Source organism: Lynx rufus, unplaced genomic scaffold (genome assembly GCF_022079265.1).
Source record: "Lynx rufus isolate CCGP_SWC_20201006 ecotype Redwood Valley unplaced genomic scaffold, mLynRuf1.p SCAF_12, whole genome shotgun sequence".
In the NCBI taxonomy this organism is placed as follows: Eukaryota; Metazoa; Chordata; class Mammalia; order Carnivora; family Felidae; genus Lynx; species Lynx rufus.
Genome location: NW_025814826.1, coordinates 47195909 through 47772624, shown reverse-complemented (window position 1 = coordinate 47772624; position 576716 = coordinate 47195909). Strand labels below are relative to the sequence as shown.

Genomic DNA, 576716 nt, shown 5'->3' with positions numbered 1-576716 from the left:
CACTGGTTAATTGGGCTGGGTTAATGGTTCTTTTCATTACGGTGACTTTTGACCATCTTTCTGGCAGAAGGGGCCTGATTAAATCATGAGTTACTGTGGGTGAAAGATATCACTTCTATGGCATTTAGCCTCCCCAGAGACGACAGAGCGGGAATTACACGGAGTGACTCTGGAACGTGGTGGGAACTTAGCTGTGTTTTGTTTACATTCACAACAAAGAGCAGCAGTCAGTGGTTCTGAGTGCCTTTTCTAAGGAGATGATTACACAGAATCTCTGGCAGTTTCTTGAGTCCAATGTGTCTACAGTGGGAGCAAACAGGAAGGGTATGAGAGGAGCTCAGCCAAGGCAGGGCTCAGGATTAGTACCCTATCAGGAAATGAGGGTGAAGGGGCTGCTTAGACAAAGTTGGGGCAGTGCAGTTGGTAAATTATGGGTTGAATTCTTGCAATCTGTTCGAGTCCAAAATATCCTTAAAAACTCCTTGAACAATGATTCTGTAGCTCAAAAGAGATACAGAGATGTTACGGAGGTCCTGATGCCAAGTTTGTAATTATTTATTGAGTCCTTGGTAGGTGGTCGCCATTTTCATATATGCGATTTAAGAGAATTTTTACAAGCCTTTGAGATGTGAATTATTCTCTTTATTTTGAAGATGGAGGAATGGGGGCTTTGCCCCTATTTGTCTTACATACTTTGGCTGAAACTTGACCTGTAGTGGGGCTTTGTTTGGGAATGGTAGAACTAAAATTGGAAAAGTGGATTTCTGATTCTGTTTTGTCCATTTTTTAGTAGATAAAGTTCTTCTTATGCTTCATAGGTTACATTAATTTTTGAGTTCTAGCTCAGGAAACTAAATACCAGGAATAGTACTGTTTCAATGAGAAAAAAAAATCTTCTCATAGTAAATGTAAAAAGAAGTTGTGAAAACATAGCCCATTTGTAACTGGTAGGCTAATCACATATGTTTATGCTATTTATAAAGAATAAGTTCTGTATATATTAAGTAAATACATGTATACGTGCATATGTATATGATTACCTATTTATTTACGTACCCTGTATCCACTATACCCAGAAAAATTCCCAAAGAATAGATATTAAAATGTTACCAATACCTGTCTCCAGAAAATAGGATTTAGGATCATTTCATTTTGTTTATTTATGTGTTTATTTGCTTATTCCCAATCTAAACTTTTTTCCTATAACGGGAATGGACCACAAAGTTTATTTCTTAGAGACAAGATATAAAGAAGGCCCACACCTGGCTTGTTTTAGATTCAGTTGTATTTGATGTTCCTTCCAGTTGTCTGTTCCTCCATAAGTATTGGTTTCATCACAAGGATACAGCTTAAGTGATGTAAATTTGAAGGTGATTCTTTGAGTTTATTACAGTATGAACAGGTACCAAGATTACAAAAGCATCAACTCTATAAAAAGGAGGCCCATTGTGATAATTAGGATGGGGAGAACATTTGGGCAAGTCCCTGGGGAGGAATTAGGACAAACCCAAGGGAAGGAATAGAAATACCTGATCTAGGGGTAACTGGGTGGCTCAGCCAGTTAAGCATCTGACTTCGGATCAGGACATAATCTCACAGTTCATGAGTTCGAGCCCTGTGTCAGGCTCGTGCTGACAGTGTGGAGCCTGCTTGGAACTCTCTCTTTCTCTCTCTGTCTCTCAAAATAAATAAACTAAAAAAAAGGAAAAAAAAGAAAGAAAGAAATATGTGATCTATAAGACCATCACCAGGAGACATCGTTTTGGGGAAGGGGATAAGCAAGGGGAAACATACACCAGAATTGTCAGTCACAGCGTCTGAAATCAGTCTGGGAGAGGAACAAAGGGCAAATCTCAGGGGCCCTAGAAAGATAGAAAAACATAGGCTAAGGAGACTAAGTAAAGACAAGTCCCGAGCTGCGTGGTGGAAAGTTTGAGGGAACAGCACCTACCTGCACTGGGCACTGGTGTGTTTGAAAGGCTCCTCATGTGGTGTGATCATGTAGGAAGCAGAGGGACTCTCATGACTCATCTGTCATAGGAAGAAGAGGGGTGGGGGCAGGGGCTGTGTAGGAAGAAGGGGCAAGGCCCCCAGGACAGAGGGAATGGAAACAATTTAGATACATGTTATTAATTATTGTCTCCAAGAGCCTGGTGTGGCAAGACAGATGATGACATAGGGGGTATTACTTAAATCCCTTCCAACATAGCTCACTGTCTCTTTCCATGTGGCATGAATCATAATCTCTGGAACTTTCTTGTTTCCAGCAAGGAGGCCGCAGCACTGATAAAGGCTATTGGGGAGATTGAGTGTTACATCACTGCCATTTTTGCAGCTGTCTGTCACCTTCTTGTCAACCCCAGCCTGCGAGACCCCAGGGTGGAAACATTCACTGCAACCTAATGCTTGATATATAGGGGATTGGCTTGAATGATTTTTCAAAACACTTAAGTTATATTCTAAAATGAGTGGTTTCTGGCCCCTATTCCCAGCCATCCTCCTCTGCATCTTTTATCTTTTGCCCACAACAGATGTGGCCAATTTTCGCATAGATGGAATCTATTTTGCTTGCGGGAGACTATGGCTTAAACATCATTATTGTTGTGGTGGTGGTTGTCATTGTCATTTCAACTTCACCTATTTCTAGAAAGCATTTGAGACCATTTTCTTGGATACAATAGAACCTTTCAACAAGATTGAAATATAAGAACTTTTTATTAGAAGGGATAGTTATAAACTACAAGTCCAAGTGTTATATTACCCATTCTGGGCATTTTCTTCTTGGTGTATAGCAGGTACTCGATTAATATTTTAGAATTAAGAATTGTGGGCTTTGATTTCATGTAATACACCTCTCTTTTGCCCATTAGTGTCATATCCATTGCTCAGATTATTTTCCTCTTCTGAGACCTGACTTAGTTGGCCAAGTCATTTGTTAATTCAACTAACAACACATGCTAAACATCAGAGGTGACATGAGGCATGGAGGATGAGTCACTACCCTGTGCCCACATCTGAGCAGCAGCAACATCATCAGGAACATAAACATCCCCAAGTTCCTGCTGTCACCAGCCACGATTCCCAAGACAAATTGGGAACCTACCATTTTCAAGACAACTCACTAGGTCATGAGATACAAAGACTATGTAGGATATCCTCATAAGTACAAGAAGAATGTGGGACATTTTATTTTAAAATAATACATAGCAAAACACACTATTATATCCTACTATAGGTAGTTTATTTCACCATTTGTACGAAAATGGTACAAAATGGGTCTTGTCACTATTCGCAGTTTGGCACAGAGAAAACCGAGTTCTATAACTCAGAACTTCAAAACGTGATGTATTAGTCTGGGTTCTCCAGAGAAATAGAACCAATAGGAGCAGGGGGTAAAGGGTTGATTTACTATAAGAAATCCACTCACACAATTACGGAAGTTGAGAAGTCCAGAATCTGCAGTTGGCAGGCTGGAAACCCAGGAGAGCTAATGGCATAAGTTTTGGTCCAAGTCGGAGTCTAAAGGCAGGAGGGGACTGATGGCCAGCTCAAAGACAGTCAGGAAGAGAGACTCTTTCCTTACTCAGCCTTTTATTCTACTTGGGTTTTGAATGGATTGGACGAGGCCCACGCACACTGGGGAGGGCAATACCTTTATTCAGCCTACTGATTCAAATATTAATCTCATCTGGGAACACCCTCACTGACATGCCAGGAAATAGTGTCAAACCAAACATCTGGGCACCCTGCGGCCCAGTGAAGTTGACCTGTAAAATTAGACATCCTCTGTGACTTCCCCAAGATTACACACCCATGAAGAGGGAGCGCCAGTAACACACAGCCTCCCACAAGCCTTCTCATTGAAATACCAGCCACTCCCAACTTTGCTTAGTTTAGGTGAACGCAAAAGATTGGTTATGTTTGGATGTGTATTATCTATGTTTGGCTCACAAAGAAATATGCAGCCGTTGTCCCATCTCTCACCCTACCAGCTACATTGGCCAAAAGGCTCTCCACCTCCTTGATGGGACCTTCCAGCTCTCCCCCCGTAGAGCTGTCCATGACATGCCTGTGCTCAGCTCAGCTTCTCATTACATGGAGCCCTTCTTCCTTTCTCTATGCTACCCCAAGCTCTCTGCTTACCCCATGGCCATGTTCCTAGCAATTCCCACAGACAGGGGCCTGCTGCAGGGACTGGCAGAGCAGCTGGGTCCCACAGAGGACAAAGGGTGGGCCTTGCCTTATCTCTGAAGGCTTTGCACAGCCTCCAGCTCCTTGTGGGGATGTGGTAGGTTGGACCGCCTGTGTGTTCCCAGTGCTTGTTACCAACGCCGGCCCTTACTAGGCAGTCAATCAATATTTGCTAGATGAAGGGATGGCGTGGGAAAGGATAGTAGGTGGAAGAGGAAGGAAGACAAAGAAAAAGAAGTCGAAAAAGTGAAGGAAAAGAGAATGTGTAAGAGAAAGGAGAGGGAAGAAGAAAGAGAAATAAGAAAAGTCAGAGAGGAGAAAGAAGAAGGAGCCCAAAAAGCAAGCAAAGCAGCAGAAAGGGTGCTGGAGCTGGACAGGGCGGGTGCATGACCCCTAATCCAAATAGAGACTGCCTGCACCCAGAGGTAATGACTTCCAACAAGTCATCAGCCTTTGTGGACGATGGAGGAAGGCCTTATGTGTGACAGGAGAGGATCAGGCCAGGTCCCCTGAGCCCCTGTCTACATGAGCACCCCTACCCCCTCTGGTTCTCCAAGGATCAGCAAACGTCGTCTGACCCAGACCCATTCTTTGTTCATCTTCCCCAGTCTTTATTTATTACTAGGTGCACAAGTGCCCTAAATGAATGATGTAGGGGAGAAAACACGATGACCATTGCCATAGGAGCTAAATTGCAGAACAGGGAGAGAATTTGAGGACACATCTTATTTTGTTCAACCTCTTCTTGAAGCCAAGATACACACAAACACAAAGAGCCTGGGTGTTCTGTGGTACCCAGGCAGAGCCGGATTCAGAAGCTCCAGAAAGGAGAATGTAAAATGAAATATAGATATTTATAATTGAAGTATCTCTCCCCCTGGGTATCTCTCCGCCTCTCTCTCTCTCTCTCTCTCTCTCTCTCTCTCTCTCTTTTTTAATGAAAATTCAGTCAACTGAATATTTAGTTCCCCAAGGAAGACTCAGCTGTCGATTACACTGTGCGCATGGGGAGACACTCTAACAGAAAATGACGCCCGCTCTTGGCTAATGATCACCTTGCTCAGGATCAGTACAAGACAAGGTCTTTGAGGTCGGCCCCTTTGGAGCTTCGAATTAGGTATTAGGTACAGAATATAGCTAAAAGCATTTTGTGTGAGCCCTGTAAGCCAAATGGACGCTGGATCCAATTTTATACATGTACAGGTATATCAAATAAATTTAATTTCCCCATTGAAGGTGCTTGCTTTTAATTCTGAGGCCAGCAGTGCAGAACAGTTTTGAAGATTAAATTTCCATTCCAAGAAAGAAGTAGTTGGGGACAGAACTTCTAAAGCAGGAGTAACCAAAAAGCAAAAGGTTTTCAGTGCTCACAGAGAAGGTGGGGGTGTAGAAAGATCCAGTGAGTCCTAGGCAGACAAGAAACCTTCAGGTAGAAGATTACCCCTGCCATCTCCTTTCAAACCAGATAATTGCCTTATTTATAACCAAAGCAGCGCTGGCTTTGGTAACCCGATTGCAGCAGGGGGACCCTGCTGTCATCTGAGACATCTGGTGCCCCTCTGTGTTGTAGGTGGCTGCCCAGAGTCCTTAAGGTATAATTTTAAGACCAAACTCAAAGGTTTTAAAGAATAATCTTATATCACTTTCCCCACAAAAGCTTTCCTAGTTTCTGGCAGTCACCCACCGCCAGTTGACCACTCTGTCTTATAAGTCACTGAATCAGACCCTATGCTCATTTCAGTGACAGCAACTGAAATGGTGAGGTAGGGTTACCTTGGGGTTGAGCCCTGGAACCATAGGCAAGTTACTTAACCTCTGTGTGTCTTAAGCTTTATGCACTTTCTTTTTTTTTTTTTTTTAATTTTTTAACATTTTATTTATTTTTGAGAGAGAGCGCAAATGAGGCAGGAGTAGAGAGAGAGACACACACACACAGAATCTGAAGCAGGCTGCAGGCTCTGAGCTGTCAGCACAGAGCCCGAAGCGGGGCTTGAACCCATGAACCATGAGATCATGACCTGAGCCCAAGTGGGACACTTAACCGACTGAGCCACCCAGGCACCCCTATTTTATTTCTTTTTTAATGTTTATTTTTGAGAGAGAAAGAGCACAAGTGAAGGAGAGGCAGACAAAGAGGGAGACACAGAATCTGAAGCAGGCTCTAAGCTCCAAGCTGTCAGCACAGAGCCCACATGGAGCTTGAACTCACAAACTGTGAGATCATGACCTGAGCTGAAGTAGGACACTTAACCAACTGAGCCACCCAGGCACCCCAAGTTTTATGCATTTTGTTTTTTAATTTTTTTTAATTTTTAAATGTTTATTTTTGAGAGAAACAGAAAGACAAAACATGAGCAGGGGAGGGGCAGTGAGAGAGGGAGACACAGAATCCAAAGCAGGTTCCAAACTCTGAGCTGTCAGTGCAGAGCCTGATGTGGGGCTCGAACCCACGAACCGAGAGATCATGATCTAAGCTGAAGTCGGAGGCTTAACTGACTGAACCACCTAGGTGCCCCATGTTTTATGCATTTGAAATGGCAGTAATAATCATAGAGTCGGGGGGATTGAGTGAGAAGTACTTAAGCCAGTACTTGGCACACATATTAAATATTGTAGGTAAATACCATAGGGATGTGGAGGACAGACCCTGTCTTTGACTCTAGAACTTAGCCCAGCTGAGCAGGAAAAACAGTTTATTGACTGACGTTTGATCTCAGTGTTTTACCTTCCCAGCGTTCTACACTTCAAGCCTTGCGGCATTGAGAGGCCTTCAGCAAACTGAGCAAGTTTAGGTTCCCATTTGTTGTATGTGCCGACTGCATGGCAAGTGCTGTTTGTGGGTCCTTGATATAAAATATTCTAGGGACGCCTGGGTGGCTGAGTCGGTTGAGCGTCCGACTTCGGCTCAAATCATGATTTCGCGGTTCGTGGGTTCGAGCCCCGAGTCGGGCTCTGTGCTGACAGCTCAGAGCCTGGAGTCTGTTTTGGATTCTGTGTCTCCCTCTCTCTCTGCTCCTCTGCCGCTCGCTCGCTCTCTCTCTCAAAAATAAATAAACATTAAAAGATAAGTAAATAGATAAAATATTCTATTTCATCCTTATGTAACCCTCTTATTTTGTCCAATCTAAATATTGGCAAAGTGAGACTCAAGAGTTTAAACAGGCTGCTTACGGTGATAAGCGGGTATTTAATGAGCTGGGATTCTAACAAGGGGCTCCAACTCCATGCTATTCCCACCTCCCCCAGCCTCCTGCACGTACCAGGGATTGGCACTCTGGCATGCTCTACCTGCCCACACAGATCCCTCTCCTGTGTGATCGAGGAAACTCCTAGTCAGCCTAACTGGCTGTGCCTCCTGTCCCAAAGGCCGGACACTCAGTTTAAATTAAGACACAGGGGAGATGTGCTCAGCTTATCTATCCTGCAGCCTCCCATCAGGCCTCCCACCCCAAAACCTGGAGCGTGGCATCGCCCGTGTGTGCTAAGAGGCTCCGGGTCACCCAATTAGTATGAGGCCAACAGCACACTAGGCCCCTAACGCCTTCCGCCCGCGACTCCATCGGAAGTTCATAGTGTAGTTGAAAAATAATCCTATTTAAAGTTTACGTTTCATCTCTGATCACTGTCAGGGACTGTAGCTGCTGCTTAAAGCAAGAGCAAAAGGAGCCTGCTATTGTGGAGTCAGTACACAGAAGTCCTGCATGTCTTTTATTAGTGAGAAGCTAGCTGCCATTAGAATGATCTTTCTTGCTTTCTAAAATACAGAATCTTTTAGGAGGTGCTGTTGTATAGGATTTCTAAAATGACTTATGAGAATAGAAGACTGGTCAAAAATATATATGTATGGATGGATGCATGGATATATACGTGTGTGTGTGTGTGTATGTATATATTCCTTTTTAATAAAATGAAATAATTGTCAGTTCAAGTAGTATTTTGACAATAAGAGCAGTTCCATTCAACGGATGGTCCTTGAGCATGAACAGATTCTCATGAATAAAGAGGTGCTCATAACTGTATTTATCTGAAAATGGATTTGTTTTAGTGTCTTGAGTATTTTAAGGAGAAGCGTATGTTAAGAACTTAAAAGAGTGTTTTAATAAGAAAGCTTTCTGGGGCTTTTTGTCAGTACTGATCATATTTTAATTGGCTTCCATTTGTTACACTGATGTTTCAGAAGAAGGTGTACATCTTCTGATGTTTAAAAAAACAAAGTCGCCTACTCACTAATCGTTTTATCAGAGAGTGGGCTAAGACCAGGTTAGCCAGTATGCGGTGTGATTGCCACCAGATCCTGTCCCCGCCCATGGCAGACATCAAAACTCAATCTGAGCAGCCTTATTCTTCTCCACGGCACTCCTCATGCAGCCACCGCCAGTCCATTCCGCCAGTCTGAACCAGGCAACAGCCCTTTCGTCTTTCCACAGCTGAAGCCAATGTTCATACAAGAGTAGCCAAGAGTAAGAAGAGGATTCCATATGAAAAAACAAAGGGTGAAATATTCACTGTGGAGACTATCCCACGTGATCCTGTATTATCAGCAGAAGTGGAATAGTATCATTCAGTGGAGGAAAACAACTGATGGTATGGAGTCAGGCTCTATTTTAGGGTAAGGAAAGCATGGTTCCTACCATACATAAATTTCACGTGTTGCGCTGCTGAGACGTCTTTACCCATCTGTCTGCAGAGACGCTGTCCCAGTCTGCCACTTACCATCTCTTACCTTAACTTCTGTAATCATCTCAGCCAACCGTACGCTTGTCAAGGGCAGGGACTGTTTTCCTTACCGTTCGTTGTCGTGAGTGTCTAGTACCATTTGGCACCATGAGCGCGTGTGAGTGATTTCATCCCCCGTAACTGAGCTCCCGACTCCCCTAATTTTATCCTCCACCTTACAGCTATATGTAAACCTAGATACATCACTCCACTGCCTAAAACTTTATCTCATTTTCACCCACTGAGTAAAGCTCAAACTGCTCTCCAGCCACATTGCTTGTCAGCCAAGCATTATGCTTTATCATCTAGTAATTTCCCCACAAATATCATCTAGTAATTTCCCCAAAAATATCATCTAGTGAATTTCCCCACAAATATCATATAGTTCATGCTTTTGTGTCTTTACTCCTGTGGTTTCCTCTGCCTGAAACTCCTTCCCCACCTAATTCTAGTTCACCCTTCAAAGCTCAGTTAAATCATCATTTCCTTAGAAATGCTTGCCTCTATCCCAGAGCTGTGGTCAGTGTCTCCTCTAAAATCTTCTGATACTCTGTTCATATTTTTATTATAGTACTCACCTTATGATATTGGAATGATCTATTTTTATATTTCCTTTAAATGATGGTGTTTTTGCTGCCTGATACAGAAAATCCAACTCAAACTGGAATATATTGGTTCACATAAATGAAAAGAGGAATCAGGCTTCAGGTATAGTTTAATCCAGAGATTCATTTAGATATGGGGCTTCATTTTTATGTATTTCTTTTGGCCTTATCTTCCTGGGTTTACCTTCAGATTAGTTCCTCCTGGTATCAAAGTGATTACCAAGTTTTGTCACTGAGAGCCAGATGAGAAGAATTTCTTTTCTCCTCACTAGCTAATGAAAGCTCTAAGATTTCACTAGTTGAGTCGGTGAAAAGACTGGTATCCATCTCTACACCAGTCGTGAGTACAAAAGAGATGGGAGTCTGTTCATTGGCCAGGACTCCATGACTGGAAAGTTCAGGTCCTTGTGGGAAGTGGTAAGAGGTAAAGCATACTTTGGAGACCATCAACATGATTCAGTATACTTTCCAATTAGACCATGCTCCTAATGGTCATGCATACCTTGCCACAGTCATCTTTGGGTTCCCAGTGCTTGATACATGCAGAGTAGATAATCAGAACATATTTGCTTAGCTGAAGCAATTGAGCCTTTGGAACTGAAAAACACATCTGTACCCTTGCCCATCTTTATCGATGCAGATTCCATCTCCATGCTGGCTACTGTCTACAACTACTTTTCACCCGTCCACTCTACGATTTCTGCTTACAACTCATTTCCCTTATCCTGGGTTATCTTTACTCAAATTCATCTTTATCCTCACCCATCCCCACCCTAATTCCAAAAAGATCTTCCTGTTTAGAGGTTCTCTAAAGTTTCCCTTACAAGTTGAAGGTTCTGTGATAAATGCACAAACATATTATCCCAAATGATAGAAATATGAAAAGAGAATGATTTGTCAGCCAGTCCTTTTTTATTTAATATTCCCCAAAGGTAGCTGCTGTATATCTTTTGATTGTTTCTTCAAAAGAAAGAGTATAACAGTACAAAGAGACTAGACTTTGCAAACAGGCCTGGGTCAAATCCACTTCTTAACTCTGTGAAATGTTGGGTGACTAATTTAATCTTTCTGAGCTCAGCCCCCTCCTGTGTAAAGTGGGGATAATAATACTCACCTTCCAGGATTATAATAAAGGCTAAGTAAGTTGAGCTATGTAATGTGGCTGGGACGGTACATGGTCAATTGATGTCACTTCTCTCCCTGTGCCATCCAGAATACATTATTGGCATGCCTAATTTCAGTTCCATAATTCTTTCCAATTTTCATGTGACCCAGGCTGTTGAAGAAGCTCCTAGTTACTGAAGTTAGTCTGTCCTCCCAGTGTTTAAGCCTGGGAACTCGAGACTCCTTAGCAATTTTTGAGAATTTGTCCAGTTCCCCCAAAAGCCTGGTATCTACCTACTTTGGCATGCCCTGGTTTTATTTTCCTGGTGAGGCAGAAAATAGACAGTGCCGGCTGTGGTCACACTGAAGAAATAGATAGGATGGTGTGAAAGTCAGGACCACCTATGGAGCTTTAAATGTCCTCGGGGCTCCTCTGTCTCAAGGCTCTAGCTTCTGTACGTGCTGTGTCCCTGATGTAAAACTCAGCGTCGTCTCCTCGCTCCAAAAATAAACCTTGCTTAAAATTGTGGCAGGGAGGAGAAGTTCTTTCTCGACCTCACACAACATCAGATTTATCATTAGAGATCCTGTTTATAGAACCTCTCTCAGGGCTGTTACCTGGTTGTTACTTCAGACCTTCTTACCTGCTCTTGGTTCCTCTCTACATCATCTCTTCTCAGCGTTTCCTCTACTGTCCTTCTGGGAACAAAACAAAATCTCATTCAGGGTATTTTATCATCAACTTTTGTGGTTTTCACTACTAACCTCATATGCTGTAGAGTTCATCAAAAAATTTTATCAAACAAAGATAGTTCCCTTCCTCAGAAGAATTCTAATGTCAGTTGTTAATAGTTATTATTAATAACACATTCACCTCATATATAAATGTGAGTGGGTTTTTTTTCCCTGCAAAATGAACACAAAGGGCCACCCCATGGACTGCAAATGCTCTAAAATGCCAGGGACTGAAAAACAGAAGTCAGTGGCTTTATTTGACACCCAAATGGGAGAAGGGCACGTATTTTAAGTGTTCCTTTCCAATGGACTCCTAGCAGGGATAAAAGACATGGCAGGTCTTAGACTGAGACAACAGTTTTTAACACTTGGATTTCTTGGGGGACTCAGTGAAAAACACTCGTTGCCCAAGTGTGCCATTTTCTCTCTCTTCATGCAGAATTCATTCTTGTGGTAAATACAATTGCCAGAGGCTCAACTCTTTAAAGTTTTGCACCTCTCCATTTTCATGAGAAGGACAACCAGAAAGAAAAACTTCTGGTCATCTTTCAGGGACACAAGTCTTCAAAGCCCCACACCATGGGCAGATATACAGGTTAATAAGATAGAAAAATATGGCACCTATCTTTAGGATTTCTTTTTTAAAGATTTTACTTTTGGGCACCTGGGGGGCTCAGTCTGCTGAGCATCTGACTTTTGATTTTGGCTGAGGTCATGATCTCATGGATTGTGGGATTGAGCCCTGCATCGGGCTCTGCACTCATAGCACAGAGTCTGCCTGGGATTCTCTCTCTACCTCTCTCTCTGCCCCTCTCTCCTGCTTGTGTGCAGTCTCTCTCCCAAAATAAATAAATAAATATTTTTTAAAAAGACTTTATTTTTAAGTAATCTCTACACCCAGCATGGGGCTCAAACTCAGAACCCCGAGATTGAGACTCACATGCTCCACCGACTGAGCCAGCCAGACACCCCATCTGTCTGTGGGATTCTTGAGTAAAGTTGTTTGCCTTTGTGCAAACTTTGTTCATCCTCAAAAAGCTATAAATAGAACTACCCTGATGTTTATAGCAACGTTATCTATGATAGCCAAATTACACACATACACATACACACAATGGAATATTACTCAGCCAAAAAACAGAATGAAATCTTGCCATTTGCAAGGACATAGATGGAGCTGGAGAATATAATGCTAAGCAAAATAAGTCAGAGAAAGACAAATACCATATGATTTCACTCATATGTGGAATTTAAGAAACAAAAAAAAATGAGTATAAGGAAAAAGAGAGAGAGAGAGAGAGAGAGAGAGAGAGAGGCAAACCAAGAAACAGACTCTTAACTATAGAGAACAAACTGATAGTTACCAGCGGGGAGGTGGGTGGGGCAATGGGTTAAATAGGTGATGGGGATTAAGGAGGGCACATGTTATGATGAGTATCAGGTGTTGTATGGAAGTATTGAATCACTAAATTGTACACCTGAAACTAATATTATACTGTATATTAACCGGAATTCAAATAAAAACTTTAAAAAAAGGAATGTATGTCCATTGTGGGAAGTCCAAAATATGAAGATATACAAAAGAAGAAAGTAAGAGTTGAATCCCATTCCAGAAGTATACAGAAACAGCCACAGTTAATATTTCATTGCAAATATTTTTTACCTTTTCAGGTATATATGTTCACCTGGGTACATAGTTGTTATAAAAATGAATCATAGTTTTTGCATGCAGGTTTTCTTTTTAGACTTCAGGTACACAGAGTTGGGTTAACTGTACTACCTGATTTGGCATACAATTTTTTCCGGTCTTTCAAGGGACCCCTGTGGGTTTTGCCTCTCCTTTTCTTTTCCCGAATGTCATTTCCAGTCCTCCTCTCCTCACACTTAAGCAAAAACTCCAGTGTGTTTGATGTACCGTTAATATATACTGTTGTTTTGTGTGAATGTTTATAATCCATGCAAATGATATTGTGTTATAGACCTCCTAGTTTCTTTTTTTTTTTTCCATTTAACACTTTTTGAAATCTCTCCATGTTGCTGTATCTATATCTAGTCCGTAGTCCTAAATGCTGCCTAGCAGGTCATCACATTTTACTTAGCTAAAACCCTACATATGCTTAGTTGCCTCATACAAAGACCTGGGAAGAATTTGCTTGCTCTAGACCAAGGATGGAGCTTCCAGGGTCCCGAGGTAACTTTGTGTCTGATTTCACTAAGTCTTGTCAGATTACAGTTCATAAGGGTGAACCAGTGTGTATTTCTGCTGGAGTGGTTGTCATTACCCACATTTCTAATTTTGGCCAGTCTGATGGGTGTGAAGTGCCATGTGGCTGTTTTAACTTACGTGTTCTGATAATAAAGGAATTTGAGCATAGCCTTACATACCTCTTAGCCAATTAGATTTCCCATTCTAAGATTAGCCTGTGGGAAGCCTTCGATTATTTAGAATGGGATGTTTCCTGCCTCTTGCTCTGTTTATTTGTCTTACTTTCTTGCGGATTAAAGAGAATACCTACTTCGACGTTTTTGACAGTGCCTATATTTTGACCATCTGTCACCTTGTGTTAACTTTCTTTCAATAGTGTTTTTTGCCAAACATAAATTCTTCATTTTTTTGGTCTATACAGCTTGATTTACACATATGGCACATATCTTTCATATGTCATTGTTTTGTGTTGGGTGTGGGGGGGAATGCTGGTTAAACCTGGTTTATTTATTGGAAAGTTTCTCGTTGCAACGGGAATGGTTATATGAATTGAAGGTACTTAAACTATTATTTTTCAGTGTACTTCTGTTGATATCATCTCATTTGATCTTTCTAAAAACCCTGAAAACTAGGCAAAACAGGTATTATTCTCCCCACTTCATGAATGAGGAAATTTATTTTACTCAGAGACATGTAGTTCACATAACTGATTGGTGACCAAGCCAAGATCAACAGTTAAACCTCTTTTCCCTGAGCAATATCCCCATGCAGCTTATTAAGAGTTAGAGTTGTTTCCTTGTTTCCGATTCTGTGTCTCCCTCTCTCTCTGCCCCTCCCCCGTTCATGCTCTGTCTCTCTCTGTCCCAAAAAAAATAAAATAAACGTTGAAAAAAAAGAGTTAGAGTTGTTTCCAACAGAGTACAATCATCTTAATCTTCTCCATGAGAAAGTCATTCACTGCCTGATGAGATGGACTTATCAAAACAGATATTTTAATAAACCTGGCTTGACCTCTCATTTTGGTCTAAAAGGTGAGCCAAGTGGTCTTCTTCTCAAAAAAAGGCAGAGGTGTCCGTGTGGGAAGGGATCAGTCATCTCTTTGAACACTGTTGTAGGAGATAAGTTACTTTGAGTCCTGTTCTGAATGTGGTGACTGCAGATAAATTATGGTTTTCAAGGGAAACCATCTTCCAGACCTGCCCTCAGCTTAGGGATGGAATGAATCATAGGGCCAAGCAGAGCATAAATGTGGATATGCAGATGGGAAGCAGGAAGAGTTTCCACCCACTGTCACATCAGAAAATGTCCTCCCAGAAAATGAGTATGTCGTTCATTGTGACCTCAGTGTAGGCCATTAAAAGACAGATTCAAGAGAAATGTTGGACGCTGGCCCCTAAAATCAATGAATACTGTCCCAGGGATGGGACTAATGAGCTGGAGGTCAGATGATTATCTGTAGGGGAAAGTGAAGTCCAGCTCTCAGCTCCTGCTGGCGAAGGAAAAGGTGATTGAATGATGGGGTGATGGAGAACTCATTCTTCAGTGTGATCTTAATTACATTACAAAATGCTGTTCATCAGCATTTTGTGGCCAAGGAGAGGGAAGCTCAGTTGGCTGCTGGTTGGTTAGGGCTTTTCAATCTTGGCATGTCCTTCTGCACCACGGGCAACAGCAGGGCAACACCTGTGTTCTCTGACTGAGCATGTCTCCCTCATAAAAACATTCCTTCTGTATAATCCAACTAAGCAAGGCTTATAGTTGGTACTTTAAGAATGAGTATTTCAAAGACTTGCCAAGTGGACCTCATAAAATTGTAGTAACAATAATAATTATAACTTCTAAATACTGACTGCTTACTGTGTGCCAAGCACTGTTTAACAAGCATCATTTTATTTACTCTGGTGGGAGGGGGGAACTTGGGCATAAATACTGTTATTATCTCCATTTTTCAGGTGAGGAAATTGAGGCTTAGAGAGAGATGGAATGAGTTGCCCAATAACTGGCAAAACTGGAATGCAAATCCAGAACTGCCTGACTCCGAAGGTGAATGTCTGTGCTCCCAAAATTAGTATTCGTTATCTATTTCTGCATAACAAATTGCCCTAATGTTTAGCTGTAAAAACAAAAAATGTTACCTCTTATGAGGGTTACAAATTTAAGAGTGGCCTGGTTGGGTGTTTCTGGCTCAGAATTGCTCATGAAGTTGTACTAAAGGTGTCCACCAGCTCTTTGCCATGTGAGCCTTACTAGAGAGCCACCAGAATTTCATCCATAAAATAAAGACATCCTCCAGGTTTTTACAAGGATCCACTGAAAACCTATGGGAGAGTGCTATGTAAGCTGAAATAGCAATAACATTATATGAATTTACTGCCATCTTGCATAGGGTATTCAGGGAAGTGGAGATATCCCTGACTCCTGCAGAATGACCAAGATCATGCCTAATACACTCCATGCCCTAGAAGAAGCCCAGCCACTGTGAGGTGATGCTGTAGAGTGAAGCGTCTGCACACAGTCCCCATGAGACAGTTTATAGTCAGTGGTCTGGCTGGGATTCCCTGCTTTCCCTTATAATGGAAAGAAGAGGGGGAAAACGTTCTCATCTACAGAGACCTGGTCGCTTCTAGAAAGTAAACACCCAACCCCTTTTGCTTTCTAGCCCAAGATGTTGGGATCTAAACCTAGGATGGAAGTAACAAATGGTCTCAATAGAAAATGAAGCCTGGATGGCTTGGTCAGTTAAGCATCCAACTCTTGATTTGGACTCAGGTCATGGTCTCACGGTTCGTGAGTTTGAGCCCCACGTCAGGCTCTGCACTGGTGGTGCTTGGTCAGTTAAGCATCCAACTCTTGATTTGGACTCAGGTCATGGTCTCACGGTTTGTGAGTTTGAGCCCCACGTCAGGCTCTGCACTGTTGGTGCTTGGAATTCTCTCTCCCTTTCTCTCTGCCCCTCCCCCACTCACTCTCAAAAATAAATAAACATTAAAAAAAAGAAAAGAAAAGAAAATGAAGCCAGAGCTTAGCCTAAGAGAGGAGAATATGGTAGAAAGTCTTTGGTGTCAGACCCATATATGCCCATTTTTGTTATGACGAAACTAATGCTCACGGAAGTTCTATAATCTGAAGAATGACATACTTTGTGTGTAAAGCACCTAGGGGACTGTCTGGCACATAGTAAGTTCTCTAAAGAGAAGTTTGGTGGTAGTTTCTGTTATGACTGTCATCTTTCTAATCTCATATGGTTGTTTTCAGGATCACGGTGACGTGTCCTATTGCTTATTAGATTATAAGCTCCAGGAGAATGGGAATCTTGTGTATCCTATGTATCTGTCTTCCTACTGTATTCCCAGCAGCTATGAATGTGCCTAACACAAACCCAGTATGTAGGAGACACTCCATGGTTGATAGTTTATGAGCATTTTCATCATCAACAACCCCATCATCATCATCATCACTGTCAGCGTTTCCATCCCAAGGCGTGACAATACCCTGCTGTGATATTTCAATAATGCTCCCGGTCTGTGAACATGAGACGTAATTCCTTTTTGCTCCAGGTACCCTTCATTCACAGAAGAGCCTGTTTCTTTTTCCCATGGTAACAAAAATGTACTCTGCATATTGGTATTATGTTGTTATGGCTTAAGGCAAAAAAAAAAAAAAAAAAAAAAAAAAAAACTCCTAGAAAGCCTTAATAAACCCTGTCACCAGATTCATTATATGTTGGACCTCTGTCCATCTGGTATTGGACTGCATCTCCACTATTTACTATGCGCCTTTGAAGAAGTTACCAACCTTCTCTGGCCCTGAATGGACTCATTTATAAAGTGAAAAACAAACAAACAAACAAAAAACTAAATAACACTAGCCAAATACCAATATGGCTGTTGTAAAGAATAACTGAGATTCTCTTTGCCAGTTCTCTTGCATGCATCCTTCCATGGCAGGTAGATACCCAAGAAGTATCTATGGAAATAAATGTGTTAACTAAATGAACACGGTAATTTATCCCTGACTTCATTACTCATTCCAAAACTTGAGTCTGTGTGAAAGGAAGGAGAGATCCTTCCAAAGTCTGGGGAATTCTGAAGGAGTAGAAGACACAGGTTCCAGGATTCAGTGTAACTTTGGGCAAGTCACAAGGTCTGATTCAGAGTCTCATGGGACTTACCCACAAAATAAGAGGAAATGATGGTTGCACCAAATGTGAATGTTCTTAATGGCCCTGAACTCTCCATTTAAAAATAGTTAAAATGGTAAATGTTATGTATATTTTATAACAATGAAAATGGGGGTGGGGGGAAGGAAAATCCTAGCTGGCTGGAGTAGTAACTTTCTGATACTGGAATCCCAAAGCTTGAGACAAGTAACGTTGGCTAATATACGATCCTGTACTTTGTGCCAGACACTGCTCAAATGTCAGGAGCATGAACTCATGCAACCTTCCGAGTGGTCCTGTGAGCAAGGTAGAATTATTACCCCCATTTTACACATGGGTGAAAACAGAAGCTCAAGCTAGCGTTTCCAGAGGTGGGGATTGAACCAATCACAGAGGCAGGCACCCCAAATCCCGATCAAGGAGAACTTTGATGGAGAAGGTACTAGGGAGCCCTGTCAGAGTTTGGGAAGGGTCTTGGCTACTTCTCTTCTTTGAAGCTCCTGATATATTGGAGCAGACGGAGAGAGGGAATGAGGAAAAGGAAGAAGAATCAGGTGGGGGAGCAGGGAATGAAGGCACACAGTTACTATTTTTCTGGGTTTTTTAAAATTTTGTTTTAATGTTTATTTATGAGAGAGAGAGAGAGAGAGAGAGAGACAGAGTGCAAGCAGGGGAGGGGCAGAGAGAGAGGAAGACACAGAATCTGAAGCAGGCTCCAGGCTCTGAGCTGTCAGCACAGAACCCAATGAGGGACTCAAACTCACGGACCGCAAGATCATGACCTGAGCCAAAGTCGGATGCTTAACTGACTGAGCCACCCAGGCACCCCTCCGTTTTGTTTTGTTTTGTTTTGTTTTGTTTTGTTTTGTTTTATTTTGTTTTAATATTAACATTTAATTGTTATATTGGGGTGATCCTAATAATAAAAAAATTTATTAAGCCATGACATCAAAAGCCCCAAAATTTGGGAGGGCTGAGCAGTTTCCAAGCCTCTCCCACCCTCCAGTTCTTCCTGTGGAGAGAGGCTCAAAGTGGTATTGTGATGTAGCCTCAGGTGGCTCATCTTGCCATATCCATAGATTATAGAGGTGGCTTCTAGGACCCCACAGCCGGAGAGCAACAACAAGCCCAAGTCTTCCATCATATCATTAGTTTGACAAGATAGAGCTGTCAGGACCACATCCTGAGAGGCGTCACTCCCCCTACTCACCTGTCATGGACTTGATTGATTCTTAAAATAGCTGTAGCAGTAAAATGAATGAATGAATGAATGAATAAGTTGTAGTAGTCATAATAATAATAATAATAATAATAATAATAGCAGCTAACACATAGAAGGCTTATATGTCTGATAAGCATGTTATACACAGCTCATTCATCCCTCCCCAACAATTTGGTCTGGTAGGTACGGTACAATCATCAATCATTATCTTCTTAAATATGAGGAAACAGCTGTACGTAGAAATTACATAATTTGCCCGAGGTCACAAAGGTTTTAAGTTGCAGAAGCAGAATGGAATTATGGAGAGTGGCTACCATTTATGGAACATTTACAATGGAGTTGAATGGAACAATTCATATAAACATTTAACCCAGAGCCTTACACCATCCCTGTGAAGAAGGTCCTATGACTATCATCCTAAATTTACCAATGGGGAAAGCATGGCTTACGGAAGGCAAGAGACACAGCTCAAAAGTGGGGAGTCTGCCTTATGTCAAAGCACAAATGGTAATTCTGCCCTTTGGGCTGCTTGGAAACTGATTAGAAACCAAAAAGGTAGATTTTTAATGATGTTGTGACATCACTTTGTCTACTTTTTGGGCTTTGAACCAATGTTGTTTTTTTGTTTTGTTTTTTCATCCACATGAAGCATAAGAGAGGGTTCCAGTCTCCCAAAACATGTCTTTTCATCTTAAGGGTCAAATGTGATAATGAAATAAACTGTTCCATTCAGTCCCTCTATCAAATTTCTCATAGAAGATGGATAATGTTTGTGTGCCTTTCTTGGACACGAGTTGTGATCACTTTTCCATAATCTTTCCATGTAGCAATGCAGAGTCACTCTAGGCAGCCCAGGCAGGGTTTTTCCCATAATTGTGCCCATAATAATCCATCATTTTATATTTACTTCATCATTTTCCACAGTTGACAAGAACACCCATAATCGTAGATGCAGTAATCAACTGTTTCACAATTGCCCCATCCTAAATTTAGGCCCTGAACTTGGTTATTTAGCTAGAGTGCTTCATTCTTGAGTGCCACTCTTTCACGATGAGGGAAAGTGCTACTGTTTGGACTGTATTTAATTCTTATTATTTCTCAAGTTGAACTGGATACCATGGAGTTTAATAACGCAGGGGATAATTGCTTTAATGCTGTTAAGGCACAACGCTGCCCACTTCCCTAGTCTTTGCTAGGACTGTCTCACAAGTGGGAGGCTGCTGCTCACTGAGGCTTTTCTGCTTCAATATTTTAATAAAACAAACATCGTTGCAGAGCACAATTCATGGATGGTTCAGGGAAGTGTATGAAGTAGTTACCAAACAGCTTTTCATAGCTGCTAACACTCACTGGTTGAGGACTTACTAAGTGCTTAGCACAGTACCATCAGCTTATTCAAACCACAACAAGCCTAGAAGGTAATTGTTATTACTATTTTGCTGACACTGGCTTGAAGGGATTCGATTATAGCAGGTCACATGGTCTGCAGCAAGAGGGTGGGGGGGACAGCTCCAGAGTCAAAGTGTACAATTCCTGCTACATTGTCTTCCAGAACAGGCTACTTTGTTGTTTTTGCAGAGTGAAGGAGGGAATCAGAGTCCAGACAGAAAACTCAACACAAAATAACCTTAGGAAGAATAGAGAGTCCCTTGTGAGTTGTGAATTCTGGGTGCCCATTTGCCTGTTCTCTCAGTGGACTGTCACAGTACTAACTGACAATCAGCGTTGTCCTTACTTCTGTGTGTCCCCTCCTATCTACTTTTTAATGTTTATTTATTTTTGACAGAGAGAGACAGAGCATGAGTGGGGGAGGGGCAGAGAGAGAGAGGGAGACACAGAATCTGAAAAGGCTCCAGGCTCTGAGCTGTCAGCACAGAGCCCGACGCAGGGCTCGAACTCACAGACCACGACATCATGACCTGAGCCGATGTCGGATGCTCAACCGACTGAGCCACCCAGGCGCCCCTCTTATCTACCTTTTAATATGACCCCAACATCCAAGAGCCGAATGAAATTTTCCCTGAAGTATAAAGTATCTTATGAAGTATCCATTCCAGCTGCTAAGATCCCGTTCACATTGTAGTGAGACTCTCACATTCGATTGCCTGCTGAAAAGCCATTTTCCCTTTATCAAAATGATAAAACCCTGTGGACACCAGTACACATGTGAAAAAATACATTTACGGTAATTGTGTTCATTTAAAATGTTTATAATATGTACGTTTTCCGCTAACAAATTGATAGTGACATCATACTGACCCTAAAATATAAGACTTATACATTTGAGATAATGGAGCTGATTTTAGGATAAATGATGGTACAAATGGCCGCTTACTGGGATAATACCTTCTGATTACCAAGAAATGGGATGAAATTCTAAAATGTAAGCATATTTATCTAAACGTAACTTGGAATTCATCGGTCAAACATTGAACTTTTTGATGATACTTCTGTAAGGAAAAGTGGATAAAAATCAATTCTGCTTCTGAAAGTACTTATAAATCAAGAAAAAATAGCTGTGTTTTGTGGAGAATTATCTATTTGTAATGTCTTATTTTATAGCAATAATTTTACTTTTTCTTAATCATCCCCCAACCTCTAAAAATAAAAGCAGCAGTCACTATAAACAACATATATATTTTGTTCATCGCTTCATCCAAGAAATATTTCTGTATCGGGCATTATGCCCTAGGGATACGGTAAGCAAGCGAGGTGCAGAAACTACCATCACAGGTGCATTCCACTGGGGAAGACAAATTATGAACACGAAGCCAAATCAATATGTGTCATTTGGGATGATGACAAATATTGCGATGAACATAAAGCGAGGTAAGGAGGTACCTTCTTTGGGGAGAGGGGTAGTCAGGGAAGGCCTTTTATAGAGATAACATTCCAGCAGAGACTAATGAATGAGAAAGAATGTTCCAACCCCTTTTGTGCACAGACTTCTCACCAAAAGCAATTGGAGAGCCACCAGTCCTACTGAAAGGAGAATGATTCCCTCCTACCTTCTTCCCTGTCATTTCTTTTTCCTAGTTCTGTTTTCCTCAGAAAATATTCATCTAAGATGAAAAGATCTTCGTTCATCTTCCCCTACATTATTCCCCAAAATGAAACCAGAGCATTCCATGGAGCTGAGCCAAATGTGAGCCTCCCTGCCAAGGGACCCAGTTCTAATACCTAGCTTGCAGCCTGTTTTAAGGCCCTTATGTGCTTGGGACTTCAAGGACTCTTCAGATACCTTGCTCCCTGTGGGAAGCACCTTAACATGTCACCAGCCCACATCACCCCCCGATCTGCCTATTTTGCCAGGACGGAGGGGGACATCTGGACCTTTCCCATTCACAGAGCTGGGTGTAAGGAGTCTACATGCCAATGTGGAAACAGTCTATGTGCTGCTTCACAACCCTTCTCTCTGCCTTAGGGAAGAGGAGGAAGAGGAAGGGAAATGCCATTTGATAGGATTCTCCTAAAAGGCAGGCACTACCACAGACATTTGATGCACCTTACCTTATCTTCCCACCTTACCTGGGAACTCAAGGACCCCAGAATGCTTAAACCATGTCTGTCTTCAAAGTCACCCAGTTCATAAGTGGTTGGTCTGGGATTGGTCCCATTTCAGTTTCCAGAACCATCTCATGTTCTTTCTACTATATGGATCCAGAAAGCTGTCAACTTCCTTGTCTCAGAGGGAAGTGAGATACGGAACTCTCCCGCTACTCGGCCTATTCAAAACCCTTCTAATTCTCACAGGCCCTGCCTGGCAACTGGTATATCAAAGCTACAAATTAAGGTTTCAACTAAGTAAAGTTCCAGTTTCCAGAATACAATTTCCAATAAGAAGATATTTCAGGCAGTGAACCAACTACCTTAACAGTGGGTGCCAGAACCCTATGGGCGATTTATAGCGAAGCTGAAATAAGGAATGAAACAAATACATTTAGACTTTACTGAATTTCTCTCCGTTTGGGAGGAAGAAAAAATATTATTCTCTGCAAATGGAAAAAAATAGATTCATTTCTCTCTGCTATTACATGGGTCCAGCTAAGCAATAATGCACGGCGAAGCCAAATGCTCTGATCGGTTTCTCTGAGCTGTTATTAAAGTTTGCAAAATATTGCTCAGATTCTTCCTGGCAGGGTTTCAATATTGTCTGTTTAAACCAGAATCGGGCTAGCACTCTTCATTTCTGTTAAGCTTGCCAGAGCTGGTGACCCCACCTCACAAATCTGGTGCCATGGCCTCCATCCAGCACACCCTGAGAACCAACACCCTCTGTTGCCTCTGATATGACTCAGTTCAGAATGACTGAATCAACTTTGTCTTCCCCTTCACTTTGCCTCCCTTTTTCACCCTCAACATATGTGCACATGCACATGCACGCGCACACACACACACACACACACACACACACACACACACACATTGGACTTTCACGCTGGTATTCCTGCAATGATGTTGGGGCTCTGAGCCCAGTAATCTAAAAGGGACATGAGACTCTTAATTCCCTCTGCTGATCTGCAGATGATCTTAACCCTACAGCAGCACCCCTCACCACTACCCAACTTTGCCCCTGACCTCACTCTGGCCCTACTCAACCTGTTCCATTTCCTCAGATACCCCATGTACTTTGTTGCCCCTGGCTATGCTCTGAAGGGATCGCCCTTCCTCCCTCCCATTCTGATGAATTCCAGTTTACCCTCCAGTCTCAAGTTGGCTGGCATTTCTGCGATCCCCTAGGATGATGGTTTACATGCTCCTGTTTTGCGCTACTGCGGGGAGTTTATATTGTCACAACCTTGGTTGTAATTTGTGTCTTCAGTGCAGCTGGGAGCTCTGAGATACAGAACAAGTTCTGTCTTTTTTTTTAATTTTTCTTTTTTCATATATTTTTTAATGTTTATTTATTTTTGACAGAGAGAGAAAGAGAGAGTGTAATTGGGGGAGGGGCAGAGAGAGAGGGAGACACAGAATCGGAAGCACCTCCAGGCTCTGAGCTGTCAGCACAGAGCCTGATGCAAGGCTCGAATTTACAAACTGCAACATCATGACCTGAGCTGAAGTCGGATGCTTAACCGACTGAGCCACCCAGGCGCCCCAGGATAAGGTCTTTCTTGTTCATAGACCTATATGAAGGTAGGCTGACTGCTATAACATGCAAAGTCATGTATAAAATTTCCAATGTGATAGACTCGTTTTTGCATGGATAACAGTCCTAGGCAAGTTTGACAGGTGGACAGGATGGCCCTCATGCATGCAATCAGTGACCCAGGCCAACAGAGGCTCTGCCATCATCAATGAGTGGCTTTCAAAGTCTCCCTAGAGGTTTCCTCCTTTCAATCCAGCCCAAAAGAAAAAGAGTGCTAAGGAATGCCTCAGGAGAGGCTTTCACAGACCAGGTCTAGAGGTGTATACATCACTGTTCACATCCTGTTGGCAAGAATTCAGTCACGTGGCCACACCTCATTGTGAGGGGTTCTAGGACATATGGTCCCTAGCTGGACAGCTCTTTCTACTGAAAGGTATATGGAAGGGAGAACACAAATTTTGGTAGATAGGTAGCCTTCTAACACACAATACCCAATCAACAAATGTTTGCTAAATAAATAAATGAATCAGTGAGTGAAAAAACTTAGGGTCAAAGACACCCCTAACATATTATGAGCTGTGGTACAGGATCCCCTTCTCATAGCTACTTCAAATGAAAAAACTACACACAACCACTGGTTGTGTGTAGGTGGAAACTGCAATGGCCTTAGCCATGTTCCGTGATCACTGGGAGAATAAAGGTGCCTGGCACAGTACCCAGCATATAGTTTGTGCCCAATGAATACCAGCTAAATGAATTAATGAATGGAACTCATAGACTGTTGAGGTTAGAAGTGACTTAAACATCACTATGTCTGTATTGTGCTGGCTTCCAGTCCCTACACACAGGAAGCCTGCTTGCTCCCAGAGCAGCACCTGCCTCCTCGGGTCATCCCTAACCGTCCTTCACTGAGCTGAAACCTGTCTCCCCACACTGTCCCCACATTGGTACTGGATCTGTCCCTTGAGATCATATAAAGTACATGTCCTCCAGAGGTACTCAAACCTGGGTGGACATCAAAACCACCAGGGAAGCTTTTAGGAAACGACACAGTCCCAGATGGCATCCCTAGATACTGACTTACTATATCCCCTGTGTTGTTCAGGAATCAACAGTGTGATCAGCTCCCCCAAATGATCCTCACATATAGCCTGTCTAGGAGACCATGTGTCTGAGATTTCTCCCGATGATAGAGTCCTGCTTCCATCTCTTACTAGTCGTAGTCCCTTGGGCAAGTCATTTAGCCTCTTTATCTGTCATCTCTAAAACTGTGACGGGAATAGTATCTATGTCCTAAGCTTTAACAAACAAAAAAATAAGGGTGGGGCGGGTGCCTGAATTGCTCCGTCGGTTGAGCGTTCGACTCGATTTTGGCTGAGGTCATGATCTCACAGTTTGTAAGTTCAAGCCCCACATTGGGGCACTGTTAGTGCAGAATCTGCTTGGGATTCTCTCTCTCTCCTTCTCTCTATGCCCCACCCCTGCGCGCGCGCTCTCTCTCTCTCTCTGTCTCTCTCTCTCTCTCAAAATAAATGAACTTAAAAAAAATAGTATCTGTGTCACAGGGTTGTTGTGAGGTCCAGATGAGAATTCCAAATAAAGCCCTTAGCATGGTGCCTGCACTATAGTAGGCCCTCATTAAACATAGGTGACCGTTTTCATTGTCACCTTCCTGCTCCTTTTTCTGGTTCCTGCTCAGCCTCCTTAGCAGGTCTTCAGGTATGCCAAAGTGACCATTACAGAACACTTCTTTTCCAGGCCACTGACCCTCAGATTTCTTTTCTTAAAATCCCTTTCCCCGCATGGCAGATTCATATTTCCTCTCTCATAGGTAGATCACATCCCAGGAGGAAGTGTGTTGTTGGTGCAGCTCAGAATTAGCAGGGACTGAAGCATCTGATGCGATAAATGCGATCATTGGGCTTCAGCTCTGAACTTCAGATGGCAGTCACTACTGGTCATAGTAAGACAGCTGTACATTCTCTCTTTTTCCAGGAAAATCCTCCCAGAGGGGAACCCAAGAGGTGCAAGCATCTGTAACGAAGGGGGAAAACAGAGAGAGGAAAGGGGAGCTCATCATCTGAATGCTTTCATCTTGGTATGCTTAGTTGTGAGTCTGAGCCTAGACCTAGTTAGCTCATGAAGTTCCCAGAGCTTGTTACGGATTTTCAGCCTTTAGTCCTTATACGTGACACCATGGGAACCAAAATAATGAAAATGGTGCCTGGGGAGGTGGAAAGGGCAGGCCTAAAAGTTCAGTGTGAAGTTACAAAGGAGGGGGGAGAACAGGCCAAATGTGCAAAGCAAGGTGTGGTGTGGACTTTGGGAGGGCCAAAAGAAGTCAGGGAGAAAAAAGCCTGCACAGTACAGGAGACACAATTTTCCTAAGTCCTATTTGTCAGCCATGGGTTGCTTTCCTTTCCCTTGTGGCTAAAGCCTGTCCTTACACAGTTGGGGAATGGAGAGGATAAATTCACTTTTAATCATAATAATTTGTATTAATAAAATGTTCTTCTTAAAGCTGCAGAAATGTTCAGTCCCATCCCTGTGAGTGAGAGGTCAACTAAATATCAATATTCTTGTCTAATAAATAATGAAAGCAAGTCTCAGAAAGGCAAGTGACTAAGCCAGTGTCATACTTCCTTGTTGTGCTAGACCCAGGAGGAAAACACATTGTCTTCTAATTCCAACTGCAGTGTCCTTCACTCCAAATGCTGCCAGTGGTTTCTGAAATGTTCCACTCATTCACCCTCTCACTGTTCCTCAGTCTTTCCACACACACACACACACACACACACACACACACAGCTGCCCAGTTTTTCTCAACAGCTATCATCCTCGGCTTACGTGTCAACCCCTCTGGAAGTTCTTGATTTCCACAAGCTGACCTACTTCCTTCTTCCTCCGTGCACCCATAAAACTTTGCTTCTTCCTAAGATAGAACAGGGGTATCATTAGATTCTAATGTTTTTTGCAAGGCCCCCTCCCCACTGCCGCACCGTGCACCACGATGACTTAATTGAGGGCAGGGACTGTGTAAATTTTTATCTTTGTATCCCCAGCACCTCACACAGCGCATAGCATGTAGTGGGTCCACCACAAATGTTTGCTGAATGGTTGATGGATAGATGGACAGATGGATGGATAGAAGGACTTTCAAGGTTGAAATTTAAAGAAATATATGAGAAGTCAGCCTGCTGTCAACAGAGGGCTTTCTTGACCTTCGATAGAATTCTTTTATATCCTATATATCCATATTCTGCCAGAATTCCCATTGCTGAAATGTTTATTTGATATCAATCTTCAATATGCCCAAAAGGGAAAGAGCTTGTCCCAGGCAGCAGGGTAACAGGAACAGCAGTCTCCAGATAACCAGAATTTGAATCCTGATTCATCAAGTTACTGGGTATATGGATTTTTGCTAGTAACTTAGCCTCCTTATACCTCAGTTTCTTCTTGTGTTAAATGGAGATGGTCATGCCCCTCCCCACCTGTTCAGATGGTTTGTGAGGATTAAATGAGATAATAAATATAAAATACTTATTATGCACCAGCACTTTGGACAGCGCCTGACACAGAGTAAGCACTCAGTGTGTGTGAACTCTTCTATTTTCCTGCTGCATACACACAAATCCTGTGACCCAGACAGTTGTCTGAGTCAAGTCTGTATCTGGATACCCAGTTTGTAGAACACCTGAAGGGGTGACTCAAGCTACTCTGGGGACTGAACCAGCTGTAATTCACGGCAGCCTTAGGTACTAGGTACTTTCCTGCCCCTCTCGGAGCCTCGGCCCCATCATCTGTTCTTGCGGGGCTGCTTCAGTGTTGTCTCGAGCTCCAGATCAAGCTTCCTCCTGCCCTTAGCACATCGAGAGGTATGACTAGGACTGTAAGCTCTTTGAAGGCAGAAACTGCTCAATCCACATCCTTGCATATACAGGCCCAACTTGCTCCTCTGAAGTCCCTTCGTAAAGTTTTGCTGAGTTGAAATAAACTTACCTAAATTGCTTAACATGCTCTTTTGGGGACTTAGTCAAACTCCTGAGTACTAAGCTCCAGAAAGGTTCTGGCCCATTAACCCTATTCCCCTGCAAGCAGTTAGTGAACTTAATGATCCTACTGCCCCCAGCATGGCACCAAGCCCACTCCCTCCCAGATTACTCCCGGATCTTCTCTGGGAGCCGGCAGCCTCCGAAAGCCCTGGCAACACAGCCTTCCCAGCAGCATTTGGGAAGCAAGGTCAAGTTCTCTGTAAAGTCAAAGGAATGACCTTCTTTTAGGTTCCGGGTAATCCAGCCTCATGTTCATAGACAGAATGCTCTCCCTGGAGTTGTGAGCTCTTAGTTTTTATGTCTGTGCCTACCTAGCACAGCACCCAGAACATAACCAACATTCAACATAGAATGAATGAATGAATGAATGAATGAATGAATGAATGAATGAATGAAGGCATAGTTTTTTTAAAAAATAATATTAGCCTCAAAATGTGTGGCATTTACCTAATACAGGAAGGAGACCAGCCTCAGCTGCTTTTACCGTTTTCTAATAAAAAAAGTCCTCTCCCATGAGTGATTTTATGACCTCTATAAGCAAAGGGCAGGGCAGGGGGAGGGGGGAGCAACAAAATCTTTTGGTCATTTCAATACATACTCTCTCCAACCCTCTGCCCTTTTGAGAAGTCTCAGTTGAGAAATCTCTGTAATAGGTGAGCAATGATAATGTCATTGAATAAAGATTGATGGAAACAGACATAAACCCAAAATGTTTTTAGTGCCAGAAATACTGTTTGCTCAACAATAAGTTACATCAAAGGACTTAAACATTTCCCACAGAGGTCAGCACTTCTGTAAGTGATGCACTGAAATTCATACCTCTTCCAGACACGCTCTGTGTCTGGCACGAAAAAGAAAAAGTCAAATCTGTTAACGTCAATTCCCAGAGGAGGCAGTTTTGCCTTTTCTGATTATTGTTCAGGTGTGTTGTTCTCCACACAGCTAGCCTCTGGAGGCTGGTTAGACCTGTTATAAAATTAAAGAGCCTTGTTTTATAATTTACAAATCTATTTTTTTTTTTTTACTCCTGGAACTAAAAATATAGCCTGCAGATGTCTGTCCAGTGTGTGAATCTTAGAGGCACTCCACTTCAGCAAGCATCGCTGTTCCCGTAATCGGCCAGGTCTTGAGGCAAACCACCTGGGCTAAATTATATCCTTGGTTTCCTTTGTGATTTTTAAATATTGCCCTTTGTTATTATGACACCTGTTATCTGAGAATCATGATTTTGGGGTCAAAGTATTTGAGATTAGAAAGCATAATTACAATACAAATAATAAATTTAAAAAGGGGGGCACCTGGCTGGCTCACTTGGAAGAGCATGCAACTCTTGATCTCAGGGTCATGAGTTGGAGCCCCACATTGGGTATAGAGATTACTAAAAAAATAAAACTTAAAAAAAGAAAATATAATAATTATTAGAAATTATAAATTGGAAAATAAAATAGTAACATTTGAGTGCTAGGGGCTTTTTCTTCTACTTTGTTGCGTTACTACAACAACCTATGATCTGAGTACATTATCATTTATCTGGTATGGATGAGGGGAGTCATCACTCATCAACTTCTGAAATACAAAATAACGTACTTATGTATGTTTTTTATCGTGTCTTCCCTCACTAAAATAGGAGTTTTATGAACGGAAGAAATCTTCTGTTCGTTGACTTACGCCAAGGTCAAGAACAGAGCCTAGCACATAGTAAGTCTTCACTGTGTCATTATTCATAGTTGTCATTATTATCTCTTTACCTACTGAACCATGCCACTTCTGCCCATGGCAGGAAAACTGAGGTCCAGAGCCGCCCAGTGACTTCCTGAAGATGGACACAATGCACGCACTGGCAAGGAAAACCAGGTCTCCTTCCCGCTTGCCCGGTGCTTTGTCTAAACCCCAATTCAATCTTGCCATACGTTTATTATGGTGTAAAATGAATAACTGTTTATGACTTCATTCCCAGGCCCATTATTGCTTTTATATCACATCAAGGAACTTGAGACAGGCGAAAGATATAGCCCTATCGATTTTTCTCAGAAACTCAACTTTGCCTTCTTACGTGGAATCCGTGCTCAAGTCCCATTTTGAGAACAGGAGCCAGTTTCTAATAGAAAACTGTCCCCAATGACTATCTCCATGTCAGGGCAGGGTTGTGGTAGTGTTCTGCTTTAGGAATCTTAAAATCAGTCATCTGAATTGAGGGCCCTTTTCTGTTCCTATCTGCCAGACTCCCACAGAACCTTAGGACCGACCTAAAGTCAAAATGCTGAGATGTTTTCAGCTCTTGGATTCTAAGACTAATATCTTCTAGAGAAAATCCAGATCCTAGAAGAAGTAACATGGGAGTGACTCACCCCTGCCTGAATAAGGCATTGAGTTCCATGGGTCTGGTGGATACGGAGGAGGTTCTGGATGTTGGCTGAAGAAGGAAGTGACAACTTTAGAAGTAAGGGTGCATTAAAACAAAGGGACTTGTTGGGGCGCCTGGGTGGCGCAGTCGGTTAAGCGTCCGACTTCAGCCAGGTCACGATCTCGCGGTCCGTGAGTTCGAGCCCCGCGTCAGGCTCTGGGCTGATGGCTCAGAGCCTGGAGCCTGTTTCCGATTCTGTGTCTCCCTCTCTCTCTGCCCCTCCCCAATTCATGCTCTGTCTCTCTCTGTCCCAAAAATAAATAAAAACGTTGAAAAAAAAATTAAAAAAAAAAAAAAAAACAAAGGGACTTGTATTTGGCTTTCTGAAAAAAAGAAAGGCTCCAGAACCTGTCAAGAGGATACATTTGTTTGAGCATGAGTTGTTTTCTCATTACCTGCAATACCGTATCTCCTTTTCCTGGTATTAATATCTCCTTGTTCTGTTAAAACTGGAATATGTCACTCTCAGTACAAGACATATGTAGAGAATTTTTCTACTTCTGATGATGTGCCCAGACTATTCTGCCATCATACCATTTACAAGGCTGCTGACTGGAAGGGGGGAGGGACTTACCTGTACTTTTACCAAGTTAGATGGCGCACATTCATTAAATCCATGACCTTTAACTGACTAGTACCATGCTCTGTTAAGGGATGCATTGCAGTCTTTTAGGGTAATGATAAGTATGAGTCCTCATAAAGTTCTGTATACTTTAAAAATCACTTTCTCATATGTTTTTAAAGTTTACGTTATTGGGATGCCTGAGTGGCTCAGTCAGTTGAGCGACCAACTTTTGGTCTCGTCTCAGGTCATGATCTCGAGGTCGTGGGATCAGGCCCTGCATCGGGCTGCATGCTGGGTGTGAAGCCTGTTTGGGATTCTCTCTCTCCTTCCTCTCTCTCTCTCTCTCTCTCAGAATAAGTAAATAAAACATTAAAAAATAAAGTTTACATTATTATCAAATCATCCTGGGGTACTTGGGTGGCTCAGTTGGTTAAGCGTCCAACTTCGGCTCAGGTCACGATCTTGTGAGTTCAAGCCCTGCATCAGGCTCTGTGCTACCGGCTCAGAGCCTGGGGCCTGCTTTGGATTCTGTGTCTCCCTCTCTCTCTGCCCCTCCGCCACTGATGCTCGCTCGCTCTCTCTCTCTCTCTCTCTCTCTCTCTCAAAAATAAATAAACATCAAAAAATTTTTTTAAATCATCCTAAATTAGTTATGGCAGAGATTCTTATCTCCATTTTACAAGTTAGAAACCCAAGTTGAGGGAAGCTCATGACATGCCCTCGGTCACATAGCTGGTAAATTACAAAGCCCAAACCCAATGTCCACTTCTCAGTTCTTTCTACCAAGACATTCTCCCTGCTGCCCATACGATATCTCTACCTCGATGTCCTGGAGGCTTCTCAAATACATGTTGAAACCAAATGCTTCCCCTCTCAAGAACACCCACTTCTCTTCCTTCTGGTTCTTAAACAACTGCACTTCCCCCTAGAAACTTTGGAGTACTCTTCTAATATCCATCCTTTCTCCTAACCTCTTAGAGTTAACCCAGGATTTTCATTTTAAAGGTGTTAACCAGTTATTCTTTCTTACCTGTTGTCACTGGCATTGCCTTGATGTAGGCCTTCATCATGTCTTGGTTGGCCTATGCTAATATCGAATAGTTTGATTCATTCAATGACTCATCGAACCCCTGCTATGTGCCAGGCACCATGCTTGGTACTGGGAAGACTCTTCTGAGCAAAAACAAACATGGATCTTGTTTGCATGGTGTTCTGTTCTCTAATTAGTAGTAATCAAATAATCACACCAACAAATGTAAAACGACCACTGTGACAATTGCTACAAAAGCAAATATATGATCATCCTAAGGGCAGTGCCAGTACAAAGTGATATTTCTAAACCATAAATATGATCATGGCACACACCCTCTGCTTTAAAAGTTTCCTAATTGCCCATTGTCTACATGATAAAATCCAAACACATTAGCCAGGTGTACATGTCTCTTCATGATCTGGCTCCAAACTCTAGGTTAGGTTGCAAGCCACTGCGCCCTCATTTTTCCCCCCACTCCTCACTCAATTAACTCATCCTGTGACTAAGCCATATCTGATATTTGTTCACATCCTAACCTTCTGGAAACAACTCTGTTCCTTCATTCTTCCACATCGTGGCTTAAGCAAAACTCTCTTCTGGAAATGCTATTCCTCTAGCTATACACAGAGGGCTCCTACTCACCCTTCAGACTCTGCTTAAATTCCCCTTCCCACTCCCTGGATGTAGTTAACAATTACGTATGTTTCCAGCACGTTTTCCACACTACTCCTGCAGCACTTATCCACTGGAATATAGTCTGTTACTTTCTCTTTCTACCTTCCACCTTACCAGATGGTGAACCACTTGTGGGCAGAGATTGTTTTAATTAATGTACATTTGAATTTATGCATATGTGATTTCATGAATCAGACCATAAACACATAATAGGGGAGACTACAGTATTTTGTTCATTTGCTATCTGTCTTCACTATGGGTCTTTAACTTCCCATGAGCACTCCTTTGTCTCCAATTTAGTTCTGAGAAGTTTTCTCTTCTGTTATTTATGAATAATGTTGTTAATATTATTGTTATTTAGAAATGATGTACAAATAATTCCAGAGGTTTCACTTCACCATATTCGCCTATGCGTTTGTTATCTCTTCTCTATGCAGAGTGAGTCCCCTACCCCTCCTGCTTTTTAAACCTCTGGCCCAAGACACCTTTTGCATTCAAAGGACAGGATTTGCATAATCATCAGTTAAATGATTACAAAGTGGCCATATCAAGAAAATAGAACAGGTGTTCTTTGGGAAGGCTTTCATCTGTTTGTTTAATGGGGTTAAATTATCAGAAATGGATGAAGTAACTGTCAACTGTTTCCATTACCTTTCCAACCTTAGCCAAGTCTGGATCTTGTCTCCGTGCTTGAAGCATGATTGTTGCCAATTAGTTCCCAGGAAATTGAGAAACACATGAAAATAGTTGAGAAGAGATCTTTAATAAACTGATTTTACAGTGTGTTATGAATGGTAGAAGAAAAACGTAGTGATTAACTAAAAACAGATTCTTGGGAAGGAGGTAAGCTTTTGTTAAAAATGTACACTTCTTTTAAAAACCTACAGATTTCTAAGATCTGTCAACTGAAATGAAACCTTTCTTAAAGACTATAAAATTTCATATTCCACAACCTGACAGTCACAGAAACAAAGTCATAAAATACAGAATCACGGCCAGATTATTTATGTAGATCAGAATAATGGATAGATATCTTTGTAAGATTAAAAAAAATTAATAGCCCAGCAGATTTGCTGTGGAGAACAAGATATTACTTACCGTTCCATTACTGAAGGATGTGACCGTGGAAGTGTGCATAAGCAAGTGCTTGCTAACACCGACCTGCACGCCAAGAGACACGAGTTCTCTCGGCAACAGAGTTCCCAGGTCAGCCCTTCCACCCGCCAGCAGCCTCAACCATTTACCTAGAACACCAGATAGGCGTTATTACTTTCATTGTATGCCATAACTTTAAAACGGCAAGTAAGGACCTTAATGTTAGTAATAAGGATGTCATTCCAGTAAACAGTGGAAACTCGGGATAAATTCTGTTTTATTCATTTATCACTGTTTAGTAACAAACTGCATCCACAACTTAGTAGCTTAAGACAACAAGCATTTTATTATATGTCACAGTTTTGAGGGTTGGGGATTGGCTCCGGCCTCAGCTGGACAGCTGTTCAGCTTCACATGGCAGTGAATGTGGTTCCTGTGTGGTATTCAGCTGGTGGCCGCGCTGACCATGACACCTTTACTTGCTTTCCTGGTGCCTTGGCTGAGATGGCTTGAAAACTTGGCTCAGCTGGGCCCTCCCCCTCTCCAGAGATTAGGAAGGTTTCTCCACATGGTCTTTCCTGCAGAGTAAGTCAGATTTCTCAAGAGACCAAGTAGCCCCCTGTCCTCGTACAGGCCAGCTCTAGAACTAGCAGTCAGAGGGGAGGGGAAACAAACCCCCAGCTGTCACTAGGAGTGTCAGAGAATTTGTAGCTGCCTTTAATCCACCAGAGAGTATTAACAAAATTACCTCGTATATTTGACTTAGGATTTGTACTTTAGATTTACAGCCTAAACAACATCGATCATTTGTTCATTGAGCTATTTAAAAAGTACTAAGCACTTGTTCGCGTGCATAGCGTTGTCGTATCTACTGAGAGACGTTGAGAAAAAATACAAAGCACAGTCTCTCCCCTCTAGGACTTTGCATCTTGATGTGAACTCAAAACAAACAACACAGCAAGCAATTAGAGTATGTGATAATATAATTAAAGTGGCAGAATGCACATCATAGAATGCACAGTGTGGCTGACACAAATGCCTACAAGGCTCAGGCAAACACACAAAGAGAGATGAGCTGTCCTGAGAATACCAGGCGGTGTCATGGTGACTGCAGGGTACTGGAGAGTGCGTGCCACATCTAAAGAAGTGGGTCTGGGGCGCCCTGCTGGCTTAGTCAGTGGAGCATGTGACTCTTGATCTCAGGGTTGTGAGTTCAAGTCCCACGTTGGGTGTAGAGGTTAATTAAAAATATATTTTAAAAATAAATAAATTGGCAGGCCTGCTCAGCTCTAGCCGGTGACTGTCATTTGAGAATATGCAGCGATGAGGCCCCAACTGACAATTTTTGCAGGAAGTATATACGTCTCCCAATTTTTACATGTTGGCAGTTAATTCAAATTCGGCCTGTGTGCCGCCAGTTTTTACCCCCCTGAAATGGACAATATGTGCTTTGCAGACTCAGGAGAAGAAATGAGGTTAGACTAGAGCAGTGCTATACTGTAGGATGCAGAACCATGCCAGACTGTGGGCTGTTTGTTACCGATTTGCAGTGGAATCAGTAAATGACTTGAGAATAAGCGTTTAGATTCTCAGAGCAATTTAACATCCAAGGCTGTAATTGGTGTACTTGTCCTATTGGGCACTGGCCAGCTCTGGTGTTGCAGAACTTGGGCTTCAAGCCGTGTTTGGTGTGAGCTGCATGGTAGGCGTGCACAGCAGGAGTGGACAGGACCATGCCCCCGGATGGGGCCCCATGCAGAGGCCCCAAGAAGTTAGTCCTCAAATAATAGGTCAAGTTGGGATAAGCTCGAGGGGACAGAAAGCTTTTCTGGGCATTAGGACTAGCACGCTCAAAAATCAGAGTCCAGAAAACACTGAGGTCATCAGGGGAGAGTTTATCTGTGAGAGATGCTGGGGATGGTGTGATGGTTGGGTAGTGACTACAGGGAGCCTCAGATGAGGAATGTGGGAACCCTGGGTGGCTTTGAATGGAGCTGGGCATCACCAACGTCCTCGAATGCCCTTCCTCTCAATTCCACCCTCTCCAGGACCAATCCATGAAGCAGTAATCACTTGCTTACATGAAATCCAATAAACCTTTTTTTTTTATGTATCATCTTATACCTTATACTATTAATTACCTTTCTCTAAGTATATTATGTTTCCTTCCTTTTCACCTTTTAAGCCCTTTGGGAACAAAAACTCCCTTACGCCAGCTCTGAGTCTCCTTCAGAATCTAGTACAATCTCTTGCCCATAGTGGATATTCATTTGGTATGTGCTGATGAACAAGACCGGTAGTTTTTCAGGGGAGACCCAAGGGATAGGAGTCTTTGGGATAGATTTGCACAGAAGAATAAAGAGCTAGAGACCAGATAGGAAAGTGCTGCAGGGGCCTGAGAGGAATGCTGAAGCCAGGACTAGAAAGGACAAACTAATGTAGGGATGTAGATAGTGAAGGGATATTTACATATGCACACCAAGCCATAGCATTGATTTCCTGAGGTCTCATGCACACTCATGTATGGCTGATACTTTAGTGAGAAAGATTTAAATAAGCTCCAATACTTAAAAATTTTCCAAATGACCAAAATGTACTCTTTCAAGCACATAAATGTAAACATTTTTTAAATCTCTCATTGTGCACATCAGCTTATTTATTTTATGCCATTGTCCACGTGCCCCTATACTAAATGGCCCCAGATTGCTGCTTTTCAGTTACTTCAACCCTCTTCCAACTACTAATCGATACTATCTACAGGTCCCTACTACTTCTATCCTGCTGTCTTACTCCACCAAGCTTGTTCTGAGAATGAAAGAACTTCATGCATATCCATGGAGTAGAGAGTACTTGGTAACACGTTTTCCTTACACTATGTAAACTTCTTAAAGCCTTTTTGCTAACACTTAGATTTATTTTGATATTTTACATCAGGAGTCCACAAACTTTTTTTTTGTACAAAGAATCACATACTAAATATTTTAGGCTTTTTGAGTCCTATGATCTCAGTAGCAAGCACTCAACCCTTCCACTGCAATTGCAAAAGCAGCCATAGACAATACATACGTGACAGGTGTGGCTGGGTTTCAATAAAACTTTATTTACAAAAACAGGTAGTGGGCTGGATATGCCTCATAGGTGCTATAATTTTCCAGCTCCTATTCTAGATTATTAAAATTGCCAGAGCTTGACTTTTGAACTAGAGGAGTTTGACTATAACCTGGTTTATTTTTTTAAAAAAAGACACAAATAGAATTTTTCATGTGTAGAGAAGTTATATTCCTCTAGCTTGATCATTTTTCTTCAGAATTTTTTAAATGCTTCCAATAAATTCTTCTTACGTCTCACAACTGCAATAACAGCCAGACCCCTTTGTTTAACTTCTCATCTGAATAGTGATCCTGTACAGCCTCGACCTCCACCTCCAGCCATTGCTCTCCTGCATTCTCAACTCTTCTCTATTATGTCCGTGTGCCACGAGGCATCGTCTCCTATTCCACTGGTTTCATTCAGAAATGGGAGCTTTGCTCCCAGCAAGTCATGGGAAAGAATTACAATTTCCTAAGCGCTACAGCTTTAAAGCAAAAATAGACAACAGCTATTTGTATTGAATTCAACACTAAAGTTTATGTTCCCTCCCCACCTTGATTTCCAAAATAAATTACACACCAAGTTTCTAACATTCATACCCATGGTAGATAGCATCCTGCATATATGCCTAATAAAGGGCTTCCTGCTTCAGTGATATTTGGAGTTTGTCTGACACGAAGAAGATCTGTCTCCCTAAGCGTCTTTAGCTGATTGCATAGTAAGATGACATAGTTGACAGTGTGGCCTGTGTAGACCTAGATGTCTCCACCAGGGGCCTACGCTCTTACCATTAGCTCTGTCATGCTGCAGAAGCCATAGCCTCAACACACAGACCGCTAGATGTGGAAACAAAAGATCTTGACATCCTGGCCTAGAACGTGAACAACAATGTGACATATACTTGCTTGCTGTCTGAAGTGACATTGTGGTCAACCAGACTTCTACCCCTACATGGAGCCTTCATGTCACAAGGACATGACTGACTCCACTCCCTGTGTTTTAGTCTGTCAACAAGGTAATCTTTGTCTACTTGGGATTCCATTCTGAATAATCTGTGACTGATATGGATGAATTCCCTGAGATTCTTGCTTGTTTCTACTACGATATTATTCCTTGAGACCACCACCACAGGTATGTTAAAAAGCTTGGGAGTTCAGGGTGCCTGGTTGGTTCAGCATAATCATCTGACTCTTGATTTTGGCTCAGGTCGTGATCTTGCAGTTCATGAGTTTGAGCCCCACGTCGGGCTCCATGCTGACAGTACAGAGCCTGCATGAGATTCTCTCTCTCTCTCCCTCCCCCACTCACTCACTCTCTCTCAAAATAAATAAATAAACTTAAAAAAAAAAAAGCTTGGAAATATCACAAGCACATTTGCATCTAATTCATAAAGTCTACTCTCAAATTCCAAGTAAGCCTTAAGAGGGCGGGGGAGGCGGGGGGGAAAGAGAGAGAGAGAGAGAGAGAGATTGAAAAATTGAAACTTTTCCACTCTTGAGTGTTTGTTATTCTTATTTCTTTCCTGAACCCACAGATTGGCCTAGACCAGTTGGCTCTCATCATATAATTAGATGAGAACTAAGGCATAAGACAGTAGGACATGCCCTGATTAGCTTCTGATAACTGCAGTGCACAGAATAATTATGCAAGGGCCTCAGTGCAGGAATCAGAAGATCTAGGTTCACTTCTGTGTTCTACTCCTTGAAGTTCTAGAACAGGTCTTGCTGAGCATCTGTGAAAATAACAAGGTAATGAATTTCAGTTATCTATCGCTGTATAACAAGCTGCTCCATATTTTAGAGGGTCAAAACTCAACAGTCATCATTTGGCTATGATTTGCAATTTGGGCAAGGTTCAGCAGGGACCTCCTGTTTTCTCCCACATGCTATCAGCTGGGACTGAGAGACCCACATCCAAGATGGTGCACTCAAATGGCTGGCAAGTTAGTCCAAACAGTTGGCTGGTTGTGCAGCTAGAGTGTCAGCTGAGAGCCTTAATTCTCCACATGGGTCTCTTCATGTAGTTTCCTTGACTTATATATAGCATGGTGACAGGTTCTAGAGAAGAGCAAACAAGTTTCCAGTCCTCCTAAATATTAGACCCAGGATTGGCCCAATGCTATTTCTGCTATATTCTATTAGACAAAGCAGTCACAGACCTGCCCCAGAGTCAAAGGAGTAGGAAACAAGACCCTACCTCTCAATGGGAGGTAGGGAAATGGGCTCCAACAAAGAACTTATAGCCATCACTCACGTAGTGTTTGGAAAAGTACTTTGATCTCTCTGGAGATTATTCATGGCTTTGTACTTTCTGAAATGTAAACTGTATCTAACAGGAATCAGATTTAAATTCAGTATCTTATTGTTTTGGGGGAAAAAAATGAGGTCCAGACTCCATGCATCTTTGAGAGTCACCACATTCTCCTTCTTTATTTAAAAGAGAAGGAAAAAACAAAAACAATAGCAATAAAAAATTTTAAAAATAATAAAATAAAAGAGAAGGGATTTGAGATTTGTTGGGCATCTCCTGGGTGCAAGACCCATAATATATGCTCATCACTTACCGTGTTTCACTGCAACTGGAATGCCCTTTTTTTCATACTTAACATTTCTGAATTGTACATTTTACAATCTAGGGATTCTTATAATCATCGAAGGCCAAATGGCAGTCTTGCATGCATGAATTTGGCTCTGATCACATTTTCATCTCTTCACTCAAGTTATATATACTGTTAGTACTTCACCTGTTGAGTTTAATTGCTATTTAAAAACGTCTTTAGAAATAGTGCACTACAATTTGGCACTGAAGCGAAAATTTATCTCGTATGCCCAAAGCCACGGAAACAGGGCACCATTAGTGAGGCAAATGTCTGACATCGGAGGAACGGCCTCAATTTCATCTATTTCTGCAAAGCAGCAATTGTGAACTTTACACGACCACCTCAGATAGGAGGTTATCACAAGCAGGTGAAGGCGTCTTGTGTTTTATTACGGGAGTGCATGCAGGATTGCCTACAGTACAGAAAGCTTATACCTGACAGCAGAGAAATGACCAGGTTCTTCAGAATAAATGAAAGAAATTCCAAAGGAGCAAAAGGCTAATATTATTCCTTGTCCAGGACTATCAAATATCATTATGTCATAGTTCAACTGGCAGGGTTTTTGTGTTGTTGTTTTTTGTCCTTTCTTCGTGGTACATTAAAAATTGCATCTTGTGGGGCACCTGGCTGGCTCAGTCAGCAGAGCATGTAACTCTTGATCTCAGGGTTGTGAGTCTGAACCCTGAGTTGGGTGTAGAGATTACTAAAAAAAAATTAAACAAACTGTGGGGCACCTGGGTGTCTCCATCAGTTAAGCATCTGACTCTTGACTACAGCTCAGATCATGATCTCACAGTGAGATCAAGCCCCATTTCGGGCTGTGTGCTGACAGCACAGAGCCTGCTTGGGATTCTCTCTCTCTCTCCCTCTCACTCCCTGTCCCTCCCCTTCACATTCTCTCTCAAAATTAAAAAAAAAAAAAACAAATAAATAAATAAACTTTAAAAATAAATTACATCTTGGATTCAGGGGAAAGTAGTGCTAATAAAAACATCTGCATAGCTCCTTTAGTAGGTGACGAACACATGAATTCCCTCCTTTTGCAGATGAAACAGCTGTGGCTTGAAGAGGTTCAGTAACATGACCGGTCTCAAAACTAGCAAGATGCGAGAGACTGTTATTTTTATTATTTTACACTGATTCCCTAAAATTTGGGGGCAACGCAGGTTGGCGGTTCAGAGCAGATAGGCATGTTGTACAGTGATAGCCATCCCACCTCCTGTCTCCAACAAACTTCAAAACTGAATGAAATGCTGCTGCAGTTTCCCAAAACCAAACTCGAACTTTCTAGAGAAAGAGCTTTACTCTTTCAGGGGCTGGGCCACTGACCAGGGTTCCCTCACAATCCTGTTGAGAAGAGTAATAAGAATAGCTTATCTGCACGGAGCACTTATAAGGGGCCAAATAATGCTAAATAATGAGAGGAATCATTCTTAAATGGGAATAACTTAAAACAAGAAATATTTCCCAGCCTTTGAAGGCAGGAGTAGGTTTGGGGAAGGCTGGCCCAAACTGTGGATGTGAAGGCAGTACATGAAACATCCCTTGACCCCTTACTCAGGAGTGCTAAGGTTTGGGCCACTGTTGGTCACTGACCCTCTCCCCCTCCCTCTGGGCTAACACCATTGGGAAGGCACTGTGGGCGTCTGCAAAGGCCTGCCTCCCTCTTGTGCACAGAAGCGGCAAGGCTGTGCCCCTACCATAGTGACAGAGACCCCATCACTTCTACTACAACCCTTCATTGTTTATCATATATTTGCTCAGGTCAGAGATGATGCCGAATCTCAGCACTGTACATAGATACATCAAATACAAGCCCCCTGAACACGAAGTCTCCCTAACTAGGAGGGGAGATGAGGCTTGGGCAGATTTTCCAGCCATATCTGCAAACAGCAATGAGCAACCCCCTTCTCTCTGCTCCCCTGGCATCTTGCCCTTCTATAATAGCGTACAGGACATTATGTGGTCATGGTTTGCCTGTGTGCACATATCCCCAATGTTTCATATAGCGCCAGGTACAGCGGTCAAAAAGTGATGTTATTTTTTCCATTTGTTCATCCATTCATTCAACAAAATCATACAGAGGTTCAGAACACGGAAAGATGGGCTTTGTGAGGCTATGTGAAGCCTTTGTAAAGCGGCCTGTGAGCTGGCCTTATAGGAAAGGGAGAAGTTGAGCAGGGGGATGAGGAAGGAAGGAGGGGCCATATAATCAAAGAACAGGCAGAGTGGGGCAAATTCCATCAATTCCTCTGTCTGGAATGCAGAATGGATAAGGCTGGAAGGATAGGCTGAAGTGTCATCTAAAGGACCTAGAATATTAGGCCAAGTATTTTTTTCAAATGGGATGCCATTCAACAGAATCTCCCTCCTCCCTCAGAGCATTCAGGAGGCAGCATTGCTCTGGAAGAAAGCAGGGAATAGGAATACAGAGGGCTTCTCCTTAGAAAAATGTGCCTGGGATCTGTCTTGTCTTGCAAATGATGTAAAATGAATGCTGCGTTAGCAACAACAGACTCTGAGGTCTTGTCTGTGATGCCACCGATACTCCTTAAGGAGGTAACTGAGAGCAAGAGTACCAGCTTTCAGCCTGGCTCCCTCAGTAATTAGCAGGGTGACCCAAACTCTGCATGCCTTTGTTTTCTGGGTTTCAAAGTGTAGCTGATAATCATATCTGTCTCAAAGCTGTTGTTAGGCTTAAAGGAAATGCTGCACAAGAAACTCCCATGGGAACAGTACTTCTTGGCACACAGGGTCCACAAATGTTAGCTATTATTATTCCTTCTCTTCTGCGCACCTTGGTTTCCTCATCCAAATGGAGATAATAATACCTGTCCCGGCCCATTTCTTCTAGACCCTGACAGAATAAGATGCAATTAAATGTGTGAAAGCAGTTTGGAAGTGAAGTGCTGTATAGTAGCAAGGTGGTAGAAGGGCTGTTAATTACCATATTTTTGGCTGAAAGATAATCCCAAGAGCCAGGGCAGGAAGGTAGGGAGCTCGTGTATCTCCAGGCTGTTGGCTACAGGTGCATGTTTGTGAATGGCTTCTGTAGATGCCGTATGCCAAAATGAAGACCTTAGCATTTGACTGGTCCAAGGTGACATAAAGATGGGAACAGGAAAATTTACTAAGCAAGAAATAAATAAGGTTTAAGCCCCGAAGCCTTGCAAGCAGTGTAATTTCAAACATCATAGTCTTGGACATCTGGGCTCTATTACCTGAAATCCCATTAAACCTCCAGTTTCATAATTCTGTGTAGAACCCGGCAAAATGCAAGATCCTGCTGATGGCCACCAGCCAGTTCAAGCAATTAATCACAAGGGTCCCCAAGCAGGTTTGCAACTCATGCCAAGTGAATTCTTTAAGTGGAAACTGTGTACACAGAAGAAATAGCCCGATCTATGCAGTTTCATAGCAACGTGCTTTGTAGCTGTGCCAACACAGAGAAATTATCTGTTATCATTAAGACATCCAAGCCTCATAACTTTTTCCTCAATGGAAATTAGTACTCACCAGCCCAGGGCAGAGCCCCCAACCTCGTTAGCTGTAATATAGACTGTAACCTGCTGAGAGCTGATAAATCCAGTTTAGACAAAACTAAACCCTACCGTTTCCCCACCCTCAGCATTTTCTCATTTGGGGGAACTCAACTTGAACTGAGCTCTTTTTCCTTTTGAACTTTTCTTGACTATCTGAACGGTTTGCATGTGTTCCTGCGTTCCAGGCCAAAGGGCCAAAACCCACAGGGAAGAAATAACCTTGGAGCCTGTCTTCAGAGTCCTGCTCCATGTACCCAAGGTGAAAGTGCCTGTAACAAAAGAATTACTTCTTATGAGCCTTCTGACTTGGTTTTTGCCAACTCAAAAGGGTTTATGTAAACGAGATAATCTTCTGCACTTCAGAATGTTTATAAAGCCTTTCCTAATTACACTATTTTGTTTATAGAATGATTCTGGAGAACAGAGGGGAAACCTTGAGCCCTTGCTACAGAAAGCAGGAAGGGGAGGGTGGGAATCAGTATAAATTTACAATAGGATTGAGGGGAATCTGTGGTTTCCCCTGGTTTTTAGGGTTTTTTTTTTCTTTCTTTCAGAAACCTTTTTCCTAAATTTTTCAGTCTGTTTTCTACTCTACAAAGCTGTTTTCCAATATGGTGGCCACTAGGCACAGGTGACCATTTAAATCTAAAAGAATTACAATTAAATAAAATTTGGGGTACCTGGGTGGCTCAGTCGGTTAAGTGCCTGACTTCAGCTCAGGTCATGATCTCACAGTCCATGAATTCAAGCCCCACATTGGGGTCTGTGCTGACAGCTCAGAGCCTGGAGTCTGCTTCAGATTCTGTCTGTCTGTCTACCTCTCTCTCTCTCTCTCTCTCTCTCTCTCTCTCTCTCTCTCTCTCCCTGCCCCTCCCCCACTTGCACTCTGTCTCTCTCTCTCTCAAAAATAAATAAACATGAAAACATTTTAATTAAATAAAATTTAAAGTTAGTTTCCTCCAGGCACTAGCCACATGTCAAGTGCTCAATGGCCACATGTGGCTAATGGCTGCCATATTGGACAAAGGAGATATAGAACATCTGTATCACTGCAGAAGCCTCCACTGGGCAGTGCTGCTCTGCATTAAGAACTCTGTGGCCTTGCTACTCGAAATGTGGTCCACGGACCAGCAGCACCAGTATCACCTGAGAGTTTGTTAGACCCGCATGATCAGCATTTTAACAAGATACCCAGGTGACTCATATGCACATTAAAATTTGAGAAGTACTGCTGTCAAATACCCTTCCACTCTAAGCTTCTGTTTGGTGAAATCCATCATTGTTATCAGCTTTATATGTTCATATTTATTTAGCTTGTGTGGCATGAATTCAAAAAGACACATGCAAAAAGAGGAAAAATAAGTATACTTTGTATACTCCTTTAACGTTTATTTATTTTTGAGACAGAGAGACAGAGCACGAACGGGGGAGGGTCAGAGAGAGGGAGACACAGAATCTGAAAGCAGGCTCCAGGCTCTGAGCTGTCAGCACAGAGCCCGACGCGGGGCTCGAACTCACAGACCGCGAGATCATGACCTGAGCCGAAGTCAGCCACTCAACCGACTGAGCCACCCAGGCGCCCCTGTATACTCCTTTAAAAGCATGCTTTTCTTGGGGCTCCTGGGTGGCTCAGTCAATTAAGCACCCAACTTCAGCCCGGGTCGTGATCTTGCAGTTCATGGGTTCGAGCCCCACCTCAGGCTCTGTGCTGACAGCTCAGAGCCTGGAGCCTGCTTCGGACTCTGTGTGTTTTCCTTCCCTGTGCCCCTCCCCCACTCACACTCTTTCTCTCAAAAATAAGCGTTTTTAAAAAAGTGTGCTTTCTTCTTTCTCTTGGAAAAGCTGCAGGATCTGAAGAGTTTTTTTGGACATGTTTTTCTGAAGATGTGAATCTAATAGAATATTTTTCCAATGAAGAAGCTATTGCACTGGTCCAAAGAGAGGCCTTTGAGATTAAAGAAGGGTTAACTAGACAAAGAAGGAAATAGATAAACTTCAAAAAAAAAAAAAAAAAACAGAAAAAAGGAAAAGGAACTTGACTTACTCATTTGGCAAACACAAAGGGCACCCTGCTCTGTGAGTGAGTGAGGTGGGAAGCAGAAGCAATGGGAGAAATTAGGAAACAGTCCTTCAGAATATAATCTGCCAGCCCATCTGACATTGTGGAGATGGGAGGGAATTTTAAAGGCAACCTGGATCAAACTTCAAGGCATATTTTTATGATCTCCCATGAGATTCGTTGTTGTTTGTGCCAGTAGACACAGTTTTCTTCTGGAAGGCTCTGTGGGCTTTTAGAGTGGCTGTTGGAATTTAATGACTTGAAATGCTTACCTATGTCCAGTGCTGAGAATGGAATCACTGGATTGCCTCCTCCTAATTGGCTGTCCAAACGCATCCCTGCAGGGAGCATCTAGCCTGATGATACTTTCTCCCAGAAAGACATCAAATCATATTCATGTGGTGCAAGGTGGCAGCCACTGTGGTCAGCAGTTCTAGTTCAGAATGGCCATAAAGCTGGGTGAGGTGTTGCCATTTTCCTGGGGAAACCATGCCCTGAGACTGATCTTGATAGGCGTCCTGGTTTTTCAGAGAGTCTTTACGGAGTTCAGATGCTTGTATACGTTGAAATTTCTCAACCAGTTCTCATTAGAGAACAATATTATGTTGCCCAAATAAATTCTGCCTCTACTTTAAGTAAGTGCTAATGTTACTCAGGTAGCTTGTCCATTGTATTTATTCAACAAACATTTCAAGAGCACTTTTGATATTCTAGACATTCTTCTACACCCTACAGAAGGAGAAGATGACATATTCTTTGCCTGAAGAAGCCTGGGGTTGGGAGCGAATGGTTCTTAAAGAGTGCTCCTCAGACTAGCAACATTGGGGTCCCCTGCAAGCTTGTGAGAAATGCACATTTACAGACCTACTCCAGACCTACTAAATCAGATTCTTTCCATTCAGGGCTCAAAATCTATGCCCTACCAATCTCCCCAGGGGATTTCTAAACACAGTAAAGTGTGAGAAGCATTTTTATAGACAAAGACTGTAAAATTGTCTATATTTATAGACAAAGACATCATCAAGTGGTTCTAATACAGTATGATAAGTACAATGATACAGATATGAAACTCCTCCAGCCCTGAAGGCCCAAAGGCAATGTTGGGCATTTAGTAAGTACTCAATGGAATAAATGTTGCTTGCTTGATTAATTGATGCATGCATCAGCCTGTAAGTAATACTGGAATGATAGAGCATGCCTAAGTTTCCAGGACTGTGAGTGGGTTGAATGGCTTGCTTAGGCTTCACTGCTCTTTTCTTGTCCCATTCTAAAAGCCAGTATTTGGATCACTGCATTGTATTATATCCAAGATTCTTGGTATTTTTATTATGTGAACTGAACAAGACTAAACCAAATTTCCCCACAGTCTACACACTTTTCTCTGTCTGAAGGACAAGTAACTACTATTTAAGTACTGGGGAAAAGGCATAGATGCTTCCATGGACTTAGGCCATGCTGATCTCGTGAGAATCACTGTACCGTTTGTAAACAGAGAGCTTTGCAGACCTCCCCCTGGACATTTGCAATCAGTGGAAATGGAGAGAGTCTGGACAAAAATAAAATTTTAAGACGCTCTTTAAGATGAATCCAATGCAGTCAAGTTTGAGAACCTCTGGCTGAAATGTCAGAGTTCTCAAATCTTGAAGTGCAGAAACTAAATTTTACCCATAGGACCTAGAGTTAGGAGAGGGACAGCTTACACACAAGTGCATTCCTTCTCTCATTCACTGTGTGTGTGTGCAGTGATCCAGCTTCATCTCATGGACCCTCTAAAACCCCAGAGAGAGGTGACAATCCAAGCCAATGAGGACTGCAAAGCCAACTGCAGAAAGACTCTTAAAGTATTGGGAGCCAATCACATTTTAATTGAACCAATAAAACTGAGGGCTGAGAGGATGGGGAATGGAGGCCAAAGCCTTCCTATCCCAACTAGGTAGAAATGCTTGCCTGAATATGTTCCCATGGGGCTTTGGGCTGCACATTTCCTGCTTAGCATTTCCATAATCAATAGGCCCCTGACACATTATAACCAGATCAAGGGTCATAGGCTGGCCTAAAGTATAGCCCGTGTTAGTTCATTTATCCCTCCAAGCCTAACTTCCTTCATCTGTGGATTGAAGTCACAATATCTACCTCCTCAAGTTGCTTCACAGTGGACACAGGTTCTTAGCATGATGCTAGGGCATGTAGTAAGTACTTGGTTAACAATAGTGCTTACTATTATGGTCATTGTCATCTACAGACTCTGTGTTAGTGTTCTCCAGAGAAACAGTAAGAGACCAGTAAGAGACCTTGCTTCTTAAACAGGAGATATATCAACGTATCTATATCTACCCATCTCTAGTTATTGAAAGACAGACAAATCTATCTATCTAGAGAGAGAAAGTGCACACGGGTCAGAGAGATGTCAGGGAGAGAGATAAAGGAATTATCTCACATAATTATGGAGGCTAAGAAGGCCCAAGGTCTGCAAGCTGGACACCTGGGAAAGCTGATGGTGTATGTTTCAGTCCAAGTCTGACTCCAAGTCCAAAGACAGAAGACCAGTGTCCTAACTCAAAGACAGACATAGAAGAGTGAATTCTCCCTTACTTGGCTGTTTTTTTGTTTTTTGGTTTTTTTTTTTTTTTTAGAAAAGCATTTCTTTCTTTCTTTCTTTCTTTCTTTCTTTCTTTCTTTCTTTCTTTCTTTCTTTCTTTTCATTTTTTTAAATTCCAGTATAGTTAACATACAGTGTTATATTAGTCTCAGGTGCACAGTATAGTGATTCAACAATTCTGTACATGACTCAGTGCTCATCATGATAAATGTACTCCTCATCCCCTTCACCTAGTTCACCCATCCCCCACCCACCACCCCTCTGGCAACCACCAATTTGTTCTCTGTAGTGAAGAGTCTGGTTTTTGGTTTGTCTCTTTTTGTTCATTTGTTTAGTTTCTTAAATTCCACATATAAGTGAAATCATATGATATTTGTCTTTCTCTGACTGATGTATGTCACTTAGCATCATACTCTCTAGCTCCATCTGTGTTGTTGCAGATGGCAAGATTTCATTCTTTCTCCTGGCTGAGGCTTACTCAGCCTTTTGTTCAACTCAGGCCTTCAGTTGATTGGATGGGGACCACCCACATTAGAGACAGCAATGTACGGTACTCACTCTACTGATTCAGATGTTCATCTCATTCAGAAACACCCTCATGGACATACTCAGGATAATGTTTAACCAAATATCAGGGTACTCTGTGGCCCGGTCCGGTGGACACAAAAGTTACCCATAACAGCACCATTGTCATTTCCGGTTTACTAGGGTTTATGAGAAGCTGCAAGCTAGTTTGTATGCATCATCTGTTCTATTGCCCTTCACCCAGGTCCTCTGCCAGCCTGATACTCATTTTGTCCAAGATTCAGACCTTGATTTTCATGCAGTCAGGGGGTATAGTTAATTTCTTAATCATACTCTCAGGGGCCAAAGACCCCCCAAACAATAGGGGAGCAGGCAGTGGCAGAAAGGAACCTCATGAAATGGAGAAGGCATATGAGCTCTCCCACCAAAGGACTTGTGGTAGAGTTTAGCTTTATCGCCACATAAATCCTCTTCTGTCCTTCTTTTATCTCCTGACTTCTCCCCTACGTGCTAACTAATTAAGTGTGCATACCTGTTTAAATCATCCACTCTTGATTCTTATGACGGTATGCCTGTGAGGGTTCTAAAAGTTAGAAATAATTTAGTATTAGAGGTTTTGATTACATTGAATATAAAATAAAACAAGCAAATGATGAATAGAAGGAGTGAGGTTTGAGCTCAGCCTTATTTCCTGTACACACAACGGGCACACTTAAGTTGGTTTTTATCTTGGCCTATTTCGGGAGTGATATATTTGGCTCACAACGAGGAAGAGAAGATAAACAAGGACCTGTATCCTCTAAACCAACCTCAGTAGCTGGATAATTCTTTGATGGGGGATGGGGCGTCTGTCCTAGGCAATTCTAGGATGCTTAGTAGGGTCTCTGGCCTCTACCCCCCAGTTGCAGTAATACTCTCCTAGTTGTGACAATCAAAAATGTCTTTTGACAGTGCAGATATCTCTTTGGGGAGGCTGGGGGTGGGGGAACTGTACACAGTTGAAGACTACTGCTCTAAACATAGGAAGGATTTCAGACTGTTAAATGGAAATGTACTAACTTTCTCTATTTATGGTACTTTATGTATAGGGTGATGAGCATTCTTTTATACAAACACAGCTACTTGCTTTCCTGCATTCCTGTTGGGAGTTAAAGAATTTGCTTTCCTAACATGTTTTTTTTTTTTTTTTTGAGAGAGAGAGAGAGAGAGAGCGAGTGAGCACAAGTGGGGGAGAGGGGCAGAGGGAGAAAGAGGGAGAGAGAAAATCTTAAGCAGTTTCCACACTAAGCATGGGCTCAATCTCACGACTATGAGATCATGGCCTGAGTGGAAATCAAGAGTCAGACACTTAACCAACTGAGTCACCCAAGCTCCCCCTTATGTTTCTTATTGAGTCAGGAAAGCATTGTGGTAAGAACAGATCCAGGTTCTAGTCTTGGCCCTAGACCTTCTAGTGTTATGACTGTGAGGAGTTAATGAACCTGGCCTCATTTTTTCCAGGTCTATTTTAAGAAGATCATACAATTCAGGCCTCAGAGATGGTGGTAAGGATCCAATGAGTAACTGCCTATAAAACTTTCGTTGGCCCATTGTAGCTGCTCAACAAATGTTAGTTTTGCTTATTATTTCCATAATGGAGGGGCAACTGTGGACTTCACTCCTTTGGAGTGTGCATCTCACATCTGACATAAATAGCCCCACCTCAAAATGCAAAGTCCTCAAATTTGAGTCACATAAAAGACACTTTCACATAGAGGATATGGCCCCTTTATTTATTTATTTATTATGGCTCTCCCTTTTGAATGGAAAACCCTAAACACCTTCTAAGAAACTATCGTATTTCCTTCCCTCAGCCCATGAGAGGTAAGGCTGCCTATACACAGTATCTTTTCTCCTTCCCTAAAGACACGAATCCCATCAGCCCCTTGCTGCTGGAGTAGGGAAAGGTGGAGCTGGACACACTCAGTCCCAGATCTGTTCTTTGATTCCTGTGCCAAGCTGACCATTGCCTCCCGGGCCCCTTCCTGCCTTTGAAGTGAAATCTCCTTATCATGGAGCCGTCTGTCATTGTCTGCACTAATCTGGGGGAGAGTAGAAGCCAGAGTGTGTTGACTGTGGCCTTGGCAGGCAAGAAGAGTGTTATCTTTCTCCCAGAGGGTGCAAAGGCTTGACCCCTGGGCATGGTGTTTCTTTTAACTGCCCCCAGCTGTGGCATTAGAACCTTGCCTTGCCCTATTTGTATTTCTTGTTTCTCTAAGGAATTTTGGGAATTTGTGGTAATAATATTAATAAATAGTAGCCATCACTCAGCAGATATTTACTATTTGCCAAACACCATGCAAGGTGCTTTTTCTATGAGCCCATTTTATCATTCCAGCAACCTATTTTAAAATGATCACCATTTTAAAAGTAAAGAAATTGAAGGTTGGGGAAATCAATGTTTTCAACATCATATAGCTGGTAAGTGGCAAGCCTGGGATGTCAGCCCAGATCTGCCTGATTCCAGAGCCCATGCCCTTAATCACTGGACTTAAATGCTTCTCTACTTTTCCCAAACTCTGGAGGCATGGGACTTAAGAGGTGGTTAGTTCCCAGAATACTTGAATAGTAATGTTGACCCTCAAACAGAGATCTGAGGAAGAACCCTTCACTATATGTTAGTTGCAAATCCATACATAGCCAGCACATACATAAAGCACATGTGGCTTTAGCTCTTATATGGCAAGAAAAGAATTAGAACAATCGCCCTCTCCATATGCAGACTTGAGCTACAGGACTAAATCTCCTATAAAATTAAGCATTCAATTAAATTGAAAAGAAGAGAAGAGAAGAGAAAAGAACTCTTTTTCTCCAACATCATTCATTTCTTCATTAATTTTACTATTCATTAAGCACTTTCTATACACAGGGCACTGCACTTTGCACTAGGAAGACACACACTAAAAAGCCATGATATCAGCCTCAAGAAATTTAGGAGAGATGGATACATTAAAATAAAGTGTTCATGGTGGGTTTGGTGGTAAAGGTTTCAGATGCCATGCTGGCTGATAGGGGGCAGTTGTCAGCTGTATCAAGGGGAAAGGAGACTTTGTAAAGAATGTGACACAAGACCACAAGGTGGTTTTGGAAGATGGAGGGGTAGGTGTTCACTAGTGTCAGAGGGCATGCAAAGAAGGCATCCTAGGCAGGAGGAAAGGCTGAGCAAAGGCTCGAACGCTCAGTGTGTATGAGGAGCTGGAAGGAATCTGTGATGGCTGAAGCCTGGGGGATGGCACCCAAAAAGAGCACCATCTGGAAGATCACGAACTGCCACTTTACATTTTGACCTCAGGTAGCTCTTCCGTACCTGAAGACATGATTCCAGCTGCAGATAACAAAACTCTAGGGCAAAGGGATGACAGCAGAGTCCATCACTGTACATCTGTGATAGAAAACCAGTGGTTCAAGCCTGACCCGAGGCCAATACCTTTCACATGCAACCTGAGTAAACAGAGGCCTCTTGCTCCCACATAAAGCCCAACTCAATGTGGTGACACAGTCAAGTGAAAGACAACTCACTGTGAAAGCATCAAGGAGCAATGAATTCCTTACTCTTCCGTGGAAAGATGGTCAAGGGGGCATTACGCCATAGCATGCGCTTCTCATTGGCCATCCGTTTGCCAAAGGCCCAGTTCCCACTGCTGCCATCTAAGTTTTCTGTCTCACTTCCTAAACCCTCACTTGGTGTCTCTGTGAACTCTACATCTGCCTCTGTCAGTGTCTTACAAGAGTATCTCTCTGCTCTTCCTATCATCTGTCTGTGTAACATAAATTAAGTCTTCAATTTTCTTCCATGCCCAGCAGGGCCCTTTATAGTGCTGACTGGGCCGATGGATAAACACAGAATCCTACTTAGGAGAGAGGAGAATGAGAAAGGCTACGAATATTTACACTTTGTATATGTGTCCCTGTCACTCCTGCATGTCGCTAGACTGGGACATACCTAAGTCTGAGCACAGGTTCAATCCTCACAAACTGTGTGGCTTTGGTTCTGGGCCTCAATTTCCTTATCCATAAAATGGGGATATTCCTACCTAAGAAGTGAACTGAGGAACCACAGGTGAAAGAGCTGTGAAGTACAGTGGGCTCAGCTTATGTTAGTGTTTATAAGGTTATTACAGATCTTGACACATCTGCTTTCCGTATTCTGTTAGAAGTTCATGTGGAAAACATGGTTATTTGGAAGAATAGCAACTGTGATAAGCCTAGTTCTCAACTCTTGATTCAGGGTTCAATGTATAGTGATTAATTGGAATTCACTATTATCTTTATTCACTTTTAAATTTTATTTTATGGTCATTCATAGGAATACTTTTCCAAGGTCACACGTTTTTCCAGAGCGGATTTCAGAAGTCTCAAAAGGCTGATGTACTGTGTCAGGTTCCCAGAAATTCCCTAGGCCGCCCTCTTCCCTTGCAGGTTGACCTGGGTAGAAGATTTTTATTCATGTTGGTTTCTGTTCCCCCCCTTCCATATTACTAGAGTGTTATCTCTCTTTTTTTAAGGTTTATTTATTAATTTTGAGACAGAGCATGTGTGAGTGGGGGAGGGGCAGAGACAGAAGGAGAGAATCCCACAGGGCTTGAACCCACAAATCGTGAGCCAAAATCAAGAACCAGACACGTAACCAACTGAACCATCCAGGTTCCCCTAGAGTGTTATCTCTTAATGAAACTGCAAAGTAGTTATTTTTGAGGTAGTATTAGTATGAGTATGGATGCTTTCATTAGTCACTGCTCATGGGTCACATCTGCATTCTTGTGAACCTAATTTTTGGTGTTTTGCAAAATACTTAAGGTAACAATAATAAAAATTCTAGCATTTTCTTCCTTTCACTTAGAGTTCTTTTCTATGCATATGTGTAACTTTTATAGTGTAGTATATCATAACTGTTTACCATGTAGCTACATAATCATCATAATTATTACTTTAATAGCCATATAAGCATCTATCCTGCTAATGCACCATCATTTACTTAACCTGCATTTTCAACAATGGAAGACTCATTTCCCAATTTTTCTACTATTATAAATAATCTCTGGGTTGTATATGTGTGCATATAGTTTCTATCGTTTTTTGGAGATTGTTTCCTTAGGATACACTCCTTGAATGGGAACAGTGAGTCAAAGAATGTGAATTTTTAATAGTTTTTAAATAAATTGACATTATTTTTCCAGTTTACAATGCCATCAGCAATTTATTAGTATTCTACTTTCATTGCAACCTTATCAGTAGTGTGTATTATTTTATATTTAGTATGCTTAAATAGTACCTTACTTTTGTTTTTGCATTTTCTCAAAAACAGTAAGTTGTAATCAAACGTGCTTATAAATTTTGTGTTCTCTCATTATTTTGAAAAGCCAGTTTTAAAAACTAGGTCAGTTTTTTCCTTTTTTTTTTAACATCAAGAATTCTTGCTATCTTTCTCTTCCATTGCCCAATAGTTTTGTGTATTAAATAAAGCTAATGTTGATATTTTTCTGAACAAGACATTCCATGGCACTCTCATATTAACTAATAAATGAGGACCTCCATATAAGGAACTATAGGGAGGACTCAGATAAAATAAAAGGAACATTATAAAATAAAAAATTACAAAACCCAGGGAGAGATCTGCACCAGCATTCCCAAAGTCAAAAGCAAGATTGCAGTGCAGGTAGTTCAATCTCTGGTCAGACTTTGACAACTTTCTCTGTCTCTTCTCTGATCTGTTCAGCTAGTCTCACTTTTCAACTAGCAAGCTCAGGAGCTCCAGCCATATTGCTTCCTTTTGGGTTTTATCCCAGGAAATCTCCCTGATAAATAAAACCACCATTATCACCCCCCCCCCAACACACACACACACACACAAATGCCTTCACACCACTCCCAGTCTTATCCTGTTCCAGATCAGGTAACTTCATGAAGCTCTATAATGTATGAAATGGTTTCTCAAACCACAGACTAGCGAGGGATGAATGCCAGCTCCAGAGATCTGATTTTGCCCTGCCTTCCAGGCAACTTCGCCTATCCCCGAGATGGATGTTTTCCATACTCTGCCAAATGGTAGAAGGACCATTCCAAGAGCCATCATAAATTTGTCCTGCAGTTGAGTAACTATGAGATCTGTTAGAGCTTTCTCTTTGACCTAAAGGATGTTAGAGTTTGTTTTGAGTAGGATAATTGCTTCATACCAGTATCTGGGAACATAAAGAAATGACTCACCGCGTTTTTCCCCTTTTTCCTCTTGCAGCCTCAACCGAGGGTTCTCCATAAACGTGGTTAGCCTTCCAAGCTGCTGTCCTGCCAGTTGATATGAACATGGCCTGTTCCTCACAGAGAGACTAACTCATGGCACCTGCCAGAAGATATCCATGGAGCATTGACAGATTAACCAGATTAACTGACAAAAAACACCCATTCAGTCAAGATTATGGGCTTTGGAAAATCTTAGTTTGCTGTGGATTTTTAAATGAGGTGCATAATATACAGTGCCAACTTGTTCCAAGTGGTCATTGGCAGACCATTAGCTGGAAAATTGCTTCCAGTTTTCATCACTGTGCATAACTCAAGCTCCCTTTGGGGGCTGTCTGTGCCCTTCACTAGAAGTCCTATTTTAGCATGGCAACTACTGGATTATTTTATTATGTGTGCAGATGGCATGATATGTTAGAAAAAAATCACAGCAGTTCTGCAATGTCAGTGGAAGTGTTCACGATACTCTGCCCTGGTAGGAATGTAAACGCGTCTTGGTTATGTTAGTTATGACGTCTAAAGGTATTCTGTCCAACTCTTAAGCACTTTATATGAGAAAACTACGCCAAAACGAATCAGCACGTTCTGTACCTATGGGAAAACAAGTATCCTCTCTCTCTCTTTTTTTTTTTTTTTATAAATCTTGTCCTCTTTCTGGCTCAGACTGTCCAAGACAAACTCCACCCCTAGCATATGGCAGTCATTTGTGGTAGATTGGTGTATATAGGGCCACAATACTGTTAGGCTTAACCTGTTGACACTTTAGTGAACCAATTGGATTTCTTGTAGCTCTAGAGGGAAGGAGAAGGGGGATGGTGGTTGAAACATCTTAGTTCTTGGTTCCTGGTACCCAGGCACAACTTAGCACATGCACATACAGATAAACACAGGGGCTTGTATGTGGCCAGTGTATATATTCTGTCCTATAGAAGAATGTTTGCAAGAACAAAAGGAGACGGCCATTTAATCAAAGACCATGGTGGGTTTGAGGGTAAGGGTGGCAGAATGCCGTTTTCCTGTGTGGTCTGACTTTACAACTTGAGAAGACTTTCTAGGTCAAGTTTAAATCACAGCTCTCTGAAGAGGAAAAACAGCAAGTGTCCCCCTGTGTGCCTAAAGAAGGAAAAGGGCCCAGTCCACACTAGGTTCCTACCTCAGTAGAGAACCTACTAGTCCCTTTTTAATCCTTTCTGGGATTATATCCACAATTAATTCTTTTTTTTTACGATGTCTTACAACAAAGCACACTATTGCTTGTCTTTGGGCATTAGAGAAATGTCCACATTGACTGACCTTACGTAATGCTTTTGCTTTCTTTCCCCTGAAAATATAAACTTGGCTGAATCAAAAATTCAGCAAATATGTTCTGTGTACCCACAATCCCAATCTGGGACTGATAGGCACTGGAGGCTTTTCTTTAAATATATATAACAACTCTGGGACCCTGCCAGCACAAGGAAGTTTGGCATCTTAGGGGGTCTCCATACATGGTCTGCTCTCCCCCGGGGGCCTCAGGAAATGCACAGCACTTTGGAAAACGCTCCCCCTCCCCACTGAGATTTGGAAAGCTGACAGGGGAAGGGAAAGAGAGCCAAATGTGATTTGGGTGAGTCACCTCATAGGATGACTCACCCCAACCTGTCAGGCTGTATTGCCAAAGAAGGGGGCTTCCAAGAGGGAACTCAGAGGGATTTCAGTCACCAACAAGTTCTGGCCTCTCGATGGGTCAGCCCAGGACCACCAGGCCCTCACAGACCCTAATTCTTCACAAATCCAGAATTACGAGGCCAAACCCTGTTGCCAATGCCCCTGGGGAGAACATTCCAATCTCTACTGCCCACCTCTTGAATTTCACTTCCAACAGCAGGGCTTCCTTCTTCTTTCCTTTATCCAGCACACGTTTGTTGAGCACCTACTGTGTGCCAAACATTGTGTTGGGGTAACAACAGGGTACAAGGCCGGCTCCCCATGTCCTTCTGAGACAATATCTCCTCCTCCCAAACCCTGTCCCTGTCCCAGCTTTTCCACAATGAAAACAGTATTCAAGCAGCATTCACCTCCTGCCAGAGAGACCTCAGAAAATGCACATGGCAGCAGGCAGTTCCCTTGCCTGAGGAAGTAGACAGTGGAAGAAGAGGTAGTGGACAGCATCGGGACACATATTTGGATCCTTGTGCACAGCCTGCCCTTCCAGGGCCCGGACTTTGCTGGTTAGGGCTTCCCCCAAACAGCTTTTAATTCCTTTCCTTGATAGTCACCCTGGTCATCTGTATTCCCATCCTTTACGTAGGCACATCCTTACCGTTCATCGTTATGCTGGATTCTCTAAAGCTCCAATTCTAAACTTAGTCTTGGGGACACAGAAGAGGACCTGCTGAATCCAAAAGAACTACCAGCTGCTGAAATAGTGTAGCTGGGAATTTGTTGGTTCACTAATTGAGGGTCGTTCGGAGTCGACCCTTTAGTTGTTACAGGTAACAACCTTGGAAAACTGGACATACTTTATGGTGCAGGTGGTCATCCAGTGATGCTGGTTCATCCTTGCTTTGGCTTTTGCAAAATGTGTTCTGAACAATTAAATAAGTAGAGTTTCCTAGCTTTTTTTTTTTTTGTCAGAAGTGTGCTGACAAATTTTTAAAAGGTGATGGCTAAGGGTGGAGATGGGAAAAGGCAAAGCTGAAGTCAATGAAAGAACCCAGTTGAAAATGGCTTCTCTATAAATGCCTTAATTCCTGGTGTATCACATATTTGCGTAGTAACTGTGACTGTTTACCAAACTGTCAGCCTCATTTTGCAGTCTTTGGTGGGGATAGTTTTGGAAACATGGAGGCATAAAATCTGAGCAGTCACTTGCTAAACCAGCAAAATGGAGAACCGACTTCATTCACAGCCTTTAGGTTCTTTGTTCCGTGTTAAGCCACGATTTCTGGTTGTTACTTCCTCCTGTGCTGTACCTTATTCCCAAGATGTATGTTGGAGATTTTACCTCCCAGAAGTTCAGGAATGGCTGTGGGGAGTTTTGTTTAGTAGGCAGCGGGAGACCAGGAGGTAAGGGATAAATATTTTGATGTCTAAGGGCTATAAACTGTTGATGCTTAACTTTTCCTTTTACTTAAACCTGTGCGACACCTTTTATTGAAAGGCTGACACCCACACTTGAGCAGGAAAGACACTCTTGGGAAGGAACAGAAATGAATAATTATCAGACTCTCTGGGGTGCCAAGGGGATTAGCTTGTACCAGCTTGAGAACTGAATTTGAGATGCAGAGCATCGGTGGTTCTGCTAGGGTGAAAAGCAAATCACTTCTGTAGTTGAAGACATACCTAGGGGACAGAGATCCTGCAAACTTCCCTATGGATGATGGCCACCTGCAGACCCCTGCACGGGCTCTGTGAGCTGTGTCGCTGCACATGGGGCTTCTACCTCCAGAATGGGGGAAACAGCCCTGAGTTCTCTCCAAAGTCACTTCTCGGCTGCTCAGAGGTTAACGGTCCTTAGTTCTGAGGGAATTCTGCCATTTTTAACACTCAAGGGGAAAAGGAGTATCAACCTTACTGAAAATATAACCTAAGGATACAAACCTCCAATGGATTTACCCCAGTGTTACTTGCAAATGCTTTCTTTGTCTGCAAATGTCACCTGATTGATTTTGAATGGGAACTACAAAAGTCTCTCTGAAGAAAAGTTTAGAAGACCCCCTTTACCCAAACCTCCTCTCCCCGGTGCATTAGCAGCTTTATTCTTGGTGATGTTTTCCTCTACATTCTGTAGAGTAATTTTGTTGCTTGACAACTAGACTTAAGACTGCCGTAGACTCTTTTTAAAAATCTAATCTTTGAAAATGACATAAATTCTTTTATGCCTTAAAGGCTGTTTTTATTCACCTCTCCCACAACCCCCTCCACCTCACTTTCTTGCTTTGTTTTTTTTTTTTTCTTTTAATCTCTTAACAAAATTTCTTGGGTAGATTTTGAGTATTCTCTAAAGAACACAAACAGAAAACCTTAGCCGTCCCCCTTTTCCCCAGTACTGACTAATAATTCCTTCTTATGCTTGATCTTGGTGAAGGCTTGCTGCCCAAACAGCAGTGGATGTGAATTCACATCTCCAGGGAGTGACTGGTCAAAGCTGCTAATCAAAACTGAACCCGTGAGATTATGAGCAAGGACAGACCAGGAGATGCTTCTGCTCGGGGCACAGCTGGGGACTCTATTTCAAAGACAAACAGGTCCTGCTCCTTTGTTTTTTTAGATCTGCATCTAATCCTGTGGCCAAAGAACTCTCTTATGAATTCTGCTTTGTCAATGTGCACGATTTCTGGCACCACTGCATAGCTTCCAGGCCAAACAGGACCACATTTCCATTCTTTTGCTCTGGTGACTTACTCTAGTGGGGAGACAAGGAACATTCTTTTGAAAGCTGACCACCTGTGGGAAGCTTGAGGAAGAGTTGGCCATGTGCACAGGGAGGTTCCGCTGCACCTTAATAAAAAGAACAAAATAGATCCTCCCCTGGAGATTCTCATGTGGGAACGTGGCCGGAGGGATGATATCAAAACTGGTTTTCTTCTGGCCATTATCTTGGCCCTGCAGGGAAAATTCTGGGCTGGAGTGCGGGTGGGAGGGGCACCATTTCTAAGATCTAAAAATTTTAGGATGAAATTCACCTCTAAGATAAATGTAAAGGAGGAAGTGCCAGTGAGTATGGGACCAGTTTTAGACCTCTTGCCCAACAGCACCAAGACGGACAGATGACTTCCACAGAGCAGCAGAAAATGGGTGTAGAAGGCTTTGTAAGATGGGAGTTTCATGCACCATGTAGGGCTATTTTACAATCTTGAAGAGCCCCAAGCACTCTTACTTCAGTCTCCCTTCTCCAGTTACATCAAACACCAAAAAGCACCAACAACATGCACCTAATAAAATTTCAAAGTCACCATATGACTTGCACAGAATTGCAGTTGACTGGTTGACATAACATTAAGTGTTGTAGATACATTCTTTGTAATTATACGATATTCTTTTCATATTTTGGAGCCAATGGTTGAGGGGTTTCATTTATTTAACAGCTTGTTTTGTTGCTGTTGTTATTTCCAAACCTCAAACATTTACGGAAGCCTTAGGCTCTTAAAACCAGGCCTTTTAGCCTCAAGTGCAGAGTGATAGAAACAGCCCTGCTGACGTGAATGATAAGAAGAATGTTACATTAATCCAGTTGGAGATACTAATACGTAAAACAATGAAGACACTGAAGACGCTGCTGGTTGCTTTCTGCATTGTTATAATCTTTTAAATTTCAATAATTTGGATCAAAGGAAACAAACAGGGTGTTTACGCATGGCTTTGCCCTATGAGCACACACACAGCTATCAAATGTGCAATTCTAAGCTGAGTTGATAAGAGCACACAGCTCTGTTTTATGTGACTCTATTTAAATACAACCCTCCCCAAATTCGATAACAATGTATTCAAGAGTTCTCTTTAAAAAAAAAATCTGAAACAAGAGATTCTCATTAGATCATTATTTCTCCTGCGGTTGGGGGAGTGATTTTGTGACCTGACTTTGAAGAAATACTTACGCTTGCCATTAAATACAAGTGTCTGGTCGTTGCTCTGCTCCACAAGCTGATGGTGGCCACCTCCCATTCCGCAGAGGAAGTTGGCTGGCCTCCCCCTAAAATAGCACAAGTATCATGACGATACCTTTTAAAGCTCTGGTTAGTCCCCCTATTCATGCATAATTCCAAGAATATGATTTGGATTGAGCAGCGTCCTGGTCTTTGATTATGTCACCCCTAAATCAATTTGAATTATATATTCAATTATATATTATATGTATTATAATACATAATATATATAATTTCCAAGATTTTTTATTGACCACCATCAACTGCGTTTAGTGTGTGTTTGCATTGAGATCTGCCAGTTGACTCTGTGGCAGCTTTGAACAGTTCCTGTTTCCCATACAGCAGAAGACCCTCACACCAGCTGCAGAAGTTTTGTAGTGTGTGACCAGGTTCTTTTTCACATCAACAGGCCCCTGTTTATAGGAGGGAAGCTTAAAGAGAATTGGGGCGAGGGGTGGGGATGGGGGATGCATTCGCGTTTGAACACTAGAACCTTTATCTTTTCCATTGTAATGCAACTCTCATCTCCAGGCACCACGAAGAGAAGCATTTGCCTCTCCAGTGCCCACTGGAGGTAGTTGGGCTTTTACTGGCTTAAACTCACATGTAGGCAATTTGAAGGCTCTCTGGGGCTCTGAATGGTTTGTCCACCACTACCTTTCCTCCACCAATAGAAAAATGCTATCCTTACAAGGCCATGTTTGAGAAGACCATGGCTTGGCTAGTGAAAGAAGTTCACATCGCAGAGAGTTGAATAATGTTAGGCTCTTGACTGCACCGTAAGTCTCAGTCATGCTTGGCACAGAAGCAGCTAGTCTGCTGAAAAGCCAAGCCAGCACAAATATTTTGAAACTAATTCCACTAAAACTCTTGTGTCATTAAACCATACTACTGTAGTTCCAATTAATCCAACTCTTTAATATCATTAGCCACTAAATTAAATAGCTGTACCCAAAACTTTAGAAAAGATCAATATTGTAACAAAATGACATATTAGCAGTAAAAAGTACCTGGGAAAAGAAAATATTGATCTATTGTGGTTTATATACTGGAGTTATTTTTAGGACTTTGTGGATCTGGCACTGCTCTGAGAAAGGGGAAGAAGATGTTTTGAATTCACGAATACTTGGATTCAAGAGAAATTGCCCATTTCTCTGGGCTTCTGCTCATGTGTCCCACCTTAGCAGACAGTGTTGTCTGCAGGCTAAAATGAGCTAAGGGGAGAAGGTGTCCCATGCCACTAATATATATGCAATTATCATAGTGACCTGGGCTTTAATTGTGAGCCTTTCTCTTTATGCTTTCTCCTTGTAGCTGGTATTACTGAGAGTCCATTCTGGGATTAGAAAAGAAAAGAAAGAATGATAAGAAAGTAACAATCAGCATTTTGCAGGCACACACAAGCTTTTTCTAATATGTAGGGACCGATCTGCAGAGCCCATGGCCAAATATCTCCACTTCTCTGCCTCCAGAAGACAGAGTTAACCTAGCCGAGGGAGAGAGCCTCAGCTTTGGCTTAGTGCGGGGGGGATATCACCAGTCCCCGGGTCGGAGAAGACTAACGAAAGTGTGAAGTTGACAAATTAAGGGTCACAGGAAGTAGAGAGCCCTATTGAACTTCATTGATGAGCTACTGTCTACTAGCATTTGTCCTAGGGAAAAAAGAAGAAAAATCACACAATGTAAACTGAACGGACGACTAGTAGGGTCTTCCATTCCCTCCCCTCAGTAGGGTATGACGGGGAAATCTCATGAAAAAAACTGGTTCACAGTTTTACAAACACTAACAAACATGGACTATAAAAAGCACATTTCATAACACAAAAGCCTACATAGAGGGTAGAAATTTTTATAGCTTCCTTGAGTGAGCAGTTAAACCAGCAGTCTGAATTCTCTTAGTCCCCTAAGAGTGGTTAATTAAATAAGTATTTTCCTTATCCATTGCCCACAACTGTGGTTTTTTTTTTTCTTCTCTATGCACCCTAAAAAAACTCCCAGGATGAGACTTAGGAGGACTCAAGCAAGTTACATGGTAAAATCAGAGTGCCTTTTCTGTTGGATGTTCACTTTGGTTTCCTGCTTTCCCAGGACATACGATGTTTAGAAACTTTTTTCTCTAAACATAAGAATTATTGTGCACCACAATCTTGAACCAACGATTTCCATATCTTACGCAGCTATCAACTTGCCAATTCCCTCTGGGTCTCCTTTATATTTTCTTATAGTGTTTCTTTCTGTTTTGGGTTGTCGTCAAAAAGAGTTGGGGGGCATGATTCTTTTTAAATCAATAGAAATGGAACTGTACAGATTTTTGCCCCCTTGTATCTGTGAGCATGATCTCTATCAGGCCTGAAAATCTGCTTTATCATTTTGTATATTTGACTATTTTGTATTCAGCATTACTTGATTCCTTATGTGCATGGCAATGTATTAAAATGTGGGATTTCTATTACCGTGTAAAAGTGTTTTGATTCTGATTTTCAACATATATCCTTAGAAAAAAAAATTGCATTAAACTTTTTATTTCTGTTTTCTTCAGCTCATCAGCTTTGCAGAAGGAAAAGAAAAGTTAACAGCATTTCACTTTCCCTGTGTTAGCTAATGATGCAATTCATGGTGGAAAATTGTCCTCAATTATGCTGTGTTTCCTGGAGAAATAATGTATGTGAAATGGATTGGTGGCCTCCCTCCAGCTCCCAGCACACAGAATTCCCCCAGCAACAAATCCCACCAGCATGATTGCTATTACTGGTGAAGGCTTTAGTGTTGAGCACAGCCGGGCAAAAGATGCAATTCTCTTCATCTCCAGATCCTGGAAAGAGATGGAAGGAGATGGGACAACAGATCTTGCCCACCAATTTGCTTTCACCCCACAGAGTCTTAAGTGCTTATAATAGCATGATTGATGGCATTCCCCAGCACCTCCAGTTCCGTCTGTCACAGGTAGTGGCCAACGGTAAGCTACCTGTATTTTATCAGTAGAGATACTGACCTTCAAATAACACCTGCCCAGGAGATCTGGGGTTAGAAACTAGTTCTCCCAAACATGTGGCACAGCCAGTTGTGCATTTCAGAAAACATCTAGATACACTCCACTCTCAACCACGTATTTAAAAGATGCCAAACATTTTTTTTCTCAAATTAAAAAAAATTTCACTGAATAATACAATGCACCAAATATAAACAACAGACCATTTGACCTGCTCTAAACTACCATTTTCACCCTTTCTTTTCTCAAGGAGACATCCTAATGAGTACTTATAGCCACTATGACATTACTGAATATGATGAATTGCTTCAACTTATACTAGAGAAACACTTCTTTCCCAGAAAGGAAAAAACACTTATAAATTGCATGAAAAAGAAAGGAAACACCCATTGCCTTTTTTATTATATGTTTACTGTGAATATAGTTTTGGGTTCCGCCCCGCCTAGAAAAGTCTTCCAAAAGCAAAACCCGTGATAATCTTTTAAGTTAGCTTACTGACTCAATGTGTAAACCTTCTAAATCTGCCTACGCACCTTATAACTCTAAAAGCACAATTTTCTCCCACTCTTAATTCACACAGATTAAGAACATGGAAAATGGGGCAACATTTTGCCATTCTTGAGAAGATGTAAAACTAGAGCCCCCAACATTTTCTTCATATTGACCTTTCTTGGATAATTTCTGACCATTCCCCCTCTTTTATTTGTCTCTCCTATCATTTTCTAACTTTTTCTCTGTCATTCCTCTGCCTTTAACTTACTGCCCCCTTTCCATGTAGTTGTCTTCTTTTCTCTGCCTTACCTTCCTCTCCATCTTATCTCCTTCTCTTTCCCTTTTCAGTCTCATCTCAGTCTCTCTCTTCCAACCCATTTTACCCTTCTCCTTCTTTCTTTTTCTCTTATAAGGTAGGGTATTCATCTTCTTGGTATTTGTATCCCCATATCATGGTGCTTAATAGTTGCTCAACAGAGGTTAGGGTTAAGTGAATTAAACTTGGTGTCATGTTCTTCTCAGCTTATTTTCCTTCTTCCTGCTGAGCCCAGCAAGCCCTGCTCCAATAAGCATGTTAACTCAAAGTAATAAAGACTAAATAAAGTCAGATGTCTTTTCTGAGGTAGGTGAAATCTTTAGGTAGCAGATCACCTAGGCAGCTTTAGGTAGTCCCAGCCAGGCACAGACAGATTCCCCTACCATTCTGCCAGGCAAAGAAAAGTTTCCCTGCTATCTCAGTGTTTTGGGAACTCATACTTGCCTGGGCAAACATGGTAGCCGTACTGGGATCAAGTACAGTCATGTCATGAGCAGCTCAGTTGAGACCACCAAAATTATTTATTGACCCAAGATTATTCAGAATCTAGTAAGACCTAGTGAGACCTAGTAAATGTATACTGCAGTGCTAGGTATTTTGTACCAGAGAAAGCTGTCCCCGGCTGATGCGGTTTCTTATGGTGATTATGAAATCACAAGGGTTATTAATACATTCCCCTTCACATATCTGTTTTTATGGCATCTGGGAAAATGTACACTGAAAAACAGCTTTCCGTTACCTTTCCTGATTTTGTACGTATATTGAAAAATCAACTAAAAATAAACTTTAAGAAAGACAACCACATTCTTGTTTTGGTATAGCACTGGGGAGGTGTAAGGTGGGAGTGGATAATGAGAATTGCATGCAGTTTTTTCACAAATGAGCATGCCCCCATTCTCATGAGAAATGGAAAACTTGCTGGGGTCCTGTTTCTCACTTGTATCTGTCCTTTGGTAGAAGAATCTGAATATTATTAGGCACCCCCTGTTGCCCAGTTTCTGCTGGCAATTCCAGGAGGGAACACTGATATATCTAATAAAATTTTCCAGATTTTACTTGGTCCTTAATGAAACGTCCAAAATGGAATGTGTGGGTGTTGATATGGGTATGTGTTACACAGGAAATACCCCAAAAGTCCTTCTTCCCATGCATGCCGCCCTCATTATCCATCCAAAGGCAGCCACTTCTGTTCCTCACCCCAAATCCTTCTCCCTCTGTCACTCTCAACTCCCAATCAAGAACTGTCCCTGCCACCAGACTTTTCTGGTTCTGTCACTCCCTCTACACCCTCTTTACTTCTATTCGATACTTCTCTTCTAAATCTCGGCCCTTGCCTATGCAATTTCCCCACTTTTGCCTCTCTAGCTCTGCTTTTCTCTACCAAAGTCACTGATTCTGCCTCACAAAAGCTAGTAAGTATTAGATTATTTTTTTTAGTGAGCAAGGGAGGAAAAAATGTGACAATATGTTTTCTTAATAATTTTCTTTATCATTTTTTTACAAATAAGTCTTGCTCCAGAACTGTAGACTAGATTTTTAAAAAAATTAAGGGTAATGAAAGGTTAATGCAGTTGCCTTTGATGGCTCAAATTCTACTTCCAGAAAGTAAGTCTGTGTATTCATTTAACAAATATAGAGGCTATTCAACCTATGTGCCAGGAACTGTGCATGGTATGGGGCTAATTGTTGATGACTCAGAGATAAATGACTTTTTTTTTCCTGCCCTTAAAGATTGTACCTCCTAAAAGAAATAAGGAGCTCAACATATAATTTCTTCTTTAAGAATCTCTTATTAAAATGCAAATATCTCTGGAAGGATAACTGAAATCCCTACTCATTCTCAGATGCTGGGATTGCAGAAAGATGGAAAGTTACACAGTCAAGTAAGCTCTGAAAACATGATTTATGTTATTTACCCCACTCCTAGAGACACATGCAACACATTAGCATATTAAAGGCTCTGAGAAGTCTTGCAGGAAATAATCATATGCTTTGTTCAGTGCAGTACTTTCCAAATGCATTCAAGCACCAACAGTTTCCCCCAGAGAATACTAACAACCCACAGAACAAGCACTTTTGGAAATGTGGGTCCATGCCAATCATTAGCTTGACAGCAATATGTTATTTCAACCAGGTGAGTGCAAAGGCCCTCAGAAATAAATGGTGCAAAAGATGAGCTCTCCAGCGAGTGATGGAGCAGCCAGAAAGTGGGCTAAAAACGAACTTGCTAATGTGTATTAATAAAAATAATTATAGAGCAACACTGTGAGCCTGTCATACTCTAGCCCTGCCATCATCCATGGCTGCCAGAGGGGAAAACAGTAGCCTTACTTGGACCAAGGCTCATATACCACTGGATTTTAATATTGTTTTTTGGACTATTAGGGGTTTGGAATAGGTGGACTCCAATATCTTACACCACAGAATTTTAAGCTCAACTACAACTTTGCCCCATCTTACCTCCGATTTTGCTTTTAAAAAGAAGTAAGCATCCATTTAAAAATCTAGACACTTCAGTCCACTGTAGCTTACCTTCCTTCTTAAGATTGAAAAATATTTTTTAGTGGGGCGCCTGGCTGGCTCAGTCAGCGGAGCTTGCTACTCTTGATCTCAGGGTTGTGAGTTCCAGCCCCACGATGGGCATAGGGATTACTTAAAAAGAAAATTAAAAAAAAAAACAAAACTATTTTGGGGGCGCCTGGGTGGCTCAGTCAGTTAAGCATCTGACTTTGGCTCAGGTCATGGTCTCTCGGCTGGTGAGTTCGAGCTCCAAGGCTGACTCTGACAGCTCAGAGCCCAGAGCCCGCTTCAGACTCTGAGTCTCCCTCTGCCCCTCCCCCACTTGTGCATTTTCTCTCTCAATATAAATAAACATTAAAAAAAAAGCCTACTTTTAAAAAAGACTTTTAATTTTACATAGCTTTGTCTCACAGAATTATGCGACATTTTCAAAAGGAAACAAGTTTGGAATACAAGTTGAGCAACTGCGCCAAACACACAAGCCCACAGTCGGCAACCTCACCAACACGAAAAGGTATTGATTTTGATTGGTTAAGCAAAAAAAAAAAAACCTTTAAAATTATTTTTGCACATATGGAACCAGGAGAAAAAGAAGTCAAAGAATAAGCGGTATCAAATTTGACACCTTTGTTACTCTTCCTTTCATGACACCCTATGAGAAATTAAGTTAGGGCAGTTCGCGACTGAGTTCAGAACTACATCTTAAAGACGGGTTCCGAAAGATTGCCACTAGCCTTCAGGAGAGATTTCCGAAAGTTTGTGCACGTGCGCGTGCGCGTGCACATGTATGCGTGCGCGTGCGTGCTTATGCGTGCGTTGGCAAGTGCCTGCGTGCGTGTGCACGTAGTCGTTTTGGAGGCAGGAAGCGAGAAGGAAGCGGGAAGGTGGAAGAGATCGGAAGAGTTTCAAACAAGGCCCGATTCTCCTGAGGTCAGCTCGATTTGCTCTCTAATCCTGGGCGACGCAGGTAAATTCCTGCGTTGGTTTTTACTTTGTATTTGTCTCTGTTACATTCCAAAATCATCCGAATAACTGTTTAGGTTTTTAGTTATTTTATTTTATTTTGAACAACAAAAATTGTTATGATGAGAATCGGCCCTGACAGGTATGTGATAATTCTGCCTGAAATGCAGTTTAACTGACAAGAGCAAAAACAATAGCTGCCTTGACTGAGTGCCCACTGTAGGTCAGGCATTCTTTATTCTACCTCATGTAATTCTTACTGTATTCTGTTAGGTATTATTACTCCCTTTTAATTGAGCAGTGAAGAGATCAAAATTTAAAGGGATTAAATTCTCAGACGTGGTCCTACAGCTCACTTAGCTATTTATGACCGGGAAGCACAGAATCTCAGCTTCACATACGTATTTATTGAGCCCATACTACCCACAAGGCACTGTGCAAGATAATCCACTAGCCTTGACATCATCACTGGTCCTTGACCTCTCCAGATCACAAGTATTTTCAAAAATCTGCTGAGAGCTGTGGATGCTCTCTCATCAAAAAAAAAAAAAAAAAAAGTACACAACACAAATCTTTGCATTCATTTTCAAAGGGTTCAAGGATCTTCCGAATCTCATCCCATTGTAGGAACTCCTGCTGTACTCAGAGAATGTTGTTCAGAAGGGGAGACAGGTAAGTAAATGGGCCTTAGATCCATAGCCCTCATCTTGCATTTTCAAGCTTCTCAGTGCTTCCAAGCATGTCCAAAAGACCAGCTAACTCAGTTCTGGATATACGTAGTAAAGGTATTGCTATTGCCCAGTTTCTGTCCCAATGTGTGAAGTTGAAAGTGTAACGAGTACTTCTGTTAGCAAAAATATTTTTCATTATTGCCCTTGGTAAAAAAAAGAAGCAAATAGACCCACTCATGCCAATGCCTATTCCAACATCTGTCTTCCAAAATCAGTATTAATGTATTCTCTTCAAATTAGGACTTTTGATTTTCTGTGGATAACAAGAATATTAGCCGTGCCTTTTTCATGCTGTTTCTGTTAAAATTTTAAACACTTCTTTTGGTTCAATGTGTTGTTCAATTCAGCTGAGGTTGGGGGGTAAGATGTCTATTAGTAGGAAACCAAGTACACATCCTGTGTCCTCATATGGTATCATTTCAAGCTTGTCAATTCTTTTTTTTATGTTTATATGAATGCTTTTATTTATTCATAACCCATTTGCTTCCACAAAGTAGTTGAAGCAATTCACAAGAAAATATACCATAAAATAGAAAGTTATAAATAAACTACAATCAGGATCAGAGAAATTGTAGAGCAATTAGGATATCGAGACAAGGATGTAGGTTGCAGTCTATATACTCTGGCCATCATTATTGAAGAGAAATTAGAAATTTCATGTCAACCTTGAGGCAATCAAAGATCTGATGCAGGATTTACAACATCCATAAAAATAAACATGGATGTCTAGTGGAGAATACAAAAGTCACATGAATTTTTAACATAAACAGAAGAAATCGTACTCCCCGTGCTGAGGGCTATGCCTCCTGGAAGTATGAGTTCAGTCTTTTCTGATGATGAGGGTGAAAAAGTTGGAGAAGTACCACTTTGGGGGAAGTCAAATTTTCCTTCCCACATAAGTCTGAGAAAAATTTCTTAATGTATATTTCTAGATGGGACCCTGAGTAAAGCTGTAGACAATATCCCTATAGCATATGCAATAAAGGTTTTCAAGTAGCTGCTTCTTAGGATGTCCCTCAAAGGCAACAAAGGACACAGCAAGGACGTATACAGCCGAGTGGAAAAAATCCTGTGAGCGCAGAATCATGTGGTTTCAGTTTATGAACTCCTTCCTAAAGGATTGAGGATAAGGAATAAGCTAGAACCCCTAGCAACCAACCTCAGTCATAATAGCATCAGCTTGTAATGTGTCAGGCACTTTAATAAATTATTTTGTTTAATTTTTACAATAACTCTCCAAGGTTGGTGCATTGGTCAAGACTTTTTGTTGCAGGTGTCTGAACCCCAACTCAAACTGCCTTAAGGAGAGAAAGAGAGAGAGAGAGAGAGATTTATGAGTAGGTATATCAAAAAGTCCAGGGCTAGGTGGAGCTTGTGGCTCTCCCAGTATCCACAGGTGCTGCTTTTTTGTCTGAGTGGGAAAAAATGGCATCTCACAGCTCCAGGTTTACATGGAAAGAGACTTGGTCTTACAACATCCATGCCAGCCTAGAAAATAGACTCCAATTAACCATTTTGGGGTCTCTTGACCATCCCTTGGTCCAGTCAGTATGTCCATGAGGATGTGGCTCTCTGATTGGCTGGCCCATGGGAGGGAAGGTGAGTCCCTACATTGACAAGAATCACCACCACAAGAATCCCATGGTGTTAGAGGAGAAGGAGAATTTACCCGCCCCCCCCCCCCCCGCCCCGCCACAATGGATGCAGGACAGACAAAATGACCAGACAGACACTGCAGGAGGTATTATTATCCCCACTTTACAGATGAGAACATGGGGGCCAACAATATCAAATGGCAGAGACTAGATGAGGTTGTAAATCCTGCCTTAGGCATAATTGGTTAGGTTACGCTGTGGTAACCAGAAATGAAACCCCGAATTTAATGGTTTAGTACCCTCAAAACTCACCTTACTCACCTTACATGCCTCACTCAGGTTGAGGTTTAGGGGAGGCTCTGCTCTCACAGTACTCAAGGACCCAGGCCAACAGGGAAGATTCTAGCATCTGGAAGACCTAGATTCCAGGCCCATAAAGCAGAGGAAAAAAAGAAGCATGAAACACTCACACCATTGGTCACAGCAGGATGGTTAGGGAATCACTGGGGGGATGGAAAGGCTGGTGGGATGTACATAGGTATTTATGAGTATTAAATATCTCTGCCATTTAGGTCTCTATGACTCCGAACCTTTGTCTCTTACCTGTCGTACCTCAGTCACGTGTTCCTCGAGTGCCACAGAAGCAAATGTGAGCAGTCAGAATTTCTGGGCAGCCGAGTCCCCTAAGAGTCATGAATGAGAAACAGATGGATATACTAGACCCTCAAGTGATCCTAGGAGAAAGGATTTAGAACACAGCAGGCTTATAATGGCTGTTCAGCCTTCTGCCTTCCCCTCAGGAGCCACAGAGAAGGGGCGTGGTGGGGTGCCTGATTGGTCTGTCGGACTGCCTAGAGCTGGTGCAGCTTCCTTCAGGCTGCCAGACACGGGCTAAACCTCCAAAGCCTTGTGCTTTGAAGCTGCGATTGTGTTTCTGAATTTAGCTCTTCACATGATTTGAATTCCTGTCTTTAGTGACAACAACAGGCTGTGATGGTGGATGCAGGAATCCAAGGGCATCTGGACTAATCAGGAATAATCTAGATAAATCCTTGCCTCGTTAATGCCCACTGTTTTGATCCCAAACACCTACCAAGTCCCATATCTGCAAGAGCCAGACTGTGGACCTTGAGCACCCTCTCTGCCTCTCTGGGCTAAACCAGAATTTGACTGGAGAGGTAACATCAGGCCTCTTTCACCTGGGGCCCAGGTCTTCAAAAGTTTCAAGAGGAAACCTGAGGCCAAGAAGAAAGAGAAAAGGAAGCTTTCCAGATGAGAGTGCTAAGAGAAGACAACGCATCTAACTTCTTTGCTTCTCCTACTGTAAACTCTACCCCTAGTGCCACGGCCACCCCCTCAGATGGCCCTGAAGACGCCATTATTGAGAGTTTCCTACTTTCACATGTAATATCTGGGGAGAGAACACTGACCCTCTCCAGCTACTCCAAGTACTCCCTTACATGGCCCAGTGGTGAGACCAGCTGGCACCTTTGAAGTGTCAGCAGAAGTGATGACACTCCCTGACCCCCTGGGGAAAAGCAAGGAACAGCCAGTGTCTTCTTCCACCCTTCTCCTCCGGGCATCCAAGGCCACTTGGGAGGTTACATATACCAGATGGTGAGGCTATAAGGAGAGATGCCCCATCTTACCAGATTTTACACGTGCAAGAAATAAAATTTTATTGTGTAAGCTGAGATTTCAGGATTTGCCTGCTATGGCAGTTAGCATTAATTATCCTAATCCAATATGAGAAACGTGTAAAAAAATCTTAATGTTTAAAAAAATCATATAGAGGGTGCCTGGGTGGCTCTGTCAGTTAAGTGTCCAAATCTTGGTTTCAGCTGCGGTTATGATCTCATGGGTTCGTGAGTTTGAGCCCCATGTCAGGCTTTGTGCTGACAGTGCAGAGCTTGCATGGGATTCTCTCTCTCTCTCCCTCTCCCTTGCTCATGCATGCTCTCTCTTTCTCTATATAAATAAATAAACATTTTTTTTAAGTTTTTTTTTTTTTTTTTTTTTTTTTTTTTTTTTTTTTTTTTTGGGAGAGAGAGAGCACAAACAGGGGAGGGACAGAGAGACTGTCAGCACAGAGCCTGATGTGGGGCTCAAACTCACAAACTGACATTATGACCTGAGCCAAAATAGAGCCAGACACTTAGCCAACTGAGGCACTCAGGTGCCCTATATTATTAATTTTTGAGTCATAATGGCACTGTGGTTTGTACAGGTGAATGTCTTATTCTTGGGAGGTATTTGTTGGACTATTTAGAGGTAAAGTTTCATGCTATCTGTAACTTACTTTAAAGGTTTCAACAACAACAAACACATGTGTATGCAAACATATAAAGACCTGCACACCTAGAAGAGGGAGAGAAGACAAATGTGGCATAATAATGTGGATTTAGGCAATGGAAAAATGAGTGTTCATTGCATATTCTTATTTCAACTTCTCCGTAGATCTGAAATTGTTCAAAAAAAAAAAAAAGGGTCTCCACTCCTACTTTCTATCCTTTGTTTTGCTGTATTTTCTGCACCTCGAGTTCTTTGAAATTATGTATTTATTTATGTCATTGATTATTGGATCTTTTTCTTTCACTAGAATGTAAGCCTCTGGGACCAGATGTTTGTCAGTCTGATAAACCAGTTTATCCCAAGTACCTAGACCAGAGTAGCACTCAATTAATAATTGTTAAATGAGTGAATGAATGGCCCATCCAGATACCTTGACCCATGCTGGACCCTGGCCTCCTTAAGGATGAGTCAGGGGAGAGTATCTTGAATACCTCCAACTCCCCAACAACCCAAGGACTCCCAAAACAACCAGCAAATCAGCAAATCTGATCTGAGTGTGCACACTCAGCCTCATGGAGCTACATGAACAGGGAGATTTAGGTCCCCTGAAACATCACACAGGTCCACATACAACAAAGATGGCTGTGAGGGCCCTTTTGGCTTTACAAAGGCACATTAGCAATGTTGCCCCATTGAACACTCAGGTATAGCCTACAAGATAGGTAAAATTATTAGCCTGTTGACAGAGAGAACCAAAACACAGAAGGGCACACATGATTTGCCCAAGGTGCAACACTTTTATTATTTTTTTATTTTTTATTTTAAAAAAATGAACACTTTTAGTTGGCTAAGATGCGAACCCTGCTCTTCTGACTCAGAACATTTGTGCTTTTCACTATATATCAGACCATCTAAAAATATTACAGTTACTAACAGGCAGCATTTCTAATTGCCAAATGAGTTCCATATATATATATATATATATATATATATATATATATATATATACACACACATCCCCAAATAGTTCATTACATGAAAGAAAACAGGGATCACTTGTCTAAAAGGTAGACCCTTGTGATGTACAATGACAAGTACTTATTTTGTCATTGAGATGGAGGTTCTAAGGGCACTGGTTTCGAGCTAAGCCTGGGTCCTCGAAGGCAAGTGCTTTAGTTCCTTAATCCACTAGCTTGCCCTTTTGTACTTCACCTCCATAAAGACAGTCAACCCATTACAATAGTGGCCTCAGAGCTCTAACATCACACCGTGACAACACCTGACACCTTGTAAGCTACACAGAGCCCTGTCTCAATCAATACTCGAATGGAAAGCAGAAACTGAAAAGAAATTTCAAGCATTGCAAGGAATAGTGCTGCTCGCTGAGAAGGTTGCCCTCTTAACCATAAGTCAATCCATACCACTTGCCTGATAGGAAAGGGGGGGCGGTTAAAAGCATTATTCTATCTTATTCCGGAAGCAGAAAGCCTGACTCCTAGGAGCCGGCACTTATTAAAAATCCAGTAGTGCCTTCTGGTTAGACTGGAATGCCTTTTGATCATGGGTCAACTCAGGTAATTACATTCCCATCCAAATTTCCATTGGTCTCCAATTAGCTCAAACAGGCTTGCAGAATTTGCTATAAAATACAGTGTTAAGCTTAATCAGTGCAATGATCAAATATGTATTTTATATGTTAGAAACCTATGTGGAGGTAACTGACTATAAAGGCTATATTTAAGATCTGTTTGGGGACTTTTTCCTTTCTTTTCTAAAGCAACCTTATTGACATATAATTAATATATACCATAATTCACCCATTGTAAGTACACAATTCAATATTTTTAAGTATATTCACAAAGCTGTTCAACCATCTACAATCTAATTTTAGAACATTTTTTTATCGGCCAAGAAAAGAGCTCTGTCCCCATTAGCAGTCACTCCCCATTCTCTCCAGCCCTCCCCTTCCTCAGTCCCCAGCAACCGCTAGTCTACTTTCTAAGTCTACAGATTCGCCTATTCTAGACACTTCGTATGTATGAAATTATACGATGTGTGATCTTTTGTAACTGGCTTCTTTCGCTTAGCATAATGTTTCAAAGGTTCATCCGTATTGTAGCATTATCAGTACTTCATTCCTTTTTATTCTCAACTAACATTCCATTGTATGAATATGCAACATTTTGCTTGTCCCTTCATCAGTTGATAGGTATTTGGGTTGTTTCCACTTTTGACTAATAAGAATAACACTGTCAGAAGAATTCATCTGCAAGTTTTTGTGCGGACATAGGCTTTCATTTCTCTTGGGTATATCCCAAGGACTGAAATTGCTAAATTGTAGGTAACTATATGTTTAACTTTTTCAGGATCTGCCAGGCTATTTTCCAAAGTGGCTGAAACTTTTTACATTCCCCTTTGCAATGTGTGAGAGTTGCAATCTCCCCACATCCTTGTCAATACTCGTTATTGTGATTTTTTGATGATAGCCACCCTAATCAATATGAAGTGATATCTTAACGTGGTTTTGACTTGCATTTCCATAATTAACGATGTTAAGCATCTTTTCCTGTGTCTGTCAGTCATATGGTATATCTTCTTTGGGGAAATGTCTATTCATATCCTCTAATCACTTCTTAAATTTGGTTGTCTTTTCATTGAGTTGTAAGCATCTCTATATCTTAGATATAAGTCCTTTATCAGAGATATGATTTGCAGATATTTACTATCATTCTATCTATCTGTTGCCTTTGTACTTTCTCGATGGTGTCATTTGCCACACAGAAGTTTTAAATTTTGGTGTAGTCTAACTTATCTTTTTTTTTTTTTTGGTCACTTGTGCTTTTGTTGTTCAGTTGGAAAAACTTACTTTTTCTCCTGTGTTTTTCTCCTTTACCTTCATACGACTACCAGACTCAGTACTTCTGACACCAGACGTGTTGGGGCGGGGGGGGGGGGGGCGGGTTTCCACATGAAACAATTCTCTGATGCCAGCCAGGTGTCCTGTGGTTCAACTCGATTCTGACACTGTTTACCTGGAGATAGCATCCCATAAGCTAAGGGCTCAGTCCCACAAGACTGCTCTCTCTTCAGATACCAGTTACAAGTTCCCATTGTTACCTGTGCTTCTGACTGACTGACCATAAATTGGAGATTACCATGACCCCCTCCTTGGGTTCAATTAATTTGCTAGAGATACAGAACTCAAAGAAATATGTCCTTACATTTGCCACTTTATTATAAAAGAACATGATAAAGGATACAGGTGAATAGCCAGATGAAGAGATGCATAAAGAGAGGTCTGGGAGAACCCCAAGTGCAGGGGCTTCTGTCCTGTGGAGCTAGAGAGTCACCCTCCTGGTGTATGGATGTGTCCACCAACTGGCAGCTTTCCAAACCCTGTTTGGGATTTTTATAGAGGCTTCATTACGCTGGCATGTTGATCATTAATTGAATTCCCAGCCTCCTCTCCGCTTCCCAGAGGATAGGGGATGGGGTTGGAAGTTACAGTCTTGTAATCGTGGTTTGGTTTTTCCGCTGACCAGTCCTCATCCAGGAGCCCCCCAAATATTGTCTCATTAGAACAAAAGAGACTCCTGTCACCCAGGAGATTCCAAGGGATTTGAGAGCTCTGTGTGAGGAACCAGGGTCAAAGATCAAACATTTGAACAAAAGATGCTCCTTCTGCTCTTATCACTTAGGAAGTTACAAGAGTTTTAGAAGCTCTGTGCCAGGAATAGGAGGCAGAGACCAATATATATATTTTTTTTTCTATTATTTGATAGCTGTCCTATCCAAGTAACTGTTGCCTAACCAAAGGTCATGAAGATTTACTCCTATGTTATTTTTAAAGACTTTCATAGTTTTAGCACTTACATCTAGGTCTATGGTCTGTTTTTACTTCATCTTTGTATACGGTGTGAGTTAGGAGTCCAGCTTCATTGTCTTGCATGTGGATGTTTAGTCGTCTCAGAACCATTTGCTGAAAAGATTACTTTCTCCCATTGAATTGTCTTGACATCTGTGTCGAAATCAATTAACCAGAAATGTAGAGGTTGGGTTTATTTTTTTTTCATCAGCATGCTGTACATATTCCCCTAAAAGTTAGAGTTAACTAAATTGGTTTGTTTTATTGTTTGGGAAATACCTGATATGTTCCTAGAAAAGAGGATTTGCAAAGTACACATTGGCCCATGGAATATGACATGTTAAAGATGACCTTAAGCCCCTTCCATATTTTATAAGGGATAATTTTCAAGTCCAAACACTAAACTACTATGTCTGCAATAATTATAAGAATAGTAATAGCTAGCATATATTGGACCTGGGACTGTGCAGAGCTCTTTGAGTATCTATGGCACTTAATCTTCCCAAGAAGATTCAGTGCATACGTGTTTCCCCAGATAAGGAAATTGAGGCTTAGAGGGGTTTTGTGGGCTTTTTGCCTCACACAGCTAGGGAGTCACTTCTGTATTTCCAAATCTCACATGAGCTGATCACTCTCTGTATAATGGGTATAACTTGTAGGTATTGCCTAATGGTAGAAATAAACATCTCAATGCTCCCCCAGGGTCTGAGAGCAAAGTCCCAAAAGAGCTAATTACAACCCGGAAGTGTCCTTGAAGGTACCATGTTTAATCTTTAAATTCATGCAAAATTTTCCATCACCATGATATGTGTGTTTATTGAAACTACATAACATATGTGTTTATTTAAAATAAATCTGGGTCCTGAAGGTAATCTATAGAAGTAGGGAATTCCTATATTGACACCCCGTCCTTCTTCTTCTTTTTTTTTTTAATTACAACCAAAGTGTTTCAGGAACAGTACATATTCCCTCCTCTAAAAACTCTCTAGAACTATCCTTAGGCCTCCCTGAAAGAGCCCCTAGGGTCACAGGATTCTGCTGTGACTGATGGACTCCACATGCTCCTGAAGCATGGCTATAAAACAATTTCCTTTAAGCAAATCTTATTTTCTTACTGACTTACATTATACCAGTGAAGATGTATTCCCAGAGGAACAAAGAAATGTAGCCCCAACATGTAATTTTGAAACAATTGCATCTACAGGAAAGCTTTCCAAAATCACATCGTTTTTTAAAAAGTATATCATTTTTGAAAAATAATAATAAAGCCAAACTGAGTCACAAGGAGAATGAATAGTGTGCTAAAACTTAAAATACTTTGCCAACATCTGCATTTCCTTGTGGAGTAGTTTCCCCAAAAGGAAATTTGTCCACTGTGTTCTCTGGGCTTTTCAGCAATCAGTAACTAGTTTTAAAAGAAAAAAAAAAAAGAGTGTTAAAATGCTTAACATTTTCAATGTATTAATTAAGGATGATCTCTTAAGTAATCCATGGCTAGAGCCATTAATGTGTTTGCTTAATATTCTGTGTATTTTCTTTAGAGTGAAAATGGGTTTATTCTGCATACATATACCTGCATAGTCCTAATTCTTTTTCTTCTGGGCTTTGATTTCCACAACGGGTGTGTAGTTTTCTGACACAGAAGAGGAAAGGAAATACTTGCTAGTCAGCTGATCTTGAAATTTCATAATTTCTGAAGGTCTTTCCTAAGCCTATTAATTAAGCTTGGTAGGGCAACAAAAGGGAAAACTTATGGAAGCATGATTCTGCCCTACTGGGGATGTGCCTGGCAAGCTGGTCAAGCAAACAAGCCAGAAGTCTGTTTGCAAGAGGACTGAAATGTGTCTTAGGAGGACACAGATCCTAGAGAAAAAAGAGTGTAATATGGAGAATCCAGTAAGAAAGTTTGGTCCCAACAATAAATTGACAGCACTCTTAAGCTGGAGAGTGAAAGAGCCTTTAATAGACTATACAAATGTGTAGTCAGAAGTTACAGAAACAACCAGACCTGGTGTAATGTCTCAGGGAGCCTGTGTGGTCACTGGAATGTAGGAAGAGAAGACATGGGTCGTGCAAGGGAGAATGAGGGGAATAAATACCCGGACCTCATTCTCCTCTTACCCCTGTCTTCTGCTGGTTCTTTCCATTGGTCAAGCACAACAAAACCCCAGAGCCCATTGTTGTGTCCACTTGGATGTCAGTACTTTCCAGCCAAAGCCCTCCAGGAACACATCTGTAGTTGAATAATTGGGTTTATTGCTCATTAAATGAATAGGAATGCACACCATGGAGAACACTGGGGAGTCTTAATAAGGGGATGTTAGAGAGGATTTGTTTCTAGGGTTCGGCCTGCTGGTAAGTAGTTTTGGACAAGGCTGAAGAAGAAAGAGGCTTTGCTCTGGGCTGAATGCTAAGTAAGGCAAAAGCAACTTATTGACCAATTACAGCTTTAGCATCCCCTCATTGCTCCCTAATTCTAGGTAAGATTTATTCAGGTACCCAATCATAGAATTGTTCCCACTTCCTGACAGCATTCCCCCCCCCCAACTAAAATGGTGGACCATTTTTATGGCTTAGACAATAATCAGTTTTTGTCTGTTTTCCCATGTAGTTACAGAGTGGACTTGCTGTCTTGATTCATCCCGATCACAGAGTGTCCTTGTCTGATGTTGGGGCTCTATGCTAGATTCCATGCTCTGCCTCTCCACATTCACCCAGTGTGTACTCTGGGAGGCTGACTGATGAGCAAGGAAAGCAGCCCCTATCCTCTAGGACTGGCCTAATCCAGTTGGCTTGGCCTTGGGTTTCAGTTATTGAACACAAATTTGCACAGAACCTCAGCATCAGTTAAGATCACTGAAGATGCCAATTCTGAGTCCACCGTGATACTTGTCATCAGCATACACCTCTGAGCCCAGCTCTCCGTGGGGAAAAGTAAAAAGTGAGAGAACTTTTGAAAAGAAAAGCCACTTACAAAACACTAGAGCTTAAGACAGAAGACTGTCTCTATCAGAACATGACCCAAAGGGAAGAGGACCTTCTCCCACACCACTACAGGTCACTGGGCAGTGTGCATTGGGCACTTTTTGTGAGGATGTCTCCAGGACAATGGGGGATGAGTGCACATGATTGGAAACAGCATATGATTGGAAACTGATGCTCAGTGAAGCAGAGGAGGTCCAGCAGGGATGGATGATCCATGAGCATAGAAGGAATGCCCCCTGGGGACACCCAGATACAAACAGGGGACTTTGCAGGGAGACAAGGTCTTGAATTTTGTAGGAGGGAAGAACCAGAGGAATTTGGGCTTACCATTATCATTACTTTGTTAGTATCCATGGGCTGTTGAAGCCTAGAGGAACTTAGTATACATATTTTTAAACACCAAGCAAACTAATTTTATATGCATTTAATTAAAATGAGCTTTTTCTTGAGTTTGGCAATGATGCACAATGCGCTTTTAACAGCTTTGTGCATCATTCCCAACCTGTAAATGTGAATAATCATGCTTACTTATTTATAAAGTTCTTTGAGGTTTTTGGATGAAAGGCTCTTTTAAAGTACAAAGCATTAATTTTTTGTGACAGAGCACTATACCAGAAGTGAACATGAAGCAATATAAAAATTTTGTGTTCTTTCTTCCTTTAAGTTTTTAGTTGCTTTCTTCACAAAGACACAAAAGCCAGTCTCCAACAGGAGATCTGGTGTTTGAGATAACAGAACTAATAAAGTACTGTAAGTATAAAATCCTAGATAGGCTTGAATTGGCTACTCCTTTTGAGAATGTGAGAAATGAATTGATAGACAAAGTATTTCGTACAAATGAACTCATTTCAGTAAGTCGCACTGATAATCTTAAGAGTATGTAAATGGACCTCTATTTATAGACTCGTTATATCCATTTTTGACCAGGACGAGCAAGTGAAGCAGTAGCAATAGTCAATCATTACAAGTAACTAGACCACAAGAGAAAAATGTGCCAGTTGCTAGGTGATGACTTTCAATCTATCATTTTAGGCAATAAATATAAGATGAAGTTATGAGGAGAGAAGCTATTCATAGCTAAAACTCTAGCTAAAATGGCTATTATTTATTGCACGGAACTGAAATCGGATGAAGTCGAGAAACCCAACGTACAAACCCAGAAGCTGAGATACTACACAAGCGGACGTATTTCAAGGACAAATCCAAAGGTAAACAGAAAACAAGGATTTAGGGGAGGGTGGAGAGGATAAAAGGTTTAAGATAAAAATGGACTTGACTGCGTCACTTATTACCATGTTTCAAACCATAAAATAAAATGGAAAAAACATTTTTCCGAACTTTACCATTCTGAGAAAGAAGACAAGTCTTTCAGCCCCTATCAGTTACTTCGCAGGTGGCAATAATACATTTGGCACAATGGCATATGCAAATGCTGTGTGAGACCCTGTGTTTCCGCCCTCTGAGAGCACAGAAATTGGCTTGGAAGTATAGGTAACGCAAATGAAATGATCAGAGAAGAGCAGGGGCACTAAAAACATTCGGTTAAAACCTATGCCTGGCATAAAACAAGCACTCAATCAGTGCTTGCTAAATAATAAAGAATTGTATGTGCCGTAAGGGTGCCTGTTGCTGGTTCTATAAGGGGAAAACCATAGCTGCCTCAAACACAGCTGAGAATTACAAAGCATACGAAATAGCCTCCCTCATTACCCATTTACTTTAGCAAGCCCGATAATCTAGAACAGTGGTTCTCATACTCTAGTGTGCATCAGAATTACCTGGAGAACTTGGTAAAACACAAATCACTGGGTCCCACCCACAGAGTTTCTGACCCAGTAGGTCTGAGCAGGATAATTTTCATTCTTAACATACTCCCAGGTGATATGGGTACTTCTGATCTGGGGAGCACATTTTGAGAATTCCTGGTCTAAAAGATTGTAAGTAAATTTAAAAGCATGAAAGAGGATACTCATAACAGCTAACATTTACTGTGTACCCACAATACCACTATGCTTCAAATCCTCCTAGGTGATAGATGATAGATATAGGTAGATAGATAGGTAGGTAGGTAGGTATGTAGGTAGGTGATAGATATAGATAGATAGATAGATAGATAGATAGATAGATAGATAGATAGATAGATATAGGTGGAAGGAAGGAAGGAAGGAAGGAAGGAAGGAAGGAAGGAAGGAAGGGAAGAAGGAAGGGAGATGAGACAAAGACCAAAGGAAAGTCTCTAATTTTAATGCATATGCAAACATAAAGAATAGGCATTTTTATTTGTATCTTATAGCTGAAGAACTAGAAGTAGGCTCTGAGAAGTTAAAACATTTGCCTACAGCATGTAAGAGGTAGAGCACAGACTTGAACCCTGATCTGTCTCCTTCAAAGCCCATGCTGTTTCTGCCATATCCTTCTGGATCTCTCTGCAGTCACATGCTAACAGAAAAAAAACAAAAAACAAAACCAGCTTATGGTGTTAGAGGAGCCTGAAAATCAACCAAAACCAGATGGAAGATCACAAAATGCACAGCAGCCTGGGGTTTTTAAGACAAGACAAGACAGCTTGACCTTCTTCAGGCTGGAGACAAGGGACCAGTGCTGAGCTACACAGTTTTATTGCTTAGGGTGACCCTTGACAGTAGTGTGGGTGGCTGGGCCTCCCTTATGGCTCTGTGTTACAGCCAAAGCAGAAGCTGGCTGGCGTGACCTTCCAAATCCAGAGAAGGGATAAGAGGACATGCTTCAAAATTACATTTTCTCTTTGAAGGGTTCACATTGCCCCCATTGACCTCTACCTCAAATAATAATTATAAGTGGAAACGGAGGGGGTAAAAGCCATAGAAGTGTCTCCTGACCATAACAGACACCAAAGAATGGGGGGAGGGGTTCCTCCTCTCCTTCCTCCTCCCCCTCCTCTTCACGTGAAGAAAAGCCCTTGTTTCCTAGGCCGATCTGTTTCTCCTCTCTCCTCTTTTTGCAGAACCAACATGTTCATCAATCACCCAAAGTTGAAATTCATCTTTGATTTCTTTCTTTCCTGATGTAAGAGCACATTTCCTATAACCATGCTAACACCTTTGTTGGGGTACAGTTGAGAAACTAAATGCACCTTAAAAAATGCACCTCAAGTGTATACTTTGATAGATTTTAACATATGTATATATCCATGAAACACACTAGATAGTGAAAATCAGCATAATATAACCCTTAGAAGTTGCCTGTGGCTTACCTTTCCAACTGTGAGCATCCTTCTCACCCCAGGTGACCACTGTCTGCTTTCTACCCTCCCCCCCCCCCCCCGCGGAAATAACCTAAAGGTTATTTTGCCCTTTTCAGAGTGACATTAACCTTTTCCTGTGATTATTTGCCATTTATGTTCTTTTGTGAAATGTCTGTTTAAATCTTTTCCTAAAGTACTAATTTATTAAACAAATTAATAAATAATACTCATTTATTGTTACTGAATTTTAAGTGTCCTTCATATGCATCCTGGATGCAAGCCCTTGGCCAGATACATCTGCAAATATTTCCTCCCAGTCTGTGCCTTGTCTTTTCATTCTCATCACAGTGTCTTTTGAAGAGAAGCTTAAAATTTGGTGAAGTCCAATTTACTTTTTTAATAGATCCTGCTTTTGGTGTATCTGAAAAATGTTTCGCCTTACCTAAAGTGAAAAAAATGTTCTCCTGTGTTTCCTTCTGGAAGTTGTACAGTTACAGGCTTTACATTTAAGTCTATGATTCATTTTCAGTCAGTTTTGTATGTGGCTCAAGGTATAGATTGAAATTCCTTTTTTTTCCGCTTTTGCATGTGGATAGCAAATTGTTCCACACCATTTATTGGAAAACTAATCAAAATCTTTCTCCACTTTTTTGCTGTCAGTGGGCCATGTATGTGTGTGTCTGTTTTGGTTTTCTGGACTCTGTTTTGTACCATTGACCAGTTTGTCTACAACGATATCATTATGCCATGGTCTTGATGACTGTAACGTTATGGTGAGCCTTGAGATCGAGAAGTGTGATGTTTGTTCTTCGTTTTGAAAGTTTTATTGGTGTGCTCTCTTTAGCAGCACATACACCGAAGGTCATATCGGCTATTCTAGGTCCCTTGTATTTCCACACAGCTTTTATGGTTTTTGCCTGGGACTGCTTTAAATATATAGATCAACTTGAAGAAAATTGGTGCATTAAAATACCAAGCCTTCAGATCGTTGGGCATAGAATATCTCTCCATTTTTCAGGTCTGCTTAAATTGACTTCAACATTGTGTGGTTTTCAGTGTACAGGTATTACTCATCTTTTTTAGATCAATCATTAAATATTGTAAGTCTTACCTTGTTGGGTTCTATGTATTTTTATATTCCTATAAATATTTGTGACCTTTGTTCTGGAATAGAGTTAAGTTACTCAGAGATTGGAAATGGTTTGATTCTTTTGGAGTTTGCTGTAAAGCTTTGTTAGAACCAGAACAGCACTCAGTCCAAGATTAATTTTTTCCCTGCTAGCGAAGTAAAACCCTTCTGAGTACTCTCCTTTATGCCTTATGAATTATGACATTTTCTATTCTTGCTGGTGTGAGCACACAATCTTCCTGGCCCCATGGGAGGAGATCTTAAGGACTGTTTCCTCTAATCCTTCCAGATGGTTCTTTTCCAGGCCTCAGGGTGCTTCCTTACATGTAGGCACTGCCATTGCTTAGCAGAATACACACGGGTACCTTCTGCAGACCCAGAATCCTCTCTCTGGAGCCCTCTCTTCTTATCTGTTGTCCCATGCAAGCTCTGCATGCTTGGGAGACTGGCCCCCTGGTAGCCCCGTCTTTGTCTCCGCAAGTCAGAGAAACCACTAGGGTCCACCTGAGTTCCCTTTCCTACTCCAAGGCCTGGAAGCCCTTTCCGAGCAGTAAGCTGGGGCCATCACGGAGAATCATTTGTCTCCCAACTTTCTGAGAATACTGCCCTTCCTTCGTTGTCTGATGTCCACCGTCTTGAAAAACTTTGTTTCATAAATTTGTCTATTTTTTCAGTTGTTTTAAGTGGGAAGGCAAAACTAGTCCCTGTTATTCCGTCTTGGCACAGTGGAAGTCCTGCGTGCCCTATGATTTTATTCTGTTTCTCTTTTATCACATGTTTTCTATTCTACCACCCCCATTGCTACATTGTAAAAACAACAGTGAAACAGCTTTCCTCTATGAAAACCTGCTCTGTGCCAGGGCCTCTATCACACGCTTGATAAACATCATATCCACCAACCATGGCTGTAAGTTGGGCTTATTTTTTTATTTACAAAATATTTCAGACATTCGGAAAAGTTGAAAGTGATGTGAATACTCTCAACACCTAGAAGTGACGATGCTAGCGTTTGTGGCATTTGCTTCAGCAAAAGCAAAGTTTCTTTGTGACCTGTTCCCTAGTGCCGCTCCCACCCTCTCTCACGTGAGCACTTCAAGTAGCTACTTCAAGTAGCTATTATGCTGGAGTTGGAATCGGTAAGGTGGGTTTATTACCTCCACTTACTGATGAGAATTCTGAGGCTCAGAGAGATTAAGTAGCACGCAGAGGGCCGTTCAGTTTATAACAGGACGGACTAATACTGGAGTTCTGGTCTCTCTGGCCCAAAGCCATGTGCTGCACCACAAGTATACATTCATCTTCCTGAAGCCCCATCTGAATCATAGAGTTTCCCAATTTTGAATCCTATCCCCGAATTAAATATGTTTCTCATCTTGGCTTTATAGTCCTGACAAGGCATGACTTGCGTGTACGTTAGACACTCCTATTTTCTGTAAACCTCTTCAGATCATACAAAACCATCCTATTCTATGTAAACCTCTTCAGATCATACAAAACCATTTGGTTGCCCCCAGTAGTACAGTGAATTTTCTTGCTGTTGCATCCTTGCCTGTATTTTTTCCTCCATCTGGAATGTTCTCCTCTCCCCATTTCCGCAGTTCAAAAACCATGCTGATTCTTCATAGTTTATCTGACAAAAAAACATTGATTGAGTCATTTATTCATACCCCATATCAATGACTGCACAGAGCAGATGACCAGTGGCTGTTCGAGTCTTTGCTCCTTCCCTTCACCCGGGCACTTTGTCACTCAGAACCCTATCGCAAAGCATTTTTCATGTCTTCCCCCAGCATTTTGTCATATTTGATAGTATTTTGTATATGTGCCTTCCCTCTTGTATGTTGTAACTTTATCTTTGTATTACCATGAATGTCTAGCATAGAGCCTTTGTACATAACAAGGGCCCAATCAATGCTTATTAAATTGAATTACACATTCAAAATCTGGATATGCTGGGAAATATAGGAATTGGTAAATGTAGTAGTATTTGTTTTTAATTTACTTTTACCTTAAAAAAAATACCAAGCATGAGAGTTTTCTTATGCTGGTGTATACACAGAGCCCTTTCTGAATGTCCAGTGCTTGGGCCCACGTGGAGCCTTTTTTGTGCCTCCAACAAACCTCTGAAACACAAAAAGAAATCTCAACTCTGTCCTTGCACCCATAGAAAATGGCATTAACATCTTAAAGCAAGTTGGCTGAAAGACATTTGGATCCAAGCAAGTGATATTCGGCCAAATTTTCACACTGATACGATCTTACGCTATCTTCTACCGCAGGTGTTTTGTTCTGTGTTGGCCCGAACGACTGCATGTTGTTGTCATCATTGCCATGGAAAGTGCCACTGGAATGAAAGGGGTTGCCATCAATGGGTCTTTTTATGGTTACTGAGCTGCGGAGCGAACCTGTTTGAGCTGGAATAATGGATACAGTGGATTCCCCAGCTAATTCCATGCAAGTTTAGTCCCATTTTATGGTTCCAGTTGCCTTCAACTAAAACAAGATGGTAACTCTGAGATTATTCATTACATAAGGCAGAAAATAAATCTTGTATTAATGCTATCTATAGTGAAAAAAAAAAGTATGCTTTCTGATACAAAGAGAATTTGGTGCTGGAAAGAAATGCTTGGATTTACTTCTATTCTTGTGCCACATAAATTTACTAAGCGAGGCAGATTAACTAAAGGTCGAGAAGGGAAAAAAATACCTAAAACCAGAATAAAAATTCCAGGTCGCTTCCCCTTATTCAACTCTGTGTGCATGGACACTGCTGATTCGGGCATGTACCATTTCCTTTTCATTATTCATCCTCCTAGAAGCTGGGCAGACTACCAATGTGTTAAGGCGTGTTGTGAGAAAGTAATGACCTCTCGGCCAAAGGCACCCTCCCCATCGCATGCTCTATCTACTGGGTGTAGCCACACAGGAACACCTTGAGGTCCCCGTTCAAGGAGGAGCCTAGCATCCCCCTCCTGAAAGCACGTCCACCGCCAGTCCAGCCCATGGTGCATCAGTGGCATCCTCGCGATCCCAGTGGGGTTCGGATCAGTGAGCACTGGCTGAGGACCTCCTGTGTGCCAGAACCTACTGTGCCGTGTTCCACGGTGAATACAATATAGTGTCTGGTTTAGGAGCCCTCACAACTGAATAGAACCATAAAGAACTTTAAGATACTCTTGTTAGGAAGTCTCATTATGGGTGGCCCACCCTAAAAGGAAACACATTGTTCAGCCGCCCTGTTCTGAAATGATGCGTCTGGTCTGGTCTGTGCGCTCTGACCATTAGATTGTTAATTTTAATTTAGAGTTGGGTCCATGCTGACTTCGGTAAAATTCAACAGAGTTTTCTACCCAGGACTTAATGAAAAGCAATGAAAAGGATCAAATAGCCTGATTGAATCCATACCTTAAAAATAGCTTAGCTATAATACACTACATAGATATTAATAAGTAAATATATGCATGTTGATATACATGTATATACAGTATTAAAGTTTAATAACTGAGCCGTAACTAATACACAGAGCTAACTAAAATTTAAGTGTAGTGTGAGCAGTCCTGCTAACAGTGTCACCCAAAGGAATTGCGCCATCATGGTGGGGTCTAGCCTTTTCAGCTTATCTCCAGCTTCTAGGTCTGCTTTTCAGTCCTTTTGGTGACCCAGACTGATCCCATGCTAGGCCATTTGCTTACCTTTTTTATTCTAAGGTTGATATGTTATTACAGAGAATTTCATTCTCTTTTTCTGTCAGTGCTCAAGGTTTTAAGTCTTCACTAGGTATCTCACTCTTCCCCAAGCTGTTACTGTTCCTAATGTACTATTGCACATATGGGCGCAGTGCTGGACCATAGCATACTCACTAACCTTTGATGCCTGCTCTGCCCTGCTCTCTGTTACATCCATGCAGATTCCTTGCCTCTACTGAAATTTAGTGGTGGAAGGGATTCTCTAGAACACCCTGGACCTCAGGAAGGGAAGGAACAGCTTCCAGGCTAAGTGCTTTCTGAAGAGTTTTCTGCATTGTGAAGGAGTTATTGATGCTCTTCTTTCTTCCCAGGGTTTCTGTGAGCAATCAATACATGCACACTTAATGTGAGGCCTGCACTACGATAACATGATGAACAAGGGCCCATGGAAGCATGGAGGAGGGAATGATTAATTCTGAAAGGACAGTGATGTTTGAAGATAATGATTAGAAATTTTGGTCTGGTAGAGGACACATGAAAGAACATTCTAAGTGTATGGAACAGCAGGGGAAAATGCATTAATTTATTGAAGTGAGTGGACTGTATATAAAATGTGAGGCCCAGTGTGACTGGCATACCAGGGGTTTGAGATGAGGTGAATCTGGAAAGGGAGCAAGATTTCAGAGATCCTTAAATGTCATGATAAAGATTTTGAGATTTGTCTCTCAAAACAAAACAAAACAAAACAAAAACTCTCCTTTGACTTCTGTTTAAGCAGGTTGTGACATAATCTAATTTGCTTTTTCCAAAGGAAATTGACTGCAATGTAGTGGATGGACTGGGGAGGTGAGGGACAGTGGCAGGCAGACCAGTTAGGGTTACTGTAGTAATCCATGTGAGAAGCAAGATAGATCTCAAAGAAAGGTAGCAGAGAGAGTGGGACAGTATGTCATTTCAGTTGTAGATCAAAGAGACTTAAATGAGATGAAGGGATAAAGAAAATGGAATCAAGGGTGAAGTTCAGGTTTCTGAACTGGATAACTGTGTAGGTTGTTGTATCATTAATTCACATTAAAAATATAGGGTGTGGATAGAGTTTTGCTTTGGGGGGTTATGGAGGAACAGGAAAGGTAGAGATGCCACTCTTGCCTAGAAGAATCCTTAGCTCATGGCTGGCCTTTGGTCATTGCCCTTCTAAAGCAGTATCAAGGGGCAAAGTCATTTCTATGGCCCACATGGGAAATCAAGCATAGTTCAGCCAAAGCAAGCAAGAATACACCTGCATGAACCATTCTGGTACCAACCCGCACCTTAGTACTGGGTCTTTCAGGTCTAAGCTACTTGAGTGATTGACCTTTCCTCTCTCTGCAGGAAGGAGGTACTGGCCCCCAATTCTTCACTCGTTTCTGTATCCATACCCTTTGCCTTGGATCTTTGCAGTGCCTCCTACAAAAGACCTTATGTACTTTCCAGTCTCGTGACATTGAGTTTGATGAATGAGATATTAGTAGACCTGATACAAGCAAAGACCTTAGATGTGCTTGTGCAGTGGGGCTTTCTTCCTCTTTTGCGTTTTACTTTTCACCAGTAGAAATAGTTTCCCCTGGGTAGATGTTTCCCCTTCACCCAGGTTCTACAACAAATACTCAAGAAGCAGAGCCAATCCAGCATCAGCAACTTGAAGCCAAACCACCTCAGCCCACAGGAAGAAATAGTTACATTGTGCCACTGAGTTTGGGCATGTTTTGTTACGCAGTGAAAACTCACTGATAAAGCCATTAGGTGAAATACATGGTTATGGATAGTAATCTTCTCAGCTCCCATACTGACGCTTCAGCCAGCTGTGTTGAGTCTGGCACAGCCCCCAGCATATCAAATGCTGGTCTGAACAGCAGCTGCAGTGGTGACAACTGAAGTTAGATCTGTTCACATTGATTATGTGACCTTTCATGGATTTTCAGCCACCATTAAAAAAAAATCCACTTCTGCTAATGATTGGCATTGTGCTTGTATTTTACAGATTACTGGGAATAAAGCTTCTGCTACCAGGAGTAGACTTTTGCATACCTTACTTACCCCTGAATCAAGAAATTCTTCCTCATTTAAATCTCAGTTTCTTATTCTATTCTAAGTCTTAATTCGCTAATTTTGGGGGTGGGGAGTCGGGGAGGTGGAGCATGGGCTTAGTTAGTTTTGTTTTCTGGAGATGTAGAATATCTGATCAGATGCCAACTTTAAATTCTTGAAGAAAAGTATTAACTAAACTTTTGGCCTTTCTTTCTCTGGGTAAACAACCCAAATTCATTTAACCTTTCCTCAGAGCTTCAATTTGCCAATTATTTGACTGTTTCTCTGCTCTTTTCTGAACCCATTCTACTTTGTTATATCTCTTCTAAGTTATAAAGACCAAGATTGGACATGGTCTTTACATCTGAACTGGTGCTTAGTGTAATTCTTTTACTCCTGGGTCTTTAAGACAGTGCCAGCTCAGAAACATCAGGAATTAGCTTTCATTGCATTATAATAGAGAATATGTGCTGTCTGTGAATTTCCCAGCTATCCCTGGGGTCCCCCAACTTATACTTTGGTGATGATTTTTAAAAATATTTTATTATTTTATTTTATTTTAGAGAGAGAAAGAGTAATGGCAGGGGAGAGGGGCAGAGGGAGAGGGAGACAGAGAGAGAGAGAGAGAGAGAGAGAGAGAGAGAGAGAGAGAGAGAGAGAATCCCAAGCAGTCTCCTTGCCCAGCACAGAGCCCAAAACGGGGCTCGATCCTATGACCCTGGGATCACAACCTGAGCTGAAATCAAGAGTCAAACACTCAGCTGACTGAGCCACCAAGGTGTCCTTGGCAATGATTTTTGATATCTCAAAGTCTTAATCTGCATTTGGTCCTGGACATGATCACTCCAGGTTGTTGATGATTGCTCTGTTTTATTTTTTATTTCTTCGGCTGAGACTGATCTGTGTCATCCAGATTTGGCGTTTCCACAGTTAAAAAAAGAGAGCCACATTAAATAATTAGAATGAACACACACCATTCTTGTAATACCAGTCAAAGGTAATTTATATTTAGGTAAGTACTAAGTATAAATAATTTACTAAGATACATAAGAATAAATATTAAGCTAGGTACTAAGGAGAAATACTAAGATAGTTAAATACTACCATAATTTTGTAGCCTGCCCAAAGGAATATTGCAAACGTAATTTGTCACTTTTGTAAAGGGAGCCCCTCAAAAAATGAGGTGAGGAAAATTAACAGCAGCAATAGTAGTAATAGTAACAGCTAACATTTATTGATTACTAATAATGTTCCAGGCACTGTACTGTTTTCACATCTTAGGTTCCACACAAGAAGACTCCTAGATAAGGAATTAGTGTGAATGGTTAATTCAGTTGTGTTCCCAGGACAAACCAGGAAGGGGGAGGAGAAAGCAAGACAGGGAAGAAAAAAGAAATCATGCTAGTGTGCAATTTCAGCCAAAATCCCGCTGTGGAGCAAAGTCACTTCCAGTTGAGAATTACTGGTACAAAGTCCTCGAGATAGTGTGGTATTGGTGGCAAAAAGGACAATTAGATCAGTGGGAAAGAGTAAAGAATCCAGGGGTGCCTGGGTGGCTCAGTTAGTTAAGCATCCGACTTTGGCTCAGGTCATGATCTCACCATTCGTGGGTTTGAGCCCCACGTTGGGTTCTGTGCTGACAGCTCAGAGCCTGGAGCCTGCTTCGGATTCTGTGCCTCCCTCTGTCTGTGCCCCTCCCCCTGCTCATGCTCTGTCTCTCACTCTCTCTCAAAAATAAATAAATATTAAAAAAAAATTTTTTAAAGAATAAAGAATCCAGAAATAGATCTGTACACATGTGGCCAATTGATTTTCAACAAAGGTGCAAAGGTGATTCTTTTGAGAATGATGGTCTTTTTAACAAATTATGCTGAAATAATTGGCTGTCAATATAAAAAATAAAAATAAAGTAAAGAAAAATAAGCCACGTCAGTACATGCTTGACATGACACACAAAAATCACTAAAAATGTATCATGGGCTTAAAAAACTGAAAACTATTAAATTTCTTAAGGAAAACAGGAGAAACTCTTTGGTACCATGGATTGGTCAGGACTTTCTTGGACAAGCACCAAAAGCACATTCCATAGAAGAAAAAATTACTGTACTTCATCGAAATTAAGAACTTCTGCTCTTTGAAAGGCTCTGCGAAAAGAAGGAAAAACCAAGCCACAAACTGAAAAAGAAAATATTCGTAAATCTTTTATCTGGTAAGCGGCTTGCACTCACAAGATATAAAGAACTCTCAACTTTCAATTATAAGAAAGGAAACAACCCAGTAAAAATCAACAAAAGATTTGAAGATATATGAATGGCAAGTGAGTGTTCAGCATCATTAGTCTTCAGGTAAATGCAGATTAAAACCACAAGGAACTCTCACTTCACACCTACTAGAACGGCTATAAAAAATATACACAGAATTGTAAGTGTCAGTGAGGATGTGGAGAAACTGTAGTTCTCATGAATTTCTGGGGGCGATGGGATACCCATTTTGAAAGCCATTCTGTCATTTCTTGAAAAGTTAAACATATATTTACCACATTACCTAGCAATTTCACACTGGGATATCTAAGAAAGAAAGGGGGTGGGAGGGAAAGGGAGGAAGGAAGGAAGGGGAAAGAAAGAGAAAGAAAAAAAGAAACAAAAGAAAGAAAAGAAGGAAGAAAAGAAGAAAACATATGTCCACACAAAGATTTGCACGCGAATATTCATAGCAGCGTTTTTCATAATAGCCAAAGAGTAGAAACAGTCCAATTGTCCATCAGCTGGTGAATGGGTAAAAAAGATGTGTAACAACCATGTAATGGAATGCTTTTTAGCACGTGAAAGCAACAAACTATGGTATATGCTACAACATGGATAAACTTTAAAAACATTATCTAATGCTAATTGAAAGAAGCCATATGCAAATTGTCACATGATTCCATCTATATAAAATGTAGAAAAAAGACAAATCTGTAGAGAAAAAAATCTGTTTGGGTCAACTCTGGCTGGGGGTAGGAATAGGGATTAACCACAAACAGGCATGAGAGATTTTTTTGGTGGGAGGGGAATGATGGAAATACTCTAAAACTGGGTTGTGGTAATACTTGCACAACTGTAGATTTTCCAAAAATCGTTGAATTGTATGCTTAAAATCGTTAAGTTTTATGGTATGTAAATTATACCTCAGCGAAGCTGGGTTTTTTTTTTTTTTTAAAGAAGGTCATGTTGTATGTGTAATTTTGCATTCCATACTTTTCACTAAACACCATACCATAATGGCATTGTTAATGTCATTAAAGACAATTCAAAAACATCTTTTTAATAATTACTATTTCTTTTAATACACATACCCAAAATTTGTATAAGACTTTCCCTTTAAATTGTTTCTGATTTTTTCAAAGTAATGTTTTGTTTATTTTCCTTGTGCACTTAACTATGTGACCTAGAATATGTTAACCTCTCCCAGCTTTACTTTTCTGATAGAAAAATGGGCATAATTAATACCATTCGTCCTTCTGAGGTACAATGTGGTCGTTCTGAGCATTGTATAAAATCAGGTGTGAAGCACTTAGCTATGGCAATGGCAAACACCAACCTTTAGAAGTTAGCCATCGTTACTGTCATCAGCAATCATTATAAAACCTTAAATTTATGATTTTTCTTCAGAACAGAATCATAGAAGTGAAATCTCAGGGGTCGTTTTTAAAAACACGGCTCTCTAAATCAGAAGTAGGCAAAACACATTCTTGTCTGTGCCCCTTTTTCCTGGGATACTGGAAACTCAGAATAGTTCCTCAGATTCTGATTCTTCTGAGAGTTCCATAATGCTAACCTTCTCAATCTTGCCAACCAGTCCTGTGATTTCTCTCCTAGTTGGGGTAGACTGGTGGCCTTGGATACAAATATTGGACAAAATGACAATGGGTGATAATTATATTCTTCCTCAGAGGTAACACAGTTGCCTTTTCATAGGATCACTAGGGGGCGCCTGGGTGGCTCGGTGGGTTAAGCATAAGGATCACTAGTGTCTCAGTAAGTACAGAGAATTGGGACACGGGGTCTTCAGGATTCTCTACTGACTGGGAGAAAAATGTGGGTAATTGTATGTTCCAATCACAGACCATTTTGCATGTGGTTATGCTGCCCGAATTCCTTAGCCCAGTGTCCAAGACTGTTCATTATTTACCCCTTACTTACTTCTCCAGCCTTATCTCTTGCTATTACCTCCCCACAATGTAATACTAAAATCAAACTGTAGGTCCTGCCATTCCCCGAAATGTGCTATGCTTTCTCTCCCACAAGGCTTTGTACACAACGTTTCCTTGCCCTGAACCATATCTAGTTAGCCCTGCCCCCTTCGTTTGACTAACTTCTACTTGTAATCCTGGCTCCATCTTAAATGCTACGTCTTCTTGGAAGGGTTCCTGTCCCCAAGTCTGAGTGTGGTGCTCCACCTTTAAGCTCCGGTGGCACCCTGTCATTACCCTCACTGGATTTAAATCGCCTGTTTACTTGCCTTCTTCCTGATCGCACCATGTGGCAGCCAGGGGGTTGCGTCACTTTGATCTCCCTTCAAGAAAGAACTTGCTATTTAACTGCAAGGAGTGCAGTTAGCTGACGGCCTCCAGCTGTTAATGCCTCAGAGATCTACCTCCCTTTCAAGTTGAGGCCTTGGTCTTTGGGGGCAGCCCCAGCCAGTGAGCATAAGAGTGGTGCTGGGGCTAATGCAGGACTTGTAGTGGGAAATCTTTGGGTTGGCAGAGACTTCGTCAGCTCTGCATTGTGGTCTGAGGCTTGTTCTGCCTCAGCCTGTGCTCAGAGACATTGACTGTATGAGTCTCTCTGAACTTTCTTCATCCCATTCATGGGGCAGAAAAACCCTGAATTTGAGTCTTGTCTTCTGTTCTCTTTACTCCCCATACAGCAAGCCCAGGTTTTTCACTGGCTAGAGAGGATTTGCCTGAGCCTACCTCTCTGTCTTTCCTTTCTCAGATGTCTTATCTGCTTTGGGGGAGAAAGGGTTCCCTCACCCTTTCACTTCCGTGGGTCATTCTCTAATAACCCTCTTGCATTCCTAAATTTGTCACTGCATCCGCTCTCTGGTTAACCCAATTAACACAGACTGCAATTCTTTGAAGGTAAGGGCTATATTCTTATTCAAATTGTATCTTCAGCTCCCAGAACAACACACATTAGGATCTCAATAAACAACCATGTTAATGACTGAATGAACGAATGAATGAACGAATGAATGCTCAAGACAGTGTTCAACACTAAATAATGTCTTGATCCTGTACAGTTCACAGATGTTGGTCAAAATTCAAGAATATTCGGATTTGAAGTCTCAGATTCATACATGGAATGCATTTCAGGAATGACATAATTGTGCATTTTCAAGTGGGTATTTTCCAGTGGTTGGATTTAGGCCAAGTATGTAATTTACCCTTTAGGATAATCCCATGGGCTAATGTGAGTATGAGTCATAATAGATATTTGTACTTAAAATTACACAATAGCTACAAAATTGTTATTTACTATCAAAATAGCAAATTTTGAATATTACTGCTTATGCCTGGAAATCTCATCTAAATATTGCTTTATAGAATAAAATCCAAAGGCATTAAAATCTTTCAGAATCCAGGCCCTGTTTATTTGGTACTTGTCACACTACCATCTGTATAAAGAGAGTAGCTAGCTGGCTCCCCCAGGAGACTGTGAACTCCTTGAGGGCAAGCATTCCATGTACTTCTCTGTACACCAATCCTCCCACCCTAACCTAACCCCCAGCATCTGCCAGGGCTGCTTGTACTGGATAGCAATGGATTTCAAATACAAGCTTCATCACTTACTAATTGTGACCTTCAACTTATAAAACCCATCCTTGTTCCTCCCACCTTTGCCCCTCTGATAAGAACTAGTAGTGAGATGTGGAGATTTCCTCTCCTCTCCTTTCTCTGTCTTTGCTCCCACTCTCCGTCCCCCCCACCCCCAACGTTCCTTCTTCCCCACCTTCCTCCTTGCTCACCCCTTCCTCTTATGTTTTTTTTTCTCCTCCCTCCCTTTCTCCCTTCTTCCTTCCTTCCCTCCTTACTTTTAATCCCCATGCATTTATTAAATATCTGCTATGTCCCAGATACTATTGCTTAGGTGCTTTGGAAGCAGCAGTGAATAAAGCAGACAAGACTTATGTCCTTCTGGACCCTCACATTAAGGGTGGAGGCTATCAAAAGTAATTATCCAGATAATGAATATGTGCAATAAAGCTATAAGTGAAGGGGTGTGATGGGCAAAAAAATGCCCCCTTCCACAAGAGATCCTAGATCCTAGATCCTGTGAATATGACCATATTTAGAAAAAGGGATTTTTGCAAATGTGATTGAGTTAAAGATCTTGAGATGAAGAGATAACACTGGGTTACCTGGGTAAGCCTTAAATGGGCCCTGCTGACATTTTGATTTTGGATTTCTGGCCTCCGGAACTGTGAACAAACACACTGCTATTGTTTTAAGCCAGTAAGTTGGTCACAAGCTGTTATGGCAGCCACAGGAAACAAACACAAGGGGTTATATAAACAAGCTGCTGTAACCTAGGCTGGGGACCCAGGAAAAGACTGTACATAGACCTTGTCCTCCTCAGGTCTTCCCACCTTCTGTTTTCCATAACACTTGAGAATATTGTCTCACTTTCTGGAATCTACATTCTTTCCTTTCTATTTGGAACACTCCCACCTTTCCCTTGCCCAGAAAATTGGAGATTAATAAAATTGGAGACTAATTCTTTTTTTTTTTAATTTTAGAGGAGTGGGGGGTGCACAGAGAGAGAGACAGAGAATTTTAAGTAGGCCCCACACTCAGCATGGATCCCGACATTGGGCTCGATCCCCCAACACCGGGATCGTGACCTGAGCTGTAATAAATAAGTCACTCAACTGACTGAGCCACTGAGTCACCCCTGGAGATTAATTCTTGTAAGTTTGACTTGATCCCCCTTTGCTGTAGATTCTCTGAGGTCTATACTCCACATTTCTAAAAAATTACCGCTGATAATTACTATTTATCAGCCTGGGTGTGTATAACACAGATAGAAGGAAATTGCTACGGTGCACTTTGCCAGCAGGTGCCGTTCCCTAACTCCATCACCATGATGTGGTGTAAAAGGCACAGGTAAGCGTCATGAGTTCCACATTTTAATTCAGCTTCTTTTTTTTAATTTTTTTATTTAAAAAAGTTTTTTTTTAATGTTTATTTCTGAGACAGAGACAGAGAATGAGTGAGGAAGGGGCAGAGAGAGAGGGAGACACAGAATCCGAAGCAAGCTCTAGGCTCCGAGCTGTCAGCACAGAGCCCAACGTGGGGCTCGGACTCACAAACCATGAGATCGTGACCTGAGCCGAAATCTGTCGCTCAATCGACTGAGCCACCCAGGCGCCCCTTTAATTCAGCTTCTGATCCCAATTGATTATATGATCTATGGTGAGTCATTTAGGTTATTTATGCTTCAGTTTCCTCATGTGTGAAATGGAGGGTTTCAGACAGGTTTAACCCTAAAGTTTTCTTCTGGCTTTAAAAATAATCATAATGCCATAGTCAAATCTTTTTACAATTGTGAAAAAATTATGTAAATTGACTTGGGGATCCTATAACATTAATACTATAAATAAGAAGTCTGCAAAACACATTATCTAAAAGGAAGAGGACTTGAACTCATAGGTACTGTGCATCTGTTGGTTTCACCCAGCCCCAATGATTCCCAGTATCAGATGGACAGGTAATCACAGGTCCTTGACTATCCCCCCCAAAACACACAACTCAAAGTTCACCTTAGGGAATTCACTGGGGTTTTTTTCCCCAGTGTCATGAATTTCCTGGTGTAGTATCTATTGGTAAGCTAAAACAAGTAGTATGAGCTGAGTTATTCAACCAGAAGAAGTTCCATATCAAACTTCCTAAAGCAGATTGGAAATAAACAGGTCCTAGTCCATGCCTGCTATGGATTGTTCATCATTCTAACAAATCTCTGTGTCTGTGCTCTAGGCAAACCAAGTCTAAACATGCCTCCTGTTCCCTCACTCTCCTCTCTCTATGCACCCCCACAAAGTATATGACACAGGATAATATTAGTCACTTGTATATATCAATAGATGTTCCTCAATCAGCCCACTTTTGCCTGACACTGCTGGGACCAGAAATGTACAAGACATGTATGATCCATACCATCAAAGAGCTTACTTGTACAAAGGTAGCCAAGCATTCATGCCAGCATTGTGTTCTAAGGGCCAATGTAGGAGTGCTTGAATTTGTTGTAGAAGCAGAAAGCAGGAAACAAATACTCTGGTCTGTTAACACTGGAATTTAGCCCATAGATCTGAGCTGCCCAACTTACCATTGTGTCTCCAGTGCCTAACACAGTTTGCCCAATAAAGTTAGCATTCAAAATATATGAATTGAATAGATAAATGTACAGTCCGAAGTGGGTAGGGATGGTCAGGGGAAGGTTCCAGAATGAGAGAGACTTGATTTAGGGTTTGAAGCATTGAAAGATATTAGATGATATAAGGCAAGAGGGAACTTATAGAAGAATATAAGGGAAGTTGCAGAAGTAGACTCTGCACAGAGATAAAAGTAGGATTTGGATGTAGAGTTCATGCTGAGATGGATTCTTAAAAGGTTAGTATCATTTCAGTTCGTGACTTATACATTGTCAAGTAGCAGAGTCTGCGTCTAACATTTGTTAATTTTGGCAGTGGCAACAAGAGGTTCAAAGACCCAGGAGAGATGCATGGTCTTTCTTTGGGGCTGACTTGCAAAAACTTTCCTAATTAAGTGCCAGTGTTTTTATGTGTCTCTACAATCTCCAGATATGTAGTGAAAATATTTAGTTAAGGCTACAAGATTTGTGTGGCTACCCACTGCTAAGCCTAAGAAGGTCTTGTTTCATGGTACAGTGAGCTGAGGTTGTTATCCTAGAACATAGACCGTTGAGAACTGTCCCAAAGAGGCTCTTTTCCGAAATTTGCCAGAAACGGTCATAACGGATGACCAGGACCATGTTCAGGACCATGACTCTTCCTAGCCCCCCTTTATTCTTCTCCTTGGATGTGGTTGTCTAGATTTGAATGCCCAGATATTGTCTTTCTTCTTTGCTCACCTCCTAGTAATTTTCATGGAGTCAGGTGGAATCACAAAGATAAATTAAGTATGATGATATTCCATTTAAGATCCATATGGCTTCTGTTACTCACTGAATTGGAGCTAACATTCTTGCTCTTTATGCCAAAACTACTGGAGTTCTTTCCTGTCTCATTCGTGTCCTCTTAACCTACATCTCAGCTTCTGTGCTTGTATTTTTGCATCATGGAAAGTTAAACATCAGACTGTTTGTTGGAAAGCAGCTTGGTGCATAGGCTCTCTGCTGCCTAGACTTCATTTTCCACTATGGTAATGGGAATAATACCTAACTTGTCATCCTCATAGGGTTATGAAGAAGAATCTAGTAAGATCATGCACATGACAGCCTTTGCAAAATGTAAGACATGTAAGATGTAAGGATGTTTTCATTTTTTGAGTGTTCTCTAAGCATATGGCAGTCTCAATTTACTAAGTATTTCTGTTCTATTATACAAATAGCTACATAAATCCCAAGGCTTTCCTAAACCTGAGTCAGGAAAATATTGTCAACCTCTTACAATTTCCATAGCTTCATATCTTTTATGCCAGTCTCTTGTCCCCTGTGACCAACACTGTGGAGAACTCAATACATGTCTGCTGAATTAATGTATGAATGGCTCAGCATCTATCAGTCAGGATAGTCTAGGCCATGCTGCCATAACATAAAAACCCTGAAATCTCAGGTAGCCCAACAAAACTCATGTAAAATCTGATGCAGATCAGTGAGGCAAGGGGAGGCATCCAGTGACTCAGAGGTCCAGAGTTCTGTATTTTGAGTCAAGACATGGTTTCCAAGGTTCCTGCAGGGAAGGAAGAGAAAGGTGGGGAAAGCTCAGAGCTTTTAACTACCCTTTCCTAGAGGTGACACATGCCATCTCCCCTCATAGCCTGTTGGCCAGAACTAATAATCATACAGACCAACTGAACTGCAAAAGAGGCTACAGAATGTCAGGGAACAAATGCTGAGTGCTGACTTCTCCATGGTACAGTGCTCTCCATCTCAGTGAGGCATTGCCTGCTACACCCTCGATCCTGTTCCAGGCACAGGAAAACAGCAATATGTAAGACAGAGAGACTCCCGGATTTCGTGGAGGGTATGCTGAGGTGGGAGTGTGAAAGCATTTTGGCTGTGCTCTAGTGTTCTACTGTGTGCTAGCTATTCTTCCACTCCACTTGTTTATTCTTCTACCTCAATTGTGCCATTTTCTAGAGTGTCCACGTTTTTAAAAGGCTAGGACTTGCTACCATTCTGCTAGATCTGTGCTCCTCCCTGGGAAGTGGGACTTGCTTCTCTTGCTTTATCTCATGTCTGCTTGTCAGAAGGTTCAGAAGCCCCTGTGGTTTCAGTGGGGAGGAGGGGAAAGGGAAGGAAGGCTGGGAGGCAGCGACTTCCAGCTGGACATGTTTGAGTTGGCACAGTCTCTGTAAGCAGCCTTGACTCCAGAGCTGCTGGAAAATGTGCTTATCACCCTAGGGGGTTGAGCAGGAAGGGGAAGGTCCCAGCTCATAGAGTCTGAATGAGAGCTAATGGTAAAGGGGTCTCAGCCTTCTGGTGGATAAGCAGGAGGAAGACGTAGGGGTCCGGCTTCAGGGGATGAGCAAGCTGTGATAGTGTCTTCTCTACCCTAGCCAGACAGAATGGAAGCTATTGTTAGTTTCCATTGGACGAATGGGAGAAGCATGCACTTATGTTTCCTTCTCTGCCAGTTTCTTATGACAGTCCTTTCCTTCTATCATTGGACTTCCCTTCAGCTTGAAGGAAATATTTTTTTTAATTTATTATTTGCCAAAACCCTGACACCAGTCTTTGAGCTGACTTCACCCAACATGACTTATTCCTCTAATGCAAACCAGTGTTTCTTGCTTCTCTGCACTGTACTTGATACTTATACCACATATCATTAGCATCCATTTTCACACCTCTGTCTCCAGTTTTCCTCATACCTTACAGCCCAGAAAGCGGAAAACTTCATTCCCCAGTCTGTCCTTGCTGTTAGGCACAGATGCAATTTAGGATTTACCAATGAGTTGGACTCTCATGAGATTGGTCAGTGGAAAGGAGGAGGACCATTCATCTTCAGTGTTGGTGTTGGCTGATTCACAGTCTCATCAAATGGGAGCATTGGCGGTGACCAGGAAGGCTGGTCTAGGAACCACATTTGGGGCTGTGGAGCACTGGTAATGGTGAAAGTGGTTTTCCTGTAGCTTCCTGAAATGGGGGTGGTAACTGCAGGAGAAGCCTGGAAGCCTAGTGGTGGCCTCTGTTTTCAGTCCCTGCCATCCTTCCCACAATTTTGTAACCACTTATTTCCCTATTTTAAATCCTCTTCTGCTTGAAATACCTAGAGTAGTTTCTATTTCCTTCACTTATTTCCTAACCCGTGCAGTGCTTTTATGCACTCACTTGGATATCCACTGACTACAGCCACTCACTAACAGGTGATCAGAACACATACTCTAAGCCTTATTCTCTTATCACTACTCCATGCCACCTCCTTCCTTATTTTTTACATTCCAAATCAAGTTTTCCTCCATCGCTCTGTCCCTGATTCCTGCATTCCAAGCAGATGTCCTTCCCATACCTCTTCTTGTTGGCTCATTCTGCCTAATATTGATACCTACATTTCCCCTCTAAACTTACCTCCACGGGAAGAGAAGAAAGAAGTTAGCTTTTATGGCCAAGAGAAGTGCTTTCTATACGTGTGCAACCACTGCTCATGTGCATTCTTAATATTTGTTGGGTGACACTGTGTTAACCTATAGAGTATAAGAACACCGCAAAGAAGGAAAACCTCTGTTCCTAAATTTAAGTTGATACTTCTCCCAATCTCATAAGTCAAGAAGACTATAGGGCAATTATAAGACTATAGGGATGTACATTCTGGTGGAAGAAAAACCACCAAAGAAGAAATGGTGGAGGAGGGTGGAAGAGTCAGGAGGAAACCAGTAGGAATTTACCCATACAGCAAAGCCCTGGGTTTTCTTCCTTGCTGACAGATCACCCCTTTGCTTTATTTTTCATTTCTCTAAAACTCTCTTGCTGTTGTTCCACAGCAGATATCAAAGTGGCCCCTTCCACCAATTCACACACCTGCAGCTAGGCTAGGGGAGCCAGACCTGGGGGTAAAGAGATCAGCTGTGCACACCACCAGCTTTCCTCAAAGGGAAACTTGGAAGTAATTCTCAAAGGTTAAAGGAAATCTGCCAATCTGGAAGCTGCTGGAAAAATCCAACATAACACTTAATTTCTTTCCAGTCTAAAGGGAGAGATTGAAACGATGGAGAAGCTATACAGCTCATTGGATGGAGAACACCAGGGAAATCAGAACTCAGTAGTGAACAACTGGATTTGCAACTGGAAAAGCTTCTCTAGGTGGTAAAGTTAGGTCTTCTCCTTAAATTCCACCTTCTGGTTTTCCCACCAGATCCGTGTGCAAGTGTTGGCCCTGGTTCTAGCTTTTCGGTTCATGAGAACTGGTGTGAGGATCGACAAAGAACCCAGCTTCGGTCTGAAAGGAGCAGGCAGGTGAACAAAGTGTGAGTGGGGGTGGAGTGGCGGAAGGAAAGCGAGGGGGGTGTTGTGTGGGAGGAGGGAGGGAAGGGAGAGGGAGGGTCTCAGGGAGCACAGGGAGGAAGAAAGCAGACATAACATTTCTGCAATGGACAGATCTCGTCCAAGCCTCTTCAAGTCCTGACCTGATAAACTCTTCTATTTCTTAGATTTCTCATTTGTACTGACAAAGGTTTTTAGGACGGTTTGTAGTTTTTCCCGTGCCTACTTGGTTTCACAATTAGATGCCACCTCCTCCAGTCTCTGCGTGATGTCTGGACCAGCAGCAGCCCCTTGGAACTTGTTAGAAAGGCAGGGGGTCGGAACCCCACTTTGGCCGTGCTAAATCAGAACCTGCATTTTAACGAGATTGCCGTACGATTCGTTTGTACATTACAGACTGCGGCTGTGCCCTGCAACTCCAGAAACAAATGAGGAAAAGAGAGTGTCAATGAGTGAGTGAGTTTGCTCTGAGGAGGCTGGTGTAAAGGAGTATGAACCTTACACGTATGTAAAAGTGCCATACGCTCTGTTTTGTGAGAGACTAACGGCGGTAGGCAGTAGATAGGCTGGCAGTAGGCCATCACAAACCAGGAAAACCTGGTGAGACCCTAAACCAGTGGGTCTGAAAAATGCAGTATGCATCAGAATCACGCGGAGAGCTTGTTAAAACAGACTGCTAGTTCCTGCCTCTTCCAGACTTTCTGATTCAATAGTTCCAGGGTGGCCCTGAGAATCTGAATGTCTAGTCAGTTCCTAGGTGATGCTGTTGGTGCTGATCCAGGGATGACACTTTGAGAACAACTGCCCTAAGCCATAAAGATATTCAGATAAAAGAACCTCCTTTCTACAGCTGATTTGGGATAATTATGGTCTCAAATCCCCTATTGAATTTGCCATTGGAGACCAGACCACTTTACAATGACTTCCAGAAAGAGGCCCTCGTGGGAAAGCCCTGGTACATTTCGACCAGCTGTGTTGGGTTGAGAGCTAATTAGGAGGGAAGCTAGCTAGAATGGTCTTGCTTTCCCAGCCGTGTCATGCAGCAAACCAGGAGACAGTGGGTTGGTAAAGAAAATTACACAGATGAGACCCGGAAGCTGCCATTTCATTGGAAAAGGTTTTGCCTTTTCATTACAAGAGAAAGCTAACATTTCCCATCCTTCCTTCTACCAAAAGTAGGCAAGCATAAAGCCAAAGTCAATTTCTTACAATTTAGTAACCTCAGTACCAACCAATTATATTCTGGGACATGAGAAACAGCTGTTGTAACATTAGAGCCTGAACAGTTCCATCTCAGCTATTTAAAGGGATAAAAGAGCCAATATTTTCATTCCCTTGTGATATTATCAAGACATGATAAACAACCAAGACTATAGTATTAATTACATTAATTTGGAGAGGAGAGAGACCACTTTAATTGCTCCAAGCTGGAGAATAATTTTTTATGGGCAGACAATCATTCCATAAATTCACATTAGAAAGGGTACTTTGTCTCTTTCTATCAGCAGCAAAACTTCTGGAGGCAAAAAACAGCTACAACCCCCATTTAAGATGGATTTCAATAGAAAAAAAATTCTCACTGTTGCCATGTATTATTTATTGAACTCTGACATGTTGAACTATCTGGTAGAAACAAACATAGGGAAGGCATTTGTCTTGAAATAATTCATAATCTGAAACAGGAAGTAGGATTAACACAGCTAGATTTAAATACCTTCTCGTACATAGAATGGACATAGATGTGCCACCCTGTCAGGGTTTACAAGACCAAATGAATGATGGGCATCAAAGTGCTTTGTAAGCTGTAACCCCTTATAAGAGCAGAAAAGGAAAGAGATATCGTGTATTGTGTGCCTTATACATGAGGCACCGAGCCAGGTGCTTGACTTGTATAATCATATTTTCACACTCATAAGAAATCTTAGAAAAATAAAAACATAAAAAAAGAGAATGTAATAAATAGGTAACGAAAATGCCAATTTTTGTCAGATAACTCGTATGGCTCAGGTTAATTAATGGGATATGTGCTATAGGTATCCTCTCTTACCCCCAAATACACAATAACTATCTGTTGATCAATAAGTGGTCACATTCTGAAGTCACCCAAGCATATGCTATAGTTTTGGTAATGAAAATATACCAAAGTAAATCTATCTGCTGAAATTCCTCGGATTAAAACCCACATTTGGCTTCCGTAGTTGCGATGGAAGGGGAGGATTTAAGGTGGCTCCAGGAAGTAGCTCCTCAGAGGTGTTGAATGCAGCAGGCATTACTGTGGCTTTGGACTAGCCATTTGTAACTTCACGCCCAGGGGACTCTGTCCAGGTTTCTAGAAGTATTGTTCTAGAGACTCTCAATAAGCACTGCTAACAGCGTTGTACTTTGCCAGGTTCCCCTGCCTGTGCTTCCAGAGGTACTATGAACAGTCATAAGGAATAGGTCTTCCAGTCCTCTGAATGCTCTGGAAACTTACTTGAGGATAAGAGCAATTCAACACTCCTCTAGTAATACTCACACAAAAGAAGGGCTTGGAAGCAATTGAGAGAACATGCTAAGATCGTGCATTCCTCAGTTGCTGGACCAAGGGACATGCTGTAAAGGGGAGCACTTACTGGAGTATAAAAAACTGAATATTGCGAAGTTCTGCACCATCCAATTCCTTTTTATGTAGAAATATTTTCATAACTTAAATGTCCAATAGGGGATTGCCTGAGCAAAATGTGGAGCAACTCTATGAACACAAAAAATCATGCAGCGAAACTGTATATCAATATGAAATAATGTGTGAAATGCATCGTAAGAGAGGCTTTCAGTTGCAAAGCAGCATTGTTCAATATTGTCTCACCTTTAGTCAAAAATGTATAAACGTGAATGGAAAGATGTTTGAAGTACATATATATATATAATCACTTGATAATGGAATTACAGGTTATTTTTATCCTTTCTTTGCTTATCTACGTTTTCTGAATTTTCTACAAGAACATGACTGGTAAAAATAAAATTTTTCTGAACAAGTGTTATTTTTCTTAGCATCAGGATAATAATACATAACATTTATCGGAAGCTTACTACTGTACACAGTGCTTTACCCTTGTTAGGTCGTTTTCTCCTCACAATGGCATTATGAAGTCATTCTTTCGTGAGAAGAAGTGTTCCCCAGCAAGCAAATGAATCAACATTAATTGTAGAATCACATTTCTTTCTACTATTCCTCAGTCATCTGGAAATTCGACTCTTCCTAACTTCCACCTATAGCCTCCATTTTGAAAACAGGCAATAAAATTAGGAAGATTTGTGGAGGAGATTACTGGTATAGAAAAGGTGACGACTATGGATCTAGATACAGCTATATGCTTATGCCTGTCACAGAGTCCGGGTTATCTTAGCAAAATAGCTTTTCCTAAGTGAAGGCAAAGGGAAAATACACAGATAATACTAAAATTGCTTTCAAAGAAACACCTCGGGGCGCCTGGGTGGCTCAGTTGGTTAAGCGGTTAAGCGTCTGACTCTTGTTTTTGGCTCAGGTCATAATCTCACAGTGTTGAGATCAAGCCCCACATGGGGCTCCACTGTGAACACACTTAAGATTCTCTCTCTCCCTCTCTGTCTTCCCCTTCCTCCCCTCTTAAAAAAAAATAAATAAGGAATACCTTTACTGTAGTTTCAGTACACAAATGGGATGGAATAGGGTATACTCAAAAAGCTAAACACCTTGTAGCCCTGAAAAGCAACTAGACCCCAAACTAGTAGATCTCCCAAGAGACCTCAAGCATGTCCATACCCAAATGATCCCCCCAAAATACCACTTATTCTCATGTTTTGATGCCCCAGGGAAATGGCGGTATGAACCAAATTTCTTTTGGGTTTGTTGTTAACCCGCTTTTAAAACCTTAATTTCCGTAAACACATAAATAACTGCAGAAGACACTATCTGTGGCCTATCCATTATCCATTTTTCTTCTCTGCTAACACAATCAAAATTTTGTTTCGGTATTGAGCAGTAACATGCTAGGGAAAGCAGGCTCGGCTCTGATGGACTATTCTCAGTCTGAGTCACTGTGCTGCTTAAGTTGTGTCAACTTGACTGGGCCATGGCGTGCCCAGATACTTGGCTCAACTGGGAGTGTCTGTAAATGACATTAACATTTGAACCAGTTGGCTTAGTAGAACAGATTGGTCTTCCCACTGTGGGTGAGCCTCATCCAGTCGATTGGAGGCCTGACTAGAACAGGCAGAGTAAAAGAAAATTCTCTGTGACTGTCTTCTCTTGTCTTCAGAATCAAACTTGGTCTGTGACTAGAATGTACACCATCGTCTCTCCTGAGTCTCCAGCTTGCTGACTGCAGATCTTGGGACTTGCCAGCCTTAATAATCACGTAAGCCAATTCCTTATAACATCTCTTTGTAAGCAAAAATATAACATGTATATATAAATATAAATATACGTATATCTTCTATCGGTTCTGTTTCTCTGCAGAGCCCAGATGAATACAGACAACCATGGTTATTGTATTCTCTTTTGCTGGTGATTGGCAACCATGTAACTTGTTTCTGGTCAATGAGATGTAAGGGGAATGTTGGGGTGGGGTGGGATGTTCTGGGACAAGTTTCCTCTTTAGTAAGAACGAGAGTGACACAGCCAGAGCTGCTGTGGTTCCCCTTGCTTCCAGCTTTTGGTTGGGGTTATGTGAAGACAAAATGCCTGGAACTGGGGTAGACATATTGTATCATTATTGCAGATCTCACTGACACATTAAAAATGGCAAAATGCCAGGGGTGAGGGTACCTGGCTGGCTCAGTCAGTGGAACATGTGACTTTTGATGTTGGGGTTGTGAGTTTAAGCCCCATGTGGAGTGTAGAGTTTACTTTAAAAACATTTTTCGGAAAAAAGAAAAATAAATGGTAAAATGGGAAGCCGGAAAACCCCTGGATTCTTCCTGGCATTGCTGACCTTCTCTTCCGACCAATGCCAACTTCTAGACCACCTGTTAAGTGAGAAGCTAGCAATAAGGTAAGTTGTGTAAGCCCATTTGAGTTTGAGTGTACTGTTACTTGAATCAGAAACTAGCCAGAGAATGGAAAAGTGTAATTCTCTATCTACTACTATCGTATTTTGTCAATCTGTTTTTTAAAGTTTACTCTTTATGATCATTTCAGAATCAAAATTAGAAACTTTAAAAAATGTATCAGTTATTGTTTGTAAGACATGGAAAGGAGTCTCTGCAGGAGGACAAGGAATGTATAGAAATGTAGATCCCTCCCACCGGTGAAATTGTGTTCACGTGGTTGACTAGACGCACACCTGTAGTTGGAGATGGGGTGGGGGAAAGGGAGAAGCCTCCCTCTCTTCTCTTGACCATGGGGCCATCAAGAGCCAAATCACTCTCAGACTTTAGAGTTATTGTAGGAAAAAATCATTCCAGCTTCTAAGGGGTAAAACTGGTTTTCTCTGGCGGTATAGTTTCATAGTAAATTTCCTCTTTTCTTGTCCAACAAGAGAAGCCTTTATTTTAAAAGGTTTAAAGTGGGAAGCAGTTTATTGATGATACTGGCCACGAAGCCAGAGGAGACACGCACACACGCACACACAGCCTTGGACCTTGTTGGCAGCTCGCCTCCAAGCCCAGCCACCTCAGGAGACCTGGAGCAGGGCCAGGAAGATGTCTGGGATGCAGAACTTGGTGGCCAGGGGGCCACTCCATTACTGTGGGCACACTCATTCTGGGACAGTTAATGACCGCTCCTTAGAGCCAAATAAATTGAACACTTGGGTGAAGGATTTAGTCTTAAAAATAAGCCCTAGCTAGTAGCAAACCTAGTGAGAATGAGGCGAATGGGCTTACGGAAAAATAGCAATTCTAAATGTGTGCCACCTCCTACTGATTCTAAAATGAGTGAAAATCAACTTACTATAAAGAAAATCCCATTCCCTATCAGCCTGGGTCATTTCAAAGATGATTTATCAGGCTAATTAATTTTCAGGTGGTATTTGTTTCCAACCCTTTAAAAACTGTCTTTTCTCAGGGCTCAGTATGTGGAATGTGAGACTCTTGATCGCGGGGCTGTGGGTTTGAGCCCCACTTCGGGTGTAGAGATTACTCAGAAATCTTTTAAAAAATTCTTTTCTCTTCTGAAACTCTTAGTAAATTTGCATTACATTAAATTAGGGATTCACTTGGGGCGCCTGGGTGGCTCAGTCGGTTAAGCGTCCGACTTCGGCTCAGGTCATGATCTCACGGTCCGTGGGTTCGAGCCCCGCGTCAGGCTCTGTGCTGACAGCTTGGAGCCTGGAGCCTGCTTCAGATTCTGTGTCTCCCTCTCTCTCTGCCCCTCCCCCGTTCAGCTCTGTCTCTCTCTGTCTCAAAAATAAATAAACATTAAAAAAAAAAGATAAAAAAATTAGGGATTCACTCCATTCATTCATCCAACACAAATTTAAGGAGCACTTCACAGGGTGTCAGGGTGCCGTGCTAGGTGTCCAGGAAACGGGTGAAAAGTAGATCATCCTCGTTCTTATGAAGTTAACAGCCTTCTGAGGCTTCTGATGTGTAAACCAGCAATTGAGATAAGGTGGGAGCAGCATTACTACAGAATCTTGGGCAAGGAATGAACAGAGTAACTTAGTTTCCTGATAGAAACATCCCAGACAACATCATGTTAATGATCTGATTTAAGGTCATACTTCTGCACACACACAAATGTCATACGCATATAATACATGTAATCTTTTTGTAGTGTTCTGGAAATTGATTTATGGTTTAGGCAGGAATGACGGAAGGCACTAACTTGGGGGTAACTTGCTTGCATCTTAAAGAGCCTCCCTCCCTGGCAATCTCAAGCGCGTTACCCTGAGTGCCTCCCTGAGAAAGGCTGGTGTTGAAAACAAGCCTGAAAGGCTAAGAGACTCTGAGACCAAGCCGTGGATGTGGTGGGAGTGGTAGAATGCACCAGAAGCTGTCAGAATGTGACAAGAGGGCATTTATTTTAAGGGTGTGGGGAGAAAAATAAATTAGACTGCAATTGGATTCTTCAGTCAGGGGCAGGAGTTGAGAGGTGCACTGTGCTTGTGTGAAGAATTTTTTTTAAAGAACACCCAAGTGGAGAACAAGGAGATATAATTTTTCTTGACGTGCCAGTATACAGTAAGAACATATATTTAGTAACATTCGCTTCCCTGCACCCTGAGCAGCTGTTCGGCACCAGCACACCCTCCGCTCCATCCAGGCAGGGAAGGGGGAGTGTGCCGCGCACGAAGTTTCTGGAGTTGCAGGAGCTGAGGCCCTGCTCCTGGAGCTGATTTCTCCTGCCTCTTCCCGGCAGCAGGGGGCCCAAACGGGGCCTGGGTTGGGAAGTGAGAGAAGTTGCTCCAGGGCAAGACCGACTGGAGAGCCCAGTTTAACTTGGGTAGGAAGAGTAAGTCTCCTTGGATTTGTCCATCACTGTTTGGTCAGGCTCTTAAAGACCCTAGTGGAGTTAAAGGGTCCTCCTTGCACTGTATTTTTTTTAAACGCAGGGAGCAGGAAAGAGAAACTCTAAAAATCATCCCTCTTTGCTCTATGAGACTGTAATTCACTAGGCAAGGTTTTTGGCTGTCGGGGAATGTTTTATATCCCTTAACATAGGACTGTAGGAGGTGGAAAACAGGATGAATCCACTTCAGCTCAGGCTGTCCTCATCCAAGGAGTGACACTGTGGACATCTGTTTTTCTAAGTTCACAGTCAACTTCTTGGCACTTTTTCGTAGAGCCTAGGGGGTATAGGTGACAGTGAGGACTGACCAAGGTGGAGGGGGGCTCTAGGTAAATAGGTAGGTATTCATTGGTTTGCCCATTTCCTCCCTCCCTCCCAGCCTCTCTCTTCCTCCCTCCCAGGGTAGCACACTGGTGCTACTCAAAGTGTGGTCCTCTACTGGCGGCATCACCATATCTTGAGAGCTTGGTAGAAATACCAATTCTTGGGTCCCACACCATACTACTGTGGTAGGCAATGTCTGAGACAAGGCAGAAGTGATAGGATGTCACTTCCCAGAGGAGGTTACAAAAAGATTTGGCTATAGTCCTGGATGCGGTCTCTCTCTCATTCACTTTGAGAGAAGCCTGCTGTCAGGCTGTGAACAGTGTTTTGGGGAGGCCCATGTGGCAAAGAACTGATGTCTCAGGTCAACAGCCAGTGAAAACCTGAGGTCCGCCAACAGCCATGTGAGTGAGCGTGGGATTGGAGCTTCCCTAGTCAAGCCTTGAAACGACAGCGGCCTCTGACCTCCTGATGGAAGCCTTGTGAAAGACTCAGTGCCAGAGAACCCAACTCAGCTGTGCCCGGATTACTGACTCACAGAAGGTAGGAGATAATAAACATTTGCTGTTTTAAGCCTCTACTTTGGGTTAATTTGTTATGCAGCAACAGACCCTAACACGAGTACTGAATCAGAAATCTGTGTAAGGGGGGCCCTGGAATGTGTATTTTAACATGTTCTTCGGTTGATTTTCATGCCTAGTAGTTTGAGAAGCTCTGCCGTGACTAAGTGAACAGCTAGGGCGGAGGGGAGGGGCTTTGGCACCCGGGCGGGCTGGGTTCAAATCCTAGCTCAACTCCTTCTAGTTCTAAGAGCTATGTGAGTTACGTAACCTCTCTGTGCCTCCATTTCTTCTGTGAGGTATTGCTAACAATAGTACATGTCTTTAGGCAATATAAAGAGGATTAGTTGAGTTAATATACTTAAAGCACTTAGCATATTGCCTGGCAACAGTGAGTACAATAAATTTAGTGAAGAGTCATTCATTCAACAAACATGTAAAGGGTCAGGCATAATTCTAGATGCTGGTTACAAAGATAATAAGACATGGTCCGCTTCTTCTGGGACTATTCTCCTATAGGGGAGATAGGCATATAGAAGGATACACACAATAATGGCTTAAAGATGCTGGGATTGACTTCTGGAGCCCAGAAATGTCAGTTCTATCGAGGATGAAAGCATTAAGGAGAGGCTTAATAAGTGGGGTGGTTGGAGGGTTGGAAAAGAATAGAGGATATGGGCTTGATTCTCCCCCAGTGCCTCGCCTCAGTTTTTCTGAGCTTCCTTTGTTATGTGGAAAACGAACAAACCTATCGTCACAAACAGGTTCCTTTGGCAGAAGCTGCTTGAATGCAGGACCTGGGTGTCTTATTCACAAAATGCCAGCCACTTGGTCCCGTTTCCTATGCCTAGATCAGGCAGCCTAGTTTATCTGACCTTCAGATGTTGGCATCTGCTCTTTTGTCCCTCTGAAGGCTTCTCTTCCCACTCCCTCCCTCTGCTCCCCTCAGTCCTTGCAAGTCGTTCCTGTATGGGCTTAAATGCCTCCTCAAGGAAGTCTTCCTGAGTACTCTGTTTAAATAACGCCTCCATGTCAGGGCACTGTTTGTTTCCTGAGTAGCACAAGAGTTTGGCATTAACTTAATTAATTTTCCTGCTCACCATCCTCTCCCTGAGTAGACGTTACTCTAAGGGCTAACATGTGGTCCATTTACCTCACATGGTGCATGCCCAGTGCCCAGTGCCCTCCCTGGGACATAGTAGGCATTCAATAAATATTTATTGAGTGGGTAAATGAATGAATGAACATGTCCTTTCCCAGCCACTGGAACACTTCAGCATGATTTGCTGAAATGTCAATCTTAATCATGAAGGACATTAATTCAAATTCTGGGAGACAAAACTGCTGAAAAAACAGAATGTGAAACCGAGTCACTTTTACTCTAAGGGGCTGCTGGGGAAGTGGTAAGGGATGGGTGGGGGGAGGCCATTATGCCATTTAACATTTACTAAGTCCCTCCTCCTAGGTGCTGGGTACTGAATTAAGTGTTTTATATACATTATTTCATGTACATCTGAAGTAGGTATTATCATTGTGTATGTGTGTTGGGGGGATGATGGGGAAACTGACGCTTACACCCCTTAATGAATTTGCCTAACGTCACAGCCAGTCCGGGGTAGAACTGTAACTGGATCCAGGTGGTCAGGCTCCAAAGTTCTTTTGTTCGACAACTCTACTCCCCTGCCTCCAACGGAATGCAGCTCATTAAGTAAATATCCTGCACAAATAGAAGTGTATACAGTTGGACGGCTATAAGACTGACACTGTAACACCCGACCAGACAGGGAAATATCAGAAAGGTTCTCCAGGTCACAGCCAGGAGGCAGTATCCACGATTACGGGAACTGGACTGTGGGCCAAGCGGGAGCTCATTCTCAGGGGCCCCTTCCCCCCATCCAGGGCTCCTCCATGTGGTCAGGACTACAGTAGAGTCCCACGCCCTCCAGGTGATGTAAGTGGTCTTCCCCTAAAGCAGATCTGGTGGGCTCTTAAACTCGAAAGGATTAGCATTCTCCTTGTCAAAGCAGCATGGAATTTATAGCAATCGGCAGTTCCTGTTGCAAAGAGTTCCAAGATCAGACAAGCCAAGGCGGGGGTGGGGGGGGGGGTGGGAGGTAACAGGTCAGATGTGAGTTTAGATGGAGAGGTGGTCAGGGGTGGGGTCGGGACAAGAACTAGTGGGGAGGAGACATTTTACAAAGCAGTGAGGCCTGTCTGCATTGTGCCTGGAGAAGTCTTTGACTGGGGTTTCCCATTAGCAACAAGTCCCCACAGGCCTAAAAGAACAAGAAAGGAACCAGGCTTCTCCAGGCTTAAATAAGACTAAAGTCTGCATTTTTTCCCCGCATGGTAAGGAATTATTGGGCCAGCAGCTAAGGTAGGCTAACTCAGGCTAAAATCCCCAGTAGGAGAGAACAATTAGAGAAATCATGAATTATGGTTCTGTGGGCAATTCCCTTCTCAAGGCTTACTTAAAGTCAGAAGGTATATTTTTAGTCTGCTTTTGTGACACTTAAATATTCAGATTTTGAGAGAGACAAAGCTTATACTGAAATTTACATATAAATGTACCAAAATATGTTTAAATACTAGTCTTCTTCATAACTTTCTCTTATAGTTCCCGAGCTATTTGCACTTCCACAATGTGATCAGTCTCTAGGAAATGAAGACTATAGGAGTGTAAGGAGACAGAAATTGAGCTAGAATTACTGGGAGGTTGATGTCCTAGGGTGGACCTAAAGTTAGGCACAGTTTATAATTAGAGGAATGGTTTTGTTTGTTTAGATTGTAAGTTTTCAGAATGAGTCTCCAGACATGCAGAATTTTGTAGACATATATGTGCGTTTTTACTTCTTTAGAAAGGCTAGTCTCCGTGAAATTGACCTGAAGACTTCCCCTTAAGACTTCAAGAATCTAGGGTTCATAGGAATAGAAGAAATTTGATCAGACAAGCTTGGAGCATCCAAGGGAGCATTCAATGTTTGTTTGTTTGTTTGTTTGAGAGAGAGAGAGAGAGAGAGAGCACACGCACACAAGTGCAATTAGGGAAAGGACAGAGAATCAGGGGGAGAGAGAATCCCAAGCAGGTTCTGCACTGTCAGTGCAGAGCCTAACACAGGGCTTGAACCCACAGACTGTCAGATCTAGGCCCGAGCTGAAATCAAGAGTCAGATGCTCAACAAACTAAGCCACCTAGGCGCCCTCTACAATGCACCATTCAAATAACTACCTCTAGAGTCCATCTTATATACTGTGCTAATAACAAGTTACCCCATGGGGTGCCTGGGTGACTGACGTTTGCAGAGCCTGCTTGGGATTCTCTCTCTCTCCCTCTCCCTCTGCCCCTTCCCCACTTGCATACTCTCGCTCTCTCTCTGAAAATAGAATATACTATACATGGTTCACTAACTTTTAATTTTTGACAATCATGAAGTGCACTTAAATCATTGAAATAGGACTAGACATGATATAACTTCCCTCCAGCAAGTTGGCAGTTATGATCCTACGGGGTCTCACAGTTACCATTGTGAGCATCAGTAATTATTGTTCCATAGTAACCTAGAACGGTCAGGTGATTAAAAAAATTTTGCTGACAGAAGATAAGACAAACTTGGTTCTATTGGGTATCAGAAGTTATAAAAAGAAAAAAAGGGGGGCGGTCAAGGGAGCAGTGACAGACCACTGCATAATAAAATGTGTTACAGTCTAATGGGAAACATTGGCTCGAATAGTGGGTGACTTCCTGATTTCATCACCTTCCATAGTTGATGTTTCCATCTCTTATTTTCTCTCTCTCACCCATCTATTAAACAGATCTACACACGTTAATAGGGACCCACACAAATTTAGCCACTTCTTCCTCTAGTAAATTATACCATAGAGCCAGATTTATTGTGATCATTTCTTCCCATGTCTTGTTTTACACCTGAGGTTTTACGCCTGAGGTTTGAGTCTGTAGAAGGCCATGCATTGCTAAAGGGATGAAAGTCTTTGGAGAAAACAGAAGTTACCAAGACAAGCTAGCAGGGCAGAATGTTTGTGTCTTCCACCAGGGGTCAGTAAAACTTTTATAAGACTCCTAGGATGGCATCCAGACTTCCATAAGGGCAACATCTTGGTCACTCTTTGTCCCTCAGAAAGCATTCATCAACAAGGAGATGTCCTGTCACTGGGAATAGCAGTTCCAAGTTGTTAAACATGTACAACAAGCACAGTTAAATATAAAAATATATGGCTTGGACTGTATCAACTCTATGTTAACATCATAGAGAGAACATCAGCATATCAAGCACTGGAGTTTTATTCTCATAAAAAGAATTCTCAATTTAAACATGCAGTTTTGATATATACTAAGGCAAGCTATCTTGCCTAATTAGGAATCACAGGCTGAATGTCCAGTGACTAGACCTTATGGCTCAACTCTGATTGTCATCATTTCTGGGTCATGAACACAAGACTTGAAGTTCTCCTTCCCTTCCTGGTTTGCTATCCTGGTTTGCTATCCTGGTTTGCAATAGTTGTTATGCTAAGGAATAAAGACTTTCGAAAATATGTACTAGATACACCAACTTGCCTTCCTGCTTCCACTTTTGCCATACTGTCGGCTAGAGGGAGCTGTGAAAAACGGAAGTCACATCCTATTACTCCCCTGCTGAAAGTCTCCAAGGCCTACCCACCCCACAGAAAATAAAATGCCAACACTTCACCCACCTGCGGTGCCAGGGCATGCTCAATTTCCTGCAACTTCTCTGATGTTATCTCGTGACCCTCTTCCCTGCACTCAGCACACTCCCCAAACAGTAGCCTCTCTGCTGATGCTCTCAGTGGTTCTCAAAGTGTGGTCCCTGGATCTGCAGCATCAGCATCACCTGTGAAGCTGTTGGAAAGGCACATTCTTGGGTCATACCCCCAGATCTACTGGATCAGAAAACTCTGGGGGCAGGCCCCATCCATCTATGTTTTCACCAACCCATCTGGTGATTCTGGTGACTGCTGAAGTTTGAAAACCACCTCTAATTTTTCAAACGCACTTCTGCCTCCGGACCTTTGTACCAGCCAGACACTTTCTCTGGTACACTCTTCCCAGGGCTCTTTCCTCATCAACGAGATGTCAGCTGAAATGCTAGCTCCTCAGAGAGATTTTCACCAGCCACCTACTTAAAGTGAGTTTCCCTGCTCTCCTTCATCCTACTCTATGCCATAATCCTTTAATTAGAACTATTTGAAATTATCTGGCCTATTTATTTATTTGCTCTCTTACTATCTCCCCCGTCAGAATGAGAGGAGACACCTTATCTACTTTTTATACCCTGGATCCCAAGTATCTAGAAGCGTGCCTTGTATGTACATAAGAAGTTCATGATAAAAGTTTCTTAAATTAACGTCTGTGAGATTTTTTCAATCAGGCTGACTTATAGAAAGGAGATAAATTAGACTCTCTACAGGGAGCTGCAGTATTGTGGCAGAGCCCAGGGATGGAGTCAGACGATGAATGTCAAATTCTAAATTCTCTACTTGAAAATCACCTGACCTTGGGTAAGTCATCTAACTAGATTAGGTGATTTTGCCTCCTACGGGCATTTAGCCATGTCTAGAGGTGTTTTTGGTGTCAACCAGAGATCCAGGTGGGGCTGGGACTGCTATTGGCACCTGTTTGGTAGAGGATAGGATGTGGCTAAACATTGTGCAGTGCACAGGCCAGCCCCCTGCAACAGAGAATTCTGCCTGTGTCTGGCACCATGCCTTATATAGAATAGATGCTCAAAAATATTTGTTCAGTGAAGGAAGGAAGGGAGGGAGGAAAAGAGGAAGGAAGGAAGGAAGGAAGGAAGGAAGGAAGGAAGGAAGGAAGGAAAGAAGGAAGGAAGGAAAGGGAGAGAGGAAGGGAGGGAGGGAGGGAGAGAGGGAGGGAGGGCCAGGAGTCCCTTCCCAAGATTGAGTTTTTGTTTTCTCATTTGTGACAGAGAATAAGGATAGTACTCGTGCCCTGGAAACCTTGTGAGATTACAGAGACCACGTATATAAAGCAGCTGGTTCAGGATTTAACACACCCGTGGGAGAATTGCCCTTGTTTGGCCTTTGGTCAGTTTTCCTGCTTGGCTGCCCTGCCCTACAGAGTCCTGATGGGGCCTCTCGCTTCCGCTTCAGTTTTCCTTCCCTTTTCAGCCGGGTTGCCACTTCCTCCCTCCCCAGTCCATCCCTTCTCCACCCCCTTGGTCTAAACAGGGCTTGTTTGTTTCAGGTGGAAAGGTATCACCAAGTCCTACTCTGTGCTTTCCAGGTGGAACCCTCAAGGCCTGATATTCAGAAACAGTATGCTCCAGGTTTCCCTGAGTTTCCTGGCTCCTGGTTCCTGGTTGGGAATCTTTCCACTCCTTAACAATGTCCCAACTCTTTTCAGCCATTTTGGTCTTTTCTGTCTTCTGCAACCAGTCAGTCAGCATGTACCCAGGAGGGGCTCCAGCCTGCCAGGTATACTTACTGTCAGAGACCCCATCACACGTCACCAAAACATGATATGTTTTGGTGCCCACATCAAATTAAAAAAAAAAAGTATATAACTATATGAAGATTGGATTGCCTTACCCCTCAACCTTACAGTTACATTTTACAGAATATAAATATTTGTTAAATTCAGTATTTTAGTTTGTTTTCCCATTTTGGAGTCAATTATTTTCTCTTATGGCAAATATAATTATAGACCCTTTAAAAGCATTTATGCCTTTGGTGCTTTATACATTTAAAAAATCTTCTTTTGGGGGCGCCTGGGTGGCGCAGTCGGTTAAGCGTCTGACTTCAGCCAGGTCACGATCTCGCGGTCCGTGAGTTCGAGCCCCGCGTCAGGCTCTGGGCTGATGGCTCGGAGCCTGGAGCCTGTTTCTGATTCTGTGTCTCCCTCTCTCTCTGCCCCTCCCCTGTTCATGCTCTGTCTCTCTCTGTCCCAAAAATAAATAAACGTTGAAAAAAAAAATCTTCTTTTTGTCCATTGGTGAGTTTTCCTTCTTCCCTTTTCCTCTTTGCTTACAACAGTCAGTGACCATTCCAGAGTCTATAAAGCATCTGGAAATTGTTGTGTTTGGTAGGTGATATTTCATGTATTTAATGCTGTCAGCATGGAAACATGATCTCATGCACTTGTGTCCATATCTGTCCAAGAGTGTGATGACCAGACCTTGCATTTGCTATGTGCATTGTGGGCTGCAGAGAGCTTTCTCATACATTATCCATTTGTTCTCATTTGATTCTCACAGTGGTCCACTGAGCTGAGCATGATATATATATATATATATATACAAACATACAGTTACTCCTGATTTCACCAATGAGAATCCAAAGCTTAAAGAAGTGAAGGGACTCATTCAAGGTTATAGAGTAAGTGACAGAACCAAGATGAGAATCCCCATCTTCTGGGTGTCATGTGTACCATGCTGTTTTCACCTGTGGGAAAGAATTATTCCTGGAAGAGGAAATTAAGCAAGACTTGAACAGTGGGATAGCTGTAGGGATGTGTGTGTGTGTGTGTGTGTGTGTGTGTGTGTGTGTGTTTTGTAATAGAACTCTAGCCTTGAACATTCTCTGTTTGCTCTATAGACAATGGGTTCAAATTCGTTACTTCAACAAATACTTAGTGATAAGCATTGTTGTAGGTCCTGGGGATATGAAAGAGAAAAGACCACATCCTTGCCTCATGGAGCTCATATTCTAGATACAACGGATAAATGATAAATTAACAATCAACATATAGTATGGTAGATGTGGATTACCATTAAGGAAAAAAAATAAAGTGGGGTGACAGGGTAGGAAAATGAGGGAGGGATTGCTGTTTTACTTAGGGAGGTCAGAGGTGGCCTCAACAGTAAAGTGGCATTTGAAAAGAGACTGAAAAGAAGTGATGGAGTGTGTCATGTGATACTGGGGGCAGACTGGCAGAGGTGAAGATGTGCAAAGGCCTTGAGGCAGGACCATGTTGCGTACATATGAGAAACAGCAAGGAAACCAATCTGGCTGGAGAAGAAAGGGAAGATTGGGATGGGGGGAATGTTACTGGAAGGAAAATGAGGTGAGAGGCATCTGGGGAGGAGATGAAAGACAGAGAAGATCCTAAAGGAGCTTACAGGTCATTGTGAGGGCTTAGGCTCTTATTCAGAGACAGAGATGCCTTAAGGGCTTTGACCAGAGAGGCATTACACCATCTGACATACAATGTTGGAGGATTTATGATGCACGGATTTGCCCTCTCTTAAGATACTCCTGGTTAGTAATATTTCTGTTGTGAACAAGAGACTTAGTCCTGCTGAGGCGGGGTGGGGTGGGCTTTCCTTTCAAGCATGTTCAAGTGGTGAGGTTGAATTTTAGTAATTCATTCATCATTCACATCGGTGATTGAGCTGCACCTACGTGCCAGGAACTACCCCGAGCCTTTAGGGATTCAGGAGTAAGACAGACAGGGCCCCTGCTCTCAGGCAGCTTCTCTTACAGTGAAGAAACACAGACAGTAAACAAATGAACAAATAAAAGATTTCAGCTGATGAAAGGGGCTAGGGAGAAAATAAAACAGGGAGATGTAATGATGATGCCATTTTCAGGGGCTACTTTAGATTTCAGTTGGATTTTGAATTTTTTTTTTTTTCAACGTTTATTTATTTTTGGGACAGAGAGAGACAGAGCATGAACGGGGGAGGGGCAGAGAGAGAGGGAGACACAGAATCGGAAACAGGCTCCAGGCTCTGAGCCATCAGCCCAGAGCCCGACGCGGGGCTCGAACTCACGGACCGTGAGATCGTGACCTGGCTGAAGTCGGACGCTTAACCGACTGCGCCACCCAGGCGCCCCTCAGTTGGATTTTGAAATGTGGAACTTAGGCAAAAAATGTTACATGCGTGGAACAATTTACAGTTTACAAATTCAAAGAGGCTGGCAAAAAAAAATGTTAATTATTCTGACTTTTTAAATGAGAAACTGAGGTTCAGTGAGATTAGGCCACATGCCCAAGGCACTAGTAAATGGCAGATTTGGGATCTGAATCCAAGTTTTCTTCAATTTTCAGTACCCGAACATTTCTCACAACATACGCCACTGTGAAACAGACAGTGGGGCTGGGTAACCCTGGAACATGGGATGAGGGGATCGGCAATGGTCAGGCAAGACTAGAAACGTGTGCCAAAGCAGGAAGAGAATGCGAAAGAATAAGAATGGTAGCTGGCTCCTCCTAAGGTCACATAGGACGACTGGTAGGATATAGAGGAGCTAAAATCCCCACATGCCAACTTCTCTTAGGGCCCAGATAATCCGCATCCTGATCTCAACAGAAGGATCCCTGCCTTGGATGGCTGCTCTCAGGCTCCCAACTCTAGGCTGGAGAGAACCGAGGGTCACATGTGGTTTCAATCACTGCATTTATCTGCATCGTTGTCATCATATTTGGAAGATGACTGGACCCTCATTTCTGTCCCAGGCCTCTCCGAATTGTGCAGGGGGTACAGATCAAATCTGGAAAAGCTAGCTCATCAGAAATAGGGAGAGGCTTTGGGAATGTACAGTAATGTCCCACCCATGCCCCCTTCCCCCCTTTATTAAAACAAATCTAAAACAACAAATGTCTAAAATTTTCCACTGGATCATTTCACCCTGCCTTGTTATAACCATGCCCTTCGTCCACGCCCTGCTGGAGTTTTTTTGCAGCCTGAGGGAAGCTGGGAAGTGTCTGTCCCTAGCTCTCAGTCACTCCCATAATAAACAATCACTAAACAGCTTGCTGCCCTAGGCAACTGTTTGTCCTGCTTGGCCAGACCCTGCAGACTTCAGCGAGGGAAGAAGGTGGGTGGGAGATGTACTCTGTAAAGCAGAAATCGGGCTCTGAGGCCCGGAAGCCTTGTTTGGGACCTAGCGCATCTTTGTGGGCCTGGAGGACACCTTCCAGAGGCTGCAGGTCTTTATCTGAGCTAATGAAGTTCCCTGGGGGCAGCTGGAGCTTGGGGCTGCAGTGTGGGAGGGCAGTCCAAAGAAGGACCAACCATCTTGCACTAACTGGAAATAAGGTCATTTCCTGCCTCAAGTTCCCCTTGTACAGCTGGGACAGTTGGCAGTTCTACTAGTCATCCATTCCTAAGAGACATCTCCTTAGAAACCACCACCCCACCGCTACAAAGAGAGGAGAACATCACGTTAGGGACTGGAACCAGCTTAAATTTACCAGTTCCTCTTTAACCATTAGAAAATCTTTTTTTCACTGTGATTGGATCTCTTGGAAGCTCTCTACAGAATAGACTAGGGGCTTCAGGAAGCAAGGAAAGGATGTGCATGTAATGAGAATTTAGAATAGATGTCCTTTCTCAGCACAGAAACAGACATGAATTGCAACGACTCCTCTTGATTATAAGATTTCCTCTTTATTTTTTTCGGGGGGGGGGATTGGGGTGTGTCTCTGGGGACAGAAAAAGCAAAGATGGGCTATGTAGGGAATAAGGGACCTGTTTAAACGCTTGGTAAGAAATTAAAATACTGGTCCTCAGAGGGTCGAAGGTGGGCGGGGAGAGACTTCCTTCTGGTCAGCGGTCGCGTTCTTTGAAGTCTTTCTTTCCTCCCCCATCCCTCGGGCTCGCCTCACCGCTCCATTTTCGAGCATCCTTCCCCAGGAACCCGCACACTCCCTGCCGCCTGCCCGAGGAGGCGTTCCCGGCAGGCAGCCGAGAAGACGGGATTCACGGGGGCGCCCGGGGAGAGCCGGCCGGTCCCTGCCTCGCCGGCGGCCGCGCGCCCTCGGGCGCCTCTGGGCGGCGCTGGCTCCCGGCGTGGCGGCTGCAGGCGGTGCGGCCCAGGCCCGCGTACCGGCCCGGGCGCCCTCTGGGCCGCGGGGCTCGCACCGGGCCGCCCCGCGCTCCGCCCGCCGACCGCGGCCGAGGCGCCCCAGGCTCCCCGCGCCCCCGCGCCGCGCCGGCGCCTCTGCCGGCGGCCGGGGGTTATGAATGGGCGCAGCGGAAGCACCGCCCCCCCCGGACGTGACGCTCGGCCAATGGAAGCGCGGGCTGCGTGGATGGATGAGGTCAGCGCTGTCGTGTCGGGAATGGAATGTGTAAGTGTAACATTCAGAACCGGGTAACATTCGGCGACCGAACGCGGCGGTCGGCGGCGATCGCGCGGGGGCCTGCGAAGCGCCGCTCGGGGCCGGCACTGCCCGCGGGGAGGACGCGCCGCCGCCGTCACCCAGCGCCGCCGCCGCCGCCTCCAGCCGGGCCGCCGCGCGTCCCGGGGGCCGGCCCCGCGAGCGCAGGAGTAAACACCGCCGGAGTCTTGGAGCCGCTGCAGAAGGGAATAAAGAGAGATGCAGGGATTTGTGAGGTTACGGCGCCCCAGCTGCAAGATGCACTAGCCGGCTGAACCCGGGGATCGGCTGACTTGTTGGAACCGGAGTGCTCTGCACGGGAGTGTGGATGAGTTGAAGTTGCTTTCCCGGGGCTCGTTTTCCACGCTGCCGAGAGGAATCCGAGAGGCAAGGAAATCACTTCGTCTTGCCATTGATTGGGCATCGGGAGCTTTTTTTTCCCCCCTCTCTTTCTTTTCCTCCGTCTTGTTGCATGCAAGAAAATTACAGTCCGCTGCTCGCCCGCCCGGGGTGAGAAATATTCAGCCCCGCTTTCTCCCGTCCATTGTGCAACCCAAAGATGAAAGACCGAAGGGGAGAAAGTTAAAGAAATCGCCCACATGCGCTGGATCAGTCCACGGCTTGGGGAAAGGCATCCAGAGAAGGTGGGAGCGGAGAGTTTGAAGTCTTTACAGGCGGGAAGATGGCGGACTGGAGCTGAAAGTGTTGATTGGGAAACTTGGGTGATTCTTGTGTTTATTTACAATCCTCTTGACCCAGGCAGGACACATGCAGGCCAAAAAACGCTATTTCATCCTGCTCTCAGCTGGCTCTTGTCTCGCCCTTTTGTTTTATTTCGGAGGCTTGCAGTTTAGGGCATCAAGGAGCCACAGCCGGAGAGAAGAGCACAGCGGTCGGAATGGCTTGCACCACCCGAGTCCGGATCATTTCTGGCCCCGCTTCCCGGACGCTCTGCGCCCCTTCGTTCCTTGGGATCAATTGGAAAACGAGGATTCCAGCGTGCACATATCCCCCCGGCAGAAGCGAGACGCCAACTCGAGCATCTACAAAGGCAAGAAGTGCCGCATGGAGTCCTGCTTCGATTTCACCCTTTGCAAGAAAAACGGCTTCAAAGTCTACGTGTACCCGCAGCAAAAAGGGGAGAAAATCGCCGAAAGTTACCAAAACATTCTAGCGGCCATCGAGGGCTCCAGGTTCTACACCTCGGACCCCAGCCAGGCGTGCCTCTTTGTCCTGAGTCTGGATACTTTAGACAGAGACCAGCTGTCACCTCAGTATGTGCACAATTTGAGATCCAAAGTGCAGAGTCTCCACTTGTGGAACAATGGTAGGAATCATTTAATTTTTAATTTATATTCCGGCACTTGGCCTGACTACACCGAGGACGTGGGGTTTGACATCGGCCAGGCGATGCTGGCCAAAGCCAGCATCAGTACTGAAAACTTCCGACCCAACTTTGATGTTTCCATCCCCCTCTTTTCTAAGGATCATCCCAGGACAGGAGGGGAGAGGGGGTTTTTGAAGTTTAACACCATCCCTCCTCTCAGGAAGTATATGCTGGTATTCAAGGGGAAGAGGTACCTGACAGGGATAGGGTCAGACACCAGGAATGCCTTATATCACGTCCATAACGGGGAGGACGTGGTGCTCCTCACCACCTGCAAGCATGGCAAAGACTGGCAAAAGCACAAGGATTCTCGCTGTGACCGAGACAACACGGAGTATGAGAAGTAAGTGGCTCGGCTGGCGGGCCTCTGCCGGTCACCCTGGGCCCTGCCCACCTGGGCCAGGTGTGAGGTTGGGGGATGGGGCGCGGCCGAGGGGCCCTCTCTCAGCCTGGGACTGAGCAGCCTGGTTCTGGCGTGTGGCTAGGAGCTGGGGACCCAGAGTTGGATCTCCTCGGGCCAACGGAAAAGCCCGGAGCACTTTCGTGGGCCAAGTAGGCGCCCGTGTCTCCCTCTTGCTTGGAAACCCTTCAGGGCCATGTGTCTCCTATGAAAGGTGTGGGTTTGCTCCAAGTTTGGAGACCGCTTCTTTAGTGGGTGCGGGAGGGTGTTTGTGAGGAGGTCTAGGGCCCCCGGAGAGGCTGTAAATCCACCCATAGTCTGGAGACCTTCCATCCCAAGATTGATGCTTTATTTGTTTTTCTCACGAGCGGGGGCCGGGGGGGGGGGGGGGACTGTTTTCCCCGGGGATTTCCCAGCCTCCAGTTGTCAAATTTCTGTAAGCCTTAAATTTGTGTTAGCGCTGCAAGTGTTTTAATTTTAGCTACTAAACTTTCAGTGCCTGTCTCTCCCCTACCCTCCGGGGCATTGGCCTCTGTGAAGGGATACCTCAAGCTGATCTAGGCCTGTGATCTTTCTTTCTTTCATTCATTCACTCATTCACTCATTCATTCATTCATGTGTATGTTTGTATCCTGTCTCCTTCCTAGGGAGAAGCTGTTTTTAGAATCTGGGCCTCAGCCCCACTGCTGTAAACTCCAGTTGCTAATTTAGATTTTCCTTTCCCTTTTGTCTTTATCATTTGCATGTAAATCGGAGACTTACTCTTTGAATGGGCATGAGATGCCTCCTTACCCTCAGTAGTGAGGCAAGTTTTGTCTAGTTGCTAAGTAACTGAGTTGGATACTTTGTAGCCCTTCTTTCTCTTCCTTTTCCTTCCAGGAACAGTAACTGACACAGGGATTTGGGGGTCAAAGCTAGTTTCCACAAATCTGCTTTAACTGGAGCTTTGGCAGGCCAGTTCCCAAGTCGGTGGGGTCGGAGCCCCAGACTCTCACTTGCATCTGGCTGTGAAAGAGTTAGTGAGCTCCTACAGTGCATTTCCACGTTACGCCAGTTAAAAACCCGAGCAGCCTTGTGCTACCCAGGGAAGGAAGGGGAACCTCTCAGCTGAGTACAAGAGGAACTGGCAGAGGTTGGCAGATTTTGCAATTGATTCATGAAATGCAGAATAGGGGAAACGCTTCGCAGACCTGATTGGCACAGGAAGGGCTACGGTGGGAAGCAGCCCCGAAAATGAAAGGTTTGATTGTTGTCTGTGGATTTCCTCAGACACTCAGGCCTCGGTAGGAGTGATTGGAAGGGAAATTAAAGTCCTCCTATCCTCGATCATAGACAGTGAGAAAGAAAGTATCAAACACTCGAATTCCCCAACCCCCAACACCTCTTGCTTTCCAAGCATAAGAGAAAGCCCGAGGCTAGGGTCAATTGTGAAATCTGTATTTCCCCCTTCTTCAGGGGCAGTTGTGTGTGGATGTTGGGTGCAATTGCAATGGATTAAAATTTTCTCACAAGGGAAACAAACTATGGTTAGTAATAAACTGCTTTGTTTCCACGACATTTACATTGACCTGTTCCTTTGGGTGCTTGTAAGAAAAAAATGCTTGTAGCCTTTCAGGAATTTCTTTGTCTGGCTTATGGTGGAGTAACTCGCAATGAAGTCTAACCCTTCAGTGTCTTCTAAAGCATTCTCACTGAATTTTGTGCAGGGGTCTCGGTGGTCCTCATTCTTCCAGAGCGGCTGGAGCTGAGTTCTCAGTTTAGGAAATCTGAATTGCACATTTCTTTGGGAAACACCCTCAATCCAATAGAACAATCATCTTCTTTACCTTCTTATTCCTCCAAATAAGTATTAAGTCTCTACATTCTCCACTGAAGCTTTTTCTAGAGCTTGGCAGTGAAGGAAGGAAGGGTTGGTTTCCTAGAACCTCTAATTTTTGCCAATTAAATGTAACTAATTTTTGACCTCTTTGGGATCGGGCCAGGAAATCTGACACCCACACTCTTGTTTTGGTTTATGTTTAGAGACCACAAGGGGTCAGGCCCTCAGGATTGGGTCTCATCTGAAAATTGGCATTTAGTTAGGAAACCAAGTTTTTTGCTCTTTCTCCCGAGCAGGGATTTCTTTAGCAGAGGCACTTCTGGGTGTTTTTCATGTTCCCCTTTTGCCTACTTTCCAGCTCTAACCTTGCTCAGTAGGACGGGATGCTGCTGTGGAACGTTTATGTTCATTAGCCTGGTCTACCTGGAGTTTTAACTCCTTCCTCTCCCCGGATTGTCAGAACTCTTGATCACTGAGTAACAGTGCTTGCAAACATCATCGCCTTTTAGTGTTGCCTTTGAAACACATGCAGATAAAGACTGAGCCCTGAAACACCGTGAGAAATGCGCAGCCAGCAACTGCGTGTTGGGCTCAGAACGAAGAGCCGCTCCTTTGCTCTCTGTTGCTTTCTCTAAGTCTGTCTTGTATACCTGAGATGCAGAACTCAAATCCAATGCTAGTGTCCCTTCAGGGTTTTAGAGAAGGAAGTGGTAGTGAAGTTCGGTTGTCCAAGTCATGTAAGTCTGACTTCTTACTTACGACTTTTGATTTGTCACCTTGAACATCAGTTTATCCTTCTGTGGAATGGGCTTTTGACTGCTCCGGGAGAGCTGTACTCATTCATTTGGTGATGGCTTGTGAAAACAGGATCAGTTTTCATCCACTTCTCTTCTTTATTAGCAAGTGCCTCTGAAAAGTCTTCAGTTTAATTTGCTCCCCAAGCAACTGACATAGAAGTTTGCTTTGGTCTTACGGGGTCAGATAATTAGATTGAAAATATATGGTATCATGGCCTAGCTAGGGTATGACAGAATATATATAAGCGTATCAACTAAAAAAAGAAAAAAAATTGCTTTTAGTGAAATTGAGCCTCATTGTGATGATAAAGGTTTAGTGCTAAGGGGTTGAGGACTTCCATCTCACCTGCACTTTTGTGAAAATCAGACATTTATTATTCAAAGTACAAAAGAAAGACACAGAATGAGGGGAAGTACTTTTTCTCCTGTAATAGCAATATTTTTGAGCGCCAGACTTCTAGGATTACATTAAAACATCCATCTTCACGACACCCATAATTAATTGTCATCAGTTACATACATTAACAGATGTCGATGATACTGGCTAAAACAAGTGGCTGCAGCGATTACATGATTCGTAGTGAAGCTTTAGAGAAATTCTGTTTCACTCCTTTGAGCTTCTCATGCATCCTTACAGGGCTCCTATATTTCTTGCATGAACTTCGTAGTTCAAATCCCTTGAAAGGGCATTATTGTGAAGCTTCAAATTTGGCTTTCTGAAATAGAAGAAAGAGAAGGAAATGAGAGGTGGCTTCTATCTTTGACCCCTCCGAGGAAAGCAGTGGCGAATATTTTAAGCAGCTCTTCTGGGAACAGGCAGGATTTTGTGCAGGCCTTTTTGATATCTTTCCCTGTGTCTGCTGAAGCTGTACCTCACAATCTTGGCATTTTTAAGAGTCTTGAAGCTAAGTGATCATTCAGCTTCTAGGATCCTCCTTTCACAGATGTGGAAACTGAGGGATGGAATGTTTCGGGGATTTGCTGCAGGTTAAGAAACTGGTTAGTGGCAGGGGTGGGTGAATTTTCCCCCTTGACATACAGTGCTCCGTCTTCAATTACAGATATACTTGAAAGCCCTCCAGCCACTAGGAGAGCCTTACTGATGCTGTTCTTACGGGATTTCTCTTGGAATCCTCGGGGAAGCTGATGAAGACCTTGGACAAACTTTGAAAAAAGCCCTAGGAACTACATACATGCACAGCCTGTCACAGAATTTTCTGGGTGGATGCACAGCCGCTGGTCAGGGCATCCTCAGACTTCCAAATTCTTGCTGTAGGGCTCACCTTCTGTTTTTCATTGCTGCCTAAGGTGTAGGTGCCTGCAGCTGTTTCGCCTAAGTAGGAGGTTCTTGGACCTTGCATTTTGGACCTAAGGGATTTGGGGACTGGACTGTGACTTAACCTAACAGAGAAGCAGAATACAGATGCAGTTATAGAAAAAGAAAATGTGCACAACAAGTAGTCTTTGTAAATGATTTATTTGTTTACTCCCCATCATCCCAAAGCATATTAACAGACCCCTTGAGCAAGTTCATGAGCCAGCAGTGAACCTTAGGTGAATGCTTTCCTCCTCTGAAATGAAAGGTAGAAATTGTGCTTCTTGGGTTTTAAATGTAAAATATGAGTGCCTTCCCCCCTACTCACCACAGTTGTATGAGAGCACAAAAGCATTTCTAAAATAAACCATACAAGCACAGTTTAAAAATAAAGATAGGGAACATTATGCAAAATTATGAAATTGGCAAATGTGTCTTCTGGTGCCATGGTTCTAGTTCTCTCTGCTCCCCTTTTCTTCCCTCCATCTGAACTTGCTTTCTGGAGAGGACCCAGGAGTCTCATTTACAAGGAATCCCCCAAACAAAGGTAGGGGTGCTGTGTGCTACATCTGGGGACGTTTGCATATTGATTGAGTCCCCTTCAACAAAGGACTTGGTTTAGAGTAGAATCTGACCTAAACTGGGATTCTGCAGGATTTTGTTATACAGCGAATGGCTTGCTCCTGAGGCTTGGACAGGCCAGACCAATGGGAGGCCACCTTTGGTGCTGCTGACTGAGCCAGCAGCTTTAGATGGCACAGACTTGGCAGAGGCGGAAGCTGTCACACCTTCCGCTGGTGATTGTTCTCTTTGCCTACAGACCTGTAGCTCTGCCTCCCCAGAAGACAGTGCTAGAAAGTCACCTTGAGTATGCTAATATCACTTCAAAGATTGCACTGGATGCGGCCTGGCTGCTTTGCTCACAACCATCTTGCAAGGTGTCTTGTGAGGCCATTTTACAGATGTGTAAACTGAGACCACAGGTGGCACAGCTCATAAGTGGCTGAACTGAGACCACAAAGCCAGGTGTTCTGGCCCCGGTTATCCGGTTCTCACTGAGGCCTGCTGCTGCCTCTGCACAGCTGCTCAGGGTGAACCAGGTCAGGCTAAGTGGTCACTGGATTCTGCAGTCTCCTGAGTGTGTTCCATGTGCAAACGTGAACACCGGGCTCATGTGTCCGTGAGCCTAGTGACTAATTGCTTTCCCTTGGAGGCTCTTTCACTTGTGACCACATTCTTTTAATAAACAGGGACTCCCTCAAAACTGCGAGATTTGTTGAATGCCTGTTATTTGAGCCTTTCAACAACGGTGTGAGGTGGGTTAAATCCCCATTTTACAGATTAGAATGCAGGCCGGAGAGGGGAGAGTAAGGTGCCCAGAGTCACATGTGGTGAGTCAATGGTGGCGTTCTAACGGGGGGTCGTGGATTCCCGAGTCCGTTCTTTTTTCCTCTACAAAATGATACCACCTTAAAGGATCTAATGAAATTTCTACCTTATGCTATTTATTATGTTTCTTATGTTATTTATTAGTGAGTGTAGTGTGATCCAGGTATTGGTGGATCTTATCTTTGTTTCCACTGCTTTTTAAAAACACATGTTTCCCAAGGAGAAAATTTGGCTCAGGGATGTGATCAAGGGCCCCTAATTTTGACATTTAAGCATTGAACTCCTTAAACCCTTCCCATAAAAGCAGATTCTGCTTTTAGTTCTCTCCTAGAGATCTTCCAAAAAAGAAAAAAAAAAGCGAGGAAAAGGGACAATGGGTGACCTTTGCCCTCACCGATAAAGTTCAGGGTTTCCCTTTCTAGTTGTAAGTGAACTGTGAGATGGCACAGCACTGACTGTCGCCCTAGGTAAACAGCATGTTCCAGTGGAAATGGGAGACCCAACGGAAGTTTCCATTTGTGAAAGAAATGCACCACACCACTGCTTCTGGGTCCTCAGGCTCTGTGAAGAGGAGCAGTGCTTAAGATATTGTAAAAGTCAGGGGTGCCTGGGTGGCTCAGTCAGTTAAGCATCCAACTCCGGCTCAGGTCATGATCTCGTGGCCCAGTCCGTGGGTTCGAGCCCCGCGTCGGCCTCTGTGCTGACAGCTCAGAGCCTGGAGCCTGCTTCAAATTCCGTCTCCTTCTCTCTCTGTCCCTCCCCTATTCTCGCTCTGTCTCTCTCTCTCAAAAATAAATAAACATTAAAAAAAAATTATAAAAAAATATTATAAAAGTTACCGAGTGCCTTTGTGGAAAATTGGGAAAATAGAGAAGATATAAACCTGCAAACAAATTCCTTCTCTAATCCCCTTGACAAGAGCTCCCTGTTAGGGAAAGTAACCACTATGATCAAGCTTCAGTGTAGCTGGCCTGTGAGCATACACGCCTTTATGAGGGTATCATTGTACCTCTCGGGTCCAAGTGCTTCATATGGATATGTTAGTTACTATTAATTAATAGGAAGCAAATCATGAATTCCACACATTTTCCTTAAGTGCCTTGTTTGTGCCAGACGCACAGGGGTTGGAGCTAGGGCTGCAGCCGCGAACAAACCACTCGACTCTCCTTCTCATTCCGGTCCGTCGGTCTTGAAGTCAGACGTCAGATGTTTTTTTGCATGTTGCTTTTCTCTTTACATTATCCAAGAACATTTTCCACTTCTACTAAGTAGGAAAATCCTATTAAAATATTAAAATCGGGTGTTAATGGCTGCGTGAGGTTTTTCACTAACCCGTAGCTGGTGCCATTTACATTTTCTTAAGAGATTGGTTGTTGATTATTTCTCATTTTTATTATTACAAATAAGAGTTTTTTTAGTGTTGGTTTTTTTATTATTATAATTGTTATTGTTTATTATAAGTAAGTCTGTGGTGAATTTCACTGTCGTATTCGTCTCCTCACCCCCCCCCCCCCCCGTGAGGTCTCTCAGAAAACATGGCAGAACTTCCTCTCCCCACCCACCCCCCAACCCAGTCTTTTTGAGAGGAACAGCTATTTTTGAGGGGAGGCTGTGCACCCATTTAGTGAAGTAGCCATCATTAAATGGCTGCCTAGATAAACATTTGTAGGTGTTAATTGGTCCTGCAGGGGGTCTTTGAAGCTCCCACAGCTTCTGCTCCCTTTGAAGTTTTGTTTTTGCTGGAGCCAGAAACCTGGGGGAGCCTCTCACTGAGCAGGCGCCCTCAGACTGCCTTCTCCTCACAGCCTTCCCTCAGGCCTGACCTGAGTAGATGTCATTCTCTCAGCGAACAGTATCACTTCGTCAGAGCCCTGTTTGTATTTCCTCCTTATTATTTGTATATTATTGTTGACTCCACGGTGCCTTGGAGGTGGATTGGGGCATCCACTTAAGGTCTGGACTCCTCAGTGCAAACGAGGCCCTCGTCCAAGTGATTTAAAAACCAAGACTGAAAACAAAGCCGGCCACCAGTTTACGACTAGTTCCGTTCAGGGCCTTCTCTGCATCGTAACTGCTTTGAACAGCAGTGGGATTTGTGGGGATACAGGGCCTCATTTTGTGTGCCTTCTAGTCTTCTTGGAGAACCTTTAGAAGACAGCCTGTGACCCCAGACCGAGGAAGGAAGTGACCCCCACAGATTCATGGATGAGGTGCTCACCCTCTGCCTCAGTTTCCATATCTGTGAGTGGAGACCCTAACACTTGCCTCACAGGGTCGTTAAGGGGTTCAGATGAGGCGGTGTGTATGAACCTCCCTTGTAAATGCTAGTGTGTTCTGCAGGGTGGTGTTATTACTAAAAACCATCTTCCTGCCATTTTCTAATCAACTGTAGTGGTTTGCTTAGTTTCATCACTTGGCTTTTCTTTTTTTCTTTTTTAGTTTTTTTAAGTTTATTTATTTTTGAGAGAGTGAGAGATGGAGCAAATGGGGGAGGGGCGTGGGGGGGGGGAGAGAGAGAGAGAGAGAGAGAATGAATATCCCAGTCTGCTGACTGTCAGCACAGAGCCCAGTGCAGGGCTTGAACTCATGAACCATGAGGTCATGACCTGAGCCAAAACCAGGAGTTGGACGCTTCACTGACTGAGCCACCCAGGTGCCCCATCACTTGGCTTTCCTTAACTTAAGTTTCCTTAACTCTTAAGTCCCAGAAATAACTCTGCTCCTCTTTTCCTTGGCACCTAATCCCCAAGAAATGGTGGTAGGCACCCGGGAAACATAGCTGCTGTGTCTGTGGGCTGTGGAAAGACCTACACAGGGCCTTCAAGCTGCAGCCTACAGGTGGCATGGGGCAGGGACAGGGTGGTCTCTGGGGCCATCAGGCCCTTCCTTGACTCCACCTTCCCCAAGTTCCCTGGTGGGCTGTTCCAAGAATACAGGTTACCTTTCTGCAGTTGACTTGTGCGCCCTCACCGGCCGAGGGTGACATTTGTGAAGGACCCGTCGTAAGAATGGAGCTGAGCTACGCAGTAACCTCCCTGGGCTGGTTCGGCAGGCCCTTAGGTTGCCAAAAGCAGAAAATTACTCAGGTCACTTTAAGCCACAGGATTTATTTGAGGGGACGTGGAACAGACACTCGTCTGGAACTGCTCCAGGAGGTTCTCAGAACTCAGCAGAATACCCTTCTTCCCACTCTGCACCTTGATATCTCCCTTGGCTAGCACCCCTGTTCCTGTGTGTGTCTGCCAGCTACTGCCCTGTCTTTCCTGAAAACTCTTGTCCAGGACCGGGAGGAAACCAGGCTGGTTGACTTTACTGGCCATTGTTACTCCTTCTGGGGAGAGCCGTTCACAGTTGGCCACACCTCGGGTATGATGGTGATCTCATCAGTTAAAAGACTGCCCCGCCACTTTGCCGCTCTAGATTTAAGTGGCCATCCTTTTGCAAAGAACAGCCTAAAGTTGCTTCCTGGAACAGGGGACTGTGGTTAGGGGAAGTTGGCGGTGGCAGGCACTGTTGAAGCCATATCCTGTTGGCATGACATATTTGAGCCCAGATGAGACGGCGATAATGGCAATAGCAACTAATCCTTCTTGAGAGTGTACTGTGTGCCTGGTGATGGGCCGTATCTCCTTCAGTCTTTATGCCCACCCAGCAGGAAGATACGCATTTTGGATGCCTAACCGAGACAGAGGGTCTCTGTGAGTCACTTACCTGAGAGCGCACACCTGGGATGTGACCCCGGCCCGCCCGGCTGCTGAACCCGCCTTCTTTCCCACGGCTCCTTACTGCTTCTGCACAGCTGGACTTGATGTCAGAAAGACCACATCCTCACCCACAACAGTGTGATCGATTATCCCTTGGACTTGCCCCCTAGTATTTATTTAATCTTACTTTAGAGAGACAATTCTAAGCAGTTTGGCAGTCTGGTTTCTCAGCCCACAGTAGATTAGAAGCAGTAAAATGGAAAAAGGGGGGGATTCTTGCGGACAGATCTAGGAGGACGGGACAGCCGGCGATGTGAACGTGAGGAAGCAGGCCAGGGAGTTATAAACCGTAATGCCCAGAAGAAGGAAAGAAGCACTACAGTTGGAGAACAGCTGGCTCAGTGCCCGAGACAGTGTCCTAGAGACTCTGCGGGAGTGTCCCTGTAAGCCCCACCGCCTAGTGCCGCGCCTGTCACAGGCATGGCTGCTTTAAATATCCGATGAACGACACTGTGGGCCATCGTTTATGTACGCCGTCCTTTGTTAAAGAAAGTAGAGGAACAAGTAGTGCGTTTTATAACTTTTTCTTTTAACCCTGACGGTTAAAAGCAAAGTGTTTTGCTGCTCCTAAGAGTAAGTTCTCCATTTGAAAATGTGTCTGCCAAGCCTAGGAAGTTCCCCAAGGGCTCTAGATACATGGGGTGCCCTCGGAATTAGCATTGAATTTCTGGGTGTTTGTTGCTAACTCAGATTTCTTGGGGTTTATGACACATATCAGTACTTTAAAGTTATGAGAAATGAAAAGTTTCCTGGTATTGCGGTGTGGGCCTGTGACGCTAGCTACTCTTGATTGACTAATACCCAGAGTGACTTGGGCCGTGGGCTCAGGTGAGAGAGTGGCCCCGGGCCAGTGCTGGCCGGCTTGCCCCAGGTGTGGCACACAGAGGTTGGAGATTGGAGAAGGGAGGTGCCCATGAGAGGAGAGGAGGCATGAAGTGTGTGGCTGAGGGGTCGTCCTGGCGGGCGTGTCAGAGCACGTGACGTCAGCTTGCTTTGCCTTTCCCCCCCCCCCCCCGCACCCAGGGGTGCCCGGGATGGGCACTGATGGGTGGGGGTATAACATGGATTTCACGCTTCCTGCATGTGGTCTGGCACCTGACAGGTTGGTGGAAATCACCACAGCCCCTGACGGAAACTACGACCTGCCACCACCCTGGCTGGACTTGCCTTGGAGGCTTCTCCTAGTTTGACGTGATATCAAGGTGGGGTTGGTCCAGCTCTGCCTGCCTGTCCTGCAGCCAGCCCATGGCAGAGCCCCTTTCCTCCTCCTCCCTCTCCCCACATGCCCTTTTCTGTCCTTCTTGGAAAGCTCTCCCCGTGCTCCATTTTTTCTTCTTCTACAGTTACTTCCTGATGCCTCAGATTTGGTCAGATTCTCCTGGTATGTGCTCTAACAGAACGTGTAATACTTGGCTGCAGCTACTGTTTTATGCTCATTTAACTATTTGTTTTTCTCTTTTCTTAGTAGATTGTACAGGCCCTGAGGGGAGGATTCGTGTTGGTTTTTCAGTAATGTACTCAACAGATATTCATTAAGCACCTACTGCAGGCACAAGGATTCAACAGTGCGCCAAACATCCCCGCCCTCTCGGCGCTCCCCCTCTAGTGGCTGGAGGCTGGCAGCTGCCGGCGATGGCACGTGTTAGAAGGTGCCAGACGGCTGCAGAGAGAAGCAGCACATGGCAGGGAGTAAGGCAGTGGATCTCAGCCTGGGTAGTTTCTGGAAATGGGGCCTGGGCTCTACTTGTGGCCAGACTGTAGGGACGAAGTTCTAGGTTTTTAAAAAGCTCTCACCAGGTGATTTGGGGGCACCATGCAAATGGGGGTGAGGGAAGGTTTTGCAGTGTTAAGTACGGAGGGGAAGGAAAGCCTCGTTAGGAAGGGCCATTGAGCTCAGTGGCCCTTACATTTCCACATCCTAGCACTGTGCCTGACCCACCCATACCAGGCACTTAGTTCTGGCTGGGTAAGTGAAAACAACTTACATTTATTTAACTGATGGAAACGTTACCACCGCTGACTGTGTATTCAAAGTACGGATTCTCTAGACGCCACGATCTGGTTTACGGGACAGACCTTCCCATGTGCCCTCCGGGTTCATTGAATCACTTGTTGATTCACCCAGAATTTCTTTTCATTTTCGTTTTTTTTTTTTTTTTAACTAAAAGAAATATGTTTTATATATATTTTTAAGTAACTTCTACACCCAATGTGGGACTCAAACTCACAACCCTGAGATCAAGAGTCACACGCTCTACCGACTGAGCCAGCCAGACGCCTGTTTCATTTTCATTTTCAAGGGGATGTTTCTATCAATAGACTTTTTAACCCTAAGGTAGTTTCTCTCTCTTTTTTCTTTTTTTCTTTCTTTCTTTCTTTCTTTCTTTCTTTCTTTCTTTCTTTCTTTCTTCTCTTTCTCTTTCTCTTTCTCTTTCTCTTTCTCTTTCTCTTTCTCTTTCTACCGTTCTGTTGGGTAAGTGTGTTAGTGAAACCAAATTAAAATGAATTGAGCAGGTTTGCTGCATAATATGAATCTAAATAATTTATTGTTATACGAGAAGCCGTTATGGTCTTTTTATTATTTAATTTTAACAGTCTGTAGATATTGAGACTTTTTGTTCCTCCTTAACTGCAATTTTTCTCCGAAATGGTTGGTCAGGTATAACTTTTGGCTTGTGTTTTTCGCTCAGGTTACTTCCAAATTCTGTTAACTGATATTGAAGCATTGCCCCAGAGTATATAATAACATAGTGCTTAATTGAGCCATCAGGCTTCTAATGAATTCATACTGAGATTTATCATTTAATTAAAGAGCAAAGGGGAGAAAAAGCAAAGGGAAAGGTGTATGATTGTTTCTCCCACTGGCCTCCATTTCCTGCGTTTACAGTCTCCTGGTTTGTGTTAGCTTGTGTGTGCAGTATCGTGTACAAGTGCTGCAGGTGTAGAGAGAAATAAAATGGAGGACGCACTGTATCACAGTTACTTCTAATGGGTCTCAAAAATTGATTCAGCCTTGGTGGCAATCATATGGCCCTTGATTACATATGAATTATGTTTCATGTTTTTACAAAGCTTGGTGAGGTCACTCACCAAAATTATTGCTAGATCTGAATATCTAAGCCAATCTGAAGACCTAATCACAGGGAATCTCATACTGAAATGCTTTTGCTTTACTGAGAGGTGGAGAATAAATTTTTCTTGAAAACACCATTTCTTATATGCTACATGGCTCCTTTAAAATTCACACTGCATTAAAAAAGCTACCTGTAAGCAACACCTTTCATGATAACTGCACTTTTAAGTATGCAAGTGTAATATTGCCAACCTGTAAATGTAGGGCAGTCTTTTATTGATTCAAAGAGTGGAAATGTATAATATTTTCCGTATTTAGGTTGGAGAGTTATATTACTTTTTTTTTTTTTTTTTTTTTAAAGTGAACAGTATTTTGTGTTAAGATAAAATTTAGGTACCTCTCTGTTTGGTATAGTATAGTTTAAAGGCTTGGAATGATATTTCCTTGTGCTTCGTTTAGATTTAGCCGTGTCTAAGAAGTAACCCAAGTAGGACAAAAGAGGCCAAAAAGATTAAATATCAAAATAAATCCTTCTTTAAACCAATATATAATTGACATTTAACATTGTATTGGTTTTAGGTGTACAGCATAATGATTTGATACATAACAGTTTTTTTCTTGTGATGAGAGTTTTTAAGATCTTTCTTAGCAGCTTTCCAGTATATGATACATTCTTATTAACCATAGTCAACATGCTGTATATTGCATCCTCGGGACTTATTTATCTTACAACTGGAAGTTTATACCTTTAGACCCCTTTTACCCATTTGCCTATCTCCCACCTCTTGTCTGTGGCAACCATCAATCTGTTCTCCATATCTATGTTTGGTTTGTTTTAGATTCTGCATAGAAGTGAGACCATACAGTATTTGTCTTTCTCTGACTTATTTCAGTTAACGTAATGCTCTCGAGGTCCTTTTGTATTGTTACAAATTGCAGGATTTTCTTCTTTTTTTAGGACTGAATAATATTCCATTGTGTATCTATCCCACGTTTTCTTTATCCATTCATACGTGAATGGGCACGTAGGTTGTTTCCATGTCTTGACTGTTGTAAATAATGCTATCAGAATAAATCTTCAGTTTTTATAAAAATAAGTCAAGAAATGAACATTCTTAAATTCAAAATACAAAGTAGATATTCTCTGGGAGTACTGGTGACTGTTGAGCCTCCTTGGGCCTCAGTCTCCCTCATCCGGTTTTCTTGCACGGAGACTTATGAGCTCATGGCTGATTGCAACTTCTGTACACATACATTTGTGTCCGTAGGTCTCTCATATGTTTGTCTGAGGATGGTGTTCAGTCATGGTACCAGATAGTTTTGTCTGGAAGACAGAGCCATAAGATCATGGAAATAACCTTAAAGATTCAGTGTAACTCTTGCATTATACAGATAAGGAAATAGAGACCCAGGGAAGTTGGGCAACTTGCCCAAGGTCACGTAGCCAGTGGTGACAGAATCGGAAATGGAACATGCATCTCTTGACTTCCAGCCAAGTGTTACATGGAGATTATATACGTGGGCTCTGGAGAGTAGTGGCTCGATTTCCAGTGGCGGCTCTGCCACTGTGAAACCTTGGGCAACTTTCTTCTCTGCGTCTGTTTTTTCACTGGTAAAATGGGGAAAATAATAGTCCCCACCTCATAGTGTTACTATGAGGATTAAATGAGTAACGTTACGCGTTGTGCTTCCAATGGTATTTGGTACATAGTAAGGGCTCAGTCAATAACCACTCTTAACCATTGCCTTTAATCTGATCCGTTAAAACATGTTACACTGTGTATCATTTCAGACTTAGCGTTTGTGTGTGTTTATCATTGCTTTCATTTCATTTCTTTTATTTGACCTATCTGTTTACAGCTCATTATAATTGTAGTGCGCAATATGATACAGCAGCTTGCCAGTCATATAGGTGCTCAAGGTGGTTTGGCAGGTGCCCAGAATTCCAACCACCTGTTCTAACTGTTGCCAACATACGATAGATTTTCATCTCCAGGAAGGTGTTCAACCAAGAGTCCGAATCATTAGTATGACTCTGTGTCTTTAAAAAAATTCTTTCTCCTTTTACAGAAGTGTTATGTTTCCTACTGGTTCTGTGCAGCTGAGCAATCACATGGGTCTTCCTGTCCCTGCCTCTTGGAAATGCATTAAAACAGTGGCAGATGTACCAGTGGGATCACCTGAAATGACTTTCCGGGATAAACCTGGGCGAGATGGAGAAGATAAAACTAGTTTTTCTTCGCCAGCAATTCTGTGATCCCATCACTGTGCAGTACATAGCAAGTCAGGAAGCGTTAACAAGGAATACCTCTCTACTCTCCACAATCTGCATGGCTATTAACAATCAATGGCTTTTCCTTTAGGATGGCCTTACCAGCAGTAACAGTGCCTGTCCTCTAACTGTAGTCGGGGTGAACGTTAGGGAGGAAATTTTAGCCGGTGTTTGGAAGATCTAGGTGGCGGGGGGTGTTCAGGCACAGCATAAGTTACATTTCCATCCTTTCTGCAAGGGGACCCAGCTGCAGTAATGCACAAACATATCGTAAGAGCTTTTCCAAAATACCAGTTTTGCCACCAAACCCAGATGTGATCTGCTTCCTACTGGATTCCACACGGTAGCAGCCCTCGCTGTGATTGGGATATACCACCAGTGAAATCCTGTCTCTCGGAGCTTCATCATATCAGAACAAATGAACAAACATGTTAGAACGGCATTATATCCTTGTGGTAAATCACAGAATCACAGAGGGTTCTCTAATGTCAGCTCTTGGAAAAGGGACTCTGCATATGTTTCACTAAGGGTAAGTGAAGTAAGGGTATATACACAGGAAGCAGTGTATATATTTTATTCACAAGGTTGACTATAGGTATTTGTATTTGTCTGTGGAATAAATATTCAAACTCTAAAAGTTTTTTTTTTCTGGAAACATTCCTGAGTCAGGTGTTGGATATTATTTTCTGCCAAGAGTCAAGGTGCTATTTTTTTAAAAATACTACTTTTTTCATCCCACCCCTTCCCTTTCTTTGTCCCAAAATCTTCTTATCTCTTCTCCACAAAGTAAAAATGGCCTTTCTTTCTCCTGGTAAGCTGACTTGTAGATTCAGGTAGCAGATTGATAAGAATACCGTATTGTATTTTCAGTGAACTCATTTCATTAGATGAGGTGAATTAATTGGATTTTTTTGACATGTCTCTGAAAGTAAAATTCTCGCTTTTGAAACTCCGGGGTATCATGGCTTGGACGTTTTCTCAGTTTGCTCCTATTCAGGACCTGGTACAAGACCTGTCATTTGAGGCTGTCATTTGAGTTCCCCTTGGGGGTATAGAAATGGTCTAGCGAATTTTCAGAGAGCAGAACATAAATCAGCCCGCTACTTGGCCTGCCCTTCAGTCCCGGGCATTGTCTGGTCATCACCAACCTCATCAGCAGAAGCCTGGATGAAGCATTTCTCTGTCCACACAGGGCAGGTGAGATGGTAATCTAAGGGACTCTGGAGTTTTTCTACCCGCCACCCCCATCCTCTCACCCTGTGTAATTTTAGGGATCTGGGCATGCAGGCTTTGAGGGTCCTTCTTCTGTCCTGTCATGACAGGGCCCAGAGAAACTCTAGAAGTTAGGCTGAGGCAGGTTTAAACCTCAGATCATTCTGCCTTGCCTTGCAATTACTTAGTTCTTGTCTCTCTAGCTTTCTGTGCCTTCCTGGGGAAAGCTGGCCCCTCTTCTTTCCCTAGGGTTTACCCACCCCTGCAGTAGTTGCTCGACGGTGCCTCCTATATCTGATTAGCTCGCCGTCCGTCCTCCTTTCTTTAGTCTAGAAATTCCTGAACCAAAACAGATGGAGGAAAGGCTATGGTACATTCTAGAATTCTTCATCTTTTAAAGTTTTTTTTAGTGTATGTCTTTTTCAAGTACAGATCAAGAGGGCCAGACCAATATATGTACGTATATTTTGGGATCAAAGTATACAGCACCTCCTTTCACGGTGGAAAAATGTAGCCAATAGGCTCTTTCTTTCCACCATTTGTCTCCAAATACCTTTTAATCACAAAGTTACTGGGACATTTCACACTTTATATTCTACTTGCATTCAAAGTCCATTGTAAGTTATGAGTCTGTAGAAGTCAGATTTAAGTCAGGTCATAGTCTTGAATGTCAGTCAGCTGAGAGAGAACAGAGATGGTGTGTATTTCTTTAGAATCTGTTTCCCTGGCATCAGCACAGTGCTGAGCATGCAGTAGGTCCTCGAGAAATACTTGCCAATCGATTGTCTTTTGGTCATGGTGGCCTGTGGTACAGAACAGAAGACTTTGGAACTGAATTATCAGGATCCTTTAATTTTGTTTGGAATCAGCAACCCAGAGGGGATGTTGAATAGGGAAATGTGGTTAGAAGAATTCCTCCTTCCTGCTCTCCCCCTTGAGGTGTGAAATTAGAGATTCACCGACATCACACGATGATTTGCAGCTTTGGAATAAGCTGTGTCTTTGTCATTTTAGCTGTGAGTGGGTTCCCGATCATAACTCTGTAATATCCCTAAATGCCCGCTTTATGGAGCCTGAACTGCACTGTATGGCGTGGGACAGGCCTCGGTTCTTGGCTAGCTATGGTTTCTGTCGCTCCGAAGCTTGCTTCCTTTTGAGGAGCAGGCTGACATTGCAGAGATCCATTGCAGAGAATTGTGGTGGATCCAGGCTACCCCACGGCGGAAGGGCCCTCTCTGTCTGTCCCTTGGTGCTCTGACTGCCCCCCTCCAAGGAAGGCAGCCACCGTGCTGTTGGGAACCGCGGCTCACTCCCCGCCGGCGGCTGCCGAATGGTACAACAGCCTGCCCCGCCCGGCCAGCCGCCAGCCGCTGGGGGGGGGGGGGGGAGCGTCTCTCCTGGGCTCTCACCCTGTAGCTCCGGCCTTCCTGCGGAGGCACAGGGGTACAGTTCTGTGGCCCCCTCCGCCAGGGACATGGTTTCCTACAAGCTGGCTTTGGCTTCCAAGGCTCGTCCCCAGGCCACTTCATTCTTCTTTACAGGATTTCAGTTGACCCTTCTCTGCGGAGCAGCACCTGGCACCTCCCACTCCCACCCACGAGGATGGATTTTTTACCACTCCTCTTTTTCCTTAGGTCCTCTCCAGCTGTACCAGGGAGCCACCAGAGGCATTTGCGGCCTTTCTGAAAGCTCCCCTCTCAGCCGGAGTCACCCCACTTACTTTGTGCCTCTTCCTTCTCATTCCTTTTTTTCCTTCGTAAAAATTTTATTATTTTTTATTATTTATCTTTTAAAATTTATGTATTTTGAGAGAGAGAGAGAGCGAGAGCATGAGCATGTATGTGGATAAGAGGCAGAGAGAGAGAGAGGGAGAGAGAGAATCCCAAGCAGACTCTGCACTGTCAGTGCAGAGCCCTGCACCAGGCTCGAACCCACAGGGAGATCATGACCTGAGCCAACATCGAGAGTCAGATGCTTAACCAGCTGAGCCACCCAGGCTCCCCTCATTACTTTGCCTTTCAATAACTGACTCTCCCTCCCTCCTGGGAAGGTTTGTGCTTGCATGCACACCCAAGGGCAGGTGCACACACACTCACTCTTCTTGACCCCTTGCTGTCCCTCATCCTACGTCAGGCCTCCTCGGGCCATTCAAGTCAAGCTGTTCTCACTTCTAACAATTCTCATCTTGGAGACGCAATTTTACATTTAACCTTGAAGATACAGCCACCCAAGAGTTACAGCACAAACCGCAATCTGGTGATGTTTTGGGGAAAAAAATTCTTTTAAAACTCAGATTGCAGATGGCAGCAATAATACTTGAGCATTGTTCAAAGTTCAAATATTACAGAAAGTGAAAGTTACCTACACTATGTCTCCCATTCACTACCTATTTACTAGAACATATATATATATGTTCTCTTTTCTAATTTCTTTTTTTAATCACTTCCTTATATATCAAGCATCATTCCATGTTCATACATATAGATGTCTCACTTTATTTTAACAGCTGAAACTATTCTGTTGTGAAAATAATCCTTTGGTTAGATTATAATAGAATGTAAAATGGCATTTGACTCCTGATCACAGTCTGTCTTCCTGTATATTCACCCCCAGTTTCTTAGTCAGAATGAGGAGTAGCCCCAAGCTGTTTTTTTTGTTTATTTGTTTGCTTTTAGCAAAATGAGTTTTTTGGAGGGATCACTAGTTTAAATGCTTTGTTTTCTCAGTTTCCCACAACTGTTTAAAAATCTATTTTAAAGGCTAAAAAAAACCTTAGGATTTTAATCGCTTTTTTTAAATATAAAAATCATAAACAGGTTAGGGCGCCTGGGTGGCTCAGTCAGTTAAGCGTCTGACTTTAGCTCAGGTCATGATCTCATGGTTCAGGGGTTCGAGCCCCACATCGAGCTCTGTGCTGGCAGCTCAGAGCCTGGAGCCTGCTTTGGATTCTGTGACTCCCTCTCTCTGCCCCTCTCCTGCTTGCATTCTCTGTCTCTCAAAAATGAATAAATGTTAAAAAAATTTTTTTTCAAATCATAAACAGTTTATTTTTTCCATTTAAGCAAGAGACCACGGTCCACTAATTGAAAAGACTTAGTCTCCTGTGGAGGGAAAATTGAGTGAAAGCTTTGCCTCAGTCAGGACAACCCGGAGGTTCAGAATCACAGGTCTTAGAAGTTGAGGGGTGCCTGGGTGGCTCAGTCGGTTGAGCGGCCGACTTCGGCTCAGGTCACGATCTCGCAGTCCGTGAGTTCGAGCCTCGCGTCGGGCTCTGTGCTGACAGCTCGGAGCCTGGGGCCTGTTTCGGATTCTGTGTCTCCCTCTCTCTGACCCTCCCCCATTCATGCTCTGTCTCTTTCTGTCTCAAAAATAAATAAACATTAAAAAAAAAATTTAAAAAAAAGAAAAAAGAAGTTGGGGTGTAACCCCTGTCAGTAAGCATGACCAGGAAAAGGTTTGTTGATATTCTTTGTGGAAAGTTGGTTGCCAGGTACAACTACAAACTCTTCCACCTTTCTTCACACGGTGCAGTCAAACTGTTTCTTGTCTGCTTGGCACCGGTGTCTGCAAACCAGGACTGGCGGGATGGTACGGCTCTGGGCCCGAGGCAGCGAGTAGGGCTCACTCGGACTTTATCAAAAGCGAAGAAGGAAACAGAAGCAAAGGGGGAGAAAAGTAACAGAAGAATACCACATTTCCTCATCTGGGGACTAACATGCTGGGTGCTGGATTTTCACTTTCCGATTAGAACTGACAGTTGAATAGATATGATTTGTTTCTGAGGTTGTGTGTCCATTGCTGCAAGAATAATATAGACAGGAAGAAACTGTCAGATTGTAGTGTGACTGTTCTTTTCTCTGTCCCTGCCCCCCCGAGCTTTTTTTTTCTCTTCCCTTTCCTTCTCTTCCCTTCCCTTTTCTTTCTTTCTTTCTTTTTCTTTCTTTCTTTCTTTCTTTCTTTCTTTCTTTCTTTCTTTCTTTCTTTCTCTTTCTTTCTTTCTTTCTGTCTCTCTCTCTCTCTTTCTTTCTCTCCTTTTTTTTCGTTTTTAAGCATGGCTGTATTAATCAGACAGCTACTGTTTGACATGTCCTTCTGTGGTAAGTGTTTGCAGATCAAGTCTGCCAGAAATCACCATGTCAGAAAGAACCATGCCAGAAATCACTTTGCATTTTTCTGATGTAGCAGAAATGAACCTGGTTCATTCCATCTCAACAGCTTTACCCAAAGGGCTCAGAATGGACCAGACTGATTTCATAAAGGAAGGCTAACGTGGGGTCTGGTTCAAATGGGTGCCATTAAAACAGGTAGTTTTTTTTTTTCTTCTCACCTCCAGGTTTTATATTTCCATGAACATTGGCCTTAATTTTCCCCAAACGAGTCTGTGAATAACCTTGTTTGAGTATCCCTTGCTGGTTTTAGCTCCCAAGTAATAAGCCTGGGAATGTCCGCTTTCTCAGCTCAGCAGGAAAAGAAGGGGTATTCCACTATTGTGTTCGATACATTTACTTTCTACCTGCTGGCTTCAAACAGTATTAATTTTTATGTGCTCATTGTGCATTGTGTTTAATTAAAAGCAGTTCTATTCGCAGAGGTACTTGTAGGATTTTTTTTCCCCCTGAAATGAATAAAACAAATAGGCATCTGGTATTTGTTTTGTATAACACAATCCCCATAAAATGAAGAGTAATAAAACATAATTATCTGTAAAGGCTTGTTTTATAAGCCTGAGAATGGGCTTGTTTCTACCAGGTTTTTAAATTCTACTTACACGATAAAGAATCTCTTTGTACATGAATCCGTAAGAGCAGTAACAACAAAAGCTTCCCAATTACACGTGTGAATTCAGCTTACCTTTTATTAAACAAATGGGTTTTTTTTTCTGTTATAGTGTGTACGATAAAAGTTTGTCATCACATTTCTTTTACACAAACACATTAGATTGAAGGCAGTTTCTATATTCTGTTCAGCCGGTATAGCTTTATTTCTGATTGTTCCCTTTAATTTTGTAGTCACTTGTTGCATTTTTTTTGGTCTCAGACCACTCTGTGGATTCTGAACCCTTGCGGAAAAGTACACATCAAACTTTTGCATATGTTTTTATGAGATTTGGAGACATTCTGATCCTTGGTTAAAGACCCCTGGTAATGTCTGCTGATGATTTTGAAAAGTGTGCTGATAATCTGAAGCTAGGGTTTTAGCTTTCGTGCATGGATATCTGATGGAATAAATTTGGTTTTGGAGCATTGGATTTAATTTCAGGGTTGGGCACCTTTCTAGGAATGGAGGAATCCTCTCATCTGAGGAAAAAAAAAACATTCAGAATGTGGGAAGTATAAAAATTATTAATTCAGAGGTGGATTTGCTGTCAGATTAGATGGCAGTGCCTACCTCCCTGGGGGCTCCTGTTCCCGAGACTGTTTTTATTGTTTCTATCCAGCGCTGGGCACGAGCCTTGAAGTGGCAAATCCATCCTCTGAGGGTGTGTGTCCGTTGCGGCAAGAATAAAAGGGGCAGTAACAAAATCATGCAGCGCGGTATTTCACGATGACAGTTTTATGTGGTTGTGTGATGTCGCGGAGTCTCGTATGTGGTATCGACCCTTTTCTTTAGAATCAAAGCACAGAGTTTTACTGGAGAAAGGAGGCTCTAGAAATAACAGAGTCTAACACAAAATTAAGCCCCTAAATAGTTCTCCCATTCTGTCTACTATTATACTTAATTGCTTACAGGAAGTGAAAGTACATGTATGTAATATTTATATCCAGTTTGAGTAGTCATTTCTAATTTTAGAGTTCTAGCCCTTCTTTACACTATCCTATTGCGTTGAAATCGCACTGAAACATTCGTGTTATTATGAATGTGCGCTGAATTAAATAGACATAGCTACTTGATTTCTCCCTTCGTGTTGTCATCTGTTGGAGAATGAATAGCTTAAAATAAGAGCATCAGTTCCTCATCCAAAGGGAGGCTGAATATTCCAATTCTAGATCAGCAGTCACTTTGTGTGCTTTATTCGAAATACCATTTTTGAACGTACTTGGCAACTTAAAGTGCCCAATTAAAAAGAACTGTAGAGAGAGGAAGTCTGTGGATGTGCAATTAGTCCTTAGGACTCGGGGCATTTCCTTAATGTATGGAAGTCACTGGACACAATAGCTTTATGTCAGGTACTTAGAATAGAAGACATTTTCAGGATTATTTCTGTACCCTTGCTCCTAAACCGGTTTACCTAAAGAGACTCCCAAGTCCGTCAAAATACTGGTCGTGGTGGTGGTGTGAAAAATATTTGGTGGTATGCTCTCGTACAATTTTAGGCAGTTGATAACTACAGCTAGCCACGTAAGTGACAATCTTCATTACACAAGAGTGCCTACGTTCTCGGACTCTATTCTATTGCGTTGGCCACCTCCTCCCAGCTCTTATTTTCTTTTATTTAATTTTATGTTTTTCAAGAGGTGAGGGTTAGCTGCCAGAGAATTTGCCAGATACTGTGCTACCCCTTACTACAAAATGAAGCCCTCGTGAGGAGAGCCCAGTGAGCTGTATATGCTGAGACTATTTTTAGTATTTATGGTAGAAAGACCAAAAACACTAAGCACTTAATGGCTTTCCTTATTTACAAGTCAGCTTCATCTAAGGGGCATTGCTCTTGTATTTTTCTGGTGCTTGAAATATTCCTTTAAAATAGATGATTGGGGAGGAAACGCAGGGCCACAAGATTTGTTGGTGGTGAAAATGCAGAATGGATAAAGCTTTCCGTTTTTAGTGCTGTGCACCAAAAAGAAAAAAAAATGTTCATTTTATTTAAGTGAAAGCACTGCTTTTTGTCTGAGCAAATTCATACACATGTAACATAGGTGAGTGTGTGTGAGCATTGGGTAATCCCAATTCTATAACAGAAGCATCCCGTTAAAGTTGGCAGTAGAGTGAGGGTCTACTTAAGTGAATTATTTTTCCCTAGTGACTTCTGTAGAAATAGTGTTGTCTTCCGCCGGGCTGTGAATGTAATATGTTTTCATGTAAGACTACCAAGAAAAAAGAAGAGAAAGGAGAAATCCTTTCAATACCGTAAATCTAAAGGAAGCAGTTTCTGACGAAGCTTCTAATGACACTCAAAATATGGCCTGTCACAGTTAAGCGAGAGTATATGGCATTAATAACAGAATGGCAGTACACAGTCGGGTCACAGCTCTGAGAATGGTACTTCTTCCCATCATCCCCTCGGGAGAGAGGAGTCCCCAAGGTTTTAGCACGTAGGTTATTTTAACAGTCTCAGCAGCCTTGTCTCCCTACCTGTATACACTTGACGTCCAAGTTTTGTTTTGATAACTTAAATATAGAAGTTGAAAATACCTCTTTCTAAACATTGTGTCCTCCCTCTTCACCAATTTGCGACAGCATCTGTGCACAGGGGAGTGTTAGCCATGATAGTTAATGCTTAACCATCGAAACATCCACACCTCTGAAGCAACAAAGTCTTACGCACCCCAGTTCCTTTGAGTTATCAGCTATTGGGAGGCAGCATGGACTGTCGACGGAGCTGTGCTTTGGGCCCCCTCCCCAGATGCCTGACACGTATTAAGCACCATCTGTATCAGGAAGGCGCGGTGCTTCACACGCACTCTTTCTTCTCATCCTTGCAAAAGCCCCACGTCCTCATTTTACAGATGAGGACAGTGAGGCACAGACTTGTTAAATGACTTGCCTGGAGTCACTCAAAGAGTAAGAGGCAGAGCTGGCATCTGCCCTCAGCTGAGCTGGAACTTTGGAACCTGGACACTTACCTCCTGCCGTGCCCTGGGTATCTGCCCGGGCTGTGCTTGCAGAATCACCCAGGGACTCACCAAAACACTGATGACTGTGGACTCAGCATCTTGAGGAGCCTGGCCCCGGGCATTGTGTCTTGAAGGTTCACAAGTGACTCTGATGCTGTCACGCAAACCTGACAGCAACTGAATCCTGTCACCTCCGTGGCTCGGTTTCTCGCTTGGTTGTTGAGCTGCTGACCGATCTCATCCTCACAGTCTTCAAGCCTGCATTCCAGTGAGGGAAATGCGTGTGCGCACAACCAGACCTGAGCAAGATGCATTCCGACGAGTGCCGCGGCGGTGTCTTAGTCTGTTCTGGCTGCTATGACAAAATGCCGCAGACTGGTGGCTTCTAAACACCAGACGTGAATTTCTCACGGTTCTGGAGAGTGGACGTCCAAGATCAGGGTGCCAGCATGATCCAGGAGGGGCTGCAGTCTCCTGACTTCTCCCTGTGTCCTCACAGAGTGGAGGGGGAGAGCCTCTTTTATAAAGACACTGATCCCATTCATTAAGTTCTCCCCTCATGATTTAATCACCCAAAGGTCCCACCTCCTAATTCCATCATCTTGGATGTTAGATTTTAACATACGAATTTTGGTGGGTGGGAGCACACAAACATTCAGATCATGGCGGGAGATAGAGGCGTTGTGCTCTGTAGTAATGCTCATGAGGGGCGTTACAGTGGAAGAGGTAGCATCTAGAACATAGTCACTTCTGCAAGTCCTGTTTATTCTAGCTCAGAAGAGTTGTTGCGTCTTTACCGTGCAAACCCTACAATTAAATACCGGAGAGCCTTGGTCTCGGTTCTCCTGAAAGTCCCAGTCAGGGATCTTGAATCTTCTCCATTCAGTTTGTCTGGGAGAGCTTGGGTGGTAAGACCAGTCGTTTGTCTATTGCTTCAATTTTCTCCCCAAACTAATGAGTGTATTCCTCAGGGTCCACCTTAATGGGATTATTAGATCAAGGATAAAGCATCAGCTAGGACTAAGAAGGAAGACAGGCTTTGCTGGCTTTTCTTATTGAGACCCATTGAGCAAAAGCTAATGCTTGATTCCTGAGTTTAGAAAACCTCTTTTGCGCTGCTTGCTTCCGTTCTGGGCAGTGATGACATCAGCATGACAGTGGTTCTTTAGAAGCCATTAAACTTGTCTAGGTTAGGAAGGCAGGTGTTGAGGTGTCAGCTAAGGCATAGGCAGAAGACCCATCTCTCTAATGATCCTGGGATTTAGTTCTTGAATTCCTTATATTCAAAATATGGATTAAGGCCAGGCTGGCTTTGACCACCAGGATCATTAAACACTTATGGTGACCGTTGGGGGATTGGCCACATCATAAGGAGATGTGTTCATAACAGCGAATAGGAGCAGTGGGGACCTGATGGAGGGTATTGAATAGTAAGGTGTTCTCCATAATTGTTCTTTAATTGTGGAGAGGACCGTTCTGTGGATTTATTCATTCACGCATTGAAGACGTATTTATTAAGTGCTTTTTGTATGTCAGACTCCTTGAAAAGTCTAAATTTCAAAGTTGGCTCTTTGATCCCTTAAGTCTAAAGCTTAGCTAAAAAGCATTTTTATATCTCAAAAAGGAATTTTGTCAAATTATGCTTAAAATAAGGGAGAAACTGTCTCTCCATCCTCCAAGCCCCATCAGTTCTGCTATTGATTGGTCTTGTCCAACAGTTTTAGGAGGTATAAAAATTTCTTGAGCCATAAGTACCACACTCCACAGCATATCCTGGTAACACAGATTGAGAATCTGATTAGAAGAGAAGTGTAATCATTACCGGTGGCCTCGGGGTTCTGAGATTTCAGGTTTCTTTCCCTCACCACAAATTTAATTCTTTCATCTCTGTTTTCAATTGCAGAAGAACTTTAGAATGAGTGAGGGAAATCAAAAGGAAGTTGGGAAGACCAGCAAAGATGTCATTGGTAGTGTGGAGAGGGGTGACTTGTGACAAACTTATCTGAAGTTGGATTTTAAAACGTGGTCGGCTCCATATGTAATTACTTTTAGCCCAAAATAGTGTTCTGGGTCACATTATCTGTGTTTGGAACTTTTTTTGTTGTAGAGGCGCCTGGGTGGCTCAGTGGGTTAAGCGTCTGACTTCAGCTCGGGTCATGATCTCACAGCTCGTGAGTTTGAGCCCCTAATCGGGCTCTCTGCTGTCAATGTAGAGCCTGCTTCAGATCCCCTGTCTCCCTCTCTCTGCCCCTCTCCCTGTGCTTTCTCTCTCCCTCTCTCTCTCTCTCTCTCTCTCTCAAAAATAAATTTTTAAAATTAAAAAAATAAAACCCTTTTTTAAAAAAAAAACAAACTCTTTTTGTTATAGGGGATATTGACACACTACATTTTCTTAAATTAGCTCATCCTTTTCTTGCTTAAAAAAAAACTGTGGGCATCTGATAAAATATCTTTGTTTTAGTACATAGTGATCTTACTATGACTTTGTAACGGTTTCATTTCTGGAGAGCTTTATTCACATTGGTATGATTGAGACAGAGCAGGCAGATCTTATAGGAAAATAAATGTAGAACTTTCCAAATAATAAAATGAGGTTTCCAGTTGTAATCTTAAGATGCCCTCTCTTGGTGTCCACTTTTAGAAACCCATTTTCCCCCAGGTGTGAGTAACAATGCTCTTTAGGACAATGGCGAGAGTGCTTGAGAATTGTCCTTCTTGCATTGTGTTATGGTGCATGAGGTTGAGGTTTAGAAATAAACACACCCCTGGACACAACAGGCCTTAGTTAAGACATCTACTATTTTTAATACATTTTGCTATTTTTGGCCTGGTGTGTTATCTTAGGGTGAGAAAAAGCATCCACTTGCCTTGTTCTGAGGTCATACGTAGCCGTCAGTTCTCTGTAATGGATTAGATGATGTTATGGGTTTAAAATAACTGAAAATTAACATTTCTTGCCCCCATGATCGTGGTTGCAGCCCTCTATCATTTTTATGCTATTAACGACACTCCTCTTTTACGAGAATTCCACTTCCCCTCCCCCTCCCCCAGAAGTGAAATGCCATAATTTAATACACCTAAGTAATGCTTGGCTCAAGTCCTGTAATGTTTTGTTTTGTTCTCAGCTTTTGTGATGGTGTTAAGAGGAAGGCAAGTGGTGTAGGGATTGGGTTGAAAGAGGAGAAAATGGAGCAGTTGTATCCCCCAGGGACAGGGTAGGAGATTGTTAATACATTAATGGCAGGAGGGCTTCTCCAGAACATATGATGGTACAATTAAATGGGGGCTATTAAAAGCATGTCGGGGTCAATTCATTAAATGACAATGGCAATTTCTTTGTCAGCCCCTTTGGTCTTTCTCCTCTTGCAAGTCTGTATTTTCCGGGAGGAGAGCAGAAGCCCAGAGAGCAAGGAGGCTGCCAGGGAAGTGGCTACAGTTACTTACATGCCCCCCATCTGTCTCCCTCTCTTCAGAGGCTGGTCCTCTGATGCAGAGATTTTATACAAGAACCCCCCCCCCAACAAATACCCCTTTGCAGCTGTAGACATTGGGAACGAAAATGGGGCATTGTGGGGGGACGATCTGGGACTGCATTCCAAAGCACTCTGGACTTCATCATCAGGTCCTGGGTAGGAGAAATCTGCTTGAGGGTACAACAGAATGAGTCTTGTGGAAAATTTTGGATTAGAATCTTTTTATTCCTCAAGAATACTGAATTCACATTTGGCAGTCTTGTGTAAAAAAACTGCAAAAATGTTTCCACTTAGGGAAACAATGTGTTTTAAGAATCAGTTGGAATCTGATTGCCTGCATGGTTTAGCGAGACCTTCAAGGCTTGAGTTGAGTGGTTAAGCATGTTCGATGTCAAACAGTGTAGTGGGGAATCTTTCCTAGCACCTGAAGCCCCCACTTACTCGTCAGGAAAGTGGGGATTCTGTCTTACTCTAGTTGCCCTGTGAGATTAAACAAGATGCTGAATGAAAAGCATTTAGCATAGTTCCTGGCACAAGGTACGTGCTCCCTGAGTATTTACTGGTTTTATTATCAATTTAAATTTAGAATTAAAAGAACTGCCACAAAACCTGAAAAACATAGCGATTCTATCTGCCTATTGAAAGGTAAGCTACGAGGAAGCTGAGACCCAGAGAGATTACGTGTTAATTTTTGGTAGAGCCAGAATTAGGATCCAGATCTTAGGACTTTTCATGGGACCATGGTGCTGCCCGTAGGTAGGGGGTTTTTCTGCATTCTGTAGAGGAGAGTGCGCCCTTAAGAATTCTTCTGTTTTCCCAGGCATCACACAGCCCGTAGGGATTGTATGAACTTTTCCATTTGGCCTCTATACTTTCTCATTATTGTATACCCCATTACATACATTATTACATACATACATATGTGTATTACATACATACATACCCCTATTACATACATACAATACCCCATTGTATATTTGAGGCATGGTATTTATTCCTTTAAGAATAAATTTTTATATATTTAAGAACCTCCGTTGCCTTGATTTTTTTGGTGGCAAAAATCTCTGCACTTTGGAAGGCATTATCATTGTCCAAGTTTTAAAAGAACTACCTTCAGGGGCGCCTGAGTGGCTCAGTCGGTTGAGCGTCTGACTTCGGCTCAAGTCATGATCTCATGGTTTGTGAGTTCGAGCCCCGCGTCGGGCTCTGTGCTGACAGCTCGGAGCCTGGAGCCTCCTTCAGATTTTGTGCCTCCCTCTCCCTCTCTCTGCCCCTCCCCAGCTCACATTCTGTCTCCTTCTCTCTCTCAGAAATAAATAAGACGTTTAAAAAAATAAAATTAGGGGCGCCTGGGTGGCTTGGTCGGTTAAGCGTCTGACTTCGGCTCAGGTCATGATCTCACGGTCCGTGAGTTCGAGCCCCGCGTCAGGCTCTGTGCTGACAGCTCAGAGCCTGGAGCCTGTTTCCGAGTCTGTGTCTCCCTCTCTCTCTGCCCCTCCCCTGTTCATGCTCTGTCTCTCTCTGTCTCAAAAATAAATAAACGTTAAAAAAAAAAATTAAAAAAAAAATAAAATAAAATTAAAAAAAAAATAAAAGAACTACCTTCAGAGAAACATTCACAGTTTTCGATTGTGCATGAAGATGGCAGAACACCATTTGAACCGCAAGTGATAGAAAAAGGCAAAGTATTTGATTAAAACCAACGTCCCTTAAAGACTAATGTCTCAATCTCCATCCGATCTTCTCCAAGGGAGCTTCGATGTTTGCTGATGGTGGGGTCCCATTTCTCGGGAGTTAAAAGAAAAGGCAATCACTTCCTTAACTCGTTTATTAACTTCCAGACTTGATCTATTGAGTCTAAAAAATGGTGTTAGATAATAGAAGAAGTCCAGTGCTTACAAAATGTGTGACATGTCTTGTACTTTCAGGAAGCAGCTATTTGATAAGATTTCAGCGTGGTATGAAGTTCTCATTGATAACAGGCAAGTGGCATTTATCATCTGAGCGACTCAGGCCGCACAGATGATTTGAACGAGTGCAGACATCCTCCGTCCAATTTTCTGCATTGCTTTTGTGACTGTCGTGACTGTCTGAGTTCTCTCCCAAGCAGACACGGACATTCATAGCTCCAGTCCACACTCCAGCATGTGCTTTTCCCCAGCCTGGTGCACCGGCTACCGTGAGCCTCACCTCGCCTGACTTTTTGGCTTGGGTTTGTCTCTTTCAAGACTCCGCTACAGCACCTCCTCTGAGAAAGTTGCTTCTTGCCTTCCTCTGGCCATCCTGGGCCAGGGGCCCCTCTCATTTGGATTCCATAGCACCCTACTTTTGCTTCTTCTCCTGGCCCTTGTGGCGCAGTGTTACAGTTGTATTACAATCATCTGTGTAGTGGTCTCTCTTTTGCAGTTATTCTGTGAGCTCTGCGGGGACGAGAACCACTTTTATCTTTTCATGCAGTGCCCAGCAGGGTGCCTGGACAGAGAAGTGAATGTTCATTGAATGAATGAATGAATGAATGAATGAATCACTTTCTGCCCAAACCTGGCTTCCCTGACTTTATATGCCCTGTAACCTTTTGTAAGTGAAACCATTTCTATATAATTAGCCATTTCTATTCTTTTTTTCTATTTTCCATGTTAAATCTTGATGTGTACACCCCATGTGGCTCGTGCTTTTTCCTTTTCTTAAAAAAATTTTTTTTGGAGAAGTGTGGAGTACAATATAGAATATAATGTGGGCTAAATCCAGGGCTATTCAACTTGACTAGACTCTTAGCCTTCCAGAATGTTGAGAAAGTAATTAGTGGGAAGGAAAGTGTTAGAAGAGATGGCTGCAAGTCTTTGTATCGGAAAGAATGTTTCTCCTTGGTGATGAGGTAGGCATTGTCACCCTTCTGAATAAATCTTAAGCAAAGTACAAAAACACCAGCAGGCGAAACAACGGCCGGCTGCTCTCCCTTTGGGGTTGCAGTACCTTGTATGGGTAAGTTTAGAATTGGGTTTCCTGTTCAGATTTTTGAGGAGTCGTAATGTTGAGTGGCAGGCTAACCTTTGAACTTTCTGTGTATTTGACATCAAAAGGAATTCTGTGCTGTACCAAAAATGTTTAAGCAAGGAATTAATACTCTCAGGGTACAGAGGGAAGTTAGCATCAGACGTGTGGACTGATGGTGGAAAAACTAGTAACTTTCATTTGCTTAGTTTATTTGGACTATAGTTGTTGTTGTTGTTTTTTAAGACGGGAAGGTCTCATTTCTCTAATGTTTCCACGTGTTGCTTTTAATACCCTTAAAATTGTTTTCCTTATGCAAGATTGAATTTGATGAAAGGTTGTTTTATTTTGTTTTTGGTGACTTAAATATTCCCCTGATTCTCCAGTACATCTAACTGTGTTAACCTTACTCATGAAAAATCTTGTCCATGGGGGGCATGTTCTTAGTAACATTTTTATAGCATCTAACACCTTTTATAGGAAAAACATGAGTCAGGAAGGGTGTGCTTCTCACAGAACTTCTCTTTTAATGGAATTTAAAATCTTAACTCGTTTTGGCAGCAAAGTTTTGCCACATGGTAAGTTCTTAATATTGAATTGAATCCCCTATTCCTTGTATTCTCAAAGTTTGGTATTTGTTGCATTTTGTCCTTCACAGAGAGGTGTTTTTGTTTTTTGTTTTTTTCTCCAGTGCACATGGAGATATCATGTTTGGTTTTTCTAGTCTTAATTTTTTTTTTTTTTTTTTAACTAAATACGTCCTTTACTCACTGTTTCCCTGTTTTTGAATAAGAGCGATTTAAACCTTTCCGACATGGTGTTCTGCGAGGTGTATCCTCGCTGGAGGCCACCCCTTGTTTGCCTTTATTTCTTCGCTCACCTTTCAGTTTTAGAAAGATGACTTACATATTTATTACCTAAAATGTCTCTCCCCATGACCTTGAGGTTTTTTTTTCTAAAATGGTCTTCACCTAGGAAGACTGATTATTAAAATTTTAAAATTAAAGATCTAGGCAAATGCCCCTCATTTTTTAACAGATGAATAGTAAGTTATGTGAGGAAAGGGTTAGAAGGGCAACCTGTGGATATAACAAATAACATAAAGGATATAACAAATTCTGTTTTAAAAAACGGGCAAGTCTAAATCATAGTGTCTAGGGAGGCACAGTTGGATGATAAAACTGTATGGAAATGCAACATATGACTATTAAAAGCAGTCTATGTTGCTAGTAGTACACAGAATGATCACTTAATTTATGACAGAAGCATTTTGGTATTTATAAGTGTTCTCTCTAATTTTTTAAGAAAGTACAAATGAAATCAGATTATAGGCTCTAGGCACAGGTGTTAATTGTACCTAATATGAAAGTACTGAGTTATTAGTAAAAATATAAGGAATATTTTTTGAAGTACAGACCTAGCAGGAATACTAAGTAGAAAGGTGGCTCTGTTTTTTTTTTTTTTTAAACTGTGAAGTAAATTTATCATCATTGTATTTGATATTTATTACTAGAGTCCCTATGTTAATTCTGGTTTTATTGCTTTTTAGAATAATTAAGACCTAAATCTTCTGCTGAATTCTGCTTGATTTTCTGACTTCTTTTGCTTCGTTCATGCATCTTACAAATATTTTTGGTCACTTTCACTATGCTGGGCCTTGCGCTGAGGCTACTGTGATTAAATACCATAGGGTAACCCTGCTTTTAAGGATTGCCCAGAATAGGGTCTTGAATAGTCGTAAGGACTCAAATTGTTTTTGCTGTAAAAGTGTATTCAAGATACATCCTACAATGCCATTCCTGGGGTATATGGCTTTTCTTTTTTGGTTAAATACACATTTTGCCCTGTTTTGTGGGAATTTGCTCAGGGTGGTCTCCGTTGAATCTTCATTAGGGAGGCTTCTGAGCTGGATCCTAGGGGATTGTCCAAAGCCTAGTGGTGGTCTGAAAGGCTTGTGAATGTGTGCAGCCAGAAGCCCACTGCCCACTGATGATCCCTTCGATGTACAGCAGGAGCCTTGGGGTTCTGAGTCTGCTCCTTTGAAAGACGGTTCATTGCCTCCTAGGAATTCTGGACCTTGTGGGAATCATTTGTGTCCATTATTTTTCACTACACTTGATCTTAGCCAAAAGGCCGAGAAGCGATGTGTCCATTATTTTTCAAAATAAAATCTAAAATGCACTCTTTGGGGAGAAAAATGAACCTGTTAATTTCACTGCAACCACTTAGACTTTTCCATATGTGTTGGTTCCTTAACTGAAAATTCTTTCTGGAAACTGATTTTCAGCCTCCTTCCCTTCTCTCTGTTGTTAAAAGGAGGAATATGGGAACATTGCTTTCTAAACATTTTAACAGAGGGGCGCCTGGGTGGCGCAGTCGGTTAAGCGTCCGACTTCAGCCAGGTCACGATCTTGCGGTCCGTGAGTTCGAGCCCCGCGTCGGGCTCTGGGCTGATGGCTGGGAGCCTGGAGCCTGTTTCCGATTCTGTGTCTCCCTCTCTCTCTGCCCCTCCCCCGTTCATGCTCTGTCTCTCTCTGTCCCAAAAATAAATAAAAACGTTGAAAAAAGAGAAAAAAAAATAAAAATAAAAAAAATAAACATTTTAACAGAAACAACCCCTCCACAAGTAAAATCCATGTAAGGTCTGTGATTATTTACATTACTATTCCATTTTAATTTTCCTATTAATAATTTTTCTTTATGTCTTACCTATGTGAAGTCAACCAAAAATTACGATGTCATTTCCTTGCAGTTACACGGTCTTACAGTCTGAATACACGATAAAAATAATTTCAGTAAATAATTGATTTTTCTAAAAGAAGCGTCTCTGTCTCCAAAAGTTCTATCAAATGTTCATTCAACAGACACTTTTTTATAATAGTAGCTCATGTTTATGGAACATTTACTCTGTGCCATGCATTCGGTCTCCTGAGGAGTCTATGCAGTACCCAAACTGGTCTTGGGGAGGATGGTGATGTAAAGCCATTGATTGGCCTCCAACAGCTCAAAGATGGAGGGTGTGCTGTGGGGAGAGGGACCAAGGTGGACGCCTGCAAGGGGGGAGTACTTAGCCCTAATGGAAAAGAGTACAAGGATGTTGAGAGCAGCAGAGATGAAGACATTCTGAAAACATTTGTTGTTGAAACTCATCGGAAAGCAGCCAGCGATATCTACACCCTCAGGAATGAAAGTACACAAGGATTATCATGGACAGTGTTCAAAACTCCACAGCTGAAACCATCCCCTTTCCCTTGTAGAATGGGAATGTAAAGGGGAAAATGAAATTTGTTCTGGAAACCTTAGCAGAGAGGATAGCGTTTACATTAAAAAGCAGCCAATTTTGTGTCTTATGGCCTTTGAGATCATATAATCCTTGTATTATCGACTGGTGACTAATCTGTGAAGATATTTTTGGAATTATTTTATGTTTGGTTTCAGGGATATGCTTTCCTCTCCCCTAAATTATAATGATGGGAACATATAAATCTACCCCCAACCGAAAGCATAACCTTGGTTGTATTTATTTTCTCTTTTCAGCATATAAAATATAAAAGAAAACAGATTAAGTCCCCCCTGCAGTACAGATAACAACTTCTTCTTCCAAAGGAACTTATTTCTTTGTTTAAATAATGAGAAATGTGTGTCCTTAGTACCATTATTTATTATACATTGTCCCCTTACTACAAACATTTCCGTGCCTCCTAGTGTTTTCCTGACCCTTCCTTAAGATGAATAGATTAGCTTCTCTTCCATTTGTACAGCTGGAGTGAGATGTAGAGACCCCACACAACCAAGATTCCCGAAAGCACAGAGGCGTGGGTCAAGCCAAGCCTAGATGTTAGGATTCCCTGACCCTGTCCTCTGTCACATGCAAACACTCTACACAGCATGGTCTCTCAGAACCCAAGACTTTGGGTGTTTTCTGAAAGACCTTCTTGCAGATACCGCTGGAAAGATGTCTCAGATCCAAGTTTATTGCATCTCTCATTTTCTTGGTCAAGAGAGATTGTCTGTGTCAAGAATTTGGACCTGTGTTTAAGCATGGCTTAAAGCAGTTAACGTCTGTCAAATGTTGACCATGTTGTAATATTTGAGGGGAAACATTTTTATGGGAAAAATGCCCTTGAGGAGAGTGGGGGTAATTGAAAACCCATTTTCTGAGTAGTGTTTTATTGTAGTCATTGGAAAGGAATAGGATTGGGATCCACTCTAGTGGAATGGGTCTAAATGGAACCTGCAGCCAGCCCTGCTCTCCTGGATCCCAACCTCCTGCAGTCCAGATTTTCATATTCTTCCCAGTTTGCCCCAGAGCGTGCTGTGACCCTCATCCATCTTTTTTGCATTTAACAAAGTTGTAAAGGGATTTATATGCTTTCCATTAGCCTTAGCAAAGCTGCTGTCATGAATATTTAATGGTGAGCACGGTTTGTTTTCTTTTTCTTTCTTTCCCAGCCTCGTCCCCCTCCCCCGCTTAGGCAGCTAGGAGAAATGTAAATATCTCAGCCCCGCACCCCTGGCTGGGTCCCAAAGCGGTCCTGGGCTCCCTCAATTCAAAGCCTTGACCCCGTAAGGCAAGGGCTTTTTTCTTTTTTCCTTTCTCTGCACTTTTTTCCCCTCCTCCCTTTCTTTCAGTTCCTCTTCCTGCAGGATTTGTGAGCCCCTGGCGCGGTGGCCCTCGGTGGCGCTGGGACAGTCGCGCGTGGGGCTCTGCCTCCCCCCCCCCCCCCCCCCCGGTCTCCTGAGCCCTGCGCTGCAGCCCATCCGCACGCCCCCCCCCCCCAAGCAGTCCCGGACGGTCCTTTCCTTTGAACTTCACTGAAGCACAATAGCTGCCCTGCAACTTTGCTGGGGCTCCCTCAGATGCATTCCTGACACTTCACGGGTCGCTGGTCCCTTTCTCTTTGCAACAGCAAAAAGGGTGAATGTCTGGGACAGAAAATGACTTTTGAAGACACTAAAAGATTTACCGTGTCTAGAGCAACCTCTGAACTCTGGTGGTTGTTATCTCAGAAAAATGCACTTTTCCCATTGGTAGCTTGGATCACCCCCTTCCTGCCTCCCTTCATGCCTCCCTTGCTTCCCTCATCCCAGACTTTACTGTGGAATTTCTCCATCTCTTTCCCGCCTCTCCCCACCTCCCATCCTGGCTCTCCCTTTTTCCTGTTTGCCTTGTCTGCTCCTGGAGACAGGGGAGTGTGAAGATTCTAAAGGTGAGGATGGGAGGGGACCGATGAGCTAAATCTTTAACTGAAGGGGAAGGTTAAAGGCAGTAAAGTCTCCCTTCCCCATTGAAGTTGAAGCTGTTTAAATGTGCGATCTCCAGTACCAATCCTCTAGATACCCGGAAGGATTCTTTGAAAGAGTAGGCAAGGAAATCCAAATGAAATGTTGAACACGGTATTTGACTACAGTAATTGCTCAATAAATGTTATCTGTATGTTATAATTAATATTATACACATTTCCTCCTTTCAGAAACTCCTCAGTGTAGTCGCAAAAATTCCTATGTGTTCTAAATCTTTTTCCATTTAATTAATTGTAGAGTGGGAATAAACGTTAGGGCAACTGAGCTGGATTCTGTTTATTTTTTATGTGTCCAAATATAGCTTTCTTTTTGCACGGTTAAATACAAAGCTAAGGAGCATGAACTTGGATTTTTCTTTATTGGCTTCAGACTTTCCCCTTTTCCATGTACCCCGGGCCTCTCTTCTACCTTTTTCTATCTCTTGGATCAGACTTTAATCTTAGTTCCTTTTGGTGTGATTTTAGCCACTAAGCACATTTTATAAACCCTCAAAAGTAATGTCTCTTCCGGATCCCGAATGCAGGGCATTGTGTTGGCACTTCAGCTGGTCTCCATACCTCTCCCACTTCCTCTGTTTATAACAGTAAAAATTCTCTGTGTCTCCCCCTACCTTTAATTGCAGACACTATTAAAAGATGTTGTAACATCACAGCAAACACCGTGTCCCAAGTGATATCTAATCCTTTTAGACTTCCCAGTGAAACTTATTGTAAAGCTAGTAGTGAACCTGGCCTGTGCGTAAGTCAGATTTATTTGGGGATATTAAGTGGTTATTTCTTAAATTTTTTTTTTCAATGTTTATTTATTTTTGGGACAGAGAGAGACAGAGCATGAACGGGGGAGGGGCAGAGAGAGAGGGAGACACAGAATCGGAAACAGGCTCCAGGCTCTGAGCCATCAGCCCAGAGCCTGACGCGGGGCTCGAACTCACGGACCGCGAGATCGTGACCTGGCTGAAGTCGGACGCTTAACCGACTGCGCCACCCAGGCGCCCCTTAAGTGGTTATTTCTTATAGGAAAGAGTGGGAAAAAATTGCCGCAGCTTCAGGAAAGTCACCAAACAAATTTTATAGGAGACTCTGTTAGCCTGCCCTTGGGCTCCAGTAGAATCATCCTGTTTGCCTGCCAGTGAGTAGTAATCGTTATTTGGTGAGCTCAGTGCACTAGCCATAGGAATGCACATAGCTATTGAAGGAACTGAATGGGAACGTGAGTAAGCTTTATCTTCTGGGAGCCTGTTCATTTGCAAATCCATAAAAACATATGACAGTGAGTGGGTCCCTCTCTCAGAACAAATTATTTTTACTAGATCCTTAAGTGCTTATCTATCTCTAATGAACACCTACCGCTGTGTGCTTAATTGATGGGAGTGTTGTTTCATTTCTCTTTGGGTAACCTAAAATTAATTAGTTAGCGTGTGGGTAACCTTATCTCACTAATTCATAGTGTAGTTACAATCAATGAAAATCTCTCAAAGATTTCTACCTGGGCTACTAATTAAACATCTCCTTCGCTCTCCTGTTCGGTGGGCTTGACTACAACTTTTATAGATTTCTATATTAAATTTCTTGTTAATAGATTTGGCCCCTAATTCCAGCTGATGAGATAGTTTTGGATTCTGTCCCTGAAGTCTGTCAGATCACCCTTTCTCAGCTTCAGGCTTTCTTCCGATTTGGTCAGCATGCCCCTGGTGTCTGCGATGGCTTTGTTGACAGACTAGTAAGTGGGAAGGAGCTCTTTGGTGCATCTCTATAGACCTACTTGCCTTGAGTTGACTCAGACCCATTAGTAGGTCCCTTTGGGTCAGAGTTCCCACTGGCAGTATTTTCCTCTCCATTTCTTTATCATGTTTTGAGGCTGACTGGAAAGATCTTGTCAGATGTCTTGCAAAAATTCCAACATACTTGTGAACAGATGTTGGTATGATTAGGCTGGATGAACAGAAAACACATATAGCCAGATCCGTTTCTTGAATAAACCAATTTCTACATTGCTTTTGATCTCATCCCATTATGTTTCCTGTAAGTAATACTTTCGGTGCAAATATTAATTGATGTTAAGTCAACAAGCGCGGAGGGTCTGGTCACAGGGGACTAGGAAAGAGGGAGAGAAACAAAAGGGGTCTCTCCTCTGGAAGTAAGCTAGAGCCTTGCTGGGTCAGACAATTAGGTAACAGTGTAAGGTAATATGTAATTAAGTGCTAAATTACCTGGAGGAGATGATAGGAATTCTGAAATGGGAAAAATGACTCTTACATCTCTTACATCTCTTACATCTGGAACGGATTTCAAAATTGTTTCATGCAAGTCTCTCTTCTTTATTCTGAGGCTCTTCACTGTCATTGACACTTACCTTTCTTGAAGCAATGACAATTGTTAGTATTTTCTGAGCACTTCCTGTGTATCAGGGGATAGGTCTAGGAACTGTACCGATACCAACTGATTTGACCCTCACCACATACTTCTAAGGTGGATATGCTTCTTTTCTCCATTTTACAGATGAGGAAACCGAGGTGGGGTGGCTATTACTCACTCAGCATGAGCTTTGATTAATTCCTTCCTCTTGCTGTGGGAGGCCTGTAGTGAAGGGAGCCAAGGAGAGGCAGTGTTGCCTTCTGTGAAGAGAGCCTAGATTTTAGTCCTGGCTTCTTTTTACCTACTTCTACCTCTGTAGGTAGGACCTTGGGGCAAGTTGCTTAACCTGGTCAGAGCTTCTCAGTTGTAAAATGAATCCTTATTTTAAGGATTTAAGTGCTTCCCATATAATAGGTGCTCAGTGAATGGGAACTGTTGTTTATTAAAAATAATGATAAGAATATCATTATCACATTCTCCACCCAAAGAGACCTGTTGGAATTGTGCAGAAAAGGAACATGTCAGCCTTGACAAGTTTTTAAACTCCAGTACCAAGTACAGTATCAGTCCTTTGTGGGAAATTTGTGGAATGGATGGGTAAACAGACAGAACAGGACAGGGGCCAGGAGAGCTCTTGTAGCGAGCAGAAGCATCATCCTTTTCCAATGGAGTTATTCTGTTCCTTACTCATCATTTATTAATTTTATTAGCCTTAGCTGCCACCATTTGTGATGGAAACGGTCACCGCCTGACTTACTTATTTCCTTTGGAAAACACAAACAAAGGTGTCTCTTTCTCTCATGGAGATTTTAATAGTAAAAACCCACTGCATCGTTACTCCTGTCTTGTATTCCAGACAATAGTAAAGGACGTTGTACCATCACAGTGTCAACACAAACGAAGAACTATGTAATTTCACCCCATATTAATACATTGTCGCACAGAAGGTCCTATCATTAGCAATCTATAAAAATGGCTCCTGAGACCAGGCGTGGGCACGATTATTTATTCTTCAATTATTTATTCAGTCCGAAGGAAGGGAATGCTGACAGATGCTGCAAAATGCACTACCTACCAATTTGCAATAATTGAATGACGGAATCATTTGCAGACTGAAGTAGCTTTTTATTGACACTATTTTTATTTACTTAAATTCTTACTTTCACGGCCTAACTATGTTTACTACACCCACTTAGACGACCCAAATGAGAGGCTGTTTTGTTGGTAAAAGCTACTTCAAAACAAATAAATTAGCATTTAGTCTGAAAGGGTCAGATCATAAATGGAGGCTTTAAAACAGTCTCGGGAACGTTCAAATCAGTCTTAATATTTTACATGGTTTTGTGTTTAGATTAGATATTTTATGGAAAGCCTTTTTTTCTAAAGCACTAAAAACTGCTTGTACCACCTGAGATCCCTTTTCTAGCTGGGTTGGGGAGAAAGTTACATGAAGCTCCATTTGCAGTAAGTAATTTCAATTCAGTGTATGTCAGGGGAGATCACCAGAAAGTTCCTGCCCTTGTCTCTTTTTTCTCCACTTAACTGTATCGATAGGTGCTGTTCTGGTGATTCCAGTGTGTTATTTGTGTGTGATAAAGTAGGATTCGTAAGACTTTGCACACAGCTGTCATGAAGACATTAGTTTGGACTTAACTCCTGAAGTTTCAGAGCTTATTTGTATTTGTATTGATACGCAAGTCCAAAAATCGAATCTTTTCCCAAATGGTATGGCTTTCTTCAGAGATCAGTTTCAATTTTCATTAAATCAGTTATTTTCAGTTTTGATTTTACAAACTCTTGGGTGATTCCCAGTTAATCCTGCCTTCTGAGACTTCTGAAAGGAAAGTAACTTTAATTTACATTAATTTCCAAAATCCTTATGCCAAACACTAATTGATTTGAGAGGATTGACTATGTAAACAAAAATCCTAAGAAAGAACTTCCAGTGTTTTAGAGGTATTTTTTGAAATAGCCATAATGCTTATATTAGGTCTATGTGTGTGTGTGTATTCGTTTATGATGCACACAAACACATATATGGAAATTTATGACGTGTTTTTAGAATCCTGGATCTGTCAGAAAAAGTAAAGTAAAATAAAAATTTTTGAAAATATATGTCCTGGAATAAAAATATACCATCAGTGTTACATTTCTGTATGAATTAAATTTACTGAAATTTAAAAACAATCCACATTTTTATAGTTACTTTAAGCTTGGACATAACCAGATATATCTAATGTTGACATCAGTTACAGTATAAAAATGATCACTTTTTTTGCTCAAAGCCTCATTCCCATGGCTAAAACAGGTAAGCAAGGATATCATCCTGTTCATGAGGTTCTTGTCAGAATTAAATTAGCTAATACAGTGCAGATCTTTGTAGTGTGCCTAGATGACAGGTAACCTATACAGAAATATCATTGCATTATTACATTCCTAGAGGTAGGCTTTCATGCTGGGCCTTACCATGAATCATTTGGTAGTAAAGTACATGATACAGAGTAGCAGATTAAAAAATCCCTCCCAAACACCCATGACATTGCTACAAAGTATCTTTCAACTTTTCCTGGGAAGCTATTTCCTGGAGGTAAAGTTGGCCATCCAGATGACCTGTCTTGGTGTTCACTTGATTTCTGCAACACCTCTCAGCCTGTCCATCTCCACTAACTCTAAATATGTACTCCTGCCAAATACACATTTGGCCCCATGCCTTTTGCTTTCTTTTCAGCTAAATGGGAGAATTTTATGATTTGCAAGTCGGAGAGAATATTAGGTTTGCAAGATTAGCCTCCAGCAGGAGTTCTGAGACAACTAGTCTAGAGAGGAGGAAATGGAATCAGAATAACAGAATGGGAGAGGACAGGGCACCAGCTGAAGATCACGTGGGCAGGCAGCCTTTTGGGAATGACACTGCCAGAGTGACAGGTAGGAGACTGTCCTTTGGTTCTATGTGAAGAAACCTTAAGCTAAAAATGACAGGTTGTTGCCTCTCTTTCTGTAAAGTTATTACAGGTGGGAAGTTAACCTTTGCTACATAATACTGACAAAGACAAGTCATGGGCAAGTAGAAAAATCTAAGTGGCTTATCCTCAGCCTCCTGTAGTCTTTTTCATTGTCTTGGGTTACTTCATACTACTTGCTTCTTCTAGCTGGTCCAAGCTGTGTTTATCCAAGTAGGACCTGCCATTTAATGAGCACTTGCTATGAGCCAGGCACTGTGCTGTTGGTGGAGGGTAGGTATTCAGGGGGAAGGCCTCCCCAACAGGTTAGCTTGGCCTTGTTCACATGGCCCAGTGTTCCAGGATGGCAGGAGTGGAAGCCAAAGGGCTTCTCGCAGTGTAGACCTGGACTGAGAGAATAACAACAGTGGCAAAACAACAACAGGAACAGTAATAATATAAACCGCTCTTCTAGGAAATCTGAGACAGATCTCTTTGTTCATTGAATATCAGAAATATTTAACATTAAAGATTATTTTAAAAATCGTTCTGAGTGTTGTGTATCAGGCATGTGCACTTGGAATAATGTGTTTTTGTAACATGTTCTGCCACCTCAAAAGAGCCAGTATTTATTCAGACACAGGCGCTGTGCAAGTTTATCACTTTTAGTTTCTGTTCATCTTTCATGTTATTGCATTTAGCCAGTCCTGTTACCACATTAGCCATGTGGATTAAAAAAAAATGTGCTTTTTCTTCAAGATAAGATTTTAGAAGTATATCTACGTTTTTGAGTTCTCTTTCAAGATGCCAAGACGAGGCTGACCACTGTGTTTTAGGAATTGTTAAGAACTCAGGCTTTGGAGTCTGCCAGACTCCAGCGGTCCTTGCCCAGCTCTGGAGTAGGTAAGTTCTGTGGCCATAGCTTGCTGAACCAATTTGCTGAACTATAAAATGAGAATAATAATATCTTTGTATAAAGATGAAATGAGAATGTAGTTCTAAAGATCTGAGTACACTGGTGGGGGGTCTTCAGAAATTGTAGTTGTTACTGCTATAGCAAATGCTCAGAAAGCAGGCATCAGTGGCTATTTCTTTTTTTAAATATATATATTTTTATGTTTATTTATTTTTGAGAAAGAGACAGAGACAGAGCACGAGTTGGGAGGGCAGAGGGAGAGGAAGACACAGGCTCCAGGCTCTGAGCTGTCAGCACAGAACCCGTCGCGGGGCTCCAATTCACAAACAGCAAGATCACGACCTGAGCCAAAGTGGGACACTTAGCTGGCTGAGCCACCCAGGCGCCCCTCAGTGGCTGCTTCTTATAGATGGTGACAGCAGCTCACCCTCCCCACCGGAGGAATAAGTGACTACTTCCCTTCCATAGCTGTCACCGGGTTGCTCTGGCCTCGCAGTGCATACAGCATGGGGCCTATGAATCATGGATCAACACAAATGTTAACCAGCTGGGAGAGAGTTTAGCAGAAGTAGGCCTGTCTCCAGATAAGGTCTCTGACTTAATGTGCAATTTCTAAAAACCAGCCAGCATTTAACTGGCCTTATCCCTGCTGAGATAAGATCTCTCTGGATAGTTGCTTTGCAATTTTAGTAATTGGGGGAGGATAATTCCCATAATTCCCAATTAGTATTGATCTGACTGCTGCTTTGGGGACGAAATCCCTTTGTCTCGGTCTGATTTCCTCAGCTGTGGCATGCATTGTCCACACCTAAAACTGGGCTCAGTTTTGTCCCCTGTTCAAACTGGAGAAAACTGAGCAAGGAACAGAGAAGAGCGGGTCTCCTAAGCAGAAAAGGCGTCAGCCAGTGCATGCTGTAGAGCTTACTTCCATCTCGCTAGTGCGTCCTTTCTCGTTTTTGTTGTGTTACTTCACGCTACTTGCTTCTTCCAGATGGTGCATGGCAAGCTATGCTTGTCCAGGTAAGAACAGCCACTTAATGAGCACTGGCTATGGGCCCGATCCTCTGCGGGGGGCCTGGAGGGGGGCGGTCTAGGTGCCCCCAGGGGGAAGGCTTCTCCAGCGGGTTAGCTCAGACTTGTTTTTGTGACAGCAGTGTCCCAAGAAGGCAGTAAGTGGAAACAGTAAGATTTCTCACAGGTTAGGCCTGAAAGCCTTGTGTTGTCATTTCCACTACATTGTTTTGGGCACAGGTCCGTGAGGGAGGGGACTGGTCTGTGTCATGCATGTAGGGAGAGGGACTATGATGGCCATGTTGCAGACAATCTACCAGAGACTTAGAGATGGCATCTGTCTTTTTTCCCATTTGGCTTCATCATTTATGAGCAAACATTTGTCAAACAAATATTGGATGGCAGAGTGTCATGCTATTAGGTTTTAAGTTTTCCCTTTTTAACATTTTTTTCAGAGTTTAACTTCATCTGCAAATCATTGATTGGCACTTCTATAAAGCCTACATTTCAAACAGGGGTGGTGGCTAAGCAAGAACTTTTAAGACTGTTCAGGACAGGGGCGCCTGGGTGGCGCAGTCGGTTAAGCGTCCGACTTCAGCCAGGTCACGATCTCGCGGTCCGTGAGTTTGAGCCCCGCGTCGGGCTCTGGGCTGATGGCTCAGAGCCTGGAGCCTGTTTCCGATTCTGTGTCTCCCTCTCTCTCTGCCCCTCCCCCGTTCATGCTCTGTCTCTCTCTGTCCCAAAAATAAATAAATGTTGAAAAAAAAAAAAAAAAGACTGTTCAGGACAGTAACCTTATTAGAACTAGAATGGTCTTGGGGCACCTAGTGGCTTAGTCAGTTAAGCGGCCAGCTCTTGATTTTGGCTTAGGTCATGATCTCGTGGTTCGTGAGTTTGAACCCTGTATAGGCCCTGTGCTGACAGTGCATCCTCTGTCTCCCTCTCTCTGCCCCTACCCCGCGCTTTCTCTATTTCTCTTTCTCTCTCTCTGAAAAATAAATGTTTAAAAAAAAAAAAAAAGAAATAGAATTGTCTTTAAACTCTTGAGTTCAGTTTCTTTTCATCTCCTTTCCATGAGCTTTTTCTCCCAATGTAGCAGCTGGGACCAAGGGCAATTTCAGACCCATGGCCTAGGTCAGGCAGGTATTTAGTGACAGAGCAGACTCTGGCCCGTTTTTGCAGCCCCCCTGATCTGTTGCAAAACCTGGACGAGAGGAAATTTAAAACATGCTCACCCACTGAATTTTATCTTCCTAATTCCGCTCCCCTGCCCCCACAGGTACGCTCGAATTGGTAAAAAACTTATCTTTGATTGGGGTGCGCCTAGGTGGCTCAGTAGGTTAAGCTTTTTTTTTTTTTTTAATTAAATTTTAACGTTTATTTATGTTTGAGACAGAGAGAGACAGAGCATGAATGGGGGAGGGTCAGAGAGAGGGAGACACAGAATCTGAAACAGGCTCCAGGCTCTGAGTGGTCAGCACAGAGCCCGACGCGGGGCTCGAACTCATGGACCGTGAGATCATGACCTGAGCCGAAGTCGGATGCTTAACCGACCAAGCCACCCAGGCGCCCCAGGTTAAGCTTTTGACTTAGGCTCAGGTCATGATCTCGCGGTTCTTGAGTTTGAGCCCCGTGTTGGGCTCTGTGCTGGCAGCTCGGAGCCTGGAGCCTGCTTCGGATTCTGTCTCTGTCTCTCTACCCCTCCCCTGATTATGCGCTCTCTCTCCCTCTCTCTCTCAAAAATAATTAAACATTAAAACATTTTTTTAAAAACTTACCTTTGATTGTGCTTGGTTTACGGAATGTGTGATTGGAACCACCCTTTCTTTAGCAAATTCCCAAGAAGTATGTTAAAATGCAGAAGGTTTTTTTTTTCCCCCTGAATGCTTTAACAGTATGCAGTTTTACAACACGTACTAGATTCTTAGATTCATTTGGTGAAGACTCTGATTTAAAACCTTTAACATTTTTCTGATTTGAAGCTAGAGAAGAAATAGAGAATGGACCTTTTTTTTTTTTTTTCTTTCTGACACAACTTTGTGAAATCACGGTGTTCCTGGTCTTTCTGGTCTGTTTGTTGCTACCGTTTTGTTCCTCACTTGATCTGTCCTAGTGTTTACTTTAGAGAGCTTCTGGAATGTAATCCATTGGCTCCTGGGGAATTGATTCTTTTCAAAGACTCCATCTGGAGGCATATTTAAAGGCATGTTTAAAAGCGTGTAGCTCCAGTCTTAACTAAAGTGTATGATGTTTGTCTCCGTGTAAATAATAGTAATGTAAGGACTGAGAAGTTCATACTTTAAGTAAAACCTTCGGTCTTCTGAATTAGGCTGGTGATCTCCCAGTCCCGTTGTAAACTCAAGGTCAGAACTTACAACGAGTGCTGCAGTGTTATTTGTAAGAGGGTATTTAGTCCATCACAGTTAAACAGACTCCTCCGTATCCCCACAGAGAAATAAGGCAATTTGTTTTCAAGACTCCAAAGAGCAAAACATCTGCATGTGGTAGGAATATCAGCAAATGCAGTGAACCTGGTTGTCACATCAGTTGCCATGTTTCAACTCTGTCCAAACCGATTGTGTGATTAGGGCTTCAGTGAAGCTTAGGAAAATGCCTCAGCCACTTTTGTGAGAGGGAGAAAAATAAGTGGTTGCTCTCAGTGAACACTGCCAGCCTTGTCGAAGTGTACACCTTTCATACAAAGACCGCTAGATGAACTGCAGTGGAAAATACGGGTTTGTGATAATTTTGAATGATGTGTGATTGCCTTGATTAGCACTATAGTTACTAAGCAGATATGCGCTTCTTTGTTTTAAAAGGGAACTTGAATTTTTTTTTTTTACTGTAACTGTCAGTTGCTTCATCTCTACCATCTTAAAAAAATTTATTTTGGCCCCACTAATCTGTGCTCGTCAGTGATGTCAAGTTTTAGAAGTAACTCCAGTTAAAAAAACAAACAAACTGGGGCACCTGGGTGGCTCAGTCGGTTGGGCATCCGACTTCGGCTCAGGTCATGATCTCACGGTTCGTGAGTTCGAGCCCTGCGTCGGGCTCTGTGCTGACAGCTCAGAGCCTGGAGCCTGCTTCACATTCTGTGTCTCCCTCTCTCTCTGCCCCTTCCCTGCTCATGCTGTGTCTCTCTCTGTCTCAAAAATAAATAAACATTAAAAAAAAATGAAAAAAAAACGAATAAAAAACAAACAAACTAACAAACGTACCAACTCTGCAGAAGCCATCGTCTGTCAAAAAGTTTGCATTTGATTTTTCCTTTCAGGTAGAGGTGAGACATTTTCTGCTTTTTTTTTTTTTTCCTTCCAGATTTGCACCTTTGAGGTTCCAGAAAGGTTGGCGTCCATATTATTTTGAGTTTATAGGTTTATAATGACCTAATAATAGTTATGACGTGGTTGGGGGTGGAGGAAGTGGGTAAGTCACAGAAAAATGTTAAGCGGAATAAATTGTACATTCTTATCTTTGACACATAGTCTAACATGCAGCTCCTTGCTTTCTTTAATCCACATACAGAACTTCTCTTTCTGAAGCACTGATCCAAGTAGGCCAGTTTCTTGTTTAAAAGCTTTTTGTATCTGCCCCTTTCCTGTGGGCAAAACACTCAAGCCTGGAGACAAAGTTCTTCCAAAATTGGCCTTAAGCATTCTTCTTAGCTCATCTTTACTTCTGTTACTCATGAATGTCTCACATCCTTAGACTGCTAACGTGCTATTCCTTCTGCTTTGGATGTCCTGAAAATCCCCTCCTTCTGCCAGCTGGTAACTTTGGAGACTTAGATCAAATGTCCTCACTTTGTTGAGTCTTGGGATAATGCCCTGGGTAAAGCTGGCCAGGTTGGTTCCTCTTCTGCTTTCCAAACCCTTGAGTGATCTTTTGTAAAGCACAGACTGCCCTGCATTGTGAAATCTTTGTCTACAATTCTGTCTCCCCCACTGGGATGTGGCTTATTCATCTTTGGACTTCGAGGCTAACCAGGACTTGACATGTCACAGGCCTCTGCCTAAATATTGAGAAAGTCAATGAATGAGCCTTCGTTGTAGCTTACCAGGCACCAGATGATCTTTTCATAGAATACGTGTTAACTGGAGAAGGATTATTGCGACGCAGAACTCATAATGATCAAGAAGCTAGAAAAAGGTCATTGAATGTACGATGTCCCTTTAGTTCACCTCTAAAGATGAATGAATGCTACCTGACTACAGTTGTCTTTGTTTCGTTAATGAAGCGCTACCATTACAAACCATTTCCTCTCTCCGAGTTTCCTGTGGAATTTCTTTCCTTGTCAAGATAGTAATGTTTTGGCGTTTTGAAATTTATAAATCCAATCAAGGCAGTTTTTTTCATTTTGCCTCGTTACTCAGGTCTTGTCCTGTAAAATGGGGATAGTGTCCTTGCTATTAATTTATCTTGAGGGAGATAGAATGGAAATATTATCCGATCTGCAAATCTTTGGAGATGAACAACTCTGTTGACTGGTCTCCATACCCAAAACCAGCCTGTGATTTTAAAATCTTGGAATATTACTTTGCTGACCGACTAAACGTAGAAGTATTTTCCTTCTAGCTTTCCCCCTTTCACATGACTTGTGGTTGAATTTTGAGTTTCAGGTTGAACAAAGTGCTTTTCAAACTTCCCCAGAGATCTAGCCAATCCTACCCCTCACCCAAGGGTGTGCTGAGCCAGTCATGGGGGCAATTTGCCTTATTTTTCATTTGAACATTCGGGTAGAAAGTTTAGGGTATTAAACCTTGTGGGTTATGAAATGGTTTTAGGTACCTAATGAGCCACACCATGTTTCTACACAGATGAACAGTTTTATTACCACATTTTCTAGCAAATGTATTTGCTGGTTACTCCTGAAGCAAACCAAACACCGTCTCCAAACTGCATCCCAAACAGCCTCAACTTAAAGACTCTTGACTTACAAATGTCTTGATTTACAGCCACTGGAGTGGCTGCCAAAGGCGTCCCCTTCCCTGTCTTGGTTGAATGTGCTTTTAATTTTGGCGTGAATGGTCTTTGTTGATAGTAATAAAACAATAACAGTCATTGGAGCCTTTATTGAATGTGTATCCCAGCCCCTCTGCCAAGCACTTTGCATGCAGTGTTTACTTCTTCCTCACTACAGTGCTCTTCTGATGACCCATTTCAGATCGGAAAACCAGGGCAGCAAGGAGGAAAGTAGCTTACCCCAGGTGCCTGGCCAGTTTGCAGAAACGGACTTTCTGTGGAGTTTTTGCATATCTTTCTGACACTCCTGCTTTCTTCTCTCAGGCTTGGGCATCTGGGCTGCAAAGCATTTTCACCTGAGAGCATCCCTTGTGCAGCGACTTCTGCTTTTCCTTTCGCTGTCTTCTGATGTAAAGAAAGAGAAAACAACACTAGCCAGTGTTTTTAATAATAGAAAGCAGATACATATATATCTTCCTTAAACTGCTCTCCTTGGGGGAGAGTAACAGACGTGCTCCACAGGCTCTGACGGCGTGATTTTTATCTGGAGCTGCCGAGCGGGGTGGTGTTACAGCTTGCTCCTGGACATGTTGATACAGCCCCTTAATTGCTTCAGGTATGTACCTCTTCTTAATCACCTCTGCTTTAATGTGAGAGCTGTGCTACACTGTGACCTGGAAAATGTAGGCATTTCTAGCAACCCCAAATGTAAATGGCCCTCCCTGGCAGAGACTCCTCAAAACTACAAGTCACCAGCCGAGAAACACCCTAGGACAAAACAGTTGAGGGAAACTCAGACGGCACGCAAAGGCTACGTCTTCGAGCCTTGGAGGCCCCCGAGTACTGGCTTCCCAAGAATGAACACCAGTTGGCGGTTGCAGCCTCGCATGTTCTCAGGGTCTAAGCAGGTAGTGAGTGGAGTGCAAAGTGGAAACCGAGATGGTGGCCATGTAGGAAAGTGGGGCTGGGGCGGGAAGGGGGTAAAATTGTCTGGTCTTTCCGGAGAAGTTGGAAATGTGAAATTTGGGGAGGAATCTCCCAATTTCTCAAGATCTGGAACCAATTCAACCATTTGGAAAAGCCTGAAGGCCAAACCGAACATGCCTGTGGGCCGGAATCATTCAGGAACCCAGCTGGCGACCACTGTTGGTACGTGAATTTATCGGTACTTGACTAACAGGGTCTGGGAAAGATTTATTTTATCTTTCGGGTAAGAACATAACTCACAGGAAGGAAGTCACTTATTCATCATTACTCAAGAGTTAATTGTTCGACTAGCAAAATATTGGAAACTTAGCTGTTTGGGGTACTTGGTGCGCTGTAGAGGGCTGTCTGCCAGGTAGTCAGCTTTGGCCTGCAGATCTGCAGGGGTGCCGCGTGGCTCTAGTGTGTGGGCAGGTCATATGTGTGGGACTGTAGAAGCGTGTTCCTTACTGAGCTGTGTTTTGGTCCCTGGGTCTTGTTGCTGGTCGCAAGTGGGTCAGTAGTATGCGTTATTATCCTTTTATCAGCTAGGTTTCAGTCTAAGAGGCAGAGCCATGGTGAGTGCTATAGGATTAAGGGATTTATAGAAATTGACCCTTCCTGAAATATGGGAGGAGCTGGGAAATGAAAGTCTGAGGAGGGGGTGGGAGTGTCAGGGAGTTAGAGGAAGTTCCACCGGGAGGCCACCCAATGGGGACCACGAAAGGAAGCACACGAGAGGAGTCTAAAGGCCATTGCCACTGTGTCTGTGTAGTTCCTACCTCTGCCAGGTATGGCCAAGCATCTCCTAGTAGGCTAGGGCCGCTGCTGGGTGGCAGGGCCATTTTGGGGAAGACAAGGGAGTGAGAGCAGAGGGAGACAGGGACAAGCTGGGACCCACCAGCAACCTTCCATCTGTTTACCAGCTGTTTGAGAGTAATGGACTGGACTTAACCTGTGCTTTCAAATCTCACACAAGCCCCTCATGTGGCTAGCTGGAGCTGGATCACAGCGGGAAGTGCATTCTGTTTAATGGAGTTCCCAGCTAAGCAAGTTGACAGTGGTAGTGTCCGTGTACTCTGTGAATAAGAACGACTGCCTCCTTAGAACTGGGTTCAGAGAACTGCTGGATTCTCCCCTCTGCTCCTGAAGGGCTTCTTCCCACTCTGAAGCAGAGGACTTAAGTAATGGGGTTTGGGGCTCCTGCCATGGTCAAGCCAACGTAGGTGTTTTTCTGTTTAAGATCCTCTCCACGTTTAATCAACCGTTTACATGCATTTTCAGGTTAATTATTGTATCTCATCTTTCTTCCTGGAAAATTTTGGTCTGGCAGGTTGGAGGAAAGAGGGATGTTGGGGACCAACATGCCAAGAAGCAACGCGGGCAAGACAGAAACTTTGGAGGTTGGGTTGAGGGAAGCTGAGTTCAGTTTTTGCCTTGGGTCCAACCCGTGTAAATCTCCTACATTATAGTTTTGTCCATCTGCTTATCCCTCTGTCTGTCAGTCAGTCCATTCATCCATCAATCATATAGATATATATATTTATTTATTTACAGTATATCTAATCTATATCATACTATATGCACATACATGAGAAGCTTTATAATGGGAGATTTTATGGGTTTTTGACCCTCCTATGTTAAAAGTGTTCTGTATCAGGTAAACACTTTTATTTATTATTTACTTATTTAGTACATTTATTTATTTATTTAATTGTAGAGAGACCACGTGTGTGCACGTGCACGTGAACGGGGGGGGGGGGCAGAGGGAGTGAAAGAGAGAATCTTAAACGGGCTCCACGCTCAGCACGGAGCCCAATGCAGGGCTTGATTCCATAACCCTGGGATCATGACCTGGGCTGAAATCAAGAGTCGGATGCTCTATTGACTGAGCCACCCAGGTGCCCCTCGTAAGAAATTTCAATTTTAGAAATTCTCATGCAAAATAAAACCATCTTAGGTGTCTGCTCTTTTTGACCATGTAGTGAGATCATTGGTTTCTTTCCATATGAGGGGATGCTAAGGTGGATAAGAACTCCCGAGTTTGTCCACCCTCTGCCTGACTCCAGAGTTGTTCTTAAAGAGTTAAGTCTTGGTGGTGAAGGGAAACATCTTTGTATTTTTATGGCTGAAGTTTGGCAATTTTTGCCAAAGTATGAGCTGCTTTTAGGTGATACTTCAGCTTTTTATTGAAATATTGGCTACTTGCACTTCTTGACTGGTGGGTAGTATGACTGCTGAATAAGAGAAGGTAAATTACTTTCAAACCTCAGAACATTGATTTGGAAATTCTAGAGCACAGGATCAGGTTTCCCCCTTATTTCCTCTTGCAGCAACTAAACTCTTTCTTATCACCTACTCCCAATTTGATAGATGTTTCTTAGTAAGTTTTGCTTGCCCCCAAAATGATCAAGCCCCATTTTTCCTTCTCATGTTGTATGTTTCTGGTGTATATTTATGTCTGTGTGTGTGTGTGTGTGTGTGTGTGTGTGTGAGAGAGAGAGAGAGAGAGAGAGAGAGTGGGAGAGTCACGTGGTGTCGAAGTTTTGAGAGATATATTGTCATCAAGGAATATTCTCACGAAGCAGCTAAACATTCTGGGTAGAGATAGCCTTTGGCTCAGGTGCAGATCATTTTAGATTTTTTTAACGGGGCAGACATTTATTAAAGTCTTCCATGGGCCAGTCACTGCCCTGGGTACTTGGCCATCCTATGTGCTCAATAGGAAGATTGCCTACTGGTCATGCCCATGCCCAGGTGCAGAACAAAAGAATGGAAATTGAACGTTCGTGAATTCAACCCATTACATTCATTAATTTCGTACCTATTTATTGAGCACATAGTATATGCCTCAGGCATTGGGCTGAGTGCCAAGGATATAAATGGTGAGCAAAAAGACAGCCCTGTTAGAGCTTACAGTGTAGCTGGGGAGTGGACAATAATCAAAGGATTATGCGAGTAAGCATATACATTCATTACTATGGTAAATGTCTGAGGGGACCTAACAGGTGTGACAGGAGCATGAACTGGGGATCTCACTAGGGGAGTCGGGGAAGGCTGTTGAGAGAACGCAGGGATTTGAACAGCTGAGGCTGTGAGAAGAGAGACTGGCCTTTCTGCTGTGTCTGCCTCACGCTATCCTGCTGCCCTCTGCAAATGGTACTCGGAAAGGAGAGCATCCTTAAGCGTGTTCCTGTTCTGCATCCTTAGTTTTGGGAAACTAAGTTCCACCCCCAGGGCTGTTGGTTAACAAGGCATAGCTGCCTCTTACTCCGAAGAACTGTTGTCCAGGCTGACTGAGTCGCCTCCTGAGTTCTCCGGCTACACCTGCCAAGCCCACTGGGCACTTCATCGCCAGCCAGGGTCGGAAACTCACACAAAGTTCCCCCCCCACCCCCAGCCTCTTTCTCTGGGAGCAGTCCCTGACACTCTGCCCTGTCCTGCCGTTCGTCCCATTACATCAGTGTCTAGTTAGTGTGCCCATCATCTTTGTGGGAAGCTTACTGTTTGTCTAGGCCAGACTGCCCCGTGCAGGATCCCTTCCTGGCCTTCCTCACAGATGGTCACCCAGGCTCAAATTACAGAGCATATTTCTTCTCCACCCAGGGCCAATTACTTCCCTTCCGAACACTCCCTTGTCAGACTTGCCTGCACATGTGCAGGTAGGTACAAGGGGTGGGTGTTAGGGGCCAGGTTGATGGGGGGTGGGGGGAGGTGGCGTAAGTAAGCCAGTGTTCAAGAATTATTTATCACCGTCTTCCTGGAAACTAGTTGGGTTTCATTGAATCCATTCATTTCCTTCTCTCTGATGAATGAATAATCAGGTGACTCACAGTGAGCTACTGGTTAGAAGGTTGCAACATGTCCTCACAAGCTCTGTCCTAGGAGACTGGAGGAAAAGCTTATGTTTGATATGTTTTTAGGCACAATGTGTCAGTTCTTCTGAGATTTTTTATTAAGAGCTTTTTTCTTTTTTTTTTAATTTCCACACAGGAGGCAGAGTTTAAAAAATGTTTAAGAAGTACTGTGTTAGATCATCTTTTGTTTGTTCTCTGATTTCGAACTGGTACTGTGATTATCTTAAGGTAAAATCAGTATAAAGGAATTTGGTAGAAATAATAGGAATTTGTTTGAAGGCATAATGAAGCTTAGTCATTTTTCACAATAGATATTCACGTTAACAGTAATCATATCCCATAGTTAGCAATACTCACCATCCATTGGGCGCAGGGTTATGATCGTGTATGGATTATCATCATCATTTAATCTTTACAAAAGCCCTGTTCAGGAGCTTCTGTTATCTTGATTTTATACATAAGGAAAGTGAAACAAGGTTAAAGTATTACTAAGGGATGAATCCAAACGACGGGACAAGCCATCTGTCCCGGAAGAACACGCTCCTCGCCATTTCTGCAGCATGCGCTCAGTAAGAGGGCGTGCTTGATGCTGGAAAAAGGGTTGGAATTTAACACAGTTTGATGATCTGGCAAAATTTTTCTTTGGATGCGGCCGAATTTAAAAGAGAGCGGTGACTTGTACACGAATGCTCGTAGCAACTTGTAATGTCCCTCAGCATTTGGATAGATAGACTGTGCATATCCATACGATGGCATGATACCCAGCAGTAGGAGGGGATCACCTATTGACACACCCTAACGTGGACGAGTCTCAAAATGTTACACTAGAGGAAAAAAAAGAGTATTTGTGTTATATGATGCCATTTATGTACAATTCTGAGAACTGCAAATTAATTTACACTGACAAAAAAGCAGGTTGGTGGTTGGCTGGGTAGAGTTGGGGGTAGGTGGGGGTGGGGTGGTGGTTAAGGAGGGGACCGTGAAGAAACCTTTTGGGGTGATGAATATATCATTAACTTGATTTTGGAAATGGTTTCATGATCATGTGTCTATGTCAGACTTCCGAAGTGCACATTTTAAAAATGTGTGAGGTTTATTGTATATCAATTTTACTTTCATAAAGCTGTTAAAAATATATATATGCAATCGGAAAAAGCAAGGAGAATGGTGTGTTTATGTGTGGGGGTAAGAAAAAAGAAATTTGTACAGTGGGAACCTCATTCACAGCGTGACCTCTGAACCCCAGAGAGGTTGTTATTGTGAGATCAGACTATCAGTGGGTGTTTATTGAAGAAGGCACTTTGGGAGAATCTGAGGTTTGTGTGAGGCATGAGTTTTGCTGTGTGCGGCAGTGGGACCCATTCAGAAAGAGCCTGAGCATTACAGTCAGCTGGATGGATATAGACTTGAATCCTGGCTCTCTCACTTTTCAGGCTGAAGCCTTTGAATTCCCTTAACTTCTCTGAGCTTCAGATTTGTGATGGGGAGAATGGAGATAACAGTATCTTTATTTGAGGTTGTCTTAAGGATATAAATATATATCAAATTCTTGGCCAAAGTCTGGAGCACATGGTAGGAACGTAGTGGCAGTGATCATTCTTGTCAAACCTGTGAGCTGGGGGTGCATTGTAACTGGTGAACTGGAGACACACATTATAGGGGGAGGAAATACTGGCCGTAGGCTGGCCGTCTCAGGCAAAACTTCACTTGAAATAGCTTTTGAAGCCTGTGCAGGAGTTAGATGAAGTAGAATGAACTGAAATGTACAAGTGCAGAAATGGCACTACATAAATCAGGGTATTTGGGGGGGTGGGTAGCAAGGAAGAGGTCAAATAGGGGAGGAGCGAGAAAGCCAACTTTAGGAAAGTTGGTTTCCTAAATAGTTTTGGGTGCAAATAGTCAATAGATTTGAAGGCAGTGGTTGAGGAAAGGAATGGAAGGAAGATCTTTGTCAAGAGAGGACTTACCTGATTATTCATCATTATTGACATTTTGTTCTGGACAGTTCTTTAGTGTGGGGGCTGCCGTGTACATTGTAGGATGTTTAGCAGCATCCCTAGCATCTACCCATTAGACGCCAGCTGCACCTGCTTTCCCGTTCAAGTCAACCAGAACTGTCTCCAGACTGCCAAGTGTGTCCTGGGGCGGGCGGGGGGGGGGGGGCACTGAGGACCACTGCTCCAGTGGTTAGACCAGGCTTCATTGAAGAGGATAGTTCCTTTTCCACATGGGAAGGGAGAAAGGATTGGAGCTTGTATAATAATGCAGTAAGCTGTTCTCTTGTAGAGGTTTAGCAGAAGGAGAGTGGTTTCCAGCATTGATCAGGAGTCAGAACTGATTCAGATCCTGGTACCGCCAATTACAAACATGGCCTTTGGCAAATGACCTCTTTGTATTTGAGTTCACTTATCTGTAAAATGGGGGCAATTATGGTACTTACTGATAGGGCTGTTGTGAGAATAAATAAATTGTAACTGAAACCATTAATTATTTGCTTAAAGAAAACAGCCTGCCGTTTCTTCCTGTATTCACAAGACTTTGAAAGCCACATATGGGAAGACAAGCAAGTCTTTCCGTCTCTAGCAATCTTCAGTTGATTTTTCAAGCGCCCATGTCTTGAAAAGACCTGTTAAAAAAATTAGCCTGAAAGGAAGGTATTGAAAGATAAATGTAGAAAATGGTACTTTGTCCCCAAGCTCATTCTTCTTCCTCCGTGGACCCACTGAGAGAGCCTTGTGTTATTATGTAAGAGCCAGGTATCCTTGAGCAGAGCAGAAAATGACATGGAGGGCATGAGTGGCTGTGTGCTGTAAAGGAACTTGTGAGAGCAGCACTGGCCCCAGGCAAATCTCCATCTTCTCGCCACTGAAGGAAGACCATCCCAGACACAAAAGCAGACCGTGAAAGGGCCTTCATTCCAACGGGACTTTTCAGTGACACTGGAGACCTCGTGTGGTAGCCAGATTGTCTTCTGTGACCATTTCCAACTGAAGCCTTCTGTTGCTTTTACAACACACTCGTTTTAGAGGCTGCTTAGGAAATGCTATTAGGGATGTGTCAGGCTTCAACAAATGAGAATTTCCTCCCCGCCACCCCAGCGAGGGCGGGAGCAGCGTAGAGCCTGGCAGAATGACTGATGCAGTGGCTTATCAAGGTCAGGAGTGGCAGCTGGCCCCATTGTCCCACATTCAAAGAAGGATTCCCCAACACTGCAACACTCCAGGATTCTCACCCAAATTCCTCAGATTCCACACACACAAAGGCAGTGCCGTAGTGCTGGAGCGATCCTCCCTCCTGGGGAAGGCAGATTATTTTAAGCCCCTGTGTTGCTTTTACTACAGAAAGATGGGCCTCATCTATTCTAAATAAAGAATATTTAATAACATTTGCTTCTTATCACGAACTTTCTTTAATCACCTAATTTCATGAATCTAAACTGCTTTGGAACATCATTTGAAATGTTGCAAAACAAAATGAGAATCATTTGGCCCCACACTTCCTTTGCAGAAGGTGACTGTTAAAAAGGGTTTAAGGACTTTTTTTTTTTTTTTTTAACCTTACAAGAGTTGAAGCTTGTTCTGTGGCCTAACATATGTTATTCTGTGAGTACAATGTTTAAATTAGCCTAGTTGTCTTAAGAGTATATACAATCCAGGGCACCTGGGTAGTTTAGTAGGTTAAGTGTTCAACTCTTGGTTTCGACTCAGGTCACGATCTCATGGTTTGTGAGAGGGAGCCTTGCGCTAGGCTCTGTGCTGACAGCACGGAGCCTGCTTGGAATTCTCTGCCTCTGCCCCTCCCCTTCTCTCTCTCTCTCTCTCTCAAAATAAATAAATTTTAAAAAAAGTATGTAAAATCCTCCCGATAATTTAGATTCATGTGACATTCTTGGCTAAACTTATTATGGTTAGGGCTGATTCAAATGTGAAAACAACAGAAATACAAGTAACCCAAAACAAAAGAAAAGAGCTAGTAAAGCAGACAGTGAAATAAAAGCAAAATGTCTGTCCACGTGTTGTCATTCAGACCTGTTGATTGAGAAAACCAAAGTGCACAGATGTTAAAACTTCAAATGCCACTATCAGGAGGAAATGTTCTAAAGATTTTCTTGGACAGTCTTTCCTAAACATTTCAAGCTGACTGACAACGGATAAAAACCTATCCTGTTACCCACTGGCTAGTGTTTTGTGGTACGTTAGTCTCTGAATTTTAGGCAGTAGTGTTTCTGTTGCTCACTTGTAAGTCTCTTTCCTATTGCTCAAGGTGGGACAATTGTAAGGGTCAGTTGACGTGATTCACGGATGACTTTAATGCATAAAGACCTTGAAGGCAAAGTCTCCCAGTGTCTACGTGTGTAAGCTTCTTCCCCTCAGAGGTGCTTCTGACACTTAGCAGCGCTCCCACCCATTAGCATACATTTACTTTGCGGGTAGCATGTGGTATGGTATCCCCCTTTCCAAAGGCGAATGGTAAGGCCATTGCTGATTTCAAAACGTGGTTACACTTTATGTTGGGAATGCATAACAGAAAATAGCCGGCCAGCCATGTGGAGAAACAGAACCAGAAGAGACAGTATATTTTCAGGAGCAATTTAGTGCATGATTGATCTTACTGATACTGCTAGTGTAGTGGTTATCGTTGACTGGCTTTACCCAACTGGCCAGCACTCTGTGCTCGGGGGAAATCCTGGGAGGAAACACATTGATTAGATGGTAAGTTAACTCCACACTAACGTTAGGAAATCAGCCTGTCATTGCTATCTTGGAAAGACGTTCAAAGTATTGTATGCCTTACTAATCTCTGGCCGTGGTTGCTTCTCTCTATTTTCCTTGCCGAGTCAAGTCGTCTCCAGTTTTATGATTTTCAACTGATTTTATTTATGATTTTATTTTATTTTTCACAGTTTGTTTATTTATTTATTTTGAGAGGGGGTAGGGGCAGGGAAAGAGGGAGAGACAGAATCCCATGCAGGCTCCACGCTGTCCGCGCAGAGCCAGATGCGGGGCTCCAACTCATGAACCGTGAGGTCATGACCTGCGCTGAAATCATCAGTTGGCACTTAACTGACTGAGCCACCCAGGCACCCCTCAACTGGTTTAATTTAATCTCCTTTTCCTTCTAGAATACCTGAGGGGCAGTTGTACCCAGGAAGCAAACTGATGCTTCAGAGATTTTTTTAAATAGAGCAAATTTCAAAATTGTATGCTAGTGTGTGAGCTGAGTTCATTTGAATGAAACATCGCTATATCTGTATGTGTGGATTATTCTTTCTCTGCTAGTATCAATGGCAGCAATTTATTTTTTATTTTTTATTTTTTATTCCACTGGTGTGATGGAGAAGATACCTGGCCTGCCATGAAATGGAAATGAGGTTTTAGATTAAACAACACAGGACACCTTCCCCCAATTCTCCCATCTAATTCTTAGGACAGTATAATCTCCCTCCCTCTCCCCTACCCACAGCTTAATCAAGATGTTCAGTTCATTGAGTGTCCGACTTCGGCTCAGGTCACGTTCTCGTGGTTCATGAGTCAAGCCCCACATTGGGCTCACTTCAGAGCCCGTTTCAGACCCACTATCCCTTTCTTTCTGCCCCTTTCCCACTTGTATTTTTTCTCTCTCTCTCTCTCAAAAAAAAAAAAATGTTATCTATGAATGTCGTAGAGCAAGGCTGACTGACAAACTATGTATGGCCTATGGCCTACGGGCTAAGGATGGCTTTCACATTTTTAAATGGTTAAAATAATCAAGAGAAGAAAAACATTTTGTGATGTGAAAACTACATGAAATTCAAATGCTAGCATCCATAAATAAAGCTTTATTAAAACCCAGTCATGCTCATTCCTTTACTTACTGTCTCGGGTTGATCTCTCCCAGTAGTGGAAGAGGTGAGTCACTGCAACGGAGACCTTATAGTCAGCAAAGCCTAGAGTGTTTACTCTCTCTGGCTGTTCACAGAAAAGTTGCCCACCCCTTCTGTGGAAGCCGACTGAAAAAGCCATCAGCAAGAAAAGGAGCACAGGCTTAGAGTCAGGTGGTATGGAGTCCATTCCTTGGTTTCCTCAAAGGTAAAATGATTCCAGATTGTTCTACTTCTGAAGGTTTTGGTGAGGATGAAATGAGATAGTGAATGTAACATAAATAGATATGTTTATAGACACGTGTGTGCACACATATATATGTATACACACATGTATACGTGTATACATATACATATATATACACATACATATATATATATATATATATACACACACACACACACACACACACACACACACACACACACATTTGGCCCTTGAACAACACAGGTTTGAAGTTTGCGGATGCACTTACAAGGATTTTTTTTTTTTTTTTTATAAATACAGTCCGGTACTGTAAATATATTTTCCCTTCCTTATGATTTTCTTAATGATGTTTTCTTTTCTCTAGCTTACTTAATTCTAAGAATTCAATATGTAATACATATACAAAATGTGTCTGACTTGACAAATGACGCTATGGGTAAGGCATCCAGTTAACAGTAGGCTGTAAGTAGGTAAGTTTTGGGGAGTCAAACGTTATAGGTGGATTTTAAACTGAGCCAAGGCCCCTAACCCCCTAATGTTCGAGGGTCAGTTGTACACGTGCATTTATACACGTGCAGACTTTACACAGATGTATTATATATGTGTATGTATATATGACGTGGAATAATCTGTAATTGTATCTGTAAAATACATATTTATATACACACCTCATGGGCACTCATCGTGTCTTTCCTTTTCAGTGTTACCGATATCTCAAGTTCATTTCCTCACGAATTCAAATAGAACTATAGCAGAAAATACCTTTCCCAAGTAGCCGAAGAGTTTAGAAGGAAACTCCTCCTTCACTCCCACCGTCTTTTTTCCTTTATTCAGTGTCTTTCTTTCCTCCACGAAACTTGCCGGCATTCAGCCCTTGAGAGGGCAGTGAAATGTCATTTTACCTTGAGGTGAATGGGTATATAGAATTGGTCTTAACCTTGAATGAGAGCAAAGCACGTCAGGCAGCATCCAGTCAGTGGAACTTAAGAGGAGCCGCTGGCTGAGCGTAACGTGGTGCATTGACCTCTGGTGGAGACTTTCACACGTGACATTCTGAGCCCGGTGCAGAATGTCTCCGCGGACAGAAGGGGGAGGGGCGGAGGGAGGGACCCCCGCAGTCACGTGGCCACCTCCACCTACAGAGCTGTGTTCTTTCCGTTATCACGCTTCTTGTTCAGCCCCTGTGGTTGCTTTCTAAACTGCATATCCACAGGCCAAAAAGAAATAAAAAGCTTCTCCGCGTGAGGATGAAGGTTCTTTGGCACTATTTTCCTCCGTCTCTTAGTGAGCACAGCAAACAGAGAACTCCTTTCTGACTTAAGTTACACATATTTTTTCCCTCTTTTTTACTTTCAAAGCTGGCAGCCTCATAAGAGCAGCATTCAAGTAGACTGAGCCAAGGATGCGGGGCGTCATGAAAGGAGCATTTCTTGTCCTCCTGGCCCCCCTTCCCTTTGTGCTGTCTCTACCACGTATTATTAGCCACCTTGTGAAGTCGGAACTTTGCCAACGCCTGGCTTCTGGATCCCGTGGGTCGCTGCCTAAATCTGCCGCTTGTCTAGCAGAATGAGTTCGTTTCTACAGTTCGTAGAAAAAAGCTAATCAGATTTTATCAAACCTATTTAGGTTATTAGTACATGCGGTAGCTCATCTAAGTACACTGGGGGTAAGGCTGATGCTATGCACTCTTTACAGTTTGTTTTTTAATGTGAATTTTGCACAAGTTGATGAATGGTTGTGCCCATTTGGCCTTTTAGTTCTCTTGCTGGTTAAAAAAAAAAAAAAAAAAGACAAATTTCTACCTTCCTATCTTTCTCCTCTTTTAAAAGTATTTTCATGTGACCTATCAGCCCCAGTTAGCTGGCCATAAAGCAAGGCAGGAGAATGTCATTTCAGATCTTTTATAACTTGGGAGTTTTTTTGGTGGGGGGAGGTGAATAACAGAGCTACTTTAGTTCTTGTTATTGGCTTATGATGATAGTCTGGAATTATTTTATAGATTGTGTTTGGCTGCCAGCATGGTGCTTGGGTGTGATTAATTTGTGCAGCTTGCCATTGGATAAATAATATTCATTCCTTGGATCCTTGTACAGAAGGGATTAGCCAAGTGAACTGGAAAACATGCCTTTGCAGGAGAGCTTTTGGTGTTTGTGATAATCAATGAACAATCTAGTGGCTGATTTAATTCAATTCTTACAGAACTAGCTGACTCATTGGCTCTTAATGCTTCTTAACTTCTTGTGCAGTGTTTTAATCTTCAGTTTCTTACACATATACCAATATTACAGTGGACACAGTTCAGAACTTAACATTTCCCCAGGGACCTTGCTCTGAGAATTCAAAATAAATACCTTGTGAAATGGGTTTCAAGAAAATTGTTTTTCTGATGGGTCTGTTTTTTCTGCCTTTCTTTTAATGGGAAAAACATTGCTTTGAAAAAGTAAAATAAACTTAGCTTTTTTTTTTTTGTAAAGGGAGGATTAAAACAAAATAAAACATAAAGCACGTGACCCCTTAGAGACCTGTGTGGCTTAGAACTCTCAAAGCCTATACCATGGCTTTGGGTTTTGGTCTTGCATCATTTATAGGGCTAAATAATTTATAGTTAAGCTTTTGCCCTGTGGGATGGTTGCAACATGTTCCACCAAGAGGCGAGGGTTTCTGTTCAAATTTACAGTTTGCTTGATTTATGTATCAGATAAATGACTGCAAAATAGAGGGGCCAGCTCAGGAAAGCTTTCTTCTTTCTGCTCTCCTTTGCCTTTGAATAGTTTCCCAGTGCGTTTTGTTCATCTGAACAATGCATTGACTTGCCCTACAGGGGAGCTGGCTAGTTGCTTATCATTATAGTAACATGTCTTTTGGCTACCAGGGAGCGAAGCGGTAAAGGTCCCAGGTACTGATTTGTTTTACCTTTCTTCATTTGGTTTTTGTTTTTGTTTTTGTTTTTTGGTTCATCCATGGACTGGATTCTGCCTCCTCACCTCAATTTCAGCCTACGTTTAGATGACAGGTGAATGTAGGGTTGTGAGATCTAACTAACAAAGATACAGGGTGACCAGGTAAGTTTGAATTTCAGATACACAGCAAATAATTTGTAAATATTGAATATGTCCCTGTATTTTATCTGGCAACTCTAAGGGAGTGTTAAGGAGCTAGGTTTTTCTATCCTGAGGGCCCTCAAATTAGATCAGGAACACAGAGATAATTGTGGGTGGGATATAAGAACGGGAAAAGAGGGACGCCTGGCTGGCTGAGTGGGAGGAGTATGCGATTCTGGATCTCGGGGTCCTGAGTTCGAGCCCCACGTTGGGTGTACAGATTACTTAAAGTAAAACTTTAAAAAAGTGGGAAAAGAGAGCGCCATTTATTAAGCATTTTTAATATCAAATCCTGCGTAGTTAGTCCTCAGCTTGTGAGATAGGCATTACAAACCCCTTATTCCTTTAGGGATAACAAGAGCTAACGTTTATTGAGTGCCTTCAACATGCTGGGCACTGTTCTAAGAACTTCCTTGTAACCTCTTCATTCAGTGCTGAAAATAACCTCTGTGAGGGGTAAGTACTGTTAGGATTCCCGCTGGACAAAGAGGAAACTGAGCTGAGGTCTTGTAGCTAGTAAAGGATTGTTTGGGGTTGAAGAAAAAGGATGCATGAGCAGTCTCTTGCTCAAGGTCACATAATTAGTGGTAATTAGTGGAGCCAGGATTCCAATGCAGGACCTTCATTCCAGCAGTTTTTACTTTGGCTGCATATTGGGATCCCCTCAGGGTGGTGGCGGGGGTGGGGGGGAGGAGCCATTAAAAGCCACAGATACCCAGGCCCACCCCCAGAGAGCTGGATTTACTTGGTCTGAGATTGGCCTGGCTCTCAGGATTTTTAAAACTTCCCCAGGCGATTTTCATGTGCAGCCAGGGTTGAGACCGGCTGCTTTACCCCATTTTTGGCGTAAAATGAATTACTCTCCTTAGGAAATCGAGTCGCTCTATGTGGCCATTCCCTTAGTTCCAACCCCTCCTCCACAGAAACTCACCATTCCAAATCTGGCAGCTAATTTTTCATGGTCTTTGTTTCCTCAAAATTATTTTCAGGAAGTCCTGGTGAATATATGTTGGGGTATAAACAAACCACAAAGAAAGACCTCTTGGGGGCATTCTGTTGATGGATTTTCAGAGCGATCTTTTCTTTCTCATTCCTGTTCTACTTCCTGGAGGAGGGAATAGCCCTTTGTTCTTCATTTAGCCCCAGCTGGGTACCAGGCTGGGTATTTGAGGAGGTTTACAGATTAATAAAACTAGACCACTACCCTCCAGGGGTTTTCAATTTTGGAAGGGAAGTATATAAATGTAATTCTAGGTTTAATTTTCTCAAAGTCACTTCGGAGGAGTACAGAGCAGGAGGGAATCCGGGGACGGCAGAGGCCGGGGGCGAAGCGGTGTGGAGAGTGGCCTCTGCCGGCCGCAGCCCTGGGATGAGTTCCCCCTCTGCCACTTCTCCTCAGCCCCGCCGGTCTCCGTGCCCTCCTTGGCACAGTGGACGTGCCAGGCCTTTGATGGGGAGCGGGAGCCGGTCGGTGCCCGTGGAGGGCAGACCGCCGACGCGGCCGGGGTGACGGCGCTGTTCCAGCAGGCCGCGGAGCCAGGGCGTGAATAGTAGGTTACTAAGCTCTAGCTATTGTTGCTTGAATTCACGGGGCCAAGGACTGTCCTTTGTTTGGTAGCTGGTGAGCAGTCAGGAAGGGGCAGGAGTGGGAAACTAGATGTATTTCCAGAAGATAACCTGTGGCTGGCCCAGTAGGAACTGGAGTGGGATGGGAAGGGACCCCCAAGAGCCTGAGTTGGCTAAAAAAGAAAAAGGAGAAAGGATTTCTAAGCCAGAGTGAATCGGGGCCTTAACAAGCTTGAACGCAGCAGAAATAGAAAGGGGGAAGGCTTTGGGTGCAAGGACTCAGATACCTATGACATATGGTGAGTGAAGGAAAGAGGGTGACAGCTTCCAGCCTTGATGGTGACGTTCACAGATGGACAACACAGGAGGAGAGTCTGAGTGTTAAAGGGAAGAGGATGATGAAATAGGTTCTGGGCAAAGTTGCATTGCAACCTTCATCACAAGCCAAGCAGGGCCACATTCCACATTATTATGTACACGCTGTGGCTGCACATTGGGGCTGATGTAGCGTCTCCCTTTAACTTACACTGGCTGTAGCACCTGCGTGAAGAAAGGTCCATACCACTACTACCCATCCCACCTGTCCTTTATGTTGAACTTGGGCTTTCCTGGCCTGGTTTGGTGAGGTCTGAGTGTAATACTTTGAAAAGGAAATCGATAAATCTTCTATTGCTATTGGCCAATGGGGCCGTTTCTTTATTATCAGACAGTTCTGCGAGCAATAAATACTTCCGGGATCCTGAGTGTACTTATTTCTAAAGGGGAGTGAGAGTAATGAGACATTTACTAATGCCAGGCTCAACTTATAATTCACAAACAGAAGGCAGATGACTCGGAAAGACTGTTCCCACTCAAGATTTTTAAGGTCATTGGAAAGCTTCCATTTTTGTTGCAAGCGCTGTACTTTGTGTATGATATGTTGAGCCTTTTAGAAGACTGCTAACACTTAAACATTCTATCTTTGCCAGTATAGCCTGGACCAGGGGTTGGCAAACTTTTTCTGTGAAGTGCCAGACAGTAAATATTTTAGGCTTTGTGGGCCACACAGTCTCTGTGGAAACTCTTCAGCTCTGCTGTTCTAACATGAACACAGCCATAGACGACATGCAAAGAAATGAGCTGTGCAGCATTTCAATAAAGCTTTGTTTACACAAATACGTGGTAGGCTGGACTTGGCCCTCAGGCCTCAGTTTTCTGACTCCTGGGGTAGTAGATGGGCCGCGGAGGAAGAGCGTCTGGTATCACCTACCAGTTCTCAGCTGTGTGCCTTACTCTCCATTTTGTCCGCTGTAAAATGGGATCAGTAGAAGAGCCACCCTCATAGGGGTTATTTTGGCATGAAATGAGATGACAGGACTAGTTTTACATAGTGACCAGAACATAGGAAGGGCACAGGAAAGTTAGTGAAAGTGAAAAAGCAAAACAAAAACAAGACCGATGTCCCATTTCAGTCTGTATCATACACAACCGTGATGTTTGATTACAGTCATTTTTTTAAAAGTTTATTTATCTTGAGAGAGAGAGAGCGCTCACGAGCACGAGTGGGGAGGGGCAGAGAGCGAGGGAAAGAGAGAATCCCTAGCAGGTTCTGTCCTGGTAGTGATGTGGGGCTCGATCCCTGGAACCGTGAGATCATGACCTGAACCGAGATCAAGAGTCGGATGCTACCAACCTATCTGAGCCACCCAGTTGCCCCTGACTACAGTCATTTTTAAGGTAAGACAGAGAGAATGTGAAGCAACATTTTTGCAGGATGATGTAAGATCCCAGCCCTGCACAGTGAACCGATATTATAAACTAGTTATGTATTGGCTTTCACAGACTAGAAGTTGATGACATCATGGACACTCCACATGGCCAGCACTGTTTATTCTTTTGGATGGTTTTCTTCTTGGAAATTCTGTGTCATTCCCTTTCTGGGAGTGAATTCGACTTTGACCTAATTTTTGGCATTGATTTGGGCTCCCCTCCAGCCCCCCGCCCAGCAGAGGTGTAGGGAATAATTTCTGCAAGTGAGATGTAACAAGCACTTATTGAGCGCCTGCTGTATGTTCATATTGAGTGTTGTGTTTTCCGTTATCCTAGAGCTTGCGGTGGAGTTAGAAAAGAAATATGGATGTATGTGAAACAGCCAGGCACGATGCTAATGTATATAATCGGATATAAAAAAAGTGAGGGCTCATATGACACAGGGGGCCATATAAAGGTGCTGAGGAGATTGAGCCCGAGGAGAAAAGTCAAATCAGGTGGCGTTAACCCCAGTGGATACTTCCTGGAGAAAATCCGGATGGAGCCTTGTGAGTACAGTTTATCTTGGCTGCATAGATATCTTTCCTAGGAAATAATTCAGTCCTGTTCCCCACAGGCATCAAGGTCGATTTTTGGTGGATAAAGTGTCTCCTCATTTTAAAAACGGCACCGAGTCACCAATGCAGTGACATAGAGGGTAGAATTTTGTGGTGATAGCCCATGGGGACAGTAATGGCTTTAGGCATTTAGTTTTCCTTCACACTTCAAAGAACCTAAAAGTGAGGTGATTTATTTATTCATGAAAACATGCTGCACACAACTGCTCGTTGCACCTGGAATTCTTGTTGTGGGTGGTCAGGCTGATCTGGTGAGAAGGGCTGGAAGAGGGATGAGGAGTAGTCCCTCGCCAGGATGGCAGCCGCCTGGAGCAGGCATTGGGGGCTGTTGGGTTCACTGCCATAAACCCAGCGGCTTGAAACAGAGTGTGCCATAGAGTCAGAGCTCGATGTTTTCTCAATAAGTGAGCAAAAGAAGTACGTGAGGTGCACCCAGTGCCCTCAATCTGGTGTTGGGCGTACAAGCAGAGTGGTCTGATGGCAGAATGGGTATGAAACAAGTGAGAATTATTCCACAGATGGGGGCTGTGATAAGTGTTCAGGTGGGCAGAGATGAGAGTGCCAGCTGTCCACCCCGGAGTTCAGGAAGGCTTCGGGTGTGGTATTGTATGAACTTGATCTTTAAAGGGTGGGCGGAACGATACCAGGCGTACCAAGGTAAGGAGAACAGGGAAGGGCACGCCTAGCAGGCGAGTGAATAGCTGGGCAAAGACATGGTGAGATTAAAGAACAAGATGGATTCGGGGAGTCACAGGCCCTCCTTGATGGGAGCCAAAGGCTTAAGGGTCATGGGCACATATCCCTGGAGCCCCATTGAAGCTGACTTCTTCTTTTTCTTTTTTTTAATGTTTGCTTATCTGTTTTGAAAGAGAGAGTATGTGCACTTGCACAAGTGGGGGAGGGGCAGAGAGAGAAGGAGACAGAATCCCAAGCAGGCTCCACATTGTCAGCACAGAGCCCAACTCGGGGCTCATACTCATGAACCATAAGATCATGACCTGAGCCAAAATCAAGAGTCAGACGCTTAACCAACTGAGCCACCCAGGCACCCCGAAACTGACTTCTTGACATTCTTTGATGCAGGGACCACAGTTAGATTTCTTGGGGTCCCTTCTTGTGTTCTAAGCATCAAAGAAAGACCCTATGGATGTTCCCACCCTTAACGGGAGAAGTGTCTTCTTCAGCAGGGCAAACAGTGGGGTGAGAGTAGAGAGCAGGGGTCTCATCCATGCAGTTGGCCAGATCACCTCACCCAACCCTGGGTTCCGTGGGGTGACAAATGTGATACTCAGCCAACATAACCTGCCTTGAAAAAAAAAAAAAGTATACCCAGCATACTTCTTCCTCCATCTTGTAGGAAGACATTTCCTGCTCTAAATAATAGTTACTGTTTATTGAGGAGCATGTTCATGCACCAGATACTGTTCTAACGGCTTTACCTCTAATCCTTGGTGTGGAATTACATGATATCCCTATGACATGGGTACTGTTATTATCCCTGTTGCTACTGCTTTCAGGCAGACCTCATCTGTTCTCTGCTGTATGCCCCATGCATAGAAAGACGCCTGGCACATAGTAGGTGCTGGACTTTGAAAGGATTAGTGAAATGCAGACATAATCTATCCAAGTCATACTGGTTCCATGTGGGAATCGGAGACCAGAAACATGATTTCAAAGTGTGGATCCTTCACTCTGTACGATATCACTTCCCTGATGCCTACGGAGGAGATCCCCATGTTTTTTCGGTCTTGAGGACTCCTTTTTAATGTTCCAGTTGTGAAACACCCTGCACAGATACTTCTGGTCATTCTCGTATTTGTTATGGATAAAAAGTTTACAATAAACCAGGTGATGTTTAGAAATGGCTTTGTATGTCATATATTAGCAACAACGTGTGTGTGTACTTCTGGTTCCATCTCCTGACAGTGCTTGCTCTGTACAAGAATTGGGTCTGCTGCAGGAACCCAACTCCCAAATGGACAGATTGGGGGAGATGTGGCTTAGCACGTGAAGCCTGCTCCTTGGGTGTGGGTCAGGCCTGAGTCTGGACTTACCCTAGAGCTAGAGATTTAGTGGCTCAGCTGACAGAGGCCCTGTGAGCACTTGCTGCCAGTCCTTATCAGACAAGGAGTTCGTTCCTTGTCTTCTCAGGCCATGTCTTCTGTACTGGGAGAAGTAAGAACGTTCTTTGCCCCAGGGAGCTTGTCTTCCTCGGGAGGAGATAAAGATGGAAATGGGACAGACCACGGTAAGTGCATTAGTAGAGGCTGCAGGAGAAAAGAGGAGAGAAGAGATGAACGTTGGAGGCCGTCTCACAGATTTCTCTGTGGTCCTTGGATCTGGACGAACACCACGATTTTCTGTCTCGTTCCAGTTGTAGCATGGGCGTTCTTGAAGGAAGCATAAAGGAAACTTCCATTAATAGAGCTGAACATGGCACTGGTTCAGGAGGCTTGCTATCCAGCTTATGGAGTCAAAGCAAAAACAGAGACGATGGGAAGGAGGAAATGAAGAGAAAGGTGTCTAAGCAATTCAGGAACCCAAACAACTCTGTCTAGCGGCTCCTCCTACCCTCATCTCCCAAGGTGACCAAGAGAGAGTTCCATAAAGATAGTTCCCTGCAGCCTTCCATCACTTTGACAACACTTGGGATTCCCATCTCTGGGGAACAAAGACACTCTCGAAGGGAGTTGCTACCGGGGTTAGCATGAATCTGTAGTCTGAGGACTGGGAGTGAGGCCAGCAGATTTTGTGTTTTATTTTGTGTATTTTTTTTTCTTTTTTAGTGATAGAGCAATTTGTTAAAGATAATGTTTTAAAAAATACATCAAAATCTTGTTTCTCACCATAATGAGAAGGAAGGTACGAGAGGTCAAACATTGGCTCTTTCTACTTCTCATTTGAAATTTTTATGAACCAGAATAGCTTGTTCATGAAACAGCAGTTTCGACATTGCAGGACTCTCTGTTTTGGGGAGCTGTTGTGCTTTTCACACAATTTTTGAAATGTAGCCACACTTTGGGAGGAAAATGCCAAGTGCAGATGCTAACATGGACAGAGTGGATGTGCTTTTATCTGCCTTCCTCCCATAGTGGGTTTGTTTTGTGTGTATGTTCATTTATTTTTGGAAAAAAGCATCGAGCCTGCTCAGTCCTTGACCTCACCAGCCCAATGAAGGCAGACCATTTCAGATCCTGTCACCTTCTCCCATAATTTATGTGAATTTTTGGTGCTGGCTTGGGTGTTCAAGGAAAATAATTCATTAGTATTTTCTTCACAAAAATTCTCATTTTTCTGTCATTTTGCCTTGATATTACCAGATGGCGTCTTTTCCATTGCACTTCCTGGTTCTTCATGTTGAAACAGAATGTAGACCTGAACCTTGGAGTGAAAGAAAGAATTAGCAAATAGATTATCTGGGCCCATCTAGCCCAACATACTTTCTTTTTTTTTTTTTTAAATGAACTTGTGGGGCGTCTTGGGTGGCTCTGTCGTTTGAGTGTCCAACTCTCGGTTTCTGCTCAGGTCACGATCTCATGGCTTTATGGGTATGAGCCCCGCATCAGGCTCTGCGCTGGCAGCGTGGAGCCTGCTTGGGATTCTCTCTCTCCCTCTCTTCATCTGCCCCTCCCCCACTAGCACTGTCTCTGTCTCTCTCAAAATAATAAATCAATTTAAAAAATAATAAAAAATGAACTTCTGTCATTTGGAATTAGATGATGCCACAAAAGCTGTTGAGTTATTCATCCATCCCTACAAATATTTATTGATCTCAGTCTTCCAGATGGCTAGCGACAGGGGACTGAACTAGAAATTCAAAATCGCTGCCCTGAAGGGGCCTCCATTCTTCTTGTCGGAGTGTGTGTAGAGAGAAGATAGATAATCTAATAAATTGACAAGATTGTTTCAGAATACAGTAAGTTCTGTGAAAGAAATAAATGGTCCATGTGAAAGGGAAGATGATAAGAAGGAAGCATCTATGGTCAGTGTTCAAAGGATCCTTCTCTGAAATGGATGGAGGCACTGAGTGGACAAATTTATTAGGATCTTTCTGGTATCATTTAATGAGGAATGCTTATAAACTGAATGTTTGTGTTATGCACCACCCCCCCAACTCCTTCATGTTGAAACCTAATCATCAGTATGACAATATTTGGAGGTGGGGTTTTTGCAAGGTGATTAGGTCATGAGAGTGAGCCCTTATAAAAGAGACTCCAGAGATACCTACCCCTTGTCCCTTTCTACCATGTGAGAAGACAGAGTCTGTGAACCGCAAAGTGAACCGGACATTGAACCCTGCCTGAACTTTGATTTTGGACTCTCCAGGCTCCAGAACTGTGGGAAGTAAATTTCAGCTCTGAGCCACCCAGTCTGTGGCATTCTGTTAGAGCAGCCGAGTGGACTAAGTCAGAATAATGGCTTAAAATGAGAGAGTGCTAACTTTAAATCTCAACTTTATTCTTGGATTTCCTCTTAGCAAGTAGGAGAAGTAGTTATCTGCAGGGTTGTTAAAAGGACCAAAGACAAAACACAGCGTCCCAGGGCACAGTCCGTGCTCAGTAAACAGGAAGGGCTGTTATTAGTGTTGGGTGTCCTATACAGGTCCTCAAAGTGAATTACAACTTTGGAAGAAGGGGACGTGGCTGATCTGAACCGTTTTTAAATTAAAATTAAAACCACCTGATATAATTTGGCAAAGGCAAGCCTGGAGGCTGTGTTGAAACAGAGTCCAACACAGGGAGGGTAGCTGAACTTGGTGGCCCTCGAAAGGTCCACCCCTCCTGCCTGATATGCAGGTTCGACCCCTGCCGGGGCATCGTGCAGTGTCCCTGGCACAGAGCGAGCACAACAGTCTGCAGTATGAAGTAGCCGTTGACTTCCTCAGAATTTATATTTAATCCATTAAGGGAGCCAGTAAGCCTCCAACGTTAAGTTGTTCTTTTTAGAACTTGTCCTTATTCAACATTTTCTTTTTTCACGTGTTGCATGTTTTAAATACCATTAGGATGTCTCTCCCTCTCCCACTAAAAACAGAATACTTTTGGGGCCCGGCGCTCACATTCTTCTTTTCCAGCTGATTTTTCCTTCCTTTGAAATCTCTTCCTGATACAAGGAGGATCTAGAATGTTTCATAGGAGGAATATTGAAAGACTGGTCAGAGAGAAAAGAAGAGGTTTTGCAGTTTTCAGTTTGCAGTGGAGAACCCATATTTGGCTTTAACTGTGTGTAACTGGTAGAACACGCTCAATAATGTACGTGCGCAATGCTTAGAGGCAGTCAGGTCATGAAGCATGTGTGTGCGTAAGAGAGAATAAACACGAATTTCTCTTTTAGGGCATGTCATAAGAGGGGAATGCTTACAAGAATGTTCTCATGGTGGGGGTGGGCCGGCGCCTGGGTGGCCCAGTCGGTTGAGCTTGAGCGTCTGACTCTTAGATTTCAGCTCAGGTCATGATCTCACAGTTCATGGGATCTAGTCCTCGTCGGGCTCTGTGCTGACAGCATAGAACCTGCTTGGGATTCTCTCTCTCTCCCTTGCTCTCTACCCTCTCCCTCTTTCTTAAAATAAGTAAGCTTAAAAAAAATGTTCTCATTGGAATATCGTAAGGTCCGTGGGGGCAGACATCAGTGTCTTTAGATCTATGTGTGTTTAGGTGTGCAAGCCTGTGCGAGCTCACGTCCCACATCTCCTGCCTTTACATACTGCACAGCTGTAACTTTCCAAGGTCAGTTGGGGCTAGCTTATTTCGCACAGACATTTTATTCAGGTTATCCTGGAGAAAATTCTGAAGAGTCATATGCATTGATCATGAAATTAGAAAATGTGACTTCTAAAAGGACACCAAAATAGGAATTTAACTTCCCTTTCCCTTTTTCCCTCAAGCATTTTCGAGGTCAGTGTTTCCCACTCTTGCTCGGATACAAGCAGCACCTGGGGAGCAAAATCTGGTTTATGAGGTTTTTTCCCCGCCTAGGGATTCTGATTGCCTTGGTCTGGTGTGTGCCACTGACCTCTGGTGATTCTCACGATAAGGCAGATTTGGAACACACAGGGAGATGAGAAAAGGGACATAAGACACAAGTTCACTAGGAGGTGACACTAGGAACAGAGTTGGCAAAGTCTTGCAGGTTCTAAGAGTATTGAAGAAAGGGGCGTGGTCCTGGGTGGGGGGTTAGGGCGGTGGGAAGAGAAAGTCTGTAAATTCTTTGACAGGCACTTGAGGAAGGCCTTGTGTTCAAGGCTAAAGAGTTTTAACTTCATTGCTGGCCCGGTGCTGTGACCTTATTCACCATGTACATTTTTTGTTCTTACTGATGATCACAAAAGTGATGTTTGTTTATTAAATTGAAACATTATAGAGTTAAGTTGACCCCCAAAGAGAAATTTTCCCATAATTCTACCCCACCCCACTCAAATGAAATTACCACTGTGAAGTGTTCAGCATGTCAGATGAGTGATTTAGAATTCTAGCTCTGGCAGTGGGTGCGAGGAAATGTAGTGGGAAAAGAGAGAGATTACGCAATTTCACTGTCATAGGCAGGGGCTGAAAGAGGCTCCGAACTAAGGCACCAGAGAATACAGACCAGGGGAGGCAGCCTGGAGGTGCTGGGACGGGGGGGGGGGGGAGCGGGAAATGTGGGGAGAATCCCAGGGAACGCTGAGGTTTCTGGCTCTGAGTTAACTGGCTGGGTAGTGGTATCATTAAGCATGCTTAGGAATCTAGTGGAAGATGTATGTTGGGGACCTGTCAACACTGAAGTGTCCAGGGGTGTGTGTGTGTGTGTGTGTGTGTGTGTGTGTGTGTGAGAGAGAGAGAGAGAGAGAGAGAGAGAAATCATTTGTCTTCTGGGGTAAATTTTGTTCATGAACTACATTTTTTTCCTATTTCTCTAAATATTCTAGATTAGGAAGAATTGACCAGGATTGTATCTTAGTTTAAAAAGTTTGAACTTTAAATAAAGAGGGCACAAAAATAATTTTATTTTTCAAATTTAAAACAGGGTGTTATGTGTACGTGGGTTTGTGGCAGATTCGAACAGCGTGGGTTTGGAAAGCCCGCTGACCTCCTGCGGCTTCAGCCCCGTCGGCTTCCCAGGGCTTCCGAGCATGGCTCTGGAGGTGACCCAGTGCCTCTGAGCTTCAGCCCTCCTGTTTGCACGTGAGGATAGCAATCAGCATTGCTCAGGATGGTTTGAGGATTAAGTTACATTCTAGATGAAAAGCCCAAGAACAGTTGGAACCTGCCCAGGGTTGGTATTCAAAAAATGTCCATTGCCTTTCCGTTCTGTCCTTTCTGGAAAAAAAAATCAGGCTCTGTTTCTGTTAAGACTCTTTTGTAACATTCTGTTTTAACAGGATACTTAATACACTGTCAGAAACCATGTTTCCCAATGCATTTAGTGCACTTTATAATTTTTCATTAAAAATTTAAAGCTTTTTAGTTTCATAAACTCATCTTTTACTGCTGACACCCAGCAGGGTGGGGATTTCTATTTCTGCTTTGCTGGTAACAACGGAGTCCCTGCTCTCCCAGTAGTAAGTTGAACCCCTGCGTCCAAATAGAACGTGATGAATGCCATGTTTTGGCCATCGGTGGAATTACTGCTCCTACTCTGCAGCCTGTGGCAAAGGTAGAATCAGAGAGGCCCCTATGTCAACTGGTAGTCATTCTGAATATCACAGCGGCCCAGAAATGTAGACCACGTCAGGAAAGTAGCAAGCAAGGATCCTCTCCAGTGCCACCCCATTCAGACATGCTGCCAGTCATCAGGACCGCTGTGACTTCGCATGTGTGCATGAGGCCGAGCCACTGTCACATTAATATCTGTGTGATCTAAATGCCATTTTGGTTTTCCATCATTGTCAGGGCTGCTGTTGTTTCTGTGTCTAAAAAATGTCGCCTCAAATAAACAGCCCACGGCCCACAACTCTGAGAGATGTTATCGGCCTTTATCACTTTTCTCTTTGAGAAGAAGGTAGACTCGGGTTTCAGAAATGTTGTCTTAAGATAGCTGGAAGGAAGTGTTTGAAATGGCACATGGGCTTGTGATTCTGGTAACCAAGGAAACATGTCCCTGATCCAATGCTTCCTTTAAAAAAATGCTAGTGTCTTTTGGAGATTGTCTCAGAAGCACCCACAGGATTCCAGAGGGATTTGAAATTAAACTAGGTCACTTCCAGAAACTGTATCAAGAATTAGCAAAGTGCACAAGGAACCACCTCGTTTAAAACACACTGTTTACAAGAGCAACTCAGTGCATTGTGGGTATAATATCCTCCCACCTGCATAATCTGAATCTTGCATCCACTGAAATGGATGTTGAATAAATCTTACCTGGGATGAACTTCCCTCTGCTCTTGCCCCATTATTTGTATTCTAATTCTTATTCTTAGTTTGCCTCCTATTCCCAGTTGATTTTCAGATTCTTCCCACCCCTTTGTAACAGTCAGTGATTAAAATTATATAGTGGCAGTGCAGCTCAACAGCTACCCAGCCTGCATATGGATTTTGCCAGTACAGGCATCTTGTCTAGAATCCTAGAAATTGGAGTTGATTTGGGAGATAATAATATACAAACTTTTCTTTCAATAAATGAGAAGCTGAATCTTTAGGGAGAGTTCCTTAGAGGCAGAGGCCGTGCCTTGAATCTGAATATACACATTTTGGTAATGTTCTTCACACAGAGACCGAGCGTCGTACAGATCATGTGGAATGATTACCGACACCATCTCAACATTTCTTTGTGTTAACAAAAGATTTCCGAGCACCGGACAGCAGGAAAGAAATACAGAATTCACAAACAGTAAAAGGATGAGGACAATCCTTCTGAATGCAAGGGTCTCAGTCTCATGGGCCACAGCGGCCAGGCAGGCTTTACAATGTTGCAGACTGGTCTGGCGTAAGAGAACAGGGGGTGGGCAGGTATTTGGTGAAGTGCAGGGGGGCACAAACTTAAAGTTACCTAACCTTTGGTGGGACTCTTGATAGCCAGACTCCCGATAGCCAGCTGGGTAGCCACCTCAGCCTTAGGCTGTCTCGAAGTAAGCTGTAAATTGAAATCATGCTGCATTTTTCTAAGGGATATGTTTCACAGTTTAGGAGTTTGAAGTGGAAAGAAGTAGAATTTTCACTTGAGAGCACATTTTACTTATTCAGTATTAATTTTTGTTTTGTTATTTTATTTATTTCCAAGTTAGTTCACATACAGCATAATCTTGGCTTCAGGAGTAGAGCCCCGTGATTCATCTCCTACAAATGACGTGCGTACTCCTCCCCGCATGTGCTCTCCTTAATGCCTGTCACCCATTTAACCCACCCCCCCCCCAGCCACCCCCACCCTCCAGCAATCCTGTGTTCCCGGTATTTGGTTTGTCTCCCTCTCTGTGTTTATCTTATTTTTCCTTCCCTTCCCCTATGTTCATCTGTTGAGTTTCTCAGATTCCACATATGAGTGAAATCATGTATCTTTCTCTGACTTATTTTGTATAGCGTAATACCCTCCAGTCCGTCCACGTTGTTGCAAATGGCAAGATTTCATTCTTTTTCATTGCCGAGTGGTATTCCATCACACATATACACCACATGTCCATAATCCATATGAATGTCCATTCATCAGATGATGGACATTTGGGCTCTTTCCATAATTGGACTGTTGTCGGTAGTGCTGGAGAGCACATTTTAAGCCTAATGCCTGGGTATTAATTAAATTATATTTTTGAGATTAGAATTTCAGCTTAGTTTGAAAGTTATATTCTCCCTCTCTGTGAAAGACATGGTAGGGTTTTGATGGGATTTTCGATTCCAGATGATTAGAGTCATGAGAATTTCCACAGACCTTGAAGCAAATCTCTTGTCCTAAAGCACTATTTTGCGACTGTGGTCTGTACCAGAATGACCTGGAAGGCTTCTTCCTGCAAGTTTCTGGGCCTCATCACCCTCAAATTTCTGACTCACTAAGTCGAGGGTGGGGCCTGAGAATTTGCATGTCTAACCAGTTCCCAGGAGATGTTGCTATTCTGCACTTTGAAGACCTCTGAATTATAGAAAACCCAACTATTTACTTACTCTAATAGAAGTATTTTGTTTATTTATTATTTTTCATATTAGCTAACATTTATTGAATACTTGTTACATATCAGCAACTGTGCCAGAAGTATTCCATTGACTTTGGCACTTTTTACTCTCAGCCTGGTTGCTCAGCCCATCACCCAAAGGCCTTGGCACCTTCTCTAGAACATCATAAGCAGCAGTGTGCTGGTAAACAGCTCACAGTTGGCTTTATGTTTCAGGAGGAGACCTAATTTTAGTGTTGCTGGTTTCTGTGGCATAAATACTTCCATCATGACCAATTTATTCTTTTTTTTTTTCAATATATGAAATTTATTGTCAAATTGGTTTCCATACAGCACCCAGTGCTCATCCCAAAAGGTGCCCTCCTCAATACCCATCACCCACCCTCCCCTCCCTCCCACATCATGACCAGTTTAAAAGCTACCTATCAACCAGTTTGTGTAAAATTCCCGAAATTTACCAATCATCTGTCTTCAGCACACCTCTGAATCCTAAGGAAGTATCAAAGGTCACGCTGACATTTAACTTTAAGAAAAGGGAAACTGTGCACTGTTGGTAGGAATGTGTACTGTTGGGAACGTAAGTTGGTGCATCCTTACGGAAAAACAGCATGAACGTTCCTAAAAAAAAATTAAAAATGGAACTACCACATGATCCAATGATCATCTCTATTTCTGGGTATATATCCAAAGTAAATGAAGTCAATTTCCCAAAGAGATATCTGCACTCCCATGTTTGCTGGATCATTATTCACAGTAGCCCAGATATGGAAATGACCTGACTGTCTGTCAGTGGACGAGAAGATAAAGGAAATGTGTGTATATACAGTGGAGTATTATCCAGTCATAAAAAAGAAGGAATCCTGTCATATGCAGCAGCATGGATGAAACTTGAGGGCATGTTGCTAAAGTGAAATAAGCCAGCCAGAGAAAGGCAAATACTGGATGCTATCACTTGTGTGCGGAATCTTAAAAACTCATACTCCTAGAAACAGAAAGTAGGACTGGTTGTCATGGGCTGGGGGATGGGAAAAGGGAAGATGTAGGTCAAAAGGTATAAGCTTTCAGTTATAAGATGAACAAGTTCTGGGGATCTAACGTGTACCGTGGTGACTTGTAGTTAATAATACTGGGTTGCATACTTGGAATTTGCTACAAGAGTAGACCTCAGGTGTTTCCTCCACGCCACCACCATCAAAAAAAAAAAAAAAAAAGTATAGGAAGTAAGAAGGAAAACTAATTTAATCTTGAGAGACGGAGACTTACCTTCTCTTTGAGAGTCAGGTATGGAGCGGGATGAAAAATAAACCCTTGTTTATCCCTGGGGGGTCAGATGGAGATGGCTGTGCTCAAAGCACAGTGGACACTAAGATTCAAAACTCAAAGGCTGGCTGCCCACGGAAGCGTTTTTACTGGCTCTGAAGCCTTTTAATCTTGAATTCGTTGCTGACTTGGAGATTCTTTGCATGAAAAAAAAAAAAGAAATAGACAAACCCTAAATTTCTATCTTTTATTGAATGAAACATTAGAAGTTGTGGCAACTCAAGGCCCAGATTCTTTCTCAACAGCCAGGGACTGGAGCTGAGTAGCAGCGGTTTCCTCTTCCTCCATGAGCATTTGGTTCAGAGGGGACAGACTTTCCAGGCTTTCCAGGCTTTCCCCAGGCCCTCAGCTCTGCCTCATGAGGGACCTACTTTCATTTAGCTAGCTCTAGCTTGCCCTTGTGCCCTCTGCACCATTTGAGGATGCAAATCCGGGAGAATGAATATGCATCCTCCTTTCTGAGTGCAAATTTCCAGTGGGGGAAGGAGAAGCATTTGATCACCTTGGAGAACCTTTAAGAATTTAACAGTGGAAGTGAGTTGGGCGTTTCTTTGTGTTCCTTCTCCAGTGTTCTCACCACGCGGCCTCCCCCCCCCCCCCCCCCCCGCTTTACTTTGGGAACTGTAAAGGAGGAAAGAGGAATTACCCTTTCTAGAAACAGAAGTCAAAACACAGAGAACCCTCTTATTTTGCTTTCTAAACTATAGACCTGAGGTCTAGGTGAGGGGATTCCAGATAAGAAAACACACGCTCCTAGGTGCTTTAATTATTGTTTATATGGTATAAACACTTTACAGGATCCTGTTATTTATTTGTCACTCCACTGTTTCTTTTCCCATTTTTCTCTCAGCGTCTTGAATCTGCCCTGGCCAGGTTGGCTTTTATATCCTTAGCTTTTGTTAGTATGGGAAAACCCAGGTCAGAAGAAAATTCTTCTGGCAAAATCTTCCACCTGCCCGAGCTGCTCTGTGGTTATTATATTTGAGGGTGGGGTGTGGTGAGGGAGACAGAAGATTCTCAGAGAGAAAAGCCGTGGATTTAAATCTGATCATTATCAGATTGAGAGCTAAATATTTTGGCAACTTTCATGAGGAAGTATCCCTGGGAATTTTCTGGATAAATACCATTCTTAACTTTTAGCAGCCTGCGGAATTCAGGCCCCCCACATCGTGTGGGGCATAGACCTGTTCAGAGAAGTTTAAATGATGCGTTTCAAGAGTTTGGGTGAACTTGTAACTTAACCTGGGGGAGAGCAAACAAATACTTGTGGGAAAATATTTGTACTCGGAATCGGTAAGGAAAGTGCAAGTAAGTTGCCTGCACTCTGGGAGCGCTGGTTCTCAGCTGAGATTAGTGCCGGATGGCATTTGTCCACAGCAAGCAGAGAAGAGCAAAGATGTTGACTCTCGGTGGGGTACATTGACTTGCTAAGGAACATTACTACCGGCTGCTTGGCTTATCACGCGCAGGTCAAGTTTTTTCACAGATGAATGATCGGTAAGATTTGTTAAGCGTTTTCTTTGTGCCACATGGTACAACACAGGAGTTTAAGCGCTGTCACACTGTCAGCATGCTCACTTGTCAGATGGGGAAGCTGACTTCTGGAGATCCGTTACTCTGTGATGGTCTCACACTTGTGTGTGAAGGAGCCAGGATTTGGGCCCAGCTCTACTTGACTCCACACTTTGAATCACATATTATGTGAGCAGGTCATGGTCCTTAAAGAGGATTGCTTGCAAATCTTAGGGTTTTATATTCATAAATGTTGAATCTACAAAGACATCTCTATAAATGTTTCTTATTTTAAACTGGGTACATATAGCTCTTTGTATATTGCCTAGCATACATACACTGTCTATCCAACTAGGCATGAACATATTTTTTAAACCCTTTTTAAAAATATTTATTTTTGAGAGAGAGAGAGAGAGAGTGCGTGCACGCGCTCATGTGTGAGTAGGGGAGAGGCAGACAGAGAAACCCAAGCAGGCTCCTCACTGTCAGCACAGAGCCTGACACAGGGCTCGAATCCACAAAACTGAGATCATGACCTGAGCCGCAATCAAGAGTCAGATGCTTAACCCCCTGAGCCACCCAGGTACCCTGGCACGAACATATTTTTATTTTTTAAACTTTAAAGTTATTGAAGTGTAGTTGATTTACAATGTTATATTAGTTTCAGGTGTGCGACGTAGTGCTTTGACAAATCTATACGTTACTCACTGCTCACTCACCCTTGTAAGTGTAGTCACCACGTGTCACCATACATTATTACAGTATTAGTGATTATATTGCCTATGCTCTATTTTTCATCTCCATGATTTATTTTGTAACTGGAAGTTTATCTCTCTCTCTCTCTCTCTCTTTTATTTTGAGAGAGACAGAGAGAGCTTGAGGGGGGTGGGGGTGGGGCACAGCGAGAGAGAGAGAGAGAGAGAGAGAGAGAGAGGAAGAGAAAGAGAATAAGAGAGAATGAATCCCAAGCAGGCCCCACGATGTCAGCGCAGAGCCCGACTCAGGGCTCCAACTCACAAAACTGTGAGATCATGACCTGAGCCAAAATCAAGGGTTGGATGCTTAACCAACTGAGCCACCCAGATGCCCCTGGAAGTTTGTATCTCTTGATGTCCTTTCCCTATTTTGTCCATCCCCCCACTTACCTCCCCTCTTTCAACCGCCAGCTTTCTGTATTTGTTTATTCATTTTGTTTTTTGGATTCCATATATAAGTGAAATCATACGGTGTTTATTTTTCTCTGCCTGACTTATTTCACTTAGTGTATTACCCTTGAATTCCATCCACACTGTTGCAAATAAATGGCAAGGTCACATTCTTTTTTATGGCCAAGTAATATTCCATTGTATGTATAGCACATCTTTTTTTATCCATTCATCTGTGGATGGATACTTTGGTTGCTTCCATATCTTAGTTATTATGAATAATGCTGCAATAAACATAGAGGTGTGTATATCTTTTTTGAATTAGCGTTTTTCTTTTATTTGGGTCAGTGGCCAGTAGTGGGATTACTGGACCATTTGGTATTTCTATTTTTATTTTTTGAGCAACATCCATACTGTTTTCCACAGTGGTTGCACCAATTTACATTCCCACCAACAGTGCACAAGGGTCCTCTTTTCTCCACATTCTCTCTGGGACTTGTTATTTCTTGTCTCTTTGATCCTAGCCACTTTGTTTTTATTTTTGGTTTTTGGTATGAAGATATCATTTATTTACTTTTCTGTTGGTGGGCATTTGGGTTGTTTGCAGCGTTTTACTCTTCCAAACAGTGCTGCTAAGAACTTTCACATGTCAGCTTGCACCCATCTTCTCAAGTACATGGCACAAGACTTCTAGCTTATCACTGGGAGCGATTTAATGATCATTAAGGTGTTAGGATCTTCAACATTTATAGGTCATATTCCTTGAAAAGCTTTTAGAGGGATGAAAGGCTTGTGTTTAGGGTGCTTCAGGAAGCTCGACATCACAGAAGTGTGAAGTATAGAATGGAAGAGACAGACCTGGAGGAGGCTGGGCGATGAGGAAATGCTTAAAACCAGTCCACTGTTGAGACAGAGTACAGCACAGAACTGAACAGTACAGAACTGAACACGAGTACAGCACTGGGCAGTGTCGGTGAAAATGGAAAGGAAGAGGTGGATGTAAGAGACCTTCTAATGGATTTCCTGGGACTTAATAATTAACCATATTATGAAGCGGAAGACTTTAAGGCACTGTTCATTCATCCAGAAGTCTGCTTTGGGCCATATGTCCTGCTGGGCCTTGGTGAAAAGTACACAAAACAGAGACAGACAAGCTGTCTCTACCTTCATGAAGCTGGCAGACACGAAGAGATCAGGAGACAGAGGGGAATATAGATCAATAAAGAGGCAATTAGGTCACAGGATTATATATTGGCTAGGAGATGTACAAGATGTTACAGAGCATCCCCAGAGGGACGTCTGGCCAGAGGAGTAACACAAAAGAAAAGTATCCCAGGGGCTAAAACACTTGGTACCCTAGAAGTAAAAGTAGTTCATGGTGGCCAGACCACAGTTTTGAAGGATACTAGCCAGTTTGACTCTCTGAAGTGATATCTCATTGTGGGTTTGATTTGCATTTCCCCTGATGATTAGAGACGTTGGGCATCTTTTCATGTGTCTGAACATATTTTGATTTTTAATGAGTATTTATTTACACATGTGTATCTATTATGATGAGTACATCTTACCATATAACACATTGCTTTATGCCTTACCTTTGTTTTTTTTCCTTCTTGTAGTCAATTTCGCCACCAACCAGCCATGTATATATATAAAGAAATTCATGTTTTAATCTCCTTTCTTTCATTTAGTTAAGTTGGAAACCACTTAACTTTCATTTAGTTAAGGTTTTCACACACCCACCTAAATAAAGTAGGCAGATTCTAATATTGTTAAAAAAAAAAAAAAAAGAGCAGTGTCTGGTGAATGGAGCACGTTGGAATTTCCATCGAAGATTCTTTCATGTGTCAATTATCTGGTGATGCGTGGTGCTCTCCCAGTTGACCCGGAAGTGTGCTTTTCTAAAGAGTTCCTGTTTCCTCAAGGCCAGATGTGTCCTTGCCCTTTCTCTGACGTGGCTGTGGGCCGCTAGTGGAGTGTTGGTATCTCTAGAAGAGAGTGACTGCTTCTGGGGCCCGAGCAGTGGACTCTTCCCCGTCTGTCCAGTGTTGTAGGCTCTCATGGCTTCAAATGTTGTCTTCACCACAAGGGCCTTTGAGGGTCGGGGCCACAACTCTCCCTCTGATTCTTCCCTTACAGCTGCATAATTGGATGTAAAACTTTCACTGTAGGTGAAAACTCATTTTGGCAACCATTAATTTCCACCGTAATTCAGGTAGAAACTGCAGCATTTCTATTAATGGAAAAGTGAGCTCACGCATCAAACAGCCTGGCTAATATGTGTTGATAATTGCATATTGTTGATAACCATAAACTCCTGGATTCCGCTAATAAAAGGTCATAATTTCCAGGACAACCAGGAAGGGGACTGGGGAGTGGTTGTAAAGTCAGCCCTTGCCATTTTGCCATTTCGCTATGTTTAAGTTAGTGGGAAATGATCAGAGTGCCAGTAATGCATTGGGATGCTGGGGGCGGGGGGGGGGGGGCGTGCTAAATAAGGGTGACTGGAGAGTGAAGACTTTGTGTCCAGGTGGGGACATGAGATGTGACCGCTGACGAGGCAGGTGGTTACTCTGATAATTGCTCAGAGCGCGTGGGCAAGTGCTTCCCAGAAGATTGCAGCTCAGCACAAACCTTGTATGGTCAAAAAGGAATCTGCTCGCCTTTTGGATCCACATTCCATGTAAGCTGATAGCCTGAGCAATCCCTTGTAGAGACCAGGTGATGAGGACAATCAGAAGGTGGGGGCTGGAGTCTGGCTCTGTCCCTTAGCCAAATGTCCCTGAGCCACAGCCCTTCAATTCAGTGACCTCAGTTTCTTCTGCACATGCGAATGTAGCTGTTGCTTTGTGGCTATTGTGAACATTAACTGAGATAATGTATATATGGGACGTTCCTCTGCAAACCGGAAAGCACTCTAAACATGAGGAACCTGGATACCTACTTTTCTTAATTTTCTGATGAGACAGATGGACCCAAGGGAAACATCCCTGTAAAACTGTTTCTTGTACTGCAGGTTCTTTCAAAACACCAACCCTGAGTACTCAGTGCTTGTAGTTTGTCTCTTTGAAAAAAAAAAAAAAATTTTTTTTTTTTTGTTAAAAAAGTCAGCCCATGACTCATTGCCTGGGGCTGGAAGTGCCATTTTTGGTAATCCCGATCCCTGCGGCTGCACATTGAGTCATTAGTTTGGACAATCTGATGCCTGAGAAGATCCTGTTCCCTGTGTTCCAAATGAACCCTCTTGGGTTTGAAGACAACACTGCCCAGAATGTGTGACTAATGGATCATTGAAGGTGTTAGATGTGGTCCCAACAATCCAGTGAATCAGTGACTGACTGTGGGCTTCAGTAGCCAGCACCAGGTTTATCTCCAAAGATAAAAGACCCAAGAGATAATTAAGTTGACTGTAACAGCATTTGTGGCAGAGCTGGAAGTCAAATGAAAATCAACTTTGCTTCTCGTCTTCAGGGGATTTTTCCCAGTGGCTTAACGTCGGTCATACTCAAGATGAGGATGATGATGAATATATTGATTATCTCACGGAGAGAGCTAGAAGTCATGTTTGTTATGGTTAGTTAAAATTTAAAAAAAAGATTAGAGGAATTGAAAGAGAAAAGAGTATAGAGATTGTTACCTTTTTAAATTGTTATCAAGATTATGCCACAGACTCTGAGTAAATAAAAAATAACAACCCAAGCTTTTCATCTTGGGATCCTAATGAGATCAATGCTACAGCTGTGCTATTTTCTCTCCGAGTCATCATTTCAACTGGGTACCAGGGGTGTCGTGGACAGAGGGGTTAGTGTTTTCTGTGAGCTAGGTGCTAGAATGCTCTTAGAGCCAGCGTAAATCCCATGAAGACGGTAGGGCTTGGCATTGGCCCCTGGGTCTCTTGTTGTGCAGGTGGAGACCTATGTATTTTCACTATGGTGACAGAGGTGGGTGTTATCTCTTTCCATAATCTCTGCATAGCTGACCCCAACCTCTGTAACTCAAGGGGCAGTCCTGACAACAGAGAGCCATCCTTTGCCACCGGCGTGGGGCACCCCTTTTCTGCATGAGCCTTTGTCTCACGTTTTTGCTGTCTGCAGAGCCTTCTCCAGCCAAAGATTGATGTGCCTGGATGATTTATGGCAGTGATTGTCAGGGACTTTTGAAGCCCATCCAATTTCAAGATTCAGGTTCTCATTTCTTGTCATTTATGGCACATTTGATGAATTTGCACTATCAGCTGACATGTTTCATAATTGTCAAAACTTTGATTGAAATGGTAGTTCTGGAAAAAAAAAATATGGGGGGAAAAACAACAACAAAGCTCCTTGACCACATTTTTTCCCCTGTGCCCAAAACTGCTTTGCCTGAGGTTCGCAGCCCATCATTTAGCCACTCAGCGACTTGCTGACCTTGCAGACGACTCCCCACTCACTCTCCTTTTACAATCTTGTGCCTACATTTGCTGGGCCTCGTATTTTGCTTGATGGGGCCTTTTCTAGTCCAGATGGTAAAAACCGTTGAAAGTGGCACTTTGGAGAAAGTTTCTCGGTTTTTCTTCAAGTCTTTCAAGATACATCAGAGTGGGGCCTGCATAGATGGTGTCAAGCTCTTTCCGTTATCTTAAACCTGGTGTGGTTTGTTTTGTTTTTATTCCATAAGCCAACATTCTTTGGCTGGAACACAGGCTCTCCAGGTCTTTGGCTGCTTTCACAACCTAGAAAACTGCTCTTGCACTTTGGAGTTCTCCCCACACTTCAGCCAGCGAAAACCCGTCAGGAATGGATCTGGTTCTTTACTGTGTAGAGTGATTCTGTTGTTGTTGTTCTTGTTGCTTTTTTTCTACTTTTGCTCACCTCAATCCTTCCTAATTCAGTGACGGTTTTTTTCTGTTTTTAAAAACATTTCTTTTTAATGTTTATTCTTGAGAGAGACAGAGAGGCAGAGCATGAACAGGGGAGGGGCAGAGAGAGAGGGAGACACAGAATCCGAAGCAGGCTCCAGGCTCTGAGCTGTCAGCACAGAGCTCGACGTGGAGCTCAAACCCATGAACCCACAAACAGCGAGATCATGACCTGAGCCGAAGTCAGACGCTGAAACGACTGACCCACCCAGGCTCCTCCATGACAGTTTTTTTCTATAGCAACAGACTCCTTTCCCTTCCCTCTCTATCCCCAGGGTATGGTGACAATGAAGTCTCTCTTCTACTTCTCGCTTGTAGTCTCTTGGTCTTTTCCCCCAGATGCAACCAATAATATCAGTTCTTTTTATATCCTTCTAGAAATATTTCATGAGCTATAAGGATTCACTCACACGCATATGTAGAAGCACATACGTATACAACAACATCCCTGATAGGATCTGAACTCATAAATCTGGATTTCTGACTCTGTTTAAAACACGTCGATATCTGGCGTCTCCTTCTTGCTCTTTTGGTGGAAGACAATCTTATTAAAGTCCTGCAGTGCTGACGGGCCTCGTGTGGTCTGGTTCCTTCCTGACTCTCCAGCCTCATCTAGCATCATTTTCCCTCTCTTTCTGAGTTCCTTTGCCTATGTCTTGTTCTTCTGTTAGTTTCTCAAACAGAAGTCTTCCTTGCTTCCTTGTATCAGACCAGTTACCCCGCTATGTGCTGCATAGTGTCCTGGACTGTTTGTTTATAGTATTTATCACAGTTTGTAAATTCTATATTTGTGTGACTATTCAGATAGCACTTCTTCCCTCGTATTTAAACTACAAGTCCCAGGGTGCCTGGGTGGCTTAGTCAGTTAAGCATCTGACTTTGGCTCAGGTCATGATCTCGTGGTGTGTGGGTTTGAGCCCCGCATTGGGCTCCACACTGACCATGCAGAGCCTGATTGGGATTCTCTCTCTCTCTCTCTCTCTTTCTGCCCCTCCCCCACTTGTGCTCTCTTTCTCAAAATAAGTAAACTGAAAACTAAGAGTTCTATGGAAATAAACTTTTTCCTTTCCTTTCCTTTCCTTTCCTTTCCTTTCCTTTCCTTTCCTTTCCTTTCCTTTCCTTTCCTTTCCTCCCCTTTCCTCCCCTTTCCTCCCCTTTTATCCCTAGAGCTTGTGCATTGCCTGGAATATAGTAGGGTCTCCATAGAAAATAGTTGAATGAATGGATGAGTGAACGAAACACAAACGGGTGGCTGGCTAGATGAATGAATACATGATATAGAAGCTTCCTTTGGGTAGGGAGGAAATGCTGCCTTTTGGAAAATAGTTGCACTTCAGTATCCAAACACATTTTTTATCTTTAGATTCTAGACATTTCTTGTTGTTGTTTTTAACCAATTCCTAAGAAGTCAGCCATCCTGGAAAGGTTGATCATAAAGCACTGTCAAGAAAAACCTTGGCGGTTATATTGGGTATTAACTCACAGTGCTTACACTTCCTCACCTTTCTTGATCTATTTTGTTTCAGCTGTGGTTTATTTTTTCAAACACGAATACCCCCTATTTTTATTTTGAAATTTCTCCCACATTGTCATCTACCGGTGAGGCATCTAGCATGTGAGAAGGGGAAGATCAGAGATAAGAAGAAGGGGAAAGTGAGTGACTGCCAGCTAAACTTACAGTCCGCTGAGGGCAAGATCCACATCAGATCTCTGTTTCCAGCATCTGGCACAAGTGATGTGCTTAATGCGAGGTGTGGAGCAGAAGCGTGACGGTGAGCGAATGTGCAGGAAGAAAAGAAGAGACAGCACTGCTAATTCTGGAACTGACATTATCATTAATGAGCAGTTCTGTTTCTTTGCTCAAGCCCTGGTCCTGATAAGCTTCTAGAGATGTGCGTTGCTCACTGCTGTGGTCACTTTTTCTTCCAAACTGACCATCGCTTCTTTCCTGTTTATTTTTTTCATCTTAACTCCTCAGTTCCATCTTTTGTCTCCAAAAAAGAAAGAAAAGATAGGGAGAGTTTGGGGTCAGGGCAGGATGCTGAATATTCGGGAACTGCTCTGTGTCTGGACTTGGTGCTCATTCATTTCTGAAGGCTGAGGGTTAGCTGATGACACCACACTTTCTTTGTAGCCCAGGACTCAGTTTTCCTTTCCATCAGTCCACTTCTTGCATCTAAAGTGGCAAAGGGTGGGGCGCCTGGGTGGCTCAGTCGGTTGAGCATCCGACTTCAGCTCAGGTCATGATCTCACAGTTTGTGGGTTCAAGCCCCGCATCAGGCTCTGTGCTGACTGCTTGCTCAGAGCCTGGAGCCTGCTTCAGGTTCTGTCTCCTTCTCTCTCTGCCCCTCACCTGCTCACGCTTTGTCTCACTCTGTTTCTCAAAAATAAATAAAATGTAAAAAAAAAAAAAAAATTTAAAGTGGCCAAGGGAGTTGAGCCATTCCTGTTTTGAGACTCCCTCTCTGCTGACTGAGCTTTCTTATTCTTCTTTATTTTTTTTTTATACTGTTTACTTATTTTTGAAAGAGAGAGAGCACACACACATGAGTGGGGGGAAGAGCAGAGAAAGGGGGACAGAGGATCTGAAGCAGGCTCCCTGCTATTGACAGCAAGCCTGTTGCGGGGCTCAGACTCAGGAACCATGAGATCCTGACCCGAGCTGAAGTCGGATGCTTAACCGACTGGGCCACCCAGGTGCCCCTGACGGAGCTTTCTTCTAAGCAAAGCCAGGGCAGGAGAATTTGTTGCCCGCTACCTTTGTGTTGAGTGGGGTAATGCCATACTTAATTGGCAGTGGTCAGGGTCATTCCTTCTTAATAGGAATTTTTGATGTTTTTATAATTAGCCCGTAGTATACCAGTCGTGTTACCGTATTTGAAGTGTTTGAAAATAGTTTAATCTCCCGTAAGTCAAGGATATCTCCTTGTTTACCTGATTCTCTGCAAACTTCCTTTTTCCTCAGCTAATTGGAAAGTCAACTTTCCTCTAGTTCATCCTAAGTAATGAAACCATTTTGCCCTTTTATGGAACATTTTGAATACTTATGTAACATTCAGTTATTTTCCAGGAAATAATGGGACCTTGTCTTGAAACGTTGTGTGCTTTATGACTGGGTTTATGACACCAGACGGAAGCGACGGACTTAAATCCTCTAGCCACCTGGCCTTCCTTGCTACCCTTCATTCGTTTGGCTTTTGACTTTTGATGAAGTTCTCACATCCGAAAATATGCCTGGGTGCCGAGCCTTATGCAGTGAATGTTCTAGGGTTTCAAATATTTGACCCTCACCGGTTTCCCCAGGCTTTTTACCTCCATCAGTGATAGGACACACTTTCTTTTTGTCATAAAAAGTAATTGGTTGTTTCTTTTAATCTGCTCAGCCGCATTCCAGAAAGTAATAAATCTTTGAAATTATTGAAATAATGAGCAACAATTATAGATGTTGTTGGGTTAACCTTGGGAACTAATCCTAAGGGAAATGAAGAATTTATCCTATTTCAACATCCCTCCCATTCTTCTGTGTATTTTTTTGTTTGTTTCCATTATTACATATTCATTTATATTAACTTTACAGATAACCAAACAAGTTATTGCTCTTGGGTACCATAATCTGCACCTACTATGAAAGCTGTGTCCAGGTTTCTCTGATGGGGTCAGTTTACCCGGAGTTTTATCAGTTGGGAGACTTACTGGAATTCTTGGTTTTCAGCCAAGTTTCTATTTCATTACAGGTGGAAAACCTGGATCTCGCTCTACATTCACTAAAATAGGTTGATGGGGGCAAGTAAAATGATCAAGAGGGTAGCGTGGGTTCCAGAAAGCAAAGAGCAAAAAAATTAGGACTCTAGAGTTACAGGATGAAGGGAGAGTGTAGGGGAAGGGCAGGTAGGCCGTGGGCCTGCTCTGGCACAAAAGGGCATGTCTCTGAGCTAGAGGGAGGTAGTTTCAGTTCAAATCAAGGGAACTGGAATGTCTTAGAGGCTAGCAGGCACATCGAGCTCATTATCCCAGGCCCCTGTGCCCTCTGGCAGGCCAGGGCTGTGGATTCAAGAATGATTTAGGCAAAACCCGCTGATGTCCTTTCGACATCCAGGCAACGTGCAGACGACACCTGAAACCTTTGAGTGTGCCGTCACACAGGCGAGTGATTCTGTTGCACAGACTAGGTTTTGATGCCCTTGTCAGACATAATGTCTGGTGAGACGTGGACTTCTGGTCCTACCCAGGGTGGCAGTTTTTATGTTCTTCAAATTGGCCATCTTCCAGAAGTCTCCATTTTACCGTGCTTATCCCTGAGTACCTGAACTTCTGTAGAGAATTTTTATTTGAGTCATAAATTTTTAATGTCAAAACCTTCCTGACAATTATTAGCAAAATGTTTAGTCCAAGAAGAGAGATTAAATACATATATCTTATAACTTAGCTACCAAATGACTTCACCCAGTGAGGGTTTTCGGTTTAGAAGTAGTTTCCTCAGACTTTGGGGACAGACACCTAAAGATCTCCTAGTTTAGTGGTCATAGCACAACCTGTGTAATATATTGTCAGCTGCCTGCCATGTAAAACATATGTTCACAGAAGCAACCCAAAATATATAGTTAGGCAGTTCTTGCCAATTAAAGCCTCCTTCTTTAAAAAAAATTTTTTTTAATAAAAGTTCATATTTGCACAATAAATGATTTATAGAGAAATTTTAATGTGTAAGCTTTCCACCGAGTCTAACTGAAATTAGAAAGCTTTGAAATGAACTCATAAATATTGTTGTAACATACAAAATATACTGGAAGCTGTAAAATGTACAGCAGTTTATCACTGGAAAGTTAAGCTACATTAAAGGATGTAGATTTGGTTTAACTCTGTCTTCCCCTCGTGGCTCAGCGATAACTTTGTACAATGCTGAACAGTTTGCAAAGTACCTTTTATGTATATCGTTTAATTTGATCTGTGTAACCAACCCTGTAAGTCAGGAGGGTAGGTCTTAACATCCTGGTTTTATAGCCAATGGAGCTGTGGTCACAAGAGGCTCGTGGAGGGTCACCGAGTAGCTGAGTGAGGACTGAAGAACACACAGACTCTGTGACTCACAAATCCGGGCCTCTCTCCCTTCAGCCGTGCTAACCCATAATATAATACCATTCGGTCAGGCACAGTCCTGGAATAACCTCAGACAGTGCTTAACGCTGAAGGGCATATGCTGCGTTTTAATCAAAGAAGACTATGGCAGCAAGGATTAGCATCGCTGTCCCTGTGTCTAATGCTGGATAGCTGCATGTTTGAAAAAGCTCTGTATTTGCATCTTCGATCAGATAATACACTAAGCATTGTTTTATAGAGGATTACCATAGCATCTGTAGTGTGTTTTAGATAACACAATTAAAATAGCTCCTATTTTGTGTGATGCCTTTAAAGCCACCTCTGACCTTGGACACATACATCAATAACTAGATCTGGATTGAAATGTAGCACTGACATTACAAGCAAAGGTGTGTAGAGGACAGACCATGAGCTGTCTCTAATTCTAGCAAGGGGGGGGGGTGAGATTTGTAAATAGAATCTCTAATAATGTCAGAGTGAACTCTAAGAGTGTCACAGTGAACTGTGTTTACATTTTATGTTGCTGTAGGAACTGAGACCAGATGGGTCGATTGCATCTGTCGATCATTTCCAAATGAAATTTTATTAAAATTCTCTCCAGACAAGTGTCTTTGTAAGGATTATTAATAAAGCCTAAAATACAAATTTTAGGTTCCTTTCTTTTATGAAAACAAAGCCAAGGGTTTTTTTCGAAGCTGTTGGAGGAACATTAAAATGATAACTGCCAATAAAGGTGGAGGGGAAGCAGAGACTAAATAATCCCCCAAGTTGGTAACCAGGGCTGACTGAGTGGCCCATGTTGCTGGAATCACTCTTTCACGTTGGAATCACCGGGGTTCTGGACGTGAGACTAAAGACGCATTTCCTCATGCACTGGATATATTGCTTCTGGTTACTTAACTGTTGTTTTTTAGACAGCAGCATTGGTGGTGGTTAAAAGACCAGAATCTGGAACCTGGATTCTAGATTCCAGGTGAGTTCAAATCCTGGCTCTGCCATTTACCAACCGAGTAAGTACCTTTGGGCAGTTGTTTAACCTTTGCGACTATAAAAAGCGATGCTGACAGTAATCCATTTCAAGTATTCAAAGTAGTTTGTGGCCAACAGGATCCTCATTCTGTTCAGATCACCAGGTTAGAATGGTTGGGGATGGTGGGAAAAGAAAGATAAAGAATCTGGGGACTTCACGGCATGGTAGAAGATCATTCCAACAAAGATTTAAGGATTGCTTTCCTGGGTCCGGATGAGGTGGGATGAATAGCCACGGGAAATGAATCTTTCCACGGTAGAACCGGAACCTACCATTTCCCTGAGGCTCTGCTAACAATTTAATGCTGGGTTATTCATTATTCATCATTATTCCTGTTCTGACAGGCAGGTGTCCGATTCTCTCTCTCTCTCACACACACACACACACACTCTCTCTCTCTCTCTCTCTCTCTCTCTCTCTCTGTCTCTTTCTTTCTCCTCATGTGCATGCACATGCACACATATGCATGCACACACTTTTTTCAAGTGCAACAGTTCAGAGGACTACTTAGGGTTGGTTATGTGCGCTCAAGACTTGAGTCTTCCTCTGTATGAGAGTTTGAGTCTGTTTCTCCATGTCTCCCTCCTGTTTTGGACTGCCCCACCTTACTATTTCCTAAGTGAAGGGGGAAGGAATCATTTAAAGGGAGGGAAATAAAAGGTTTCAGAAATGAAGAACCATGGATTTCTAAAGCCACTCACATTGTACCGGGTTATTTTGTGTATATTTCTTTAAGGTTCCCCCCCCCCCCCCGCCCCGTCTCTGCCTCTGAAGCTACCGAAAGCACATTGATCACTTTTTACAGCTTTTCCATGATAGGTGCAGTAGTTGCTTTTTTATTGAACCATAGATTGCAGCATTATAAAACACACTCATTGAGAGGAGTAATGAAGGCCATTTTTAATTGCACTTGGGAAGCAGGGCGCTATTATTAAATTATACCTGCATCTGTATTGGAGGAAGAGAGAGAAAACCAGATCATGTTTCTCTTTGGGATTTGAGGTTTCCCAGAGCTGAAGTGAATTCAGGGCTGCGTGACAAAATTTGGAACTTTAGCCTTTTGGGATTATGAGTCAGAATTTCCCCAGTCCTGTGATTAACCTCACACACCCACAACTATTGCAGATCTAACAGCCGAGAGGTTAGTAATCTAAGGTTATTCACTGGTGGGTGACTGCCTATATACAAATAGGACACATTGGCACACAAGGTTTTTAGTTAAAATTTTTGTGTAGATACATGTATTTGTTTGCGAGGGCTGCCATAGCAACGTCTGTAAACTTGATGGTTAAACACAAACCTCATAGTTCTGGAGGCTAGAGGTGCAAGATCAAGGTGTCGGCAGGCTTCCTTCTGTAGGGCTGTTAGAGACAGTTCCATGCCTCTCCCCTAGCGGCTGGTGGTTTCTGGCAGTCTTCGGTGTATTTTGGCTTATAGAAAGAAGGTTCCTAACTCTGCCTTCATCCTCGCATGGTCCTCCTTCTCTCCTTCACTTTTTCTATCTCCCTCCCTTCCTCCCTTTTCCTCTCTCTCTGGGTGTGTATGTGTATGTCTGCGTCCCTCCAAATTTCCCCCTTTTATAAGGATGCTAGTCATTGGATTAGGGGCCCATCCTAATCCAGAATGACCTCATTTTAACTAATTATATCTGCAATGATATATCTTATCATTATCTTATCTCCAAACAAGGAACTTCAAAATATAAATGTGGGGGTGGGGGAGGGCACAATTCAACCCATAACATACAGCTATAGATTTCTCTCTATTGGTATATGTATATATATCACAATGTTCATGCTATAGGTTGTTGAGAATTTCTAAGAAGTGTAGGAATTAGTTGCAAGAAAAAGAATTTTGTGCAACGAACGGTACTAATTTCCTTCTTGACATTTCTGGAAAGTGAAATTGCTCTGAGCCAATGCATCAATGCATGGAAAATCCTGTGCGAGAGCTCATTCCTTTTGTTGCATTCTTCCAAGGATTCTTTTGGCAGCCTTGTGTTCAGTCCAGATGCCTTCCACGTCCGGTGGTTATGCATGTGTGTACACGATTGTGTGCAGGGTTGTGCGAAGCCAATTACGGTTGGAAGCAGTTGCTTAGCTGGCAATTAGGTTCCTCGCAGGCTCGAATTACGCTGCTTTGAATTAAGATTGTGCAGATTTGAGTTGCTTTGGTAATTTGCAAAAGCCATCGCGGGGTTATAACTAGAAATATAATCTTCCAATTAGGTTTTCTATCCAATACCTGTTTTGTTCGTTAGACTGCAGGCCCATTTTAAGTATTTTTCGAAACCAAGGGTAAGAGTGTTTGCATGCCAACCAGGGGAGTCCCCAACCGCAGATTTTTTGAGGACCCAATTCTGGCATTATTATTGTTTAGCAACTCAGGTACAAACAAACATCAAATAACTCTTCCATTGCATATAAAACATGAGGTTTTGCCGTCGACAAAACCTTTCAAAAGTGAGATCTGTTGTTTAAATATGAAGTAGTAGTCTATTATTAACCTAGGCCAGCCAAGACCCACTCTTTAATTAGCATGCAAAAGAGAGGATAATACAGGAAGAGAATGAGGTTGATTTTACTTAGTAATGTTTTGGGGTTTTAAAATCCACCCTAAAGTGATCAGATTAGGGTCCAGGGAGACAAACGGATAGAAGTATCTTAAATTCAAGATGATGGACGTCTTCTCCTTAGAAATATGCTTGGACCAGTCCATCTGGGGTAACAACATGCTAAATGTTACATGCCTTGCCTCTTTCGCTGGACATTTTATAAACGCCGCACGCAGACAGAGAAAGAAGTTCACGAGTCGCACACTGAGCTGGATGATTTTTCACAAAGCGGACCCCTTCCTGTGTAACCAGCGTGCAGGTCAGGACGCAGAGCCCCCAGAGGCTGCTCGTTTCTCTCTTCCGGTCGCTAACTCAGACTTCCGATTGTGCTGAAAAGGTGCTTTGTTTTCCACCGGCAGTAAATACTGGTAAATTTTTTGAGAACATGCTTCCATCGCGGTGTTTCTTTAGCCGTAGTTTAATTTTGACTGGGGGTGTTTTCGTGTGTCTTGTTCACCCTGCTGGAGGCTGGGTTTCACCCCTTAGAGTTGAGGCTTCTGGCTGACATGACACCGAGCTGACGATGGCCTTGACTGTGGAGGGAAGTGTCTTCTTCACTGATTGCGCACGCATGTCCGGGTCTCATCCCCTTTACCTCCCTGCTGCTGTGTTAGTTCCCAGGGCTGCTGTGACCAAGTACCACCGACTAGGTGGCTTTAGATGACAGAAATTTGTTCTCTGACAGATCTGGAGGCCAGATTAAGGTACTGCTGGGGCTGCATTCTCTCTCAAGACCCCACATGTTTTTCCACACCTCTTCCAGCATCCAGTAGCCCCCAACATTCCTTGATTTGTGGCAGGACAGTTCCAGTCTCTGCTTCTGTCTTCACATGGCCGCCCTCCCTGTGTCTGTGTGTGTCTCTCTCTTGGTGAGGCATTCTCCTCACTGTCCCTTTCCAGTTCTTATAAGGATTCCAGTCATATTGGATGATCTCATCTTAATGAACTCTATTTCCAACCAGCCTATTTCGAAATAAGATCGCATTCGGAAGTGCTGGGGTTATGACGTCAGCATAGCTTTTGGGGACACAGGTCAAGCCATAGTATCTAGTTTTCCCTCATTCTTGGTCTAGATGTCACCTTCTCCGGGAAGTCTTACGTGATACTGCTTTCTCCAACATCTGGCTGTCAAGGATGTCAAGCATCCCTTTTGACGCCAGAACTTCCTCACTGGAATGCCTCTTAGCCTATCTCACAACTGATTCTGTGTTTTTAGCCCTCTGCTAGGCTCTAAGAACCCTGATGTCAGAGATAATTCAGGATATTTTAGAAATATTTTTTCAAATTCTTGGAAGTGTTACGTTATAGAAATGTGGATACCTTTATGCATTTTGATGTAACTTGAAATATTGGTATCATTCCTCTTTTGGGGGAAGAAATGATACTTAAACACTTACCTAAAAGCAAAACCTTGGATGAAACGTTAACCCCTCTCTTGAGTTTTTGTCATTGTGGACAAATGCAGTTTCTAAATCCTTGGCTTGAGATCACACAATTGTGGAACAGATGTGGGATCCAGTGCTCTCGAGGACCTTAAGCAGCTTACCGATCCAGCCGTTTAAAGACTGTTTACTGGCCGTGGCAACATTACTTCTGGTTGCCTGTCTTAATTCATTTTAGATTAATCTGTCTTGTAGTTCGAAGGAAAATGAATTGAGTCAGTAACTTCAAGAGTTATGTAAAATCTGTACAGTGCTAAATAATTGAATGGGGTTTTATGTACGGTCTTGAAATTGGAATGTCAATTTGACACAAATGCTCCAAAACAGAGTGTTAGATGAGCTGATCTGTTCCTCATATAAAAGCTCTGAAGCTTCCATTCCTGTATCACTCTAGAACTTTCCATGCCCTTCTGTCACAGCATAGTTAGGACCCATTTCTTTTCCTTGAGGATGTTAACTTTGGGAGAGGCAAATCTGCCACTGTGGCTGCTGGGTCTGGAGTTGAGGGTTTGGGTGTCCAGACTTCTCTGTACTGATGAGTCATCCAGGGGGTTAAGTTAGGAAGGATGCTTTCTGCGCCCCACCCCCGAAACTTTGATTCAGCAGGACTGTGGTTGGGTCCAGGAAAGTCCTTTGGAACCACTGGTGGTTCCAGTACTGACATCCTCAGACCACATGTTAAAGAAATAACAAGTTTAGGGGCTGTGAGGGAAAGAGTATGTGGACTCTTGAGGGGAGGCTTAAGATGATTTCCCATTAAATATATTTATCACAACTAGGTGGACCAAAAATTATTTGAGTGGGAGAAGGAGTTTTTGCCAACCCAAAGAAAAGAAATGCTGGAGATTTTTCCTAGACATCTGTGGGAGGAAGGCTAAAGTATCATTCTTACCAGGGAATATATTAGAATTCCATTGCCATTCCCTTTAATCCCATTTTTCAGATGGGAAATATTTGAGGCTCAAAGAGCAATGAAAACTAACATTTGTTGATCACTTAAGAAATGAAGCAGCAACAATACTCATAGGTATTGTCATTATTTTTATTTCATTTAGCCTGTAGAACAGCCCTGTGAGATGTCATCACCGTTTATAGTTATAGAAAGTGAGAGGTCGTTCGCCTAACTTGCAAGGATTACACATTTAGCATGTGGTTAAGTTGGGATTCACACACAGCTGTATTTGAATTCAAAATCCATTGTGTTGTTACTACATCAGGTAGATTTTTAAGATTGTCAAAGCACAGGATGCCCAGTTTAATTGGAATTTCAGGTGAACAATGTGTATTTTTAGTATGGCTCATGATGTATTTGGGACATATACTAAATTTACTAAAACTTTAGTGGGAAAACCTATACTTTCCAAAATTAGTGGGTATACTTATACTAAAAAAATTCATTGTGTATCTGAAATTCACATCTGACTGGGCATCTCTATTTTTATTTGCTAAATCTGGTCACCCTGTATATGGCTAGGGGGTTTCACATCATAGGGTCATCTCCTCCTGACTTCTGACTCCAAGTCCATTCCCTCTTTCTTTCTAAGTGCCACATTCTTCTGTACTCCTATCTGGGGTTCTTCCCTCTTCTCTTTGGGGCCAAAATGAATGGCCTATCTACTCTGTCCTTTATTCTTAGGTAGGTAGATCATAGCTCAGGTAAGAATAGGGTCTGTCTGAAGTCAGTGAACACCTGGACATAGCTCGCACTTTCTTCACCCATAGCGTAGATATTTTCATTTGTTGAATTTTAGAGATAAGAGCAAGGGCCAGGGTCAAGTACCTTCTTAGTGGTGATAGAATCAGGCCACTACTCAGCCACAACAAATTTAGGGAAAAGGCTTTTATTTTGGGTATCAGTGATTAGAGTCAGAGCGGTAAGGGTGAGTTAAGAAAAATATTCCCTGGAGTAAAATTTTTGTGAGAAAAATAATAATTATATTTTGGTTAATGTTAGATCCAGTGCCGATAACAATTATATTCCAGTTAATGTTAGATTGAATGCCTATTACGTGCCAGGCAATTTACATACATCATCATTCTTACAGGCTGCCCTGTGAGGCAGTCATTATTATCAGCCCCATTTTAAAGATGTGGAAGCTGATAGAGAAGTGACGCGCGGCCCCAGTCCCAGGTCTAATGGTAGTGACGCACAGGACTGGAGTCTCTCCCCACAGCACTGTTCTTCTGTGCCCTATGCTGCCCTTAGTGCTATAAATCCTGTTAGTTGGGCGCAGTCCTCCCCCCTCTGCTGCTGTAAACTGCCCTGTCAGGTGGCCCTTGTAGTAATCTGTGCTGTGGCGTCAGAGGCCCACAGTCCCCGAGGGTTTTGTGAGCTCGGCCCGAGTGTGCTGGTGAGGAAATCGGGACTGTACATGGGGACACGAGCACCTCACTCCCTGTAGTTTTAGACATAGTAGCTTCCCAGGAACGGGGCCATGCCAGCAGTGCCTTTTAATACCTGTGGCAAACTGGGAAAGCCACTGCGACTTCTTGAGGACTTAGCTGTTGTCCCAGGGGAAATACTGTCAGATGTGCCCTGTGTGCGGCAGAAGCTTCCAGCAAGCTGCTTAACTCTCGATGACTGCAGAATTGCTTTGGACTTAAAACTGGCTCTGGCATGCACTTAAACCAAGATTCCCTGCTTTTGGAGAGAGCTTGTGAAAGCCTGCATCTATGGGTTTTCCTTTATTAGTAAATGATAACGAAGACTTTAAAGAAAAGAAACACATCCACAGTAGTATTCCATGCTGTTGTGAAGACGGAGCGTGAAGACTGAGGGCAGGACTTTGGACGTGCCCTTGCCTCGTGCCCCTGCAGCTACATGTGTGAGCGTCTCTGTTCGCCCCAGGGCCAGCTGCTTCTGTTTCTCTCTGGGCCTCGCCGGTACTCTGGCTGCAGCAGACGTTCTCCCTTCTAGAACCGTTGATAAATACAGACTCTCCCCATTTCTAAGCAATTAAAAGGGTTCCTTGAAATAGTGAGATCCAAGCTAGGGATTTGTCTTTAAGTGAATCTCAACTACGTGTCAGAGGCGTGGCAGAGCCATACCTGATCCTTGAAAACTCAACCAAAAGCCTTCTAAGCCAGAAAAGGGGGGAAAGTGGGAGGCAAAAGGTGGGGAATTTTGGAGTTCGAGAAACCAGAAAAAATCACTTTTCACATCTATGATTTTGGATAAATTGTCTTAGTTTCTCAGGACCACATTTTTCCTAATCTTCTCCATATCATAAGGTGGTAGTGGGAAATGGATTTTGATTTATAGAAATCTCATTTTATAGGAGTTTTTAAATTAAAAAACAGCTATTGCATAATTCCAGGTATTCATTTATTGATGTTCATAATAGAAATACTTTGTCAACACCTATGGCAGGTATGCTTTGAGGCACTCGGGGATAGAGTATTCACGGGGCAGGTTTCCATTCTAGGCAGGGAGATGGCTAATAGACAAATCAGTAGATGGAGTGTACTTTTTTCTTTTTAAAGTTTCTTTATTTATTTTGAGAGAGTGAGAGGAGAGGAGGGGGCAGAGAAAGAGGGAGCGAGAGAATCCTAAGCAGGCTCCGCACTGTCAGCTTGGAGCCCAGTGCGGGGCTCGAACTCACAAACGGTGAGATCATGACCTCAGCTGAAATCAAGAGTCAGACGCTTAACCGACTGAGCCACCCAAGTGCCCCTGGAGTCTACTTTTTTTTTCTTTTTAATTTTTTTAACACTTATTTTCGAGAGATAGAGGGAGAGAGAGAATGCAAACTGGGGAGGGGCAGAGAGAGAGGGAGACACAGAATCCAAAGCAGGCTCCAGGCTCCGAGCTGTCAGCACAGAGCCCGACGTGGGGCTCGAACTCATGAACCGTGAGATCATGACCTGAGCCGAGGTCGGGTGCTGAACTGACTGAGCCACCCAGGCGCCCCTGGAGTGTACTTTTAATGGCAGGTATGATGGTGAGGACAAGAGACACAGGGGATTTAGCTGTGGGGGCAGGGAGTGCTTGCCTCCCTGAGGAGATGGCTGCTTTGCTAGAGATGACAAGTAGCCATGGCGGGCAGGCGCACCTTCCCCTCATGGAGACCCCATTTTCTTTTGTGCGTCTTTCTGGCCCTCACTTTTCTTTCCCCTCTTCTCTCCTTCACCGTTGCGCTCCCAGCGTCACATTACCGGACAGAATAGAATTACCCACAGAAAGCTTTCGTTGATGTTGCTCTCCTGTTGGAGTGTTACCGGAAACCTTGGCACCATGAGAGCCTACCGCCGAAGGAGCTTCTAGCGAAAGGAGAGACTGAAGCCTGAGATGGGCTAGAGTGAGAAAAAGGGAGACGTGAGCCGACAGAGTTCTTAAAACTTTCATGAGGTTCGGTAGACCCACGACACTTGGGGGCCGCTCTGCCGCTCGAGAGAATTGATGCCTTCAGCCACGCTAATGGAAGGCTCCCCGCAAACTGAGGTGCTCTGTAAATACACTTCTGATGGTCCTGAAAGCTAATATCAGCACTAACTGCTCTAAAGCTTCTCCTTTTAAATAGGTGAGATGGATTTCAGGAGGTCAGCGTAACACATGCAAGTGAAATTTGTGTTGGTTTTCTTTGTAAACAGCCACAGCTGGAAGTCTCCCCAGCTGGTGGTCAAAGTGCTGTTTTCTTCTTGTTATTTTGCTGAGATTTGGGGAGAGTTGAAGTAGAGGTGGGGGTGAATAAGCTGCCAAGTGTGAAAATATACATGGATCCTGCCAACTCTGAATCTCAACATCCATCTTTTTAAAAAATATTTTTAATGTTTATTTTTGAGAGAGACAGACAGACAGACAGAGAGACAAAGCACCAGCCAGGGAGGAGAGAGAGAGAGAGAGGGAGACACAGAATCCAAAGCAGGCTCCAGGCTCTGAGATGTCAGCACGGAGCCCGACGTGGGGATCAAACCCATGAACCGTGAGATCATGACCTGAGCCAAAGTCGGACACTTAACTGACTGAGCCACCCAGGCGCCCCTCAACATCCATCTTTTTATAGACAAATAAAGACACTGTGGGGCAAGGGCTGCTCTAACTTCCCGTCTCTCTTACACGTGGTACAGTGCCCTGTTGGCGGATTTGCCCTCCCTGGTTCTTAAGTCTGCCCCTAACTCTTGACCACCTCCTACACCTCCATACCCTCAACGGCCTCTTCCCCTCTTTGTACTAGATTCATTTCTGGTGCAGGCAGATGTAGACCGGGTGTCAGCGTGTGTGATACCCCTGCCATTACAGAGCCCGCAAACGTTGGCCAGTATCTGGTCACTGCTTGCTTCGACCGGTCCTTTTTCTCCACACGCTTTTCTCAAATTGCCCCTCTGTGGACCAGCGCCATGACTCACCTAAGGGCTCATTTTGTAGTGCTGAAAATAGGGATGTGAGATCTTGGCCAAGTTTTTGATGTTTCTTCCAGGATCGAGAGGTAATCTGGGAAATGCAGTTTGGCTGCCAAAAATTCGGCATTTCCAGGATACTTCGGTGGTTCCTTAGAACAGAGAAGGGTATTAGAGTCTGAGAGGTGTGGTTATTTTCCCGAAAGCAGCTCAAAAGCCACTTTCACCAGAAAGGACTAGCAAACTTCTGAAGTCCCTATTGTGCTGTGTGGCCTCTGGAGCACCCGGGGCCTCCGTCCGATCCCCCTTCGCTGAAGCCCACAGCCGTCTCATTTCACATACTGATTTCCCCAGTCTTCTGGGGTTTCCACCACTAAAACCCCCTTCCCATTTCCTCTTAAATGTCCTGGAAGTTCTACTACTAGGAATTTAGCCTCCAGATAGACTTAAATAGGCATGAGATGACCTGTGTAATTAATAATAACCACACCTGACACTTGCTGAGCACTTACCCTGTTTCAGGAACTAAGGATTTAACAACTCTGTGAGATAAGGCTAATCACATCTTTATTTCTAGATAAGGTCATTGAAGCAGGAAGAAGTTAAGTAACTTGACTGACCTTTTTTTTTCCTTCTTTTTTTTTTTTTTACTACACTTTTGTTTTTAATAACAGGAGATTGGAAACAACCTATTCAATGTATGTCTAATTAAATATAACATGTTTCATTTGTCCCGTGGGCTTGCTGTGCATGCGATGGGGGTAGGGACAGAGAGAGTTGTGGGGTTGGGGGGTGATACAGAGGACCCGAAGTGGTCTCCGTGCTGTCAGCACAGAACCCGATGTGGGGTTCGAACTCATGAACCATGAGATCATGACCCGAGCCAAAGTTGGATGTTTAACCGATTGAGCCACCCAAGCACCCGGTGTGTGGTGACTCTTATGTGACCTGTCTGCAGACGTGTTTTCTTTGACCATCAAACAGTTAAAAAAAATTGAATTTATTACCATCTCCAATGATTGGGAAGTTTCACATAAATGTCGGGATCCAGTGCTTAGGTAGGAAAATTGGAAGGAAGACAGTAGGAATCTGACAGTACTAGACTTGTATCACTCCGTGGCGGCTCTCTTCCAGAGCCACGTGGGGGGTCGTTTTCTCAAGTTTGCATCCGATCACACTCAGTATGAGCCAAAGCCTGCTCTAGTCTAAATGGCATTGGCTTGGTCTGAGGAGAAGCGGATTCTAGTTTCTTTTATCCCTAAAGCAACTCATGACAATGATGTGCATCGTTGTCTGCTGAGGATGGAAAGGAGACTCTGAGACATGAAATGACAGCAGCCCATGTTGCACAGTGCAGTGGGTTAGGATAACATGAAACTTGAACTCAGATCATCCGACTGTAATGGTTTCTCTGCCAAACCACAGTTGTCTCTCATGATTTTATTGGACCTTTATAACATTACTAGAGATGGGTAAAGTATTACGTCCATTTTTCGGATGGCCAAACCAAAACGTGGTACTGCTGTGAAAAAGGAAGGTGACATAACAACAGGGCAGAGCTGGCATCTGTTCCCAGGTTTTCTGAATCCAGACACTATACCCTTTTAGTTGTATCCATAAACTACATGGACCTATATGAATTCCAAGACTCTTTGCAGTGGAAACATTAATGATTCTAACATATTTGATTCTGAACAGAAGCAGGAAAGGTGGAGGGAGCCTCATTGTTGATGTTGTTTTAGAACAAGTGGAAAGTTCATGGGGGTCAAACAACAACTTGTAGGAGACTCACTCCTTGCAAGGCACTAACTGGTCTGGGAGCTGTAGAACATGAAAGCAGGAGAGATGTGAACAGGGATAACAGATTGCTTTCCAGAGCTCTATAAACTCTGATGGGGACCTAGCTGTATACAGCTGGAAGGATTTAAGCACTTTTATAAAGACTACACCTCAATAAGTACATGTTAACATTATTTCAACTGTGTTCTTATAGAGTAAAAGGGTTGTCGTGCTGTATGATATCAGTTAGAGATGGCTGCTTGATGCTTGATGGAGAGTTCTTTTAAGACATTGTATAGTGCTATTTGGACCATATTAATTAATGCTGGGTATCAGCCACTACATTTCTAAGGTGGAGGTTCTCTGCCATGAATGAAGAAAGATGGGGTGTGCTATTCACCCTGATGAGGTTGCCCGTTGAAGAGTTGGCAGTCAGCCTACAATCTTCACTTCCAGTAATGTGGAAGAAAAGGTGCCAAGCGGGCCCAGGATCACAAAGACAGTCGGTATCGTGGTGGAGATCCTGGACCCAGAACCAGCCTGCCAGGTTTAAAATCCTGGCTTTGACACTTACCAGTTGTGTGACCTCAGATCATTAATTTATTGGACTGTTTGTCGCTTCATATTTCTCCTCTGTAGAACTAAGAAAATAAATTCATAGGTCATAGTATTGTTGGGAAGCTCAGTGAGTAACTTGTGAAAAATTTGGAGGACGGAGCCTGGCACATGCTAAATAGTGCATAGGTATTAGCTGCTGCTGCTGGTTTTTGTTTTTGTTTTTGTTCTTGCTTTTGTTTTGTTGTTTGTTTTCTTTTTTTTTTTAAATCATTGTTGAGATGCCTGTCTCTGAATTGCTGTGTTGTAGCAGACAGAGCTTGGGATCCAGAGCCAAGAAAGTGGTGGGCACAGACACCGTAAATGGGTATCGTCTCGGGCTTCATTCCCTAAACCTTAATGCGAAGACACTGACTAATTCCCTGTAGTGAGGCTGGGACAGCCCCTTGCATACAAACCCCTGGCTGTCAAAAGACCCGTGACCTTGGGGAGGAACATGAGACTTGACCTTGAGTTCTGACTCCACCCGTCCCCAGCTCTAAGATCTCATGCAACTCACCTTTATTCAGGGTTTTGTCTCCCTCACCCCCATGTAATAGTGGGATAAAAATAACATCTTTCAGGATCTGTGCAGGGAATAAGTAATGTTTGGTAAATACCCAGAGAGTGTGGTGTGTGGTGGGCTTGTAGATGCTCAGTAAGTGCCAGCGTCTCTCAGTATTATTATCAATGAAAAATTCTGGTCTCGGATCCCGGAAATCAAAATACTTTACCCTAACTCCATAGGCTATATATATATATATATATATGCAAAAAATATATATATATACAAAATATATATATGCAAAATATATATGCAATATATATATATAATATATATATATATTATATATATATATTGTGTGCGTGTGTGCCTGAAATCATACAGATTGCATGTTACTTGGAGAACATGGGTAAATGAATTGCAGCCTGTTAGGGAGTGACTTGCTTGAGATGAAATTAAAAAGAATTTCCTGGATTTGTGATGCAGGGAAGTTCACAGTTGGCAGTGGTTAGAATAGAGGGTAACTGAAACACCCCATGTGCAGGACCCAGGATAATGATTGCAAGTGGTTGCAAAAGTAATAGAAGGATTGAGCCATGGACTGAGTTTAGTTGGACATCTACACTCTGCTCCGGGTCCAGTTTCTCCCCTCCAATGGCTTAAAGATTTAGAGTGTTAGCGCTCTTCCTTCCCAGCCAAATCAATCTCATTTTTTTTTTTCCAGTATTTTGTCCACACTCTCTTCCTTGCATTTGCTGATTCATTCAATAAATATTTAGCTTCAGGGGTACCTGGCTGGCTCAGTCAGTAGAGTGGGCGACTCTTAATCTCGGGGTTATAGGTTTGAGCCCCACATTGGGTGTAGAGATAACTTAAAAATAAATTCTTTAAAAATATAAATAAATGAATGAATGAATGAATGAATGAATGAATATTTAGCTTCTCTTATGCGCTAGGTTGTGCAGGTGCAGCAGTAAAACACACACACACATGCATGTGCATATATGTAAACACACACATGTGCACGTGAATCCCTCCCTTTATAGAGTTTACATTCTAGCTGAGGAGGACAGAAAATTTATTTCAAAATTTCAGTGATATATGTAGTTTATTTTCCTTAGGATTGTTGAGGGTTTCTCCATATTTTTTTTTCCCCTCTGCTATTTGGGAGGTTGTGCGTTCTGCTTCTCTTCTTTGAAGGACTTCTAGTCTATTTAAAGTTCACAAAACCTGTTCTTTGTAGAGCCTCACAGGATTTCAGGGAGCATGGTTTGATCTGCAATTCATTCAAATGTTTGTTAACATATTAGAATGTGGTGGTGATCTTGCTTTTCTGTTGTGCTAAAAGCAAAAGTATAGATAAGTACACAAAATGTGAAAATGTACCTGTTTGGAGTCAATAAATATGAAAATGAAGTATATTATTAAGCTCTGCTGGAGGTCAGTTTCAAATGTATTCTGTTTTTCTGTGGGATTTTTCTTCAAAAAGTTAGTAACTACTGGGTTGGTATGTTGAGCAATATTTAAATTGAAATCAAAGTAGAATAAATCTATATTTTGACCAGAACATGTATGCCTGATTATGGGGAAATGGAACTTGCTGACAATAAAATTAAGCTTCAATTTGAGCTTGTAGATACATTTGGCAAAATCTCTGAGCTTATGGTGCAGCTGGCTGGCCCGTGAGAAAACTGATGGTTTTCTTTTCCATTTCTTTGTTTCTATCTTTTTGACTCTTGACTTGAGGAGTCCAGATTCCCATAAACATTGCGTAAATAGGTATATTAGGGCCTCAGAACTAGAAAAATCTCATTGCCTAGTGGCTGGTTGGAACTTTAGAAAACATACAAACACATTTTTTATTTAAATCTCTCTAATGTGAAGATAACAGTTAACAGTGTGTCAAAATGACATCTTTTTTAAGTGGAATTCATACTAAGGAAAAATGACTTTGAAAATAGTGTATGGATGTATTTCCATTGTTAGATTTTGTTGCTATAAAGAATATAGCACCCCCCCCCCCCACTTTCCTATCTTCTCATTTTGAACATTAGACAATGACTATTTACTCTGTCTAAAAATCTCCCAACAGGAATCTCAGTGGTATTCTTTTGAAATTGACTTGTTAAAGGGGCACCTGAGTGGCTCAGTTGGTTAAGTGTCCAACTTGTGGTTTCGGCTCAGATCATGGTCTCATGGTTCATGGGTTCCAGCCCCACATCAAGCTGTGTGGAGCCTGCTTGGGATTCTGTCTCTCTCTCTCTCTCTCTCTGCCTCTATCCTGCTCATTCTTTCCCTCAAAATAAATAAACCTAAAAGATAAAATTTGTTAAAAACACAAAGATCCAATTTTTTCTGATAAGTTTTAGAGAACATTAGTAAAGTAACAATATATTAGTGAGTTTCAGTAGACTCTTTCCTATGAACTTGCTGGGTAGGATTTATCATCTCGGTCATGGTTATTTAAGTATATCCCCAAATGTACTTACATTTAGATTTACTTTTCTTTGGTAGCTCTCTTATTGCAGTGGTAACCCTCATTAATCCCAGGCGTTGGGGGAGAAACTTTGAATTTCAAACCCGGCCTTTGAATGATTTGCCTATAAAATAAAAAGTATAAAAATAATGAAGTGTGTTCTTTTTCTTTTTAAATTTTCTTATAATATTTACTTTTGAAAGAGACAGACACAGAGTATGAGTGGGGGAGGGGCAGAGAGAGAGGGAGACACAGAGTCCAAAGCAGGCTCCAGGCTCTGAGCTGTCAGCACAGAGCCCGACGTGGGGCTCGAACTCACAAACCACGAGATCATGACCTGAGCTGAAATTGGGCGCTTAACTGACTGAGCCACTCAGGTGCCCCTAATGAAGCATGTTCTGTCGCTTGTAGTTTTCACTAAATTTTTTCTTACTATTAAAAAATAAGATAAAATTTATTTAAAAATATTATTGCATCTTAAGTTTGTTCTTTTTATTGTATATTCCATAATATATATTTTTATTCGTAGAGTAGAACATGTATATTACATGCTCAATTAAAAAAATTTTTTTTAATTACTAGGGTGGGTACGCAGTAGGGAATTTAGAAAACTGGTGTATGAGATGATATCCTATTAGTGCCAAAGGGTTAATAATACTTAACTGTCTGGTGTGTTACTCTCCTGGCAGGGGCCTCCCAGGAACGGGCTCCTTGTACATTTTACTGTAGGTGTTTTATGAATGACATGCATTTTTATTATTGAATGATGAAAACATACAGGATTATGGGGAATGATTTTTCCCTTCTTAATCCATCTTTTTTCAGATCCCTTTCTCTAGGATATGCTGAACTCCTAGTTTCAATTATGTGGACTATCAGATTTTGCTATATATGGGTCAGATCCCCTTCTTCTTAGAGCATGTAGAATCTGTCTCCCTCCCTCCCTTCTTTCCCCCTCCCTTGGTCACCCCCCTCTCTCCCTCCTTATCTTTCTTTCATGGAAATAATAGCGTAACTCCCATATCCATGATATGATTTGCCCAGCGCTCTATTTCTAGTTACAGTTACCAAGGAATCATAAGAAGGCACTGGAAGTGGCACTCGGCCTCTGCTTACCTTTGTTCAGATTGGCTCTTTTCCAAAGACCCATAAGATCAACGACGCATGTAGTGCTAAAGGGCAGCCGCAGGGTCAGGGTGTATTTATTGCTTGCTGGGGCATGTTATTGACCAATAAGAAGTTAAACAGAGCCTTCCAACACTGGCTAAGACATTGCTTCCGAGCCAGGAAGACAAGAGATCACCTCCGGCCACTTCCGTTTACGTGAAGAGGTGTGCAAACGGAAACAAGGCTTGCAGCTCTAGGCATCCCACGTGTCTGTCAGAATTTTGGCCTATTTGGTCACGGTGGAAAGGTTTTGAGACAGGTCCATGATGCTGTTTTGTTTTTTCTTTGTTTTGTTTTTGTTTTTGTTTTTTGGTTTTTGGCTTTTTTTTGACTTAGCCTTCCTCAAGGTTGACATGGAGTATTCATTTTGAAACCTCTATTAGGTACACACAAGTTCACTGCAAGGTTTTGGTTTGGTGAGGTGTTTTGGTTCATGTTTCCTAATGCTGATCTGTCTACTTATTTGTGTGTATCTTTACCTGTGTATCTATCTATTAATCATCTTTATGCACACAAACCTATTTATAATTTTTTTTCCTTTGAAAGTCATAAATTAGCATTAAAATGAGAGAGGGGCAGGAGAGATTTTGATAACATTTGATGAAATACAAGCACACTTTACATGTGCTTCAATGAATAAAGAATTTCAGAGGTGCACTAATCAGGAAAAAAATCAAGCCATAATAATATAACATATAATAAATATGATATTACATAATAATATATTACATTATAACATATAACATATGTGTGTGTTTAAATTTTTTTATTTCATTTTTTTACGTTTATTTATTTTTGATAGAGACAGAGCACAAGTGGGGGGGAGGGGCAGAGAGAGAAGGAGACATAGAATCCGAAGCAGGCTCCGAGCTGTCAGTACAGAGCCTGACGTGGGGCTCGAACTCACAAACTGCGAGATCATGACCTGAGCCGAAGTCGGACGCTTAACCGACTGAGCCACCCAGGAGCCCCTATATGTGTGTGTGTTTAAAAGAAATATGTAGTGAAAAATCTCCTTTTAGCTTTAGGTTGTGTTCTGAAGCTCAGCTCTTCAGGTTTATATTCTGGCTGTGAAGAAATAAAAGAAAAATTATGAAGTTGTCAAAGAATGTTTCTTCTCTCTTTTTTTCTTAAATGAAAAATGTGCTGTTTTTGTCAATTATCCAAGGAGGAAGGACAGGCTAGAGCAGGGAAAACACTAGGAATCTAGACTCCAGGGCCCCAAGGAGTAAATACTAGTGTTTGTCACCCACCCCCACCACCAAGTAAGGTAATTTCATTTGGTTCCTCTAATTGAAAGAGCATTGAGGACTAGGTTTCTGTGTGAGCCACGCAGAGTTTGTGTTCCGTGTGTTTTTCTAACCACTTGCTTATAGTGAAAAGTTTTGTTCTGTTAGGGGCAGTGTGTTAGGGGTGAGGAGGATCAATGAGAGTGGCGTTAGGAGTTAAAAAAGAGCATCTGGGGGCGTCTGGGTGGCTCAGTCGGTTGAGCGGCCTGCTCTTGGTTTCCGCTCAAGTCGTGATCTTGCAGTTTGTGAGTTCAAGCCCCACATCAGGCTCTGTGCTGACAGTGCAGAGCTTGCTTGGGATTCTCTGTCTCTCTGTCTCTCTGTCTCTGTCTCTGTCTCTCTCAAGGGTAGGTAAATAAACTTTTAAAAAAAGAGCATCTAAAACTAAAGCACAGGTATATTTTGTATTGTTGTTTAATTACATTTAATGAATCTACAAAGATGATAAACCGTGTATGCCTGAGTTAGGAAGGGGGGTCAGGCTGGGGACACAAATCTTTGGGACCACCCTGTATTTTCTGCAATCCTAGTCTCTAATACAATCGAAGTATAGGAGTTAAGTTGTGGGGCGTTTTGTATCAATTTAATCAGACTGTTCTCCTTTAAAATTGGAATCAAATATTGACTTGTTTGTTACTTGGGCATTCTTTGTTCAGATTTTCACCGTTTCAGGTAATGGGGGGATGTTTTATGCAGAATTTGGTTGTTTTTAAACCCTAAAGTTATGCATTCTATTGTTTATAAATAATTTGGTCAGACACTAAATTAGAACAGCCAACTTTATAATTGATGGTACTGTTGGTTTTTCACATTCTCTTTTAAAATCTAGCTGGTGTGTTGGGGCGCCTGGGTGGCGCAGTCGGTTAAGCGTCCGACTTCAGCCAGGTCACGATCTCGCGGTCCATGAGTTCGAGCCCCGCGTCAGGCTCTGGGCTGATGGCTCAGAGCCTGGAGCCTGTTTCCGATTCTGTGTCTCCCTCTCTCTCTGCCCCTCCCCCGTTCGTGCTCTGTCTCTCTCTGTCCCCCAAAAAATAAATAAACGTTGAAAAAAAAAATTAAAAAAAAAAATCTAGCTGGTGTGCTATATGCCAGCCTCTCATTCCAGAATTTCTGAGAGGATGAAGAGAAGGTGAATTAGCATTTCCCAGGGCCTGCTGGGTCCAGGGCATTGTGCTCTGTAAGACATACGTCTTCTCCTTTCTCAGGAGAAAGGAGAACATCCTGGGATGTTAGCCATATCACCATCTTTCCCCAGTGCAGAAGGGTTAGTTTACCTGGGTGGGGCCACCTAGTTAGGGAGTGGTCAAGCTGGGATTCTGATTTCAGTGCCTGGAATCATCCTGCTTTGCTTTCGTGAAAATGGGCTCATTTGGACTCATCTGGGGTTTTCCCAGTTGGCGTTTGGTTTCAAGGGCCTAGGAGCCTTCACCCATGTTCAGCTCTCTTGTATCTGTGTGATAGGCACAGAGCACTTTCTTATTTATACTTTCTTGTTTGCAGACCAGCATGATCCTACCAACAGAAACAAATTCCCTGCCTCAAAATGCAGAATTTACCTATACGTGTGAATGAATAAGAGTGGGTTCCCTTTTTCAAAGAAGATGCTTTGCAAAAACATACAACTGCCAGTCACAGAGGATACTGTAGGGAAGGACTATGCAGTCAGCATGGCTTTCCTGGGGCCAAGGAGCTGTGGGAGCTCCTTGGGGAGCAGAGGTGACCCCAGATGAAGCAGCTTTGCATGAAACCATAGGGCAAGGAGATGAGATATGGGGAGGGAGTGAAAAGCAAACATCCTGCTTAAATAAGATGCTTATTAGCTTGTTAAGAGATGAGCTTATTGTCTCTGACTAAGAGACATTTGAGGAGACCAGTCTCCGTAAAATAAAGGGTGTGCTTTACCAAGGAGAGCATCTCTGGACTGCGCGTGTGTGTATCATTTTAACAGCCCTCTGGAAAAGCTCTCCCTTGGCAGCGTGCGGATGGCCAGTGGAAGGCTTGGTAGGGAAAACCAGCGTGGGAGGTGAGATTCTGTGCCACCTGGGAATAGTCACTGATGACAGCCTACATTTTGTGGAGTTTCTTAGGAGGAGGGAGAACCACTGGTACTGAATTTTCTTTTAAAGTGTAAGTTTTGGATCTTGAGACCAGAGTCATCTGTGGAGGGCATGAGCTTTACTGTAGGAAAGAACTGGAAAAGTGTATGAGCCATGTGGTGCTTCCTGCACATTTGCTTTGTGACTTTAGATCCTGGGTGATCACACAGGTCACTATGATGTCATGGAAACAGTCAGGCTGGGATGGCTCTATTCACAGATTGGCCAGGATGTGCCTTGGGGTAACAACCATGTGCTCATGATTTTGTCATCTGTAAAGTGAGGATGTAAATTGTCAAAATGCTTACCTAACCCTGAGGTTGTATGATCTGTTGCCTTCATCTCCAATAAGAAAAGAGCAATCCAGACACTTGATTAATCCAGTAACCATCCAAGCAAACTATTTTCCTTTTTACATTCTTGCCAAATGAGGGGAAAAGGTTTTGTAGTTTTGTGACTTCAAGTGCCCTGGGATATTAATGGAACAGACGTTGTGCCTATTAACTTATAAAAAATAATCAGAATAAGCTGAATCTGAGCCCATGCTTTCAGACAAAGGCCAGAGTTGGCTGTTTACTATTCCATGCCCCTACTGAATGATGGAAAATGTGCATGTCAGTTCAGCTAGTTCAAGTTTTAATTTCTCTTGATCTCTTTCCCAAAGCAATTCCTATTTGAGTTCATGGCATTAACCCTTTATCTTTCAGTCTGTATATGGGTTTGGCAAACTATGGCCCAGGCACTTTACAGAAAAACTGTGTCAGTCTTGACCTATATTAATGATTTTGGCTTGATTGTATCTGTGCATTTATTGTAAACAACTTCAAATTCTTCCTGAACATAGGTGGGTAGAAGTCTAAATATATATCTGTCGCTGTATTCCAGTTGATCATACTGAAAGTTGGGAATTATCCCTTCCCAGTGTGCTATGGCAATTTGGAAAAAACAAACACAAAACAACCACCAAAACACAGAGAAGGGCCAATGCCTAACTTCCAGGATCGCCTCTCAACTTGACAAATGGAAGGGAACTCTCCCTCTCTCCTAACTACTGACTTGCATTGTAATAGAGGATTTTGAGAGTGGCACCATGTTTTTCAGATGGCCTTCCCAGTTTCAAGACTGCCACTGCAAAGGGGTAGGAACATGGAGAGAGAGCTGACCGCTCCCTGAGATTTTGGCATCTCATCTCTCAGTGAGATGTCCAAGGGCAGGATAAGACCATAGAGTAGTGTTCCAGAACGAAGGTGGGTATTCCACTGGCCTGCACTCAGAAAAGAAGCTGGTAGAAATTGTTGCTGCTTCTCCTCCAAAATGTTGACCATCAGCCCGTTCTGGGTAGAGCAGTTAGTGATAGATACTGAGTGTTCAGGTGTTGTAGTAAAAGCCATCTCAACAATGACTGCCCTCTGCCTGTTGCTTTTCTCTTCCCCTTTTCCAATCCTGCTTTAAGGAATGTAGGAATAAGGTAGTTTTACAAAGAAATATGTAGAAATTGTAATGCAAAATACTGTTTTTCCAGTTACTAGGACTGTATCACAAATTACTCCAAAATTTACTGGCATAAACAGCTGTTTATTATGTTGATGGATTCTGTGGGTCAAGCATTAAGACAGGGCAGAGCAGAGATGCCTTGTCTTTGCTCTGTGATATATGGGCCTGCAGCTGAAAAGCTCGGAGGCTAGGGTTGGAATCATCTGAAACTGTGTTGTCTAATGAAGCTTTCTGTGATGATGAAAATATTCTATATCTATGCTGTCCAATATGGCAGCCACTGACCACACACAGCTACTAAGCAATTCAAGTATGGCTTGTATAGTTATGGAACTGAATTTTTATTTTAATTCAGATTTAAGTAATCACTAGTGATTATTGGGCAGCACAATTCTGAAGACTTGTTCACTGAGCTAAATGTAGATTTGCACTATCTAGTATGGCAGCCAATAGCTACTAGTTGAGAATTTAGTTTGGGCTGTCTCCACTGGAACACCCCTGTTTGACCTCATGACGTGGCCTGCTCTTCCTCAGCATACAGTGGCTGGGTTCCAAGGGTGAGCTTCTTGAGAGAAGGAGATGAGGGACCCAGCATTGGAATAGATAGTACTGTTTCTGCCATATTATATTCATCAAAGCAATCACAAAATCCCACCCAGGTTCAAGAGGAGGGGCAGTAGACTCCATTTCTTGATGACAAGTGGCAAGGTTCTGGAAGAGCATTTGGACTAAAAATACCACTCTAGTCATTTCTGGAAAATACAGTCTGCCCCAGTTGTTCTAGTAGCCAGTTCATCGATTCATTTATTCATTCAGCAGACACTTAGTGCCCCCTCCAAGGCTGGCATCCAGTTATTTAGGGGATGGCAGTTGAGAGTAATGAAGCATAGGGTGGAAAGGGTGGGTGCAGAGGGTACACATAGGTATTTCCAAGGTAGTGTGGTCTGTGCCACAATAATATGTAGGAAGAGATGAGTAGCTCAGATGCACAGGAATCTCTTTGAAGAAGCAACATGAAAACTGGATCTTTTTTTTTTAAATATAATTTATTGCCAAATTGGCTTACGTACAACACCCAGTGCTCATCCCAACAAGTGCCCTCCTCAGTGCCCATCACCCATTTTCCCTCTCCCCCCACCCCCCATCTACCCTCAGTTTCTTCTCTGTATTTAAGAGTCTTTTGTGGTTTGCCTCCTTCCCTCTCTGTTTGTAGCTGTTTTTTCCCCTTCCCTTCCCCCATGGTCTTCTGTTAAGTTTCTCAAGATCCACATATGAGTGAAAACATACATCTTTCTATGACTGACTTATTTCACCCAGCATGATACCTTCCAGTTCCATCCACGTTGCTGCAAATGGCATGATTTCATTCTTTCTCATTGCCAAGTAGTATTCCATTGCATATATAAACCACATCTTCTTTATCCATTCATCAGTTGATGGACATTTAGGTTCTTTCCATAGTTTGGCTATTGTTGAAAGTGCTGCTATAAACGTTGGGGTACATGTGCCCCTATGCATCAGCACTCCTGTATTCCTTGGATAAATTCCTAGTAGTGCTATTGCTAGGTCATAGGGTAGTTCTATTTTTAATTTTTTGAGGAACCTCCATACTGGAAAACTGGATCTTAAAGACAGACTAGACTGACCGAGGAGTTTGCCAGAGAGAGATGAGTAATTTAGGGAAAAGGTTGAACATATTACAAAGGAGGAAAGTGCAAAGCTAAGCTTTTCCTGGGGATGCCTCAATTCTACAGTGCTTGTTCAAGAAATAAGACTGTACAGTTAACCCTGCCAACCACGTCCTTCATTTTGAGTGTGTGTGCCCACCCATACCATGCATATTGAGAACCAGCCGCATACCTAGCAGGTTGCCAATCCAGAAAAATCCATAGCCCAAGGGGATATCATTGATGAATTACAGACAAGTTGCCTGTCAGCAGGAAACATGGATTGGATTAGAGAATCCTCATACCATGCTGGCTTTTCTAAAGAAGGTCTGGCTCTGAGAGAGGAACAAAGATGCCTGAACACACATGGTCAGCATTGAAAACAAATATTGATTGGCCCCTGCTAGGAAGCTGAGCTAGAGTGGGTTAGAGTCTGATGTCAAAAAGTGCTGGGGTGTGGAAAACCATTAGCTGTGCTGATTGACCAGAATAAAAGCTCCGTCTATTTTTAAGATCTCAAAAATGAAGGTGAAATATTTAAACGGGTGGAAGGGCAGAAGTGACAGTGAGAACCCACAGCTGGGCAAAGGTCCTCTCTCCCAGTTGGCCTCTGTTGCTCTGGCCACAGGTCTTGGACCACACTTCTCTATCTCCTATTCGGCGTAGTGTTTTTCCGGATCTGTGACTATTTCTTAATGTTGTGCTAAATCCCCTTAACTAAACGAGAATGTCCAAACGGCTAATGTTCAATGGTGTTCAGATTTAGAATTCAGACCGTCTGCTGGTTTCTTCATAAACTGGTAGAAAATGCTGTGGCTCTAACTGATTGCATCTGACTGTCAACTGAGTTAGAAATATCTCCTTCACTGCCAGATGTACAAGATACTGTAAAAGGAGCATTTCTCCAGCAAATTAGACTTGCTAGCTCCGTGGATCTAGATTGAGTGAAACAGCTTGTTATTTGAGGGATAAGTCTGGATTTAGTTCAGTCATTTCTTTTAAATACAGGACGTTAGAAGCCTGATCTAGAGTCCTTTCAATGAAGATTTTCAAATTCTGTTCCTTTACTTTGAAACCTGTAATTTGTTTGTCCTTCCAGAGCTGTATTCTCAATAGAACTTCCTGCAGTGATGAAAAATTCTAAATGTGCACGTTAATCATTAACCACATGTGGATACTGAGTACTTGAAGTGTGGCTAGCACAACTGAGGAGTTCAGTCTTAAAATTTTATTTAATTTAAACTTAGCGACACGGTGCTAGAGAGTATCCCATTGGGCAAGACAGTTCTAGGATCTGTTTTTAGAAATGGTATTTACTGAGGTGAGTATAAGAACTTTGCTAACTCTCTAACTTTTTTTGTTTTTTGTTTTTTGTTTTGTTTGTTTGTTTGTTTTTTGAGAGGGAGCATGAGCAGGGAAGAGGGGCAGAGAGAGAGAGGAGGGGAGAGAGAATCTCAAGTAGGCTTCATGCTCAGTGTGGAGCCTAATGGGGGGCTTGATCCCACGACCATGAGTTTTTAAGTTTATTTTTTATTTTTTTAATAACCTCTATACCCAACATGGGGCTTGAACATAGGACCCAGAGATCAAGAGTCACATGCTCTTCTGGTTGGCTAACTCTCTAACTTGTTAGCAGTGCCTTAACTCGGGAGTCACCTCTTTTCTGTAGCAGCCATCTCTAGAAGCATGGCTGGGGTGGCATTGGTACACTAAGGCCTGGGGGGAGGAGGGGAATGGGACAGGATTATGAAAGGACCACCAGGCCAGCCATGACTCATTTTTCCTATAGCATTCTCTATAAGATGACCAGGATATTGCTAGTGGGTTAGATAGCCGAAACAGTTTGGAGAAGGCCTGGCTAAATGCAATCATGTAGGTTTCCTTTCTGAACCTTTTCTCAGCCTTAAATATGCTCATATGGGTGGTGAATCTCCAAAGGGGACTGAATATATCAGTACCAAATATATTTGATCTCAACAGACCCCTTTTCTCTTTCTGATGCTATTCTATGAGGCGTGCTTTGGGAAGTATGGATTTAAGCAATGACATATTCTCTGCCAAAAGAGATGATAAACTTCAGGTGTGTTATAGGCAACGCATCTATCCTCTTCTGGATTTTTGTAGAGTTTAAAAATCTGCTTTTGTGTTTAGAGTCTAATCATTCCTTCACTGTGTTTGCATTGCAGTTAACTCCTGCAGTCCATAAATACCCAGGCTGGCCTGGCCCGACTGCATACCCTGCAAAGCCAAGGACACAGGTGTATTCTTTTTACAGCCTTATCCCTTTAACCCAGGGCCGAAATACCCAGCGTTGGCACAAAATGTAGGTGTCGGGGAGCTAGGCTATCCTGTTCCCTTGACACGAGGCAGATTAACAGGAGAAAATTCAAATTTAATTTCATATGTACAGGGAATCCACACAGACGTGGACATTCCAATGATAGTGAGGTAAAACCAATGATAGTGAGGTATATATGTCATTCTGAACTAAGGAGAAGGGGTTAGGGATTTGGGAATGTCATTCTCAGGAAGATGAAAAAGAGTAAATGTTTAGTAAACAGATGTTTGCTCGGTAAACATTCCCATCAGAAACAATGGGATATAGAGGACTTTGATCCATCAGGCCTTGCTAAGTTCCTCCCTGTCTGCCAGACCTAGTCCATAGGATGATGTGATTATCTATGGTAATAGCTCTTTTCCTGGTGCAGATCTTCTATCTAAATTCATTTTAGGCAATTGGGTGTGTATGGGGGGGGTGATAAAGAGCTTTTTCTGAATCTGCTGGGTTTTGATTGTTTATTAACTCAAAATCATCTTCATGCCAAAGGGGCCCATCTTGGGGACAGCCTGCTTTCGGCCTCTGCATAGGAAAAGGTGGGACTTACTATCCCCACTACTTTTGTGCCTCTGCTGTTGACTTTCTGAATGGCCGAGTTTGGTTCTTGTACTGGAGAGATGCTGGCCTTTCCTCCATCCATAATTATTCACTCTCTCTCTTTTTTCTCTTTTTTCCCTTGATCTCCATATAGACATGTATATGAATGCATGCTTGCTTCTCCAACTTTTTTTTTTTTTATAACTTGATGAGCCAGCAAGAGACCAATACAGCAGAGCACATCACCCTGTTCATTTAATCAAGTGAGTCACAAAAGGTGGGCAAAAGAAAGAAATGGAAAACTGGAAGAAAGAAGTGTTTCCCTACTGTCCTGCTCTTTCTTCTCTCTCTCTCCAAAAATTGTTCAACAAGTTATCTGCAGAAAACATCTGTCTCCCAAAGAATAAATGTAATTTGGTTTCTGAACTCGGCATGTCCCCCTCTGGTTGGAAGGGAGAGTTTCTGTCACAAGACAGAAGTGAAATCAGCCAGATGCTGTCTGTGAAGCTGAAATACTGAGCTTGATGAGATGACAAGAAAGTAGCAAAAAGTGGTGTTTTTCTGCTTGACGGTGTCACCATCGCGGGGGTAAGAAAGCATTCCGAGAAGAAGACAGGCTTAGAGTCTACAGCTGTCCCTCCCTGTGTCCTTCTCCATCTTGCAGGCCTGCTGCTGTGGAGTGAGAGCCCTCGCCACTCCCTCCCTCCCTCCACCTCTGTGCTTATCAGGCTTGTGCTGATTATCTTGTCAGGAGACAAAGGGTCTGCCAAGTAGGTGCCTGTGAGGAGTGTCAACAGCATCTCTGTGGGGAGCAGGACCTGGAAGACCTGGGGAGAAAATGCTGGCCTAATGTATGAGGCCTGGAAGCTTCTTCTTTGTTAGGGAGATTCATGGGTCTCCAAGGAGTGGAGTAATCAGGGCTAGGGGAAGATTTGGGGCCAAGTCTTTGTATCCTATATCCATCCGCTTAAAAAAAAAATTTTTTTTTTTAGCTAGTCAAAAAGAAGAGGTCCCATTGAGGCTTATTTGAACAAATATTTGCTCTCCCTAATTATGTACCCAGAGCAGCTCTCCTGAATGTTTAATGCAAACCTTAATATTTACAATAGCACAAGGAAGAGTTTATTACGTGTTTGGGAGGCTTCTGAAGTTGGGGCAATAATTCTTCTTTGCACTTATATAAGATCTTTCTTCCTAAGAGATCTCAGCCATATTTACTTTAGCCACTGTTCACAGAATGAAGCAGGGAGATGAAACCCCAAGGAAAGGAGGAACCCCTCCGGGCAGCTGCCAGCATGTTCTGTAAGGTAGTGAAACACTTGTCTTTGCCAGAAGTTTTGTGCCAGCCACAAACTTGTATTTCTGAGCACGGAGAACAGGCAAGCTAGGGATGACGAGTACCTCCTGACACGAATGGCGAGAGTCCCTAGCAAGGGTTGGGCAGGGCTGTTGACCTTGTGATGGTGGTGGTCTTCTGGCCCTTTCCCTCCTCTGTGATAGGCCTCGCCCATCTCTTTTTTATTCTCAAGATTTGGTGAGTTTGAATAAGATAATATTTGAAGACCTACATTGAAGACATTTGGGTCTAGAAGAACTGAATTGCAACCTTCCATCCCGTGTATGGACCTTCCATCCCGTGTATGGACCTTGGGAAGGTTGTTTAACTTCTTGGTGCCTCGGTTTTCCCATCTGTGAAGTAGGCACAATAGACACCATTTGCACATGTTTGGTATGAAGATTACAGAGTTTGAGCCCATTTCAAGCCCAGCACTCGGCCCCGGGGATGGACCTTTGTGCTGGAGCGGTGGTTATTATTTCTGTCATCAACCTAAAACGCCTTTTGACAGCTGAGGGCCACCTTCATTTTGCAGGTTGAGTGAAAAGGGCTTCTGAAGTGATTTCCAGAGTTTTTCTTCCATGCAATTCATGGTGCCCAGCACAACACAAACTGGGCAAAAACTGCCCGTAAAAGAGATGAAAACAGGACAGTTGTGCTTAAGGCAAGTAAGGGGATGAAGCACATGGCCACGTCCCCATCTTTGGAAATCTGTAGGAAATCAGGTTGTGGGCAGCGAGGATACAAATGGAAGGTCTGACTTCCGGCCGTGGGTCAGCACACCTAACTCCTGTTTGTCAGTCTCAGTACTGAGGCACTAACCACCCAAATAGGTACAAACGGCTCCTGAGCATTTTGTTGTCAGGAAAAGCATATATTTAGGTGAATATGTACAAATACTCACTTTCTAGGAGGCTGGAATGTGTCAAGATGCCTCCTCAGCTACTTTTCGTTCAATCCGGTTCATTGGATGCTGTGCCCGGCTGCTGGGTGGTTCAGTTCTCTGGAAAAGGAAGCCAGTTGTTTCCGGTCTACAGTCTTGAAACAGAATCACTGTGCTTATTACTGTCTTCCGGGGCAGGAGGAGAGGGAGACCCCCACCTGGCTTCCAAGGGGTCATTATATTTTTTTTCCATTTTGCACACAAGCAAATGCATTTGATTTGTGGCGTCGTTGGTGTCACATGTGCTGGTGTGGGCACCTTCTGGTGGGGCAGGGCTTCCGGAGTTCCTCAGCACTGACAGCACCTGTCAGTAGATGACCTCTCACCCCGACTGATGACTGCCAATCCTGAAATCTGACTTCCTGTCCTGGACTTTTCTCTTTGGAGCGGTCCGAGTGGGTGACTTGGCAGTTTGTAAATGATGCCTAACAGACTTCTCCAAGCGGTACTTCCAAAGGAGAGGAATAGTTAACAAATGGTGGGCTTTGAAGTCGGTCAGTTCAGAAGAACTACTGAGTGTACTCACTGGGCTCCATTATGAGGTCTGGGGCCACAGGAATGAAAGGCACAGTTAACGGTCCTTTTTCTCTAGGAGAACGTAGTCTAGTGGGGGCTGATGGACAAGAAACATGGCAGCAAAAGGAAATAAACCTACAGAAGAGCGGGAGAGGGGAGCGGAAGCAGGAGAGCCCTCAGGAGGCACTTGATATACTCCAGACCTTAGTAATTCAGCTTAGAGCTAGGTGGGAGCCAGGGCAGACGGGATATTCTTCCCTCCCCGTTGGAGGGAAAGCCAGTGGAATTTGCTGGGTCTTGCCTCTGCTGTGGCCTCTTGTCTTTAAAACCTTCATTTTTTTTTCCTCCATAAAAGGGAGATAGTAGTGAACTTACTCCACAGAGTTTCAAATGCGCCTATGTTTTAGTTGTTATTTAAGTTGTTGTCAGAGAACAGGCACCTCACGCTGGTTTTCAGGGGACAGCCCCTCCCCTGTCTTCTCTCTGTGTGGCCGCTTGCCTGGCTCTGAGTCGGGCCAGCCGGAACTTGTGCTGCTGCGTCCACAGGGACCTGGTTGGCGTTTGGCATTAGGAGGCAGCGGCCCCTTCCATTGCCGGGTCTGCCGCAGGGAAGAGGCAGCTGCGGCCGCTCCCACTGCCACCTCTGCAGGGCTGCTTCTGACACCGTGGGGGGCTGGAGGCGGGGCAGTTGGGGGTCGGGAGGAGGGCAGCCGCACACCTGCCTTGCCCTTCCTCTTCGCCGTCCTATGGTCTCTCGGTTCCTAGCAGCTGCGCCTTCTTCCCTGATAACGCAGCGCTCAGCCCTTCCAGCACTGGTTCTTACCATGTGGTTTGCGGGTTGCAGCAGAACCACCTGAGATCGTTGTTAAATAAACCTGCAAACTCTTGGCCTCACCCCTGACCTCCTGAATCGGCATCATTGAGGCCGGGCCCAAGAATCTGCATTTTCCGACGAGCTATTTTGCGAGCCCTGTGCACCCTAAATTTGGGGAAGCTCTCCATTCAGAAAATCTGATTTTGTTTTTGGACTAATAATAGTCACTAATATTTGTTGTAGACTTATTGTATGACGCTGCTCAATGTTTTGCATGCCTGAGAGATAGATCCTAATAACAATGTTGTCTTATCGGTGGGTAAATTGAGGCATAAGGGATTTAAACAAGTTGTTCAAATACGGATTAAAGGGTCAGTGTTTAAATCCAGATTTCCAGCCCTTGTCCTTCTCTTCTCTTTGGCCTCTCTTATGTAGTGATATTCCATGAATGAATCTTCTAAGTTTGTTTTTTTTTAATGTTTTATTTATTTTTGAGAGAGAGAGAGAGACAGAGTGCCAGCGGGAGAGAGACAGAGAGAAAGAGAGGGACATCCATAATCCAAAGCAGGCTCCAGGCTCCAAGCTGTCAGCACAGAGCCTGACGCGGGGCTTGAACACACAAACCGCGAGATCATGACCTAACCCGAAGTCAGATGCCCAACCAACTGAGCCACCCAGACACCCCTGAATCTTCTAAGTTTAAACCGAGTACAGGGTGACTTCATGTTGTATAAAAGCTAACAAATTAAACATAGAATATTTTAAAATTGAGCTTTAACTTCCATTAAGGCCTGAGGTTTGACTGGGATTTTGACTTAAGTCTCCATCCTGAGTACATCATTTTTAAGGAATATTCTTTTTTGTCCACTTCGGTCCATCAGACCCCATTGTGTGGCTCTGCTTCTCTCGTAAACTTTATCTCCTGTGCTACTTACTCTGTGTGCATGAGATGCTCTCAACTGCCCTGGGCCAGCACCTGGAAGGTTCTCTGCTAAGGGGCCAGCACCCATGCAAGTGTCAAAGGCCATGCTTCTCCCCCCTCCCCCCACACCCCTCACCATTATTCTGCTTCTTGGGAGGCTGTGTGAAGAGACGGAGAATCTGGGGTTTTCCCGATGTCTGGAGGTCGCTAAACGTATTTATTTTCTTCTTCGTGGTTCCAGATTAGTGTCTGAGAAAAGTTGGCCATCAAAATAGGACCAGCCCAAGCAGGTCTGAAGATAAAAATCAATCATTCCATTCGTAGTACTTTCTTCAGATTACCGTTGCTTCCAACTCCAGGGAGGAATTTGCTAAATAGACGACCTCACACGTAAGGTAAGGTGGAGAGAGGTTTTCAGTATGCATGGACCTGAGGGTCGTTAGAGAATATCTTACAGGATCAGATGGGTGGGGAGAGGTTTCTGCCAACACGCTCTGCTTGCATCTCAGATTCTGAACCCTGCACAAAATTTCGACTTGTGCCTCAACCTGGGTCACAATTGCACTTCTGAAAGGAGTTTTGTTGGCTTTAACTTCACTAGAGCTGTGACCGCATTGAAGATCCAAAGGCGAGTCTTTATTAAAAAGTAATTTTGAAACATAATGATCTTTCACCTTAAACATTTGCAAGTGTGGTTTGTTTGTGGCAATGTGAAGATTTAAGACTAAGTGTCCCATTAACCACTTGCCAGATGTTTCCATGTCTTGGTATGCATTTTACAAGTTGTTTGTGATAAGAACTCTTCATATTTTCTGGCATGGTTTTTTGGAAAATGAATGTATGATCCATGTACCAATTTTCTCTAGAGCTTGTATCTCATTGTTAGTTTGAGATTCTTCCCTCTGTTGAAGGGCTGGGTATAGAACACACATACTGCAGAGATGTGCCATGTAGAGACTTTATTTCCATAATGTTCTGGATTAATCGGCTTTGGTCTTCTTTTCAGTCTTAAAGTTATTCTCTATGAAAAAAAGAGGTAAATAGGAGCATTTTTGAGATGAGACAGGGACACCAGAGTGTTGGAACTTCGTAGAAGAGAGGAGTATAGGTCCAAGAAAAAGACCAGTTTCTAGCTTTCTATCAAGAGCAGAAAGAGGAGGCTTTGAGCGAAGTGTGTGTGTGTGTGTGTGTGTGTGTGTGTGTGTGAGAGAGAGAGAGAGAGAGAGCGCGCGCAAGCACGCGTACATGTAGATACATACATACCTAATGGTAGGATTCGCCTTAAACATCACAGAAAGACCTTGATACCCTTTTATTCCTGAAGTGGATGTGGGCTATCGATTGTGAATTGGTTCCTTTTTATTTTAACCCAGAATATGTAGGGTCACAAACAGTAACAGATATTTGGTACCTCTATGAAAGGAATAGCCTAATATCCAGGAACCACCACTTTCCTTTTTCAAAAAGGCAAGAGTACAGTAGGTTTCTGTTAAGGAAGAAATGTACAGTCCAAATCCCTGAAATAGGGACACAACATCACATTATATTGTTCAAGGTGAGGAAGACTCTGCGGGAAACTGTCCCTTATTCCAATATTCGAAAAAAGTGATTTGTGAGTCGACCGTAACGTTTTTAGGCCTGTGTAAATCACAAAATTGATAAATTAGCCAAGGAGCCAGCAATTGATGTCATCTCATGTTCGCATATGTTTTGATTTCAAGAATACAAATGCAATCACGGTGTCTGTACTCCCCCCCACCTCCGCCCCCCGTCACTTCGTCCCTATACAGTTTATAAAGTTAGAAACAGTAGCTGAAAATGAAGAGTTTATTTCTTTACATTTTCAGTGAAAGTTTTTCTAACATTTTTCTTCAAATGACCTCTTAATTTATTTCGCATTTCCTCTCTTCCTCGAAGGCATAGGATCACTTTATACTCAGAGCACCCTGTACATGCAGACTCAAAGGCATCTTTTCTTTTGGCTGTTTTGCCAAACCAGGAACACTTTCTACTCCCGGGGGTCCCATTCTAAAGATCGCCATGAATAGAGAAATCTGCAAACATTGGGCTGTGCCTGGTGCCATGTGCTGGGAAGTCTCCCTAATTGAGGGACTGAGTTACAAGGTGTTAACAGGCAAGATCAGCGCTGACTCACAACTTTCTCCCTGGTATCATGGCCAGGAGAGCCTTGGTACTGAAAGGGCAACCGTGTGCAAAGCTGCAAAGCAAAAGGGAAGTTAGGGAGAGAGATACGTGGCTTGTGCCTTCGAGAGCTGGCAGGATGAGCGAGCAGAGACTTGGTGAGTGGCCAGGCCACTCCTCTGTCCTCCAGAGGTTTAATTTGGTACGCATGGGTTCTTTTTGTTAATTCCTTCATTCAGTGGTTCAGCGTTCCAGAGTTCCATAGAACTGTTAACAGAGTTTCTTCCTGATTCTTGGGGAGCCTGGCAAGCGGACACCGCTTTCTCATAAGCAACCATTTTGAGGAACTTTCCTTGAGATCACAAGTGGGGAGCCAGAGCTCCACGGACTCATTTGGCCATTTCTGAGGTGGTAGAAGGAGTTAAACTGTTTTGTTTGTTTGTTTGTTTGCAGAGGAGGGTCCCTCTCACTCAGCCAGTTTGTGATCAGCTCCGTATCTTCAGATTCTTACCAGTACCCTCTTTCAAATCCTTTCTGGTCTCCTCTCTGCACTCTGTGGGAATGCTCTTTTTTGTGTGTTAAGCCAGATCATGGCATTCATCTGCTCAAAACCTGTCGATGGCTTCTCATCAAAAGATGTGGTTCGGGCGCTCAGGCCTCCCTCCTCACCACACTGGCCGCTCAGTTCACTCTGCCTCAGCCACCCAGGGTTTCCAGCTCCCTGCAGACACTCTTGCAAGGCTCCAGCCTCTGGGTTTCTACCTGGACCACTCTTCCTCAAGACTTCTATATCCTTTTTCACGCCTTCACCTTGTGCTCAATCGTCCAAGAAGCGTTCCTTATTTGCCACATCTAGAAGTGTCTCCAGCCCCTGCGGCCACCACCCTGCCTTATTTTTCCTAATTACCACTTGTTACATTTCTTCCCCTGCCCTGGAATAAAGTAGGGTGCCACAAAAGTAGGAGAGTTCTCTATTTTGTTAATCAGTCTCTCCAATAGCACCTAGAATAGTGCCTGGCATATTGTAGGGACTTAAGAAGTCTTTATTGCTGAAGTATGTTGAATAGTGGATTTTTGTTTTCCATTTCTTTATGATGTAATCTCATTTTCTGAAAATTACAGTAGGAGGGGGAGCCGAGAAGACAGATACCATCAACAAAATAAGGCAAGATAGATAAATTTAGAGTATGGAGGACCAGGCAAGATGCATCATCATGACTAAGAAAAATACCTCTGCTTCAATACTATGGTTAGGTCTGAAAACAATAATGCGTCTATTTGTGTAGCCCTATGCAATAAACACACACATATATTAAATTGTTAGATTTCCCCTAAAAGGCCCTATTAAAACGGTATTCCATTTTTTTTAATGTCTGTGATGTTGACCTTGTTTGAAGTAGGATTGCCTTTATTGTTTTGAGGGGAAGGAAGGGTATTAGAACTACTGGTAGGTATTTAGAACATGCCTGAGAAGGGGGGGGCTGCTATTACTGAGTCTTGCATGTTGATGTTTGGAGTTTTCTGATAGTCTTTATTGTGATATTTAAGGCTGATATTCGTTACTCCTTCTTCCCTGCCCTGACTGGTGTTACTTATGTGGAGGAAAAGAAGAGAAAGGCCTTAATAGCTGCCTTCAAGGAAACTACAAATCTTGTTGGCGGGGGGAGGGTCTTAAAGTAACACTGTTTTATGTTGGCCTTGATGAGGTATCAAGAACACTTAAATCCAGAGCAGAAGACTGGTGCTGGCTGGGCAGCAAATTTAAAGTTATATTTTGTCTCTTGAAAACATCATTAATTTTTTTATAATGGGGGAGTAGGCAGAAAACAAAAATGACCCCCAAGATTTCCACACCCTGGTCTATACACATCTTATCCTAGCTATCTAATTGAACGTTAACATGGGTGCCACTTTGAAAAGATGATCACAGATGTAATTAAGGCTCTAAATAGTTGACCTTAAGATAGGGAAATTATCTTATGTGGATCTGACCTAATCAGATGAGCCTTTAAAAAGGGACTCGATACTTCCCTTAAGATGCAATTCAAGCCATGAGAGGGATGCTACCTGAGGGAGATTCTCCATTGCTGGCTTTGAAGATTGGGGGTCCGAGGTGTGGGGGATATGGCAAGACATGAAGGTGGCCTCTCCTGGCTGTGAGTGGCCCCTGACAGATGTCCAGGAAAGAGACGGACCTCAGTCCTACAACCACAAGGATCTGAATTTTGCCACAGCCCTATGTGCTTGGAAGAAGCAGAGAGAAATTCATCATGCTGTGCCAGGACTTTTGACCTACAGAACTATGCACTAATAAATTGGTGGTATTTTAAGTCCCCATGTTTATGGTAATTTATTACAATAGCAATAGAATACTAGTGTAGAAGGAGATGTCATCCATATTAAATTTAAAAAAAAAAAACCCTCCTAAAACTTTAAACACAAAATACAGTTTGCTTTCTGAAGGAAAGTACCTCTCTCAGGTACAAATAGCCAGCACACAGCCAGTGGGATCAAGCTCACATCAATTGCCTATTCCTTTGGGTCCCGGTTGAATGAATAGATAAAACATTTTTGTAATTAGTAGATCAACTGTTTATAAATTAATGAGTAGCTCCAAATTACTAGGGAAGACCTAAAATAGTTTCTGCCAAGTGTTTTATCCATTCTTGGAACCAGCCTTATTCGTGCATTATAATTTAACAGTTCTTTCTTGGTAGACAGTAAAAGATTGGTTTCAGCTCTCCTCTTGTCTGAATACTGTAGTTTCTGAATTAGCAGGGATGGAATTGATTGTCTTAAAAAAATAAAGTAAATAAAGCACTTAAGATTCCCAGTGTTGCTGGTTTCATGCAGAGAGATAGCCCTCTTTGATGAATATCATGATGTTCATAGATGCTTTGCTACAGAGGCAGATTTTAAAATGGGTTTGAGGGGCGCCTGGGTGGCTCAGTCGGTTGGGCGGCCGACTTCGGCTCAGGTCATGATCTCACGGTCCGTGAGTTTGAGCCCCGCGTCGGGCTCTGTGCTGACAGCTCAGAGCCTGGAGCCTGTTTCAGATTCTGTGTCTCCCTCTCTCTCTGCCCCTCCCCTGTTCATGCTCTGTCTCTCTCTGTCTCAAAAATAAATAAACGTTAAAAAAATTTTTTTTTAAATAAAAAAAAAATAAAATGGGTTTGAGTAAATGAGGTCCCTTTCCTTAGACTTGAGCAAGGCATTCTTACACAAGATGCTGTCTACATGCAGTCAGAAAACTCACGCAAACAGTCCTTTGTGCAAGGAAGCCACGGATGTAATTGCAGGCTGGCTTTTCATGAATGACGGTGCAGTAACGGGAGAGGGAGAGCAGACAGCCGCTCCCTGCTTGTCCCCTGCCATGGCTCGCACACCGCATGGGGCTGCCCTCCCAGCGGGAGTGTGTGTTTGTCCTGCCGACTGGGGACTGTGGTTTGGCCTCTGTGTTTACAAGAGGGAGGACGGCAGCCTCTGTCCTCCAGCTGCTGTGAAAACAGGGTTGGAAAACCAGAGCGAAGTTTCCACTCATGAACTTATTAGCCTGGAAAAACCCTGCCCAAACAAACAAACCTTTCTTAATGAAAGACCATCTGGGTTAAAACACAGCCGTCTGGGTTAGAACCCAGATGACAGGAAAAATGTAATGAGAATAGTTGTTCTTTAGCAAACTTTCCGGGCGGGATTTCCATATATTAAGTTGGCAAATGGCCCAGCGGTGAGAAACCAGAAACTGGCTCACATGCGGTTTGTACTGTTTGTAATGAAGATTTTTAGCAGTGGGATTAATTGTGCATGTTGGTCAAAGACTCCCCATCTCTGAAGGTCTCCCCAAAGTGAAGTATGTGCTGGGGATCTGGCTTCATATGGCCTGCAATTTGGGGGGGATTTACTGTGTCCCAGGAGCCAGGCTTAGGTTCTCAGCACAGGATTGGTAAAAATATACCACGATCTCTCCTTTCTTGGAGCCAATGCTCTCCTGGGGGAGATAGAAAATACCAATTATTTTAAATTGGAATTTAAATATAATAATTGGACAGGGTAGCCTTATCGTTAGAAATTTTGCTGTGAAATGGAAGACAGTCACAGAATGTAGTGATACACAGTGTGCTGGGGTGGGCCGTGGGGAGGGCACAGTGACAATAAGACACAGCCATCAGAGGAGGCCGCTTTAAGGAGGTGGCATTTAAGCAGAGACAGGAATTCAGGATGAATCAGCCCCTGAAGAGTAGGGAAGAATCCTCCAGATGGAGGAAAACACATTCAAAGCCTGACTTGGGAAGGAGTTTGATATAGTCTGAGAACTCCAAGATGGCCGGTGTGGCTGGCACAGTGATCACTAGGAAGATGTCACCAGACAAGGATGGAGAGGTAAGCTGGGGTTCCTCGCATGTGGTCTTCAAGGAGGTTTTGCTTTATAGTGTCAGAGTGTTGGGGAGCCATTGAAGGTTATACAGCAGGGGAGTGCCATGCTCTGCTGTGCATTTCAGACCTCTCTGCCTACTTTTATGAAGAAGGGACTGTAGAGGGGAAGGGGAGCAGCAAAAGGCGAGGTGACAGTGGAGGCAGATAGGGATGGATTGGAACAATCCTTTGGCAGAAGCAGGACTTGATGATGGGTGGCATGTGGAAGGTGGAGAATGGAGGAGGGGGGGAAAGGCCAGGATGATACCCAGACCATTTTTTCAACCCTTTGCCTTGCCCCTCTTCTTATCTATTAGCATCTCAGGAAAAATAAGAATGGGCTTCTGAGATCATTGCTTTGATCAGTCAGTGCCAGAACCCAGTCATCTAGAATTCTGTGCAGAGCATCTTAAGCCCTCTGGACATTGATATAGAGCGCCGACCTGCTGAATTAATAACATACCCATGCTATTGTAGACAGGCAGCCACAGTCACTTACACCACCGGGCCCTCTTCATTACAGCTTTGCTACCTTGTCCATCGTGTCTACAAGCTTCACATTAAAGACTTTGGTCCCAAGGTATCACTGAGAACACCTGCACTAACCCGTGGGACTCTGGGGGAAATATTGGGATGCAGGCATATAATGAAACAATTTAGTTACATGGGAATTTATTTTTTCTAGCTTTTGTATGTCACTCACTAAAGGTGCAGTGGTCCAAATAAAGGCTGTTTTGTATGTGTGTTTCCCCATGGCACTCTGTTTTACTACAGAGCTTTGGAAAGATGAAAAGAGTCACTTAACTCATTCAGAGGTAGAAGTTAGGGGTGGAAAGATGGAACATTTCATTGCAGAGATGATGCATTTACTGTTAACTATGTGTTGCCTGGTCTGGTTATTAAACTGTGGAGGGGAGCTGTCTTTGTAATGTTCTTGTTACCCCCCTTTTCCAGTGTCTTTGTACCATGATAGTCTGGTGTCTTCCATTGTCTAGAGTACATTTTTCTCTTCTTTGATATTTTTCAGGCATCACACTCAGTTTTAGAACTTTCGTTACCTGCTTTACCATGACTATCCAACCCCCGCCCCCCCCCCCCAAATTATAAAAATATGCCCTGGTAATCGGTAATGAAGGCAAAAATAAATGGTAGATGGGGATTGCAGACTAAATGATTCCATTTGGTTTTCAACCCGTCATAGTAATGATATCTTCCTCTTGGGACCAGGGCCTGGGGGACTTAGCCTGAGATGGTGGGAGAAGCCTGTGTCTCGGAATCATTTGCACAGGGTCCAAAGCTGAGCTGTGCCGGTAACTCACAGTGGGACCTCGCTCTGCTCTGCTACCTCATGTGTAATGTGGTAACAGCACCTGCCCTGCCTCCACCACAGGGTTGGAGTGAAAAATCAACTGGGAGAGAAAAGTCCGGCATGAAGCGGCTTTTGTCAGTTGTACAGACCGTGTTAGCATCCGTGGCTGTTGATGTCGTTTCTCCACCAGTCACGGGAATGTTAGGTGTAGCCCCCAACCAAACCTAGCCTTCCTAGTTGCTTTCATCTGGTGGTAACCATTACTTTCAAACAAGCACCCAAAGGTCCAAACTGAAAGTATGAATAATATAGCTGCAGCACATTTGAAAAAGGATAAACCTTCCTGGACTGTCTTGGGAATGTTTGGTTAATTATTCCTATATATGTCATCTAGAGGAGATCGCTCCCCGCTCTACCCTCCCACAGACTCATATGGAAACACAACCCAGTCTTGGTTCCCCCCCACCTTCACTAGTTTAGATAAATTGTGAGTTTTAGGGAGAACATTTCAGATAAGAAGTACTTTTACATGGTTGAATGTGACCTCTAGATTCTTTTATGTCTCCTAGCATTTGCATTAAAATTCCAAAGGGGTGATATACTGGCTGAGGAAGATGGGAAAAAGTCATTAGCTCATTACTCGGTTTTTATTTTGTAACCACTTAGAATAAGGCTCTGTATAAAATAGGAGTGTAATGATGTGGTTTTAGTTGGAGCCAGATGTGGTTGTTCAGAAATAAGTAAGCAAAGGGTTGCCAGACATTCACATTTCACTGGGCATCCTGTATCGTTGTTGTTTACTAAATCTTTGCAATCCTTGAAGCAAAGTATGATATCTCCATTTATTGCACAGCACCTACGCCCTTCCTCAGCAGAGAGGCTCCTTCACATCATGGGACAGAGTGGGTATTGAGAGGGCATGCATTCCACACCACCTTTGTGCAAACAGATAAGGTCCTAGGCGCTGAGTTAAAGTAACTTCACTGTTAATTATTGTGCTCTGGAGTTATTTTCCTTGAAATGAAACTCCTATCACTCTCCCTATTTCCACACTCACTCTTTTGTTAAATGGCTGGGTTATGTGTAGCCCCTCTCGACTAACTTCAGGGTTTGGTGTTATAGATTTGTGTCCTTTATTGTGTACCTATCAGGCCACCGATCTTGGATACCGAGTGCAGAGATGTTTACGTGGATCCCATCCCTCGCACCGAATCCTTCCTATGACCAAGGCCAGGCTGTGATTGAGAGGACCCCAAAACCTGTTGAGGGACCACCCTGTGCTTCATTTCGTACAAGGATTTCTCTACCTCTTCTGCCATCTGTGTTCCTTGCTCTTTTTATATGTGTTCTTTGTGTTAGGTTTACAGATTTAAAATGGCTTTTGGTCTGCTGTGAGCCCCACATCATCTTTGCCTTTCGAATTTATCAACTCATTCTAAGTTCATCCTAGCCTCAGGCAGTTTCTTTTCCAGCTAGCAGTTTCTTTTACTACTTTGTCATACTAGCTGGTGTCCCTACTAAAGAAGCACTTGGATATATGAAAGATCTTAGGATTAAGGGTCCTTATAAACCCTAATGCACTGTATAACAATGGGTTTCCTGAGAGATCAGTCCCAAAAGATTCTGCTCACTCTATCCAGGGATGCAAACACTAGAACATTAATATCCAGGGCCACTCCTCCCTTCAGGGGGTCACGCCTGGGGTACCAATTTCCTGACATCTTTTTTGCTATCACTACTCCGCTCATCCAAGAAAGTCCCTATCCCTCTCTCCCCCAGGATCATCTCCCTCTCCACCACCAGCCCTTCTCCTACTGTACTGTTTTAGGATTAAATCTTCCATTTGAATTGTTAAACAAATGTATACTTATTTAAACTTCCATTGAAGTGTAAACCTTATAAAATGTTATGCATGTATGCACCCATGTAATTATCACCAGATTCAAGATATAGAACATTCCCAGTGCACTGTAATATCCCCCATGCAATTCGTTGATATTTTCTTTGCATGATTTTAGACTTCATACAAATGGAACCATACTGCATGTACCTTTTTTGTTCCCACCTTCCTTAATTCAGCATTATGTCTGTGAGATTCCTCCAGGAGCTTGTATTCATCTTGGTTCGTTCTTTGTTCTTGCTGAGCAGTATTCCATCGTACAAATGTGCCACAGTGTGTTTACCCATTAATGTTATGGATGAACATTCTGGTTGTTTCCAGTTTGAGGCTCGTTATGAATGTAGCTTGTATAAACATTTTTATACATTATCTTTTGATGGAAACACTTTTTTTTTCCCCTGCCGGCTATATAGCCACAAGTGGAATTGCTAAGTGATAGGTTATTCAGATGAGACTTTTAATGGGAGAAATTGAATTTGATTTTGAGAATTATGCTTCACAGTAAGCTTTGTGGGGTATATTTTTCCATAAGTTGGGAAATAGCTCTAATGGAGGTCTGAATACTTTTTGCTTGCTACTCTTGGAGAAACTATTCCTCCAAGTTTCCAGTGTTATTTTGAACATGAATTGGGGTTTGTTTGTTTTCTTTATGTCTTAGCCCACTTTTTGTAGCTCATGTGACTATTTTCTATATTAGCCTCCTTTCTCCTCCAGCATTCAGGTTCTTTTTGAAAAATAGTAACATATGGATCCAGGGTCAACGCTGTCAGAGTCTTTCTTGTGAGATTACTCCTGGGTTGACACTGAACTACAGATGACAAGTTTGCCAAATTATATGAAGCAAAACTAAAACTCAAGTGAGGAGGTTAATTTTTCAAATGGATTTATTTGGGCAACTAGCATTGTATGAACCCATCACTCTGTCAGGTACCGTAAAACATAGCCATTATTTGTAAGGAGCTGACAGTTTGGTACTGGCAGGGGGCGGGGGCCTGCAGAAAAGGAAACCAATGTTTTTAATGTCCTTTATATATTGTCCTGCATGTTAGAGGGGAGGACAGGGGTGTGGGGGCATGTATGTCAGACCCGGGGACTCAGAGAAGGCTTCCTAGAGGAGGAGATTTTGAAGGAAGAGAAAAATTGACGTATTATGAGAAGGTAGGGTCGGGATAAGGGACTTGTACTATAGGCAAGGGGTCCAGACAGCATATTTAAAGGAAGGGAGGCATGAAATAGTATTATGCATCTAGTAGCCATTTTTAGGGAACAACAACAATTTTAGGGGACAACAACAAACACCTAAAAAAAAGTTTTTATTCCATTAATGGTGCTGTCGCTGTATACATTTCTGAAATGCCTCTTTTGGAATGACTTTCAGAGCTAATTTTCAAGCCACACCAGAAAATCACCCTTGATACTTTATAGCTTTGACCCAAATGGTACACCCCAGCTGGATACTCAGCCAGAGCTGTCTCCTGAACACTTTTGGCTCATTTCAAAGAAATACAATCTGTCTTCAGAAGGCTTTAAGACTTAACCACTATTAAGAACATTCAAAAGCTTGTGTGTCTCAGGCATCAATTCCAAAACGGTACTTGTGTGCAAAAAGCACTTCTCATTGGAATAAGTCTGTAACCTTCTCCGGTTGAGGCTCAGTTTCCCAAAGACTTGTCTTTCAACCAAATTTCTATTTTAGAAACTTTTTTGGTCAAAATTGGATCATTTTATGTGGCGAGAGATAGTGGATGTGCTTCATCGTGAACCCAGGTCTTTTTGAGGAAGAACTTTATTATGTAGCATTATAATTAGCCTAGGCTTGGTGAAACTGGCTTGTAACCCATGGAAACAAGGGTCCTCTGGGAGACAGCCCTGAGAAGCAAAAGCAAAATCCAGGTGATGGTCATCAGTGGTATCAGCCTGATTTCGGCCAACAGGAGGATCCATGAAGCCATGGGGCAGCAGGGGAAGGATGAGGGAGGGTAATAGAGTAGAGAAGAGGGCCGGGGAAGTAGGAGGCAGAGCCTGGAGAGTCATGGAAGCTGGCCCCACAGAGCAATGCTCAGTTAAATGCCTAGCCTCTGGCTGTATATTTTGAGTTGGCCTTTTCTTAGTTCTTTGGCTCATATGACATGTAAACAAAAATAAACCAAATGATAGGTCTTATCTGTTATTTCCCATGTTTTTAATCAATCTGAGTTATTTTTGAAGATGGGAATAGTTTTATGACCCAGTGAGGTGAAAGGGGATGGGAAAAATGATAAAATTTTTCACATCATGTAAAGACTTTATTTAACGAGGGACTAAACTTTGGAGCTGGCCTACACTGGTCTACAAGCTTACGCAGAGTCCTGTCTGTCATTTATTTGTTTCCACTGCCTCAACAGTTTACTTGAGTTGTTATCGTGAACTTGGCTTCAACAAAAACACATACACCATGTAATTCCGAGTAATTAGGTTCCCAGCTCAGTTTTGCCAGCATCTTTCAGGTGTATTTGCAGACTTTTTCTATAAGGTGTAAAGACCCCATATTACACTAGCATCACTGTTAATATGCAAATACCCAACAGCATACTTGGGGATGGAGATCCTGAAGACTGCTAGAGTCGTCATGTATTTCTTCACACACGTTATAAATTCTCATGCAGTTTTGGTTAGGATGCCCCCGAGGATGTACCTGCGCATCCGAGCCAAGACTGTTTCCAGTCGAGCGGTTGTAGTGGAAGAGGAGGGACTTACTGGTGATCCCCACTCTCCTGTCATTTTGTCTCCTGCCCTTGCATCACGTGTGGCCGTCAGTTCATTGTTGGCACTGTGGGAGTGTCCACATCAGATCAAGGAGGAGAACCAGCACTGAATTTATTGTAAAAATAAAACATTTCCACTGGATCTATGAGTTCTCCCACCACCACCACCACCACCACCACCACCACCACCACCACCACCACATAGTGTGTGTCTGCAAACAGCATTGAGCCTCACACCAGGGCTTTTCTTGGGTTTCAGGATCTTTCTTTGACTTCTGGTGAAACTTATGAAAACTAGTGAAGAAAAGTTACTGGTATTAGACTTTGCATTTGGCACTGTAATATGTGTGCACGCATGTGTTGTGTGAGCACATGCCCTTTTTTCTCCCCTGGAATAGACAAAAGGTGCTTGGAGTATAATGAAGTTGCTCCCCTCACAGCTCTTCACCTCTTCCTGCCATCTGAACGAGGATGGTTTCATATATTCTCTGCCAGCAATTGACCTTTCCCGTGTCTACCTATTACTTACTAATTTTATTTGTGCCCAGCGCCCTTGCCACAAATTTGCTTTTCAAGTAGAAAACGATAAATATTCCTCTACAATGTTCTACTGCTCTGCAAAATAAATGGGCAGAGGTTATAAAATATGGCACATCGCACAATGGATTCTTCAACTGCTCTCCGGAAAGCCAGGAACCTCTTCTAGTGCCAAACTTGATTTAATTTTTCTGTTGTTCAGGTTGTCTTGTGTTATGAATGGCCCTCTTGGTGATCCCAAACACATTGGCAGAGACCTCAAGAATGTCTTTTCGGAAAAAATCAAGATGGGGGGTAGCATTTGCAGAAGGACTCAACCCAGATGACCATCAGGCATCTATAATTTACACTAACCATTCATTCAGTAGGTTTGAGGGCAGAGGAAGGATGCTGAGCATTCTTTGGCTCTTCATCACTGATGTTGGTTTCAATGGCTTCTTTATTTCCTTGCAGTTAAGTCATTAATAATCATGAGGAGTCTATAAACTTTGGATTTAATCTTCACCAGTAAGTGAAACCCAAGGAGTAATATCCTTTGACTATAGACCGTTTCTCTAATTTATCCTCAAAACTGACTTTGTCCCTTCAGGTTTCTGTGGTCCCCTTCACTACAAGAAGTAAATCCCGTGGAATGATTTTGATCAGGAAACAGGTGTCAGTACCTATTTTGTGCCTTTTAGCTCCAGCTGTGCTTTGTGTGGGTTGGCCAGAGTTTATCACATCATTTCCACTCCAGGAGTTTGCCCATTACTCAGGCTCTGGGGGCAGGGGAAATGTAGTAGCGTTGTGGAAAGAGGTACGAGATGCATTTTCCTTTGACTTTCTATAGCAAGTGAAATGGTTTGGTTGGAAATAAGTTCAGGTGGTTACAGGCCCCTCCCTTTCCAAACAAGACAAATTAAGGTCATTTTGCTCTTTCAGGGAGCCAAAGGCAAGCCTACACAGGGGAGGACACCTGGGGGCTGGGACTGGAGCCAGGAAAGGATGTCACAGGGCTTGAAGACCTTCTCTGTAGGACAGACCATGCTAGGTAATCCCTCAAGGTCCCTCGTCCTTCCTAGAATCCTGTGAGGTAATTCTTACTGGCTTTATTTTTCCACATGGAAAAACTGAGATAACCTGTGATTACACTGTCTAGAAGTAACAGAAAATGGCAGATTTAAAACCCTTGTTTTTCAGGTATAACCCACCATGTGCGTTCTCCCACATATGTGTTCTCAGTTCATTTAAATCAGATTTGCAGGGAATTTTGGCTCTATCTCAGCCAAGTTCATAATTGCTAAATCATGATGTGAGCATCCAGATCACTAAGAATTTCCGCTGACCCATTTTCTCAAGTGTGGTCGTAGACCACTTACCTTGAAATCACTTGGGAGGACTGGGCGCAGGGAAGGAGTTGTTGACTATGCCGATTCCTGGGCCCTGCCTCCGACTAACTAGATCAGAAGTTCTGAGGGGTGAGGCCCAGTTATAAGCACTCTGGGTGATTCGTTCGTGCACTAAAATGTCAGAGCCATGCAATACAACTTTTTTTTTTTTTATAGATTCCCCGTCTCCCCCTCCCCCTGCAAAGGCCTTGGGGACAGAGTATGTCTACAAACTGCCAGTTTGTGAATTCTGCTCGAAGATCACCTGGTTTCATCTCCTCCTCTTACACAAAAGGAAGCTGTGGTTTACAGGGTTTAAGTAACTTGTTAAAATTCTCATGGCTTATTTGTGGTAGAGTGGAGTAGACTAGAACCAGTTTTCCTTTCTCTACGCTGAAGCTTGCTGCCTCCAGCCTTTTAAAAATCAGCTAATCAAGGAAACTTGGATCCATTTCAATCCTGTCAGTGACCCTACACTCCACATAAAAGATGAATCCTGTGAGAACCACCGTTCCGATTCACACTCATTTGAATGTTGAAAAAAAAAAAAAACAGTGCATTTTCCTGCGTTCTCTGTAGGAGGTGGAAAGATTCAATAAGCTAGCTAAAAAGGGTTCTGTCTAACACAGGCACGTGCACACGTGCACACACACACACACCCTGCAGGTGGATCCATCACAACATGAGGCACACATGCAGGATTTATGCAAGACTTCCATGGATTTTTTCAGTATTTGGAGATGATTGCTTTTTTTTTTTTTAATAAAAGAAATGTTTTTAACATTTATTTATTTTTGAGCGAGAGAGAGCGAGCATGAGTGGGGGAGGGTCAGAGAGAGATGGAGACAGAATCCAAGGTAGGTTCCGGGCTCTGAGCTGTCAGCAAAGAGCCCCACACGGGGCTCGAACTCACGGACCGTGAGATCGTGACCTGAGCTGAAGTCAGACCCTTAACCGACTGAGCCACCCAGGCACCCTGGAGATGATTTCTTAAACTGTACATTGAAATAGTTCCATAAAGATTAAGCTAGAATTTCACCGTGGCCTCAGAAGTAAGAGAATTTGCATCTCTGGGATCCACGTGTATATTTTAACAGGGGCGTTTCACTTTTTGTTACACAGGGAGCCTCACACTGTGGTTGACATTTTAGTTTACAGGGCTGGATGCATCGATTGCGGTACAGTCCTGGAAAAACAAAATGTGGAGGAGATTGCTTTGGAAAACTGTCCAATTCAGTTAAGAAACAAATTCCTGAGTACAGTTTGTTTATTTTTTTATGAGTGCTCATAGACCGAATAGCGTGAAAGATACTTTTTGGATGGGGGTCCGTGGGGGAAGACACTGAATCCTGCTTGTTTGCATTTTCACTTGGGATCCCAAATAATGAGTCTTCTCACAGAAGGCTTGGACCCTGCCCGCAGGCCTTCAGTAATAATGAAACTGCTTTGTTTTGCTCCCTAATTGTTTCATTTGTAAGTCTTCCCTTTCCATTGGAGGTGGTAAACTCCTTTGCACGAGATCTGCTTTTTGCATTTTTTGGTTTGTTTATATACCATCATAGGTATAGAACCTATTTTTGCTTAATAAATACTTTGGGGCACAAAAGGAGGTACGTATTTGTTTTTTCTTTCAACACGGTGTTTTTGCATGCCTTCTCTGCTAAATGTTATACTTCATCCAGATTACTGAACACAGCTGCATGCAGTAGGTAGTTTGTAGTCAAATATTGATTGCTTTGCATAAGGCAGGATGGGTAGGGTTTAATGCAGAACATGCGCTTTGGGAGGAGGCAGGCTTTCTGATCCCCAGCGGTGATCCTTACTGCCCCTTGTGTGATCTTGGACAAGTTGCTGAATACCACTTACCCTTTGTTTTCTGTGAGTTAGAAATAACTCGGCAATGTTGTGAAGATTAAGTAGCAGAATGCATGAGTAAGCAAATGACAAGTGTGATGGCTAGTATTATTGTTTTTAGCAGGAACAGTAACAGCAGTAGGTCCATTTTTGTTCTGTTGTTTAAATGTAATTTTTAAAGTTTTATTTATGTAAGTGATCTCTACGCCTGACATGGGGCTCAAACTCACAACCCCGAGATCAAGAGTCACACACTGTACTGACTGAGCCAGCCAGATGCCCCAATCGGTCCATTTTTGAAGGGGGTGGCTGTGCCGGATTATTTAGGTAGGTGCCAATTTCATTTGACTTTTGACCTTTGGAAGGAACAGATAGGCTTAATTTTGGGGTTTTTCCCCCCACAGTATGGTGTGTTCAGTTCACATCCATATTTTATGATGCTTCCATTTTAAACATACTCTCCCAAGTTAACCAAGCTGAAATTCTAAGCATGGCAGCCTGAAGATATCTCCTGTTCGGGAAGAATTTGGTGTTGTTGTTCGATGACTGTTTCTTCTCAAGTTTTTGGTCTGAGGAAAGGGCAGCATTTCCTTGGCTGTGGGCCCAAACAAAGACATAAAAATAAGAACAAGAAACTGAATAGAAATGGGGGGTTTTTGAGTGAAGAGTTGGTCATCTCAATAGCTCCCCTCCCATCAGACATTCAGGTGCATTCTGGGAGAGTTAACTGAATTCAAAACACTCACCTTGACAGGGTCACCTTTAAGTGCCAGGCGCAAAACTGTAATGAGCTTTCTCTTCTCATAATTCTTCTTTTCATGATTTTCTCAGCTGGATTCTTCAAAGGATTATTTGTAAAGACCTTTATGGTGTGTTATGATTTAATCAGATGTAGCTTGAATTTCCCAAGATGTGTTAATTATCATCGCCACACAAGTGCAACCGAGGAAGCAAAATGTTTTTCATTTGGGCAGGTTGAGGGTTTGTTTAAAATGTACTTAGGGCCATTAGGATCAAATCAAAATATAGTGCATGGTAATTATGCATGAAATAAAAGATTACCTGCTGTTTAAGTAGCCAGTTTCCCGATAATATTGCAATAAGTCTCGAGAGAAAATTGGTTTCCCAATAGCAGTAAAACACCTTATTTAAGGGACAAAGTGAACTGTATTAGATTGAAAAATGAAGAAGAGATCAAGAAAAAAAATTTTTTTTACCTAAATTATCAGCGGATCTTATCATCAGTGTTAAGGAAAAATTACTGTGTTAATCTTTCCCTTGATCAAAATGGAGAATGATTTGTTTGCATTTAGATGGCAGTGAAGTTGGTGTATTTCAGATTTGATTAAATACAGGAAAGAATAAATGTCTCATGTAAGGAAGGAAATGCATATGCGAATGCCTTACTATGAGAGCAGTATGAAGCCTGACTTCAGACAGTTCCCAAAATTGAAGCCCAGTTCCCATGCTTGCCAGCTGTGTGACCTCTTCTTCCTTCCATGTTACTTAGCCTCCGTCCCTCATTTTCTTTATTGGCAGAGTGGGGATGTTTTAGTCCACCAGACCTTGCTGTAGAGATTAAGTAAGATAATGTATATAAAGCACTCAGACACATTTATCATATAGTAGTGATAAATTAATATTAGATGTGGTTATCATGTCAGCCAGGGGTGTGGCTGATTAAAAATAGTCTGGAGAGCAAGGGGGAACCCTAAACAGTCATATGATACACGTAAGGTAGACATCTCATTCTGTGTTGGAATTGGACGCTGCTTTGTGGACCTGTCATAATGAGGACGATACAAAGTTTACAAGTGTGCTGATGTGAGGAATTTCCCGTGTCACCCATTGGATCATTTTTTACCTTTTAAGGAGAATTAAATGTTGAAATAGACCTGTTTGTGGTAATTTGGCTAGCGGAATAGGTGGTTTCTATGGAGTTGTTTTATTTGTTTGTGGATTGTTTTTGTGTTTTATTTTTTGGGTTGTTTGTTTGTTTGTCATACACTTGGCCCTCGATGAAGAAGAAATACTTCTCTTGGTTATTCCTCTAGTGGGAAATTTGGACATTGCCCCTCTCCTCTGTTCATGGTGAGAGGAGTTGCTATTTACTCCACAGGTCTGAACCATCACACATATGGTTAAACGTTGACTAGTTTATAGAAAGTCTTTTTTTTTTTTTCCTTCTAATTCTAAAAATGTAGCTTCTTTTTGAGTATTAGGAAAGAAGTTCAAGAGATTGATTAATATTTATTGAGCCTATTACATAGCTGATGATGTACTTAGTGCTTTCACAGTTTCTACCTTAAGCATAACTGGAAGGAGGGGAGCTTGGGCAGCTCAGTCGGTTGAGCATCAGACTCTTGATTTCAACTCAGGTCATGATCCCAGGGTCATGGGATCCGGCCCTGCGCTGGGCTCTGCTGAGCATGGAGCTGCTTGGGATTTTCTCTTCCTCTGCCCCTTTCCCCCGCTCCCCTGCTCACACACTCGCTCTCTCGCTCTCTCTCTCTCTCTCTCTGAAAATAATTTAAAAAAATAATAACTGGAAGGGAAGAGGAAGAAAGAGATTCTTTGTCTCTGTGTATTAGAGAACTACCCTTTAAGTGTCAAGGTTTGTATATGGTCTTCTCAATTGCACCATATCTATTGAAACTATGTAATCAGCGGCTTCTGACCCCAAAATGCCAGCATCATCTTTGGTGGACTTTGAAGCTAATTTCCCCTTGTTTTCCATGTAACCATTGAAAAACTAAATGGAGACATCTAGTGCTCTGCTGCGGGGGGAGCCCCCCGAATTGGCAGCACTGATTTGGCTCCAGGTTGGTAATTGAACGGTAGCAATCAGCCTGTGTGATCTTTAATATTCTAATATTGCCGACTGACGCCCAGGACACCAGACGTCTTGTAATTGAACACGAAATCATCCTGTGCACAAGACTGAAGAAAAACAACACATAATTTAGACCATATTTTATCTTCACCCTCAAGTTCCAGTGGAAATGCTGGTTGTATCTTTCCACTCTCAAGTCCTCCCTTATCTCAAGTACAAGGTGAGGGAATACTGAGAGTAAATTAGGGTGAATTCATTTCTTTCTGACTCTCCTTTTTGCTTCGTTTGTTTAGCCAACAAATCCTTATTGAACGCCCACCGTGTACTAGGGGATACATGTCTAGGCACCTGGAATGTAACAGTGAGGAAAACAAAAATTTTTATTTGTGTGAAATTCACTCTCCTCCTGAAGGGAGGTTGTTAGGATTCTTCAAGGTGTCCTTTGCCTCCTGTGGTTGTATTTGGAATGAAGAATTAAACCAGAAGGCAAAATGCACCGCACATCCTGTTTTGGTAAGCAAACCTCTATTCCCACACCCCCCACAATTTCCACACTTCTACCCACACACCTTGGTGGGAGGAGGAGGGGAAGATAAGATAAAATACACTGTACATGGCAGTGTTTGCTGTGATCATACCAAAGTCTGTATAACTCAGTCTCTAGTCTCAATAATTGGTATTTTATGGAATCGGCATTGACTCTTTCCTTGTTGCCCCAGTGGACAATTCTTCATTTTCCTGGTACCAAAAGTTCTACCTTCTCCATAAATTTATGATTATGGCAGTTTTTATTTCTTTCTCTTTCATGTGCAGTAAGGACTCTGCAAGCCAGTGTGATAGCTGACCTCAGGGGATCCTTATAAAAACTTAGCAGACAAAAATTGTAAGCACTTCATTGGAATTCTACTAATTCTGGAGTTTGGATCAACTGGGAGGGTTGTCTAGACTGAAGCTTATCTTTGTTTTACATTGCTATCTTCAAAGATCATGCAAATTAAGAGGATAGAGAGGGAAATATTTAAAGTATATAAGTAAACAAATGATAAAAAGCATTGTAATTCCCCAAAGCAGGTTCTTTGAGAATGCACAATGGTTTGTGCTTAAAATTAATATTCCATATTTTATAGCTTTCACCAGCTTTAATCAGCATAACCACTTAGTCAAAATTATTAAGACTTTCTTCAAATGAACCTGACTCCCCAGTGATGGGGAGAGGAGGTGGGTTGCATGTAATAAAATCAATTTATATTTGGGGTAAACAACCGTACACATTACGCTCTTGGGAATAAAATAGTTAGCAGTGGCTAAATTTGATCTGCCACATTTCCAGCAGCAACATTAGCAGGTTTTGCTTTTCATAGCACAGATTCCTAGAAAGAAGAGTATTCCAAATGGATAATGGCTTCCTATAGCCGCGGTATAGCCCACAGTACATTCCTCTACCAGGAGGTGGCGACTCTTTCAATTCAGGAGGCTGATCCCCTGACCAAGATTGAGATTACCTGGTAACTAAGGGAGAAACCAGTGACCAAAACTGACACATGAGCACTTTGAGGTGGCTCTATATAAATGGACAAAATCTGAAGCAACTGAAAGACTGAATTGAGTGTCTTGTGAGCTTTTTGCCCGTGTGTTGATCATTAGTTATAACCCGAGGTCTTGCTTACAAAACAGATATTGAATCACTAATTTATGAAGGCTACTAAGTGAAGAATTCATAGTTCACTCAGAGAGTTGGGGGGATCTCTAAGACTCCCCCTTTTTTAAAGTAGGTTCGAAGCCCAGCATGGGGCTCGAACACACGACCTTGAGATCAAGCATTGCATGTTCTACCAACTGAGCCAGCCTGGCACCCCTCTATGACCCCTTTTCGACTGTGGTTCTGTGCAAGGCAACCACAAGGGAAAGAGTTGTTTAGACACCATATTTCAAGGCTCCAGCTGCTCTTCTGCCTGTAAAAGTACTGTTCTAGCTGCATCTTGTTGTAGGGACCTGCAGCTGGAAACTTTCTTGAGAAAGACCTATCTTTCAGGTGCAAGACCTATGCTTATTTTCTGTGAGAATATTTGTTCCGAACAGAACACAGCTGCGTCTCACTCTATGTGAATTCTGAAAATAAGTGTGTGTAAGTTGCATGTTTGCAAATAGCATCCCATTTGAAAACTTAAAAGCTTTTAGGAATCCACATAAATGTCAGCTCACTTCATAATGATTCTTTGGGTACATCCAGATTTCTGTACGTTGGGTTTGCTTGAATTCACTATAAATTTTAATTGCAGAGCATGTTCAAGTCAGTGATTAATGTCAAAGATATCTATTTATCCTCAGGCCTGTGCACTAGGATCCCCCCCCCCGCCACCTCAATTCCATATGCTCTTTCCTCGACATCTGCTTCAAACTCAAGAAATTCTTTGGACAAGCAAATGGCCTGAAATTTCATCAGGCTTAGAGTCTCCTCAATACCAAAGCAAATGGTACTGAGATTATTTCCCAATAATGTTTTCTTGCTGGGAGAATCACCGGGGCAAGGAGGGCGTAGCATAGAACATCTTGGGCATATCTCACCACTGTGGAATTCTACCTCGTTATTATTTGAAAAACAAAGGATTCCTTGTAGCCCTTCAATGCACTAACACTCGCATAGTTTGCCCCAGGCTTCTCATAAGTAGCAGTATCCAAAATTAAATGTCTAATTTCACTGCTTAAACATCCTTTGTCGGCACAGTATCCAGGATGCTTATTATCACTTCCCCAAGATGGCTGCCTAAGGCAGTCGACTCCGTCAAAACCAAATTGTAATTAAACTATTTTCGTTTTTCACGCACATGCCTTCACATTTTTCTGCGTTTATTATGCGTGGTGAAAATTCCTCATTGCCCAGATCCAGGTACTTCTAATTATGTACAAAAGAAATTGTTTCCTAAGATTCATTCACTCCTTAATTTCCTTTTCTATGTAATCTCAGTGGAGTACCTCTAAGACGAGGTGATGGTGGTGGTGGTGGTGGTGAATAATTTCCTTTTGGTGTAGGTGAATGAAAACTGGAAGAGTCCATTAGGTTTGGAACTTTTTGTAAGTTTTTGAAGAAAGCAAAGGCATAGTGGGGATAAAATATGGGGGGAATACATTTAGATTACTCTTACAAAATAGTTTTGAGGTTAGCCATAGAAAATGCAAATCTTATTCAATTTGCAGGTAAATCCATAACTTAGGTTTTATATTGGGTATCTATTATGTGTACTCACTGTGCTAAATCTAATGTTCTAATCAGTGTCATCATAACCCTATGAAGTCATATTGAAGCTTTGAGATTCTAGGTATCTTAACCCATGGTTATGGAGAAAGTAAATGGCAAAAATTGGGCATCCAGGGAAGAGGTGGGATGTGAACTTACACATCCAGCCTCCTTCAGTGTGGGTTCCTCACCTCTAATACCAGTCTTCAATGCTCGGTTCAGTGTAGCTTGGACAACTGTATCATGAGGAAACATTGCAATGTGCTCTTATGAGTCTGGGCTCTGGAATCAGACAAACTTGGGCTTTCTCTCCATCTTTTCTCCTCTCTATGACCTCGAGTGTTCCCACCCCGTGAAATGGGGACAATGACTAGTTACCACAGAGGGTGACCAGGAGGTTAAGTAAGATAGTCGAAGGTATTTATCTTGCACCTGCATCGAGCAGGTGGTGACAATAGTGACGACCATGAGGATGGTGTAGTTACATGTTCCCCTCCCGAGGAAGCACCCCCATCCCCGTGCTTGTAGCATGAGGTCACTGCTGGCTTGGAAGGATGGAACATCTTTGGTGTATGGGGATCCTGAAGCAGAGCAGGATGATGGAAGTGCCAGTAACAAAGCAGGGCTGGTCAGCAGCAAGGCTGGGGAGGGAGACAGGAGGTCAGCAGGCGGGCCCTGTGTGCCAGGCGTGAGAGTTCTGTGTCTCCTCCAGGAAAATGGGCTGCCCCCAGCCAGCTTTCCCCAGTGAGTGCAGCTTTGCCACACACTAACCATTCTCAAGCTGTGCTCATTTCCCTCACTCCAACCGACGTGTTGCGATTTTCCCAGGTGTAAAGTGATGCTTGTTGGAGCAGGTGTTGAACATTAGACCCCAGAGTTCATCCGTGGGGCCCCCAGCTGATAGGCGCCCATTGATTTTATCAAAAACTAGACGCTTTGATAAAGGGCAGTAATGGGAACTCAGTGCAGATAAGCCCATCCTACTGCTGGTTTTCTGTGGCTTCAGTGGCAAGACTTACACATGGAATACAATGGGAATGCTTTAATAGAGAAGCCAGAAAGGAAGTGCAGGACTTGTAGGTGGAAATGGTGTGTTGGAGGTGAGGGGAGAAGATCTTTGAATCTATTTTTTTTTTTTAATGCTTATTTGGTTATTTTGAGAGGGAGAGAGAGAGAATCCCAAGAAGGTTCCATGCCATCAGCGCAGAGCCCAATGCGGGACTCAATCCCATGATCCGCGAGATCATGACCTGACCCGAAATCAGGACTCAGACACTTGACCCACTGAGCCATGGAGGCGCCCCATATTTTTAGCCAAACAATTTAAATTTTAGAAAATCACTTACTTTTGACTGGGTGAACTGAAGAAAGGGTCTGGTTCTACAGGCAGGGATTAAAACTGGTGCCTTTGGGTCATAGTTAAATACCCAATAAACATTTGCTAAGCAGTGGATCAAGATTATTGTGTTTCTCTGAGTTTAGTTTATTATTGTTGTTGTTTTAATTTGGAAAGCAAATAAGCAGCCAAAGAATTATGTTAGAAGTAGCAATTTCAGTAGAAGGAAAGATGAGTTTTTAGACTAGATTTGATTCAGAGAATAGTTTGATGACCCAAGTTTTGTCTTGGTTTATGAGTGGATTCAGCATCCCTGTTTTTCCTTTACCAACAGTGGTTTATGTTTGACTCAAGTGTGGGACACACACTTTGGACACAGGTCTGGTTCGTTTTGGAATTCAGGTCCTTTTTGGAAGGTTTAGGCGTGTGATGGGTCATCATGGCGTGTCTCTGTGGGTTTCATCTTCTGGGCCCTGTCCACACTCTGGCACTTCTCATTTTCCCTCAACTTTTGTTCTCTTGTGTACTTCAGTACTTGGAGGCTTTCCTGTGGGATTGGAATATTGTTCACAAAGAACTCTGCCCTTGAGAAAAGTCTTGCAGGATTCCCCTTCTGCTTTAACTTTGTCCCCATTTCAGTGAGTCTCTAAACCTTTGAAAATAAAGGGCACCCAAGTCGGGACACTTGTTAGCAGAAACTCTCGAGGTGGTGTTTGGTTTTGTTAGAGGCATTAGAAGCTGTCTCGTTCCTTCCCTTTCCAAAGAAGCCAGAGTTCTGTTGTCTCAGTTTTAGAATGAGCCGATTGTAATAGCCCTGAAGATAAGATCGTTTTGATACCTACTGGTGATATTCTACGGAAGCCCATTTCAGCAGAAACATAGTTAAGTATCTTGACCTGCATAGATACACTTCCAACTTAAAGCTGGAAATGAGCATTTTAATCTTCCTTTAGAAACTGGTCAAAGAGAGAAAGAAAAGAATGGACTTTTTGCACTCCTTCTACCCCAAACCATCCATTAAAAAATAAAGAGCGAATACAAATATGCTCACATTCTTTGAAAGCCTGTGGGGCGCCATTAAAATGTCTCACACGTTTGTTCTGAGTGTATAACATGCAGGACAGGGTGTAGCTGTCTTGAAAACTTACATGTACAGGGACCTGGAGGAGTTTGCATTTCTATAACCACCCTCCCCACACACATACACAGATGTACGTAGAACCGTCTCAGTCAAATCCCTAATACTTTTCAGATCAGATTGGGACTCTGCAGACGCAATTTCACAGTGAGACACAGTCCTGATTAAAACATTACATGGTACCTAGTAAGCACTTGCCTCCTTTATTGTTTCGATAAAAGTTTGGATTTTCTACTCTACAGCCGTGGTTATATCCCATTCCAGAGTCATGGACTGGTAGAAGTGTGTTGGGTTTCTGATCTTCTGGGCGAGGAAACTGAGGCCCAGTGAGCGGAAGTCACTTCTCTGGGGCAGGGCCAGGCCTATGCCAGGGCTTTCTCATTTCCTATTTCAGGGTCTGTCTACCGTTCAAGGCCCCGTAGGTAAGATCTGCAGCCGATGAAGAGCAGTCTTTCTGTTCTGAGCACGGGCAGCACAAACTCATCGGCATTCAAGGAATTATTGGCTGTTTATCAGAGGCCCTGGCATCCCTTTAGACAATTTAATTTAGTGGCACTGTTTTGCTGGTTGAATAGGTTGCAACTTTGTCAAAAGTAATGGATTTAACCAATTCCCTGCTTTTATCTTGGTGTCTCAGCAGTCTTCAAAGAACATCCGCTATAATGAGGCGATGACGAATACTCTTGAAACACTTACACGTGGGATTTTCTGCTTTTCGTGTTTGCTACTGTTTCTCTGCACTTGCAGGCCTCTAACCCCCGGCCTGGGTATAACTCTTTGTGACTGCTAACACACTGTTGTCACCAAGACACAAAGCTGGGAGGACCACTTTTCCCAAGCTGTCAGATGGGTCAAGTTACAAACGAGATTATGACTGTGTTGTTACAGCCTGGCAAAAGTGAAACGGCGGGTTTCAAATTTGCCACCTCATTTATCAGGCTGGAGATTGCCTCGGTCCTAGGATTCAGTTCAGCAGAACTGAAGGCAGTGCCTTCCGCATGGAGGCAGGTATCTTGAGCCGGCTCTCCAGTGTATTGATACCCCCCAGACTCTCCTCTACCCGTGGGGAATATTTACCCATTGGGAAGGAACCCTAGGTCAGTATGTCTATTGCCTCGCACCGGAGACTCTTAAGCTGAGAAAGCAAATTAGCTGTTTTCTGTGATTTAAAATACTTTCTCGGAATCATTTGTGCCTGTTCATAGGATAGAAGTTGGGGTCTTCCAACAGTAGTAAGGAAATACTGTTTTTACTTTTCCATTTGGCTGTTTGTTTTTTTAATGTTTATTTAGTTTTGAGAGAGAGAAAGAGAGAGTGTGTGGATGAGCAGGGGAGGGGCAGAGAGAGAAAGGGAGGCAGAGAATCTGAAGCAGGTTCCGTGGACTTGGGGCTCAAACTCATGAACCGTGAGATCATGACCTGAGCCGAAGTTGGATGCTTAACCAACTGAGCCACCTAGTTCCCCCTGCCCCCTGCCATTTTGCTATTTGGAAAAAAAAAATCCATACTTACAACTTTGGGACCTTTTGCTATCGTGTCATGATTTATTAATAACCACACTTTGCAGAGGTACAGGAGGTTCGGGTTATCTGTAAACAGCAGATATTCTAAAATCATTTTGATGTAACTTTTAAATTGACTGCTTTTGCTGTTACCTCTATGATTCCATCTTCTTTGAGTCTGTTGTTATAATGAGAGAACTAGTCATACCCATACGCTTGGGGTGGGACGTTGTCCTAGGGAGGCTGGGGTTAGGTGGTGCTTTGCTCTTGGTAGCACATTTGTCTTAAATAATTCACAGATGCAGACAGTTTGCAGAATGGAGTTTTAAATTATAACCCTGCTGGGCACTGGTGGGGTTTAAAGCAAGGCTCGCGATTCAGGCCAGGGTTTGAAGCTCCAGTCCATTCATTGTTTGTATCATTTAGCAAAAGGACGTAGGTTAATCTGCCCGCAAGGAGTACGGTGGTGGGTGGGGAGCTCCGGAGTTGGTTTATTCCGTGGCTCAGGCACACCTGTGGCTTTCCAGGCACTTTGCACCCTCCCGCTTTTGCGCTCCAGCTTTGGTCACAAGCTGATTCTTTTCCTCACCTCAGGGCATGGTGACTTTTAGAAGCAGTCTCCTCCTTGGTCTTCTCTTAGGAGTAAGGAGACCTTTCCGGGAACCCCTTGGCAGACCCCCTGCCCACATCATCCCTGGAGAGCAGAAGGGCAGCGCTGTGACAAGCTGACCCAGTCTTGATCAGCTGGAGCTAGGGTTAGTCTTCCCTCAGGCTAATAGCCCTGGAAGGGAGTAGATATGCGATGGAGATTCTTCTAGAAAGGAGGGCCCAGTACAGAAATGGATAATCAGGATGCTTACCACAGCCGCAGTTTCCTCAGAGGTAGAGGCAAGGATAATAATGGTACTTAATAGGGTTATGGTGAGAATCCAGTGGATTAATACATATAAAGCACCTGGAAGAGTCTCAGGCACATTAGAAACACTTAATAAACAGTAGCTATGATTATTACAGTGTTGAAAGTCTTATCATTCATTGGTCTCATAATAAATGTTAAATTTGAAAATGGAAGAGGCAATAAAACAGTGGTGGGAATGACCCAACTACATGGCTGCGCAAGAGACTGCCGTCTGGACGAGAAGCACGGGCATCATTCAGGCTTGATCATCTGAGGCTCCTCATTTGGCATACCTGAGCCGTAGGTATTGGGAGCTTTCGGGAAGGCATGGTCGGAAGAAGGGTGGCCCACCAGGATAGGAGCAGCAGAAGCAGAGCAGGACAACTGAGTGCACACTCAGGGCATTGTTGAGGCCGTAAGCTTTATCGGCATTCACAGTACTGGAACAAAACCATTCTCAGCATCATGGGAGCAGAATGGCTATTCCTCCCATAATCTGAGGACCCAAACACAGTTATGCCGACTGGATGGTTTTATGAGGAAAGATTAAAGCAGCAATACGTATATTTGTGTAGCTTGGGTAAGTGACAGCGGAGGGGCCACCTGGATTAGAGCTCAAAATAAGATCATAGTCTACCAATCCCTGGAAGGCTTGAGAAACAAACGAGAGAATTGTTATTTGGGGACACTGTTGGGGAAAGTGGGTAGAAAGCCGACAAGCAAATTAATTAAAATACACACGTCCTTGCCAGTATGAAGAGCTATTACATATTTTAGTTTTCTAACTATATTATTCAGCCCTGTACTAAATATGGCTTGTAAATAGGTCAGTCAGTGAAGACCATATTACTCGGAAGTTGCTGAACCTCTCTGGTGCACACAAATCCTTCTCCTGTCCTTCCGTGGCTTACCTCACGTAAGGCAATGCAGAATCGGAAGGGAGAAGAGAATCCTGACGCTTCTTTAGAAAATGTCTTCTCACCCACATTTTTTTGAGAGTTGATTTTGTTTTCGTGCTAAATTATAGATTCCTTCAAGGAATTGTGGCAGCCTCATGTTTTTTCTCCCCTTTAGCAGAGTACCTGGAATGAAGTCCTTACTCTGCAAATGTTGGCTGAGTAGGTGTTGAACATGTGAACCAACTCTATTTCAAAGGTAATATGACACTAATTTTGTGTTCAGATAACATTTTAGTATTTCACTCTTTATTATCTATACTACTGAGGCATGTGCTAGCTATTTATTTATTTATTTGTTCGTTTGTTTTGAGGGAGAGAGAGGGAGCCTGAGTGGGGCAGAGGCAGAGAGAGAGAGGGATAGAGAAAGAATCTCAAGCAGGCTCCACGCTGTCAGCATGGAGCCCGACGTGGGGCTTGAACTCATGAACCATGAGATCATGACCTGAGCCGAAGTCAGATGCTTAACTGCCTGAGCCACTCAGGCGCCCCAGGCATGTGCTATTTAATAAAGACAGAATGTGGGAGCACCTGGGTTGGCTCAGTTGGTTAAGCATTCAACTCTTGATTTTGGCTAAGGTCTTGATCTCATGGTTCGTGAGTTCAAGCCCCGAGTCAGGCTCCGTACTTTCGGCTTGGGATTCTCTCTTTGCATCGCCCACCCCCCACACTCTCTCTCTGTCTCAAAATAAATAAACTTAGAAAAAAAGAGTCTAGGTTTGTCTCTTGAAAAAAATATATATATATATTTTATATATGTACATATATACACACACACACAGAATGTGATGATGTATATTAAAAAAGAAAAAAAAAGGATTATTTATGACTGACTTGAGGTGGGTCCTAGCATTGTCCTAAGATGATCACAAAATAAGCTTCAAAAGCCACTTAGGAGTCATGTTTTTGTATTTTCCGATATTAATAATTTCTGATAATGATTTAATTTACCCTTCAATAAGGTCCTAACCTTCTAGACCAAGGGTCAGCAAACTTTTTTCTTTGATAAGCCAAATAGAAAATATTTCTGGTTTTGTGAGCCATATGTACCGTGTCATAACTATTCAGTTCTGCCATTGTAGCGTGAAAATAGCCATAGATCATACTTAAATGAGTGAGCATGGCTGTGTTCCAATAAAACCATTTATGAACATTGAAATTTGAATTTCATGTAGTCCTCTTTTTTTTGACTTTTTTCTTTTGTTATTCCCAACTATTTAAAAAGGTGAAAATCATTCTTAGTTTGCAGGCTGTACCAAAACAGGCAGCAGGCCAGATTTGGCCCTGGGCTGTAGTTTGCAGACCCCCTATGTAGACTGAAGTCGTCTACTTACTAAACGTGCGGTTAGCAGAGGAGGTGCTCTATATAAAGAGCCTAATTTAAAGAATCAGGAGTAGGCAGAAGAATGGCTTATAGGTAGCCATTTGTACCTACCTCGATTGTAGTCCTAATTCCACTGGTTCTTTACTATCTGTTTTTTCTTAAGGCAACAGATATCCCAAGTGAGGACAGAGTCCTGGTTCATTCTTCCCTGTAGTCCTGGGGTCTGGTGCTTATGAGTGAATGAGCAAAAGAATCAAAGAATCAGATTTACGTGTCACAGGAGGGGCTTATGATTATTGAATTACAAAGGATGACATTTCTTTGGAGGAAAAACAAAGAGGAGACCCACTGCAGTGCTATATCATTTTGTCTGGAGACATTGTACCTTCATAAATAGGCTTTGTAGAACATCTGGAGGAGTGACCAGTGAAGGGGGGGGCTGTTTTAGTTGGGAAATATGCAAATCATTTTTAGAAGATTTCCATTCCTGGGGCACCTGAGTGGCTCAGTTGGTTAAGCGTCCGACTTCAGCTCAGGTCATGATATTGGGGTTTGTGGGTTTGAGCCCTGCATCAGGCTCTGTGCTGACACCTCAGAGCCTGGAGCCTGCTTCAGATTCTGTTTCTCCCTGTCTCTCAAAAATAAAATTAAAAAACAACAACAACAAAAAGTTTTCCATTCCTACTGACCCAGGGTTGCCAAGGTGTTTCGGTTCTTCCCTGAAAATGATCTCGCATTAATGATACTCTAAAATGTTACCTCTTCTCCAGCTTTCCACTTAAACAGAGGGTCTGATTGGCCAACCCTTAGGAAAGGTTTCTATAAGTAAATGATCTCAAATGGGATTAGATTTTGTAACTAAGAACCATCTTTTTATATGTATTGATACTCTTACTTCTGGCATTGATTATCTAATTAAAGGTCAAAGTTCAATAATGTTCCCCCCAAACACAGATTGCTCCCTTTGTTTAAAAATAAGGAAACCCACATTTTTTTCTTTTTACATTTTTGTTTCTCCATGGATACAGTGTAGAGAGCCAGTAAAATCCTCCCATTAATAAATATGATAGATAAGGGCATATACTCAGTGTAGTTAAAGCTCTGGACTAGTTTCCACTACAACAATCAAGGTGAATTTGAGTATTATATTTGAGCACAATTCATAGGCCATCCATTTAATGGTCCAATATACAGATTTTTAACTTCTTTCAAAGCCTGTCTTTTCAACCTGCTTTTTACCCTGGTGTGCTCATACCTGGTTCTATCAGGTTAATATTATGTAAGCCCAAGAGGAAGATTCAGACTTGGCTATGATACTGGCCGAACACAGCTTCTCTTCCTATTGTGACCACTTGCATTTAACTGTCATGTTCTTCTATTTGACAAAGTAAAGGTTCACTGTGGCAGGAGATTAAATAAACAGGAATTGGACTCACACCCCATTTCCAGGAAAAAATGGGAACAGCAAGTATTATCTGATGTAATTAAAGTGTGTTGAACCCTGAACAAAGTACTAAGTGTAAATCCTCATCTGGCCTTTACAACCAACTGGTTTAGAATCAGTAATATGAATTACCTGTTGGATGGGAGGTCTATGGCCTCTCCAAGGTCATGTTGTAGATTTTATGGCCAGCCTACTAGAGGTTTCCTTGGTAGTAATTTTAGAGGGACACTCAGATGTCCCCTAGTCACCCCTCTCTGAGCACCAGTTCCCTTGTCTACAAAATGGATATAATTTCATTTCCCATGTGGGATTGATGTTGGGCTTAAAAGAAGTATTTTTAAGTACTTAGCACAGTTTCTCAGATTAGTATGTCCTCAAGAATGAGTGACTGTTACCTATTGTTCTCTTTCCTTTTCTAAACATCCCCCAAAAAAGTCTCAATTAGTAAAAGATCTTTTTTTTTTTTTAAACCAGGTTGAAATCTTTACCATATAACCTACTTGCTATCTTATATTGTTGGAACTATATGTCATATTATTAATGATGTGTAAAAAAAGCTGAGTTCTAATTTCAATTTATTTTGTTAATTCTTCACAATTGACTCCTTAAGGAAGCCTGAGAAAATAACGTTCAGACGTTTAGATCTTTGTGCCCCGATATTTGTGTCATCCACATACATGTATATGCGCATGTACATGTGCACACGCATGTGCATATATACATGTACATATACACGTATGTGTGCATAAACACGTGCGTGTACATATACATATATGAATACAGGTATTGACATTAAAACTACAGGTACTAACATTACTTTTACCTGCAAATTTTAAGTGTCAGCTATCTCTCCAGTCCACTGTTGATTTTTTTTCTAATGCTGTCAAATATTTCCAAAGCTTTAACTATGTAGGCTTATGATAGATCTGTTGACCTCAAATGGATATTTGTTATTTCACCTCAATGCTATTTAGCCAGTTTCACCTGCCTTTTTGTTTATTCAACTTAATTTTTTCTTTCTTCTGAAAATGATCTTAACAAATTTCTGACATATTTAAGACAATAAGGATTAGAAAATTGATTGGGAGTTTGCAAATTCATCTGGTTCTGAGGGTGGGGATGAGTGTCTGGGATATTTGTCTCCTAAGGATACATTAACCTATCTCAAACACAGTCAACAAAGAGTATTAGCGTCATTAGACAACATTTAAAATTCAGCCCTATCCGCCCTTCCAGTTCCAAGTTGGAATAGAGTTGTCTTCCACTGGGGAATAATTTGTCTCCATTAATGGAGAACAAATGTGCATGGGTGTTTTAATTACACAGTAAATTAGGGGAATTTAAGATGCAGAATATGTGAAAGCCAAGAATTCAAAACCAACAACTCAAAAACATAAGTAGATAAACAGGGAAAATATCTCAGCATACGAGTGCAAGCAGGTCCCAAGATAAAGAAAGAAAAAAAAAAGAACAAGATCAAGACAAATTACTAGGGTTTTACTAAAGCTCCCTTCAAGCGGAACGATTCTGATTTATGATTACAAGCCATTGTTGGCTGTTGCATGGCAGGTGGAAGAAACCGTATTCATAGGGTTACTCCAAGGTGTCTGCCTTCAATAAGTGGCCTTGTATGCCTTCAGTGAGGAAGAAATATTGAGGATTTCCTAGGTGAATATAAACTTTAAAGAGAATTCCCATAGCAAGTATATAGCCTAGGTCTGTGGAACCCTGAAGAGTATATGCAAAACTATATGATTATGAGCTGATGCGGGAACAGGGTCTAGAACTTTCCTTAGATTCTCACTGGAATCCATGATCTTAAGGCATAAGAGTCAAAGCTGCTGATGAGCAATGTGGCCACTTGTTAACTTTGGTCTCTGTCATTTAAATGAACTAAAAGTTGTCTTCTCATAAATGTACAGCTTTTTTTTTTCAGGCAAGGAGAGTTAAATGGCTCCACCACTCCCACCCCCACCCCCACCCCCATTGTGACCACTAAAATGCTTTCAACCGAACTTGGTGCTTTCTAGCAAGACCACCTAGTTTGTATCTGGTTCAGAGCATCTTTCTCTCTCTTCTTACTACATACATATTTAGGTATTTCACTTTATTCCTTTTCTTAAAAAACTGCTCTGGACATATGTGTATTTATTGCAAGCCACTGTCAATCTTCTCTGGAAGCAGGTGGAATATAAATAACAGGCCTCCGCAAGATCTCAGAGTGCCTGTTGATTGATTACAGAGTAAGGGGGAATGGAGGATACTTGTCTGTTCCCCATGATGGTTGAGGGAATACCTACATCCTCTAATTGTCCTACTTCTGGAGAGTGGGGAAAGCTCTCTTCAAATGAGCGGCCCAGGAAGGGAGGAACGGGGACTTTGGCTGACCTTTGAAGTGAAACAAAGATAATTTCTGCCTTCCTGGTACTACTTATTCAAATATGCTTACTTACACTGTTTTCCTGCTTCCACCAGAGGTTACGTCCTTGCTGTTGTTGGTTCATCTTGTGTCCCCCGCCTTCCGCACCCCCCAGCAGACTTTGAGCTCCTTAACAATGAGGGCCCTCATGCCTGTTTGTCCGTTGTTCTTCGGCAGCGTTTCCCACAGAGTAGGCAAGAATGTGATTTCAGTTAATGATCAAGACACTAATCTCTCACCGATGCAAGTTATCAGCTTTTGACTTTCCTGCCTGGGAGCCTAACGTTGTCTGCTTGTGGAGGACCCTAAGGTGAGCCGCACTGGCCCATTTGTGGTCCACGTGTCATCAGCTTCCCAAAAGTTTCAGAACTTAGTGATGACCTGTGCTTTCCCCAAACAATTTGCTGGCACCAGCGCTTCAGAAACGTTCCCTTTTAAAGACAGGTGATCGAGTCTAACCTCCTAGTAGCCGATCCCTGAAAATTACAAGACACAGGTATGTCTTTTCCATACAAACACTATCTCAAAAGAAATGGAAAGGAAAGGGTGAATTTAGGTAAATGTCAAGTACAACTTATGTGTTATGTGTTTGAGACCTGAACTAACTGCTAGATCTTGAGGCCCCTGAAATGTAGAACGTTCTACCCCTCTGTAACTGGGATGCTAGTGTATTTACCCACAAACGTGGCTTATTTTCCTTGTGTAAGTGGATTAAGCACATCTGTGTATAATCATGTCTGCCCTTTCTTCTCCCTCAAATCCTAAGTGGAATTAATAACTTATTATGGTCCCTTTAAACAAGATAGGACAGATCTCTGCTTAAAGCTTAGAAGGTTCCTTTGTAACAGTTCTTGGCTCAGGTGCCCATATACTTCTCAAAAATACATCCCGTAATGTTATGAAATTGGCCACAGAGTCCTCCCTGGTTTCCTCTGTGAAATGCTGATGAAGCAGTTGTGGAAGAAGGAAGGAAGGAGCGTTCTCAAGGAGGAGCCAGAAGTCAATTCTTTGCTGTTCCCCAATGTAAGTTTCACTTTCCCCAAAGAGAATGGTGGAAAATCCCTCAGGACAGTGCCAGGTGGCACAAGGGCCTGTGGTGAAGTCCACATGGGAGCATGAGAAGTTAATAATTACGAAGCCGTGGGCCTCCCGCCTCCCCCTGGATCAGTGCCTGTTGTTGCTGGGACACGCTGCAAGCCTGCCCCTGGTCCTCATGCCAAAGCCCCATTGTTGACGAAGCTTTTTGTCTGCCTTCTTATGATCCCAGTCTACGTGCTGGCTCCCGTGGGTTGTTCAGCTCCCTGGTTGTGTCTCAGCAGGCCTTGGCCTGTCTGTACCTTCCTTCTGTGTGACTGGCTTCAGGAACAGGCCCCGGAGGGTGCCAGGATTAAGCACCACAGCCCTTAACACAGGGTTTTCCTGTGTGCTAAGTGCTTTGCCTTCTCTTTTATTGGTTCTCACTGAGAGCATTGATGTAAAGTGAAAAATCATTACTTGGGCCTTAACGCCAAAGGGGAAACTGAGATAGGCAAGTCACATAGGCCTCACAAGTATGTCCTGGTTAAAATGGGCACCCTCGAAACCCCGGTCATGCTTTTTTAAATAACATTAGTTTCCTCGAATATAACACAACATAGGAATCTTCTACGTCGACACTTGTCAAATACTCTGTAACTCTAGAATCTCAGGGGTATCTGAGAGAGGAGGGTATCTGAAAGAGGAGGGTAGAGCTCTCTGAGATCCATGAAACTCAGCCCCTTGTGTCCAAATGGCCTCTGAAGGGACTCTGGAGTGAAGCTTGGGAAAACCCCCAGGGCCCCTAAGTGCTAGCACGGAGCCTCACAGAGGGAGAGCCTGACGACATGACTGAGGAAAGGTAGCCCATGGGGAGAGCTCTGGCGTCAGTTCCCAGCTTTGCCAACTTGCTAATTAATTGTGTGCCCTTAGGTCCTTAACCTCTCCAATCCTCAGTTTTGTCATCAATAAAGTGGGAACAGTGAAAGGGATCACGCCATTTAGAGACCTCTGCATGGGCCTGGTCCACAGAAGTGCTCAGTGGTTCTGGCAGTATTATTTCTCTTGTTATAAAAAATCAATAATCGTACTTTGAATTTGGGAGAATAGGTTTAAGAACAGAAACGGTATCAGTAATAAAAACTGCCCGTTCTTGTAACAGGTGTGTTCTTAGTAGGCATTCCAAACATGGTATGAGTTTTTCCAGTTGGGAAGTCCAGAAGTGGTTCTGTCTTACAACCCATTATGTATGTCCTAAGTAGAGCCTGTATGCGCAGCATAGTTGCAGCTGGGCAAAGCTGGTGTCTAATGAATTTTTACTTCCTCACAATCAGCAAGTGGGAAAGAAATACCAAATAGCTGTAAAGAGTAGCAAGAGAATAGTTAGAAGTGACTGAGCGCTGGGTCAACGCACAGCCTTAGGGGCTTTCTATTCCCTGTACCCATTTCCTTTCCTGTAGTTAAAGGTAGAATTCGGGAGAGATCAACAGATAAAAAAAAACACCACACCCTCCTGATCTCCCCTGTACCCATTATACAGAAATGAAGCTGAGGAACTGGAACTGAACAGCCAGTAGATAATGGGACAGTCACCTAGGGAACAGACCGCGGTGGTGAAGCTTGGTGAGGTTTGCCGGGGCTGCCTGCAGGATGCCACCAGGAGTAGGAGGCGACCATCAGAGGGTAGCAGTGCCCGAGCTACCCATCCTGGCCTGCTATCAGGAAGTTATTTCACGTGGCAAACGAGAGACAAAATCCACATGTTAGTACACGTGTGAGAAATACGAGTGTTACCCACCTCGGATATTCCTGTGCATTTTGAACTGTGTGCCCACATGTGCACTGCACACGTGCATACGTACGTACTTTCCTTTGCAAGAATACCACCATTGCTTTTTGACATGCTTTTTTCAACCAGCAGTCCACTGTAAGCAGTTTTCCATTCTAGCAGATTTCCCGCCATAAACGTTTTTTTGTATGTGGCCGTGTAGTGTTCCTTGGCATAGATGGACTATTACTTATCGAAGTACTTATTGTGGGCCACGTGGTTGTTTGCCATACGCATTGTCATATTTGGGGCTGTGATTATAATAAACGTAGGCCTTTTTTTTTTTACATGGCTCCTTAGGGATTTCTGTAGGAGAAATAGTCAAATTGCCCTCCACAAAAGACCCCTCAGTTTACTTTCTTACCAGCAGCTTCTAAGTGTCTATTTATTCTCACCCTTGCAGGTATCAGGTAGTCATCTTAAGGGGGAAAAATTCTTGCCAATCTGTTAGACTAAAAAAGGTACCTCGCTGGGGCATCTGGGTGACAGTCGGTTAAGCATCCGCCTCTCAATTTTGGCTTATGGGATCAAGTGGAGCCTGCTTGGGATTCTCTCTCTCTCTCTCTCTCTCTCTCTCTCTCTTTCTTTCTCTCTCTCTCTGCCCCTCCCCTGCTCACCTTCTCTCTCTCTCTGTCTCCGTCTCTCTCTCAAAATAAAATTTTTTTAAAAAGGTACCTTGTGTTAATTTGTATATTTGTGATTACTGATCAGTTTGCAAAACTCTTCATCTGTTTATTGACCATATGCATTTTTTTTTCTTCTGTGACGTGCCTGCTGATGCCCTTTGCCTAATTTTCTATTATGGTGGCTCTATTTTTCTTATTTTATAAGAACTCTTCACATATTCAATCTATTTTCTCATTGTTGGTCATAAATCCTGGCAGAATTTCCTCACGACAGGGACATGATCTTCCAGGAAAGGGAATACCCTGGGTACAGTATGATTCTCTGTAGGCAGGAGAAAGAAAACCCAAGTACGGCAGATTCCTCGTTTCTTACAAATAGGAAGCCACTGTTTGGGGACTGTTTAGGGATTGGTTGCCATAAAGAGGGTATGCTTCTACATGAATTAGTTATATGTGCTCGCCTGACATACTTGAGAGAAGACAGGCAGTCACCACTTCATTATTAGAACTTTAAGAGTAGCTAGTGATTCTCTACCTCTCCCTTTCAATAAAGACGGAGTAGGAGAAAGCTTCTGTGCAGAGCAGTCATATGATGGTGCTGAGATATTCATGGCTTCAATCTGGATGGTTCAGGGCAGAATATCATGTTTACATTAAAGATTTTATAAAACCACTTTTAAAAATTGCCTGAATAAATGTTTCCTTAAATACTCTGAAAAGAAGAAAGTCAGGCTTTCTGGTTAAGTTGCTTAGAGCTTCTGCATGAGTATTTTCCACAAATACACATTTAAGAGAGCTGCTAGAGAATTAGATGTGGGCTATCTCATTTTAGCATAAATGTGTATATCGATTAGATTGGAACAGATCTTTGTAATCACTGGAGAGTTTCTAACCCAGTGGCCTCACAGGTTCCTGTGATCCACGGGCCTGGGGAAACTCCGTATTTTCCCGTGATCATTTGATCACTATGTGCCGGGAGAGGAGGAGACCTCTAGACCATCTGACTTTTTATCACATGTGATTCTTGTTGCATGAGATTGTTTGGCAGGACTTGGTGGGGTTTTGAAATTAGAAGTTTTCTTATCATGTATACAGTTTCTACCAACTAGTATGCTGGGCTCTGGGAATATAAAAGACGTGGGTCAGGTCTACCCCTGCCCTGTGGCGTTATAGTCTCCTTGGGGAGAGGCCCAGAAGAGTCGTGGTAAAGGAATAAATGCCTCAAGAATACAGAATACAGATGAGCACAAGGGTACAGAGAGGAGGCAGGGGAAGCTGTGTTTCATTTGAGGTAAAGTAATAGGAGTGAACCGTGAGCTGAGTGTAAGGGAGTGAGGAATTGGGATTTAATCGATCAGTGTGTCCTCGTGTTAAAATTAACGAGTGCGGACATTAATGAAGCTGAGGAGGCCGTATGACATGGAGGAAAGATCGTGGGCTTTGGAAACAGTTAGACCTAAACACATCAAGAGGTCGGTCTGGCCCCTTGAACAGTTATTATTTTCTGTGAGCTTCCATAGTCCCCGCTGGAAATAGGATGAGAATATGTATTGAACGTGTAGAAACTGGATTGTGGGATTAGCCCAGCGCCTGGCAGGCAGATGGCAAGTAGAAGTGGCAGAGAGTGACCGTGGTGGCGTCAACACTATGCAGTGACCTGGCCGGGGCCGGGGGGTGGGGTGGGGGGTGCGGGGTGCGGACCGCTCAGCTTCTCAACTTCTCACTCTGTCGTACATTGGACGGCATGAGGCTCAAAGCTGTGATATCTGCCCTGTGGTTGCAGGACAAAATGACTGGTCCCCTAAAGAAAAGGGACAGTGCGGGGTGCCTGGGTAGCTCAGTCGGTTAAGCACTTCGGCTCAGGTCATGATCTCGCGGTCCGTGAGTTCGAGCCCCACGTCGGGCTCTGTGCTGACAGCTCAGAGCCTGGAGCCTGCTTCAGATTCTGTGTCTCCCTCTCTCTCTGCCCCTCCCCTGTTCATGCTCTGTCTCTCCCTGTCTCAAAAATAAATAAAATGTTAAAAAAAAAAATTTAAGAAAAGGGACAATGAGCTTTGTGTTTAGAGCTTTCCGCAGGACCTGTTCTGGAATGACGGAGGATTCCGGTAGGAGGGTGTGAAAGGTGTAAGAACGAAGCCCTTCTGTGCCAGTCCTTTCAGGAGGCCTGCGTGACATCTGGCTGGAGAAGGTTCATTTACAATCAGCCCTTCGTACACGGTACGTGGCGAAGGCCTTGGTCCGCTGTGGCGGCGGCTAGTTTGCAAGGTGTGTTTGTTGCTGTTTCTCGAGCTGCCCCTTCTGCATTCACCCTCCTTCCCAGTCCCCATCGCCACAGCCCCAGATGCAGCCTGCCTGGAGTTTGCTCAGTCCACCGATTTGTAAAATGACAGGCCTAGCCAAGGTATTTCTTCCCTCCATAGATAATAGGAGCCACGTTGTGGCTTTCAAATTTTGCAATTTAGAGACTCTGATGACCCTCTCCGCCTCTAAAGCTGTCCAGTGGCTTTGCACTGCTGTCATAAGAAAATGCCAAGCTTCTTACCATGGCGTTTAGTAGGCTGCCTGTATTCATCACATGGCCATCACCCTGCCTTCATCCCCAGCCCTCCACAGCTTCTCTGTCTTGGTTGCTGTTTCCCTTCTTGCCCATTGTGATGGGTAGGGTTCCTTAGAGACAGGGACTGAGATGGAAATTCTCCTGCAGTCATTGACTGAGAGAGCATGCTTTATGGAAACCAGTAAAGGCATGAAGGAAGCAGGATAGGGCAGGGCAAGAAGTGAGGCAAAGATGTGGGTTCAGTTATAGTCTGACCCTGGGAGTTCTTAGAGCCTTTAGGTTCCCCGTATCCATCAGTCCCTGGGCTGCAGGCTGCCCTCTGGGTCGGGGAGGTAACCACCCAAGCATTTCTGATGGAAGTGAAAAGGCCAGCTACTGGGACAGTTCTCTGAAGACATGAGCAGCCAACACTCAAGGCACAGGAACGACTGCTGGTCCAATAAGGGGGATCTGGGTAGGACGCCAGCAGCTCCCACTCTTCTCACCATTCGGACTCCTGATCCATCAAGACCCAGACAGATGCCACCCACCTGTGTAAGGTTTCCCCCAGCCTAGAAATCCTCATTCTGAATTAATGATGTTCTCGTCTCTGCTTTTGCTTATCAAGCTCTACCATGTGTCACTGGATTGGCTTAATGTCCAGCTCCCTGCTAGACTAATGAATTTCTTGAGGGCACAGTATGTTTTAATTCACCTTTAAGTCGACACACTCCAGACCCCAGGACTGTTTCTCTGTGGCTGTTTAGTAAAGGCCTTTTGAATTTAAATGAGCTGGAACATTCTTCCAGGCTACCTAGTGCTTTAGCTCCAAGGGGCTATTCCTCCAAGCCTTTCCAATGTGGGGTATGTGGGGCTTTTCCAGTAATGCTGGCTCAGCTTGCTGCCCTTTTCTCTGCAGAGTTTCAGGGCCATTGAGATGGTGCACCCCTCTCTGGGTTTTCTTCCTGGGCTAGTCTTTTCTTCCACCTGTATCCCTGCATGCACCCTACTCCAACACCAGTCAGCCCAGGCCAGTGGCTTGCTGTCATCTGCTGCCCACGTGGGCTGGACCCCAAGGGAGAGGAGTCAAAACAAGCATCACTTCTTGGATGACACTCTGGCTGCCACTCAGAATCTGGCAGTTGGTAAATCCTGGCTTGTGTTGTTGAATGTCATGGCTTATTGGTGCAACTGTGAAAATTGTTCAGAGGACAGTTGAGACCTCCCTGGCATACCCCTTTGGCAAATCACCATTTCTGGCCATGGAAAAGGGCTGCCACTTTGTAGTTTGGTCCAGAACTGGTTTCTGAAAGATGCAGTCCTAGTCCGATAGTCAAATGAAAGCGTTTGTTTACTCATTCGCTTGTTCAGTCTTTTATTCCTTGTTTTCTGTTTTGTGCCGGGTGAGGGCAGAAATGTGTCAAGTGTGGTCTTTGCATTCAAGGGATTTCTAAGGAAGGAGGATGGGATTGAGGCAGATAGGTACACAACTTTCAACTATCAAAGGAATAATAGAATATGCTCCACAAGAAAAGAAACATATAAGGCATGGGTTAAGAATTTAGTCTCTGAAGCTGGAGGGCCCTGAGGTCAAATCCCAGCTCTGTTATTTATTAGCCGTGGGACTTTGGGCAAGTAATTTTTCTAGGCTTCACTTTTTTCATCTGTCAGATGGAAATAACAGTGGTATCCACCTCTTAGGGCTTGGGAGAATTAAATAAGATTATCTGTATAAAGTATTTAGCTGGGCACAATTGATAAATGTTAGCCATTATTAAGACTGTTATTGATGGGCCAATTCTCACAGAGGGTAGGAGTCCATAGAATAGGTGGTGTTTGAGTGAAGTCTTAAATTGAAGGCAAGAGAGGCTTCCAAGTGGAAGAAACAGCCTGGAAAAAGAAGTGAGGGGGTAATTTATTAGGGAATTTACAAGTGGTCTGGACTATCTGGGATATACTGAGGAATGTTTGATGGGTTTCTGTGGGTGCTGAAGCTGTGAAGATAGGCTAGGGTCCGTACCTTCCAGACAGTGAATGCTCAATAAATATTTTCTAAATTTCTTTGATCTGTAAACTTTGAATTACTTTTTTTGTTCATGTGTTAACTAACATTTATGTTAATGGTAGGGGGCATTGGGTCCAAATTTATCTTACTACAAAATGAAAATAATTATGAGCATCCCGCCTTTAACAGGTAGGGGATTTTCAGAGATTGGCATGCTTCTTAACCTGGGTTGTCCAGTGCACCATCCATAAATCACATCGGGCTAGTAAGCACTCAAAAGGTGGCTTCTATGACTAAGAAACTGAATTTTAAATTTTATTTAATTTTAATTCATTTAAATTTCAGTAGCCCCATGTGGCTAAGGGCTACCATGATGCATGGCACCTGAGTCTAGAAATTATTTGGGGTATCCCTAGAGGGAATATACAGACGTGAAGCATTGGGTTTGTTTTGGTGTGGGATAAGGGAGAGGTTGCTTATTGAGGCTTCTGCTGCTGCTGTAATTCCAAAAGGGAAGGACCACAAAACTAGCTGTTTATTTTGATTAGTATTGTTTCAGAGAACATTCAGGCAATCTATGACTAGGATAAGCAGTGCTTTAGTAGAGTGCCTTGCAAAATACCAGGCTGATTATGGAGCCACAGGAAGCAATTGTCATAATCAGGCTCTGTTAATAAACTACAGACCACAAACCAATGTGTGTTCTCCACCCATCCCACCCCCCTTTCTCCCTCTCGCCTCTCTCCCTCTCAATCCAGTGTTCACTCTGGCACATTGTTATTTTTCTACCCAGCCTCAGCTTTTAAACAAATGGGAAAAGGCTCTGAAACACATTGAATACGGGGAAAACCTTACAGCCTTTATTGTGCGTGAACGGCTAATGAGGAAACCGTTTGACAAGAGCTCACTTTGTGTCCTGGCTTCTGGCCTCCAGCCAGTTTATTTGCTTGCTGGGACGACTATATTCAGGCAGGCAGAGTTGAGCAATGGGGAGGGGGCAGCATGAAGAAACACAGACTTCATAAATCAGGACGATTCAGCAAGATGCCTTTTGAATTGAATCTGGGCCAGGGGCATGAGCACCATGGAGTGTCTGCACGGAAGCTGACATTTTAATGATTTGATTAGTTTAGGAAGAATATTTTTATGGGTTGTGTCGTCGGTTATATTAAGTACTGAGTGAAGTTGTTACATGATGATGAACTTCCATTACCTAGCTTGGCTGTGTTCAAGTCTCTGTGCAATGATTTCAGCCCAAGACCCTAAGGGTAATCTCGTGCAATCCTCTTAAAGAAAGCACTGTTTAATGACTAAAGCTGTTAATCATATTAAATACACACAGCCACTCTGGAAACAAAAATGCCCAATAAGCATAAAGCTAAAAAAGGTTTTTGAATTAGCTAAATGGGGTTTTGGGGGTGGGGGGGGTGTTAGGCCGGTGGGTTGTAATGGGGGAAGGGGATGGATGAGGAGTTGGAGGAAGACAGTAATAATAGCTCCAGGAATGGTGCTGTTTATTGATCTCCCATATGGCAGGCGCTGGGTTAAGCGAATGTATCAGAATGCTTTGGGCCACACATAAGAGACTGTCCAAGTAGCTTAAAAATAAGAAAGTTATTATCTTACCTAAAAAGAATTGAGAAGGTAGACAGCTCTAAAGTGGTGCTTCTCATTGTGTTTTGTGTGTAAATCAGCAGACCCCTGTGTCAGGATTCCAAGTTGACATGTCTGTGATTCTCTTGGTTTTCTCTGCATTGGTCTTGTTGGGTGACATTCAAGTTGAAGAGTAAAACTATCAGCTGCCTCCATACTTCTTGATGCGTGCAGATTTCATTGGCCAGAGAGGTGCCTGGGTTGTGAGAAATCCCATGTAGAGACCTCTGAGGTGTCAGTGACAGGGGATTTGGAAATTCTAGACCCACGCTCCATTGGAGGTACTGCTGAACAGGCTGCAGCCCCCGCCTCACCAGAAGCCAGTCAGGGAAATTCCAGTCTCAGAGGTTTTTGTTTAAGCAGAACGTGGATACGGAGGTAATCAGGATCCCGCAGCACCTGTTTGGGGGTTTTGTTTTCGTTTGTTTTTGTTTTTGTTTTTGTTTTTGTTTTGCACGAAGCATTAGGATTAGGTTGCCAAATCAGACCACCATTCTTCTTGAGTAAATATCATGCCTGGTTTTCCAAATAAAGAAGTTTTGTGGGGTGTTGAGCTGAACTGAAGAACAACCCTGCTCTTTTTCCTTAGCCCTTCTGTTGACCAAGCAAGATTTTATAAAAGCGTCTTCGTTCATTCCTCCACTTGGTGTTCTTCTGTAAACCAGAAGCAGGGAGCCTGGGACATAGTATTGAGCTGTAGAAGATGGCTTTCACTAAATATTATACCTGCCTGTAAGGTTCACAACCTAGTGTTTTGACAACCCAGGCTCTCTCTGCACTGTGATTTTCTGTGTTGAGACTATTACAGAGGTCCATACGTGAAAAATAAAATAAGGCAAGAGTTAGAGAACTACATATTTGCATTGGGCAGTATTCAAGAAAGGAGCTTGGATGGCACGGATTGTAAGTGTGACAGTGACAGAACAGAATTTTATGCAGAAGACAGATCTGGGTTTGATCGGGTGAATAGAAGTGGGCAGCCTGACGTTGGCAATGACCCCATTGGTCTCCTGCCCCTATAGCTGCTGTGTTTTCTTGAAAGCCCACTTCTTTAACCCCCTTATCACTTCATTGTGCCCACAATCTTGGGGACTCCACAGGTCCTTATTTTAGAGATAAATCGAGGCAGAGTTTAGTAAGCAATAGTGGATTTTCAAGCCCAGGTCTGTTTCGATAACAAAGCTCCTGTGCGTTCTCCCCAGGGGTGCTCTTGAGGCTGTGTTCTGCTGAATCCTGGAGACCGTCTAGGACAGATGCATGTCTGGGATCGATTCAGGGAGAAAGAGCCAGAGTGGCTTTGAGACTCCCAACCTCTGCTTTTAGTGGGTTCCTATCTTGAGTTTCAACAGACCACTTTTGTGGAGGAAAAGGCCCTGTGCTTTGATAAAGGAGAGAAGCATGCGCAGGGCTCTCCTTAGCCACAGTACAGGGCACCCAGTGTGGTGGCATTATAAAGAGAGCAGAGGCAGAGCGGTCCCAGCTTTTCTGAGGCCCAGCCTGCTGGCTGCCTGTGGGGACACTGCATTCCAGCTCTCTTTCTATAGGAAGCCAAAGGAAGGGGCCCTTTGAAGAGACTGGGAAGTGATGAGGGCCATCAAGACAAGAAGGAAGAGAAATGGAGTGTGACATTCCTCAGAGGGAATTTCCCCAGAGGGCACTGCCTCCAGAAATTCCACACTAAAGCTTAATGGGAAATCCGATTTCCACTGTGTCTGCTGATGCCCCAGGGGCCTCTTCCCACACCCTGCGGACTCCCCAGATTCCGCCATTTCTCCTTACTGGAGGCCCAGAAACTGGCCTACCTCCCTGCTCTCCCTGTTCTCTTACAGAGCCAGCCTTGTCCCACAGTGTCCTCATGCCTTCTGGATCCCTCCTTCTTCCTTCTTCCTTCTTCCCGAAGGCAAGTCACAGGCCTTTTCTCTCCTTTATGGCATGAAGCCCTGCAGGGAAACTGCGGAAGAGAACAAAACAAGCTCTCCTTGACCTTGCTCCTCGTGTGTGTGTGTGGGGGGGGGGGGGGTAGTGAAAACTTACAGGTGTATCCCCAACCGAAAGAGTTGTGAAATGCTGTGCTGCAAGCCATGCCTGCTGAAGGAGGCACAGGCTATGCCAGCCAGAAGGTAACCTTTGTCCAGAGTCTGAGACGGGAAAGGACTGTGGCAGAGGCTGGCAGAGCTGGGGCCTGGAGTGGGGACGGCTTCAGGTGGGGCAGGGCCAGGGGGTAGGACCCCACCAAGCCTGCTAGCAAGTCTGGACTTGGTCATTTGGGAACAAAGCAAGAAGAGGAGTGTGATGTGGCCCGCTGAGAATGGGCGATAGCGGACAGAGTCAGAGAGAGGGCCAGCTGTGTCCTCTTCCTGTGCCCTGTGCTTCCTCCTTCCTTTGTTGATTCATCAGGTGATTATTAATTACTTATAATGGAAACCGTGGTCCAGGAACATGGGGCACAGCTGTATTCAAGACCAAGAAGAACCAGTTTTCATGGGGCGTATATTCTGGTAAACAGAAAATAACCAAAACAAGACAGTACTCAGAATGCAATATCCCTGGGGCACCTGGGTGGCTCAGTTGGTTAAGCATCTGACTCTTGGTTTCAGCTCAGGTCATGATCTCACAGTTTGTGAGTTCAAGCACCACATGGGGTTCTGTGCTGACAGTGCAGAGCCTGCTTGGGATTCTCTTTCTCTACCACCACCATCCCCACCCCCCCCCCCCCCCACACACACGCAAGCACGTGCTCTCTCTCATTCTCTTTCTCAAAATAAATTAACTTAAAAAATTTTTTAAAACTCCAAAAAACTTAAAAACTTAAAAAAAAAAAATACAATGTCCCCAGAGAATTAAAATAGGTTTATGGTATGGGGTACCTGGGTGGCTCAATTGGTTAGGTGTCCGACTTCAGCTCAGGTCATGATCTTGCGATCTGTGCGTGATCGAGCCCTGCGTCGGGCTGTGGGGCTCTGTGCTGACAGCTCAGAGCCTGGATCATACTTCGGATTCTGTGTCTCCCTCTCTTTCTGCCCCTTTCCCACTCATGCCCTGTCTCCCTCAGTCTCAAAAATAAATAAACATTAAAAAATTTTTTTAAATAGGTTTATGGTAATGCTAGGAAGTGACTGATCTTCTAAGATGAGGAGGCCTGTCTGAGGGGGACTTTGAGGTAAAATGTGAGCATAGAATGGCCCCAGTCTTGTGAAGGTCAAGAAAGAACATTACCTGTGGGTGAGAAGAGCCAATGAAAAGGCCCTGAGCAGACCAAAAGAGTAATATGTTCAAAGAACAGCAAGAAGGCCAGTGTGGCCGGAGGTGAGTGAGCAAGGGGGAGAGTGCTGGGAATGATAAGTCTTATATCCCTGCTAAGTGCCCTTGAGCAAATCGCTCAGCCTCTCTGTGCTTCTCTGGCCTTGCTGCCAGCTCTGGGCTTTACAGACTGGATTTCGGGTGCCCACAGATGTGAATCCAAGTTCTCTTTCACTTTATGTCTTCATTTTGATCATAATCTTGAGAACAGTCATAAAAGCATTTTCTGGGTCGTCTTGATGATCCCAGGTCTGAGCAAAGCTGCAGATTTCATAACTATCCGTGCTTGTTTTTGCAACCGGCTCATGCCAAAATGAAGGCCCAGGAAGTCGGGGCATGCTTCGTGCAGGAAGATTTTTGCAGTAGCTTGACTAGAACAAAAGGGGCAGGGGAAGTGAGCCATCCTAGATACTGAGGCGTGTCCCGGCCTTGCTCAAGAACCTGGGCCAGGTACTCAGTACATGTGTGTGCAGAGTGGGATTCCACTTTCACCTTTCAGCTGGCCACGTGTGTTTAGAGCAGGCTTATAGCACGTGTGCACCGTAGCTCTGTCCCCTGGTCTCTGGCTCAGTACCTGGATTAGACACCATTTAACACAGCTTTCAAATGCCTCAAAACTAGCCTTATCTTCGTTTGAATGAAACACCTTTTCAGATTTACCCTAGTGACTGCTCAGTCAGGTCAGCATCAAAGGCAGGATGGCTGCCTGGTCTCCATTTGGTTAGGCTGAAGGCTGATTATCTTGAAAACCTGAAAACAAAACTTTGAAGTCCCTGATAACTTTTTGTTCAGTCTGCCTCTGTAAAAGGAAGTTAAAACACCAAAAAAAAAAAAAAACCCAAAAACAAACAAAAACAAACCCCAAAAAACCCCTTAAGTACAGAACCCAGCCGGCACGCTATTTTTCTACTGTAAGACTTTTCTACTGTAAGACTTTTTTAGCAAAACAACATGATTTCAATGAAAAGAATGTAAATTTCTCTGTTTTTTTAAATTTTTGTATTTGTGCATAAGGAGGAGCGTTTCAATAAAAAAAATAATAATTTAAGCAAATGCATTCACTTAATGCATTCCCCATGTGGGCATTTTCTTCTTCAAATATGGTCCACAGTTACTTGAGATTCACTGCCCCAGTTTATAAACTAGCTGCAGAGCATTTCAGGTTGTCCAGATTCTAGGGCCCAGATGCAATGAATGCAAAGCTTTGAGATTCTGCCTTTAGCTCCTTGAGGGGTGCATACAGTTATTGCTGTGATGTCCCAGGAAAGGAATGGGATTTTGCAGCATGTAGCTGTTGTTCACTGGTGTAACTGGAGTCAGGTCCCTTTGGAAGCATATTTTTGAAAGTCACCGTCTTCAGTCTCTCCATGTCTCTCAACTTTGGGTTTCTGAAAGACTGATAAACGTCGTAAAACAGTCATCTTAATATCCAGCTGATAACCACTCCTAACTGTCTGGTTTTCCCTCCCTCCTTCCACACCCTCCTCTTTTCTCCTTCCGTTCCTCCTTCCCTCCCTCCTTCACACGTGCATGCATCAACGTAGTTTGTAATTTATAAAGATTTATCAATTTCTAATATCTCAGTCTGCGTTGTTCCTAATCACACATCCTCTGGGGTTCATGTACAGGAAATGTATCCATATATCAGTCTGCTTGGCTGTTGGAGAAAACGTTGTCACCTTGTCATGTTGCCTATATAAATATAGAAACATATATTTAAAACCCGATAGACGTTTTGTCATCACATTCTCTTCTTCTCTCCCACATCCTCTAGCCCAGTCCATTTTTAGAAATGGTTTTTGGGGGTGGGGAAAAGACCAGATGTGGATATTCAAAGATAGGTCTACCAGCTTTCCAAATGGAGAAGTCTGTATGGTCTTTGACACCTGGATTGTGTGTATAATTGCCCTATTCTTTTTGTATGTATGGATAAAAGAATTAATTTGCATTTAATTGCCTAAGTCTGCCTTCATAGCCTGGGGGGGAAATGATGGTTTGTTACTTGGTGTCACTCTTCCCGCCTCTCCCCCAGTATCTTTTGGTGCTTCATTTCTTCCTGTCGTGTGTGAAGATTTCAGGAAAAATGAGGACTGACCCACTGGTGGGGGTGACAGTGAGTGACAGGTAGTCTCACACTTCTCGATTAATGACAGGATCACCCACTTGGCCAGCTCTTCCAAGTTCCCATCAAACACGTAGCTGCAGACAGATATCCCATACTGAGAGAAGCACGTTAGTGTCTGTGCAAGCCTTGCTAGTTAGGGGTTGCTGGGAAGGTCTTCATCTTTGGGGCACTGCTCCGACCTCATCCCTACAACCCAATAGGACATTCCAGAAAAATCTGTTGAGCCTACTTCTAATTGTTGGATTTTTTTTTTTTTTTTGTCATCATTTTTCATTGGTTCATTCATTCAACAAATCCTAAGCTCTGACTCCATGTCTTGTAACTGCTTTCCTGGCTAGTCTGTGAGCATGACAACAGGAGGGCAATGTGCATTGTATGCTATCGTGTCCCTGTGTCTCTCGCAATGCATAGCATGGCGTAGGCGCTCCTATTCATATCTGTGCACGGAACCATCGGGGAAGTGCTCTGAGAAGGTGATGCTCCCTATATTTAGGTCATCACATTCTCTTAGATCATCCCATAGATCATCTTTTTTGAGCGTTTGACCGGTGTCTTCACCACATGTACGTGTCTTCACCTTCCTTGGATCTCTCTCTCTTGAGCTCGGCATCACACACACTACTAGACAGAACACTACGTGGTCAGGCTTAACCCAGAAACAGACAACACTTCTCCAGAACTCTTCCTCGCACTGCGTATGTCCGCACGCATTTCCTTCTCTCAGAGACTCAGGAGGTATATGCTTCCATTAGCACCCGATTGGCAAAGCCAAGGATCACAAGGCATTCAGACTTAGCTCACGTGATCCACCAAAATAAAGGAGGCTTCGTTAACCAACCATCAGATCCGGTATTTCCGTTTTTGTTTTGGCCTTGGGCTTTGGGCTCGTTTTAATGGGAGCGTTACTCAAAGTCTTTCGCCTTTTCAGACCCATTTTAATCTGTGTCACAGGTAGTTGCTCCATAAAGAAATAGTCTCACTTTTACTTCAGTCTTTAAAATCCTCCTCTAATGCATCGGCTTAATCTCTTTGTTTCTGAAATATCGACCCATGTGCCGGAAGACCCCGTGGGCTCAGAGTACCTGCATCTGCAGACCTGTCTGGTACACACTCAGGCCCAAGGTTCCACTTACTCCAGGGCAGCTGGGGCGGGGGGAGAGGGGGGGAGTGGATAGAGCTCCCCTCTGTTGGATGTGAGGTCTGAGCCATTTGCCAGAGAGGTGTCTCGGCCTTCCTCAACTGTCGCGTTCTAAATAAATGTTATTGTGGTAATTATCATCATCATTATTTTGCGAACCCTGCTTGATATTTTTCCGGAGAGGCATTCCTTTCTTGAAAGATTTAAAAAAAACCAAAAAACAAAAAGCTGAAGGTTTTCAAGAAAGTTTAAGTAAACAAAACAGAGTTTTTAGGTTCTGTGCCCTGTGGGATACAATTTATTTTATTACTTTTTTTGCTGGCTCGTGCATACATACATACATGTGTGTATTCAACCAGATATTTATTTGCCCCATATGGACAGTGTGCCAGGCTCTGTTCAGAGGTGCAGATTTACAATAATCAGCCAGCCAGCCGGACTCCTGCCCCTGGCTCGTCCAGCTCATCAAATGGAACCTAAAGTAGTCAAAGAGCAGTGGCCTTGGTTTTATGCTGTCTTCTAGGAACTTTTTATTCTTTGGCGAGTCACCCAAATGTCCAGGCTCTTCACCTGCAAAACGAGGCTGTTGGCCAAGATGTTCTCGATCGACTCCAAGGTCTCAGGGATTTATGACGAGGGATGTGCCCACCCAGTGAAGGTCGGCAGGCATCATTCATATCAGGTGTGTTCCATTAGAGGTTGGCCTGTCAGCGTGAGGCTGTCCTGAACCAATAATCTTCCCTATTCTGCCTGCGGTAGGGTTTCTCATTTGACCACGGCGGCTAATATGAAAGGGAGCTGTTCATAAGCCAGCGAGACTAATGTTTGCAGGTCTTAGCCTGCAGGCAGGACCAGCTACATAATTCACAGGGTCTTACACAAAAGGAAAACGTGGGCCCCTTGTTCAAAATTGGTTACGAATGTCTAAGACTCTGGAGAGCATTAAAGCAAGCACAGCACTGCTCTGGGAGTACAGGGTTCCTGTGTCACCTCATAGGCCACACACCCACGAAGCCAGCCCTACCTGCACGTGAATCTAAGGACGGAAACAAGTATCTTCCTATTGTGTAAGCAGATTTAATGGGTATGAGTTATTATTTTTATTCTTACTATGATTAGAGGCCACCCCCTGCCTCTCTTCTCTTACGAGAGTATAAACTCTCAGACAGGGTCTGCAGGTTACCTAAATTTATGATTGCCTGCAGCCAGATGACTGGCATGAGGTATGTGTCAAATGCAGTGAATGCAATGTCCATTTGTTGTAAGGAGAAATTGTGATTTTTTTTTTTTCCAGAGAGACTACTTTTTTCCCAGGGAAATGGGTTTGAAAAATCCAGTTGAAAGGGATCCAGTTTAATTAGGTGTTTGTAGGAACTGAGATGGGCCATTTGGCGAAGTGCTCTGAAATCAAACCGGGCCTATACACTGTAAGAGGGAAGAGACTCCTATCACAGTGAGTTGGAAAGAAACCCTTCCAGTGCAACACAAATCAGTATTTTTGTTGCTAGTAGGGACTTTATGAAAGATGGTAGCCCGGTGAGGTAGAGCTAAGAAAGAAAATCCGTGAGCGAAATTTACAGGCTGGCGGTGTTCGTAATTCTGCATTTATTCTGCGTGATATTTTAAATAAATGGTTTTCTTATGTAGTGGATAGTTATTACTGTGTATATCCCACATAGCAGAGAACCCAAAAGAGGGCTCACCGAAGGAGTTATAAATTGCACATGTAAACGGCTGGACTTCTGAGTGCTGGTAAAGCCTCTGAGCAGAGATTGATGAAATTCATTGTGACATTTGGGGCTTTAGTTGCTAGCTTTCTTTTAGAATTTTTGGCAGGTCTTTAACCAGCAGAGCAGTTATTTTCAATAACCTGGACTCTCCAGGAAAATTTAGAAATCCATCCAAATAGAAGGTAAATAAAGATGTTTGTAGGCAAAGGCTTTTCTGTAAAGCATTTTTGCTGGGTGTGGATCTTCTAAATGGACAGAGTTAAACTGCCTGCCCTATTTTCCATATTCTCTTTGACCTCCTACGTTGTGGCTTTGGCTTCAGTGACCTTCTCCCCCCCACTTTCCTAGAAGCAAGTTGTCATTATGAGCTAATGCATTCAGGTCCTTTGGATTTACTCAGTGATTTTGGCAATTAATGACTTTTTATGGGTTCGGTCACCAGGCCCCACCACTCCATCTCTGCACGGAGCCATGACAATGTACATTAATGATGAGGCCTGAAGGAGGAAACAGCGTATACAAGAAAGTAAGGGACCGTGTCCAAAGAGCAGTCAGTTAGGTGAGCATTAGATGAGGGCCCGATCTGGGCTTTTGCCTAATTTGTCTATTTTTGTTTCTCTTTAAGATTTTTAAGTCTTCTTGGGGCACCTGTGTGGCTCAGTCGGTTGGACATCCGACTTCGGCCCAGGTCATGATCTCACGGTTCATGGGTTTGAGCCCTGCGTCGGGCTCTGTGCTGACAGCTCAGAGCCTAGAGCCTACTTCAGATTCTGTGTCTCCCTCTCTCTCTGTCCCTTCCCTACTCACACTGTGTCTCTCTGTCTCTCAAAAATAAATAAACATTGGGGCGCCTGGATGGCGCAGTCGGTTAAGCGTCCGACTTCAGCCAGGTCACGATCTCGCGGTCCGTGAGTTCGAGCCCCGCGTCGGGCTCTGGGCTGATGGCTCAGAGCCTGGAGCCTGTTTCCGATTCTGTGTCTCCCTCTCTCTCTGCCCCTCCCCCGTTCATGCTCTGTCTCTCTCTGTCCCAAAAGTAAATAAACGTTGAAAAAAAAAAAAAAAAAAAATAAATAAATAAATAAATAAATAAACATTGAAAAAAAATTAAAAAAAAAAAGATTTTTAAGTCCTCTCTACACCCAATGTGGGGGTCCAAACTTACAGCCCCGAGATCAAGAGTCGCATGCTCTACCAACTGAGCCAGCCAGGTGCCCCTTCCCTGGTTTGTTTTAAAAGGAACTCACCCGAGTCCTGATCCTTAGAATTGTAGGCCGTGAAGCCGTGATCAGCTTATGTCCCTTTGGGGACCGGTAAATCTTCCTAAAATATTGTGACTATAGAGAAGGGAAAAGATAAAGAAAAAGAGAAGTTCTACCACCTGAGTGATCTGAAGAATAGGGTCAAAGTCTGCTATGCCCTCACCCTTGCACTGGGATTGTACTGGGCTTACAGATCTATGTTCCTCTGGGAGACTCACAGTTCCCTCTTAGAGCAGGAGGTGTCAGCATGACCGAGTGAAAAAAAGGCTGTACTGAGCTGGGGAGCTGCCCAGCCTGGGCTCTGTCTGGCCCAGGCTCTTCCTTCAGACCCAAGATAGATCGCTTAACCCTCAGGGGCTTGGCTTCCTTACTTTTGAAAGGAAGCAGCTCAAGGAGACAACCTATGAGATGGCTAGTGCAAGATAACTAGGGTTTTAGAAAAGCTATTACTTGTTTGTTTTCTTAGTTCCTACGCCCAGTGGTGGGGCATAAACGCACCATCCCCAGATCAAGTGTCACGCTCTACTAACTGAGCCAGCCTGGAGCCCCGGCAATTTCTTGTTTTTAAGCCCAAAGTGCATCAGATATATTCTCATATACCCAGAATCCTGTGCCTTCCATGACTGGAGAAGGCTTAGGGAACGCCGGGAGGTTACAGCACCGTTAGTCTGCAGGCTTTTTGAGAGCAAGATACTTCTCTCTGCAACCTTCCACTCTAACTCTAGAGTATGCTGCTAAGTTTACACCTGTAATAATAAGTGTTGTTATTGTTGTTGTTGTTTAATTGATCTGTTCCCTCTTTCAACACTTAGGTGCCAACGACTATATTAAATGCTGTGAAAAGAATGTCAACAAGACAAGCACAGCTCCTGCCGAGAAAGCTCTTACAGCCTTCTCTCATGTAGGAAAGCCATAGACTACAGTGTGGGGGGCGGGAGGTGACAAGTACCGTGGTCCCCCTTATCTGAGGTTTCCATTTCTACGGATTCAGTTACTCATGGTCAACTGTAGTCCAGAAGCTGGTGATGCTCTTTCTGACACATCGTCGGATGGTCCACAGTGACCTAAAGCTAGCTCACAGTGCCTGCATCATGCCCTTTACATCATTTCATCACGTAGACATTACATTGTCTCCCACTGTCACAAGACAGAGGGTAAGTAAGGTACAGAAAGGCATTTTGAGAGGTAGACCATTCACCTAACTTAACTACAATATATTGTTATAATTCTGTTTAATTATTATTGTTACTCTCTTACTGTGCTTAATTTATAAACTTTATCATAGGGATATACATATAGGGAAAAACATATTACCGAACCCTATATATACTGTCTACAGTTTTGGGTATCCAGTGGGGGGGTCTTAGAATGTATCCCCTGTGGATGGTGGAGTGGGAGCTACTGTTTTTATAAAATATTTCAAAAGCATTCTTTAGTCTAAAGATCTCTACTGTAGCATTGGGATGGCTTTAATACAGTCCCTAACTCCCTGAAAGATTTCAGATCTATCTTTTGGGATATTTTCCTCCATGGAAACATGTCTACATTTATAATAAAAATCGTTTAGGAAACAAAATTAACAGAACACATTCTTAGGAGTTTTTCGATTATTAGAGAAATAGGAAATAGGTTGCAGTTTGGGGCATCTTATAGCCAGTCCATTACATATCAGAAATTGTATGTATTTCAAGGGCCATTTACTTAAGTGCCTTATTAATAACTCCTATGGATGATATAAAATCGCCTTTAAACTGGCGGACTCCAATACACAGAATAAGGGGATGTAAATTTTGCGAACTCTCTAGCCAATTTGTGTTGGTTTTATGTCCTTCTAAACCTTACTGGAACCGTTGCCCCCCACTCCCACCCCACCCAGCCCCTACCCCTGCCCTTCTTCTCTCTAAGTCTGTTGTGCTTCCCTGGATTTCCTACTTACTCTACCTGTTTTGACCTGTAGTGGTAATTGTTTTTCTCTAAAACGCGTGATGTTACCAAGGAGGCCAGTGTGAGGTCAGTAGTATTCACATGGCACAGTCATTACTGGAAACTGTTGATTGCCTTTGTGCCCAGAAGATTTGGAAAGATGTTGCATAAAGGCATAAACAGATAATTTTCTTTTAGCTTCTGTTAGCAATGCAACCTAAAGGAATCCCACTCATTTAGCATTGCTCCCATTGGCTTTTATAGCAGCCAAAAATACCTCCTCCCCTCCGCCAGTACTACTCTGGAGGGTAGCTGATGACATATAAAGTAAATCTCTTCATTGTATGTGAGCTATAGATCAGTCAGTTCCTTGTATGTATTCCAATAGTTCTAGTCCCAATACCATGCACAGAGGGGCATTTAAGAAATGTCACTAGGGCGCCTGGGTGGCGCAGTCGGTTAAGCGTCCGACTTCAGCCAGGTCACGATCTCGCGGTCCGTGAGTTCGAGCCCCGCGTCGGGCTCTGGGCTGATGGCTCAGAGCCTGGAGCCTGTTTCCGATTCTGTGTCTCCCTCTCTCTCTGCCCTTCCCCCGTTCATGCTCTGTCTCTCTCTGTCCCAAAAATAAATAAACGTTGAAAAAGAAAATTAAAAAAAAAAAAAAAAAAGAAATGTCACTAATAAAGTAGAGAAAGAGAAAAGAATTGTTTCCAAATCAGGCAATTTTAGAATTGACTGTATGAATCACCTATTTAATTTCTTAAAATGCAGGTTGCGATTCAGTCGATTTAAGGTGGAGTCTAAAAGTCTGGGTTTCTAACCTGCTACCATGTGATGTCGGCTCCTCTGATCCGAGAGCCTCCTTGAGTACAAGCTAAGCGATACTGGGACCAGAACCCAGCTGTTGTAACTCTCAGTCTGGGAGTTCTTTCCCCCACGTCAGTGGTGGTGAATACATTCCCCCGTGCTTTCCTTCTCCCTCTTACACAGCTTTTAGCCCTAGTTGACTGGTGAGCTCATTCCCTCTGAGCCCCCAAGATGCAGCGTCAGACTTTCTCAGTGGGGTATTTCATCCCCAATACCGGTCAAGTAGAGCTTTGTTCCAGACCATACTTGCTGGAGGCGTCCAGGAAGGTCATCCTTATATTCCCTGTTTCTTAAGTCAGTTACACACATGATAATCCACAGCCCCATCTGGCATTAGCTTTAGAAAATGTTGCCTCTGTCCCATGAGAAGTCCAGTGAAGGTTCATTGCAACGAACGATAGAAACTGACTGTAGCCAAATTCAGCAGAAAAAGAAATAACCGAGGAACACTGGACAGTTCATAGCATTGACAGGATGGTAAGAATGAGACTAGAAATACTGGTTAGAACCCTGACTGGGTCCTTCTCAGGAAATGCCAGGTACTGGATCCTGGGCAGTGCCACAACTGGATCCTAGATGCGGCATCTGGCTGGCTACCTTAGGTTCCATACCTGACCGCCTTGGGGCAGGGAGAGAGAGAGAGGGTGGCCTTTTCCTGCTTCCATAATGGGAGACAAACCCTGCCCCCTCCCAAAGCCTCTCACAGTGGAGAATTCCTCAGTCAAAAAGATGGGATCAGTTATTAGGAAGTCAGAAAAACGGTAGGTGTCCGCTGTCACTTTTATGCTCATGGAAAGCTACTTAGCAAAAGTTTCTTGATGAAACTCAAGTTGCCTACCAGCCAGCTCAAGTCACACAACAACTTGCCCCTCTGTTCTTCTGAATTCTGACTTCTACTGATAGTTTCTCACTACACTGTCAACCCGTTGGGGAAATACTGTGTATGTGTTTGAGCAAATTGCCAGGTTTCTTTTGCATTAGACCTTGCAAGATAAAATCCGTTTACTTCTTCAAATGGATGGAGGTGTGTCCCTTTCTCCTTTAGGAAGGGAGGCCCTGGGGAATTGTAGGAAGGCGTTTGGGGCTAAGTGCTAAGGGCCGCATAGTTCAGGTAGCCCATGATGGTTTTGAGAAGACATATCTCCTTTCCAGGAGCAGCCTCCTCTGAACCAAAGTGGATTATTTCCTCCAGCGGCAAATCCAATTGGCAATTGAACATTTGCAGTTCTTAAAGGGATTTAAGTGCAATTTCAAAGCTGCAATTTTTGTAACTGGGGTGAAAAAAAAAGAAAACAAATCTGAATAAGGCAAGATAATCCTACGTAGAGTTTGAGTGTGTAGGTCTATTTCTTCTATCCTGAATGTTTTCCAGGCAGAGGAAAAAAATTTTTTTTGAATGTTGAATATATGCAAACATTACAATCAAGGATAATTGTTGTGTCTGTATGCTGTGACTCTGATTTTGCTTTCTCTCTTTCATCTCCTGTACCCTATAGGAATATGATCACAGACATAGAAATAGAATTTGCATCTATATAAATAATGCCCAAGCTGTGTGGAGGAAAGGCTTCCTGTCTAGGGCAAAATGTTTAGAGATGGCATTTTCCACCTCAAATCTAGGTTTGGCTTGGATCATAGAAATAAGGCCTTTTACTTGTAGGCATCAGAGTTTACTCAGCACCTTTACATCTATTCCTTGACTTGAACTTGACTCTAACTCGTGAAGCTGCCTGGTCGGACATTATTATTCTCATTTTGCCAATGAGGGAATGAGGCTCAGAAGAAAGCATCCAGATCAGAGATTTCTAGGCAATGTTTATAATGGCATCCTCCAGTAAAATTGTTGTTATTCTGTCTAGTATAAGAGCTGGTTGCTCTTTTCTCGCTCTGGTGAGCGGGCTGCCCTTTTATGTTCTGGTTGGGTCTGGCTCTGAGCGGCCTCATGAGACTTAATGAGTAGTATCTGTAAGGAGCATCAGAAGGACCCTCAGATGAGAGGCGCCCCTGTTAGTATTGGTTATGAAAGAGTAGAGCTTCTTGAAGTGCTGCTCCCTTTTTGTTCGAGACGCCGGCCAGATGTCCTGGGCTTTGCTTGAAGCCTTTACTAGTCATTACTGTCAGGAAATGCACCCCGACCAGGATGGTACTTTATATACTGTAAGTGCATTTTGAAAACAGAGCAAGGAAAACAAAAATCATCTTTTTGATGTAAAAGGATAAAGGATAATCTGTTACTATGATCCTGTGTTCTATGAATTTGAAGACCTGGGTTTGTTCTGAATTTTACATCTCCTGTGTTTTAGGGCTGGAAGGTACCAATAGATCCATGCTATTAGCAGGGCCATGCAAAATTTTTTGGAGGAGCAAACTGGGAGCACACTGGACACAAATTACTCCTAAAGTTTGCTGTTGTTGTTGTTGTTGTTGTTGTTGTTTTTAATTTATTTTGAGAGAGACAGAGACAGCACAAGTGGGGGAGGGGCAGAGACAGAGAAGGAGAGAGAATCCCAAGCAGGCTCCACGCAGTCAGCACAGAGCCCCATGTGGGGCTTGAACCCACGAAGCCTCGAGATGATGACCTGAGCTGGAGCCAAGAGTCAGACGCTTAACTGACTGAGCCACCCAGGCGTCACATGAACCAGCCACTCCCCTTATTCCAGGACAGCCGTGAATAAGTTGCTTAAGTCCATAGGCCTGTTTCTTCCTCCCTCACAGAATCCCGGACATGTTTAATGCTGACCTACTTCCCCAGGCGTTTGGAAAGAGTAACTAGGGGATGGTTGTAAAGGCATTTTGGACATATGAAGGCACACCACGAACACTAACTGCAATAACTAATAAGGACACAGCAGTTCCTCTTCCCAGGAGATTTTATGGCGATGATTTTCCATCGTGTTTTCTTTGGGAGGTGGAAATGCTGCCCATGCTTAGGACATAATGCGGGAGAAAAACAACACTCTAGACCAGGACCCAGGAATATGTTACTATTGGTATATAATTTTGCTGCTAAAATCTCAGTGATGCTGTTAAAAAATAGACATTTGGTTATTTCCTCCCTTATTCCTTCCACTGGTTTCTTTCCCTCCCTCCTCACCACCATCCACATCGTCGAGTGATCTTGCCTCATATGAATCTGAGAAAAAGGAACCAGACTTTAAAAACTCGTGACACATTGTACATTAATCTTTTACTACATTAATTGTTTATAAAATATCATATTAGCTGACCTTCGAAATAACATAGACTGAGTCTATGTTATTTTGAATTTGGACTTGAAATCTAAAGAGGTTATTTCTAGAGAAGTCAGGTGTCCTTGGGGCGCCTGAGTGGCTCAGTCGATTAAGCGTCCGACTTCAGCTCAGGTTATGATCTCACAGTTCATGGGTTCGAGCCCCACACTGGGCTCTCTGCTGTCAGCACAGAGCCTGGAGTCTGCTTCAGATTCCGTGTCTCCCTCTCTCTCTGCCCCTCCCCCACTCACACGTGCATGCACGCTCTCTCTCTCTCTTTTCAAAAATAAAACATTAAAAAATATTTTTTTAAAAAGGCGGGTGTCCTTTTATTTTTCACTTTATTGAGTATGAAAGTAAAGAGAAATCCTTTTAGTATTTTTCTATAAAGTTGCATTCTTGGTTGTCCAAGGATATGTGGGGCAAAAACAAGAGTCTCTTCCACGAGGGGTATTGAATTTAGTAAACCTGTAGATTTGTGTTTCCCTCAAGAATTTTAGATAGTCACTTAGGGGAGCTGATCCATGGATTTTGTTCTCATGTTCTACTCCTACAGTCGGTCTAATGCCTCATGTTAGTGATTAATCACATGAGTATTAAGACACTCCTAAACATAGGAACTTAAAACAACAATTTATAATTTCTACATTGACTGGGTTGTTTGTCTGTTCCACGTGGTGTCAGCTGGGGTTACTCATGCGGTCATGTTCAGCTGGTGGCTCAGCTGGGGCACCTTGGTTCCCCTCTGTGCAACCTCTCTCCAGCACGAGAACTTGGACTTCCTTACAGCAGGTCCCAAGAGCAGATTCCTAGAGAGCAAAAGCAGAAATGCTAGGCCACTTAAGGGCTACACTCAAAATAGTGTCACATCTGCGGTAGTGCTGCTGGTTAAAGCCAAGTCACAAGACCAGCCTGGATTCAGGAAGAGGGGAAACGGATTTCACCTCTAGATGGGAGAAACAGCATACACATTCAGGGAAGGGAGGACTTGATGGAGGCCGTCAGTGGAGACGAGCGCGTGCATTATACCTGTGCAGTGATCATTACTATGCATGCTGGACCACATTTCTAGGTGAAAATGACACATGGCATTCCCTTGGGGTGGGAACCATAGTATTTTTCATGTTCCTCATAGGACCTGACACCGTGCCTCATGCAAGGCAGGAACTCACTGTTGTTGAACGAAGAGCATGCTGTGAAATTTTAGAAAGTTGAGTATCACATAAATCCTAAGATAGGAAATACTAACTTCATGTGTCGTGTAGTGATGTCTCTTGTCCCACCATGTCATGCTGCTTAAAGCTGCATTACAGGAGTCTTTGAAGCTCAGAAAGGCAGTCATTCGGCAGAAAGCAGTGCTCGCTGGTGGTTTAAGTCACATCTCTGGAAAGAACAGAGGACTCCCCCATTAACATTCACTGCGGCAGGATCTGTGCTGCCAGCTCCCCCAACAGTATGCTGGCCGAGCCTTGGTCATCTGTGTATCTCCAGAAAGGCACAGAGCGCACGTTAGGCACTCGATAAATCCCCAGTTGGTGAGTGAGTGAGTGAAAAGAAATGAGGGATTGTAGGTCCTGTACACCAGTATCCACACCAGGCGAGGACTTCTGCACGGAATGTATGATTGCTTGTTCAGGCACACCCTCGTGTCCCGTTCTGTCTTCTGTGCTGACCGACACCATTCTACTGGACAGACAGACATGTGTACTCTGTGCTCATGGGAATGTGCAACTGTTCTAATCCTACCGGTCCGAGGAGAGCCTTCAGGCTATGCCATTAGCTCTGTTAGATGCGTATTAGCCCATCCATTCTCAAAAAATCTCGAGTGAGGATTTTATGAGGGTGTATTAACAATGAAATCTTAGAGAAGCATAAATGGTTTTGTAGACTTTCCTGTGAGTATTAGGATGAAGATTTTTGAAAAAGACTGTAGCTACTGGTGAAAAAGATGTCTATTAGGTTGTGGTAGCTTCTGAAAATCCTTTTCCTCTTCTCCTTGTGTTCTTCCTTCCCATCAATACTAATGCTAAGGCTACTATTTCGGTAACGTCCAGAGGGAAGAAATTGATTTTGATAGGTGTTCTTGAATGATGTGTGTTCTCTTATCGATGATACTCTGAAATAGTGTTTTCCTTAATCAGTATTGTTAAGTAACATTTGGATAGTAATCCCAATTCTTTGTTAAAAGTGCTAATTACCGACTTTAATTCTTAGTCATTTTTAACTTTTCTACCCTTTCATGCCATTTTAATTACGTGCATATTGTCATTCCAAAAACGAGGTTTCAGGACAAGTGAAGGGCTCCATCCTCGTAAACTATAAATCTCTTAAAGAAAAAGAAAGAAGAGGTCTAGCTAGGTTTCCAAGAAATGACTGTGGTTTTGGGGGGGTGGGGGGCGCGTGCGTGTGTGTGTGCTCGCACAGGCATGCGTGTATGCGTGCGTGCTTGTGCTCTGGGCCCTGGAAACTGGTATCAGAATTACTTTGACCTAAAAATGCACTCTAGATTTTAACACACCTCCAGTAGAAGAGAGGAAAAAACATTTGCTGCGTGGAATTATCGGTCCCATTACCACACAGGTGTCAAAGAAATGAAGCTTTTCTATTAAAAGATTGCAATAAATCACACAAGAGGATGACAACCTCATTAACATGGGTAAAGTTACTGTAATTTATGTATAAATAACTTTTCTGTGTCAAGACATAGTATCACTCAGTCCCTCCAGAATAACGTCTTTTCCTTGAAAAAAGTGAAATGCCAAAAAAAGCAGTTTCTGTCAGAGAAATCCACAGAAGGCAATGGCTTCCTGCTATAAAACTGGCTCTCACACAGCCCACAGCAATTCGGCTTTATGGTGTTAGGTTTTTGCATTCAGCGTAAGTGGAATATCTCAGGTCTTATCTCAAATAGTGATTTGCTATATTGTTGGCTTTGATACCTAAATTGGCTGGGAACCAGTTTCGGGCCATACCAATTAAGGATCTCTTGGGTATTGTCTGGAAAAGGGGCCATGTTGAGTGAAGAACGTCTCTACTCTTGATTTTATACCCAACTCATGGTATCGTCAAGAGGATCTTCCACTTGGCTTAAGGAGGGGAAACTTTGCCCAGAGTCCCTGGAATGATTGAAACATCTAAGAGAGATCCTGAACTGCCATCACGTGCTGAGGTCCCAAGACTGGAGGTGAGCCCAGGTGTCGTTAGTAAGGCATTCCCGTGGTTTGAGGTTAACCCCCGGTGAGGGGACAGGCAAACAAGGGAGACTGGGACCCTTATGTAGGCAGGGGTTTCCTTGGAAGGCCTGATACCTTCTGACAGATGCTCAATGGTCCTGTTACCAGTGGGAGCTCTACCACCCACATTATTACCTCCCTGTATTGGGCTATAATCTGGAACCTGTCATGGCTTTCACATGGTAGCCTGTCCACAGTTATTACCAATAGTGTACTGGTTTCCAGATATTTCTATAAATTCTGGGAGGAAATTTTTCAGGGCATTGGTCTTGACTTTGAGACATTATATTTATATACTTTCTGGTGGCCATGTTGGTTAGAGATACATTTCACTGGTCGGGGTCAGTATCCAGTCTAGCCAGAATAAACTCATCACGCTTTGCTGTCTCACCTTGGCTTCTGCAACCCAGGGCTATGAGTGTCGACACGGTAAGTGCAGGAGGCACAAAGAACCCGGAACCCCGGGTTAGCAAACCTGCATCCTAGCCCTGATATGGTCTTGCTTATGCCCCCAGTTTTCTCCTCAGTGAGTGAGGAGATTGAAATTAACCATTTTCAAGACCTCTTCTAGCCCTGAAGGAAGATTATTTTTTCAAAAAAATTTTTAGCGTTTTATTTATTTTTGAGAGAGAGAGAGAGAGAGAGAGAGAGAGACTGTGTGCGAGTAGGGAAGGATTAGAGAAAGAGGGAGACAGAATCCGAAGCAGGCTCCAGACTCCGAGCTGTCAGCACAGAGCCCAATGCAGGGCCTGAACTCACAAACCTGAGCTGAAGTCAGATGCTTAACCAACTGAGCCACCCAGGCACCCCCTAGTCATATTTTAAAATGCCAATTTTATTTTTTTTAAACACAAAACTAGTATCTGCTCATTGAAAGAAATAAATGAAATTAAAAAGTATGGAAAAGAATAAGGTAAAAAATGGAAGTTGTGCCCCCTCCGTAGGTCCCAGAAGATAAAGGGGGAAATCTCTGGGCTTGAAAATTGTCGAGGTTATCTCTAATGATGGCATCGTGTAGCCCTGTAAGGTTTTCTAAGGTATTGTGTTGCATGCTCTGCTAATAGGCAGAACCATTCCCAGGGAAGGGATCTTTGCAGCTGGTGCCTCCAGTGGTCAGCAGCTGGCATGTCTCTGTTTGTAACTTACTGCTTCAGTAGTCTTTCTTCTGCTTGTGTTTAAAATGTAGCTCTCTTGTCTCCTGTCTCTGTCCTCCTCCTTCTTCCAGCTCCCCTCTTCTTTCATTTTTCTTTCCTCTTCTGCATTTCTCCAAGGGCGTCCTAGAAATAACTAAGTCCTTGTACTCCCTGTGACAAAGAATGTTCCTATTGTAGACCGCCAATTTATTTTTAAAAAATAAATTAATTCCATTAGTCAAATCCACAAATATTCACTGAGCTCACTGTGGATAAGACATCAAAGCGAGTCCGAGAAAAAGGTGCGATGATGTGGTATGACACTAAAATTTGTGGCTGGCCGGCTCGGATGGAAATGAAAGCTGAGGGAGGGTTCTGGGTGTCCTGGAAATCAGCACTCTTTGCTGACAAGGTGAAACAGATGTTAAAGATAATGCTTCTTATGAGCTCCCCCAAAAGCACATGGGAAACGTACAGTTTGGATCTACCATTTGCCTTCTCCCCGAGGCCGATTCCCTGAGAAGGTTTCCCATTTGCTCTTTGCTCTTGATTTGCTTCTGTTCGGCTTGCAGGTGTTACTTTTTGTTGACGGTCAGTTGTAGACTTTTGCATCTCTAAGTGCTTCATTTGTGGTTTTTAGGCTCAATTACTCATCGGGTAGGGACTGTGAGCAGGCCATTCAGACTGAGCGGGTTTCATCTCTCCGGGTATTGTGGTCGGAGTAATCACGCTTCAGAGTCTCTGCTTTCTTCCGATGGTTAGTGGTACATGCTTTCCAGCTACCCCACTGGATACCAGGAGATAGAAAGCGTTGGCCTGTGTCTATGGCCTATCTGAGGATCATCTAGTCTGTGATCCTGTCCTGCCCTTGGTTTGATTACATAACTGGGGAGAATTGATCATGGAAGAACTTATTTAGTAACTCTAAAGAACCCACTGCGTACCAGGATCTGCACAAAGCACCTGCTTACACCCAGAGGCAAGTACTATTATGCCCATTGTAGAGATAAGGAAGCTGAAGTGTGGAGGGGACCAGTGACTTGCCAGAGTCACTCAGCTAGTCTTGGAGTCAGAAGTCAGCCTTGGGCGGTTGACTCCAGAGTCCAAGCTCTCCTCCTGATGCCTTCCAACATCATCCATCCCTGTAGCCTGACATCTCGCAGATTTACACCTCCTGGGCATGTCTGTGGTTTCATTATGTACAGGTGGTGCCTAACAGCAAAACTGTTTCTCCAACATGCGCTGAGCGCTAATTGACTGCATCGTTTTGCTAGTCTAGGATCTTATGGATCTTGGCACAGTCTTGTAGAAAGGTTTCTCAAGGTGGAGCCCCAACAGGCGCATTGCTAGACTTCTCTCAGCCTTGGTCAACTGATCTGCAAGATGAGGACAGTGGCCCGTGATGGGGGGTTGTGAAGATGGGTTTCTCAAGGTGGAGCCCCAACAGTCGCATTGCTAGACTTCTCTCAGCCTTGGTCAACTGATCTGCAAGATGAGGACAGTGGCCCGTGATGGGGGGTTGTGAAGATGGGTAAGCTGCGTGACACATGAAATAGAGATGGGCTCACACATCATTGGTTCTCAGTTCATTTCATTTCCTTTTCCCCACTCATTCGTCTCCCTCTCTGCCTTTATTTCTTGATTTTCTCTCTTGCTGTTGCAGTAATTCAGCACATCTACTGCCGGGCGTCGTTTCAAGTCGCAAGAAAGCAGAACTGGCCGTGTTTACGGCAGTCTCAGGCTCTCGGGGAGCCGGTTGCTTGCGTGTGTTAGCTGTGGTCAGATTCTGCACCAGGTGAACCCCATCCTTCCTGGAGCGGAGAGGCAGTGCCTGCAGGCAGACAAATGCATCACAGGGGGAGGTGGCCCGCAAGTGGAACACACTCCAGTTCCCGTCTCTCTCTGATGGGGGAGTGATTTTCATCTTCATCAGCAGGTCCATCTTGACCTCCCCAGACTTGACTCATGGCAATCCAACAGGGCTTGTGAAAACGTTGGCTCTTGTGTTGCAGACCTTGCGGGGGGCGTTTCACCTGCTTGTGGAAGCAGCCTCCTGAGAGGAAAGGGAATGCAGATGGCGCTCATCCTAGGGAAAGCGTCTGAGACCCCATTCTGGACATCCTGTAAATGAATTCATTTATAAATTTCCTCCAGCGGGAGTTTCCAGGAAAGGAAAATGATCCTAGAAATGGTGACAATGAATATAAACCTCCTGCTGTGATTTTTTTTTTCCACGGTGAAATTATTAACAACATAAAGTTACTGACATAGGAAATAAAAATAGCAAGTTTTTAGGAGATCTATATCACCAACAAGTATAGGCCACAAATCAGCCTTTCCTATTTTAGCTTATTTCAAAATAATTTTATGCTTTACAAAAAGTTCTAGAACTAGGATAGAGACTTCCTTCATATTCTTCACCCAGCTTTTCCTAAAGTTCACATATTACATAACCATAGTATAATTATGCAAACCAAGAAATTAGCATTGGTACAATACCATTAATTAAGCTACAGACTTTATTTGGATTCTATCAGATTTTTCATTGCTTCTCTTTCTGTTCCAGGATCCCATCCAGGATCCCACACTGCCTTTAGTCTTCATGTCTCCTTCAGCTCCTCCGGTCTGTGACTGTCACCAGTCTTATCTCTCATGACATTGACAGTCATTAATTCATTGTATTGCTCCTTTCCAGTCCTTATCTCTAATTTGTTTTATAGTCAACATTATTGTACTGTAGCTATATTTTTCCATTTAGCATCTCAAAGTAAGACACTTTCAATGAATGAATGGCATGGTAAGTGGCTAGAATTTCTGTCTGCAGTGAATGTTAGGGTTTGGCTTAATGATTCAGGCCTTACACTCTAATAATCACAGAAAGAGCAAGAAACAAGTAGTTTTCTCCAACCACCCTTGTCTTGCCCACAAAGAAACTGAGGGCAGCGGAGTGAGGGGACATGCCAGAGACACACAGACTGGGATGGTTAATGGAGACCCCAGCCCCAGTGTTTTGGAACGTGGGAACCTTCTCTATCTGTATAGGCATAATTACAGTCGTGGCTCCCATACCCAAAGCTAGAGATAGGCTCTAAAGGTTAGGCAGGTGTGGCATTGTCCTTATATTAAAAGCTTTTCTTGGGGCACCTTGTTGGCTCAGAGTGGCTGACTCTTGATTTTGGCTTAGGTCATGATCCCGGGGTCGTGGGATCAAGCCCTATGTCAGGCTCCCCACTGGGCACAGAACCTGCTTGGGGGTTCTCTCTCTCTCTCTCTCTCTCTATTTCTCTCCTTCTGCCTCTCTCCCCTGCTCATGCTCTCTCGCTCTCTCTCTCAAAAAAAAAAAAAAAAGAGAGAAAGAAAGAAAGAAAGAAAGAAAGAAAGAAAGAAAGAAAGAAAGAAAAGGCCTTCCTTAAGACCTGTAAAGTTTTTCCCATTGTACTTGGAATTAAATCTAGTCCTGTGATGTACAAGGTCCTCAGAGACCTAGCCTTGGCTTGCCTGCCCACCGCATCTGCCCTGTTTCCCCACCTCCCTCATTAGTTTCTAGCCACAGCGGCCTTTTCTCCCCCTCAGACATTAAAAGCTTATTCTTACTTCCCACCACCACAGGGCCCTTGCACTTGTCAATCCTTCTGCCAACATAGCTTTCTGCCTAATCTTCACAGGGCTACTTACATCCTTCTTCCCATTTTGGCCTCTCCAGTATTCAAGGACAGTCTCTTCAGACAGGCCTTCCTTGGCCATCCTTTTTAATATGGGATGCCCCCATATCACTTTCAATTGCTAAACCCTGGTTTATTTTCTTCCTCTCACCTTTTACTGTTGCAGGTGACCTCTTGCTTGCTTGCTATCCCCCAGTAGAACATGAGCTCCATGAGCGTGGTAATCTCCTGCTCAGGACTGTATCCCTGAGCCTAGAACCCGTGCCTGGAGTCCAAGAAGTAGCTCAATAAATAAGCTGACCAAGTGAGGCCATTTTCTGAGAGAATGGTTACATTGTCCTTCTCTTTCTTCTGGAGCATGTGAGAAGTCTTTCCTGAGTCCCAGTCAACAAGAATTTATTGGAGGTCCCCACACCTAGGGCCACAATAGCACTTTTGTTAAAGCTGCCCATCCTTTTTTTTTTTTTTTTTTCCGTTTAACTTGAATAGTATAAGAGACAGCAAAAATGATGAGCATTTCAAAGGTATTTAAATTAATGTCAGCTCTGCCCTAGGCCTTTGGTGTGTTCTTTTCATTGAGAAACCTCCCCTTCCCTTAAAGGTGTTACAGGACACCACTTTCCCAAACATTTGGAGTAGAATTAGAGTCTTTAAAGGATAATAAAATGCCACGGTTTAAACACATTTCTGTGACTTTTGACAGCTCCTTTATACTGTATTGTCATAGGAGTGGCAATGGAGGAGCCTGGGATGGGCCTCTGCCTGCAGATCAAAAGAACGGAAGTCCTTAAGGCACCCCGGCAGGACTCTCAGCCTGAGACAAAAGGGCAGCTCCTCTTTTCCTCAGGCCTGTACCTCACCCCCAGGCTATGCTTTCGTATTGTTCCATCTGGGTGGAGACCTGTTTCATTGGAGAGCTGGGCAGGCTTTTATTGTTTATTTATTTATTTTTGTAATGAAGTTTACTGAGCCAACTCATTAGGTGTGATTTACAGGGACCCTCCTGCCATGGACTAGAAATGAACAAACCGTAGGTCATTGTGAGCCATTCTAAACTAAGAGTAGGACGTTAAGAGATGCCAAATGAGGCCATTCAGATGCAATTAGAAATGTAAGACAACCCTTTTGGCTTACAGGGAAAGAAACTTCACTTCTAGCGTGCCATCTTTATAATGTTACCAGTCCATTTTATGGATGAGTGCAAAGAGATCAGATAATAATAGGCAATGAAATGTGAACCGATTTTTTTTTTTAACATTTTATTTTCAAGTAATCTCTACCCAGCATGAGGCTTGAACTTAACAGCCCTGAGATCAAGAGTTGCACGTTCCGGCTGAGCCAGCCAGGCACCCCTTTTAAAATTATAAACATGAATATATTTGATCCTGTTTGTGGACCAGCAAGCATTATACTAATTTATTTAGTAAACAATATGAATGATGAATAAGTTCTAAAAAAGCTTTTTGGTTTTTGTTCCCATTTTGTTTTGTATTTATTTCAAATGCACAAAAACACCAAATTCAGGCTGAGCAAGAACTCCTTGAAAAGGAGGACCATATATGGACCCAGGAAGCCTGGGTACCACCTGCTTCCCTTCTTCACCAACTAAACCATTTTTGAAGGGGGAGCGGGGCACTTAGCATCTCATTTCACCACAGCTCCGTTTACCTGGATGGTTCTAAATTTTTAATCGTCTGATCCTATTGTAAAATGAAATCTTCAGAAACTGGTTTGTATGAGACATAGAGCAGTTTTAAGTTTCATTTATTTTCCTCTCCAGGTTTGGAACCTAGTTCTCTTGGCAGAAAAAAATAACCATCTTCCTTAATTCTATGTCATTGATAACATTTCTTTGTATAAAAAGACTAGGCTCATTTGTGGATATCAAATAAATGTTGCCTAACTTAGTGGAAAAGTAATGTTGGCTAAAATGAGCCAGAGAGTTGTTTCTTTGAAGTTTAGACCTTATTTGAGCAAGAGAAGTGTAATCCATCTTGATAGATTGACTCTCGATGTTACAAATGATGAGGAAGTCGGTGTTTGGCTTTTTCCAAAATGTCTTCTGACCACCTCTATCTTACTACTCAAGTGTGTTTAAAAACAAACAAAACAAACCCCATATGTGGCTGTTGTGTTTTATAGGCATATGAATACCTGAATTTACTAACAGGCTGATCAGCAAACTTTCTAGGTTACTTTAAAAAGTAAGAACTTAAAAAAAAAAACCAAAAAAAAAAAAACAGTGAGAACTTCCTAATAGTGGAAAAATACCCACCAGTTCCTTTGTTTAAAAAAATGTCAATTTGATCAGGAAGACCAAGTGACATGTGAAATGACAGTAAACCTCACAGCAGCTTTTCTTAATTCATACATAATACGGCAAAACTAGTGGCTACTAGAAACAGCAAAGCAAGAGGCTATTTTTCATTCAGAGCATCTCATTTTCCATTATTAATAATTAATAGAGCTTTTCATTTCTAAGTGTCAGTACTGAAAGCACCAGTGTGCTCAGCAGTAAGCGATTACAGAATGTTATTTTAAGGTAACGGTGTTCCCGCTAACAACAAAAGTCAGAGGATGGGCAGAAAATGCACTTACTGTCAGAGACGGGCCTCGTCCTGAAACAGACAGAGGCTTTCTGGATTGCACAGGACTGTGTTGGTAGGTCCCTACACCAAGCATGTTATAGTGTTCCAAACCTCTGGAAAATGGAGACGAGGAGGGAACAAAATTCTTAATGGTAAAAATTGCCAGACCCTTAGATGGTTAACGGTCTTAACTATGAAAACTTTGAGAATTCATTGTCACCTGTTTGTGTTTGGGCAACAGTCTGGATATTGGTTGACTTACCTTTGTGAAAGCATGTGCTTTGCCGAGGCAGCCTTGTTTGATCTGAAAATTGTTTGAACGGGGGTGTGGGGTGAAGGATATCAAGAAGGACTTCTATGGGGAATGCTATGTCTTTTACTAGAAATCAGGGCTGTTGATGGGTGAATATGTAGGGTCCGGCATGGTCTGGGCCATCATGATACTGAGGGATAAGGGACATGTGTTAAAACAAGCCATCTGTGTTTTCTGTAGTTGGAATTCTTCAAATTTTGAATAATGACAGTTCCATATCAGCCAAATAATTTAGAATGGGTTAGTGGAGTGGGATAAGTAGACCTGTATGACATGACCTCTGTCTTCTGATCTCATAGATCTGATACCTGTTAACGTGTCATCATCATTCTCCTTAAAATAGATGTAAAACCTACACTATTCTTTCCCATGGAGACAAGTGTTTTCCCTGTAAAGTATTTTTCATTAATTTTTCAGGTGCCCATGGTATATACCATCTTTTGGTTGTTTTGAGGTATACCATTTCCATGTAAGAAGTTTGACATATAAAGTATGAATGTTTTGTGCTGTAAGGATTTACACAGGAAATGGTGCATGTATTAGGGCAGATTTTGGAAATGTGCTCTGGGGTTATAAGGTCTTGGAGAGATGTCATTTGGGGAGGATATTTATTTATGGGGATAATTAATAGATTTCAACTGATGGCAACTCAGATCCCTTGGTAGTGGCTTCCTGGACTGCTGTGTTGAGAAGGATTCTAAGGGCTCCTGAGTGCAGTGGGAAAGAAATCCATTACTTATATCTGCCACAGGAATCAGTCTTATCATGTGTTTTGCCATTGCTGGTTTATATATTTTTCTTACATGAGACAGATTAAGTAGTGATTTTGTCTAAACCAATATTTAGATGGTTCTTACCAGTGTTCCAAGACTTAAGTCAATCAAAACTGATTATTTGTCGAGCTCTTTATCATGTGTTACTTGCTGTGAAGAAAATAGATGTGCAAAGTTAAAGTGAAAGCATCAGGTAAGATATTGAATGGTGGAGAATGGGCAGACACCTGCCGTGGGAATTGGGAGGGAGCAAATACCAGGCCAGAGTTAGGAAAATTCTGGAATCAGCGACACTAAAGAATGGCAAAGAGGAAGCTGCTCCCACAGGGAGAGATGGTTTTATGTAAGCAAAGGCAGCTAGCAAGAAGGGTAGTCTTTTCAGAGGAATGTGAGAACAGCCTCTTTGGAGAGATTGTTTGTGATTGGGAGAAAAGGGGAGCCACAAGCTGGTAGAGGGTCTTGGAAATGAATGGTTTTTATGAGTCCCTCTTGCTACTGTGTTCTAGATTATAGGTCTCTAGAAGTTAAGAAACGGGCTATCAATCACCTCCTTCCATGCAGCTAAGATTTATTAAGCTGCTTGCCATATACTAGGCACCGTATTGAGATGACAGGACTTGGTGTCATCTGGTGAGGATTTTTCAGAGTAGAGTGGGAATCAGGAAGGCAATTACTGCCTGGTCATACCTACATGTCTCTGTAAGGAACTTATCATTAGCTTCATTATATAGAAGGGAAAATGAAGTCCCCAAAATGTTAACTTGCCCAAGGTCAGCTTGAAGAGCTAGACTTGACTCTGGATCTCTTGCACTTGAATTCTGGCGTCTTGTCACAGGAATTCTTCTAAGTACACTTGGATCAGGTGGTCTATTTATGGGCCTTCTTGATTTAGATTCTCCTTTGCCCAGAGCTAGAGATAGAATGTTCTTGTAGTTCTTTTTGAAAGACATTTAAAGGAAGCATTTTTATTGAAGCATACATACTATTCATGCAAAAAAGTCCACAAATCAGAAGTCGACAACTTGACCAGTTTTCACAAGGTGAACACACCCTTTGTAACCACTGCCTAGAGGAATGGACTTTCATTTCATTTCACTTGGAGTGGAGACGATCCATAGAGTAATTTTTTTTTTTTGTATATTTCTTTCTCTCTCTTTCTTTTTCTCCCTCCTTCCTCCTCTTTCTCTCCTATTCCCCTCTCCCCTGCCTTTTTCCCACTAATTCCTCCAGGCTGAAGTGTGATCTCTTGGACTTCTTGAGCTCAGAACTTTGTCCCAAGGACTTGCATGAAGCTACCTGAGGGACCGGAGGGGACAGTGCCCTGAGGTACCCCTTGTCTGGGAATCACTTAATAGAGAATGAATATGACAAGTAACAGAAATCATGAGTGCTGATTTAATTCTACTTCAAGTCACATTCTACTAACATTTATCATATACTTGGAATATATTAAAGAATATAGCTGTGAAATGGCTATATATTCTTCATAAATATGCCCATACAAAGAAACGGAAGTTCAAAGAGCTTAAGTGACTTGTGCAAAGTTATAAACTACCTCGTAAATGGTAAATTTCTTTACACTCCTCCATTTTTCTTTAAAATACACCATAGCTGCCTGCTTTTACCTTCACTCTTTGCTAAATATAAGTTTGCTCGCTTAGGAATAAAACTCAAGAAGAAGAACATAGACACCAGGTTTGTTATAGGACCTGTTTTGTTTCTTCCCTTTCTTTTTTAGAGTAAGAACTCTGATTCCAGATAATTGCAGTCCTAGAAATAAGACTAAGTCCCGTATTTTAAGGAGCTGTTCTCACATTTCCAGATCTCTGTAGAAGCTGGTCTTTACAGCCTTGTTTACTAACACTGTTGTCTTAAAGCTGTTGCAACTGACTTTCTTAGCAGAACTAGAAGTTCCTAAGGAGATACCAGCAAGAGATAAATCTGATCTCTTTGCCTTCTAGTTAATTAAAAAAACAAATTTTAAGAACTTAAGTTCAATTACTGTCCCTTGAGTAACCCAGGAAATATTTTACATGCCCTTTGAATTGATACAAATAAAGTTCAAAAGAGGGGCATCTGAGGACGTGATTGTTTCCACCTTCTATCATTAGAACAATCTCACAGATTGAGTTTTGTGGGCTGAGAGTCTATTAATTTCTAGTTCTTTCTCATGTCTTTGCAAATACAGGAATACTAACCGTTGGGATTGAGCCTGTTGCCCTTAGATTCTTGGCTGTAGGCACCATACAGTTTGATATTTTGGTAAAGACTCTGTCAAGTTGTAAGACTAACTTCTATGTGCAAGCAAGGGTCTCTGCGTGGAGGAAATGGGAGTTTCCGTACAGGCCATCAGAGATGGTAATTTTTAATACTGTCCACGTCCTTTCAGGAATGCCATTTTGCTTCATGTTTAGTTGAATCCGTGGTAAATCTTTAAACGTTTTGTGTTTTTTAAGAGTCCATTCTAATTTGAGTGATCTGATGCTTTGGAAATTTATAAAACGCTATAATATATTCATAAGGAACATAGAGTTTTTAAAGTGGAAAATGAGTCTTTTCTTTCCTCCTGTCACTCATCGGGGAGTTCTGACTCCTCCGTGAAGTGTGTTCTGTGGACGTCTGGGGAATCCACGGAGCTAAATGAACACCCCTGTCCTTCCCCCGTTCCTTTCCTTAATAGCTTCTGGAGTATTAGAGTTTTTGCCTTGGCAACTTCCTGCTTCTTCTTAGTTTGAGCCTTCAAATAGAGCCGAACTTAATTAAACACCCCCCAAATAGGCAAATACCACAAGGAAGGATACATGGCCTTACTCTTCCTTTGTGCTTGGCGTAGTTGTAGACACACACGGTGGCGTATGCGTATTAAGGACTTAAATACCCTTAACAGAGTGAAGGGATGAACGATTTGACACTGAAGATTGTATAGTTCAGTGGTGCGGTGATATACGCAGATCCTGGTTTATAGCTCTCATTGGTGGAATGAAAACAAACAGCTCCCTTTATAAAGCTAGAGATTTGATGGGAAAACCAAGGAAGACCTTAGTGAAGAAAGAAAGACATTTCTTATGCCCAGATTATTGAATGGTAATATCCCTGTTTCTGACAGTGACAAGGATTCTATTTAAGGGTCTGTGAGCTAAATCAAGAACGTGAGCTCCTCCTTGGGCTTAACAGAGGAGAGAGGGAAAAGTGAGTGGGAGAAGATATGTCATATATTTTTTCAACCTCGGGAGCCCCTCCCTTACCTGCTTTGCACAGGGTTACCGGAGGCTGTCGCAGGGCATGGTGTTATGTTCTTTATATGTTTTGCTATGCCACCGTGTTTGGCTGGCAAGCCCTGTAAGTGCTGGGTGGCTAATTATCATAACAGGGCTTGGCCAAGTATCGTAAAATGCTCTGATCTTGCCAAGTAGTGCCTTGGAAAATGCTGGACTCAACACTACTGGATCTCATTTCTGGCAGATCAGAATTCTGGCTTCACTGGGACTTCTTACGGGGTCCTCTGCTTCTGTATAGGACTAACTCTTTGCAGAGGCCACACAGTTTCTATCTCAGTAGGAATCAGAAAAAAATTTTTTTAATATTTATTCCTTTTGACAGAGAGAGAGAGAAAGAAAGAGAGAGCGAGCAGGATAGGGGCAGAAGGAGAGGGATACACAGAATCTGAAGCAGGCTCCAGGCTCTGAGTTGTCAGCACAGCTCAAACCCAAGCTGTGGCTCGAACCCAAGAACTGTGAGATCATGACCTGAGCTGAAGTCAGATGCTTAACCGACTGAGCCACCCGGGAGCCCCTCAGAAAATGTTTTTAATGGTACAGTAGGCTTTCAGATCAGGCAGACCCGTGCTTGAACCATGGATGTTCCACTCATTAACTGTATGTCCTTGGGCATGTTACTTAACCTTTGAACTTCATCTGTAATTCCAGGAGTGGTATCATCTACTTCCAAAAGTAACGAGGACTTGAGGAAAAGTAACTGCCAGTAACGGTAGCTACTAGTTTACTGATATCAACTTTCCCTTTTCTTCATCTTGCCTTTACCCCTAGTTCCACGAGCCATCGAATCTATTGCTACTAAAAGCGAATCACACAGAGGTTGTGGGATCCCGGGCTTAGAGACAGTACACTGCGTTGTGGAGGTTGGGTCTCCGGCTAATTCTAGGCTTCTGCTGCTTCCAAGCCAACGGAGTTGAGTTCACTCACCATGGCGTCTGCAGCTGAGCAATATGTGGTAGTTTTCCCCTATTTGTCAGTAATGGGAGTGATTCGGGTTAGAACACATTTCTGCTCCTGAAGAGACTGGCAGTGAACACCCACCATCAGCCGTGTAGCCAGCCATTCTGAATCTTGACCTGGGATGAACTCCGTAAGCAACCATGTGTAGGTATTCTCTGCCAGACACAAAGAATACGGTACAATTGTTTTCAGCCTGCTTTTAAAAATAGAAGAGCTTCCTCACATTTTCTGTACGAGAAGCATGTAACATTAATAAAATTCCATGTCTGTGAGGAATGACCGTGTTCACGTGGCCTTAGCATTATTGTCCTGCTTAGCTGAGTGCCTGGAGACCACACTCAACTCAGATGTCACTTCTGGCGTCTTTCCTCACCTCCAGGTGGGCCTCTGTCCTTGCCATGCTCCCATGGAACTTCTGTCAAAGCACCCGCCACACGGTGTAGAAGTGAACTGTTTACATGTTGGCTTACCCCACAAGACTCAAGCCCCACAAAGGCAAGGATCTTCCTGGTAGCCATCTTGGTGAATCTTCCTCTCAGCCCAGCACCTCGGATGAAGTGATCTCCATCCATTGTGCTGGTTGATCTAAACCTCACCAGTGCATTAGAGAGCTCCATACCTGTCCTAACTCCAGTTTGGATTTAGACTAACACTTCTGAGCACGCATGGAGTGCAAGGGAAGATATTTTGACTCAGACCGTCCTTTGCACAAATTGCCACATCTAGAGAACCATTTTCCTCACATATATACTTTCCTGCTTCTCCAGCCCCAAAAGGTGGCACCAACTACAAAACCCCAACAGCTGATAAGCTTTGATTTTATGTTGGTTGCATTTATCTTGCTGCTCCTTCGAAACACGGGCTTATATTGCCTCTGAAACATAATCTTTGGTCTCCCCCTTCCCTCCAGATTGGATTAGTAGATTTAGGTAGCTGTTGAACACAAGCTGTCTCAGAATGTTTGTGTTTTAACCCAGTAGGAACCCAGCTGATCCTTTCAAAAGCAACTTTTAAGAGAAGCTGATGTCCTGTGAACATGTTAGCAAGCTGTCATTGTGACTCTGTCAGCAGGCTCATCTCAGAGCAACTGCAGACTCATTTTGCGATTGCCTAATTATTTATACACCCAGATTTCTCTCCTTTCCGGCGGTAGGCGGTAGGCTGAGACTGAGCCAGCTTTTAAGTATGAGAAGATATGTTATGAATGCTTTGTCGTTAAAATCGGTCACTTTTTGGGGCACCTGGTTGGCTCACTCAGTTAAGCGTCCGACTTTGGCTCAGGTCATGATCTTCCGGTTCTTGGGTTCGAGCCCCACGTCGGGCTCTGTGCTGACAGCTCAGAGCCTAGAGCCTGCTTCGGGTTCTATGTCTCCCTCTCTCTCTCTGCCCCTCCCCCACTGATACTCTGTGTCTTTCTCTCTCTCTCTCTCTCTCTCTCTCTCTCTCTCTCTCTCTCAAAAATAAATATTTTAAAAAATAGGTCACTTTTCGATTATGTTTTCCAAGTCCTTAAAGCTGGTATTAGAAAATTATATTTGTACTAGCTTCAAAAGTCGTAAAACTGTTCTTTAAAAAACTTGCCTTATTAGTCTTTGCAAATGTGAGGGCAACACGTTCCACTCGGTTTAAAGTATGTGTATTTGTGTATTTGTGTGTGTGTGTGTGTGTGTGTGTGTGTGTGTGTGTGTGTTTAGACAGAGGATGTAAATTTAATCCTAGTAAATGCCTATTCTGAAGACAGTCTTCTCTCCTGTGTAATGTGTGTTTATCAGTATGAAATAAATGTATTCAAAAAAGAGAGTAAATGGCCTTTTACTCAAATTGCATATATGTACTTTTGAAATCGTGAACACTTTATTATCAATGACTTTATTTTTCCTCCACCTACAGATTTGGAGATTAGAGAAAGAAAGCGTGTGGGGCTGGTTTTTGTTTGTTTGTTTGTTTTTTGTTTTTTTTTTTAATCAAAACAAATCAGGAATTGGCAAAACTGTAGTTTTCTGACTGTTTACTGACCTGATTGGTATCATTTTCTGAGCTTGGGAGAGCCGTGTTCATTCATTTTTATTTCTCTTCTGCGGACTGAGTTTAGTAGGTAATGTTAAAACCATCTACCATAAATAAATTGCTGCAAGATAACAAACAGAATTGGAATCCATGCTTGCATTTGTCTGGGTTTTGTTTTGTTTTGTTTTCCTCCCTTCTATCCAGCTCTGCCTGGAAAGGCCATTAGTGTGCTTTTTAGGATGTTTACCGTTATGACTTACAAAGCTTCATGTGGCCCTCAGCTGTTCACACATTTCACAAAACCTGCAGAGGTGGCAGTGGGGGAGGTTAGAAGTCAGCTTGTCACAGAGGTATAATTTAACAATAGCTGAATCAAAAAGATGTGATTAAAATCACACTTGAAAATGTGAGGACATCGCGATGCCATTAAACAGACTACATCTCTGAGCCACCTCTGTCTCATTCAGCATTTCCATGGCTAAAAGTCCCAACCTCATATTCCACCGCACTTGCAAGATTGATGCTAGGAAAAAGAGTGAATCTTCAGAATGCCTTCATGATAGCCACATCTGGGACAGTGTGCCTGGGGTCCCATAGGGAAGCGTTTCCTTTGAAGAAGCGACTCACCACACGTTCCTTCTGAGATGAAGGAAATCGTCGAGACTCCAGTATGGGATTATGGAAGCCCTGAGATCATTCATGGCTAATTTGAAGGTTGGACTGTAATAGAGCCCTAGGCACCTCCATCCTTGGTGTTTCTCCCCAGAATATGGAGATAATAGGGTGTCGTAGAAAAAGCACACACGCTTTGGAGTCAAGTCAGATTAGGAGCGCATTCCTGGATTTGCTTCCCGGACAAACGACTTTACTTTGCATCTATAAAATGGCTATTAAAATAATAACAGGAGCCACTTAGGAAGCACTTCCTATGTGCCAAGTCTTGTGCTCAATATTATTCTTATAGGTAGGTTCTTACATTCAAAGAGGAGCAAACTTAGAGGCTTAAAAATGCCAGCTGACCAGCCAAGATGGCACTCTTAGAAAGTGATGAAGTGTGATTGAAACCAAGGTGGGCTTTCGATCTAGAGCTCAGGTTCTTAACCAGTATGACTTTACAGATTGTCACAAGTGTTCATCGACGTATTTGAATAGTGCCTGGCATTGGATTCTGGCACATAGTAGGCCCACAGCAAAGGTGAACCTGGAGCTTCCATTCCTTGGGGAAAGCAGTCAGACCTTTAGTTGGGCCCTTAGAGTTAAGAATGCCATGCCCCCAATACAAGATGACCAGCCACTTTTGAAATCACCTCCGCTTAGGTGGGTGATGTGTATGCTCTGTGCCCTGCTGGATACAGTTTAATATTCTCATTTATATATGGGGGGAGGGGAGTCAACATGCTCTACATTACAGGTAAAAAAGCCACAGGCAGCTACTTTTGTCCTGAATGGCGAGAACAACTGGTTCTGGTTGAATTAGCCAATTTTTGACTAGCTGCTGCTTTGGCATCGTAGAAACAACAGCCTATTAGCCTTGTATTCTTTCCAGTTGAAAAATGTAATGTAGTCGCACAGCAGAGAAATTCTGTGGACAGATAACTGGCAAGTAGGGGCACTCAGTGGGGAGGAGGAGATGATGACGGGGATGGGAGCTAAGTGGGTTGAGGCCAGTGAAAGAACTTCAGCACAAAAGTTCACCATTTCCCTTGGGGACGAAACCTGCAAAAGTGAACCCTTTGTTTAAGGGCAGTGAGTTTAGAAGGCAGCTATTCTGTGCCCTGTTCTCTCTAAATGTAATTAAGAAGACTTTGAAGAAGCAATACTGTGCTAAAGCCGAGATAAGAACCCGCTCTCTGTCCACTTCCCCAAATCCCTAAAGCCTCATTTGATTTTAATATTTTTCTTTTAGATTCCACTCTGCTGCTATGTTGAGGGGGCAGCAGGTGGGGAGGGTAAAGTGGAGGGTTCCTGGGGAGGCAGGAACCTTATGGAAACCCGTTTTTAATCTGGATGATGGCTTGGTAATATAAGCAGTGAGTTGGCAGAGGAGTGAAAACTGTAGGATTAATGGCCTTGAGCCTAATTCCCAGATAGCTTTTAAAAGGCCAGCTAACCAGCTGGTTTTCTCTTTTTGCTCCACATATGCTCCCTCCCATATCACCGGTGTTTTTTTAATGTTCTTTTGGCCGACTTTTAACTCCTCTGAATCTGAATTTTTGCACCAAAGCATGCATGAGAGAGTTGTTGTGTTTATGATCATTTGCACTATAATAAAATACGGGGTTGATTATTTGCATTATAATCTGTGAGGTTTGGGGATACAGGTTTTTAAAAAATATAAACTCTTGGGTGCCTGGGAGGCTCAGTGGGTTAAGCGTCTGACTTCGGCTCAGGTCATGAACTTGCAGTTTGTGAGTTCCAGCCCCACATTGGGCTCTGTGCTGACAGCTCAGAGCCTGGACCTGCTTTGGACTCTGTGTCTCCTTCTCTCTGGCCTTCCCCTGCTCATGCTGTCTCTCTCTCTCTCTCTCTCTCTCTCTCTCTCTCAAAAGTAAACATTAAAAAAATGTTTGAAAAAATGTAAACTCTTACTGATTGTGTGCTCATGTATACATATATTCATGCATACGTCTGCATGAACACAATTTTCGAAGTTTATACCCTTGAAATCTGTATTTTCTATGTGAGGAGAAATAAAACCCAACACATGTCATCAATTCTAGCAATGTTCCATATAAAATATAAATATGTAACCGTCACATTTTAAAATCTTACTACTTTCCTTAAGTGCCCATTTATGTCTTTCTTTTTTGAGAGAGTGTGTACGCGTGTGTCTGGTAGGGAGGGGCAGAGGGAGAGGGAGGGAGAGAATTTTAAGCAGGCTCCATGCTCCAAGCCCACGCAGGGCTTGACCCCACCAACTGTGAGATCACGACCTGAGCCTGAAATCAGTAGTCAGACGCTTAACCAACTGAGCCACCCAGGCGCCCCTCATATATGTCTTTTACAAACCCATGCAATCTTTAAGACGGGGAGGCCAGTGTAGAAGTAAAAGGCTATGTTTTGGGATGTGTCTGTGATCTCCTGAAGGCATGAGTGCCCAGGTACTGAGCATCACTTTGGGTGTGAATGGAGGCACTGGGCAGGAAGCAAAAGGAGTGTGGCTGACTCCAGCAGACAAGGATGTGATTAGTGTTTCCAGCGTGAAACCTTTGAAGTGGGTCAGCAGGAAAGGAAGGAAAAAGTAAAGCCAGTCAGATGTCAGAGAATAAGATTTCTTCTTGCCTGGGTTATTCCGGCCGGCGTTGAAATACCAGCTCCTATTAGTTTGGTGGGTAAACATTCTCATTATTTTCCATAATTTGCATTATGATTGGAAGGTAATTAACGACATGAACATTTTCATATAACACTTAGACCTGGATGGGTCTTAATGACTTCCCTTTAGTCTTGCGTGAAGTTGTTTACTGTTTGATTTTCGAGTGCTTGAAACTACTTACGATTTTGGCTGAGATTGGACTCTGCTGGGCCTGCTGTATTTTATAATATGATTGCATTTGCCTTGCCAGTCAGATTATCTTCATTCTTTCTGCCCTGGCCCAATGTCTGGCTAAGGTGGGTGCTCAATGAATGATAGCCGTTCTTATGATATTTGTTAAGCAAAACATGGGAGCCTTTTATAACTCTTGTCATCATGACTGCTTTGTGTCTGTCGACACTTTGGGATATTTTTGGACTATAGAATGCTTTTCCCAAGTCACAGATATACCCCCATGTAGACTCTATTAGAGCTGAGCCCAAGCAAGCTAGGATGTTATCAAATCAGTCTCTGTAACTTCACAGCCTTCCTTGGTTTACAACCATTTTGATCATGTCATCTAAGATTTCCCATTGACAGTGGATTAGTTCACCCATCCAGAGGTTTGGCCAATTTGATGCAGCAAGGCCACGGAGCTTACAGACCTTGTTTTCACTGGTTGATCCTCTATCCATTCAGCCTGTTTATATTCAGTGAAATTCACATCTCCACATCTCCACGCTTATTTTTAGCTCCTTTATCACTTCCTGTCATTTTCTTTTTCTGCCCTCTCCTTATCCCCAGATACAGTGCCAGGATTAAACTGGACATTGTGATAAAGGAGGCAGCATCATTGGGAGTCTGTTTCTTACACTTTATTTAACCTGCTGCCATCAGGATCAGCCAAGGCATCTCTAACTACAAGGGACAGAGGTGGTGGTCTTGGGAAGAGACACAGATACTGTCCATTCTCTGCTTTGAAACGGGGCCCTGGACGAGGTGGGAAGGATGTGGCATAAGTAACTCATAGTCACTTTAAGTGCATTACCAGTGGGGACGTGTTTCTCCTGTATTCCTTAAAAAGAAATTCAAGGTGGGGGTGAGCGGAGCAAGCAGTCTTAGGAATGTAAGTACTCACGGGGCTGTCTTCTTTGTTGTCTTCTCTCTGGACTGATTCTGTCCATTTTAACAGCATTGTGCGATAAAGATGGAACCAGGAACCCCGTGCCACCACCAGTCACCTCACTCACCTTACTGCCATCCTCATTCATAACTCCACCAGGACCACTATGGAGGGAAATACTCCAAGAGCTGTTTGCTCCATTGGTCACTGTCTGGTCTCAGTAAATGTACCCACCCGTTCAAAGCGCAGTGAGTTCCCTTCAGGGTCAGAGAGGAAGGCCCCAGGGATTAGGGACAGGCATAGATGTTAGGCACCACTTGGAGTTTATCAGCCTGCTTGAGTGCAAATATCTTGAATTTACATGCTCTACCCCACAGAGGTCAGCCTGGATGCCTCTTGCCTCACTGCCCAAATTCCATTTTCACCCAGCAATCCTCAGAGGATTCCAGAGACCTTTCTTTTCTTTGTGCTATTCTCCCGGTAAGCTTCCCATATGGCCTTGGCGTGGAACAGGTTTATCTAACCCCGTGGCATTAACGGCACGGCTTTGGCTGGTCTCGGAGACCTTTGGTTTGGCCCAAATGGCTTTTCTGTGTCTCCTCTTGAAAGATTAGAAAATGCTCATGGTTTTCCTTTAACTTCATTATACTGCTACTCGTTTAACTATTATTTAGAAGAGAGTTCACTTAGACAAGAAAGATGGCATATCATGGCCATTTCTGTTTTGAGAGAATTGCCCAGCTCATGAAGAGAGGGAAGCATGCCATCCATCCATCAATCCATTCTTATTTTCAATACACATATAATGTGCACATACACATTCACATAAATAGATACACATACATGTGTGTATAAATGTGGCTATAATGTGTCAGATACCTTTTTTCAGGAATGTCCAGAAATGAGACAGTGAACACAGTTTTTTAAGCATAGAAGATGGTAATACATTTTGGAATAACATGTCCAAAACCAAGTTCTTAATTTCTCCCTGTTCACCCTCCCAAATGTGCAATATCTGTAGGCATCCCATCTCTGTGAAAGGCAAGTCCTTTCGCAGTCACTGAGGCCAAGCCCTTGGCGTTGTCCTTGACTCCTTCCTTTCTCTCATAAACCACGTCCAACTCATCGAAACATCCTGTTTGCTGTGGCTTTGGGATTCATTCAGAATCTAACCCCTCACCATCTCCACGGCCTTCTCCCTCGCCCATGCTGTGGTCACCGCTCACCTGGCCATGGCAACAGCCTCTAAGTCCATCTGGGCTCCTATGGCAAACACCACAGACTGGGTGGTTTATTACCAAGCATTTATTTCTCACAGTTCTGGAGGCTGAAAGTCTGAGATCAGGATGTCAGCAGGGTCAGGCAGGAGCCCTCTTGTGGGTCACAGACTTCTTTCTGTGTCCTCACATGGTGGAGGAAGCTATGGATCTCTCCAGGCCTCCTTTTTTTTTCTTTTTAAGTTTATTTATTTATTTTGAGAGAGAGAGAGAGAGAGAGAGAGAGCACACGCAAATGGGGTGGGGGTGAGGGTGGGGTTTATGGAGAGAGATAATCCCAAGCAGGCTCTGCACTGTCAGCAGAGAGCCCAATGCGGGGCTCAAGCTCATGACCGACCATGAGATCATGACCTGAGCTGAGAATAACAGCCTGACGCTTAACCCATGAGCCACCCAGGCACCCCTCTAGGTTCTATTTATAAGGACATTAATTTCATTCATGACCTAATCACCTCCCAAAGACCCCACCTCCTAATCTCAGTGGGCATTAAGGTTTCAACAAGAGTTTTTGGAGGACGCGAACGTTCAGACCATAGCAGCTTCCTAATGGACTTCCGTGCTTCTACCCCCACCTGTGCCCCACTACAAATTCTTCTTCGCGCCCCATCCCCCAGAGGAATTCTTTTAAAAAATCAGTCGGTTCTCGGGGCGCCTGGGTGGCTCAGTCAGTTAAGCATCCGACTTCGGCCCAGGTCGTGATCTCACAGTCCGTGAGTTCGAGCCCCGCATCGGGCTCTGTGCTGACAGCTCAGAGCCTGGAGCCTGTTTCAGATTTTGTGTCTCCCTCTCTCTCTCACCCTCCCCTGTTCATGCTCTGTCTCTCTCTGTCTCAAAAATAAATAAAACGTTTAAAAAAAAATAAAAAATAAAAAAAAAAATCAGTCGGTTCTCATCCCTCCTGTACTCACAATCGTCCGTAGTTTCCTCACAGCAGGATCCGCGTCCCTTCATGTGACCTGCAAGGTGCGAAGCCTGATACCATCTTCCAACACTTCTCTTCCTCACCGGTCTCCCGGTTGACGTGTACTGTTCAAACAGTAGTAGTAGTAGAAGAAGTGGGGATAATTTTCTTACCAGATTTAAGCTGACTTGTGCTGGCCAGAATCCTCACATCAAAAATATCCTTGTGAGATTATTTGCTTTGAGCCATTTCCTAGGTGGGTGCGTTGCAGACCTTACTGAGCAGTCCTGAGGCAGCACCTGGCACTGGGTTGTATGCTTTGGGGTAGGCTGGAATCTTTCTTCGACTGTCCAAAGCTCAGGAGATGGTTAAATTGGAAACAGAAGCCACTGTCAGGGGTCAGCCTCTGCCATCAGTAAACTCGTGCTAAGAAGGCATTTCCTGCTTAGGACACCGCCGTCAGCCTGTGTCACCGGGATGGGGAAAGCCCTTCTGAATGGTTTCTATGTCTGGAGTAATCAAGAGCAAAATAAGCACCGTGGCATTTGGTGCTGCCACTACATCCAGGAATGCTCAGTGACTTCTTTTGACTTCCTATGAGAAGCATATTTAAATATATTGGATCCAGGGCCATGATGTTGATCGCACCCACTCTGTCTTCCTGACTTGGAGCCTTTTTTTTCCCCCTCAAGGGCATTTCCAACAAAGGAGTATAGCTTTCAGATTTGTAAACTGCCACCTTATTATCCTATTAGTCAATTACAGCTGCTGAAGAGCAGGGAAAGTGACAGTCTGGCAGATTACAGCAATTTATTTGCCGTTCTCATAGTCTTGTTCAGCATATCATCAGGCTGTTTAAATTTAATGATAAGACTTTCACATGTGTTTTAGAGCAGTTAAAGTTGTAATCAAAATGTTTAGGAAAACCCCCACTGACCCGCCTGAGAGCTGCCTTTAGTGTCGCTCGTAATGCCTTGTTGTAATCTTTATTAGCCAAGCTGCCTCTAATTAGGAAAGGCAGCCTACTTTCCAAAGAAAAGCAGGGCTTTTTTGGCGTGCTTGTGCACAAAGCTCGGGAAAGATGGAGGTGGTTGAAAGTTTTTACTTCTGTTGGTCCTTAGGGATAAGTAAGTAACTCAGTCCCCCTGAGAAACTTGATGGACTCTGTGGAAATAGAAGGGATTGGGCCATGAGGTCAGGACGGGTGTGCAGTGTGGGATTGGGAGTTACTTGAAGGAAGGAGAGCAGTGGGTCATGGAGGAAAAAGAACTGCCCTCTCTTATGTTTGGTTCTCTTTCAAGCTTCAGGCGATACTTTTTGTAGTAGGGGCCGCAGTGAAACAACAAGAAAATGTGTGTAAAAAGAAAAAAAAATCGAATGCTTACACAGAATCTTTGGCTCTTATGTGACAGGATGAGATATTGGAGAACCTGTTACCTTGAACTTGTTCACACCTTTGGCGTCAGCTGGTGGACGTGAGGAACCGTTATTAACTGAATAATCGAAAGAGTCAAAATAAATGCCATGAGGTAGAAGAACAGGTGTACAATAGATTTGGCTCAGGGACTGTCTCTTCTATAGCTTGCACTGGTATTTGCATTTTTGAATCCATAACCACTAGATCACAATTTCCTTAAAAGCTGAGGTTGTTTCTCATGTGATTTCACATCCCTGGAGGGCTTGCACAGTCTGGCTCAGAGAGCCCCATAAATCTTTGATGAATGTCAAAGGATGTATATTTTATCTCCATGATGATATGCAAGTTCCTAAAAGTCAGAAACCACTTTTAATCCCTAACTCCATGGCTGTGCATAGGAAAGGTGCTCTGTAGACCTGTTTTGATAATTGCTGACATATTCGATGTGTTCCCCCTCCCCTGCCATCCCCAGAAAAACATTTGCAGAAATTACTGTGCATTCAGTGATCCTTAATTATGGAAGGAACACAGTGTGCCAAAGATATGAAATTATCGTTAGGTCTAACTGCTTAGGAAAGTTCATACAACCCCACTGTTCTGCTTTACGGCAGCAGTTTTAATTAGGGTGATAAATAGCTATGAATGACACAAAACTCAAGGAAGCAGTGCCTCAAGCAAGATACATGTTTGACTCTCAATCACCTAAATGTAGGCAGCTCAGGGCTGGTAAGCAGGCTCCACAATCATTAGGGATCCAGGCTCCTGTTTTGTTTCCCTACGTTATTCATTAAACATAGAGCTTTCATCTTGTGATCCAAGGTGGCTGCCCCAGCTCCAGCTATCACAAGTGCATTCCATCTCTTGGAAAAGAAGGAAAGGGATCAGAGAAGGGCCCCTCCCTTAAAGAACATTTCCTGGAAATTACACCTTCTATCTCTCTTGGACCATAGGAGCTAGCTCCTGGCAAGCCACCATCCAGGTGAGGAATGTGTTTGGATTGACCATGTGAACATCATCAGATTAGGTTTTTGCTTCAGGGAAGAAGATTGGTTCCTTAATAGTGAAAAGAGAATGGACTTGGGCAGGCTAAAATTTGAATACAGTCTGTATTACTTACTAGTTAAGGGAGGAGAAAGTAAGTGCTAATTGACAACAGATGTTACCAGAATTTAAACAAAGTGTGAGATCAGGGGCCTTGGCAGTCCAGGAAGGCAAAGGCAAAGAAGTGGACTTGAACGGGACCTTGATAGAAAGAGCTTGGGTAAGCAGAGACAGAGGAAACCCAAACAGAGTCCACTAAAAAGAGACATACCAGTTTCTGGCTTCTTTACAGGCCATAGTTCAAGGGCATTTAGCTAAGACCTGAGAATAGAAAATAGATTTGTACATGGAGGTCCAGTAAGTATTCTGTTTTTTTTTTTTTCTAGACCACTTACGAAACCTTTAACCCATATTGCCCTTTCTATATATATAATGACTGTATGTGGTGACGGCCTTCAGGATTTTGCAGAATGAGAAATATCACGTTACTCGATTCAACCTATTTCCCAAGCTATTAAGCAACCAATTTAGAAGGTCTGAGACTCATACTGTTTCCATCTACAAGGATCATGAATCTATATGAATGTAACTGTATTATTTAATCTATTATTATATCATCTGTTATTTTTATTATCACCATAATCTTGAGACAGTTCATCGTAGCATAAAATGACAACCTCTGTGCAAATGACTTGACATGTATTTCTGCTAACTTCATGTGTGTCTAGGTACCACAAGTCTGCAGAATTTTAGTTTTTAATGTGTTCTTTAAAAGTAAATATTTCAGAGAAGTGGCATTTCGTTTAATAGAATAGTCTTATTGTTATCCACTTTTTGTCAATAATCCTTCAAACTGTGGATATTTGATAAAAAAGAGAAGTCAGATAAGCAATGAGAGACAGAAAAATTATTGAATGAAAAGAACAGGAAAGGGTTTGGAGACATTCTGAAAACATGTTCTGCTTGGTGTTAAGTCCTTACAGTATTTCTGGAAGATTGACTATGGCATAGTCTGCCTTAGAGGAAGAATAAAAAGTACCTGAGTCATATAAATATGTATCATTCTGAGTGAACCCATAGATCTGTGTAATGAATTGTTGGCCAGTAGAATATTGGCCTTCGAATATTAAGGTATGGCCTGGAAAATAGAACAATATTTGTTACAATAAAAGTAAGACAAAGATGATCACTTTTCATGAGAAGAAAGCTTTCTTCGTTGAACTGTAGAGCAGAGATGGTGTTATCAATGGCATGCTTCCCATGACTTCTTTTATTACTGTTTAATAGATGTGTAGCTGAGGCACAGAGAAATTCATTAATGTGACCACAGTCACAAACTAGTAAGTTGCAAAGCTGGGATTCAAACTCTGTCAGTCTAACCAGATCCTAAGCTTTTATTTTTTTATCCTAAGATTTTAACTTCTATATTATACGGGTTTTCCAAGTAGGAAGATTGAAACCCTTGAATAGTTTTGCCCATTTAAGCACCACATGAGAGCAGGTAAGTTCACCATCTGAAACTAATAAGTGATATGCACATAATTGACTTAGTTAGCCTGAGCACAGAAAGGGAAAACCGAGGGTAAAGCAGAGATCTACGAGTCTCTCCAGAGTCTTGCCCAGTGATTGCGTGAAGATCTAGTTTCTGATGTGTAACTTTCCTCGGGATTTCACATTTTTTGTGCTCAGCCAGTTTACAGGTGAATCAGTCACCGATGCCAAGTAGCACTGGCCATTTGTTTAGTAAATGTTTACCAAGTCATCAACCTAGACACTTTGTCTTTGAGGGTAGGAATGTTTACACTCATTTTTGTATGGAGGACACAATAGGTAGCTACCAAACGTTTGTGGAATCAGATTGACTGACGAATTGCTTGGGTTGCATTTCTGTTGGAGCTCACTAATATGAGATGGAAAGAAATTAACACTGAAGAAACCCTAGAGACCAGCATTCACCATGTGACTGAATACAGTACAAGGTGTTCCATTCTTTACTACACCCAAGAATTAATTGCTGAGACATTAAAAGAACTTTATTCTGAGGTAAGCTCACTTAAAAGGTATAATTTTACATTTAATGTAGTTGCCATTTTTTAAATCTCTATATTACGTGTCAGGTTTTTAACAAATATATCATCTCATTCATGGCTAATAACAACCTTATGAGGTGTGTATTCTTAGATTGATCATATAAACATGAAGACCGAGATTCAGAGGTCACACAGTTGAATTTGTACAGTTACACAACTTTCTTACCTCTTTTTTTTTTTTTTTTAGAGAGAGAGAGGACACACGTGTGCAAGCATGAGCAGGGGGAGAGGCAGAGGGAGAGGGAGGGAATCTTAAGCAGGTTCCATGCCCAGTACAGAGCCCTACACAGGGCTTGATCTCACCACTGTGAGATCAGGATCTAAGCCCAAATCAAGAGTCAGACGCTTAATTGACTGAGCCACCCAGGCCCTCGAGTTATACAACTTTTAACTGGTATTTGAAACCAGCTCCAATGGACTCCTAATTCTAAATTGATTTCACCATTCCCTTGGCATCTTCTACCAGTGGTGGATTAAAGACCAAAGGGCCAGTATCCTGGAGAAGACCTTAGAAATTGTGTCCTTCAGGGAGATTGTGGAATTAGGAAGTCCCCAGCTGTACACTGGATTAGAGTGAAGTGTGAGGCAAGTTAAAAAAAAAAAAAAAAAAGAGTGACTTCTTTCATAAATTAATCACTAAGGAGGAGCCCTGAACTTCTTTGAATGTGTGAATGGCTATGAAAACCACAGAGTCAAGGGGCGCCTGGGTGGCTCAGTTGTTGAAGCGCCTGACTTCAGCTCAGGTCATGATCTCACAGTTTGCAAGTTTGAGCCCCATGTCAGGCTCTGTGCTGACAGCTTGGAGTCTGGAGCCTGCTTGGGATTCTGTGTCTCTTTCTCTCTGCCTCTCCCCGCCTTATGCTGTCTCCGTGTCTCTCTCTCTCTCTCTCTCTCTCTCTCTGTCTCTCTCTCTCTCTCAAAAGTAAATAAATAACAAAATAAATAAATAAAAAATTTAAAAAACACAGAGTCAAGACAGGAAGGAAAATCTTGATGGTACCAGCTAGTTGGGAAAGAACCCTGTCAAGAATTCAAGAATTCTACCACTACCTTTTAAGCCAAGAGATGTATCTATTGCCTTCCCTCTTCCTGACATACTCTTTTAAACCTCTAACAGGCCCTGAACGAGTTGTATGAGTTGATAGTCTAGATTTCTTCTTCCGTTTTTCATTTTCAGAAAAAAATATTACAGGGTTTCTTTCCCCCTTCTCCACCAATGCTAATGTCAATATTGCTAGGACAACTTTAGATGATAGATATTAAGAAACAGTGAGTTAATATACCAATTTGATTTTACTGTTTAATTTACATGTAAATCTCTAGGCGAGTTCTCATCATTTAATATTTACTTAAAATATTTACTTTTATACATATACACAGCACTTGGTGGGAATGCATTTAAGATGAGTATTGATTTATTTGGTTTGTTCTTTACTAGATAATGCCATCTGTATCGGAATGAGTTAGAAGGGGGTCATTACATCCACTAACTCTTCATCCTAGAGAGTATATCGATGCTATGCCTGGCACCATTTTCTCTACTTCGATAGTGTAAGGTAGCTGGATGTTTTCAAAGTAAATAATTATTTTTAGCTGCATTTTTAAGATTCATCTCTAATGTAGCACTCGGGGGAAAAAAAACCTCAGGAGACCTGTATTAACTGGGAAACCACTTTTGTGTTGCATTTCGATCCATTTAAGCTAAAGCTGATTAGCACTTTTTGAAAAGTAAATCTAAATCCTTGTGTTAATCAAGGGAAATTGAGCCATGTTGTTACTTCAGAAAGCCAGAGAGAAGAACAGATGTAATAGTAAGTTTCTTTTTTATTAATCATACACATACAGCTTGGTTCCATGCCCACCCCCTTCCCCAACAAACCCCTCTCCTAAGTGCTTGTTTAATAAAGTAACCCAGCAGGTGAATATTTAGGTGTTAGTGGGATGCAGGTAGTTTCATTTCGGTGCAACAAGAAGAATAGAAAAGATTGGGGGCAGGGGCTATTTCCAGCATGCTGTTAAGGAAAGTGTGAGGCCTCTTATACATTACGGACACAGTGGTAATTTGAAGCATGATGTGTTTGTGAATTTGATGCATGTGTTTACTGTAATTAGTGGCTATTCATCCTTGGGTGCTGTTTTATTTTATCAAATGTTTATTTATTTTTGAGAGAGAGACAAGGCGCCAAGTGGGGGAGGGGCAGAGAGAGAGGGAGACACAGAATCTGAAGCAGGCTCCAGGCTCTGAGCTGTCAGCATAGAGCCCAGCGCAGGGCTGGAACTCACAAACTGTGAGATCATGACCTCAACCGAAGTCATATGCTCAACTGACTAAGCCACCCAGGCACCCCCTGGGTGCTGCTTAAAAAAATTTTTTTTAATTTATTTTTGAGAGAGAGAGAGGGAGAGAGAATGAGTGGAGGAGAGGCAGAGAGAGGAGGAGACAAGGTCTGAAGCGGGCTCTGTGCTGACAGCTGAGAGCCCGATTCGGAACTCAAACCCACAAACTGTGAGATTGTGACCTGAGCCGAAGTCAGCCGCTTAACCGACTGAGCCACCCAGGCGCTCCACCTGGGTGCTGTTTTAAAATGCACCTTTTAAGGGCGCCTGGGTGGCTCAGTCAGTTAAGCGGCTGACTTCGGATCAGGCCATGATCTCACCTTTCGTGGGTTCCAGCCCCGCGTTGGGCTCTGTGCTGACAGCTCAGAGCCTGAAGCCTGCTTTGGATTCTGTGTCTCCCTCTCTGTCTCTGCCCCTCCTCTATTCATGCACATGTGGTCTCTCTCTCTCTCTCTCTCTCTGTCTCAAAAATAAATAAAAACATTTTTTAAATTTTTTTTAACTTTTTTAATGTTTTTATTTATTTTTGAGACAGAGAGAGAGAGCATGAGCAGGGGAGGGGCAGAGAGAGGGGGAGACACAGAACTCAAAGCAGGCTCCAGGCTCCGAGCTGTCAGCACAGAGCCCGACGTGGGGCTTGAACTCATGGAGTGTGAGATCATGACCTGAGCTGAAGTCGAACGCTCAACTGACTGAGCCAGCCAGGCGCCCCTAAAAAAAATGTTTTTAAATAAAATGTACCCTTTTATTATTATTCAGATACGGTGGGGCCAACAGGTGATTACTGTTGCTATTGAAAAGACAGTTTGTTACTGACCATTCCCAAGGGGAGGGGGACATGCCCAGGGCCACATGGGGAAGCACCTAGGTTGGTCAGGAGGCAGAATAAGGGGAAAATCTGGACAAGAGTCTTTATTGTGGTTTCTGTTGGAAGGACAGGGTGGGGCAGAGTAAACAGGTTTAGGATTGGCTAATTTGAATAATTTCAGCAGACCCTGGAGCAGAGTGGCTACTTCTAGTTGTCTGGTACCCAGCCCTGGGGGGATTAGGGCAAGGGAATAGTGGCATGCACAGGGTGTAAGAGCCTAATAAAGGAGGTGATTAGCAGTGTGGGCTCTGGGCTGGTTGCTTTGCATATGAAAGACACACTCAGACTGTTTCCTGCCTCTGGGAATTAGCTGGGGGCCCACAGTAGGAATGGGCAGCCCCACTAGTGTCTCCAAGACCCCAGACGTCAAAAGCTTTAGAAGAAAACAACTTGCTTAATCCAGGTGGTGGGAGCTGATGGCCCACTTCATACATTTGACCTTGATGATCGTATCTAGGAAGACCGCTCATCTGCCTCTGCCATTTCCAAGTGGGTACAAATGCCAACAGCTGGGCAGGTGGGGGTAGGGGCGATAAACTTGTGGCTAATTTCACTCTTTACTAAGCAGTGATATAGCAGAGGTATTTGCTAATCCCTTTCTTCCTTCCTTTTCTTTGGGGGGGGGGTTGGGTGGGACGTGACTCTTGGGAATACCAGACACCTCTTTGTCTTCCTGCTGTCTAGTATGGAGAAACTGATGCCATGGAATGGGGCGGAGAAGTGAGAGGGAGGTATGATAATATTTACTTTTATTCTTTTCATGCTTAAACAGATTTAAGGAATTTTCATTTTTTCGATTAGAGTCACTTATTAACCTCTACTTCCGTAAAGAGGAGCTCTGGAGTCTCTTTGGAGACACAGAGAAAAGATCCAGCACTCCCTCCAACCCTCTCCAAATCACCAGTGCTACTCAGAGCTGGTTGAGAAGGTTAAAAGCTCAGAGATGTGAAGACAGAAGCAGATTTGCCCTTCGTGGCATGAAAACTTTGATGTCTTCTTACAGAGAAAGTACCCTGTATAATCGAAAATTCTCAATGTACGTTCAAGACTGACGGCAGTTTCCCTGCTCATACTATCACAGTGATATCTCACCTAGACTCCAGCTGATCTGTGGTCTCTGAAAAGACAGCCACGTAAAGCCCCAAGCGTAGGTCCTTACCCCTCTGAAAGGCCTCTCCAGGGCACACTCCACTGCAGCCACTGCTTAGCTAGGGGACCTTCCTAAGAATAGCTCTGGTTTGAGTTTGTCTAGTTGTGTGCTGTGAAGGTAGCAGGGATCTTAGAAAGCCAGAAAGAGAAGTGGTATGGAGAGACGTGCCTTTGGATGAGAGCCCGAATGACTCAAGAGTTAGCTCCAGTCTTTCCAAATTGCCAGTGTTTCATAGCTGTGATGATTTTGATGGGACTTTTATTGTTGCTTTCACTGATAGAACCATCCAGAGGCAATAAGAGTAAGTTCTGTCTGGTGAAGAGCAGTCTCTGAAATTATTTGAAAGTGGTTTGTAATCTCAGGAATGGTAGCACAGGGTCCAGAAAGAAGTTTATAAAGGAAGTAGAAGTTGGCAAGATGCCAAACAAATGGACATTAAAAGTTGATTTTTTTTCCAAATGCTGGGTGCCAAGACCACTTTTTAAATGCTCCAGTACTTAAAAGGAACATTCAAGACCACTTCTGTGGACGCTTTTCTTATGTGTGATTGAGGACAACATGTACACCTCCGGGGTGGGCCAAGTGGATTAGAAGCCTTCACTGAAAATTGAGTTGTAGAAATTTGTATTCATTGCTTTTTTTTTTTCTTTTTTAGTCCTTGGTATTTCATGGGCTTAGACATTTTGTTCTCCCAGACAAACCAAAAACGTTTTAAACAAAAGTATAATGCCGTATCATATTTTTTATACCCAGAGCACCTAGCACAGTGATAAGCACAAAGGACTGATTGCGAGATCCTGCCTTGGATGAAATGAGTCAACTTACAGCACCTCTAAAGCTGCTAAGTAATGGTCCCTGTCCTTATTCTACCCTGAAGAGTTTACTGAGGCTAATTAGGGATTGGTAGAACTGAGTATTAATGGGGTAGACAGCCTTAATAGCAGTGACATTAACAGACAATAGGAAATTAAGGCAGGTTGCTAGACATCTCTCCCCCTGCCCAACAAACAAACCTGCCACTTGCTACTTAAACTAAATAACAACAGTAAAAATCCAAGTCACTTGGTTTTGTCTGGTGTGTTTCCTTCAGTCTTGAGGTAAGTGTTAAATGGCAAAAAATTCCCATTAGATTTATCACTTTTGGCTTTTCTTAAAACGTTATTCTCAGAGAATAACGTTTGGGGAAGCAACTGTATGCCAGAACAATCCCAGGGAATCTCTGGAAGAAGACATGTATTTTGTGTGCAGCAGCAGCTACAGTTTGGGAGCGGCAGTGGGCGTGGTTTCGTGGTTTCCTTCTTCTCAGGGCAGCTCATCACTTCAACCACAGAATCACTGCCAGCCTTCAAAAGGGGAAAGAAATATATTGGCCAGCCTACATTTTCTTTCCTTTTTTTAAGGACAAGCAGTGACTCGGGTTTTTAGAGACCAGGCAGCTTAGTTGTCTTTGGAGCTCTTCAATATAGTCTTTGCAGAAATGTGGCTTAGTTTCTACATTGCTACAAACCAAGTCGTCTGTGCTAAGGTTGGCCTCTCTCCTGGAACCGCAGAAGTGGTTTGCTTTACCAGTTGACTCATGCTGCCTAACTCCTGTGTCACCATAAGGAACCAGCTCCACTCACCAGACAGTGAAAAATGAAAGAATGGACACTGCTGGCCAGCCTATGGTAAAAGACCAAGAGTTATCCATTCATTCTACTATTTTTTTACAGAGACCCCCAAATTAGACAGGTATGACTTTGGGGGCTGTGGCTATAGCAACGAACTGGACCAGCAGTTGCAGACTTTTTCTTTGAAGCGCCAGATAGTAAGTATTCCAGGTTTTACCATTTCTGTTGCAACCATGCATTTCTGCTATGTTTTGCAAAATAGGAGCCGTAGCAGTGTGCAAATATTGGCTGAATGTTCTAATGAAATTTGATTTATAAAAACAGGCAGTCATGGCCCATAGTTTACCACCCCTGAACTAGCCAGCCCATAATATTTTTGTTCTTGATGAGTGTACATTCTACTAGGGCATACGTGCACTTGATTTCTACTAGGTGGTTATATTTTATAAGGAAGATCTGTTCCAAAACACCTCACCTAACTCAAAACAAGAAAAATTCAAAACTTGAAGCTTAGTTTCACAAGGTATAGGATTCCTAAAAAGATTACAGTGTCAATAAAACAAACAAAAAGATTCAAAAACGAGTTAAAACAAAGTGATTATATTTTTTAAATCGTGCCGATTCATTTACTAATTATGATAAATAATTTTGGAATATGTTTCCCAGATATTAAACATTCCAAAGAAAACTAAGTCATCTGTAGTTTTGGATGAACGGACCTTTCCTTCAGTGCTATGTAGACAAGATGGAAACTCATTATTAACATCAGAAATATGAAGTTTTTAAGACTACTCCATGCATAGTTTAAAGGAAGAAGATGGTCACAAATTTGGTGAATCCAGCAAAGTGGTTATTCAGCATGCTGTATTTGGTGAAATGGTCATTCATTGATTTGGTAGCTTGGCATGTTGACTTTGAGCAAATCGATTTTTGACAGGTGAAGCTAGAACAAATAAGTGTAGTTCTAGGTACATGTTGTGACTTAAAATGCTCTTTGGATTTCTCAATCCATTATAAATACATGCATGGGACCAACCTTGCTGGTAGAATGGTATTAGTTGTTTAGGTTATAGGGCTTATCAAAAATTCCTGCATGACAAGGAAATTTCATCCATGATTGTGTACAGGAAGTGTTTGCTTCTGGAGTTCAAAGGCTGATTCAGTTCTGGACATACATCTAATTTTCCCCTTGACATTTTATTTAAAAATTTGACATTTACAAATTCTCAAACATGTAAAAAAGTTGAAAGAATGGTCCAATGAACACCATTCTGAATTTTAATTTTAATTTTTTACTTTTTTTTTTTTAAGATTTTATTTTTAAGTAATCTCTATACCCAGTGCTGGGCTCGAACTCACAACCCCAAGATCAAAAGGTACATGCTCCACTGACTGAGCCAGGCACCCCATGGATTTTTAATCATAAGTGATAGGCTCTTGGTTTCCAAACTAGCTAAAAGAATACCAATGCAGATCTCTTTTAGGACCACATCTTTTCAGGAGTGACCAGAGACTGACCGAACAATTTCTGGTTCTCCTTTGTGTTTCTTGGGGAAAACCATGAAATATACCTTCACCTTAGGTTGTCCTTGCTCACTCTCGCTTTCAAAGAGTTAAAAAAAAACAAACCCTCGTGTCTACTGGGTTTCTTTGAGTGTCACAGAGTCACCATTGCCAACCCTTACAGTAACTGAAATCGGCATCAAAAGTTTTAATGCCAGGTATGAACTCATATGGCTGAATACTGAAGTGTCATTCCTCAGCATGTTGCTAAGAAACCAGAAGGGCTATGATGGCCTTTTGAATTGTTATGGTATGTCTTTCCCGTATCCCACTTCCATTTAATTGCTGCAGAAGGAAACTCCCAAGAGGTGTGTGTTAACCCAGCCTGTCTCCTTCTACCTGGCAGTGTAAAGTATCACGTGGATCTCAGAACGAATTTACTAGCTGCAAAGTAAAACGCAGTCTTCCACACTGTAATTTCTTGAGTTCCCTTTCCTTCGAGTGGGAAGGAATGATTGAGGGGAAAAGAAATTGTTTGACATCTAACCACAGAAGGAAAAATTGGTCTCCTCAAACTTCTCCGGGCTCTGTTTCTGTTCCATTCTGCATCCTGTGTGCTTTTGGTCTGGTGAGGAATCATGATGTGAAAGGGAGTTATTTCCCTTCAGAAGATTCGGCAACAATCTAATAGTAATCACAAGTTTGGGGAAATTGAAGGGTTGGAAATATTTTCTACATCTTTTTTGGTAGTTGGCTACATTCTGATAAATGCTACAACCTACCCATCATTGATTGTTTTGTTCGCCACTCCTGCCTGTGGGATAATAATATATCCTTGCCCTGTTGACCTCATACTGTGTTACCTGCTTTGGCCAATGAAATGTGAGCTCAAGTCACCTGTGCCACTTGTGAGGAAAAGCTTTAAGAGCCATTGAATGGCTCTGTCATTCTCTGTGTTCCTTCTGCCATGAAGGCAGTAATGTCCTAGGGGCAAGCTGCCCTACATCCTGGGTCCCCTAGTGAAGATGTGGAACATAGACCACAGCTGACCCACAATGGACACCTTGTAGAAAGCCATTGATGTAGATGCTGTGGTTGTTTGTTACTACAGCTGCCTAACTTCACCCAAGCTGACTGGAATGCCACCCATATGTGGTAGTGCCTGTTCATACTTCTGTGGTCCTGGAATAGAGTCATGGAAAGATTGGAAACCTGGACTTGCATGAATGTGGGAAGAAGGGAGGGCTTTGGGCCATTGCCTTTAGAACAGTGGATTCTTCTGTGTGTAGTGATAGGTGATTTTAAAAATCCTCTTTCCCCTTCCCTGATTCTCCTCAAATTAGCCCTTGAGAGACTTTAAACTGAATCACAAGAACTTGGCCATCCTTATGGAAGGACACCTAATTTGTAAAGGATCTTTGCGTATGTAATGATTGCCTGTGGGCAATCCATGTGTTCCATGTGGGCGGGGCACCTGGATGGCTCAGTTGGTTAAACATCTGACTCTACATTTCAACTCGGTTGCGATCTCCTGGTTCCTGGGTTTTCAAGCCCCACATCAGGTTCTACACAGACAGTGCAGAGCCTGCTTGGGATTCTCTGTCTCCCCTTCTCTCTTCTCTCTCTCTTCTCTCTCTCTCTCTCTGTGTTTTCCTCACAAAAATAAACATTAAAAAAAAAGTAAGTTCCATGTGGGCAACAGCTTGGTTATGATGAAGTGTCTCAAGTGCCTGGTGTAGAGTGTGGCAGGATTCTCACACAGAGTCGTGACTCCGAGGCTGTTCTTTCCAGGAAGCAACTTTATTTGTGCCAGCATAGTTGGCAGTTGGGTTCAAACCCGAAGAACTGAGCCCTGAACGCCACGTGGCATAGTTTTCTATATGTTTTCTACTTCTTTGTCTCCCATATGTGGTAACACACAAACATGTAGTCTGATTAAGTGGTCTCCTGTTACAAGGTTGTGAGGGATGTCGTCATGTACGCATATAACCAGGTTGCCTTGAGGTTTTCTGTTCTTTTTCCCCCCTTACAGAGAGGACCCTACCACAACAGTACATGCTCACCAGATATTTGGTGAATTAATGAACTACGTCATTTACTTCCAATGGGTTTCTCTTTTGATTTTAGTGAGTGTGTAGTCAAAATAATCACATTCCTTAACTATTCCTCTGTGCCTCTACTAGAAAATCAGATTCTGGGGGCGCCTGGGTGGCGCAGTCGGTTAAGTGTCCGACTTCAGCCAGGTCACGATCTCGCGGTCCGTGAGTTCGAGCCCCGCGTCGGGCTCTGGGCTGATGGCTCGGAGCCTGGAGCCTGTTTCCGATTCTGTGTCTCCCTCTCTCTCTGCCCCTCCCCTGTTCATGCTCTGTCTCTCTCTGTCCCAAAAATAAATAAACGTTGAAAAAAAAAAATTTAAAAAAAAAAAAAAAGAAAAGAAAATCAGATTCTGGTTAATAAGCCAAATGTTTATTTTTCTCAATAAATGAATAGATACCACAAGGTTAAGTCACCAAGATTCATGACCTCAGTTTATTATAACCGAGGTATTGTCAATTGCTTGAAATATTGTCTTCGCCTCATCTTGGCAAAAAAAGTTTAAAGACTGGTAGTTTAAAGGAAGAGTTGATTCTGAACGAGTACCTTTCCCAGATTCTGCTTGACTTTGGCATTCTAAAGACTGAATTGGATCAGGAAGGAAATATACGTCATTATATTGTATTCATGGCCTTTCTAAGCCATGCCTGTCATTTAAGGGTGAGGGGCCGGCATATTTCCGCAGACTTTTTAGCACATTCACTCATTTCCTCTGCTTTGTCATCGTTAGGCTGGTTTTAAGTAGCATTTCTGTAAGGTTTCCCACTGTGAAATTTCAACACGAAGAGGTTTTCGGATCTCTTTAAAATAAAATGGTTAAAAATAGACCTTGTGGGAACAGTTTTCCACTTCAAGAACAAAATCCTGCAAAAATGTTTTAATGCAGATTTGGGACCTAATTATTTTTTCTCACCTCAGCTTAGCTATAGTTGCGCTGCAGTGGGAACAACAAGCCTCAACTTTATAGACTCCGGCCAGCGAGGCTTCCTGTGGTTTCCTACGGAGCTGGGCGGGCTTGCTTCCCCTCCCCTCCCTGTGGACCCTGGAGTTCCTCATTCATTCACGGACCTCCCCGTCGGAGGCGCACAAAGGCACAGCCACGTCAGCTGCCCTGGTCTCCGGTGACTGCACACCTTGACATCTGCCCTGGGCAAAGTTGAAGGACTGGGAGGGAAAATAGCGAGGAGAGACTGTAATTAAGGTCCAGGATGCCCCGTTGGCTCAGTCGTTAGGGCCGCTTAAATCAAGCCTCTGTGACTTGGTTAGTTTGGGGCAGATGCAGGGGGCTCTCTGTGTACAAAAGTAGACTCCTGCCTGGCCGTATCATGCTCTTATTTTAATGTCATCCCCTTCACCACAACCGAGGGGCACCACTATCTATGGACACTGGTTTTCGTCATTGCTGCTGTAGCTCTGCTACCTTAGAATAGCGCCCGGCACTTAATACATGCTCAGTAAATAGGTGTTCCATGAAGAGTGCATGACAGACCGATAAATGAATCTCGGACTCCTGGTGATGAGTCGTCATTTTAATTCTATGTCTGTGTTCAGTACCTTACTGACCGTGGGGTCTGATTATTGACTATATCAGGAAGAGGACTCAGACAGAGTTCAGATCTTCTGCCGCACGATGCTTCATTCACCGTGACCCACATGCATCATCATCCTCATCATCGGTCATTATTTACCCTCTGCCCTTACCTCGATCAGCAGGTAAAAATCCTTTGTAAAAAATGGCAGATGATCCCAACACTCTCTAGTGACGAGAACTGGAATACATTTCTCTAAACTCCCGCTGGACCACAGGTGTGGGGCATTTTTACAAAGCAGTTTTATAAGAATCCGTCTTCAGCCAGTGGGTCTGGGGTGTAGTCTCTCTGAAAATGAATTTGAATGCTTCGGAAATAAATTGCTCTCTGCTTCTGCCTGTTTCTGGTGCAAAGTTCTCACTTCTCTTGCGCTCTTTTGCATTCTCTCCCACTGCACAAGTGTGTTTCCTCCTTTCCCTGTCCTGATAGTCCTGTCCCTTTAAGATCCCTATCCTTTTAAGATCCATTTCAAGTGTCACTTCCTTTGGACACACCCCCCTGTGAATTAGATGCTTCTCAATCTCCATGTCTCCTGGTACACTGTGAGTACACTTCCAGCATTGAGCATTTATCACCGTTTATTGTTGCTGCTTGATTAGCAGTTAGATGGTGAGACTCTTAGCTCCTGTAGGTCATGGCCTGAATATTATTCATTTCTGTTTGGTGGGCATCTGGCATGCTGCCTGGCACCTACTGGTGCTCAGAATATTTGTTGCATGAATCGAATTGTTTATGTTCTAAAGAAAGCCTCAGTTAGGTGCTTATCGCCCTTAGCATCTGTCTTTAGGTTAGGTAATCGCCTTCTTCTCTGCCTAGGAGGTTTGAATTTAGGGCTTGATCGTACTTGCGGCCGCAGAGCCCATAGCCACCGCTGTGTGGGAAGAAGGGCCAGAGAGGCATTTGTTGAATGGAATCCTGGGTCCTGATACATGTTGCTTGGCTTCCAACCATATTCTTCCCTGTCCTTTTTTTTTTTTTCTCCTCCCCTCAACTCCTCTCCCCTTAGTGGGGCTTGAGAACTGATTATTTTGCTCACTTGAATGTCACAGAAATACAGCAAATTAAAGAGTGACCCTGACAAAGTCACTGAACACAGCTGGAACATTGCCTAAAACAGTTTTGCGTGTGGAATTAGTAGTCAGGGCTCTGAAATCCCAGCTGTTGCTTTCGAAACAAGAGGCTGGAAGGGACACATACAGAGGCTTCTTCCTTCTTCATCCTTTACCTCTAGCTGGTCATCCTGGGCAGGTGATTCTCAGCCTTGATATCAAAGCATAGGGAAGACGACCATCATTTCTTTTGACAGTCTCCTTAGCTGTCTCATCCGTGGAAAACCTGACCAACATCTTCATTTTTTTTTCCTCAAGCTGCAGTTTAAAATCTTTCCCTCTTGCAGCTTCTATATGTAGAAAAAATAGCTAGCTGGGTAACTCTGTCGTAGGAGCACCTACTGGACCGTTGGAGAGAAGGAATTCAGGAAATAAAGCAATGTTAGAAGCTGGATAAAGTAATTTTTAAAATGCAGCCAGTCACCTGTATCTGTGACTTGACACTAAGGAAGATGGAAAAGGAACATATTTACTAGTTTCTGTGGTCGTTAGTATTGGAATCCATTTGGCTGAGAGACCTTTTGAGGTTGATGTTGTCAGTGAAGTCTTGCCTACATTTTTATGGACACCTGAGTGAGGGTCAGGAGATCAATTGGTGGGGCTGTATGAAAGTTCATGTAGCTAATGACCCAGGATAATTGGGGGAAAGGTATAGGGTTTTTATTTTAAAGATGTAGTAGGAAAAATCGCCAGACTTGTCAATTTGCATTCACTCCTCATTATGCATTATGAACTGGCCTACTAAAACTATTTTGCACCTCTCTGTTCATTTCTGTTCGAAATAAATGCTTACTTAAAATTTGGGAATTCCTCACAGAATCAATTGGGCAAACTCCTATCCAGATCTACTCAGCCACTGGGGATTAACATGTAAATTAATGCTGAGGTTAACAAGGTTGAAGAGGACTGGAGTGTCTCAAACAAAGGAGATACCTGAGAAGCTGGCCCAGGCCACCGGTAACCTTACATTCGCTCCCACCTGTCTTTCAAGATGGAGGGAGATAGGCTTTAGTGTGTTGTGTTTTCCTGGCATCCTAAACAAACCAACTAGAAATGCAGCCCAGAAATACAGAGTGAATGCCCTTTCGGGTACTGATGAACTCTTATCCATATGGATGTCAAAAGTCACTCCGATCCTGTGGGCGTGCACATCTATAGATACCACTTTTGTTCTCTTTTTGTAAGTGAGAGAGAGATCAGTCTTGGTCTTAACTGTGCTTGCTAGTTTTCTCCAGTTCCTTAACCTCTCCCAGTTTCAGCGGAAATTATAGTTAACCTTCAAAAAGAGTTTTGTGGTCAGAGATTTCTCTTTTAGGGAACTAGTGTGAACTGAGCAATCCAAGTATTTACTCTAAAAATGAGAAAACCCTCTTTCTTTAACTTCTCCCTAGTCCTTGTACAAAATTCAGAATGTGTTATGTAAAATTCCATTTGGCTTCCTCAACCCTAAACTGGATATTCCCTTTCAGTTTTTTCACTACCTCAGTATTTGATTTTCATGTGCTTGGAAATCTTAGAAATTGAGTAAATAGTAGAAGAATGTATGTTACAGAAATTAGATACCAAATGGCATCGTATGATGTTGCCATTTCTTTCTTTTCCACATTGCTCACATTAAAAATAATAATTTATCCTTTGACTAAAATACCAACAACCAAAAAGAAGGTCAACTTTTTTTTTTTTTTTTTAATGCTGCACAATTAGCAACTATCCAGACATCTCGTGGTAAACATGTTAAAATCCACACTCAGCATTTAGGTAACAAAATGTACATCGAGACACTCTTCATTTTGTAAATTAGGCAATCCCCTTAACATTTGATATTGTTATTCTCAATTCTTATCTGTAGCTATACAGTCATTGAGCTGAATAAAATGTCGCAGTGTAGCAATTAAGAACACCGTATCCTTTTTTTTTCTTTAATCCACAAGTTCAGTAAATTACGACTTGATTGTCTGAGTAAACAATGGTACCGGCTGTGGCTGCTTTGTTATAGAACAGAGTTCTGCATGCAAATTAACAACAGTCAGTAATTCCCAGTATGACGGAGCATACTTTTTCTAGAACTTAAATTTCCCCTTCTCCCATCCCAGGAAAACAGATTAAGACAAACACGTCGTCATATTATCCTTTTTCTCCACAATTTCTTGGCCACAGCCAACCATGCCTACCCCAGCACTACCCTGGGGGGGCACTGTGGAAGCACTGTCGGGAAACATGCTTGAGTGTGCTTTATCAGCCCTCCGCTCTCTCAGTGGCATTGAGCAGGACTTCACCAAGACATACACAACTTAATCAGAGTAGAGGAAATGCCAACTCGTTTTCTCATTAGGGGATAGAAATTCTTAGGGACTGGAGTATGCGTAGTCGTTCTTGCATTGGGGTAACCTGTGGTATTTCAGTGAGGTCCCGCTCTTGTGTACCGCATATGGTTCGCTGTCAGATAATTTAACACCCAAGAAATTCTTCCTTGAATAAATTAGAATATATTTGCAAATTAATTGGTTAATTAGATTTTAGACATCTCTGGGGGACTGAGCTGAAACAGATGTGTGCAAAAGCCCCTCACAGAGCAGGGGATGAGGGCTTCTTGCTGAGCTTTCGGAAGGAAGAGCTCTCCTATCACTTGATCCTGTTGTCGGTGCCAGTGTATTCCGATATGTGCATTTATGCAGCATAAAGCGGCAGAACTACAATTCCGCCTTGGGAGTTAATTGTTTCAGGGACATGCTCAGAAGGTACCAAACTCGTCAAATAACTGGACTGTAAAATAAAGTACTAGTAGAGTGTTGATTCTTTCTTAATAATGTCAGGAAACCATATGGGGATCCAGTTACAGCTAACGAAAGGCAGATTAGAGGATGCTTTTAAATAATTCCGTAAGACATGGGCAATGCATGTGAAAATACCATTAAAAAGCGAAAGCTAGAGCTCAGGCCTTGGAGTTAGCAATCAACTCGTATTTGTCATTTAACTTTCTTTTTCTTCTCTATCGCTTTACTATAGAACAGAAACTGAGTTGGCATTCCTGCGAGTACTGTTTATAATATGTGACTTTAATCACTGAACCATTAAAGTGAATTTCATTTTGTTCCTTTATTCGTTTTCCTCACGAAGCAGTTAATATTTATGGTGCACCTGATGGGTGCTGAGATGGATGCCGCACACAAAATAGACTGACGTAGCCCCTACCTTCAGTGGGCTCCCAATCTCTTGACGCTTCCTGGAATGGTGAAGTTGGTTTCTATTTTCTAGCACTTGCAGTGGGAAGAGGCGACCACCCTGCAGCAAGTTGCGTAACAGGAAAAAAAAAAAAATGTAGAGCTAAAGACTGATCATAAACGAGCCACGTGTCCACAGTTACAGACGCACTGTTAGCATGAGCCACTCAGCGGGGACTAGTATAGGCTGTCGGGCAGTGTGCTAGAAGTAGGGAACTAATGGCAGAGCCAAGCTATAAACACCACCATTACACCTTTCCTTCTTTCTGCTTGGTGCCCACTTGCTCCATTAATTGTCAGCTCCCAGAGGACTGACATCTGTGTGTCACCTGTGCCTAGAAAAGTCCCTAGCAAAGAACACCCTGGCAGCAAATATTGAATGTGAGCAGATGCTCAGACATAGTGATTCTCAGATGTTTGAATAAAGGGGACCCACACGTTGAAAGTCGCAGGGGAACATTAGGGGTCAAAGATGGATTTTTAAGGCAACATGCATCCCATTTTACTGAGATTTGAGAGGTATGTCATATTGTCATAATTAGTTGCTTCGATTTTAGTTTTGCTTACGCGTTAAGAAAAAGGAGTCATCATGGAAATAATTTATGAATAATTGGGTTATCTTTAAACAAAGTGTCCATTTCCTAAATCTGGTTTTTATTTTTTTTTAGGTAAGAAGTAAAGCCCTAAAGCCCTCAATAATACAGCAATGATATTCTCATTTGAAATCAGTAGTGCTTAAGCTTTGGGGGCCGTTGTTTCCTGTAATCAGGGTAGTAATGTCACCTCATGCTGTATTCTTGCTTTATCTCACATGGTAAATATTTTTTTCCCTAAATCTCAGAAAATTAGTTCATAGTCTAAAGTACTATTACATATCTGGGGCACCTGGATGGCTCAGTCGGTTAAGCATCTGACTTTGGCTCAGGTCATGATCTCATGGTTCGTGAGTTCAAGCCCCACATCTGGCTCTATGCTGACAGCTCAGAGCCTGGAGCCTGCTTCAGATTTGAGTCTTCCTCTCTCTGCCCCTCCCCCGCTCGCACTCTGTGTGTGTCTCTCTCCCTCTCAAAAATAAACATTTAAAAAAAAATTAAAGTACTATTACAAATTTTTGTAACTAAAAAAAAAAAAATCTTTTTAAATAATCTCTACACCCAACATGGGGCTCAAACTCACGACCCTAAGATCAAAGCTCACATGCTCTACTGACTAAGCCAGCCAGGCAGCCCAAAAGTGTTATTATATTTGATTTTATTTTCTCAGAGCTACATTATTAATAGCACTATTCACCTAGCATAACCTTATTTCAAGGAGAAAATCTCAACATGCATATTTTTTTTAATGTGAGGGACAATAAATACTTATGGCAAAAGAATTTAAATTCCATTCTTTTCCAAACAATCCATTAAAATGTAGCTTAATCAAATAAGATTATTTTAAAATCAGAAACGTATGTGCTGGTTGTGTTTATATTTGACATTAAGATAGGAATAGCATAAAATGAAATATTGTATTGAAAATGGGCTTTGTTCCTGCTATGCTGTCCTTCAGTAAGAGCCAATGATGACCAGAAAAAAAGGAAATTTACTAAGATATTTTATTTTGATTTCCAGGCATGGTTTATAAGGGAGGGAGGGAGACGTTTTAGAGGATTTAAAAAGTTTCTGGTAATTGAATTCACTCAAGACTAAAACATTCCTATGCACTCTGTACTCTGGAACAAGAGTTGCCCTTTAGCCAGTCCTGAGTGGGTTGAAGAGAAGAACTGTTCACAGGCAAGATGGAGCTTCTTAACCTATTGGAATTTCCATTTGAATACCACGGATTGGCAAATCGGGGTTCTTTCATTTAAGTTCTTCCCCATTCTGGATGTGGAGACAGGTATGGACAGATTAGTTGAGGGTCACAGAGCAGACCAGAAATCCTGCACCTGGAGAGAAGCCTTACCCACTGGAGAGGGGCGGGGTGGACATCTACAGGTGCTGGCAGCAACTCGAGCCCACCAGGCAGAACACACACAGCAGGGAAACCAGAGTTGTGCAAAAAGTGAGATTTTTGGCAGGCACTTGGCACTGGGGAGGTCCTGAGAGCCCCAGGGCAGGTGAGTGGAGGAAGTTGAGGAGCAGAGGTATGGCGAGAATGCACATACTCGGCTGCTTTTCATCAGCATTAATATGGTCTGACATTGGTATCAGGCCCTACTTCCTGGGATGGGATTTTGGCAGGACTCCAGAATTTGTTCTGAGACATGTTTTCATGGTAACATACCACTTGATAGTGAGGATGTGTGGAAAGATGTATATATAGTTTCTTCCTACACTCTTGCAGATACTACCAATATTGAGTAAAAGAACCTGACAGGAGGAAGCAGCCATATTGCCTTAAAGGATTCCCAGCACCATACCTGGAAAACCGTGGCCTGGGGAATGTGGTTTTGTGCTGGTGGCTTACACTTAGATCACCAAGACCCCTAAGGCTAGGAATAAGGATCAGTCCCACCCACCCCAAAGGGACTGGGTAGCTCCCGAGAGGAGAAATGGGTATTGGAAAGGAAGGAAGTGAACAATTATTCAATGTAGGATAATCCCACCAGAATTCCACATGTGCTTTGGACTGAAATCTACCTTGGACTCTTTTCCTCAACGTTGTTCACCTCAGTGGGAGGCTCCATTTGCCTGGACAGATTGTGGACAAAGATGTTGGCTAGTGGGGGGTGGTTCCTGGAGCCAGCGTCTTGAGCCTAAAGTACAGAGCATGGACTTGGAGTCTGGAGCAGGGGGAAGAAGTTGAGACCAATAAGTAAAAAGAGCTAATGGCATTGGTTGTTTGCTGAATCCCTCAACTTGAATTGAACCTAAGTTTCTCAGGGCTTCTCTCAGAGGACAGACTGGTTCTAGAACCTTGTAGGTTTGGTGGTAATGGGTTTCACTATGGGGTTTTGAAGACTACAGGGATAGGGGACTAAAAACCTTACACGCTACAGTGTACAAATTATTATGGGGTTCGTTGGTCAGTAGGTATGGTTTTGTTCAGAAGAACATACATCCTCCCAATTAGCAGGAGAGCATTTTAAAAAATAGAAGTTAAGAGAGAAAAGAAGGGAAAAGAAAGAAAGGAAAAGAAAAGGATATGTTTAGAGGAAGTAGGTAGGTTTGAAGGAATCAAAGTCCCTCTGAAGACTATTACATTCAGCCTTTTTACCTCCAAGCCTTCAGTCCAGCCAGGGTGTTGGTGACTGAAAATCATTATTTTATGACCATTTGCTATTTGGTGGGGTGTTTGGAATAGCTAGTTAATCCCATTCCAATTCATAATGGGCAGGTAGCCAATTCATACAAAACACCTTGACAATCCATACTAATTGGTTTGTCTCCATGGAGCAGCCAAAATTGAATTGCCCGTGGAGATGGACATTTCCTTCCACCCACCCCCTTCTTTCAACTCTCCTCCTCTCCCTGACCAGCACCACCCACCCACAGACACACACACACACACACACACACACACACACACAGTGTGCACACATACACAGCCTGCTAGAGTGATTTTGCATTTAAATAGCATCATTTTCCCACCCATCTTCCTGGGCTATAAATTTCCCCAAGCTTTCTTTCTAAAAGAGGGAGCAGATCAGAGGTAAGAAAAGTAAACTGAATGTCCTTGGGACATTTTCAGGGTCATTTGTATTGTCAGAATTGGTTTCATTGCAAAGGATAGTAGAAGGGAAGTTATCTGTGAACAAAGCAAAATGCACTTCATGTTTTGGATGGCCAGGGAAACATTCCTAGACAAAGATTCATACCACCTAGAAATAGTTCCAGAAAGATCTACTGACCCACAAAAACAGCCAGCCCACAGAATCATCTCCAAGAATGTCTAATCATGTACTACTGAGAGGACCCCCCCCCCCAAATATAAACATATGGGTTTTTATAACTGTGCTATCTGGTTCCTTTACACCTGAAAGTTGGCCTTATCAAGCACTGACTACCTTTGGGCTCAAGCATTTCTAAGGGGCAGGTGGGATCGATAGCATTCCCTCCATTTTGTTAAAGGACCTGTTCAGTTAGCTAGCTGGGAATGCAGTAAAACAGTGGAGCTGGGCAGAATCCTGCGGGTGCTCCTTACCAGCTGTGTGACCTTGAGCAACCACTTAACCTCCCCGTGTTTTCACGTTTTTTTTTTAAACCAACCATTCTTGAGATAAGGTTTCTACTTAATTGGAAATTGTATATTATAATTAAATAACATCTTTATCTTCAGTTTTAAATGGCTTAACTTTTTATACATTTGGGTTTTACATAAAGAAGGGAAACCTCCATGTAATAAGTTGTAATACTTTCTTCCTTTATTAATGTGATATTGCCCTCACCTTTCTCCCCCCGCAACTGAGGGTAAATTAAAATAGTATAGCTCAGTGCAAACATTTGTCAGCCCAAATGCATTTCTAGATATTCAGTGTGCACAGACACCTGGTTATTTACACAATTTATACAGTGAGTGCCATCATCTGTAGGTCGCATGAATATCTATCAAATACCTGCTCCTAGTAAGCCTTGCTGTGAGTTTTGACAGTCAGAAATACATAACTTTACCCATAATTATCTCTGCCTGTAGAATGTGGTAGATAGAGAACAAGGTTATGAAACACTCTAGCCTCCTAGGGTCAAGAAGGATGAAGGAAATAGAGAAAGTTTTCATAAAGTCTAAGACAAAAAGTAAGTCATTTCAAAGTAAGTTCATCTGATACTTTTCTCGCTGTGTCATCTGAAGGCCTAGCTACCACTGAGTGGAAGATGATCTGATAGACTTCCCTTCACCACAGGGTGAGAGTCAGGGAGGTTTGATTGGAGCCTCCAGGCCTCCATGAAAAGTCAAACTGGAAGTGAAATTTACGAGGAATTGTAACAAAATCAACAAATGTTTGCTTTGGGCTCACATCACAGCTCACACATTCTGGCCTGCAGATGTTCTTTGGGCTTCTGTCGTTGTAATTGGTCTCTTACGCAGATGAATAGATACTAGAGGCCTGGAATCCATAAAGAAACCCGGCTTCTGCTTTCTTTTTTTTTGTTTTGTTTTGTTTTGTTTTGTGTTTTTTTGGTGGTTTTTTTTTTTGTTTTTTTTTTTTTGGAAAAGTCTGTGTATCTTTGGAGAAAAGGGACTAAGGGAGGGAATCTCTAGACTTACCAAAAGAAAACAAGCCAGGCTTGATAACCAAGCTCTGCCCCCTGGGGTTCCTTATCACCCATGTGCACAAATCACTAGATAATCTCAAGGATACTTATAGGAAGAAAGAATAGTGGGTAAACCTGTTCCTTGGTCTGGGAGAGAATGGATTTTTTTTTTAATTTCAGATTTTTGTGTTTTGGCACTTGGTTTGGAACGTCTACTTAAGCACTTTTTAAAAAAAGTTTTGCTGTAATCCGTTTTTCAGGATGACTCTTCACCCTCTTGAGAGGATGGGGGTGGGGGTGGAATTGTCTTGCGATTATGTCAATATAGTAAAATTCCGTGCAACTTGTTGCCTATGAAAGAGGTTGGAATATATCATAGCCGACCCAGACTCACTGGCAGCAGAAACTTCCCCCAACAAGTAAAACAACTTCATCTTTTGGAAAATCGTACCCAGGTAGTAAAGGCTGACAGTGATTTATGCTGACTCGGCTCTCGGCTCCTGATATGCATATGTGAAATACCGCTGGGCTCCACTGCGTTGCTTAAAGAACTGCTCTGGAGCTGCTCCTTGCAGCCTTCTTCCTCAGCCTGCATTGCTGACATGTCTGAAGTGTGATTTGAGGGTCTGCAGAAGGAAAGAGCCAGGATCTGGAGCCATCTGGAGCCTGGGAGAGTAAGCACAGGGTGAACATCTGTTTGAAACTTCATGGAGATATGTAGCACACTGATTTACAGTCCTTTGGGGAGCCTGTGTACAGAACCCAGACTCATGAGGAAGCTGGCGTCTGGCAAGAGTCGGGGTACACAATTGTGCTTGATTATCAGGACGTTTGATACGTCTGTCTAGTCTTGTATTCAGTGCCAAATTGTAGATTTCTTATTTGGGGCCACATCGGTCCTCTGTGCCACCAAAAACAAAACAAAAATGCAAAGAAAAAAAAACAGCCCAGACTTATACATCAAAATATACACGGCAGTAATGAAACAAAATGATGCTTCTCACAGTCTTTAGAGTGTAGAAGTCAAGAGCATGCACTTTGGAGTCAGACCACCGGGGTTCCTGTGGTCACACAGTAGCTGTGTGACTGTGGGCAAGGCACTTAGCCACTCTGTGCCCTAGTTTCCTCATCCGTAAAAGGGGGATGATAGTATTTACCTTTTAGGGTTATTTTGAGAAGTAAATGAAGTTTATACATGTAAGGAACTTAAAACAGCACCTGGAAAATAAAGCTCTATCTAATTTTGTGTGTGTTTGTTTTTTCCCTGGAAGGCGTGAGTGTGCATCAGAGTGAGGGACGCCCACTGCCCTGTTGGACAGATGCCTTTGGTCGTTATCACGTACCTTCCTTCTTCTGCCATCCCGTCCGCCACCAGTACCCTGACTGGCATGGTTTCTTTCCCTCGTTCCTTGAGTGTGTCAGGAATGTTTGAAACTGGGGCTCTGTCCAAATGGCCCCCACTTGCTGAATCATTCTTTCCACGCCACTTTTAGGACACTGGCTTCTCTTCAGTCCTTAGGCCCAGTGTCAGTGTTGCTTCTTCAGAAGGGCTTTCCTGATCACCTCATCTCCACTTCTATGCCTCTGCCGGCTCATAACTGCTTTAACGCCTACCTGTTCTACAGCGTCTTTAGGATCTGTAGCTGTAGCTACCTATGACCTGCATGTGTATTTTAACAGGGTTTGCATCCCGCAATGGATGATGGGGCACGTCCCATTTCTGTTTGAGCCCCTGTTGTAGATTTAGCATGCAATCCAGTATAGTGCCACCATATATAGGCACTCAGAAAATATTGGTTCCATAGTTAGAGTAAGTGACTGACTGTATAACTGATGTGCTTTCTAGAGTATATTCACAGTGTGTGGGCAGGGAGAACATTTCTTCCTTTTGAGCTGGCCAATTCTCATTCTCCCCAGTGCAGCTGGTCTTTACCCCTTTTTATTTACATTGTAATAGGAGTGCAAGAGAAGTCCAGGAAATAATCAAATGCCTCTTCTAAAGATGAGCTATATCCTCCCCCTCCCCAGGTATCTTTTTGACTATCTGGGAGCTAAGGAGGGGGAAGCAGGACCTATTCCCCTTTCTCACCAGGCAAGTTCAGCGGGAACACTTGCATGTGGATGTGCCCCATCTACTGGTTGAATCCGGTGGCTACATTCTTCGTGGATGGCATTACCCTGTGCAGTTAAGGTCTTTAAAAGCAGTTGAGATGATGCTGGTGTTTGGGTCACACGTTGCTATCCTGCTGGCAACGAAATTAAAGGTAAAGCACAGTTTGTTTATGGAGCACGTGTTCTAGCATCTCTAGTGCCTAGGTATTTATCTGAGTTGCACACATTCTGTCGTGTGGGTTTTGCAAGCTTGAAGTTAGTTTCACGCTTGTGTCCACGGGTTAAAATCCATTGTTTAACATCTGCGTGCACCATTTTGTTGTTCCCTGTGTACATTATGCTTGTGTAATTTATGGATTCGCTCGTAAGTAGATGTAGCAAAGGCTGCCCAGCAGGTCTGTGGGCTGAGGGCTAAGTGGGTAGCGTTTCTGACACCCTGCTGCTGTTGTATTGGGGATGCCGCTGTCTGAACGTTGAATTCAGGTGGGTATTTTATAGCTTTTTATAACGTGTGCTACCTTCCAAGGATTTGTCTAACATACCCATCCAGAAGCATCTTACCTCACACCACCCCCTCCAGATTGCCACATCAGAAATAGCAAAAGCATGAAACCATCTTAATTTTAAGTTTTAAGGCCACTTGCTGTCAATTACGGGGTTTTTTCTTCTTTTAAAAATTATGAGGTAGTTGTTAACTTACTCTTCCTCACTGTTATTCTGTAGTCTCCACTCAGTCCCCAAAGGGGAAGGTGTTGAATGCAGCTTGGTTTTCTGAGCCTTTGTGTTTTGTCGCTGAGTTGTTTAGCACGAGAGGATTTCACAGTGTCAGTGCAAAGTGAACAGACCAGTAGCTTACTTTGGTTTCTCATGGTTCAGGATGATTTCAGACACCTGAGAGTGCCTAGCACCCTCTCAGAGCAGAGATGTAAAAAATGGAAAGCCAAGCAACCAATGCATTAACTTAACCAGAACGCAGCCATCGGGAAAAACCTCAGAATAAGCCATTGTAACGTCCGCGCGCATGTAAGGTCTGAATGTTAAGGTTTGGTAATACTTCATTGGAATTGCCTGTTGGAACAAGCATCAAAATATTTCCAGTGCTGATGCTTTGAAATATCTCCTCTATGCCTCTTTCTTCTGGAGACCTCAAATACTGCCAGTACAAAACACCGCTGAAGAACAATAGGCAGGTTCTCAAACTTCTCAGAACACACTTGAATTCTGATTGTCTTTATTTACCGGCTTTATAATTCTGGGCAGATTATCGAACCTCTGTCAGCCTCCGTGTTCAGTTGTGAAATGGGGGTGATCGTACTGACTTCCGATTGTGACCCCCATCTGTCAAGCAGTTAGCATGGTGCTTATTAGCATACACGTGTGCTGTCAGCTGGAGCAATTGTTACATTTTTGCCATTATTGTATTTGAGTATTTATTTTTTACCAGGAGTCTTTCCTTGGACTCTCATCATCACCTTTCTTTTTCTAGGCAGGATTCTGATTTAAAGAATGGAGAATGTATGTTGTGATGTTAGACACATGTATATTTTTCCCTCCAACCTTTTCTTCCAATTCTTTCCTAAGGGCTTAGCAGCCTTAAAGATACAGGTGGCAGCGGTTTGCTCTGGTCTGACCTCACGATCCGATCTTTATTTTGCTGTGTCGGAGGTTCTTGGTAGGTCCTGTAATCCCTAAGTGAGTCTAGGAGGCAGATGCATGAAAGCCATGTCTTTGTTGGGCAAAGCCCAGTTGTGGCTTTTCTTTTGTTCCCGGCTCCAATCCAAACTAATGCCTTAATAACTGAAATTCCCTCTTGCACCCTTCACCTTAAGGACTATTAAATCAGCAGGAAGGACGTATCACAGTGGCAGAAAGATGCCTTCACAGCCCTCCCCACCCCCACCCGGCCACGGGCCCTGGGCCAGGCCACACAGCAGTCAGCACGGGAGGACGGGCAGAAGCCAGACCCCAGGGGCCAAGTGCACCCTCCTGGTGGGAGCTCTGGCTGCCTTCTCCTCTCCATGCACTTCGACGGCACTGTGAGGCTGCCTTTTTCTGAGACTGTGTCACCTCTGCCTTTTCTCTCATGATTTCCTTCCCCCTGGAGATGTTCGATGGTAGGGCAAAATACAGGCATTCAAGCTGCTCGTAGCATTTAGGGAGTTGGGGAATTTGCCTTTTAATTACTGTGAAAATATGATTATTTAGGGACTCAGCACAATCTCTACAGGCTTGTAGAATTTTGTGACGACAGGAAAAGGGGCTCACAAAAGCGTGCTATAATAGGTGAGTTGGCAGGTCCTGGGAGGGAAGAGCGGGTAAAACGAACAGAGCAGTCCCACGTAGCTTTCGTTAACTCGAATCAAGATGTGAAGGCTCTTTCCTGCCACAGCCTTCCTTCTGTAACACAAGTTAAGACCCGCTGCCCGGTGCCATTGCCGAGAGGGTGCGTGGCGTCTAGAATGCTGTGCACAATGGGCGTGTTTCACGGAAAGTGCTTATCCGCCCGGACAGCCAATCCTTCGTTCCACTCCATGTTACCAGGCAGCAAGAAGCCCCAACCTTTGTTTTACACACACATCCAAAGAGTTCATCTTTGTCACAAGACGTTTTTGACTTGTTGAGATGACAAGATGTAGTATGTGTCTTTTGCTTGCCCAAAAGGAATTTAAATTTCTCTATGGCCTTTGACAGTTTTCTGTCAACACTGCCCACAGCACTTCATCTCAACCCCAGGCCTCCTGACCCTTACGGGGTCTCAGCTCAATCCCCTCCTCCTGACAAGGTCACCCTCCTCTTTTATGTGCTCTTGTAGAACCATTAGACTATCCTTTGAACACTCATTAAAAATTATTTAATATCGGGGCGTCTGGGTGGCTCAGTCATTTGAGCAGCCAACTCTTGCTATTGGCTTAGCTCATGACCCCAGGGTTGTGGGATCAAGCCCCACATTGGGCTCCACACTGAGCATGGAGCCTGCTTAAAATACTCTCTCTCTTCCCCTCCCCCTCCCTACCCCCATCCTTCTCCCCCACTCATGTGCATGCTCTCTCTCTTTCTCTCAAATAAATAAATAAATAAATAAGTAAGTAAATATTTAATATCAGCCCTCCCAACAAGACTGGAAATTCTGTAAGGTAAAGAAATGCCATGATGACGATGATGAATGTTTGTTCCCCATGTACTCCCCACTCCTAACAGCAGTATGCCTGGTTCTCAGGTGGCTTCACAAGAAGCATTATTGGTAAATGGGTGGATGGATGAGTAAGTGAATGAGCGAGATGCCAGTGTCTCCTATAGTGTTCATTTTGTGTCTCTTCCCTGTCCTATTCACATGGCCTTAGGGATCTGCACACATAGGAGTTCCAGGGACCTGCACACATAGGAGGGGTTCCACACAGTTTCCTAGGTAACCAAAGGATGCATTGTGGGTCTTGGTACCAAAGCCCTGTGGTGGATTGGGGATGTAAACTTATCTAAGTTCTTAGAAAGAGGCCTTGAGGTTCACTGTTCTGACAGTGGTCCTGACCGGCATAAAATACAGCAGACGGGCAGCCATTTGTTTCTCACCTGCTCTGTCTACTCCCCAGGATCTGGGAGTAACACTTCTCTTGGGAGGGGACCTCAGGAAGGATGCCTTCTCTGATTCAGAGCCAGATAAAAGAACTGGTGCAGTGCCAGGCCTGTCTCTAGCCAAAAGACCATGAATCTGCCCAGAACATTCCATAGTGGTTCTCATGGTATCTCTCAAGACAGAGCTCACTTAGCTAGTCCCTGGGCCATCTCCAAGAAGCATTATAGAAGCAAGATATTGTGCTACTATATGTTAAGTTGGGCCCTCCAGTCAGAATGCCTGAGTTCAGGGGCACCTGGGTGGCTCAGTCGGTTAAGCGTCTGACTTCGGCTCAGGTCATGATCTCACGGTCTGTGAGTTTGAGCCCCGTATCGGGCTCTGTGCTGACAGCTCAGAGCCTGGAGCCTGCTTCGGATTCTGTGACTCCCTCTTTCTCTGCCCCTCCCCCGCTCATGCTCCATCTTTCTCTGTCTCTCAAAAATAAATAAATGTTAAAAAAAAAAAAAAAAGAATGCCTGAGTTCAGATTCTACCTGCCTGCTTATTAAGTGAATTTAGACAACTTAGGTATAATCCTCAATTCATTCTTCTATAAAGGAGGAGACATAATATTATCTACCTCACAGGGTTGTTGGAAGATCAAATGGCCAGATATAAAGTGCTTTGCAGAAGGTTGAGCATGTAAGAAGCTCACAAGAAATGTTAGCTCTAATTGTTATCATCTTTTCTTGAGAGAGGGAGAAAGAGAGCACGCGAACAGGCAAACGGGGGGGGGGGTGGGGGTGGAGGTGGGCAGAGAGAGAGAGAACAAGAGAGAATTGCATGGAGCCCAACAAGGGGCTCAATCTCAGAACTGTGAGATCATGACCTGAGCTGAGATCTAGAGTTAGACACTTAACTAACTGAGCCGCCAGGCGCCCCTAATTGTCATCATCATTTTTATCGATAGCAAGAATTCCATTGCAATTCCAAGCCAGTCCCCCTGAATGCTTGTCCATCCAACCCCTTTTAGTCTGTGCTGGGACCCATGTTTTCTTGCCCTCCCTGCTCTGCCTACGTGTACTGAGCTCCCATTTTTACTATGAGGCCCCAAGCACAGTGTCCAGGAGTGACACCAGTGATGCTGCATTTTGCCTTCTAATACCTCAACCACTACTGTAAAGGCCAACTTGGACCACCTGAAAATCTGTACTGTATGGTGATTTGCCGGTGCGCACACACTGTGTACAGGTATTAAATAAATTTTAATTTATTAAATAAACTTAATGTGTGTGTGTGCCCCACCAGATTGCCCTGCTTTCTTAAAGCATTTAAGCACACTTAATCTCACGGAACATATTATGACTGCAGCAGCTTCTGGAGAAAAGTTGGAGAAAAAAAATTTTTTAACGTGGCACCAACTAAAACTCCCATACGGTTATTTAAGGCAACTTCGGCACTTCCACGGAAACTGGGCTCTGTTGAAGAAATAGCCACTCCTCTTACAGAATGATTTTTTTTTTCCCTTTTAAAAAATTCCTTCTTTTATTTTTAGAGTTTGGATGAGATTGGAACTCCAAATCTATTTTCAAGCTGTCTCTTTCTTTCTCCGCTTGCTCTGAACTAACCTTTTTATCTTGCTTCTGCCCCTGGTGGTAGTATCTTGGGCAAGTTACTTGACCTCTTCCTAGCTTCGCTTTTTTCATCTGGGATGTTTGGAATGGATGATCTTTGTGGTGCCTTCTAGCTGTTAGCATTTTTTTGATTTCATGATTTCTCTCCCTTGTTATTACAGAAAGCACAAGTGTTGTGCCGCAAGCATAAGATAGGAAAGTATTCATTGATCAAGTTGAAAAACCTCCGCTTGCCACGTTCCAGGACTCTGAGTTTGGCCTTAGAGAGTTACAGTTGTTTTCAGGCAGTTTTTTTGTGCTAATGGTGGTAATGGTGGTTTGGGTTTTATCCCTGTTGTTTTTGTTGTTGTTGTTGTTGTTGTTGTAGACCTTATTGGACGTGTGGCCATTCGATCTTCGTAGAGACCTACTGTGTCATGACATACACCATTGCCCTTACCCTTGGCGTGTCTTGGAAGCCCACAGGCAGGACCTTAAAGCTGTCTGAGTCACTGTTAATGAACCAGGCCGCCTAAAATGCTGTGATGGTCGCCTTTCGGCACTTGGCAGGAAAATCCTTTTCATGTTAGTTTCAAGGTTGTCAGATATCATTATCTCCAAGTATTAAAAATTTCAAAGAAAGGAGGCAGTGTGTTTGATTTATAGAATAATTATCTAGCTTTAGCTCTCACTTGGCTTTGGCAATGGTTTTGCAGGCACTCGAAAATTAAATCCATTTTTTATGGCACTACAAGGTATTATCTCACAGCAAATGATAATTAAACACCTGTGAAATCAATTAGCCCTTTAAGCAGGAAAAAAAAAGTTTTCCAATTATGTTTTCACACCTCCAAAACTTTTATAATTCCAAAACCAACACTCGTGAAGAGGGATGTGGTCGATCGGCGTTGCAGGGTTAACTTTCCATAAAGAGCATCCCTAAATTTTGCTTTGACTTAACCCCAAGCAAGGAAGGCAGTTTATGGTACCAGCTCCCTTCCAGAGAGGATGCAGCCGCCTTTGGAGCTGACTCTTAGCAGCTATCTATCTGACACACCGCCGAGCTGTCAGCTCTTCTACAAAGGAAGTTACTCACTTTGTGTTTTGATGCCAAGTTTTACTTGACGGTTTATTTAAAAGCCAAGATACCTTAGTGGAAACTAAGCAACAAGAGGTTCCATGTGACAGAATTGCTCTCTCTTTAAGGGCCCTGTAGCCAAGAGTTCTGAGCCATCTTCATTACAGATTCATACTCTGAAAACAGACTGATTGGCTAATAGCTGAAAACTAACACAGAAGAGCACTGGGAATCATGGCCGGTTTTCCAGACCCTTTTAGGGTCCTGCGTGTTTCATCATTGGCTTTGGTAACAAATTAGCTCTTCCAGATGCTTCTTTTGGAAAATGACCTGCACTTCTGAAGCATTGAATGTGTTTGGGGTGGAGGCCATAATAATTGGGGCTCAAAAAAGAGGAAAGGAAACGAAACAGCACCAAACCTCTGACATCCTCTCCATTATGCCTCACAATATGCAGGCCATTCCAAGAAGCCTCTTTCCTTGTGTTCCCTGATGTTGCTACGTGCTTTAGTTTCCATAAACTTCTCATGCACTCTGTCCCGTTAGATCATCAGTAGACCTCGTTAGGCAGGCAAGACTAGTATGATTGCACCATCTTACAAACAAGTGCGCATTTAGAACCAAAGCGCCTTGCTTAAAATCAAGCCGTTAATGACAAAGTCAAGACCAGAAACTATAGTTTCTAATATTTGTTCATGCAGGTTTCATCCTATCACTCTACATAAGCCTCTCTTAAAGACATTCTTTTAAAAAAATTTTTTTTTCTCCACAGACATTTTTAATGAGATCTTGCTTTCATAGAAGATGGCATTTAGAGCAGTTGATGAATCTTAACATTAACCGGAGAGATGAGGCTGGTATTGCACACACACAAAAAAGACGAACAAGAACTTCTCTATGTTCTTTTAGAAGGTTGTCCTGTGGGTTATCGCCACAAGCATGGCCAGCAACTGGGACACTTTGTGGCCTCGTGAGTATTATCCCTTGAGGAATGAGAGATATGGTATTTATGCAACAACAATTTTTTTTTTAACCTGTTAGCATGATCCAGGGAGAGAGACAGAGACAGAGAGAGAGGGAGAGAATCCTAAGCAAGTTCCACACTCACTGCAGAGCCCGACACTGGGCTCGATCCCACAACCCTGGAATCATGACTTGAGCTGAAATCAAGAGTCGGACGCTCAACCGAATGGGCCACCCAGGCAGCCCAACAAAAAATATTTCTTAAGGTCACTACGGTCCAGGCACAGGTCTAGGGGCTGAATAAGAGCAGGTAAACCCCTTTCCTCATTGTGTGTGTGTGTGTGTATATATATATATATATATACACACACACACATATATATATATATATACATACATACATGTATGTGTATATATGTGTGTGTATAATATATATATATTATATAATATATATTATATTTAGGGAGAAGGAGAGTGACCCTGTAAAACAACAAAACGGGTGAATTCAGACCGTAGTAAATCCTAAGACAGAGATGAAACACAGCGATGGGACAGTGAGTGTTCGGAACATAGGCTAGTCTGTGAGGGCCTCTCTGAAGACGAACTGTTTATCTGAAGGCTGATTTGCATCTGGGGCAGACTGGGGAGAATGTTCCCAGCAGAGGGCGTAGCAAGTACAAGCCCAGGAGATGGTGATGAGTGATTTGTGTGTAAAGAAGCTGAGAGGGCAGTATAGCAGTAGCTGGTGAGTGAGGAGAAGGGCAGTCTGAACTGTGGGCAGAGGCCAGTTCTCACGGAGTCCTGTTGGCCATGGCAAGGGGTGTGAATATTATTCTAAGTGCCATGAGGAGCCACTGGGGGGTTTTTAGCCTTGGAGTTAACATTTTAAGGGTAACTTGGGTTGCTCTATGGATTGAACCCATAAAGATTGAACTTACTCTGACCTGAAACTAACATGAACCAGAGCATGCTTCTTATTGCTCTGTTCATGTGGAGACCCAAAGGAATAGAATTAAGGGAGATCTAGGGAAGGGCATGAAGAGACCGGGGGGTCCTGTGTAATTACAAAAACCATTGAGGGCACCATTGTTTCCCCTGAGCGCAGTGTGCTGTCTGGCACAGAGGAGTCGCTCAGGATTCATGTGTCCAGTGAACAAATATCAGAGCAAGAAGGCATCTTAAGGCCATCTGGTCTACCCCTCCCCTATTAAGTGCTTAAATTTCCTCTGTTTCACAGCCTCTTCCCAAAATGAGGCCACCTAGGAGCTGGCTAGCTTCTCAAGGGGAGCTGAGCTGACCAGAGCCAGCTGGAGGAGGAAGGAGGGGTGACGCTGAGCTCAGACTCTATCCCCCAGGGCACTATAGTTCTGCTTCCAAAGGAAATGGCACAATCTGAGTTTATGGGCCTTTCCAGTCTCCAATGACCAACCCCTCATAGGAGGGTGTTCTGGTAAATAAACAATATGCACCGTCGGGTCATTAACCATAACACACATTTGTATGTCCCATGGACCCATATGCACCTGGACATTTATACATTCTCATACCCAGAGGGAAAGAATAAACTTTCCCTAGTCAACTAGCTTCACGCAGCTTTCATATTATGTTGGTGTCCCATAATTTCTTGAGGATGCACCGTCTTCACCTGTGCAGAATTCGGAGACCTCATTTGCTTATTCAGCATGAAGAGTCCCAGAAGTGAGCTGGCCCTGACTGTCAAAGTTAGAAGGTAGATGCCCAGGAATGGCAAAAATAGGAGCAGACTTAGGAAGGTGAGGTTGGCCGAGCCAGCTGTTATTTCATTAACTGTAATTGGATTCTCAAGGTATTTTATAATCACTTAAGTGCAAGGACCAGACGAAAGGCTTAAGGGCTGACAAAGAATGCAGGGCATGTCGTATTCACCACTGGGCAGCCACTCCGTGGTGACGAGAACAGCCCAGAAGGAATTCCAGACATCCTCCTAATCCCAGGGCTGACCAAGTCCGGCTGGGCAGGAAAGAATGTTTTGGCTCAAGAATGGAAGTGGTCAGAACACTAGGTTGAGCCCAGTTTTCTTTGGGGGATGGGGAGGCCTTGCCTTTGGACCAAAGCAGTGTTTGTCGTGATGAAGCCAGGAGGAGGGTGGACCGTGTTTGTTTTTTGGTTTTCGGGGTTTTTTTCCTTCAGCTCAGACGTGGAGGAAGACCAGGAGAAGGTTCACTTTGAATAGCACTGCCCATACATTTGACTCGATTTGCAAATAATGCTATTTATCAGGGCTGGTGAAACACAAATCCCCCACCCTCACCACGGTGCAGAAAGAAAATGAAACTTTTAACAAACTGCCAGGCCTTTAGAAATAAAGACAAAGAAGAAGGGATAGAAAATGTACAAAAGGAAGAGAAAAAAAATAAATAAAAGACCCTGTTTTCCACTGTCTAGCTTGGGCTCAGCCTCAACAGAGAGGTGCAGGTCGTCCTCGGAAGACCAGGCACACACAGAGATGTTTGTTACAGCTAAATGGAGATGATCGTAATGAAGAGGGGCTTGCGTCTCTTGGTCTCTCTGTTGATCTCGCACCTGCTGCACCCGAAATGCAAACCAGTGCATGCTGACACTTTCCATCCATTTACTATTTTTCAAGTGGCTCCTGTAGGGCCAGGCCCTGGGGGAAGGGCTGGTTCAACAGCAAGTAGGACCGAGGTCCTGTCTCCTGGAGTCCAATGAAAGGAAAACAAGAAAACAGGCAACTTAATACAATGTGAGCGGAAGACAGGTCAGACCAGGGCGCTGGGTGAGCAGCAAGAGGGTCTCTGGCCAAGACTCAGGGTTGCAGCAAGGCTTCCTCCAGCAATGCATGTAAAGCAGAGGAAGGAAAGAGGGGCGTGCTGAGGGGACGTGCCCCTGCTCCTGCTCCCTAAGACTCGGCTTGTCCGGGGCGGGGGGGGGCGACGCTGGGGGATGGCGCGGGGAGCTGCCATTTAGGACGGATACTCCGTGGTGGCACTCTCAGCTTCGGTCCACACTTCCTGGCCCCGCTCCCGTTGGCCAGTCTCCCTGGTGCAGAGCCTGGTGAAAAGTTAATGGTAAGATAATGACCTCGGGATTCCCAGTGGCCCTTGGGAACTGAGAAGACATTTAGCTCCTGCAGCCAAGACCTTGGTGTACCTCTTGTGGACCCATTTATCCACCTGAGGTCATTGTTGCTGCTGGCTTTTTTTATGGCCTCTCCCTTTTCTGTCCCCCTGTACCCAGGTAGCGCTTTGTGTAGCATTTTCAGAAATGCTTTCTTTCCTTTTTTTGTTTTTAATGTTTATTTTTGAGAGATAGAGTGCAAGCAGGGTAGGGGCAGAGAGAGAGGGAGACACAGAATCCAAAGCAGGCTCCAGGCTCTGAGCTGTCAGCACAGAGCCCAATGCAGGGCTCGAACTCACAAACTACCAGATCATGACCTGAGCTGAAGTTGGAGGCTCAGCCAACTGAGCCACCAAGTGCCCCAGAAATGCTTTATTTCTAACCAGAGAATTGATGAGACCCACATATCCTGGAATTGCATTTACCTTGGAGCCGTTTGAGTTTGGCTATTGCTGAGCACAGAAACTGGTGCTCTAAAACCTCACCCCGCCAGACAGCTGAGATCAGCGTCACCTGGCACAATGTGGTGGAAATTCTTTGTTTTCACCTTTGCTGTCCCCGTGTTACTCCTTCCTTCTAGGCAGCCCTGAGAGACAACAGAGCATATTGTGGATTCTGCCCTCCTTCTACAAGTCTCATAAAACTTTTACTACTGTACTTCATCATCTGTAAAATGGGGCCATTTCACGTGTGCTTGTAGAGATAAAGTGCAATAATGAGCACAGGTTGTTGCCCTGCACACAGGGAACATGTAATCAGCATGTGTATGTGGCGGGGGAGGGGGGCAGGTGGTCATTACTGTAATGTTACCTTTCACGACTGTCCTATTTTATCACTTTTACATATTAGCCGTTGTGCTGCTATTTAATGACGGGGAACCAAGATGGTCTTCTACCCATCTTGAAATAAGAGATGCATCTAGCACTTGTTGTATTCATTAGTATATGCAGGTGGCGATTACCACATGGTCCAGGTTTACAGTTCTGAGCTGTCAGTAGCTAGGGTGAAGATGGTTGTTGTAAGGGAATTTTGACATGATATGGGGTTAGGATCCAGTGTGTTCAGATGGGGTGTTGGATTCCAAGTGTCTTCTGACTCCTGTTCCCTGTGAGAAGCTGGCATAACCATACTTACCTCCTAGTGTGGCTGCGAGGCTTAGGTGAGAAAATGTGTGCAAGAGTCCGGCTTCCCATGGGGCCTCATGCCCCAACGAGAGCCTGCAAAACCTTAACCTCCATCCCTTCCCTACATTGAAATGGATTTTTTTAAGATTTTATTTTCAAGTAGTCTCTCCACCCAACGTGGGGCTCAAACATGCCACCCCAAGATCAAGAGTCACATGCTCCACTGACTGAGCCAGCCAAGCGCCCCTGAAATGGATTTTAAATGGACAGTAAAGAGGAGATGGTCTTCTGCGGATAGCCCTTCAAGTGTGAAGGATGGATGTAGATGCATGTCCCTCCTTGTAGCCAACCACTGCTCTCTGCATTGGAAAACTTGGGGCCAGCAGCATCCTTTTGAGAAGCATTAAAGAGAAATCGCATCCTCACCTATGGCATGACCGGGTGCCCCTGAGGTTCTGGCAGCAGGCAGCGCTCCAGGCAAGAATCACCCATGTGAGGAATCACAGCACCTCCACAGCAAGTGCCTTCCGGCTGCGGGGCAGTAAATGTCCCTGAGGCTGCAGCCAATCTGGTCAGCCTGGGCCAGCACCACACATTAGTATAGCTCTGGTCATTTACCCGACACTGGAGCGTATGGAGTTCATTCATGTGCACAAGAGCTGTGTGAGCAAGTGGTGAAGAAACTGAGGCTTAGCGTGTCCCACGAATTCGCAAAGACCACGGGGGCCTGTTCTCCTCTGTATGTATGCTTACGTGACAACAGATAGCCATACTATAGTGGCCAACTGGACCCATTTTCTGACTGAAAGGTATGTTTCTCAGTTCAAATTTGTGTCTTGGGCCAATTTCATGTTATTACATGTTATGGGCTTTGGGTTTTCTCAAAAGTCATTGAAATTTTTCGTGTTGAATCTGTGAAGTCCAAGAAAGGGTCTAAGGCAACATGGTGAATAAAAACAGAGCACCATCTTGGACCGAACTGCTCACGTGACATGATGCAGGGCTTTGAGTAGAGGAGAAAGGGTCCTCTTAGCGGTAGCCACTTCTTACCAGTGCTTGACACTAGATGAACTGCTTAGGGATTCGCTCCGTAAGAAACGTTTCAGGGGCGCCTGGCCAGCTCAGTCAGTGGAGAGCGTGACTCGTGATCTTGGGGTGGTGAGTTCGAGCCCCAAGTTGGGTGCAGAGATTACTAAAAAAGAAAGAAAGAAATGTACTTTCAGACCTTGCATTTGTGTGAGCTGACCAAAGAGGCAGCATGGTGTGGTGGAAGGCACAGGCTCTTTGGTATCAGAAAGCGTGGAAGTGGAGCCCTTTATGGCTCCGTAGTTGTGACCTGCATTGTTGGCAGGGTTATCAGACTGTCTGCACTAAGCACTTGCCTGTGAAGTTGTGTTCTATCAAGTTGTAAGAATGCCATTGGGAGCGTGTCCTTCTTCTGCTTGAGCCCTTCAGTGACTCAATCCACCACACAGGGTTATGTCTGAGCTCCAGGAGATACCACACATTGTCCTCCCAGTGGGACCCCGCCCTACTGGTAGTTTCACTCCCCTCCCCCCTCCCCCACTGCCTCACCCTCCCAGAACTGCGGTGGGTTCTCTCATCTTGGTGTTTGCTCCCGCTGTCTGTTTCTACCCCCAGAAATGCCGATTGCCTCCTCTCAGCCTTACCAGGCTGATTCTTGCTCTTCCATTAATAATTAGCTCCATCTCCCTTCCTCCTGGAGGCATCCCTGCTTCTCAGTCTCCCCACCAAAGCCAAGTTGTCGCTGTTGTTTCTCTGCATAATCTCCACCTCATGCCTCCATCCTACCGATAAATAATAATCATTGATCATCATATTCCCTCATGAATAACAATCAGTTGATAACACATCTGCCTTTTCCCTGGACCGTTGGTTCTTTGAGGAGTGCGTGACACATGGTAGGCATTCAGCTAATTGATGTTGTTTGAGTGAGTGAAAGAAAGCACAGGGGAGGTGCTAAGGACCTTGTTTTATTTCCCTCATCCAGTGTACTTAATGGAACTACAGTGGCCATACATTGGTTTTGTTTTCTTTCTTTTTCTCCTAAAGGATACAGTTCAAACCTGGGTGTAAGCAAAGAAGATTAAGTACTTATGAGGATGGGGACTGGAGGGAACAGATAGCGTAGATGTTCACTTTATAAATAAATACTTGAGACAAACTGTAGCAACATCACGGGGAGACTGGAATTGCGTGACTACAGAGATGAGAGGCTGGATCGCTTGGCTTCTTCCCTACCCTCTTTGATTCTTTGATTAGCAAAAAGCAGGCTCACATGGCAACTGTGTGTGCTACAGAGGGGTTGAGGGAAGCACGGGACGGCCGGTGGGCACGCTGCACCGGCAGCATCCTTGTCTGTGTAGCTTTTGAAAATAAGGCAAAATCCTTTCAATTAGAAGCTGCTGTTCTGTTGTGATTCCCAGCTTCTGTTTGCATTTTATTTTAAAGGGTCTGTTCCACATTTGTCTCTGGCTCTGTCTTGGGGAATCTGTTCTTTCTTTTCTTTTTTCATTGTTCTTTTTTTTTTTTTTTAATGTTTTTATTCCTCTCGTCCCGATGTAATTTACCACAACAGCTTACAGTTTGCCTAGTGCATTGCAGTTTATAGGGCACGGACTCGATCTCATTTGATCTTAACTGCTTTGAAGCATGGAGAACTTCTTTTACACAGGGCCATACAGGAAGTGGCAGATCCAGAACCCAGGTTCCTCAAGCCAGGTCCTCTAACTTTTCAGGTCGGCTTTGTTTTCCATTATATCTGTTGCCTTCCTTCAGCTGTAATGATAATAGCTACCATTTATGGATGGGTTAGGATATGCCCGTGCTTCAGTTAAATTATACCAGCTAAGCCTCACAGTAGAAGTATCTCCATTTGCCCACCAGGAAACCTGAGATTTCGTCAAATAACTTTCCCAAGATCACCCAGCTTGTAAATAGCAAAGGGGAACCCAGGTTTGGCTGTGTCTAAAGCTGCTTAACCCACAAAGCTTTGTGTTCCTGACCTCTTAACTCAAATTTTCTGTGAGCTCTTCGCACAAAACTTAGGATGCGTCCTAATTACCTGGAGGGCTTGTGGCAACAGGATTCTGGGCCCTTCCTCTGGAGTTTCTACACCACTGGGCCTTGGTGGGCTGGGCATTCCCATTTCCACAAAGTTCCCAGGGGGTGTGGATGATGTTCCTGTGGGGGAAGGCACTTGGGGAACCCTGCACTTGCCACGCTGACCCCCCCTTCCTCGGGTACACCGAATTGCCGCCAGCTACAATGTGTTTCATATGGGGGGGAAGGACTTCAATTTTGCATTGTTACAGGGCCCATTTTAAATGGGGCGTATCCCATCCATTATTCGGCACAACTTTAAGGCGAAAATTATTACGGCCATAGAGTGGTTCCTGGTTTCTAGGTTAAATTCAGGCCGTGTCACTTTATTGCGTTTTTCTTTGCAGCCATTTATAAAAACTGCTCTAACTTCTGTATCACCACCTACACAATGGGGAACTTAATGCCCATATGAAGAGGGTAACAAAACCATTTATTGACTTGAAGTGGAAAGGTGTCTGAGATTAGTTGCCTGCCCTATCTACTTACCTTTTTGCTTAGGATATCATGTGTTAATTACCTCTCATTTTGAAGATGTTTATGATTCTGATGTGATTTACACTTCTAAACTTAATAGGGGAGAATTCATCCCTCTGAGAAGCCCGTCCCCCTCACTTGACCTGTCCTCTCTCTGCCTGTCCTTCTCCCCCATCTCTAACCTTTCATAACTACTAATCTGTTATGTATCCCTAAAATTATGTTACTTCACGAATGCTATATAAATAAATAAGGCAGTGTTCACCTTTTTGAGACTGGCTTTTTCACTTAGCATAATTTCCTTGAGGATGTTGTGTGTATCGATAGTTCATTTCGTTTTATTGCTGAGAAGTATTCTAGGCTGTAGATGTACCACAGTTTGTTGAATTATTCACCCATTGAAGGACATTTGGATAGTTTCCCGTTTGGGGCTATTAAGGATAAAACTGCTGTGAACATTCATGGACAAGTTTCTGCGTGAAAATAAGTTTTCATTTTCTCTGGGCTAAATGCCCAAGAGTGCAATTGTTGGGTCATATGCTAATCCCACTTTTAGTTTTAAAAGAAACTGCCCAACTTTTTTCCAACGTGACTGCACCATTTTACATTCCCGGCAGGAATATGCGAGGGTTCCAATTTCTCCTCAGCCTCATGAGCACCTGTTCTCACCTGTCCTTTTGATGATAGCCATCCTTGTGGGTGATTTGCATTTCTTTAACGGTTAATGATGTTGAGGATCTTTGTGCTTATTGGTATTTTGTATATTTTCTTTGGAAAAATATCTAGTCAATTCGTGGCTTGTTTTAAGATTGGATTATTTGTCTTTTGATTGTTGAATGTCAGAATTCTTTACATATTCTGGATAACAGTCTCTTACCAGATCAATGATTTTCAGATATTTTCTTTTTGCTGTGGGTTGTCTTTTCACTTTCTTGATGGCAACTTGTGGGAGAAGGAGCCCAGCCTTCTTGACTGAACTTGCCTGAGATGGAGATTCTATGAGGCAGAGCTGGGAGGGTTTGGTAATGGAGCAGACCATGGTTCAAACGCCACAGACACTCAGTGTTCTTGCCAAGATTCTGTAGCTTCTCCCGAACAAATGTTTTTCCATTTGTCATTAGACCTTTAGGACAATTTCCAGAAAATTTAAATGAATGAGATTTTTGGTTTTGGGGTTTTTTTTAAATAATTTTTACCAGTTAAATTGTTGTTTTGTTAGGGAGAGTGTCCAGAGTTCCTTAGTGTCTCCCTTTGCAAGGCCAGTCTTCTCGAGTGTACTTTATAATGCAGATTTCCAGGTAATTTTACACCTGGAGTTCTGATCAGCCTCTCCTAATTATCAGATGATTCCTTGATGATTCCTTGATAAGCCTAGTGACTGGAGAAGGGTCTTCTCTGCACAACATCTGCAGGACTAGAACAGGGCCTGGGACATAGTGTTTTTTGAGACAGTGATTAAAAAATTGAATGAGTTCAAGCATCGAGAAGGAGGTAGATGTGGGTGTGTGAGAACACCAAAATGGAGAGATGGGTCCCAGAAAGGCTGAGTGGGAGGGCACCAAACACAAGTGCGGCCCACCTGGGAAAACTGCCCCCCCCTTTCAGGGTATCATTACTCCCTCAGTTAGAACACACTTATCCATTCATAGGTTCCCTCTCACTAGAGCCCAAAAGAGAGGCTGGCTGACGGACTGAGCATGGTTAGAAGTCTGAAAATCATTGTTCTAAGTTTTGTGTGCACATGTTATGTATATGTCTTTATGTGTTAAACATACATTGTATACACATGAGCAGATATTTATACATAGATATATGCATATATGTATGTATATATATATATATGCACACATACATTTATACAAGGGTTTTGGAAACCTTTGGAGCAGTGGGATATTCTGAAAGGACATTCTTCTCTCTTTTTTTTTTTTTAAGTTTGTTTCTTTATTTTGAGAGAGAGAGTGTGTGTGACCATGAGCAGGGGGAGGGGCAGAGAGAGAGAGAATTCCAAGCAGACTTCACACTCAGTGCAGAGCCCTACGCTGGCTCCATCCCATGAACTGTGAGATCATGACTTGAGCTGAAATCAGGAGTCGGATGCTTATCAACTGATGGAGCCACCCATGCACCCCAGAACATTCTTCTTCCTCACCTAAAAATAACATAAAGAATAATGGAGTGTTCAGACAATCTCTAGTCATTTTGCTGATGAGGAAAGTAAGGCCCGGAGTGCTCATGTGTTTTATTCCTAATGTCACAGCTACCTAGTGGCAAGGATGTTCATCCCACATCTCCCTTTACCTGCTGTATGAATGAACACAAGCTTCAATCATGTAAGCTTTATCCCCTACATCAGCAAATACTCCTGTGCCACCACTTAAAAACCAACACCCTAGAATAACTGTCAGGTGACTTTTTTGCTGTAAGTTTTCTGCCTTCTCTCTACCTCTACTCCTTCCCCAAAGTAAATTCTGCAACTGGCAACTTTGAAACTTGTTACAATCCAGAACATTAATAGGGTTCTACATTTTTAGCAGCCTAATGATGAGGGTGTAGGACCTTCTGTGCTAATCCCTCAGGGGTTTCTATTCTGGGCACTTACTAAACTTTGCTGTAGTCTGAAGTATATTTGACCTTTTTATATTAAAACAATTTGAGTTTAAACTTTATAAGTATATGTGTGTGTGCACATATTTCCCTCTTCATCGGTTAAGGGAGAGAGCCAGACATTTTTTAACAGTTGAATTTGAAGATACTTATCAATTACTTCCCCGTGTTTGGTGAGCAAAGGAGAAGGCATTACCATCATAATTTAATATTTCTTATTTAGCCAAATTTGAGCCCTCTTAAAAATCTTTTCTACTTTCAAGTCTATTTTGCAGTTTAATTAATGAAGCAAGGGTTTTTATTTTACTCTCAATGGAGATAATCTTAATCCATTCATGGTGACCTTTTCTTGTGCAAATTAGTTGTACAAGCTTGTTTAAGCAAATGGTCCTTTGCATGATGTCTCTTCTTAATGACGGGTTTATAATTGAAAATTGGCTTACTCCCATATGCCTGGTTTGTATGAGAATATAAAAATAGATGTGGACTTTAAAAATATAAATGTATATATCAGTATCCCAAAACGAGGAGGGAAGAATCCGATGCCTTCAGGCTATGATTAAATTAGACTATTAGAGTCAGAAAATGCTGGTGACATATGCTACTGTCAAAGTCACACCTGTCTGCCGAGCATTGCAAGCTCTTGAAAAATGAGAGTGATTTCATCTTAGCTCTGAGAATCTAGGCTTGCACAGGGCACGAGCCATTTCTGCTTCCCCAAGTTTGCTTAAACTCATAATGAACCTGAAACTGCGTGTTTAGGAATGTGTTTGTGGAAGCCACTTTTAAGGGGATATCCCTAAACAAAATGAAATGCTTGTCGCCTTTCCTGCACTTTCCCAGCCTAAAGAGACAGCCGGCGCTCATGTTATATTTTGCCTTTTTTCAAGCGCAAGAACCGTGTTGTACCGTCAAGTGGTATCTGAGTAAAAGAAACAATCCTCTCTTCTGCACCCTGGTTTTCCGCACCCCACGCTATGCTTTTTTTTTTCTCCTGTTATTCTTATTTTCACATTTCTTAGGCCAGCTCCTTCTGTCTCTCTTGTGTTTCCGCTGTAAGTTATGTTATCCATTCTTACATATGAGTATTTGTCTGGCGTCGCTGCATATTCTTAGTTAAACGTAGAAACTCCAGCTTGAAGGAGAAAGTAAATGTTCTGTGCTTATAATGGAGGTTTCCTGGGTAGGTTTTAACAGCATGGTTTTGTGGGGTGGGGAACAAGGACAGTCTTAGTTTTGCTGAATGACATGGCATTAAACAAGAACTACTCGTTGTGATCTTTTGCTTTTAAGCTCATGGGGACAAGACATTTGATCAAGACACAAAAAATCTGATTTTTGGAAGCAAACCGTAGGCAAGCCAAATTGTTACTGGGAACATCAGACTTGCCTTTCATGTACTGCTTGCAAAACACCCTAACTACTTTGCCCCTCGTGAAAGTTCACATTTGTTGTTCATGCAACACCCCTCACTCCCCAAAGGGGAAGTGAGAACTGCCTGCCCAGCGTGTCGCCTGAGCTGCTCTGGGTAATTCCATGTTACGTATACACCCGCAGATGTTCACTGACCCCTCCCCCACCCCGCCACTCCTCACGGGTCTTCGTCTGCTGATTGTTCCTGATTGTTCCTCCTCTCCTTCTAGGTATGATTATCGGGAAATGCTGCACAATGCCACTTTCTGTCTGGTTCCTCGTGGTCGCAGGCTTGGGTCCTTCAGGTTCCTGGAGGCTCTGCAGGTAAGAGACCCTGAGACCTCCCCAGAATAGGGCTGAGGACTGAAGTCAGGGTGGGTTTAACCTTAACCCTTCTGTGGGGATCTAAGCAGAATGCATAGTTTGCCTTGAACACCTGGAATCTGTTTCCCCAAGAAAGTCTGTGACATTTTTTATAAGAGAGGGGGCGGAAAGAGGATTCACTCCTTGTCTTTGGACCTGAGAAGATTCAACAGTTTCACCATCAGGGAGGAGGTGTTCTTCAGAGACATGTTTGCCGACAGAGGGTGGATCTGACTGCCCAACAGCAGCCTTGCAGACACTATTCTGCTCCTGGAAGCCGGTCTCAAGAGCACTGGCTTAAGAAAGTGGCTTATTGGGGGCACCTGGGTGGCTCAGTTGGTTAAGCATCCGGCTTCGGCTCAGGTCATGATCTCGCAGTTTGTGAGATCGAGCCCCACATCGGGCTCTCTGCTGTCAGTGCAGAGCCTGCTTCAGATCCTCTGTCTCCCTCTCTCTGCCCCTCCCCCCACTCAAAAGTAAGCATTGAAAAGAAAAGAAGAGAAAAGAAATGAAAAGAAAAGAAAAGAAGAGAAAAAAAGAAAGAAAATGGCTTATTGGTGGTGCTTCCAAAAAATAAATTGTCTTGGGGCACCTGGGTGGCTCAATCAGTTGAGTGTCCAACTTCGGCTCAGGTTATGATCTCATAGTTCATGGGTTCACTCCCCACGTTAGGCTTTCTGCTGACAGCTCAGAGCCTGGAGCCTGCTTTGGATTCTGTGTCTCCTTCTCTCTTCTCTCTCTGCCCCTCCCCCGCTCATACTCGATCTCTGTCTCTTGAAAATAAACGTTAAAAAAAATTTTTTTTAATTAAAAAACAAAGCAAATTGTCTTTTCTGCCCTTCCTCCTCAGTCATCTCTTGGTGCCTCTAAATTCCAAGAATGATGCACAATGGGTCACGCTATTCACTTGGCCCAGCTATTCTGAGGCTCTGCAGCTCCGGGGCCTGTGTGAGGTTCTGCTCATTAACCTCACTCTGCAGAAATGCCTCACCTGATGAGACACTTGTCCGACATTAACCACCTGAGAGTTGCAACCAGCCCTCCTGGATCTCGAGAAAGCGTGTTCCCAGCTAAGATTCTCCTCCTCCACTCCTTACCTCTTGGCCTCTCTGTTCTTCCCCCTCTATGTTCTGCACCTTGCCAGAGTCTATGCTTTTTGCACAGTACTCCGTAACGTATGCCATTCTGTCATGTCCTTCAACAGAAGAGCTTCCTTTTCTTTAAGGTCCTTTCCAGTGCGCTCTGTGTTCCGTGAAGCATACGGTCACTAATGTTCTGGTAGCCTCGTTCGGATGTGGCACGAAGCAAATCGTTCTCTGCTTTGGAACCAGACCCGTGTCCTTAGCCTGGCGTTTCTCGGCTGTCAGATCACTGTGCAGACAGTACATTGTTACGACAGTGGTTTGGATCCCTCCACAGTGACACGGAACAAGGTTCTGGCTCAGATGTTTGCACAGCAAGGGAAAGGTGAACACCCTGTAATAGTTAAGTCCACAAAAAGCTTCATTAGGAATGCCAAGCCCCATTTTGCTCTTTGTTGCACCTGACAGTGGGATAAACCACTTCACAAGCAGACTTGTGGCAGTTACATTGACAAAACTGTTTATATTCAAGGTTGGTTTTATGCTAGGATATTGTTGGTGCACGATTTTGTTACATCAATAAAAGTTCTCAAACAAGGCCAGCCGTCTCCATGGAGGTAAGGTCGGCCAAACCATGTACTAGAATAGAAATGGGGTTTTAGCATTTGAGGGCAAGACTTGCAAACATTAAAATCTTGGCTGGATATGTACAGCCTTCACATGACTTGATAACTCATATAAGCTTACTTTTCCTTTTTGGTTTTTTAACTTTCTTTATTTTGAGAGAAAGAGAGAGAGAGAGAGAGAGAGAGAGAGCGAGCGAGCATGAGCAGGTGAGGGGCAGAGAGAGAGAGAGAGAGAGACAGAGACAGCATCCCTAGCAGGTTCTGCACCCTCAGCACAGAACCTGACATGGGGCTCAAACTCACAAACTGTGAGATCATGACCTGAGCCAAAATCAAGAGTCAGAAGTTTAACCAGCTAAGCCACCCAGGCACCCCCGTAAGTTTACTCTTCTTCTGGACTAAGCAGTCCAGGATCCACGCAATGATCCAAGCAAGAAATGCCAGTAATTGAATTTGCACTGATGTCACCTCTGATTGGAATGTCCCCCTGCTGCTTCCTTCACACTCATGAATGCCCCCTTCCTCACCCAGGCTGCCTGTGTCCCTGTGATGCTCAGCAATGGATGGGAGTTGCCATTCTCTGAAGTGATTAATTGGAACCAAGCTGCCGTCATAGGCGATGAGAGATTGTTATTACAGGTAAGGAAGGGGCTCCAGCCTTCAGCAGATGAGTGTATTATTGCTGCCGCCGTCCAAACTTTCAAAGAAGATGAATCCAAAAGGTCAGCTCTATAAAAGAAATTTTATCAGGAGAAAATTGCCTGTGTCGTGGCGAATATGAAGTCATTTAATATGACATTGTTCACTTTCCAACACAAAATCCACCCAGGTCTAGGGAATATATTTGGAAAAGGAGAAGTGGCAGGTGAAGGGCATGAACTTGAAAGGAAGAAGAGGTGTACACCCATCCTCTTCCCTATCCAGGAGTTTTAGAAATGATACAAGAGAGCTTTTGTACCATCCTGCCACTCCATATTCCTTTCCCTTGTTTCTGTAATTGCCTTCAGATTAATTTTCAGAAAGAGGGAGGTCTCTAGGGTTGATTCGTATAATTAGTGTTATCATTGCTCAAATGATCTGGTCTGGGAGTCTGAGCAGTGTTAATCTTTAACATGTATATTTAAAAGAGCGGCCTCTGATAAAATTGGTTTTTTAAATGTATTTTTTTGCCATTTGGATCTCTATTTTATTATTTTATTTTATTTTATTTTATTTTATTTTATTTTATTTTATTTTATTTTATTTTATTTTATTTTATTTTATTTTACTGTAGCAAGAACACTTAAGATGAGATTTATCCTCTTATTTTTAAATGCACGATACATTATTGCTGACTGTGGGGAAATGTACTACATATTTCTTGAGCTTATTCATCTCGCTTAACTGAAACTTTATGCCCACTGATTAGTAACTCCCCATTTCTTCCTCACCCCCAACCCTGGCAACTAGCATTCTGCTCTTTAGTTCTATGAATTTGGCTGTTTTAGAGACTTCAGGTAAGTAGAATCATACAGCATTTGTCTTTTCTGTGACTGGTTTACGTCCCTTGGCCTAATATCCTCCAGGTTCATCCATGTTCTCCTGTATTGCAGAAATCAGACTTAATATTATTAAAATGGTCATCTTACCTAAATTGATCTACAGATTCAATGCAGTCCCTATCCAAATCCCAATGGCATTTTTTTACAGAAGTAGAAAACTAATTTTAAAATTCATATGGAACCACAAAAGACCTCAAATAACCAAATCAGTCTTGAGAAAGGACAAAGCTGGAAGCATCATAATTCCTGATTTCAGAATACATTATAAAGCTACAGTGATCAAAATGATATTGTACTGGCATATAGAGAGAGATACAGACCAAATGCACAAAATAGAATGCCTAGAAATAAATCCACTCATATATGGTCAACCAGTCTTCTACAAGGATACCTAATAAAAGTTTGAACTTCTCAGGAGCTGCCTGGGGAGAGGAATATGATACAGAGAAATCCAAGGGCAGTAATTGTCAGTCACTGAGGATTTCTAAAGCCCTTTCATGTAATAATATTGTAGGTTCCACATAATTTGTCATACTCCTTTCTCTAAAATTATAGAATATTTTAATGTTTTCCTTTGATGGCAGTATATACTCTATCTTGAACTACCACAATATGGTAGAATGGTTTTTTTAATGTCCTAGCTTAAAAAAAAAAATTATCGGGAAAATTGAGTTTCTGGGGCGCCTGGGTGGCTCAGTCAGTTAAGCGTCTGACTCTTGATTTCTGCTCAGGTCATGATCTCATGGTTTGTGGGTTCGAGCCCCACATCAGGGATGTGCTTGGGATTTTGCCTCCCTCTCTCTCTGCCCCTCCCCCTCTTGCTCTCTATTTCTCTCTCAAAATAAAGAAACATTAAAAAACAAAAAAAGAAAATTGAGTTTCTAACTCTCTTGTTGCTTCTGCTTGTGCTGCTGGCCAGTCTGCTAGCTGGCTGGTGAAGTAACACAGTAGTCTTCCTGAAGTAACAGGTGACGTACCTGTAATCAAGAGCGCTATGGATTAGGCAAGCCAAGCTGAACACAGCTCCCAAAACATGGCTTCTCTCTGGTACTCAGGTAGATCACTCTATGGCCCCTGGGACCTCCAACACAAAAGAAGAATATGTCACCTAGCAAAATCCTCCCCAGGCAGAATGGCATATGCTGAAAACATTGACTCATGAAAGGCCAGACAAAACTGATCTGTGTGGGTCCTTTCCACGTTGCCTCTTTCCTCCTTTTTATGATTTTTTTTTTTTAAATAACACATGATCATTACAGGAAGTTTGGGAAGTAAAGGAATAAAAAACATCAGCCCTAATATCTCCCATTGTTTACCAATGCTCCTGTGAATTTGATGTGAATAACTTGGGAGTTTGTCTTGGACAGGAGGGCATTCCGGGATACTTGAGTGCGGTTGTCCAGCTTCTAATGTTTCACCAAAGGTGATATGTATTTCACCTTCCGCAGCAGTTTTTGGCTTGACTCTGAAGATTTTGTTTTCGATCCTACACCCACCCAAACTTGCTCTCATTCTCCCATCTCGTATGCAGTCTGTCTTTGCACAGCTGCCTCCATATTGAACAGCGACTGCACTGTCGTTGACAATGGTTGTAAAGGGCTGGCACCGAGCCCAAATGTCTGCTCTGGGAAATGTTGTTGTTATGTTACAATTTTTCGTTTCTTGTTTTAGAACAGCTCGGATGTTTTTATTTGAATATATTCTTGTCATTATGTCACCAGGAGAGCTGAATGTTGCTTTCCTATATCTACTTTGGTAGATTCCATTAGTTTTGTTGCCATACGTGACCTTTTATTAAGACTTCATTGAGTTCTGCCACACTGAACAATCCGGCCAAATTGGAATTAATTTATCACTCTCACATATACCTGTCTCTCAGGACAAGCAGATTAATAACCAATAGCCAAATGCCATTAAAACTTGGAACTCTTGTCTTTTCAGTCACTTGGAATTCTCTTCCAGAGCACTTTGCAAAGGGCTGTCACTTATATTATATGTATAAACAGGTAGCATGTATTTTATTTGATGTCCCAACATCAAGTTGTGGCTTCTATAAAAGAGGGGAATGTACTGGTAGGTTAATGTATGATATTCCCTCTCTTCTTTCATAACTTCAGCCCACTTAGTTTTCTGGAGACTACACAGTGGCAGTAGCTTTTGGCATTTTCTAATGGACTGGTTTCCTGTGATCATGACAAAACAGTGAAGTCTACCTATAGGACTCTTAGAAAATACCCTTGGCATTTAGAAGAGAACCTGATCATGAAATTGGTCATGGTAGCTTTTTCCTAGTCTTTTTTGGCAATCTTGGTAATTTTCTCAGTAAATAAAAATAGTCTTTGACGTAGCAAGGATCCACAATATGGATGGTTTTTCTACCTTCTCCAAGGGTATTTTACTTGCATTTGACCTTGAGCTCTGATTCCGGGCTAATGTTTGCCTGCCATTGCTTTTCCTTTACCTGTTGCCTCCATGCTTCTTCAGTGGTGGGCATCCAGATACACACTTTGGGGCACAGATTTGGTATCTGCTTTAGGATATTGCCAAAGCAAGTCAGCTTGTCCTTGTGTTCTTATTGTGAGGCGGTTTCATTGCTCCTTCGAAGAATAGTCTTAAGTCAAAAAATGTGCTACCACCTCCTTCTCCCCTAGTGGAAATTCAGATACAGGCTTGGTCACAATGCCGTGAGTAACTTTCTTATTAAAGCAGCTAACAGAGCATCCCTACTTCAGCCCAGGCCCCCACATCTGTCTGATTAGTTACACATTAGCAAAGCAAGCATGCAGAAAGAGGTGAGCACAAGAGAGCAGTTGCTAATCACAAGGACTCTCCTCTAAGAGTAGAGACTCCATAAATGAAATAGACCTTGAACTATAGGTGAAGATAGGGAGCAAGCCCAGCAAACTCACCAGAAACCCAGGAAGTACATGTCAGACAGAGCTCCAGATCCAAGCAAGTTCACATGCAGACATTAGGCAGCAACTGATCCAACTTTGACCCTTATGTAAATAATAATAATAATAATAATAATAATAATAATAATAATAGTGGTAGTAATAATTTGCTATGTTAATTAAGCTTCCCATGTTCTAGAAACTGTGCGAAGCACTTAGATAATCTCCATTACAACCTTGTTATGTTCGTACAGTATCCCCATGTTATAAATGAGGAAATAGAATCTTTGAGAGATCAAGTAACTTGTCCAAGAAAACACAGCTGGTAAATGTTAGAGCCAAGAATCCCACTTTGGTCTAACTTCTGGTGTCCCTGTGCTTAATCATTAAGCTATATTGCTGGTAAAAAATAATGATATCCCTATGGTGGCTTCAGATGGCCATGTTCAGTTTAACTCTTACTTCTTGAATAAAAATCACTCTTCTAGCCTTAAAATGTGTAGCATGATGGACAGGACATAGATCTCTCCTTTAAAATCATGTAGCCTGGTAGAGAACAGTGATGGCTGAACATGGATGATGTTTGGCAGATCATTGGGGTAAGTGCTAGAGGCAGGAAGAGAGGTCAGGGAGCAGAAGAGCTCTCAGGGTGAGGTAGCAGGTGTGTGCATATAGAAATGACTGTCCAGCTGCAGATTAAATGGAGAGACTCAGAGACATTCCCTTAAAAGCCCTTTTGTAGATCATTTGTCGTCCCTGGCATGGCATGTCTTGGAAGTGTTTGGAGGATGATATCTTCCAGCCTTTCCCCAAAGCTGATAGCTTCTTTCTCTATAGAATGTGGTTGTGTGCAGGACTGAGGATTTGTGGAACCCTGAACAACTGATAAGCTGCTACCAAATCTTAGAGGTAACTTTAACTTCCATGCATTAAAGGTGGTTAAAGCTGATCCCCAGTAAGTATTGTTTGTCTGTACCTGACACCTTCTTAAGGGCATTTCAGTTTAAGGATTGGTGATTTTTGGAAGATCTGTACGCTAGAACCTGAATGCTATGAAGTATAAAAGCCTAACCCAGGTGGGTTATTTTGATCAAATGGTATCTCATTGTTTTACAGTTCTAGTTATTATGTGTTCACCTTGTGTTACAGATTCCTTCTACAATCAGGTCTATTCATCAGGATAAAATCCTAGCACTTAGACAGCAGACACAATTCTTGTGGGAGGCTTATTTTTCTTCAGTTGAGAAGATTGTATTAACTACACTAGAGGTAAGTGAGACCACTTAGCTCTTTGTCTTGAATAATGGTCCTTTATACACTTCTGTTGGCTTTCTTGTCTGTTATTGGTGAGGTGTAATTGAGTCAAATGCGACAAAACTGAATTTTATGTACTTGGATATGTCAGTTAACCCTCTTTTACCTGCCCTGCCAAGCCCAAGCAAATCCCTCCATTCCTAACAAAGCTCCATAGGAGAAAACTGACATGAGGAGAAATTCCACTCCTTGACACAGAGATTGGCTCAGTCTTATATCATTTCAGCAGTATGTGGTTAATGACTACCCTCCTGTCCTTCACACTCAGTGACATCCTTTGAAGACATATTTCTGGACCTCATTTAGAAAACCAATAATGACTAAGTAGGGGAATATGTTCTACCATTCTAAAAATATAAGCAGTTTATTGGACACCAATGGCATTGGGGTACAACAAAAGTAATTTTCAACCCCACCTGCGCAACCCAACCAGCATCAGTGTTGTCGAGAAGAAACCAGCGTCAGGATGTGTCGAGAAGAAAATCAGGATTGCACCTCTCTGGTGCAGAAAGTGTTAAACTTTATGAATGCAGAAAATCTTCTAGGCATATGGGTGCCCCTTGTAAGTTGCTTTTTATTAAGGCAGGAGGGAAAAAGGAGAGGGAAGCATGGAGATGATTAAAACCTTTGGAAGTAGAACAGATAGTGATGGCCCGAGGCTACACCACACTAGCACAAAAAGCTAAGCTAAGAAAAGATTTAGGAAACTGCACACTCATGAATTACAGGCTTGCAGGAAGGAGAGCAGAGGTCCTCTCGTGAGGCACAGCATTGAGGTGATTCTGAGGTGTTCGCATAATGCAACGGGGGCATTTGTGGCCTCACTTTGGAGTATTTACTTTGGAAAAGTGTTTACTGCTCCAGAAGCTAATGGGATTTGTAGCATACACTGAGAAGTCTCAGTAGTACCACGGAAAATTGAAAATCACCCTGTCTTGTCCACAACACTGTTCTCCTGCCATCCTGGGTATCACAGCCTGTGCTGGTCATGCCATGAGCACAGTGGGGTGTTTACTTGCCCCGAGCCTAGCCTGGGCCCCTGCTCTGGTCAGAGTCTTCTCATGAATGGTGCACATTTTTTTTTTCATCCTGGACCTAGGTGAAAAGGGCTATTTAGGACCCAGGCCCAGTCCATGAAGGGGACAAGGTCAGAATGGCTTCCAAGGGCTTCCTTATTGCAAGCAAAGCTCTTATTCCTTAACATTGATTGCATTTTCTCTTCTGTTCATAGCAGCAGATTTGAATATATAATAGATCTTACTTTTCTATCCTATCTTCCATCCAAGACCCTTCCTGGGCCCTTCTTAAGGAAAGTTGAATGTCAATTCTTTTTCTTTGTGGAATGAGTGCTTTTTATTTAAACAAGTACATGTATAATGGAAAATACTTAAAGCATACAAATAAAATCATCTCCCCATACAAAATCACTATTTATGTATAGGTATGCACAAACACATATATATTGGCTTTTTCTATGTGAATTTATACATATGTTGCATTTTTTAATTTAAAGAATAGTCTTTTGGGGGTGTCTGGCTATCTGGGTTGGTAGAGCTTGCAACTCTTTTTTTTTTCAAAGGTAAATTTGTTTATTTTTGAGAGAGAGAGAGAGAGAGAGAACAGCCAGAGGAGGGGCAGAGAGAGACAGGAAGAGAGAGAGTCCCAAGCAGGCTGGCTCTACACCGTCAGTGCAGATCCTGACATGGGGCTTGAACTCACGAACCATGAGATCATGACCTGAGCTGAAATGAAGAGTTGGACACTTAACTGACTAAGCTACCCAGGCTCCTGAGCACGTGACTCTTAATCTCAGGGTTGTTCAATGTGAGTTCAAGCCTCACATTGAGCATGGAGCCTACATGGAAACATATGTACCTTGGATTGCAGGTAACTTGTTCTGTGAGTGTTCCGCAAGACGTGCAAACATTTCTACTAAACTTTAACGTGATGAACAGGTGATGTCTTGCAATATTAGTACGTGATGCCAAATGTCACATCATCACAGCTGAGCCAATGGTTCTTGAAATTCACTTTGATATACAAGTGTTTTGGATTACAAGCATATTTCCAGAATGAATTATGCTCGCAAACCAAGATTTCACAGTGTGTATAATCATATATATATAACTTATATATATAATTTATTTAGATTATAATTTATTTAGATTATACATATAATCTAAACTTGTTTATAATCTGTTTTTTCTGCTTTTAATAATATGCTGTTAACATTTTGTCATGTTAGATGTTTCTATACTGATTTTAGTGACCATATAATATTCCATTCATAATATCACTTAATTTCTTTAATTATCCTCAATTTGAAGACATTACAGTGGTTTCTGCTTTTTAAATATTTATATGCATTGTTGAGGCAAATAGTCTCAGCACCAAATTGTTGTGCAGGTTCAAAATGACTTCCTGAGGATTAATTCCTTGAATTCAAAGTCCTGGTTCAAAGAATGTGACAAATGCTAAGATTTCTAATAAGTTGTCAATTTTCCTGCAATAGAATGGAACTAATTTATATTCCCTCCAGCTTATATGAGAGGACCTGTTTTTATTATTTTGGGTAATTTTCACTTTCACCAATATTGGACATTATATCTTTCAAAATGATAAATCACTATTATTTAATTTATATTTCTTAGGCTATTAGTAAGAATGAATATTTTTCATATTTCTTAGGCAACTCACAAAGAAATAGAAATGGCCACAACTTTGTCCCACTTTTTCTCACTAATAAGAGCTTATTCTACTAAAAATATTAACCCTCTGACTCTCTTGTTGCAAATATTTCCCCCAACTTGTAGTATCCCTTTCTATTATGAGGCAATCTTTTCATCTGTGGCGTTTTCATTTGCTACTACTGTTTAGAAAAGATCTTTTGACCAATAATTTAATTTATACACACACTCCCTTATATTTTTCTAGTACTTTCATGGTTAACTTTTTACATTTAGCTGTTTAATCCTATTTACTTTTATATATATGATCATATATAGGATCCATGTTGAAAAATCTTTTTTCTTTTTTGACAGATTATTGTGTAGTTTGTCCCAACATATTGTTTTCTTTCCTCAATATTGTCACATGCCACATTTATGCATCTTTGAGTCTGTTTCTGGCCTTTTGTGGGTTTTTTTTTTTAATGTTTATTTATTTTGGGAGAGAGAGAGAACAGGAGAGGCAGAAGGAGAGAGAATCTCAAGCAGACTCCACATAATCAACACAGAGCCCAACATGGGGCTTAATCCCATGAACCATGAGATGATCATGTGAGCCGAAACCAAGAGTCGGATGCTTAACTAACTGAGCCACCCAGGCGCCCTGTTTCTGGCCTGTTGATTTTGCTCTATTAGTTGTCCACTCTAAAATACCGAGGCCACTTGTTTTCATTTTCCTGCTCTGTATGTCATCCTTTGGCGGACCTCTGTTTGTTTACCTAACCTACTATTATTGACTATTAATGTTGTTTCTAGTTATTTATTTTGTATAGATCTAGATCTAGATATCTTTATCCAAGCAATGAGTTTCTGCATGTATCTTAGGCTACAATTCTATTTCTTTAGGCTAGAGTCCTTAACGTGGGATTGTTGCTGAGCCAGAGTCTAGGTTCATGATAAGCATTGCCAAATTACCCTTCCAGAAGGATCCATCAGTCTGGACTCTCATAAGCCATCTGGGGGGACACCTTCTCTAGCTATGCTCTTGTGAGCCTTAAGGATCATAATTAAAACACACACATACACAACTTTGCAGATTTGCCAGATGAAAGATGGTATCTCATTAATTACACTTCTTTTGAGTATTCTGCATAGAGCCAGTCTCTTGCCTATTCAGTTAGCAGTGTGCAGTTATCCCGAGAGAACAGTTGGATGTGTTATATTCATCAGAGTAGAATCTTAAGTCAAGCTGTTGTCATCTCTGCTGGAAAGGCCTTCTTCCCCTTGGATTTAAGCCATGCAGTTCTTTAGCGACACAGTTGTTTTGAAAACACTATGAACCATATACTTCATTCAAATTTATAGCAACTGTCAAATCTCCGTATATAGTTCCAAGATTGGATTGTAACAGTTTGACCTCTCAACCGAATTGCATGAAAGATACCATCCAATTTCCCTTTTTAATTCAGAATCAGATTACCCCAGAATTCAATGTAACTAGAAAAGCAGAGAAAATAGCAAGAAATGCCATCCTCATACACAAATAAAGCCAACATGTTTATGAGAACAACCTAAGTATCACATATCAAAAATGTCTCCTCGGCTTAGAACTTAGATGATATAAGTCAGTCTGTACTAGAGCTACTAAGTTATGAGGATAATTCAAAATTGCCCTTAGACAACATAGATTTGAGGATCCTTTGTTTTCAGGATGTTCTATACTCAGACTCTAAAACTTTGGGTCTTCCTTGCTTGCTATACATGAGGCCATGGAAGGGGATTACTCAGTCTTTGAAGATTATGAGCCTTAGTGCTGTAGGTAATGCTTAGACACAATTGAAAACAGGACGTCTTCTCTCCAATGCCAGGGTCAAGTTGTTAGTGCATTCCGCTGCACTGCACTCTGTCGTGCTTGGGAGTTGGCTAGCATTTCCAGTCTGATAGAAACTTCCTCATTCTGCATCTTGGAATTAAGGAGCTATTTAATAGAGCTGGGCTCTTTGGAGCTCAGTTTTTGTGTGTGTATGCAAGTTGAGAAGTGATGATGGGACAATGATCAAATATTGCAAAGACAGTGCTCCTTCATGGATTCCATTATTTGTCAGAATATTGCACAGCAGTGACCTGGCACTAATGATTAAACCATACGAGCTCAGGCAGAATCAAGGTGAGTGAAAGAAAAGTGCACTAGATCGTAATAATATATGAATAGAGCTAATGGTAGTTTGGAAAGCACATTTTTAATGGAGTTTTATGAATTTTTTGTCTTCAGTTACCTAACAATGCACATTCAAACCGTGGTATTGCTGATGCTGTTGTACAGTGAAATATTAAAATCAATGAAATAATGGAAATAGAATGCTTTGGCTCAGAGTAAGGTGGCATATGGTGGCACTGTGTGTGAGAGGCAATATTGCACTGGTCAAAAGACCAAGTCAGGGCCACACAGAATGACTGTAACCTGTAACCAGTAGTCCATTATTTAGAAGACAGATGGCACATAAAAAGAGAAAAATAAGGAGCCTGCCATTCTTCCCTTTGAATTCCTATTAATGAGAAATATTATCCTTATTGAGGGTACCATTTGGGTCTATAATGAAGAACTTTTGTATTATGAGTGTATATGTATCTATGTGTATGTTTGTGTTGATTTTCTTTATAGCCAAAGAAATGCCCAACTTCTAAATGTCGTGTCTTCTTCCACAATGATAAAGATTGAGCTCTAGACCCCTGAAAGGACCCCAGGAGCTGTCCAGTATAGCAATAGGGAGAATTGGCCATTAGGAGAGGGACAGAATGACTTTTCTGTTTGGTGAGATGAAATCCATACTTGTTCAGACTTTTGAGAAGGCAAGTTGATACAAACCTTTTAGAAAACATTTGTCAGTACATATGAACTGTTTTAACAATGTTTATACCCTTTGACAAACTTCTAAAGAATCAATTTTAGGGGCGCCTGAGTGGCTCAGTTGGTTGAGTCCAAATCTTTATTTTGGCTTAGGTCATGATCTCACGGCCTGTGGGTTTGAGCCCCACATTGGGCTCTGCTCAGAGCCTGCTTGGGATTCTCTGTCCCCTCCTCTCTCTGCCTCTCTCTCTCTCTCAAAAATAAATAAATATTTTAAAAATGAATCAATTCTAGATGTGGAAATTTTTAAATTATTCATAAATTGTTCCATTTTTACATAAATTCGTAAATATATTCATTGCTCTGCATGGAAAAAATTACACTATTGTTGGTCCTTTAGGATACATAGCCCATGAATACTATTAACCATATGGAAAGACACCTATAATATCTAATATCTGTGATATTAAAACTATGTACAAATGGAAAAATCTATGCCTAGAAAATGGATTCAGGAATGAGACTTTTTTTAAGGCAAAAAAGTCAAGTCTTAAGTATAAAAACTTGGGCAGCTCCTCCTAACAAATTCTGAGAGGTTGTTAGAATTTACATGATATTTTATTTTACTACAAATGAGAAAAGTGAGACATAAAGATGGCAAGTTGCTTGACCCAGGTTAAATTAAACATTTCCTGTTACTCGTATAACTTTACCAATATCTTCCTATCAAGATTCATTTGAAGAGAGTATAACATGCCTACTGGTATCTCAGAAGATTGCTATAACTTGTTGTATCCTTGAATTTGAAATGATAACAATATTGTGATACTGAACCAGAAGGAGTATGACAATGAGAAGCATACTGCCCCGAGACTCGAAGTGAATGGTGAACCACTTTGTGGCATCCTGAGCTCCATGTCATTCGTATATATGTCGGATTTATGATGCTGTCTACTTTCAATTTATTCTGTGTCTTGATGTCCAAATTCATTTAAGTGACCACATAAATTTGGAAAGCAAAAAAAGAGGATCTAAATGAAAAACTAAAAGGGAAAATAGACAGTAGATTTGGAAGGTATAAATAATATTATAGAACTTGAATAAATGGTATAGAAAGTGAAATCGTTAACCACATAAAAACCCTTAACAACCATAAGAAGTTTCTCATAATTAATGCCTACACAACAGCATTTTTAACACACCCCTGTTGTACCACAGAGTGTAAACATTCATATTTTAGCTAGCTTCTTAAACTCTCCACCAAATTAGAAACCATTACCTAGCCATATAAAATTAGCAGTTTTGATCTGGGAGTAAGAGAAAATACAGAAATCACTAAACTAAGATATTTGAGTTCTTTCAAATTACCTCCTTGCTTCCTTTCTTCTCTCTCATTAAGAAATATAAACATGATAAGGTTTGCAAAAATAAATGTAGTTTGCTTTATTACTTATCTATCACTATGTGGGATGAGACAAATGTGTTAATAACCTTAACAAATAATAAAGCTCCAGTTAAAATGGTCTTTACTTAAAATCACATTGCATTAAATGGGAACCTGGAAAATAATGATTTAGGTCTTAAATCTCTTGAGAGGCATGGTAGGCTTTTTCTTTTTTTTTTTTTAAGTGCAAAAAAAAATTGCTACAAACATGAGATCCTGTATCAAGTTAATTATTTGCCAAATCATATCTTAATGAGTGGATGGTATAATTACAAGAGTTTGAAAGTCACAGAGAGAAATCTGTAAAGTGGACTAATCATGTTCATCTGACAAATGATTCAGGATGGGAGAATGTTTGACTCTAAATGTAGAATTTAATGATCTGCGAGGTCCCAAAGTCCAAAGAAACTAATGAACTAGCATGGCTATTAGTCTTTATATGCCATGATTCTTGTCCTATTATGTGGGATGTTTGGAGCAATTGTTAACTCACTGCTTTTTGAGGTGAAATGTAAAAAACGTCAGCTAACCAGTATGCCAAAGTCCTACAGTTGACTTTGGAAGGAAAATGAAATATGACAGGTAAATCTGCCTCCTAAATTAAAGGAACAGATCAGAACTTCAACAGCTTCTAGAATGTGCCATGCCTTCTGTACCCTCCCCACCCTGTCTCCACATGGATATGTGTGTGGACCGAGAATAGATCATCCTGGCAAGGATCTAGAACCACAGCTGGAGGCTCGACCATCAAGGCAACTGTTCCATGCACTCTGCTTTCAAATGAGAATGGACTTACTATTATAGAAAGCCAAGGTAGAATTTATGGTTAAACTGAAGTTTAATTAGGAAATTTGATTAGCCATAATTCATCTCTTTCTCTCTCACACTCTCTTCCATTGCTCTGTCACTCTGTTTGTGTCCCAGACGCTTTTATCTGTGAAGAATTTGGGGGTAGTCGCTACTTTGAGGGTCATCATTCCCCAAATTTGGACTGAACACGCTCCTTATCAAATACCATCAGGGTTTCATCCTCACCACACACTGTGTTTTTATTTTCTAGATTATTCAGGACAGAATATTCAAGCACATATCACGTAACAGTTTAATATGGAACAAACATCCTGGAGGACTGTTCGTACTACCACAGTATTCATCTTATCTGGGAGACTTTCCTTACTACTATGCTAATTTAGGTAAGTGAGTTCCTTTCAGGGTGCTACCTTGTGTTTACCCTCCAGCTGTTGTCCAGGTTAAAGTCCCTTGACTTTTCTGTTCTAGAGCAGGGTCTTCCTACCAGCCTGCATGGGACATTGCTTCCTAGGGCCCTGTCATACCTGGCGTATCGAGATCAAGAATTATAAATCTAGCAGAACATTGCAAGATGAAAAAACTCCTTTCTTGTCTGAGCAGCACTTCACATTTAGTGGAGTCATTCCCTTTTGAGACATGGGCTCCCCAAATGATGGATCATTTTGAACATGATGAAGGGTTTGCTGTAATTTTACGTCTCCTCTTATATGAAATGGAACCAGAAGAGCGCTCCCTAACTCTTTCTTGTTTCTTCGTTGTTTCTTCGTTTCTTCTTGTTTCTTCGATCTCAACGTATCTCTCTCCTACCAAAGAAAAGTGGAATTAACAAAGGGAATGGAGAAAGATTTAATAATGTATGACAAGAGACAAACCTATTCACCCATTTAACATTTATTGTGCTCCTCTTATATGTTCCATTAATGCAATGCTAGGTGGTAGAAATAAAAAATCAGATGAGACACAATCTCTGCTCTCTGGCAGCTTCTAATCTAATCCCAATGAGGAAAAGGGAATGGGCAGGGTCCTAGACAGAGCTCGGCTATTACTGCCATAGACGTTTACGTTTTTGCAGCCCCACTTTGTACTAGTGTTAACAACATCTTAGACATTTCCCCTCATTCACAGTTCCAAATTGGAGAAACTCTGGGACAGGAAAGCATCTTTCAAGATATTGTGGGGAAAAGACTCTAGATTTTCCGCCCTGTGTAGATGTTCCCCATAATGATCTCACCCGTGAGTTGTGGGTGTTTAATTTGAAACTGATAAAAAAGAAACTGAACAAAAGTCCTGGCCCGAAGTATCAACCAGTGACAAAGAACCCTTTAATCCAAACCAAACATGTTATGGGGACTGGTAGTAAAACCAGGGTATGGTCCACACTGGGTAATACATTTAGAATTTGGTAATTTTTAGAATAAGGCCATATTTGTTAAAAATCCCTACGTATTTTTTGTAGAGCTAGTGAGATCTTCATGTGGAGCAAGCACATTAGAAGTGTGTACATGATGCTGCTCAAACTAGTACAGGAAAACGTTAAAGCAGTGACTTGTCCTCCCCGTGAAAAAGGAACCCCTCCATCATATTTATTCTTCCTTGGCAAAATTTTGATTGTGTATCTAGATAGTGGGGAAGTTAGCTTCTTTCTAACATGCTATTAAAGTACCAATTGGAAGATACAATTTGCTCTACAAAACACCCATTGAATTCTTTAATATGTATAGTCTGATTCTTCCCTTTACTCTACCAACACCAAAGCTGAACTTGAATGTCACTGCACACTCTTGTTTGCATTTAAGCTACCAAAATGCAAAATTTGTGGGTCTAAACTAGTGAAGTCTTAAAAAGCTTTTAAACCTGTCTTCATTTTCTTAGTGAGTTCTTACGGAAAAACTCACTTGAGGGAGAAGCCATCTCACTTCTTTCGCTTTGGTAGCAGTGCCTGTTTTGCATATTTATGACACCTTTCTACCTAAGGCTTCAGAGCACAACAGTTGGCAGAGGTCTGGGTCACACACTTATTCTCTCAGTTTCTGTCAGCACCGCACAGAAAGAGCTTCTTGGGAGCATAGAAGCTTCCACTCCCAAATGATGGTGATGATGACAGTGATGATGATGATGGTGATGGAGATGATAGCCATGAACAAATATTGAGCACTTACTATTTGCTGTTTCCGCTGCTACCTGCTTATAAAGCATTCACTCCTTTAATTCAGTTCTGATAATAACCCCACAGGTTTGATGCTCTGACCCTGAGCCCCATTTCATAGCAGGGGAAACACCGAGGGGAAGATCCCACCGCCACTGGGGGGTAGCACAGAGATTCAGACCTAGACAGTGAGGCTCTGTATGCTGTTCTTTTAACCTTTACCATTTGCTGGTTATAATTTGAAATAGTAATAATCAGGCAAAAAAAAAAACCACACAAAAAAACAATAAAAAACCCTTAACTACTTTATTAAGAATAAGAGCTATTCAAATACCCAAGGAGAGAGAGTACATTTTCTTAAATCCATATTACGATATAAGTGACTAGCATAGACTCTTTCTGGAGTAGAGGGAGGTGAGTGGTGGGGTGTGTGTTAAGACTTTGGGTACCTAAAGAGCAGACGGGTGATCAAAGATGCATCCCCAGGGGAGGAAAATGTTATCAAAGGAAGAACCTGCAGATACACATTGAGCTGTAAATTATCGAGGTCCTGGAGCCTCAGGCAGCAGTTAACTAGCAGCTTTTCACCTTGTTTTTGTTCTGTCAGGACATAAGAGGTGCAGGACAAATATGCTAGGAGGGAACATTAGCTTAGGGTGAGGCAATGGAGCGAGGAGGAATGATTTTCTGAGTGTTGTTTTTCAGTGTTTCATTGGCTCCTCTCCCCTTTCTATTTCAGGTTTAAAGCCCCCCTCCAAATTCACTGCAGTCATCCATGCAGTGACCCCCCTGGTCTCTCAGTCCCAGCCAGTGTTGAAGCTTCTCGTGGCTGCGGCCAAATCCCAGTACTGTGCCCAGGTGAGTGGGGGTGCCAGCAGCACCTGCCTCCTCCAGCTCAGTGGACCCGAGACCCCCCCCAGCCCCCGCTTTTACCTGCCCTCCGCTTTGCTCCCTGGGACTCGTCTAACGTCATGCCCTGCTACTCCCCTTTCATTTGTCATGCCTTGTTACTCCCTTTTCATCAACTTAGAGGTTCTTGGAAGTGAAATCTAGCACAGGTAAGGGATGGGTTACAAAGAGATTTTCCGCCGGGGTTACGTTTAAATATATACACCAACACATTCTTTAAAGAATGCGTAAGCACACTATTTTATTTTTAAATGTCACCGTGGTAACGTAACATCAGAAATGCCATGGGAGGACCCAGAAAACTAAGTTTCAATGGAAGGAACAGACTTGCTGGTTTCAGGATGCATCTTTCATAGCAACCATGACTTAATTATAAAATTGGGAGCAGAAGATTACATCTTGGACAATAAAATTTTCCAAATCAGTGTCACTCCAGTACTCTTAACAGGGGTTTTCTGATTTATAAATGAGGTTGTATAAGAAGGCTTACAAACAAGGAAAGAATTAAATCATGTTGAAGTATGCCTTTTGGAACACATTTATTGGAAATAATAAAGTCAATAAAATCAGCAACCAATGCTGATTTGGAGAATCCAAATCGTGAGCTTACCAGGCTGGTTCCTTCTTGAATTCTGTTCTCTCTCCCACGTTGTGTGGAGTAGCACTGGCTCATAGCCAGAATTCAGATGCTCACTGTATGTTTTTATTTAATTTGGTCAGTGTTGTTATCTTGCTCATAGTAAGACATCAGAACTTAGGAAACCACTATATTAAGATTCAGCAACCCTGAAGTTTACTTCTTTTCTCCCCAGCTTTCCCCTACCTCCTTGTTGTGTTAGGTTACTCTTTCTGCCCTGTCTCTCTAGTTGTTGAGGTCACCAGGTTCTGAAGGTTGTGTGGGAGGGGACCCTCTTTAAAATTCAAGGTTGATGTCTGCCTCCTGCTAAGGCTTCCGTCTCTTCTCCCTCTGTCTCGAGAAGGAGCTGGGTTGGAGGCCTATATAAAGCCAGCCTTCCCGAGCCATCTAACGATCCCCTTTCCCTTTCAGATCATAGTTCTATGGAATTGTGACAAGCCTCTACCAGCCAAACACCGCTGGCCTGCCACGGCTGTGCCTGTCATCGTCATTGAAGGAGAAAGCAAGGTAGGATGGGAAGGTGGCCCTGAGTGTGGAACCACCATGGAGCCTTTGTTTCTCTGTGGGGTGCTTTGGGCATTGGCTCTAGATTACTTCTTCCTGCCCAGGGGAGCTTCTGGCCCTGGACTCTTTTCTCTAAAATTGCCCCTGGGGCCCCTGGGTGGCTCCGATTCGTGAGTTGGAGCCCCACATCGGGGACTCTCTGCTGTCAGTGCAGAGCCCACTTCAGATCCTCTGTCTCCCTCTCTCTGTAGCCCCTCCCCTGCTTGAGTGCGCTCTCTCTCTCTCAAAAATATAAATAAATAAATGAATACATAAATAAATAAATAAATAAATAAATAAATAAATAAATAAATAAAATTGTCCCTGTCGCTGAATATCCTCAGCTTTGATTGGGTCCTAATACTAACTCTTTAGGAGCTTTGTGACCCTGAATATATTTTCCTTCTCTGAGCCTCAGTTTCCTCATCTATAAAACAGAAGTAATAACACATACTCGTAGGGTAGCTATTAGGATTAAATGCATTCAGGACCTGGCAATGGTGATCTTTCTATAAAAGATGAGTACCCAGATGAGGCTGCCAATGCTGGTGATGCATGAGGTTTGCTTGGCTGGTTAGCCTGGATTACTTGTGCCTTTCAGAATAGTTGCCGGTCCTCACATTTGTCCTCTGAAGGACATTTGCATTTTAATTTCCTTTGCGTGTCTCCACCAGAGACCCACAGGTGCCACCTAGCTGGCCCCTTGCTTCCATTCTCCAATTCATTTTGCCTAGAGCGGAATGAACTTCTTAATCATCTCGCAGCCTCAAGGGATTCTGTTTGCTAGTGCTTTACATTAACATTTGAGGCCATGTGTAATGTGTTCTTGGCCAGCCTTACCAGTCTTCTCTCTCATTGCTTTCCCCCACAGACCTTGTCCTCTCACCAAATTTGATCATCCACGGTTACCTAAATTGCCTTCCTGCCTCTAATTCTTGTCTTTCCCTTTTGCTCTAAGTCTTGACTATCCCTTCTCAACTCTTCATCTCTGTTATCAAAATCCCCATGTATTCTTTCATCCCTGCTCCCATGCACCCTCCCCTTTGGAGTTTCTTCCACTCTTAGCAGCATTCTTTTTTTCTCTAGCTTCTGCTTGTTACTTCTTGTAGGCCATAATCCATTGTGAGGCAATTAGTGGCTCCTAAATAAAACAGTCATCCAAGACTGTTTGGATGACTGGTGAAGCAGTCATCCAAGAGACCTCTTTTGTCAGTGCCCAAGGAGTCCAGTCATGAGAGATTGTCTCACACTAAGTAAAACATCTTTGAGCCAGAATAAAAAAATATCAATTGGGTCAGACCATTCAAAACAATCACTTGACTTGCTAAAAGTGGCAGTTTCACACAGTTGAACATGATGCAGTGAGAACTGTGACTGTCATGTGGGCAAGATGATCAGTGCATTATCCTGTCATTTCCAATGTTATGACTGCCTACTGTGTGCTGGGCACCATGCAGTGTGATGGAACACAGTGTAGAGTACGATACATAGAATCCCAGCATTCCCAGGGCTGGCATCCAGCGACGTGGGTATCCCAGAGCTGCTTCATAAGCATTTAATGAGTAAAGATGGCAATTAGAAAATCACCTGCCTCTCGGCATGCGTCTTACCTACTCTTATGAAATCCATCTCCCCACAGATGTGGTTTTACAAGAGGGATGGGTGCACAAAAATCTCCCGCCTATAATCCCATACATCTTTCACGCCATTGCCAATGCCTGAGGTCCTGAACGGTGCTCAGATGCATGCTGTCAACTTTGGACTTGGAAATTCGTTGTTTTTGTGCTTACATGGGTGACTAGATCTTCTGGTAAAGAAGTCTTCCTTTGAATTTGTTAGAATATCCATACAGGCTCCAGTCGGACTGACTGGGAGCCGTTCTGACTTCTATGGCTCACAGATTCATTGGTTGATTTTATATTTTTACCCTGCAAGTAGTCCCAGTTTCTTTGTTTACGAGACAGTGGGTTTTATCAGATGTAGCTTATAAGATACTTCGTATTCTCCCCGCCATATCTGTGGCGTCTTGCCATTTGTTGAGTCCTAGCCTCCACCTTGGCCACTGGTTCCAGTGGGCCATGTGATTCCTTTGCTCTCACTCCCACTACTCTGGGATTGCACCACCTAGTAAAGCATTTGCACTCAATTAAGTATTGCTTAAGGCTCTGTATTCCGGTTATCCTAGGCTAAGACTCAGGCCCATTTTGAGGATTCAGTGAGATAGTGCATTATAGGTGCTTAGCCTGGTTCCTGTTATACACCAAGAGTACAATAAATGTCAGCTACTCTTCTGCGGAGGTATTGTAATGTTCGTATCATGGACTGTAAGACGAGTTAATAACTTTCTGTGCCTCAATTCCTCCTTCAGTAAATGGAAGCAATCATAATACCTAACAGGGTAGCTAAAAGATCAAATGGTACAACACTGTACTTGTAAATGCGCTTAGAAGTATGTGTGCACGTGGTCAGTGCTCGGTAAACGTTAACTCTTATTGTTCTTTCTATAATTGCTTATGGATATTTCTTATCTTGCCCATTAGATAATAAACTTCTTGAGTCTTGGTAGTCATTTTTGTTAATCCTAGAAGAGGTTGGGCTGGTATATAGTAGCTAACTGTTTCTTACATGAACTAACAAGCAAAAGCCAGTTCACTCAGGATTGACTTTGTAAGTACACCAGTTCCTTTCATGCTAAAGCATTCAACTTTTGGAATGTAGCTGAGGCAAGGTATTTGAAAGAGAGCATCTAGTTTCTACACTAGAATTTGAAGTGGCTAGATTATGGGCTCTTAACCTCTGTCGATGAAGCATGTTCAGAAAAAGGAAGTGGATCCTTTTAAAACCAGTGGTTGGGAACATAATGGGAAAGGAGTCATAGGTCTCCTTATTCCCCATTTTACATTTCCATATCTAGCCTTGAGTTTAGAGTTGATGTGTTTGCTGCTTTGGCTGCAAAATTCTCTTTTGAATTTATAGGCCTTGTCTTTGCAGCTCTCCCCCTAAAGACTTAACAAGGGAAAGGTCAGGGCATCACTAAGCTGGCAGCTAATGGTTTCTGTGTTAGTCAGTGGACATGTAAACAGTATCAGGAGAATTGCTTCAGGCTGAGATTTCTGAGCATGTGTATATGGGGTTGCTGATCACTTTATATTTTATTTTATTTTGAAAGCCTGAAAAAGAAAAAGAAAACTTGACCCAGTTGACAGATGTGTAGGAGCAGACCCTGGAGCCATTTATGCTACAGATCCATCCCTTGAGCTCCCAGAGATGGGAAATGTGGGCACTTCCCACCCTTTGATGTCAGAAGCCCTCCAGTAGCTACACAGGCACAGAAGCCGATTCTGAGATGTGGGTTCATGGATGAGCTAGCTTCTTGGGGGTTGGGGGCCTCAGATTTGTGGAGAGCAGACCCTTGGTAGCCAGGTTCAGGGTCTCCCTTCTCCCTCTGTCTCCAATGACCAACTGCTGCATTCCCTGGCCCTTTGTGCCTTGGAAGTTGGTGGCAAATGTGCCTTTTCTCTCAGTCTCCAAGTGTGAATTTAGAGAGGATGTCACAACTGTGAATATAATTTCCAGAGGAAGGTGGTGAATATGAGATCACTTTATGTGCCCCCAATTCACTTTTGGGGTCCTTGTCAAACCTGAGGCAGGTCCAGCATGGTGGATGAGGTGCTCTGTAGAAGCTCACCATCTGGGATGCAATGCTGGTGGGTCCATCTTGAGCAAGACATCTAACCTTTCTATGCCTTAATTTTCTCAGCTGTACAATGGGGTTATTATAAAGATGAAATGCGATGACGTGTATAAAGAACTTGGAACATTTCTGACACAAAGTAAATGGGTTTTTTACCATGTTAGTTATTCTTAAATCATCATTCTCATGGTTAGTTATCCTGTGGTACATTCAGCACAGAGGTTGAAGGTATGACTGTCATAGAGAAGTCTTTCTAGACTTAATTTTTCCAGCTGGTCCCTTTATCCCCAAAGCCCTCACCACCACCACCACCACCACCACCCCCACCAAAACACACACACCTCACCATGCCTTATCCTGGAGTTGCCCAAACTTTATTCGTATAGTACCTTCACAATGTGCCTAAATCCATAGACCACATGTGCTATGTTTATTTAATATTTTTCTATAAATCAGCTTACTTTTCGTTTCAGTGAAATTATTTTTGAATAAGTTTACTGCTCCCTGTTATTGCTATAGCCACTAATCTCTGTGTATGTATATTTTCTCATCTGTGCTAACATCAGTGAAGAGTAGAATTTTCAAATGTGTGTCTACACCTCCTGAAATGACATGGCCTTCCAGTAGTGTGTGCCCCACGCTTGGAATCATGGCTCCATCCATCCACTCTCTCCAGGCCTCAGGGTGCTGGTTCTTTCCTCTGTGCCTTATGTCTGCTGAGCGCTGTTTCTGCCTCACTTCTCTTTATACCCGGTGGATTCCTGTCCATCAAGTCCTACTTAAATGTCCCGTCTTCTCTAAGGTTTTCACCTGCGCTTCCAAGTGGCTGGCTGCTGCGTCCTCTGCACCCTTGGCATGGTCCATATCAGGCTAGGACTGGTCAGCGGCATCTCGATGGCTGCGGACTGTGAACTTTCCCAAGACAGGAGAAAATGTCTTATTTACCTTGTCCTCCCTTTGACTAGCAAGGTGTCTGTACACAGTAGGTGCCCAGTAAGGGTACATGATTCTCCACCGATGGGAAATGGAAATATTCAGTGTTGAAGGATGACACGGTGGTAGAACATTCTTTTCGAAGGTGAGGATGGGGGAATTTTCCTGAAAACGGGTCTCCAAATTTACTTCTTTTCTTTAATTCCTTTCCTCCTGTCTGCTTTCTCCCCACCCCAGGTTATGAGCAGCCGTTTCCTGCCCTATGACAACATCGTCACAGACGCAGTGCTCAGCCTTGATGAGGACACTGTGCTTTCCACCACGGAGGTAAGGAGCGGGCGTGGGCTCTTCAGGCAGGTGTCCCAAACCCCAAGGGGCCAGCGTTTCCTTTGCCCTTGCCTCGGCTAACTTGAAAACCTTTTTCAAAACTTCCTGCACAGTCGGTTTTAATCAACCTGGTTCCTGATAGCACCTTGCCACCACCTGGAACCCTGATGAGGGCATTTTTTCCCCCTTTGTTTTCTCTGCTAATTGGCTCCTCATTTGCATGGCTGTGCCTCACCTCTCCCCTCCTGCCTGCCCTCCTTTTGTTTTTCAACAGCACAGCTGTGGGCACGTGTGCAGAGCCAAGGGGAGTAGTGGGGGCGGGGGTGGGGAACCTGGCTAGCATCATCTTGAGACCACACAATCCAGAGCAAACAGCCCATCCTTCCCCGGTTATCCTAATGCCTGTGTGCGTGTGTGTTGCCATTGTTAGGGAAAACTATTCTGGGTTCTGAAGGCAGGCCTTCTGTCTCGGATTCAAGCGCTCATTTTCCTTCACCCACACAAGAGCAAACGATTTCACTCTTAAGACGGAGTCGGAGATCCTTGCTATTTCAGATGTTCAGGTATTTGTGCCAAAAATAAGATTGCACAAAGAACGTGTGAGGAGGAGAGAGAGAGGAGGAGAGATAGATATGATAGAAAACCAATTTTTACAACCCGAATGAGTATTGATCTCAGAAACCTTACTTTAAACCATCGAGGGGACCAAAGACAGTTCTATAAAAATGTCATGTATCGGAAATGCATTATTAATGGTGGCTGCTAAAAAGCACAGAGACTGAGCTACTTATACCTTTACCTTTTTTCCTCCCTCTTATTCATAATCATTTTCTTTCCAATTTAAACATCGACACTTACCAGCATGCACTTTCCTGGACGCTGGACCGATTCTAATGGCCTGCTGCCTGCGCAGCCAGCGCTTGGTGTTAACCTAGGCCAACAGTCCCACGGCCTCTTTCTTGAAATTCGGTGGATGCTTCCAATTTCCATCAAATGGAGTTGAACAGAAGTTATGTGCAAGAACTGCCTAAATAACCCCAGGACGAAATGCCCTGGGCCTCACTCACCTTGGTAAATGCTTTTTCTGCAGCCCAGGCTCTATAAATACTCAGTGAATGAATGATTGGAGAGATGTGTGCTGAGGTGTTTAAAGCCTGAGCACAAAGCCAGTTGCGGCACGTGCAAGTCTGCAGGAGAAAGGGGTTTGGGGGGGACAAGCTCTGCCTAATGTTCAAAGGGAAAGACAGCTGTGGAGTACAGGGTGTGGGACACTCCAGCTTGCATGTTTCTGCTGCTTCCTGCAAGGGAAGCCGGCATCCCAGGAGCACATTCATTCAAGTATTTATTGGGGGATCTCCTTGTTCTGGTCTCCACGCCGGGTACCTTGATGACCCAGCTCCTGCCTCTAGCCATCACAGTGGTGGCAGCAAAGAGAATTCAAGTCTAGTGATTTCAGTGAAGGGCTTTAGGATGACTTAGGTGGGCGGGCTTGTAGGCGCCCGGGTACCTGGAGAGCGACAAGAACCACAAGCAGCCCCCACCCCCAGGGGTGAAGAAGGGAGAGGAGGAAATCGTGTTTCATCGTCTTTGAGAGGAGACTGCTCTCCAGGAGCTGTGACAACAGCGGAATATGGCAGATGGGGACGAGATAGGGCAGATAACGGCGGGATAGGGAAGATGGCGGTGGGATAGGGAAGATGGTGGAGGGGTAAGGACGACAGCAGCAGGATATGGCACGTGGCTGTGGGATAGGGTAGATGGCGGCGGGGCATGGTAACTGCCAAAACTCTGATGCCAAACGTAGGAGGGAGCCGGGAAGAAACACCCGGACCTCTCTCTTTCTCCCTCTCTGTCCCACCTCCATGTTCCTCCTGGTGACTGCCATTGACCCAACTCAGTCGGCCAGCAGCCTGCAAGGGAGACCAGGTTGTGCCATCCGTAGGGTTCCATCCTGCCCAGCCACAGAGCGTGGCCAGAAGAGCAGGGAGGGGACGTCGGAGAGCAGAAGCGGGGAAAAGCAGCACGCTGGCCTGGTAGAATGTGTGGTCAAGACATCTGCGGCGTCTATTTAAATCATTATCCCATGGCCTCAAATACTGATGAGCGTTGCATCTTCCCCTGGGCAGAAGGCACTTAGTCCCACTCTACAGGTGTTTTTATCTGTCCCACGGGCAGGTATCTTGCAGCTTCTTTGACGTTTCCATGGGCTGGTGAACATCTTTTCAAAGACTGGCAATTCCAGCCGCCCAGGGCGTGCTGGGAGGGACACAAGTCCTGTGTGAAGTAATGAGAAGTCGGCGTGTGGGGGGGGGGGGCGGGGGGAGCGGTGTCAGCGTCGTTGGCCAGGGGTCTGGTTTACTTTTGCCTGACCGTGAAGTGCTTGTGTGACCTAAAACGGCCAAGGACAAGGACTTCTCTTTTCCCACTTTTTAAGTGAATGGATGTCGGTTCATTTTATTCCCTCTCTGAGGATTCTTTGGTTGTTTAAATGCCTCTCTGTAGTATTAAGGATAGATTTTTAAACAGCATTCTGTAAAGGGTATTAGATATAGTTGGTTTACAGTTATTTACATTTATCTGGGTTGCTGCAAATTCTCAAAAGGAAACAGATGTTGGTTTTTAAGAGAAAAGGCCCTAAGCTGACCTTTGCCTCCTTTGATGTGTTAATGATCTTCGTGAAAGCAGAACTATCACAAGAATCGTAGTTTTATCTGAATTTACTTTCCATTCCTTTGAAATGACTTGAAACGGCTTTGAGATAGTAAGAAATTCATGTGATGAAAAAAACCCCATCGGGTTCTATAGCAGTTGCCAGTGCGTGTGTTTCCTTTTCAAAGAATAATGGAAAACCCCAAAGAGCGCTGACAGCCAGGCTGATTCTTTGACGCCGGGCTGTATAATATACGGACCCATCAGTTGGCGCCATTAGTATCGAGCGCCAGTGACGGTGTGCAGGTTGTCACAACCGATTTCAATCTTCTGGCAGATACGGTCCACTCCCCTGCTGCTGGCTCCGAGACACCCTGCCCCCAACAAGCTTTCTTAATGTATTTCCCAACGCCTGGCTGCTTTCCACCCCCCACCCCCGCCCGATGTTTGCATTTGGGGGAACAAGCTACGTTCTAAAAGCCTTTCTTATCTTGAGTTAGGGAAACTAGATATTCAGAAAATTTTGAATTTATGGCTGTTCACAAAAATAGTGACTTCTGGCCCCCAGTGAATTCAGAGATAGAAGGACCCTCACAGATGATTCAGGCCAGTGTTTCCTAGAGGATGGTTTGTGCACAGTAGTTTTGCGTGGTTCGTGGCAAGCATATTTCATTTCAGCAATTGTATTTACTGTTTGCTAGAAAACAATATAGCCAGCAGTGAAACCTAGGATTTCACTGACATGTTTACATAGGATGAGGCTAAGTAAGAAAAGGAAAAAAACAAACATAGGCAATTTAAAGAAAAATATTAAATACGTGATTGTGTGGTGTGGGAGTGTGGCAGAAAAGAGAATGATGTTATGCATGTGGTGAATGCTTGGGAAATACTGATCTAGGCTTATTTTCTGTGCTCTTTATTTGACGTAAAATTCACAACATAACCATAAAATTAACCATTGTAAAGTGAATAATTGAGTGGCATTTACTACATTCACAATGCTGGACAATCATCAGTTCTGTGTCATTCAGAAACATCTTCATCACCCCAAAAAAGGCTCCATATCCATTAATCAGTCACTCCGTAGCTTTTGGAACCGCCGATCTGGTTTTGTCTCTATGGATTCCCTTATTCTGGAAATGTCATACCATATGTGGCCTTTTGTGTGTGGCTTCTTTCACTCAGCATACTGTTTTCAAGGCTCAGCCATGTTCTAAGTACTTCATTCTTTTTTTATAGCTGAATAATACTCCATTGGATGGAGATACCATGGTTGGTTTATGTATTCATCAGTTGATAGAACTGGGTCGTTTTCGCTGCTGGCTGTTGTGAGTAGTTACTGGCTACGCTTTTCAACCTCTGGGGGGTAGGAACCGGCCTTGCCGCCATCACTCAGTTCCCAGCCACCATCCCAGCGTAGCAACTGGAAAAATTTGTAGAATAAATGGAATTTCCATTTGCATGGCTTATTGAGAAGAGATTGGAGACAGGTCATGGGGTGAATGTGGGACCTGTGTAAGAGTTAAATTGCTCTCAGTACTGTAGCAACAGAGGTAAAAAGGAGGCTAATGGTAACAGTACATACCAAGTCTGAAACCAGATGGCTGGATTGAAATCTTGGCTCTGCCTCTTACTAGCTCAGGAGAATTACGTGAACTTCCATATACCTTAGCTTCCCTCTCTGTAAATTGGAGACTATAAAATTACCCACTTCACAGGGTTATTATGTGGGTTAAATGAGTTAAAATGTGTAAGCACCTCGCACCAAAGCATTACATGATTATGAGCATTAGCTGATCGCTTGCTGTTACTGTTTTTATTTTTTATTTATTTTTCATTCATCAAACAATAATAGCAAGTCAGAAATTAGCTCACACATTTGAAAAGAGATTATTTGCTAATTATAAATGTCAGTTTCCAGCATGTTTGGAGAAGTACCTGCTTTGGGTTAGTATAAGCACTGGAAAGTCATTTACCTGCGTTTCCTTTAAAATAATCATGTGGCAAAAAATAATAATAATAAAATAACCATGTGGCTTCACTTGGAGCTTTTCCCCACTTACCCTTAGTGATTTTTCATTGTGGCTCCTTCTTCTAGATTTCCTTTTTACTGAGCATCTTCAAAGTTGAGAGGTCAGACTTACATTTCTTTATGATATCTGCTCTGAATTTCTGGTAGAACTTGTGTGGTTTTTAAGCATCTTTTCTCTTGCTCTTAAGAGGATGCTTTGATTCTAGTCACTTTGGCTTTGCCGTATGCTAGTCATGTTGCGTGCTCTATATTCATACTCTGGATGTATACAGGAAATCTCCCTTTATAAAACAGACACATTTGTGCCTCGTGTGAATCAGTGGTCACGTGCACCCTAGAGGAAGGAGGGGAGAAAGCAACTGCTTTTTTGACTTGTGTTTTTTCTTGAACAAACTGGATTCTGAAGGACCTATCAGCAATTTCTTTTCTTCTTTCATTTCTACACTCATCTGAAGTTTCTTCAACAGAAAACATTAAAATGTGCATAATTATGGGGCAAAATGTCAAGCAGTCAGTTTAATTTGCTGATGAATACATGGAATTAATGTTGCGCAACAGTCCTGGGATTTCGCATTATGAATTAGCAGGGGGAAGGTAATGTTTTGTTGACATTTGTTGACGCTGTTGATTGCTTGTTTGGCTTGTGTTCTGCCTGCAGGTGGATTTTGCCTTCACAGTGTGGCAGAGCTTCCCCGAGAGGATTGTGGGGTACCCCGCGCGCAGCCATTTCTGGGATAACTCTAAGGAACGGTGGGGGTACACGTCCAAGTGGACAAACGACTACTCCATGGTTTTGACAGGAGCTGCTATTTACCACAAGTGAGGAATTTAGACATCTCTCATATAGATTTTTACGTAACTCCTGTAGATTAGCTTCTGGCTGTTGCATAAATCGGAACTTGGGCCAGATCTTGTTAACAGTATTAACAAAAATTAGTTTGCATCACTGTTTAAGTTCTGTCAATGTGGCCAGCATGTGTCTTTGAAACCAGTAAAACCCCTTGGCTTACTGCATTTCCAGAAATAACGGTAGAGTAACACCTTCAATTTGTCTGAAGTTGGAGGACATACTCATGTACATTGAGTAACTGAACATTTTGAATAACAACTACAAAAGTAAATACTTAATTGTGCATTCCCAGGCACCATTCTGAGTGCTTGGGATTTACCTTTGAGTAAAATTAAAAAAAAAAAAAAAAAAAAGGAAAAGAAATTCCTGCCTAAGTAGGCTTTCTCTTTAACAAGGGGAGGACACAATATTCATAATAATTTTACAATAGGTTAAGGGAGTGAGTTATATAGCAAAAAGGCAAAGTCAAACAGGTCAAGGATCATGAGTGCTGAAGGTAGAGGGGAGGTTCGAAGGTGGCCGGTGATCCTTATTGAACAGGTGAGATCGGAGCAGAGCCTTGAGAAGAAATCATCCAAGAGGATATTTGTAAGAAGAGTGCTCTGGTGTAGGGAACAGCTGAACTAAGCGAGTGCCCTGAGCCAGAATATCAGGAAGACGAATGTGCCAAGAGTGGAGTGAGTGGAAAGCAGGGGAGAGAGACATGGGAGCCAGTGTAAGGGTTTGAACAGAGTAGAGACATCTTTTTTAGGCATCCACTCTGGGTGCTGTGATGAGAACAGATGATACAGGGACAGGGTAGAAGCAGGAGGTGATTGACATCTAGGCAAGAGATGATAGAGCCTGGGACCTGTAAGTGAGCACTGGAGGTAGTAAATAGGGATCAGATTATGGGCATATTTTGAAGATGCTCCAGTCTGATGACTAAGTTTTTTTGACCTAAGGAACTGGATGGATAGGAGTCATTAAAAGATGGAAAAAGCTCATAGGGCTGAATTAGGTATTAGGGAAAATACAGGAGTTCAGTCTTGTGCATGCTAAGACCTCCAAAAAGGTATGTTGGAAAAAGGGCAAGGATAGAGATACACATATGGGAGTTGTTTAAATATATTTGGACTTTAAAGCCAGAGGACTTGGGTAAGACTACCAAATTAGTGAGTGTAGGTGGCTAATGTTAGTGACTCAGTCATTAATAAATTCCCCATTCTTCTGCCTTAGTAAGGTGAACACACTAATCTTAACCTAGTCTTCTTTAGTAAAGAATAGAGAGTCTTGCCATCTCAGGGACAGAGTTACAAGTGTACAAGGTAGAAGCATTTAGGTTGACTGAATCTTGATCTTAAGACCTTACCTCTTTTTTTTTAATGTTTATTTATTTTGAAAGAGAGCAAGCAAGGGAGGGACAGAGAGAGAGAGAGAGAGAGAGAGAGAGAGAGAATCCCAAGCAGACTCCATGCTGTCAACGCAGAGCCCAACACGGAGCTCAAACTCACAAACTGTGAGATCATGACCTGAGCGAAAATCAAGAATCGGATGCTTAATCAACTGAGCCACCCAGGTGCCCCTTAAGACTCTACCCCTTGAAAGTTCATTGTTCCCTTTCTTCCTGTCCCTACCACTCAATGAATCTGATTCATTCAAATGATTTTTCCTATAAATATATGCTATTATATCTCTCTTAATAGTAGAAAAAATAGTAGAGGGAGAAATAATTCAACTTAATTTTGGGTTCTCCATAACGATTGACCACCAGATTAATTAGGGTTTTGATCTAACAGTGTAAAAATGTATGGTTTATAGGCCACAAAAATGGAATATTGTTGGACTCAGAGCCATAGGATAGTTGAATACAGTTCTGATTAAGCCAATAATTAAAATTATACAGCAGTTTTTAAGGATAGGTAGATAATGTGTGAATAACTTCTCTTACCATCTGAATATTCACCTTCTAACCAACCACCCTGATATTAAAGTCACACTGGCCAAGCATATCTGCATGTTATTTCCTTATCTGTGAAGCACGGGTAATGACGGTACCTGTATTATAGGCTCCTTATGAGGGTTACACGAGGCCTTTCTTGTAAAGCATTTTAGAACATTATGTGGCATATAGTAAGTACCATGTAAGTGATAGCTATTGTCATCATCTGTGATCCATTTAGGGATTCAAAGAGTAAGTATAGGTTTCCTGTCAAAGAAGACCACTTGTCATTATATAATGATGGCCACCTATGAAACCTGTCTGGTTTTTACAGATATTATCACTACCTGTACACCCATTACCTGCCAGCCAGCCTGAAGAACATGGTGGACCAACTGGCCAACTGTGAGGACATTCTCATGAATTTCCTGGTGTCTGCTGTGACAAAATTGCCTCCAATCAAAGTCACCCAGAAGAAGCAGTATAAGGAGACAATGATGGGGCAGGTAAGAATAGAACTCTCCTCCTCTGCTTTGCTCTCTGGTGGATCAGCCTAAGGTAATAAGGACTCACTGTTCTTCTAGGAAGCATGATGAAGAAATATATGTGTGTGTTTATACATACATACGTACACACACACACACACACACACACACCTAAAAGCTTTAAGGGAGTATATCGTTGGCACATGGATGAATAGGAAGACCTAAGTCAAGGGTATCTTTCTATCAAGAACATAAAAGCTCTTATATGACCTACAAAGTGCCATGAGAAAGATGTATCTTATCCAGAGTTAAAGACCTACAAGAATTTATGTAAGTTTATTGTAGGTGCTTTATGTAATGAATAGCTAATAATACTGTCTTCAACAGAGCCTTCTGGTAAGTGCTCTTGAGTTGGGTGAGCATCACAGTGACAGACCAGGAGTCATAAGCCTTGATTTTCACCTAGAACTAACATCTATAGGCTATACACAAGTCAGCTACCTTCTGAAACTCAGTTGGTTCATTTCTTAAAATGGAAGTAGTAAAAGTCTACCTCAGGGGGTTGGGGTGACATGTATGAAAACTTTTATGAAAGTAAAATATTGTTGAGTCATGTAAGGTTAGTAGTAAGTAGTAGTAGTAAGTTTAAGATACTTGCAAGGAAATATAATTCAACTTTCTCTTTTTACAAGTAAGGAAATTAGGATCCAGAGACTTTAAATATAGTGCCACAAGTCACCTACTATTAGAGACAGAACTGGGAGTTGAATCCCAGGCTCTGTTCCTTCCACTGCTCATTATTTTACACTTCTAGGTTCCATAGCAGGATGATCTAGATATGCTGTAGTTCATCTGCCTTTATTCGTCCTGGACAGAGCCCAGTACCAACAAGAAGCCAAAAACCTTTAGACCATTTAGATCCACCCAAGTTAAATCGAGAATCCAACAGTATTTGAGTCAACCTGGAAAGATGTACTTTTGAGGGTTCTATCAGTTCACTTGTTTGGAGCTTCCCATGTACCTGTTCCAGTCGTTATTGAAAATCGTATATAGATCTAGTTTTTTGCAAAGGAACACTTAGCCAGGGCTCATATTAACACAATTGATGATTTTTCATTCACTGAATTTAGTAAGAACAAAAAACGTGCAGGATTTTAAGCATATAAAATTTCATAATTCAGTATTTATGAATGTGTAGAGTATCGGACACTGTTTTAGATACTGGTTGTGACAGAGCTGCTGTCCTTAATGAGCAAAGAGTCTAGTGGAAAATTTTGTTTCCCTCTAACTACTAAAAGAACAAGCAAGAGGATTTGCAAGAATTTTTCATCTTGAAGGCTGACAGAGTATTCAAATTCAAGCAAGATGTATTGAGTGGCTACTGTGTGCCTAGCCATTTTCATCTATGTCACTTAGGGATACAACATTCCTTTAACATTGTTTGCTCAGAGAGTTCAGTGAACTTCCCTGAGGTTATGCACTAATTAGGGGTGGAACTCTAATAACACATGTTTTCTTAGGCATTGGTTTTATGTTCTTTTCATAGACTTGCCAGTTCTACCAAACCAGTATTTCAAGTGATTTTGCACATATTTGGGGACACATCTAAATTCAGCCTTAGGTATAACTTGATGTATCTAGTTAATATGTACTATACGTGCCCCTGCTTCCTATCATGCACGTTAGTTTGTTGAATGTATGACTGGTGAAGTAAATGGATATCATGTGGTATGATTGTTTTTATTACACAGGAAATGTATCTTCTCTAAGGTGTTGGTTGACCAAAAAATAAATGTTGAAATCTAGAGGCAAAAATGATACTTGAATGACTCAACTGGATTCTTTTTTTTTTTTTTTCATTTGTAAGAGAGACTAAGCAAGCTCTTGACAGTAGTTTCATTTGCATACATTTGCATATGTGAGCAAATGTCTGGGGGTAGGGAGTCTGGCCCTTTGGGACAGTCTGCTCTGCTATGAACTCAACTGGTCAGCTTAATTAGAAGCTTTCTCTGACTTACCAAGTAGAGTTCTCCTACCTTAAATGGTAGAGGATGGAACTCGAGATCTGCCCCTTTCTAGCCTTGAACAAGTAAATGTAACTTCCCTAAACCAGCTTCCTCATCTATGCAGGGGGGGATGTTATTACCTGGGTAGATAACTTGACCAGGTTGTTATGAGGCTCAAATGAGCTTCATGGAAACACTTTACAAGTAGTGTTTTGTTTGTTATTCTGCTGCTCAGAGGTAACTTGACATTCGTGTTTACCCTCAATGGTTCCTTTCAAGCACGTTGACACTTATGTTTTTAAGTACTCTGAGTGATTTTCACAGTAAAACGTACCTTCCTAGGAAAGTATTTTCTAACAGTACATGAGAATAAAAACACACACACGTGCATATACATCATTGTACAGTTGCCTATTGATAAATGTGTTTGTGTTTTTCCCCCATAATCTGGTAGCTCCCTTTTTCTTTGTTTCATAAAAACATGGTTTCAGAGATATTATGCTGTTTAAATTTCAGTGCTTAAGCCATTTAAGGCTTTCTTTTAAATCAGTGTTATCCACATGATCTAAAAATATTTAACCAACCTTAGGGGAAACACAGAGAGCTAAAGAGATGGTAGGCATCTTTCCTACTTACCCAGAATCAACCAAGTAAACCAGAAGGTTTTAGAAACTGTCTTTGACACCATAAACACATTGTTAGTCATAGTATTTGATCGCAAGTACAAAGGTTTATGTTTACTGACCATAGTAGTTGGAATTCAACCGGTAAATCATTCCAGACCAGGGAATTAGTCAATATGGAGCTTTGTTTGTTCGCCTGTTTTTAACATCAAGGAAAGTCGCATATCTTGGGAAAACCTTCTGGCGAGGCTGAAACCCAGGACTAGTGCTGTCATCACCTTCTGCAGGCGCGTGGGACGTTTGGTGGCCCGTCCAGACCCCAAGCTCTGTCATTGCCCTGGAACCTGACTTGGTTTTCTGCGGTGTTCCAGCTCACCTTGCACTGTCTCATTGTCTTCCTCGTCTCTCTCCCTTTCCCCAGACTTCTCGGGCTTCCCGCTGGGCTGACCCCGACCACTTTGCCCAGCGACAGAGCTGCATGAACACGTTTGCCAGCTGGTTTGGCTACATGCCGCTGATCCACTCTCAGATGAGGCTCGACCCTGTCCTCTTTAAAGACCAGGTCTCCATTCTGAGGAAGAAATACCGAGACATTGAGCGACTTTGAGGAATCCGGCCAAGTGGGGGAGGGGCAGCGAGAAGGGACGGGGTCAGGCTGCTCTCTCTTCCCAGTGCAGATCCGCTAGCAGCGGAGCCAGATTGTGCCAAGTATCCAAATAATCTTAGATGAACAGAATGACAAAAAAAAAAAAAAAAAAGGAAAAAAGAAAAAAAAAAGGCCAATGAAAACTCGACTCCTGGCTCCTGGGACTGCACAGGACTGCTCAAACTCACCTCACTGGCTTCTATGTCCCAAGACTAGGTTGTGTACAGTTTAATTATGGAACATTAAATAATTATTTTTGAAATGATTGCTATGCAGGTTTAAACTTTTTTAATGATCAAAACTATTAAAAACCAGAGTTCTTTCTTTAATCAAAATTGTGTTGGTTGTGAATATTTCAAAGCTGCTACTCTTCTTCCCACAAACATCATTGCCGTCGGTCACGCAGGGTCCGCAGCAGTTACAGACGCTCAGACTTCATGGAAGACACAAGAAGCCACTCCACCCAGTGTCAAGAAATAACCGAGCCTAAGTTTAAGACAAGTTCATGATTCCACTTTGCCAGTGCAAATGTTTTCCACTTCCGAATTTGCAGATCCACTTGAACGTCTATCTCTAATATGTTGCTGCATGGGAGCAAGTATTATGACCTCCAGGTAGACAGTTGTAGCAGAAAACTTTATGTTTGAGACACAGAGGTCTGATCATCTTTGGCATTGGGGGGTGGGGGGAGTTAGTAGCAGGAAAAGACTGTATAATTAAGAATGTTCAGTACACACAAGGAACCATCCAATCCACCAGCATATTAGTGAGATGGAAATAGCGACCCACAACAGTGACCCGAGGCTCTTCAGGGATGTGGGCTAGATCATACCTTTAACCGTTGACACAGGGCCTCTGAGAGCTGGGGGAAGGCTTTGGTTTAGAGGCAAAGGAACAGTGAATGTGTCCATGGCAGACCAGCAATCACAAGACAAGCTCTTTATATTTGTGAAAACCTCGAGTTTCAGAAGCTTCTCATGAGAAGTAATCATATAGACACTCTCCCCATTGAACATGAGCATTGCTGACAAGGAACTGAGGGTACACCTCACCTCACCACTGGGATCCTTATACCACTCTTTGGTCAAACCTTGTTTTGAGCAAGAATCCAGCAAACAAAATAATCAGAAACAAATGTGAATACCGTTTCCTGACACGTTAATGTTTCGGTGTGTGGAGAAGCTGTGTAGGGCTTCTTGTTAAAAAGAACACTTCTATTCCTGCAAATGCTGCTTTCAGTCTCTGATTATTGTGAAACTGCAAATAGAAACAGAAAATATATATGTATCCATTCACTCCCTTCTAAAAGACGGAGATTTCTGGTATCAAATGCCTCCTTCCACTGGGAAGAGGCAAGAGAGAATAGAGGAGAACATTATTGGGTCCCCTTGTTATTCTGAATAAACAAGGCGCACTTTAGTTCTTTCCCCCTGGACTCCCATATAGCTCATAAACTTATTTCTAGTGTTGCTTAGAAGAAAATCCCATTACAGAATTATGTTCCAATCATTCCAAGTGCCTGGCTTAGGTCAGTGGGAACCATAAATCCGGGAGACTTGAACTCCTCTTGCTTTGTAGACGTTCGGAAGGGAAAGAGGGGTGGGCTAGAAAGCAAGGACGGAGGGCCCCCACAAACAGGACAGACACTGGGTGTTTGCAGAGTCCCAGAGAGGTGACTCCATGCTGCCTCACGACAGCACGAGGGCCGGCCCACACATCCAGATGCTGTGTTGTGAGTGGTGGGCAGGCAAGGAGGTTCAGCGAAAGGGGGGGCCTTCCTTTGCAGCCTCATGACTCAGAACAGTTGTTGGAAGTCTCTCTCTCTCATCCAGTTTGACCCAGCTTTAGCCCACTCTCAAGCATGACGTTTTCTCCTAATTGGATGTGATTCTGTCTTCCGTATTTGTTGAAAACTAATTCTTAGGTCCACGGTACCTGCACTTGTTTCTCTGAAGTGCCCCATCTAATAGGTTCTTTGCCATTTAAGCTGCAACTCTTAGTGACTTAAGCGGTTAGCAATTAATCCTTACTCATCTGGCCTTTGCAAATTTGTATTTAAATTAATTTTTGAGGACTGCCAAATTATTCTTGCGTCTTTCTCTTTTGCAAAAACGCATGCAATGTTTTGTTCAATGACCCTAAGCCAACTTGAAACTCATGTTGTCACTTGGCTTGCAGAGCAGTGTCCCTGATTGTACCAGTCAGTCACATGAATGGATTTGAGGGACTGCCCTGCCAGATTTACCTGCCCCAAAGCTCACAGGGCATATTCTCCACGAACAGTATGTGTTCCATGGAAAAAAAAAAGTAATTATAAATGAGAACAACATCTGACACACTCAGCCACTTCAAATCTCCATGGTTTCATTTCATGTCATTGTCTGAGCAAATCTCTTTGGGATGCTAGCTAGTATGTTCTTTTCCCATTCGGAACATACAGCTGGGAATTGAACAATGCTTAGCAAATCAGTGAGGCTCAGCAGTAAGATGTAATTTTAATTCACTTAGGCAAGAGTTGTATTTCACTGCAGCAAGTTGACAAATCATAAGCATCTTTGTAGGGTGTCCAGAGTTATCTCTCTCAGTCAAGTTTAATGATAACCAGGTGTCCCTAAGTGGGCCAACATGAATTGGGAAGAAGCCAAGGCCAGAATACAATGCCAATCCCATAATGAATTACATTCAGAAACTCCGTACAGGACTCAGCCACTTAGGATTTCCACACGTTTTCCAGTTCCACATTAGAATAATTTTTTCAAAGCTGGCTTCTGTATTTACATGAAATGGTTTGCAAATACACAATCAAGTTTGCACATACCTGAAATAGATCACCTTTGTTGAAAACGAGATAACCGAAAACGGAGAGCGTAGAGAAAAATCTATGAACTAACCGCGGTAGCCATGCACAAAATATCACATACCTAGGTGGACCCACCTGGACATAAAAGCACACTCTCCAGAGGATGCTTCAGAAGAAAGTGAAATCTCTCCTACCCGGAATCTCATGTGCATCACGGTTTAATTTCTTCTTGTTGCCACTACTGCTCAAAGGACTTCCTTCAGTTATTCTTTTGGAGTGATTTTTGTTTTTCATTTCCAGTAGGCTATGTTAGCCTTTATTTTAGCTGTTCTGGATACCTGGTCACTTGAAGGTCTGTCGTGCCGGTGGCCTTTCATAAAGGCTACTGAACTTAATTTAACCGGGGGCGACATGAATGAATATGAAGAGACCCATATACTGCCTTCTTTTTTTTTTTTTTTAAGTGGGCTGTTGATTTAAGAACTAATGAAATTTTCATCAAACCTGTTTGGAGGGCAGGAGTAGGGAAAAGGCAGAGAACTCCGCCAGGTTAGAATCTGAATAAGACTCTTGCTGGACAAGCTGAATTAAGGATGCAAAAGCCGAGGCAAACTTCCAGACCTGAATGTGTCTTATGTTCCCCCCGGTCTGAGAGCCCCAGTTAAAAAAAAAAAAAAAAAAAGTACCACTTACTGCCATGAACTCTGAAATAAAAATGTCCCTGCCTTCTAATAGTTAATAGAATCGACATGCAGCCAGTGCGGCAGGTCATCCGTTGCTGAATTCATTTACCTAGTTTCCATTTTCAGCTGGCTTTGTCATTCTTGGCCAGATTTAACCCAGAAAGTTCTTTTACTGCCGGCCTCATTTTCTCAGGCATGCTTGAGGGGGACAAAGTTGTTTTGACTTGCGTTTTCAGTCAATAAGCATTAATATCAAACTGTGCTGAACTTGTCTCCCTCAGTCTTAGAACTTCAGCATGCAGACATTAGATGATTCTTCGACTCCGGGTCTACTTTTAAAAATGGGATCCAGCCTCCTTAAGAACACGGCCTCCCCCATCGATTCCGTGAGACTGTCTGCATGCTGTGGATGGATATGGAAAAGCTGCTATTTACAAAATAATCTCAATAATGAAGATGACTCCTGAAAACCATCTCTTCTTTTTACCTTTTCCAGAAACCAAAGGATTTTATTGTCATCGTTTTTACTTAGCAGGTTCTTATCTGTAGTTGTCATTAAAGTTCCAACATGTTCCATGTTGGGAGCCTAGATGAACTCTCCAAATTGCGGACCTCCACAGCCCAGTTAAGTAGGTGAGGAAGTCTGTGTTATCCTCTGGAACAAGAGGCAAGTAGCCGCCCATAAGAAAGCCCTCAGATTGGCATGGTCCCACCCTTGTTTAAAATCAAGTCAAGCTAGCTTTACAGTCACTCTACTTTTGTAATAAGTTGCCCTTTAGGCTTCAAAGGCCATTTGATTTCTGCAATAGTTCTCTGTTCTTCTCCTACAGGACTACATCCCTTTCCTTTGGGTTGTGATTATTACTAAAACTGGGGCCATGCAAATGACCTGGTTACCATGTAATGAACCTTGTATGTTTACTTTGAGAGAAAAATATGTGTAGGATATGTTGAGGGGTAGAAGAAAGGCAGTAAAAACGAACTAATTTAGGTGGCAAATTGTAAAGCAGAAAAAAAGAAAAAGAAATATACCTTATTTTGTGTCTGATGTACGTTTGGGACAGTTTTCTAACAATGTTGCCGATATCTCTGTAGTATCATCACAGGACTTCTCGGAAGTGTTTACCCCATTTGTGATAGACTATTAATTAATGCAACGAAGCCCTGAAGTGCATTGGAGAGAGTGTGTGCGAGGAAATACAAAGCCATAGATCTTGATTTACTTCATTGACCTGTGTAACTTTATGTCTGAGTTTTGCCATCCAAGATAGATTGTTTTATAGCAAGTGTCACCAAAGACTGTTTCCTTCCAATTTATAGAAGAAGAAAAAAGAGAGACAGAGAGAGAGATTATTAATAAATGACATGACTTTTCATCTGCGTGGTTTTCATTCCATCTTTTCTGTTGATGACAGAAAGGTGTCGGTTCTCAGGAGGACTCTGTGTGCTAGGGAAGGCAAAGCTTTGGGGAGATTTGGGGCGGTGGGGGGCAGGCAGAGGAGGTTGGACCACATGTACTGGGTGCAGGTCCAACTCTCCCCGCCCGGATGCAGCCCAGCGCCCAGCCTCTCGGGCACCACGGTGCTGCCAGCAGCCGTCTTCCAGGCCAGACGCAGCTGGGGCTGCTGGAAGCTGGCCAAGGTGAATGCTGGTGATGTGCCCAGTTCCCAGTGTTCCTCCACGCAGGCGCTGGGACATCGTGGTGAGGCCGGGTCCAGAGCATCTGGAGCCTGACAGCTGTGGCCATTACCTCCTTTGGTTTCAACTACTGTGTAGAGCTCGTGAATTACTGGCTGGCGAAGCATTTATTAGACTGGCATTTCTCAAAAGAATTTATAAATGGTTCCAGGTGTGAATGCAGCGCCACGCGTCAGGACCATCGTAGTCAGGTTTATCCAGTAAGGAAACTCCTGTCAATCCCTCTTCCCTCCTTCCTTTCCAGGGGCATCTCCTCATCGATTTTTCTACCCTCTTTCTTGGGACATTTTTAGAGAAAAAACATCAGTCACCAATGTCACCAAGTTGCAGGGGAGCAAATGCCCAACTGCACTTGGGGGTGTTGATTTCCTTTCGGGTATCAATCAAGGTTTATGTTTTGTGTTTCAGTTTGTCCATCTGTAAAATGGTTACTTCCAAATATTTATTTACAAGTATTTTGTAAGCAACTACTGTATACTCAGCCCTGTGCTAGATGCATCGGAGGGAATTTTTTAGAAATCCAACTCCCTGTCAAGGGAGAGAGAGGTCAGGGTCTGGTTGGACAAGGCAAGCCATCAAAGGAGTCTCAGCAAGGAATTTGCCAAGTCCGGGGTTCTATGGTTCTGACAGTGCTACTTGTAAAATCTGGCCCTATGGTGTTACTGATGATAGAATCCCAAGTGTGAGAGCACATTAGAAGGCCCATTGGAGAAGCAGCTTTAAAATTCAGTCCAACTCTACCTCACAGATGTTTCAACGAATGCATAGCATGCAAAAACACGTTGAGCAAACCTACTTAATAAATTAAACATGGTGTTGCTTTATAATCTGAGCGTTTCCACCAAGTTTCATGACAAGAGAAAACTAGAAGTTATTAATGGACACCTGAGTCATTCCATACTGGCCACCCTTAATGTTAGTCTGATTGCAGGAACTCATAATACAGGGGGAATGAATTAGCCTATGTCTTCTACTGTTTGAGGCTCAGCTATACTTTGGAGGATATAATGGAGGTATTTGTTTACTACAGAGGATCCAAGGTTTTTATTTGCATTTGACCTCACTCAGATGAGCTGTTCAAGTGCACTGGTTAAAGTCCCAATCTTCTTTTTTAAGATTTATTTTATTTTTAGAGAGAGAGAGCATGCAGGGGTGAGGGGCAAGGAGTGGGGGGAGAGAGTGAGAGAGAGATGGAGAGAGAGAGGACCTCAAGCAGGCTCCACACTAAGCAGAGCCTGATGCTGGGCTCAATCCCACAACCCCAGGATCGTGACCTGAGCTGAAATCAAGAATTGGATGCTCAACTGACTGAGCCACCCAGGTACCCCAAAGCCACCCAGGTACCCCCAAAGTCTTTGGAACACAGCCACCTGGTTTGAATCCTGATTCTGGTCTTGATAGTTCTGTGACCTTATGGAAACTACCTGCCCTCTCTGTGCCTCATTTTCCTCAGAATTGCACTAGCCTGTACCTCACAGGGTTCTCATGAGGGTGAAATAAATTAATAAACACAAAGTTCTTAAAATAGCATTCAGTATAGCATAAGAAGTACGTAAGTTTTACCTAACATCAGTAGTTAATATTTTGCCAAAATGGTTTAAGAATCGGTTCCTTAATCTGTTAAAAAGGAAACATTCTGAGTTTAATGTTCAGGATATTAATACTGACCCAGATTAAACTGTGATCTTTCTAGTGTCCCAGGCATCTCTTGTTTTCATCTACAATTATATTTTAATGTCTGTTGACATGAAATCATCATAGCATCCAGGAATAGGCAATCCATCAGCAGAAATTACACAAAGTCAGGTTTTTATTTTCTGGCTGAACTTCTTTGAGGAATGGTCTGTTTTTTATTCTCATTAAATGCAATATAGTCAAGGTGGCTGAGGACTAAAAGGAAGTTTAGGTGCCAATTATTAATGTTTCTTTCCTGGTGGCTTCAATCACATTACGAAAGAGAACGTGCTCTTGCCAATATGTCAATGATTTGCCAAGTTGAAATTTCTTTTCCGAACTAAATGGCAAATAACCTGGTTTCTTTGGCTAAATCTACTTGTAAATCAAACCTAAAATGTGTCTTTAATCAGAGAGGATCAGTTATCCCATCTCAGAGTAGGGAAAACAAGGTTAAGCAATGAAAAGGGAGACCTGGAAGATATATGCACTGCTCCCCAAAGATTTATATATACATGTTATTTTATAACATGCTTTTTAAAACACATAATATATAGCAAACATATTTCTATGTCATCACATCTTGAATAATCAAATTGTAATGAATGCATAGTACTCTGCTTTATGGCCATTCTATATTTTCTTTACCCAATTCTTAACTGTTGGAAATTTACATTTTTTAAATTTTCTTATAATTATGGGATAAATATTGTAATCAACATTCGGTCAATGTAAGCCATGTTACAATAAGTATTCCCAAAGAAAAATCTTTGTTCACATCCATAACCAGTCTCTTAGGATAAATGATACACCTAAAATTAGCAGGTCACATATTATAAATGTTTTAGACTTTTGCTGCATATTCACAAGATATTTCAATGTACTGTAATGCCTACTGAAAGAAAATTTAAATTGACCTGATAAAAAGCTATCTAGAAAATACAATTGCAGTTTGGCATCCATCATATTTTTAAAATTGGGGTCCATGAAGGCAAAATTAACAAATGGTCATCTTCAGTGGTTAAAAAAAACAGTTGGATATCATTCCCCAGGAAGGACTAGCTTACTGGTATTAGCCCTCTCGTTGAATATTGGAAAATTTTTTCTAGGTAACATGTCCCTTATGTCTTTTCTTTTTTCAAGTTTATGTATTTATTTTGAGAGAGACAGAGATAGCACGAGCAGGGAAAGGACAGAGAGAGAGGGAGACACAGAGTCTGAAGTAGGCTCCAGACTCTGAGCTGTCAGCACAGAGCCTGACTTGGGGCTGGAACTCACGAACCATGAGATCATGACCAAAGTTGGATGCTCAACCAACTGAGCCAACCCAAGCACCCCCACTGGTACCTTAAAAAGGAGATACCATCTTTTCTCTAACATTATGTGCATAATACAACGTGGTAACCTTTACACTAATGGCATAGCAAGGCTATCCCAGAAATGTTGGAGAGTAGGCATTTCACATGTCTTGGGGGGAGACTTCATTGAAGATGTGTGTTTAAGTGAGACCTTAAGAAATAAGTAGCAATTTGGGGCACCTGGGTGGCTTAGTTGTTTAAGTGTCTGACTCTTGGTTTTGGCTCAGATCATGGTCTCATAGTTATGTTGAGTTCAAGCCCTGCATCGGGATCTATGCCGACAGCCTGGAGCCTGCTTGGGATTCTCTCTCTCTCTCCCTCTCTCTCTGTCCCTTCCCCATTCATGCTGTCTCTGTCTCTCTCAAAATAAATAAATAAACTTCAAAAAAAAAAATCCAGGGCTGGGCTTTTTAAAGAAATAAGTATCAATTCAATTAACAGAAAAGAGTGGAAAGGACACTACTTACAAAGGGACATGAAAGGGAAAAGTGAGAGCCTAGATCTGTGAAAGACATTATCCTCACACAAAGACGTGGTTGGTTCAGTCTGACATGGCTTAGGACGACTGTGTGGCTAATGGCAGGTGCTCTCAGCAAAAACTAGAGTAAGGAGGTAATAATAATAGTAATAGTAATAATTTCATTGAATCCCATTTTCTTTTCTCCTAATGCAAAATGTTCAGTACAGAACACTGAAATTGTGGGTCATATCTGATTTTACTGCACTCACCAAAGTATGCAGAGGGGAGCAGAAAGCATATTCTTCTCAAAATCTTTAGGAACGGTCTGGATCTGAAGACTTTTGAAATGGAAAAATTGACTTCCATTTCTGGTTAGGATGTAGAAAGTTGCAGGAGACTGTCATACTCATCCTGACAATGAGTGTAAGTCCGGTAAGTTACAATATCATGGTAATTTAAAGCCTGGCAGAAAACAGTAACTTAAAAACAGAAACTTAAATGAGCTAAATCTTAGGAAGAGACAATCCATTCCCAAGAGAAGAGTATCCTATAGCTGCTTTCATCCTAGCAACACCAGAGTGTTACTCCCTTAGAGAGTGGGGAAAGGAGAAATCAAGTGAGTTGCTAATAAACTTTCAGTGGCCATGTGCAGGCTGGCATGAAGGACTCAAATTCCCAGGCGATACCGTTGCCTATTGATCCATGCCCACCTGCCAATTCTTTCCCATGACATCCTCACCAATTTTATATAGCAGGAGACTGAATGCAAGGCAAGAGAACTCATAGAAACCATTTGAGTCACACTGAGTCTTCACTGGGTGAAGGTCAGTGGTCTACGAATATCTGGAGGAAGGGAAGGAAAACAGAAAATTCTTCTCATCCCAACATGTAGAGGACCATCACAGTGCAAAACAGTGGCCCACTGAAGGTTGGGGGAAGAGCAGGAAAGCTGAGATCCCCCCAAAACACGCAGGAGAGACCCCCTTCAAGATTCACTGGACTTCCACTTAATACATGACCATGACCAACCAAAGGCTGGGAGAGGACAAGAAAATTAAGAAAAAATACCCCTGAGGTTCACAGGACCCTCACCAAATGCAAAGCAGAAACTCCTCAAATTGTGGAAGCAGGGCATGAAAGACGAGAGAGTCCCTTCAAGGTACACAAAGCCTGTATCAAATGCAAGTCATTGGCTTACTGGGAGCTGGGGACAGGGCAGGAGAGCTAAGATAGATGCCCTGAGATACATAGAACCATCCATCTGGCAAGAATGTGAAGAAAAGGGAGCCCTTGTGAACTGTTGGAGCAAATTTATATTGCACTAGTGACTATGGAAAACAGTATGGAGGTTCCTCAAAACATTAAAAATAGAACTACCATATGATCCAGCAATCCCACTTCTGAATATATATCTGAAGGAAATGAGATCACTTTCTGGAAGAGATAGCTATACCTCCAAGTTCACTGAAGCATTATTTACAATAGCCAACATAGGGAAACAATGTAAGTGTCCATCAATGAATGGATGGATAAAGAAAATGTGATATATACACATATAATATTATATATAATATTTTGTATATAATATATATTGCATATATGTAATAATTATATATATTATTCAGCCTTAGAAAATAAAGAAATCCTGTCATTTGCAACAACATGGATGAACTTTGAGGGCATTATGCTAAGTGAAATAAGTGAAACAGAGAAAGACAAATACTGTATGTTCTCATTTATATGTGAAATCTAAAAAAACCAAAGTCATAGGAATAGAGAGTAGAATAGTGGTACCAGGCGATGGGGGTTGTGAAGGTGAGGAGATGGGTGAAGAAGGTAGTCAAAGGTAAAAACTTCTAATTATAAGATGAATAAATTCTGGGGATGTAATGTACAGCATGGTGACCATAGTTGACAATACTGTATTGTATATTTGAAAGTCGCTAAGAGAGATCTTAAGTTCTCACCACACACACACGCACACACACACACACACACATACACAAATGCAAATATGTGAGACAATGGATATAGTAACTAATCTTCCTGTGGGAATAATTTTGCAATATACACACATATATCAAATCACCACATTGTACTTACAATTACATTAAATTATATCATACACCTTAAATTTATAGAATGTTATATGTCAATTATATCTCAATAAAGCTGGGAACAAAGTGAGTTCAAATGTTAAAATTGATGGTATTTAAGAAAAGATTAGAAACAATCTTCTTGACCTTGGCTTTGGAGTAAGCAAAATGTCGAAGGATTAAAAAAAAATTACCAACCATAAAGGAAAAAAATTGATCTCCATTAAAATAAAAACTTTCTGTTTATCAAAAGACATTATTAGGAAATACTCCTATGAAGTCTGAAATAGGCAAAACTAATATACAGTGATAAAAATAAGAACAGTGGTTGCCTCTAGGTTGGGGTAGATATGAAAGTAACTAGAAAGCAGTATGAGGCAACAGCCTAGGGTGATGGCTATCTTTCTATATCTTGAAATAGGAGATGATTATATCAGTGTGTGTAATTTTCAAAACCCAAGGAATTGTACACCTATCTGTGTATTTTATTGTGTGTTATTTATACACATCAATTTTTAAAAATGTTAAGAATACCTAAATTCACTAGCAATAAAATAAACACAATTTTGAAAAAAATTAAAATAGGGTACTATGATTCCAACCTTGGCTAATGAGGGCCTCAAATATTAGCCAATGAGAAGACAAAGCAGCACCTTTCTTAAAAGTAGGGTGGTGCACCAAAGTGACACATTTGAACATAGGAAGGAAGGTTTTATCCTACTATGAGACACTAAAGCAATTGTTTTTCAAACTCTTGGGGTCTCCGACTCCTTTGAAATTCAATCAGAGCTATGATATCTGGCCCAGAGATATGCATAAGCCACATTCACACAATATTCGACACACTATATAAGAGGTCCATGAACTCTCTGAAAGGTATCCATGGGCTCCTATGATTCCAGTGACACCAGGATAAGAATTGCTTCCCTAAATCCTCAAAGCCATAGAAAGCTACAGCACAAGAACCTAGTTTTACAAAATAAGACAGTCATGTTTCCTAAGTGCTCTTTCTAAATACTGGATTGTAATTTTGTAAGAACATTTCATCCTCCAGTTTACATGACATTTCCACTAAATATAACATGTCAAATCCCAACAAACCTTCTGTTACTGTTTGCTATCCAAACTGGTGGGAGTGCCCAAGGTTAATGAAAAGTGTCAATTACCTAAGGTCCTAAAATGGAGTTGAATTCATTGGCCTTTGGATTCTTGCTGGGAAAATGAACCCAATTCTAAATGTAAGTCACTCTAGGGGTACCTGGGTGGCTCAGTCAGTTGAGCATCTGACTCTTGATCTTGGCTCAGGTCATGATCTCACAATCATGATCTCAGAGTCATGAGATTGAGTCCCACATCAGGCTCCACACTGAGCATGGAACCTGCTTGGGATTCTCTCTCTCTCTCTCTCTCTCTCTCTCTCTCTCTCTAACACACACACTCTCTCTCAAAAATCAAATAAATAAATATAAGTCACTCTGAGTCAAAGGATCAACCAGTGAGTAGATATTACCAAGAATATGATTCATGACAAAGAACCACTTAGTAGAAACAAATGCCTGCATGGCCATGATATATAAAACTGCTCTAAAAGATGGGAGAAGAGGCCAGGTCTATGAGATGGTAGACATTTTGTATTTTTGACAGATGTGCAAAATTATCTTTGGCTAATTAATTTGTTTTCTTCACGATCCCAAGTGCTTTGACTAGCTCTGGTTTAGACTATCTATGCACAGATATTATCTGACCTAGTTTTTCCAATAAGTGGGTATGATATTCCACCCCCTTCCTGAGGTAAGAAGAGAACATTCAGATTTTTTTAGAGTATCGTATCTACAACCTATTTCCAACTTTTTTGAAGAAAAAAATCTCTTTAAGCCAAGCATATCTCAGAAAGATTTCATGCTGGTTTCTTCTTTTCACTCCTTAACTCCTTATTTATAGCTTCTAGATATTGGCAGGAACAAATTCCTTCAGCTATTTTTTGCATAACATTGTCTAAATACTTTATTTTGAGGCCCCTTTTTCCTCACCCATCAACTCATAGTGTCTATAAAAATAAAGCCTTAAGCTGCTTAAAGGCAACAACTCTGCAGTATATCACTGAATCTTTAATTACAAAAACAACTGTCTTCATGTTATTTAGGTGAATACCTTAGGCATTCTACATGATGCTAAAAACTACTCCCAAGATGGCCACCCAAAAGCCAAGTATCCTTAGGTCATCCAGGTCTCAGATCATCTAAGAGAATCACTTCACTATGTTATTCTGAGTAGGTTATAGCCATTACATGAAAACCTTATTCAGTTAGGATTATTCTATTGTAAACTTTGAGAGTAAAATCACATTCTTTGTGAAGTTAGGACCTCACTTCAGGGGTGAAGTCATTCATGATGTGAATAAACAAAAGAGACAGGAAATGAAAATGTGGGTGATTCCTCGGGAGGCAAGAGTTAGGGCCTAGCCCTCTTGTTCCAGACGAATCATTCCTGAATTTATCTGGCTATGAACTCTACCAAAGAAGTTTTACAGATATACATAGATTACTAAGCCCATGTTTGGAGTCTGATTCAATAAGCATGGGGTGAGTTCTATCATCTAAATATTTTAAAATGTGACCAGCCATTTCTCATATATGCTCACATTTACTATTCCTTCCTATACCGGGATCCATAATTCTTCTGTGTCATTGATGCCTTTCAGAATCTGATGAAAGCTATGGGTCAATTTTGTAAAAAAAAAAAAAAAAAAAAGCATAGATACAAAAAAAAGTATGTGGAGTGGTTCATCTAAATAACATGTCTGATTACATTTCTCTGCTGCCTATAAGCACTCAAGAATTCTCTATTTCCGGGGCGCCTGGGTGGCGCAGTCGGTTAAGCGTCCGACTTCAGCCAGGTCACGATCTCGCGGTCCGTGAGTTCGAACCCCGCGTCAGGCTCTGGGCTGATGGCTCGGAGCCTGGAGCCTGTTTCCGATTCTGTGTCTCCCTCTCTCTCTGCCCCTCCCCGTTCATGCTCTGTCTCTCTCTGTCCCAAAAATAAATAAAAACGTTGAGAAAAAAAAATTTAAAAAAGAATTCTCTATTTCCTGGCATTCTCAGATTCTTAAACTCCTTTACATGGTTTTCTAGGTCTCCCATAATGTCACCACTGAAGCCTCTTGTGTCCTTCTAAGTTTCCTTTCCTATTTGTTTTTAGCCTGTTGCCTTTGCTCATGCTGTCCCTGCCGCCTGGGATCTGATTCTTTCCTTCCCAAACCTATTTTTTCATTGATTCCTTAAGAGTAAACTCAGCCAATACTTCCTCCAGAATTTCTTTTTTTCTGGTAACTTTTATGTTTATTTATTTTTTGAGAGAGAGAGAGAGAGAGAGCAAGCCGGGAAAGGACAGAGAGAGGAAGAGAGAAATCCTAAGCAGGCCCCATGCTGTCAGTGCAGAGCCAGATGCAGGGCTTGAACTCACAAACTGTGAGATAATGATCTAGGTCAAAATCAAAAGTTGGACGCTTAACCAACTGAACCACCCAGGTGCCCCCCTCTTCTAGAATTTCTGATCCATTCTCCCCAGTCCTCTTTCCAAAATGTATTAGGTCCCTTCACCTGTTATACCATAATATCCTGTATATATTGCTTTTATAGCACATACCACATTATGCTGGAGTTTTCTGCCTAGGTGTCTATCACAGATGGAGAGATAAGTGAGGGCAAGGAGGGTATCTTTGTCATTTGGTGTACCACTAAATAAAGCTGGGATTGGATCTGGGATTACTTGTGGCACCACTATCATTTTTAGGTTTTACCCCTTCTCCTTCCTGGACCATGTCCTTTGCCCTATTTGAGTCCAATATGATATACTAGCTCCTCAAGTATAGGGGAGTGTGTGTGGAATTCTCTCAGTGGGTTTGGTGAAGCCTGAGTATGGTTCTAATTTCTTCATTTGGCTCAATTGCTTTCCTGCTGCAAAACCTAAGGAGGATAATGATTCTCTGAGCCAAAAGATCAGGACCAATTGCTTGGAGGGCTCAGCTTGAAGAAAGCAGCCACTGGGGCCATTTGGCTCAAACTTCAAACTTTGCTTCAATTGAATAGTCAGCTGACTAGTTAACATAATGCATGGGACCCAGAAGACAATGGAAGAAATATTTATGTTTCTGAAAGAAAATGATACCAACATAGAATTTTTTACCCCAACAAAATATCCTTCACAATTGGAAATGAAATAAAGACATTTCCACACAAACGAAAACTAAGGAAGTTAATTTCCAGCAGTCCTGCATGAAGCATGTAATGAGAATTCTTAAGGAAAAGACAAAGACTCCATTTGTAAACCTAAAAATGCAGAAATTAATGAAGGAATATGTTCATTAATTCAGACAATATTATTTCATGTCTACTTGAGGGAAGATTTTACTGTGTTTTGACTACAAACACAATCTTTGTATTCAGGAACACTGTTCATCAGCCTTTATTCATGCCATTCAGGGCTCATCCTTTTTTTCTTTCAACATGCCAGGCAAATTTACGCTTCAGGACATTTGCATTTTCTGTTCCTTCTGCCTTGAGTGCTCTTCCCCTGAGATATTTGCATGGCTGGCTGCCTCACTTCTTTCAGAATTTCACTCAAGTCACCTTCCTGACCACTGCATCTAAAATGTCAAACCCCTCATGCAGACTTCCTATCCCCTTCCCTGATTTCTCCTTCCTCTTTAGCACCCACCACTATCTAATGTAATACAGATTTTTCTTAATATAATAATTTCTCCCCTCTAATGAAGTATAAACTGTAAGCAAGGGTTTTTGTCTGTTCCATACATTCGTTATTGTATCCATAGTGTCCACAGCAAGAATAGCAGTGTACTCAATAAATACTCCTTGAATTAATGAATAAATGAGTTGAATACAGTGAGAAAGCTATGGTTTATATTTTGGGGGGAAAAAAGAAGTGTAGATGTAATAGGGGAAAAATAACACTTTCTGGATATTCAGAAGATGGAGAGGTCCCAAGTGGTGTCACCTCCAAAGCCATGGCATCAGAGCTGGGTCTTAGAGGATGGAAAGATGGCAGATGAAAGTGGGGATTTGAGGGATTCCAGGTCAGGTGGATTCTTGAGTAGGAACCAGAGAGGGAAATGTGGAGGATCATGAGAAGTACTGTTTGAATAAATATACACAGAGGTGAGACTGGGATGTCAGAACACTGAAATTCTCTGATTCTCTGAAAGTAAACCACTGATTGTGGTTTACTTTCATAGGAGAGAGGATTCACTGAAGTTTTTCAAGCAGGGATGTGACAGAACTGAAGCTCTGCTTTATGAATGTCAATTCAACTATCAGTAGAGCAGTTAGGACAGCAGGGAGATGGGAGGTGGATAGACCAGTTATGAGGCCATTTAAATAACCCAAGCAAGAGTTAATAAGGGTTTGAATTAGGGTGACAGCAAACAGAATGGAGAGGAAGAGGCAGAAAGAAGAGGAGTCGAGGAGGTAGAAGTGACAGGTCTTGACGGCTGATTAGGAATGGTGGGTGAGGGAGAAGGACGCCTTCATCCTCACTGTGAGGCTTCAAGCTTGAGTGACTGACAGATGGTGAAAGCATTAACAGAGTAAAAGAATTGAGGGAGAGAAAGGACTTTGAGGATGGAGTTGGGATTTAGGTTCTTGACTGACTCGGGGATTGCTCGTGGCGCCTTTATACGTTTTTAGGCTTTATCTCTTCTCCTTCCTGGACCATGCCTCTCTGCCTTATGGAATCTCACACTTTCGAGTCTGACCTGATATATTAGCTGTTCAAGTGCAGTGGAGTGTGTATGGAATTCTCTCAGTGGGCTCTTCTGGGCGGGGGCTCAAGCTTCAGTGAAGCCTGAGTATGGTTCTAATTTCTTCATTTGGCTCAATTGCTTTCCTGCTGCAAAACCTAAAGAGGATAATGATTCTCTGAGCCAAAGGATCAGGACCAATTGCCTGGAGGGCTGGGCTCGAAGAAAGCAGCCTCCAGTGCCAAGGCATCTGCAGGAAGGAGCTGCAGCTCCCCCAGCGTGCCCCCACACCGCCTCCAGGGATGCTCTGCAGCTGAAAGCACAAGGTTGGCAATCATGATGGTTTCCTCCTGAGACTCTTGTCGATAACTTACTGAGCCTTTGTTAAGAGTAATGTATCTACTTTAATGAGCAGCAAAATACTGTTTGTAATGAAATAGTGGCTTCCAGTATTCTTGGAGTAGCCCTAGTTGTATTTAGTGTACAGAAAGGGGGGACAAGGGAGAGGATGGTTTGTATACAGAAAGACCTTGCTTGGTGTTAGTAACTTATTCTTGAAAGTTCTAGGTAAGTCAAAATTCCTATATTGTAGCCACTTTTAATTGCTAGCGAGAAGCTCACTATTTAAAGAAACTAGGCTACACTTGTGTTGGGAAAAAGTTGTTTAACAGTGTGACTAACCATTTTCTCATTTATTTGGCTTGTAAATTTTGAAGTTTCTTCAGATAGGAATAGTGAGGTAGACAGGAAAAAGCCTGGGCATTGGCATGAGCCAGACCTGCTTCATGTTCCAGTTGGACCACGGTGGTGGGTGTAGATGATTGCCTATCTCACATACTTTCTGTCTTTCTCATTAAGAGAGCAGCTTTTTTTGTGGTTCAGGAATATGCCTGATTGGCTTTAGATAGTTCATCTCCCCTTGTCAATGATTGGTTCATGAATGGGCATATGAACCCAAATTGGGCCTCAGAGAAATGAGGAGAGGTCTGCTGGGGCATTCTAAGAAAATTCTTGCTCACCCTTCAGGGATGTCTTCTTAAAGGGACCCTACTAAATGTGAAGTACAAGCCACCATCCCCATGGGTATAAAAAGAACTGTCTGTAGGGTGACACTGAACTGTGAATGTCTGGCAGAAGGAACATGAATGCTTGTGCACACTTTGGAGTTTCTAGATAGAATAATTCTAAATTATATGCTATTTCTGGATTTGCAGGTTTGTGAACCAACAAATTTCCTAGTTGTTTACAGCTGTTTGAATCACTACTATTCCCTGCCTCGGAAAGCAGCTTAATTGGTAACAGCTACTAACTAGTTTGGGGTTTGGGCAGGTTGCTTCACCATGTTAGCCTCAGCATCTATACCCATAAAAGGAAAAAAGAAAAGGAATAGGGAGTTTGGGGAAAGATGGCAAAAATCTACCTGTTGAGTTGTGGTGCTTGAGGCCATCGAAGTTGACTTCTCTCATGTTGCATTTCCTCTGAAAGCCATGGATTCTTCCAAATAGGTTAAGAGGTTTCTAGCTGGACAAGATTCAGTGGCATGACTACATGAACGTGAGATCATGACCTTTGCTGAAGCTAGATGCTTAACCGACTGAGCCACCCAGGCACCCCATGCTGTTCTTGATTCCTAAATGGACTTGGACCTGACTCCTTCTATGGGTGTTAGAAGTCGTTAGATGTTAGACATTGCTGGAGTATCATTGTCTTTGCCCCAGTGACCTTTCATGCAAAGCATCTTCTGAGCCTCAAATAGGAGAGAGGGTTAGGAGTCCACGGAGCTTCCAGACCTGCTTGTGTGACTAGTTTCTGTCTAGTCACGATAAATGTGTGGCTGCATGTGGTCTGAGACCTACTTTCACCAAAACCTGGGTGTCAACTATCAGCTGCTGCATTTATCCTTGTATTCATTCAACAAGTAATTACTGAACACCTACTGTGTGCTACACACTTTTCTAGGCCTTGGGATCAGTTTGTTAGAGCTGCCATAACAAAATACCACAGACTGAGGCAGGGGCAGGGGGACTTAAACAACAGAAATTTATTTTCTCCCAGTTGTGGAGACCAAAAGACTGAGACCAAGATACCGATTGGCAGGACCAATTTCGTTTGAGGCCCCTCTCCCTGACTTGTAGGTGGCCATCTTCCCGTTCTGTCCTCACATGGCCTTTCCGCAATGTGGGCACATGTCTGCGTCCAAATTTCCTGTTCTTAAAAGAACATCAGTTATCCTAGATTAGGGCCTACTCTAATGAACTCATTTTGATTTAATGACTTCTTTAAGACCTTATCTCCAAATTCATTTACACATTCTGAGATACTGGAATTTAAGGCTTCAACACATGGATTTGGAGGGAACACAAGTCAGGGCACAACAGATGGGATATAGCTGGGCACAAAAAAGACAGATCCTGAGAGGCAGCTTCTTTTGAGTGTGAGCAGTTTGCCCGTGATGCTCTCTTGATTTGTTTCCTGAGCCATCTCTCAGTAAAGTGATAGACTGAAGGGTAGCAAACAGAGCAGCAAAGGAGCTCTCCTAGATGGGGTCTGAATCCCTCCTGTTCTTTACAGGAAGCTCTGATCCCTTACAAATATATGCCATTACTCACTGACAGTACATCCTATTACTGTTTTTGCTGATTCTATGCAAAGTGATAAATTTAGCCTAACTCTTTCTGAGTTGTAGGTAAAACGCATTTGGAATTACAGATGAAGAAATAGCAAGCTGTCTGCAAAAATGTATTCAGTGGCAGGATGACTATAATCCATGGAGATAATGTTCACCTGTAGGTATAATACAATTACAGATCGCCTTCATTAAGCATTTGTTCTATTACAGGCTTTGTGCTAAATTTGTTATATATGCCACCTTGTTAATCCACAAACAATGCCTTGGTATCATCATTCCCATTTTTTAGATGGGAAAAATTGACACTGAGAGAAGTAAAGTGACTTAGCTCAGATTTGAGCTAGACCAGGTAGACCAGGATTCCGAGCCTGTGCTATTAACTGTAATGCCCCCGATTTCGAATCCGAGAGACCACCAAGGAGCCGATACCGATGCAAATGCACGAGGGTTTATTTGCAAGCTCGAGCTTGGGCCCAAGTATACCTGACACAGCGGAGCAGGGACTTGGACCCCTAGGTTAAGAGGCGTAGCAGTTTTATAGGGGCCAGTGTCCAATGAGATTGTAACACACACAGAAAGTTGCATAGTCATGTCAGTCCACATGCAGGTGGCCAATTGAATTACAATTTACCCTATAGTAACTGTTTGAACTAGCCTATCACTCTGGTCAGAATTGGCGCGCAAGTTTGGCGGGCAAAAGGCAGGGTTTACATTCTTTGGCGGTTAGTGGTTCCGCATTCCTATATGAGCCGGTTTCCAGTAAGGGTGTGCTCAGCGGCTTGACTAGGGTGGGGGAGTGTCTTAAGCAATAAGTAGGTCATGTGGGGGTTATACATGAGATGGTGGGTGTAGCACAAAATGGAGTTAGTCATGCTCTGCTTGTCCAGGGGTAGGGGATTTTTGTTAAATTCCTTGGGTCCCACATTAACCACCAAAGAATACTGCTAAGGAAAAGTGGCATTGATTTTTGTTTAGGGAGGCATGGAGGAGGAAGTGATAGCTGGTGGTGCTTTGCTGAACTTTAAATTATATAACTGGAGCTGGAAGGGACTGATGAGATCATCCAGTGTTCGCTCAAAGACATACCTTGGGTGAATTAAAAAGAAGTATAATTCTGGTTTTCTAATTCCACATCTAGTATTCTTTACTGTATCCCCATGAGGTCCCTCTGATTCCTCATTTACCACATCATAATAACACAAAACCATATTGTTATTTTTAGAGTGCCTTTTTGTTCTCATAATGTTTTCACCTACTTAAATTTAAAACAAAACAAAACAAAACAATGGGCTTTAATTGGCTAAACAGGAAATGCCCTGGGCTCTTCCAGGCAAAGAGAAATTTAACCAAGCTTAACGGGAAATGTCTGAGCAGTTGTGTTTCTCAACAATTCTGCGTTGTTTTTATCCTGGGTCCCAGTCATGAAGATTGACTAGAAGGAGCAGACTGTAAGGCTTTTGGTCATCAGGTGAGGCAGAGAACAAAACTTCAGAATCAGGACACACAGGACTCAGTGTAAAGAGTAGAACTGTAGCTTAGAGGAGACACAAAGAGAAGGCATTTCCAGGGTAAAGCAAGAAATTAATAAATCATTAAGATTCCTTGGGAGCAAGCAACAGAATCCTATGCTGGCTAAACTAGAGGGAAAGAAACAAAAAGAAATGCATTGTCCTGCTCGAAGGAACCTCATCAGGTGAAAAGAAAGGCTGAAGAAATCAGGCTTAGAACAGAGGAAGCAGGCAACTCCAGATTATCTCAAAAATTAGAATGAATGAACAGAAATCGTACCTTCTGCCACAGTTCTATTTCATCCCAGAATTAAAATCCCAGAAGAGAAAATACAATTGGCCAAGCTTAGGTTATGTGCCTGCTGTTGACTCGATGGTGTGGTTAACAAAATACCTATAGAGGTGGCCTCCAGGGACAACTTTAGCCATGGGAGAAGAGCAGGCACTGGGGTTTACCATCCTTCCCACTGAGAATACAAAATGATCTCAGGACCCTTTTAAAATTACTGGGGACCCCAAAGAGCTTTGACTTGTGTAGATATCATATTAGAAATTAGAACTGATAAATTTTAAAATATTTATTTGCTAATTTATTTAAAAGTAACAATAAACCAGTTTCTTTTTATTTATTTATTTATTTTTACATGTTTATTTACTTTGAGAGAGAGAGAGAGAGTGAGAGCGAAGGAAGGACAGTGACAGAGAATCCCAAGCTGGCTCTGCTCTGACAATAGCACAGAGCCTGACCTGGGGCTTGATCTGGCAAACTGTGAGATCATGACCTGAGCGGAAATCAAGAATCAGATGCTTAACTGACTGAGCCACCCAGGAGACCCTATAAATGTTATATTTTAAAAATAAAAATAGCTGTATTTAATAAAGCCAGAAACATTAGTAGGAAGAGTTTTGTATTATATTTTTGCAAATGTCTTAATGTCTGGTTAAATAGAAGACAGCTAGGAGTACCTGGGTGGCTCTGTCGGTTAAGCAACTTACTCTTGGTTTCAGCTCAGGTCATGATCTCAAGGTTTGTGAGTTTGAGCCTCTCCACACTGACAGCATGGAGCCTGCTTTGGATTCTCTTTCTCCCTCTCTCCTTCTGCCCCTCCCTGGCTCGCTTGCTCTCTCCCTCTCTCAAAATAAATAAATAAACTTAAAAAAAAAGAGAGAGATAGCTAGATTCTCATATTGCACTCACTCTGTTCTGATATTTTATTCTGTTTAAAGTATTTAGAGAAAAGCTGTCCTCACAAAGATGTTAGGAGAAAGAAGGAGGAGTATTTTAATAGCCTTTCACATAATTGTGGAGATTCTTCTTTCATATTATACCAAAACTCAACAAATAGTAACTTCTTAAAAATCTGAAACTTTATTAATAAACATTTCTTCCTCAGATACTTTAAAATCCATTACTATCGTTTGCACTTTGAATGTGTCTTTTACCCACACGAGATTTTGTATCATCCTGCATTGGTCATTTGGAAAATATTGGCTCACTGAGTTATGCAGATCTTCCAAATATTGACATGCTTTATTTACAATGTGCAAAATCATAGTGATTAATATCACCACTGATCTCAGGAGTAAAGTATTTAAGCATCGGGACACTGTCAGACTCATGGTGGCAGATTCTAAGTTTTGTAATATTTTCTAAGTTTTATATGAAGTCTTAAGTGTTATTAGTAGCAAAAATACTGTTAGTGGCTTTCCTTGAAGTGACTGGCCCACTTTGTTCATTTTTGAGAAAGTGTCTGCCCAATCAGTACTCAGGTCTGAAAAACCATAGTTCATCTGTGAGTCATCCTTTTGAGTCGAAATGGAATTCCATGGGAGGAAAAAAAAAACCCAGTTAATCCAGCTTGCACTCAAACAATTGTACAAATGCTTTTCCTTGAGACAATGATCATAATTTTGCAGAAAATGGAAATGCTTTATGGTGTACTTCCCATTTCATCATAAAGAATATTAAAATGACATGTACCCATGGGTTGAGACTTAAGAAGTTAATCACTCTTATTGCACCATCAATGACTATATATTTATATATTTATTTTTAATGTTTATTTATTTTTGAGAGAGCCAGAGATACAGTGTGAGTGGGGGAGGGGCAGAGAGAGAGAGGGAGACACAGAATCTGAAGCAGACTCCAGCTCTGAGCTGTCAGCATAGAGCCCGATGTGGGGCTCGAACCCACGAACCTTGAGATCATGACCTGAGCTGAAGTTGGAGGCTTAATTGACTGAGCACCCAGGTGCCCCCATCAATGACATTTTAAAATGAAACTGGCCTTTAAAAAGTTGTTAGCATGTGGCGGTGAAGAAAGCAGTACGATGGCCACAAGAGCTGTTGGGGACACAGCCTGAAGGTGTGCCAAAGTGCTAGTGATTTGACTCACTGTTACTTTTTCATCTTCTTACTTGGAAATAATTGTCAATTTAAACATTTTCAAAAACGAAAGCGACACAAAGAACATCCATATAGTCTCCATATGTTTACTTTTTTTTTATAACATTTTTTTTTCAACGTTTATTTATTTTTGGGACAGAGAGAGACAGAGCATGAACGGGGGAGGGGCAGAGAGAGAGGGAGACACAGAATCGGAAACAGGCTCCAGGCTCCAAGCCATTAGCCCAGAGCCTGACGCGGGGCTCGAACTCACGGACCGCGAGATCGTGACCTGGCTGAAGTCGGACGCTTAACCGACTGCGCCACCCAGGCGCCCCTCCATATGTTTACTTTGACTCACTATTTTTAACATTTTATTCCCTTTGCTTTATTATTTGCCTTTTCCCCACCCCCACTCATTTTTCATCTTTATTTTATTTATTTATTTTTTTGCTGAATCATTTGAGGGTGAGTTACACACATCATCATTTACCCCTAAATATATCAGTTGGTATTTCCTAAGAAGAGAGGTATTCTCTTCCATAACCATAGTACAGCTATCAACTACATAAAGTTACATTAACAACACATTTCTATTGCCCTTCTTCCAGTTTTGTCAGTTGACCTAATGAGGTTATATGTACAAGATCCAGTGTGGAGTTGAGTGTTCCATTTAGTTCTCTTCCTTAGCCTCCTTTAATCTGGAATATATTTCCACAACATTATTTTTTCCTCTTTTAAGATGCTGATATTTTTGAGAGTAAAAGCCACATTCCTCCCTGCCCCCATGGGGAAAACAAACAAATGAACAAACAAACAAACAAGAACATTTCCTCATTTTGAGTTTGTATGATGTTTCATTGTGATCAGATTCAGATTATGCATTTTAGGCCAGAATCCTGCAGAGGTATCTTTCTCAGGAACCACATCTGGAAGCCTGCCATCACCATATGTCTCTCACTGATGATGTTGATAATGTTCATTGTGATCACCAGTCAAGGGGTGGTCCAAGCTCTCCACTGTTTAATTACGATGCTCTATTTTTCTCCTTTACCACAGAAAGTAGTCTGGTGCTCAGAATGAGGAATGGTGCTCAGGGAGAGACATGCCAGGAGCCTCACCCATAGCTAAACTTTATTTAGTTGATGCACTCCTGGGCTTCAAACGAGTGCTGTAATTGTTTGAGATTTGGTGGTCTTGGGAGAAGGGAAGATGTACTTTGTATGCGAGAAAGGGGTGGCATGTGGTCAAAGGGCAGACTCTGGCAGAATATAGTTTCCAAAATGGTCATGACGAGATTTCCCATCTCACGTGACCTTTTATACAACGTGACAGTGTCACTTCTTTCACTGAGAAGTGAACTTTCTGTTCCCTCCCCCTTGAATCTGGGAAAGCCTGTGGCTATGGCAGAAGTCATGCTACCAGATGTTCAAAGCTACACCATAAAAGTCAGTGCAGCTTCCACCAGGGGGTCTTGGACCCTAGCCCCATGCTGTGAGGAACCTCCAGCCACAGGGAGGGGCCACACACCGATGTTTTGGAAGGCAGCCTCAGGTGAGGTCTCAAATGACCTGACCTGTGAGCAAGGAAGCCATGATGATATGTACCTTCAGTGCGGGTGCTGTCTGACTGAAGCCACATGAGAGACCCTGAGAAAGGACCACCCTACTGAGTCGAGTTAGCCCTCGGAGATTATAATACACTGATGATGTTGTTTAAGCTGCTACATTTTGGGATGCGTGCTCATAGACTCTTAAACAGTAGCGCCTGTACATAGGTGGGCAAGGCTAGAAGCTATACGCCAAACATGGGCCATGAAAGAGGTGACAGGTGACAGTGGACACTTGTACCTGCTCGGCGAAAGCCGCGAGAAGAAGCCTGACGAAAGAAAGACTTCAGAGACTTGTTGAATGTGGCTGTCCTAGAACCAAACCAGAAAGTGAGGAGGGGGTGTTTTCTGACGTCGATGTCACACCCTGAGTGCCACATGACGCAGCAATAGATGATCCCCCACTCTTCCCTTCCTTTCCTTTTCCTCTCCCCTCCTTTCCTGTACCTCCTTCTCTTATCCTGACTCTTCCTCCGTTTCTCATAGCAATTTGATGCAAAATGAAAGAACATGAGTTTGAAGTTAAGCAGGCCTGGATTTGAACCCTCTCATTCGTCACTCAACCTTGGGCAGATTGTCCCCCTTCTCCCAGCCTCACTTTCTCCATCTGTAAACTGGAAGTTCTGCTACAGAGTTGCTGAGATGACCCACTTTTGTTAAAAGCACTCAGTGCCTTGCAAAGCGCACAGAAGGTCCACAGCCCAGGGTCCACATTCATTTGCTTCCCCGTCCCTGACCCAAAGCCAGTTTTCTCCTTTGCTTACTCCAAAGCTCCTTGGCCTTTGTCTGTAGGTTATCCCATTTCACAGATGCTGTTTTGTTGTCACTCCTGGTTTGCTCTGCCAATGCCTCCAGCAGACCTACAAATTCCAGATGCTGAGAGAAAAGCCCTTGATTCAGGCTGAATGCAGGGATGATACGCGCTCCAATGCAGATGGCACATTAGATACCTGTGGGAAGCTTGTGTACTGGATCAGAAACAGACAAAAACAAAATTTCTTGGCAAAAATGGGTTCCTGGTATAGGGCAGGCGGGAAGAAGCAGAGGCCAATGGAGGCTGACTGATGAAGCAAGCTTGCCCTCTGAAGCCAGGATCTCCCGACCACGGCCCCTGTGAAGTGTAGAAGAGGGAGTGATTTATCTGAAGGACATGAGAGGGAGAGCTGGGGCTCAGGGAGATGATATCTTGGAGAATAGACCCAAAATCCACAGGGTGTTTGATTACCCACCTTCGTGTCAGATGGTTATGCAGGTTAAATGGGCCCTATCCGGCAGCGAGTGCACAAAGTCAGTGGGAATTTTGAGAGCAGATCAAATGCACCACTAGGAAGACTGTGGACAGACTTTTCTCCCTGTCTTCTCAAAAATTACAGATTCTATACTTCCTTTGGCCAACCGCTACTCATGAAAAATATCTCTTAGATGTCACCATTTACATTTTGGCTCTAAAGTGAGGTCACTTCCCCTTTTGGGAGCTTCCTAATATTCTGAAAGACAGGTAATAGTTTAAATTCATGTTATAGTTCAGTGGAAACTAATTCAAGATTGTTTATAACATTAATTTGACAGATGTTTATTAATCACCTACTGTGTGCCAGTTATTGTGTTAATCACCATGCTTTCAGTAATGAGTAAACAGGTGAACAAACACCCCCCCCCCCCGCCCCTGCCAGACGCACACACAGCTACAGAGAACAGAGAGACAGAACACACACATATACGGCAGAGAAAGTCCTGGCATTCACAGCTGGTCCTCCATTTAATACATTGTTGGGGAATAAGGGGAGTATGTTCAGAGGGAGTTATTTTTGCTATAAATTAGTCAGATCTTATAATGTCATATTTGGCTCATGAAACTGTAGGAGAATTAGAAAAAAAGATTATTTAAAAATGACTCCCATAGGGACAGAAATAAATGACAGTGAGGTGTTTAAATTAGAATTTAGAAACCTAAAGATGACTTAAAACTAACTGGAGTATGTGAACTGGCCATGCTCTGTCTTCATAGAGAACTTTGCAAAAGGAAATGAACTTAAGCACCGTGGAAAAGATTGCGTTGTTACCTAAGGAAGAAACATTTCTTAACACTCAAGGTGAGAAACCTAGGCTCTGGGATCTAGGAAGAATCTGGAGAGGAGAAAAAAGCTCCTTTTCTTGTTGGTCAGTTCTCTCCTTCCAAGTTCTTGGTCAGAAACTGTTATGGTGATCTTTCCATTCTTTTCTGCAAGATTTAGGCAGATGCGTGAGATTCCTGGGGGCTTGTGGTCCCCAAGTTCCTGCTCTGCCCCTCTGGGCCTGTCCACGGCACTGACCCCACCAGACTTCCCTAGTGAGAGCTAGCCTCCCAGGTCTCAATGTCATGCTCTGTCTTGCAGCCACCCCAACCATGTTCTTCTGCACAGGGGTTTAGGATCTTGTACTCCAAATGTCATTCTGGGCTCAGCAAGACCATCACCACCCAAGATCTACTGACTCAGTCTATAGTTTAATACAGTCCCCAGTGATCTCTATGCATATTAAATTTTGAGAAGTTTTGCTCTCGAATACTGGCCACCAAGCCAGCCAGACTTGACTCCAAAGCTTGGCTCTGGTACTGTCTGACTCTATGACCTTGGCTAATTCACCAACTCTGAGACTCAGTTTCTTCCTCGATAAAATGAGTACAATAGTTCTTACTTATTAGGCTCTCAGAAAGGCCCTTTCTGGTTACCTTATTTTACATGGATCCTTCCTTTTATATTTACCTCAGTAATTTATTATATTTTTTCCTTGAGAAAAATTATTACAACTTGAAATCACCTGTGTCTGTAGTGTTCTGGATGTCATTTCCATGAAGGCAGGAACCATTTCATCCTGTTTCTCCGGATATCCTTGGGATCTCACACAGTGCGTGGACCTAAAGGATGGCTCAATACTTATTCAAATAACAGAATGGTACAAGGATTAAATTAGATGATGCAAGAGAAACCTCAGCTCAACTTTGACTTGTAGAAAATGCTCATTAATGGTAGCGAATGATGAAACTGCATAATTTGTGAGGCCCAGTGCCAAATAAAAATGCAGGACCCCTTGTGAAAAAGTTATTAAGAATTTCAAGGTGGTGACAGCAGAGAAGTAAACCAAGCATGAGTCCCTCTCAGAGCCAGAGGCTTTGCAGTCATACAAGCTGCATACCCAGCAAGCCAGCCTTGGGGACTGACAGTCTTCCTATTATGGTGGTGACTGTGGGAGACGTTGCCACCACCCAAGGATGGGGTGTCTCGCCTTTTCCCCTGAGCTGGGACGTCCTGGGCAAGAGCCCCACAGTCTCACATTGCCTTCCTGAGCTCAGCTTTTCCCTTCCTCACCTCCTCAGACCATGAGGCCAGGAGATAACTTGAAACTTGAGAAAGTACAAAATGGACCCCTTTGGGGTGGCCAGTCCCTCAGTATTCCTCACAGCAAAATGCTGATTTATACCTGATGGGTAATTGTGACAGCCATTGAATCAGCAAAAGTTCTGAAAATGTGTGCTAAACAGAATTTTAAATGAGCTTCCATAATGCACGTACACATAATGTATGGCTTTTAATTTACTTGATAATGTAAAAATACAGTCTGAGATGAGGAAGGAGGCAGACAGAGTCACTCAATTCTAATGTAACAACTTTTCTTTATGAGAGCCTGAAAATAAGGGCAGGGCTCAGAATATAAAACAGTCATGAGGAATTGAAGCTAAAAACAGGACAGATGAGTTCACTAGAAAACAGCCCGCCTGGCCTGGTTCCAGGATCTGCTGAATTGTTGGAATGTGGTTACTAAAAGCAAAAGAAAGATATTTCCAGGGGTCCTAGCTTTTCCGGATTGAGAATGACATCCTTAGTGGGTTAAGTTTGTCCTTTCAGAGGCTGGGCTCCGTTAGCTGTTAAGTGGGGAAAATCACCCACCTGTCTCACAGACTACGTTGTAAGGGGATCAAAGAATGCTGCTTCTCTTGTGAAAGTGCTTTGTTTGACATTATGGCGTACACAAATAAGGTGTTGTACTCCGTAGACAAGGGCACTATACTGGAAGTCAAAAAACCTAGTTTCTGACATAAATTTGCTTATTTATGAACTGCCCGTCATCGGTGTTTGGGAGCTGCACAGATAGAACTGGGTGAAAATCCCAAGCCTGTCACTATCTGGCTGTGTAAGCTTGGGCAGGTTCTTTATGCTCTCTGAACCTCAGTGTTCTCATCTGCAAAGTGGGTTGAACTCCATCCTGGGGAGTATTAGCATACCTGACCCACAGCAAGTCCTTAGAAAATCTTTCTTGGCTTCACATTTCTGTTGATTGGGATAATAATAATAATAATATATATGAATATATATATATTTATTTTGAGAGAGAAAGAGAGCACAAACACAAGTGGGGGAGGGGCAGCGAGAATGGGAGAGAGAACCCCAAGCATGCTCTGCACTGTCAATGCAGAGCACAATGTGGGGCTTGATCTCACCAACCAGAGATTGTGACCTGAGCCAAAATCAAGAGTTGGATGATTAACAAACTGAGCCACCTAGGCGTACTGGGATAATAACGTTTAGAAAACTTCAAAGCACTCTCCTGCTATAGGATATCCCTGTGTGCTAAATTCAAGCTGGGGAAGCTGAATTGCCCCTAAAGCTCCTCTTCAACCTTCCACCGGCCCCAAATTTCCAGTAGTTTTCTAGTTGTGGTGCTAGAGTCTTTTGTTCAGTTATTTGTTATCTACCCTTCCCGAGTTGTTAATTTGTAGCTATGATAGTAGCTCTCTTATAGGGGTTTGTGCTTCATTGAAAGATTTTGAAACTAAAAGAGCTAGCTGTCCAGAAGCAAAAAGGCAACAGGTAGGGGGAGATAATATTCAGAGACGCCTTGCCCTACTGGGTGTACCTTCAAAAGGTACAGCTCACGTACCACACAAGTCTAGGATCTTAAATACATATTTGGCTGGAAATACAAGTATCCCTTGACATTGCTGCTTGGACTTAATGATTGTTTGGTATTGATAATGACCCCACTTCTGCCATCTCTTATTTTATTGGGCATAATTCTCAGCATTACATGTGTTTAGTTAACACAAAATGATGGTGGCTTCACAGTTCATTATTTCCCCAGTAGCTGTGTATGTGACTCCCCAGCTCTTTTAGCAACGGACACTACCCAACTCTAGACAGCTTCAAAGACCTTGGACCTAGGTTGGACTAATCAACATTAGCTTCCCCTGTCAGAGTGAATGGGTCAAGAGGTGGCCATGTGACTCAAACAGGCCAATTCTGTCCTTTGTCTGGATTTTCCCAACAAACTGGTGACACAGGGGAAAATGTGAGGTCAGAATGGTCTCCAGCCCAGTTTCCTTGTTGGTACACAGCTATAGAAATGAGACAGATGGATGAGTTGTAGAGAGCATCCTGATGATGCTCTAGCCAGGTCCATGCCTTCCCTTCCCCAGGGTTGAGGATGTGAACCAGTATGCCCCCTCTCACCCTTAAATCCTAGAACAGTTGAGTTTGTTCTTGTCCCTTATAAACAGAAGTCCTCATTGTATAATCTGATACAAACATCCATATGGATAACCAACAAGAAGTGGTTTCTCTTGGAGTTGTGGTAGCAGACATGATATTACAGAAACAATAGAGTGAGGGACTGTCACTAAACAGAGGCTGGCGGGTACAAATTACTCTTGCAAGAATGTTGGTGGAGAATGGAAAGAAAGAGATTAGGCTATAGTAGGTGTGATATTGTGGTATGATAAGAAATATATATTTGGTCTTCCTCCCTGGTTCCTGGCACAGGACTTCTGAAACCCTTGGAATTTCCTGAGAAATACGGATGAGAGGAGTATCTTATTATTCATAGTAAGCCCTTTTCAACCATACCTGAGTTTATGCTAATGAAGTGACTCTCAGTAGGCCCCTAGATAGCTTCTGGTTGGGAGCTGGTTGCCAGAGAAACCAACCATGTGATTAGAGGGTTGGAACTTTCAGCCCCACCCTCTAACCTCTGAGGAGAGAGGCTGGAGATTGACTTTATCACCAATGGCCAGTGATTCAATCAACCATACCTACATAATGGCATCTCTATACAAACACCAAATGAAGGGGCTCTGAGGGCTTCTGGGTTGGTGAACTCGTCCACATGCCAGGAGAGTGGCAAACCCCAAACCCTATGGGAGCTCGTGCTCTTGAGACGCTTCTGAACTTTACCCTACGTACCTCTTCAACTGGCTGATCACTTGTGTCATTTATACCATCTTTTATAATAAACTAGTAGTCTAAATAAAGTGTTTCCCTGAGTTCTGTGACCTGTTTAGCAATATACTGAGCCTGAGGAAGGGGTCATAAACACCCCCGATTTATAACAGGTCAGACAGAAGTACAGGAGGCCTGAATTGGCATCTGAAGTATGAGTAGTCTTGTGGGTCTGTGCCTCTAACTTGTGTGGTCTGACTCCAACTCCAAGTAGTTAGTGTCAGGATTGAACTGAATTGTTGGACACCCAGTTGGTATCTGGAGAGTTGAAGAATTGGTTGCTGTTGTGAAAAAAATCTACACATTTGATGTCAGAAATTTTCTGGTGTTATAAAAACAGTAAATATTACTAGTAGGGTAGCAAGCTCAAGGGAAGGTATGCTTTTCAGGCTGGAGGAGAACTTTAACTGCCTGACTTATCTCACTTCTCTTTAAGACAGGGAGGAGCATTATTTCAGGAGAAATGGAGAATACTGTGCCAGTAAAGGCAGTAACATTGGTCAATAGGGAGAGAATTCTCCTTTGAGAGCAAGGGAAGATAAGGTGAAAACAGAGAAATCTGAAAGATGAAAAGAAGTCAAGAAAGCTCATGCTGGGGTAGCCACAATTTTTTCAGTGCCAGAGAATATTCGTGGGATTAAATTGCTATTTGTACAGAACTGGGGTCTCTCTGGGACTGGTGCTATGCTTCCTCCCAGAGCCAAGGAAAGAAAGGAAAGAATGGTAGCAGGAACAGATCTAGGAATGGTGAGGTCTTTGGGATTGATGTCCATCTTGTAATTGATAATTTGGCATTGACTGTCATATCTCAGACTCCCTCCCATGGCAAGGGCATCTGTTGAGACTGTGGAGATGTGTTGTGCACGTAGCTATGGAGAGAAGACAGGTTCTGCTAAGTCAGTGAACCTGACAGAGCAGAGAGAATCAGTGGGCTGTTTGCCCTTGTAATCTTTCTTTCATCTCCCGGTCAACTGCTATATTTCCCATGGGGACATTTTCTGATATCCTGGTCCCCCTGGTATTGTGGAGAGTGACTGTCCTGCATTGCCATGGCTGTTTATTATTCTCTGGTCCCTGAGACAACAGACTCATATGAAGACTTTCAGTAGCCTCCACTGTCTTGGCAGCTCTTATCTGCCTTAAGAATATTCTAGACCGTATCCATTGTTTGCCAACTTAGCTTTTTGTCTTATTTTGACCTTCAAATATTTAGCGGAGACAATATAAATGTAGAGTTTAACCTACACTGTATAAACTCTGTATAAACTCTGAGGTGTCTGATTGTAAAGTTAGGTGGACCTGGTTTTGAACCCCATTGCTGCTTCTAATCACCTCATGTGACCAAAGTTATTTAACCACTTTAATATTCCATTATTCATTGGTGAAAAAAGATACTAAAAGTCCCTACTTACTGTGTCATGTAGATTAAATGTGATAACATATGTAAAGTTCTTAGAATATAGCCTCTTAGAATATAGCCTTAGAATATAGCGGGTATTTACATAGCTAAATTTAATTAGATAGCTAGTGAGGGAATCCAGGGTTCCTTATTTCTTCTTCTTTTTTTTAAGTTTATTTATTTATTTATTTTGAGAGAAAGAGGCAGAGAAAGAGGGAGAGGTAGAATACCAAACAGGTTCTGTGCTGTCAGCACAGAGCGTGGATTCGAACCCACAAACCATGAGATGGTGACCTGAGTGGAAACCAAGAGCTGGCTGCTTAACCAACTAAGCCACACAGGCATCCCCCATATTACTTCTTATATAATGAGTTTTTGAGGATTTTTTTTTGTTTGGTTGTTTTTGGTTTTGTTTTGTTTTGTAAGTTTATTTACTTATTTTGAGAGAGACAGAGACAGAGAAACACACGCATGCATGAGCAGGGCAGGGGCAGAGAGACAGGGAGAGAGAGAATCCCAAGTAGGCTCCAAGCTGCCAGCTCAGAGCCCAGTGCAGGGCTGGAACCCACAAAGTGTAAGGTCATGACTTGAGGCGAAATCAAGAGTCAGATGCCCGATTGACTAGCCACCTAGGAGCCCCAGAGATTTGTTTACAGAATTAATAGGGAGGTCACTTTAAAGCATCCATTACTAGCTTTATTTTTAATTCAGGACTTGTTTAAAGGTAAACCACTAAATATCTCTGGTGTCAGTAAGTGTTATCACCTGCAAAATCTAATCCATTGGTATGACCACCTGGGGCATGGTCATGAGGATTTTCTCGGCAAAATTGAAAGGAATGGTGTGATTGATTAGTGATGTCTACCATGGAAATGGTTAAGGGTACTGACTTCCCCTGTTTCTACTGACTCTGTATAAACTCTGAGGTCATAGATCACAGGTGCAAGTCATAGACCAAGGAGTGTTACATAATTTCCAGAATTGCCAATGCTCAAGGAGAAGGTACTGGCTAATTTGAAGAAGCTAGAGAAGCAGCTGTCATTAAACCCAAGGTCATGGAACAGTGGATAGCAATAATGAGAAAGATACATTGCATTCTGCAGTCTTGTACTTGGAGAATGACAGAGCAGTGTGCATGTGTAAATCTGGAGCCTCTAGAATTGACAGGTTTAAGACTATGTCTGCATGATCTCAGGGAAACTGTTTGCAAAGCTTTAAAAAATGTGCCAATCAACTGGTTGCTGATGTCGGGACTTGTGTCTTCTCATCTGTTCCTCTGCATAGCTAGATCTACTTGAATCTCACCTGTAGCTCAGCTGGTACCACCCTATACCCTGAGCCTAACCCTTCCTGCTGTCAGTAGGGATTTGAAGAACTCTAGTAGGCTTCCAGATAAGCTGGCACCACCCACCCTGGTATCTAAGCCAGTTCTGCTCTGAGTCTGGCCACGTTGCCTTGAGCCCTCAAGAGTTGGGATCTCCTTTTCTGAGGGCCCTCAATGCAGCCTATTGTCCTCCTGTCTGTCCAGATCTCTGAAGAGATTTTTCTTCTGGATCCTTCATACTCAGGATGTCCTGCTACCTCTTCCTTTCACTGGCCAAAGCCTTTCTTAGATTACAGCCTATATCTTATTAATGAGACTTTTCATCTCCACAGTGTCAGGATGGGCAATGGAGATAATGTGCACTTTAAAATAAGCTAGACCTAGGTTCCGGTTGCAGCTTGACTTTTTCTTAACTATGTGGCTTTGGACATGTTGCTCATTTTTCTCATCTATAAAATGGAGATGGTAATTAATATGGCAGAGTGTTATATCTTGGAGGAAAATAGACAAATATATTGGAGGACCTAACACATAGTAGCTGCTAACACATGAACAATAACAACAACCTAACACTAACAATAGCTGTTATTTATTGAGAAATTAGCATGTATGAGGCATTGAACCAAGTGCTTTCTTTAGCCTTTTGCCCATAATGAAATTAATACTACAATTCACATTTCATAGACAAAGAATCTGAGGATTAGCCAGGTCAGTGACTTACCCAGTATTACCCAGCAAATAAAGGGCAGAGCCTGGATTTGAGCCAAGATCTGTCTGTCCAACTCTAGAGCCTGACCTCCTTCTATCCCACTTTATGGTCAACAAATAGTATAAGCATCTCCCACCCCTTTGGATGAATTTTCCCCTGTTCTCTGAAGCTAGGTTTGTCCCAAGCATTTACTAGACTCTTCTAGACATAAATGATTGCAACTTTCCTCTTCCCACTCCTCCCGTTCCCATGGAACATTTTATGACTGGCCATGTCACAAGTTATGACATCCTCAAGTCTATTATACCAAACAAATTTGAGTTTTAAAATATTGAATCGGTTTTAGATACAGCCATGGGAGTAATTTAAAAATCTGGGCTCCCAACCAACAAAGTAATTTCCCTTTATTAATGGGAAAATAAACATCTCCTGTAAAGAATGTTTTCTTCCTTCCATGGCCCTTGTCCTCAGAAATACAGGGCTAGGTAAGCATCAGTCATGCCTGAGGATATCATGTGAGACTAGGTGAGCAGGTTGTGGATCCACAGCAAACCTTGTGTATGTGTCTGCTTGATCCTGCTTCCTGCTCCCTCAGTTCCAACTGACTGTTAGCTCTGTCTTCTCTTTAAAGGTCAGACTGGAGTCATAGAGGGACCCCTTTTTGGGGTGTTTTTAGCAAGCCAATGAATTAAGATTTGGCCCCTCCAGGTACCAATCACCATCAGGGTAATCTGGCAACAGAGAAGAGGAAAACTGTAATTTACGGATCCAAATATTGGTCCAAGTATTTTGTATACATTATCTTATTTAATTATCCAATAACCCTATAAGAGAGTCATTAGTATTTCCATTCTTACAACACTGTGGTTCAGAGAAATTAAATAACCTGTTTTACATTAAACAGTTACTAAATAATGGTACAACCCAACACATTTTATTATAAAGGCACATCTTTTGAACCCAAGGTTCATATAGTGAATAATGAGTGTTAACTCTCAAAACTGGTGTCAGAATTTCTCATTGATTCAATACCTATTATATCAGATGCATAATTAGAATCTACCCAAAACTGATGTGAGTTTACAGCCAGAGCCTGAAATGGAGAGATGCCGTTCAGCTATTTGCATACAAATAGCCTACAATTATTATGAAGTATAGTCCATTATAGAATTTGGTTTAGCTTGCATTTTAGCTGAAACCATAAAGTCAGCTAGGAAAGAGTTAGCTTTATCAATTACATTTGTGTGAACCCAGTTTTGTTTTTTAAGGTTTCTAAATGGATATGCTAAGGGAAAAAATACCCATGGGCTAAAATTATGTAATCAGCATTGTGGGAAATGAGATTGAAGTTTTTGAAAGTCTGAATCTCTTTCTAAGGAATATGCCCCAAATCCCAACTAGTGTGTTATACTTTTGGCTGTGATCTCAGTATTGGATCCGCACTTGACTGTCCACTCTCGAGAAACTTGAGGTAGCTCCCTGGGGCATCAGAAGAGTCCCAGATTCCAGGCACGTAGCTCTGGCTCTTTCTCTTTATTTTTGGACAACAATGGACCCCTGGCTACCACAAGAGATAATGTATTGGATTTAGTTTTCCTATAGCCTCCTCATCAAAAAAATAAGGATTTAATAGATACCTCGAAGAGGTTCTGTAAGAGTTAGATAATAAATGTAAAATCTTTAGTACAGTTCATGGTACATAGTAAATCACTCTGAATACAAATTATTATAATTGTTATAAGATGATTTTGAATGTGCATAACCTAATAAATTCAGTGACCCATATGGTCCAATCATAAGAGTGGTATGTCACATTCAAGGAAACAATTTAACAACTAAAGGTAGTTAAAAGCAATAGAAATCTCTATTTGCATTTCCTGGGGATCATCAAAGAGAATCCCATTACTAAGCCACCTTGACATTTTGTAACATCACTTTTCCTTTTTTCCTGCAATTCCCTTACATCCTGTAGCCACTCCAGTATCTCTCTCTTAAAAATTTAGCTCCCAAAAACTCTTCCTATGGTAACAGGCTGTAAAGTTTTTGATCTTTATTCTCCTTATCCCTCTTTCTATCACTTTATTATGTGGGTTGACTTAGCTTCTTTCAGTAAGCAAAAATCCTTCCTTAGCAGGACTGGGAAGGAGTGGGGACTGAGCAGGCAATGTAGGATTATTTTTATTGGACTGGAGGTGGAGTGGGGGTGGCTGTGAGCACTCAAAGACTAATAACTTTAGTTACATCACATAAATATAACTCTGGAGCGAGGAAAGTTCTGGCTTCTAAGCTGCTCACCCTGTACCTGAAGCCCTACTTGATGAGGAAATTTGATACACTTAACTACATGGAGAGGGAGAGATAGATAAGAAAATCCTATGTCAATGAAAGGTCATTCCATATGAAAAGTGATTGAAGGGCCTGGCAAAAGGGAAACTCAGGGATGTTATGACAGCTGCCTTGAGGATATCCATAGATGGCAAAACTAGTCCAGAGAATTTAGAGAGTAGACTGTTAGCTCAGTGTATTGAAGAATGTTCTTGCAGTGAAAGCTGGAAGGCAAAATGAGCTCCCCTAAGAAGCAATGAGTTCTTTCTCACTGGAGATATTTAAAATAAGACTGATAACTTCCAGGCAGACCTATTGCAAATGGTGTAAAACATCTGAGAAGAGTTGGAAGAACCATAGAGTTCCCTTTCCATGCTAAGATTTCAGAATTTGATTAATTAGAACAGAGTTCAATACATACTTCTGATATCAACAACTGGTAGCTCCTTACTTGAGGTCCTGCTCATGTATGGCAACTGAGGAGTATATATTTTGGTGGGATTCTGTGCTCTAGTGCCTTCTCTGGCCCTGTCTTTTCTTCCCTTGGTTTTAGCAGCATAGTTCTCATCCTTATCCTAGCCCTTGTACAACTTCTATGAAGTAGTTGGTGTGATTTCAAACACCATTGCTCTCTTTATGCCAACCGAGAGGGTCAGAGGAGGCATGAGTCCAACAGAACAATACTATGGCATAGGTCAAAGTAATGACCCTTTGTCTGGACTTAAGGGGTTTTTGGCTCTTGGCCAGGATCTGACACTAATTCTATAAGCCTCACCACATCCTTCCATCTCCTTATCTTTAAATGAGGTATGAATCTTTCTAAGGTTCCCATGTTTCTTTGAACTCATGACACTAAGGACCTAAATACCCCTCCAGTGCTAGTGCTTGGAGAAAGCTGAAAGTTAATTTGGGGCTCTGAACCTCAACTAAACAAAGCTTCCATATTCTGGCTCCTCCTCACCACGACTTTAACTTTATTTCTAAAAATCTGTTTTGGAATTCCCCAATGTAATAGGCACGTAATGAATGTAAACTAAATAATAACATGTCTAGTCAAGGGGGGGGTCTACTTTTTAAATTGACAGTAAACATTTCTTTCTGTACAGAAAGGTGACTAAAAGTGTATCTAATGATATCAAAGAGAGAAAAATTTTTTCTTCCATGCACATAATTACTAAGATCTATGCACATTGGGCAATGCATTCTGATTTCCTATAATTTTGCAGCCAGTTGCGTCTTCAGAGATCAAAAATAGCCTTTAAAAGAGAAACTTTCAGGCTGATTCCAGGAACAGGAATCAAGCTGAAGGAACGTGTTTAGTATTTTAGCTCTTAATTCCAGGAAGGTGAGCTTCTTTTCCTCTTTAAGATATCTGGAGTGACAACAAAAATTGGTGAAGGTGTAAGAATTAAGCCAAGTCCACAGGGCGCCTGGGTGGCTCAGTCTGTAAGCGTCGGACTTCAGCTCAGGTCGTGATATCGCGGTCGGTCCGTGAGTTCAAGCCCCACGTCAGGCTCTGTGCTGACAGCTCAGAGCCTGGAGCCTGTTTCAGATTCTGTGTCTCCCTCTCTCTGACCCTCCCCCGTTCATGCTCTCTCTCTGTCTCAAAAATAAATAAACATTAAAAAAAATTAAAAAAAAAAAAGAATTAAGCCAAGTTCTATAGTGATAGGTTGGGGATATTGCCAATTTCTCACTGTTTTACCATCATTCATGGACTGTCCTTTAAGGACTAATTGAAGTTGATGAAGCTACCTTTCTTACATCTTTACCAACTCCTCCTTCTTCTGATCTACTTTTACTTCTGGAACATGATTCCATGGTACATAACTAATCCTAATAAATTGCAATGTTGTATGATTGTGTGTTTGCCAAGATTAGGCTGTGAGTTCCTTGAGAGTTGATTGTATCTCATTGATCTTCATATGTTCTAGTAGTTAGAATGTATATGTATGCAAGTAACAGAAAAAAGTCAAGCTAACTGAACAATAAGGAAATGTATGAGATTAAATAATTGGAAGCTCAGACCTAGAGCAGTGTTAAAAGCTGAGTTAATCTGGTAGTACTGATCCTGTTTCCCTATAGTGCATTTGGCCCTTGTTTCTCTGTCTTCAAACTGGTGGCAAGATGTGAGCAGTAATTAGGGTCTTTACATCCATATGAGGTCATAACCAGAAGAAAAGGGAGGTGTTTTCCTGTGGTGGTTTCTTCAGACCAAGGAAGAGATTTCCCAGAAGTCTCTAGCCAACTCTTCTTAATCTCAAAGGCCGTGTAGGAATAAATCACAAGCAAGATGAATGAGTGTGTCATGATTGGCTTAGGTGAGTCAGTTCCCCTAACCATATGGATGTTATCCCAGGGAATACTAGCAGGGAAGAACAGGACTGTAGTGAAGAAAGACCACAGTGCTCTCTCCGTACATCCAATCTCTAGCACAAGACATGGTACTTAGATAATGCTCAGTATGTGTATGTGGAATGAATAAGTGAATTACCATGACCCCCTACCTGATATGCTCTTTTTAGAAATATTGTGTTTATAATCAGTATTTACTTAATTATATACTTTCTATTGTTTGATAATGTCATATGTGTCAGTCTTGTTTTAACAGATAAAGGCAGGATCCGTGGCATGTAAGTGTTGGTTGATTGAATTAATAATGCTTTCTTGGTGTCCTTTCAATGTGGAGACTGGAAATGTATACATGTGGTAAGTGTAGTGGGTTATTTGTGAATTCTACTCTCTATTAAAGAGCAAGGCATGTGTTTCTTTGATAGGAAACCAGTGAAAAGGGGGAATGTGCTTTTTGCGTTTAATTTAGCTAAGGCTTTGTGGAGCTCGGTTTAAAAAAACCTGGAGCCAACAAGATATTAATCACTGGATCAGAAAATCTTAGCACTTACTGTAATGCTTTGCTCTTCATTAGGCACGATGTGTTTGCGTGACTGAAATAAGTGCTCTCTCCTCTGTCTGCTGGAGTGAACTTGGCATGGTTTTTCAGGTGTAAAGTACCTGGAAGATAAGCATCAGTGAGACGATGAGCTGTGCCAGGTTGATGAAAGTGTCCACATGCCATAGAAGTGGTAGAAAAATGCCTTGCAACTGCTAACATTTACTGAGCAATTCTATGGTGCCAGGCATTGTTTTAATTGCTTTTCATATAAGCCATTTTTATCTTCTCAACAATTTCAAGATGTAGGTGCTCTTATGAGCACCATTTTGCAGTTGAGAAAACTAAAGTTTAGAGAATTAAAATAACTTTTCCAAGGTCATACTGTTAATATATGGTGGTGTCAAGATTTGAATTCAGACATGCTGGCTTTTGAGTCTGTACTCTTACCCACTACCAATGAATGTCTCAAATTCAAGGCTAAATACAAGGAACAAGGAAAGGTTATCTATCAGAAGAAAGACTAGAAGGTTAAAACCAGGAAAAATAGTTCAGGAAGCAAGAAATGAGATGAATTAGAACATATGTCTCAGGACTCTATTGTGAATAATGTAAAACATGGAATGAAGGCCTTGTATGTGAAGCCAAGTGTACAGTATGTTGGGAGGGTGAGTTCTAATGGCTTAAATTGTTCAAGAACTGGATGGTTTCTTCCCTTATATAACTTATGACCTAGCTGAGAAGGTAAGAATTATATAGGGAAAATATTAGTGAATTATGTAAGAATGTAGATACTCAAGGGCAACTGAATGGGCATTGTGGATTATAGAGAGATTAGATGAGAGATCTCTTTCTCTGCTCATCATTCCATGTCTAGCAGAGACTGGATTCACGGCAAAAACTGCGCATTGTCTTCCCTGGAGTCCGAAGTTCCAAGTGCCAATGGACATCTTTTCCTAAAGTCTATAGAACTGTCATTATGAGCAGTACTTGGAGAAAGCAGTAGCAGAACAGCTCTGGCCTGCCTGGCTGAAACACGTCCGGTGGTGCTGTATCATGGAAGCCTTTACAGCCTGAGACTGGTTGTTGGATGCTGTTCATCTAGGCCTTCTGCAAGAAGGCTTGTTTCCTTTACTGTATTTGGCTAGGACAGCACTCCTGTGGGTGGCTTCAGTATTAAGTTTGGAACAGAGGAAGTATTCCAACACATGCCAAGAATTGAATTTTATTTTTAAAAGCTGCTTTTTACAGAACTGAATATATCTGTGACCCTCCCTGGTTATAGCAGACCCACACATGGGAATTGGTGTAGGGTGGGTGACTTGGGTATCTTTTAGTAACGGGTATATCTCAAGAACTGTTCTCAAGGGATACCACTTCCTTTTGAGAGCCCTAACATGCTCTCAGCCTCTTTCTTGTGGCTCTTGTTTTGTCTGTTTCTATCACTGTATTTTAACATCATGACAAGCTTTGTGACTGAGGTATGTTGCTTTGCTTTGTGAAAGAGAAAGTGTATTTTGTTGTTTCACACTTGAGTGTCCTGTTCCTCTGTCTGAGCACCAGGATGGAAGAGTTCAAGCATAAATCTGGGAAGGGGGATTGATGGAGCAAATCAGGACCTCCCACAGCTTGTCCTGTGGCCTTGGGAAAAGCATTCACCTACTCTCTGCTTCAGGTAGTCCTGGGTACCCCAGGATGACAGTGTTCCCTGGAAGATCCGGTGAGAGAAATGATGGACATATGAAACACTGGAGAAGTCTGCATGGAAGAAGGTGGGGAAATACCAATAGCACCATTACCCTCCTATCCCACCAATTCTCAGTCCTCTTCTTTAATTTTTTAGCTGTGGCAATGCCCTGGTTTTTAGGGGATGAGTGCACTGGTGACGCAGTGGCCAATGGGCAGGAATCCCAGATCTCAGGGATTCAGAGGCAAAGCTGACCCACTGACTATGAGAGGAAAACATATATCTGTTTCCTCAACTGCAGCATGGGGATCCTGATCTACTTTTGTGAAGGCTGTAGGCAAGATCAGTGTGCTAGTGTTGGTGTGGCATTAGGAAAATAGGACAAACTGTTATTGTTTGTGGGTGGTCTGCCTTCCCCTTCCTCAGCTCTTGCTCCTGGAACTAGAGGCGTCTCTTTCCAACAAAACAGTGGACTGCCAAGCTGATTGCTTAGAAGGACTTTGAAAGCATTACAGAGTAGTGTCTTCATCAGACACCTGTCAGGACAAGCTTTGCTCAGGATTGCTATCCAGTTGGCTGTGTCCTCCTTTGAAATGAGCTTTTAGTTAAGTGATTGATGTATTTGATTTTTGACTTAGCTTAATGTAGGGTATTAACTCAATGCTCAGTCTTGTCAGCTGTTAGTCAATGCTCTGGAGACAGGCTTTGGAGAGAGGTCCTCATGGTAAAGACTGCAGCTCAACGCTTTAAACATCAGTTTTAGATCTGCCCTTCCCCAACTACTTGAAATGGGAGGGGGTGAGGGGTAAGGAGAGGCACCTCTGCTTCTTCTCTTGAAGGCTTAAATCTTTCAAAAGGCTTAAGTGATTTCAAGGATACTTTAAATTGTTGCAAAAATTACCACATGCACAAAAACACCACAGAAAGATAGAGCCTAAGAGAGCGATATGCTTAGAGTCCAAAAGTCATACTTATCAACTAAAGGCAAAAGGATATGTGTAGTTTTTATTAGTATTTGTGTACGTATGTATTTGATTGATATCCATCCTCCAGGCAGGAAAACATAAGGGGCTTTCATGCCAACACATGGCACATTCTTGACGTGTCATGTGATCTAGCCTAGTTCACCGAGAGTGATTACTGGCATCTAGAGCCCAAGCCTCACACGTCCTTTTCCTGGCCCTGTCTCCCGTGAACATAAAGGACTGTGGCCATGACAGGATAGGGTGGTGTTTACCACTGGTGATTCCAGGTCACTAATGGGACTGAGATGGGAGTGTGGTGGCTGGAGAAAATCCAGGGGCGAGAATTACTCTGAGGTTTCTTTCCCTCCCAGAAGAGAAAAGTGGTCTGATGTTTGGCATTTACATCTCAAAACCAAGCAAACAAACAAACAACAACAAGGACAAAAAAAAAAAAAGAAAAAAATGCTTGGGAAGTTGGGAAGACAATAGCTAGAGACTGGAAAGGTTAGTAGAATCCCCTTATATCTGCTGATAAAGAAATGTGAGGCCCAATCTATAAACATAAAGTATCAGTTAAGCAAGATGAATATAAGCTCTAGAGAGCTGCTGACATTTTACCTCTGGTCAAAAATAATGTTAGTACACTTAAAATTTTGTTAAGCAGATCTCATGTTAAGTGTTCTTCCCACAATAAAATAAAATGTAAAATAAATAAATGCATAAAGACAAAGGAAAATCAAAGGGTATGCAATACCTAGACTACGGAGGTGGGTCAACATTGCCTTCCTGGGGTAGAGGCAGCGTATTCTGGGTAAAGGACTAATGGAATCCTAATTGTATCACTTATTGGCTAGAACCTCTTGGGCAAGTGACTTAACTTTTCGAAGTCTCCATTTCCTCATCTATTATATAAAGTTATTTCTTTTCCTTTTTTTAAAGTTTATTTATTTATTTTTAGAGAAAGAGTGAGTAGAGGAGGGGCAGAGAGAGAGGGAGACAGAGAGAATCTTAAGCAGGCTCTGCATTGCCAGAGCGGAGCCTAACACGGGGTTTGAACTCATGAACTGTGGGGTAATAACATGAATCAAAATCAAGAGTCCAATGCTTAACTGACTGGGCCACCCCGGTGCCTCCAGAGTTATTTCTTTTTCTGATAGACTTATTACATGCACAAAATGATATTCTATATAGGCATACCTCAGAGACATTGCAGATTTAGTTCCAGACCACCGCAATAAAGCGAATATGGCAATGAAGTGAGCCAAAGGAATTTTTTTGGTTTCCTAGCATACATAAAAGTTATGTTTATCCTATTCTGTAGCTTGTTAAGTGTGCAATAGTATTATGTCTAAAAAAAGCAATGTACATACCTTAATTAAAAAATACTTTATTGCTAAAAAATGCTAACCACCATCTGAGCGTTCAGGGAGTCATAATCACCGATCACAGATCACCATAACAAATATAATAATAATGAGGAAGTTTGAAATATTTCACGAATTACCAAGATGGGACATAGAGACATGAAGTGAGCAAATGCTGTTGGAAAAATGGCACTGTTGGGTTGTCACAAACCTTCATTTGGTAAAAGAATGCAATTATCTGTGTAAGGTAATAAAGTGAAGCAAAATAAAAGGAGGTATGCTTTGTGTGTGTGTGTGTGTGTGTGTGTGTGTGTGTGTGTGTGTATACACACACACATATATCCCTCAGAATAGTCCCTGGCACTTAGAAAGAGCTAGATAAGTGATGCTTTTGCAGTTTGATTAAAGGATAGAATTTTGGGGGAACAGCAGGCCATGGGCCAGTATTCTTAAACTCAGCTTATGTCAGAAGCACACTCTCTTCCTCTTGATGGTTCATAAAGATGGATGTGGGACTGGAAAAGCAGAGTTCACTCACATCCCTGTTTGGTGCTATGCTCCAATCACTATTTTGATTATCTAAAGCTATTTAACAGGGGCTCCTGGGTGGCTCAGTAGGTTAGCATCTGACTTCAGGTCATGATCTCATGGTTCATGGGTTTGAGCCCCACATTGGACTCTCTGCTGTCAGCACAGAGCCTACTTTGGCTCCTCTGTCCTGCCCTCTTTCTGCTCCTCCCCCACTCTCTGTCTCTCTCAAAAATAAACATTAAAAAATTAAAAATAAAAAAAATTCTGTGTTACATTCTTTATCTTGTTCACAAATACAACATGTAAAACTTCATCAAAAAGTCCTGCAGAAAATCAGATATACTATACCTACAGCATTTCTCTGATCTATCTATCTAGTGGATCTCTATAAAGGACATAAATGTGTAATAGATTCATGCTAGTTCCCAGAAAAAAAAATTCTGTGCAAAAAAAAAAAAATTTTTTTTTAAAACTCTATATAACAAATTACCCCTAAACATTAGCTTAAAATTACAGCAGTCATTTATTTATTCACTGTTCTGCAATTTGGATGGGATTTGGGAGAATCAGCTCATCTCTGCCCCATGGAGCACTGGCTAGAATGGCTCATCTGTAGAGGGTCAACAGGGACCTGAGGATCTTCTTCACTCACTGTTGTTCACTCAGCAGAGATGGCTAGTGAGTTGATGCTGGCTGTTGATGAGAGCTTAGCTGGCACTCTCAGTGCTGGACTTAATTCTCCTCCATTTGAGCTTCTCACTGCATGGTGGCTGGGATTTGGGTAGGCATGTCTCCAAAAGAAGCATTCCAAGAGCATTCTCTCTTTACATCATGCTTGCTAATGTCCCTTTGGCCAAAGCCAGTCCTGTGGCCATGCCCAGATCAGTACGGGCAGTAGGACAGGTAAGAAGTCACAAGTCATGGATGCTGGCATTCATGGTTTGTTAGTGGCCACCAAAGTGAGGTTTACTAAAAAAAGTGAGAACTGAGAATTTGCCACCAAAATCCTGTGTTCAGAGCAGATTCTATACCTATTAGCCTCTCTTCTTCATTATAATAGATTCTTATGAATTATTCTTGGAATCAATGCACACAATCTTCAAATAGCCCTGGAAGGTGCCAAGCAGCCTTTGTTAATGTGCTGCTTCCCTCACCCTCCATTTCCCAAAATATAAACATTTTAGATTAATGTGCAAAGAGTCCAAGGCTGGGTGGATCAATGATTTAGATCTAAAATGTGCAGTTTTCTTGAGGCTGAGATGAACCATCTAAAAATGTCCTCAGATCTCATGTCCCTCTGTTCACTGTGCATGAACAACTTTTTAAAAAATATTTTATTGACAAGGAATGAATTCTCTGAAACCAGGAGCAGAGCCACTACGTTTTAATGATAGGTGCACATTACCTGAATAAATGAATAAAAGGCTTTATTTGCAACAGGAAAAAAAATCCATTTAGTGATTGAAACAACTTGCTCTTTTACAGCTTGTAATATTAATTAGCCTCCCCTTTTATCTCCCCTTTTAAAAAGAACATGTTTTAATTGTTGCCTTTTCCATATTCCTTGTTTTATGTCTGCAGTTTCCAAATTGATACAGGGCCTGCTAGTAAGAGCTTAAAAATAGGCTTGCATTACTTTTGAGAAAGACAATTTTCAATTAATTATAAATGATTTCATTTCAAAACTCAGAAACCTACTGCGAAGCCTGAACCTAATACTTATCTTCTCTAATTGCATGAAGGAGAACGCAGAAATAAATGTGGTTGAATATGTAATTGGCATGCTTGGATTAAGGTTATTGTTTTAGCCTATTTAGGCTTCCCAGGGAATGTACTGAAGTCTCCACTCCCACCAAAAGCTTTTGAATTCTTTGGCATCAAATGGGTTTAGGGCTGGAAGCATGCAGATGACAAGTAGGGCACCCACAGACGCACCGAAAAGTGGGGGATGGGGCCGCTCTCCCTGGAGTCCTCTCCAGATGTCTTTGGGTAGATGAAGTCATACTCACAAGTGTTCCATGGTGCTGATTTGTGCTAGAGCCAGAGGCAGGAAAAGAACCTCAACAGTCCCATTCACTCACAGTTTTGTTTGCTTTCTCTTCCTCCTTCTTCCTTAACCTCCCTCTTTGTCCTAGGCCTGCCTCAACACATACAACCTGATAGAATGGGGTTAATAATGACTAAGCTCTTATGAAGTACCTGGCACTGGGCAATGCTGTTGACATGCATCTCCCACGTCTAAGAAGTAGATGTCGCTACTCTTCTTTTATAAATGAGGCAACCAAGGTGTAGAAAGTTTAAATGATTTGTTTAAAGTTACCCTGCTTGGTCCTGAGCTTCATTTAAAGTTCATTTCTCATAAAAGACTGTGTATTATATGATCCTATTGATATTAAAAGTCCAGAGGAGGCAAATCTATAGAGATAGAAAGTAGATTAGTGATTGCCTAGGGCTAAAGAGGATGGGGGATGGGGAGATACAGTTGAAGGTTATGGGTTTCTTTTGGGAGTGATACAAATGTCCTAACTGTGATGTTTGCACAACTCGGTGAACATGATAAAAACCATTGAATTGTATACTTCATATGGTTCAATTGTATGGTATGTGAATTATATGTCAATAAAACTGCTTTAAAAAAAAAAAAAGAGGAGCGCCTGGGTAACTGTCTGACTTCAACTGAGGTCGTGATCTCATGGTTCATGACTTCGAGCCCCAAATCAGGCTCTGTGCTGATAGCTCAGAGCCTGGAGCCTGCTTCAGATTCTGTGTTTCCCTCTCTCTGCCTCTCCCCCATTCATGCTCTGTCTCTCTCTGTCTCAAAAATAAATAAATATTTAAAAAAATAATAATGTGGTCTGAGAGGCAGAATCCTTGTCTGTGTTCCTGTCAGACCTCCTGCAGTCAAATACCCATGTGCTGGTGGCCCCAGTAGATAACTCTATGCCTCAACTTCCTTACTGGTAAGATTAGAATCATTGTACCTGTTCTATGGGGCTGTGGAAAGGACTTTGTGCATTAAAATATATAAAGAGGATGGAACAGTACCCAACACCCATAAGTTCTTTTTTTTTTTAAGTTTATTTACTATTTTATTTGAGGGAGAGAGAGAGAGAGAGAGAGAGAGAGAGCACTGAGGAGGGGCAGAGAAAGAGAGGGAGAGAATCCCAAGCAGGCTTTGCACTGTCAGCACAGAGCCCAGTGCAGGGCTTGGTTTCATGAACCGCAAGATCATGACCTGAGCCAAAATCAAGAGTCAATGCTTAACTGACTGAGCCACCCAAGAACTTCCATAAGTTCTTCATAAACATCTTATTCCTGTTCTTACCATTCTTATTATCATTATCAAATGAATGCAGCATCTGACCTATGAGAAATGCTTAATAGATGGTAATAGCAATGGGGGTTGTTAGGACCTCACTATTTAAGGGGATTACCTGAATTTTAGAAATTCCGTGATGGGACTGCTTTTGAAAAGTCAAGCATAACGAACCTGCAGTATGCTGGTTGTCCTGCCCCAGAGGCCGAGTTTGGGGTTCTGGTGCTTCTCTCTTGGTCCCATGCTCTGGTTGCATCATTGGAAACTCAGTGTTTCCAGGCATCATCAGGAAAGTCCTAGTGTGACCTCTTCTCAGCCCCCGGGGCTCTGCACAGGGTGGGAGCTCCCACTCCAGGGCTGAGCAGGAAGGGGCTCCTGCTGCCCCTGGAGCTCCCTCAGGAAAGAGATGCTGACGCCTGCCTCCCAGTTTCTCAATATTCGAATTCCTCAGTGCTGACTTACAAACACTTCCAATCTGTTCCTTTTCTCTGGCTTAGTTTCAGGAAAACTTTAAGCCAACATTTTGCCAGAGAATGATAATCAACTCATTTCAGGCTACGGATAGCACGTATCCCTTCTGTTTCCTTCAGATGAACTGCACTGTTTTATTCGTAAACAGTTAGCATTGTTTCTTAAATCCTATCAGGAGCAGAAGGTGCTAGAACCTTCACTTAATGGAAGCATAAACATACTTAATCTTAACCAAATAATACTTGTAACTGGAAATGTTGTAAGTAGGGCTATTTTTTAATGCCTAACATGAAGTTCATCTAGAAACTATAGAGACCATTCAAAACCAAAGAAATTTGCAGGATGAGGAAAAAAGAGGAGGATTCGATTCATGAAGCCAGTTTCTCCACTGTTTCATGAAACTTCTGGGAGATTTGCACATCAGAGCCTAGGGAGAAGTGGACATCCTTAGCTACGTAAGAGCAGAAAGCTGGGGACCCACTGGAAGACCGTGCCTTTGGCAATCCTCATCACTTACCTTGTTATCTGCCAGGGAGAGAAGTTGAGCGCCACAGGCATGATTGCTAGAGCTGGGCTTTATATTGGACTGCATTTGTTTTTTTCGTTTTAAAGGGGCAAGTTTGTGTGAAAGCCTCCATTCCTCACATGGCAGCTCTGAATCATCACTGGAGCCGGATCCGTCATGGAACGCCAAGAGCCTAATACAGGCTGATGTGTTGTCTTGGCCAAGAAATCTGGGAAAGCGGCATTGTGATAAAGTTGCTTCTTATTTGACTGCCTTTCTTTTAAAATAGAAACTTCTGTTACTCACAGGAAGGTGCCAGAGGCTGTTTGCGTCTCCTTTTTCTGTGCAAAAGTGCTTGATTTTTAAGCAGCCTATTTTTATCATCCTTTCCCACACTTACCAGGACTTCTTATTGTTGTTTGGAGGACATTGGAGTAATGTCTTTTGAACATGAACATTAGCGGTGGGCTATGAGGCTGAGGGCAAAGGGATGGACCGTGAAGTTTGCTTGGCTTTTATCCTATTTGGAAACTGGAGAAGAAAGTCACATTTACAGTGAAAATCAGAGTCCTTGAATGTAAAACAACTGCAGCTTTAGATTTCCCCTGAGAATGCATTCATTTCAAACCCTTGGACTGAGTGCTTACTAAGGACTAGGTGCTGTGCTAGGTGAGGTCTCGGGAAGGTAAAAATAATTAGGCATGGTCTCGGAGCTCCAATGAGGAGCTAATGAGGAAGTTGTAAAGGAGATGAGTATATGATCAATAATGGCAAAGAAAGTATTATAGTTCCCGTGCTAGCATCATGCATAAGTCATGGTTGGGGGTACAAAGGAAAGGGTGGTCAGTTCTTCCTGGGAAGTGTCAGAGAAATCTTTATATTGGAAGTGACGCTCAGGAGCTTTAACAAAGAATAAGTGTTCACTTTGTGGAAGGGGGTGGAGGGCATTTTTGCTCCAATGATTCATCCTAATTATGACATGAGGGAATTTATGTAATGCAACAAGGATTCTCCACAGTAAACAATAGCAAGGACAATGCTTGACATATCATTGGATCCCTGCTGTGTCAGTGGATGGGAATCAAAGAGAGACAATAGGGTTTGTACATGGTAACAAGATAGGACTGTAGCACTATTGACACTTGGGGCTGGATAATTTCCTTTTTATAGAGGGGCTACTCATATGCTGTAGGATGCTTGTCAGCAACCCTGGCCTCTACCTGCTATATGCCGGTAGTACTCCACCTCCACCGGTTACCGCAACTTGAAATGTCTCATTGCCAAATGTCCCCCAAGGGTCAAAATTACCCCCAATTGAGAAACAATGGTTAGGAAGATAGGTGGGACAATTCTGGACATGAAAAATAGTAGCTAATAGAACTTTAGCAATATTAGACACTTGCAGGCCTATATAGAGTTGCTTGGGAGAATTGTTGATTATTGATTTTTGTTGATTATTATTACAAATAACTCCCTGGAGCTACTTACCTGGGAAGCAACATAGAATATAAGAAGCGGCATGATTGTGCATTAACACCCATGTTTCAAAAATCTGAAAATTACTAATAAATGACTTTCCATTTGGAACTCATAATTGAAGCCACTGTTGATGTCCTCAGTCTATAGAGTCAAAACACAGAGTAGATCTCTCCCACGTGGCATTGAATTTTGACTTCTCTGAAAGATACCAGCCTTTCTCAGTGAGGTGGCCCCAGAGACTCACCAAATAAATTTGACCTCTAAGTCAGACCATCACAAATGTACTCACCAAATGTGTCCAAATTCATCTGACCATTTTTGTGTGATTTATTAAGATACATGCAGATAGCACTTGCATTTTATTTTACAAATGTGTTAATGTGTATTCAAAGCATTAAGACAGAGGCTCTTTTTTTAGAGCCACACCATTATGAAGCATACAGCTATGAGGGACACACAGTCCCTGTTATGCGAGAGCTCATGGAACAAAGATTAGAATTCATAGTAATCTTAATTAATGTCTCTGTATCTCAATTTTTTACCTTTGTAAAATGAGGTAATATAAATACATACCTTCTTCCAGTGTTGGTGAGAACTATAAAAAGACCCCAACCAAGTAAGCCATCAGCACAGTAGCTGCTATTCAGCAAGTACTTTATACATGTTAACTGCAATTTATTATCACCAATATTTTAAAGGCTACCACAATATACCTGCATGTTTTGAGAGCATTGAGATGGGATCCTTAATTGAGAATTGGCAATGGGAGTCAGGAAATGCTCTGACTGGTGGGAGGCACCCAAGAGGAGTTCTGAGAGATGAGAAGTTAGAAGAAGCTGGGCAGAGTGAGAGGGACAAGGAGTGGTTTTCAACTTTGCTGTTCCCTCTGCTTGAATGACCTTCCCCAGGTATCTGCAAGACTTCCTCCAGCAGAATTTTTCTCATTGAGGCCTTCCATCCACATTCTATTTAAAACCGAACTTCTTATTCTTTTGCATCCTATCTTCTTTCTTGCTCTGTTTTTCTCCTTGGCATGTGTCACCATATGACATCTTACTTACTGATTTTGTTTATTGTCTGCTGGTAGGTAGGTTCCATGAAGACAGAACCTTTTTTGTACTTTTATGCAGCTATATAACCACCATCTAGATTGTAGAACAGTGACTGTCACAGAGCTGGAGTTCAATAAATATTTGTTAAATAAATGAATTCCAGGCAGGTGGGGAGAAGCATGGAAGTGAAAGAGAACATCTGTTTAGGAAAATGAAAGTAATTTGCTATGGCTTAAATATAGACTATATGCTTTGAAGAAATAAGGAATTAGGCTAGAGAAGTAAGCAGGGATTTGATCACAGAAAGCCTTCTGTGAAGGGATGAAGGCCCAAACCAGACACACATGATATGGATGAGGAGACAACTTTGAAATGAGGAGGTTGAATTGGCGAGGTATAATGATCAGTATGAAGAAGGTAAATGTATAGCAAGGAATCCAAGATTATTTCAAGATTTTGGATCTGGGCATTTAGGCAGCCAAAAGCAGGTGTGTGCCCCAGGCTTAGTCCATCTGAGGCTCTAGTCTAAGACTTTGGATCTGGAGTGAGGCATGCAAAGACAATGCACCCCTGGAATGTTTTAGGACCCCTGGTCAGCAGCAGTGTCCTGCAGAACAACAGAGGTAGGCACCCTGATGCCATGTTTCTGACTGTTTCCTTTGCCCTCTAATAAGAGGTTTATTTGCCTCTGGCTCTGCCTTTGTCTTGGTTTAGATTAGTCCTGGAAGCAGATGCTGAGCCTAGGATTTGAATGCAAGTGGTCTGTTAGGGAGGTGATCCCTGGAAACACTGGTAGAAGAATGGGAATATCAAACAAGGAAGGAAAGAAAGAGTGCCCTGTTGAGGAGATTACCACTTCTAGCAGCTGGGGCTCAATCCCCCAGGGGCCTCTGGGAGATCAGGTAGAAAGTAATTCTTAAAATAGTCCTAGTAGTAGCAGCAGCAGCAGCATTACCTATAAACATATTGGAAATGCAAGTCCACAGCCTCTGCTCTGACCTAGTGAAGTAGAATTTCTGGGGATGGCACCTATTAAACTATTTTAACAAATACTTCAGATGATTCTTATACATAGTCAACTTTTAGAACCACTGGGATAGGATATGCTATAGTTAGTGTTAGCCCCCATGAGCAGCAAAAAATTGGGTGTAGTTTCTACTAATTCATTTCTTTAGGCCAGGAAAGAGTAAATGGGGAATGGATGGTTATACTATAACCTTGAGTGAATTGATTTGGCATTTTTAGGTATATAATAATTCTGTGCAATGAAGCACTTTCCACGATTACACCCAAATATTATGACTTACAAGGTAATATTTTCAAAGCACTGTGGGAAGACTTGAAATTGACCTTATTCTATTTTTTCCCACACTAGGGCCCTGCTTCACTAGCTGGCATGTATTTCTTCTCACACTGAGACCTCTTTTCCTTGTGTTTGACCTGTGCTGAGTTGGGCACCATTTACAAGAATCATAGAAAAAAAAAGAAAGAAGAGGTGCATATAAAAATTGGCATACTTGAAACGAGCTGAGTGACAAAGACTCACTGGCTCTTGATGTGAAGTTTTAAGTAAACTTGGTTACATTTCAGAAAACTTCATAGACTCAGAGGTCTTTGAAATGAAGACACAGGTTGTTGCCTAAATACCAACCTAGGGAGTGGTGTGTGGGAAGATTGCTGTTTGGTGTTTGGCTCTTCCTTTTGTGATTTACTCACTGAATTTCCGTAAAGCATCTGCATGGTAGGATTTGGTAGGAGACCTGCTCTCTGGCTCCTTAGAGATTTCACTTGGTTAACAGGGCTAGTGGGAACATTAACACTACAGATTTGCAGATGGCACTCATGTGGAGAAAACCTAATCCTCAAAAGTAAATAACACACATCCAAGAGAGTATTTCTCTACTCTCACCTAACAAGGACTCTTACATCCCAAAGTGCTGTCCTTTTATAGATGAATTTCAGAATTGGGAGAGGGAGGAGATGCCAGCTACTGGGGTGGCCTAGAAAAGTCATAGGCATCCTCTCTTCCCCACATCCTAATCCTATCATTTTAATTGAAAGAAAACCTGTACGTTATTCTTTGAGCATTCAAAGCCAAGGTCTCCCCAGTGACAGTTAACAGTAGTTAATTCTGTTGGTAACCGGATCTCTCTCCATCTCTTCTCTTTTTCATTTTCACTCTCCCTGGGGGATCTCCTCACTCACAGGGCTTTAAATACCATCTGTATGTTGACGAATTCTAAACTTATATCTTCATTTTAGTCATCTTGTGTGTGTGTGTGTGTGTGTGTGTGTGTGTGTGTGAGCGCGCGCGTGCACGCGCACGTGCCGTAGATTCAGGTATCTGCCTGACTGTTGACAGTTTGTGTGGACATCTCCTAAAACTCTACCTGTCTAGAAGGAAGCTCTTGATCCTTCTTTGGGGTCTTAAGGGGCTTCTTCTGCAGTTTCCCATTTTTAAAAAAATGGCATCTGTATCCAGGCAGTTGCTCAAGCCAGAAATTTGGAAATCATCTTTGTCACTTTCTTTTCCCTCATTCTTTGTAATCTCCAACTACTTAGGGTTGTTGATTCTACCTCTAAAGTGTATCTTGACTCCATCCACTTTTCTCCATCTTCGCTGCCTCCATCATGGACCAAGCAATGGCCTCTGGACTGGTCTCTCAGCAGCCTCTTTGCAATCTATTCATTACAGGGCTGCCCCGGGTGACACATAACTGATCACGTCCCTCTCTTGCTTAAAAATTTTCAGTGATTTCCCATTGCTTTTAAGATTAAGTTATAAAGATCAGGAAGACCCTCTATGATATGGCTCTCTAGCCTCATCCCTTCTCTTCTGTGACTCAAATTCTTTCTTTATTCAAGGACTTTATCTCCCCTCCTCTCAATCTTGGTGATTCATATCTCACTCACAGAAATGTAGACTTTTCTGAAGGTGGCCTTGCATCACTCCAATGACCAGGTTAAAATTGTCTTGCTCATGATCTATTGTTTACTCAACTTTTCTTTCACAGCATGTATCAAAAGTGCAGTTATAAATTATCCAAATGATTATTTATTTACTATCTATTGCCCAAGCCAGACTATATGTTCACAAGGACAGAGACCATATCTCTTTGGTTTACTGCTGAATCTCTAAGACATTTCACAGAGCTAGACACTGAGTACTCAAGTATCTGGTGAGTGAGTGAGTGAATGAATGATATTGGCAGTAGTTAAATTTCAGGACATAAATAGTGGTAAGAGTATTTTCAGTCCACCAGAAAAGAGGACTGGCATGGTGAGCCAGTGTAAGATGTTGGAGATGGAGAGGCTAAGACTCTTCCCTCTTCATTCTATGTTCTGAACTATAGAGAAGAGATAATAAGGATCATAAGTCATACAGGACCAAAGTGTCTACTTAATGATACTGAGCAAGAGTCAGTCTTACCCTATAATTCAGAGCTCCTGGTAACCTTGCTGGAGAAGCTTACCTGCCTAAAATCTTGGGCCTAATTCACACACGCAGTCACTGGTACAAGATGGAGGTGGAGATGAGGAAGAGATGGAGTTGGAGGTGGGGGTGGAGATAAACACATAAAGAGATGAGGGTAGAGGAACAGAGAGGTCCTGTATAGTAGGGAAGCCCTTCCCACACTGAGGCAAGAAGCAGAAAAGAAAGACCCTTTCTGCCTGAAAGCACAAATGTCCAAGTGAGCAAGAGGCCACTTTGAGGGGCTCCATCAATGGCAACTAATTAGCCTGACTGCTGTCTCCTGAGAGAGTAAACCAGTAGCTGGTGGAATAAGGGAGCTAAGTGCTTGTTCTCATATGGCCCCCATTATCATTAGAGAACAAAAGTCCTTCTAGTGAGGACAAGAAATAAGGTTTCTCACCTTGTGGCTAGGAGGTTGAATGTTATTAGCACCTGTGGAGAGAATCCTAAGAATTTTCTCCTTTAATCTATTAGTATGATGATTTCCCATTGCACCTTGTATCTATATTCTTTATATCCCTTATATTATTAGATGGTTATTACTTCCTTATAAATCAATGTCTCCCAACAGTTTGAGCTTTTGGAGAAAAGACCACACATTTTCATTGTTGTAACTCCTAGGTCTATGCAGCTTTTGGCACATTTTATACTCCATATTTGTTAAATGAATATCCATGTAAAAGATATATGGTCAGGATCTGAAGATGATGAGAAGGCGTTTGTGTTTTTCCATCTTTTAGGAGTTTCCCTGTCTTTGCCGGTACTTGTGTAGCTCCCATACTGTTCTGAATCGCTACAGTTAGTCCCTGATCATTACAATTCTGTAATGCTCCAAATAATCCATGAGTATATATTTTCATACCTTTTTCTCCGTAAACAATCCAGGGAGAGACACGAGGCAATCATGATTCTAGACACACACCATCCACATAGATTTGCAGGACCATTCTAAGCTTATGAAAAAATCTCTGGGGCTTGTTGCATTATTTACAAATAATGAACCAAAGTGAATAACCTTCTCCTGTGTGTCTGAATAAGAGTATGCTTTTTATTTTTTAACCAAGGTTTTGTGTGTGAGAGTGCAGGGAAACACTTTGAAATTAGAATAACTAGTACCTTGCTTTTAATAAGGACCCCAAAATAATGAGATCATAGAACCAGCGTGAACTTGATGCTACACAGCTAATTTAGTCCAAGAATTTCTATGCTACATAACAAGACAAAGGGCTTAATCTTTACTGAGGTCTCTCTCTCTCTAATGATGGATTTACCAAAACACAGGGATGTATGTCGCAGCTGCTCATGTTTTAAACTAAAAACTATGTTTTTATCTTGGCTGTAAAATCAGTGAGATGCATCAGTCCTCGAGACACCATCAACCAGTGTCAAAGCAGGAATGAAAGTTTACACATTTTCTGCATAACACTTATTTTTAAAAACATTTTTTATTTTAGAGAGAAAGAGTGTGAGTGTGGGAGGGGGCAGAAGGATTGAGAGAGAGAGAAAGAGAGAGAGAGAGAGAGAGAGAGAGAGAGAGACAGAGAGAGAAAGAATCTCAAGCAGGCTCCACACTCAGGGCACAGCATGGAGCCCAATGCAGGGCTTGATCCCACGACCCTGTGATCATGACCTGAGCCAAAATCAAGAGTTGGCTGCTCAATTAACTGAGCCACCCATGTGCCCCTCTGCATAATACTTCTTAAGGCCAACAGGAGACTATTCAGAGATTTGAGACCAAACACTATAGTAGTAATATTTCTAATAGGAGAAGCTTAGTTGTTATGAGAGTCACATCTATGTATTTGGAAGCAGAGAATTGTTGCATGTAGAGCAAAGAGAGAGAGAGAAAAAAACATGTTAAGTTATTCAAAGAAGTGTTCTCAGTCTTAAGGACTTTTTTGAAGATTGTTTTAATTTTATATATTTTATTAGATATTAGGTATTTTAAAAATATGTGTATTAGATAATTAGTTATTTTTAGGTACTTAGATATCTTAGAAATTAAATAAAACAGGATTGGAGGGGAGACATTGTGACAATGTGCTACATAGATTCTGTACTTTTGTGTGTAGGGTGAGAGATGAAGGTCTCAGGTGAGCCTAAAAAAAATTCAGGATATTTGGGCATATTTATGAGGTGGTGGGGGCAATAGCCTTGAGCCATCTATTTATCTGAGGTGATTTATATGAAGTTAGGAGGGATTTTTTTAATTTTTATTTTTTTAAGTTTATTCATTTTGAGAAAGAGAGAGAGAGAGAGCACAGGCAGGGGAGGGGCAGAGAGAAGGAGAGACAGAATCCTAAGTAGGCTTCACGTGCTGTCAGCTCAGAAGCCTGACAGACACAGGGCTCGATCCCACAAACTGTGAAATCATGACCTGAGAGGAAATCAAGAGTTGGACACCAACTGAGCCACCCAGGTGCCCCAGGAGGGCTTCTTTTAAAAAGAGATTGATGCTTGGTCCATGAAAAGAAGGAGGGTTGGAGGACATGATGAAAATATCTGAGTGTCTGAACCCATACTCATAGATTCATATTGGTGCCCTGTGGTGGTTCAGGTATGGGTGTGCAAGGGCTACTTATTGGTAGAAGTTGGAGGCCTCATTTCTACCAGTGAGACTTGAGAAGAAAGTGGTCCTGTTTGGGGGAAATAGGGGCTAACAATATGATGGTGACTGTGAAAAAGAGGTATCTCCCTATTTCTAAAGGACACTACTTAGACATTATAAAGGTTTGCTTATGGATCACAAGCAATTAGGATGGTCTATCCTGGTGTTACTGGAGGGAAAACATTAATTGTTTAAGTTCAACAAGTGTTCTGCACAGATGAAGAGTATATCACAGTATTGAGAAGACATCAGCATTCTTCAGTCCTACTCCTCCTTCACCATCCTCTCCAAACAAGAGGATGATGATGTGAATATGAAAGAGGAGAGCAGTTAATGGGTCACTGTGCTGGGCATGTAGCCTCATTCTTCCTTGGGATTTCTTCTAATATGCAACACTCCTGAGAGAAGTAACCTACTAGTTATTAATACTGAAGATGTAGAATAATGTGAAAAAAATGACATAAGGAAATGGAACACTTGATGAAGAAGAAAGAGTGCAGGAAGAGAAAGGATAGGAAGGGTCACAGATTTCATTGACATTACAAGTTGGTGTAGGACAAGATTTGCTCACAACCGTTCTGTTTTCAGTGTGCTATACCCACTTTTGGTGTTCCCACCTAAAAATGCGATTTTGCCTTCTCTGACCTCATGAATTCAGAGTAAAAGTATTCCTGTAAAACTTGAAAGTGATATATTATAACACAACGTGGATCTCACAACATGATTAGTTCGGAGTTTGTGCTGGCCATAACACAGGATCTTTCATCCAAAAACGACAAAGTGCTTTATACCCAGTCTGTATTCTTCTCAACTTTTTCTAATTAATGGAGAGAGAGGTAGAGAGATGGCTGGCTGGTTAGAAAACAGAGGCAGAGCCAGAAATAGAACCTAAAAGTCTTCTTTTTTTCTTCACACTCTTTCTAAAATTATGGAACCGTTTCCTTCCTTCTCCTTGTCCCATTGCTCTTCCCACTTGTGACTGTTGTTCACACCAGTGCTTCACGGAAATGACTTCCCTGGAAGTAAAAAAGACAGAATTGTGAAAGCAAAGTTCTGAATTTTTAACAGACTATATTCTTGGAATGCTAGAATAGGATATTTCTTGTCATCTAGACAGATGTTTAGAACTCATTATGAAAGTGTTACCAGGAGGGCTAGACTCATATCTAAGTCAGTTATCACTGGACTTTGTTTCCTTATGTTAAAACTTAGTGTTATGATCTATAAATTGGAGGTAAAGTTACATCCATGGCAGGGTGTTATTAGTTTTAAATGAGATGAGTTACATAAAGTGCTTTAGCTACTTTTTATTTTATGGCCACAGACTAAAGGGAAACAGGTACCACACTGCAAACTTCAATTTAACACAATTGAAAAAATTTCAGTGTCATAAATATTTCCCATGTAACTATTTAAAGAGGTGTCCATTCCTGGGAACAGGAGCTGGTATTAGCTGAGAGGTGTCAAGTTTTGATTCTATGTGGGTAATTACGGGAACCACTGTGGAGGAAAACAACATACCAATAACAGTGTTGGTACCATCTTTATTGGGTGTTTCTTTAATATAGTGTTTCAGAGCATGGATTCTAGAACTAAAACTGCCTTGCATCCAATCCTGCCCCTGACTCTTTCTGGCTGTGTGATCTTGGCAAGCTTCTTAATCTCTCCATGTTGCAGCTGCTTCATAATAGTGCCTATTTCATAGAGTTTTTGTAGCCATTTACACTCAATTCGTGTAAGACATTCAGAGTTATACCTGGTTTGGTGATAAGTGATGATATGCTGTTACCTCATACTCTCATTTGTGGTAGCTTGACCCATTAGGATGTACTATCCTCTAGAGGATTTGGCTGACTATCCATCATGGCCTCACAGGAGAAAGAAACTTACTGGGTAACTGTGTTCTAGAATCTAGTTCTCCATTTGCGTGTTCAGGCTCATAGATTTATAAATTCACTAAAGCTTAAAAATCTGAAGGCCAGTTTACTAATTTGTCACAATAAATATAATTGCTATGTGCTGTATTGGTTAAAAATATGGACTCCAGAGATGTGTTCTTTTTTAAAATTTTGTTTTAATGTTTATTTATTTTTGAGAGAAAGAGAGAGACAGATTATGAGCAGGGGAAGGGCAGAGAGAGAGGAATATACAGAATCTAAAGCAGGCTCCAGGCTCTGAGCTGTCAGCACAGAGCCCAGTGCAGGTCTTGAACTCACAAACCATGAGATCATGACCTGACCTGAGCCAAAGTCAGACGCTTAACTGACTGAGCCACCCAGGCAGCCCTCCAGAGATGTGTTCTAACCTTGCTTTTGTTCAGACATAGTTTTGTGTTCTAGGACAAGTTACTCATCTTAGCTATGCTTTAGTTTCCTCATTTGTAAGGTTAGGATAATATGAGTACCACTTTTTAAGGAATGGGGTGAAGATTACATGCTGTAATTCATGTAAAGAAGTTAGTAGACGTGGAAGAAATTTTTGGATCTGTCAATGTTTAGGTTCTCCTTTCTGAGCACTCAGAATGTCAGAAATGTCAGAAAGACATTTCTCAGCTTCTCTTGCAGTTAGATGTGACTATGTGCCTGAGTTCTGGCCATTCGAATGTGGACAAATGTGATGTGCATCAATTGCAGACGGTCTCAACATACCTACTATGTGCAATCTTTGCTCTCTTTCTCCACTGACCAATTGAATTAATACGTTTCTGAGAACTTGGAGGACAATGGTGCCAATGATATGAGAGGCCTGGATATCTGACTGAAAGCCTGGATTAATGCCTCCCTATTCTTTCTCACCCAAGACAATAAGCTTGACAATAAGTGAGGTGGAAATTTAAAAACTTATTGGGTTAATCCACTGAGATTTAGGCTTTTTAATGTAGCACTTTTAGCCTATTCTGATTTAGCTTATCAAAATGATTAACAAATGTTAGCTAATAACCATTGCCAGCAATCAGACCATGATGCTCAGGGTCCCATTCTCTCCCCGTATATGATTCCACTTGGGAAATTAAACAAAGCCTCTTTGCCTTTCTCAAAACATTTATGAGCAAAGGAATCAGAGGAAATGAGTGTTTAGACCTAAAAACAATTTCATCCAGGCAATGAACTCCACTTGTCCCTCAATAATTAACTCCTTTCTACTAACCATGATAGCCTCTGATCCAAAGTCAAGACAAGGTAGGTGAATATTGATACATTTGTTCCCTTTAGAATAGGCTTTTATAGATGGCATGCCCACCAGCCCCATTATGCTTGCACATCCTTTCTTCCAACAAGATTCAATGCAGTTGATGAGATAAAAGCTCTGACCACGTTACCAAGAATAAATTTTTTTTTCTAAGTTGGCTCTCCCTGATGACGTGTGTATGCAGTTTGAGATACACTCATATAACTTGCACTTCCTTACACTACTTTCTAGTTGCCTTGATTGGAATTACTCTTTAAGAACTGATTGGTCAGCACTGACAGATGTCTTGGGTCATATTTTAGGCCTTGATTTTAGTAATGTTATGTTCAGAGTAACCTCATTTTTAAGTTATTAAAGTCACTCCACTTTTGTCCATACTATTGCCTAACTGTGTTGAATTTCATTTATATTGGGTGCCCTTCAAACTTTTACTGAGGCCATTTGACATCACTGGACATTCTTTTACATCTCAGCATTCTTAGATATCCCTCAGTTTCTGGGCTTATTTGGGATTGGTGTTTTCAAAACCTTGACTATCTCCATGTGATAGCTGGCATGATTTATTGGCCCAACACAGTGGAAACAATGGATTCCTAGAGATTTACCATCTGAACTACATCATCGGATGAGTTAGAGAAAGCACTCTAAAAGGGGAAACATGATAAACCTATGCCCTCTCATTATTGTAATTCTGTTCAATTCAATAATTACATATTAAACACCTACAAGGTGCCAAGAAGTAAGAATATAATTGTGAACAAGCTCCTGTTTTGTCTGGAGGAACCCATAGCCTTGTGAGGAAGAAAAAGGACTATTATTATTATTATTGCATGGCTGTTGTTTTTAATACCTTAATTGTTTTTCTTTGCTTAAAGAATGCCTAAGTAATGCACAACTTTTGTTTTGTACCTTCTAACTGAGGTACAATTCATATATAGTGAAGTACACAAATCTTAGGTATGATGCTCAATAAATCTTTATATATATACACATGTATATATACATATATACACATGGAACTATCATTCAGTTCAAAGTATAGAACATTCCCAGCACCCCAGAAGGCTATTAATGCCTCTTATTAACCAAGATGCACCATCCAAAAGGATACCTCTGACCCTATAGATTAGTTTTGTGGCTTTGAATTTCATAGAAATGGACTTGTATGGATCTGCTTGTGTCCAGCTTCTTTGGCCTAATATTGTCTGTATCTACAGCAAAGCTTGGTTTTGTTAGTTAGTTCTTTTTTTTTTTTTTTAATTTTTTTTTTTTCAACGTTTATTTATTTTGGGACAGAGAGAGACAGAGCATGAACTGGGGAGGGGCAGAGAGAGAGGGAGACACAGAATCGGAAACAGGCTCCAGGCTCTGAGCCATCAGCCCAGAGCGCGACGCGGGGCTCGAACTCCCGGACCGCGAGATCGTGACCTGGCTGAAGTCGGAGGCTTAACCGACTGCGCCACCCAGGCGCCCCTGTTAGTTAGTTCTTTAATTTTAGTCATCCTCATGCAGGGGTGATGATATCTTATTGTGGCTTTAATTTTCATTCCCTTGATGATTAATACCTTTATTTGTTTGTTGACATTTGAATATTCTTTTATGTGAACTGTCTTTTAATACTTTTGCCTTTTAAAAAGTTGGAGGTGCGTCTGTGTGGCTCAGTCAGTTAAGTGTCTGACTTTTGATTTTGGCTCAGGTCACAGTCTCACAGTTGTGAGATTGAGCCCCACATCAGGCTCTGTGCGGAGTATGGAGTCTGCTTGGGATTCTCTCTCTCCTTCTCTCTCTGTCCCTCCCCTGTTTTTTCTCTCTCTCTCTTTCTCCCTCAAAATAGATAAATAAACATTAAAAACATTTTAAGTTGGATTGTTTCTTTTTGTTATTATTTGTGTGAATTATTATTTGGACTATGAGTATTTTGTAGGACTTATGTATTATATTCTTATAATTTCTGTAGGAATTGTAGTGGTGTCTCTCTCTTTTTCCTTATATTGTGTCTTCTCTGTCTCTTTTTTTATTGATCAGTATTGTTCGGGGTTTATAAATTTTGTTAATCTTTAAGAAAACATTTTCTTTGCCTTTGTTGGTTTTTCTTAATTGTCTTTCTGTTTTCTATTTAATTGATGTCTACTTTTGTGATTATTTTTCACTTTTTTCTATTTACTCTGGGTTTAATTTTTCTTTGTTTTTTAGCCCCTTAAAATAAAAACTTAGAGCATTGATTTTAAACCTCTTTTTCTAATATATGCATTGTTTTAGGTTTATATTACACATTTTAACATGTAGTCTTCTCATTGTCATTCAGTTTGAAATGTTTCTAATTTTCCTTATGACTTTTTAGAATTTGCATATGGTTTCAGGTTTGCTTATTTCACCTTTTAGTTCTGCCAACATTACTTTAAATATTTGGAAACTGTGTTAATTGCATAAAAATTCAGAATGTTATATCTGTCTATTGAGTTGTCTCTTTTATTATTACGAAATGCTCTTTTTTGGTTTGCCTTGATGTCTACTTTATCTGATATAAATGTGGCATCAGCTTCTTTTTATTATGTTTGTATTGAATAGCTTTTTTTATTCTTTTAGTTTCACATTTTTTTTTTTGTGGACTTTTATATAAGTTTTGATCCTTACATACAACATGTAGATTTTTGTTTAATCTAGTTTGACAACATATGCCTTTTAATTTGATCTTTAAAACCCATTTACATTTAATGTAATTCTGATACAGTTTTTATGCTTACTATCTTATTATTTATTATATCTATTTTTTGTTCCTTATTTCTTTTTCTTGTCTTCTTTTGTATTAATCAAGCATATATTTTGTAAATATATGTTATGGGTACTACAAGATATTAATATTGTTGTTACTTTAAGGCTTTATTACTTATTTTTATATTAATAGTTGTTACCAGAATTCTTCTGGTAAAAGCTTGCGGTCAGGATAGGGCCACAATTAGTTTGCTGCTGGCAAAGGACTCTGCTTAATATTTGATGAAGGGGGACACAAAAGAGAATGGGTGGATGGGAAGTACAGCAGGAGCTAATGTGATGACAAAAAGCCGAGAACGCTCTGATATGGTTGCCAAGTGGACTAGGGAGACTCCTGGACCTGAGGCCTCTACCCAGCCTGTCCCCAGAATGTCGCCAGAGGCTCTCCGTCTCCTAGCAGGAAAGAATTCAAGGAAAGACCAGACACAGTGGTTGAGCAGTAGAAGTGAGAAAGTTTATTAAAGTGAGAATACACTCTTGAGATGTGACAGCAGGCAAGCTCAGGAAAGAGTTGCATGCCCCAGGGTTTGGGTTTCTATCTTTTATTGACAGTTCTTAACTAGGGGTGTAATATTATTTGGGGAAGGGATTTCTTGGGAGCTGGATTTCATGCCTTTTCTCCTTTACTTGGTCAGGGTTTCTGGCCTTCTTTGTCTTGGGTCTGTCTGGTTTGATCCAGTTTGTTGTGGCTTTGTTTTTGGAGTGCTTCCAGGACAGGAGGACAGGTCTCTAACCTTGCTGACAGTTGACCCTGACTCCTCCTTTACTGGCCTCCTCCAGGCATCCTGTTAAAATCTAATTAACTGCCTACTCTAAAAATACGATTTCTCCTTGAAATTCCTCATTGCCAGATCTTTTATAAATACTACAGAAATATCAAAATACTTGCTAAGTATTTTTTTTGTAGAATAATTTATTTATTCAACCATTAATTATTCATCTGTAAAACAACTGACTATGTATCCAAGTACTGGGTTAGTTCCTTAGTATAAAATGATGAACATAACATAGACACAGTTTCTGGTTTCAAAGAACTGATAGTCTAGTGGGCAAAACTTATATGTAAGTAGATATGAAGAAGTTCTTGTCTTGTTCAGACAAATGGTTTGATAATTTAATTAGGTCATTGGTATCTTAAAAATCTCTGATAGAGTTCCATTAAACTTATGAAAAAAATCTAAGCCTTTTACGTGATCTACCACTACCTGTCTATTGTTGTCTTTTATGGCCATGCTCTCACTTACTACCTTTTTTTCAGGACAGACAAAATTTATCACTATCTCAGAGTTTTTGTCTTTATAATTCTTTCAGTTTACAACATTTGTCTCAAGCTCATCACAAAGCTGATTCTACTGTATATTTAACTCTCAGTTCAAATATCCCACCTCCACAGATAGTCCATGCCTGACTACACTATCCTAATTCATCACTGTCCACCCCTCCAAGTAAATATCACATCACCACAAGATGAAATCATCTCATTTACCAGTTTTTTTGTGTGTGTGTCCCCTGTACTAGGATGTAAGTTTCATAACAGTAGAGCTCTCATCTGTTTTTCTTCATCTCTGTATCCCAATTTCCTCACATATAGGGGTGCTCAATAAAAAATTGTTGAATACATGAGGGCTTGGAGTAGGTTATGACTCTCAATTTTCAATACTCTATGCCTACTTCTTTATGGTTCCTTCATTCCAAGACCTTGATGGTAATTGGTATCAGGATTCTGGGGAAAATTGCTCTGCATATGAAGAATTTGAGGAAATATTTTGCTTATAAGAAAGAGGAGAAAAAGTAAGGGTCAGAGCAAGAAGACAGTAAAAGGCAAAGTACTGCACTTCCTGACTCCTTTTGATGTCCTAAATCTCCAAAATTATGAGATTCATGAATACCTGGTATTGATTATAGAAATCAAAGAAACTGTTGAGTTTCATCTCAAAGTGTATGATGACAGGCATATGCAATAATAGGGAAAGATGAAGCTTGAGAGATAGAACAAGGCAGGAGATGCAAAACCTTTGGGAATTAACAAATATTGAGGAAGTACTTCCTGTGGTCATGGAATGGGGAGTTCAAGGAAATTTGGTGAGCTGTAATGGTTAGAGAGATAATTAAAATCTCTGATAAATAAAGAATTGTGCCATAATAAAGATATGTGAAAATGTGAAGGAAATGGTTATGAAAAAGATTAAGACTATCACCTAGATGTGGGAAGGGTGCTTTTCATACTGTACATAATAACTAAGATAAATTTTGAAGAATCATTTGAGGTTTCCCAGGTAGACAAAGTAGTTGTGAGTGAAGAGTGTTTCAAGAAGAGAGAACAATCTCTATAAATACATAGTGGTATGAATCAGTCTTCATTTAAAAAATAATCATTCAACCAAACTTAACTGAGTACCCACTGCCAGGCTCTGGTCCAACAGGGAACTGCAGGGGTTCAGATAGGCTGGCATATAGGCAGCAGAATGGAGTAGAAGTTCAGAGCATAGGCTCTGGTGTCAGATAGACTTGTGAACTACTTCTGAGTTGTGCAAACTTGGGTAAATTATTCAATCTTTGTCTTGGTTTCCTCGCCCATCAATACTTGCTGTGAGTATCCATGAGAAAATGTATATAGAGCACTTTGCCCAGTGTCCTGTATGCCATCAGATGTCAGCCACCAGCACTTCTTTAATATTGCTAATTTGGTATAAATGAGTACATAGTACTTGTATGGGTGTATACGATAATAAACTTTTTGTAAACATTGAGAGATCTTTTTGTGAATCATTATGAGGGAAGCAGGATGCTTTTTCAAACTTCTCTCCTGGGAGCAAGGGTGGGGATTCTTGATCTCATTCCATTGGTTATGGGAGAGTTTTCACACAGAGACAGCACACATTGGCCTCTCTCCTAGGGTGTGGGGAGTGTTATAGGGTGGATACATCTGCATCACAGCTTTTCTGGGTAAAGTGGTCACTCCCCACTGATTTGTTATCATGCTAAATGTTCCTCCTCCCTTCCTTTCTGGAGCTTTTGCAGCTGTTCCTTGAAGGAGACCCAATTGAAAGGGTTTGTTATGGATCAGGAACAGCTGGGATCTTTAATGATCTGTCAGCAGCTCCTAGCAAAGTTCCAGCACCCTGAGGTAATGGTGGGGGTGGGGAAAGACTCAGGGAGGAGCTGATTTTGCAACAAGCTGAAAGCCCCCTTTGAAATCAGGTGACACAGCTATTGAGAGGCTAGCACTGGAGAAGGATCTGGGGAAGTCTGATGAGAGACATTCCTCTCTGGGGATGACCTAAGGCAAACAAATGAGATCCTGTGGGAGATTCCAGTATGAGCAGTGGGGGAGAAATCCTAGGGCCAGGAAATTACATGCTCATAATTAGCTAGTCAGGGCAATCAATAGTCATGTCGATTGTCATTTGCTTGCAAATTGCACACCTGGTGTCCCTCAGAAAATCTTGGCCACTAGACTTACATTAGTGTTTCTGAAGGTTATAACAGTAATTACTCTGTGTCCCATCAGTCAACACAGTATCAGCCCAAAGATCCTTGCTATCTGGATTCCAAAACAAAATACAAAGGACCCAGCAAATTCGTTTGGAGATGCTGGAGGCAGAGGGGCACTTCCTCTTGCATTGTCTGATGGGCCCTTTTGTTTGGTTTTCAGCAAGACTGATAAAGAGCTAAGAGATCTCAGGCCTTGGGATTTACTCCCTGAGGGGGGTTGTTCTTTAAAAAATTTTCCCACAACGCTAGATTACCACTGCATGTTTTCAGCAACCCCCACCCACCTTTTTCTGTTATTGTTGCAAGGGACAAAAACCTAATTTAAATTAATAAATGAGAAAGTGCTTGTGTTAGAGGAAATTTAAGTCAAAGGGTATTTAGTTTATTCATAAATTCAGAGGATGACATGCCTTGGGCATGGTTCAATCCAGAGGCTCATGATGTCTTCAGGACTCAGTATTTCCATATTTCTCTATTGTAATCTCTTAGCTTGACATTTTTCTGTCTTTTCTGTTATGTAGGAAGTTTCCCCCAAAAGATGGCAGAGAGAGCCATCTAAGCCTTTACTGGCTGCATAAACTCAACATAAAAGGGGAACTCCTTTCCCACAGATTTCAGTGTACAAGTACTGAAGGACTCTCAATAGCTGAATTGCACTGTGTCCATCTTGGAATAAATCCTGGTTCTTCTTCCTGGCAAAGCCTAAGTCACATGCGAGTCTGTCCTTGAAAGGGTAATAGGGTCATTCCCACATGAACCAAATGAATGGAAATGGGAATATGGTGGTTCCCTAATGGCAAATCGGGGTGCAGTAAGCAGAACATTAATGAATGTGTGCTGGGGAGGTAAAAATTACAGACATTCTACCCTACCCCTAAATAGACTAGGTTTCATACCTGTGTTGTTCTTCTGATCATAAATCCCCACAACAGAGGATAGAAGGTCTAGTTCAATTCAACAAATATTCACCAAGTATTTATGTGTCAAGATCCATGGGAGTCTCTGGAAAAGCAAAGATGAATGAATCTTTTGCTGTCAGAGATTCACAGTTTGGTGACTAAGATTATATTAGTATAGTAGGTTCTGAAGTGGCGAGATGGGCAAAGTCCCATGAAAACACAGAGAAGGGAGTATTTAACACTGGTCGAGGGGTGGTAGGTGCTGAGAAGACCCCCCCCCCCAAAAGGTGGTAGGTGCTGAGGAGGATTTTGTTGAAGGAACTGAAACCAAGGGAAGTATTCATAGCAGAGACACTGGCCTATGCGAAGCTGTAGAGGTACATCATATGGATGAATATGGATGAGACAAGACAAGGTAAGAGCACATGTTAGGTTGTAACAAAAGTTCATGTGAAGTTTTAAATTCCCAAATTTGATCAGGGTTGTGTTGTAGGCAGATTCTAAGATGATATTCAATGATTAATACCCTTGTGATGAGGTTTGAAGTGTTGGGGTTCGGAGCTGACAACAAATAAAGAATTCTTGAGACATCTTTCATGCACAAAGGTGCTTTTGTTAAAGCATGGGACAGGACCTGTGGGCAGAAAGAGCTGCATTGGGGTTGTGAGGAGTGACTGAGTATATACTATGGAGTTGGGGGTGGGGATAAGGAAATGGGAGGTTTCCAAATGGACTTTCATATGCTAAAGAGGACTCATAAGATACTGGAGGCCTTGCTATTGTTGAGCTAAACTTATTTTTCCCTCTAGTAAGGCACTAACATTAAGGCAAGACAGGAGTTTCTTGGAAGAATGTTTTCCTCTACCTTTCTCAAGCATTTATCAGTGGGCTGAAGGTTATAAAGAAATTTAGTTTTATCTACATTTTCTTCCTCACATCACTATGGAGGAGAGGGTAATGTTAGGGCTCTAGGAAACTGAGTCTGGGTTTCTAGAAGTTAGGCTATTGATAAGATTGCTTTTTTTCTTGTAATTCACTACAAATATCTATTTGTAAACAGTTGGAGACTCATATCCTCCATGACTGTGGTCTCTATCAGTTAGCTATTTGTCTTTTCCTTCTCTTAGCTTTAGGGCAGCCAAGAATGCCTGAAGAGTGTCACGCAAGTCCCACCCAAGAGTCAGCAGTGGCGGGTGGAGAGGGTAGTTGTGAGGTGTCAGCTTGCCTTTTGCTGCCTCATCACTTGTATAATCTTCTCCTTTTTGAGTGTGGGTAGAATCTATGAATATGATGACATATCAATTAGTGATTAGATCATGTTATATGGCACAGTTGACTATAAAAAAGAGAGGCCAGGTGGGCCTGAATACTTTAGGGACAGAAGGTTTTCTCCAGCTGGCAGCAAAAGCTAACAATGGATGGATGGATGTGGTCACCTGGGAAAGACTGGAGGGTGGCCTCTGGCAGCTGACAGCAAACCCCAGCTGAGAGCCAGCAAGAAAACAGGAACCTTAATCCTACAACCACAAGGAACTAGATTCCACCTATAACCAGAAATGAGCTCCAAGGTAGATTCTTCCCTAGAGCCTTCAGATAATAGTTCAGCTGAGCTAGCGCGTTGATTTGGGCCTTGCAAGGCCTTCAGAAGAGAATTCAGTTGAGTTTGCCCAGTTTTCTGAAATAGAACTGTGAGTTAATAAGTCGATATTGTTTTTAACTTCTAAGTTTGTAGTTATTTGTTCTGCATCAATAGAAAACTAATACAGGTAAGAATAATGAAGAGTTTATCACTAGATTGTACCTATTTGATTCTAAAACTCTCCCACAGGTATAAGCTCCTCAGGGCCGGAGTTGTTTTATTTACCAATATATAGTGAACACCTATCACCGTGCCTGGTATATACAAGACAAAAAACAAGAATCAGTTGAATGAATGGATACATGAATAGCTAATTCTAAGCACTATTAGATGAAGGTTTCACTTTGTACATCCTCCAAATGCTAGTGAGCAAATAGCCTATCTGTGTGTGTACCACCCTGCCTGCAAGGCTGAATTCCCAAAATGACCCAGCTAACAGCAGCCAGGTGCCCATTTCCTCAACCAACAAGTTATTTTGGAGTATCAATCCATAGTGCTGTGCTGGGCTTTCTGCAGGTAGAACCCTAAGGCAAAAGGACATGCATCCTACCTTCAAGTTGACTTACTGGGGAGTCAAAATCATCAAATAGAATATAATTAGAGGCAGTGCATTATACGAAGAAAAGCAAGGGATTTGTCATGAGAGGGCCTGGGTTTAGGAACTATCTCTGCCACTAACTAGCCATGTGACTTCAAGTTATTTACATTTTCCTTTTAAGCCTCAATTTCCTCCTTAATCAGGGCACAATGATAATATTTATCTCTCAGAGCTGTTGTGACACTCATACAAAATGCTTGGGAAAGTGGTTTACAAACTGTGAATTTTTACTCCATGTTAGTAATGAAAGAAGATCACAAGAGTGTTATAGATACCCTGGGAAGTGCTAGAGAGAAACCAAAGGAAGGCACTGACTTTAGGGAATACTCAGGCAAGCCAAAGAACTCCAGTGAGTCTTGCAAAAAGTCTGGCTTAGGTTGAGATTTCAAAGAAGTCATGGGTGTGGTTTGGTAGGAGGAAGCAAGGGCATGGAAAATGTAGGGCGACTCTGGGGCAGAGTTATATCCAGAATTCATGTTTTTAACCACTCAATGCAGAACCTTGAAAGACTTTTCTCCTGGTGGGAACCAACTGTGTTCAACAAGTGCTACAAAATTTGGCAAACTAAGAACACAGAGACCTTGAGATTCTTTTGTTATTCATGGATGCCATTTTTTCCCCCACAGTGACTAGAGCAATTCAGTATCTTCTGAAGAGTTTAGAGAATAACTCTGATCTCAATAAAAAAGCAAACTGCTTCATTGGATTACCAAGTACTTTCTTGACAGGCTAATCGGGCAAGTCACTAAGGTCAAACTGAATTTCTTTCCTACAAGAAAGGAATGCCTAGAAGCAGAGCCCCCTTGTGTGGCATCACCAGGGACTTGCTCCAATTACCCCAGACCCTATGTTTGAGGCAGTTAGGAGGTAAAGCAGATTCCCAAGTCTTGGGGTGCCTACTCCCTTTCTGTTTGGTAAACTACTAACTATAATTTGACACTGTAGAGCAGGCGGGCAAGGGAGAAATACTAAAGAAATGTTTTAAGGTGACTGCAGGATAATAACAGTGGCAAGAAGATGGTAAGAAGAAATCCAGAATGGTGTGGATCCCAGGCAAAAACTTTGGGCAAACTGAATCTGGGAAGAGGTATCAGTTCCAGGATGGTGATGGCCATAGTGATTCAAGAATGGACATGTGTTATCAGCCTGTTCCAATCGGTGAAAACACTCTATGATCTCATTTTGACATGGATATTAGGGAACATAGTTTTTGTTAGGCTGCTGGGGTAGCTAGGCTAGATCTTGGGCTACTGGAAACAATCAGGAAGAGACTCCATAGAAAGGCACATCTAAGACAAGGAGAGGGACAGAACCCTGATGATGTATTTTGATCCTCTGGTCTAGCACTATCTGAAGTCACTTACTTGACTTCCCTGTTATATGAGACTGAACTGTTTGTTTGTTTGTTTGTTTGTTTGTTTGTTTTTTGCATAAGTCAGTTTATCAAGCCCCTACTGCTTGCAATTGAAAATGTTTTAACTCATGTGAGTACCAAACCCAAAGATCAAAACACTTCCTACCCTGGCAATACCTGCATTAACTCATTAGCCTAGAGCCATGCAGGCATTAAGTACAAGATATCATTCTAAATGTTAGCAGGCTACCAAAATACATTTATTCATCAATTAATAAGTACTACTGAGGTACATGTATGAATCAAGTGCAGAGGTTATTATAATACTTTTTTTCCCTTTGAGGACATCACAATTTAAGGCTATATATAAACAAATCACTAAAGTCCACAATGTTTTCAAAGTTCAGAGCATGATGCTTCATGGTTAAAGATTACTTCCAAAATCAGATAAAGATACAAACATTTGATTAAAATGTCAAAAGCTTGGTTCTAGCTGTCAATGAGTTTGCTGTTAAGATAAGGAGGAATAACAAAATGAAATGAAAACCCATGACCTAGAAAATAGTGTGGGATTGAGACCCAGTCATAGTGGTATAGTTAGCTGCTATGGAGCTCAGACAAGGGAGAGATCCAGGAGTGCAGCCATTCACTGAGGATGAGGATGACTTCATAAACAAGGCTGATCTTGGAAGAGGCTTTCATGACTAGGTTAGATTCTGACTGGTTGCCCATGATGCGGCTGAGGACTTTAAATCTGTGGATAAGCAAGCCAGTAAGGAGATGGGCAGGCAGCACCAGCCAAGCAGACCAGCCTTGTCTGGTGCCTGAAAGCACTTCAGGGGAGACTGAAAAATTGCCTGAGGTGAGGATTTGTCATTAACAAGTCTGGGATATTCACAGATCTCCTGATACTTCTGTATTAGATCCGATTTACTTTCATCTGCAATAACTAAGACTGACAATATCTTTGATTTAAACAGGACAGGTATTTATTTCTCCCTCATCATTTGGGGGCTAACATGATTCCTCCAGGGTTCAGGGACTTAGGCTACTATTATCTTGATGTCAACTTTCCAGAGGGTAGTGCCCTTGCCCATGCTGTCCAAGATGGCTCACCACTGTGTCTGTGTCTCATGCAGGGAATGAGAAAGAGAAAGGGGAGGAAGTACACCCTTTCCCCATAAAGGCAGGACCTAGAAGTGCATTCATATTCCATTGGTTAGAACTCAGTCACACGGCCATGGCTAGCTACAAGAGAGGCTGGGAAATGTAGTTTTCTTCTGAGCATCCTGAGAAACCCAGGAATTTTAGCCTTGAGGAAAAGAGAAGCATAAATTTTAGAGTACAACCAGTTTCTGTTATACTCTCCTTTTTCCAGGAGGCTGTTGAAGGGTTAATGACTAAGAAACACATACACGCACTGAAATTCTTTACAAGGACTCATCTACTTTCTCTCTCCCCACCCCACCCACTCTCCTTTTTCCAGGAGGCTGTTGAAGGGTTAATGACTAAGAAACACATACACGCACTGAAATTCTTTACAAGGACTGATCTACTTTCTTTCTTCCCACCACACCCTTCCACCTCCTAATGAAACTGAGGAAAATGAAAGAAGGGAGAGAATATTTGTTGAGCACTGTTCCAGGAACTTTCTGCAGCAAATTAATCTTCTACCACCTTTATAAAATAAGCATTATTACCTGCACTTTAAAAATAATGAACTGAGATTCAGAAACAGGACATAGAGGTGGAGAACTAGGTGTTATGACCTATTAAAAAGAACCAGGCACTTTATATTCATTAAATCTGCCAAACATTTAATGTTTGTTAATTCATTAAATCCTCACAGTTCAGTCAGATAAATATCATTATTTTCTTTTATAGATGGGGACATCAAAATTGAGAATATAAGCCTGGAATTTGCATTCAGGTCTAACTCCAAAAACCAAAATATTTCTATTGTACAAATATATTATTTCTACTACTGTTGGGTTACAACTTTTTTTGGCATGAGTTGATTACTTTAGTCACTCATTAATTAATTAATCCATCACTTCAACAAAATTTAAGTACCTAGGATATGTCAAGTTCAAGTCCCTGACTTAGAGCTCCCATTCTAGTTGGGGAAATATTCATCCATTGAAACAAACAAACATTTATTGTATGCTTATTATGACTGAGACTGGTGTTACAAAAACAAAAATGCAGAACATTTGGCCTATCGTACTACTTAATAAATATTGAAGTAATTAAAGACATAACCCTCAGGGACCTCACAGTCCATTAGTTCAGATTCAGGACTATGTGAACTTGGGAAAAGATGTTCTGAACATCATTATCTTGGCTACAGCTGCAAACTAAAAGGCCATCATTGGATGTGCTGGGTGTGGACAAACTGTTGGAACTAGGTCTGTCTTCTTAGTGTCTCACATGTACATTCTCTTTCTCTGAGCTCCCTGTGAATAGGATTTTCTCTGAAAACTAAGGACATACAGAACCCAGGTGGGAAACAGTACCTGAGCTTGGAGCCAATGACTAGCAGATGCGTTCATTCCTTGGGTCTGTAGGGGTTGCCTTTGTACTAAAAAAATCTGGCCATAATTTCAGGGTGACTAAGGGCAACTTAGAAAGAGGAAAAAGACAAGAACCCCTTAAGTACATCTGTATCAAATCATCCCTGGGTTTGGTTTTGAACATGAGACATTCCTGAATCAGATGGGCCCAACATGAGGGACATGTTGCTGGATACTTCTGTTTATTACTCTTTGTTTTCCCTCCACTGCCTGTCTCCCTCTGGGGTACTTTGAACCACATATGTAAGACTTATCTATGCTAGAGGCAACTGTAAAGATTAGTTGTGATGGAGATTTCTTAAAGAAGATATGAATTTTAATGGCTGGATGGGTGCCCAAGTATGAAAAGAGGAGAGAGCATTGAAATAGAATGCCTCTAGAATGGAAAATAAGTGGGAGAGTGTGTAGGATTCTCATTATTCCAGGCACTTCTATGGGGCTGCTGGCTTTTTTGTGGGATAATCACCATCTCTACTCCTGTTTGATTGTTGGGCTGTTGACAGTTGGCAAGAGAATCTCTGATTCTGAAAGAGGAAAAATGGGAGATGATAGCAATTTCTTCTTGAACTTTAGGCTATCCAGGGCCCCATCTTCTAATGAGATTGTGTTTTGAGTTGGAGGGATGGTTATATGTTATTTCTTTAAAGATAGAAACATTTAGTCTCAATGTGGGTGCACACCTCCACAGTGGTATCAAGCTTGGAATATATATAGAAGGAGAGAAAATGATTTAAATTAAGTGAACAAAACAATCAATCCAGATGTGTATACCTAAAATCAACGCTAACATTAACTGAGTCACCTCAGAAGGTTACACATGGATTTCTGTGAAGCTACCACTCAAAATACATTTTTAGAATTTCTTTCTCATTTTTTAAAATCCCTTTACAGCCATGGTCTGTGCACATCAATAAAGTAAATCTCTTTGCTTTCTAGTTATTCTTTGTTTTAAAAATACATTGGTGTATTAGGATCGATGTTAAGAAAATTAGAAAAAGAGATATAGTTGATCTGTTAGCAAGAAAAAATTAATTGCATTCCTTTAAATAATAAAATGACCTATGTTAATTGTAGAAAATTTAGAAAATGATAATAAATACAAAGAAACACATATGAATTTTCCTATAATCCTAATACCCAATGAAAAACACTTGTAACATTTTTCAGGCTTAAAAAATATATATATATGACACCTTTTAGGCCTTTTTTAAAAATGTATTTATTTATTTATTTTGAGAGAGAGAGCTCACATGCAAGTGGGGGAGGCGCAGAGAGAGAGAGGGAGAGAGAGAATCCCAAGTAGGTTCCTCACTATCAGCACAGAGTGGGACACAGGGCTTGAACCCATGAACTGTGAAATCATGACCTGAGCCAAAATCAAGAGTCAGACGCTTAACCAACTGAGCCACCCAGGTGTCCTGACATCTCTCAGGCTTTTTAATGCACATATATGTGGCAGGTTTGATGACCTGTTCTCAGTACTGAGTTGAAAGAGGATAAAAATGTAATTAATTCCCCCACTTCTCCCATTCCATGCCTTCCATTTTTATCCTCTTCTCTCAACACACACAAACTTTTGAGAAGAAAAATATAAAAACCATTTTTCCCTTTGTATTCTAAGGTTTAAGCTCATCTGTGTGTGGGCTTGCGTGGGGTTTGATTGTGAGTGTGCATGTGAATGTGGATTGGGTTTGAGGGATGGAGACTGACAATTTATTTGGATCTCAGGGGTCATTGAAGAAATAACCAACCAAGGCCTTAGTTTGGAAGTTTGGACTGATCATGGAATTAAGGCAGAATTGTCTTAAATGGGGAGGAAAATACAATGGCACTTAAAGGGTAGAATGACCCTAGAAAACAGCTGAAGTCCCTAAAAGAGATAGAGAGGAGAGAATAGCACAGGCTCCTTTCGAGTCAGAGATTTGTGTCCCTCCCACCCAGCCCTCCCCTCCCCCCAGAGGGGCAAAACCTCTGGTGGCATATCCTTGGGGATAGAACACTGACAGCCATGGCTTTGAGATCAGCAGTACATGGGTCCCATAGCCACCCAATGACAAGTCCAGTGATACAAGCATCCCCTCTTCTCCCACCTCCAGAACTGCAGCCCTTGTCAATAGCAAGTGGTGCTTTGAGGAGCTGTGGAGACAGAGGCACTGACCATGGTCTAAAGATGGGCACCTCTTCCATTTCTTGGTACCACATGAGCCCCGGGAAAATAGGAAGATCCAGAGGAAGGCATGAGCAGCGTGTGCGTGAGGGTGGGCAACAGTCCCTGACACAGTTCTTCCTCTCAGCCAGGCAGGATGGGACTCTAAGCCAGATTTCATTCCATTTCGAGAAATAAGGAAATGTAATAATTCTTGCACCTGTATGGAAGAAGAAAATTCATGCCTGATATAGATGTGTTTTTAAAAACACAGTAAGAATGGAATCACACTGTATAATGTATCATGATCATTCCATGCTGTTGAATATTATTTTGGAATATAATTTAAAATAGTTGCATAGTAACTCACTGTGTAGCCAAAGTAGAATTTGTCCACTTCCCTATAACTATTTATGTGGCTTCTGCTAGTCTTATAAAAATTTCTGACATTGACAATACTTCTGCTATATATTTTTACTCAGATCTCTTAGTTCATTAGGATAATTTCCCAAAGAATCTCTAGGTCAAGGATTTTACAGAATTCTGAAGTTTTTGGACTCCTGATGCATGTTGACAAACTAAGCCACAGAAAGGCAGCATCAACTTACTTCTCACCGGTAGTAGGATAGGAAATGGCCCATTTCCAGGCACTCTGTTCAATCCTGGGAAGTAACATTTCTCAGATGTTGGCAGTTGAATTGGTGACAAATGATATTGCCATATTTTAACACCATTTTTTAAATGAAAAGGACAATTATCTCTGCTATTCATACACCTTTAGTTTCAGACTTTTGACTAATTTATAGATCTGATCCTCTTGTATGGATTAGTGTTTGCCCTGTGGACAAATTGTGTTGTCACAGGATGTATATCTCGCCTTCTGGTAAGGTGGCTCCACCTGGATGCAAAGTCATAGGGGCTACTGGGGAATGCCTCTGGCTTGGCAACTGCTTCCCAGCCACAATTCTCCATTGCAGAGGGGAAGGTGTGCATCTTGGGGGGGCAGCTAACCATCTTTGTGATGAGTACTAAAATTGAGATTCTTAGCGTGCCTGGGTGGCTCAGTTGGTTGAGCACCCGACCTTGGCTCAGGTCTTGATCTCACGGCTCGTGAGTTTGAGCCCCGCGTCAGGCTCTGTACTGACAGCTCAGAGCCTGGAGCCTGCTTTAGATTCTGTGTCTTCCTCTCTCTGCCCCTCCCCTATTCATGCTCTGTCTCTCTCTCTCTCAAAAGTAAATAAACATAAAAAAAAATTAAAAAAAATTAAGTTGAAATTCTTTTCTGTATTCTTTCTAGTTTTTATTTGCATGTGTTTGCATAGCTATAGTCATTATGCATATATAACTTTATACCCTAATATATGAATTTATATTAATTTTATATTGATATTTTGTCTTTATATTTGTCCTTTTTGGTGTTTCTACATTATTCCCTTGAGTGACTGTCCTGTAGTTTCTGACAATTTGGATATTTGGAAGTATTTCTAATTTTTGATTGTCATAAATAACCATGATTATAAACATTGTCTTTCAAATGATGTTTTTCCAAATTTTGACTTAGTCTTTAGGGTTTCAGAAAGAGGGGCATCTGGGTGATTCAGTCAGTTAGGCACCTGACTGTTGGTTTCAGCTCAGGTCATAATCTTACAGTTCATGAAATCAAGCCCCGAGTGGGGCTCCGTGCTGACAGTGCAGAGCCTGCTTGGGATTGATTCTCTCTTTCCCTCCTTCTCTGCCCCCCCCCACTCTCTCTCTCTCTCAATAAATAAATAAACATTAAAAAATGCATTGCCAAATTGTATTTACCAATTGATGATGCCACTAACAAACTAAAAATACATTTTACTGAACTTCAAGTATCAAGGTTTTCTAGCTTTTTGTTGTGTTATGCAAATTTGCAAAGTAATCTCATTGCCTTTTGTTTTGCATTTTTTTCATGACTTGTGATAAACAGGGTTTTTTTACTTACTAGAGCTAGTTATTCTTTCTCTTTTGTGATTTTCTTAGAACGATTATGATAGCTTCTTGAATTGAATTCTCTTAAAACTAGTTTTTTTTCTCTACCTCAGAACACTATTAAATTGCCGCCAATGGTTATTAAATACACACCTGTGTGCAGAACTGTCCAGGCTCTCAGTGTGGGTATAATAATGAGGGAGAGCTGGAGTGGACAACAGCATGCAGAGGCATGGTAGAGAGACAGGACTCAGGATAAAGAATATGCAGCCCAAAAGGAGGAAATAATGAGGCTAAACATCTTCTTGGATATTTATTGGCATTTGATATTTTTTGTGAATTATCCATTTAAGTCCTTTGTCCTTTTTTCTATTTTTTCTTGAATACTTATACTGTCTCTCTCTCTCTCTCTCTCTCTCTCTCTCTCTCTCTCTCTCTCTATATATATATATATATATATATATTTAAGTTTTACTTTATTTATTTTTTAAGTAATCTCTATGCCCAGTATGGGGCTCAAACTCATGACCCCAAGATTAAGATTCACATGCTCTTGCAACTTAGCCAGCCAGGTGCTCATCTTTGTATCTTTTGATTATGTTTTGAAATGTTATGGTGTTTGTGTGTGTGTGTGTGTGTGTGTGTGTGTGTGAAATAGAGAGAGAGAGAGAGAAAGATATCTATATATCTCTATATAGATTGGATTTGTTTTCTAGGACTCCCATAATTAAACACCACAGTCTGGATGGCTTAAAGAACAGAAATTTATTTTCTCACAGTTCTGGAGGCTCAGAGTCCAAGATCAAGATGTCTGTAGGTTTGGTTTTTCCTGAGGCCTCTCTCTCTTTGGCTTATAGATGGCACCTGTGAAATAATAGAAGAAAAATAATATTTTGTCCCTGGTCCCTGACACAGAGCTCCCAAACCCCTTATAGCTTCCTAAGTGATTAGAGAACTAGGAGCATCTTTAGTTCTAACATTTGGTCTTTGATCCTGGTTCCTGACACACGTCCCTAAATCTCTTGACACTTCCTGGGTGATAGGACTGTCTTCTGTTATAATGAAATGACTCTTGGTGGGTTCTTGGATAGTTTCAGGATGGGGGCTGGTCACCAGAAAGATCAAATCATGGTTAGAAGCTTGAAAATTTCAGCTCTCTCCCCATCCTCTGGGAAGGGCAGAGGGGCTGAAGACTGACTTATTGATTGATCATACCTACATCTACATGATGAAGGCTCCATAAAAATTCCCAAAGTACAGAATTTGAAGAGCTTCCAGGTTGTTGAACATATGTATGCCCTGGGACGATGGGGGAACCCCAAATCGACAGGGATGGAAGCCCCTGCACTTGGGATTCTTTTAAACATTGCCCTATGTATCTGATACAGCTGACTGTTCATCTATATCGTTTATCATATCTTTTACTATATAATAAAACAGTAAATGTAAGTGTTTTTCTGAGTTCTGTGAGGTGTTGCAGCAAACAATTGAATTAATAAGGTGTGGTGGGAACCTCTAATTTATATCCAAGTTAGAAGTTGTGGGCAACCTGGGGACTGACTACTTGCAATCTGAGTTGGGGGGCAGTCTTAAGGGACTGAGGGTCTGCTCTTACATTGGTTAGTGTCAGTCAGTTAGTGTCAGTTAGTGTCAATTCAGTTGAATTGAATTGCAGGTTACCCAGCTGGTGAGTGAGAATTGGTTGATTTGGGGGAGAGGGGGCAGAAAGAACGTGCATCTGGTGTTAGAAGTATTGTGTGTGTGAGTAAAGGAAAAACACAGGGAGTTTCCCTGGACAGCTGCCTTCTCACTGCGTCATCAGATGGTCCTCCCTATGTGCAACTATGCCTCTGTGTGTTCAGTTTCTTCTTATAAGGAGACCAGTCAGATGGGATTAGGTCCCACTCTAATGACCTCATTTTAACCTAATCACCTCTCTTAAGGCCTAATCTTCCAATATAGTCACATTCTTAGATACTGGAGATTTAGGACTTTAACATGTAAATTTGGGAGGAACACAGTTATACCCATAACATAGATATATGTCTATACACACATATATGCATACATGTGATAAAATATCTTTTCAAATTTATTCATGATATCTTTCCACATAATAGTCATTTACATTTTTATTTAGTTATATCAGGTATCATAGTTGAGGTACCTAGAAACAGAGGCTGAACTGGAGATCTGTCTACAAGTAATTTATTAGAGAAATACTCTCAGGGGAAAACTAAGTCTTTAAGTGAAATTTGGGAAGGAGAATGGGTATACTCTTGGGTTGAGTCCAGCCTCAGTTTCAAGCAGGTGATGAAAGAAGGTCAGAAGGTCACAGCAACTTTGCCTTAAATTGACAATGGGCAATTCTCCAGAGAAATCTATGGTAGCAGTACCTGCAGAAGTGGGGCCATGGCACTCCCAAGAGAAAAAAGATCCCAGGAGACCTGGACGAGGTACCAACAGCATCCATAACATCATCTTTCACTTCATTCTTCCTAACACTTTGCTTCTAGGTAGAAGAATGGTCTCCAACATTGGCTCATATTTTCTTCTCATATTTTTATGGTTTAAAAGGCCTACCTGGAATTAATTTTTCAGTCTGGTGTGAGGTAGAGATATAAGATGATCTTTACCCAATGGCAAATGAGTTTTCTTAACACCAGTCATTGAAACAGACCATTGGGACAAAAAAAAAAAAAAAAAAAAAAAAAAAAAAAAAAAAACCAAAACCCTGGAAATTGCTGTTTGGTGCCAACCTGGGGATAGAAGTTTATAGCACAAGCTTTTGGCAAAGCTCTTATCTAGCTCCCTTACTAGTTCTCCTTGGTTTAAGACCAAAGTGTTCATCCCAGCTCTACCCCCAGAATAGCAGGAAATATAGAGGCTGAAAGGAAATTTGGGTGTAAGGAAGGGGGTTCATAACCAGCCTTGACTTTCAGCTCAAGCAGTGAGGTCCTCCCACATCTAAAGTTTGGAGAGGTGGGTCATGCCTGATCTCTGACCTCCTGAAGTTAAGACTCTGAACGTATGGAAGACTAAGCCTCTCTCACGGGGCTTGTGCTCATAACAGCTTCTCTTCCTCCTCAGGAGCTCCAGGGATTCCCTGGCTTGAGTATTTCCAAGTGGACTTCCAGATTCCCTCTACCCTGGAGATGTTGTTACCCCAGTGGTTGTCACTACTCATTGTTTTCCTTAATGAAATCTCTTCTGCCTTGCTCTCAGAGCATTTTCCTCCCTGGTGAGTGCTGAAAAGACACATCCATCCATATTTTCTGTAATGTCCAACTCCTCTGACAAGTGACCTTCCTTCTAGTCTTGGCAAACCCTGCTGAGTCCCTAGTTGGCCTCTTACTCTGTTTATAGTAGAAAAAGAATTGTTCTATTATTTATCTTAACTTCTCATAAAATCTTCATTTCATTCTTGACTTCACTTTTCTTATCATTTTGGTGCACTCCCTTAACCTCCAGTAAACTTCTCCTTCCTCCTCAGCAAGGATACCTGATGTGTATATTTTTATAACTCCTGTGGCTTTTTCTTATCTCTGATTACTTCATGTTAAATTAGCTCCGTCTGGCTGGGGGCACTCACACATGATTGCTTCGGTGGTACAGCGACCTTGCTGGAAAGGTCTCCTAGTATTGCTGATGAACTATCTGAAAAATGCTGACTTCAGTTTAGCGTGTGACCAAGTCAGGGATCGGAATGGGATATATCCCTGACTTCAGTCCTATAATTTGCTTGCTCAGTTGAGTCTCTCAGAAGCTAATGTCACAGGGAATAAGTCCTCCTAGCAATAGTAAAGAAGGAAGAAGGGTTACTTTCCATGGTAAATTATACCATATGATCATTAAGTAGGAAAATGGGCAGAGGTTGATGGATTTCCAAATTGAGGCTGAGGTTCCTTTTAATCAGCCTACAAATGGCTTTGTCAAGGTCAGAGTCAAGGGGCAAGGCAGGGTCAATGATCGTTGGGTCTAGGTGTGGGTCCTGAATATCAGTGGAGCACATATGGGGCAGCAGGCAGGCATCCTTCCTGAAGCTGCAGGAGCTTCTGTGCAGCTCCAGAAGCTCATATTTGGAGATGAGATCAATATAGCCTGTTTGATCCAGTCTCTAACCATTTATATCTGTTCTATAGCAGGTCCAGGCTAGCCCTGGGCCAAAATTGCGAAGATAGTAGTTGATGTTTCCTGTGCCTCTCACCACATCTTTAGTTGAGATGCTCTGCTTCTCCCCTTCATCCTCAGGTGCTAAGGGCCACCATTTTTTACCCTCTCTCTTCCTTCTCCTTCCTCCTAAGCATTGAGTTGCTTCTTTTGACTCTTGCCACTTCTCTGAAACATATCCCTATTCTCACAGAGCTCTGATGAGTGATGAGCTGGACAATCTAGTTAACCATTCACCTAAGGTGAAATGCAGTCTTAACTGTGAATGACCCATATGGGAATTTCCAGCTTTGGAAATTTCCAGCATTGGGGAGCTGTTTGGAGAAGTTTTTTAGAGAGTGCCATCATGGCAGGCAAATTAAAGGGGTATACAAGAAGCTAAGTACTTTCAAAGCCTAATTTTTTAAAAGTTGAAAAAAGGAGTTTCATACAAAATACCATGAATTTATGTCAAAAATGTATTCAGCTCTTTAATGAGGGAACCAATAATATGACAAAACTAATTCAAGAAAAAATGGAGGAACTAGGTATTTATAGACAATGAACAAAGATAGTTTGAATAGGATTGATAGGTTAGAAATAGGTTGTCAGATAAGATACAAAGTGTCTATACTTTGTATACAAAGATACTAAGTGTCCTATAGGGCAATTTAAGCATAACCTCGGGTTATCTTTACTGCTGGACAGGAACCGTTTGCATGTGGACTGGATAAAAATGTACATGTTGACTTGTAAAAGTGCTGAGCTCTAATCAATAGCAAGGAAAAGGTCAAACAGAGGTATATTCCCCTAGGTGATTAAATGATTTTGGGGTAGGCCTGTGAAATAATACTGTAGCATGATGCTAGAAAGGATATACTTTCTTTTTTCCAAGTGTTGGGAAATGGATGTTTTATATCTGTGTATGTGCATTTTTGTGTGTGTTTATATGTGTATATGTATGTACTGTATATATGATATATATCCAAATTATATGTGTATATATATAGTATATACATACATATTTATATATAACAACATGCATAGTCTATATATTTATGTACATACAGATGTACACACATATACATACATTTTCTATTTTACAGATATATACGTAAAACCTCCCTAACTTCTTTTTTTTAATTTGTTTATTTTGAGAGAAAGAGAGAATGGGGGAGAGGCAGAGAGAGAAAGAGGAAGAGAAAGAGAATCCTAAGTAAGATTTGGTGCAGGGCTCGAACTCACGAACTGTAAGATCGTGATCTGAGTTGAAACCAAGAGTCGGATGGTCAAATGACTGAGCCACACAGGCACCCCCAAACCTCCCTAACTTCTAAAGCAGTGATACTGCTGCTTGGTAGCACTGGTAGTGCACTGCTGTTGGCATCTGGATATTGTCTCCACAGATTCTGCTTTAAGTGGTTTAGGATGTACCCTGGGCATCAGAATTTTTCAAAGTCTGCCCCAATAATGACATTTATCCTTTTCCTAAGGGAGCTTTTCTGTAAATGAGTAGAGAGGTTCTTTTACCTCATGGGCAGGGAATCCTGCACCATCTTGGTGGGTTTTTCAGGTTTCCTGCATTTAGATTCTCCTTGGTCTCATTATTCTTCATTAGAAGAGTGGGACATCCAAATAGCTTCTCACCTGGCTGGCTAAAATAGCTGAGCTCCAAACCCATGTAGAATCAGTATTTTCTGCCAGGAATCTGGTAGCCTATTAAGATGGGGCAGCCAGTGTAAAAAGGGTGCATGGAGGTGCAAGCCTCCTTAACCAGGAGAAAGATCTGGCACATGCAGCTGGTGGCAGAAAGGGCAGGGTAGCAATAGCAAGCATTGGATTTCTCAAGCACAGTCTTTGCACAGATGGCTTCACTGTCAGCCACGTCCTTTATGAAAAGCTGCTGCTTGCTCTCTTCTTGGGAGGCCTATGGCTACTGTGAGCCATTGATCCTGTAATTTCTCAGCTAAGAATGCCATTTTCACCTCCCCACTGCACTTTTGCCTTTTCCATCATGTCCTGCAAGCTCTTATTACATGACCAGCTCAGTTTTCTTCACGGTCTCTTATGTTCTGACCTGGCTTCCAGTGCTCTTGGGACTTTTCCTGGGGAGGTGGGATGGGGGCACAGTGTCGAAAAGGAGCATGAGATGCTCTGGAAAGTACCAGAAGTGCAGTCCAAGCTTGGGACTGTCATGTGTTGAGTGCTGTCCCTCAAAATTTGTATGTTGAAGTCCTAATTTTCAGTACTTCAGAATTTGACCTTATTTGCAAAATGAGTCACTGTAGATGTAATTAGTTAATGTGAGGTCATTAGTGTGGACTCTACTCCAATATAACTGATATTCTTATAAAAAATGGGAAATTTGGACCCAGAGACAGACAGATGCCCAGAACTTAATGTAAACATGAAGTCAGAGACTAGGGTTATGCTTCTTCAGGCCAAGTAACACCAATGATTGCCCCCAAACTACCAGAAGCTAGGAAAGAGAAGGCACAGAACAGATTCTACCTCCTTTCTCTCAGAATGACCCAGCACTGCTGATGACACCTTGATCTTTGACTTCTAGCCTCTAGAGCTGTGAGACTGTAAATGTCTATTGTTTAAGCTCTTCAGTTTGGAAACTTTGTAGTGGTGGCCGTAAGAAGCTAGTACTGGGGGGCGCCTGGGTGGCGTAGTCGGTTAAGCGTCCGACTTCAGCCAGGTCACGATCTCGCGGTCCGTGAGTTCGAGCCCCGCGTCAGGCTCTGGGCTGATGGCTCGGAGCCTGGAGCCTGTTTCCGATTCTGTGTCTCCCTCTCTCTCTCTGCCCCTCCCCCGTTCATGCTCTGTCTCTCTCTGTCCCAAAAATAAATAAACGTTGAAAAAAAAAATTAAAAAAAAAAAAAAAAAAAAGAAGCAGCTAGTACTGGACCCAAAGATGAGGGACCTCTTCTTCCTCTTCTGTTTGTCCCTCAGGCACTGGAGCGGTTCTCTTCTAACGTGCTCCTGAGAGATGAAAACTTCTCAGAGCTGCCTCAGGGTCCGAGGAGCACCAGCCAAGGGGCCCCTTTCAACAGAGCAGCTCTACATCTTGTCTTTTTATACCCTGAACCTCCATGTTAAATTTCATTTGCAGAAACAGATCATCTGTCAAGAGAGTTAGAAACCCCCACTGCTCTCAAGATGAGCACCTCTTTTTGCCAACATTTTGTTAGTCTTCCAGATGTTCTCATTCTAAGTGTTTTCTTAGTTGATTCCTGGACTACAGTAAGCCCCTCTTCTTTTTAAAAAATTTTTGTTTAATGTTTTATTTATTTTTGAGACAGAGAGAGACAGAGCATGAGCAGAGGAGGGGCAGAGAGAGAGGGAGACACAGAATACAAGGCAAGCTCCAGGCTCTGAGCCATCAGCACAGAGCCTGACATGGGGCTCGAACTCACAAACCATGAGATCATGACCTGAGCCAAAGTCGGACCCTCAACTGACTGAGCCAGCCAGAAGCCCAAGTCCCTCTTCTGATCAACTCTTTTTAAGGTTGAACTATGGACCTGCTTCTGAAAATGTGGAGTCAGGAAGGGGGAAAACTGAGAAAACAGGCCTGTTTTTCCCTGATCCTGAAGGCCAGGTTTCCACCAGGCCCTTCCCAGAGGGCAGGTCCTATGAGCAGCATGGCCTTGTGGGGGTCGTTCCATGTGGCAAGAGGAGAATGAGAATGGTGAGGGACCTCACTGCTGACACAACTCATCCCAACCCCGTGTTAATTTCTTAGCTGGCTTGGGTCTCTCACTCACCCCTCTGGTCCAGGGTCATGCTTACCACCTTTGCTATCATCTGGTAACACTGAATTCCTCCCTCCAGGAACAAGGCTTCATTTGCTCCATCACATGGTGGGTGCCTACGGCTACCTCCACTGTGGCTGCTTCAGACTCTGAAGCATACCCTGACCTTCCTGCTGGCCTCTCGGAAATGTTAACTGTTCTCATCACTTCCATGCTCCAACAACTCTGCATTACCCACTTAGGGAGTAGTTCGTGAGGACTTATAGTTCAAGGGCACTTTTGTAACTATACCTGTGACCAGGGGAGCAGGCAGAAAGAGCTATGCAGTAATAAGAGATAAAAATTAGCACTTGGGCCACGCATGATTTTATGTGCTCTTACAACAACCCTATTAGGTAGGCACTATTATCCTCAACTAACAGATGATGAGATCGAGGCTCAGAGAGGTTAAGTAAGTCGTTTAATGTTGCATGGTCAATCAATAGCAGAATAGGAATTCAACCCAGGTAGTCTGGCTCCAGAGCCCTGTTCTGAAGTCCAAGTTAACCACCCTCAATGAATATTCACAGCAGAGGGCTGAGTTCCAAGCCCAGGAGCGTGTATGTCTGGATGGGTTTCTGAGGTCTAAGAGAGAGCATTGAAAACGGTGGGGAAGGTGCAGGTGGATAGTAATTCACAAATCAACAGGAATGTTGCCTGTTACGTAAAGAGCATAATGAGGCCTATAGGAAGTACTGAACTAAATGGCCACTGAGAAATTTTTTCAAGTATGTATTTATTTTTGAGGGAGACAGCACGAGTGGGGGAAAGGCAGAGAGAGGGGGACAGAGGATCCGAAGTGGGCTTCGTGCTAACAGCCCTACATGGGGCTCAAACTCATGAATTGTGAGATCATGACCTGAGCCCAAGTCAGATGCTCAACTGACTGAGCCATCCAGGTGCCCCATACCAAACGCATAAGTGGCAGATAATTACAGCTTCCTCTTGGGCCTTAGGCCAACCTACAGGAAATGTTAAAGTATCAAAAAGGACCTCTGTCTGAGCCACAGTGAGGTGGTTCTACATCTTTAAATATCCAATCTGTTTTATTGTCATTTCTACATCTAATTTTCCTGGGAAGGTAGGGGCCTTTGCCAAGAATTTCCTGGGAATAGATACAAACAAAAAATCATTTCCTATACAGAGTAACAGATTTTTAGTACCATACTGGTCATATGGTCCTTCTTTTTCGTGTTGTGGGATTGGACTGCTTTGTTGGAATGATAGCCTTTGCCACTTGCAGGGTCAGCCGTCCCAGTCCTCCTCTGGAAACAGGTTTTCAGTGTGATCTCTATTGCAGGATCCAGACTCAACCTGCATGCAGGGAACCCCGGTCACACTTGATTGATGGCCACAGCTGCCTGGCTAATTGGTGTGTGGGTCCTTCCCGCTTCCCTGCCATGCTGGGCTGTAGCTTAGGCTTTATTGAATGTCATTCTCTGCTTGTCCCCATGTTGGTGGAAAGTGCAATTTCCAGCTTCGACATGCGGTGCTGTGGGCTCCCGTCTAGCCAGGCTGTGTGCTGGTGAGGTAATTGGAGCTGGAGCCTCTGCTGGACTCCCACTGCCAGGCTGACCCGGAGGTTAAAAGACACAACTGCTAACAGGCACTGAAAGCACGGGTGTCTCCCTGGAGGCATGAGGAGCTTGCACAGGAAATCGATATGGCAGAGATTATCCTGCTCTACCTTTGTCCCTTTTCACCAAGACTAGATAACAGGAGGGATGTCCCCAGGGTACGTCATTCATTTTGCATGAAAAGTTGGAGGTGAGACCAGAGAAGGCAAAAGCCCTTCTTTCGAAACGCCTTCTGCTGTGGACTTTTGATTATAGAACTATTGACCAGCCTGTTCTTCCTCACAGGAGATCTTCTCTTAAAAAATATATCCTACATGGAAATTCAATATATGAAACAGAGGGGCAGATGTAGCAGGAGCCATAGATGCCTTGCTCCATGTTGCACTGGCCTGGTTTGAGTTCGCCAGCCAAGATGGGCAGATTGTATCCCTGCTTCTCTGCCCGTGAGTTTTCTGCTATAGCCTCTACAGAGGTTCCCTCAGGTGGCCTGCAGGAGTGTATGGGATTGAGGGATTTGTGATCCCCTCAGGGCTGCCCTCAACCAATGGGTTCCAAACATGGTGGAAAAATTCTCTAGATTCCTGCCACTTGGTGGGAAATATTTGAGGTGAGTTCCACACAAATCTTCAGAGGGCCTCCAACAGACTTTGTCTCTGCTGTCCTCAGAAAATCTACTCATTAATACACAACTTGTGGCTCTTTCTCCCTTTCCAGTTTCACTATCTGTATTTGTGCTTCCTGGGAGTCTAAATTTGGGGGAACCAAATCAAGACAGTAGAACTTACTCTGGTATAGAAAGGATGAGGAACCTAGGGTGAGATCGCTTGACTTTCTCATGTCCTTTTCTCATGTTGCTGACCCCACCATCCTCATGAGGTTGGTCCCTGAACCTCCCAGAGAGCTCCAGGTATGCTATTCAAGAGGAATCTATCTCCTTTTCAAACTGAAAATATCCATGGTGTGCCTGGGTGGCTCAGTTGGTTCAGTGTCTGACTTCGGCTCAGGTCATGATCTTGCGGTTCATGAGTTTGAGCCCCGCGTCAGGCTCTGTGCTGACAGCTCAGAGCCTGGAGCCTGCTTTGGATTCTATGTTTCCCTCTCTCTGCCCCTCCCCCCACTCATGCTTTGTCTTTCTCTCTCTCTCTCTCAAAAATAAACATAAAAAATTTTTTAAAAATACCCAAGACAGAATTGATATATCCTTCTAAGTCCTGCCCTTTTCCTTTCTTTCCGTATCTTGAAGATGGTCCCACCACTCCTGCATTTCCGTAGGGCCTGAGTATGGTCTTGTACTTTTTATGGTCCATCAACTAATCTCCCCTTGTCCCTTCATATGCAGTTAGCTCTGTGTCCTCCCAATTCTACAGTCTAAATAGTAGCTAGACACCTCCCATCCTAACTAACTCCACATCATACTCACTTCAGACTCTAAGTGTCCTGAGTTCTGTGTGGTAGATGCTGTTGGTGCCATAGCTGGGGTCCCTCTGCAGCTGCTATAACTCTTCCCCCAGGTACAGTGCATGTATAAGCTAAGAGCTTATACCTGTTGACTTCTGCAGAGAATTACCCTTAGGTTCTGATCCATCTAACACAGGAATACTGAGTGGCACATCCAATGACTGACTGAATCAGAGTACATATGATGCCCAGGCCCTTGCCTCAAAGTGGGACAACTCCATCATGCAGTCTAGACTCCAGCACACCCTGAGGATCAGGTAAAGTTTAGACTTTATCTGGGACTGTATCCTTGTTATGTTTCTGCTCTTTTCCTTTTCCCTCACTTGTTTATCTATTTTTTCCTAGAGAATAGTCCCTCAGCAAATCATGTGCACTAGAATCTCTGTCTCAAGCTCTGCCTCTGGACAGCCCAACCAAAGAATCTTCATGAACTAAGTGGTGGGGACTCTCTGTAAAATACCCTCCAGTAGATCAAATGCCTGGGAAGTTCGTATAGACAATGTCGTCCATCATTTGCTTTCAACCTTCTTTGGATTGAGTTTTCCACATTTCCTTTCCCTGAATTTTCTCCTTCTCCCCTGCTCCTTTGAATCAGTTGCTCTGTGGGACTATAAAACTTTGCTGCTTAACTGTGTTAAGAATTTCAGTACCTATTTTCACAGTATTGATATTGGTCTGTAGTTTCTTTTTTTTTGAAATGTCTGTGTCTGGTTTTGGTGTCAGAATAATGCTGGCCTCATAGGCTGAGTTGATAAGCAATGTAGAATTGGTTTAAATTATTCCTTAAATATTTGGTAGAATTCACCAATAAAGCCATTTGGGCCTAGAATTTCCTTTTCTTTCTTTTTCTTTCCCTTTTTTTTCTTATAGTTCATGAGTGACCTCTGCCCACTCTCCACTCTATCTAGCTTAGGCCTTACAGTATGAAATTTTCTTTGCTGCTGGATGTCAGGGGATATGCTTGTCCCTCTTTCAGATGGACAGGAATATTCCCTATCCACTCCCACAGTTCTCCATGTGTGAGTCCTACTGAAATAGCTGTGTGGTTGCCTGTATTCTGTAGAGCCAATAATGGTAAACATATAGAACTTTCTGCTCTGGATTCCCAAGTCCCTTTCACTGTTGCTATGTTGAGACATCCACAGCCATGTTCGGAGATGATGATGGAGTACTAACACAGCCCAGGTTAAGCTGTACCTGCCAGCTCTGGGCATAGCTGATGTGGGTTTAAGGTCTGGGCCTTGGAAACCTTGGGCTACCAGCACTCCTGCTTGGTAAAGAAACTCAGCAGAGAATATACTACTCTGTCCCTCTTCAGTATGAGGAAATATTAAATTTAATTCTCAGTTTATGTTTCATTCTTGGTCTTAGTGAGAAAGATAGTGAGATGGTAAGGATCCTGGCTGTTTGAAGACAATCCACTCTTTTTGGGATAGGTGAGAAATGCTTGGCTACCTCTCCAGGTACAAGGAACAGGATCTACTACTGGAATATTGGTATTTCTTGCCCAGGGTGAAATACTTCCTAGGGTGGTCTCCAGTGTCAGTATCCTGGTTGTAGCCACAGTGTCAGTATCATGGTTTTAGCCACTTTATACCTGGCTTTATCCTTCCTATCTTTTTTTCCCTTCTCAGCATCCAGCCTCCCTCCCAATCCAGAATTCTGCAAAGCCTTCTATAGTCATATACACTTATTTTCCACATTTATAAACTGACAGTGTTAAAATATATAGATTCCAAAGTCCCTTGCTGTGCTAGCATTCTGTATTTCCAAGATCGACTTGCATGCTCCTTAAATTTTTATCTGTTTAAAGAGGGGGATTTTCCATCCCCTCTTGGTGACTGAGAATTTTATTATTTCCTTGATTGAGACATCAGACTCTGCAGACACATGGCAAGTACATAAACATCAAACAAATATACAATTCTAATGAATTATTTACATTGTGTATAAGCATTAGTGCAAGTGGTTTTGTTGAAATGGAATTATAAGTAAAAAATCCGTGCTAGATGAAGGGAGGGGAATCTTTCTTCACTTCCAGTTAGTTGGAAGAGAAAACAAACAAACTGGAGGTTTTAAAGACTTTTGTATAGGAAGAGAGCAGAAGTAGCCTGAAGCCATTTTGGCAAAGAGGAAATCTCCAGTTATAGAATTTGGAACAAAAGAAAAATTAGGATGGGGGCAAGAGGAGGTGTGAATTAGTTTCATGGGTGGGCTCTGGGTATGCCTTTAACAAAGCAAAAGCCAGAGGACTTCCCACTCTAGGCCACTTGTATTGATGCCCAAGGGTATGATGCACTTCATAAAGGAAGGGAGCAGAAAATATTATGAAAATAATAATAATAATGAACGTAAGTACAGACAATATTTCCTGTGTGGTTACCATATGCTAGGTTTGGGGCTAAATGCTTTATGTACAGGACCTTGTTTAATCATCTCAACATGTGGATGCAAAAGGTAACATGATTTCCCCTTTACCCATGAAGAAACTGAGGTGTATTGTTGCTAGCAATCTGCCCAGGGTCATACAACTATTAAATGTTTGAGAGCTGGAATTCAAATTAAGGTTTGTCCAACTCTAACGTACTATACTGTTTCTGATGCACCAAAATAAATTCTTAAATAAATAAATAAATAATATACATATCTAGAACAAACTTAACCCTGAGGATATTAATTCAGCTCTCTGGTTGGGGTGACCTTAGCTCATAACCTTGAAATTTTCTCTTTATTGAACATGGACTCTTTAGGCCCTCAAGACTTTCTAGATATTCAAACCATTTTCTTAGGAATTGACTGTTTCTTTGCAGAGAATTATAATTGGGATAACTTCATCACTGGCAGGCAAACATTTCAAATTGCTTGAGTATAAAGAAATATTGATGTGGTTTTCAGAAAAAGAAATGTTATCTATTGTTTAATATTTTTCCTTCCCTTTTGTTCCCTGTCATGTTTTCCTTCCCCTTTTCCTTTCTTTTTCCCCCCTTCTATGCCAATCTGAATAAAGTCTGACTTTATCTTTCAGATTCCAAAAAAAGTTTTACCTTCCAGAATAAATAACACCTACAAAGTTTTCCCATGAAATGATATTAGAAGGGAAATTTCAAGCAACCAAATTTAATATCATTTCTTATGAAATCACTATCCACAATTGAGCTTTTTTGAACGTGCCGGACATTGTGCTTAGCATATACATTATCTCACTATACCTTGTGGAAGTAAAGGCTGTTATTATCACAGGTTTAAGTGAAGTGATATCATGATCTCCATTTTTAAAAAGAATAAAAAAAATAAAAATAAAAAAAATAAAAAAAGAATAAACTGAGGTTGATAGAGGAGAAGTCACTTGCTCAGGGTCACACAGCTAGTAACTGGTGGAGGCGGGATTGAACCTAAGCCCCCTAATTCTAAGGATGGTGCACTTATCATAACATCATATTGCACGTCACCAGAGGAAAAGCCAGTCTTGCCAAGTCCATAGGTGACAGAAATCATGGTTAACTATTAGATATCTATCCATCTCTTTGTGCATTCTTTCATCCACTCACCTATCCAAAAAGTATCTATGATGTACAAACAGTTCATTGGCTTTCTTAACAAGCAGGGAAACCAGCTTCTTGGAGTTTTACATTTCCTTACTCGTCTGTAATGTTTCTAAAAAGGATAGAACTAGAGGAAGAAGGTGCTGAAAGAGTAAAGTCGGGAACCTTGTTTCTCCAAGTAATTAAGGTAGTATGTGGCACAAAGAGGCGAAGGATTAAGAGGCTGGGCAGGGCATTCCAAGTGGGGTCAAAATGATACATCTCTTATTCTCTGATTCTTGGCACTTTCCTTTAATGAGGACAGGAAACACGGTGTGAGTCACTCAGTTTGTCCCACTTTCTTCCTGCGGTAGCAGGCTTTCCAGATTTCCTCTTGCTCCTTGTTTCTATGGACTCCCTCTATCTGGAGTATAGTCAACAGCATTCTGCACATACTCTATGCCAGGCACTGAGGAATATGGAGTCCCTTCTCTTTTGTAGAGTTCAGTAAATGAAATTTTCTCGCGTTTCCAGTGTTGTGCTTTTCAAATGCTGGTTTGGCAACTGGATTCATCAGAATCACCCAGAGAGATTTGCAGCCTTCACTTTCTTTTTTTGAGAATCAGTACAGCACAGTGATTAAAGACAGGCTCTGCAACCTGACTGCCTGGGTTCAAATCCCAGCAGTATGTGGCATTCTCTGGGTTTCAGTTTTCTTATCATAAAGGATGATAATAATAGTTCCTAATTCATACAGTTATAATGAGGATTTAGAGTTAATATTATACATAAAACACAAGCTAAGTTCTGTCAAATAGTAAGTGCTACAGATTATCAGCGATTATTATTATTACTAAAATTATAAATCATGAAACTCTGCTCAGATGGACTGGATGAGAACTTTTGGAGTTGGGGCCCAGGATCCTTATTTTTTATTTTATTTATTTTGGTTTTTCAGGTGATTGTGCCACTAGGCTTTGTTTTAGACCCACTGATGTAGAATGTCCAGTGACATATTCTTAAATGCATGTCTGTGTCCTACCCTAAGTCTCTTTCTCTCATTATAATGTATTGCTTTTACTCCTTTATGTCTTGTTAGAATCTCGTTTCTTCCAAGTATCTTTTTCTTGCCTGGTTTCTACTGAGGCCCCCTAAGAAGTTCTGATGTTGATCAGAAACTGCTGCTCAGAAACTAGTGGCTGATTAAGTCCTTCCCCTGTATGGGATCCATCTTCTCTGGTTGTTATCCACACAGTTTGGTTGGACCTGTGAGATTACAAATATCTTGGTATAGACCCCACACCTGTGGGGTTGCACACAGAGCTCAATAAATATCAAGTCTGGTAATGATCCAGACACCTAGTTCAAGCAGGTGTTCTGATTATACCTGCTGCAAACATTTGCAAAGTCTCCATTCAACTGATAGAAGTACTTTTCTTGATATTAGCCACTATAAATAAGTATTCTACTTTTATAAGTCTTAAAAATATGAAATCGATGGGGAAAAAATCACATAGTGAACAAAATATCAGGAGTTTTCTTCTAGCTTTATGTATCTAGGACCCTTTGTCTACGTGATGTTGATCACACAGCATAAATAAGACTCACAGAATCAGAACATAGTTCTAAGAAAAGCAAGTAAAGTAAACGTGCTTGCAGATAACTATATTCCTAATGACTTCAGCAGGAAGGACAATAACTTTAGAAGACACAGATTGGCTTCCTGGTCAACAGTGATTCTATTCTCCTAAGACTATAAAGTAGTTGTTCCTCTCCTGTTCCATCCAGTATTCTAGACCCCTCTATCCTGATTTGCCACTCTGATTGTCCAAGATATGGGCACAAGACCTGTGTTGGGTGCTTTAGTTTGGGCTGCTATAATGAAGCACCATAGGTTGGCTTGGCTTACAAACAACAGATAATTGTTTCTCACCCTTTGGGAGGCTGGAGGTCCAAGATCAGAGTACCAGCATGGTTGGGTTGTGGTGAGAGCCCTCTGCCAAGTTGCAGATGGCTGACTTCTCATATCCTCAAATGGCTTGGAAAAAATGGTAAGAGAGCTCTCTGGGGTACTTTTATTAGGGCACTAATCCCATTTATGGGGGCTCCACCCGTATGACCTAATTACTTCCCCAAAGCTACAGCTCATGATACTATCACACTGGGGGTTAGGATTTCAACATGAGAACTGGGGGCACACAAAATTCAGACCATTGCATTGGTTCAGCAGAAGCTTCCCCTGGGAGTTTCTGAATTGAAATTGCAGATGAGGATCATCTAGATCTGCTATGGCCATGACTGGCCTCACACAGTTGGTGGCTTAGAGAATAAATCCAGCAGGCAGAGAGATGCATAGACGGGAGATAGTAACAGGGAGATATGGAGTCATAGCAGCATGGAGGCCCTGGTTTAATTCTTATAGCCTGACTCCAATCTCATCCTCTCTACAACGCAGTATATGAAGTCACTGCTTTCTCCTTTTTGTTTATGTTAATATGAATTAGTTTCATTTAAATGTTTTGGAATTCTGCCTCAGTAGAGTGGAATACATTTAGACTGGAGACCCTGTAAAGCTTATTCTTCTATTAATAAAGTTGTGTCAGCATAAATTTTTGAGTCTAAACAGTGTCACACTCTTGGTTCACAGCAAAGTAGAGGTTAAGTAACATCCCTACACATTTTTCAGATAAACTTTTGTCTAGTTATATTTCTGCCTTTCTGCAATGGGCATTTAGTTCTTTTGAATAAATGCAATATTTTATCCTTGTCTTTCTTGAGTTCCATCTTGGGGTTACAATCCCATGTCCTAACATACATAAAGTTTGAACATTGATTTTTGTCATCTAACACGTTCTCTCTCCTTTCTGGGTTCATGACATCTATAAATTTGATATGTGTGTGTTTTACATCTTCATATGTGTATCCAAGTTATACATATTCAAAATGTTGAAAAAACTTGAGTGTTTTTGACCTTGCAATTTCCCTTCTACGCATTAATCCTCTCACATATACTTAAGAAGACTTAAGTACTTAAGCTTATACTTAAGCTGTCCTTTGCAGAATTATTTTAGAGAAAAATGGGAATAACACAATATGCCATAATTAGTAGAGAAATAAACACATGGTATATTCAGGCAATGAAATACATCATATAACTAAAAGAAGCCAACTATAATGCTAAGTATGAACACTGTTCCTAAAACATACTGATGACAAAGAAAATGTGCAGCTTGACCTGTACAATGCAACATGATATTATAACAAAATGTTATATGACAAATGTTAAAAATGGTCAATTCTGGGCAGTAGGAACATGGGTAATGTTATTATCGCTATAGATTAAATGTTTGTCCCCCCAAATTTGTATCTTAAATCTTAATTCCCAATGTGATGGTGTTTGGAAGTAGGACCTTGGGGGGTGTTAGGTCATGAAGGTGGAGCCCTCAAAAACGGGATTGGTGTCCTTAGAAGAGAGATCCCAGAGAGCTCCCTCACTTCTTTCTGCCCTATGAGGTTAGAGCAAGAAGCTAGCCCTCTACGAAGCAGGAAGCAGGCCCTTACCAGACACAGAATCTGCTAGTACCTAGATCTCAGACTTTCATTCTCCAGCATTGTGGGAAATGAACGTTTGTTGTTTAAGCCACCCAGTCTGTGGTATTTTGTTATAGTAGCCTGAATGGACTAAAACAATTCTATTATACTTGGGATTTTTTATATTAGAAAAAAACTAAGATACAGTCTTTGGCATTTTTACAGCAGCATCCATCAATATGGCTGACCTACTTCATAAACTTATCAGGAAAGCCAATGAATTTGGTTTGACATGGCCAGTTTGTCAGAGATTGGGTAGGTATGCCCTGATCTTATTCTTCTTGGGCATTAAGGAAGATTACATTTACCAAGATCCCTTGCATTTGAGTCTGGGCCATGTGACTGGATTCTGGTCAATGGAATGTAGATCTGGCCATCAAGCTTCCTGCATGATCCTCTGTATTCTCTCCTCCCTTTCATAGTGACAGTGGAGTCCAAGAAATGAAAGGAGTTACTACTCAAAAGACAACCAATGAGGGCAGCTGTCCCACCTACATCAGACTATGATGTGAATGACTGATGAACCTCACTTGTGTTAAGTCACTGAGAGCCAGGGGACTAATTTTCCATAATTAGTGCTGCTTATCCTTTTGATGCCCAGCTCTCCCACAAAGATTTATTTCTTGTGATAGTATTATTAAAACATTAAAGGGAAACAAAACAGATAATGTTGTATTTTCCTAAAGCAGCTTTTAACATTTTTCCCTTTTTACATTCCATTATAACCTATAGACACATTTAAAGGGAGTTGTAATTAACTTGTTGCAAGATAATTGGGAACATTATTCTCTAAGGACAAGATTTCTGAGGAAATCTTTTTTCCTTCTTTTGAGAGTTATTTTAGGATACATTCTTGAGGTGCAGACATACTTAATTTTTTCCAAAGTAATTGTATCAGTTTGTGATACCATTGGCAATTTTCCTGCAGTATTACAGTACTAGCTTCTAACAATTTTATTTTTTAAAATGAAAATAGTTGCACCTTTCTGTATATAAAAATCTTAAAATATGCTTTGGGAACTTCAGACAATGCAAAAAAGTTTGAGGAAGAAAACAAAAGTCACCCATATTGCCACTCTCTGGCACCTATGATGACATTTAGGTGTGGAGCCCTCAATTGTATGTACATGAGCACCTACACTTGTGCACACACACAAAAAAGTGAGCTGTAAATACTCCCTATGTGACCTACCTTAGCAATATATTATGGATATTTTTTATGCCAACAAATGCAGATTTCTCTTATTTTAAATATGAGCTGATGTTTTCAGAAGTCACTAGCCAGTGCGACTATTTAAATTCAGTTAAATCAATTAAAATGATATCAAATGAAATTAAATTAGAAGTTCAGTTTCCTTAGTCCCACCAGCTACATGTCAAACCCTCATTAGCCACATATGAGTAGTGACTACTTACTACACAGCATGGTCATGGAACATTTCCATTAATGCTAAAAAAAATTTGTTGTATAGCACTGTTACACATTTATAAAGGTGTGCACAGGTTCGTTGAACTAATCTTCTGTTTTTTTTTTTTTAATGTTTTTTATTTATTTTGAGAGACAGAGAGAGAGAAGAAAGAGAGAGAGCTCGCAGGAGAGGGTCAGAAAGAGAGAAGAGAGAGCATTCTAAGCAGGCTCTGTGCTATCAGTGAGAGCTCAGCATGGGGCTTGAACTCATAAACTGTGAAATTGTGACCTGAGCTGAAATCAAGAGTCAGACGTTCAACCGACTGAGCCACCCCGGCGCCTCACAAATCCTCTGTTCTTGATATTCGGTTATCCCCAACTTACTTCTTCCTCTATTCTAAATGATACAGCAAAGAACATTTTTGTAGTGATCTTCGGGCAGATCCATGCTGACTTTCTAAACTTCAAGGCCTGACTCCAACATAATGGCACATACCAGTCTCAGCCCTGACCCAGCTCTTGCTACACTGGTTTCCTGATTTTCTTTCTTTGACTTTGCTACCTCACTGTTAATCACATCTGGATTCCGTCTTTGTCCTTTGAGACTGCTATCATCAAGATCCCATAAACTGAATGCTTAAACAACAAACATTTATTTCTCACTTCTGGAAACTGGAAGTCCAAGATCAAAGCATTAGCAGATTCTGTGTCTGGTGGCAGGCTGGCTTCCTGGATCATGAGGACTGTCTTCTCACTCTAGCCTCACGTGGTGGAAAAGGGGGATCTCTTTTCTAAAGGCACTAATGCTATTCATGAGGGCAGAACCTGACCACCTCCCAAAGGCCTCATCTCCGAATAGCATCACATTGGGGCTTAGGATTCTAACATATCCATTTTAGGGGGACACAAACATTCAGTGTATAAGCAGATATCTTGTTATCTCACGTTTTAACTATTGTTTCATAGGCCTTTTTAATCTTTGTGGTCTCTGTGTAATTTTTCTTTACTTTGTTTTTCCTCTTTTCTTGAGGTAACCTTTCAAAAACGGTCTCCTCATTTACCTTATACTTCTGTGTAAACCAGTACAGGTGAAGTTGTCCTACAGTAACAAAAAAAAAAGTCCTCAACTTCTTAGTGGCTTAAGACCATAAGATTTTTATTTGCCTTCATGCGATAGCAATTGGCTGGGGCTCAGTCCTGTGATAGAGAGAGAAGTTGCTTGGCAAATTCATGCAGTAACTCAAAGTGGCACCCCAGAAGGGATAGACTTGACTTCTACTCACATTTGGATGATCAAAACAAGTCATACCACCCTGCCTAACTCTAAAGGAGATGGAAAGTTCACATACCTGGGAAAGCAACTGGAATACTTGGTAAAAAGCCATAATGATACATCCAATATTTATTTTGCAAAAGGCATAATACTATAGTGATGATAACAATTCCTAACAGGTACCATGCACCAAACATTTTGGAAATATTTTACATACATATCTCATTTAATCTTCACAATGTTCATTTTCTTCACAGCGATTTCCCTTATTTTATAAATGAGGCATAGAAAGGTTAAGCTTCAAGGGTGTATAGCTACTAAATGGTAGAGCTGGGATTCTGATTCTAGAAACTCAATGCTTAAATGCTTCCTATATGACTTTATGTTGTCTTCTAGATGCATATTGGTGGTTTTCTCCTTTCTTATCTTTGAATGAGGGAAATTTTATCCCTCAATAATGCATAGGTAAGCTTCCTTCTATGGTTGTTTGTGTATGACCGGGCTTTTCCCCATAGAAATAAGTAGAGGGCTGGATGAGGCAACATCATATGAGCAGGTGGGTCTGTTTTACCTAAGAAAGGTGCAAAGGCCCCATGGGCCATAAACATTGAAAACCTGGGTACTTCACATAAATGTTCTCTTGAAACTACCGTGGAAGCGGTGGCTTCACTGAGCTAGGGGAGTTTCCCTCCCTTGGGGAGGGTCTTTCCAGTCCTGTGTTGAGCTTCTGGCTTAGAGCAAAGGAACACTGTTAAAAATAATCCAGTTAAGAGAAAAACCCTTTGGCCTGAGGGCTTTCTGCTAGATGTGGCTGCAAATATAAACTCCCCAAGTGCTGCCTTTCCTTGTTATTCACAGTTAATTAATCGTCATCTCTCCCACAGTATGAGTTTGCTTTTAGATCTTACCCCTTCAAATCAGGAGAATTTCCCCTCTCAAGCCCATATTCACCTTGACTAGTGCCACTACAATTTTCCAAAGATGAGAAAAATGGCCAGGAATGGCATCATGATTTCTCTTCCCTTTCTTGCCAACAGGGCTATGTATATCCCTAGCTGTGGAGAAGTGGACTCCAGATATGGCTGTCTTCTGTCTGCTTTTAACCTGCTCCATGCCTTCACTCTAATTCTCCATCCCCTTCCTTCCTATAACTGCCTTTGAGAGAAAGTAGTTACTTCTTTCACTGTTCGTACCAAAGCTGGAAGGAATCCTCCACTTTGTGGTCTATGTGTGATTGGCCCCTGTTCCCTGGGTTGCTGAGGGCAGCTTATCCCTGCCCTATCTCTTTCCACTTTGGTCATTTCAGGACTTTCCTGGGGCCGGGGTGGGTGGGGGAGGTGGGGTGGGATGCGGAATAGAGACCATGTTTATGTTGTTATCCTTCCTGTAAGTCTGGTTTTTATTTTTTTCAAACATTTTTTTAGGCTTAGCAGATGTTAAAAAGTTGCTTAAATTTGCATTTCTTGATTACAAGTTAGTTTGAACATGTTCCCAGACATTTGTTTCCTATTTGTATTTTCTCTTGTGTAAATTTTGTTTGTTTGATATTTAATCATGCTAGTGCAGTCCTGTGGGTAGTTTCTAAAAATATATGTTGCATTCTGAGATCATTAAGGAATCATCCCTTTCTATCACTTTTGATGCAAATATTTTCCTTGTAGCTATGTTTCTTTTTTATTGTATATACATTTGATAATAACTTTCTGTCATGGTATCACTCTTCAGAATTGCCTTCTTTCCTAATCTGTGTACCTGTTTAGTGCCCGACTCTTCTCTCTAGAATGTAGGTTCCTTGAAGGCATGGGTCCTGTCTACCCTGTGCTTGGGCACTATGTACTGACACTGACTTCCTAGTACATAGAGTAGTTGCTTAATAAATATTTATTATATAAAAATATATTTTATTTCTTCAAACCCTCCAAAGTGACCATCTCTTCTTGATGGTATAAATGTGTAATGTTTTTTTCCCCCAGATTGCTTGATTAAAATGAAAACATTTAAGATTCTTTAATTTTACTGGAATACATCTACATTGTTTTCCCTCAGACTATTACCTCAACCTCATATGTTATAACACATTTCTTCTTTTGCTTTTGTACTAATTTAAAATAATATATTAAATTATTGTGTTTCATGGATTAAATTTCCTAATTTTGAAATATTACCATATGAGTTTTATTTATTGCTTAAAATAAGATTTAAAACAGATCTCATAAGTTTAATTTTCCCTCACAGTTCTTTTATGAATACTACTTAATACTTGTACTCCTATTCTTTCAAGTTAATTTTAGAATCATTTGGAGGTCATTATTGATGGGTGATCATAATTACTACCATCTTTTCTAAATGACTACAAGCAAAATAATTGTTAATTTGGTTATGGATTGACATCAAGCTTCTTAGTTTGTCACTGCCAGCATCCATCTTTCCCACCTTCTAAAGCCCTGAATAGGGGCGCCTGGGTGGCGCAGTCGGTTAAGCGTCCGACTTCAGCCAGGTCACGATCTCGCGGTCCGGGAGTTCGAGCCCCGCGTCGGGCTCTGGGCTGATGGCTCAGAGCCTGGAGCCTGTTTCCGATTCTGTGTCTCCCTCTCTCTCTGCCCCTCCCCCATTCATGCTCTGTCTCTCTCTGTCCCAAAAATAAATAAACGTTGAAAAAAAAAATTAAAAAAAAAAATAAAAAAAAAAATAAAGCCCTGAATAATATTTTACCATCTCTGAGCTTCTGAAGGCTCTTCCATTTTTCATGATTGCTTGAATGTTAATAACATTAGCTCTGAGATTACACCTGTGAGTTTCGTTAAGTGTCTTGGAATGCAATTCTCTATGGATTGTTGGTTAAAACTTATTAAACAAATGAAGGGCTTTTTATATGATCTTCATTGATATCTTAAATTGCAATCTCCACCCCATATGCATTCCACCCTTCTACTTTAATGACTTTAGCCATAGTTAAATGAGAAAGTGAACTCTTTTATATAATCTATGTAGCCATCCATTCACTTCCATTTTCTTTCAATCAAAAAAAAAATACTTATGTTCCAGGTTCAGCACTAGGCTCTGTGGGGTTTTTTTTCCACTTAGTGCTAAACAAAATAGTCATAGTCCTTGCTCATCTGTACCGTAAAAGCTGAAGTCTTCTTTTCTTCCTTAGTCCTAAAAATAACTAGAAGAAGGGAGGAAAAGGAAAAAAAGAGAAAAAAACCACTGGGGTTTTCTAGCCGGCAGATTTCTAATGAGAATTGTAGAATTTTTAGACACACATTTGAATTATTTTCTCCAACTTTGTCATTTGTTCCACATTCATCAAAAGTAAGTAGCAATTTGTGGGCTCAATGAGCCTTGTCAGACTTTCTGCCATTTCTTGGATGTATGTTTCAAGACCACAAACCTACGCAATTGCTTTTTTCAGGTCTGAGCCCCGTAGAAGGAACTTACCAGCCACCTCGATGATTCGCTTCCCTTTGGGGAACTAGCTGTGTTCTTCCCCAAAGTATGAACCTTTATATTCTTAGCAGTCAGTACAGGGTAGTCCTCCTTCACCAGGACGTTTGAAGTTAATCTCCAGAAGAAGACTCTGTTGTGCTCTCCCCACTTACTATACCTTCATTCTTGCATTCTTCTCTCCTAACTCTGACCATTCACTTCTCTAGTCCATACCGCTCTACTGCTTTCTTTTTTTTTATTTTTTATTTTTAATGTTTGTTTATTTTTGAGAGAGAGAGGGAGAGACAGAGCATGAGCATGGGAGGGGGAGAGAGACAGACAGACAGACAGACAGAGACAGAGACAGAGACAGAATCTGAAGCAGGCTCCAGGCTCTGAGCTGTCAATACACAGCCTGACATGAGGCTCGAACTCAAGGACCGTGAGATCATGACCTGAGCTGAAGTCAGATGCTTAACCCACTGAACCACCCAGGTGCCCCCATACTGCTCTACTGCTTTCTGTTTGTATTCTTTCTACCACCCATTTTCAGAAGTTATCATCCTCTTTTATAAGGGTAATGTGGGAGAGTATTTCTCAACTCTTTCATTCATGTTCTTCTCTAACAGGATACATAAACAGTAAACAGCAAATGCAGTTAAGTATTTGGCATGCACTTTGAAGTCCCTTAAAACAGTTCCTTTGGTATTCATAATTTTGATGATCAGATTAACAAACTCTCTCCTTACCTCACCCCCCCCCCCAAGGAGTTCTTTCTGTAAAATTTGTAAATAGAGTTTAAAAGACTCAAGTTTTTTTTTTTTTTATCATGGAGATTATAAAATTGAGAGATACAAGTATAAGCTGGGCTTCTGGCATATATAGGAGTTGATAAAGGAAGTTAGAAAGAAGTTTAAGATGTATAAAAATGGCACCATCTAAAGGAAAGTCAAATTGAATAGAATCTGCTTAAAGGGCCAAAGAGAGTCTTACTCTGGTCAGTGTCCTAGGGATGACCAAGCCTGAGAAAACTCATACCAAGTACAACACTTTGGAATCTGAGGCAGATCCACAACCAGAATGATTAACATTGGCCAAATCAATACATTCCCTTCTTGTAGTCAAACTGTATTCATTAATTCAGTGCTTTTTATTCAGCATCTATAATGTGCCAGACACTGTGCTAGCTTCTCAGACTCTAAGGAGACAAAAGAGAGACCTGGCTCCTGATATTAGGAATCTTAAAGAAGTTTTGAAATACCAAGGAACAGATAATAACATACTGATAAGAAGGGCTATGATAAAAGAAGTGTAGGATGCTGTAGAAACATACAGGAGAGTTATCAAATTTAGATCAGGTGTGTTGGAGAAAGCCTTCCAGGAGAAACTTATTTATAACCTAAGACCTGAAGCTAAAAAAGTCAAAGGTGAGTTGAGGATGGGTGTGAGTTGTGGTTCTGGTTGGGGGAACAAGGTAATATAGATGTCACAAACCATCAAGTTTTATTAAATGTAGGCCTCTATTTCATCATAAATAAATTGAAGTGAAATCCACTTAAAATCTACAGTCTCTATCCAGCTACATATTGGAATTACATTACTCTATAAACTAGAATACTCTAAATCCATAGCTAAAGCTCTGTTCTTCCTGGACAATGCTTGGCTGGATACCACCAATATTGGCTTTGATGATTTCCTTTTTTGCTTTCATAATTGACCAAATTTCTTCCTTTCTCCATCCTCAAACTCAAGATCTACATAATCTCAAAACTATGATAATACATTCAAAGTTCTGTTGGCCTGAAAGCCATCCTTCCTCCATCAAGGGTCTCTACATATGTATGTTCTGACCAATAGTTCTTATTTTGCAATCTGATGTTCAGAAGGCAATCTATTTTGTCTTTGGTCAAGAGTCACTTAATTGTGATTTTCCAAATTTGTGTACTTCTACATATGTTTGCTTTCTTTTCTGTAGGCAAAAAGAGCATACATTTAATATGGAATCAAACAGACCTTCTTTTAAAAGGATCACTGTCCAACAAAGGAAATCAACTGAAAATATTCAAGGCTACCATTGAAAACATCCAAGCATTGTTTGGTGATTTTCAGAAATGGTATAAATGTGACTCTAGCAGTTGAGTGGAAGTTGACTCCATTTTCCAAAGATCCTTTGAACCTTAGACTCTTGCTTAAAACTAGTAGAGATAAATGTAAGAGGATCATCAGAGGATAAATTTAAGAGTTGATATAGTCCAATGGCACACAATCTCTGAAATGAAGATGAAAATGTCCAGAACAAAAGATCTTAACGGCTATTGTTCTCACTGAACAGAGGAAAACATATCTTTATGAGATTCCTGGCTCAATAATACTGCAGAAAAATCAGGTCATGCTGCACTTTAAAAACTCTTAGATGACCTTTCTGGCCTGTCAAAATTAGTGGAGAAAATTTTAATGATATTCAGATCTATTGATGTTTTATGCACTGAACTTTCCTAGAGAAATCAGGGGACAATTTGCCATTATAAAGTTTTAGTTCTACTTCTTCTCTCTCACTGACATAACTTTTGGTCACATGTCTTTTTTTTTTTTTTTTGGAAGAAAAAGACTATAAAATGTCATCCTTGAGAGTCTTGGTCGATGTTTTCAGGGTTTGTCATTTTGGTTAGTCATCAGATGGCTCTGTGTCATTTATGTCAACATATGGGAATAATTGACCAAGACATTTCATTGACTGATAACATTGATCATTCATACACAAGTATCTAGACCTCTCTGCAATAATATTTTTTAGAGGAATGATCTCCCTAACTTGCCATTTTTAGCCCTTGAGAAGTAAGTTGCTCCTGAAGAATTATATGATCTTTGACCTCTCCACATGAGGGAAATGAAAAGTGGCTTGTCTGTGGGTAACCACAAAGTGGTCCTTTGGTTATGAACTCATCCAGAGTTGACTTGCCAATGTTTGTGTAACAGTTACACAGAGACTCGAACACTGTGGGTGCATTGAGAGGTATCTGGGAAATGTAATGTGCTTTAAATTACCAAGAAGTAATTTGATCTGAATAAGGCAACTCCAAAGAGAGCTCATTATGTTTCACCAAAATGCAATTGCAAACTGTAATTGGATTTCTTTTTAAGATGAACAGCAAACCCAGGGAAGTGGTGCATTTATCATTTTTGTCAATCCCTCTCTAGAATGTGAGCACTAGGGGCGATGGCACAGTGTCACCCCCTCAGGAACAGAGAGGGTAGGCAGACATTGCTGTTGCTCTTCTCTTGTACACAATGGCCATGAGTGGATTTTAAGCAGAGGAGGCAGTGTTCAGTGAACATTTTTAGAAGGTTAATCTGAGAGAAATGTTTAGAGAAGACGAGGGGTCAGAGAAGAAATTAGACGAAGATAGAGTATGAGACTATTATACTAGTTCAAACCTATAATGTTAGGGGTTTGGACCTAGGTGTGGACGGTGGGATTGGAATGAGAGATGTGGGTATGAGTAATAATTCAATGTCGCTGCACCATAGCATTTAATAACTAGCTGCCTATTGGGGATGGTGTGTCATGGGAATAACCCTCATCTAAGTATGAGGAAGAAAGAGGTTTTCAGAGCAAGGTTGAGGCCAAGTTTCCTATTTTATGAAATAAAGGAATTGAACTAACAGGAACTCCAATTCCTTTCCAAGCCTAACATTTTAAGATAGGAAGATTTTAAGGCATCATAGATTTGCCCTCCATGCATGTGGGAAAGAGTGAAAGGCACAGTTGCTCTTTGGGATCTCCCTATTTGGTGTGTCACTGGCACCCAGGCACCCCAAATAGACCCATGGCTAACAGAGGTCCCCAGTTTGACAACCATATCAACATTTCTGGTCCTTCTTCAGAGTCAAAGATGGTCTGTCTTAGATGTACTTATGTTGGTGGATTGCGTCTCTTAATTTATAGTCTACCACGGCTGAAGCATTTTTTCTCAGAGATAATATTTTATCTTTGTATAGTCAGCCCAATTTTTCAAAAGATTCACATTTCATTTAGACTTTTCAGGAACACTGTGAGGCATATAAATATTGGAGGCATCAGTATGTCAATTCTACAGATGAAGAAACTGAGGCTCAGGACAATTAAGTATGTTCTATAGGATCACACATCCAATAAGTGGCAAAGATAGAATGGAATATAGGTTTTCTTCAAACCCAGTACACTTTCTACTATATTTGCATATTCATGGAAATTTTAAATACCTGGGCCAGAATCTGAAAGAAGTATCTTTGGGCCAGGGGTATTTGAAACCATTCAAAGATCACCGTTTGGCCTGCTTTCCTACTTCCAAATATAGTTCCTGCAACCATCTCATTTTGAATAGTTCTGACAATATTCTACCTAGTAATCCATAGCAATAATGATCATAATCACGCTTTCTCCCTGACCATCCCAAAGAACGTTTAGTGTATTAATGTTGTTAATTAATCTTCATGACATCCTGGTAAATGAAGCAGATTGCAAGTAGGATGTCCCACTTGGCTGACTGGGAAGCTGAGGTAGAAAGCAAGGTTACAGAGCTGCCTCAAGGTGAGAATAAATCAGCAGAGCCGGTGAGCCAAGAATAGCCTTTTCACAGCTGAAGCTTAAAAGTCTGTTGGGAAGGGGCTCTTGTTATTCTCCTTAGAAGACTACTGTTCAGACACCAGAAGAAACAAAAATTTCACTTCAAAGCCAAGCTTTTCTTTGCTTAGTTATTTTTCAGTGATTTTGAATTCACTATTTTTCTTCTATGGGATTCCCATCCTTTTGCAACTGAGGTGACTCAATCTTTCTCTCTTCTGGGAGAACATGCCTAATTGTCCTATGGATGACAATTTCCTTTACCCCTATAGTGTCACCTCCCTTTTACCTTCTGTCTGGTTTTTAATGGTTTTCCTGGAATTTTGTTCATTGGTCTTTGCTTCCTTTACTCAGAGATGTAGAATGGAGTCTGGTCTTCCTAGCACACATTTCCCCATTGGGAGGAAGAGTATTTGTTTCCTATGCTGTATTTCAATATTTTATTTTCATCAGAGAGAAGACTGAGTGACTTCATCTGTGTTAAAAATGATGATTGTGTCCACAGTCACGTGCTCAGTCCAAGCTCTGTGTGGTTTCTGTGGTTACTGCAGCACTGGGAGATTGGCTCGTGGAGCAATGACTGATTGCCCTGTGGTGAAGCGAAGGAGGAGAGTGTTGTTTCTCTGTGGCAGGGAGTCCAGTTACACCGGGGGAAAGGGAATGGGATTCCTGTAGGCTGACAGGAAGACCAGGGTTATCTGTGGGAAAAAGAACAATTATGTTGCTCTGTTGTTGGGAAATGTGGTTGTCTTTAACCTTGAGCCTGACCAAAGAATCCTGTTGTGATTTACTTTGACACTGTATTTAAAGCCCCCACAATAATTAACTGTCTTTCAAACATCACCAGGAAGTGGGTTATCAAAATAATATTACTCTGCTGGTAAAAGTATCTTTAAAAGCCTAAGCCACTTAGCTCAGCAAAGATAAAGATGCCAAACGAAGCCCACACCAGAACATTACCAAAATGTTTGCTGGCCCTTTTTTTCCAAATCACTGTCTGTGATATTTTCTGAAAATTTCATGTGATCCAGATGAGTAGTATAGGAGGGGAAAGAGCTCAAGTTATCTTTCATGAAATATTTGCTCAATACTTATCATCTGTGACTTGAGACAAATGAAATGGTAGACAAGGGGGTTAAAAATGCTGGCAGAGTTCTAGCAGTTTCAGAGGCAGGGACAGCAAATAAATGCTATATTTGTTGCTGTCTGCCATTCCCAAGTTCATGGAAGACATAACTAATGGATCATACCACTGTTCCCTGCTGAGACTGTTCTCAATTCACCGTCTATTTCATCATGGCACTAAACATAGCCACAATCGAATGATAGGACTTGGTTCTCTAGTTGAAAACCTATTACTATCTCTGTTTTAAGGCAAGCTGACTTGCCCTGTTTTCCTCCGGAACAAAGCCAAAGAAATTCGGTGTATGTAGTGGGCAGGGAAAATTGTTGGTGTTAATACAACAGTTATTTTCCAAGAGATCTGAGCTAATCTGATGTCTGGGGCTATGATAGAACTATCTCCAAATTTAGGACACTTAAAAATATTGCATCATTAAAGAAAGAAAGTCAATTTAAAATGTCAATGTTTTATATTTGGAATTAAAAGTTTGATCATGCAAAGAGTTTGGGGAAGGTTTGGAGAAACATTGTCTCATTCACCTTGGGTTAAGAGAAACTGGATTCACCATAATTTTGGAAGTCAACTTAGGAGTGTCCAACACAAAAATTAAATGCATGTATCGCTTGTCCCAGTAATTCCACCTATAGATATGTTTCCATAAGTATTTAAAAATACGTATTTCAAGGGTATTTATTACAGCATTGGTTGCAAAAATAAAAATAAATGTATAATCTATATCCCTCTCCATAGAATATTATGGAGATATTCAGAAGAATGGTAGATGGCATTGTTTCTTTTTTAATCATTCCATTTCTTTTCATCCTAGCTGTGCTTCATTGCTCCATTGACTTATGCTTGGCCATATCACATGTCTTGCCATTGGATATGAATGGGTATAATATATGCCATGTTCCAAAATATGATTGCCTAGCTTGGCTAAGCCTTTTGCTCCAACTCTTTATCACATGAGCATAATGTTACATAGTGGCTACTTTATTAGCTTAGATTCCAAAATGAGAAAATGAGTTGAACAGAGCTTATTGGGGAAGAACCAGAGGAGCCCACCTAAGTCAAATGAAGCCCATGGAACCACAGATGATCTGTAACCATCATCTAGCAATAGCAATGAATAAATACTTGTTGTAAGCCACTGAGATTTTGAGGATGTTTGTCATATAGCACTACTACAACAAAACCTGACTGGTACATCTAACTTCAAAAAAATGTCAGGATAAATAGACGCTTTTCCAAAGACACCCAGATGGCTAACTGACACATGAAAAAAATGCTCGACATCACTCATCATCAGGGAAATACAAATCAAAACCACAATGAGATGCCACCTCACACCCGTCTGAATGGCTAACATTAACAACTCAGGCAACAACAGATGCTGGCAAAGATGCGGAGAGAGAGATCTCTTTTGCACTGCTGGTGGGAATGCAAACTGGTGCAGCTATTCTGGAAGACAGTATGGAGGTTCCTCAAAAAATTAAAAATAGAACTACCCTACGACCCAGCAATTGCACTGTTAGGTATTCATCTAAGGGATACAGGTGTGCTGTTTCAAAAGGGGCACATGCACCCCAATGTTTATAGCAGTGCTATCAACAACAGCCAAAGTATGGAAAGAATCCAAATATCCATCAACAGATGAATAGATCAAGAAGATGTGGTATATATGTACACTGGAGTATTACTCGACAATCAAAACGAATGAAATCTTGCCATTTGCAACTATGTGGCTGGAACTGGAGGGTATTATGCTAAGCAAAATTAGTCAGGGAAAGACAAATATCATATGACTTCACTCATATGTGGAATATAAGATACAAGCAGATGAACCTAAGGGAAGGGAAGCAAAAATAATATAAAAACAGGGAGGGGGACAAAACATAAGAGACACTTAAATATAGAGAACAAACTGAGGGTTGCTGAAAGGGTTGTGGGAGGGGAGATGAGCTAAATGGGGAAGGGGCATTAAGGAAGACACTTGTTGGGATGAGCACTGGTGTTATATGTAGAGGATGAATCACTGAAATCTATTCCTGAAATCATTATTGCACTATATGCTAACTAACTTGGATGTAAACTAAAAAATAAAGAAATAAAAAAGATGAAAAAAATTAATGTCAGGAATAAGCTTAGTGAAGAAAGTATATAACCTAACAATAAATGTAACTGGCATTAAAAAATCCATCCATCTGTCCATCCATCCATCCATCCATCCATCCATCCATCCATCCTAACCTGTGTATGTATAGAAAATATCTGAAAAGATGTGCAGAGAACTGTCAACAGTAGGCATCTCTGAAGTGGTTGAGGGAAGGAAGGTTAGAGGGATGAGGCATTTCGTATTTAATTTAACTTACCTGTTTGAGTTTTTCATCAAAATGTGTTACTTTTAATAATAAAAAATATTAAGGAAGGTTTTTCTTTTTAGTCTTTGCTATTTTGGGTATTTGTTCTAATTTTGACTATTGATTTTATTATGTCACTATACCTTTATTATGTCATTATACTGTACTGTGGGTTCTGGTGGGGAAAACATCCACAAGAAATGTCAAGCCTCTGATAAACAAAACAAAAACAAGTTCTGTATTCATTCCTTAGAGACTTAACTCGAGATCTAACCTGAGATTAGTCCCAAGTGCTGAGGAAGTAGGTGGAGAAAAGTGAAGGGAGGTGTCCATATGAGTCGCTGCCTGAGTTTGTGTTTCCGAGTCACCGGGATGAAGACAAACAGGGAAATTTGAAAGCAGATTGGCAAATACATTCTCAATCTCTCTTTCTCACCAGATTTGACCCTTTTCTCTGAGAAAATCAAGGAATCATAATCATAGCGTGTGTGACATTTTTTTTTTCTAATTTAATGAAAAACCTGACCCCAGACAAGACTGAGAAGTAAGTAATCCTTTCCCTGACCTATCCTAGACCAAGAAAACCCATCTTTCCTTTGTCCTATTCCTTTGTGATTCATATGCTGGAAAAACAAAGATCTCTTTTTTCTTGAGGCCATTGTTCCTACAGTTTCCTCTCCACGGAATATCCCTCCCTTACCTCTACTTTCACCTCCAATAATTTCTGGTAACCTTCAGAGCTCAGATGTCACCTCATCCAGACACCTGTTCTGCCCCCAAGGCCAGGTAACTGCCCTCCTGTGTGTCTTGGTATCACAGCATGTATAAGAGAGTATGGGGCTATCCTACTCTGCTGTCATTGCCCACTTGTGTTCATGTCCATTAAGCTCTTTCAGGTTGGGCATCCTGGCTGATTTATCACCATATCCCTAGTAAGTCATCCTGTGCCTAGGTTGCAATAGGTGTCCAATAAATATTTGAATATATATTCAATTGACAAAGTGTGATGATTTGATAGTGATCTGTACTCAGATGTTAATATCTGGCTTTTCAGGAATTTTTGCCTTTTTTTTTTAAATTTTTTTTTTTCAACGTTTATTTATTTTTGGGACAGAGAGAGACAGAGCATGAACGGGGGAGGGGCAGAGAGAGAGGGAGACACAGAATCGGAAACAGGCTCCAGGCTCTGAGCCATCAGCCCAGAGCCTGACGCGGGGCTCGAACTCCCGGACCGCGAGATCGTGACCTGGCTGAAGTCGGACGCTTAACCGACTGCGCCACCCAGGCGCCCCAGGAATTTTTGCCTTTTAAGAGAAATGGGCATGGGTGCCTGGCTGCTCAGTTGGCTAAACATCTGACTTCGGCTAAGGTCATGATCTTGCCGTTTGTGAGTTTGAGCCCTGCATCGGGCTGTGTGCTGACAGCTCAGAGCCTGGAGCCTGCTTAGGATTCTGTGTCTCCCTTTCTCTCTGTCCCTCCCCTGCTCGCACTCTGTCTCTCTCAGAAATAAATAAACATTAAAAAAAAAATGTAAAAAAAAAAGGCAGGAATTTTAGATTCTTCCATTAACAAGCTCTTAGTGCACCCATTCCCCCCCAACCTCCCCCACCCCCGGAGGAGCCTCTGACTCGTGGAGTGATCAAGTGTCTTGATTTGGTCTGTGACTGAGGGGTTTTCTGGGATGTGAGACTTTCACTGCTAATGCAGGAATAGTTGTGGGCAAATTGGAATGGCTTGTCACTCTGTTTTTAGATCAATCACATAAGAAAAACTTTTACACAGACCAAGGCACACTGTACCATCCTCCTCATTAAAGTTCAGAAAGAATACCACAACTAATATGTTATTACCAATATTGCTATCTCTTCTACCCCTCAGAGGATAATCACATCTTCATTTATAACACATAAGTGATGTTGATTGAAATCTCCCATCCCTTCCTGCTGTGTCCACAAGAAGTTATCACTCAATGCAAAAGGCTAATTAAGAAACTAGTGTAAGTACTTCGAGGGCAGGGGCTCTAGCTGTTTTTATAGTGACAGGAACAGTGCTGAACCAATGCTGCCTTCTTAACCTTCTCATGCCAGCAGTGGTGATGAGAGAGAAGGGTTTCAAGACTGTTAGACACACTACAAGATATCACAAATTATGCACTCTGGCTAGGAGTCAAAGACCCCTCTGCAAACACACCTCAAATAGTCTTCCAAGGAATGTTATGTGCTACAGGTAAACAGACAAGCTCTTGTCTCTGTCAAGTCTGCAGGTTTCTACCAGAAGTCAAACTGTCTTCCCCGTAACAGGCAAAAGTTGGCTAAGGCCAGGTGGTGGGCACAGCTGTGACTTACAGGGATTTCCAAATCCAGACTCCATCAAGAAATCAGTTCTCTGGCCGGCAGCTGTGCTCCAGCTGTGATGGACCACAAAGCGCTCTCCCAGAAGACAGCTGAGACTGAACTAGATCTCTGCGCCTAACTGTTCAGTCTTCTCCAGAACACTGAAGTTTTCTCTGGAAGCATCAGGTTACACCAAATAGGGATATTCACCAAACTGTGGCTTGGCAAAGCTTTAACCTCTCCATGGTCTTCCTCTTTTTTCTGTGCTTTCCTCTGAGCTTGTGTTTTGGGCCAGTTAGAGGCTTGGGAGAGAAGGGGCAAAGAGAACATTAACTTGAAAAGAGAACTGCCTTGGCCATTTATGCAGTCAAGAAATATTTACTGAGCATTTATTCACAGCTGGGTATTCTCTGTGGCAGCAGGCTCATAATATGTAGTATAGCTGTGACTTTCCTTATTTCTTATATTCAGTGGTGAGGCTCTTAGAGCATCCTGGGGCTGAACACCAAAGTGGTGTGTTTCTAGGTGTAATCTAGGCACAATCCACAAAAGGGATGTATTCAAAATATGTTTTAAAGATAATATATTGACAGCATACTTGTTAAAAGTGATAATAAAATGTTAGAAGAATCAGTATAAAGGTAAGACAGTAAAACAGAGTAGGAGGCAGAGAGAAGGAGGACATCAGAGATTGACTATGTAGCCCATTCCTTCTTCCTTTCCCTATCCTCAATTCAGGCTTGCTCTCCTGACGTTATTACCTGGATAAGCCTCTTATTCTGGGGATGTTCATGATGCCTACCTTTGTTGGCTTCTCTTGCGGCTCTGGGTAGAGCTGACCCCTTGAATGGGAGTGGTAGCCTTGAATGGTGACATGGCAAGCAACACCTGCCCCCACAGAAAGAGAAGGAATATCTCCTGTCCTAACTACTATTCTGTGTAATAAGACACCCTAAAACCCTATGTCTTAGAATATGACAGATATCTATTTTTTTCAGAGATTCTGTGGGCCAGGAACTAGGACAGTACAAAGTAAGGATGGCTTGTCTCTGTTGCATTATGTCTGGTACCTTAGCTGGAAAAACCAAATGACTAGAAGTGATATGATAGATGGAGGCTGGAATCATCTGGAAGCATCTTTTATCTTTAGAGGTTGATGCTGACTGTCAGCTGGAGACTTCAGCTAGGCTGTTGGCCGGAGCATCTTCATGTGGTTTCCTCTCCAGTTAGTCTCTCTGAATGGACTAATTGGACTTCCTTACAGCACGGCAGCTGGTTTCCAAGAGCCAGTGTTCTGAGACAGCAAGAAAGAATGACATTCTTGATACATCCTTCTGTTCTCTTCTATTGGTTGAGACAATAACAACTTTCTACCCAGGTTCAACATGGAGGAGACTTGAAAAGGGGAATGTTAAGGTCATGGTGTAAGGTGAGCATGTAGGATGGTAGGTATTGTTGTGGTCATCTTTGGTAAATACCATCTGCCATATCTTCCTAAGTTAAAAGTTCAAGAAAAGAGGTTAGAATTTAGGTGAGATTGGGGGACTGGAAGCCATTAATTTTTTTCTTTGGAAATTCTTCTGACTTTCTAAATACGCTCTGCTGATTTAGCCTCCAAACCATTCCCTTGTGGTTCACACTACCATGTATGTACCTTCTCATCCTCTTTACCAGGCATTCTTTGATTTGGTGTCCCAGACATTATTCTGTTTAGCACTTCATTGCTTAAATCTCTTCTGATGAATCAAGATAGAATTAATCACACATTTCCCTATTCTCCAAATAATAACTAATAGGTAATCAACACTTTTCTATGCACTAGGCACAGTTCCAAGTAATTTACATGTTTTAAATAATTTATTCTTCCCAGCAAGCTTATAAGATAAAGAACATTATTACTCATATTTTACAGATGAAGAAACTGAGGCACAAAAAGATGAAATAACTTGGCTTAAGGACATATAGCTTAAAAGTGATGGCAGGGGCGCCTGGGTGGCGCAGTCGGTTAAGCGTCCGACTTCAGCCAGGTCACGATCTCGCGGTCCGGGAGTTCGAGGCCCGCGTCAGGCTCTGGGCTGATGGCTCGGAGCCTGGAGCCTGTTTCCGATTCTGTGTCTCCCTCTCTCTCTGCCCCTCCCCCGTTCATGCTCTGTCTCTCTCTGTCCCAAAAATAAATAAAAACGTTGAAAAAAATTAAAAAAAAATAAATAAAAGTGATGGCAGAGCCAGGCAGTAAGCCAGACCCACCATAAGGGACAATTGGGAGAAAGACTTCAAAATGATGTTTATCATTTACTGAGTCATTTACCCAAAGAGAAGAGGTGGGAGGTGAAGCCAAATTCCTGAAACCTTGGTCAGTTCAGTCCTTTCAGTATTTTAGGCACCCTCCCCCGTAGTCTCCAATGAATCAAAGACCCAATTAAGATTGGGTATCAAAGTACTAACAGGAAAAATTTTCTAGCAATGCAAACCTACTTTTAGAAGAGCATAAGAGAAGCCTGAGAACATACACTTTAAAAATCATTATTTTATAAATATTTCTTGAAGTCTGGGAAGGGTTAAAGATGTGATCATCTCTTTTCTCCCCATGGAAGAAAAGCAGAATTTTAAATAGCTCTTCTTCCCCTGCTTGGCAGTATTCTGACTTCGGAGGATGCCTCTAATTGCTCAGAAGCACAACCTTCTCTCCTTGAGAATCCTGGCAAGTGATTTAGGCATTTTACTGTTTCTTTTCAGCTTTCCCTGCCTTTCCTACCATTCTCCCACCCAACACACATCTGTGCAGTTGCTAAGCATCAGTGAGAGTTTATTTGACCTTATATTCCAGGCACCCCTCCCCCCTTTTTTTTTTCAGAAGAGTTTCTAAAATGAAAGGGGCTAGGGATGTTTCAATGTAATTGGGTCATTTTCATTTTTTTGGAAGGAAAATAATGTTAACTGTAGTCTGATTACATGGGTAGTTAGCATCAAATATCCATACGCCTGATTCGTTTGGAGAGAGTTACCAGTCAAGATGCCAGAGATTGTGGAAGCTCCAGGGAGGGAAAAACTCAAACTTCTCAGAGGCAGAGACTTCATCCAAAAGTAATCCGGGACTTTTATTTCCTGTCAGAGGCTTTCCAAAGTCTGTGTGGTCTCATTTTTCTCCTGCTACTACTGCCACAGACCTGAATTCTCCCTCCAAAGTCTAAGTAGGGTTACAGGAAGCCATGAATCCTTTCTAATTTTGGAAATTGAACACTTGCTCTCTGTCAGAGGTTTACAAAGTGATCCAGTAGCCAAGAGGCAGGTTAAAATGCTTACCTGATTCCTTGTTGGTGGAGGTCATTGAGAAGACGTGAGGGCCAGTTGAGCTGTGAGCTTAATTGGGACAACTGGAGGCTCAATAGCCCCTCTGCCTGTTCCTGGAATAGAAGTTCTTCCCATTGTTTCCACAGTAGGAGCTTTTCCAAGGATGTAGCCTTGAGAGAGTAAGGTGTTATTGAGACCATCTTGATGGTATACTAACTGAACTCAGCTAAGATCTCTATATAAACTTTTAAGATTCTGGTGGGGAGGGGGTGGAGATCTATCCATCTTGTGATGTCCAAGACAAGCCTAGTATGTATGTTCCTCCACAAACAGGGGCCAGTTTATAAACCAACACTCAATGTGACCAATATCCTCTTCTTAACCCTCAAGCCTGAGATTCCCAACAGGGCAGTCATCTGCATACCACATTATTACCTTATAATTCATCTTTTTCTAGTCTTATTTTTTATTTGCCTATGATCAGATGGTGGAAGTTTATGGAAATAATGATTGGAAGCAACTGTAGGGTTTTGAGACTGAATATATCAGAATTTAAGATTTACGGTATTTTCAATGCATATTCCCTGAGGGGACCATTAGCTTTCAAAAGTGACCTTTTTTGACCAGCATTTTCTTTTTGATGAGTTTCAGTCCAACATGGCTTCTCAGCCATTTTTGTGCACTTCATTTCTGGTTCTTTGTTAAATGATTGATTGGAAATTTGTTCTTTGGGCTAAATATCATTGAAATACTTTTGTTTTCTGTCTTTTTTCTATTCTTTTGAATCTCAAGTAACATTTCAGATATATTACATTGGCTCTGCCTATGGCTACTTCATACTCAAGTCAATCCAAATATGTGCTTTGGAAGAAGGGACACGTGGCACGAAACGTAAATTGCTGTGCTCTGCTCCTCAGCCATCAAACATCCTTTGTTAACATTCTCATTTTCCATTAAATGAGCTATTGTTGCTACAAGTCAGTGATTCCACTACAGAATTTGTAGCACAATAAACAAAGTGTAAAATGTATGTAATGAGGACTGCCTCTAATTTCCCTTAATTGCTCATTGAATTACAGCCAGCATGACCCTGACACCAACATTACTTCCTCAATACATAGCCTTGATGTACAGCAAATTTTTCTTCCATGACAGGTTTATTTCTTTGTTGAAGAACTGTTTAAGAGGTATTTCATTGTATGTTGCAAAGATGTAATTGGGCTCTGGCTGGTTTATTCATTTAATAGGTGTGGTAATAATTATGTGTCACTTTTTAGTATATGGGCTCCTCATTCCTTTCCGGGTTGATTGCTTTATCTAGGAGGCATCTAATGGAGTTGCTCCAAAATAATATCTGTGGGAAGATGAACTGCAGATTTATTTCTCTCTGTAAGCTCAGAGCTTTGGTGTGTTCAGAAAGAAATGGCAGCTTCATATCAAATAAGGCTCAAAAAAAGAAAGGTAGTGGAATGTGTACAGAGGATTATTTTTACTTAATATTTAAAGTATATTTTTCTTGAATGGCTGAGAAAATCATTCATGTTGATAGATATTATCTTCATCATATTATGTAACCCAAAACTACTTTTATTTTATCTTTTGCACTTCCAATCTTAGTCCTAACTGCTTATCCACTTTGAGTGTTGTTTTTCTTATTCAATTTCTGTGTCTCCTTTTGCTTTTTCAACTGTATGTTGAGTCTAAGGTGTATTTATCATACACTTTAGAAATATCAATGTAGGTATTGAGGATAGGTAGAATTGAGAGTAGGAAAAATGCAAAAGTTAGGAAGGGACTGTTGATTCTGGGTGTAGCACAGTAGGACTCAATGAATCTCTAGCAGCAATCTGATCCGAAGGGTCATTGGGTGATAGCAAGGTAGCATTGCTTGGACAAGCAGCAGGTTGAGTATAGCTACGATGACATTGGTGATGACAGGAACATGGTTGGTTGTGGTCATCAATGGTGGCTGCTTCAATAAACTTGTTGTTCCATATATATCTTCAGTGGTGGCAGCAGCAACAGCAGTAACTGTCATCAGACCAAAGCAGTTGCCCTGGTGTCTTCAGTGGATGCCAATGGCAATTGACATTTTTGATGTCATGAGTAACTGAAGATTTCACCATAGCAGTTAAAGAGAGAGGGGAGGAAAGGAATTGAAACTCTGTGGTCTGCGATTAAACTAATGTTCCAAGGACAATACCTACTGTGAATTATCTGTGGCTGAATTTTGGCTTTGGAGTGGGAAAGTTATTTTTCCAGTAGAGCTGATAGGAGTAAAGTCAGAGAGTAATAGTATATGTTGTGTAAGACTGTGGTATTAAATGCAATAGTAAGTGCAAAGCACATAAAACAATGCCTGGTACACATTAAAATTACTAATTTTATTGATATAATATGATATGATATGATATAATATGTAATATTATTATTATTACTATTCCCTCTCGTTAAGCACTTAGCAAGCTCAGGAACTGGACTAAGGTCTTTAATTATCTAAGATGGACAATATTTTTTATCACTCACCTTTAGTTTATATATTGGTAAGGACTGAATTGTGTCTTTCCAAAATCCATATGTTAAAGCTCTAAGCCCCAGTAGGACTGTTATTGGAGATGGGGCCCTCAGGAGATTATAAAGTGGGGCCCTAATCTGATAGTCTTTATAAGAAGGGGAAGAGACATCAGAGTGAGCACAGAGAAAGGGCCATGTGAGGGCACAGGGAGAAGGTACTATCTGTAAGCCAAGGACAGAGGTCTCATCAGAAACCAAACCTGTGGGTACCTTGATCTTGGATTTCCAGCCTCTAGAACTGTGAGAAAATAAATTTCTGTTGTTTAAGCCACCTAATCTGTGGCATTCTATTATGACAGTCTGAGCAAATTTAACACATACATTAAAAACAAACATAAAACCAACCCTCCCTCAAATCCTTTATTTTCCATAATTTCATTTATTTTCTATGACTTAACTTTTTGTTGTCCTACCATATTGATGGGGAGAGCAGTTAATCTTGTCAATCAAAGATTTCTTGGCTTTCTGGTTTATATCCAACTGTTTGTACAGTTACTCCTTCCCCTCTACTTTCCCAAGATGGCATCTACCTGGAAGTAGAGGAACACTTACCTCTTGAGGTTTTGGGGCATGAGGTCCTTCTGATCTTTTCCTGGGAAGGAGTTTGTGCTACATCCATTGCTGAAGTATTTGCAGTAGTATAACTAGTTTGCATCACATTTAAGGGCCTGGTGATTTCCTCCATGGTTGACTTGGGCTTCACCTTAGTTATCCCTGGGGCTGCTAGTCCTTTGGAGCTGGCTGTGACTCCTGTTGCAACCCTAGGGCTCCTGGGAACTTCAAATTCTCCACAGACCTTGGGAATGAGGTAGGGGCAGGGTTGAGGGAAGAGGGTGGAAGAATGTTCTCTGGAGCACTTCCACTTGGTATATGTGCTGCCGAAGCGAGCACCAGAGCACTTCCACTTGGTACTTTCCTAGGTCGTTTCTACTCTAACAACTAGACATCCTGTTGGCCTTGCTGCCACATAGACTCAGGTCATCTGAGAAAGGCATGAGCTCGGGAGGTGGGGGCAAGGAATAAGGACCCTACTTTGTAATCCCTGACTCTAATGAGAGGTTTTTAGATACCACTCCTCCTCCCATATTGATCTCAAAGTGACAGGAAAACAAATCACTTTAATCTGCTCCCCAGCTTCTCCTCTTCCCCCATTCCCAGGATCTGTATTCTCATTTTCCACTTCAACTCCAGTGACATCAATTGCCCTTCAGTCCCATCCTCCACTTCTCCAATTCAAGGCTTATGTTAAAACCCTGTACTCTAGTCTTTCTAGCTTTACATTCTGATGTATAAAGCTCAGTTTTTTGGAGTTCAAAGAACACACCTTATCAAAATCCTGGGTTCTGAAAATTAAAAATGCCTGTCTTTAGCCTATTGTCCTACCATGAACAACAACAAACCTATCTTTAAAAAATTTTTTAATGTTTGTTTATTTTTGAGAGAGAGAGAGAGAGAGAGAGAGAGAGAGAGAGAGACAGAGCACGAGCAGGGGAGGGGCAGGGAGGGAGGGAGACACTGAATCTGAAACAGGTTCCAGGCTTCAAGCTGTCAGCACAGAGCCTGACATGGGGTTCAAACTCACGAACCGCAAGATCATGACCTGAGCCAAAGTTGGACGCTTAATTGACTGAGCCACCCAGGCATCCCAACAAATCTATCTTTTAAAACTCAAAGCCAAGCAATGATTTATTTGATCTCGGATGTTCTAGCTTCTGTCTCTAACATTGAATGCCTCAAAGGTGACAGGGAAGTGAATAATAATTAAGGGTTTAAAGGGAAGACAATACATTGATTAAATATTTTCAAACATACTCTTCCTGCTATAATCTTCTCTTAGTAAATCTTCCCACACTCAATCCTTCCCCTCAAATATCTTTAGTTTTGTCTTGGTACCTTCCTCCTTTCAAACAAAGTGGGAGCCATACCCTGCTTACATTGTTTTCATTTCTCCTCCCTCTTCTTAACAGAGTTCAAAGACAACAGGCAGAGCTTTTGGGGGGAGTAGAGATAAGTCTTAAAATGACCTTGAATTACCAGAGGGTGTTAAGCAGCTTTTTTTTTTGTTAATGTCTAGAGGAAGAAAAGGCTGCCACTCTGATCTGCATCCTCATCATTTCCCAGACTGACTGACCATTTTGTCTCTGGTCTTAGCAAGCCAAAGAGCAGCACTGGCTGCACTGAGACCACCAGCGAGAAAGAGTAGACTCCAGGCTATGACCTCAAGCTTACTTCTTTGTAATCCAAGTTATGGGTTGTCTTTCCAGCCTGAGTTTGGAATCTGGGTTCTTTCTCTAAAACATAGCCTGTCCAAATCACCAAACCGATGAGGTGTCTTGTACTTGATACAATTACCCTTCCCTTTTCAGGAAAGGTTTTGTTTTTTTCAGAGACTTAGATTTCAAGAAATGGACTTTAAGTTGCTTCCTTACGCATCCTTTTCTTCTTTCATTTGATTATTCCTGAATGCTTCCTCTCTAGGTAGAGAGACCAGAGCTTCAAATCTAGTTTGTGATTAGCCTAGAGTTCCTACTTCACTGACTGGAGAGAAACTGGGAGACTGACATCCTTTCAGAGAAGTCCTTTTATTAACTATATTGGTGTCCAGTATGGTAGAGTAAGTGTGGAGGATGGATGGGCATAGGTGGTGAGCTGCAGGTAGCCTTCCTGGGTCTTATGCACTCTAGTATGGTATAGATGGAGTAGTTAAGAGTTCTCCAAACTCCCATGGGGGCTACAATACTAAAGAAAAAACTGATAGACAGGAAGAAGTCTGAGGTAAGGAGAGAGAAGCTGAAGAAGGCAAGGATCTTTGGCTGGGAGTACCAGCAAGACATCACAAAAATCAGGCAGGGCCAGCTCTATTTGAATAGATGCCAACTTAGGATGCCCCGTTTACCAGAACTGAAGAGAAAGGAAAGAGGCCAGCCACCAAATGCCACACAGAATGAGATCTCTCGGGGCACCTGGGTGGCTCAGTCGGTTGAGCGTCCGACTTCAGCTCAGGTCATGATCTGGTGGTTTGTGAGTTCGAGCCCCGCATCAGGCTCTGTGCTGACAGCTCGGAGCCTGGAGCCTACTTCAGATTCTGTGTCTCCCTCTCTCTCTACCCCTTCCCTGCTCATGCTCTGTCTCTCTCTGTCTCTCAAAAATAAATAGATGTTAAAAAAAAAAAAAAAAGAATGAGATGTCGCAAGTGCGAACCAGCAAAAATCCAAAGCCAGGATATTATAAAACACTCTTCTCCACAAATTTATTCACCTAAGGTAGAAGGTGAGGTGCAGTAGGAGAAACTTTAGAAAGAATAATTTTTACCCAAAAGCATCTTAAATTTGAATGGGATAAAAATGGAGAAAATTATACTTTAAGTTGGCTTTATAAAAATCACTGAATAAGAATGGACTGCACTGGAATGTGATAAAATATATCTCCTGCTATAGGCAGACTGGCAGTTTATACTTTAAGTTGAATTCACTTATTTAAAAAAAAAAAAACTTACTTTTGTTTCTCAGACCTGAATTTTTATACACACCCACCATGCTTGTTTGATATTTTAATCAATCCTATAAGGAAATTGGGCTCAGAGAGATGAAATACTTTGCTTAAGGTCACAGTTGACAATTGGTAGAGGCAAGATTTAATTTATCTGGTATAAAATTCTCTGTTTCTAACCACTATGCCTAAACCTCAGAGTTATATGGTTATTATTTTTACCCGTGTATTGTTTTTAATCCATAGGAAAGTGTGATCTGAAAAATAAGAGTTACAACTGTATCCTGTGGCCAATGTTCTTTATTTGCCTTTGTCTTTTTTCTCATTTTTTTCCTCCTCCACTTCTTTGACCTCTCTGACCTTGTCCCTTTTGTTTTATTAGTCTTCCATTTTGTTCTTCTCTTACCACTACTGTGAGCCCCCATGGTTGACAATTGGTTTCTCTTAGGGACCTCTTTGCCTACAACAAGCCATGTGGCCCTCAGGATATAAACCATATCAGATAGAGCTACCTAGCCTGGCGTCTTCCCACTAAAGTAGATTTTTAAAAATGTCAGATGGAACTAAAACATTTAAGACATATGGTCCATTAAGTAAATGTTTAAACATTTGCCTTTAGCTGCGTGAACATGTCATTGATGAGATGAGCTCAGTGAGCTATGTTGAAAATCTTTGACTGAATCACTGTCCAGTAGAGAGTTCTGTTTCTTGAATCTATTTAATATAAACCATCCCCAGATGCTTACAACAGATACCAAATATGTGTTATAATTTCACTGCTGAATGCAAATGGATGTAAAAATGGAAGATCCAAATGAGAAAATGTATCTGTAATCTCCATCATTACCTTTTATTTGAAATAGGTTTTGTAGAAGAGTGCAAAGAAGAGTATCATTACATGAAAGAGGAAAAGTCACTGGAGTGCCACCACCCTATTCTGCTATTTTCCAGAAAATCTCAATACTTTAATGCATGGTCAGCAAATAGGCAACTTGGGAGTGCTCCCCCTCATTCCATGTCCATAGCAAATACTGTTAATCAATTATAACACTTAATTTTCCTGCTGAGCCTGCACTTGGCCTGAGAATTTTTCTCCACCCAGCACTCCAGGCAACCACTGCCAATTGATCCGAGTTGGAACTTAAAAAAGAAACCTATTTGCAATCTCAAGATACAGAACAATGATAGAGCAGTGGGGTGTTTTTATATTTAATATATCTAACAGATGCGATAATTGGAGATACTGGGCCAATTTACTGTTGTGATACTATACAATAAATTGGGATTTATTCCTTAAATTTACAGTATGGTTTTGGGGATCCTTGAGTTCTGGAAGAACCTACTAGAATTTGTGTTGGCCTCTATCTAGTTGGATAAAGGGCCAGTGTTCTTTCTTCCAGGCAGACTGGTTCCTCATATACCTATATCCCTTCATCCTTCATACTCTGCATTTCATAAACTCAATAAAAATGCTAAGAATCCTAGACCCATTTGAAATAGAATGAGTCAGGAACTACCAGAGACCTTAAAACTAAGATAATCACTTAAATTATGGATACTGCAGAGAACTTCTTAGAGTAAAGGGGTGTGTGTGTGTGTGTGTGTGTGTGTGTGTGTGTGTTGGGGGTGTGAGGACTTGTATTTAAGATTTGATCTTATATGCATTCATATTTCCTGCACAGGCTGCACACAATAACAGCTGCTGTTTAAGCACCAAAAGTATTAAGCACCAAAGGACATGGAATTTAATTTAATTTTCATGGCATCTTTCTGAAATACAAGTTGTCCATTTTATAGGTAATGAAACTGAGGCATATAATGCTAGGAAACTTATCTAAGATCACATCTAAGTACACGTCTGTGTTGGACAAAGTCTTGATAGAAACAGATGGCAGATTCTAAAAGACAACTGAAGATAGTTCAATGATAGAAAAGTTTACAGAGGTGAGGGTAGGATTATGGGAACCCCTGAAGGATAGCTCCAAGGTCTCCAAAGATAGGCAACAACTGGAATCCTTTCCCATCTTCAGCACAGTGTTACTGAAACAGCAAAACAGGTGTGTGAGAGAGATCCCTGGATGTGAGTTGTCTCCTTAAGGAGAAGATGTTCTTTACTTCCCAAACCTACCATGTCTTGGCTGGCTGGGAGGAATGGAGCACAGGGGAGAGCCTGTGCTTCCCAGTGGTCAGATCTAACCAGAAGTTAGAAGATGAAGGATCCCAGAGGTGCAGTCCATAGAAGTCAGCACAAAGCAGAGAATCATCTGAGGGGACAATGAGAATGATGAACTTGATGGTGGAGTAGCAATTAAACCCAGTATTGCTCTGATCCTATTCTTAAAATGCTGCTTTATATTCCACGCCTTGCCTGAGGTTTAGGGGGTCTGGAACTAACAGCCAGTGCTTGCTTTCACTCCAGAGGAGAGAAGAAGAGACCTTAAACTTCCTGAGTGCATTATGGTAATACACACTGTCCTTGGCCCATAGCAAGTGCTCAATGAATTCTATTTGTTATTATTATTTCTTCCTCTTCCTTTGTCCTTCCCTTGTCCAATTCCCCATTTTTACACCTTAATTTCTTGACTAAAATAATGGTACTTAGTGTACAGGAGGTTGACTTGTAATTTCCAAGGCTTTACTTACAGTACCTTATTTATGAGATGTCAGGTGGATGGGTATTTGTTCCCAATTTCTGGAAGAGGAAAATGAACTTCACTAATTTGAAAGTCAGTATTCTTCCAATACTTGAAGCTTCCTGTAGCAAATCAGCAGCAGTAGACTCTTACAATATGAAAAAAAAAAAAAGATGGCTATTGAAAAAAAAGACAGGAGCTATTTTAATAATTGTTAAATTTATGCAAGACTTATCAAGGCACAGATTACTTAAGCTTTGAACCATAGAAGGCTCTAGGGCCATCACTCACTCCATCTGCCTTTCTCTTGCTCTTTTCTTCAGTCTCTTTTCTTCAGTCTCTCCCATATTTCACTTTTCTTCAGTCTCTCCCATATTTTTCCCTTTATTCCTCCTCATCCCTCTATCATCTCCTACTTTTCTTCTTCCCACTTGTTTTCTCTTCTTTCCCATCTCCTTCCCCCATATATATTTTTCTTCTTTTCCTTTTGTTCCTCCTCTCTCAGAGTGTTGGAGAGATACAGCTTAACAGTTTATGTTTGCAGGCTCTAAATGCAAACTGCCTGAATTCAGGACCTTATTTCTGTCATTAGTAGGGATATGACTTTGTGTAAGTTATTTCATCTTGTTGAGTCTCCATTTCCTCACAAGTAAAATGAGATACGAAAATACTCATAGAGTTGATGGAAACATTAGTAATGAATGTGAAGGACTCACTACCACAATTACTGTGTTCCCCTCTTCCTTTTTCCAACTCTCACTTCCACCTTACCTCTATCTTCCAAAGCTGTGGTCCTCAGTGTCAAAATGCTTGCTGACTTGTCAATTAATAAAAAGCTAGAGGACTGGTGAGTTCCATGACTCAGGTTCTAGAATAAGTATTCAGCAGAGAAGTAGGCAGCACCGGAAGCATAGTAGGGAATTCTTATAACTGAAAAGTTTGTTGTTGCTCATGTGTATTTTGAAAATGTTTCATTTTGTGGTCTGAGCGACTTCCTGAAGGCAACGTCCCTGTTGCATTCAGTTGTGAGATAGAAGCAGCAGCCTTCAGGAATAGTGGGTATTACTGGACAGCCACCCTTTTGGATGGGAGCTGCAAAGACCCGTGGGTTGACAGAAGAGTTGTGTAATTGTTCAGTATTTAACTCTCCCTGGAATGGCTCAAAGAGGGAGCTATGTGAGAAGTGAACTTGTAGATAAATAACTCTGGCACACAGCTCCACACCATCTGCAGACATTGCAGAAATGAGCAGGGGAAGCCAACGAGCTGTGAGTGACAGAGATTAATCTTCAAAGTCACAAAGGCATGTAGTTCTGTTTGGAATTCAGGCAACACTGGAGAGCGTCACAGCCCCAGAACATTTCTTTGAGGCAATGAAGACATTTATCAGCCATAACTCTCAGGTGACTGTGTGTCCTGGAATCCTTGATACCTTCGAATCAAAAAGAACCCAGAAGAGACGCTTCCTTTTAAAAGTAGGAGAGGCAGCGAGAAGCTTATGTTCAATTCTTCACTTAAAACACTTCCCCAAGATGCCTGAGATGAAGCTAACCTACCATATCCAGAAAGCTGGGAAGGAAACAGCTGGAAGGAAACAGGAGGTCACCACACCCCACAGGCTATGCCACTTTCTGGTGGCATACAGACTGCCTGTTTGGGATGCGTGGCCATATAATTATTGTTAGACTAAAAGGGGATGCTTCAAAATTTAAATTACGCTTTCTGAAACGTTTGCTTATTGATCAATGTATTTGTTTTTATAGAACACATTTGTATTTGTAGAATAGTTCTATAGAAAAAAAACATTTCAAAAATATAATTCTTTCTAAAACATAGCATATATCCATTTATATTTAAACAAAATAAAAAGGCCTTGGTTATTACTTGGTTATTATGTCTTGGTTTTACATTAGTTATTATGTGATTATAGGAAACATTAAAAATAACATAAACAGAATATGTTTGATCTACTTTACATATATTAATCAATTCCTTAGCATTATCTGTTTCCAATGCCTTTTATTCTCATACTCCCAAAAATGTATTTTTTCTGGGGTGCCTGGGTGGCTCAGTTGGGGAGGCATCTGACTTAGGCTCAGGTCATGATCTCATGATTCATCAGTTTGAGCCCCAGTCAGGCTCTGTGCTGACAGCTTAGAGCCTGGAGCCTGTTTCTGTGTGTGTGTGTGTCTCTCTCTGCCCCTCCCTTGCTTGTACTCTGTCTCTCTCTCTCTCTCAAAAATGAATAAAAACATTTAAAAAATTTAAAAAAATGTATTTTTTCTAATGATCTCATTTTTAATTTTTTCCCATAAAACTGCCCACAGTCTTCTTCCAACTGCAATTTATGGCTAATAAATTTGAAATAATTATTAGCATATTTAATTGACTCATCTATGGACCATAATGTTTTTAGTTAAGAAAATTCTCTTTAGATACAGAAGGACTTGGTAGCTAAGAGAAAATGCTGCTAATGGAGTATGTTCTCAGTTCCATTCTAAAATCAAAATGGGTAAATATGTCATCCCAAATGTTTTCAGACTTAGGCTCTTTTTGCCTCCATTCAGAATATCTTCCTTTGAAAAATATTTTATTTTTTAAAGTTTATTTATTTTGAGAGAGAGAGAGAGAGAGAGAGTGAGAGAGAGGCAGAGAGAGAGAGGGAGAGAGAGAATCCCAAGCAGGCCCCATGCTGTCAGCACAGAGCCCAATGCTAGGCTTGATCTCACCAACCGTGAGATCATGATCTAAGATGAAATCAAGAGTCAAATGCTTAACTGACTAAGCTACCCAGGCATCCCTGAAAAATATTTTAATTGAAACTCTTTGGCTGAGACGTCTTTGTGATTTTTTTTGAATGTTTCTACAAACTCCTATGTTGCAAAATCAGAGGCTTATTTTCAAATAAGCTCCTATGTTGCAAAATCAGAGGCTGAGACGTCTTTGTGATTTTTTTTTTTTTGAATGTTTCTACAAACTCCTATGTTGCAAAATCGGATGCTTATTTTTCACTCCATTCCAAGTATGGAATATAAATTTATTTAATTAACAGGAAGAGTTAAATTCAGAATCTCACCACAAATTGAGACATTCCAAAGTACATGTATAGAATTTCAAATTAAAAATTTTTTAATCTTTATTTTTGAGAGAGAGAGAGACAGAGTGCGAGTGGGGGAGGAACACACACACACATACACACACACACACACACACACACACACACACAGAATCCAAAGCAGGCTCCAGGCTCTGAGCTGTCAGTACAGAGCCCGACCTGGGGCTCGAACTCACAAACTGTGAGATCATGACCTGAACTGAAGTCAGACGCTCAACCAGTTGAGCCACCCAGGCTTTCCTAGAATTTCAAATTTAAATATTATACACAACACGAGGGTTCATCTTTTTGTTTATTCACTTCCTCCTTTGATATTTTCATGATAAGTTTCATCAAATTGTTACTTTCAGGCAAACCTGAGCAAAGTAACTACTAGCTTTTGAAATAGATACTGATGCCTTTTTAGTAGATTTGCATGGTAAGTTTTCATATGGTCATGAATCTTCATATGGTCACGAATATCATCATGGCCCCCACATTAGATGTCACACACCAGAAAACATTTTGTGTGAGTTAAGTGTTCATAAAGTTACTTAATAACTAGAAACCCAGTACTTAAATTTTTTATTAAACATGTACATTTCCCTCCTAGAATTCGCTGCTGCTGAAAAGATTTATTAAAAAGTTTTAAAGCAGTGAGTGACCAAATAGCACCATAAATAAAAAGTCGTACAGGGATGCCTGGGTGGCTCAGTCAGTTAAGCATCTGACTTCGGCTCAGGTCATGATTTTGCAGTTTGTGGGTTCAAGCCCTGCATCAGGCTCTGTGCTGACAGCTCAGAGCCTGGAGCCGGCTTCAGACTCTGTGTCTCCCTCTCTCTCTGCCCTTCCCCAGCTTATACTCTGTCTCTCTCTCGCAGAAATAAACATTAAAAAAAATTTTTTTATAAAAAAAGTTGTACATTTTGAGTGTGTAATAAATGCTAAAACCACAGTAGTAGGAACTATGCTCTACACTTTCTATGGAAGGGCGCTCAGTCTCTATTTCTCACACATTTTACATACACCTATCCAAAATTTCCCAAGTTTCTCTGCCTCTATGGCCTGCTGTTCTGGTGGCCTCAAGCATCTTGCAGGCTGTAGGACTGGCCACGGCCCCAACTGCACATATGTTACCTTCATTGGAGGGGAACTGGTGTTGAACACGTCTTCCCAGCTCCTAGGGTACAATATCATTTCCTTTCCTTCAAAGGGAGGTATTATTGCATTGCATCTAGAAAGGGTCAAAGAGAAGAAAGAGGTCAGCTGTGGTTGCTTTCCAAATATAACTAACTGTTAAATTCTGAACTCTATGGCATGCACGTTTCACACATAGACTAGATGAAACTGTGGCAGAAGCTGGAGGTGAAAGTGAATCCAGCATTTTTTAATGCAGCTATTAATAATAATACTCTTATAAAAACAAAAAAAATCTGAGACACATGCTAAGCCAGATGGAATGTCAGAATACTAGACATAAATAGAGACTGTTGGAGGCAAACCTGGTATATGCTTCCTCTACTTGGCAGTTAAGAGCCCAATCTTCCGACTATCCTGGACCAAATTCTGGCTGTATCAATTAATAGGTACATGATCGTAGGTAAATATCAACCCTCAACCTTTTCATTTGCAAGATGAAGGCAAAAATGTCTGCCTTACCAGGCTGTTGTAAGGAGAAAATGTATGAAAAGTACCTAGAGCAAAGACCAGATGCACAAAATAACATCACAACATGAGGCAGAACTGTTATTATTACCATGCTTCTCTTACCAATGACTTATGAGGCACCAATACCATGAGATGGTTGCTACTAAGGCTAATTTTTCCCGTGAAAAATGAAGCAGGATCAAAAAGGCTCAGGGCAAACAGAAAAGGGAAGAAAAGTAGGTCGATGGTTATGTTGGAGTAATGGCCCTGCAGTATTGGTATGATGGTTTAAATTTGTGTCATTAGCTCTTCAACACAGGAGGAGAACCATGATTTATGAAGCACTTCTTTAAGTCCAGCCCTGGAACAGGTACTTACTCCTTTTTATAACCGGGCTATAATAGCATACTGGTGTTTTTTTCCATAACTGCCACATGGGGGCAGTAACACCATCACGTCCATTTTGCAGATGAGCAAACCGAGGCTTCAAGAGGTTAGAGAACAAGAGCTCACAAGGATTGTCATCAGAAATAAAACCCACACTCCTAAGCCCATACTTTCTACCTCTGACTATGTTACTTTTTGGAAGTTAAAAACGTCCACAGTTTACCCACATCTGGAATGTCCAACCTATGGTTCTGCTCATCAATACTAGGTAGGATTTTATGAAAAGATAGGGTTGTCTTTTCTTATTAACAACCTCAAAGAGTTAGAAATCCATAAAAGCCTGTCAGGGATGCTTCATCTCCAAGTTTATCTGAACAGTGTTCTGGGCCTATTTGTAATTTTTACCTGATGGCAATAGCAAGTTCCAATTCTGTCTTAACCATAAAGCCATAAATGGAGCGTATGCTGCAATAACACATAGCCTGTAGATTTCAGTAGCTTAAGGTAACAAGGGATTATTTCTGGGTCATGCCACCTGCCTATTGCAAACTAGCAGGGATGAACTCCTCAAGGTAGTAACTCAGGGAAGCAGACCCACAAGCTAGCCATTGCCAGTTACCTGCCAAGAGGGAAGAGAGGCATTGAGGAACTCACATGACACGATCCAGATCACAAGTGACATACTCACATGCCCAGACAATTCATTGGGCAAAACATGGCCCACCCAAGCACAAGAGGGCCAGGAAGTATAATTCTGCTGTGTGTATGCAAAGGGAGAAATGAAAATAATTGCCAAACAGCAATAATCACTGCTACACGTGAAGTTACTGCAAATGTTGTGATTTATTAGTCTCTCTTTTTGTAAAATGCCCTATTTCAAGCTTTAGGTGGTTCCCTCTACTTAATACAGTCTGTTATTAGGTAAACAAATCCTTGTTCACATATTTTAATAAAATTCCCACCCTGTTTCCAACAGAACTTGAGGTTTAAGAATCACTTCTGCCTTTTCTAAAAAGTTCTTTTAAAAAATGACATCAGGTCCTAGCTAACGGGAATTCCTTAAGGAAATGTGTCATTTTCTTGTCTAGAAGTCAATGAGCTCAAAGAAAAATAAGGGTAGGGTTGAAAGGATGTGGAATAAAAGACCCAGTTAATGCCTAAAAGACGCCAAATTGGAAAGCGTTACTGTTCCTTCTATCATCTATCACTGCAAATGGCTCAGCAGGAAAAAGACTATCTCAAGCTGGCAGTCTTGCCATAGAAATAGATCATTTCAATAAGGGTGGCAGAACCATGGAGCTCAACATGGCCAGCGACATACCATTGACTAGTTCAGAACCGAAGAAAGGTAAGAACTGAGTGAATGAAAATTCAATCAAGTCCTAATCAGAGTAAAGTTCAATAAATCTGGGAAATATTCTTCTGCTGGATTTTGGGGGGGGGGATTCGTAAATATTAATCAGCTGTAAATTACTTTGAGGCTCTCCATTCAGCTTTTAAAAATGGATTGGCCTTTTCATAGAAATCTGTATTCAATGGTAAAGATGGAATTTAATGTCCTTGGCTTAGATTTACTTCATAGAAGTGAGCAGTCTTTCTTGGCTGCATTCTTAGCACATAATAAAGAATGAGATCGCAGCAGACATTTCAAGTTCATGGGGCTGCAGACATGCAACGTTGAAATTGGGAACAAATTCAGCTTTCAGGGCATTCAATGCCACACACAGAAAATTCTTGATTGTGTCATTATTAAACTCCTATTTGGTGATCATGAATAAGTAGGATGATTCAATTGAACAAATGGTTATTGAATACCTACTGAGCTATCTAAAAGTGTTTTGCATTCTTCAATGAAATATATGAGATGAAAAGTTGTCATTGCTGATGGAATGGTACCATACTTGAAATTGCCAGGACAACACAGGTCAGCAAAAGCAGGCAATGGAAAGTGATCAAATAATAAACTGATGGATTGAAGTTATTGATCAAGAAGGTTTATGATTTCGGGAGTGAATGTAAGTCCGAAGCAAGTATTGGTGAAAAATCAATGACTCATTTTGATGTCTAGCTAGGTCAGAGCACATTTTAAATATGTGCAGAACAGAGAACACACTTAAACCTAGTTTTATGACTATGGAATTCTAATTTCTGATTAGAATTAGCTGACTAATTAAGAAGTTTCTCTATGTGATGTTAACTAAGTCAGCATTCTTAGGTATCATTTGAGATCATTGTAGACATGGACATGATTGCATGCTGCTTGGCAGCTGATAGCTATGAGATGTTGTGAGAGAATGACATCAGGTGCTCTTGAATGAAATATTTTGAGGAAAAAATTATAAGACTACATCTGAAAATATCTTATAAAATTAAAAAAACCCTAACTTATTAATGTAACACAAGAATGGTACATCAAAAGTAAAAATATCTTTTAAAAAATTACTGTATCGGTTGAAAACATATCATTTCAGCTAGCTAATATAATTATTATTTTTTACAGAAGCTAGCTGATATAATTATATCAATAACTGACAAAATATACTTGAAGGAAATAAGTACTACCAGAGGCAAATGTGACCACTAACTAATGAAAAAATATCCAATTTGCCAGGATAATGTAATAACTCTAAACTTGTATGCACTTAACAGCCTCACATATATACGACAAAAATTAGTAAGACTACAAGGAGAAAGTGACTGTTTCAGTATCAGGTGCAACTGTAGCGCTTTGGGGATCCAATTTTTCTCTCAAGTGGTAGGTCAAGCACATAAGGAAATCAGTAAGAGCGTTGAAGACTTGAAGGGAAACTGACAGACATTTACAGAGTCCTGTATCCAACAACTGAATCCAGAATTCATCTTATTTCCAAGCAAACATAAAAAAAATTAATGAAATTTTACCATAGCTCCACCACAAAACTAGTCTGAGCAGATTTCAAAAGATGGCCATCTGCGGCAAAGAACGAGCTAGATGTTCAGTAACCAAGCTTCCTCTTTCTGGGCCCACGTTTTCTCCTTGTGTCTGGAATGGGAACATGGGATTCATTCCAATCAAAGGAAAGAAAGTAGGTGAATGTGGTTATGCCACCTCCACACATCCTACGTGATCTCAACGTACTTTCTCTCTTTACTCACCAGCCAGCTCAGTGTGGCAGGCTGTCCAGTGGGGCCAGAGCAAAGCAAAGCTACGACACGGATGCTGCCGGGCCCCATAAGCTGTTGCTCAGAGGAGAGCCACTCTGGAAAAGCCCACTGACCAGTTGCTATGTGTGTGTGTGTGTGTGTGTGTGTGTGTGTGTGTGAAGCCACTGAGATTCTAGAACAGCTCATCATATCAAGTAGCTGCCTAAAATAGAATTGTACAAGCTATATTCTCTGACAAACTGCAGATAGGTTAAAAATCTGGAATAAAAAATGAGGGAAAAGAAAGCTATATCCTTCAAAGTCGAAGAATGTGTTTTTAATTAACTCGCATGGAATAATGATGGAAATCAGAGCATACTTAAAACTGTATGATAATTACAATACTAATTATCAAGATGTATAAGTAATTGCTTAAGCAGTATTTACAGGAAAACATTGTAGCCTTAAATGTCAACATTAAAAATAATGAGGGGTCCAAAAGAATGAGCTAGATTTCTAACTTAAGGAATTAGAAAAATAACAGCAGAACGAAGATTAGAGCAGAAAGTAATAAAAGAAAAAGCAAACACATAAAAGAGAGGATCAACAAGCCAAAGGTTGATTTTTTTAATTGAAATATAATTCATGCAACATAAAGTTCACCATTTTATTTATTTATTTATTTATTTATTTATTTACTTATTTATTTTAAGTTTATTTATTTTGGGAGAGGGAGAGCAGCAGAGAGGGGGGTGGGGAGAGAACGCCAAGGAGGTTCCACGCTGTCAGCGAGGAGTGCTGATGTGAGGCTCCATCTCATGCATCATCAGATCATGACCTGAGCAGAGATCAAGACTTGGCCACTTAACCGACTGAGCCACCCAGGTGCCCTGATGTTCACCATTTTAAAGTGGACAATTCACTAAGATGTTTTGTAGTAGACTCACAAATAGGTACACCCATCACCACTATCTAATTCTGGAACATTTCCATCACCCCTAAAAGAAACCCTGTAGCTATTGACAGTTCTCCACCCCTGGCAATCACTAATATGAATTCTGTCACCGAGTGTTTTCCTATTGTGGACATTTCATATAAATGGAATCATACAATATGCAGCCTTTTGAAACTGGGTTCTTTCGCTTGGCATAGTGATTTCAAAGCTTTTCATAATGCTTTCAGTGCTTAAAAAAACCAAAACTATGTTATAGCATGTATTAGACCTTCATCTTTTTTATGGTCAAATAATATTTCACTGTATGAATATATCACACTTGTTTATCCATCATCAGTTGTTCCATCACCTGTTTATCCATCATCAGTTGATGGATAGTTAGGTTGTTTCAATCTTCTGGTTACAATGAGTAATTCTTTCATGAAGATTCATATGCAAGTTTTTCATATGTGTGGACATATGTTTATACCTATATATATCCAAGGGTGTACTTGGGTATAAAGGGTATGTATGTTTATACTTACATATACCAAATTATTTTGGGTATGTACCTAGGAGTAGAATTGCTGGGTCTTGATGGTAATTCTATGTTTAACTTTTTGAGGAACTGTCGAACTGTTTCTCAAAGCAGCTGTACCATTTCCCATTCCCATTAGCAGTGTCTGAGGGTTTCAGTTTCTTCATATCAACACCAACACCTGTTACTTCTATCTTTTTTATTATAGCCATTGTGAGTGTAAAGTGGTATCTCATGGTTTTCCTCCAGTGGCTAATTATGTTGCACATCTTTTCATGTACTTCTTGGCCCATTTGTATATCTTTTTTTTGTAAAAATGTTTATTCAGTGTTTAATTGGGTTGTCTTTTTAATTATTGAGTTCTTTTTTTAAAAATTTTTGTTAACGTTTATTTATCTGCGGGAGGGAGCGAGAGACCGGGCATGAGCATGGGAGGGGCAGAGAGAGGAGATACAGAATCTGAAGCAGGCTCCAAGCTGTTAGCACAGAGCCCGACGGCAGGGGGTGGGGGCTCGAACTCACAAACTGCAAGATCATGACCTGAGCCTAAGTCGGATGCTTAACTGAGCCACCCAGTGCCCCATTAATTTTTGAGTTCTAAGAGTTCTTTGTATATTCTGGATACTGGGCCTGCAAGGATATATGGTTTAAAAATAATATCTTTCCGGGGCGACTGGGTGGCTCAGTCCGTTGGGCTTCCGACTTGGGTTCTTGAGTTCAAGGTTCCTGAGTTCAAGCGCCGCGTTGGGCTCTGTGCTGACAGTTCAGCGCCGGGAGCCTGCTTCGGATTCTGTCTCTGTCTCTTTGCCCCTCCTCTACTCACTCTCTGTCTCCCTGTCTCTCTCTCAAATATAGAAGAAAATAAATGAAACATAAAAAGATTTTTTAAAATAATACCTTCCCATTCTTCCTTTATTGATGGTATCATTTGCAGCACAAGAATTTTTAATTTTGATGATGTCTAGTTTACTTTTTTTTTTTTTTTCTAATGAACATGCTATTTATGGGTGCCCATGTGCACAGCACTGACTGTCAGGCCATGTTCTGCCTCACAAAGCTGCTAATCTTGACTCCAACACCTTTAACTGATTTGTAATAAACATATAGACCCTGGCTGGAGGCCTGCACATATAGCCAGAGAAACTGGGAAAGACTGGCCACCATTTCCCCAGGTGAGCAAATAGAAAAAGTACAAATGGACTTTTGGGGAAAAAAAAATCTTAAGAGAAAAGCCATTTCAAAAAGGGAAATGATCATTCTCAAGATCAAAGTGTCCTATATACTTAAAATCAAGTATTGTATTTTAAAGCATTAAGATAAAGGGTACAAACTTCAAGATGCTTTCTTGTACTGAGGCATCGGGTGTCCCCGCTTGGGCTGTAGTGCTTTGGGGACCTATGTGGCAGGGGGTGGGGGTACCACCGGGCCCAGCCACCATGCCCATCTGGCTTCTCCCTTCTGGGCTCCTCAAACACCCTGTCAGTGGGTGGCCTGCCCACTGGAGGCTGGAGAGCGGGCGGGCGTCCCTCAGTCCATCCTGGGGGTGCTCAGGAGGCACTGGCTGAGGCTCTGCGTCTCTCCTATAATGTCCCCAGCTTCCTGCCCTGGGGTCTTCGCGGGGAGCACGGCCGCTCCTCCACGCGGGCCTGATGGAGTAGAGGGGAGGCAGGGCCGCTCCTTTCCCAGCGCAAAGGCGGGGTGGCTGTGGCCGCGCTCGGCCTCTGGGACGTCCAGCTCCGGCGGGACCTCGGGGCTGCTTTTGCACGTGCGCGCTCCAGGGGTCAGGAGCCAGCCGGTGGGGTCCTTGAGTGTCGGGACGACGCCGGCCTGGGTCTGGATCTCCACCTCCTGCTCCGGCGGCGTCCTGTCATTGACCGGCAGATGGACCGGCGAGCGCCACCAGGTGGCTGTGAGCCGCCGCAGGCCCGGCGTGAAGGGTACGGCCTCCCGCGTGCGGCGAGGGCGCTCGCGGTAGCTCCCGTGCAGCGTGCCCAGCGCGCGCACCAGCTGGACGCCCTGCCCCGTGGTGCTCCTGGGGCGGAAGGGCAGCTCGGTGGCCTCGAAGCCAGGAGGACTCTCGGCGCGGGCACCAGGCCAGCGGCAGCCAGGTGAGCAGCGTCTTGCGGCCCTTCCGCAGGTCTCGCCCCAGCGGTTGTAGATGGCGGCCCCGGTCAGGTGGCCCAGCAGCCACTGCTTCTAGGATTCAGGAACGGGGCTGGGCTCCTTGGTCGGACACCCTCAGGTGACCCTGAGCTTCTTGGGGTTCTGCCTGAAGCTCTGCTAGACGGCCAGGAGCTCCGGGTACGTGTAATAATAACACTTCCCGCTCCAAATGGGTGGGCACCACGGCACCCTAGGCCATGGCCATAGCGGCCCCAGGCAGGGGACGGTAGGGAGACTTGAAGGGGTGCAGCCACAGGAGCAAAAGGGACGGCCGTCCCTTTTGACTTCTGGAGGAACCACTGAGAGGGATGGCCAGGCCCTCTGACTCCTGGAGGAACCACCAACATGGAGTGGGGGGTGGCCCCTCAGTTGGAAGATCCACCCACCCAGACTCTCCACCAAGGCCCAACTTATGTATTTTTTCCTATGTTGCTTGTACTTTTGTTGTGACTTTTGCAGGGTGAAAATAATTGAGATAAATGAAAATTTCAGAATAAATATCTAAATGGGCCAGATATATTTAAATTAATGTAAATTAATGTAAAGTGCCTTTACATTTTGCTTCTGAGGACCAGTCTCCACATAAATTCTTTTGACTGTCATGATCAAAGGAAAGAGATCCTTTGGCCAAAGAAGTTTGACTTAGGCACAGCTTAAGCGGTATCAGTGAGTTACTGGACATGCAAGGTATAAAAAAATAAGGGCTACAGCTTTCTTATACCTGACTCTGAAAGCAGAAAGAGTCGAGAACATTCAGCAAAGGAGCAAGCAAGCCTTCCCCTTCCAGGCTTCCTCTGTGATGTTGCCCTGTGCAATGGCTGATAGCCATGTGCTAACTTTATCACAGAATATTGTTAATAGCTTTTGTATATATTTAATTCAGCTGGAAACTGTGTCATACATTTGAGAAATCTTTCCGTCAAAATTAGTTGGAATAGACTTTTTGGCACGACAAGGGAATCAGTCTTGGTTATCAAAAAAATCGCACAGGACCACCTCATTACCCAACCATCCCGATAAATGAGGCATTACTCTGTGTCGCTGAGTGTGCCATTGTGTGGTGCAGAACATATTTTTTATATTATAATAAAATATGATTTTTGCAATATCATAACTTTATGGTGGTTCCTAAGGCAGCAAACTAGTCAAATTTCAGGCATAGTAACAGAATGAGAGTCTAGATCAAATGGCTTACCCAATGGATAAGCTCAAATGTTTTAATATTTGAATGTGGGGTTTTCCAATATTGTGGGATGTCACACAGCATGTGCAAAAGGCCATGGCAACGAATATTGTTACCTACACGTATGTGTATTATAAAAGGACAACTATGCATCTAGATTTTTAATCAGAACGGAATCTAACGGGTGTTTTTACCATGATGGCAACACTTATTTTGGTAAAGAAAAAATAAGGAGATGGAGGGAATAGTAACCCAGTCTTAAGCACCAGCAGATTTTTCTTTCATTGATTATCCATTTATTTTGTAGGATTTCAACAGTGAAAGAGACCTGAGAAGCCATAAAATCAATCCCTCAAATTGAAGTTGGGAAAAAAGCAAATCATCTCTCGCACATACCCTGATTGGTAGTAATTAACTTGGGAGCATCTCAGTTACTCTTCCATTAAGTAATTCTCCTAGGGATCGAACTTACTATAGTTTATTTATTGGATTCATCCTAGGCACTCAAGATGCTTTTGAAGGATATGATGCAAATTGTTAGTATCATTTCACATTTATTGAATTATAGCATCATACAGCTTAAAGCAGACACTAGACGTAATGAGAAAAGCAAGACATTATTCCCATTTTGCAGCGAGGGTAACTAAGGCAGGTGGGTAGGAGAAGGACTCATCCAAAGTGGGACAGAAAATTTTGAGAGGAGATCAGAACCTAGCTAGGTTATCCTTTTCATTTGTATATAAGCCGAATTTGCTGGAAAAGTATATCTCAGGAAGAAATAAAGTGTATTGAAAAAAAGAAAACTTAATTCTTAGACTCTTAGAATGGTAGTTGGGATGCTTAACTATAAATATTTGGAGGAGTGGTGATTAAACGCGTGTATTTACTTCACCATCATTCTGTTTGCATCCCGTTTGCATTTGCCAGTCTCTGCCAATTGAGATTAGTCACTAGCCAATGAGACAAGGAAGGGACAGGAAAGGGAAATAGTAAACCCAGATTATCTTTTATAAGTGCATAAAGTGATGGATAGGATAGACTTTTTTTCAATGTGGAAACAAAGTTCTGTGCCTAGTTTTATCTCAAAAAACAGTCTGGTTTTGTCAGTAGGCCCAGAGCCAGTGGTATTACTTAAAATGCTTCCTTTTAGGGGCACCTGGGTGGTGCTAACAGCTCAGAGCCTGGAGCCTGCTTCAGATTGCCTATCTCTCTTGCTCTCTGCCCTCCCCTGCTCATTCTCCCTCTCTCTCTCTCTTTCTCTCTCTCTCTCCCTCCCTCCCTCCCTCAAAAATAAATAAAACTTTAAAAACATTTTAAATCCTTCTTTTTACTTTTTTTTTTAAATTTTTTTTTTAACGTTTATTTATTTTTGAGACAGAGAGAGACAGAGCATGAACAGGGGAGGGACAGAGAGAGAGGGAGACACAGAATCTGAAACAGGCTCAGGCTCTGAGCTGTCAGCACAGAGCCCGACGTGGGGCTCGAACTCACTGACCTCGAACTCATGGACCGTGAGATCATGACCTGAGCTGAAGTCGGATGCTTAACCGACCAAGCCACCCAGGCGCCCCATCCTTCTTTTTACTTTTAAGTAATCTCAACACCCAACGTGGGGCTCAAACGTACAACCCTGAGATCAAGAGTCACACGCTCTATCAACCGAGCTAGCCAGGTGCCCTTATAATCCTCCTTTTTGATTGGAAGGAATAAAAGAGATCCAAGACCACCAGGGGATTTTAGCTTCCTCATTGCAGTGCCCCCCCCCACTCTCCCCTTGGCCCCCAACATAGAGCTGACACCGAGCTCCTTCCATGCTGTTTCCATGGTCTTGACTGCCCACTACTGTTCTGGCCCTAACTTTACTGTGATTTTGACCCTAAGTCTCTGGCTGAAGCAGGCTGCTTAGAGCCTGCAGCCTGCGTTGAGTGGAGGAAGGAACATGTGTCTTGCTTTAGGTTGGGCCCTGCCGATCTCTATGAAGAAGGCCATCCTAGAAAGTCTATAAATAGGATCCTAATCCTCTGCTCTTCTTCCTGGGAAATTCCAGCCTGGTCTGGAATTTTGTATTTATTTTTCTAACAATGTATTAAGGCTTTGGCCTCCTATACCCCATCCCCAACATCTTGTTTTTATTCTTTTCCTTGATTCAAATAAAGGCTTTTCTACTGAAGGAGAAATAAAGTGGGAACAGGGAAAGATGAATTCCGGAGGTTGATTAATGTATTAAAAACACAATGATTATTTTTGATTCATGACTTCTGAAAATACGTGTGATGGTTCTTCATCACAAGGAAAAAGATGAACAAACACAAAGAGAAAATCTTTGTTGTTTTATTGATCTGCCTTAATTGTATTCTTTCATCTCAGAAATAAGCTTGCACGGAAGCTGCTGCCTGTACATGCTGTCTGGCTGGATGCTTCTCTGTCCCTATGATTCCTACTGCTTTTGCCATTCCTCAGCCCCTGTCAAAGGCAGCCTGTTATAATACAAACAAAACCATACAAAACATCTGAGGATCTTTTGATTTCTAAATGGGTAAGAATTCGTTTCTGAACAGAAAGGAACATTTTTTCCCCCTAACAAAATCTGATCATTTCAGGATACAACTTATGATAAGTCAATACCACTTTCCTGGTGACAGCCCTGAACAGGGTGACCTAGCAAAAGGACTCACTGACCAATTAAAAACAAGAGTAATAATAGTTACTGTGCTAAAGCACAGAAGGGTGATAAACACACCAGTCATGACTATATATTTTCTGAGTATGATTAGTATCATAAGAGACTGACGTGTATTTGCTTTGGGGACATGAGTGGAGGAGAAGCTGGTGAATATTTGGGGACTCAAAATGACTTCATGGAACAGAAGATTTTAGAGAAGGGTATAAAGAATGTCTAAAGAGAAAATAGAGTTGAGTGGTTCCACATGTGGAGGTGGCGAAGGTGAGTGTGCCTGGGGAAAATGAGTCATCTGAGTGTGGGAGCCCTGAAGGATAGGGAGACAAGGCCAGCAGAGCTTATTGTGGAGGTCTGAAACATTTGCACTTGAATTGGTAGGCAGTGGTTTTGAGGAGGAATGTTAATAGGCTTGGAGTTCAAGAAAATTAGAGCGTGGGGTGGAGAGAGACTGGAAAGGCAGTGGAAATGGCAGTCGGGAGAATTTTGTAATAGCGTAAATGAGAAATCCTGAGAACCTAAGCTGAAGGAAAAGCCCAGATTTCATCAGCTGTATCTTCATGAAACTGGGGTGTCTCGTGATTGAATAAACCATAGGTCCCTTAGAAAACATAATAAAAATCTCTGGAAACCCTCCAGTAAAAATTGCATTTGCACATATTCATAAAATGTTGCTTGTAATTTCAGGGGCTTTACAGATCCCTGAGAGCCAGGCAGCATTTAGGATATTGTGGACTGCAAGTTAAGCATCTTCGAGTCTGACTGATGTGATTGGCCCTTAAACAATGAAATCAATCAGTTGTGTAACCAAAATGGTTTACCGTTTAGACATTATGTAGATCAGCATTTCCTACCTTTTTTTTTTTTTTTTTTTGTAAGCTAGTATAGAGTTTGTGGTCAAACAGTTTTGGACACTGCTACATACTCTATTATCCTCTGGAAGATTAATATTACTTATATCCTTACTAAATGTTCTGCAGCCAAGAATGCTGGCTTAACTCTGTTCACTGCAGTACTTGCAACCATTGACCTAATGGCAGTCAGAGCCTGTGCCTGCCGGCTTCACCCAGGAACGGCTGCTAAATGGTTTCATGGTCGGTATTTATTTATTTATTTATTTATTTATTTATATTTAAAAAATTTCTATCTTGTGACAATTTTATTGAGATAGCATTCACATCCCATACAATTTCATACACACTCATTTAGAGCGTGCAGCTCAATGGTTTTTAGTATGTTTACAGATCTGTGCAGCCATCACCACAGTCAGTTTTGGAACATTTTTGTCACCATAAAGAGAAACCCTGTACCCTGTAGCTGTCACTGTCCTAACCCCTCATTCTCTTCTTGCCCTAGGCAACCACTAATCTACTTGCTGCCTCTGTACCTCTGCTTATGCTGGACACGTGATATAAATGGAGTCGTGCAATATGTAACATTTTGCATCTGGCTTCTTTTATTTAGCATGGTGTTTTCAAGGTTTGTTCATGTTGTAGTGCATATCAGTACCTTTTAATGGCTGAGTAGTATTCTCTTATAAGGATACAACACATTCCATCTGCCCATTCATCCAGTGATGGACATTTGGGTTATTTCTACCTTGGGGCTACTTTAAATAATGTTGCCATTAAGATTCATGTACAAGATTTTGGCTGAACAGCTGTTTTAATTCTCTTATGTATGTACCTAGGAGTGGAATTGCAGGCCATGTGTTCCATATGATTTTACTCATCTGTGTAATCTTAAAAAAAAAGAGAGAGAAAACAAATGAATAAACAAACAAACTTAAAGCAGAATCAGACGTATAAATACAGAGAATAAACTGATCGTTGCCAGAGGGGAGGGGGGATAGGGGAAATGGGCAAAATGGGAACAGGGGAGGGGGAGATAGAGGTTACCAGTTATGGAATGAGTAAATCACAGGAATAAAAGGCACAGCACAGGAAATATAATCAATAATATGATAATAGTTTGGTGACAGATGGTAGCTATGCTTGTGGTGAGCACAGCATAACCTATAGACTTGTGGGATCACTATGTTGTACACCTGAATCTAATGTAACATCGCGTGTCAACTCTGCTCAAATAAAAGCAAATGAACACAGTCTTTAGGTATAAATGGGGCTTAGACCGAGGGAACATGAAGTCCCTTTGTCCCTGCCATCACCTCTCCCCACCTTCCTTACTGTGAACCAGAGGATAGAAGTTCTTTACCAACTAGCGGTGTGATCTTGGAGAAACCGTGTACATGATAATTCATGTCTCTAAACTAGGATGTGCGCCGTGCAGATCTTGCTCTCGATCAGTGGTTATCAAACTTGGGCGTTCATTAGAGTCATCAGTAGGGTCGGCAAACACAGATCATTAAGTCCCGCATCAGAGTTTCTGATTCTGAAGTCCTGGCTGGGACCTGAGAATTGGTACTACTGCAGAGTTCCCAAGGGGTGCAGAGCCTCATGGTCCGTGGGGCAAACTCTGAGAACTGCTGCTCTGGCATTTTTGTGATCCTGTCAACTCAGACTCTGTTCCCTTTAAGTCATCTCATCTTCAGAGCTGGTGACTCTGCCTGGCTGCTCCTGTTTTGCATCTGAAGCTTCATGTATTCTCAGTGCATTATTGTGTGTAATTGTTGCCATCGCTGTTTTCTGAGGAAGACTACTGCACCCAGCATAAATGCATTTTTAAAATTTGACATGTGTAGGTGGCATTAATGAATTGTGTCGCCATGCTGCTGACATGGTGTAAATACAAATTTTTTAAGATACTACACATTTGATGAACCCAGCAAACACACAGATGGATTTGGTTGTACAAAGGACCAATTTACGTGGTGTTTCTCTTAGGGGAACACTGCTCTTTTTAATGTGTGTGTTCGTGTAGGTGCTGCTCGAATGTGGAAAGGGCTCTATTCGATCTGCATGTGAACAACTTCTATAGAACCAATGCGCCAAAATGATGACATTGATAAAATTTGACCTTGGGGTCCCTTCACTCTATGTTTAATCAGTTAATAAATACTTAACCACTGTTGACATAGGAGGCATTACACTAGATGCTTTGGGGGATATGAAGATAGATCAGATCAAATCCTTGCCCACAATGGAACTTATGACCTAGTGTAAGACATAAGGTGTACACATCCATGGAGAGAGTGAATGGAGTTGCTGTATTATTGTCTGGGCTCAAATGACAGTGAATGTAATGATTAGTTGTATGACCTCAATTTATGAACCCCTTTGAGCATCAGCTTCATAGTTGTAGATAGCTAAAGTAATAACCCCTGATGGGGCGCCTGGGTGGCGCAGTCGGTTAAGCGTCCGACTTCAGCCAGGTCACGATCTCACGGTCCGTGAGTTTGAGCCCCGCGTCAGGCTCTGGACTGATGGCTTGGAGCCTGTTTCCGATTCTGTGTCTCCCTCTCTCTCTGCACCTCCCCTGTTCATGCTCTCTCTCTGTCCCAAAAAAAAAAAAAATAAAGTAATAACCCCTGAGACCAACTGTGACTTCACTGTGAAAACCCATATAAAACACTTTCCACCATGCCCCCGAGTATAGTATGTGTTCAATAAGTGTGGAATTTGAGAAACTTAACAGAAGACCATGGGGGAAGGGAAGGGAAAAAAATAGTTTCAAACAGAGAGGGAGGCAAATCATAAGAGACTCTTAAATACAGAGAACAAACTGAGGGTTGATGGGGGGAGTGGTGGGGGAGAGAGGAAAATGGGTGATAGGCACTGAGGAGGGCACTTGTTGGGAGGAGCCCTGGGTGTTGTATGTCGGTGATGAATCATGGGAATCTACTTCTGAAGCCAAGAGAATGCTGTATACATACCGTATGGATGTATACAAGCTAACTTGACAATAAATTATATTTAAAAACTAAATAAATCGACATTAAAATAAATAAATCGACATTTATATTTTATATTATAAATATATTATATTTGATTTATTATATATATTATATATTATATTTATATTATATAAGTTATGTTATATATATAAATTATAAATTTATGTTATATATATAAATTATAAATTATATTATAAATATATTTAAAAACTAAATAAATCGACATTAAAAATGTTAATGTATTAAATGTATTAAAAACATTAAAAAATTAAGCAGTTCTTAACACTGTCATCATGAAAGTAGAGAGTGATAAATCTGATGGATAATTTTTGAGTGCTGACTGTGTTGACTATTGAATTAAGTTTTTGATGTATTATTATTCTCCTCAGTGCTCACAACAACCCCTATGAAACTGATAGAATAATTTTCTTCCTTTTGTAGATGAGAAGCAGGGACTCAGGGACCTTAAATAATTTGCCCAAGGTAACACATCTTGTAAATGCCTTAGCTGGTATTTAAACAATGGCCTTCTGGTTCCAGGGCTTGTACCCTTAACTACTATGTATATTGCTCCTTAATACATGCTAGAAGAGAGATAACCAAGGCATTTGGAGAGGTCAGAGGTAGGAGCAAAGACTTTTCTCTAGAAGGAACTGCTAATATGATAAAGGGTTTGAGCTGGGACTCGAAGGATAGGAGGATTTTGGCTCTGTGCATTTTCATCTGCCCTTTTCCTGTTCAACATATTTATTTATTCAATAAATATTTATCCAACATTTATGTTCACAAGGCGTTGTGGTAGGTGCTGGTGAGGCACGGTGTCTCTGATTGAGTGTCCATGCTGGATAGAACTGAGGGTCCAGAGGTGGAGGTGGTGATCCTACAGGCACTTCATGAGTAATTCTGATGGAGAAATTTCAGATGCTGTTTAATTCAGGAACTACACACTAAGGGCTTTTTCTATGCCATGCTGTGCTACATTCCATGAGGGTCGCAGAAGTGAAAAAGACATGGTTTTGTTCTATTCAGTAGTTAGACCTTCCCTGGGAAGTACTTTATGCTTTTTGCTTCATGTTTCTTGCAGCTGCATATATTCCTTGCTGCAGATGAAATGTCTGTGGTCTAGGATTCAGTCATTTATGATCTCTTACTTTTTAAATAAACTAATGTGATAGGATAACATTTTAAAATTATTGACCCATTCCACCCCTCCCCCAGCATTTATCTTTTATCTCTCTCTTCTGCCCCCGCCTCCATTCATGCAGCTGAAGCCTTGTACACACATTGCCAAAAGAAATGGATATTATAAGAAACTGAGGGGAAAAGTCAGTCTTCCTGGCTGTAGTTTGTAAAAGCCTATGCCCTCAAAGGAAGGGATAGGACTCTTGGTAAAATCCACGCCAGTTACAGGCAGGAAATGCCTCTAGCAAGGTTGGGAAATGCCTGGGATTATGTTCCTATCACCTCGGTTGTAAATGAGGGATTGAAAAAAAGTTCAGTGAAATTATAGAAAAATAGAAAAAGTTAATATTTCTTGCCTGTTTGTGTTGGTAGATGATATTGGAATCCATTGCACTGATTCATGTTAAGGCTTATAATCCTTTCCAGATAATTTTGGATGTCAACAGTGACTTGTAATACTATATTAAAATACTATATGCATAAAGTACTATATGTATATGTATGTGTGTGTGTGTGTGTATACAAACACAGAGCATCCACTGTGTGGATGAGTGGTAGGTGAGTGGTAGAGGCTACTATTACAATGTGGAGTAAGACTAGACACGGCTCTTGCTGAATAATTTTTACCTTCAAGGCAGAAAGTAATTAATCAAATAGTTACACAAATAGATGTGAAATTACAAATGTGGGGATTGCCACTGAGGAAGAAGATACATGGACTATATAGCAAGGGTGATCTGACCTCATCTGGGGGGATCTGAGGAGTCTCTCTGAGAAGTGACATTTGAATTGGGCCCTGAAAATGAACAGGAGCTACCTAGATAAAGAGGAGTAGAGAAAGCCAGCATTCCAGGCAGAGCGAAGCAGGATGCTACTAGAAAAAACATCTTGGTTGCAGGGAGAGAGAGACAGACTTTTGATCAGAGAATGAGGGCAGCCACTGACATAAGGGATTTTCCCGAGTGTGAAGACATATTCTGTGTGTGGGTGCTGCTTGTGTGTGTCTCCCATTACCTTTGTGTGTGTTCCCGAGGCCTCGAAGCCCAGGGTGTTCAAGGCTAAACTGTTCATCTTTCCCTCGATCTGCTCCTACTCCTGAGCATCCCATCTTGACAAATGACAGCTCTGTCTTTGCATTTTGTGTAAGCTGCAATGCTCAACATCATCCTTTCCTCATCCTTCTTCCTCATCCCCTACGTCCAATCAATCTCCAATTTCCGTCGATACTGCCTCATTAATATCTCTCACATCTAATGCACTGCACTCCATTTCCACTGCCACTGCCTTAGCTCATGGTCAACATCTCCACCCTGGCCCTGTGCATCCCGAGCTACTTGAAGCACTTTGAAGAAGGCTGCATCTTTCTCTCTCTCTCCAGGTTTTTGTGCATGTCTTTCCCTCTGTCCAGAATTATCCTGTTCCCTCTATCCTCAACTGAAGTACTCCTCTTCATATCATGGGATGCTTCTCTTTTTAGAAACTCTCTCTGACCTCCAGCTACAACCATCATGGAGATGAAGTTGGCTTTTCCTCCTTCGTGTTCACTCTAAATATTTTGTGCTTATTCCTATCAACTAGATCTTTGCTCATCTGTCTAGGCCTGGGCTATCCAATATGGTGGCTGCTAACCACCTATAGTAGCTATCAAGCACTTGAAACGTAGCTAGGATGAATTGAGATGTGCTGTAAGCATAAAATACCATATTTCAGTGAATTAGTATGAAGAGTATGAATGACTTAATTAGTAATTTTAAAATGCTGGTTACATTTTGAAATAATATTTTGTAAATATCAAGTCAAATTAAATACATTATTAAAGTTAAGTTCACCTTCTTGCTTTTTACTTCCTAAACTGCCTACTAGAAAATTTAAAATTATATTCATGGGTCATTTGTGCCTCCCATCATATTCCTGTTGGATGGTACTGGTCTAGGCTGTAAACAACCAGAGCAGGGTTCAGCAAACTATGCTCAGCGGGCCAAATTTAGTCTGCTACCTGTTTGTGTAAATAAAGTTTTATTGGAACACAGCCAGGCTCATTAATTTACATGTTGTCTATGGCACTTTCCCACTATAGCAGGAAAGTTGTACAGTTATGGTGGAGACTGTGTGGCACACAAGCCTAAAATATTTGCTATCTCTCTCTTTACAAAGATTTTGCTGGCTTACATCCTAGAAGGCTGAGATTGCATTTTATTCATCATTGTATCTCCAAATCATTGCACGATACCGGGCACACAATAAATGTTTGCTGAGTGAATAAACGTCTAAGAAATGTTTGTTGAGTGAATACAAGTTTGAGAATTGTATTGCCAGGATCTTCACTGAAATTAGTTTATGACCCACAGCTGTGATGATCATATGACTGAAACTAGAAATTGAAATATAGCCTAATAAGTGGGTATGTACTTAGGTAGTAGTCATATTTGACATTTAAGATGGGAACTCTCTTTAAAAACCCAGAATACATGGTCACCACTTCTGACATCATGGAGTATTTTGATTTTGGAGTGGACAGGTATTTTAATTATGCCCCAAATGGGATGGAGTGTTGTGTGAGGAAGAGAGCTATCTCACAGGTTGAATATTTGGGTGAAGGGTTTAGGTCATAACAACTTTTGCTGTCCCATGTGACTGGTCACCCTGATAAGGATCTGTGTCCTGTACTGGTTTGTGGAATGGAATCTGGAAACTAGGGGGTAGTAGTTATGGGGACTAAAGACCAATGAAGAAGAGGCTCCTGAGAAAGCAATATTCCTGTCCATTTGCAAGATATCCCTATCTTCCAGAAAGGATTCCTAGATGTAATTTTCCTGTACGTTCTCCCCATAGAAGCTTTCCACAGGCAATTTTTTGCCTGGAAATGTAAGCAGTGATTCACATGGAAATCTGAATCTGGTTTGTGTGCATGGGAATTAATTCTTATATCTTAAAAATGGGGCTGAGAGTGTTGGATGAGAATTAAGAATATCTTCACACTTTGATCCAAATATATGCCTGTCATTTACTCTCCGCTCACAAATCTGCAGCTGTTAGAAGACACAAAATCATTTTCTTTTGCTTTTCTCTGTCAAATTGTTGATGAAAATTATTTCACAAAATTGAAACAGCCAGAGTTACCATAGATGAGAATCAAATTTCAGGTCTTGGTTATGAACATTATCTCATCTTGTAAGAGCCAGTCATTTAAAAAAAAAATCATAACATCTCTCAGTGTTGAGTTGAATCTTTTCTTTTTTAGTAATTAAAGTTGTAAAAGCAGCTCTGTATATTCATTAGAGCAGGTAGGTTCCACAGGGCTTTTCTGAAGGGAGGAAGAGAGTTTTCTTCTTTTAGAGCAGATTTGGGCAGCAAACGAGAGAAGAAAAAGAGTAATATTCATTAATAATGTATGTGATCAATATAGAAAAGAAAATTAAATATTTGGTGATTTTTATGTTAGCTAGTTCAGAGAAATGAACGGTTATAAAGTTGATAAGATCACAGAGCTGCATCTTATACCCACTCACCCACTCATCTATCAATCTACCAATAGTCACCTATTACATTTATTAAGTTACATGTATTAAATTACTGTTTGTCCAGCTCTGTAGTAGATGTTATGGGGGATACCAGGGAAACAAAAGACAGTTCTGTGACTCTAAAAAGAATCTTCTAGGTGTGAAGATATTTTAAAGATGATGTTATTGTAATTCAACACTCTTTTTTAGAGAGAAAGAAAAAAAAACAGTTGTTAGGTGATTTGTGTAATGTAATACTCAAAGAATTTTATGGTAGACCACAGGATCCCTAATTCCTATTCTAATAATTTTTCTCCTGATACCAGTTTGGTTAGTCAGACATATATCTACCACCTAAAATGTGAGAGAATAAATAATTCCAAGTCATCATGTAAGCAAGTGTAGGATCATCAGGCACGCCTGATTTGGGGGACTTTGAAGAATATTCAACATTGAGTATAAAAGGAAGATGGAAGGGTAGAAGTGAGTGTGGAGCTGGATTTAAAGGAAATACAGAAGTTGGGATGTACACAGTAGAGAGAAGATACTCTAGGTGTGACCAACCAAGGAAAAAAGGCAAGGGAAGGGGAACTGAGCAGATGAGAAGGGAAAGAGAGACAGTTGGCTTAGACAAGTATTAACAGAAATGGTAGAGATGACCTCTAGTGGAGCAGAGGGCCTCTGTGGAGAAGCAGGTGGGGTGAGATTGGGTCAGTGAGGTGAGTGCTATTGATGTAAGAAGGCTTAATGCCTCCTGGAGAAATTTTCATCTATTAGCAAGAGACTAAAGTGTAAGCCAGGTTTTTGGAAGATTTATACAATGCATTCCCAGTCTAGAGAAAGACAAAGTATTCTTCAAGGACCCAGCAAGGAACCCGAAAGGAAAGAAAATCATTCTGGCAAATTAAATAAGTATGGCAGTAAGTGTATCATGTTTCCTTTTTCATATCTTTATATTGCACACCACTTCCTGATGTCTGATCAAAATTTACTAGTTTGGTGGAAAATCTAAATGAGAATATTTGAAAAAAAAACCCAAAACTAATAATATTAAGGATATGCATGCACTTATTTTCAGAAATAGTCCATTTCTACTCTACCGGGGTTTGGTTTTTTTTTTAAGGTTTTTGATATACTGCTCAAATTATTGCTTATGTAGGATGAAATGCAGCCTTAAACACTATGCTGTCACAGTAATACCTACAAATCACTCAGAATGCCATCACTGGCATATAGTAAATATTTTATATCTTATTGAAAAATAATATTTTCCTTATAAAGTATTAGAATCATATTCCTTTTATGCTCTCCCCCAAAGTCTCCCTTGAGAGGCTTAAAAAATAATCTGACTAAAGCTTCATCATACAAATTTGCCAGTGAATTTTCAGGGCAGGACTTTTTGGTTTGGGTTTTCACTTCCATGGATTCGGTGTACCAGATTCTGTTCTGTAACATCACTGTGTATGGCCATTGTGTATGCCTGTAGAATTGGTATGGAAGAAGAATCTATAGCTTTCTACTTTTTAAAATTTTTGGTTTCTTACAATGTAAGTAGAAAGTTTATATCCACATAAATAATGCCAGCCTACAGCTATTTCTCCTATTCCAATTTTATGAGTCTGCAAAAGATGTCCAGTAATCGTGACCAGTTTCTTTCAATAGCACAACAGTTTCCTCCTTTATTTGCATAATTAACTTGCCTTTCAGGGAACTGGGATGGTATGAACAGAGGGAAAACATGGACATTCAATGTTTGTTGTGACTGAGAAAGTGGAGCTGGAGAGTATAGGCAGGGAAGTGATTTACCCTTATCTGAAGATGTGGCTTGGGTGATTGGCTACCTAACACTTCCTTAAACATTCCTTCTTCCTTATTCTTTTTCAAGGATGTGATAATCTAGTGAGGGAAACAGACATGAACAAATAACTTGTGGAGTGAGAGAAGTGTTATAAAGTGGACTAAACAAAGCGCCATGAACATGTGCTTTTGTCCCTTTTCCCAAGTTGATGAAAAGAATGTTGACTGCTCATTTTAGTTTTTGAGGCACACTCTTCTGAAAATAGACAAGTGTATTTTGCTTATTATCATCATCTTCAAATCTGGGCAGGACATTCTGAATAGGTGGTTTTATGATTGTAAGAAGTTATTTTTGTAGCTAAGGCTGTGGGAAAGTGGGCACTCATACTTTGGTGGTAGTAGGGTACATCAGAGCACATCAGTGGATTCTCTCTAGAAACATTTTAGTAACCTGCTCTGTGAAGTCTTTTTGCATCTTGATTACTATGCAATCTTTAATGCCTAAAAATCAACTTGAATAAATAAATCAATAAATGCCAAAATGTTTACAATTTTGCATATAAAATGTTGCACAAATTTCACTTATAAGAATTAGAAATTATATGAGCCTACTGTTAACATTTAGCTGTAAGAGAGAAAGACAGAAATCATATGTTTTCACTCATATGTGGATCTTGAGAAACTTAACAGAAGACCACGAGGGAAGGGAAGGGAAAAAGAAAAGTTACAGAGAGGAAGGGAGGCAAACCAAAAGAGACTCTTAACTACAGAGAACAATCTGAGGGTTGATGAGGGGGTGGGGAGGGGGAATCGGTGATGGGCATTGAGGAGGGCACTTGTTGGGATGAGCACTGGGTGTTGCGTGAATCACGGGATAAACCGCAGGAAACTATCCCAAAAACCAAGAGCATACTTTACACACTGTATGTTAGCCAGTTTGACAATAAAGTATATTAAAAAAAAGATTTAGCTGTAAGAATATACATTATATTGTTACTTATAATACTAAAAGCTCAGAACAGCTCATTTAGGTTTACCGATATTGGATAGAGTAAAAATTACATAACATCCCTACTATGGACTATTAAGCAGCCATAAATGATAATGTTGCAGAAAAATATATAAATGGTACAAAAAGATGCATGAGACTGTTTTGTAAGTAGGTCATAAAACAGTGCATAGAGTCAAAATTCATTTTTATAAAAGGAATGAAATGTTCTGACCTGGAAGTAAAAGATGACATTTCTTCTTATAACTCACTGGCCAGATCTAGTCACATGTCCCACCCACCCAAAAGGGAACAAGGAAGTGTAATTCTCTCATGTAATTGGGAATGAGAGAATTAGAAATACTCAGTAAGCAGCGCTAAAGATACCACTCATGGTCACCAATATTCAGCGCACTCAGTCTGAGTGAGGGAGACAACTCAAAAGTCCTGTTCAGTTAGGGGCACTTGTGTGGCTCAGTCAGTTAAGCATCCGACTTGTGTCATAATCTCAGGGTTTGGCTCAGGTCATGATATCAGGGTTCTTGAGTTCAAGCCCTGTATGGGGCTCTGCACTGGCGATTTGGAGCCTGCTTGAGATTCTCTCTCTCTCCCCCTCTTTCTCTGTCCTTCCCCTGGTTGCTCTCTCTCAATTTTTCTCTCAAAATGAATAAATAAATAAACTTTAAAGAAAAGTTAAAAAAAAAAAGTCCTATTCCATCAGAGCATCAAAAACTCCCAAGTCCATGATTTCTGGGTAATGCCTGATGGTCTGGATGTGGTTCTTTTTTTTTTTTTTAATTAAAAAAATTTTTTTTTATTTTGAAAGAGAGAGAGAGTGCATATGCATGCTCGCACAAGCAGGAGAGGATCAGAGAGAGAGAAAGGGAGAGAGAGAATCCCAAGTAGACTTCACTCTCAGTGCAGAGCCTGATGTGGGGCTTGATCCTGTGACCCTGAGTCAGCTGCTTAACTGACTGAGCCACCCAGGTGCCCCTGGACATGGTTCTTTTTGATCCTCAAGCCAACTGGAAAAAAATAGATTCTCTCTTTCCCCCATATCTAGTACACAATAATAGAACAGGGGCCGGGTGTCTACAACATTCCTGTTTGGAAAGGGGAAGTCGCTGCTTCACGTCAATTCTGAAATCTAACTGCAAGTCCCAGCCCCCTGGCGGTGAGAAAGCTTCTTGATTAGTTTCTGACCGGGCCCCAGGGTAGGGGTTTTCTGAGTCCATTGTTCTCCAGGGCCCCTGACTCTGTACTTTAGGGGCCTTTCCTTTTCTATTATTTGGCTTGGCTACTTCTAGAAAGTGCATTGTGGAATGTGCCCTCCTTCAAGGTTTAGAAGCTTTCTTAGCCTCCAGCTTGCTCATAGAAGCTCACAAGCCCAACTGTTGTTAAAGTTTCTGTCTTTAGACTACGCAAAACTGTCACAAACATTTTTAGAAGGCTCATAGTTTCTTTGGCTGTACAAGTTTCTCAAGAATTTAATCAGCTTCTTTTTATACTTGATTTTGGTCAGCTCCTTGTGCCAATAGCCACATACACCGTTCTTTATTGAGACATCCTTCTCTCTGTTTCATCTTAACTGCAGGTGTATTAAGCCCATCAGCCTTCATTGGAAAGAGCCACAACTTCAGTGTTTTTTATTTGGATGATTTTGTCCAAGTGTAAGTCTAACTAAGTGCCATCTTAACTCATTCAGAAGTTTAACACTGGGTGTGAAAACCATACCCTTGATGTATCCCTTGACACAAGGCTATGTTCTAATCTTTCAGTTTTTCACCAATCAATGATAAGAAATAATGGTCTGTTCCAATCCTGCAAATCTCCTATTTTCTGGACCATCTCTGTTACTTTCCATGCTTGCTTACAAATCAGTTAGTTCTGTTCTTAGCTCATTGTTTTTATTATAGTATCTTGTCACATTCAGTCAACAGCAGTCAACAACCTGCTAGAAAAGTTCTCTTTCCAAATTACTTCCTGTAAAGCTATAAGTTCAAAAAGTATATTATCTTTTAAGTTATCACAGGTGACAGTTTTACAAAATAGATAATCTATTTTGCAGCTGTAACCAAAGATTCCTTGCTGCCTACCAGCTGAGCACTGAGCTAATGCCACACACTTTAGGTTTTTGATATGTTATTACTGCACTTCTAGGCACTTATTTTTGTATTGATCAGGATGGGAGAGCTCTGTAGTGCTTAGGTTTGTAGGTTCCTTAAATATGATTGTCATCAAATGATTTTGTCCCAGGCAACTGGAATATACATTCAAACTCATAAGAAGTTATGGATAAAAATGCTGATTTGTTAATTAAAGTTGAAAGTCTACTTAAGTGTTCTCTAACCAGAACATGTTATTCTCTGAGTCAAGAGATTCCAGAAACTAGTATTGCTCAATCACGAGTGGGTATCATTGTGGGATATTTCATCCAATCTCTGTGGAGCTTGACCTCTGTTATGTCACCATGGGGCTCAGCTATTCTTTGACCAGGACTCTTGGACTGGACTCTCTCCTTGTAGATTACGTTCTAAGGGGCAGAGACAGACAACAAATACTGAACACAAAATGTCACTTACCACATAATGTAAGTCTTTTTTTAAGTTTTTTAATGTTTGTTTATTTTTGAGAGAGAGAGAGAGAGAGAGAGTGCGTGAGTGGGGGAGGGTCAGAGAGAGAGGGAGACAGAATCCTAAGCAGGCTCCAGGCTCTGAGCTGTCAGCACAGAGCCTGATGAGGGGCTTGAACTCACAGGCCATGAGATCATGACCTGAGTCGAATTCAGCCGCCTTAACCGACTGACCACCCAGGCACCCCTAGTCTTTTTAAACTAATAAAATTAGGTGATGGGATGTAATGGAACTTGGAGGAAGGAATGGAGGAAGACAGTTTAGCTGGAATGGGCAATGAAAGTCATTCTAAGGAGGGAACATCAGAGCTGAGACTCAAATGAGGAGAAACAGGTAATCATAGAAGATCTGAGGAAAGAAAGTCTATGCAGAGGAATACCAGGTTCAACGGCCAGTGACATGAAGGAGCTCAGTGTGCTAGAAGGCTAGGAAGAAGGCCAGGGAAGCTGGAGAATGGTGAGGAGAGACGTATGTGGTCATGTTTGAGAGACTGGCAAGAAATGTATCATGGATAGCTTTGTTGGTGATGTGGAGGAGTTTTTTACTCTAAGTCCAATGGAACTGTTGGAAGCTTTTAAGCCCTAATCAATTTGACCTGTATTATGCTTTAAAAGGTCATTCTGGCTGGCTGCTGTGTGGAGAATGAACTCTGCAGAGGAAGAAGTAGAAATAGCCCATTGAAGTCCAGGTGTGACATATTGGTTGCTGGGATTAGGGCCAGAGCAATGGAGATGGTGGTAAGTGGCGGGCTCTTGAAAGTATTTTGGAGATAAGAATTGGCAAGATTTGCTGATAGATTGTTTGGGAGGAGTGAGAAAAGGTATTTTGGCCCAAGAAGCTTGGTGGTGATGATACCATCAACTGTGATAAGGAAGACAGCTGGGGGTAAATCAAGACTTTTATTTTGGACATAACTAAATTTGAGATGTCTATTAGACAGCTAAGAGGCGATGTCAAGTAGGCAGTTGGATGTATAAATCTAGAGCCCAGGGGAGTGTTAAGAGCTAGAGATAGAGATTTATGAGTCATCAGTACGAAAGTGTTATTTTAAGCCATGGAAGAGGATGAGATCACCTAGAGAAGGAATTTGGAGAGAAAAGAGGGTGGACAACAGAGTTAAGGGTTAGCAGAGGAGGAGGAACCAGAAATGGAAATTAAGAAGGAGCAAGGTTGAGGTTGGAGGAAAATCAAGAGTGATAAAGATATTTCTGCAAGAAGAAAGTCAAATGCTGAAATTTGATTAATGCCCTAATTCTGTTTCCTGCTTTGTATTTCTCCTGAACATCCACAATACCATGCCCTTCTCCCTAGCATTTGATCCTACTGGAAAGGAGGTTATTTACAGAATAGTCATTGTTTGTATTATTTTATAATTTCTAAAAGTTTGTTTATTTATTTAGAGGAGAGGGGAACATAGAGAGAGGGAGAGAGAGAATCCTCAGCAGGCTCCATGCTGTGTGTAGCCCGATTCAGGGCTCAAACTCATGAACTGTGACATCATGACTTGAGCTGAAATCAAGAGTTGGGTGCTTAACCAACTGAGCCACCCAGGTGCCCCCATTGTTTGTATTATTATTCCCTTCTGGTGAATTATAATAAGAGGTGGATGAAGTGGCATCTTGATGGATCAGGAAGGTCATGGGTCTACATTGACATGACTGATGATAAGAACTCACTTGCTATGAGAATGTAGGAAGGTTTCTTAATCTCCCAGAACTTTAGTTTCCTCGTGTGTTACCTGGGGATAAGAATACCCAGAGTTTTGTTATGGAGGTTGTTAATGTAATATATACAAAGCGCTAAGCTCAGTGCTGGGACGAAAGTAAGTAGATCACAAACGGTAGTTTTTATTACTTTTCCCCTGATGCTAATTGGCTAACTATGGAAATGGATCACTATCAAGTAATCCTGGGAAGATGAATTGGTTAATTGTTCAGAACTATGTTGGAGAGGTGAGTCTACCTACTATTGCTATAGGATAGAAGCCAAACACTCCACCAATAAATAAATGCCCCCTGCAACCTTAGTCCTCACTGCCCAAACTGATGATCCTTTTCAGAGTCACTATATGTAAAATTCAGTTAAGTGATGTTTTAAGAGTTGGAGAATCAGTGATAGAAACATACCTCTGCTTCTCTGTGGAGAATTGTCCAGGCCCAGCCATGAGACTGGCAAATCAGGCTGCAAGTGAACAGATAGGGTAGGGACAGGGCCTCCGTAGAACTAAGAGAGGGTCGTGAACTCTGTTAAAATAAGCAGGCATTTCCCCACCTTTGGGCAGCTCACAAGCCTACCTTATCCTCTGAAGCACAAGAGAATGGGTCAGGGATATAATTGAGCAAGTGTCTCGGATTCATTTTCCCGCAAATGAGGCTGTTAGCCCTAGCCGCTCTCTGAGAGGTTTTTGTTAAACATAACAATTCCTCTGCAAATGTTACAGTTCCCCTTATAGTCCCTCTGCGCCAACCACTTTCATCTGTGGGCGTGGTTGGGTGGCAGTGGCTGCCCGGGAGTAGGGCAGGGAGTCTGTGCTGATGGAGATATGGCAGCCCCTTCCTCCAGACTGACACCCCCCAGCCCCTCCTTGAGGTCATCTCATCTTGAGTTTGGAAAGAATGCTCCACACCCACCGTTCAATTCATGTGTCTAGTTTTCAGTTCAACTTAACCTGTTAAATTAATTTTCCCTTGAGGAGAGTTACCACCTTGGCCTAATTATCAGAAAGGTAGAATACCTTCTGTGGAGTGGGATTCACTCAGTTTGAATCTTGAGTCCAGCATTTAAGATCTCTGTGATCTTGATGCAGTTGGTAAATCTCCCTAATCCTGTTTCCTCATCTGTAAAACGGGACTAACTATTGCATAGCATATCCTGGAGATTAATCAATTAACCCACACAGAAGATTTCTTTAGCATTATTAATTTATACCCTTGAACAATGCCGGGGGTTAGGGGTGACACCCAGCCTGCTCAGTCAAAAATCTGCATATAACTTTTGACTCCCCAGAACTTAACTACTGATTGCCTACTGTTGACTGGAAGCCTTACCCATAATTGACTGGAAGTCAATTAACACATATTTTGTATGTTATATATATTATATACTGTCTTCTTACAATGAAGTCAGCTAAATCAAATGTTAGTAAGACAATCATAAGGAAGGTAAAATATATTTATAGTACTGTATTTATTGAAATAAATCCACATGTAAGTGAACCTGCATAGTTCAAATCCATGTTGTGCGAGTGTTAACTGTACCATTAAGTCTATAATAAATGTTGACAGGATATTTAATCCATATTATGCAAAAAACACTGAGAAACTCATTTTAAGAGGCTTCTTTATGCTGTTATTTTCACTAGTGGTATTTTACATGTCGTTGGTTTACACATTTTATTCTATCCTCTATGATGCTTATGAAAAAAGAAATACCATGTTAGGAGGATCTAGGAAACTAGCTTTATGATACAGTAGAGAATAATGGCACCTCCTCCAGTTTTATATTTATGAGAATGTCTAACCCGTCAAACAAAATGTCAACATGGAATCGGAGTCATTTGGCGAGTATGTTTATCTTTAGGGTGTTTTCAGCTGCATGTAATGGAAAACCTTGACAGAAACTGGCTTAAATAATGGATAAAAAACGTATCTCACAAAGCTAAAAGTCCAGAGATGGGATAGCTCAGCCATATCCTGAGGGATCCATTGTTTCCACATTGATGCCATGCTGTCTTCCAAGGGTTGTCCTTGCCTTCAGACTTGTCCCTCTCTGGTCACAAAAGGGCTGTTGGAGTCGTAGGCATCACCTCCAGGTATGGCTTTGTTTAGAGAAAGAAGGGCCATTGTTCCTCATGTCTCTTTCTTATGATACGACTGATGACCCTAAGAAATTGCTGGCATTGGCAGCCTTCCTTAGGCATGTAGATGGTCTCAAGAGTTCAGCAAAAAATAGTTCAACAACTTGCCAGTGCAGCACACCAGCGTCCTCTCTTCCTTCTGTCCCTACCTTTTTCCACACCGGCAGTTGCACATTTTAAAGTCTATCGCTTGCAGAATCTCATTCCCAGTTCCAATTGTTTTTATCAGTTTGGGTTATCTGCCACAAGCAACAGAAAACAACTCTGGCTGCTTGAGGCAGGACATAAATTTATTTAAAATGTACTAAATAGTTCCAGAATGATCTTAAATTTTCTTTTGCTATAAAGGACATCATTGGGACACTTGGCAAATTCCGAATAAAGTCTGCAGATTAGATAATAGCAGTTTATCCATACTGATATGACGAAAATTGTGCTGTATGTAAGATAATTTTTTTAAGTAAATACCAAGTGACATTTTAAGGAAAAGATATCATGTCTATAATTTACTATTAAGCAGTTTAGAAGAATTCTAGAGAGAAACAGAAGAAAGCAATGCAGAATAATAATATTGGGGAAACTGGCTGAAGGGTGTCCAGAAAGTCTTTGAACTGCTCTTGCAACTTTTGTGGAAGTTTGAAATTATATCTAGTAAAAAAAAATTTAATGATGCAAGCTATACAAAGTTAAGGTTGCAGTGCTTTATTAGTTACAAGAGCTTGCTTTAGTAATTCTCTAAAGACAATGAGGAAGATACTTAGTGAATAGCCCAAGAACAGCCTAGATTGCAAGAAATTCGGGCCAAAAGGCTTCAGAACTGGAAACAGTGCTTCACATAACATCAAGGAGCTTGACCTTTGCCACAGAGCAGCCACTTCCATGATGCGCTAGATACTGCCCTTTGCATTGCTGCGGTGGCTGGTACCCGACGCTATACCACTGTCAGCACAGTTGCTACTGCTGTTCCCACCACCACTGCCAGGGACTGTCTTTAGGACCTTTCCTTTTTAGCTCTGCTACGTGACCGTCAAAGTCCATGCTGCAAGAATCAGACTGATAGAGCTCACGTTGTGGGCTTGTACCTAGAAGCAAGTCAGACTTGTAACAGGAGTATGGAGACTTTGCAATCTCCAGAGGTGAAACACAAGTTCTGCTTTGCCACAAAGAGAGGAATTCCCCGAGGAGGAATGAGTTTCAGATACAGCACAACCCACAAGGATAGAGGTCTGTTGCAAGATGGCTTTTGTATTCCCACCCTTAGGATGTCAAAATACACTCCTGCTATTGTCTTGTTGAAGGTAGGAGCAAGGGAAAGTGTATTTCTCTCAACTTGAAGGGAGTAAAGTATTCACAGATGTTAGGTCCAAACTCACATATACTCACACACACTGAGGGTTGATATGGAAGAAATTAGCCTTGATGAGATTTAACCACTTTCTGACGTTGCACGGAAAAGTTGAGCCCTTTGTTTTCAGCGGGATTGATTTTATTCTGAGTATGCTTTATTCTGGATGTTGATATATTTTTCTTCATTCTCTTTCATACACATTTTGAAGTTTCCTCCTTTTCTATTTCTTGTTGTAAAAAATGACTAGGTTATTTCACATGACTCTTCTGTTTCAGAAAATATTCAGTTCATGTCTCTCAAGAAAGCCCAGCCCTCTGCTCTGGCCTAATATCTACTGTCTGAGACTCAACATACTTTTGTTTCTCACTCAAACTTTTATTGTGTAACGTAAATATAGTTATGTAATATATAATATTGGAGGCTTTTTCTGGCCTAGTAGCATGTTAAGTGCTATTTGTGCATTAAGCATTAAAATAATTTTTTGCTCTTTTGCTCTTATTGGAAAAGAAAGGTTCACGCTTCAGTTAAGGAAAAAACAATAGTGTCATATAATTCTTCAGAGCAGAATATTTTTATAAATGTTCCCCACAGAAAATCATTAGAGGGAAGTAGAAATGTAAGAGAAATGGTACTCTAAAAGTATTTGACATCTGGTTGGAATTATGTTATTTGATTATTGAAAGCTTCTTCGGGGGGGTTGAGGGAATTTTAACATTTCATTTGGCAGTCAGGTAAGAGACGAATTTAACTGGCCTTCAGTACTGCTGGCCCATTCCTGAGAGCTAGCTGCTGAGAAGAAGGAGGTGGGGAGGAGGAAGAAGCCTTTACTTACACTCCATGAGGGATGATTCAGGTAGACAGCCTGAATTATGTGACTTATTGGCAGCAAGTTAAGTATTGCCTGAGTGGATTACTGCAAAATGCTTTAGCTGGGGACGGCTTTGAAAACCACTCATCAATTACAGATGGTACCTGGTATAGTAGCATGAGTACCCTTGAGTGCTTTTGTCCAGGAAATTTGAAGGAACCTGTTATCTCTGACCTCCTCTAACCACCTCTTCCTTCACAGGTGACCTTTCTTACCTAAAGACCTCAAATGTTTATCACGAACCTGCACTCCACACTGGATATCAATGATTAAACAATGCCCACTGCAGGACTGTGACTTTAAATTGTCTCAGAAATTGCAAAGACCAACATTTGTCTTTGTTAACCCACTGGGTGATTCTTTGTCTCCAGTGGTAAGTGAAAGGATCAAATTAGGGATTTCTAGAGTACCAGAATCCCATTAGGGTTAAGCAAAACTCCAGATTTTCCCAGAGTAACTTTGGCTATAGATGTTCCTTATTTGAGACAGGAAGTAAGATGAAATGTTCTAACATGGCTAAACGTGATAGGCAAGTGAATTCATCTAGGGACAGTAGGTTCTAACTGTCCCTACTTGGATCCATGTAGTTACCCAGGGTGACTTGGGTCCATGGATACCTGAGAGGTCCATGGAAACGGTTCAGGGCATTTGTGAGTCTATTCAAAATGTAAGCAAAATTTTGTGTGTATTTTCTTGTGTGCATTTATTTTTCTGAGGAATATCCATACTTTCCATTGGATTCTCAAAGGGATACAGGTCCTAGAAAACATTGGAAATATCCCTCCATAGCAAATAGCCACAAATCTGTCTAAATCCAGGATGTCTTCAGCCTTAAGCAGAACCAGGTTAAAGGAAAGAAGAGAGTTAGCTTCCTGGAGTGCCCTCTGTAAGGAATGCTAAATCATTGCTGGAATAAATTGAAAAAGAAATGCAAATTCATCTCACTCCTGGACATTGCCCTTGAGTGAAATTAAAAACGGAGACTTTTTTGACTTTTGAGCATTTTTGTAAAGCACCCTTGTAGTCATAGCCAAAATTCTGGAATTAAATGATGAATATAATTTTAAGTATCCTGGAAACATAAGTGGCTATTTTTTCAAGGGGAACTGCAGTTGAGTAACCACAAATAATAGTAACAAAAATTTGTATTTACTCCCGTCTCTCATAGAAAGCATATCCATGCCATACCATATTTCTCATCATTTCCACTGCAAATGTACAAATCCTCATTCCCTTCACTAGGTACCCCTCCATAGCCTTTTTTTTTGATGTTTATTTATTTATTTTGAAAGAGAGAGAGGGAGTATGAGTGAAGGAGGGGCAGAGAGAGAGGAAGAGAGAGAATCCCAAGCAGGCTCCACGTTGATAGTGCAGAACCCAACTCAGGGCTTGATCTCATGAACTGTGAGACCATGATCTAAGCCAAAATCAAGAGCTGGATGCTTACCCCACTTAACCAACTGAACCACCCAGGCACTCCACCCCTCCATATCCTCTATCCCAGTCCATGCTTCTTATGCTACTGATTTTTCTCTCTGGTCCTCTCCCCATGGCCTTGCTCTGTATTACGTAGATCAATATGGTGACTTTGGCTTAGTCATTTCTCCTATCCATAGGAGATATTCCTATATGCCTGTCCCTTCCTGGGCCTGCCCCTTCCACCCATATTTTGTATTTGGCATCACAAGTATTCTAGTACCTGATTTGGGAAAGACTCAGATTAAAAACAGGATAGATGGAAAACCGAGAAACACCCACTTCTTTTATTGATTTATTTATTTAATTTATTTTTTAAAAAATTTACATCCAAGTTAGTTAGCATATAGTGCAACAATGATTTCAAGAGTAGATTCCTTAATGCCCCTTACCCACTTAGCCCATCTCCCCTCCCACAATCCCTCCAGTAACCCTCTGTTTGTTCTCCATATTTAAGGGTCTCTTATGTTTTGTCCCTCTCCCTATTATTATTTTTGCTTCCTTTCCCTTATGTTCATCTGTTTTGTATCTTAAGGTTGTCATATGAGTGAAGTCATATGATATTTATCTTTCTTTGACTGACTAATTTCACTTAGCATAATACCATCTAGTTCCATCCATGTAGTTGCAAATGGCGAGATTTCATTCTTTTTGATTGCCAAGTAATACTCCATTGTATATATATACCACATCTTCTTGATCCATTCATCCATCAGTAGACATTGGGCTCTTTCCATACTTTGGCTATTGCTGATAGTGCTGCTATAACCATTGGGGTGCACGTGTCCCTTTGAAACAGCATACCTGTATCCCTTGGATAAATATCTAGTAGTGCAATTGCTAGGTCATAGGATAGTTCTATTTTTAATTTTTGAGGAACCTCCATACTGTTGTCCAGAGTGGCTGCACCAGCTTGCATTCCCACCAACAATGCAAAAGAGATCCTCTTTCTCCACATCCTCGCCAACATCTGTTGTTGCCTGAGTTGTTAATGTTAGCCATTCTGACAGGTGTGAGGTGGTATCTCATTATGGTTTTGATTTGTATTTCCCTGATGATGAGTGATGTTGAGCATTTTTTCATGTGTCGGTTGGCCATCTGGATGTCTTCTTTGGAGAAGTGTCTATTCGTGTCATTTGCCCATTTCTTCACCGGATTATTTGTTTTTTGGGGTGTTGAGTTTGATAAGTTCTTTATATATTTTGGATACTAACCCTTTATCTGATATGTCGTTTGCAAATATCTTCTCCCATTCCATTGATTTTCCTTTTAGTTTTGCTGATTGAAGAAACACCCACTTCTAAATCTTGTTCTGGCTGCACATGGCAGAGTGCTGATTACAAGAAATGAGCGATTTCTTTCATTACTTGATTTTTGAAGCCATTTAATATGCCTCCCAGGTAGTTTTCTGATTTGGAAAACCATAAGAGAAAATAGAAATGTTTAATGCTTTCCAGAATTCTTGTTTTAGAATTCTCTTTCAAATTGTGGAGATGAATTTGTACGTGAATCTGATTCTGGATGTAGTTTTCATTAATTTAAAATCTGTTTCCTTCTATCCCCACTCAGAGTTGATGGGCTTGTACAGATCTTTCTACCTGAGCCAGATGTCATGCAAGATCCTGGTGAAATGGAGATGAAAAGACCCATACCAGCTTTCAAGGAGTGGCTGTCAGATAAGTGGGCGATTGCAGTATGTGAAGGTAAATGCACCCACAGGTGGGGGGGGGGAGGGGGAATATGTATTGGGCAATGGGAACTGGTTGTGGGAATCATCTACATTTGTCTACAGGAGGGGAGCCTTAAGCTAACTCCTAGAAAATGAATAAGCATTAAGCTAACGTGAGAGGCACATAGTACACAACAAATGAAGGCACGAGACGGCATAAGAAGGCATGTAAAGTGGGGTACTTGGTGGCTCAGTCAGTTGAGCATCTGACTCTTGGTTTCAGCTTAGGTCATGATCTCACGGTTTGTTGGTTCAAGCCCCACATTGGGCTCCATGCTGAAAGTGTGGAGTCAGCTTGGGATTCTGTCTCTCTCTTGCATGCATGCGCACTCTCACTCTCTCTTTCTTTCTTTCCCCCTCCCCTATTCATGCTTTCTCTCTCTCAAAAATAAATAAATAAATAAATTAAAAAAAAAAAAAAGAAAGGACACCAGAGGTGGCTAGTCAGATACCTTTAGTCTTCACAGGAAGGGACCTTTGTTTTCTTCCTGGGGGATTCTGAAACTTGGAGCCACTCATCTGTAGCCAGCACTGTGGGGGTTCTCAATGTGGCATGGTGGCTAACGGGGTGGGTTCAGAGATCAGCCTGCCAGGGTTCTCTTGTTCGTGCTAGTGTAGTGACATTGGACAGTTTTCCTGGCTTCTCTGTGTATCACTTTTCTCATCTGTAAAATGGGGATGTGATATTGTCTCCTTCACAGGGGTGCAGTGAAGATATAATGAATCTATGTATGACATTTAGAATTATACCTGGCATAGGCAGTAGAGTACAAAAAATGTTAACTGGTATGTGCATTCCCTTTCAAACATCAATAAATGGAATGTTCTGCAACATTCCAAAGTTTGATCTTCTATCAGGGTTGGCCCTGGGAGTAGATAGGTGGATCAGACACCTCTTTAAACAGTTTTTTGTTGTTTTTTCAAAGTTTTATTTATTTATTTTGAGAGAGACAGAGAGAGCATGAGCAGGAGGCAGCACAGAGAGAGGGAGAGACAGAGAGAATCCCAAGCAGGCTCCTCTCTGCCAGCACAGAGCCCGGCATGGGGCTCAATCCCACGAAACCGTGAGATCATGACCTGAGCTGAAATCAAGAGTGGAACACTTAACCTACTGAGCCACCCAGGTGCCCCGATTAGACACCTCTTTATATGTTGCAAGAAGAGTAGTGAAAACTCTTCTCTATTCTACCATATTTCCCCTACTTGGAATGGGGATACCCACTTATTAAACCTTACTGGTCAGTGAAGATAGTTGATAGTTAAACCATTATTAGGCACTAACATCTGCTTATCTGATATGTTATCTGATCTGCTTATCTTATATGTTATTTAGTAAGTTATCAGAGCTGGGAACATAGCCTAGAGGGAATGGGTCACAAATCTGGTAAGTCAAAAGCATAAATGAAAAGTGAAGGAATACAAATTAAATTTTGTCTGTGGCATACTATATAATTTAAAGTTTGTTCACAACATAGATTTATAGCTATTGTTTATAAAACACTTTAACATTTTATCTCATGGGATAGTTAAAACTATCCCAAGAGGTGTAGGTAGAGCATTTTTTGTTATTTTTTTAACGTTAATTTATTTTTGAGAGAGAGAAAGAATGTGAGTGGGGGAGGAGCAGAGAGAGGGGACAGAGGATCCAAAGTTCGATGTGGGGCTCGAACCCATGAGATCACTACCTGAGTTGAAGTTGGACGCTCAACTGACTGAGCCACACAGGTGCCCCAAGCATCTTTCACTACTGAGAATACATTCAAAATAAGGAAACCAAGGCACAGATGAAGACAAATGTGGCAACTTTTGTTCAAATGCCTCTTCCCACCTCATGCTTCCTATCTAGTTCTGCAATGTTTTTATTGAGAAGGAGAAAAATGTCTAAAATCCACTTTGGGGAGTTGTATGACTTCTAGTGGAGCACTTGCTATATTTATCAAAAAGTTATAGCCCCTGGTAGTATCCTTCACTGAGTATCTGCTGCCTGGGGCAGGGAACTTGCTTGGGAATATATGTATTATTCATATTTACAGGCTTGCCTGTTATAACAAGACTTTAGAGTTGCTACCTCATGTTTACAGACACATAGCAACAACAAGAGACAAAGACATGGGTTTGGAATTTATCCCATGGATATTTTTATAACCTATGCTGTGAGTAGAGTCACCATGGAGTGACTCAAGAAGCATATAGACGAGTTGGGGAAGGTGTGAACTGCAGCTATAAAAGGTTAAATAAAAATAAAATGAAGTTAGGAAATGAATAAATGAAAATATCTTTAGGTACTATGATTCTGTAGGTACTATTGAATAAGTGGAAATAAGCATCTGCTAATGTCTCATAATCTCAATTTCCACTTAAAAATGTGCACCCTCAGTTCATGACCCTACCAGTCTCTCATGTTTCAGAAAAATCCTTATAGAATAAGCATGTGGACAGAAAAGAAATTAAAGAGAAACCCAGATGGAGACAGCGGAGCCTCAGCTCCATGAGATCAGGGACCAAGCCTGAATTATTTGTTAAATCCTCAGGGCTTAGTATACTACTTTAGTAGATGCTTGATAAATATTTGCCTGGTTAAGGAATGAGTGGGTGCATGGGGAAATGCCAGAGACTATCATAGGATTGGAAAAGCATACTGAATGTGTAGCAAGGTGGGTGCAGTGTATTTTCATCTTTAAGCTTGGCAGGTAACACGTAATAGGTGTTCTAGAAATGTGGAAGGAAGGCAGGAAGGAAATGAGAGAGGGAGTTAATACCATAGGATCATAGGACTGGAAGGAAATTTGCAAGGGCATTCGTCCTTCCCATAAGCTTCAAGGAAAAGTCTGAGTATAGAGGATAACAAAACAACCAGACCAACCAACAACCAACCAAATAAAAAGCCTCAAATTAGTGACATTTAACATTGTTAACCAGACTGATACAAAGACACAAAAGGTTTGGAGTTTGAGAAAGATTTTGAATTCAAGTCCATTTGAATCCTGGTTTTGCCTTTTTTCCTTCTGTGATCTTGTACAAGTTGCTGTTCTAGTTGGGCCTCAGTTTTCTCATCTCTTCAAGGGGAATGAATTACTATGCTAGAATTTTTATAAAGGTTAATAAGATAGCGTATTAAAATGTGTTCAATAGTTCAATAAAAGTTTGTAAAAGAAATTCCTCAAATAGATTGATGCTGAGGAAAGATTTTTCTCTGGAATCTTTTAGAAGGAGAAATGCTAACCCAAACCACAAGTATCTTTTCTTAAAATTCAATTTATGGAAAAACCTAGTGCTTTTGGTTGATGGCATGTCTCGGGATTTTGCATACTAGAGAAAGTGCTTTAAAAAAGTAATAGGACATGGTAGTGTAAATTATTTGGCAACAGGCTGTCATATTCTACCACAAGAATTCTTCAATATTTAATTAAAAATTCCAGCAACTTAAAATTCAAGACATGTCAGGCCATTAATTGAGGCTCTAGACTAATGTTGGAGGGCTTTGATTGTCAGCTCCAAGGCCAGACTTTCTCTCCTCGTTCAGATTACTGGAAAGGCTTTGAAAGAATGGATCTAGCTGTTGTAATGGATACCTATGGTTGCAGCAGTAAGTGTAGATATCAGTGTCTATTTTGATGTGCTGTCCCTGTCCGAGTTTGGAGAGTCAGAAATGGAAAGAAATGAGAAGACCTGTCAAAGCCAACAGCCCCGGAATCTCTTGGGATATGTGTGAAGGGTGGCCTTCAAATCTGTAGGGGTTACAGCTGTGCCAGGAGATATATAAAGCTTTAAGAAAATGAAAGAAATGAAATTTGTCCTTTTAGTTTCTTATACTATGCACAGTACCAGTGCCAGCCCTGGGCTCAGGGACAAATCTACTGACAAGTGATTAATATCGGGGAGAATCATCCAAATCCAGAGGCATACATAATTCTGTGTCCGTCTCTTGTTGGTTGACAGACAGTTGGATAAGACATGCCAAACAGGTCGAGTGTGGTCATAGCAGAAGTTGAGTTCCAGTTTATCCTTGCTGCCAGTGCTCTGTCATTTAAGGGATCCAAGAGGGAATGAATATTTGTTTTATCAGACCCCATCTTGGTGAGCTGGGAATGAGTTTCTTCCTCTCTCCTCTTCAGAGCAATGTGGTCAGGTCATACAAGGAGATATCCAGCCACCTTTTCCCCAGGTATCCCTCCACCTACTCTGACCTTAAGTAGCTTAGCACCTAACTAAAATTAGAAAAATAGAAACAGGGAAAAAAAATTACAACCAACATGTTTCTTTATGGTCATGCAGTTACCTACCCACACCTCATTTTAAAGGTGAGAAAGTTGAGGACTTGGGACAGGATGTAATTGTGTAACTGGCTTATAATCAGAACCCAATCTAGAGCTCTCGAATTGAATAGCAGAAAAGAGGAAAACTAGGAAAAGCCTATAAAGAGAAAGTCTGAGCAAGAGACATCTGCAGATTGAGTGCAATTCTAAGAAAGCAAAAGAATTTGATATGCATGTGAATAAAGTGAACATTAAGAAGTATGTTAATGTTTAAGTGTTAAAATTAAAGGAGTCTGTTAAAGATTAAAAGGAGTGAACACCGATGGCCCTCCAAGGAGATGAATGAATGAATGATTGAATGAACCAAAGGTGTTTTTGTCTTGATATTTCTTGACTCCATATTCAAAACCTAGTACAGAACTAGTCAGTTATATAAAAGAGAGGGAGGGCAGTGAAAATCCGTGTGAGCCTCCCATCTCCATGGGCTTCATCTACTAGAGAAGAGACACATGCGTCATTATGGGGACCTGCTGAGCTGGAGCCACAGATTCTGGTCTGTCT

At 42.1% G+C, this 576716-nt stretch overlaps 1 protein-coding gene across 1 annotated transcript; it reads left to right on the top strand.

The window, feature by feature from the left end:
- Nucleotides 1-121295: 121295 nt before the first annotated feature.
- Nucleotides 121296-409598, top strand: EXT1 (exostosin glycosyltransferase 1). Its single transcript, XM_047074129.1, has 11 exons — nt 121296-122908; nt 372929-373022; nt 375301-375408; nt 380354-380473; nt 388537-388669; nt 391172-391290; nt 392390-392485; nt 397386-397475; nt 402815-402975; nt 405262-405433; nt 408463-409598. The coding sequence occupies exons 1-11, from the start codon at nt 121947-121949 to the stop codon at nt 408646-408648; spliced, it is 2241 nt and encodes a 746-aa protein (XP_046930085.1). The 5' UTR covers nt 121296-121946; the 3' UTR covers nt 408649-409598.
- Nucleotides 409599-576716: the final 167118 nt, after the last annotated feature.

Bases quoted from the DNA above. Each gene is read 5' to 3' on its own strand.
- EXT1 (XM_047074129.1), top strand. From the start codon at position 121,947: ATGCAGGCCAAAAAACGCTATTTCATCCTGCTCTCAGCTGGCTCTTGT. The intron at 392,486-397,385 runs GTAGGATGGGAA...TCCCCACCCCAG, and splicing joins TCATTGAAGGAGAAAGCAAG to GTTATGAGCAGCCGTTTCCT. The intron at 397,476-402,814 runs GTAAGGAGCGGG...TTCTGCCTGCAG, and splicing joins CTGTGCTTTCCACCACGGAG to GTGGATTTTGCCTTCACAGT.